The sequence below is a fragment of the Heteronotia binoei genome, chromosome 5, assembly GCF_032191835.1.
Source record: "Heteronotia binoei isolate CCM8104 ecotype False Entrance Well chromosome 5, APGP_CSIRO_Hbin_v1, whole genome shotgun sequence".
Taxonomy (NCBI): Eukaryota; Metazoa; Chordata; class Lepidosauria; order Squamata; family Gekkonidae; genus Heteronotia; species Heteronotia binoei.
This window is the reverse complement of record NC_083227.1, coordinates 42948322-43455922: the sequence shown is the minus strand read 5'-3', so window position 1 is coordinate 43455922 and position 507601 is coordinate 42948322. Positions and strand designations below refer to the sequence as shown.

The 507601-nt window shown below is 46.5% G+C and overlaps 12 protein-coding genes and 1 non-coding gene across 21 annotated transcripts; 5 read left to right on the top strand and 8 right to left on the bottom strand.

Moving 5' to 3' along the window:
- Positions 1-68497: 68497 nt before the first annotated feature.
- Positions 68498-81722, top strand: PRRT3 (proline rich transmembrane protein 3). 3 transcript variants are annotated; one of them, XM_060239353.1, is made up of 4 exons: positions 68498-68715; positions 70842-72120; positions 73612-73743; positions 78102-81722. In XM_060239353.1, exons 2-4 carry the CDS (start codon positions 70866-70868, stop codon positions 80042-80044), a joined length of 3330 nt encoding a protein of 1109 aa, XP_060095336.1. In that variant the 5' UTR covers positions 68498-68715; positions 70842-70865; the 3' UTR covers positions 80045-81722. The 3 variants fall into 3 exon arrangements, with proteins under 3 accessions (XP_060095336.1, XP_060095337.1, XP_060095338.1); XM_060239354.1 differs by having other exon boundaries at positions 70826-72120; XM_060239355.1 differs by lacking the exon at positions 73612-73743 and having other exon boundaries at positions 68499-68715.
- Positions 81723-94820: 13098 nt separating this feature from the next.
- Positions 94821-107727, bottom strand: LOC132572398 (protein disulfide isomerase Creld1-like). Its single transcript, XM_060239352.1, has 10 exons — positions 107581-107727; positions 107225-107307; positions 101978-102088; positions 101481-101572; positions 100672-100848; positions 99640-99735; positions 99325-99408; positions 98471-98566; positions 97117-97263; positions 94821-95922 (listed from the first exon to the last, which is right to left on the bottom strand). The coding sequence occupies exons 1-10, from the start codon at positions 107707-107709 to the stop codon at positions 95702-95704; spliced, it is 1236 nt and encodes a 411-aa protein (XP_060095335.1). The 5' UTR covers positions 107710-107727; the 3' UTR covers positions 94821-95701.
- A 3349-nt stretch (positions 107728-111076) lies between these two features.
- LOC132571464 (protein disulfide isomerase Creld1-like) lies at positions 111077-116838 on the bottom strand. The gene is made up of 3 exons (XM_060238261.1): positions 116695-116838; positions 116339-116421; positions 111077-111202 (listed from the first exon to the last, which is right to left on the bottom strand). Exons 1-3 carry the CDS (start codon positions 116821-116823, stop codon positions 111088-111090), a joined length of 327 nt encoding a protein of 108 aa, XP_060094244.1. The 5' UTR covers positions 116824-116838; the 3' UTR covers positions 111077-111087.
- A 9825-nt stretch (positions 116839-126663) lies between these two features.
- Positions 126664-173428, bottom strand: IL17RC (interleukin 17 receptor C). Its single transcript, XM_060239350.1, has 19 exons — positions 172768-173428; positions 164591-164612; positions 159986-160144; positions 159547-159606; positions 159341-159441; positions 150137-150254; positions 149996-150040; positions 147873-148012; positions 146437-146496; positions 146051-146105; positions 142438-142622; positions 141999-142049; positions 135808-135853; positions 134060-134178; positions 133898-133957; positions 131816-131873; positions 130897-130992; positions 130052-130090; positions 126664-128279 (listed from the first exon to the last, which is right to left on the bottom strand). The coding sequence occupies exons 1-19, from the start codon at positions 172909-172911 to the stop codon at positions 127618-127620; spliced, it is 2220 nt and encodes a 739-aa protein (XP_060095333.1). The 5' UTR covers positions 172912-173428; the 3' UTR covers positions 126664-127617.
- A 33538-nt stretch (positions 173429-206966) lies between these two features.
- Positions 206967-252400, bottom strand: IL17RE (interleukin 17 receptor E). The gene is made up of 16 exons (XM_060239338.1): positions 252115-252400; positions 246897-246912; positions 240966-241115; positions 236093-236196; positions 231696-231819; positions 229998-230137; positions 228877-228945; positions 227259-227325; positions 222296-222483; positions 219937-219984; positions 218324-218369; positions 214089-214246; positions 213806-213874; positions 213265-213316; positions 211876-211983; positions 206967-208772 (listed from the first exon to the last, which is right to left on the bottom strand). The coding sequence occupies exons 1-16, from the start codon at positions 252229-252231 to the stop codon at positions 208078-208080; spliced, it is 2151 nt and encodes a 716-aa protein (XP_060095321.1). The 5' UTR covers positions 252232-252400; the 3' UTR covers positions 206967-208077.
- Positions 222031-457679, bottom strand: OGG1 (8-oxoguanine DNA glycosylase). Of its 2 annotated transcripts, XM_060239346.1 has the most exons (8): positions 457424-457679; positions 453091-453455; positions 451984-452163; positions 450192-450373; positions 445883-446030; positions 444135-444184; positions 443558-443667; positions 222031-222043 (listed from the first exon to the last, which is right to left on the bottom strand). In XM_060239346.1, exons 1-7 carry the CDS (start codon positions 457633-457635, stop codon positions 443566-443568), a joined length of 1239 nt encoding a protein of 412 aa, XP_060095329.1. In that variant the 5' UTR covers positions 457636-457679; the 3' UTR covers positions 222031-222043; positions 443558-443565. The 2 variants fall into 2 exon arrangements, with proteins under 2 accessions (XP_060095329.1, XP_060095328.1); XM_060239345.1 differs by lacking the exon at positions 222031-222043 and having other exon boundaries at positions 443377-443667.
- On the bottom strand, positions 278629-282671 carry JAGN1 (jagunal homolog 1). The gene is made up of 2 exons (XM_060239337.1): positions 282492-282671; positions 278629-279976 (listed from the first exon to the last, which is right to left on the bottom strand). The coding sequence occupies exons 1-2, from the start codon at positions 282578-282580 to the stop codon at positions 279514-279516; spliced, it is 552 nt and encodes a 183-aa protein (XP_060095320.1). The 5' UTR covers positions 282581-282671; the 3' UTR covers positions 278629-279513.
- Positions 282774-299226, top strand: RPUSD3 (RNA pseudouridine synthase D3). Its single transcript, XM_060239347.1, has 9 exons — positions 282774-283015; positions 283457-283599; positions 293144-293188; positions 293419-293518; positions 293961-294068; positions 294251-294335; positions 294597-294723; positions 295967-296106; positions 298251-299226. Exons 1-9 carry the CDS (start codon positions 282909-282911, stop codon positions 298515-298517), a joined length of 1122 nt encoding a protein of 373 aa, XP_060095330.1. The 5' UTR covers positions 282774-282908; the 3' UTR covers positions 298518-299226.
- On the bottom strand, positions 307113-369956 carry LOC132571998 (tubulin tyrosine ligase 3-like). Its single transcript, XM_060238791.1, has 22 exons — positions 369862-369956; positions 368213-368331; positions 360648-360759; positions 360456-360551; positions 357559-357729; positions 355511-355573; positions 352327-352394; positions 350582-350741; positions 346821-346887; positions 341569-341682; positions 341076-341188; positions 340119-340290; positions 334577-334635; positions 334026-334154; positions 333730-333844; positions 331551-331679; positions 328144-328336; positions 326132-326280; positions 323642-323885; positions 320976-321411; positions 317425-317956; positions 307113-307350 (listed from the first exon to the last, which is right to left on the bottom strand). The coding sequence occupies exons 1-22, from the start codon at positions 369862-369864 to the stop codon at positions 307148-307150; spliced, it is 3447 nt and encodes a 1148-aa protein (XP_060094774.1). The 5' UTR covers positions 369865-369956; the 3' UTR covers positions 307113-307147.
- On the top strand, positions 354178-354280 carry LOC132573086 (U6 spliceosomal RNA). The gene has a single exon (XR_009555492.1). It is a non-coding gene; the product is annotated as a U6 spliceosomal RNA (small nuclear RNA).
- TADA3 (transcriptional adaptor 3) lies at positions 370339-383602 on the top strand. Its single transcript, XM_060239344.1, has 9 exons — positions 370339-370485; positions 371137-371356; positions 373376-373626; positions 375044-375149; positions 377719-377860; positions 378566-378669; positions 378764-378873; positions 381042-381227; positions 381377-383602. The coding sequence occupies exons 2-9, from the start codon at positions 371150-371152 to the stop codon at positions 381567-381569; spliced, it is 1299 nt and encodes a 432-aa protein (XP_060095327.1). The 5' UTR covers positions 370339-370485; positions 371137-371149; the 3' UTR covers positions 381570-383602.
- CAMK1 (calcium/calmodulin dependent protein kinase I) lies at positions 396441-440720 on the top strand. 2 transcript variants are annotated; one of them, XM_060239348.1, is made up of 11 exons: positions 396441-396608; positions 407908-408039; positions 413765-413839; positions 414302-414440; positions 428143-428269; positions 430157-430232; positions 431547-431659; positions 431745-431823; positions 434355-434442; positions 437091-437187; positions 439222-440720. In XM_060239348.1, exons 1-11 carry the CDS (start codon positions 396523-396525, stop codon positions 439284-439286), a joined length of 1077 nt encoding a protein of 358 aa, XP_060095331.1. In that variant the 5' UTR covers positions 396441-396522; the 3' UTR covers positions 439287-440720. The 2 variants fall into 2 exon arrangements, with proteins under 2 accessions (XP_060095331.1, XP_060095332.1); XM_060239349.1 differs by having other exon boundaries at positions 439228-439730.
- A 1621-nt stretch (positions 457680-459300) lies between the features above and the next one.
- On the bottom strand, positions 459301-490519 carry BRPF1 (bromodomain and PHD finger containing 1). 5 transcript variants are annotated; one of them, XM_060239333.1, is made up of 14 exons: positions 490360-490519; positions 485689-486298; positions 481007-481966; positions 474626-474824; positions 473870-474022; positions 472430-472576; positions 469245-469551; positions 466246-466572; positions 464148-464405; positions 463308-463449; positions 462421-462557; positions 462199-462317; positions 460440-460594; positions 459301-460167 (listed from the first exon to the last, which is right to left on the bottom strand). In XM_060239333.1, exons 2-14 carry the CDS (start codon positions 486282-486284, stop codon positions 459984-459986), a joined length of 3684 nt encoding a protein of 1227 aa, XP_060095316.1. In that variant the 5' UTR covers positions 486285-486298; positions 490360-490519; the 3' UTR covers positions 459301-459983. The 5 variants fall into 5 exon arrangements, with proteins under 5 accessions (XP_060095316.1, XP_060095314.1, XP_060095315.1 ...); XM_060239331.1 differs by having other exon boundaries at positions 464148-464435; positions 490360-490518; XM_060239332.1 differs by having other exon boundaries at positions 464148-464435; positions 466246-466551; positions 490360-490517.
- Between the last annotated feature and the right edge of the window lie 17082 nt (positions 490520-507601).

Below are 507601 nucleotides of genomic sequence, written 5' to 3'. Positions count from 1 at the left end.
TGAATTGTCACCATGCAGTCAGTCACAACCTTCTTAAATCTCCATTTATAGCCTTAACAACTTCATTGATTCTGCATGGACCCCAGACCCAGGTTAGCATCTGCTGTTCCTGCTGATTCAGGGATTTGCTGTTGCTTGTCTCTCAGAGGGCATTCTCTTACCTGACTCTGAGACAAAAGGAAACATCCTGAATCCCTGATGAAAATGTTTTTTGACTGATATTTTCTCTGGTGTCTTTGAGAAGGTGAATTTTGTTTCCCGGTTCATTTGTGGTTTGAGGATTCCGCCTTTTCAGTTCAGTTCAGTTTCAAATTATCTCTGGTGCAATCAAATGCATGATGGATCCTGCATCTCCTCATCTCACACTTTTGGCTGAAATTGTTTCTCTCAACCATACTTTAGAACAGGGGTGGCCAAACTGCAGCTCGGGAGCCACATGTGGCTCTTTCACACATATTATGGGGCTCTCCAAGTGCCCTCCATCCTGTCAGCTGGCTTGGAGAATGTGTTTAAAGTTGAAGTTGCTATCTTTCTACCTCTCCCTCCTCCCACCCTTTCATCTATTTACTTGCCTGCCTGCCTTCCTGTCTTGCGGCTCTCAAACATCTGATACTTATTCTGTGTGGCTCTTACGTTAATCAAGTTTGGCCACACCTGCTTTAGAATCTTGTCAGATGCCCAACAGCCTCTCTGGACTGTTTCTAGTCCTCCAAGGTAGAGGGCACCACTGAAGAAGTCAATGATATCTTTCAGGCAGGGTGTCTAGCCCCACTCTTCCTGCTTTCTCTACTCCTGGAGCCCTTCTAGTCCTCCATATACCCACTTTATAGGTATAAAGTAAAAGTATCAGACTACATATTAAATGGGATATCAATGGTGGAATCTCCCAACATTTACTCTCATTGAAGTGGAGGCCCCAGTATGGATCAATGATGGGGCAGAGGGGTTAAACTCCCTAACACTGTTCCCTGATAGAAATGGGCCCATTGAGCTACTAAGAGTCCAGTAGAGGAAAAAACCCATATTGTACTTGTCTTTTTCTTTAATGAAGGTTAGCAGTGGCCTGGTGGGAATAAGGAGATTTCTACTGAGGAGATGGCACAGTGCTGTTGGTGGTGAAAAGTGCCGTCAAGTTGAGGCTGATTCGTGGGGACCCCATAGGGTTTTCAAGGTGAGAGGTGTTTAGAGGTAGTTTGCCATTGATTAGTTCTGCATAGTGGCCCAAGATTTCCTTGGTGGTCTCCCATCCAAATACTGACCTTGCTTAGCTCCTGAGATCTGATGAGATTGGGCTAACCTGGACCAGGTCAGGGTCACAGTGCTATTTCCCCAGACCAAAACATTTCAGCCTCCTGCAGCCGCTTTTTAATTAAAATTAAACATTGAGACCTCTAATCATAATGTATATTTTGAATTTTAGATCAGTAGATCAGTAAAGAGCCCCATGGTGCAGAGTGGTAAAGCTGTAGTACTGCAGTCTGAGCTCTCTGCTCACTACCTGAGTTTGATCCTGGTGGAAGCTTGGGTTCAGGTAGCCGGCTCAAGGTTGACTCAGCCTTCCACCCTTCCAAGGTTGGTAAAATGAGTACCCAGACTGGGGAAGGCAATGACAAACCACCCCATAAAAAGTCTGCCATGAAAACGTCGTGATGCGACGTCATCCCAGAGTCGGAAACGACTGGTGCTTGCACAAGGGACTACCATTACCTTTTTAATGTACAAAATGTAGGCACACAGGGCAGTTTTGACTTTTGACAGTCTAGATAGGTATCGGTTCCCATCTCCTACTCATTACTGACCTCAGCTGCCTTCAACATGCAACTCACACTGGGAGAGGGCCATAGGAGTGGCCCAGTGTTTGCATATGTATGCTGTTGTAAGGGGCAGGAGAGACTAAGTGTGGTATGGCAGCAGACCGTCCCCACCTCCAGATCACTTCCTCTAGCTGATAAGCCATGCAGCCTGCATGATGATGGAGTGGGAGGCAGGTTGCTAGGATAAATAGAAGGAAGACAAAAGTTGCAAGGATAAATGGGAGTGCAGCAGGCAGATAGTACAAGGGGGATCTGTGGCCAAAATTGTTGGCTTGTAAGGTGGCCAAGTCCATTCCTAAGTGCAGGAAAATTTCAGTTGTGCTGGGCTTTTTAGCCACAATTTTGGGTATGTTTGTGGCTCCCAACTGCACTATGCTGGTTTTTACTGCAGGGGTCGCCAACATGGTGCCCACCAAGTGCTTTTAGAAACTGGGAGGGTCAAGTTGGGTGTCTGGCCAGCATGGCATCTGATTGGCTGCATACATTAAAAGGCATCCTGTTAAACAGACCTTCTGCCTGAACTGTTGAAGAGTTGCTATTATACCTATGTATAGCCTTGCACCCTTACATGTCATGGTTGTCTCCACATCCTCCAGCAGCCATTTTTTTTAGGCTTCACCTCCTCTGGCAGCCATTTTGTGATTGTGCCCACCACCCAGTGTCAGAATTCCAAAGGTGTCCCCAGGCTCAATAAGATGGGGGATCTCTTTTTTCCTGTCATCCCTGCCCTGGTATAGGCAGGTATCAATGCCAGGGGAAATATGAACATGCTTTGTGACATCTTGCTCCTGTGTGACTGATTGGGTATGTGGATATGTGCACAACATAGCTGGTGATGGCCTTATGTCAGGGGGGCATGGCCTCATTAGTGTGTGCTGGTTGGCTGTTTCCATCTCCTTGTCACAGATGTAGTTGGTTGTGGCACATCGCGCTCCATGATTGGTGAGTTGCAACAGGATTGCTGGAGACACCAGTGCAACTGCTATGTGTGTTTTGTGAGGGTTTTTTCTTTCATGTAAATACCCTCAGCTGAGGGTGATAAGACACCAACTAGCAGTACTAGATCTTAGGATGGGTCTGACAGTCTACTCAAATCTCAAGAGACTGGGCTGTCTACAGCACGATCACATAGGATCCACCAGTGTTAACAGGATTCCAGTGGCCAGCTGGGTAGTAAATTTCCCCTGAAGCTAAAATTTAATTAATATAACGATGAGAGCTAGACAGGACCCCCCTCCCTGAGCTTTCTGTACAAGAGTAAAAGAGTTAGCACTTCAGAGAAATGGATGAGTCATTAAGATGAGAGGGTAATTGCTTAGCAGATTTATATAGGACAAACACCTCTCAAAGCCCTCAAGCTGGTAGTAGATATCCTACGCAAAAGGGAGGTTGGTAATTAACTGAAATTAATTGAAACGTTTCCTCTGGCCAGAGCAGTTTGCTTAGAGAATGTATAAAGCTGCTTATACTAAACAAGACAATCTAGTATTGTTTGGCAGCCATTTATCCAGGGTCTCAGTCTGAGAAAAATGTTCTCCCTCAGAGACAGAGGACATCTTGGTCAGTGGGTGATTCTCACCAACCAAGATGTCCACCTTTCCCCTTCAGGGTGAGAATCCATTTGTCCGTTTTCTCTAAAATGTTTGAAAAGAGAAGATGACCATCTGTCTTCTCTTCCAGAGGTAATAACAGTCTAAGGGTGAGTGGTCAGTTTCAATGAGCTGAATGGCTGGGGGAGTGGGGCGGGAACCCGTTTGTCTCTCTAGGCTAGGAGCCCAGGTTGCTGCAATTCCCATTTGAAAAATAGGCTGGGAGATATCTGGTCACATGTCTTCTAATTGCATGTCTGGTGTGGCCTTGAACTATCTTTGAGCCCTTCAACATGTGCCTCCACAGCTGGTTGCTGGTGGACGCCTGATGGATTTACAGTTGGCCAGAGTATCAATTATACCCAGGAAGGACTTTTCCATCGTAACAGGCTATGCTGGGGTTCTTAATCTTTAATCCTCAACTGCCCACTAATAAGTTTGCAATGTAATCACTGAATGACCCCAAGCCACAAGTAAAAAAAAATTGGAACATGGTTAAACAACTTTCCAGACAAGGCAACTTTATTTACGCAGGAACGCTTATGCTATATATCTAGGCCTCACAGGCATACAATCAAGAAGACTTTTCGGCCTTTATATTATGCTTGATTTGAGAGGGGAGGGAACTCAGTGGGGTGTAACATTATCCAAAGCAGCCATTTTCTCCAGGGGAACTGGTCTTTGCCATTTGGAGATCAACTGAAATTCCGGGAGATTTCCTGACCCTACCTGCTGGTTGACAATATGAAACAACTGACCTTTGCAGGCTGTCAGAAGCCACTGTGAGTGGGGAGAAAGGGCTACCTAAATTATTCAGTGTCTACCATTTGCTCCCCCAAGGTCTGAATGCCTCCCTAAATGTGTAGATCACCCCACCCCAGCCATATGGCTTTGCTTAAGAATCACTGGGTTAAGCTGTTACCCAGCTAGCAAGGTGAGAGCCAGTATGGTGTAGTAGTTAAGAGCAACAGACTCTGGAGAACAGGGTTCGATTCTACACTCTTCCACATGAAGCCAGCTGGGTGAGCTTGGGTCAGTCACAGCTCTTTCAGAGCTCTCAGCCCCCCCCCCAAAAAACAAGTCTAGTTCACCACCTAGTGGTACATAATGGTAAAAAAGCTAGAACTTCAGGCTGCCAGACAATCTTAGGATCTCCTGGCTATACTACATACGATGCCTAATCATCATCATCATCTAGCAAGGCTTGCCATACATGGAACTGTGACTGGCCTGAAAGCATGGTAACAACAAATGCCTGTGGAGTAATTAGGAGACAATATTCTGCCTCATTCTCAGTGACAAAGTGGTAGATGGATACAATTTGGAAACTATATGGGGCTGGGCCAGGAAAACCTCTCAAAACATATTTGGGCCTTCTTTTAAAGAACCAGGGCAAGTACACAAATAATACTTTTCATTTCAAGCTTTTCCACACAGTTACTTTGCCCAGAAAGCAATGCTGTTGGGAAGTGTCTCCCGCCCTCCACTTCACAGCATTCCTGCAGTTTTCCCAAACTTACTTTGTTGTGATGTTTTGAGCCCCATGAAACAGCAGCTTAGAAGCATCTTCTCTCCCTACAGCAGCAAGAGAGCTGAGTGGAAAAGTGCGCATCCCGCCTCTATCATGTGACCTTTTGGGTGGGAAAAGGGACCTCTGTAGGCAGAGGGGAGGGGGAACACTCCAGAGCCTAGAAGCTTCTTCAGAAAAGCTTGGATGCTCTTCTTCATGGCTGGCTTGCAATCGTTCAGTCCTCAAGTGTTAGGGCTGCCAGCCTCCAGGTGGGGCCTGGAGATCTCTCGCTTTTACAACTGATCCCCAGCTGGCAGAGATCACCTCCCCTGGAGAAAATGGCTGCTTTGAAAGGTGGACTCTATGGCATTGCACTTTGCTGAGGCCCCTCCCCTCCCCAAACCCCACCCTCTCCTGGATCCACCCCCAAAGTCTCCAGGCATTTTCAAACACAGACCTGGCAACTCTACCATGTGTGCTGCACAGAAAGCCACTCATTGAACAATGGTTACAGGGAGTGTTCCCTCTAAGTTGAGTTAGTGTGAGCTAGCTCACAGTTTTTTAGCCTTTGACACACATTTTTGTCTTAGCTCAGGAAGGATGGCCCCAGAGCAAACTAATTCATGCAGTAGCTCACAACTTTAATGTAGGTAGCTCACAAAAATAGAACTTTTTGCTCACAAGACCCCACAGCTTAGGGGGAGTATTGGTTACAGGCAGCGCCTTTTTTTTTAGCAGGAATGCAGTTCTGGCTGGTTTAGCATCGGGGTGTGGCCTAATAAGCAAATAAGTCCCTGATGGGCTTCTCCCACAAAAAAGCCCTGTGTGAAATAATGGTGATGTCAGGGGGTGTGGTCTAATATTCAAATGGGTTCCTGCTGGTCTTCTACCCCAAAAGCCCTGGTTACAGGTAAATGCAATCTTCCTCACTGATGCTATCCTGTACAGAGCTCTGCAGATATAACCTTCTATGGTGATGGATGGATACTGCTTCTGCTACTGGTCTCAGCTCATCTTAATCCACTGGAAAGGTGCAGCTAATGGCTATTCCTTGTGCCTTTGATAAGTTAGAGGAACAGGATCTCATCATATCCCTTCCTTCTATAATTCTGCAATGCACACACTTCCTTTGGCAAGCACAACGAGCTGACATTTTCAATGAGTGCGTCAGCGTTCCCTGCAGAATAAGCACTTCTTGGAAAAGTGACAGCAACCCAAATGACTAAGGATCGCAGTGGAGAAGTGTGGTGCAATAGCCTAGCGTGCGCGCATCTCACTTCACAACCCACCAGCCCTCCTGCAGTCACGGTTAGAATGACTTAGACAACAGCTTTCCTTTTATGGACAATATCAGCATCCGGCCTCTCTCCTGGTAGTAGACTCTTCAGGGCAGACATCTGGATGTTGCTTGCCTACAGATCCAGTTTGGTTCCATATTCATATGAATCGACAGAAAGGAAATAGCAGTTTTCCATGCTATTGCCCAAAGCAAACTTGTTCCTCTTCAGTGCAGTGCAAATTTTACTATAGCAACATTATGTGTGTTGCAGCGGAACAAAGACCCATAACGTGCAGCTAAGCAAGTAGGAAAGATGCACTGAGATCTTCTAATGTGTTTTTAAACCAGATTTTTTGGGGGGAGGGGGGGGTGAATCAGAGCAGCCGCATGTAGAGTAATGGGTTTCAGTCCTTTCCTACTGCACTTTTCCCAGGAAGCGACCATCCCTCTCTGCTGAGGGCCAAATTACATTTTTGCTTTTTTAAAGCGTTAGGTCCAGGTACCAAATAGTACACATGAACGCATGAAGCTGCCTTATTCTGAACCAGATCATCTGTCCACCAGGGTCAGTATTGTCTGCTCAGAATGGCAGTGGCTCTCCAGGGTCTCGGGTGGAGGCAGGGCCAGCCCTGCCACTAGGCAAACTAGGTGAATGCCTAGGGCATCAGCCTTCTGGGGGTGCCAAATTGGGCATCCCCATGTGATTCCGTGACATTATCAGTGGTGGGGGGGGGGCACCAGAAGTTAGCCTTGCCTAGGGTGCCAGACAGTCTAGGGCAAGCCCTGGGTGGAGGTCTTTCACATTACCTACCACCTCATCCCTTTTTAGCTGGAGATGCCAGGGACTGAACCTGAGACCTTCTGCATGCCAAGCAGAGACTCTGATGCCAAGCTGTGGCCCACTGAGCTGCAAGGAATGACTGTTAAAATATAAAGCAGAGCACATTTGGGCTTGGAATGTCACTGCAAGGGTAGGAAGGACTCCTGCTTCCCCCTCCCCCCCAGGTGAGCTCTGTACCAAAACAGTGTAGAGAGAGGGGAGGGTTATTTCCCTGTTTTTATTGTTCCACATGTACAAAATACACCATATGGAGAGTTCCACAGAATGCTCCATGCTTCAGAGCACTCCTCTGAGGTGTTATTAGCCCCAGTAGAAAAAAATGACGTATTATAGAGGGACCTGTCTTTTCCCCACTGGGGTTTGAGAGTGGAAGTCTCTGTTGATGGAAATGCTACACTAGATCAAATCCCATTGACCCCACTCCCTGAAACCTCCCTCTCCTGGCTCTGATCTGCTATGTACTGTTCTAGATTGGGCTCTGGCTTCTTCCTCGATCTACAGCAGGCAAGAGAACTGGGGATACCTCCAGTCAAGCCATTTTGCAGGCAACACTCAGACATCCAAAATCTGCATGGAGGCGAATGTGCACCCCACTTCTGATCACTGGTAGTCAAGCTGAGCCTGTGGCTTCAGGCAGCACAGGTGGCACAGCAACCATCACCCCTAAATACAGCTACAGCTCCCCGCACCCACTAGAAACAATTCCCCTTCACTTCCATTTGGTACAGTGGTCACTGTTTGGGAGCAATGCCTAAAAATGCCAAAGGAGCTAGCACTGATGGGTACAGCTTGGTGTAGTGATTAAGTGCATGGGAGAACCGGGTTTGATTCCCCACCCCTCCACCTGCACCTGCTGATGTGACCTTGAGTCAGTCACAAGTTCTCTTAGAGCTGTTCCTCTCAAGAGCAGTTTCTGTCAGAGCTCTCTCAGCTCCACCTAACCCCACAGGGTGTCCGTTGTGGGGAAGGGAAAGGAGATCGTAAGCTGCTCTGACACGCCTTCAGGTAGTGAAGAGCAGTATATAAACCCTATCTCTTCTTCTTCTACATTCCAGCATCAGATGCAACTTCAGCCACCTGTTTTAGGGTTGCCAACCTCCAGGTGGGGCCTGGAGATCTGCTCCATCTGGCAGAGATCAGCTTCCCTGGAGAAAATGGCTGCTTTGAAGGGTGATCTCTATGGCATTGAACCATGCTAAGGCCCCTCCCCAAATCCCAACCTCTCCTATATCCACCCCCCAAATCTCCAGATATTTACCAACCCAGACCTGGCAACCCTATGTGTGATCCTTTCGAAAGGGAGAGGGATGCATGGGACCCATCCCCCATTCATAGCGCCACTGACAGGCAGAAGAAGCCGAGAAATGCGACTTTTTGTTGTTGTTGTTCAGTTGCACAGTCGAGTCCGACTCTTTGCGACCCCATGGACAAAGTCACGCCACGCCCTCCTGTCTTCCACCATCCTCCGAAGTCTGCTCAAATTTGTGTTTGTTACATCCTGTCCAGCTACCTTTTTGGGGGGCGGGGGGAGCAATATCAGCAGGTCCATTTCCCTTAGTGGGGAAAGCAAGTGACAGAGCTGATTCCTGAAACTACTTGTCTTGGCTGGCTCCAGGGAAAAGGCAACCCTTCTCTCCTTCTGTTGAACATATGAGTTAAATTCGAATCCAGCAGAACTTTAGAGCCCAACAAGAGTTTGACTATAATCAGTGCAGATCCGAGTCCTTTTATCCTAGTCAGAAAGCGGGGAAGGGTGTTGTAAAGAATGCTGGAAAGGGATGTGAAAGATCCAGGTGGGCAGCCATGTTGGTCTGAAGCAGTTGAACAAATTAGGAGTCCATTAGCACCTTGAAGACCAACAAAGTTTTATTCAGAATGTAAGCTTTCGTATGCAGGCACACTTCTTCAGCAAATGTCTGATGCTACAGGGATGCTACAAGGTGCTACAGGGATGTGAAAGCACATTGTATATTGTATTACAAACCTAAAAGGTTAAATGAATCCAAATTAACAGGCTCAATATTAAGGAAACGAATATGATATAAATATAGAACAGTTATATGATAATACCAGTATTTATTTACAAGATTTAAAAAAAAACCCATTAAAGGCCCTAATATAGCCTCAACTTAGATAAAAACAGACAGTACACTGATGTGACCCTCATCAGACGTGTTTTGGCCATATGTCCTTCTTAAGAACATAAGAGAAGCCATGTTGGATCAGGCCAATGGCCGATCCAGTCCAACACTCTGTGTCACACAGTGGCAAAAATACACACATGCACACACTGTGTCTAATAGCCACTGATGGACCTCTGCTCCATATTTTTATCCAATCCCCTCTTGAAGCTGGCTATGCTTGTAGCCGCCACCACCTCCTGTGGCAGTGAATTCTATGTGTTAATCACCCTTTAGGTGAAGAAGTACTTCCTTTTATCCATTTTAACCCGACTGCTCAGCAATTTCATCGAATGCCCACGAGTTCTTGTATTGTGAGAAAGGGAGAAAAGGACTTCTTTCTCTACTTTCTCCATCCCATACATTATCTTGTAAACCTCTATCATGTCACCCACAGGCGACGTTTCTCCAAGCTAAAGAGCCCCAAGCGTTTTAACCTTTCTTCACAGGGAAAGTGTTCCAAACCTTTAATCATTCTAGTTGCCCTTTTCTGGACTTTCTCCAATGCTATAATATCCTTTTGAGGTGCGGTGACCAGAACTTCACACAGTACTCCAAATGAGACCGCACCATTGATTTATACAGGGGCATTATGATACTGGCTGATTTGTTATCAATTCCCTTCCTAATAACTCCCAGCATGGCGTTGGCCTTTTTTATTGCAATCGCACATTGTCTTGACATTTTCAGTGAGTTATCTACCACGACCCCAAGATCTCTCTCTTGGTCAGTCTCTGCCAGTTCACACCCCATCAACTTGTATTTGTAGCTGGGATTCTTGGCCCCAATGTGCATTACTTTGCACTAGGCCACATTGAACCTCATCTGCCATGTTGACGCCCACTCACCCAGCCTCACAATCCTCTCTGGTTCTCACCACTCTGAACAATTTAGTGTCATCTGCAAACTTGGCCACTTCACTGCTCACTCCCAACTCCAAATCATTTATGAACAAGTTAAAGAGCATGGGACCCAGTACTGAGCCCTGTGGCACCCTACTGCTTACCGTCCTCCACAGCGAAGACTGCCCATTTATACTCACTCTCTGCTTCCTATTACTCAGCCAGTTTTTGATCCACAAGAGGACCTGTCCTTTTACTCCATGACTCTCGAGCTTTCTAAGGAGCCTTTGATGAGGAACTTTATCAAAAGCTTTCTGGAAGTCAAGGTAAACAGCATCTATTGGGTCTCCTTTGTACACATGTTTGTTCACCTCCTCAAAGAAATGTTACAGGTTAGTGAGGCAAGATCTTCCCTTACAGAACCCCTGCTGAGTCTTCCTCAGTTCTTGAGTGGTCAAGCATAACAACTGCACAATGGTTCCAGACATTGCAAAAATATTACAATATTACATCAATATAAGACCAAGTTGGAATTGTGTATTAATATCTGTGGCTTAAGGCAGAGATATGTTAGGGAGGCCTCAATTTAATTCACTTTCTGCCAAAGGCACACATTTCCCGAATGGTAGTTCAAATGTGTACCTTTCTGATTTTGGTCCAAGGAAATCAATCCAAAGTGCAGCATGGAACCAATGTGGTGCAGTAATGCATAGTGCCTTACCGATACTGTCCATCTCTTACTGGTACTTCATACTGGCTTACTTTCATCCTTGGGCAGTAGCAACTGGATATTAACCCTGGTATTGACCTCCTCCCCTCCTTTGTTAGTATATGATGGGAAACTTGTAAGGAGCAGTTTCTTATGTGAAGATGTATGGCAAAGTTGCTGAAAATACTTGAGTGTTACCCGAAGCATGATGTGGATTAGCAGTCACACTCTGCAATCCTGTGCACTGTTCCTCTGGACTGTGCTCACTGAAATCCATGGGCTTAGATTGGAGGAACTCTGCATAGGACTGCACTGACAGTTATTTTAGAGTGCTGAATCATTTGGAAAATAAGGGATGTGGCACCTGAGTGCCTTAGAGGTGGAGCTGGCTGCCTTTCTGTTAAATTGAAAAAGCATTCATGTTTGTAAGTTGTCAGTCTTCGTGCATGCAAATCTTGCCAGGTTTTCATTGTTACAGCTGAAGCTCCTTTCTGCTTCTTGAGATAACTGGAAAGCAGCCTATTGCCAGCCATGAGAAAAAAATAAAAACATAAGAGAAGCTAATGGCCCATCCTGTCCAACACTGTTACACAGTGGCCAAAACTCAGGTGCCATCAGGAGGTCCACAAGCCCCTCACCTTTTTTGAGGAGGAATGCACAGGAACGTAGTTCTGGCTGGCTTGGCATCAGGGGATGTGGCCTAATATCCAAATGAGTGCCTGCTGGGCTTTTTCTACAAAAGAACCCTGTGAGAAACAATGGTGAGATCAAGGGGTGTGGCCTAATATGCATGCTGGGCTTTTCTTACAAAAAAAGCTCTGCTCCAAGCACCAAGAACATAAGGTATCACTGCCTCATTCACAGTGTTCCATTATACCTTGAGGCTATGGGCCTCTGCTCCGATGTTTATTCAATCCCCCTCTTGAAGCTGTCTGTGCATGTAGCTGTAAACCACTCCCTGCAGCTGTGAATTCCATGTGTTAAGTATTCCTATCCCTTTCATACAGGGACATTTTCACTTATGAAACCACTATTAAAAGGATATAACATTTTCTCCAGGCCAGTTTGCAATAATGGCCCACGGTATGAGGATGGGGAAGGGGAACTGTCGCCTAATTTCTTCATTAGAACCAAACAAAAGTAGCAGTTAAGGAAGCCATGATCCTCTCTGTGCAAGACCTGAGCAAAGCTGATAACAGCTAGGATGTTTTGGAGGTCATTAATAAGTTGGAAGCCACTGGACCGCACTTAACATACACACACCCTTTCAAACCCACTAAAAATCTCCTTCAGGGTTGGGAAAACCAAAAACCCCAAAAGGAAGTTTTGAATATTAAGGGGCCAAAGGTTAAAAACATCTATAGTTAGGGTTGCCAATCCCCAGGTGGGGGCAGGGGATCCCCCGGTTTGAAGGCCCTCCCCCCGCTTCAGGGTCATCAGAAAGCGGGGGGAGGGAAATGTTTGCTGGGAATTCTATTATTCCCTATGGAGATTTATTCCCATAGAAAATCATGGAGGATTGATCCGCGGGTATCTGGGGCTCTGGGGGGGCTGTTTTCTGGGGTAGAGGCATCAAATTTTCAGTATAGCATCTAGTGCCTCTCCCCAAAATACCCCCAAGTTTCAAAAAGATTGAACCAGGGGGTCCAATTCTATGAGCCCCAAAATAAGGTGCCCCTATCCTTCATTATTTCCTATGGAAGGAAGGCATTGAAAAGGTGTGCCGTCCCTTTAAATGTGATGGCCAGAACTCCCTTTGGAGTTCAATGATGCTTGTCACAGCCTTGATCTTGGCTCCACCCCTAATGTCTCCTGGCTCCACCCCCCAAAGTCTCCTGGCTCCACCCCCAAAGTCCCCAGATATTTCTTGAATTGGACTTGGCAACCCTATCTATAGTTATAGACAAAGGTATATGTGTTTATTGCAAAAACATATAAAAACGTTGTAGGGACCCAAATGATCTGGGGGTTTTGGAAAACCAAAGCCAACCAAAGGGTGAAGGGAAAAGAAAAACATGCTGGTGGTCAACATGATGAAAAGCCCATCTCTGCAGACTATAGCAGTCTTAAAATGTGTTTGGACACAACAACAACTCACCAAAATCAGGTTGCACCAAAGGCAACTGGGACAAGGAAGAAATGGCAGCACTTTCCTTTGAAAAGATAAAAGCCAGCAATAATTCTGATTGGAATGTGAAAATTTGCTTACTAGTTTCTGAGGTTTTGGTCAGCAACTAGGCCTAGGTCATTAAAGGAAAGGGAATGACTAAACTCCCCACTTCCTTTAATGATTTCCACTTTATCTTTAAACTCTCCTCTCACACTGTTTTCTCCAGTTATCGCCATCCATTCTTTCTCCTGTCTGCATTACCACAGGATAATGAGGGAAAAGAAGTGGGGAGAAACAGGTGCCTGGTGCTCTGATTCAGCAGAGAATTTAAAACTCTCACTTCACTGATTGCCACCCACACCTTGGCTAGGACTGTTGTACAAACCAGATATCAATGCCAGGAAAAAAACTAATTCTGTGTTGTAGAGATGTCAGTTTGAATATTAACTCATAAGAACACAATAGGGTTGCCAGTCTCCCAGCCTGGGGAGAGATTCTCCCAGTTTCCACTCCCGAACAGCCCCCTCCCATGTCAACATCATCAATGAGATGAGATCACCCAGAAGTGATGCCATCATGCCAGACATGTTGCATGTGGATGCTCTAGCACTTTGGCCAAAACTCTATGGTTACCATGTATTTTTTGGCCAAAATGTTAGAGTGTCCAATCCATCACAATGTGCTCAGCATGATGACACCATTTCTGGATGACATCGTTGTGCTGTGCACACAGGAACATCCCACAATGGACCAGGGAGCTCCCCACCCCCAGCCCTAGAAGAGCCCTGCTGAATCAGACCAATGGTCCATCTAGTCCAGCATCCTGACTTACACAGTAGCCAACCAGTTCTTCTGGAGGGCCAACAACCGGGCATAGGTGAGACCTTCCCCTGAGCTGCCTCCTAGCTCTGAGATTCAGAGGATTCGTGCCTCTGAATGTGGAGGTTCCCCTCAGTTACTAGTAGCCACTGATAGACTTATCGTCCAAGGACCTATCCTATCCCTTTTTAAAGCTGTTTACTCCTGTGGTCATAACTTCATCCTCTGGCATCAAATCCCACATTTTAATCCCTCTCTGTGTAAAGAAGTATTTCCTTTTGTTCATCCGTCAGCTTCATTGGATGCCTTTGAGTTCTAGTATTTTGGGAGAGGGGGGAAATGTCTTGGAGAAAGGAAAAAAATAACAATATAATTTATAGGAGAGGGGTAAAAAAAATTCTTGGGGAGGGGGAAAATACTAATATAAAAAGGTCATTTTGTAATAGTATTATTTTAAAAGCAAACTTTAAAACAGTAATAAGTAATCTTCAGGCCTGTCCGATATTTTGGTCCTCGACTGTCAGGTTTCAAGCCACTGTTATGCATTCAGACTAATCTCTGAGGCTGCCCACTTTTACATGGCAAGACGGTGCATCTAAATGCTATCCCACAAGGGATAGTTTTTTGAACCGTGGTTGAAATGTCCAGCAATCTCTCCTTCTGCCTCACAAACAGATACATATTATGGGACAAGAACAAGATAGGTGAGAGAGACTGGATTCACATGGGGTTTTTACTCTGTATTCTTTAGTTACCCAGGTTTCTTTTGAAGTCTGAGAAGACTTTTTCACTCCCTGCTTTTTAGGTGGTAAATGTGGCAGGGGAATAAAGGGAATATGCTGGGGAATATGGCAGTGGAATAAAGAGAATGTGTGAATCAAAAGAAAGTCATATATCTTCAGATGTATAAAACTGAGACTGTGGGAGTTGGAGGAAATGAAACTACACCCAACAGAGCCTTATATTTGCTCCCCAGCTTCCTTAGGTCTTTATACTTTCTGCAGCAAAATGCCCCATTATCTATCAGACTTAACCATTCCAAGTCATCACAGGGCATTTATGTTGGCTAGACTAAATGTGTTTCCCTCCAAAGTTTTACAAGGGAGATATCATAGAGTCCCTTTAGGCGACAGACTCTGTTCCTGTGCAACGAATATTCCCGACTCAATTCAGCATATATTGCTTTATTGTTCCTTTTATCATAATCTCTGTAAAGATTTATTTTGCAAGCTTACTTTCTCCCCAGATTTGTCTATTCTGCCACCCTGTTTTTATTTATTGAATGATACTGAGGGGGAGGTTAGCAAGGCTGTGACAAAATTTTTGGCTGACATCCTTAAATTTAAATCTGACCATGTATGAATGCATCTGTAAGCTCGGTTTCATTTTGATTTTATCTCCAATGTTTAAATTTTTATATTCTGTGTATTTTTATTTGCGACTGTTATGCCATTAAAGGTTTGGTATGGAAGAAAGCTTTAAACCTTAAGAGCACTACTGAAGGAGAAAGGTAGTGCTTGGCATAAGAAGTGGAGAAAAAAGACCCATGAAACTCTCGAGGAAAGATGAGAGAGCAAAACTCTGTACAAAACAACCAAGAGATCCACAGGGAAGTGATATGTATGGAACACAAACCCTGATTAATCAAGTTGTAAAATAAATCTTATAGATAGATCAGAGGGAAGAGGGGAAATGAAGGACTGAATCAGCAGATAATATAACTGACAGGGATGTTTTCCAACCAGCATTTTCATGCAGGCTTTGCCACTGAAGAGAATGGCACTTATAATTCTGTCTTTCCAAAGCGTACTTCGAAAACACATTGCTGACTCACTGACAAGAGGAGGGCTTTATTCTATGGCCGTTTTCGCACTAGCGTTTACTCCGGCGTAGCACCCCATTTACCTCCGGATCTTTTCCTGGTTTTCGCACCTGTTGCTCCGGCGCTGCGTCTTGCTCCGGTGCTGCAGGGGTTTCACGCCGGAGTATCTAGATCCACCTCCTTCCAGAGTTTTTGAAAACCTCCGGATCCACACCAGATCCACTCTGCGGAGTTTGCTGTGGGAAATCCATCCACGCCGGATCAACTGCTTTGTGGGCGTCACCCTCTCCCTTTCCGTCCTCCCACCCCATCCACCCCCTTGGCCAATCATCAGCCGTTCGCGGCGCTTCCCAAAAGTGCCCGCAGGGCCATTTTTTTTTTAAACTTCATCTTTCTTGCGTAATAGCGATATTTCGAAATTAACAAATAGAAAAAAAAAACCCTCCTGGAATAGCCTCAATTGCCACTTCAATTGGTTTCGTTAGAATTTTTTTTTATTATTATTGACTTTAGTTGCGTTATTTCGCTGTTGCGTTATCTCGCAACTACATTATACATTGTTGGGGGGGGGGAAATCTAGTGCCGGCGCGGGCCAAAGCGTTCATGTGTGTGTGTTTTAAAAAGGCAATGCCTCCCTCAGCTGTGCCACCAGGATTTCTGGACCTGCACAAAATCACCATGTATAAAATGGGAAGTTGGAGTCCTGAATTCTTCTCCCTGGCTACATTCCGCTCGGTTAGAAAATAGACGCGAGCTCGCTCTTCACACGCGCCACAGAAGGGGAAGGAGAGAATGGGGCGGGGGGGGGGAGCTCTGGCAGCAGGAATCAGGTCCCCGTTGCAAGCGCCAGACAGGGAGGGGAAAGAGCGCGGAGGAAATCCCAGCTTCGCCACCCGGGAGGGAGCGAGGCTGGGAAAGGAAGAAGCTGCCACACACACACACAAAAACCCCTCGATTTCTCTCTCTTCGTTATTGCGATATTTTGCAACTTCAGAATTTGGGGGGGGGGAATCTAGTGCTAGGATTCTCCACTGTGAATGCTTCTGTTAATACATAAAGGGCTGTGGAGGATACTACAGCTGCAGCCAATCCATAAGCAGCAGCAGCACACGTGATGCGGTTTGTCCACGAAAAGAAGGGGAGGGAACAGCTGTGACTGCTCGATGTTACGTTATTACGTCCTTACGCAACCAGACTTGCGCTTAAAAAAAAAATGATTGACAGGGCATCGAACTCAAGTCGATGCCAGTGGGAAAACGATTTGAGCCGGGGCTTCATGGAAAGCGACTCCGCAAATGAGTCCATGTGCGAAAACGAGGAAAATGAGCCGGACATAATTGCGCCGTGGAATAAGGGGAGCAAACGCTAAGTGCGAAAACGACCTATATGAACAGAGGTTGCTTTGCCTAGGCATAAGCATAGAGGTGAACATTTGACTTGCCTCACCTGGATTACAGGCAGCAAGGCAGGCTGGTACAAGAGCAGAGGCTAGGGTTGCCAAACTCCCACTGGTGGAGGGAGAAGTTCCCCTCCTTCCAGGCCCCACCTCCCCGCTAATCAGCTGGCTGGTGGGGGGGCATCCTCCAAAAGGAGAACCATCTGATATGCAGTGATGTGTCTACATTGTTGCCCATGTGACTAAGAAGTGACATCATCTCATCTGGGACATCAAGGCAACACTCTGGAATGTGGGCAAAAACTCTATGGTAGAAGCCAAATTTATACCAGAGCATCACACCAACATTCTGGACTTGATGATGTCACTTCTGGTCACATGGGCAGTGATGAAGACATGTCGCTATACATTGGCTGGGCATCCCTGCTGCTTCCGATAAGTCCCTCTGTCCCCTAACAGAGGCAAATAATACACTCTGCCTACCCTATGCCAGGCACTATCTTCTCATTGTGTGTGAAGAGAGATGATGGTGGTCGAAAGTGCCATTTAAGTAGCAGTCAATTTATTGTGGCCCCATGGGGTTTTCAAGGCAAGAGTTGTACAAAGCTGGTTTGCCATGGCCTGTCTCTGTGTAGCATTCCTGGACTTCCTTGGTGGTCTATAATCTACATACAAACCAAGGCCAGTGCAGGAGATAGGCATGCCTTATTTATTCATTTGTTTATTTTGTTGTTGTTTAGTCACACAGTCGAGTCCGACTCTTTGTGACCCCATGGACAAGGTCACGCCAGGCCCTCTGTCTTCCACCATCCTCCTAAGTCTGCTCAAATTCGTGTTTGTTACATCAGTAACGCTGTCCAGCCATCTCATCTTTTGCCGTCCCCTTCTTCTTTTGCCTTCTGTCTTTCCCAGCATCAGGATCTTCTCCAGGAAGTGCTCCGTTCTCATTTGGTGGCCAAAGTATTTGAGCTCCAGCTTCAGCATTTGACCTTCCAAGGAACAGTCTGGGCTGATTTCCCTTAGGACTGACTGATTTGATCTTCTTGCAGTCCAAGGGACTCTCAAGATTCTTCTCCAGCACCACAGCTCCAAAGCATCTATTCTTCTGCGCTCGGCCTTCCTTATGGTTCAGCTCTCACAGCCATACATTATTTAAAACATTTATAAACCTGCCATTCTTCCAGAAAACAGGAACCCAAAGTCAGGTAACAACAAAACTCATATATTATACTATCTAATACATCAGTTTTGTTGTTACTTGACTTTGGGTTCCTGTTTTCTGGAAGAATGGCAGGTTTATAAATGTTTAAATTAATACAGACATTTTAAATGCCATGTTAAAACAGCTGGCAATAACACATTTTTAAATTTATACAGACATTTGAAATGCCCTATTAAAACAGTGGGCAATAACACATTTATAAAAGTCCAAGTGATTGCCCTTCAAAACTAGAGTATTTAAAGCATCCTCCAAGGCAAAAACCCTTCTTAAAAATCCAACCATACAGCCCTAGTGAATCTGCTAAAGAGTTCCTGTAAGAAAGTTTTTTTTTGGGGGGGGGTGTCAAAAAGCTCAGTCTGCATCTGCAAAACAGCATGGAATCGAAGGATTCAAACAGCTCCTCTCCAGCTCTTCTGGTTTCCCCCATAAACCTAAGTCGAAGCAGCTACATTCAGTAAAAAAAAAAAAGAAGCAAAATGTCAGTTAAAAGATCATAGAAGTACACATAACGTGCCATTCTGACCTTAAAACTCACTAACCATTAAGGGAAAGGAGGAAAAACTCACACTCCAAATGTCAGGGAACAGGCAGAAGGGTGGCTGGTGGCTTTGCTATGCTACGTCCTCACTTGACCCCTGCCTGCCAGTCCAGAGACTACAGTCCTTTTATTTCATGGATAAGATGCCCCCTTTGCCATGCTACCTGCTTTCTTGAGTTGCCAACAGCTGCCCTCTGCCTGCTATGCGTATAAAAACGGGGACTATTGTTTCAACCTGTCTGATATTTGGCAGGGATGAGAATTTCATCTACTTTGGACTGGTGGGGGGGGGGGTGTGAGTCCAAGGTGGTCACGTATTTCGTACGGAAGCCAATCAAAATTAAAATAAAAGTAAAATAGAAAAGGAATGTATATGACACAAAACAAATGCAACAAAAAGGAGTGCCTTTTTTATTTAAAGAACAAAAAAGTGGAAATTGAAATGAGTGATTTTACACCTCCTTGATGTATTTAAAATTTGAGCTAAACCCTGAAAACTTAAGTTGGCATCAGTCACTTCTAAGAGGCAAAGGGGTTTGAAAACAGCATCACTTACCATGCATGCACAATTATTTTTGCCCCATTGCCACATCTGGCCAAACATTCTCAGCCACCTTTTGAAAAGAACAAGTGCAAGTGAGACAAAAAGTGCACACACAGCAAACAACCTCCTTTCAGACTACCTATCACTTTTTTTTGGGGGGGGGGTCATCTTTAAAAGATGCTGAGGTTCAGGGTGTGCATGGAGCCCTAAGAGCCGTGCACATAAGATGCCTGTGGTAATGGATCTTTCCTTACTTTTGTCCAGCATCCCTCTAAATTCCTCAAACAGCCAACGCAGAGGGATGGTGGAGCCTCTGTGAGAAAAAGATCCCTAATTTCAGAACATCGTAGTCACCCGTTTGGTTGCCAGGGTGCCTGGAGATTCAACTCACACACATCTGCCAGGAGAACATGGGTTTTGTCTACCAGAATGTAGGGACTTATCTGAGTACTAACAGCCACAATGTTGCAGCAGCACTTCCTGTCTCTGGAGGAGTGCCAACCAGGAGAACAGATGGGTTTCCAGTCACTCCATGCGATCACCATCTCAGCTGTTGCAGCGAAAGAAGTTGCGCCACCAGGAACTGTCCAGGCAAGCGGTTTCCAGCCTTGATCATAGAATCCATATTGGAAGGCTAACATCACCAGCAGCTATCTTCCTGCAGTGCTGGACTCTATTACAGCGAAGCAGGAGGCTCATGTACTCAACAGATGTCACCTATGCATAAGGCCATCAAGCTTATCTTAGGTGTGGATCCTGTCAGACTGCCTAAGCCTTTGTCCAATGGAACCCAAGACAAAGGCTGGTGCCAGTAGAGGAATGAAGAAGAGGAAGAGCATCTTCACCTAGAGCCAAATGTCTTTGTATAGATCGGGTGTTACCTTAGGTAGCAATATGGTCATTTATTGTCACCTTTTTAGATAAGTTTTGATAGCTTTAATCACCCCCACCCCAATCATTTCTCCCATTCTTTCCCTTAATGGTCATCCTGGAGCTTCCCCCTTTGGCCCATTGTTACCTGGAAGTCCAATCAGGTAACCAGGGCCAAGTCAGCTCATTGGCCAGGTATGGGCATCCAATCAGGTACCCCCAATAAACTGGCTATTGGCTACCGCATAAGTCCACCCCTTATGGTCAGTGTGGAGCCTCCCCTTTTTCTGAGGTCATGTACCAGCTGCCCACCTGTCATCCACCCCTGTACCTCCCATTCCCTAAGGGCTCAAGGTAGTCCTTATAACCTGTGACTCGATTCCCCACAGGTGTGCATCTAGCAGTACCCTATTCCTGCTGTTTAGATACATCCCCGATTCCTGATCAGTTGAGGGTCCCTTTCCCCCTAGTCCTCGTTTGTCGCCATTGGAGCCTTCCTTGAAGACTACGATCGGTAATTATTACCCTGTTTGTCCATCCTTATGTTACCTCTATGTATTTCTCTCTATTTTTATTAGGACTGTATGTGTGTTGTATGTATTTATTACCTTGTATGTGTGTTTTATATTTTTGGGTTATAAATTCATGACTGTTTTATTTAATTAGTATCCTTGGTAAATTTAGCAATAATTTCTGAAGGTGGAATCCTGTATACATAGATTCTAGATCCTTCTTAAGTCAAAGGTGCCCACCTGTCAATTCCCCAACCTCTTTTGAGGGCATTTTGGCTTACAGCTCACACACAAAATGCTATGAACAGCCAGCTGCTTATGTGTGCATGCTGCAACAAGGATGGGGGCTGGGGACTCTGTCTGCTGCTGCTGGTAGAGGAAGCATGGCAGAGGAAATTTTTAATTAGTGCAAGGAGTGGGGGTGATTTGGCTCCATTTCCCTTCCTGTTAGGGTTGCCAGCTCCAGGTTGGGAAATACTTGGAGATTTTGGAGCTGGAGCCTGAGGAGGGCGAGGTTTGGGGAGAGGAGGCTTCAGTGAGGTATAATGCCCGCAGAATCCACCTTCCAAAGTGGCTATGTTCTCCATGTGAACTGATCTGTTGCCTGGAGATCAGTTATAACAGCAGGAGATCTCCAGTCACCACATGGAGGTTGTGAAACCAAATAGAGAATCATGGCAGAGAGTGACGAAGAGGAACCCAAGATTTCCGGGATATCCTGCCTGTCAATTAGTCACTTGGTTGTGTGTGAAAGTGGGAATCTTCCCATGCTCTGGATTAGTTTTTGAAGCTAGTTAAAACCAAAAATGGTGTGGTGCTGTGTAAAGAATACCTTATTAGAATATATAACATCATCAGGAGCAACTTGAAAACGAGGATCCTTAAGAATTTGAAGGACCGTGCTAAACAGACATTTATTTGCATTTGGAATGTTAAACTCCGGTCCCCAGTCTGTGGCTCAGATCATGAGCTATTCATTGCAAAATTCAGGCTTACTGAAGAAAACTGGGGAAGCCATTAGGCCATTCAGGTTTGTGCTTAATCACATCCCTTAAGAATATATAGCAGAGGTGAAGAATAGGTTTAAGGAACTAGAGTTGATAGACAGAGTGTCTGAAGAACTATGGACGGAGGCTCATGACATAGTACAGAAGGCAGCAATCAGCACCATCCCAAAGAAAAAGAAATGCAGGAAAGCAAAGTGGCTTGGAAGGTCAGATGCTGAAGCTGAAGCTCAAAGACTTTGGTTACCAAATGAGAAGGGAGCACTCCCTGGAGAAGGTCCTGATGCTAGGAAAGACAGAAGGCAAAAGAAGAAGGGGACGGCAAAAGATGAGATGGCTGGACAGCGTTACTGATGTAACAAACAAGAATTTGAGCAGGCTTTGGGGGATGGTGGAAGACAGGAGGGCCTGGCGTCACTTTGTCCATGGGGTCACAAAGAGTTGGACTCGACTGTGTGACTGAACAACAAAGTTTTCCTTTCTAGAGTTCTCAGGGCAGATGCTGGGGGTGGGGGGGGGGGGGGGAAGAGAGATCCAACTGCTGAAGCACTAGGCATTGATGGTTCCTATGATCATGGGAAAACTGTTCTCATAGCTCTCCAACAGTACCTGGCACTTGCTAGGAAGCTGTGCTTCTCCGCCCCAGTCTGAGAACCACGACGTTAGGCTCTCTGTTTCATTTTGTGTAACTTACTCTTGATTTCTAAAGCCCAGGCTTTCCATTATGCATGGCACATCTTCCTGGCTTGTACCTTTCATGCCGCTAATTTCCTTGTAGGATTTGTAGAATAATGAAAGAGGGCACTCAAGAGGATTAGGGTTAAAAGCGTTTGCCAAATGAGAAAATCTTTACCCAGCATCTCTCTATCGAGTCCAGAAACATTTTCTTTGCAGAGATTCATTTGGTAAGTTTAGCAGCTCCTCACGTGTCAAGGAAGAAAAGAGGCTGTCCAGAAGGAGCCCTTTCTACATCAGTTGAGTTGGACTACCTTGGACCTTAGCATTATTTTGGCATTCACATTTCCTGTTTGAATTGTTATGCCCGCCCAATCCCAGAAACAATACATATATGACTAAAAAAAGAGACTAAATTAACAACTCCAAACATCCACATTTCTTGTTCTACTGACTTTGTCATCTGTGGTATGGTTATTTTTTTTTATTGCTCGTGATAATCCCAACAATGGAAAAGAATGGAAAATGCAGCTTTGCCAATAATTAGACACGGTTCCCCAACCATGTTGAACCAGTGGGGAGTTTTGGAATTTTGAGAACAGTCAGGGAGTAAAAGCCCTGTCCTGCCTAGCCCAGGCTAGCTCGATTTGTCAGATCCCAGAAGCTAAGCAGGGTCACCCCTGTGACACAGAGGCAGGCAACGGCAGACCACCTCTGAACATCTCTTACCTTGAAAACCCTACAAGGTTGCCATAAGTCAGCTGTGATTTGATGCCAAAAAAAGAAGCAAAAAACCATGCAAAATTGGCTTAATTTGTATCACTTACTCGGTTGCAGAAACTCACAATTCTTGACCCAAAATTTGGATATTTGGATTTTTTAAATGGTGCAAATCATGACTCCTACTCTATTGCCAACCCCACCCCACCCCTCATTTTACAGGCTTGTTCCTCATTTTCAAGCAGCCCTTTTGCACAAGGACACGTCTTGCTTACTTTGGGACAAACACAGCAGCTCTTTTCTCATTTAAAGCTTTGATCTACCAACTCTACAGCCCAGCAAAAAAACCAAAAAAACTGGGTTAATCTTTTGTAGGAGGCAGCAGCTGGGATCAGACGAACTGCAGAGGGCCTGGATAGAAACATAGCTTGATGTCAAAGCTGATGTCTTTGGTTACAGATAATTTGTACATCGTGATCTCTGTCTTCAGAAGAAACGCTGCCTGCTGTGCTGTAGGATCAGGGAGAAAGGAGGATACAGACCCACACAATGATCATGAGAAAGAGTAATTCAAATGTGTGTGATTTGCTCCACCGGCCTCTTTCTTTTTGTCTGTGGGAGCTTTATATTCATCTTCGTGAGGCAGAAGCCTGTCTTTGAGACTACCCCGATAGCAGCCATTCTGTATATATTTTTTTCCTATTAAATGTGTGTCGAATCTGCTCTGGAGGCACGAAGAGAATGCAACCTACAATAACAGCTCAGAGGCCTTCCATTGTGGCTCTCTGACTGGTGAAAGAGGAAGGACTTGCCAGTCACCAGAGATAAGGTCACCAAGCTTTTGTTTGTGTTTTAAACTCTTATGCCTTGAAAAGCAGTATCATGTACAGGTCTTAGCTGGTGTTTATGCTTATCTCTGTGCTGTGAAAAGTTCCTCCTTCCAAAGAATCCATTAAAGCAGGGGTCTCCAATCCGATGTTTGTGGGCACCGTGGTACCCATTGATTCCTGTCATGGCACCCCGAAATGTTTTTACAAAGTGGGTGATGCCAGGTGGGGCTTTTGCCCAGCATGGGTTCTGATTGCCGCTGGAGATTTGATCAGATTTTTCAAAATGTTGCTTTGACGGCAGTTGCTACCACAGTATATGGATCTTCACTGTGTGATGAACAGTAAGCTGCAGCAGCCATTTTGTTCTGGTTCTGCCTCCTTCAGCAAGCATTTTGTGTAAGCCATTTTCTGACTGCCCCCACCATGATGTATCAGAATTCCAAAAGGGCCTGCAGTCTCAAAAATTTTGGAGACCCGTGAATTAAAGGCACAAGGATAGGGAAGGCTGATTCCCCCCCCTCCTCCAGCCACTTAGGCTAGTTCTCCCTGTCTGCTTCTATCCACCAATTAAAATAGTCTCAGTTTTACTGTTTTAGTTGTTGAATTGTAGGTATTGCTGCTTTTGTACACAGACCTGAACTAGGAGAAAGTGGGATATAAATGGGTTTAAAATAAGACCCCGTGATTGGTCATGGTCAAGAGTTCAGCTAGGGACTCTCTGGCTCATAGCTCACACAATGACACTTCAGAATAAATAATAAGAGCGCCTCAAAGTGCTTTACACTTCCTGTGAGGAACATATATGAACATATGAAGCTGCCTTCTACTGAATCAGACCTCGGTTCATCAAAGTCAGTATTGTCTACACAGACTGGCAGCGGCTCTCCAGGGTCTCAAGCTGAAGTTTTTTACGCCTATTTGCGTAAGGTTAAAGGAAATTGAAATCAAAGCCTCAACTGGGTCCATTTAGGGCAGCATCCCCTTTCTCAGAGTAGCCAGTCACATGCCTCCAAGAAGCCCACTTGCAGGACAAGAAAGCAGAAACCTTCTGAGGCATTATAGAAACTGCCATACACTACAGCTTAAAATCGATAATTGACATATTGCTTACTGCTAGTACTGTGTGTACTGTACAGAGTACTGTAGAGAACCAGTTCGGTGTAGTGGTTAAGAGCAGCTGACTCTAATCTGGGAGAACCGGGTTTGATTCCCCACTCCTCCTCCACATGCAGCTGTGGGTCACGGTTCTCTTAGAGCTGTTCTCTCAAGAGCAGTTCTCTCAGAGCTCTCTCAGCCCCACCTACCTCACAGGGTGTCTGTTGTGAGGAAAGGAAGGGAAGGAGATTGTAAGCCACTCCGGGACTCCAAGTGAAGGGCAGGGTATAAATCCTCCTCCTGCTGCTGTCAATTACTGGTTCTTTTAAAAGCTTCCCCCCCCCCCAAAAAAAACACCCTCAGATGGCAAGGGGCAGGGTATGGAAAATGTGGGAAATCCATCATATGGATACTCCATTGCTACTGTATTATAAAATGAGTTCAATCAGTTCTTTATCAACAAGAACACGTTTATTAGGAAGAAACAGTCACAAAAAAACCTGGCAGTAACGACTAAATATATACAGTTGGAACAAGGAAAACCACGCCCTGCCAGCAGGCTCTCACCAATCCTGTTTCACTCTCCAGGATCCTTCATTTGCATTTCCTTCTGAAATGCCTCGAATCCTTATTGGCAAACTCTAGGAGAACAGCCAATCAGAATATAGGCATCAGGATCCTGGCCAGCAATGGATATTTGCTTCAAGCTCAGTTATTAAGCTTCAGTACATAACATACTGCAAACATCTTCCTCACAGGGTTGTTGGAGAATTCACAGCCACAAGGAAAGAAACATGGAAAATCATGTGAATCCAGCCCTATAACATCTTTGGACAGCCTACTTAGCCAGAGCTGCTGCTATTGGCTGTCACTTTTGCTCTGTGTTTTTACAGCTAGATGAGTGGCAGCAATTCAACAGCATAACCTCACCAGCACAATCCAGTCATGAAGCAAATTCCTGTATGGGGACTTCTGTAGGATGCAAATTGGCCTTCAGCTTCACCAATAAATCTTCAGTGTTGGACATCGTTGCCAGAGTAAGACTCACATACATTTAACAGTGATGTGACTGGGGTAGAGAAGGAATGGACTGGTGAAGTATACTCTTCTACCTGCACATATTAAAGCAGAGAGTCTTCAACCTTGTTGAGCCATTGGTCATTTGGGGAATGGCTACCATGGTGGACTGGGTGGTGGACTCCACCATAGAGGCAGCTGTTTCCAAACTGCTGCTCTCTGCAGACATGGAGGGAATGCCTCATGGGCTCTTCTATAGAGATAGGTCCAAGTGGGCAGCCGTGTTGGTCTGAAGCAATAGAACAAAGCAGTAGACAAGTCGCACCTTTAAGACCAACTAAGTTTTATTCAGAATGTAAGCTTTCATATGCTCTTAAGCAGACTTCATCAGACAAAATGGAATGGCAAGCCATCTTTAAATATAGAGAAAGTGGGCAGTGAGTTGGTATGTAGAGTCATGAAATGTTTTTAGCAGATTAAAAGAATCACAAATTAGGGTCTGTGTTTGTTTGTTTAGTATTGTTAACTGGGCTCTAACAGCAGTGGAGCTTTTTATCATCCTTCACTGCTGTTACAGCCCAGTTAACAATACTAAACAAACAAACACAGACCCCAATTTGTGATTCTTTTAATCTGCTAAAAACATTCCCATAACTCTACAGACCAACTCACTGCCCACTTTCTCTATATTTAAAGATGGCTTGCCATTCGATTTTATCTGATGAAGTCTGCTTAAGAGCATACGAAAGCTTACGTTCTGAGTACAACTTAGTTGGTCTTAAAGGTGCACTTGTCTACTGCTTTGGGCTCTTCTATAGTACCTCCTACTGCAGTGAAGTGCAGAAAAGTCAGGACTGGCTGTTAGCTGTAGCTTTAGGAAAGAAATGTTAGCTTTAGGAAATAAATGCTTTGGAGAAGAAACAAATGGGCATCAGGAAAACACATACCTGTAAGTGAGCATTATGGCACCCACGAGCACCATGTTGGAGACCACTGTGCAAGAGCCTCGTTGGCATAGGGTAACCACACGTGCATAAGAAAGTGGATTATTGTAAATCAGCTTTTCTGTATGGTCATCAGTTAATTCAGTCCTCTCATTTTAGCACATTTAAAATGGCCTTTTTCAGTGGTACACATGAATTCACAAGAAGGCATTTCAGAGACACTTGCTTTTTCTCAACTGGACATTACTAAAGGCATTACTCACTCAACTGGACATTACTGGAATCTAAGTCTCCAGAGAGTAAAAGTTTCTCTGAAATATTTATTATCAAGGAACAGGATCTCGCCTGGTTTTCCTTCCAATCACTGTTCCCATTCCTTTAAAAAAAAAGGAATGGGAAATATTTTTCACAGTTAGCTCTTCCACTGAAGTCTCATAGGCATTAAAAATACACAGATCTTCAGATAAGGAGAACAAAATGGTATAGAACAAATCTAAAATCAGTGCAGCCTGGGTCTTCCTTAAACAACTGAACACTGTGTAAGCTCACTCCCAGTCCATTAGATAATTAGCAATTTCCTCTGGCCAAGTTTCCGGGAGTTAATCATAAGTGAATCTATCCTTGTTCCAGGCCCTGGGAAAGCTCCTTTAGAAGTGCAAAGAAGCCAGGAAGTTCTGTTTTCCCCATCACAATAAATGTTTCAGAGTGGAGAAGATTTCCCTCCAGTACAGCTGAAGATTCCAGCAGCTCTGAGAGTACCTTAGTCATCACTTTGTAAATAATGGATTGCCCAGTTCAAAAAAACCCTGATTTTTATTCCTTGCACAGATTGTTGCACTGATTATTATATCTTGCACAGACTAATGGGTCAGATTTCTAAAAACCTTCCAGAATACAATCTCCTACTTTCCTGAAAGTTTTATGCTTCTGGGAAATGCAGGAATCACATTACACTCAAATGCCTGGAGTAAAATCCATTCTTTGAAAAAGAAAAGAAAAGCTGTATTTGGAGAGAGACAATCTAAATTGCATCAAATACTAGGGTTGCCAAGTGCCCTGTCCCTTTGATAGAGGATAAACATGTATAAATGGGCTGTTGAAGCTTTTTGTGACATGGAGGTAAATAACACTACCTGACAAATAACATCCCATCAAACCTCTATTAATGGGACGTGATATTCCCCCCCTCTCCAGGCAGATGGCAACAGGACCCTTCACAGCCATGCCCTTCATATTGGAAGGCTGCCCTGGCCCTCAATTTCCATATTTTCCTCTTTGAAAAGGCCTCTTATAGAATGTATGAATATTTTGGCATTTATGCTGTACCACACTGCCACCTTGAGGAGTTCCTGGTATCAATTCCTCTACTTTCTTAAAACCTCTACTTTCTTAAAAGATCCATTCAGTGTGCCCCCCCCCCCCAGCCCAGAGCACAGTAACTGTTTCCCTGAGGTCTACAGTTGTCAGTCTGAGGAGAGTTAGCAGTAATCCTTAACACCTCAGCCTGTTACAGTTCTGTCCTCTTCCCAGTCTTAACTTTTTTAAAAACATCCACAGCCAGTCCCTTAACCATATCATGCATTCTAATAGTGAGGTGTAGCCCCATCTGTAGATACAAATTCATAGATTTGCACCACACTGACAGAAAACAGATGCTTTTGCAAACTTGGTAGACTCCAAAGTTGGAGTCCAGTAAGATCAACAAAGTTTAATTCAAAGTGTGAGCTTTCATGTGCAGACACACTTTGTCAGACAATGGAATGGAATGGAATTTAGGGCTGCCAATTCCCAGGTGAGGGCAGGGGATCCCCCAGTTTGGAGGCCCTCCCCCTGCTTCAGAGTTATCAGAAAGCAGGGTAGAGGGAGGAGGGAAATGTCAGACCTGGCGATCTTAGAATTAACAGCCCTACATATAGAGGACCTCTATATGTACAACTGCTATTTCTAATTCTATTTTCTATTGCTTTAACTTTGTTCTATTGCTTCAGGCTAACACAGCTACCCACCTTGATCTATCTTTGCAGGACTCCATTTTTGCTTCTGTTGCTTCAGAGCAACACAGCTACCCACCTTGATCTATCCTTGGGGGGTTCAATTTTTGCAGAAAAACCTGACAACATTAGTAAAAATACATGGGAGGGGGTGTCAATGCACCTACCTCTTTCTCTGTCAGCAGCAGAGGCCATGGTGGTTATTTGGGGTGGGGAGAGAGCAGGGAGCTGTGCCAGCCTGACAACAGTGGCTGGGAGTCCGGCTGGTGACCTGGCGGAGGGGGGTGGGGAGGCAGGGAGCTACATGGGGGGCAGCAGCTGAGACAAAGGCCAGGAGCTGCGATAAGCCTGGGAGCAGAAATGGGCGGGGCAAGTATTGCAGGTCTTCACTTGTAGAACTGTAATCCTACTTGCTCTACAGCTATGAACAAATTATGATAATGTTTCCTTGACACTGCCCATCATTTCAACAAGTGGGATGGGAAAGATGGCTGGCAAAAGGACTTCTATATACAGAGAAGAAAAACTGCCAACTTCTCTATATGCTCCTCTAGCTGTGCCTTTGATGCGCAGTCATTAGCAGGTGATGTTATTTATCCCAACAATGTGATTTTTGCAGATCACTATTAAAGCTGGGTTCCATTGTACCCCGTTTTCAGTGCTACAAAGAGCAGGTAGACAGAATGTATTGATGCACACAGAGACATTGTTCTCCTTGTGGGGGTCGATGGAGGCCAGCCCTTCCATGCTAAAGAGCTGAGGTAACAGAGCACTAGTACATTTCCTGCCTCAGATATCCAGTATATTTAAGCACCGACACAAGAAATCAGGTAATGAACTGTGTAATTAATGGGCAATGTATGGATTCTGCAACTGCTGAAGTGTGTCATGGAGTAATGATAATGGTGTTTTTGGCTTTGAAGGGATTTCTTCCTGAGTGTCTGCCAAAAGAGGCCCAGCAAACCACTGTGCTGAGGAACAGTTTTTGTAACAATTGGATTGAACTTGGAATATATCTTAAATCAAATTATGCCTTGGATAAGACCATGATTTCAGCAGGAAAGTGAAGTTATGAATTAATGTGCAATAGATTTACATATGCACCTATAAAGTAGTGTGTAAAGAAAACTGATACATGAGTGTTTCGTTTCAGTGTTTCTCATTTATACTCCCACACTGAAAGTTCCTTTTCCTTTTGATTGTTTTTAGAAAATAGGCAAGGCCACGTGTGGATATTGGCCACTGCAGATTTTTTTAATTTTTTTTTTTAAATGACAATAAGCTGTAGCAGTCATTTTATGGCTGGCTCCACCTCCTGCAGTTGCCATTATGTGGCTGTGCACACCACGTTGTGTCAAAATTCAAAAGGAGTCCACGGGTCCAAATGGTTGGGGATTCCCTGTTAGAGCAACACTATGGAAGAAGAAGATGATGATGATATTGGATTTATATCCCACCCTCCACTCCGAGTTGCAGAGTTTCAGAGTGGTTCGCAATCTCCTTTATCTTCCTTCCCCACAACAGACACCCTGTGAGGTGGGTGGGGCTGAGAGAGCTCTCACAGAAGCTGCCCTTTCAAGGAAACTCTGCAAGAGCTATGGCTGACCCAAGGCCATTCCAGCAGCTGCAAGTGGAGGAGTGGGGAATCAAACCTGGTTCTCCTAGATAAGAATCTGCACACTTCATCACTGCATCAAACTGGCTCTCACAATAGGGAGTTATAGAGGATCCCAGGTAGGTTAAGCAGGCATTTATGCAGTCATTTCAGCTTATTATCTGAATTCTGAACAAGATGGGGCATTTGATCTAGGGAGCAACAAAGTACTCATCAATTGTGATACATTTAAAAAAGCCTCTGATTTCAAGGGCGTAAAGCACAAAATTTGGTTTTGGGAAACAGTCTTGATGTGGGTACTTACATCTACATACAAAGTCACACTTATAGTCATAACTGAGTACTGAATTGTGGTCACTGCTCGCTGATTGATTTGAGTACAAAGGACAGTTTTAAGCAGGCCTTGAATAACAAAGGGATGTCTGGGCATTCATTGCTCCATCAACTGAAAGGGCTTTGATGGTTTCTTAGAAATAATGATGCTCTTAGCAGAGGGAACTTCTGAGTCAATAAAACCTATTGGATAGGCGAGTCATAGCTGTAGCCTTTAGGTGCATATTCCCTTCAAAACAGTTTAAAAAGAATGTGAAGGTCTGGAGCTGATCTGGGTGCTGAAGGTGCCCCATACATAAAGCCACTCCTGAACTTTACTTCAAGCTGTTTTGGGGGAAAGGAAAGCTAGGGTAGTGGTATGTGGATGGCAAAGTCTGGACCTTTCCTAATCATGCATACATTGGTACCATTCCCCCTGCCCTTTGGTGTAGTGGTTAATTGTGTGGACTCTTATCTGGGAGAACCGGGTTTGATTCCCCACTCCTCCACTTGCAGCTGCTGGAATGGCCTTGGGTTGTGGGGGGAGAAGATATAAGAGATTGTAAGCTGCTCTGAGTCTCTGATTCAGAGAGAAGGGTGGGGTATAAATCTGCAGTCTTCCTCTTCTTCTGGTCTTGTGTGGCTGCCATTTTCCACCCATGTCACAAAGGAAGGTTTTACAGTTTAAACCCCCCCCCCACACACACACACACTGTAATTGACATATGACTATAGGGTTAGGACACTATCAAGAGTTGTTCTTTGCAAACTTTTAATCTCCTCCAAAAAGCCCCTATATGGTGCAGGGAGAAATTAGGTGGGTAAACTGTGCTGTAACAGTGGAAATGAGAATATTCCAGAGAATTATCACAGTGTGGAAGTTGCGTTAAAGCCAGAGATGAATTTGGGACTGAGTCAGCTGAATACAACCTTGGCTTAGCATCTGCCTCTCCCTTCCTGTAGGCAACTTTACTGTGGGGTCTCCAACAGAATTACATCCTTCAATGGGCTTAAAAGCATATAACTCTACTTAAGATTGCACTTAAAGCCTGACCTTGGCCAGAGATGAAAGGCAGGATAGAAAACTAGAAACATCTGAGACAGCTGAATAGGATCTGGACACAGTATCTGCCTTTCTGCCATTTGCAGGTAATCTAAAACCTAGGCTTTGCCAGAAGGGTAGTGCCTATAAGTAGCAAAACCTGCATCTTTTGTGGATTTCCATCTGTGGTCAGTTTGTCATGGAATCCTATTGGGTTGTTTGGCGAGCCAGTTTGGTGTAGTGGTTTGGTGTAGTGGCTAAATGTGAGGACTCTTATCTGGGAGAACCAGGTTTGATTCCCCACTCCTCCACTTGAAGCTGCTGGAATGGCCTTGGGTCAGCCATAGCTCTCGTAGGAGTTGTCCTTGAAAGGGCAGCTGCTGTAAGAGCTCTCTCAGCCCCACCTACTTCACAGGGTGTCTGTTGCGGGGGGGGGGGGAAGGTAAAGGAGATTGTGACCACTTTGAGACTGAGATTCAAAGTATAGGGTGGGATATAAAGCCAATATCATCTTCTTCTTTGTATATTTTTGAGCTGTTTTTGAGTTGCTTTGACCCACCCCAGTGTCGGAGAAAGCAGCATAAAAATAGTTCAGTGAACAAAATTAATAAATAATACCAACACTGGCCTAACTTATGGGCCTAAGGTTGCCAACCTCCAGGCGGGGGCGGGGGTTCTTTCAGAATTACCATTGGTCTCCAGCAATGTTCCCTCTAAGCTGCAGAGTCTTGTGAGCAAGAAATTCTACTTTGTGAGCTACTGGCATTAAAGTTGTGAGCTACTGCATTAATTAGTGTGCTCTGGGGTCATCCTTCCTAAGTGAAGACAAAAATGTGTGAGCTGGAGGCTAGAAATCTGTGAGCTAGCTCACGCTAACTCAGCTTAGAGGGAACACTGGTCTCCAGTGTTCTGTGGTGCTGTCTTAAGAAGTCCCCTGAAGAAAATGCCTCCTTCCAATGGGGGATTCTATGTCATTATACGTTGTTGAGGTCCCTCCCCTCTCCCAACCCTGTGCTCTGCAGGCTGTACCCCCAAACCTCTAGGAATTTCTTAGGGCAGAGTTGGCCGCCCTAAGGGGTTGATGTAAGCATTGCTTTAAATAATGGATGGAAGTGCTATAGAAATGCTAAGCTGCAACTGGAGAGTGCTGAGGGAACTTATGCATTCATTTATGAAAAGCAAAAAATGTAATACCTGCTCCTTTTATGTTTCTGTGGTGCTGTCTTGAGAATGCCTGTGTACCCTGTGTACCCTGATTTATGTTTAAACACATCCTTATATTTCAACACATTCTTTAGCACTTGATTATACATGTGCCTTTGATATCAGAACAGCACCAAAAGTCTCCATACGTGATGCCTATTTCTTTTTCCTATAAAACAGTACTTTTGTCTTCAAGGAACCATTTCCATATTAACTCCTCTGCTGAGGGTCCCTTGCATATCTCCCACAGAAGACTGACACATCACAAAGTGTTCTGAAGCATATTTCTAGGATATGTGGGCCTTTGGCCAGTTCTGTGGGACTATGGCCTGTATGCAACTTTCTCAGGAAGCTGCGTATTTGCAGAGCAACATTGGTGGCATGATGTTACAGTAGGAAATGCATCCCTTTATTCTTCTAGTAAGGAGTCCCTGATTATTTTCCAAAGAATTCTAGGAGGTTGCCATCAACAGTTTGAAAGTCATGGATTTGTGTAATATTGCCTGGAGTATGTGTGCTTGTACTGTTCAAAAGGTATCCACAGTTTAATAATAGGTGTGGGATCGCCTACTGCTGGCCATTTTCCCATGTGCATGCGCCATGGTCAATCAACGCAAGACAAATTTTTGTCTTGTACAACAAATGTAGAACAAGACAGCCCCGTAATTGCTAAAGACGATTGTGCTTCCTTAGACAGATATATTTTTAGAGTGTGCATGTGGTTCACAGCTATTTCTGTCCAGTTCCACTTCACTGGAGGGCACATGGCTAACGCACAGACAGCCATCTGCGTTGCCTCAGCTGGAAGGCCTTTCTCCAATAAAATACCCAGTCAACATATGTCCCGCCCAGCCCGGGCAGGGACTGCGCGGAGGAGACCCCCCGGCGCCTGCCAGCCGCTCCAAGCCCCCGGCATCGCCCCAAGAGCCCCCCCCACCTCTCCAAGCCCCTGTGGAGGCCCCACCCCTCACCTCGACTGACGGGGCGAAAGCAGCCACCCGAGCGACGCCTCCCAGACGGCGAGCCCGGCTTCGAGTCCGTGAGGTCTGGCCGGGGCAAGACGCCGGAGAGCAAGAGGGAGAGCCATTCAGCTCGTCGCAGCACGAGACGCTCCCTTGCAGCACGCCGCTGAGGGCTGGGACGCCTGAGGCACGCCCAGTCAGCCCGGCCCCGACGCACCTCTCCTGGGCGTCTGGGGCTTTGAAGGGGGGAGGAGCCAGAGAGGGGCAGGTCCTGGGAGGGGGGAGGATGGGTCGGGAAGCATAAAAGGAGGGAGGGAGGAGGTCGCTGAGGAGAGCTGGCTGATGCGCAAAGAGGCTGCCTCGCGAGAGAGAGGGACAGGAGCCATAGCACAGCCAGGAGGGAACGGGGGCCTGCGGTGAAGTAACCCAGTGCCCACCCCCCTGTTTCTGAGACCTCCGGGGAACGCCCCAGAGTGCCCGGGTGGGGCAACGGCGACGCCGGGGGACCGGGAGGGGCACCAAAGACCTGACAACGTGGTGGAGGAGGCGGGCACTCTCCCGAGCCTAGGACGACCACGCCCCCATATTCCGGCCCCGCCCGGGTGGCACTCAAGCCGAGTGGCGACCCCAACCATTGAGCCGGAGTCCAGCGAGTCGTCGACGGACGAGTCAAGTGAGGACTCCGTGATACACGTGGGGCGGACCGCCGCCATGGACACTAACCCCGCCCCCGTGGATTTGGCCCAGTTTGGGCAGTGGCTCGCAGACCACCAGGCGCAGCTCCTACGGGAGGTCACCCAGCAGCAGACGGCGGCCCAAGCCACCCTCGTGCGGGATCTTCACCAGGCGCTCCTCGCCCGCCCGGAGCCGGCGGGGCCAACACCATTCGGCGCCGGGAGGAGCCCCTGGCCCCCTCTAACGAAGCTGGGGGCGGAGGACGATGTCGAGGCATACCTGGAAGCGTTTGAGCGAGTGGCTGAGGCCGCTCATTGGCCCAGAGAGCAGTGGGCCTTTATTTTGGGACCCTACCTGACCGGGGAGGCCCAAGCTGCCATGAAGGCCCTGGAGCGGGCTCAGGCGGCGGACTATACAGCGCTCAAGGCAGCCATCCTGGACCGCCTGGAGATCACGCCTGAGGCCCACCGCCAGAAGCTGCGTTCCTGGCTGCCTACGGGGGAGACGCGACCACGCTCAGCAATAGCGACCCTCAAGGATGCCGCCACCCGGTGGCTCAACCCCACCACCAGCGACGGGCGGCGCATCGTGGAGCTGGTGGTAGTGGAGCAGCTGCTGCAGGTGCTGCCGCCGCGTACCCGCCATTGGGTGGCCTGCTGGAAGCCAACCCGTCTCAGCGAGGTCCAGGAGCTGTGGGAGAACTTTCAGGCCGCCGACCACCGCGGCCTGCCCTTCCGCGCAGAGGGCGGCAAGCCAGGGAAGGGCTTGCCCCCACCCGGCGGACGGGCCGCCCCAGGAGCGACACCCGGGAGGGCGCCCGGGGCCGGAGACCGGGGGGGCCGGGCGCGGACGCCGCCGGCCCGTGCCACGCCGGGGTGGTGGAGGCCCGGAGCACGCCCGGCGCTACCCGGACTTGGTCTACGCCCCGGAGGCCGCGAGGGGGAGAAGGAGGGGCACCCGCCGCCGGAGGCCCGCCGTCCAGCAGGAGACATAGGGCCCTGCTTCACCTGTGGCCAGTGGGGCCATCTCAAACGCGAGTGCCCCCTGATGGAGTGCGACGTGAGCTGGGAAGAGTCCTGGCAGACGGCTGAGGCGGGGGCTCGCCCCCCCCCCCTGGACGATCCCGGTGTCCTTGGGAGGGCGGCAACTGCAGGCCATGGTCGACAACGGCAGCTCGCTGTCTATGATACGAGCCCACTTGGTGCCCGCCCCGCTGCCTGTCATCCGCACCGCCGCCATCCGGTGCGTCCATGGGCACATCGAAAGAAGCCCGGTGGTGTCCATCCCACTGAAATACTTAGGCCGCTACTGGAGCGTGCCGGTCGCCAAAGTAAGCAGCCTGCCCTACCCAATACTGCTCGGGCGGGACGCTCCGCGTTTTGGCGACGTAGTGGAAGCAGCCAACCCCGGCCGACCAGGCCAGCCTGCCGGGGCCGGTTATGATGACGCCGCCCCCGCTGGGGAGACAGAGGACAGCGACCCCGGGGAGGGCCCGTCCAACGCAGAACGTCCCGTGGTGGGTGGCCGAGAGGCGTGGCCGGCGGACCCGCAGTTCGTGGAGGCTCAGGCCGAAGACGAAGAATTGGAGGCGCTGCGGCGGCACGAAGCAGTCCGAGACGGGGTGGTTGTAGACGAGCGCCGGAGCCGGCGCCTCCCTCGAATCATCCGGGAAGAGGGCGTGTGGTTCAGAGAGGTAAAAGGGCGGCTGGGCCCCGGGAAGCAGCTGTTGGTCCCTCACAGGTACCGGCCCGAGGTCCTGAAGGGCGCCCACGACCACCAATGGGCGGGCCACCAGGGGGTGAAGAGTACTCTGACCCGGGTGCTAGCCAACTTCTTCTGGCCTTCCGTAGCCCGGGAGGTCCAGGCCTACTGTCGCTCCTGCGGTATCTGCCAACGCCTCGCGTCTAGGGCCGAGCCGCAAGCCCCCCTAGCCCCCTTGCCCATAGTGGGGGTCCCGTTCGAACGAGTGGCTATGGACTTTGTCGGGCCCCTACCCCGCACCCCGCGTGGGGCCCGCTACATCCTGGTCCTCATGGACTACGCCACCCGGTACCCGGAGGCTATCCCCCTGCCCACCATGAAGAGCGCGGGCGTGGCCAGGGCCTTGATGCACTATTTCGCACATGTGGGGTTGCCCCGGGAGATACTCACAGACCGAGGCACACCCTTCACGGCGAGCCTCATGCGGCAGGTGTGCCAGGCGCTGCACATCAAGCAGCTCTTCACCTCCGTCCACCACCCCCAGACTGACGGGCTGGTGGAGCGGATGAACCAGACCCTGAAGGCCATGCTGAGGAAGACAGCATATGACCACCCCACTGCCTGGGACCTCTATGTGGACCCGCTGGTCTTTGCCATCCGAGAGACGCCCCAGGCATCCCTGGGGTATTCCCCGTTCGAGCTGCTGTACGGGCGGCAACCCCGGGGCATCCTGGGCCTGCTCGGAGAGCAGTGGGTGCAAGGCAGAGCAGTGCCGGGAGAGGCCCCGGAGGAGTACGTCAGGCAGCTGCAGGGACGCCTAGAAGACGTGCGGCGGGAGGCCCGGGAGAACCTCGCACAGGCCCAGGAGGTCCAGAAGAGGCGTTATGACAAGGGCGCTAGGGCCCGCGGGTTCCAGGCGGGAGACGATGTCCTGGTCCACAGGGGAGCGATGGGCCAGAGCCAGGGGGACCCGTGGCGGGGACCCTTCCAAATCACCCGAGTCCTGGGTCCCCTGACGTACGAGGTCCAGTGCGGGCCTCGTGCTCGCCAAAGGAAGACCCTCCATGTGAACAGCCTAAAGGCCTGGGTGCGGCGGGAGGCGCAGCCGGAGCAGGGGCTCGTGGCCGAAGATCCGGGCGAGCTCCCGGACGGAACCCTGCCCTGGACGACCGCGGGGGGCGCCGGGGGAGGCCCGGTGTTGGACGCCGCCCTCACCCCCAGCCAGCGACAGGAGCTGCAGAAGGTCCTGGCCGAGTGCCCGACGGTATTCTCCGACCAGCCGGGCCTGACCACCCTGGTCAAGCACCGGGTAGTAACCCCTGCAGGCCAGGTGGCACGCGCCCGGTGGAGGCCCGTCCCACAGAAGCGCTGGGACGTGATCGCCCGGGAGGTAAGGGAGATGCTGCGCCTCGACGTCATCGAACCATCACAGAGTGAGTGGCGCAGCCCGGTGGTCCTGGTGCCAAAGCCCGACGGCAGCGTGCGCTTCTGTGTGGACTATCGGGAAGTGAACAAACTGGCCAAATTCGATGCCTACCCGATGCCGCGGGCCGATATCCTAATCGACCAGCTGGGGGAGGCCCGGTACCTCTCCGCCCTGGACCTCACCAAGGGCTATTGGCAGGTGCCCATGCACCCGGCCGACAGAGAAAAGACCGCTTTCGCCACCCCACAAGGCTTGTTCCAATTCAAGCGCATGCCCTTTGGCTTGAATGGGGCTGCGGCCACATTCCAGCGGCTGGTGGACAAGGCCCTAGCCCAATGCGAGGGTTTCGCTCGGGCCTATATCGACGACATCGTGGTGTGCAGTCCCACCTGGGAGGCCCACCTGCTCCACCTCCGCCAGGTACTCCACGCCCTGCAGGCCGCCGGGCTCCACGCTAACCCGCGGAAAAGCCGCCTCGGCTTCCAGGAGCTAAAATATCTAGGGTTCCTGGTAGGGAAAGGCCAACTCCGACCCCTGCCCGAGAAGGTCGTCACCCTGGAGCAGCAGCCCCGCCCGCGCACCAAGAAGCAGCTACGGCGCTTCTTGGGGTTCGCGGGCTATTACAGCAAATTTATCCCCAACTTTGCGGCAGTGGCCACCCCGTTGACGGACTGCCTGCGGAAGGCGTGCCCGAACGTCCTCCAGTGGGGGCCAGCCCAAGACGCAGCGTTTGAGGCACTGCGTACGAGCCTCTCCCGAGACCCCGTGCTGAGAAACCCGGACTTCTCCCAGCCCTTTGTGTTGCACACAGATGCTTCGGGGACCGGTATCGGGGCAGCCCTGCTCCAGGGGGGCCCTGGGGACGAACGCCTGGTCCTATTCATCAGCCGCAAGCTCCTGCCCGCCGAGCGGGCGTACTCCACCGTAGAAAAGGAGGCCCTGGCGGTCAAGTGGGCCGTCGGGGCATTGAAATTCTACCTCACCAACAACCCTTTCCGGTTGGTGGTGGACCACGCCCCCCTGCTGTGGATGTCGAGGATGAAGGACTCCAATGACCGAGTCCTTCGCTGGTATATGTCTCTTCTCCCCTTTTCTTTCACAGTGCACCATCAAGCCGGGGCCGACCACCGCGTGGCCGACTACCTCTCCCGGGTCTTCGAGGAGGAAGCGGAGAAGCAAGGGACACGGGGGGGGGTGTGTCCCGCCCAGCCCGGGCAGGGACTGCGCGGAGGAGACCCCCCGGCGCCTGCCAGCCGCTCCAAGCCCCCGGCATCGCCCCAAGAGCCCCCCCCACCTCTCCAAGCCCCTGTGGAGGCCCCACCCCTCACCTCGACTGACGGGGCGAAAGCAGCCACCCGAGCGACGCCTCCCAGACGGCGAGCCCGGCTTCGAGTCCGTGAGGTCTGGCCGGGGCAAGACGCCGGAGAGCAAGAGGGAGAGCCATTCAGCTCGTCGCAGCACGAGACGCTCCCTTGCAGCACGCCGCTGAGGGCTGGGACGCCTGAGGCACGCCCAGTCAGCCCGGCCCCGACGCACCTCTCCTGGGCGTCTGGGGCTTTGAAGGGGGGAGGAGCCAGAGAGGGGCAGGTCCTGGGAGGGGGGAGGATGGGTCGGGAAGCATAAAAGGAGGGAGGGAGGAGGTCGCTGAGGAGAGCTGGCTGATGCGCAAAGAGGCTGCCTCGCGAGAGAGAGGGACAGGAGCCATAGCACAGCCAGGAGGGAACGGGGGCCTGCGGTGAAGTAACCCAGTGCCCACCCCCCTGTTTCTGAGACCTCCGGGGAACGCCCCAGAGTGCCCGGGTGGGGCAACGGCGACGCCGGGGGACCGGGAGGGGCACCAAAGACCTGACAACATATGACTGTGGAATATCATCTGCCACTTGGCTTTTGTTACCTTCCAAAGGCACACATCTCAGCCACGAGTCAGAGGTGAAGTCGGGTGAGCCAAGCCCCATCAGTAGGTGTTATGCAGAGGTTTCAGGATAAACATCACCCTGCAATGAGGCCTGCTTGGGAGGGGAGAGATGTTTGCCTAGAACGAGACTGCCTTATACTTCCCCTTGCTTGCTGATCTTGCCCTACAGCCCCTTGTCTATTTTAGTCTCCCTAGATCAGGGGTGGCCAAACTTGGTTAATGTAAGAGCCACATAGAATAAATGTTAGATGTTTGAGAGACATGAATGTCAGATGTTGGAGGGAGGGAGGAAGGAAGGAGATAGGGGAGAGAGAAGTGGAAAGAAAGCGACTTTAAATGCATTCTTCAAGCTGCTGGCTGGCTAGGCTTGGAGAAGTGATTTAAAGAGAGAAATGCCTTCTCCAAGCCAGCCGACAGGGCAGTGGGAGTTTTGAGAGCCACACAATATGTGTGAAAGAGCCACATGTGGCTCTCGAGCTGCAGTTTGGCCACCCCTGCCCTATATGCTGGAATGAAAACTGAGGCTATTGTATTTGGTCCCATTATGAGAAGACAAGAATTGCTGGAAAAGACAATAATGCCAGAGAAGCTGAAGGCCACAGGAAAAGAGAAAGACCCAACATGGATTGACTCATCCAGGCGGGCAGCCGTGTTGGTCTGAAACAACAGAACAAAGTAGGAGTCCAATAGCACCTTTAAGATCAACAAAGTTTTATTCAGAATATGAGTGACAAGGTCTTAAAGATGCTACTGGACTCCTACTTTGTTCTATGGATTGACTCAGTTAAGGAAGCCACACCCCTCCATTTTCAAGACCGAAAAATGGCTGATAACAATAGAATAAGAAAAGAACAAACAGAAATGGAAAAAGTTCTGCTTGGAGATAATGAAAAATTAATTTCAAAAACATATAAATTACTTTTAAAATGGTCTACGGAGGATGAAGTAGTGAAATCTCAAATGATTAAATGGGCAATTAATGTAAATAAAGAAATACAGATGGAAACTTGGGAATACTTATGGAAGAATTCTATGAAGCTTTCGACGTGTCATAGTATTAAAGAGAACTTTTAAAATTATGTATAGATGGTATATGACTCCTAAAAAATTGGCAAAGATGAACAATAAGATGCCAGATAGATGTTGGAAATGTAAAAAACATGAAGGTTCTTTCTACCATATGTGGTGGACTTGGCAGATGATTCAGCAAGAAATTTCTAAGATCTTGGGATATGAATTCAAGAAAGTTGCAGAGACTTTTCTGTTGGGATTACAAATGAAAATTTTTTCAAAAGAAGACAGAACTGTAATTTGGTTCTTGCTTTCAGTTGCTAGGACATTATATGCACAGTTGTGGAAGCAAGAAAAAATACCAGAGAAATGGGATTGGATTATAAAAGTTATGGCATGGAGTGAAATGGACAAATTAACAAGAATATTAAGAGACTATGATTTAGAAGTTTTTAAGACGGAGTGGAAAAAGTTTGAAGTTATGTAGAAAAAGAGAGGAAAATAAAAGGACATTGGACAATTTTTGATGATTAAGTTTAAAAAAAAAGAATATAAATTTTTGTTTTAATTGTTAAGGGTACCTTTAAATATTTGCATTTTAAGTAAATAACACCGGCGGGGGTCAAGTAACGAGGGGAGGGGTGGGTAGAAAGTAATATATGGGGTAGATAAAAGAAGTTTTTAAAGATGTAAGAAATAGATTTATTACCATATGTTACCAATAAAATTGTTTTAACCAAAGCAATAGAACATTTGGGAGCAGGGGTCGTTTTGTAGGAAAATAGGTGGTGGAGTTCATCCAGGGATTATTATGCAGCTGCACCTACTATTCAATGGACAAGGTGGGAAAGAGGAGATGGAACTCTCAGAAAGGTTCAGGAGCTGTACTGTGAGCTCCCGCTGAATCCAAGGCCTGTTTGGGAGGACATTAATTCATAGGGTCCCCATGTGTCATAAGTGACTTGATCGCTCTTCACACACACACAGATTTTTCTCTCAGCCAGTTGGACGGGAAAAGGTATGTGTCTGGAAGGGTATTGTGGGAAAGAAAACACGGAAGGATTAAGCATTCCTCCTCCAGCCTTTTCATTTTGCCCTGCAAATGTTCCTTCCCTGCACCTGCATTTCTGTGAATCAAAGAAAGCAATCACGCATTAGAAGATCACGATTCTTTATGGCTCAGGGAAAAGGCTGAATCACCCTGCTGTTTCCCCAAAAATGCCATTTGGTGGATTTAAACACAGCTGAATTAAAAAAAAGAAAAGAAAGAAGTAACATTTCAAACACGTTACAGACTAACACAGAAGTTCTGCAGAAAGAAGTACTAAAGCTGCCGGTTATTATTCTTAGAAACAGATGGGTGGGGAGCGATGTGTTTCAAGCAATTGTGTGTAGCAAAATAACTGCCAACACACAACAGACTGTCTCGAATTTTAAAGATCAGAATCTCGGATTCACAGGCATTATATTATACCTACTGGTAGAAGGAGGCCTCTTTGTTGATGTGAGAGCCAGGTTCGTATCATCTCCATCGTATCATGGAAGTGCTCTGGGTGACCTTTGGACAGTCACACTTTTTCAGCCTAATCTACCTCACAGGGTTGTTGTGAGAATAAAATGGAGGAGAGGAGAATGATGGAAGCTGCTTTACCTCCCCATTGGGGATAAAAATGGGATATAGCTGAATTAAATAAATAAAAAATACCGTGCCAGGAATTCTCAGCTAGATTTAGGAATTCCAGTCCATTTCGTGGTTAGTTTTGTACACAAAGTCTCTTCCCAAAATCTTTTCCCAAGAGCACTTAGGAGTGGCTATCAAATATCCTGGGGCGGGGGTGGGGAGGGTAATTGTTAGCATTGTTGTAGAAACAAGTAAAGCTTGTCACACACATACAAATTTCAGCCTGCCTGCAAATATCACTACTATACACAGTGCCGCCAGCAGGCCTGGAGGAAAATGTCCTGTGCCTTTAACAGAGGTTTGATGGAAATGGGCGCCTGAAGTTTACATGGCAGGAAGATGAACAGTGTCCCAATGGGAGGGAAGGAGGCATGGCGTAGCCCAATCTCATCAGATTTCAGAAGCTAAGCAGACTTGGTACTTGTATGAGAGACCCCCGCCTCCCAAGGAAGACTCTGAAAAGGAAGGCAATGGCAAACCTCCTCACTTGCCTTGAAAGCCCCTTGCTGGGGTTGCCGTGAGCTGTGACTCAACGGCACATCACAAACACAAACCTCTGTTCACGGGCTAAGATTATTTTTTCTCTCCAGATATTTGGCAGTCCTAGCTGTGCTGAATGATGGCTGTATATAGGTAGATCCAGCCATGTTGGTCTGAAGCATTAGAACAAAGTAGGAGTCCAGCAGCAACTTTAAGAGCAACAAAGTTTTATTCAGAATGTAAGCTTTCGTATGCAGGCACACTTCTTGAGACGAGGGAATGGGATACAGTGAGCAGAACTTACGTATAGCTGGTGGGTAGTGGTTAAGAATGTAAAGTGATACAAAGGCAAAATAGTGTCATAAACAAATTGAAAGACCATTTGGTCTGGATAACATTTGTGTGGGAAACCAATAAAAGGTAATAAAAGTTGCCTGTTAATTGCTCTTGCTATATATAGGAGGAGAGAAACCATAAAGTTGTCTTTAAAAAAGAGAAGTGGCTAGCAGACAATGGGCAAATATAGGACAGAACACTTGTGTTCTGTGTTGGTTCTGCAAGCCAAAGTAACTAGAAAGAGTTAAGTTCCAGAAGCTCTCTTGATCTGAAAGACAACAATGGATGCCACATGTATAACCGAAGAGATTCAACAAAGGATTCTGCATGTATTATTCTGAATGTTGTCAGGAAACATGGACTTAAAGCCCACTTTTGCATTTAAACTGTGCTGGAGAAACTGGAGGGGGAGGGCTTGCCTCAGAGATTTGTTTATTTAAAAAAGATATAGCTACTTTTATCACACACAGCTTCAAGGCATTTAATCTGTCCTGAGGCAGCTGATTACTGAGAAAGTTAAAGTCAACCTTCTGACTCAAGTGAGCAAACCACACACAAATCCCTGTGTGATCTCAAATTTGATTTCTTGACAGCTTATCTTTTGCACTTTGTAAATTAACTCAGTTGCCCGAGGGTTTGACTGTAATTTTCTACATTTTTTGCTTTCTCCAGCATAGAAAAATCAAACATGTTAGCTCAATGATCATGGTTATGGGCCATGAAATAGCCAGAAGCATAGGTGGATTTAAAGAGGAATCAGATCAATTCACAGAGTGGAGGTCGACTGATGGCTACTAGCCAGCCATGGTAAATGAAGGGAGCCTCAACCTACAGAGGCAGCAAACCCTTGAATACCAGTGCCGGGAGGCTGCAGCAGCGGAGGGCCTTGGCCTCTATGCCCTGTTGGCTGGCCTTACAAGGCACCTGTTTGGCTGCTGTTTGTGGATCAGACCTGATGGATCACAGGTCTGATCCAGCAGAGATCAGAAGGGAAGAGAGGTATTGCTGAAGTGGCAGAAGGTGGATTGCCAAAATAAAGTCTGAATCCCAGGAAAAAAAGTCTAGGCTGAGATTGTGTGACTGACCCAAGGTCACCCAGCAAGCATCCACAGCAAATTTGAACCCAGATCTACCCAGATCCTAGTTTAACCACTATACCACATTGGCTCTCATTGCTGTAACAAACCACAGACTTATCATTTACCTGAGATCATCACCTTGCAAGGCTCGTTCCATTTCACATGCTTTTAAAGTCTATAGTTCTTCTCTTACCCTTAGAAGGATATCACCACCAGTGACCCTGACCAAACTGCGTGTTTAAATGTTGTTTTACAACACAGTCTCAATAGCATTCCCAAGAAAAAGTAGATGTTAACCCAAGAGTAGTCAATAAAACCAATTAAACAAATGTATCCAAATATAAAGCAACCTAGGGACAAAATTATAAATATGAGCAGCAGGTTAAAAAGAAAAAGCAGACAAAGCAAGAGTCAAAATAAAATCAAAAGTCTGTGTAAAAAGACAAGTTTTAGCCTGGCATAAAAGGGCAATCAAATTCATACTAGGTGACCAGTCACATGGAAGGCATTCCATACCTGAGGTATTCAGGTGGTGGCTCACAGACATTTGCAGTTGCCATCCTCCAAAGACCTATATGACCCCTGTATGCCACCCTGCCAACCACACCCATAGTCATATAACTATGAATATTAAATACAGAAGTATAGCCTCCTTAATTACTAGCTTACTTCTGAGTATGTAGGGTTGACTCTCCCCACTACAGGAGAAGCTTTAATCAGCCCTTGCATATCTGGAGTGAGGAAGGGGCTTCTCTCTCTCCTCAGAATAAGGTACAGCTGCTCTGGCATGAAGGTGAGATGGTCCAGGCTCCTGAAGGATAGCCAACTGGTTGTGGGAAGGGGGAGTAAGACTACCACTACTCCACTGTGGATTACTTACTCTCTTCCAAGCAGCTGCCCTAGGGTTGCCAGGTGTTAACTGGGTCCCAGTGGAGGAAATCTTCTTGCACTCACAAAAATTCCATAGTTTTCACTCGGTGTAGTTTTTACTCAAATTGCTAGAGTGCCACACAGTTTTTACTTAAATTGCTAGAGTGCCACACAGTTTTTACTTAAATTGCTAGTGTCCCCATGCGACATGCCGGCGCAATCACGTCACTTTCGGGCAGGACCGGATCTACATGTTTTCTGAGGGGGGGGCAAAATTAAAAATGGTGCCCCCTTATGGGCCATTCTATCTTATGGTCCCATAGAATACAATGGACTCCATACCCAACTTGGTGCCCCCCCTCCATCGGCGCCCGGGGCAAGCACCCCCCTCTGCCCCCCCTAGATCCGGCCCTGCTTCCGGGTAATGGAATTGAGCTGAGCACATTGGGCACAAAAGAGCTCTTTGCTGTCCAGCTCCATGCTGGTGGGTTGGGGGCCTCAAAACTGTGGGAACCCTCGTTCCCAGTGGAAGGCTGGGAAGCCTAAACTGCCCCAGGTTTTGAGATGAGAGCACAAACTGCAGTGAAGGGTGGGGGTTGTTGGATAGGGTGGGCCCTTTCCTTCCATCCCTAGCACAAGACCTGTACTTAAGGCCCTGTGGTGACTGTAGCCCTATTCACAAGTTACAGTAACCATGCATGTAATCTGTGTACGGTATACATTTGATTTTTCTTTATGCAAGCACGGAGTAATGCTCATGTAACTTTCAATGCATGTATAGCTGAATGTTTGAGCTAAACCTAGGAATGCCAGCCTCCAAGTGGACGCTGTTTGCTATGACAAATATTTTTACAACAGCAAACTCAAACCGAAATACAGAGTTGCACAGGCTCTGAGCTAAGAATGCTGTGGGAGCAAAAAAAGGCCTCTGTAGTGGCAATTGATAGGGATTAGAAAATGTTTCTGAATGACGTAAAATTACCTCATGCCCTGGTCCTTAGAGCTGCCCTTTGCAGAAGCAGAACTAATGTGATATAGTTGTAGTGCTTAACCTTTTGTACATAAAATCAATAGGTGACCCCAAAATTATCTGTGTAGAAAATTTTGGCTATATTGAAAGGTATGCTTTGGCCCATAACAGTGATTGTCAAAGGATCTCCATTGTCTAGTGGTTTGGCTGAAATGCACAATGCTGTAGACTTCCTGAGGGCCAATTCCTACTCTACAAAGTTCTCCTGTCGCTCATAGACCCTGTCAATAGATGTGCTATGAGAGCTGCATGTCTGAAACTTAAATCTCAGGTGAGCGAGAGCCCCATCTGAATAAAGATCATGGCAGAGGGGAAAGCTTTCCCCCCTCACCCAGTGAACAAGTTAAGAAGGCGCCTGGCAGTGGTTTTGCCTGTAGATGGCACAACAAGACTAGCTAAAGACAGGCAGAAACACATTGCTACTCTAGACGCCAAACAGGCACAATTGAAAAGGGAGGGGGATTTTTCTTGAATGCAGATCCAATGCTGAAAAGAAAAATCAAGTCTGGGCTTCTGCTATCATTTGTAAAGTAGCCCTGCTTGGAAAATGGCAGCCCTCATAAGAATGCAGGAGGAGCATCTTTGCAAAGTCATGCAGCCCATCAGCCAGGATACTCACAGGAAATGCTTTTGCTGCTTCGCTGTGCACCTTACAGTCCTATTAGGTAGTCAGGTTGCTAACTTTTCAAGTGGACCCCTGTAGCTGTGCTTTTCATGGGGTGAAGCTATCCTCAGGATTGCAACCACACACTCAAACTGGTTGTGCCAGGTAATGGAAATGAGGGGGTAGCCAAGGAAAAGAAAGAAAGACTTAGAATTATAGAGTTGGAAGGGATATCCAGGGCAGTGCAAGAAATTAACTGCCTTCCCACCCCCGCTGACCCCTGCTGCTGCATGCTCAGAAGATGGCAAAAAAGCCCAAACCCTCCAAGATGTCTAGCAAAACTGGCTTGGCTTGGCAAAATTGGCAACCAGCATTTCCCTGAGCACGTAAGAAAGGGCAAGGAGAACTGAGTACTATACAACCCTCCCTACCCTCATTCTCATGAACTGCCTAAGTTCACAGAATCAGCATTTGCTGTCAAATGGCCATAGGGTTGCCAGGTCTATGTTAGAAAATACCTGGAGACTTTGAGGTGGATCTGGGAGGGGGTGGGGTTTGGGGAGAGGAGGGGCCTCAGCATGGTACAATGCCGTAGAGTCCGCCCTTCAAAGCAGCCATTTTCTCCAGGGGAGCCTGATCTCCGCCAGTTGGAGATCAGTTGTAAAAGTGGGAGATCTCCAAGCCCCTCCTAAATGGCCATCTAGCCTCTGTCTGAAAACCTCCAAAGAAAAAGAGCCCACCACCTCCTGAGGAAGCCTGTTCCACTGAGGAACTGCTCTGTCAGGAAGTTCTTCCTTATGTTGAGCCAAAAACTCCTTTAATTTCAACCCATTAATTCTGGTCTAACCTTCTGGGGCAACAGAAGACAACTCCACACCACTCTCTATATGACAGACCCTCAAGTACTTGATGGTGATCAAATCACCCTCCCCAAAGACTTGTCACTGGGACTAGATTTCACCCTAGAAAGTACCTTTAGGAGCCTGGATCTCTTGTGAGGATGGTTCTTTGCTGTTCAGGAGTTGCCAGTCTCCAGGTGGTGGCTGGAGATCTCCTGGAATTACAGGTCTCCGGTTACAGAGATCTGTTTCCTTGCAGCAAATGGCTGCTTGGGGCAGTAAATTCTATGGCATTATACCCCACTGCGGTCCCTCCCCTCCCCAAACCCTGACTTCCCCAGGCTTTACCTCCCCACAGGAATTTTCCAAGCCAGAGATGGCAACCCTAGCTGTTTAGACTTCGTTGGTTGGCAGGGATCTCATTATTATCTTTTCTGAATTATCTCTGTAACACAGCTGAGCATCCATTTCATTTGTCTTGGCAAGACTGACTGTCTATCATTCACTATCAGGATCAGGAAACTAGATTAATGTGGGGCTCACGCGCTTGAGCCCCCAGACCCCACAAAGCCTGAAGACAGAAATGTGGGTGGATCACGCATTTGGCATATCAGCCTGAGCCGCCCACGTTGTGTCTGAAAGGCTAAAAGGGCGCAGACATCTTACACTCGTATTCACGCTTCCTTTTGCTGACACATGTATTCTTGACAACTGCTGAGCTGGTATTAGTTTCTGTAGACTAGGCAGACACGACCTCATGGTAAAGGGGGGTATGTCTTCCGGTTAGTGCTTTTGTCTGTTCGATGCTGTAAGCTGGTTTATTTCTGGTGCAACTGATGCAGAGATAAATAAACCCTTGCTCAGAGAGACAAGGCAAAAGCATTTTCTCCTCAACACGCGTGTTGTGTGGTTCATTCCAACAAGTGGCGCACTGAAGCAGGGACAGCTCACCGAAGCAAGGACAGCTCAGCTCCCGACACAAGGGAGAGCTCCTGCTTTCAGGTATCACCTGGCACAGCCCAGCAGCTCAGCTCCTAGTTTTCAAACGCCTGGCAAAGGCCCCTTGAATGCACTCTTCGTCATTCTCAAATGACCCCTTTCATTTAGTAAGTATGGGTGGAAAGTTCTCTCAGGCTGAGCAGAAACATTTAGGTGAGTTAAAGTTTTTGATCCAAAAGTCCGGCGGGTCCGTGACTTCTGGCCAACTTAAGACTCTGTTACAAGAGATCAGTAAGCAATGCCCCTGGTATCCGGAGGGAGGTTCCTTTAAACTTCGGGACTGGGAGAAGATAGGGAAGACCTTTCACACAGAGCCCCGAGCTTCTATTGAACTTCTGCAAGTCTGGCATAAATATAGGTATGCAGTAGAGAAATTTATGCCCGTTTCTAACCCAAGCCAGCTCTCCAAAGATTGTTCCCTAAAAAGCACTGGTCTTCAACTAGTGCCCCCTGCCCCCCTCTTCTTCCTCCTCCTCTTCCCCCTCCTCCACCAACAGATCCACCTGTGGGCCCACCATCTAACACCCCGGGACACATGGTCTGTGAAGTTTTGGAGAAGGAACTTGATCAGGCTAAATTGGAAGATGTCCCAGAATTGGAAGAAATGTTGTCTATTTGCCCTGTACATTTGACAGGGGAAGAGTTGCCTGACCTTTTATCGGTAAAGACTATCAGAGATATGGGCATAGGGAAACCAGCCCATAGTTTTGCAACTGTCTGTCAAAAGCCACAAGAGCCCTGTTTAGTCTTTATCAATTGTATTCAGGCAGCAATCAGAAGACAGGTTGATAATCCTGATGCAGCAGGAAAATTGATGATAAAATTGGCCAAGGAAAATGCTAATTTGGATTCCAAAAGAGCCCCGTGGTGCAGAGTGTTAAAGCTGCAGTACTTCAGTCTTGAGCTGTGCTTGCGGCGTGAGTTTGATCCTGGTGGAAGCTGGATTCAGGTAGCTGCCTCAAGGTTACTCAGCCTTCCATTTTTCTGAGGTTGGTCAAATGAGTACCCAGTTTGCTGGGGGGAAGTGTAAAGGATGCACTTTACTTTGTTGCAATGCTCAGTGCAGCAGGCTGAAATTGTTACTATTCACACAGGCTTTCAACTTAAAAGTTGATACCTTATATGCACTTAATTTGATTCATCAATTTCATGTTTTATGCATGTATTTCTCCAAATTGACCTTGATTTGGCTATATTTTTAATCTTTCAGGTTTTAATTTCTTGTTGTTACTTTTCTCATTGCTCGCTATTTAAAGTCATTTTAATCCTCCTGGTGTGATTGCTCAGGGCAATGCATTTGCTGACAAGACTTTGAAAGATGTCACTTCCCTATTTATTCTTTCTTTCAGTTACCTAAAATGCCAAAACACTAGACCAGGGGTCCTCAAACTTTTTAAATAGGGGGCCAGTTCACTGTCCCTCAGACTGTTGGAGGGTCGGACTGCCGTTACTGTACAAGGCCGCGGGCCGTCAGTTCTCCATTTTCTGCATCTCTCTCCCTTCCCCACACCACACACCCCGGCCTGGGAACTCACCTCGCCTTGGTATCACCTCACACTCTGTCTCCGCCACCTCAGCCCAGTGTCGGAATTGTGCATTGCTAACGTGAGTTTAGGTCGAACGTCACTTCCAGTCTGATTTTGCCATAACCCGGCGGGCCGCATAAACGTCCTCAGCGGGCCGCATCTGGCCCATGGGCCGTAGTTTGAGGACCCCTGCACTAGACAAACCGTTCTTGTTGCTTTTGACTAGACTTAGCAAAATTGTTCTCTTGTGTTCACATTGGGCTAATAATCCCAGGTTTGATTCCCCACTCCTCCATTTGCAACTGCGGGAACAGGCTTGGGTCAGCCATAGCTCTTGCAGAGGTTGTCCTTGAAAGTGCGACTGCTGTGAGAGTTCTCTCAGCTCCACCCACGTCTGTTGTGGGAGAGGGAGATAGAGGAAATTGTGAGCTGCTCTGAGACTCTTGAGTGGAGGACGGAATATGAATCCAATGTTTTTTTTATGCATACACACATGCACACATATATGCATATCTATACTGTGGCTCATAACAACTGATGGACCTCTGCTCTATATCTTTATCTACCCTCTTGGGACTGGCTATGCTTGTAGCTGCCACCACCTCTTGTAGAAGTGAATTCCACATGTTAATCACCCTTCGGGTGAAGAAGTACTTCCTTTTATCTATTTTAACCTGACTGCTTAACAATTTCATTGAATGCTTAGTAGGAACCAAAAGCAGTTGGCACACTTACCCATTTTTTTTCCTCATTGCTAACAACTCTGCTCTGAACTTGCACACCAGCCCTGCAACGCGGGCCAAGTACAAATAACAGGCTTGTGCAATGAAGACAGAAAAACAGCCAACAAAGTCTTACTGCCAATAGAGGAGTGGCAGACAGACAGATAGAATTACTTTAAAAACCCCAGCCAGATTTTTTTTACAAAAGTTGCTCCTTTCCCCATAGAATAAATTTTTTAAATTAAAACAAAGAAAAAGAAAAAAGAAAAAAAACATCCTGCAAGCCACCTTTTTGTGTGGGGCAAGACTGACTCAATTTGAAAAGGAAAAACTGAATAATTACCAGAACAAAATACCAGAACAGCATAGCGACATGTGCTTCCAGCCATTTTTTTCTCTCTCTCTGCGTTTGGAGAGGAAACAGGAAATGAGCAGAATTTCACTGCGCAATAAATAGCTTAGTGCTTTTCTGCATGGAGTTAAGGCATGTAACCCTTTATTGCTGTGAAAAGCAAAGGGCAACCTCATTTTTAACCCTTGCTTTTCTTTTCATGAACAAAAAACCAAACAAACATTCTTGATCAGCCATGTGATATAGAATTAATTTTGTTTTTCTCTTGATTTAATCTCAAGTGTGTTCTAATATTTTCCAGAATTAAGTTATGGTCTCACATGCACACACACCAGCAGTAAAAATAGCCCTGGTGACTTCACATTGCCCATAGAACACAAGGGGGGGGGGTGATAACAGATTTTACTATGTGCCTATTAGTTTTGTACATGCTAGACAAGGCCTTTATCTATATTTTTGTATTTCTTTTGCTGAATTCCATTTTGCTTTACCTGTTTTTTTCTGAATTGTCAAGCTATTGTGGAACATGCTAATCAGACATTGAAAACCACTCTTTAAAAACAATTAAAAGGAGTGAAAATGAGGGTTCTTATCCAAATGTAGGTTCAAATTTAATTTGGTCTTATTAACTCGGCATGGTCCAGTTTCCCCCTTGCCTGGGGGTACAGGCATGCTGCTGTGTTTTCTCTTGCAGGTCTTTTGTGGGTTCTGGCACGTTGTATTCACCCAGCTAATGATGGTATGGCATCAGGGTCTCCCAAATCTGATTCTCAGTTTCAATCTCAGCCTCAAATGCTGGAAGAGGCTGGGTAAGAGCCTTCTCTAGAGAATTTGGTAGCTGCTATTTTTGCAACTCACAATGAAATCCATGACTAGTCTCTATTGTTTGTATTTATGTATTTTGTCTCCTGTTAAGGCTATTAGTTTTACATTTATCACAATTTTTCATCTTATTTTGAACTGCTTCACAATTTTTATTCATTTAAATTTGAAAATTCTTTTTGTTGTTGGCTCTGAATTTTTATTTTCTGAAAAGAACAGTGTTTAAAATTCTACCTCACAAATTTTGGTTCCTACAAGACCTCCTACAAGTTATAGCATGTGTTATAGAAGAACATCTGTACCCTTCCTTGGATAAAACTACCATCTCACTGTGCATCTTCTGTTTTAAGTCTTGAAAAACTAATACCTTGTCTTATCAGTGACCCAATTACTCTCAGTGTCATGTTTCTCATAGAAATACCTTTTCTAGATCTGTTGGTGATTCACTAGGCACTCTTGGTCTTCATTAGAAATCTAGACTTTAATAATGTTCTGCATTCCTCAAATGTATATCTTCATTTGCTCTCTTAATGTCATTTATAGTTATTTCCATCTATGAACTGTACATATCAATCTTCCTATTTAGCTATTTGGTGAACCTCTTACCTGTGGAAAGAGGCATCTACATGCTTATCTATTTTATTTTATGCCTCTACAGTATCTTGTTAGAGTTTGACCTTTTCTGAGTGTTTTGTTTAGAAAATCCTTTCTATATTTCATGTTCTTACCATGGTAGGACTCCAGTTCTGCTTGATTTTGTGTTTCAATCCAGTCTACAGTCCTGGCCAGGCTTGCTACTGGATAACACATTTCCATTTGCTTGTTTTAAGTTTCAGCCTTTCCATTATTTCAACCATTCTTCATCAAGGTGCATGTTTTAGCACTCTGCTTTATGCATCAGTTCTAAATTCTATCTTTGCACTGCCCCACACATCTTCTTGGCTGTGCAAGCTCCTTACTAGGTTTTCTCCTAAGTTTATATATAAATTGCATGCTTATTATAAATAGATTTAAGAATTGTTTTGTGTTTTTGACCAGGTATTAACCATAATTTGATTTCTAGGATTTTTTCATTGTTTTATTAAGTTTGCTCATCTTTTCTTTCAATATCCTTTGCAGGAAATCTGTACCTGCAAGTCAAGTTTAAATGCATTTTCATTATGATAGTTTTAAGAATTGCTGGTTTATGTTAAGAATTGTTTATTTAAGGATTAATTATTATTTGTTTTTAGGATTTTGTTGTTAAAGTTTGTTGAAACCCACTCTCACACCTATGTGAGACCCACAAAACAGATTGGGATGAGCTGGCACAGAGAAAAATGGGGTTCAGTGGAACTTGATCACCCCACTGATTTCCAATGGTTTAAATTCTCTGATCCAATTCTCTAATCGTTTTGAGTCTAATCCCTCATACACATGTATGTTAAAAGCTGGCATTGTTCTATTTAGGCTTCAGTTTTGTTTTGTTTGTTTTTGAAGTTTTTCTTATTTTTGACAACTTCATATGTTCCAAAGCTATAGCAAAAAAATTGTCTTCCTTTTTTGTGACCATTTTTATAATCCAGGGGTAATTTCAACTCTGGTAATCTTTTTTTGGAGCTCCAATCTTGTGTACAATTTCATGTTTTCTTTTTTAAAAAATTCATATCTGTTGCAACAAAGTAAAAAGCCTCTCAGGAATCTCTAGGTTCATGCTTTTTATATGGATGTACACTAGCCTGAATCATGAGAAGTGATGCATAGGTTTATATTGTGAATTTGTATTCTGCATAATGTATGGTGTATAAAATCTGCCCTTTAACATTGGAAGGGCAGAGACATTGTCAAACTAAAACTTCATGTGAGGAGAAGAAAGTATCCAGTCCAAAACAAGTGTGGTAATTTAGTTATGGCAATTTGTGGAAAGCCAAGAAAAGCTTTAAAGGAAAAGAAAAGAAAAGAAAATCTATTATTGTTATTTTGTTTGTTTCTCCAAGTATGTTTTCCAGGCTCTTCCATATCTACCCAGGGGTCCTGAAATTGCCTGGACATGCCTCATTGATGTTGGAAGGAAGGCCTCCCCCCAAACCCCATCCAAACTGAGTTATGGAGACCACTTATTTCCAGGGAAATTCCTCTGCCTAGCAAAAGGCTAGAGGCTCCAGCGAGATTGCAATAAGCAGCCCCACAGCCACTTCCAAGTCGTACTTCCAAATAAAAAGAATTCCTTTTGGCTACAATAGAAACACATCTCCCTGTGAAAAGATTGTCATGCATAAAGCACGCAAACTCTCCATGAACTCAAGAAAGAAGACCTTTTGTTAGACTAAGGGAGGAGGGGAACAAGAAATGAACAGTTAAATGGTTTTTATATTGTAATAATGTGCCAGTATGCACTGCCCATTTCTGGCATTGCTTTCACCTATGTTAATATGGCCAGTATGGACTGCCCATTTCTGGCCATGCTCTCACCTATGTCTGAATGTGTGTATCTTGATCACCTAGGCTATAATATGTTGCTTGCCATAAAGGCACATGAATTGATTCAGTTTATAACATGTCACTTGCATATGTCCCTCAGTATTGCTTATGTGCCTAGAAGTTAATATATTCATCTTATAGTTTTTCAATATAGCTAGTAATGTTTATTGATAAAAAAATTTCAATATCAAGACACATAGCTTTCCCTCATGCACGAAGAGCTTACTTTTGGGTAATTGACATTCCCATCCCCCTCTTGTATCAACTGTGTTTCAACCTTGGTTGTTTGAAACCTAAATGAGAGCACATTATGCAATTTGGCCTACACTCTCCAGGAATGGTACAGTGCAGGAAGGGGGAGAACTGATACCAGGGTGCTATTATATAAAGAGGGTAGCCTAGTTTCAAAAGAGACCTGGTGGGACCTCTCACACTAGAGGGGGTAGCCTAGCCTCAAAAGACGTGGTGGGCCCTCTCACGCTAGCCTGCATACCCAGCCCCATGATGGAGACTTAAACAGCTCTGTAGTGGAAGGCTGGCCTGCCTAGCCAAAAGTATGCCTCTGAATAACCCTTCTCCCCCTATACATGCATCTTTTCTGGACGGACAAAAATTAAATACTAAGATGTGCCGGTGTGAATGCATAAATCCATCATTGTTTGTTTCCCACCTGTGGCTTATCTATTACCCCATCTTTATTAGTACACCTTTTTTGTTATCCCATTGTAATGTCAATTCATTCCTTCCTGGGAATGTCAAGATCAAATTGTTATTTTGCCGCCCTTTGCAAGCAGTCATATAAAAAAGAAAAGAGTGGAATGTGGGGCTCATGCGCTTGAGTCCCCAGACCCCACAAAGCCTGAAGACAGAAATGTGGGTGGATCACGCATTTGGCATATCAGCCTGAGCCGCCCACGCTGTGTCTGAAAGACTAAAAGGGCGCAGACATCTTACACTCGTATTCACGCTTCCTTTTGCTGACACATGTATTCTTGACAACTGCTGAGCTGGTATTAGTTTCTGTAGACTAGGCAGACACGACCTCATGGTAAAGGGGGGTATGTCTTCCGGTTAGTGCTTTTGTCTGTTCGATGCTGTAAGCTGGTTTATTTCTGTTGCAGAGATAAATACACCCTTTCTCAGAGAGGCAAGGCAGAAGCATTTTCTCCTCAACACGCATGTTGTGTGGTTCATTCCAACAGATTAATTTCTGCTCTGAATTTTTAGGGGTTATTCCAGATGCAATATGCTCCTGACCCCAATGGCAATCTTGGCTTGTGCAAGGGCAAGCCTGGACTCTTTCCTTTCTACCCCACAAGGAATACTGCAAGAGTTGCCAACATTATCAACAGCCTGGTTTTCTTTTTGCAGATTTTAGCCAGTGATCTTAGCCAGTTTATTTCTCTATGCTATGGAAACCTTTCCCTACTGATGTCTGCAGATCAAACTGCCGTTCAAGGTACAAAGACAAACCAGGCTCTCCCCCTCCCCCAGTTGGCACCTTTAAGCTTGAGCAGAGGCTGCCCAAATTCTGTACATACAAGGCTGCTGCAGATGGAGTTTGGCCTGCCCTATGGCTCTCTTTCCCACCTCCCCCAGATTCTAGTTTGTGCTGGCTTCTCTGGCTTTGGGCCTCCCAATCTTTCCTGGCTCAAATCCTGCAGATTAGCTGCCCTGCGCCCTGCAAACTGACAGTGCTTTTATGCCCTGATCACTCTGCCAGCATTCCTCAAATTCCATGGTTTTAAAGGCTCCATTGAACAGAGCCCTTTGACAATGAGATACTGGATCAGTTGAGGCTGTATGGGCATGAACTCTGTTGTAGGAACTGTGGTAATGGGCTGCAATGCCTGGATAGGAACAGCGCACTGAATTGAAACCATTTCAATAGGGGTTGGTTGGGAGCGTTTGTGGAGGAGTGAGGCTGTGACTCAGTGGTAAAGCATCTGCTTTGCATGCAGAGGGTCCTGTTAAGAGGGATCAGGTGGTTGGTGCTGTACAAGACCTTTGCCTGAGACCCTGGAGACCCACCCCTTGCCAGTCAGACTAGACAGTGCTGACCTTGACAGAACAATGGTCTGACCCGCTATAAAGCATCTGCATGCTAATGCTCCCCAAGGAGTGGAGGGGTGCCACAGTATATTAGAAGGGTGTCCATCATTTAGCCTATGTTGTTTGCAACCGCACACTCAAAACGGATAGGCCAGGTAACAGAATTCCATAAAGACTGCTGAGAAGGTATTCTACAAGACTCCTGAGTAAGCTTAGCATTATGGATTACAAATTGGGGTGGGGGGTGCTTTTTATGCATCTCCCATGTCCTAGAAATTGGAGACATTCATTGAAATCACTGGTCAGCTATTCTGGACAGACTAAAGGAAATACTTCTTTACTCAACAAGTAATAACATTCTGGATGTTGTGAGCAGGGTCAGCCCTGCCACTGGGCAAATGAGGTGATTGCCCAGGGCACTGGCCTTCTGGGGGTGCCAAATTGGGTTCCCCCATGTGACTCAGTGACATTATAAGTGCAGGGGGGGGGGCACCAGAAGTTAGCTTTGCCTAGGGTGCCAGACAGTCTAAGGTCAGCCCTGGTTGTGGTAGCCAGGCGATCACTGCAAGCAAAGATGACTTTAAAAGGGACTAGATAGATCCATGGAGGACAGGTCCATTAATTGCTACTAGCCAACTACAAAGGACCTCTGTACCCAAAGTCACAAACTCTGTGATTAACAGTACCAGGAGGCAATATCAGGAGGAGGACTCTATGTCCTGTCTGTTGGCCCTCCAGGCAACTAGTTGGCTGCTTTGGGGGACAGGATGCTGGAAAAGAAGGACCTCTGGTCTGATCCAGCAGAGCTGCTCTTATATCCTTAATGAAAACGAATGGACAAACAAGCAAAAGGAAGGGGGACTTCTCCAAAGAATGTAAAGGGAGAGGTTGTACTGATTAATTCTTCTCCAGCGCACCAATCCACCAACTGAAATTCCTTTTCCGAAAGCTACTAACCATAATGGGGAGGGTGAATTGCTGTATTGCACCTGTTTGCTTTCTCCCCACTGTGGTTAACAGCAGCTTTGGGAGGAGATATTTTGAAAGAGGAGCAAGGGTTGAGAAATATTTCTCCTATATTGGTCTTCTCTTCAAATAGAAGCCTCAACAGATGCATTCTTTATATATATATATAATCTTAGAAGACTCACAGAATTAAATGGAAACTATATTCTACCCTCAGACTCCAATAGAAAGAAGCATCAAGAGGTAATCTCATCCTCTTTTCCAGATTTCTTTTCTTTCTTCCAAAGAGATAAGATGTGGGATAGAAGCTGTGAGGAAGAATGACTGCATCTGTTTCCCTTTTCACTCCAAATATTCTTCTCCCTTCTTTTTCTGTGTGAACTTCAGAGTAAATTTGGGGTCTCTCTCACAAATATGGCATTGGCTTAATCTGCTCTGGCCAAAACCTTGGTAAGTGTTGTCATTTGAGCAGGTATGCATATATTAGAGGAGCCCTATGGCGCAGAGTGGTAAGCTGCAGTACTGAAGTCCAAGTTCTGCCCATGACCTGAGTTCAACCCCAGCAGAAGCAGGGTTCAGGTAGCCAGCTCAAGGTTGACTCAGCCTTACATCCTTCCGAATTTGGTAACATGAGTACCCAGCTTGCTGGCAGTAAAGTGTAGATGACTGGGGAAGGCAATGGAAAACCACCCTGTAAAAAGTCTGCCATAAAAACATTGTGATGCTACATCACCCCAGAGTCGGAAATGACTGGTGCTTGCACAAGGATACCTTTTGTCTTGCATATATTAGATATCTTCACATCTTATTAATAATGGACACTGTAAATGATATTGTAAATATGAATGCTTGTATTAATATAAGCTCAACATGGACATGGATTTTAAATTTTGTACCACATATTTGCTTCACCTCAAGTAAGAAAATATTAAGAACAATGTATCACAAAATAGGCCAAAAATATGGACTAGGGGCTGAATTCATATAACAAACAATTTTATGCTCAAGTAACAAGTGGTTTTATGTTCAGGCAAAATGATCCCCTACCAGAATAAATGCTCCTTTGTTGTGTGCAGCCATATCAAGATAAATAAATTGGTTCCGCCTGCAATACTGAAATTGTTATTATACTATGCAAGTGGCAGCAATCTTTTTTTCACCCTTTCATCCTAGGACTGCAGAAAAATCCCAAAATGCCTTTAAAAAAAATTCAAGGAATTTAAAATCCCTCCTCCCAAAGAATATACTGTCAGAGATCTTGTGAGATTTGCCATTGAGAGGTAACTGAGCTATCCCAGGAGGACAGAAGCCTTTCAGACGGGAAAACACTGAAAATGGTGAGCAAAAGGGAATGAAATGTGGCAGCAGGGAGCTGGAGAAGCAATGAATAAGATGGAGGATGGAAGTGAAAAGTGGTAAGTGAAGACCACTTTCGGAATCTGAGGAGTAGGCATAATCACAAAATGGCAGTCTTGGGGGAATGGATCCAATCAAAATGGCTGCCACAGAGGTATGAGGGCTAAGGTTGTCAATAGTCCTGTCTCTTTAATAGAGGCTTAATGTGTGGAAATGGGCAGCTGAAGCTTCTCATGGTAACCAGGTAAATAATTTCACCTGGTAAATAACATCTTATAAATGGCCAGGGCACTTTCTTTTTGCCAGACAACTGGCAACCCTAACCAGGGGAGGGGGATCACAAAATGTTGAGTGGCTACAAGCCAAGCATCTTTTAATGATAGAGGTTCCTGTTTCTGAATGGATGCTTCCTGCAGGTACAAAGTCCTTCTGGGTTCTTCTGAAATATCTCCTGCTCCAGTGAACAGAGGAAAGCTGAGCTGACTATTTGGCCATATGACCTTGCCCACACATTAAAGTTATCATTGTTTATAGGTCCCATCTTCAGAGGGGAGGTGGACGGCAACAGCAAATAAGGTCTTTTCTGCTTGAGATTTCAAAACACCTTCAGCTGGCCCCTATATTAACTTTTTATAGTGCTGGTTAAAAAAAAATACTCAGACTTTTGTTAGTGCCTGATTGATTTGGGGGTAATAATTATCTGTCATATTATAATGGATTTTAAAACTCCAATCTATTGAAAAAGAAAATTGTTTTTCAATGATGTTATATCTTGAATTTCTGTTTTGATGGAAAGGTGGAACATATTTTTAGATAACACCACCCAATTTTTGTCACTGAATATGAAGCAGTTTTTGTTTCTTTCCCATCAGCTGGAATTTCTCTGTCACTCCACCATTCCTCTCCTGTCTCCCATTTTTAAATTGCTGTTTTGATTCTCTGTAGTCTATTCAGTGATACAAAAAACCCAAGCCTTCTGTGGGCAGCTGGTTTCCACCCCCCCCCCATGCCCATAATCCGCCTGGATTTAGCATTCATAGCCTGGGAGCGAGTTATATTTAACCACAACCATTTTAATCAGTGGCGCATGAATAAAATTGGAGGGGGGCAGCAGCACTCGAGGATGGATTGGGGAAGCATGGAGCTGGAAGAAATTGCTGCATCATGAAAGAATTGAAATGAGGCCTCAGCAAAAAAAAGGCAACCAAACCTCACTATGTAGAAGGATGCTGGCCTGGAAATTCTCAGTAGGTATGGAGTCAAGTGTACAATGAAGGAGAGGCATAAAGGGCACTTGATCCTTTCAAATTGTAGAGAAATACCCCTAATGCATTGATGCCTCAACTAAGCTGGGGTAGGCAACCCCTCACACACATGCTGACAGCATGCCAGACCATTTTGCTTGGCACCCAAGGCCAGATCTCTGTCCATGCAATGGAAGCACTGGCAGCATTGCTAGGCGCATGGTGCAGTGAAGGCAATCAGCATGGCTTATGCCCATGATTGTCTCCCAGGCTTGTATAGTCACCAGCTGAGTCCAAAGCAAATCTCTGAGATTTTGGCAGCATGGCTGGGGCTGGGCTTGTTGTATGTGTACATCTTGCCAAATACAACCCACATCTCTTTCAGACACTGGCAAGGGATAGGAAGGGTAGGTAGGGTTGCCAATCCCCAGGTGGGAGCAGGGGATCCCCCAGTTTAGGGGCCCTCCCCCTGCTTCAGGGTCATCAGAAAGTGGGGTGGGGGGGATGTCTGCTGGGCACTCCATTATTCCTTATGGAGACCAATTCCCATAGGGTATAATGGAGAATTGATCTGTGGGTATCTGGGAAGGCTGTTTTTTGAGGCACCTAATTTTCAGCATACCTTCCAGTGCCTCTCCTCAAAACACCTTCCAAATTCCGAAAAGACTGGGCCAGGGGTGCCCCTATCCATTATTTCCAATGGAGGGAAGGCGTTTAAAAGGTGTGTGGTCCCTTTAAATGTGATGGCCAGAACTCCATTTGGAGTTCAGTTATGCTTGTCAGAACCTTGCTCTTGGCTCCACCCCCAAAGTCTCCAGATATTTCTTATTGGATCTTATTTCTTATTTCCAGGTTGAAAAACCCCTGGAGATTTGGGGATGGAGGATGGGGAGGACAGAGATCTCAGTTGGGTACAATTTGTAGTCCATCCTCCACAGCATCCATTTTCTTCAGCAGAATTGATTTCTGTAGTCGAGATGAGCTGTAATTCTGGGGATCCCCAGGTCCCACCCCATTTGCTTGCTGACACATTAGCATCTTTCCAGGGAGGTGTTACATTTTGTCAGCACTTTGACCAAAATAGGTTGCCAACTCCTCTTATTAAATACCTCTGAGGCATAGCTCATTTGAATAGCACATGAGATGATAAAATGGTTCTGGAGTGTACCATCAGACTGATTCCTCCACTTCATCACTTTAGATCAGAAGAGCTGGGAAGGCATCATGTTTCTGTCTGCAGGGATAACCTATTCAGAGACAGCTTCTTTCATAGAAGGATCCTTCCAGTATTCATCATAGAAGGATCCACTGTTGCTGCCATCTTGTGATTGGCTGTTGGAACCCACATCATGTTTTTGAAAATGCCAACACTAGGTTTTGGAATTCAACTAGGATTAGAGGCCTCTGTACTACTCCATCGTCAGCACTGAAGGCCAGGCTATATCTGCATGTGATCCTATGGTTGCCAGGTCTGTCTTGGAAAATACCTGGAGACTTTGAGGATGGATCCAGGAGGGCAGTGCTTAGGGAGGGGAGGGGCCTCAGCATGGTGCAATGCCATAGAGTCCACCCTTCAAAGCAGCCATTTTCTCCAGGGGTAACCACCGGAAGCAATGAAACTTCATGCAAAGCATGTAAATATGCATATTTAGTGAGATTAAACAAAAACAGAACTACGGAACACTGAACATTCTTGAAATTTTCCCCACAAAGTCTCTCAACAGTCACAAAGAATTAAAGTCTCTTCAAATAAGACTTAGCGAAGACTTGGATGAAGTCTTTAATTTCTTAGTGTTCCACTCATGATGGTGTGGAGAGAATAAGGAACTGCTTTTAAAGACTCCTTACAGTTTCAATAGTTAGTTCTTCCTCAGCCTCTTTCTCCTGACGTTAAATGGAGCCACAGCTCTACTCTTTACAACAAAGATCCACGCATGCTCTAATTTGCTGCTACCAGCTCTCTTTGTGATCCTTATGGCAGTGTGGCATAATGGTTACAGTGTCAGATTAGGATCTGAGAGACCAGGCTTCAAATTCCCACTCTGTTTTCTGGGAAACAGCTTTCTCTTTCAGCCTAAACTACGAAAGAAAGAAAGAAAGAAAGAAAGAAAGAAAGAAAGAAAGAAAGAAAGAAAGAAAGAAAGAAAGAAAGAAAGAAAGAAAGAAAGAAAGAAAGAAAGAAAGAAAGAAAGAAAGATGGTGGCAGCAGCTGAAAGAATCAAAGGGGGAAGGGAAAACTGTGTATGTCGTCCTGCCAAGGGTGGAATAATAAAAACTGTGTAATCCACTTTGAGTCACAATGAGAAATAATGAAAAATTGTGTAATCCACCTTGAGTCACAATTATTATAACAATAATAAGTAGGCAGCTAGCCCTATCTTGTCAGATCTCACGAGCTAAGCAGGGTCAGCCTTGGTTAGTATTTGGATGGGAGACCACCAAGGAAGTCCAGAATTCATACTCAAGAGCAGGCAGTGCCAAACCTCCTGTGTTTGTCTCCTGTCTTGAAAACCCTATGGGGTTTTCTTTATTTGTTCAACTTGTATCCTGTTCTCCTCCATTATCATGGGGGTCAGAGCAGGTCACAACATATAATAAACAAATCAGTAAATGGTAAAAACATACCAGGAGAATTCCAAACATTTTCAGTTTATCAGATGGTACATAATAACACTGTAACACTGTCCCAGGGGAAGAAAAGCGGAAGAGGCAGGAAAATCTGTATAGGTGGGAGTTCTCCTGACTTCATTTGTATGGTTGGTGGTGCATTTCCATTTAACATGCCCTGTGGAATTGTACCACGTCCCGCAGGACCTTATCTCACTTGGAAACACGTTCCACCAAACTGGAGCCACAGCTGAGAAGGCTCTTGCTCTAGCTGGAACCAAGTAAATACTCCTTGGTCCCGAGATCATCAGTATGTTGTTGTTCAAAGAGCCTAGTACTCTTTGGAAAGTATGCTAGGAGAGGTGGTCCCAAAGATATGTTGATCCATGAAGGGCTTTAAAGGTTAAAACCAACATCTTCAACTTAATCTGGAGCCACTGCAGCTGGTGAAGTACCAGTTGGATATGGGTTCTAATAGGGGTTCCTGTGAGGACCTGTGCAGCCACATTCTGGACCAACTGAAGTTTCCAGGTCAGTCTCAAGGGAAGACCTATGCAGACCGAGTTACAGTAATCTAGTCTGGAGGTTGCCATTAGCTGGCTGTGACTTGATGGCACATTCTACCACCACAGGCAGATCTTCTACTCTCTACCTGAACTCACACGGGCACACTTAAGCAGAGAATATTTCTCCTCTTTCTACAACTGAAATGTGCCAATGCCTGCCTTTCCTACGGTCACCCCTGCTCACCCCTGTCAGCTCAGTTCTTGCCTAAGCAACTGGCCCATTTTCCTGGATGGCCTTCCCCTGCTGCCTTCTCCCCACTTCTGCAGTACATTTGCAATGGCTCTGCTATCAGCATCTTTCTCTGTTGTGTCTGCAATTCACCTGACTCCTCTCTGCACAGGCCTGACTTCTTTTTGCCTCTCCCCTTCGTATGCTTTAAGGCACATCACATCTCTCTGTGTTCGCTCCCCTTCTCACTCTCTCTACTCAGGCGGATCAATAATTGTCTTCAGCTCCCACCTTCAGGCCTCCTACCAGGCAACCACATGGCTGCCAGCTGCTGAGGTGTTTGGTTGCTCATTACAAAGTGTTGCTTGCAAGTAAATAGGCTGTGGGGAGAAGCCAGCTTTAGATTCAGGACAGGCAAAAAAGAAGAAAGTAGTTCAAGCAACGCATAATTAACTTATTGCATTCACTTTACGATTAGATGATGGCAGCTGGCTTAGATGCCTTTTAAAGGAGATTAAGTTCATGGAAGAGAGATCTATCGACAGCCAAAGGCCACTGTAGCTAAATGGAATCTCCACACTCAGAGGCAGTATATTTTCAAATACCAATTTAGAAGAAGAGCTAGTTTTTCTACACCTTTTTTCTCTACCCAAAGGAGTCTCAGAGTGGCTTACAATCTCCTTCCCTTCCTCTCCCCAAAACAGACACCTTGTGGGGTGAGTGGGGCTGAGAGAGCTCTGAAAGAACTGCTCTTGAGAGAACACCTCTGACAGAAAGGTCATCCAGCATCTGCATGTGGAGGAAGAATTGAGATCAAATATGATTCTCCAGTTTAAAGTCCAGAGCACACTGGCTCTTGTTGAAACCCATTCTCAGATTTCTTCCACCAAGCCCTTTGTGGACCAGAAAGTTGTCTTTTTTTGGGGGGGGGGACATGGAGTTGCTACAGAAGGCCAATTCAAACACGCAAGAGAATGAGGTGTTAATTGTTTTCCATACTGTGCCATGTTAGGCACAGTTGGTTGGTTGTGAGAAATGAGGGGGAGGGAGCTCACCCTTGAACATAGAAAAGTAGTATGTCAGGAAGACATTTCAGCTCGACCCCTTCAAAAGCCTGAAGTGTAAGTTTTCAACATGCAACAAATCTTTCCCAATAGAGAAGCACTTCAGTATGCAAACCCACCTCCTGCTTGAAGTAACACTATGGGGCAAAGGTCCCCAAAGTGATGCCTATGGGAGCTGTGACACCCTCTGACATCTTTCCAGCAGCCAACGAAGTGCTTTTAGAAAGTGGGAGGGGCTAGGTGGCATCTTTGCTTAGCAAGGCTTCTAATTAGCTCTGCAGGTTAAAGGGCATTCTGTTAAACCGAGTTTCTGCCTGAAATGTCAAATTGTAAGTGTTTTAATTATGTATAACCTCGCTCCCTGACATTTTGTGGTCTTCTTGCAGCAGCCATTTTGTGATTTTCTCCATTTCCTGTGGCAGCCATTTTGTGATTCTGCCCACTGCCCTCTGTCAGAATTCCAAAGATGCATGTAGGCTCAAAGAGGCTGAGGACCCTTTTACAGCTTGATTTTGCTTACTGATCTTAATTTACCATTTTCAGCTGAGTCCTTTGCTACTCTTATGTAAAGCACTAGCCTTATTAAGAGTGGAGAAAACTCAATAATAAGGCGGGAGAAAACTCAGTAATCTATTTACTTATTTTTTCTTTACTTCACCTGTTCTTCAAGAACCGCAGACATTGTACAATGGTCTACTCACCTCCATTTGATCATTACACAGACCTGTCAGGTAAGTTAGTCTTACCGATTCCTCACCAGCAGTTGCTCTGCCCCCGGGGTTCTACTTTCCTTGGAGCAAGCAACCAATTCCCCACTAGTCACTGTGTGGCTGCATTTTGATTCGTAGCTCCCTCCAATTTCCCCCACAGCAACTTGGTCTTGTTTTCTGGAGATCCAAAAGCTGTGAGAGAGAGAGCCGTAAGTCAAAATGTGGCTGCACAGCGACTAGTGGAGAATCGCTTGCTTGCTCCAAGGAAAGTAGAAGCCTAGGGGTAGAGCGACTACTAGTGAGGAATCGGTAGTGACTGATCCAAGGTGAGCTTCATGGCAGAGTGGGGGATTTGAACCCATGTCTCTCCCATTCACAATTCAATACTCTAATTGCATATCACACTGGATCTTCTCAAAGTTATAAATTACTGTTGGCAGCTGTGAGCCTGAAATATATTTTCAGCACTATACAGGGCTATGGAACGAAGGACCATTCTGCTGGTTTCTAAAAAAAAGTTGTGGGTTTTGTTGTTGTTGTAAAAATAGGAAATATTCTTCACCCTCTAATAAAAAAGAGTTTTGTAACTCCTTAAAGATTCACAATTGTATTCCAGCATAAGTTTTTTGGACAAGAGGTCTTCTTCGATTGCACTATACAGGTATTTTATGTGCAAGGTATAAAAAACATCACAACTGGGAGAGGGGTCAAAGGACCATGAAATACAGGAAGGTAAAAATTCAAATCTAATCAAGAAAAACACAGACACCCATGACTAGTTACGCTGAATTGATTAATATGTATAATGGGTGGAGAGTCAAAGGGCCATAATATCCGGTAAGTGCAGAGCAAAATGTAGTCAGTCAAAATTCAGATTTATGTTGTTTTTAGGGTATTGTTTTTACTTGTGAGCTGCCCCAAGCAGGTCTCTGGAGAGGCAAGATACAGATTCCATACATACGCGTATTTGGGCATTTCTGTGCCACTTTTCTCCCCAAAGGAGCCCTGAAATGGCTTACAGAAATCTCTAGAATACCAAATGAATTTCAATTAAACTTCAGTGGACAAAACAAACATGGGTCCTGATTCACGGTGTCGGTGTTGGTTAATGCAGACTCCAAGGTGAGCTAACAGCCTTGTATGAGATAAATACCGGCAAACTGAGGAGAAAACAAATTTGGCCCCAATGTTATTCAGCAGCTGTTAACTAGCTTGCAGGATCTTCCCAACATTCTCAAAATATAATGACAATATACTATTACTGGGCCTAATAACATCAGCTGTACTTTCTCAGGCTCATTTACTTGTTTATCCTTCAGTGTGATGATCTGTGTCATCCTGTGTAAACAATGCTTTTCAGCTGTTTAGACAGGACAAACAGCTTAGTTCCTACATAGAACAATACATGGAGGACACAAATATAACATTAAAAATTGCTGAACTTCAAAAACAGTGGAAGGACATTTCATTCTCCAGGGACTCCCTTTTGCTGACCTGAAAGTCACCACCAAAGTCAACAAAGGGAGACTCCAATGTGAAACTGCTGAACTGTCATTTATTAAGGGAGTGTCTGCCTCCAGGGTTGAACAGGGACTTGGGGCATTATACTTCAAAATAGGTGTCAACTATTTTAGCAAAACATGGGACTGTCCACCAAGGGCATGTGTTTGCATAGGTTTGTGTCTGTATTTCTCTCAATTAGATTTGTCTTTTGCATATTACATTCCTCCATACCTTTTATGTAAGATGTCTACATAGTGAGGATCCCTGTATTGTATCTGAAGAACTAGACAAAGCAACATTCACAAAAGCTTATGCTTAAATGAACTGTTATTAGTCTTTATGATGCCACAGAACTATTTTTGCTGCACCCAAGTGACATGGTCACTCCTCAGGACTTCTTTTCCATCTCTGGTTTTCTTTGTTTTATCCATCCAATGCAGGATGCTTGCAGACAGAAAATTTGGGGGAGGGGGGTGCTAGGCGCACTAATGCAGAATCCCCAGGTACCCACAAGCCAGATGGGACTGTGATGATCCCTACAATTACCTTCGCTACCCCAAAGGGATGAGCCAGGATCAGTGTGTGATCAGCAAATTCCGGATGAAAGACAACAACTGAAGCAAACCCTTGAACTGCTTTAGTGGCTCTTGTGGAGTTCTGGGCAATCCATCTTTTAAAAGCAGTTGGGAAAAGGCAACTAAAAGTACTATCTGCCTTAATGTTTTCCTTGCTGTCTCACAGTAATAATTTGAACATTATGTCCCTCAACATTCTGATCCATCAGCACATCACTTGAATCAGAGCTTCCCTGCACTCTCCCTCGCCCCATGTATTCAGCCACGGATTGTACGGTTGCCAGCTCTCCATTTGGGAAATACCTGGAGACTTTGGGGTGAAGTCTGAGAAGGGTGGGATTGTGGGAGGGGAGGAACTTCGCAGGGTCCAAAACAGCCATTTTCTCCAGAGGAAATGATCTTGATCGCCTAGGGATCAAGTATAATACCGGGAGACCTCCAGCCACCACCTGGAGGTTGGCAACCCGATGGTGGGAAGCGGTGGCCAAAAGCGAGTGCCTCTGAGCATACCCACAGCGCCGCCCTTCTCTTTGCTCCACCACTGCCATACCTGGGATAATGGGATTATATACCTTTCACTCCTCATTTACGAACTTAATCTATGTCCAGGCCTCCCGTTTTGCGACTGCGGCCTCGATGCCTGCGGCGAGGGGGTACAGTGCAGGCGAGCAGGCATGTGGCCACTGCGGTTCCCGCGTTCCCTCTGCCGGCCTTTGGCGAAAGGGGCGGGCGGAGGAGGTGGGCCGAGAGGAGGCGGCCGGTCTGCGCCCCATTCGCCGAGAGGCGCTTGCTGGGGCTGGCGGCGTCCCCGGTTTGGCGCTGCACCTCACTGAGCCGCCGCAGTAGTAGCAGCGGGAGGGAGGCTCTCGGTCGTCGCCGGCTCTCTCTGCAGCAGCTCTGGAGCGTGGAGCGTCAGATCGGAACTGATCGGCGGGCCTTCCTATTGGCCAAGGCGCGGATCCCTGGCACTGAGTGCGAATCTAACGCTGGGAGCGGGAGAAGGCGACGTCTCTTCCTTTCGCCTCCGCAGTCCTTCCTTCTGCTCCCTAACGCGCGCCGGCCTGACTCGTTGCTGTTAATGCGCTGGGTGAACCACGCACTGACCGGCGGGGGAGGTGCCGAGCCCACGTGGTTGGCTGGTTTTTGCAGGTCTGCTGCTGCTCTGCTCTGCTCGCCGTGCCGGGAGGAGCGAAGGTGCTGCGGGGAGTTTGCGGAGGTGAAAGCGTTAAGGAAAGCCGGCTATGGGGGCGACGTGAGCAGAGGAGAAGTCGGGAACTTTGGAACATTTCTGACACACAGTCTCCTCCTCCCACCCACCCCCCAAGGATGGGGCCGCCAAGGGGCCGCCGCGCCAAGGAGGAATCCGAGGTAAGGAACCCGCGAGTGCTCCCCTTGTACGGACACATCCCTTTGCAAGGACGCAGACAGACTGTGGGCACCGTCTCTGGCGCCGGCTACCTGGGAGAGGTAGGTTACTCAGGAATGATCATGACGCTTGGACGCCTGGCACACCCGGCCGTCGCTGACCTTGGATGCTGGCACACCCTGCCAACTCCCAGGCTTGGGTGCTGCGCACGCCCTGCTGTTGCACGCTTGTTAATGCTCAGGTCGCATCCTGCTGTGACCATCCATCCACCTGAGCAGCACCATCTTCCCTGCTTCTGTGATGGCTGGATCTGTGTGCTGGCTCGACCCCGCTGGATCTGCCCCTGGAAGCATGCTGCTGTTTTGCTCCAGAATCCTTACGGTTTGCTTCCAGAACCATTCAAGGTTTAGCCCCCCTCCCTCCCCCCCCCCCGCGCTTTCAGTTAGCAGGTGGGCGTGAAGATTCCAGGCAGGTAAAGCCTTCAGGTATGGGGGATGTGGCCCTTCTTCACATCCCTTGTTTTTTAATGTAAAATTTTGGGCTCCAGGACATGGGAGAGTGGCTCCTTTGCTCTTTGGTAGGTGCCAAGACGTGTGTGTGATAGGGAAGTGTATGGTAAGGAGATGGGTGAATTGTACATGTGGTTGTCAGCTGACTGAAAAAAAAGCTTTAGCTGCCCATTTTTACACATCATGTCTCTATCAAAGGGAAAGGACATGTTTTACCAGATTTGTTAGCAACCCCATCTGTCCATAGTGCTGCCTGGTTTTTTTACGATTACGTCATCTAAAACCTTACCAAAAAACCTCCACTGAGGCTGGTTACTAATTAGTCCCATTTTATAGCTGGAGAAACAGACTGAGGGATGCTCAGGGCCGACATCAGGAGTTGGTGCTTGAGTTTTAATATGCACCCAGGTTTAGTTGTGTTCAGCTTTGTTACATACCAAGAGCAGTAGGCTTGGTTGTGGATCGGCCTCTGTAGAGCAGCAGAAGCCACTATGGGATAATGGCAGCCTCTGTGAGGAGTAAGATTGACCGAAGCATGACAATAGGGTTGTCTGAAATGCAGAGATGCCAAAATCATGCAGCTTTTTGCTGCCAGGTCTGGAAAGGATTTCAAGGTGCTGCAGGATTTCAAGCTTCAATCAGGTGTGCAGGACTCTGCTTCTTTGGTCTGAAGGTCCCCATCTTCCTTGCATTGGAGAGCCAGGTGCCCAAGGTGAACCTGCATGTATCACAGGGCTCGGGGACCAACTTGTGGGGGCCATATATAGCATCTGTGGACCAAGTTGTCTTGGTGAGCCATTTGATGCCTGCATTCTCATCAGGTAGGCTTGCTTCCCCCTCCCGCCCCTGTATGTGAAAAAATGGTCCTACTCTCAGTTTCTGACCTCTCCAGTTAAATTGTCTTAAGCAGAGCTGGGGAAGATCTTTGAGGCCCCGGGGAGGTGCTGCTCCTAAGAGGAGCTATGTGAAACAGAGGGCTCCTTACATAACTTCCTCTGTCATGCTTTGTTACTGTAGCCAAATGGCAGAACAAGGAAAGTGGTGAACCTGGTGGGGGAGATACAGGGCACAGGGGCTGCACCATAACCCTCCTTAGATTTCTCCCCAGTTTCCAAAATATGCCTCTACTATCCCGATGGCTGTGCCTTAGGGCCTAATTGCAGCTACTGTGGCAAAGTCCAGGCTTAGGAATGGCTGGGGGTTAGTAGCTCTTTGGAGCCCCACCAACGCTGGCAGAAGGTGGGAGGGTGAGGAACACAGATCTCCATCTGGGCGGGAGGAGCCTCTTATCAGCTTTGAAGGAGAGAAATTGTGGGTGCGTAGGACTGCCTCTTCATGCTTGCATCCATGTGCCTCAGCACGAGCTGTGTGCACTCATGGGCTTGTGCTTGCCTGCAGCTCTCATTGCTCCGGACTTGGGCCCTTGTGTCATTTAGTGTTTGGTTTGCAGCTGGCTCCTGGCTTAACCATGTCCTGCCTGCCTCCACAGTTTAGCACAGACACATACGCTTGCCAGCCAGCCAGCCAACCTCTTCTCTTGTTGAAGCATTGCCTGTTCCCTGCTTGTTTGATGGCTCTTCAGAGAAGCCTCTACCTCTTACAGAGTTCCTCTTCCACAGGGTAAAGCATGAGAAGCTGTGACGATGCCGGATGCTGAGCTTCACTGTCTCCCAGCAGGGATGGCTGCTATGGGTCTCTCCTTCGCCTGGAGTCTGCTCCTGCCTTCGTTGCTCCAGGCGTTCACTCTCCCCACTCCGGACAGCCCTGCCTGGAACGCTTCTTTGAGTTCTGCCCCAGAGCTGCCTTCCCTGAACGGTTCTTCCCAAGATCCTCTCCCACCATCTGTGCCCCATGCAGATCCCAATGCCCATGAAGTCTCTAGCGGTGATAGGGTGCTGAGAGCTGAGAACTGGGGAGGTGCCAATCCCACTATCTATCCTGGCCCCCCAGATCTCACATTGCCCTTTGACTTCCCTGCCGTGAAGAGTTCTGGCTCAGTGGCACCGACAAATGCTTCGGGAAGAAGGCTGGTGCCCCAAGGAGGTGATTCCCCTTTGCCAACAGTGGGCCCTTCTAGTATTCAAAAAGAGTCGGATGATATTGGCCATGAAACTGTGGAACCAATACTAGAGAAGAATGGGAGCTCTCTCCCTTTGCCTGGCATCGAGATGGCAAGTGTAGCCAGCACTGGTGTTGCCTCATTCCCAGCCTCTTCCAAAGAACTTGCTTTCAGCTTAACAGCCTCCAGAGAGGAAACCACAGATAGCCACCTCCAAGCAGTATTCAAAGATGTCGCCATGGCAACCACATTAAGCCCCAGGCCTACAGTATCTACCATCCCCTTGATGACGTTACCTCCCGATGTGCCCCACATAAAGTGGATGGCAACTGAGAGCACTGATCCTAGGGGCAACGATTCCACAGGGCAGGAATTGCTCGGCAGGAATCAAACCACAGTGAAGTACCTGGCTTCATACAGGAGCACACAGGTCCATGGTGGCCCTCAGGGCAGGGAAAACCTCTCTACCACTCCATTTATACCCACACCAGCAACTTGGTACACCCAGAGTCCATTAGGGCCACAAAGTGGCACCATGGACATAGCTTCCACTTCCCAGACAACACAGTTAATCAGTATGGCTGTCCCACTGGATAGGGAGGGCTCAGAAGGCTCTCAACACTCGGCCCCAGAGGATAATTTCCTCAGCCCTTCAACCTCTCCACCACCAGAAGGCATGACAGGGACCCAGGGGCCAGTTGTCCATGAAAGAATTACCCACTGGGGCCTAATCATTGATACCACTCAGCAGCCACGAACTCAGGATACAGCAGGGACAGAGCAGACTCACTCCCATGGCAACTCCACAAAGCCGGCTTTTTCCAGCTTTACCACCCCAGGTAGGTATAGTGATGTCTCCATGTTCAGCACTCACTTAGGATGGAACTGTATGTTGTTCTGTGATTCTTTGAAGAGATGTTTTTGTAAACTGCAGCTGCAGAGGCTGCAGCTCAAAGGGGTGGAAGGTTAGCTCAAGGGAGGAGAGGCCCCTCAGAACTTTTCCCACGTGCCATATCTTCCCCATTGGAAATGGCCCCCTACAAGTTGTGTGTATCCCCACTGAAGAAAAGGAAATGGGTTACCTGTAAGGTTTCCCCAGCAGGGATAAAAGCTTCTTGGTGGGAACAATTTTGGGCCTGAGGGAAAAGGGTTAAGGAAGCCTTTTTGCTCTCTAAACTGCCATCTTGGTAAGCTGCATTTCATAAACACAAAAACATTCCTTTAAAGACACAGGGGACTTATGGGACACGTCATGCTGCCCTAAAGGCTGCTCCCCTCCCATACACTTTCTAGCAGAACGGGTAGCTTTGTCTTACGGTCTCCCTGAGGCTGAGGCAAGGAACGTGGGAGTAATTGATAGGGTAGAGGGCCAAGTTTTGGATGAGGATCAGGTGCAGGGAGCAGGAGAGGGAAGCTTATAAAGTGGAAGCCATGTGATGAGGGGGGAGGGAAGCAGGAGGCAAAACAATCATTGTCAGAGGCCCAGGGGAGGGATGATGATATGGGATTTTGGGAGAAACAGGAATGGCTATTGGGAGGGAGGCTGTCTGGGTACATTGAACATAGCTGAAGTTGCTTGGCTGGGTTGTACAGTGTATGTGGCAGGGGCTGATGTGAGAGTTAATCATTTTACTAGTGTGCTGAGGGAAGTCAGTTTGGTTGTGATGGAGGCTTAATAGGGTGAAAGGGACAGTGAATTACAAAGAAAAGCTGGGGGGACTTGGTAAGGTGGGTTGTTTTTCTTTACAGAACTGGGGTGTTGGGGATAAGATGCTGTGCCTAGATGTGGGGGTTGGCAAGAGTATGTTTTGTGGAGCAGCAACTTGAGGGTTGCATATCTGATCAGGAAGTCAAGGTAAGCATCACCCATTCACTAATTGGAATGAGTTTTGCTAGGAATGCCAGCCTCTCGGTCGAACCTGGGGATCCCCAGGAATTACCGCTCATCTCCAGACTACAGAGATCAGTTTCCCTAGAGTATGGATGCTTTGCAGGGAAGACTATGGGTCTGTACCCCACTGAGGTCCCTGCATTCTCGAGGTTCCATCCCCAAATCTCCAGGAGTTTCCCAGGCTGGATCTGACAACCCTACCCCCTCATCCCCTGCTGGGGGCCAGGGAGGGCATGGCAACCCTCATTTTGCCTGGGATATAGTTTCTGTTCCCCTGCTCAAAACCCTCTCTGCTGGATCACTGTAGGGAAGTCCGAGCGTAGCTTTATAATAGGGCAGTGAATGGGGTTCATTCTTCTTTTCTCTCCACTGAGTAGAAGTAGATGGGGAAGAGACTATATGTTGTTGGATCCCCCTGAGGTCTTTTCCTCTCTTTCAGGAACTGGGGAATTGGTTTATATTGACCCACAACGAGTCCGGGGGGCTGTGATCCCAAGGATTCCTGCTGGCTCCACAACTCCTGGGCAAGGCACTTTTGTGGCGGGGAAGGGCCCAGACAACAGACACCCAGGTGAGTGAGAACCACACATTTTTTTTGTTCCCTCCTCCCTATCTGTGCTGGACAGCAGGGCTTGGCAATGGAGAGGCTGGATTCAGTGGGTGGATAGTCCTGCTTTTGAACCAGATATCCATCTCTCACCTTGTGCTCATAACTCCTGGGCTGTGATTACCAGCCAGACCAGAATGAAGATTCTTACATGATTACCTCAGTTAAATTGTTGTTTTTGTTAATAGTAATAATAATAATGACAATAATAAGCATTTTCACTGTTCAAAACACTTTGACCTTGTTGCAGTCTTACCACAGCCATTACCATTAGCCCATAGTGCAGTTTAGGACAGGGGTGAGGCTGAGACAGGGTGGCTTGTCTGACGCCACCTGTTCTTACAGAAGTTCAAACTGGAGACCTCCCAGACACTTCCATCTCTTCATTCTGCTTCTACACCAGCTCCTACCTGAGCTTCATATCCGGTTGAGGCAAGCAGGACAGGGCATCCAGTTCCCTGCTTACCGAAAAGATCATTGGAAGCTCTACTAAGGGAGATAAGCTAGAAGTATTTCCCTCTCCACTTTGAATTTTGTCTGAGATGCCCTGTGGGGAACCCAGCACTGCCCTAAAGGGATTGTTTCATAGGCAGCGGAAGGGGGGCTGGTTATATTGAGCTGGGTGCCGTTTCCAATCAAGATAATCTCTTCACACGATTAGCAGCACTAACTATCCAGGCCTGGCTGTTTCTTTCCTTGTGGGCGGTTGCTCAGCCTGACTTCCTTCCTGGTTGACTCTTCTGGGTTTGTCTCCATGAAGACAAACAGTGTACCTGTCTAAAAGTCAGGAGTATTATTTGACTGTGTGGGTTACTGCGTTGCTTTTGATGATCTTCTCCTCACCCCTTCTCCCCACATAAGGTCGTCTTCTATGGAAGAAGACACCTATGTGCAGCAGGTATCACTGGGGGGGGGGGTGTGGGGAGGTATTTGTGAATTTCTTGCATTGTGCAGGGGGTTGGAGGTGCCCTCCAACTCTATGATTCTGTGATTAAAGTCAAGGTTGCTGTGCAAGCTAGGCCTTCATGAGGAGCACTCTGAAGTTGCCATTTTCTTTTTTTCTTTTCAAGCATGGATTCTTAGCTTTTGACAGGCAGAAATTCAGCAGGTACAGCTTCCTTCTTGCCATCACTCCAACCCTATAGTGGGAAAAGTCACACATCTTAAAGATACAAGAGCCCTGTCAGGGGGGAAAATGGCAACCTCAGAGGAGTGGTTTAATGTGGCTAAAAAACAAAGAGAAGTCCAGTGGTACCTTAAAACCCAGACCCACAAATCGCCTGCTGTTCCTGGGTGTCCTTTTATGCACAACCAACCCATGTCCCTCTTTTGTCCCTCTGTCTGTCTGTGCCACCCACTCCTTTAATCTTTCTACAGCCTGTGCTCTCCCAACCTGAAGACGAGGCCCTTCCTCCACCTGACCTGCTTCTTCCTGTTCCAGCTGGGCTCTGAATTCTTTTTTTTAATCTCTTGTCCTGTTTCCTCTCTCTCTTTTAGTGCCTCTAGTGAGTGGTAGTTTCTTTGCCAAGGTAACAAACCTTGACACAGTTGAGGTACAGCATTGTTTGCTTCCTAGTGCTGGCTTGTGGCACCTGGACTGAGAAGATGGCAGAGCAGAGGCAAAGAAAGCCCTGCCACTATCTCTCCCCACCAAAGCAGTGGCAATTAAATCTGAGATTGACTGTTCTTTCAGTTGTGCCTGCTCATTCGCTTAGATGGCTGGATAGACTGTTTGGATTCCCAGCTACCTGGTCTGGGGAATGTGGAAACTCCCATCTCCTCCCTTGCTTATTATTTCCTTCAAGCTATGTTTGTTAGAGCTTCTTCAAGATCCTTAATTTCAGAATTGCCACCCCCAAGTTCCACCTAACCCCAGCAGAACAGTACTTCCTTGTTGCCTGTAATGTTTCTTCTTGTTTCCAAAAGCTTGGCTTGGTCACTCTGTGTTTGGCCTGACCTGAAGGATTTTTTTACTGTCCACCAGCATGACTGGGAAAAGCAGGTTCCCTCCCGTTGCTTCCTCAAAGCCCCAGCCTATATCCCACCAGCTTATCTCTGCAGTGGTCTTACCTTCTTAGCCTTTCACCTGTCACTGTCCTGCTTTGCCTCCCTCAGCCTTTCATTATCACCATTATCTTTCTAAAATATTTTCTAGCTTGTGCTTTGCTTTATGGTTCCTGCCTCATATAGGGTTTTCAGCCACGGCCCAGTGGCAGAGCATCAGCTTGGCATGCAGAAGGTCTCAGGTTCAATTCCTGACATCTCCAGTATAAAGGACCAGGCACTAGGTCAGGGGTGTCAAACTCATTTGTTATGAGGGCCAAATCTGACATAAATGAGATCTTGTTGGGCTGAGCCAAGTGTGTACCTATTTAAGATTAGGTAGCAGAGAGATAAACGTTATAAAGGACACAGAAAAACAGATTTAAAGGGGTATTTTTTTAAGCTTAAAACATTAGCACTCATTGGTCTAAAAAGTGCTTTCTTATTTTTCTCCCATGGGATCCAGGGAACTGGGCAAAGGAAGCTCTTTCCTTCCTTCCCCAGAGGACTGGGGGTGGGGAGCCTCAGCCCGTAGAAGGAGGAAAGGCTCAGTAGCTTTGTTGTGCAATTGGGAGAGCCTGGCAAAGCAAGCTATTCCTCTCCCTTCCTCCCCAAGGGAGGAGCCTCAGCCAATGGAGAAAACAGAGGTTTTGCTCTGTAACCCTGAGCAAGCCTGGCAAAGCAAGCTGTCATACAGAAGGAAGCAAGAGAGAAGGAGAAGGAAGCAGATGACAGCCAGTTGCTTGGGGGCCTGATAGGAGACCTCTGGGGGCCTGATATGGCCCCTAGGCTGCATGTTTGACACCCCTGCACTAGATAATGTGAAAGGCCTCTGCCTGAGACCTTGGAGAGTCTGAGTAGACATACTGCTTTTGATGGACCAGTGGGCTGATACAGTATAAGGCAGCTTCGTGTGTGTGTGTTACCCTGCTGAATATTGCCAGGTAGGGGGGCAGGGAAAGGAGAGGAGGTTAATCAGTCGTTGGTGGGGTCAGGCACCTGCTGTTTGGCAGATGGCAGCGGAAGCCTTTATTTGGCCGCTGTTGCCTGAAGTGGAGAAGGGGGAGAAATAGTCATGTGGTGCCTCCACACCCTGCCCCTTCCTGCACCCTCCCCACAAGATGACTCAGTAGTAGAAAACTGCTCAGCATGCAGAAGATCCCAAGTTCAGTTCCTGGCATTTCTAATTAAAACAAAACCAGAAGAGGGTCTCTTTGCCTGAGAGCTTTCAGAACTGCCACCAATCACTGAGTAGAAACTAATGATTCCCAAACCAGGGCTTTTTTTGTAGCAGGAGCTCCTTTGCATATTAGGCCACACACCCCTGATGTAATCAATCCTCCAAGAGCTTACAGGGCTCTTAGTACAGGGCCTACTGCAAGCTCCAGGAGGATTGGCTACAGCAGGAGGGTGTGGCCTAATATGCAAAGACGTTCCTGCTACAAAAAAAGCCCTGATCACCATGAGCAAACTATCAGCATGCTGCAAAGTAACATTAATAATGAAAGGCACCTGTGAACTCAACATGCTTTCCTGAAGATGAGGTTGCCTGTAGTCTCTCTGCATGATCAGGTGCTCTGATATTGCTTCCTTCTCATCTTCTACTATGTTCCTGCACTGGGTGTGATAGAATTAGCTTCTCCCAAGCAGAGAGATAGCAGAAACACCCAGTGTTTATGGAGGCAGCCTGTTACATTCCTGTATGAGTTGCTGCCCTGGGTTTTTCTCCTTCTAAGATTACCCCTGCTGAGAAGTTGGGAGTGAGTGGGCTGCATTGTGGCTGGGGCACTCCACACCTGCACTCTGTAACAGTAAACATTTTTCCAGTGTAAGAACAAAGTATGTGTTGGATTTTAGTTCAGGAAACGGTGGGTTTCAGTTTTCATAGGTTCTGGAAAGACTGGTGTAAACTATTTGGGGTTTGATGGATCACATTGCTCTGCGTCGATATAAGGTGGCTTTCCATATTGCCCATAGGCTTTTAAGCATAGTGAAAAGGGGGTGATGCTTAATATCTTCACAACGACAAACGCTGTGACTTTGCTGTTTCTTTGTGCATGTAATAAAAAAGTAGATTCTGGATAAAGCCAGAATTGTATGGAATATGTCTAACACTAATAATACTTACAGGAAAGAAAATGTAGATTCTGCACCCAGTGTTGCATTCTGTACGTTTTCTGTGCTTGGGTACAATGTACATGACCCTTGTCTTGCCTTCTCTTGTCTTTCACCTTTTCTTGCTCTCCTTAAGCGTCCCTTTACTTCTTTCTTACCTGCAGATCCAGCTGGGACCCGTCTTCCTGGGCAGAGCTTTGCTGCGCTAGCCACCCCTTCGCCCCGCCTTCCGACGACTCCTCGGCGTGGCCTGATCCGGGTCACCACTCAAAGAGCCCTGCAGTACCCACAGCTGGCCAGGCCAAAGCCCAGCCTGCCAGCCTTGCAGCCTGCCTCCAGCCCACCCTGCCCACGCCCCGGCAGCGCTTGCAGTCAGTTGCTGTCCAACCAGACCTTGCTGCGGTGGAAGGACCTCGAGCGGACCCTGAGCTTTGCCTGGGCCCTGCACGTCTACGGCTCCGGGGTGCTCTTTCTCCTGCTTAGCCTGCTGAGCTTGGCCTGCCTGGTGGGCTCTCTGGCCATGCATGTGCCCCATCTCCTGTATGTTGTGAGTGCCAGTGCCCTGCTGCTGGCATTTGGGGTACTGCGTGCCACATTCTTTCTGGTGGACCCTTATGGCTCCCGAGGCTGGCTCCCGTCCCCAGCCGTGCGAGTGCTGTACACGTCCCCCTTCCCCCTGCTGTTGAGTGCATTTGCGGTGCTCCTGCTCCGTCTTCTCCACCAGGCCCGCCTGCAAGTCCTGCCCCCCAAGCTGCAAAGCCTGCTCTTCTTGGCTGCCCTGGGGTCCGCGCAAAGCATCCTCCTCCTGGGGGCTGACCTGCTCACGCCTCCAATGCACCCACCTGTGGCGGTGGGGCTCCACGTGCTTTCCTGCGCTGCTGGCTTCTGCCTCTTGCCCGTCACCATGTTTGTGTACTGGCGGTTACGGCACAATGCAGAGACCAACGGCACCCCCGAGCCGGGAGTGTGGAGCGGCGCATGGGTGCTTCTGGGAAGTGGTGGGTTGGCGCTTCCCTGCTGCGGGTTGCAGCTATACGGAGTGCTGTGGCTCTCGGGGATGCTGGGCCCACGCAACGTCTTCACCTGGGGCTGGTGGTTTGTGCAGTTCTGGTTCCGGATCGGCGAGCTGGTCCTCTCTTTCACCCTGGTCTGCTTGTCCTGGCAGGCCCTTTGCCAGCGGTGCGGGAGCACCGAGCACTCCTGCTGGACCAAGCTCATGCGCTACTTTTGTACCTACCGCAAGGCCGACGTGCCCGAGTACCCCAACAACTGTTACGACTGGACTGGAGGGGTCCTGGAGAAAGTCCCCAACAACGATATCAGCAAGAGCTTGATCTGGAACCCACCTGCTAGTGGGCGCCTCTGGGCACTGAAGGACAGCAACGAATTGCGGGCAACGGCCGGCCAAGGTTCCAGCCCCTCCCCGGTACACCCCGTCTACAGCCCCAAGTGCCTCAATGCAGCAGCTGCCACCATGGGCCGCTCCTACACCAGCATCTGCTTTGAACGGGATTCTGTGCTCTCCCTGGCTGAGCTGGAGTTCCGGCCTCCCTCGCCCATCAACCTGAGCCGCAGCATCGACGAAGCCCTCTTCCGGGAGCATTTGGTGCGCGATTCCATTTTCCTGCGCTCCAGCCTCCACTTCCCTTCCCGCTTGGCACGCCAAGACTCCTGCTCTTCACTGCGGGGGGAGTGCTCAACCCTCTCCCACACGGCACAGCCTCTCCTGGGCCAGCCACGCCGGAGAAGCGACCCGGACTGCCTGTACAGCTTAGCGCGGGCCAGCTCGATGGGCGAGCTCACCACCCAGAGCCGGGGCCTGGCCAGCGAGCCCCCGACAGACACCTCTTTCGACAGCTTCTCCCGCACCTCCTTCTCCCGTGCCTCCCTCAAGATCAGCTGGAACCCCTGGCGCCATGGCCTGTCCTCACCGGAAAGCCTGCCCCCAGAGGAGCTGCCCTGTCAGGCCCAGCTCCTGCCAGAGGACCTCCCTCTGGCTCCGTCCAGCAGTGCGCCAAACTCCGAGGGCGAGGCCCGGAGGAGCTTCTTGGCTCTCAGCAAGCAGGTGGATTCCCGCAGCCTCTCTAGTGACACCATTGAACTGTGAGACTCGGCAGTGGGGTTCACCTTCCTTTCATGCCCTGGAGGCACCAGCATGACTGTGCAGGAAGGGAGGACAGCGACAAAGCTGGTTTGTTTCAACGGCTGGAGCCTAGAAGAATCCCCTTTCCTTTTGACAAGCCAGGGGGGCTGCCCCAACCAAGCCTCATTCCAGCATTTTACAAAATGGCTCCTGATGTGGCACTGGATTCTTCCTGTAGTATCAGCTACGTCCCCTGTCCAGTCCCCCAACCTTGTGTCAGCCACCTACATAGGACCCGTGAGCTACTGTGACCAATCTGTTTAGTGCCTGCAAGTCCAAGCATCTCTCCCCAAATTTCTATATAGACACCGTTGTGTCCTGAATCTGGTATACTGTAAAGAAAGAGGAACAGAAATCGAGAAACCCTCCAGTGGCCATGTGGATTCTGGGGAGGGAGAAGAAAGGATGGCCTGGCAGAAGTTTGTCTGCAACTCCACCTCCAGTCCCCATAGGCCCACCCTGCAGTCACTCTTTGTGCTCATGGAGCCCATGTAGTATCCTAAATAGATCCCTTCAGAGAGGAGGCTGAGAAAGGGGCAGAGGAAGGCTTGCTGGGAACCGCCAGCATAGTGGCTTGTACACATGGCAGCAGTGGTGGCAGGGGAGGCGGGATGTTTGGTCGCTCAGAGGCAGAGCGCACGCTTTGCATGCCAGAAGCCACAGGTTCAGTTCTCAGTATTCCCGGACTAGAGGATCTCAGGTCAGCAGGGCTGGGGGAGGGGGGAGCTCTGCCTGAGACTTTGGGAAACTCATGCGAGGTGGGCCGAAAGGACCTGATTCTTTATGAGGCAGCTTTCACACGACTCTGTATGACGGTGGTTTGTACTGCAAATCAGCTTTGCACTTCAAAATTCCTAGCCCAGCATGTAGTGATTTATTCAGGTGCTGGGAAAATTTCATGTTTCATTGACTGTTTTTCGGTTTCTAGGTCTCATGGGGGCAGAGGAAAATCTGAATCCATGGCAGCTAGTTTATTGTCTGTTATCCAAAACAGAGAAGGCATATACCTACCCTACCCTACTCCTTTCACCAGTTCCTGCAGTATACTTACAGGTGCCAGGAGGGGGGGCTTCTTAGGTCTTCAGAGCCCCCTTTTCTTTCTTTAGGCTAATCCTATTTGAGGAGGGGTTGGGCTAAATGGCCTGCCTGGCTCCTTCCAATACGAAGGTTCTATGATTCAGTTCTATGATTCTACTTCCCTCTGCTCCTGTTCCATACGTATGCATTCTAGCACCCCATTCAGTGTATCTTAGGTTACCTCCTTCTTTTGTCCCTTGATTTTAAAATCTGCAAATAAATGCCCACTCCATCAGTAAATAACATCCATACAAATGATTTGTGTCATGTTCCAGTAGCTGAAATATGGCCTTGGTTCCAGAAGTTTTGCCAGAAATTACTTGAAGTCAGCCCAGCCAAGTGTCGAGTGTGTATGTATGGAACTAGTGCTGGATGGAGTGTACATCAAAGAGAGTGTGTGGCTTTTGTCAGACTAGGGCTCCCAGTAAAAGCACAAGTTGTACTTGCCTGATATCTGTCTGTCCCCTGCAGTGGTGGGGGAGGGAAAGGGTAGAGCTGCCTAGAACTGTGGAATGTCATGTGGTCCATTGTGCCAAAATGAAATAAAACCTGTCAAAGGATATCATGCTGGCTTCTGGTCTAGTTCTTAGCTGCTGCTCTGAGAAGCTGAGAGGGTAGCCCAGGCAAGCCCAATCTCATCAGATCTTGGAAGTTAAGCAGAGCTGACTTTGGCAAGTATTGGGATGGGAGGTCTCCAAGGAATACCAGGGTCAGGAGGCAGAGGCAGGGAAGCAAGCCACTTCTCTGAATATCCTCCATGCCTCAGTTGCCAGATGTTGCCATAACTACCAGGCATTTACGCGTACACACACACACAAATGCAAACAATACCCGCCCCCCGCAAAAAAAAGAGAAACTGAGAGGCCTCCACAGCACCCAGCCTTGGGTTTGGAGAGTGGAGATGTCTTCCATGGAACGTGGGGAATGAGAAAGGCAGTTTTCCTGCAACAGATTTTTTATGCCTTTCCACACAGTGAGGATTGTCATACCGACAACAGAGTGATGCTGGAGCTATCTGTGCACCCTCCCTTGTCAGCCACCATTTTCTCTGCATTCTTTCTACACCATGCCACCAGGGGGGTGTTTTCTGGTAGCTTTTTTTTTTTTAAGTGATTTGTATAGCCTTATGGGGGATGAAGGTGACATGGTATAGCCCAATCTCATCACATCTTAGAAGCAAGAGTTGGTACTTAGATGGGAGACCACTAAAGAGGAGTCTGCAGAGAAAGGCAATGACAAACCATCTTTGCCTCTCACTTGCCTTGGAAGCCGTTGGCTGGAGTGGCCATACATTTATTGGGACTTGACAGCACTGACTTACAGATATTGTTATAGAGCTATAACACCTGCCCAAATCCTTGGGACTGCATTCTTGCAGAAAACACAGTAATCAGGTTTGAGGATGTGGAAGGCCTAGGAAATGGGACAATTAGAGGCTAATATTTGTGTGGCTGCTCCCCAAAATTGCACTCCAGTTTGGCAACAACATGAGATGGAGTCACTCAACATGAGATGGATTGACTTGATCGAGGAAGCCAGGGACCTCATTTTGCAAGACCCGAGCAAAGCTGTTAGGAGATTTTGGAGGCCATTAATTCATAGGGTCACCATACATCGGAAGTGACTGGACAGCACTTAACACACCGTGGAAGCAAAGGTAGAGCAAAACAGCCTTGCAGAAGCAACCTTAGTATTCAGAGTTGAAAGAAGACATGGAGTTCAGTGTTTCCCAGTCTTTATACCCTGAACTTTTTGAGCCTGTGGGCACCTGTGGAATTCCAAAATGGCTGCTGCAGGAGGAAGCCCAAGTGCGGGGGAGAAGAGGGGGGGCAAATTAAAAAATGATGCCCCTTTAAGGGCCCATTCTATCTAATGGGCCCTTAGAACAGAATGGACTCCATACCCAATTTGGCACACACCTCCTCTGGTGGCATCTGGAGCAAGCGCCCCCTCTGCTTCCCCCCACCCCCCAGATCTGGCCCTGGGATAGAGAAGTTAGAATAAAACATAGTGATAGCAGCTGCTCCTGGAATAATACTTCAATCTGCATAGCCAATCAGATCTCCACTGGTGAACCCAAAGCCTTGTTGATCAGAAGCTCTAACTTCTCCCACCCAATTTTCAGAAACACTTGGCTCCAAGAAAAGTTTTGGCAAGCACATTGAGGACCACTGCTTTGGGCACTCTTTTCTTGGAGCCACACTGAAACATGCATTACATTTTTTCCCCAGTCAGCTCCCAGAAGAATGGACAAGGGACTACAGACTAGCCTGGTGACTGCTCTGGCCTTTGTACAATCAATGAAAGCTCAATAAATGCTCTGTGCAATGAGGAACCTCTTGGGATTCCCCTGGTCCTGCCAGGTATAACCCAGGATGCATGAGGGGGTGTCTCGGTCTATCCAGATGCTCTCCCTGAGAACAATGTTGCTGCCCATACATTAGCAGACCAGGGAGTTAATGCTCTATGGAGACTTCCCTGCCATTCAAGGGCAATGCCTGATGCGATTGGACTGCGTCCAAAATGGTGGCTTAAGACTTCAGGCCCCTCATGTGGCATAGCGAATGCCCAAGCCCAAAGTTAGGAAATCACTGATCTAGTCTAACAACTTAGTGCTATACAAACATCAATGGATGTATGCCCAGTTTCTGACTGAAAACATGCAAAAGAAGGAGATTCCTAGAAGCGTTAGAAGGCCATGGATACAGTTTTCTATTATTACTAAAATTACACATTTCTCAGGAACTCAGGGTAACATACTTAGGAATCCCAGGAGGTCTCGCATCATGTACCAACCAACCATACTTGGCCCCCCATGGCCACCAACCACTTGCACACATTTATATTCCTCACATTTTCTTGGCAATCCTGAGCCCATGTAACAGGAAGGTAAATCCCATTGAATGCAACAGAATTTACTTCTGAGCTCTAAATCTACTCAGTTCTTTCAGGCATTCTGTTCTGTGGCGTCTGTTTGGCATCTCCTTCCCTTCATAACCCTGATCTTAAAATTCTCAACTCTCTGAACAAAATCTGGAAATTAATTCACTGCTGTTGTTCATAATCACAATTAACACAATGCCAGCAAAAAAAAAAAAAAGTATTAGAATAACAGAAGGGAGGAAGAAGCGAACACACTGCAAAGATGTTCTAGGAGGAATTAAATCTATGCCAAGTAATTGTTATGCCAAGGCTCATAGATATGCAATTGTCTTGAGAGACTAGCTGTAGCACATAGCTTGGCATTGTGATGAAATGCAGAGTTTTCCCTCAAGCTTCCTGTTGGAGAGGCCTGTTCAAATTGTTATTGCTGTTGGTGGATGATGACAGCTCTTTGTCCTTGAACGGAAAGCTCATCTAAGATTTATTTGCAGTAAGCTCCCTATTGGATGAGATTCAGTGGACACAAACATGCTACAGACAGATCGTTTGCACTGCCTGGGCGTCGATGGAGAAGAGGGGCTTTCCCCCTTGTTTCCCTCAGCTTCATGGTGCTGCTTTGTACCTCCTAGGTTTCCCCATCTTTCCTGCAGTCTTCCAAATCCGGTTTGCAGTGACATTTTGGGAAAGCCAGTGTGGCACACATGTGGAAGGGAAAGTCCAGCCCTTTCTAATCCAATCCATATCAGTGTCATTTTCCCAGCCCTGGTCCTCTGAAGTAGCCATTTTCTGATGTCACAGAGACTCCCTCCCATTTTAAACCGCAAATGCATATTGTTACAGCATTACCTATAAGGTTCTCTGAATCCCCAGCTTTCTACTTATTATAGTACGTCTCTAGCTTATTTTGTTACAGACCTATGCCTTTCCCCTTATAGCTTCATAATGAAAAGGGTTATACTTTTTTTTAAAAAATGTGAGAACTTGGAGGGGACATGAAAGCTGGGGCAGATTGCTATCATTAAATGCTATAATGATTATGTCAACTGCCAGTTTTAAAAAGAAACTGAAAAGGGCCCTGGGGATTCCTGGTGGCTGAACCTGCTGCTGGGGTACAGGAGCAGGGAAAATGTGTGAAATCCTGTCATGTGGAAGCCAGGTTGTTGTAGCACTGTATCTGCAGCTACAGCAGCAATGAGAAAACTTCACAAGCCTACCCCCTGTGTGGAAAACACCTATAGCTGGGAGTCTATAGAAATGAGGCTTAATAGCCCTGATGGTGCTTGGAGGAGTGAGGTGGAAGAGTTGTGGGTAACACTTGTTTCACTAGTTTCATACTCTCTCCTTGCTGAATGAGGAAAGGAAGGACTTCAAGCCGTAGTCAGGATGCAGCTTTCATCTGGAGTACATAGATTGGCAGTTCATAGGCAGGGGCCTCCATTATTCATATTCAAGCTAGTGTAGGGAATTTTTGCACTGATACTGGAGTGCTCTGATGAATTTTGACGAAAACATATGGAGAAGAGATCCATCAGTGGCTATTAGCCGTAGAGTATAGATGGAACTCTCTGTCTGGGGCAGTGATGTTCTGTATTCTTGGTGCTGGGGAAGCAGCAGTGGGAGGGCTTCTAGTGCCCTGGCCCCACTGATGGACCTCCTGATGACACCTTGGGTTTTTTGCCACTATGTGATACAGAGTATTGGACTGGATGGTCCATTGGCCTGATCAGAAGAGATCCATCAGTGGCTATTAGCCGTAGAGTATAGATGGAACTCTCTGTCTGGGGCAGTGATGTTCTGTATTCTTGGTGCTGGGGAAGCAGCAGTGGGAGGGCTTCTAGTGCCCTGGCCCCACTGATGGACCTCCTGATGACACCTTGGGTTTTTTGCCACTATGTGATATAGAGTATTGGACTGGATGGTCCATTGGCCTGATCCAACATGGCTTCTCTTATGTTCTTATTAATTCAATCTGCCGCCCCATCCCAATGATTTATTACCCTCCTATCGCACCTTCATTGAAGGAAATACATGGTTCCTCCCCCCCCCCCTCTACCTTTTAAACACTGTGGCGGGGTGTTTGGTTGTTGTTAGCTCAACATGAGTAGCTGTATTAGTCTGTTTGTAGCAGCAGAAAAGAGCAGAAGTCCAGTAGCACCTTAAAGTCTAACAAAATTTGTGGCAAGGGACGAGCTTTCATGAGTCTCTGCTGTGAAGAAGCCTTAAGAAGTGAGCAGTGACCTACAAAAGCTTCTGCACTGCCACATCTTTAAGGTAGATCCACGCTAAAGCAACCCAGATAAAAGGTTTTCTGAATTTGTTAATTTTACTATTCTGCTGTTGGTTTTTAACTTCGTACCACTTGACATTCCAAACCCCACCAGTTATATGTAGCTCTGCTTACTGTACCTCATTCCTCATCTGAAGAAGCGTGTATGCACACGAAAGCTTATGTTCTGAATAAAACTAAGTTGGTCTTAAAGGTGAAATCGACTCCTATTTTGTTCTACATCTTTAAGGTGCTACTGAACTCTTGCTGTTTTCTACTGGGTTTTTGTTGCTGTTGTTTCTTATATTCCACCTTTCTTCCCAACAAGATAAAGTGGCAGACAACATTAATCCCAGCACACCTCCATTTTATCCTCCCAACAACAATCCTGTGAATTGGGTCAGGCTGAAAGAGAATGACTGATGCAAGATCAACAAACAGTCTTCCATGGCAGAGTGGTAGGGTTGCCAAGTCAATTCAATAAATATATGGGGACTTTGGGGGTGGAGCCAGGAGACATCAGGGGTGGAGCCAGGAGCAAGATTGTGACAAGCATCATTGAACTCCAAAGGGAGTTCTGGCCATCACATTTAAATGGACTGCACACCTTTTAAATGCCTTCCCTCCATTGGAAATAACAAAGGATAGGGTCACCTTCTTTTGGGCCTCCCATTCGGGGGATCCCCTGCCCCCACCTGGGGATTGGCTACAGAGTGGGGAAGTGATCCTGAGTCTCCCAGCTACACATGCCCTGTGGAAATTCAGTTTAGAAGCACACCACAGGGTTCTGATTTAGGTTTGGACTGGGGCATGAAGGCTTTCAAATGCAGTCCCTGCAGAGGGCAAATAACACCACCACCCCGCCACCATTTGGGGGCAGAAAAATGGTGCCAGGAGGAAAGCAGGAGTCCTTCAGTCATTCCCCCACATGACAGGCCCAAGTCAGGCCCCTGTGGTGCATCTGAACTGAATTCCCACAGCGCATGTGGAGCTGTCAACTTGCTGCAAGCCCTGTAGCAATCACATGGCAAATATAACATGTATTTTGGCCCTGACTTTGACACTACACAGGCATCACAGCCATATATAAGAAGAGCAAGGTGCTCCTTGTCAGAATGCAGCTACTGTGAAGCCAGAATCTAGGGATGAAATAACCAGAGGTGTAAGGAGCTATACGACAACTCTGAAGGGAAGCAACACAAGTGAGTCTATCAGGATGTTGCAGCAGTCGGTCAGTGCTCTGAGTGAATTTTTAGTCAAGAAGTACATGCTGAGAAGATCCCGACAGAGTGAAGGACTGCCATCCTGTTTACCAGAATAGTGTGTAGGCGGAGAACATGTTTAATCTCTCTGTCCATAGTGCAGCCCTGCCAGTTGTTTCAGAATTCCCCCTTATCTCTGTGACAAAGACAACCCCTTGGTATGGATGGACAAGTCTGGAAACAGCATTACCCTTATCAGTCTTGGCTAGGGGCTAAGCTTATGATGTCTCTAACAGCTATTGTACGGCCAGTATGAAGGTCTTGTGTTCTCAATCAGTGACTTTCCCAATTTGAACTCAAGCTGGACCTTGACAAGAGCTTTTTAACAACAGCTTCCACTTCTTTTCTGGCACAGATCCTATCTCGGACAGCTAAATGAAGACAGATATTCAACAATTAAAGGTTCCCTTGCCCACCATGGCCCGTTTCAAGCTATGAAAAGCTGCATGTAAAAACAAGTTCTTACTGGTCATCAGGGGTCATTTTGTAGAAAAATAGGTGGCGGAGCTCATCCAGGGATTGTTATGCAGCTGCACATACTGTTAAATGGACAAGGAGGTGGAACTCTCAGGAGGAGGAAGTGGAACTCTCAGAAAGGTTCAGGAGCTGTGCTCCTGTGAGCTCCCACTGAATTTGAGGCCTGCTGGTCATGCAACAGAGTTGACGGGGTAGGGTGAAATGACCACCTTAGCTTTGGCAGCCGGATTTTCCGTATGGATCTTAACTCTCCACCCCTCCAATCATAGGTCTTACAAGCCAAGTGATCTGTTTGATTTTCAGGTTGGGCTGCATTGCACAGACCCTCCCCCCATGCAGCTGACACCCTTCGGTCACTGTCACTCAGTCTCCCAGCTGTGATTCCAGTCGCAAATTCCAGGTTTGGAAATTCTTGGAGATTTGAGGGTGAGGCCCAGGGAGGGTGAGGTTTGGGAAAGTGAGGGACCTCATCAAGGGATGCCATAGATCCCACATGATGGCATTTTCGAGGCTAGGGCAACCGCTCCTGAGGGCAACAGCTGAGTGGCAGAGACAGTAGTGGTGCCGTGCCCACCATCCACATGAGCCCAAGAGGGAATGACCACGTGACAGAGCATAAAGGCACAAGTGGTAGAGCAGGGCTGTGGGCAGGAAGGCTGCCAGCCTGGGCAACATTCCTGAGAAACATATGTGACAACAAGGTGAGGAACATGAATTCGATGCATGCTTGTAAATCTTGTTCATGATTTTGAACATGCATTCTTTTTTCTGTCTCTCCCCTCCCTCTTCAAGCTTAGCTTACCATCCCCCCCCCCCATTCTGTACAGGGGTGTTGTTTGGGCAAGGGGGCTGCCTCACTTTCACCCAGACTACATACTTTAGAACCATCCATAGCTCCAGCCAATGTACTACTTCAGCATGCAGCATAACTGTTGGCAATTAAATAGTTGTGCATGCAAATAGCACTGGAGAATTGATCCATGGGTATCTGGGGCTCTGGGGTGTGTGTGTATTTTGAGGTAGAGACACCAAATTTTTAGCATAGCATCTGGTGCCTCTCCTCAAAACACCCTCAGAGTTTCAGAAAAAATGGACCAGGGGTCCAATTCTTTGAGCCCCAAAAGAAGGTGCCCCTATCCTTCATTATTTCCAGTGGAGAGATGGCATTTAAAAGATGCATGGTCCTTTAAAATGTGATGGCCAGAACTCCCTTTGGAGTTCAATCATGCTTTTCACAACCTTGTCCCTGGCTCTACCCCAATGTTCCTGGCTCCACCCCCAAAGTCTCCTGGCTCCACCCCCAAAGACCCCAGATATTTCTTGAATTGGACCTGGCAACCCTAATGGCACACATTCTTTCCCCCCCCCTAAAAAAAAAAAAAGAGAGAGAGAGATTGCATGCCTCTGTTTCACCTGTGCTTATATCACAGAAAAAATAACCACCGGTCCTAACCTATGATTTTTGAGGAAAGCAGTTTCATCTGTAATGTTTTGAGCATTACTATCAACTGTGCTTCCACCATGCCCCTCACTTAGACAGTCTTTCTGTGCTCCCCACTCTTTTGCTGAAGTAACCACAGATGCTGTGAGAGACTTTTGAAGCCCTGCAGGTACTGTTATGCTACAGTCGTCTGAATGGATGAGGGCTTTTTTTATAACAGGAATCCCTTTGCATATTAGGCCACACACCTCTGATGCAGCCAATCCTTTGGAGCTTACAAGGCTTTTAGAACAGGGCTTGCTGTGAGCTCTTGGAGGATTGGCTACATCAGGGGTATGTGGCCTAATATGCAAAGAGATTCCTGCTACAAAAAAGCCCTCATTCTCTTAAGAGGCACATTTTTTTTTGTCCCTGGCTGTGAAACACATCACAATCAGACATCAAGAGCCATGGATGTGGATATGAATACCCAGACAGGCATTCAAAGGACTGGAGCAGATACAAATCAGGGGTGGGTGCTTTTGTGACCTCAGTCTGCTTTCCCCTCCCCCATGTGTTCATTCCCCCACCCCCTTCAAGCTCTGAAGAGAACTACAGTCCCCACTTTGACGCAGCTGTAGTGTGGGAAACACAAGGCAATGTTTGCTGGGAAAGAGACAGGAGCTTGAGCCCTAATCAAGCAAAGCAATGCTCTGCTGTCTCCCAGCAACGCAGCCTAATCTGCATTGCTGTGTTACATCAGCACTAGGCAATTATTCCAGCGAACCCTACCACAATTGTGCCCCACAAGCCTGTTCATGCAGCACTGGTGACAGCAGCATAACCTACAGTCTTTCTGAAGTGGAAGAGGACAGTGTGGGTTTCCCACAAGTGCTGTGGCTGAACTAATCCGCCTCCTGTGAATCTGTCTTCCGATAGTCGAATGAGTAACTGTCATGTTTCTAACCCCCAAGGTCAATACTCCCTTTAAACTTGTGAGGAAAAATCCTATTTTGTGCGTTACTGGCATTAAAGTTGTGAGCTATGGCATAAATTAGTTTGCTCTGGGGCCATTTTTCCTGAGCTAAGACAAAAATGTGTGTGGCAGAGGCTAAAAAACTGTGAGCTAACACACTAACTCAGCTTAGAGGGAACACTGCAGAAGGTTAAGGATTTGAAAATGCATAAGCCGGGGGTCTCCAAACTTTTTGAGCCTGTGGCATTTTGGAACTCTGGTACATTATGTTGGGCACAGATACAAAATGGCTGCTGCAGGAGGCAGCATCAGCCACAAGTAGGGCTGCCAATCCGCAGCTGGGGGCAGGGGAGCCCCATAGTTAGGGGCCATGGGGGGAGGGGCTGGGGGGAGAGTAGGACGCTGGAGAGGTGGGGGCTGCCCCTCTCTGTCCTTCCTCCTGCACAATTTAAATGGTGTGGGAAGGGCGTGCAAGAGCAGCAGCCTCCCCTCTGGCATGATTTAAAGGGCTGACCAATCAGCTGATTGATGGGCCCTTTAAATTGTGCAGGAGGGGTAGGGGCTGCTCTTGGGCGCTTCTCATGCATGATTTAAATCATGCAGGAGGAGGGGAATGGTGGGTGTGGGATGGGATCTGAGAGGATGAGGGGGGTGTTGAGGGTCCCCAAAAAACCACCAGGGGGCTGGGCTCCATGAGCCCCTGATTAGCTATAGGCCTGGGGCAGGGGATCCCCTGGTTTAAAGGCCCTCTCCCCACTTCAGGGTTATTAGAAAGGGGGGAATGTCCACTGGCCACTCCATTATACCCTATGGAGACTGGTCCCCAAAGGGTATAATGGAGAATCGATCCATGGGTATCTGGGACTCTGGGGGGGGGCTGCTTTTTGAGGTAGAGGCACCAAATTTTCAGCATAGCATCTGATGCCTCTCCAACCCCCCCCCCCAAGTTGAAACAAATTGAACCAGGGGGTCCATTTCTATGAGCCCCTAAAGAAGGTGCTCCCATCCTCCATTTATTTCCAAAGAAGAGAAGGTATATAAAAGGTGTGTGGTCTCTTCAAATGTGATGGCCAGAACTCCCTTCAGGAAGAGTTCAGTTGTGCTTGTCACAACCTTGCTCCTGGCTCCATCCCCAAACTCCCCAGATAATTCCTGAGTCAGACCTTGCAACCATAGCCACAAAATGGCCGCTGCAGATTACTTCAGTCACATAGTGGCAGCTACTGCCAAAGCAAAATCTGCACAGCCAAATTTCCAATGCTCAGCCAGCCATATTGGTAGACAAAAGTCCCACCTGGCCTCGCCCACTTCCTAAAACTCGTGGTGGGCACCAGGAAAGGTGTCTGTGGACACCATGTTGGGGATCCCTGGCATAAACTAAGCCTAACAAAATCTTGGCTGATCAAGTAGAAATTCACTGCATTACATAGCTCCTTGCTCTTCCCTGTGATTAGCCAAAATAAAAAGTTTGCAAAATAAGGCAACATACTATAAATGTATATGATTTATAGACCTCAGAATCCAGCATATTTTATAGAATTTTCACTGAAAGTCTAAGTACCCACAGCCCTTTCTCATAGGATGCTTACAGGTATTGCATTGGCCAATGTGAGAAACAGGATTTTATTTATTTTATTCCATTTCTATCCCGCCCTCCTCGCCTAGGATGTTGGACTGTGCAGCTGTCATTCTTACACAGCAAGCATTTTCTTAAGTTCATGTAAGGCAAAGCACACATTGCAATAGACGTGTGCATTAATGCAGGAATACATTACGGGATGCATTCAATGAAGAGGAATTCCTGGCTGATCAGAATCAGCTATGAATTGCAGCAGCTCAAGCCAATTTATGCATTCCAACCTCCCATGATGACTGCAAGGAGAATACCCGAGGGTTAGTCATGGAGGCGATTATTAGAACGGCTCCTCTCGGTCTGCCTTCCCTTGAGAGGAAGTGCTGTCATATGGGCAAGGAGCTCCCATCCATGCCAATCTCTTCAAGAAACATATAGCTCTTCCTCTCACATTTCCCCCCTGCCCTTCCTCCAAAGAGCTGACAGTAACATATCCAATTCTGTTCCATTTTATCCACACAAGCATGCAAAGGAGGTGAGGCGGAGAGGGTGTGACTGGCCCATGGCTAGCAAATGAGATTCAAAGCTAAATGGAGATTTGTACCTAGGACTTCCATGTCCTGCACTCTAGTCACTAGACCCCACTTCCTCTGTTTCTATTTTTAGAGCTCTGGCACTGCAACCAAGGTTCTGAACAGCTCTACTGAAGTCATATTCATCAGTATGTTTTCCCCACTACTAACCTATTTATGGATGAACTAGAATTCTAACCCGCATGTGGTTCCTCTGGGAGAACATTTTCAATTCAGTGCTTTATTCAATGCTCCAGCCTCCAAGGTCAGGCCTCTCTCCCCACAATACATTTGGTCTAGATAGGCTTGCCAACTGCAGATTAGGGGAGTATCTGGAGATCTGGGGGTTATCACCTGGGAACAGAGCTCAGTGGGGAGATGATACCTTGGATTTCTGCCTTTTGAATCTGTCATATTCTCCATGGGAACTGATTTCCATAGTCTAGAGCAGGGGTGTCAAACATGCAGCCTGGGGGCCATATTAGGCCCCCAGAGGGCTCCTATCAAGCCCCTGAGCAACTGGCTATCATCTGCTTCCTTCTCCCTCTTTCTTGTTTCCTTCTGCACAACAGCTTGCTTTGCCAGGCTTGCTCAATTGCACAGGAGCTATAGAGCAAAACCTCTATTTTCTCTATTTGCTGGGGCTTCTTCTTTGGGAAGGAAGGGGGGGAGAGCTTGCTTTGCCAGGCTCTCTCAATTGCACAGCAGAGCTACTGAGCCAAGCTTCTGTTCCTTCTATTCGCTGAGGCTTCTCCCCCTCCTGGTCCCCTGGGGAAGGAATGAAAGAGCCAGAGCTTCCTTTGCCCAGTTCCCTGGATCCCATGGGAGAAATACAAAGAAAGCACTCTTAAGACCAATGAGTGATAATGTTTTAAGCTTTTTTAAAAAAAAACCCATTTAAATGTGTTTGTTTGTGTCCTTTATAAAGTTTATCACTCTGCTACCTAATCTTAAATATGTACCCATTTGGCCCAGCCCAACATGGCCTGACCTGACATTTATGTCAGATCCGACGCTCATAATAAATGAGTTTGACACACCTGGGGGACTCCAGGCCCCACTTGAAGGTTCGTAACCCTAGATCCAGACAATGCACATTCAGTAAAGGGGTGTGTGTGTGAGAGAGAGGCTAAAATGCCAGGCTGACAGTACCACTACATCAGCACTTGGCTTTGGAAGCAGTGAGCTCTGGGAATCATTGCAGTAGCCATGGGAAGCAGAGAACAACTGCAACTAGCCTTTCAGACAAGAAAAAGGCAGGAAAATGAGATGAACAGAGCAATTGCAAACTGACACCAAGGCAATGAATGAGTCAGGAAATAAGGGGAAGACTTTCAATAGTTACACAGGGACTAATTGGTTTAGCTTGGCTTCAACAGAAGAAAGCAAGCTGTAAGAAAAAAAAGGAGGGGGAGGGCTAAATTTTCAGGCTGCACTTTGAGAAACTGTGGTGGACATGAAGAAGCAAGAGAAAGGAATGGAAGGCAGTTACTGCCTCAGCTGGTGTGCGCACCTGCTTTGCCAGCCTCACTGGTTTATGGAGACAATGAAGCAGAGAAACACAGAGTTGGAAGGGACCCCCAAAAGTCATCTAGTCCAATCCCCTGAATAATGCAGGAAATTCAGTTACCTCTGCCCCCTCAATTCCCCAGTGACTCCTGCTCTGTGCCCAGAGCATCTCCTCTGCTTATTCGTCCCCTTCCTTCCAGGCTCTGCAACCAGGCCAGGACCCTGCAATCTTTGTGGGAAAGGAACAGAGAAGATTGCTACTCTTTACAGGCAGGTAAGGCTAGACAGCAGTGGGCTTCATTTCTGCCATCCTTCCCCAAGTACCAAGACCTCCAGTGCTCCAGAGACAGACAACTTGCCAGTCTTCCTCTGTACCTGCAACTCTGCTGGACATTCCAGCAACTAGTCCCCTCCAAGAGAAGATCCTCAGGGGTGGAGGACTGGAATGGCAGGGCTTTTTTTGAGCAGGAATGCACAGGGACCCAGTTCTGGCTGGCTTGCTGCAGTGGAGTGTGGTTTAGTATGCAAATAACTTCTTGCTGGGCTTTTTCTACAAAAAAAGGGCCTGTGTGAAACAATGGTGATGTCAGAGGTGTGGCCTAATATACAAATGAGTTCCGGCTGGACTTTTTCTACAAAAAGAGCCCTGCGGAACAGTAAAATATACTCTGAATCAACCCAACAGGTGCAATTAGCACATGAAAGAGACAACCAAAGTCACAGGGTTTGTGTACAGAGACCTTTAATTTTCCTGAGATATGGATGGACAAAACAGTGCTGTGAGCGGACGGATGCAAAGGGGCGAGGGGTGGTCATGCATGCCCCCGAGGCTTTCTCTGTCTCACACGCTGCCAGTGGCAAGATCAGAGCTGTTCTACACAGCAAGGCAGCAGGAGGAGGCAGTTCCCAGTCAGACCACAAGGGGGTGTATGTATTTCTGAACGTTCCCGTCTTGAAAAAACCTTCACTGTATGTAGTACTTCCTGCTAGTTCACCATGTCTTAAGAGGGGGGGGAGAATAATTCAAAAATACAACACCCCCACTGGCAGCTTTGAATAGTACGATCTAAAATTTCCCCGCTGTCCCTGACCCTCATGTTCCACAAGATGCGTAGATCAGCTCTGAGCCCAAGGGACAGCCCCTCAAAGAGCCAGCAGGGAGCAATTTCCATGTCCACCCAGCTCAAGTTCTCCTTTGGTGCGATCCACCCTCAGCCAAAGGAGTTGACCAACATGTGAAGATTCAAAGCTCACAAGTAAGAATGTGTTTGCAATCATCCCTCTCATATGAAGATGGGACACATGAAGAGAGCGTTCTCTCGGCCCACTAAGGGGCAAGGCCTCTCAGCTTTAGGGGAGGCTCATTCCATGCTAATTCCTGTCAGGAATTCTCCTCTCTTCACGTACAACTGGGAGGCCATTCCTCCCAATGCACAAACCATGCAGGCCTGAGGCTTCCCCTCAGCCCAGACTGGGATACAAGATGGGCCTTTCCATCTCTTTCCTCTGGACCTGCCGGGGTATAGGCAGGCCCAGAGTTCCTGCCCACCGGCTGGCTCTCTGAGGAAGGAAGCAAAAGAAGAACATTTGGATTTTTTGCCACACACTATCTGCCTTTGATGAAGCCATCGAGCACACGATCGCTCCGCTCCGACAGCCAGTAGCCGGCCATGGCAGCCACGGCACCAATAAAGATGGCGGTGAAGACCATGTCTCCTTTGGCGGCTAGTGTGGCAAGGGCACAGACTATGGTGCCAAAGAACATCTGCTGCAGCACGACCACCTCGTCATCCGTGATGTCGTCGAAGAAGCCCTTCTCAGGAGCATCTGTGGGACAAGGAACAGGCCATGAACTGGAGCAAAGATGGTCCGTGGGCAGCCACTAGCTCATAACACAATACTATCTTGCCCCAAATGTTAAGAAATACCCACAGTTTTAGTCATAATGTTTTTCACGTATATTTGAGGGGAGAAGGTTCCACCCCTTAATGTTACATCTCATGCATGGAATAGAGAAGGTAAAGAAAGAAGTACTTTTCTCCCTTTCTCACAATACAAGAACTCGTGGACACGCAACGAAATTGCTGAGCAATCAGGTTAGAATGGATAAAAGGAAGTATTTCCACTCCAAGGGTGATTAACACATGGAATTCACTGCCACGGGAGGTGGTAGTGGCTACAAGCACAGACAGCTTCAGAAGGGGATTGGATAAGCATATGGAGCAGAGGTCCATCAGTGGCTATTAGCCACAGTGTATTGTTGAAACTCTGTCTGGCGCAGTGGTGCTTTGTATTCTTGGTCATGGGGGGGGGCACAGTGGGAGGGCTTCTAGTGTCCTGGCCCCACTGATGGACCTCCTGATGGCACCTGGTTTTTTTGGCCACTGTGTGACACAGAGTGTTGGACTGGATGGGCCATTGGCCTGACCCAACAGCTTCTCTTATGTTCTTATGCCTTGTTACCATTTTGAATGCAACATGCCCTGCGTATAATTTGCATCCAGTAGACCAACAATATTTCTGGGGGATAAAGTTTTGAGAGTCAAAACTCTGGAAATCTTGTCAGCTTTTAAGGTGATTCTGGCCTCAAATATTGTTCTTTTGCTGCAGGCAAACACAGCAATCCACATGAAACTATGCACTGAGTATCTAAATGTAAATACTTGTATAAAATGCTATGGCTGAATGCTCCAAAACGAGAAAGTCCTTTCTTGCTAGATGGTGCTGTTGTGGAGGCCTGGGTCTATGTGCCCTGTAGGCCTTGCAGGAGCATCTGGCTGGACACAGTATGACCCAGCTGGCTGTATTTGATGGACATTTGCCTGTATGCAGGGCTTTTTCTGAGCAGGAATGCAGCTCTGGCTGGCTTAGCATCAGGGGGTGTGGCCTAATATGCAAATAAGATCAAGCTGGGCTTTGTGAAACAATGGTGATGTCAGGAGGTGTGGCCTAATATGCCTGTATGTAAATTTCCCCAACCAGAGAATGTGTGCTCTTGCAGACAATGCCAGCATGGTTTACCTGGGGGCTTGTCCTCCACACAGATTCCTTCTTTGCGCACATGTCCCTCTGCACAAACACACCGGTAGCTGCCCTCTGTATTCTCACACACCTCGTTGGCACCAGTGCAGACGGGTTCCTCGGTTTCACCAGTACACTCGTCCACATCTGGGAGAGAGGACACATGCAGGAAAGTCCAAGTCACATTGCATAGTTGGAGGCCATAAAGACAGCAGAAACCCAAGTAACATTTCTAGGCCCAACCCCCATAGAGGGAGATACACTGCCTCTCAAGCCCTGCCACAGAACGGGGGCTAACTAGCTTCCCACAGAAGGCAGAGTCTCATCCACATTTTTCAGAAAGCCTTTCTCCAGGTAACTTCTCTTCAGGGCATTCCCTTTTGTCCTCTGCTCAAAGGTAACAAAGATACTGATACTGTTGTATAAGGATAGGGCTTTTTTTGTAGCGGGAACTCCTTTGCATATTAGGCCACACACCACAATGTAGCCAATCCTCCAAGAGTTTATAGTAGGCCCTGTACTAAGAGCCCTATAAACTCTTGGAGGATTGACTACATCAGTGGGTGTGGCCTAATATGCAAAGGAGTTCCTGCTACAAAAAAGCCCTGTAAAGGGGTGTACATTTTGGTCTACCTGAACAAAAAATGCACTTGTAAAACATCTTTTGGGTATTTTAAAAAATATTTCAGCATCCCAAATATACTCAGGATTTTTCATAAGGAAAAAGAAACACTAGAAAAAAAGCCCAAATATATTTGAAAATTACCAGCAAACTCGGGATCAGCTGCTTTGTAAGCTCTTTGGGCAGCCCAGTATAATTGAACAGTCCCAAAGAGCCCCACATGATTCGCCTCTCAGCTGTTCTTTGTGGCTTTGCCATTGCTTTTCTCCCCCTCTGTATTTTTCAGTTTGGATCTACTGAACCCCATTTGGGATTTCCAAAAAATCTTGGATCTGAAGATTTGGGATTTGGGTTTTTTAAGAAATCCCAATTTTTTTTTCAAGTCCAAAAGACCCAAATAAAAAAATATAGAGGGAAAAAAGACCTGCACATCCACACTGTTGTACTGAAAGCCTCTTTACCCCTTAAGCATGATCTGGTTTGTCTTGTCTTGGTCTGCAGCAGCTTTTTAACAATGTGATTACTCCTTTTCTGAAATCTTTCTTCTCTTCCTTATGCCAAAGGGCAAATCTGGCAGGAAAATGTTACCAGAATTAGCTTTGGCAAGAAAGGCACAGTATGTGCAGAGAACTAGTCCCACCACAAAGAATACAGAACAGAGCCTGCTCTTCTGGTTCCATCCTATTGGAAGGAGGAAGATGTCATTAAAAGGTAACCAGCAGAAAGGCTCACCTAGGCACTTGACTCCATCACGCTGATAGCCCTTGTTGCACTTCTTGCAGCGGGAAGGCCCAGCACCCATGCAACCGATGCATGCCTTGGCACAGTCTGAAAAGAAAGCCAGTGGAAGGGTTATGGAGCCAGCATGCAAACTGACCTCTCATGGATCAGGAAAAGCCACAGTCTGGTGGATGCCTAGGAAGATTAAAGCTCTCCACTAGAACAGGAAGCCTTTGCCATTGTTGCCCTTTCTCCTCCTCTCCTCTAGCTTCAGCAAACTACTCAGGAGCACAGTGTCTGCTTTGCATGCAGAAGACCTCAGGTTCAACTCCTGGCCTCTCCAGCTAAAAGGATCAGATAGTGGGTGAAGTAAGAAACACCTGCTTGAGACCCTGGAGAGCCGCTGTCAATTAGAGCAGATGATACTGCCCCTTAAAGATCAGTATAAACGTACTCGGAGGGTGAAAAAATCAAGGGCACAGAACATCTGTACTAGGTTCAGATTTGCAACACTGGGCCATTTTTGTTTGAGGCCAGCAATGACTTCGAAAGGATGACACTCCAAGCCAGCAAAACACACCAGGCTGACCCTTATCTCTGACCAACATAAATTAGACATGCCTGCTCCTGTGCTGTATTCCCCCACTATTCAGTATCCTGCAACAAAATCCAAGCACGCGCAACATATCACTCATGCTGCCCACTCCTCATCCGATAAGACCACTTTAAAAACAGGAGTCGTCATACAAGGGGGGAGGGGCAAGTTAGACAGCAACAGAAATTCTGTGCTAACGTTAAGCAAGATTTTGGTGATGTGCTGTAGAAATAATAGTACCATATTGCTGTTTCGGATTTGGAGCTCCTACCTCGGCATTCGTAGGAACCTTCTGTGTTGACGCAAAACTGGTTGGCGCGGCAGTGCGCCATGTCTGTGCCGCATTCATCTATGTCTGTTTGAGAAGGAGAGAGAGGTCAGGGCTATGAGTCATATGAGACTACTCCCCCCCTTCCCACATATGAAATCCTCTTCCCTTTGTTCTAAAGTCCAGTGTGGAATTGGAGGAGGTGCATCTGCAATCAAAGCCACCCCCTTCCCCTCTGTAACCTGAAAAGACTCATCTTTCCTCAAAGGCTGCTAAGCAACCAGATGCCTCTCTTCAGGCCTAGTCCCTCTGACTCACCAATGCACCTGCGGTCATGCAGCATCCAACCCCTCTTACAGCGGAGGCAACTTGAGTCTTCAGGGCCAGAGCAGCGTCCACAGGCCCGGTAGCACTCTAAGTGGGGAAGAAAACACAGTGAATCAGAAGAACAAGGGCTACCTCCTCACAGACACTTTCCTCGCCCCCAGACAGATGTGCTGGCTTAAAGGAGCCTGATACAAACTTGTGATGGGGACTGAGGGGTGGGGGAGCAAGAGACACCCGGCTTCCCTTTATAGAAATCTACATACCATTTCAGAGCCCAGCAGCCTAAGATCATAGAGGAAGGAGAATGAGTTCAACAGGAAATGCATAGGCATTACTGATAGTGCCAGAGCCACCCTGACACAGCAGTGAAGGATGTAAAGAAGGCAGTAACATTACTCCTGAACTCGGTTCCCACTTGGCAATATAATTATACATCAATACTGTGGGTAGCTGGGGTGACAGCATGCTGCAGCTGTGACTGAACACCGTATAAGATTGGTTCAGCCAAGAAGACCATTTTTAAAAATAGAGCATAGTCACAAGAGGGAGCCTGAGCTACATGACAGTGCCAGATTCTGTGCCAATGTCAAACGCCAGTTTCAAATATTTTAGTAATAATAATATATTGTTTCAGGGGGTTGTCCCTTTAGTCAGAACTCTCTTCAACTGTCAACTTGAAAAAAAATGGCTACTGGTTACCTCAGAGAACGGAACTCTGGGAATACAGAAGGTATAAGGATGCCTAGTAGATATGAACAAGAGCGCACAAATTCTGAGGTAATCTTATGCATTCAGAACAGTGCTGCTTTTGGGAAAGAGGGCTTAACATTTTATTGGATGGGAGGGTTTCAGAACCCAACCCAAGAAATCAGAATTTTCAGCAGGGCCAAGGGAAGAAAAGGAAGAGCAGCAGTGGCAAGGGCAATCACTAACCAGTACATGCCAACTAGCCAGCAGGGGGCAGCAGAGCTTCCTTCACCGGGCCTTGCCCCCAATCCAGCCCAGCAGGGGGACACTACATACCCGCACATACCAGGTGGCTGTCGTTGCGAGCTGCTTCATAGTAGCCGTCTCCACACTCAGAACAGAAGGGGCCCCCATAGCCTGTCTGACACATGCACAGGCCAGTGCCCCCGCGCGTGCCATCACCATCACATTGCCCATACCCACTGCAGGGCTTCTGGGTACCCCCGGGGCAGGCTGCAGAGAGACACAAGTAAACACCGGGGGTAACAAGCCCTCAGCCTTAATCCTTCTCACACCGATCCACCTCAGACAACCTGCCTCATCCCAAAAGATATGCAATTAATTACCAACAGAAAAGTACCCAGCCACACTGAATGCATCTGGTGGAAGTGCCAAGTCGCAGCTGACTTATGGTGGCCCCTCATGGGGTTTTCAAGGTAACCACTCTGCCATTGCCTGTCTCTGCACTGCGACCCTGGAGGCCTCCCACCCACATTCTAACCTGGGCTGACACTGCTTAGGCTTCTGAGATGTGACAAGACTAGGCTAACCTGGGCCATCCAGGTCAGGCACATAGATCTACCCTTCACTAAAAGAAAGCCACCCCAGATTTCCTCCACTTTCACAGCCCTACAGCTACAGTACCTCTCTAGCTACTGCAGAGCGAAAAGTAGCCACTCCCAGCAAGCCAGCTAGGGAGTGCTTGACAGAATCCACAGGGTCCCACCAAGCAATGGTTGCTCCCCAATACAGACCTTCAGGGCCCTTACTCAACCATCCATTCATCCACACATTTATAGAGCCCGAGAGATATGCACAAACGGCACTGTGGGAAGACAACATGGGAAGGCTGGATAACAACTCACAGTGGCAATCGGGCCCATAGGTGCCAGGGGAGCAGCAGAGATTCAGAGTGTCCATGCAGAGCCACTGGAAAAAGTCAGGATGCTTCTGCTGCCTGGAAAGGAAGTGGGGAAGAGCCCGTTACTGCTGCCCCTTCTTCCATGCTGTCTTGATAGCAACACCCCTTTGCTGTGCCCAAGAATGGAACAACCAAGCCTAGAGAGGGAGACTGTTCTACAGCATAGTCAGCTAAAAAGGTTCAAGATGGGATGCCTCCGCCAAAAGTCCTGGAACGCCTGGGCCTTCCATTCTTTCCATACCCACCCAAGCTGCAGCTTCTCAAGATCCCTCCTTCCACTTCCCACAGCCCAGGCTGCTCCCTGAGCTCTGTGTATCCTAAACTGCTTGTCCAGCAAACCCTGGGCTTGGATCCATGGAATCCTCACCCCAACCCATCTTTGGGAACAGAGTGTGTGTGTGTGTGTGTGTAAATGGTGTCGGCCCCCACGCTGCCACTCACTCATGGAACCACCAGCGCTCGATATGCTCCTCACTCTTCTCCAGCAGCTGGTGACAGGCAAAGTCCGATGTGGTGCACACACCCTCCAGCACCTCCAGCAGGCGGGTCTCACTGTGGGGGATAGGAGGGGACCCAGTGAGTTGCAGAGCAGAGCAAAATAGTCTTAGGAATCTGCCACCCCTCTTGGCTTCAATAGTCCTCTGCCTACTTTCCAGCCCGCCAGCTGGGAAGGGTTGTGGTTCAGCGTCTGCTTTGCTTGCAAAGGTCCCAGGGTTAATCCCTGGGAACACCTCCAGTTGGAACTGTTAGCAGGTGTTAAAAGATTTCTGTCTGAGACCCTGGAGAGCTACTGCGGGTTAGGGTATAGGCAACATGGATCTAGAAAGTTAGACCAGGGGCCTGACTCTGTATAAGCTTCAATTTAGGGGAGCAGAGCACCAGCACAGTGGTAGAACATCTGACTTGCACACAAAAGGTCCCAGGTTCAACCCCTGGCCTCTCCAACTAAAAGGATCAGGTAGCAGGTGATGTGAAAGCCCTCTGCCTGAGACCCTGGAGAGCAGCTGCCAGCCAGAGTAGACAATACTGACCATGACAGACCAGTGCCTGAGTCAATGAAAGGCAGATCCATGTGTTCTGTCAAATTCAGTTTATAAACTTCTGTCCCTTTCACCTAAGAGTGCCTTTTAACAGCCTTCCCTTCTTCCCAGAACCTCACCAAATTATCCCAATAACAGAGCTTTTTGTGCTCAAGCAGCAAGTGTCCTTATGTGCACGCTCTCTCTTTCTCCCCCCCACCCCAGGGTAGAGTCATGAGTCAGCAATAGGGCAGATGTAGGCCCTGGGGAGCCTAAGGGGGACAGCTGCACTGACATAGAACAAACAGGTCTGGCTGATATCTCCTTCTCCAATTAGAATCCACATAACAATGCCACTGTATGATTGCTTGTTACTACTTCCTTTTATGTTAAACCCCACCCCCACCTTCCAAATCCACAAGGAAAAGAAGCACAGCAGGACATATTAGGAGGTCAGGGAAGTGAGCAGCTTTTTGAGTTCATCGCAGTTCTTCATCAGGCTGGATGTTATGCAAAGAGAAACAAAACATGGGAATGAGAAAAAAGTAAACCAGTACAGTGGAGCACAACAGAGAGCCCACTTCCACAGGATACTGGTTTAAGCTTTGGCGTATGGAGGGCACCTGAACCCACAGCATTGTGGACTGTGTTTTCCAAACCATCCCCTGATCTCCTCTCTAAAAGGGCATTTTCTTTTCCCTAAAGGTCTGAGTTCTGCCAGGCTGCTGATTTTGATCCTGGCTCCTCACATCCCATGTGGGGAAATCCAGCCTTTTATGGAAATGGCCACAGAGAACTAGGGTGGGAGGCTAAGAAAAAGGCTCGCTTCCCCTACCCTTTCCAACAGTGGTAGGAGCAAACTTTCTAATCGCATTGCAAAGTCCAGGATCAGAGCTTGGAGGCTTCCAATCCTAAGGCCGGATGCTACCAGCTTTCCTTCTGTCAAGAAGAGCAGCAAGGGCCCCTGTCGGTCACCTGAAAGGTTACTCTAGGAATGAGGGGCCCACACAGATAAAAGCAGGGAAGGACAGAAAGAGCCAGCCTTCACCTCTCTGTAGGGGTTTTTTCCTACCTTCCTCCATTGCCCTGTAGGCTCAACAGCAGCCAGCAGGAACCCATGCACTTCCAACCACCATGTCACAGGCCTTGTTCATTTGCTCTACCAGACACTGACAGGGGTTTCTTGTCATGCTCCATTCTTGTCCTGTCTTCTCTCTCTTTATTTGCTGGAAAAATTTCTCCGGGCACAAAAAAACCACCTCCTCTTCACTGTTGCCCCCACCATGCTGTTCAGTATAGAGCCACCCACTTTCTTATTAGGGAGAACACCGGAATGAAAGAAAGGGTGACACTGAGAGTTAATTAGGTCAGCCACACTCTTTTTGGCACTGCTTAACCTAAATCTGGGCTAACCCCGCCTTTAACTGTTACAAACTGTAGGCTCTGTTTCTCTCGCTCCTGGCCATCTTGACAAAAAGATCTGAGGAACTCAAAAGCGGGCACACTCTTTAAATGGCCTTAGAATGTTGTTATGCTACGCTGCTTTTGCATTTTCTCTAGTGGGTCAGAAAGGTGTGTCATTTTTACACAGAGGAGCTCACACCAAAACTCTTGTTCCCTGCCCTACTGCCAATAATCTTGTGTGTTCACTTCCCAGACTGACCCTCTTATTATCCCAAAGATCCCTGTCAAAAATATTCAAACTGAGCATGTACATTGAATAGGTGTTGTCATGGACCTAAACTGTGTAATGGATTCTGAGTACAAAGCCCTGTGTGAAACAAGATGCTGGACTAGATGGACCCCTGGCGTGATCCTGCTGGGCTCTGCTTATGTTCTTATGACTCCCTGGACCCCACAGCCCACAAATGGGTCAGTTTCTATTGGAAAAAGAAGACAAGTGGGGTAAAGAACTAGGGTTACACTGGAAAAGAAATGGCTTTCAGAAGTGAGTGAAGCATCTGACAGCTCTGCCTTTCCATATGATCAAAAGGAAACACATGCAGAGTTGGACTCTCTCTGCTGTTGCCTAGATCTTACTGTCAACCAGCCATGGCATGAGCTTCACAAAGAAAGTGACAGGTGCCTCTGACTAACTAAGGGGTTTTAATGTGTTTAAATTGTTCTTTTACACTTTGTTTGTAGCCTGAGGACTACTTAGAAGGCTGATGTTTTCTGCTTTTGAATTCTTTGGCTGAGTTTTAATGGCTTGATCATTTAAATCAGGGGTGTCAAACGTGTGGCCCGTGGGCTGGATTAGGCCCCAGAGCACTCCTATCAGACTGTGAGCAACTCACTGTCATCTGCTTCCTTCTCTCTCTCTCTCTTGCTTCTTTCCGAGTCACAGCTTGCTTTGCCAGGATTTCTCAATTGCACATGAGCTATAGAGCAAAGCCTCTTATTTTCTCCATTGGTTGAGGCTCTTCCCTTGGGAAGGAGGTGGGAAGAGATAGCTTGCTTTGATACTGATCACAATTTTGCAAGACTGCTAATATTTTCAGCATGTTTTATTTTAGGTTTTTAAAAAATCTTTAATTGCGTTTGTCTGTGTTCCTTATAAAGTTTATATCTTTGCTACCTGACATTACATTTCATGACACACACGGCCCGGCCCAACAAGGTCTCACTTATGTCAGCTCTGTCCTCATAACAAATGAGTTTGACACCCCTGATTTAAATGATGTTTACACAGTCTTGCAGCTTTTATTTCATAAGCTGTTCTGGATCAAGTTCTTTGGAGAGGCAGCACAAAATAAATAAGTAAGCACCATTTTTCATTTAATTCATTTGTACCCCGCTTTTCTCCCTGGTGGGGACCCAAAGTGGCTTACATCGTTCTCCTCCATTATCCTCACAACAACCCTGTGAGGTAGGTGAGGCTGAGAGAGTGTGGCTGGCCCAAGGTCGCTCGACAAGATTCCATGGCACAAGTGGAGATTCAAACCTGAGTCTCCCAGATGATAGTCTGACATGCTTAACCACTACACCCCACTGGTTCTTACCTTGCACAGCTAGCTCTACTGAAAACGTACAGAACAATTTTATTCCAGCTCAGTCCTGACAACAAATAGGTACTCTTGGATGGAACATGATGAGGGCACTTCTGCTTAGATGTAACCCACACAGAGCAGCCACTTGTCTCTGTAACAATATGATTTCAGATGGCCTGCTTTGAATCTCAGCCCTTACCTCACTAGGCAGCCTATTTGTTGAAATTAGCAAGTTTGCAACACTTCAATAATTATAAACTTTGTTTTGTTAGTCAACGGCAAGTCACACGTGTTTACTGTAACCTATTTATTAGCTAAAGAGAAAGCTCAGGAATGTCTGTAGGAAGTCTTAGTTAAATCACCTGGAATTGAGTGCTGTGACTGGAAATGGATTGGCTATTCTGCATTTTATAGCTCTCTTCCTGTCTTTGTCTCAGGTGGACTACAACTAGGAAATACCTACATGTCCTTTTGTGATTAACCTAGATTTGCAGAAACACCAACTGGCAGGAAACTTTATTACTTTTTATGGCTATCCAGGCCAAATGGCCAAGCCACACTGTTTCACCACGTGATCACAGCCAGTTTGCCCTCTTCATCAACAAACTGCATGTATTTCAGCCCACAATACCTGATCCCCTTGTCTGATAAAGTGTGCTTAGACAGCACATGAAAGCTTACTTTCTGAATAAAACTTAGTTGATCTTAAAGGTGCCACTTGACTGATGCTTTGTCTTTGTCTAAGTCTGGAGAGAGAAGCCATTCCTAGTTTTGTTCTCTAACTGTTAAGATGTAGAAGTTAATTGTTATTTTCTTCCCAGTTTTACCCTTCCCTTGTAGTTTTAAGCAAAGCAATCATATTCTTTTAAACACACACATGATTTCTGCATATTCTTTGCTGCGCTGCTAACTTCAAACTCTGCTCAATAATATTTTTCTCTAAGAATATTCAACACTATTCCTATCACTGCCCATTCTACTATCTCCTACCCAGAACACTTTATTTAACTTATACACCTCCTTTACCCTAATGGGGACCTAAAGTGGCACATTTTATCCTCACTGCAACCCTGCGAGGTAGGTTAGACTGAGAGCATGTGAATGGCCCATGTTCACCCAGCAAGCTTCCATGGCAGAGTAGGGATCTGAACCTGAGTTTCCAATATCCTAGTCTGACCATCTTAACTACTACGCTATGCTGGGTCTCATGCCAGCTTTTCTTATACGGTGGTTGGAAAAATTAGTGACATGATGTATGTCATGCACTATCTGAACAGCTATTGTTATTTAGATTTTGTATCACTTAGATTTTATTTTATTTATTTCGATTTTCCAAATGGTGGTTTGGAAAAATTCATGACATGATGTATGTCATGCACTATCTGAACAGCAATTGTTATTTAGATTTTGTATCATTCACCCTGTGGGCTAGAAACCTGTTTTATAAAAAACGAAACCAAAACCCCACAGAAGCCAAGATTCTTAGAGCTCTGCTCCATACTGCAGCAGTGGCCAGGCTCCATTATTTAATACAGTAAATATGACCATGCAGAGTCTTCTGAGCTAATCAGCGTGCCAAGTGAGGCTCTGCCAACTCCCAAGAAGGATGCCAATCCAAGGACGCCCATTTGTAGCAGCATCTTGCCAATGGCCTGGTGCAGCCCAGCCCCCCAGGTCACCTGTTTGCATATTTTGCAAGCTTCTCTTCTTCCCAGGCTGTGTTCCCGCCCCCGAAGTTCTCTCGCTGTGTCCGCTCCAGACCCTGGGAAGGCAGGAGAAGGCTCACAGCAATCCTACAGTGAGTGCCCCCTTCCCCCACCGCACCAAGCCCACCAACTCTCTGCCCCAACGCCAGCATGCAGCAACCCAATCTGCTGCCTCGCCCACCTTAGCATCGGGCTGTGCCAAACCCCCCTCTTCCCAGCTCTTTCCCCAAGCAGGAGCCAGAAGGGAAATAGTTAATACTGCCCCACACCAAATGCTCATGTGTCCCTAACTCTTCACCCCAATCCAATAACTTTTGCCAGCCTCCCACCTTATTGAAGTTGCTGGTAAGATCCCGGCAGGTCTGACAGGGCTCTTTCTGGGAAATCCCCGGGCCTGGAATCCACAGAAGCAGCAGGAGAAATAAGAGTGCTGCAGACTTTGCCTGGGGCAAAGCCATCTTTATACCTGGGAAAAGGCTGGAGAAAAAGAAGGAAGGAGACATGAAGGGGGTGGTCTTAGTGAGGAAGCTGATAATTTATCTTAGCTATTTTATACCCCACTTTTCTCCCCAAAAAAGACCTCAAAGCAGTTTACAATATCGTTCTCTTCTCCTCTAGTCTACCTCACAACGACTGTTCTGTGAGGTAAGTTACCCACCCAGCAATCTTCTATAGCAGAAGCGAGATATGAACCTGAGTCTTCCAGATCATAGCCTTGACACTCTGGCCACTGCACCACACCACTGGTGGTCCCTGAGCAGTGCTTATGCAGCAGCTCATGCTATGGGCTTGTTCTCTAAATAAACCCCCAACCTCAAACTCTGGAAGAATGGGCTTCACTCCCAACTTCAGACATTCTGGAAGTGAAAATTCCTCCCCACCCCCCGCACAAGCTGGGCTGGAATGAGTATCATTAAGGCAAGAAAACACTACTTTATTAGTGAATGAAGTGGGACAAGGCCTCAAGCCTATCTGGAAATCACATCCTGACTCAGAAGCCCACTGGCTCAAGATGCATCAGGGCTGATCTGGGACCTTCCATAACAGCCCTCTACAACTTGTGATTCACTCACCAAACCCAGTGTAGGCCGCCAACAAAGATGGGCTCACTGTGGCAGCCTGAGTACTCTCCTGACTGCCTTGGCAGGCACCAAGCCAGGGGCAGAGGAAGCACCTCTGCACATCACTTGAGATGGATCTCAGGCATGCAGCAACAGCAGAAGAGAAGGCAGCACCTTCTCTCCTGTCTCCCATGCTGGGTTGCCCACCTTGGGCCATTAATAGCAATGGCATGGGAGGAATGCCACACCTATCACCTCTACTCACATTGGCACCCCAGCCAAGTTTGGTGGCTCATACAGCTGCTTGGGTGGCAAATCAGTCCTGACCTCTGTGTAACGCTAGGAAGATATAGTCCAGTTGGGTGGAGTCTACCTGTGGCATGGCAATCTGTACCCAGCTCTATAGCAAAAGTACCAGTGTCTGAGAAACAGTCAAGAACAGAGTTAAGAAACAGTTAAGGACAGAAAGGTCTTTCTTCAGGAGAAATTGCAAAGCAAGTGCATCAAGTGAAAACAAGTTCCAGAGTTCATTGCATACACACAGCCACAGATTAAACTGTTATGGGGGAGGGAACAAGGAAGACACGTAGAGGAAGTTGGCAATCAGGAAGGCTCCGTCTGCCCAGCCCAGGGAAGGTATTTTTCACTCCTAGTGAGCTGCAGGAATCACAGAATACAGGGGAAGCTAGAATCCCTAAGGCAGGAGAACTCCTCATCCATGACAGAGCTCCGGGCAGGAGCCCACAGAAAACATCTCCACAAACCCCATTTAAATTATGGGCAGATGCTTAAGTAAAGTTCTCCATGAACGGTGCCCATTTCTGATTAATATTTTTGGGGAAAGTGGACAATCCTGAGAGTACAGCAGTGGAAGCAGTAGTGGGGTAGGCCACTGCTCACTCTCTCTCTGCATAACACACATTGCAAATCCTAAACAGAGTTACATCCTTCCAAATCCACTAAACTCAATGTGTTTATAAAGGTATAACTCTGTTCAGGATTGAACTGACACCTTCTAACACGGAGGGCAATGTGGAAATATGGGTGCGTTTTAGTTTCTACAGCAAGTTTAAAAATATGCAGATCCAAGACCAATTTTGAGCACTACAAGCCAACACAAAAACACTTCTGAAAGATATCCAGGTTCAGGGCTGTAGCCAGCTCTTTTCTGTCTAAACAGTAAATGGGAAAACCCCAAAAGGCATTGGGCATAGGTACAAGCCCCAGAACTGCAACCCATGGATACCTTAAGCATTCAAAGTGCAGTCACCTTATGCAGGCACTGGCACATAGATCTTGTGCCTGCACTCTCTACACCCTTTATTCGGGATTAGTAATCCACAATAACTGCAACCCTCTGGCCCTGCATTCAAAACCACTGAGTGGATCAGTGGAATTTTTAACAGTACACACAACAGATTGTTTGAAGTGCAAGAGATTACCAATGTCAATTTAGCGGTTTTGAGGAACAGGCCTAAACCTTCTGTAGTCTCTAAATCGACCCATCTGCAAGAGAGGACAGCTGCAATCCTTTCCACACGTGCTGGGAAACAGGTCCCCCTGTACTCCGTGCAGCTTCATTTCCAAACAAACGTGCAAAGCAGGATTAGACTGCGCCTGTAGCCAAAGAATGGGCAGCATCAAGCTCCCCAGATCTTTATTTTATTTAATAGAGTTATAGTCCGCCGTTTCCCATAGTGGGCTCAGGTCGGATTACAAACACAGTAAAACAGTTTAAAATCCAACAATAAATAGACCTTGCCCCATGCCCAAATCAGGGAAGGCCGGGGGGAGGCTGATTCCTTCCCGGGCATGCCCCATCTCAATGCCGCCTGCAGGAGGGAGGCGAGACCGCAGCCGACGTGGGGGAGCCGGGACGGAGAAAGCCCTGCCCATCTCCTGCCAGATGGCCGTCCCAGCCCCCGGCCAGGTGCGCATTTCCTCCGCTCTCCCCCAGGGGCGCTCGACACCTACCTTTCCTCGCCCCTCGGGGAGTCTGCACCGGGCAGCAGAGGCAAGGCCGGCGGGAGCAGCGCCCTGCTTTGCAACAGGGGTCCACCGCCGCGGCAGAAAGCGCCCCCTCCCCTCCTCCCCCACAGACCGCAGTCGGCCGGCCCGGCCCGCCTCTCAGCCAATAGCATCGGGCCGTGTGCAATGACATCAGCTTCCTCGCCCAAAGCTCCGCCAATGGGCGAGCTCCGCGCCCGGCTCCGCAGAACAGCACCTGCTGAAAAGCTTCAAGATGCCGCTCGGCGAAAGGCTGCGGTTAGACGGAGGGGAGGGGCGAGGCGGCGCTTCTGCAGCAGAAAGCCAGGAATCGGTTGCGAGCAGGCGCAGCGCGGCTGTCCTTTCTCTATGGAGCAACGTAGGCTCATTTTGCACGCTGGGATCTGTATTTTTTTTCTGCTGCCCCTTCTTCCATGCTGTCTTGATAGCAACACCCCTTTGCTGTGCCCAAGAATGGAACAACCAAGCCTAGAGAGGGAGACTGTTCTACAGCATAGTCAGCTAAAAAGGTTCAAGATGGGATGCCTCCGCCAAAAGTCCTGGAACGCCTGGGCCTTCCATTCTTTCCATACCCACCCAAGCTGCAGCTTCTCAAGATCCCTCCTTCCACTTCCCACAGCCCAGGCTGCTCCCTGAGCTCTGTGTATCCTAAACTGCTTGTCCAGCAAACCCTGGGCTTGGATCCATGGAATCCTCACCCCAACCCATCTTTGGGAACAGAGTGTGTGTGTGTGTGTGTGTAAATGGTGTCGGCCCCCACGCTGCCACTCACTCATGGAACCACCAGCGCTCGATATGCTCCTCACTCTTCTCCAGCAGCTGGTGACAGGCAAAGTCCGATGTGGTGCACACACCCTCCAGCACCTCCAGCAGGCGGGTCTCACTGTGGGGGATAGGAGGGGACCCAGTGAGTTGCAGAGCAGAGCAAAATAGTCTTAGGAATCTGCCACCCCTCTTGGCTTCAATAGTCCTCTGCCTACTTTCCAGCCCGCCAGCTGGGAAGGGTTGTGGTTCAGCGTCTGCTTTGCTTGCAAAGGTCCCAGGGTTAATCCCTGGGAACACCTCCAGTTGGAACTGTTAGCAGGTGTTAAAAGATTTCTGTCTGAGACCCTGGAGAGCTACTGCGGGTTAGGGTATAGGCAACATGGATCTAGAAAGTTAGACCAGGGGCCTGACTCTGTATAAGCTTCAATTTAGGGGAGCAGAGCACCAGCACAGTGGTAGAACATCTGACTTGCACACAAAAGGTCCCAGGTTCAACCCCTGGCCTCTCCAACTAAAAGGATCAGGTAGCAGGTGATGTGAAAGCCCTCTGCCTGAGACCCTGGAGAGCAGCTGCCAGCCAGAGTAGACAATACTGACCATGACAGACCAGTGCCTGAGTCAATGAAAGGCAGATCCATGTGTTCTGTCAAATTCAGTTTATAAACTTCTGTCCCTTTCACCTAAGAGTGCCTTTTAACAGCCTTCCCTTCTTCCCAGAACCTCACCAAATTATCCCAATAACAGAGCTTTTTGTGCTCAAGCAGCAAGTGTCCTTATGTGCACGCTCTCTCTTTCTCCCCCCCACCCCAGGGTAGAGTCATGAGTCAGCAATAGGGCAGATGTAGGCCCTGGGGAGCCTAAGGGGGACAGCTGCACTGACATAGAACAAACAGGTCTGGCTGATATCTCCTTCTCCAATTAGAATCCACATAACAATGCCACTGTATGATTGCTTGTTACTACTTCCTTTTATGTTAAACCCCACCCCCACCTTCCAAATCCACAAGGAAAAGAAGCACAGCAGGACATATTAGGAGGTCAGGGAAGTGAGCAGCTTTTTGAGTTCATCGCAGTTCTTCATCAGGCTGGATGTTATGCAAAGAGAAACAAAACATGGGAATGAGAAAAAAGTAAACCAGTACAGTGGAGCACAACAGAGAGCCCACTTCCACAGGATACTGGTTTAAGCTTTGGCGTATGGAGGGCACCTGAACCCACAGCATTGTGGACTGTGTTTTCCAAACCATCCCCTGATCTCCTCTCTAAAAGGGCATTTTCTTTTCCCTAAAGGTCTGAGTTCTGCCAGGCTGCTGATTTTGATCCTGGCTCCTCACATCCCATGTGGGGAAATCCAGCCTTTTATGGAAATGGCCACAGAGAACTAGGGTGGGAGGCTAAGAAAAAGGCTCGCTTCCCCTACCCTTTCCAACAGTGGTAGGAGCAAACTTTCTAATCGCATTGCAAAGTCCAGGATCAGAGCTTGGAGGCTTCCAATCCTAAGGCCGGATGCTACCAGCTTTCCTTCTGTCAAGAAGAGCAGCAAGGGCCCCTGTCGGTCACCTGAAAGGTTACTCTAGGAATGAGGGGCCCACACAGATAAAAGCAGGGAAGGACAGAAAGAGCCAGCCTTCACCTCTCTGTAGGGGTTTTTTCCTACCTTCCTCCATTGCCCTGTAGGCTCAACAGCAGCCAGCAGGAACCCATGCACTTCCAACCACCATGTCACAGGCCTTGTTCATTTGCTCTACCAGACACTGACAGGGGTTTCTTGTCATGCTCCATTCTTGTCCTGTCTTCTCTCTCTTTATTTGCTGGAAAAATTTCTCCGGGCACAAAAAAACCACCTCCTCTTCACTGTTGCCCCCACCATGCTGTTCAGTATAGAGCCACCCACTTTCTTATTAGGGAGAACACCGGAATGAAAGAAAGGGTGACACTGAGAGTTAATTAGGTCAGCCACACTCTTTTTGGCACTGCTTAACCTAAATCTGGGCTAACCCCGCCTTTAACTGTTACAAACTGTAGGCTCTGTTTCTCTCGCTCCTGGCCATCTTGACAAAAAGATCTGAGGAACTCAAAAGCGGGCACACTCTTTAAATGGCCTTAGAATGTTGTTATGCTACGCTGCTTTTGCATTTTCTCTAGTGGGTCAGAAAGGTGTGTCATTTTTACACAGAGGAGCTCACACCAAAACTCTTGTTCCCTGCCCTACTGCCAATAATCTTGTGTGTTCACTTCCCAGACTGACCCTCTTATTATCCCAAAGATCCCTGTCAAAAATATTCAAACTGAGCATGTACATTGAATAGGTGTTGTCATGGACCTAAACTGTGTAATGGATTCTGAGTACAAAGCCCTGTGTGAAACAAGATGCTGGACTAGATGGACCCCTGGCGTGATCCTGCTGGGCTCTGCTTATGTTCTTATGACTCCCTGGACCCCACAGCCCACAAATGGGTCAGTTTCTATTGGAAAAAGAAGACAAGTGGGGTAAAGAACTAGGGTTACACTGGAAAAGAAATGGCTTTCAGAAGTGAGTGAAGCATCTGACAGCTCTGCCTTTCCATATGATCAAAAGGAAACACATGCAGAGTTGGACTCTCTCTGCTGTTGCCTAGATCTTACTGTCAACCAGCCATGGCATGAGCTTCACAAAGAAAGTGACAGGTGCCTCTGACTAACTAAGGGGTTTTAATGTGTTTAAATTGTTCTTTTACACTTTGTTTGTAGCCTGAGGACTACTTAGAAGGCTGATGTTTTCTGCTTTTGAATTCTTTGGCTGAGTTTTAATGGCTTGATCATTTAAATCAGGGGTGTCAAACGTGTGGCCCGTGGGCTGGATTAGGCCCCAGAGCACTCCTATCAGACTGTGAGCAACTCACTGTCATCTGCTTCCTTCTCTCTCTCTCTCTTGCTTCTTTCCGAGTCACAGCTTGCTTTGCCAGGATTTCTCAATTGCACATGAGCTATAGAGCAAAGCCTCTTATTTTCTCCATTGGTTGAGGCTCTTCCCTTGGGAAGGAGGTGGGAAGAGATAGCTTGCTTTGATACTGATCACAATTTTGCAAGACTGCTAATATTTTCAGCATGTTTTATTTTAGGTTTTTAAAAAATCTTTAATTGCGTTTGTCTGTGTTCCTTATAAAGTTTATATCTTTGCTACCTGACATTACATTTCATGACACACACGGCCCGGCCCAACAAGGTCTCACTTATGTCAGCTCTGTCCTCATAACAAATGAGTTTGACACCCCTGATTTAAATGATGTTTACACAGTCTTGCAGCTTTTATTTCATAAGCTGTTCTGGATCAAGTTCTTTGGAGAGGCAGCACAAAATAAATAAGTAAGCACCATTTTTCATTTAATTCATTTGTACCCCGCTTTTCTCCCTGGTGGGGACCCAAAGTGGCTTACATCGTTCTCCTCCATTATCCTCACAACAACCCTGTGAGGTAGGTGAGGCTGAGAGAGTGTGGCTGGCCCAAGGTCGCTCGACAAGATTCCATGGCACAAGTGGAGATTCAAACCTGAGTCTCCCAGATGATAGTCTGACATGCTTAACCACTACACCCCACTGGTTCTTACCTTGCACAGCTAGCTCTACTGAAAACGTACAGAACAATTTTATTCCAGCTCAGTCCTGACAACAAATAGGTACTCTTGGATGGAACATGATGAGGGCACTTCTGCTTAGATGTAACCCACACAGAGCAGCCACTTGTCTCTGTAACAATATGATTTCAGATGGCCTGCTTTGAATCTCAGCCCTTACCTCACTAGGCAGCCTATTTGTTGAAATTAGCAAGTTTGCAACACTTCAATAATTATAAACTTTGTTTTGTTAGTCAACGGCAAGTCACACGTGTTTACTGTAACCTATTTATTAGCTAAAGAGAAAGCTCAGGAATGTCTGTAGGAAGTCTTAGTTAAATCACCTGGAATTGAGTGCTGTGACTGGAAATGGATTGGCTATTCTGCATTTTATAGCTCTCTTCCTGTCTTTGTCTCAGGTGGACTACAACTAGGAAATACCTACATGTCCTTTTGTGATTAACCTAGATTTGCAGAAACACCAACTGGCAGGAAACTTTATTACTTTTTATGGCTATCCAGGCCAAATGGCCAAGCCACACTGTTTCACCACGTGATCACAGCCAGTTTGCCCTCTTCATCAACAAACTGCATGTATTTCAGCCCACAATACCTGATCCCCTTGTCTGATAAAGTGTGCTTAGACAGCACATGAAAGCTTACTTTCTGAATAAAACTTAGTTGATCTTAAAGGTGCCACTTGACTGATGCTTTGTCTTTGTCTAAGTCTGGAGAGAGAAGCCATTCCTAGTTTTGTTCTCTAACTGTTAAGATGTAGAAGTTAATTGTTATTTTCTTCCCAGTTTTACCCTTCCCTTGTAGTTTTAAGCAAAGCAATCATATTCTTTTAAACACACACATGATTTCTGCATATTCTTTGCTGCGCTGCTAACTTCAAACTCTGCTCAATAATATTTTTCTCTAAGAATATTCAACACTATTCCTATCACTGCCCATTCTACTATCTCCTACCCAGAACACTTTATTTAACTTATACACCTCCTTTACCCTAATGGGGACCTAAAGTGGCACATTTTATCCTCACTGCAACCCTGCGAGGTAGGTTAGACTGAGAGCATGTGAATGGCCCATGTTCACCCAGCAAGCTTCCATGGCAGAGTAGGGATCTGAACCTGAGTTTCCAATATCCTAGTCTGACCATCTTAACTACTACGCTATGCTGGGTCTCATGCCAGCTTTTCTTATACGGTGGTTGGAAAAATTAGTGACATGATGTATGTCATGCACTATCTGAACAGCTATTGTTATTTAGATTTTGTATCACTTAGATTTTATTTTATTTATTTCGATTTTCCAAATGGTGGTTTGGAAAAATTCATGACATGATGTATGTCATGCACTATCTGAACAGCAATTGTTATTTAGATTTTGTATCATTCACCCTGTGGGCTAGAAACCTGTTTTATAAAAAACGAAACCAAAACCCCACAGAAGCCAAGATTCTTAGAGCTCTGCTCCATACTGCAGCAGTGGCCAGGCTCCATTATTTAATACAGTAAATATGACCATGCAGAGTCTTCTGAGCTAATCAGCGTGCCAAGTGAGGCTCTGCCAACTCCCAAGAAGGATGCCAATCCAAGGACGCCCATTTGTAGCAGCATCTTGCCAATGGCCTGGTGCAGCCCAGCCCCCCAGGTCACCTGTTTGCATATTTTGCAAGCTTCTCTTCTTCCCAGGCTGTGTTCCCGCCCCCGAAGTTCTCTCGCTGTGTCCGCTCCAGACCCTGGGAAGGCAGGAGAAGGCTCACAGCAATCCTACAGTGAGTGCCCCCTTCCCCCACCGCACCAAGCCCACCAACTCTCTGCCCCAACGCCAGCATGCAGCAACCCAATCTGCTGCCTCGCCCACCTTAGCATCGGGCTGTGCCAAACCCCCCTCTTCCCAGCTCTTTCCCCAAGCAGGAGCCAGAAGGGAAATAGTTAATACTGCCCCACACCAAATGCTCATGTGTCCCTAACTCTTCACCCCAATCCAATAACTTTTGCCAGCCTCCCACCTTATTGAAGTTGCTGGTAAGATCCCGGCAGGTCTGACAGGGCTCTTTCTGGGAAATCCCCGGGCCTGGAATCCACAGAAGCAGCAGGAGAAATAAGAGTGCTGCAGACTTTGCCTGGGGCAAAGCCATCTTTATACCTGGGAAAAGGCTGGAGAAAAAGAAGGAAGGAGACATGAAGGGGGTGGTCTTAGTGAGGAAGCTGATAATTTATCTTAGCTATTTTATACCCCACTTTTCTCCCCAAAAAAGACCTCAAAGCAGTTTACAATATCGTTCTCTTCTCCTCTAGTCTACCTCACAACGACTGTTCTGTGAGGTAAGTTACCCACCCAGCAATCTTCTATAGCAGAAGCGAGATATGAACCTGAGTCTTCCAGATCATAGCCTTGACACTCTGGCCACTGCACCACACCACTGGTGGTCCCTGAGCAGTGCTTATGCAGCAGCTCATGCTATGGGCTTGTTCTCTAAATAAACCCCCAACCTCAAACTCTGGAAGAATGGGCTTCACTCCCAACTTCAGACATTCTGGAAGTGAAAATTCCTCCCCACCCCCCGCACAAGCTGGGCTGGAATGAGTATCATTAAGGCAAGAAAACACTACTTTATTAGTGAATGAAGTGGGACAAGGCCTCAAGCCTATCTGGAAATCACATCCTGACTCAGAAGCCCACTGGCTCAAGATGCATCAGGGCTGATCTGGGACCTTCCATAACAGCCCTCTACAACTTGTGATTCACTCACCAAACCCAGTGTAGGCCGCCAACAAAGATGGGCTCACTGTGGCAGCCTGAGTACTCTCCTGACTGCCTTGGCAGGCACCAAGCCAGGGGCAGAGGAAGCACCTCTGCACATCACTTGAGATGGATCTCAGGCATGCAGCAACAGCAGAAGAGAAGGCAGCACCTTCTCTCCTGTCTCCCATGCTGGGTTGCCCACCTTGGGCCATTAATAGCAATGGCATGGGAGGAATGCCACACCTATCACCTCTACTCACATTGGCACCCCAGCCAAGTTTGGTGGCTCATACAGCTGCTTGGGTGGCAAATCAGTCCTGACCTCTGTGTAACGCTAGGAAGATATAGTCCAGTTGGGTGGAGTCTACCTGTGGCATGGCAATCTGTACCCAGCTCTATAGCAAAAGTACCAGTGTCTGAGAAACAGTCAAGAACAGAGTTAAGAAACAGTTAAGGACAGAAAGGTCTTTCTTCAGGAGAAATTGCAAAGCAAGTGCATCAAGTGAAAACAAGTTCCAGAGTTCATTGCATACACACAGCCACAGATTAAACTGTTATGGGGGAGGGAACAAGGAAGACACGTAGAGGAAGTTGGCAATCAGGAAGGCTCCGTCTGCCCAGCCCAGGGAAGGTATTTTTCACTCCTAGTGAGCTGCAGGAATCACAGAATACAGGGGAAGCTAGAATCCCTAAGGCAGGAGAACTCCTCATCCATGACAGAGCTCCGGGCAGGAGCCCACAGAAAACATCTCCACAAACCCCATTTAAATTATGGGCAGATGCTTAAGTAAAGTTCTCCATGAACGGTGCCCATTTCTGATTAATATTTTTGGGGAAAGTGGACAATCCTGAGAGTACAGCAGTGGAAGCAGTAGTGGGGTAGGCCACTGCTCACTCTCTCTCTGCATAACACACATTGCAAATCCTAAACAGAGTTACATCCTTCCAAATCCACTAAACTCAATGTGTTTATAAAGGTATAACTCTGTTCAGGATTGAACTGACACCTTCTAACACGGAGGGCAATGTGGAAATATGGGTGCGTTTTAGTTTCTACAGCAAGTTTAAAAATATGCAGATCCAAGACCAATTTTGAGCACTACAAGCCAACACAAAAACACTTCTGAAAGATATCCAGGTTCAGGGCTGTAGCCAGCTCTTTTCTGTCTAAACAGTAAATGGGAAAACCCCAAAAGGCATTGGGCATAGGTACAAGCCCCAGAACTGCAACCCATGGATACCTTAAGCATTCAAAGTGCAGTCACCTTATGCAGGCACTGGCACATAGATCTTGTGCCTGCACTCTCTACACCCTTTATTCGGGATTAGTAATCCACAATAACTGCAACCCTCTGGCCCTGCATTCAAAACCACTGAGTGGATCAGTGGAATTTTTAACAGTACACACAACAGATTGTTTGAAGTGCAAGAGATTACCAATGTCAATTTAGCGGTTTTGAGGAACAGGCCTAAACCTTCTGTAGTCTCTAAATCGACCCATCTGCAAGAGAGGACAGCTGCAATCCTTTCCACACGTGCTGGGAAACAGGTCCCCCTGTACTCCGTGCAGCTTCATTTCCAAACAAACGTGCAAAGCAGGATTAGACTGCGCCTGTAGCCAAAGAATGGGCAGCATCAAGCTCCCCAGATCTTTATTTTATTTAATAGAGTTATAGTCCGCCGTTTCCCATAGTGGGCTCAGGTCGGATTACAAACACAGTAAAACAGTTTAAAATCCAACAATAAATAGACCTTGCCCCATGCCCAAATCAGGGAAGGCCGGGGGGAGGCTGATTCCTTCCCGGGCATGCCCCATCTCAATGCCGCCTGCAGGAGGGAGGCGAGACCGCAGCCGACGTGGGGGAGCCGGGACGGAGAAAGCCCTGCCCATCTCCTGCCAGATGGCCGTCCCAGCCCCCGGCCAGGTGCGCATTTCCTCCGCTCTCCCCCAGGGGCGCTCGACACCTACCTTTCCTCGCCCCTCGGGGAGTCTGCACCGGGCAGCAGAGGCAAGGCCGGCGGGAGCAGCGCCCTGCTTTGCAACAGGGGTCCACCGCCGCGGCAGAAAGCGCCCCCTCCCCTCCTCCCCCACAGACCGCAGTCGGCCGGCCCGGCCCGCCTCTCAGCCAATAGCATCGGGCCGTGTGCAATGACATCAGCTTCCTCGCCCAAAGCTCCGCCAATGGGCGAGCTCCGCGCCCGGCTCCGCAGAACAGCACCTGCTGAAAAGCTTCAAGATGCCGCTCGGCGAAAGGCTGCGGTTAGACGGAGGGGAGGGGCGAGGCGGCGCTTCTGCAGCAGAAAGCCAGGAATCGGTTGCGAGCAGGCGCAGCGCGGCTGTCCTTTCTCTATGGAGCAACGTAGGCTCATTTTGCACGCTGGGATCTGTATTTTTTTTCTTGACCTATGGCATTTTACCCAGCTGAGGCCCCTCTACCCCCAAATCTCCCAAGAATTTTCTCGCGTGGAGTTGGCAACCCTAACTGGGCCTTAAGTCCCTGGTGGGTTGTATTGCCGACTTTGGTTGGGAAATACCTGGAGATCTGGGGGATGAAGCCTTTGGAAGGTGGTGAAGGGACTTCACCAGGGTATAATGCCATAGAGTCCACCCTCCGAAGCAGTCGTTTTCTCCAGGGGGAACTGATCTTGGTCATCTGGAGACCCACTGCAATAGTGGGAGGTGCGACCTGGAGGTTGGCAATCCTACTGGTGGACCATTGCCCAAAAGGACACTGATGATCTGGAACAAGCTAAGCCAAGTGACCCATACAGCATAGGAAGGCATATTCTTTGTATTTGCATACTCAAATAGGGCTGTTTATCTCCTTACATATACTAACCCATCTTCCACTTTATTTTAATGTATTATTTTTTCTAATGGCAAACTAGAATTACGTTTATATGTGTGTTACATGTTTAAATCAAACCTCTGAGAAACCTGTGCCCTCATTTTAACCCAGAGACTGAACAGCAAAAACATTACAACAGACTCTCATTTATTGCACTTCACACCCAGGATAACTAATGGGTTTAGTACATGGACATCAATCTGCTTTATATTACCTTTTGTTGTTGTTTCAGCCCACATAATACTGACAAACACCAATTTATAATTCTTTTAATCTGCTAAAAAAAACTTTCCATGAATCTGCATACTAACTCACAACCCACTTTATATGTAGGACTGCTTGCCATTCCATCCTACTGTCTGAGGAAGTGTACTTAGAGCACATAAAAGCTTACATTCTGAATAAAACTGTTGGTTTTAAAGGTGCTACTTGACTCCTGCTTTGTTCTACTGCTTCAGACCAACACAGCTGCCCATCTGGATCTACAAACAGCACAGGGTTAGACTTGTGCCATGGCAACTGGGGTCGGCTTACCTGTCACAAGGCTCCACCTGTTGCCATCATTACAGCAGCCCAGATCTGAGCCTAGGAGGTCCTGCACTGCTACCAGAACCACAGGGACTACTTTGCTGCTGTATTTGGTCTGTTTTAACATCCCAGCCTGCTCATGACTGACATCCCCATATTGAGATCTCATTGCTCTGAATGGGCGGTTGGCCCTGCATACCACACAGTCTGAAAAGCCTACCTTGAAGGTCCTGGATTTCCATTTCCCTGCTAACGGAAACAACAACAGTAGTTCTGAAACTCGTTTGTGCTGCTGGATACTGAGATGTAATGTGGTGTGATGGACAGAGTGGTGGACTCAGGCCTGGTCTACTGTCTTAGCAGACAGAAATGTAACATAGCAGCTGGGTGCTGAGGCAGCAAAATGAATGCACTGTTGCAAACTGCAGATGATCGATTACATTTTTCAGAGCTCCCCTTCCATTAATATATTTCCGGTAAGTGGAAAACTATTACACCATGCAAAAGGCTTTATTCCCAAGGTAGCTATGGTTTTATCTGTGGGGAATTTTTACATGGGGAAGCACTAAAAATGTGACTCTCTTGCCTTTTGCAGTTTCAAGTGGTATATCTGGTTTGATTACCTCTGGATTCTTATGACTTCATTTTGCTGCCTATGTACCCCAAGCTTCTCTGAGAGATTGAAATTTGAATCCTCACTCATCCAGAAAGCTCTCTAACCTTAAAGGAGTTATTATCTCTGAATGTCTCTTCCTCCCACTAGAGTTGCAGGTGGCCCTCTGTCACTGATGTGGGGGTATAGGGTTGCCAGCTCCAGGTTGGGAAACTCCTGGAGATTTGGGGGTGGAGCCTGAGGAGGACAGGGACCTCACTGAGTACCATGCCACAGAAGCCACTCTCCAAAGCATCAACTTTCTCCATGGGAATAGATCTCTAGTTTGGAGACGAGCTGTAATTCTGGGGAATTTCAGGACTCACCTACCTGGAAGCTGGCATCCCCACCCCCACAGTGGTGGCAAGGATAACATGAAATGAGGAAGAACTGCTTATGGGATCCTTGAAGAAAGGGCAGGATAAAAATGTAAGAAATAATAGCACCATCTCTGATTCTTTCCCCATTATCAGCCACTTTGCATAGCATCTAATCCCTCCAAGCCTTGCAATAGAAGAGCAAGTGAACATACACCTCTCAGCACATCCCCGAATCTTTCACTTCCTAGAAGCCCCTGTCCCTTCAGCATATCCTTGACACGCTGCCCCATGCTTCTTCATGCCTAACCCTTATACCTAACCCTTATATTCTTCAGGCATCTCCTTATACCAAGAGCCTTACTTAACCACACAAGTATAAATACATAAAATAGCATGTATTGCATTGTAATTTTTTAAAGCATACCACTAAAATAATATGACTGTTGTATGACGTGGAGGATTCTTGGGGTGGGAAACAAATGAAACAAAGATTCACTGGATATTTGGGCTACTCTGTGAGTACTCCCTTCAAGTCTTGTGAGCAAAAATCCTACTTTGTGAGCTACTGGCATTATAGTTGCGAGCTACAGCATAAATTAGTTTGCTCTGGGGCCATTTTTCCTGAGCTAAGATAAAAATGTTTGAGCCAGAGGCTAAAAACTGAGCTATCTCACAGCTATCTCAGCTTAGAGGGAATACTTTTGGCAGTAAGTCCTGCTGGGTTTGTTCTTAGGATAGCTACTCAAAAAGTCCTACCCATGACATCTAAGAAATATAATTCATTGCAGCATGGAAGTCCATAGCCAAGAATCTTCATGAGGAGTCCCTAATCCTGTAGTTCCTGTGGACACCTGGAATTTTGAGAAGAGGGATGATTGTCACAAGATGGTGAGGACCAGTTGCAAAATATTTGGAGACAGTAAGGCAAGCATCCTGTTTCTGAACAGGTGATCCCTGCAGGCACAGGGTCCTTCTGAAGCACATCCTTTTCCAGTAAAGTGGAGGAAAGACACAACGGCTCTTTGCTTTGGGAAAGAGGCAAATGGACACCAAAAAACCCTTTGGTGAGTGCCATAGAATAGTTTTAGATTTTTAACCCAACCTTAACTGTTCCTAGTCTAAGAGCAGGTAAACTGTGTGTAAAACCAGTGGGGATTCTTGTTAGTTTTGTAGGAGGGAGGGAGGGAGGGAGGGAGGGAGGAAGGAAGGAAGGAAGGAAGGAAGGAAGGAAGGAAGGAAGGAAGGAAGGAAGGAAGGAAGGAGGGAGGGAGGGAGGGAGGGAGGGAGGGAGGAAGGAAGGAAGGAAGGAAGGAAGGAAGGAAGGAAGGAAGGAAGGAAGGAAGGAAGGAAGGAAGGAAGGAAGGAAGGAAGGAAGGAAGGAAGGAAGGAAGGAAGGAAGGAAGGAAGGAAGGAATCTGTTGATATTTATGGGAGGGCTTCTGGAGTCTAGCCCCCCTAATGGACCTCCTGATGGCACCTGTTTTTTGGCCACTGTGTGGCACAGAGTGTTGGACTGGATGGGCCATTGGACTAATCCAACATGACTTGTTCTTACCCAAAACAATAAAGCTGTTTAGACACACATTCCTTAAAAGAGAAAAAAATAACTTTACTTTTATTGGGAAATTAGAATTTTAGGTTCAGTCTCAGAAAATGCTTCATAACTGGATGTGTTGCCATGGCAACATGAAGCTGACATCTCGTCTCTGTGGTTGGGGAATGTGATATAGGCAGTCAGTGTGGAGTAGAGGTTAGAGTGCTGGACTGTGATCAAAACAGGTTCAGATTCCCACTCAGCTGCAAAGCTCACTTTGTAATCTAAAGCCAGTGATCCCCATTCTCGGCCTAACCTACCTCACAGGGTTGTTGTGAGGATAAAATGGGAAAGGCAATACCTTGTATGCTGCCCTGAGCTCTCCGGACAGAAAGTAGGATTTTTAAAAATGTTAAATTATATGGGGTTTTTTTTAAAGTTTGGTCCTAAATATGTCAGCAGCAACGGCTGACAACAGAACCCTGTTGTCATGATTTTAAAATGTCTGCAAGGGCTGATCTTCCAAGAGCTGCAGCTGATTCAACATATCCAAATTCAGAGGATTTTTTTTAATGCTTTGATTCCCATGATGCTTAAAGGCTGTCAAATTATTTTAAAGGGAAATAACCTGCATCAAGAATAGGAGTTGCTTCCTAATGAGACAGACCAGTAAAGTCATCTAAAATAAGGCTCTGTAAGCAGTCTGCCAGCAGCTTTCCAGCATGCATACTTCCCACCCTCTGGGATCTTGAGGTTATGCAAGTGCTGAACTAGGGACTTACTGCAAGACCCCCTAGCACTGAATGGTGACTCTTAAACCAACCATAACATACCTCCCAACCTCTAAGAGAACAGGGAACATGAACCAATGTAGGGCTCAAACATTTAGCGATTTATACCCTACTTTTCTTCCCAATGGGTACCTAAAAGTGGCCAACATCATTCACTCTTCCTCTGTTTTACCTTCACAATAACATCCCTGAAAAGTGGGTAAGCCTGAGGCAGAGTGGCTGGCCCAAGGCCACACCTGAATCTCACAGATTTTAAGTGCACATCCTGTGAGTTTAAGAACTCCTGATGTCATGCTGCTACTGTCAAAGGAAGCCTTCCCTGAGTCAAGTACTCAGCCCCACCCCAATAAAACCAAAAGGAAGACTGAGATCTGTTGTTCATCTTCCCTGAGATCTGCCTTCCAACAGGATGGAGGGTTTGGAGAAGCTGCATGAAATTACACCATCCTTCTAGGATCAGTCTATTCAACTGAGAAGCAGGCTAGCCCATGATTTCACCTGCTGCCCCAAGGACCACAACCTGTTCCATTTAGTTGCCAAAGATGGCAACCAGTGTGGGAAGGGAGGTGAGTAATAACTGCAGGCAGGAGGCAATCTTCATTGGGACACAATGACATAACTTCCTGGGGCGATGCTCTAGCACAAGTTCCAAAACTCTATGGTTTCCACAGTTTCTGGGCATGTGCGGAACATCACCCCAGTGTGATGCTGGTGCTTCTGGGTCATTAGAGATCTTGGGGTCATGGTAGATAACTCACTGAAAATGTCAAGACAGTGTGCAATTGCAATAAAAAAGGCCAGTGCCATGCTGGGAATTATTAGGAAGGGAATTGAAAACAAATCAGCCAGTATCATAATGCCCCTGTATAAATCAATGGTGCAGTCTCATTTGGAATACTATGTACAATTCTGGTCACTGCACCTCAAAAAGGATATTATAGCATTGGAAAAAGTCCAGAAAAGGGCAACTAGAATGATTAAAGGTTTGGAACACTTTCCCTATGAAGAAAGGTTAAAACGCTTGGGGTCGTTAGCTTGGAGAAATGTTGACTGCAGGGTGACATGATAGAGGTTTACAAGATTATGCATGAGATGGAGAAAGTAGAGAAAGAAGTACTTTTCTCCCTTTCTCACAATACAAGAACTTGTGGGCATTCAATGAAATTGCTGAGCAGTCGGGTTAGAACGGATAAAAGGAAGCACTTCTTCACCCAAACGGTGATTAACATGTGGAATTCACTGCCACAGGAGGTGGTGGCGGCTACAAGCTTAACCAGCTTCAAAAGGGGATTGGATAAACATATGGAGCAGAGGTCCATCAGTGGCTATTAGCCACAGCGTATTGTTGGAACTCTCTGTCTGGGGTAGTGATGCTCTGTATTCTTGGTGCTTGGGAGGGGGCAAAGTGGAAGGGCTTCTAGCCCCACTTGTGAACCTCCTGATGGCACTTGGGATTTTTTGTTTTGTTTTTGGTCACTGTGTGGCACAGAGTGTTGGACTGGATGGGCCACTGGCCTGATCCAACATGGCTTCTCTTATGTTGAAAGTGACATTAGCATGCAGCAACGGAGATTGCCACTCTCACCCTTTTTGCCAGCCTGCTTCTGCCCGCTGATCAGATGAGCATTAGTGGGCATCAGAAACAATTACCAGAAGTTAATCCGCCATTAGCAAGCACCTGGTTAGCCTGTCCATGTATTTGCTCCTTATGTTCATATGATTATGACATAATGATTTCTGATTCTGCTCTTACTGTACCAATGGCCACAGATGGAAAGTACAGGACGCAACAATTCTGAGAGGGAACACAGAAAGTATCTGGAGAATATAGTGTGGCCTGCAGTTCACATACTGAAAACAAGGGTACTGATAGGATTTTTAAAAATACATCATTGCCTAAACCTTATGCCAGGGGTGCGGAACCTTTTTTCGGCCAAGGGTCATATGGATATTTATAACATCATTCACAGGCCATAAAAAATTATCAACTTAAAAAACAGTGCTCTGCTGAAGAAGAATGATTCAGGCCAGCAAAATTAATGCAAATAATTGTTTTTCTGCTTCGGCGGGGAGGATGGGATACAAATTAAATATTATTATTATTCTATTTGAAGTCATGTGGGGAGAGCCTAATCTGGCACATACACCGCCAGCCCGCCACCCTAGGCAAATGCCTAGGTCCAGAGCTTTTTTGTAGAAAAAGCTGAGCAGGAACTCAGTAGCATATTAGACCACCTCGCCTAATATTAGATCACACACTCATTAGCATATTAGGCCACACTATCTGGGATAATCAAGTGCAAACTGAACTGTGGCAATAACTGCCACATGGCTTGGTTCGGTCCAGCAATTCCCGAGGTCCACACCTAGTAACCTCGAGGGCTGTATACAGCCCTCAGGACGGAGGTTCCCAACCCCTGCCTTACACCATTGAAAGGCTTTGCCTTAATATGATGGTGCCCAACTTCTTAGTCACAACAAAATCTGAATTGAGCAGGGACCAGTGACAAGCACAGACCTTCTCTCACTATTGCCTTTACCCTAGAAAGCTCTCCCTCTGGGGCTAGAATACTTTATTATTTAGCTTATTCATACCATGCCTTTCTTCCAAAGCACCTGACATCATTCTCCTCTCTTCCATTGTGTCCTCACAACAACCCTGTGAGGTAAGTTAGGCTGAGAGAGTGTGACTGACTCAAGATCAGAGTGTTTATGGCACAAGCAGAGATTCAAACCCAGGTCTCCCAGGTACTGACGTTCTTAGCCACGGCACCACACTGTCTTCTGATTGAGTGCTGATTCACCTGCCACCTCAGAGCAGAGTCCCTAAAGTCAGTGTGCTTTACTGCCTCAGATCAAGGCCCATCTGGCTTCAGAAGCAGTCAGAGAAATGCCTTTGGAAGTGCATCACCAGAACACAGGATCTGGTATCCAGAGGCATACCTACATATGTATTCAGAAGTATACCTATGACCAGGGGTGGATTTCTAGCAGAAGCTTTTTTGCATATTAGGACCCCCCCTCCCCCCCCCGATATAGCCAATTCTCCAAGAGCTTACAAAAAAGAGCCTTGTAAGCTCTTGGAGGATTGGCTACATCAGGGGGTGTGGCCTAATATGCAAAGGAGCTCCTACTAGAATTTTGCTCCTGCCTACGACATGTACTTTCTTGGACATGCCGACAGGCTCTCCTTCATTCATTCTTTGAAGCACAATAAATTTTAAAAACCCACCAGGGGCTCACATGACAGCAGGATCCTTCCAAACATCTCAACAAGCTCAAATGTGCACCTAGGTATCCCACCCTATCTCATGGACACTGATCGCTTGGACAGCCCACGCACACCTGAGGCTGTATCCTCAAGTCTCTCTGCCCACAGGATGGGAACAACAGACATGTCCATTGCCGGGGCCAGGATGCTTGTCCAAGATGCCAGCATGGAGTCTTCATGTCCATGTGCTCAGCCGCAGCTTGTTAGCAACACAGGGTAACCACAGTCCAGTGTCTGAACTTCAGGACTCTGCACAAGGACAGCTGCTGGCCCCTTTCATCTGCGCATCACCCAGCTGCGATGTCTGCTGCCAGCTCGGCTTCTTTAGCCGGCACTCTTCCACAGCACGTTCCAGGCTCTTGCCGATCCACACCACTTGCCTCCTGAGGCTGCTCCTCTGCTCATGGCCCACCCGGGGGCCAGCCAGTGCCAGCAGGAAGTGGAACAGCTGGGAGGGCAGTTGGTAGACAGGCACAGAATGGAAAAGCCCAGGGATCTCAGCAGCAGGAAGGAGCTCCTCAAAGCAAGCAACCATATAACTGTCCCTGGCCTTCCCAGCCAGGAAATCAGGCATTACACAGTTGAGGGAAGCCAAGAAGGTGCTGTCAGGGTGGACAGGGGGCTGCATGCCTGCCTCTTCCCAGCCCAGCCATTCTGCACAGCTGGCCACAGCACCCTGGGAGAAAAGCAACACAATGGCTCCGCCGTCTTTCAGCACCCGATGCTTCTGCGCGTGAAGCCACTGCATGGGCCCTAAGGCCCCCAGCTCCCCCCGTCTCCAAAGTTCCAGGGATACAGAAACCTGGAGCTGGGCCAGTGCTGCAGCCAGGATGCCCACCAGTCGCTCAAAGCTCCCATTGTCTGGTGAGTAAAGGATGAGAACAGGCCGACCCTGAAGTGTCCCTGCAGAAAGAGAGAGAATATCAGCTCACAGTTGGGTCCTTTATAGATCTTGCATAATTAGCATTCAGATTTAGAATATCTAACTGCATCTGGAAGGAGCTCTTCCACCTCCCAAACAATGTTCCCTCTCAGCTGCAGAGTCCTGTGAGCAAAAATTCTAATTTGTGAGCTACTGGCATTCAAATTGTGAGCTGCTGCATAAATTAGTGTGCTCTGGGGCCATCTTTCCTGAGCTAAGGCAAAAATGTGTGAGCTGGAGGCTAAAAATGTGTGAGCTAGCTCGTGCTAACTCAGCTTGGAGGGAACACTGCTCCCAAGTCACCACCTGGATCTGGGATAGTAATTATTTTGTAAAGGCTCCTGCTATTACAGTTGATCTCCAGACAACTAAGATCAGTTCTCCAGGAGAAAATGGCTGCTTTGGAAGGTGCTCTCTATGGCATTATACCCCACTGAAACCTTTCCCCTCCCCAAACCATGCTTTCCCCAGGCTCCAACCCCCCCACCCCCCAAATCTCCAGGTATTTCCCAACCTAGAGCTGGCAACCCTACTGGAAACATTGCTGACTAATCTAAAAAGTGGCTACTCAGTGGGGTTAAAAAAATTCACTAGGCACGCTCTCGAAAGCCCTCTTTTTTATTATGACCAGATTGCCACTGTAAGGTTTGAGCTTACTTCTTTGACTTTGAGGCTAAGGCCTGGTGAGTTCTAGCTCAGACAAAAGCAGCAAAAGTGAATTTATTCTGTAATGCACGTGTAGAGCAGTCTAAAGTTTATGCAATGTGTATGCAATGAACATGCAATGTTGCATAGCCCTGTTGCATGCAGTGTTGCAGTGTTTATGCAGTGAACACTTCTGGTGTGATGCACCTCTTTCTCTTGCTCCTTTCCTATGGGAAAAATATAAGATTCACAGGGGCTGGGGAGGGCTCTGAGAATCCATTGTAGTCAAAAACAGAGTCCTGTGGCACCTGAAAAACTTACACATTTATAATAGCGTAAGGCTAATGCCATCAGCTTTCATGAGCCAAAGGGTGCAGTATCAGTATATTGAGCACACCATATTGTATATACTTATCCCAATCTCATATATCTGACTCAGTGGTACTATGAAGGCTTATGCCACAGTCAATTTGGCAGACTTTAGGGGACCAGAGGAATCAACAAAGCAGGGTGGATAAAATCCACAAAGAAAGGAAAATGTGGGTGGGGCCAAAAGAAAGGTAGAGCAATAATCCCTATGAGACAGGATGTTTTTAGCAAATAATTAACCATTGTGCTTTTTTTTCCTCTGGGAAGCTGAGAACACAATGAAAATAGGTTACACTCCTGGCACATAGGAATGCTCCTCGCTCATTTTACCACATGCCCCAAATTACCTCTTTCCATTTTCAGCGCACTGGCCCCACCCATCCCCAGGACAAAAAAAAAGTTTTGACAAAAAGGAAGCTGCTTATGCTCAAAATGGAACCCAGCCCATACCTGCCTTCTGTGTGAGCTGCAGCATCAACATGAGAACAAGTTGAGCGCCCTGCCTCCAGAGGCTTATAGCCTTTCACCCATTGCAGAGGGAGACAATTTGAGCACTCAGAGTATCCACCCTGCTTGCACGGTTACAGCATATATGAGGCATCACCCACCTTCCAGAATGACCCAGCACCTGACCCCCAGGGTGAGTTCCAAAGGAGAAAATCATCTCATCCCCTGAGCTGTGGAGCGGACCCTCCCCACCCTTCTCAGCCCCCATTGCTCCTTGAGGCTCAGTCCTTACCTCCTGAACTGTAATCCTCTTTCAGGATCCTGAGCCAACCTGCAAAGAGGAGGAATGTTAAGAGACTCAGATCCCATGCCCTAACCATGGAATGTACTTGCATGAAGGCAAAATGAACCAGTGGGACCAGTTTACGAGCGAGAGAGAGAGAGAGAGAGAGAAAGAGAGAGAGAGAGAGAGAAAGAAAGAGAGAGAAAGAAAGAGAAAGAAAGAGAGAGAGAGAGAGAGAAAGAGAAAGGAAGAGAGAGAGAGAGAAAGAAAGAGAGAGAGAGAGAAAGAAAGAGAAAGAAAGAAAGAAAGAAAGAAAGAAAGAAAGAAAGAAAGAAAGAAAGAAAGAAAGAAAGAAAGAAAGAAAGAAAGAAAGAAAGAAAGAAAGAAAGAAAGAAAGAAAGAAACTCAGTGAGGGCAATCAGGGAATGGTACCTTGTCTGGGCACCATAGGCAGGAGACAAGATCTACCTGCCAGGGAGTATCTCCCCTGACTGCTAGGGAACCCCCAAAGTACCCATGACCTTGCCCTGGTCTGGAAATTTGCATCTAATGCTGTCCAAGTAGGGCAATTAGCTTGCCCTATAACTTCTGCATTATAGGAACAGGACATGTCAGAGGAAGGTGCTCTTCCCCCCATCTCTAATTAATTCTCAAATACCAGGGCAATTCTCAGGGAAGCATAATGTGCAGCCCACGCAGAAAGTCTTAGAAGATTTGGAATCAGAACAGAGGTGGGTTTATGATAATTAAGGGGACAAAATAGCAGAGGATGGAGATACAAGGGGGTTAACAACAGACCAAGGCCAATGAGTAGAGGCAAAATATCGAGCTCAGAAAGGACATCTTAGTCATACCTTTCAGTGTTTCCTTCTTGAGCACCAGCACCAACAAGATAGAGATGACTCCGAGGAGGGTCACCATCCAGGCTAGTCCCCAGTATGCTCGGCCATCTGCTCAAGGGTACAGAGAGGAGGGGAGCATGTGTGAAGTTAGTGGGTGATCTTGGCTCCTAGTATGACTATGCCCAAGCCCCTCTAGACCAGCTGGTGATTTTGCCATAGCCTAAGGCAAAACAGACTTTGCTTTGGTCACCCAGCCTTTTGCACAAAAAAACATATACTACATTGGTCTTAAAGATGCCACTGGATTCAAACTTTGTTATGTAAAATGGAATTATTCAGGAGGGTATTTTTTTAATAAAGGTAGTAGGACTACATCATAGCACAATGGTTCAGAAATGCACTTTTATTTTAAAAAAAGAAAAAAAGAATGGGACTGTGAAATATGCCACTGTGTACAATATATATTCTGTTTGTTTACTGCTTTGTTTTCATACATGCCATATGGTCTCCTGCATCATTTAATACATCATGTCTGACATTTATGCTTCGTTTCAGACACCTGAAATCCTAGTCCTGTTACGTTGCTTCTTAGATTTCTGTTCCTGTTGATTGCATTGACTCACACTGTGTCATCTGCCCTGAGTCTCAGTGAGAAAGGTGATCAGTCAATCAAACAATCATGTAGTCTGAAGAACTGCCCTCCATTGGGATTCTGCTAGGATCAAGAATCAATTCAGCAACTTTCTAGCCAGGCATTGTGGACTGTGGCTGATGCCTCTCCCTTCCTAACTGGGACTGAGTTTCTAAATCTACACAGGCACTCCTATCTTGCAGCCTCTATTCCCTCAGGGTATCCTTGATGAAGTTCGAGAGTCCCTTCTGCACAGACTCAGTTTCCCTGGTCTCTGCCTTGGGATGCAAGGGCACTCACATTTCTCCAGGGAGCAGGCCCAAAGCACATCCGTTTCACCGTCCTCTGAACCCCATACCTGTAAAGGACAATAAACAAGTGCAGATTTGTGAGACACTCTCACTTGGATCACAGATTGCACCACTAAAAGGGATTTCAACCTGGCAACAGGCCATCCTGTAGTTAACCCAAAATTACAGTAATGACGCTTAGTGTTTGTATAGGGTGTTTGAAGTGTTTTACATTCATTAGCTCCCTAATCCTTTACCACAACAACCCATGCCCAGGAATGACTCCAGTATTGCAGCTGTGATGAAACCAAAAGATAATGGCTTGCTGAAGGCTGCAGACTGAGTTCGCAGCAGAGAGCTTTTAGCAAGAGTTCGTCAGAGAGAACGGGGCTTTTTTTGTAGAAAAAGCCCAGCAGGGACTCATTTGCATTTTAGGCCACACCCCCTGACATCACCTTTGTTTCACACAGGGCTTTTTTGTAGAAAAAGCCCAGCAGGACCTCATTTGCATATCAGGCCACACCATCTGATGCCAAGCCAGCCACAACTGTGTTCCTGTACATTCCTGCTCAAAAAAAAGGCCTGAGAGAGGATATGAAACTGTGGTGGTTTTTCTCAGTAAAAGTGGAGCTACCATTTGGAGCTATGTCTTCTAGCCGCTTAAGGCAGGCAAGCAGCAAGAGAGGCTGGGTGAAAGAGAACTGAAACCTCAGTTTCAAAGCCTGTTCTTCTGGTCCCTTCAGCCACCATGGTAGCTTTGAGCAAGGAGATAACAAGGCACTTTGGCCCCATCTCCAGCCCACCTGTAGTTAACCCACTCTTAGCTGCCTGAAATACTTCCAAATTGTTTGGAGAAAATAAGGTTTCCGTGATCAGCAACAGTTCCCACATGGGTTGTCAGAAGCTCCTTAGATGCCTGGATTGAAAGACCAAGTAAATCAGTCAGGAGGCGAGGCTGATAGTCAGACCCTGGAGAAATGTGAGGGCACAATCAGATAAAATCCGGTGATGGGCGATATTTTATGGCCTCTGCCCCATCTTCTCTAGCTGTGTCCCTCATAAATGGCCCTCAGCCTTTATGATAGGTTTGTGATGTACTTGCGCCACCCACTGGACATTTGTAAGAAGTTCCAAGAAACCATTCAAATTCCCAGATAATTTTTTCGATGGAATACCTCAGCATGAACAACTTTATTTCATGTATATCCCATTTTCCCCCCGTGAAGACACAGAGTGGCTTAGACTGTTCTCCTCTCTTCCATTTTATCCTCACAACAACCCTATGAGGTAGCAGAACAAAGTTCGAGTCCAGTGGCACCTTTTAAGACCAACAACATTTTATTCAAGGTTTCATGTGCAAGCACACAGAAGAAGTGAGCAGTGACTCTGCCACAGATTTTGTTAGCCTTTAATGTGTGACTGGACTCTGGTTCTTTTCTACTGCTACATCACAGGGTTATTGTGAAAGTAAAACGAAGGGTAGAGATCTATGTTTGCCAACCTAAGCTCCCAAGGAAAGGAAAGGTCCCCTGTGCAAGCACCAGTCGTTTCAGACACTGGGGTGGCGTTCCCCAGTTGTGAACCAAGTTTAAAATGAAACGAAGGGATTTCAGTGGGGTACAATGCCATAGAGTCCATCTTCCAAAACAGCCATTTTCTCCAGAGGAACTGGTTTCAACACCTGGAGATTCGTTGTGATAGCAGATCTTCAGCCAACCACCTGAAGACTGGCAACCCTATTTCAAAACATCTCTCCACCACAGCCCCTGGGCTAGGGTTGCCAGTTCTGGATTTGGAAATTCCTGGAGATTTTTGGAGTGGAGCATGGGAAAGCTTAGGGTTGGAGAGGAGGAGGGTGATAAGTATGGACCACGGCATGTAGTTCACCCTCCAAAGCAGCCATCTTCTCAGGGGAACTGATCTCTATTACCCACCAATCAGTTGTAATTTCCAAGGGATCTCAAGGTGCAACCTGGATGCTGTCAGCCCTCAGCCACAATAAATGAGTGTCTCTCCTCAGTCATGACACACTTTCACAGTTCCTTCCTGAAGCAGAGCCCAACTCCTCAGACCCTCCCTCTTCGGCTCTCACCTGCACACACTCTCCTGACTTCATGTCATTCTGCAGGGCCTCCCTCAAGTTCCAATTTCTCTGTGGAAAGGAGAAGAAAAACAATGAGTCCCGTGCAGCTCACAGGTGCATTCCCCACATGAGCCAGGGCCCAAGGAAAGGAGGGCTGGGAGGAAGTCTTACTGTGCTGAAGGCTTGAGCAGTGGGAACCCAGGAGCCCCGTTCCAAGACATGGAGGGACAAATTGCCTTGGGGGCCAACAGTTTCCCAGAGCAGAAGCTGCTGCTGGCTTCCTGGGAAATCTAGGAAAAAGAAAAATGCAGGAAAGTGGGATTGCCTGTGGAATTCCGCTTCAGCTAGGCCAGCTCTCAGACTTAGGTGAGGAGCAGCTCCCAAACCCAGCAAAACAGAAGCAAAATAGTGCAACTTCAGGTTACCAACTCTAAGTTGTGAAATTCCCGGAGATGGGGGGGGGGGGGGTTGGAGCCTGGAGAAGGCAGGGTTTGAGGAGGGGGAACCTCAGCAGGGTACAGTGCCATGGAGTCCACCCTCCAAAGCAGCCATTTTCTCCAGGGAAACTGATCTCTGTAACCTGGAGACCAGTTGAGCCCAGGCATGGCTCCCTGTCACATAAACAATACAGATTCTAAACATACTAGAAGATTCTTACATGTACTCAAGTTACAGTGCCCCACTTTTTCATATAAAACACACACTGCAGCTGACAAAATATTTTTTTAAAAAAAATGCAAGCCCCCCAAAAGTTTTAACCATCATTCTTCAGGCTGCAGTACACTAGGTATAGCCTTGAATTCAATGATTGAATACCCAGTATTTCCTTCAAATTTATGCCTAGACACTCTCCAGCTTTTACAATTGCTGTATAAATAGTTTCAGTTGGAGCCTCAGAGAAAAACAGTCTTCCATTAGAAGTTACCCTTTGTCAGATTCAAAATGTCTGGGTATTTGAAAACTGGGTATTCAGTCATTGGATTCAAGGCTTTACCTAGTGTACTGCAGCCTGAAATGGATAGTTATCTAGGCAATCCACTACTGCTGCTGTTGTAACATCAACCTTCTATTGTAATTTTGCCAACTGCTGTTAAATTCTGGCATCTAGTGTTTTTTTGTTAATAATATTGATATTGTTTGTTTCAAAATATAGAGTAACAGGCCAAGACTTGTATTAACAGTTGTTACTTATATGCATTTTTCCCCTTTGTTACAGTATTGCCTGAAGGTTGACAACTCTATGTTGGGGAATCAGTCACCGCACCAGTGGTTGTATGCCCTACCAGCAGGGCCCGCCCTCCCACTAGGCAAACTAGGCAGTTGTCTAGGGCACTGAGAGGTGGGGGGTGGCAAATTGGGCTCTCGCTCTCCCTCCAGTGCCCCAGGCAAGTGCTTAGCTTCCTCCCTCCCCCCTCCCCACCACCGTGACCGCCACTAGCCCCCTCTAGGCCGCTGCCGCCCCCCCCCCAGTGCTCCGTCCCGCGCAGGCGTAAGCTGCGAAGCTGGCAAAACTTACTTTTAGCTGGCAATGAGCAGCGGCAAGGGAGAGAGCGAGCGGGGCGCTGCCTCTTTTAGCCACGTCAGGCAGGCCAGCAGAGCACCAGGGGGTGGGCAGGGGGGCTGGACGCTGCGCAGGGGGAGCAGGCAGGGAGCGGGGGAGGCGGGTGGAATGCCGGAATGCAGCGTTAGAGCCAGTTCCGGCATTGATATGTAGGGGAGGGAGGGAAGGGGCATGGAGGGGAGGGGGCACAGAGCTGAAGGGAAGGGAGCTGTGGGGGGGGGCGCTTTGGGAGAGGCGCCAGGCAGCAAGTCTGCCTAGGGTGCCCCAGGGCGTCAGGCCGGCCCTGCCTACCAGCCAACCACATCCAGCAGAGTTTGGCTGGCATACCCCGCCCACTGCCTTGGTTCCTGGCACTTACCCTCCTGCAGACAACTCTGGTGGTAGATGCTTCCATTACTCATTACCTGGAACAAAGAGGAAGTGTGTGTCAGTGGGATGGGGGGGGCAGGTAGGTGAGCTACAGCATAACTGGGTTCCTGTTTACAGCAGAAGGACAAACAGCCTTTGTGGCTGGCTTCCAGAGCCATCTGGCTAATCATTGCTGGGACAGAATGCTGAGCAATCTGGGAGAGATTAAAATGTGCCAGTAACTCCCCCCTCCCCCCCCAAAAAAATCAATGGGACTCATAAGCGCTCATTGGGCTGAACGACTATGCCTTTTCTTTTACTTCTGGGAGAGCCAGTTTGGTGTAGCCATTAAGTGTGCAGACTCTTATCTGGGAGAACCACGTTTGATTTCCCCACTCCTTTTCAACAGGATGCCTTTTCAACAGGATGTTGAACAGCCAATCAAATGTCTTAGGGCAAACACCCACCTAGCCCATCCCATTTTCCAAAAGCACTTGGCAGGCTCCTGAAAAGGTGTCAGTGGGCATCCTGGAACCCTGGCACTGTTGGGACCCTGTCTCTGTCTAATGAATTAATACTTCAAGTACCTGATGCAGTAAACTCTTGTCTCACAAAAACAAAAAATTCTGATAATTTTAAAGGTGCCACTGGACTCCCATTTTATTTGTCCACTACAGGCAAGAAGCATAACCTTGTCAGATCTTGGAAGCTAAGCAGGGTTGGACCTGGCTGGCATTTGGATGGGAGACCTCCAAGGAAGACCAGGGCCATGATGTGGAGGCAACTAAATAAGAACATATGAACATAAGAGAAACCATGTTGGATCAGACCAATGGTCCATCCAGTCCAACACTCTGTGTCACGCAGTGTCCAAAAAACCCAGGCGCCATCAGGAGGTCCATCGGTGGGGCCAGGACACTAGAAGCCCTCCCACCATTGCCCCCCCAAGCACCAAGAGTACAGAGCATCACTGCCCCAGACAGAGAGTTCCATCAATATGCTGTGGCTAATAGCCACTGATGGACCTCTGCTCCATATGTTTATCCAATCTCCTCTTGAAGCTGGCTATGCTTGTAGCCACCACCACCTCCTTCAGTTATTTAATGACAATGGCAAACCACAAACCACCATTATAACGTCTCTTGCCTTGAAACCTCTATGGGGTCACTATAAGTCAGCTGTGACTTGAGGTCATCTTCCACCACCACAAGACCCATTGGATATTATCAAGAAAAATACAGAGACAGTTTACAATAGCAGTTATCGGCAATCTTTCTAATTCTGTTTTACCATATGTTTCCCTTTCTTTTGTCAACAGATAAGAAGCAATAATGCCAGACTCTTCTCACCCATCTCATAGCACCTCCTCAAGTCTGTAATTTGTGCTCATGGCAACAGATTTCTATTACCTTGATATCGCACAAGCAAACAAGCAGCTACATAGGTTGAAAGAAGCGTCTCAAAAGACTCAGGTGAATCAGCCCTTTTAAACCACAAAATCAGGAAATGTGGCAGGAGTGCTGCCTAAATACCCGGTTGGGAAGGCGCAAAGGTAAAATAATCCCCAAGGACACTATTTATACATTATCCGGCGGACAGAAAGATATAACTTTGCTAGAAATTTCAAAATGTGTCCCACGTAAATCACAAAGAAGTAAAAGATGTCAAATCCACATCACTTGGATCTAGCCTGCAACAGATAATGGATCACAGGACAGGAGCCTTCGTTTGTAGCAAGTGTGCAAGGAAGATGTTTTACCTCACAGCACCCATTCAACAGGAATATTAGGCTTGGCTGCTGAAAGCCACTGTTACAAAAGAAGCGATTATCGTAACCAGAGATACTGCTTTCAGGGAAATGGCTGGGAAATGGACTTTTATCTGTGCTTCTTTAACAGCACATAGCTGGCAACCGGCCTTTGTATGTCTGGAACACAAAACTGCTGTGCTGACCAGCTCAACCTGCCCTTCTCTTCTGTCTACTGACAAAAGCCAAGAACATCTGACCTTTCCACCTCCTTCCACTGATAACAGGAATCCCCTGCCTTTCTGTTGATTTAAATGAAGCTTATGGTGGAGGCTGGTGTGATGGACTCAGGCCCTTAGCCTGAGTAGCTGAGAAACAGGCTTGCAGCGATTGGCTGGAACGTTGCCCAAGCAACGGAAAAGTATCCTTTGGAGGTTTGCTCAGCAGAAAATCACCTCAGGATTTTTAGACTTAGTGAGGGGGTCTTCGAGTGAAGTCTTCAGTATACCAGTCTGAAGTGAAGACAGTGGGCTTAGGCCAGGCAGTTGTGAAACCAACTGGACGAGGGGCTGAGAGCGGCCAGAGTGGCTGAGCTCCTTGTGGGAGACAGAGCTGAGTGGACTCTGTCTGGAAGAGGGCGTTTTCAGACGGTTTGAAACTCTCTGAGGGAGATTTTGCCAGTGCATCAGGCAATCTTCAAGTACAAACAAGATCACACAAATACACACTGAGGGGAGAACTGGATTCTGGGGGTCAGCAGAGGTACCCAAGACTCAGACCAGAGGACTAGCTGTGGGGCTAGTATTGAGGGGTGCAAGTCCAGGAAGATAGTTAGTGCGAAAGGGTCTGTGAGGGAGAATACTGACACCAGTCAGGAGTTCTCTATGTGTGTGTGTGGAAGGAGTGACTGAAGTTTATTTATATGATTTGGCACTGCTGAAGCTAGGGTTTAAACAACTGAGGGAACAGCATTCTGAGTGCCAAGAAGAAACAACCTGTGTGAAGTAGAGTCTAGCAGTGGGACTCTGAAACCTGCCTGGTTTATTGTTTATTTTAAAGATCTTCTGCCAAAGTCTTGTTATATTTTTACCTCAGCCTGAAAAAGTCTATACTCTCTGTAATTATTTTATTCTGCCAACCGATTTGCCTTTTAATATTGAACAGTTATAATCAATATTATTTCATCCCCCTCCTTGCCTTTTTTTACCTAATAAATATTTTGTGGTTTTTGCCTTTAAAACCGTCTGGTGCCAATTACTAAGAGTTCTGACAGAATTCTGGGAGTGTTACTGAGGGAAGGTGACCAGGGAGAAATTTAAAGTGGTCGCCTTCCTGAGTAAAGCCTCTGACCGGCTCCCTCACAGCTGGGTTCAGGTAGCCGGCTCGAGGTTGACTCAGCCTTCCATCCTTCTGAGGTCAGTAAAATGAGTACCCAGCTTGCTGGGGGGGAAGTGCAGATGACTGGGGAAGGCAATGGCAAACCACCCCGTAAAAAGTCTGCCATGAAAACATTATGAAAGCAAAGTCACCCCAGAATAGGAAACGACTGGTACCTTTACCTTTTTATGGCACTTATTATAAGGCTGACAAAAGTTCCAAGTGGCCCAAAGAAAAAATAAATAAATAATAGTCCATGCCATACCTTTTGCGAAGACCAGCTAAAATAACACAAAACAGGGTGCAAGTTTTTAAGTTCTCCAGAGCTCTTTGTCAGGCTGCTCTCCATTGGGCTTGGCAACTCTGGGTTGGGAAATTCCTGGGGATTTGGTAGTGGAGCCAAGGGAGAGAGGGTTTTTTTTTTGGGGGGGGGGACCTCTGTGGGGTATAATACCATACAGGCTACCTTTCAAAACAGCCATTTTCTTCCAGAGAACCAGCCTCTGTACTCTGGAGATCAGCTGTAATTCCAGGAGATCTCCAGGTCCCGCTTGGAAGCTGACAACCATTACTAAAACCCCATTGAATTTTCTTCTGAGTAAACATGCTTAGGGTGATGGTGCATAGAGCAGCGCTTCAACTGGCTACTGTTTTGCTGTGCAGCGGCAAACCTGAGCTTGCTGCAGAGAAGGCACTCAGAAGAGATTTGCAGCCCATCTCAGTTTAGGGTTGCCAAGTCCAATTCAAGAAATATCTGGGGACTTTGGGGGTGGAGCCAGGAGACATTAAGGGTGGAGCCAAGATCAAGGCTGTGACAAGCATAATTGAACTCCAAAGGGAGTTCTGGCCATCACATTTAAAGGGACGGTCACTTTCTTTTGGGGCTCATAGAATTGGACCCCCTGGTCCAATCCTTTTAAAACTTGGGGGGTATTTTGGGGAGAGGCACTAGATGCTATATTGAAAATTTGGTGCCTCTACCCCAAAACACACACACACCCCAGAGCCCCAGATACCCGCAGATCAATTCTCCATGATTTTCTATGGGAATAAATCTCCATAGGGAAGAATAGAATTCCCAGCAGACATTTCCCTCCCCTCCCCCCGCTTTCTGACAATCCTGAAGCGGGGAGAGGGCCTCCAAACCAGGAAATCCCCTGCCCCCACCTGGGGATTGGCAACTCTATCTCAGTTCCTCAAGGATTGTACTTGCAGATATATGTTGGCAACCATGTGATTGTGGCATTCACCCTGTATCATTTTTTCAGATGCATATCTAAAAGTGTAATGTGTGAAGGAAGCCTCATGCTGACCTGGAAATTGAAAACTGTCAGCCCTAACTGGGGGCCTGAGGCTGAGGATGTTAGCAGACCCGTTCAGGGGGAGAGACAGCAAACATTGAGAGATGGATATTAGACAAGGCCCTAAGAGAGGCAGGTTAGGTGTTCCATGATCAGGGCAGTCCTGCCGGAAGCAATTAGTTCAAGGAACAAGTGTCCTAGAAGATGCCATATTCTCCAACAGTAAACAGGAGTCTTGTTGCACTTCCAGGATTGACTTAGATTTATTCTGGTATCAGTTTATGTGGAATAGAACCTTCTTGCTCAGATGCCTGTACTGCAGCAACCCCCACATGCATGTATGCTGACAGCACACCAGAGCATTTTGCTTCGCAGCCAGGGCAAGCTCTCTGGTCAAGCAACCAAGATACTGGCAGAACTGCTAGGTCCACAGCATGGAGAAGGCAACAGTCATGGCATATGCCCACAATAACTGCATAGCTACCAGCTGAATCCAAGCAAATCCCTGAGATGTTGCCAGTGCTGCTGGAATATGTCTGTCATGCCCCAAGCAGCATTTGGGCCAAAAAAGGTTGCCCACCACCATATATATTAGGTCCTCACAAGGAAGACATTTATATATGAGGTTATATGAAGGCCCAATAAATTCCTCTAGCCTATGAAAACTTATACTAGAATAAAGCTCCAGTCTTGATCAAAACTGGAAAACTCTTTTACTGGACATAAATAGGACATGCTCACCAACTTTCTCAGGGATAAAATTCTCAGTAGAAGAAGAAGATATTGGATTTATATCCTGCCCTATACTCTGAATCTCAAAGTCTCAGAGCAACTCACAATCTCCTTTTACCTTCCCCCCTACCCCCAACAGGTGAGGTGGATGGGGCTGAGAGAGCTCTCCCAGAAGCTGCCCTTTCAAGGACAACTCCTACAAGTGCTATGGCTGACCCAAGGCCATTCCAGTAGCTGCAAGTGGATGAGTGGGGAATCAAACCCGGTTCTCCCAGATAAGAATCCATGCAATTAACCACTACACCAAATTGGTTCAGTGAAATTTGAACTATCAATATATTTATATGTGTTGACCATCCTCAAACTCAGAAGGACTTACATAATAGCTCGCTGTAATGCACTTCCAACTGCACAGATGGATGGCTGTATTTTAGGCATTCCTGTAAACCAACGTCTTTGTGACTGTACGCAAAAGGCTGTTGATTCTTTTATACATGTAATTTTCCATTGTCCTAAATACGAAACTGAGAGGGGGATATTTTTGGCAAAATGGATGCTGAAATTTTCAACCTTTTCTGACTCCACAAAACTGAGACTTTTGTTAAACAGCTTCCGCCACAACTGTATAACAGATGTGGCAAAGTTTTGTTGAACTGTAATTTCTAATTGTAAATGTTCATCTTAATTTTATTTTATTGTAATTTTTAAAATCCACCTATACTATTGTTGGTATATGGTCTGTGAGCATTTAAACCAAATAAATGACAAATACTTGTGCTAGAATAAAGCACCCTAGAATTCCAGCATATTTTTGCAGTAACAGACCAATAACCCAGCTACTCTTGGGGACATAATCCCTAATCTCTTTCTTGGGGTATCATTTTAAAAACTGAACTCTGGCCCTGATCTGTGAGCAGAAATCATTTTGATGCTTCAGGAGCCAAACCACCTGAATCCATCCATCCCTGTGAATGATCCCTGGCAGCTAGTGGACAGTGACGGTGCAGAAATTGTTTCTGATGCTTCCGGTGATGCAGCTCCTACCTGCACGCAGAGGTTGGGGTGGGGTCTCAGCCCGGGAAACTCCTGAAGCATCTACAAAGTTCAGAAAGATTTTGTTACATCAGATCCTTCAGCAACATCTGCAGTCAAAGGTCTGTATGCACCACTCACTTATTCATAACCCACCCCCAAGACCCAGTGGGCTCCACCTGAAGCTCCTGGTGCAACCTCCTCCAAACTCCTGCCACTCAAAATCCATTCAACATCGCTTAAAGGCTGGCAGATATCCAGGGCTCCATTTAAAAGAGTCACCTCCCATTCCAGCACAACATAGCAAAGGTCTCTAAATTTCCACAGCTCCATAGAATACAAATCTTACTTCACCTACAGGTTAGCATTCCCTTTTAGGGAAACATTGGTCTCCAGCCCTTCCTTTCCAACCTCACCCACATTTCTCCTTCCCACTGTTCTCTCTACTCACATTTGGAGAGAGGGTCAGATGCAGCCTGGAGTGGAGAGGGTAGCAAGCACGGTGGTCCATCCTCCAGCAAGGCACCACCACCCCTGGGAGGTCACAAGGTGCAGAGAGAGAAAGACTCAGTGTTCCACGAAAGATTCTTAGCTCTAGGTGGCTCATTGCCCAGGCTCTGGCAAGAGCTTTTGCATCTGAAACAGGAGCAGGACCGGATTAACAATTAAGCCAAGTAGGCACTGGCCTATGGGCCCCCATGCCTTTAGGGGCCCCAGGCTGGCTTCTCCCCTCAGTTTTCCCCCTGCTTGCAGCCCACCCAGCCTGCACGCACAGCCAGCAACTGAGCCACTCTTTGCCCAACTTGTCTGGTGTGGCTGATGCTGGCGTCATCAACAAGTTTGACTCTCTCTGCCTCTTGTCAAAGGGGCTTTTGAAAAGGTGTCTGCAGGCTGCTGTGGGGGCTGCAGGCTGCTGTGGGGGCTGCAGGCAGCAGAGTGGCCGTTCCAACTCAGATACCGTATTTTTTGGTCCATTAGACGCTCCGGACCATTAGACGCAGGTGCCTGGCTGGGAGACAAGCGGCGAGATCGCTCCCTCGGCCCCACCGCAAACCCAGCACTTCGCAGGGAGCGATCTCACCACTTGTCTCCCAGCCAGGCACACAGGCGCAGGGGAAGCACGCCGCCCCTTCCAAAGCCGGCGCTCATGAAGCGCTGGGTTTGCGGAGGGGGTGGGTGCTTCCTCCGTGCCTGTCTGCCTGGCTTCAGCTGATGCTTAAAGCAAGCGCTGGGATCGGAGGGCGGAGGGAGCAATCCTGGCGCTTGCTGTAAGCGTCAGAGCTGGAGCCAGGCAGGCAGGTGCGGGGGAAGTGCCGGGATCAGAGGTGGAGGCAGCGGATCGCCCCCCCCTGGAGGAAGGTACGCACCTTCGCTCCATAAGACGCACACACTTCCCCCCACTTTTTTTGGGGGGGGAAGTGCGTCTTATGGTGCGAAAAATGCAGTAATTTGCGAGGGGGCCCCTGAGATTTTGACTGCTTATGGGCCTCCACAGGGTTTAATCCAGCCCTGAACAGGAAGTGAGTTTTTTAGGGATGCCAGCTTCCAGGTAGGACCTGGAGGTCCCCAGGTATGACAGGCCATATCTAGACTAAAGAGATCATTTCCCCTGGAGAAAATGGATGCTTTGGGGGGTGGACAGCATGGCATTGTACCCTACTGTCCTCCCCAAGCTCCTCCCCCAAATCTCCAGGAGTTTCCCAACTTGGATCTGGCAATCCTAAACCGCCATCCCCAGTTAGTGGCCAGGGGGGACTGGCCACCCTAGTCTTCATCACAAAATGATACATGGTGGTCACCCAACTCAGGAATGCACTCAGCATATTATGTGCTCAAACATAAATGCTTCAGTCATCCTTTCCACAGGATGCAGGCCACAACAATTTTTCAAGGACAGCACATCACATAGTGTATTCTGACCCTTAAAGTCTGATGTGCACATGAGGGTTCTAGGCCTGAGGTGTCTTACTCATTTGTTACAAGGGCCAAATCTAGGGTTGCCAAGTCCAATTCAAGAAATATCTGGGGATTTTGGGGGTGGAGCCAGGAGACTTTGGGGGTGAACCATGAGCAAGGTTGGAACAAGTACAATTGAACTCCAAAGGGAGTTCTAGCCATCACATTGAAAGGGGCTGCACACCTTTTCAATGCCTTCCCTCCATTAGAAATAATGAAGGATAGGGGCACCTTCTTTGGGGGCTTGTAGAATTGGCCCCCCCGGTCCAATCCTTTTGAAACTTGGAGGGTGTTTTGAGGAAAGGCATCAGATGCTATGCTGCAAATTTGGTGCCTCTACCTCAAAGAACACTCCCCCCCCCCGCAGAGCCCCAGACACCCGTGGATCAATTTCCCATTATTCCCTATGGGAATCGTTCTCCATAGGGAATAACAGAGTGCCCAGTAGACATTTCCTTCCCCCCCACTTTCTAAAGCGGGGGGGAGGGCCTCCAAACCAGGGAATCCCCTGCCCCTACCTGGTGATTGGCAACCCTCCCTCTCTCTCTCTCTCTCTCTCTCTCTCACACACACACACACACACACACACACACACTTACTGGGTCTGGTTACTTGCTCTGAAAACAAAAGCAAAACAAACTGAAGCTGCTGCTGACCCTTCCCCATGATGTGCTTCCTGTTTCCTGCTTCCTGCTCAACTTTAAAGGCACACAAACAACAGAAACACACACACACATTTTAAAACAGGACCTGGTTGCAGGTTTCTTAACCTGCCGGAGCTCTAGAGTTACATGGTGGCTGTGGGGGCGGGACTTCCCCCGCTGGCCAGCTGGCTGGGGGTGGGGGGAAGCCTGTAAAACCGGGGGATCCCCGAATTGGACTTGGGGATTGGGAAGCCTAGCCAAATCTGACATAAATGTCACTTTGTTGGGAAGGCCATGGGTGCCATAAAATGTATGCCAAGTTCTGGTGATATAAAGCTTATAAAAGACACAGGCAAACCCAGTTAATAATAATTATTAATACAAACGTGCTTTAAACATTAACACTCTTACAGTATTTCCTCAAAGTATCTCCCTGAGGTCCACCCTCGCACTTCCACCCCCCGTTACTCATTAGCATTGGGACAGCATACAAACTTGGTTATACTGAAGTATTTCATAAATTTTCTATAAGAGTTGGTGTTATACCCCACTTTTCACTACCAGAAGGACTCTCAGAGCAACTTACAACCCTTCCTTTCCCTGCAACAGGCACCTTGTGAGGCAGCTGGGGCTGAGAGAGCTCTGAGAGAACCCTGACTGACCCAAGGTCATATAGATGATATAAAACACCACAAAATAAAAGTGAAAGTAAATAAATACTAGTGAAAGTAAATAATACACTATACAGCATCTCAGGAACCAGGAATCATGCCAATACTCCCATGGCAATACTGTAAGCTGTGGTGTCTTGTGAGCAAAAATTCTAGTTTGTGAGGCACTGGCATTAAAGTTGTGAGCTATTGCATAAATTACTTTGCACTGGGACGATTTTTCCTGAGATAAGACAAAAATGTGTGAGCTGGTAGCTAAAAAACTGTGAGCTAGCTCACACTAACTCAGCTTAGAGGGAACACTGGTTGCACCATAGAGGCCAAAAAGATTTCCAGGGTATAACCTTTTAAGGGTCAGAGTTCCCTTCATCAGAGACAGCATATCTAATGCATTGGTGACTAAATGTCTGATTTTGTTGATTGTACTGACCCACTATGTATAATTCACCTTGAGTTAAGCCAAGGGGTGGGTGGGTTGTAGCCAATGTTCTCTCTAAGCTGCACAGGCTTGTGAGCAAAAGTTCTACTTTGTGAGCTACTGGTCTTAAAGTTGTGAGCTACTGGCATTAAAGTTGTGAGCTACAGCATAAATTATTGTGCTCTGGGGTCAATTTTCCGGAGCTAAGACAAAAATGTGTGAGCTGGAGGCTAAAAATCTGTGAGCTAGCTCACACTAACTCAGCTTAGAGGGAACACTGTAGCTCTATAATTTGGATATGTATTTGGTATGTGTTTTTAACCTATCTTCAGGATGAGAATTAATGAGGAAGGATTAGAAATACATTCGTCATACCTCTTGCAAAAGGACACAGGTCAATTCGGGGTGGATCTTCAGCCTCTGGCCAAATCTATAAACAAAAATAACAAAATTAAAAACTATATCCATGAGATCACCAATGATACTGAGGGAGGGTGTGGAGGATGAGAATGCCTTTGGGCTTACTGGAATGGGTGTTCTGTCTCCTTCATCTCAGTCAGCCCCATACACACAAGATTAGGGTCAGAGAACTAACCCATGTGCAGATTTGAACCCCTAAACTGAAAAGACCTACAAAACCCCACCCCCATTGAATAGGTACTGTGATTCTGCAGGAGAGAAGCAGATATGGACACAGGTGCTAGAATAATATTAGGATGAGAAGGAAAGGGACTTTGCTATAAGACATCTTAGATCCTTACCTGCAGGCAGAGACAAGGGAACACCACATGGAGAGGTACGCTCACATTTTCCGGTCTAGTCTAAAGACAAGAATAGGAAGGGAAAAAGGAGTGCAAATTGTTAGTGGAGAAAATGGACCAAATTCAGGTTTCTCCTGCCTTATTAACAACGCAATCCTAATCAGAGGTACATTCTTCAGAATCCATTGATTTCAAACTATTTAGGAATGTTAACTCTGCTTAGGATTCCACTGTAACCCCCCACCCCACCCCTGGTCATATTTCTGAGACTGGAAACCTATATGTGACAGCTTATTTATGTATTTAAACTTATGCCACACTCTCCAAACAAATTTGCCCAAAATGGTTTCCCTACAAACATAAACATACCCAGGGGTAATTTTGTAGAAAAATAGGTGGTGGAGCTCATCCAGGGATTGTTATGCAGCTGCACATACTATTCAATGGACAAGGAAGTGGAACTCGCAGAAGGAGGAGGAGGAACTCTCAGAAAGGTTCAGGAGCTGTGCTCCTGGAGCTTCCACTGAATCTGAGGCCTGAACATACCCAATATAAAACCAGTAAGTGATAAGAGCTACATAAAGAACATAAAAACACAAGCATAAAAGGCATAAGTAGCACTGAGGGTATTAAAACAATATAAAGCCCATAAAAGCAGAATAGAGGAGATCAGGGCTTTTTTGGCACCATTGTTTCACATAGGGCTTTTCTGTAGAAAAAGCCCAGCAGGAATTCATTTGCATATTAGGTCACACCTCCTGACACCAAGCCAGCCGGAACTGCATTCCTGTGTGTTCCTGCTTTAAAAAAGCCCTGGAGGAGATCAGATAGATGTAGGAGGAAATGGGATAGAGGTTTATGTAATTATGCAAGGTATGAAGGAAATGGATAGAGAGAACATCTTTCCCCTCTTCCAAAATACTTGGGTCACCCATGGAAAGTGAATGGCCTTAAGGGGGAGAGTCAGTATGTTCTTGTGTATTGTATGCAGAAGGTTCCAAGTTCAATTTCCAGCATCTCCAATTAAAGGGATCGAGCAGCAGATGATTTTTAAAAAGACCAGAGATCCTGATGAGTCGCCACCAGTCAGAGCAGCCAGTATTGACCTCGACAGACAAATGGTCTGATTCCGTACAAGGCAGCTTCATCTATTCCAGCATCAGCAGCCTCCTGACTGTGACACCTCAAACAGTTGCTTAGGTCCCTTGACCCAAGAACCAGCCCTGCAATGCATAGGCATCACTACCACCCTCCAGGTAGTGCCTGGTATTTCTCCAAGAAATACGAGTGGTCTTCAGCTTGCAGAGATCAGTTTCCCTGGAGGAAATGCCAGCTTTAATGTGCAGACTGTATAGCATCACATTCCCACAGAACTGCCTCCCTTCCCCGACTCTGCCTTTCTCAAGCATCACCCACAGACCAGGATCTTCACTCACCAGCAGCTTACAAGAATCCATCCCTTTGCGCCCATCTGTCTGGTTCAGATACAGCCACAGATGGAAGTGCTGCTGTGCAGGGAAGTCCCACACTTGCAGCACAGCCTCCTCTGCCCCAGAAAACACCTCCAGTCGGGGCACTACAATTTAAAACAGTCATATCAGTCAAACAATTTGATGTCACTAATAATTACACTGCAGCATAAAACTTCAGCTCAGATTTAATATTCATTTCAGATCAGATCAATATGATTTAGCTGGGGGGGGGAGGGATAACTGAGTTCTGCGGCTCCCTTAAATTTAACAAACTTTACACATATGCCCCCAAACAGTCAAAAGCACATTTCTATACAGTCAAGGCAGGTTATACATTAAGGGCTGCGGCAACAAAAGTGAGATACACAAAGGAGTAGCGAAGAAAAAAAAGGCAAAGCCACTGTATAAAAACGTCCAAAACAATCTTGAGAAAAATCACACCACTTATTGCACTCACAATATAACACTGATACACATTACAAAAGTTCAAAATAAGTCACAAACAAGCACAGAAATGGGGCAGTGCTGCACGGGCAGTCCAAGCCAAAAGTCCAACTGGCAAAGTTGAAAAAAGTGATGCATACATATGAACATATGAAGCTGCCTTATACTGAATCAGACCTTTGGCCCATCAAAGTCAGTATTGTCTTCTCAGACTGGCAGTGGCTCTCCAGGGTCTCAAGTCACCAGTATCTTTTGTAGGAGGCCATCTTCCATTCCAGCACTGCTCACTAGAATCCACTATGGACTGAAGTCCAATAATTATACAAGAAATTGGTAAATGAGCATCTCCAGATATCTGGACCTTGTTTTTGTAGAAGGCTTTGTCTGTACAGTGTGGCTTTGCCTTTTCCCCCTTTCCCTATACCTTACGAGCTGGCAGCTAAAAATGGAGTGTAAAAGCCTGTACCCATTCAGCAGAGGAGCTGTCCAGAGGATCTCAGGACGGTCATGCAGAATGTTGAACCAGCAAAGGTCAGAGTTCAGCAGAGGCATATCACAGGATTTGACCAGCATCTGGCTTCACTCTTATTTTAGTCACTTGGGATTGCTTCACGGAACTCTTCCTATGCCTGCAGGCACCTCTGTTGCGGTTCACAGGGTTCACTCCTACCAATGGCTTATGATCAATGGGCCTGTCTGTGCTTGCACTGAGGGCTCCCAAATGCTGCCAGCAGAATGTATCATGCAAATCAGGACCTATGCAAATCTTTACATTTTCTGAGCTTTGAAGGGGAGGGGAGGGTCAACGTGTTTCCAGTGTTCTCTCTTGGGGATGCCAAATCCTCCTGCGAGCTCCATATATATGTAAATATGTGACATCTCTCCTTCTAGCTCAGGGATATCTACTAGGACTGGCAGTGGCTTTCCAGGATCATAGGCAGAGAAATCTTAACAACTGAGGAAGCCTTTAATTTGACATGCCAGGAATTGAATTTGGGTTATCAGCTTCTTCAGCGTATGTTCTGCCTCCTTTGGCAGAGCCTTTCCCTGTAACTTTTAACACTCATAAAATAGGGTTGCCAAGGTTCCCTCCCCCCCCCACCATGACACCAGTGAGGGATGGGGGGTAGGGTTGCCAAATCCAGGTGGGGAAACCACTGGAGAGTTGGGGCTGGAGCCTGGGGAGGACAGGGGCCTCAGTGGGGTACAGTGCCACAGAGTCCACCCTCCAAAGCATCCACTTTCTCCAGGGGAACTGGTCTCTGTAGTCCGGAGATGAGGTGTAATTCTCAGGGATCCTGGAGGCTGGCATCCCTAAATCTGAATGTTGTCAAGTTTCATCAGTGTGTAAATGTCAGTACTTAATATGCAGAAAGGCCAGCTATACACATCTGGAGCCCCTTCCAGTCCTGAGACTGATATTTCACTTTGTTCTGCCACAAATATTTCCATTCTGCCATGATGTTTGTAAACTTAGCTGGGGCATCTGACTGGCTGGTGAACCTTAGGTTTGTGCCCAGAAGGGACATTTTTAATATTCTGAAGAAGTTACAGTGGAATTGTCTGAATCAAAGAAGGAGTTTGGCTGATTCCTGCCTTCATCAGGAGAACAGTGTAGACTGGATGTTTGCATGGCTACATACCTTGGCAGAGCCGGATCATATCTTTTGCATTACTCCAGCCACAGTCTGTGGGAAGAAAAGAAACCAGTAACAAGATCAGTAAAGGCAAGCCAGAGGGTGACTATTGCCTGAGGTGACTCTGTTCCCCAGATGGGCACTCACTTGGTCCATGGTGTGTGTGTTTTAACACAGGCACAGATTCGTAAGAGGGGCTGGTGAAGGCTTTGATGTGCAGCTCTCCACTCAGAGCAACTGGGAAGCAGTCAAACTGCAGAGAGCCCTGGAGAAGAAAGGAACAACATGAAGACAGGCATATCATTGTCAATGGCCACAGAGGGTTCTTCACCTGTGGTGTGATCTCAACTTTCACATGACATACAGCATATTATATATCAACCATCAGTCTTGCCAATTCCCTCATGATTCCAGTATGCTTTTCCAAAGGAAGCTAAAATGATGATCCAAAAGCTTTAATCGGGTTACAAATATTAAAAACTGTGCATCAAAAAACAAGAATCCTTAGTTGCATTTACATATATATGAACTTTCCCCTAATATATAAAACCTTTTTTGTAAAAATGTATATTTGCAACATGTATTTTATGCTATATATATAAAATCAAAGACTTTTGCACGGGTTTTAGTATTTGTAATTTGATCATAACTTTTGGATTCCAATCTTGGGTTTTTTAAAAACTGTAACTATATTTTATTAGTTTTAACTTGTAAATATGAATCTCGTTAGCCAACCCTGAGACTGCTTGCAGAGAGGGCGGGATAAAAATTTAAAGTAAATAAATAAATAAATTTGAAGTGGCAGTGTTAACTGTATACATATTCTTTCTAAAAAAAATAACCTTTTTGGTTACCTAGTCTGTTTTGGGTTGGAATTTCTCCCCTCCTTATCCGGTATGTTTTCCACCTTTCAATTTTGAAAGCAGCACATATACAGTCAGTTGTTTATACATTTAGTTGTCACATTATTAAAGAAAATCTTCAACCGTAACAATACAAATGCATTTGCAAAAGGTTGGGCAATTCATCCAAGGTTGGGAGATGGGTTGATGATGAACAGAGACTACCCAAGCAGCACCATCCATTCAAACTTGACAACTGCAAAAAGCTGCAGAAGAGGATGCTTCAGAGATAATCCACAGGAGAAATTAAAGATACATATAGACTGAAGATAGTGAGGGCGCTTCCAAACAGCCCCACTGCTATCCAAATGTTACATCCTTCACCTTTAGTGGAAAAGGAGTTCCATAAGCCAATGTGGAGTCTTGTGTGAAAGAGGACAAGAAGAAGGAGGAAGAACATTGCATCTCTGCATCGCCTAAGGCTGTTACAGCTACACACACCCTTGAGAGTTAATCAGAAGAGTATTATTGATTTAGATAAAAAGTGCAGATAAGGGATTGGTGTGGCAATCTGCATTTTGAAGACATATCCAGTTTTTTGGCAAGCGACAGTAATAAATCTCAGGCTTGCTGATAAAATAATTCCCAACTTGTCCTACCTTTTTAGGTAGGCATTATAATACTCTAAAGCAGGGGTGTCAAACATATGGCCTGCGAGCTGGATCAGGCCTGCAGAGGGCTCCAATCAGGCCCTCCAGCAACTGGCTGTCATCTGCCCTTGCCTGCTTTTGTCGGTCACCATTTTGTGTTTCCTCCCAGATAAGCCAGAACAGCAAAGCAGCCTTTCCCTCTCCCCCTCCCTTTTCCCAAAGGGAGGAGGAAGGAGGAGCAGCCTCAGCCAATAAGGGAGCTTGGCTCTATAGCTCTGCTAGGTAATTAAGTTTGCCAGGCTCAAGTAATCACCCTGCAGATCTACTGAGACAAGCCTCTCTTCCTTCTAATGAATGGCTGAGGCTCCTCCCCCTCCTTGTTGTGCCCCCGGGGAAGGAAAGAAAGAACCAGAGCTCCTTTGCAGAGTCCCCACCATCAGGAGATCTACAAAGAGTGCTTTTAAGACTAGCAATGTTTTAGTGAAGATATTAGCTTTTTGCCTTGCTACAGAGAGAGAGAGAGAGAGAGAGAGAAAGAGAGAGAGAGAGTTTTGTTGGGCTTGCTATGGGTGTCACTGGGTTCCCCTCCTCTTTTTCACTGTACTCTTGCCCTCCAGTCTTGCTCAATAGGAAAGCATGTGAACTATTTAGAAGAGAAATATCAGCATTAAGCTGAGAGTGTGTTCCACCCCAGGTTTATCCAACAACTTTTCCTAAATTTTTCTTTCACATTTTCCTTTGATTGAATTTAGACTTCCCAGATAATAGGCTGACACTGACCACTGTACATGGCTCTCTCTCTCTGTTCTTGTAGTTGTTTTTTTTTTGGGGGGGGGGAGTTGTATTTTTTTTTTGAGTTATAGTCATTTTCCTGGGGAAAATTATACTTTTGTAGACAAGCACATAGCCCTCAGTCTGTGCCATGGTGCCTTCACATGCTCTTAACTAGTGCGTGAAGCAACTTCTGTACAAAAGCGCACAAGGCCCGGCTGCTTCATTTTTCTCTGGGTCCTAGGCTCAAAGCATTGACCATGAGATGTTCTGTAATGAATGTCAATGAATCAAAAGTAAGTTTGCAAATTACAGATGTGCACACCTGAACAGCACATATTCAAGACTGCCACAACACAGACATTGCAGTTTTCGATGCAATAATTCATAGCAAGAGGTGACATTTATCAGAGACTGTAAAACAAAATATTGCAAGTGTGCTAATATATTAAGCATGTTTTATTTTAAGTTAAAAAAATCTTTAATTGTGTGTCTGTGCCCTTTATAAAGTTTATATGTTCGCTGCCTGGTATTACATTTTATGATACTCATGACCCAGCCCAACAAGGTCTCATTTACGTATGTCAAATCTGGCCCGCATAACAAATGAGTTTGACACCCCTGCTCTAAAGCAATACTCCCTCTAAGCTGAGCAGTCTTGTGAGCAAAAATTCTACTTCGTGAGCTACTGGCATTAAAGTTGTGAGCAACTGCATAAATTAGTTTGCTCTGGGGCCATTTTTTCTGACCTATGACAAAAATGTGTGAGCCACAGGCTAAAAAACTGTGAGCTATCTCACTAGGGGTCCCAACCCTCCCGCCCTGGCGGGGGACCCCAGGTTTTCCAGTCTCTTCCCCCGCTCCCCCCCAAAAGGGAAGCGGGGGAGGGGGGGAAACGGCGCCAAGGAGCGTGGCCGCCTTGTCTCGCCGCTTTCGGGATTTGTTTCTTGGGCTGCGGGGAAAGGTGCGCTTTGGAGAGCTGGCGGTCCTAGACACCTTCCTGACCCCCTCGCCCTCCCTGCCTGCCTGGCCTTTCTTCGGCTTGGAGCTCGCCGAGTTCCCCGGCGCGCTGATGAACCGCCGCGGCCCCAACGGCAAAGCGGGAGGCACCTCCGGCCACGCGACTCCCCTGCTGCTGCCGCTGCTGCCTTCCCCGACAGCCGCCCCTTCGCCCTGGAAGGCAGCAAGGGATGCCGGCGGAGCCGTCTTCAGGAGCCCCCGAGGGAAGAAAGCGGCACCTGCCGACGCAGCTAAGAGCGAGCCCGCCTTTGCGCCGCGGGAGCCTGACTTGGAGGCGGCCGCCTCCGGCAGCGGCAACAGGCTGGGGCCCGCTGCGCCGTCCAGGCGCGTCCCGGGGGCTGCCTCCTGCGCTTCCTCCTCCTTGTCCAACAACGCGGACTTCGTCAGTGTGCCTCTCCTGCCCCTCAACTCGGCCTACTTGGCCGCCAGGACTCGGCAGCTGCTGGACATGGAGGAATACGAGCTCGGCGGCCCCCAGCAGCAGCAGCAGCGCCTGGCCTCGCCGCCCGCCTGCAGCCTGCCGCTCTTCGCCCCCTACGCCTACTCGCCCAAGGAGGGCCAGCAGCAGCAGCAGCAGCCCCAGCCGCACTACTTGTTCGCCACCGGCGACTTCAAGCCGGGCCTCAAGATCAAAGAAGAAAGCCTGGGTGTGGCCCCCCCTCCACAGCCCAGCGACTGCGGCACCTATTTCGGCGGGAAAAGCTCACCGCTGGCCCTCGCCGTTCCCTGCGCAGACTACACGCCCACGCCGTCCAAAAGCGCGGGAAGTAGCAGGGGGCACCACAAGGCCTCCTTCTCCTCTTCGCCTTGTACCAACCCCTGGCCTTCCACGGGCCGCCGCAGCTGGCCTTGCCGCCCACCGGCCTCAAACACGGCTTCCCCCAACTCTACCCGCCTTATCTGAGCTATATAAGGTAGGAGGGGTGATCCCCCCCGGAAAGGTTTGCATTCTCCCCCCACCCCCGCAAATGCCACACCACTTTTAAGCACCACAGCGTATTGTTGGAGGGAAGGAAGGCATTTAAAAAGTTGTGAGGTCCCTTTAATTTTGATGGACAGAACTCCCTTTGGAGTTCAATTGTGCTTGTCACACTCTTGCTCCTAGCTCCACCCCAGTGTCTCCTGGCTCCACCCCCAAAGTCTCCTGGCTCCACCCCCAAAGTCCCCAGATATTTCTGGAATTGGACTTGGCAACCCTATATCTCACACTAACTCAGCTTAGAGGGAACACTGCTCTAAAGTGCTAAGCACTTTATAGGCATACAAAGCGGCCTAGTTACCCAGGTTTCCAGAAAGATATACTCTAGCTCTGGGTTGGCCTCCTTGCAGATTCTTTGTATCCTCATGTTGGACTCACACATTGCTATAAAATACACTATATATTTAATATATATGCATTACATCATCATTATTAATGGGCAGGTGATAGTAAATAATTGGTATCCCAAGTAGCCACAGTGTTCCCCCCTTCCTTCCGATTCAGTTGACCAATGCTACATATAGCAATTATTGATAGGTTTGGCAATATTCTTTGAACTGAGGGTTTGTAGAATCCACCCTCCAAAGCAGTCATTTTCTCCAGAGGGTACTAAGCTCTGTTGTCTGGAGATCAGTTATAATAACAGGGGATCTCCAGGTCCCACCTGGAGGGTGACAACCAGGGCTTTTTTGAGCAGGAACATACAGGAACACAGTTCTGGCTGGCTTGGTGTCGGGGTGTGTGGCCTAATATGAAAAGGAGTTCCTGCTGGGCTTTTTCTACCAAAAGAGCCCTGGTGACAACACCAAAAACAGAAGTGCAACAAACTCTATCTAGATATAAAATTTGACCCTGTCCTTCCTCAAAGGAGTACATAATTTCCACACACACACACCATTTTACCCACGCAACAATCCTGTGCAGCATACATTAGATAGGATGCCTGCCCGGGGGATGTCCAAGAGCCTGAGTCACATGACTGGCCCTTCTCATGTAATCAACTCATGTCATGTGAAACATCATTTTCTGCCTGATTTTGTAATCTTGCTGGGCTGCAGAGGCAAGGAGGTGAAGACCCTGTATATCCCTTGTAGCAGCCTCCTTTTCCTTGCAAGGTGAATTGCCTGATCTACTGCCTGATGAGGCAGCACTGGAGGAGGTGTGCCCCCCCTCCAAAACACCTGAGCTCTGCTGCTCAGCTCAAGTATGAGATCACCACTTCTACAGCCTCCTTTACCACCAGTGGAGTTGCACAAGACGAGGTTGCTGGGGGCAGCCAAATGCCCGGAGTTGCGGCCAGCTGTGAACTTATGTTTGCCATTGGGCAGGCAATATCTGAAACTGGAGAAAGATGCCTGAAGGATTTTAAGTAGATTTCCTCTGTTCAGGGCTTCAGGGCCATGTGCCACACTATGACTGTTCTCTGATGGTCAGCAGATGCTGAGCAAATCATGCAGAATAAGCCGATATATGCAAATCCATCTGATTTTCACAATGTGACTTGGGTAGCCTAGGCTAGTCTGATCTCATCAGATCTTGGAAGCTAAGCGAGGTCATCTCTGGTTAGCAGCACTTGGTTGGGAGGCCACCAAGGAATACTGGGATTGCTACATGGAGGCAGGCAATGGCAAACCACCTCCGAACAACTCTTGCCTTGAGAAGCCTATGAGGTTGTCATAAGTCAACTGCGACCTGGTGGCACTTTACAGAGAGAGAGAGAGCTCATGACACAGAATACAAGGTTTTGGGGTGTTGTTGTTGCTTTGGCATAGAAGCGCATAGCATACATAGGTCTAGTCATGGGCTGGGCATAGGGAGGAACCTGTGAGCAAACTGACTCACAAATAGGTCGAGAAATACAGATCTCTGCCTGAAGACTGAACTTGCTCTGCAAGTGGGTGAGAGCCAGCCAGAGCTGCATTCCTTCTGAATCCCTTTTGAAAGAACAGAATCTTTCTCTCTGCATCACCGTCAGACAACTGGATGTTTCTTTCCCATTAATTACTTCCATTTTACATCACCATTTGTGGTTTCTATCAAAACTTCCATGCTTAGGATTTAACCAGCTCTTTGCCTTTTTGAGCTGATGCCCAGTATGAGAGACAATAAACAGACCTGGCAAGTAGCCTAAGCACCCCTTGTGTCCAGTTTCTGTAGCATATATAAATTGTTTTGTTTTCGTGATTTATTCTTATCACAGTGTTTTGCCATGGAGCTTCAAAGGACAGCACAGTAGGACACAGCATGGGAAGACGGTGGGGAGAAATGGCAGGAACAATATATTGCTATCACTCCATATCCACAAGAGAAATGTGAGTGAAGGCACAAACAGCTGCATCCATAAATGCAAATAGCAAGCTCCTTGTGCTTCATTTTGCCACAGAGCTATGCAGAGAAAGAAGGATGGGCTATCCTCTCCACTGCCTTTCAAAACTGAGCTCTCTGCTTTGTCGTTAACATTTTAAAGGAGAAAAACTGTCCATTAGAAACACATATTTTGCCCATTTGCTTTTATGAATTGTACATTTGCTTTTATGGATTGTACAGTTGCCAACTCCAGCTTGGGAAGTTTCTGAAGATTTTTTTTTTGGGGGGGGGCAGTGCTGCTGAGGGAACTCACTGGATATGTGATGTCGGTTTAGGACTTACATTTCCCCTAAATGGTATAGCATAGAGCAGTGTTTCCCATTTGCAGGGTCGTGACCCGGTACCAGGGCACGGAAGCCTAACTACCAGGTCACAAGAAAAGCCAAATCTAGCCCCACCACCAGCAAAGCTAGCCCCGCCCCATCTCTGTGTTGTGCAGAGAGGAGCTGGGCTGCCTCTCCTTCCTTCTCCCCCGCTCCCAGTGTTTGAGAGAAAAGCTGGCATCCATTGGCACTTTAGATCCATTAAGTGTTCTTTAAGGTATGAGCTTTCATGTGGCTTGCAGTATGTTCTTTTGGGGAGATTTCCCTGGGAGGCCTGGGCGGCAAAGAAGGGTGTGTTTTTTTCAGCCGGGAGGGACGGGGAGTGGGCATTCCAGTAGCTGTTTTTTTTACCAAACAACCCCTGGGCAGAATTTTTGCTGGCAGGGGTCATCTGATGGTGAGGAAGGCTTTTTTTTACTTTGCCCCCCCCCCTTCTTTCTATCTTTCCCTGCAAGTGATGTTCTGTCTGTGTTCTTGGTGCTGGGGGTGGGGGTGGGGGGAAGCAACAGTGGGAGAGCTTCTCGTGCCCTTGCCCTACTGGTGGACATTCTGGTGCTTTTTAGGCATTGTATGAGGGAATTTTGGACTGCATAGTCCACTGGCCTGATCCAACATGGCTCCTCTTATGTTTATGTTCTTTCTTTCCATGTCTTTCTTTTCCTTTCCTTTCCTTTCCTTCCAATTCATTCTTTCCCTTTGTTTCTTTCCTTCCATTTTTGCTGAATGAAACTTTTCATCATACTTTTTGCAGACATAGGAGCTCTGCCAATAAAAAGTTGGCCTTCTATGAGATTTCTGTGTGAGTGAAGAGGTGAGTAAGAGGTGTGGGGCAGAAAGAGATTATTGGAGATTACTGCGGTATATCTCAACAACACTGAAAGAGATGGTACTATGAACTTGGCACCATTTTACTGGTCCTGCTTTTAACAGCTGACACCAAAATTAAACTCCTCCTGTAGATATTAAAAAGAATGAAAGTAGTTCACTGGCTAAGTATCTGCACAACAGGTTACTTTTAAAGGCATGGGAAACACAGCCAGTAAAAAACTGCAAGCCCCTCATAAATATCCTTTTTGGGATAACTGCTGAAAAGCCTGTATGAACTTTATATAACTTGAAATTAATTCATTAATTGCAGTACAATTCTCTGCTACCTTTCACAGCAATTTCCCAGTGTTTCAATCAAAGAAAAGTATGAAAAATAGCTGTTGAAAGATTTTCTTGAAACCAAGCAAGCTTGGTTGTAGCTTGAGGCAGGGTTTCAGTAGTAGCAGCTAAAGGAAGGGCCTACTAATTGTGTCAGCATATTTTGAGGTAGAGCAACTGCTAGGGCCCAGTGTGGGTGGTACACAGTGCTGGCATTCCTGATGGCAATAGCAACAGCTGAATACACTGGCCAGTGCTGTTCAGGAAGAGATGTGTAGGTGGTGCAGGCAATTGAACATGGGCATTAGGAGTGCTTGAAAGCTGGAGAAGAATACACAAACAGATAGGTGCATGCAGGTGTGGGGGTGAAAAGAGATGACCACCCACTTTCCACCCCCATTTTGGCTCAACATGAGTTTCAGAGAGATTTTTCTGAAAATGAATTTACTTCCTAAGAAGAGGCAGGTTTAGGGGAGTGTCCTGGAAGTGACATCACTTGGTCCTTGATGCTCCACAGGGCCTGCAAGACCGTCCTCTTCCGGCTGGCGTTTAACTGACATGGCGGCTGTATCTCACGGAATTTGAAGAAATGCCGTTGGCACTGAAATAGCACTAAATTAATATTCTGTTTTAACTGTCAAATTTTTAATTTTTAATATTTATTGATTTTAATTGCAGTGATTTTATACTGTGAGCTGCCCTGAGCCTGCTTCGACGGGGAGGGTGGGATATGAATCAAATAAAGTAAAGCAAGTAAAGTAAAGTTAACACACAGGAAACGACAATTCCTGTCTCCCAGCTCCACCCCCAAAGTCTCCTGGCTCCACCCCCAAATTTTAGTGGGCCACAAAGGAGAAGTGTAAAAATAACCGGGCCACGGGAAAGAAAAGTTTGGGAAACCCAGCCATAGAGACAGGCCTCCAAAGCAGCTATTTTTTCCCAGGAGACCTGATCATTATAGTCAAGCTGGTAATCCTAAAGGGCAGTATATACCTCCAGTCATTTCCACATCCTGCCACATTCATTTACCTGCATAGCCTAAAGGCAAATTGAGGCTGCATGAGCCTGCCATTTGCTGCTTATGGACTCAACAGAGGCTCAAGATCTTCCTCACTTTTGTTTGAGCCCTGAGATTATGAAGGAACTGAAAGATAAAGGGTAATCTGCATGCTCGTGTGAAGGTGCTCCCCCGCCCCCCCCCCCCACCATTTTAGTCTCTCTGTGCCAGCAGAATATTGGCCTATGTCACTTACCAGGCTACTGTTGTGAGCATGAGGGAACCAAACCTCCACAAGCACACAGCGAAAGGAAGGGTATGTCTGGGCTGACAGCCATATGTGTGTTCGTAGGAATTCTGGGAAGAGAGAGAGGATAAGGGAAAGCACAGTCAGAAAGGCAGAGGAGGAATTTTCGTCAGATTGAGGGTAGGGTTGCTGTAGACAAGTATTTTCTGGCTTACCCTTATGATGTCTGCTGGATTGCACACCACCCTTGACAGGTCTTCCATCTTGTTTTGCACCTGGCAACAATCCATAACAAAAAAATAAACAGGAATGGAGGAGCTAGGTCACTTTGATTTTTTTGAACATGTCTGTCACATTCCAAGCAAAGATAATACTCGAAACAGGATTAAAATCACTAAAACCCAGAAACGAACCAACAATCATCAGTTCACTTCAGACGCAGACACAGATGCACTCATGGAGCTCTTTCAGTGGTTGCCTGGCAACTGAGCCATGCAAACCTCACACCCTTTCAATGGCTGGAAATAAAGGAGTGAGGAGAGAAGCGGTTAGCCTTTATGTGGATGTCTTTTCAGGACTCCAGGCTTAACTACCACACGTGTCAAAGATGAGATATCAATTTCTAAGCACAGATGCCTGCACCATCTTCCTCACCCATCAGGCCAAGGTGAAGCATCACCTGGATGCAGGGAATGCAGTCCCGCTCCTGCTGGCACCGAAGCATGGTCTTTGTTTGCATTTTGATCGGCACCAGGACTGGATCTCGCTCCGGCATTGGCACTGCTTCTCCTTGGGTGCACAGCCCATCTTCTACTGTGAAGAGAGACCCAAAAAATACACAATACTTTCTTGCTCTCATTCTCTCTAATCTTTTATGTTTATTCAAAATGACACTTTTTTTTGTAAATACAACCTCCCAAATACGACCTTTGTCTCCTTGGAGGGGAGACAGAAAAAAATTAATCCTTCCCTCTCTTGCCGTTTTGGGGCCGTGAAAACGTCGTGATGCGACGTCACCCCAGAGTCAGAAATGACTGGTGCTTGCACAGGGGATTACCTTTACCTTTTTAGGGGGAAGCTATCCTGAGCTGCTTTTATCCTCACTGAATAAACCTCAATATGTATCCTTCCCCATACCTGCCACCAGGGATAAAGGCAGCCGGAAGGGAGCTTTTTTAAGCTAGAAAATGGCAGGGGAAGGAAGGGTTAAAGTTCTCCCCTTCCTACCATTTCTTCTGTGATAAAGTAACCCTGCAGCTAAATTTGCAAAAGCAAAAAAAAAGCAAGCTTTTTTACAATATAAACATGGAATAAATTGTAGCATAGTAGAGACTCACCAGGGATACAAGCTGGGAGGTAGCTATTTTGGCTTGAAAGGAGGAGGCTATTTTAGCTAGAAAGTGGCAGGAGAAGAAAAGGTTAATGTTTTCCTTTTCCCACCTTTTCCTCCTCAATAAGTAATCTTGGCAGCTAAAGCCACAAAAGAAAAATAAATTGTCTTTTCCAATATAAACACCGGGGGGGGGGGGGGGGATGTAGCACAGTAGAGACCCAGTTTCATGGAGATGGTTAGGGAACTTCTGCAGTTACCAAGAGAACACCTTGCCACTTGAGAGCTTAAAAATAAGCCAAGATAATCACTACGCACCCTCTCATCTGCACACACTTGTGCTCTTAGACAGGGCAGCCTTACAAGAAATTCTTGTCCAAAGATCTGATAACCAGCGTTCTGCTATATAAACACAGTCTCATGACTGTGAAGGTGCGTTACCCTTATGGATTTGCCTTACAGTGCCACCTGATCAGAGAGTCTGGGTCTGTCGAAAGAATACCGAGTTTCGTAATGACTATAGCCCTTCCTTGAAAAGGCAATTCACCTGAAGGGGTGTGGCACAGAGCAGAGGTGTGCAGGAGATTATGCACTTTTGAATGCAAAGTCTGAGGGTGGAACTGCGCAGAACGCTGAAGATCCAAGGCTGTATGTTTAAATTTTTATTAAAAGTAGTTGCATGGTGGTGATGGGGGGAAGCAGTTTGGATCTGGTCGGGTCACAGGGCAGAGGAGGAAGTTAACCCTTTCCCTCCAAGTCATTTCCTCTGTTGAAATCATCCTCTTGGAAATACACTAAGTGGCTATTAAGCTGCAAAGAGGGGGTGAGGAGGGAGGCTTTCATAGCAACTTGGAAGAAGAATGTCCCAGCACCAGAGTCCTTATCCAACTCCCTCCCCCCCTTGGAGAGTTTTTTTTTTAATAAAATTAAAGTTGAAAGACCTGATCACTGATCTCCCCAGTCCTAAGGAAGAGTGGGATTGGGAGAGCTATGAGTTGGCTCAGGTCAGGTCTCAGGTCTGAGGTCTGCCTCTGTGAATCTCATATGAGATTCAGATACAGTTAGACTCAGATACATTCAGTTATACAGTTAGAATCTGTAGAAACACTTTTCCAGTTCAGTAGAGTGGTTAACACTTATTCTATTTCTTAATTAATCTATTGCTCTTATAGTGTGATACCTGCTAAAACATATTCTCTAAGAATTACCAACTTTCTCCTTTCTTTTTAAATTCTATCAGCACACAACTTTTGTTAGAGATCTTGAACTCCAATATTGACTTGAGCAGCACAGAGACAGCCTCTTAGCTCTCTGATGGAGGCAAGTAACTCATGAGAAAATTCAAGGGTTTATAAAGGCTTTCACTGAGAAACTTTCTTACTTATCTCTACTCTTATCTTACTCCCAAGACCATCTACCTCTTTTCCCACAAGTTGCAGTTGCAGATGGTACTCTCACATTTGCCAGTGTCCCAATTTAGATCTGATGGTGGGATCAGCTGGGATCTGGGGAGGACCTACTCTTTATCTGATCTGTTCCCATTGGCTTAATTAAAACATCTCTTCAGCCAGAATCACTTTTTCTAAGTCTGAGATTGTCCTCAGATAACTCTAATACTGACTTACTTTCAGCTAAGTCTAGGTCTTTGGCTTCCAGCAATTTCTAAGGGCTAAAAAGCAATATAAATATAAAAAGCAATATAAATTCCTCATGAGCTGTCTTCATAAGAGAACCAACCAAAATTTTTCTGCAACATCAGTTTGCAGAAGTCCTCTTCGCTTCACTTCATGTTCTGTTTGTATACTTGTAAATAAAGCATTTTTTTAAAAAAAGTCACCAAAAGTGTACAGTACCCTTTCATTTAAAGGGAACTAAACTCAATAGCACTACCCATAGAATTGTTCACTGCTCCAGCGAATGCATATAATGAAGAAATTCCAACGGTGTAGCACTATAATAAAATGTTTTTATCACAGTAAAGTATAATATTTCTGTGTCATTATTCACATCATAATTATTACAGGGAACAATAACATGATCAACATGGAGGGTATCTGTTGAGCTTATACATCCAGAAGGCTAAATTCCAATGCCCTACATATGGAAAAACTTCGTATTGTACCAAAAGCTGCAACAGTCTGCCTCTGGCCTGAGGAAAAGACCCCGACCCTGACCTATAGCAGGGGTTCAATTTACTGAGCTACCATGCTGCCATCCACAACTCTTGGCTGCAGTTGTTGAGGGGGTGGGGAGAGAGAATCCTGTTGCTCCATATCAGAGGGAGAATGACGACTAAGTAGGATTGCCAGGTCCAATTCAAGAAATATCTGGGGACTTTGGAGGTGGAGCCAGGAGACTTTGGGGGTGGAGCCAGGAGCAAGGGTGTGATAAGCACAACTGAACTCCAAAGGGAGTTCTGGTCATCACATTTAAAGTGATGCCTTCCCTCCATTGGAAATAATGAAGAGGGGCACCTCCTTTGGGAGCTCATAAAATTGGGCCCCCGATCCAATCTTTTTGAAACTTGGAGGATGTTTTGAGGAGAGGCACTGGATGTTATGCTGCAAATTTAGTGCCTCTACTTCAAAAAACAGCCCCCCCTAACCCCAGATACCTGCAGATCAATTCACCATTATAACCTATGGGAATCGGTCTCCATAGGGAATAATGGAATGCCCAGCAGACATCCGCCCCCCTGCTTTCTGATGATCCTGAAGTGGGAGGAGGGCCTTCAAACCGGGGGATCCCCTGTCCTCAGCTGGAGATTGGCAACCCTATGACCAAGTGAGCAGCCTGTGCTAGAGGAAACAGAATAGACCCATTCCATTCTGGATGCAAGAGTGGGTTGGGATGAAAATGGACTTGGTCACCCTTGTTCATGTTCTTAGGCAAGAGAATGACAGACGGAGTCAGCTTTCAATACTATCAGTCATGGGTGATACACAGGTGGGATATTGGCAGGGGCACTTTCATAAAGTGTCCTATAGTGTAATTTCTGGGAGGAAGCGGTGTTCCTTTGCTCTAGGAACCACTGGGAACTCTGTGGTTTTACCATGGAGTTACTAGCAATTCCTAGAGTGGTGTGATGTCACTTCCAGTTTCCCCTCAAAAGTTATGGCATTCTATGACATTTAATTTTTTAAAAATGTCATGCCATGTAGGTTTTAAAATCTCTCATGAGCCAGTGTGAGGTTTTTAAATCTCCCGTGAGCCTGTGTGAGTGTAGTGCCTGTTTTTGAAATTTGTTGGAAACACTTTTGTGTCCCTGTGAAGAATTAATTATTTGCAGTCATGGAACGCTGTGGAAATATCAGTGTTAATTTTGGTTTGAACTGGAGTCTATTTGAATTAACATTAATGGAGCACCCCATGCATGAAGACTGAGCAAAGCAGGACGTTTCAAGTCGACCCTCTGCACATCAGGACGCCTATTGATGTTAATCATTGTTGATATTATACCTTGCATTATTATTTCGTTACATGGTCACTATAACCGTGTGGTTGTATTTTTTCTCAGTCTATAAGTGACCTCTCTCCTGTTTTTTTCCCCACATGGAGGTTGGCAGTCCTCAATAGAGGATGCCACACTTTGGTGGCTCTGCTCTTACTTGGCTCACTGAGTCCAGAAGGTGGTACTGGGGGAATGCTGTTCTGTTCTGCTCAAGTAGCATTTATGCTTTGGGATCCCATAAGGGTCCATCATCCCCCATACTGTAATCTACATGAAAATGCGAATTTTTGCCCTAACATCAAGTATTCGTGGTATGCTTTTAAAAAACAGCACCACAACAAACAGTCCAGGAGCAAATCCATTTTGGATGGTATCAAACAAGCTAGGTAGATAACAAGGTGGTATTCAAGCCAGGATGGTCTACACCTGAAGGCCAGTGATATAAAATCCTTACTTAAAAAGCCAAGTGAACACTTACCCAGCAGCCGGCAACCAAGATCCTGTAGAAGGACAGAGAAGGAACACATTAGAGGCCTCTAAGGATATCGGGTTTCCCATCTGTAACACACACATAGCCAGCCAAGCTGAGACTGCTGTCATGGTTAGAGTGTCACATTTTACGTTTTACCATGGAAGCTTACTAAGTGGCCTCAGGCCATTCACACACATATTTAAAAAGCCTAATTTACTTCACAGGGTCATTGTGAGAATAAAATGGAAAAGAGAAGAATGAAGTAAGCACCATTGCTTCCCCACCAGTGAAAAATATAAATGAAGTAAATAAACCACTGCTATCTCCCCAAGCTTACAGGCAGTCACATTCGCAGCATCATTTCACAGAGCCAACAGCAGCTCCATAAAGAAGTTTGAAGAAGGAAACAAACAATGGCATGCCTGAAGAGAAAGGCTGTCTTGCCCTTGTGTGAGGAGAAAAGAGACAGCCTCCTCCCTTTTACTGACTGAATTTATTGGCAATTTATTGACTTAGTTTGATTTATTTATGTTATTCACTTGGGTTATATTATATTTTTTTCATTGGCATACTTGGTTTTTATTATCAGGTTAAAGATGGGTAGCTGTGTTGGTCTGCAGCAGAAGACTGCTGCAGACCAACACAGCAGAAGGTTTTGTTTGTTTTGAGCCTTCTTAGAGTACTAGGGTTGCCCACTGTGGTGTGTGGGAAATTCCTGGAAATTTGCGGGTGGAAAGGAGTTTGGGTGGGTGGAGTTTTGGGAGCAGGAAAGGCACCCTCCAAAACAGCCATTTTCTGCAGGGAAACTGATCTCTATAGTATGGAGATAAGCTATTCGAGAACTCCTGACCCTGCCTGATCGATGGCTTCTCTAGGCAGCATACAGAGTCTAACTTAGTAAACAAAGAAGGACATGTGTGAGTTTGGGAAGCACAAAACTCCCATTGAACATCTGTCGTGTCATTTGCCAACAAACATGAGGACTTTATAACTTGTGAAATAGCCGTGTGTGACTGTGGTATCGTCTGCCTTCACAATACCCTTAAGTTACTGACATTTGACACAGGCTTGCCTATGCTACATCTTTGTTATTGCACCCTGAGGAGCTACTTTATTATTGGTGGAAATAGCAGATGAACCTTTTATGGGCCAGGGGAGAAGAGGCCGCTTACTTCTTTTCTACTTGTTAGGAGACAGACCAGAGCAGAAAGCAGCCACCCTGGTACAAGTTCACTAATTCTTCTGCTTGGCTTGGCACTATAATCTTTTAATCCTATGCTGTCAGTTGCTGTCGCTATGGTCACAAACTTCAGTAAACCTCAGTGATGCCAGGACAAAGGGCTCTAGCAGCCACTGAGTAAACAATACCTCAAGAGGCCCTGCCTGTATCATGCATACCAGGGTGGCCCCTTTCCTGCCTTTTTTAGCTAGAGCTGCCAATCCCCAGATGGGGCCAGGGGATCCCCTGGTTTTAGGCTTCCCAACCCCCCCGCCCTGGCGGGGGACTCCAGAATTTATAGCCTCCTCCCCCGCTCTTCAAAAGTCCAGAAGCGGGGGGGGGGGGGGGGGGGGAGGGAACGGCGCCAATTTCATGCCACTCTCCTGGAGAGAGCCTGCCTGATTCCCTGCACCCACCGAAGGCTCGGCACTGGAGTCCAGTCATCACCCAGGCATGCTAAGAAAGAGCCTAAAAAGAAGGGAAGGGAGGGGGGGGGTGTCTATCCTGTCCTGTTAGTAAGGAAGATTTGTAGAGCCTGCGCGATTTGTAGATCTCATTGCTCAAACGGTGGTTGGTGTGTAAATAAACATTCCTTCCAGGCACCGAGAGAGGGGAGATCTAGCAAACATTTTCTCCTCACACAAACCTGCCCTGTGCCTTCACTACAGAACAGAAAGGCATGGGGTGTTCTTGATGAGATTTTGAATGATGCATGAACTGATAAACTGCCTTGCCCTCAACCTGTCAGCAGCAACTTCTGCAGAACTTTGCAGTAGAATACTTATTGAGAACTTTGGGGGTTGCTTTGCTTTTAAGAAGAAAAGCCTCTCTTCCAGAACAGGAATTGCAGTGGGTGGGTGTGCAGGCAAGGAGTAGTCTTCTGACGCTGTTTTGCTCTGCGACTAATGTGCTTTCTACAATGATTTAAGGTATTGGTTTAGAGTGCTTAAGTTTTCGTTTTATGTGCTTTTCAGCCGGGCTGGGCTAAGCGCAGTCCCAGCCTTGTGTTCTTGTGGAGACTGTTTATTTTTTCATTGTCTTATCTGATTTATTGCCTCCTCTGCTTTTATTGCCTTTGGCTACCCCATGTTCAGCTTAACTTTAGTATATGCTGGCCCGGGTGTCTGGAACATTCTGAAGAAATTTGTCTTAATTTTTAAAACCTTGCTAAAACTTTGAACCCAGTGGCACCTTTAAGACCAACAAAGTTTAATTCAAGGTATATTTTTTCATGTGCAAGCATACTTATTCAACTCATTTCCAGATTACAGAAGTCATTTTCACTTGAGAAAATGGGTGTTAAAACTAACCTATTTTTATTTGCTAGCATTGTTTAGCTGAGTTAATTATCTTGCTCTCCTTCCCCCCCTTAAGATATAGCAGGGTTTTTTTTATCACAACAAACACACCAAACAAACCAATCCTATAACAACTGGGGGGAGGGATTATCCAGGTAAAGATCAGATAGTTTGACAGGAATTGTATTTTTTGTGAAAAAGAAGCAATATAGTTTATTGCATTATGAATATGTTGGTTCTAGATGACATTTAAACATATTTTTGACCAATGTTTCCTCTAAGCTGAGTTAGAGTGAGCTAGTTCAGTTTTTAGTCTCCAGGTCACATATTTTTGTCTTAGCTCAGGAAAAATGGCCCCACATGAAACTAATTTATGCAGAAGCTCATGACTTCAATGCCAGTAGCTCACAAAGTAGATATTTTGCTCACATGACCCCACAGTTTAGAGGAAACATTGCTTCTGAGTCTCAGGTGTTCTAAATGCAGTACTGCAGATATTGTTTTGATATTGTGTTCTTTTCTAATCCCACTAAATGGAAAGACGAATAACTGATACTTGAAAGTATTTCCTGTTATTATGGCATATCTCCAGATTACAAAGTCAATTTCTACTGGAGAAAATGAATGCTTTGGAGGGTGGCCTTTGGGAGCATTGTAATCCCCTGAGTTCTGTGTCCTCCCCAGGCTCCACCTCCAAGTCTCCAGGAATACCCCAACCTGGAGCTGGCAACCCTACTCCTGCCTCTGGTCAGTGACAGGTCCTGGCAACCCTAGAGCTATTCTATTACATGATGGTAACCAGAGCTGCTTATTAGGATTTTTGGTAGGGGTGATATATGCAAACCTCCACTCCCAATTGCTAGACATAGAGGAGGACATAATATGCTCTAGTGTGCATATAAGAATTTTCTCTGGTGTGAATTATCTTAAGCTTCCAAATTGCCAAGTTTCTGAAGCATAAAGAGCTACAAATTCTTTTTTGTGGCAAAGGGAATGCAACTGAGAAATACTTGACCACAGAATTACCAGAGGTATGATAGAGCTACTTAGCCTTGTAATTGTGTTTGACCTGAGAAGACAGCAGTAACTAAGTCTTACTAGGTTGGGAATGGCTTCCACTGTTTAAGGGGGAAGCCCATATCTGTTTTGAATTAAGTGACATTATTTAGCAAGCTTTCATCCAAATTTGTCAATTAGAATCTTATCATTTGAATTGAGTCTAGCACTAAAGTCTCTCTCCCCCCCCCTTTAGAATCAGGTGTGCTGGAGTATCTAATAAAAGTTCTTCAATAAAAAATTCAGATTAATTACAGCACCTTGCTATATCTGATCATTTTTGCTGGGGAGGGATATATACATTTAGTATTAGAAGAGACCCCATTTTGAAGTGTAGGAGGATAGCCATTGCCCATGGGTTTGAATTTTTTAGATGGACACATTCAATTTAAGTGATGTAGAAATTAGGATTCCTAAACCCCCGTGAAGGGTTTTAGAGGTGGGGTTTGATGCAGTGTGCTGGAAGTGATATAGAGGAGTGAAGCTCAGGAAGTGACATCACTTGACCTTTGACTTGGAAGTGATGTCACTTCCTTGCTCCTGGCTCCACCCCCAAAGTCTCCTGGCTCCACCCCCAAAGTCCCCAGATATTTCTTAAATTGGACTTGGCAACCCTACCTGGTTTGGAGGCCCTCTCCCTGCTTCAGGGTCATCAGAAAGTGGGGCGGGGGAGGGAAATGTCTGCTGGGCACTCCATTATTCCCTATGGAGACCAATTCCCATAGGATATAATGGAGAACTCATCCATTGGTATGTGAGGCTCTGGGGGGGGGCTGTTTTTTGAGGTAGAGGCACTAGGTTTTCAGCACAGCATCTGGTACCTCTCCTCAAAACACCCTCCACGTTTTAAAAGGATTGGACTAGGGGTTCCATTTATATGAGTCCCAAAATAAGGTGTCCCTATCCTTCATTATTTCCAATGGAGGGAAGGCATTTAAAAGGTGTGCAGTCCATTTAAATGTGATGACCAGAACTCCCTTTGGAGTTCAATTATGCTAGTCACACCCTTGGTCCTGGCTCCACCCCCAAAGTCCCCTGGCTCCACCCCCAAAGTCCCCAGATAGTTCTTGAATTAGACCTGGCAACCTGATTTTTAGCAAACCCTCCCTGCTTGCCAGAGCAGCCTCTATGTAGCACATATGGTGGGCAAGCTTTATGTGACGTATCTGAATGGGGACAGGGGTAATTTAGAAGGGGGTGAGGAAACAGAGGGAAAGCTCTCAGGCAGGGCCTGAAGTTCTTCTTGAACTAAATGATCTCCAGAAGTCAGAGATCTGTTCTCTTTGGAGGAAATAGACTCTATGGCATTATACCCCACTCAGTTCCCTCCTCTCTCCAAACCCCAGCCTCCCCAGCCCCCAGCTCCAAATCTCCAGGGATTTCCCAATCTAGAGATGGCAACACTAGAGCCATATCTCCAGGGAATACAATTAATTAGCAGTTCTGCACATCAGACCTTATAGAAATGTACGCCACATTAATTTTTTAAAAAACGATTGCATTTTGATCCCTTCTACACAATTCTCCCATCCTTCTTTTTATCCTCATAACGATACTGAGGGGTAGGTTAGGCTAAGAGAGAGAATGACTGATTCAGGATTTCCCAGTGATTTTTGTGGCTGAGGGAGATTTGAACTGAGGCCTCCCCAGTCAGGTACTGTAACCACCTGGGCTTTTTTGGTAGAAAAAGCCCAGCAGGAACTCATTTGCATATTTAGCCACACCTCCGGATGTTAACATTGTTTAACTTAGAACTTTTTGTAGAAAAAGACAAGCAGGAATTCATTTACATATTAGGCTACACTCACTTACACTAAGCCAGCCAGAACTGCGTTCCTGTGCATTCCTGCTCAAAAAAAGCCCTGGTAACCACCATACCCCACCAGCTGTCTGTATGGGAGTGCAAGCAGCCACAGTATCATGTTTAAACAGTTACCATACTACATCTGTGTGAATCCAGCCCATGGATCCCTGAATTGCTAACATTACATATGTCAATGCCGGTGGCAAAGTTTAAATATGATGCCAGCTGTGAGGAGTTAGATACAACTAATTCTTGCATGTCAAACTGTCATGTTTAAACTGAACCTTAGATTCCAGAAAGTAGCAGCAGCCTGTGTGGTTTACTTTCAGCAGCCATAGCTGAGAGGGCAAAATGGCTGAGGGGGTTGGCTAGGGCTCTGATGTGTACATATAGAAGCAGACTACTTGTGAGCACAGTCTTTATTTGTAACCTGATTTGGGGGACCCAAAGCAGCTGGTAACGTCAGTCTCCTTCTCCATTTTAGCCTCACCACAACAAGCCTGTAAGTTAGGTCAAGAGAAAACAATCAGGCCAAGGTCACTTAGGGAGCTTTCAAGGCAAACTGAGAATTCAAAACTGGGCCCCCAAATCCTAATCCAATACTCTAACCACTTGGGTTGCTAAATCCAATTCAAGAAATATCTGGGGACTTTGGGGGTGGAGCAAGGAGCCTTTGGGGGAGGAGCCAGGAGACATTGGGGGTAGAGCCAAGAGCAAGGTTGTGACAAGCATAATTGAACTCCAAAGAGAGTTCTGACTATCACATTTAAAGGAACTGCACACCTTTTAGATGCCTTCCCTGCATTGGAAATAATGGATAGGAGCACCTTCTTTTGGGGCACATAGAATTGGACCTCCTGGTCCAATCATTTTGGAACTTGGAGGGTATTTTGAGGAGAGGCACCAGATGCTATGCTGCAAATTTGGTGCATCTACCTTGAAAAGCAGCACCCCAGGGTCCCAGATACCCACGGATCAATTTTCCACTATACATTATGGGAATCAGTCTTCATAGGGAATAATGGAATGCCCTGCAGACATTTCCCTCTCCCCCCCCTCCCCGGCACTTCCTGATGACCCTGAAGTGGGGGGAGGGTCTTCAAACCAAGGGATCCCCTGCCCCCACCTGGGGTTTGGCAACCCTACTGCCCCCACTATCTCAGTTTTTGGGGCTCTTTTTTCACAGCGTGCTGGGAGCACACAAAACAATAACCGTGTTAACTGATCTAGATCTGTGTGTACTTTTCCTAACCGTATTTGATTTTATGTACAGGTAATTACATCCTTGAACTTCCCATATTTTACGGCCTCTTGACCCGGCTGTTTATTCTTTTTCTTCATCTCTCTCTCTCTCCATCCCTATACATACATGTATGTGTGCCTAGTGAGGATCCAGTACATTCATCCAATGGGGTCTAGTCCATAACAGCCTATGCTAAAATGAAAACCTGCAACTCCAGTGTTCTGAAAACTCCTGTTTCTTTTTGCTGCAGTTCACATATCTCCTCATCTGAGCGCACACACACACACACACACACACACACACACTATATCCAATGCTAATTAGAATTTTTTTTCAGTCTTATACATGCTTTGGGAAGGGAATTCACTCTGACTCATTCACAATGCATGTGGCCAGAAGCAAAGGAAGCCAGAGTTCCTGTAAACTGTAAATACTGGCGTGGGAAATGTAATTTTAGCAGGTGCTATCTTGCAGGAGTTAAAAAAGTTCTGCCTGACTGAAATCCTTTAATTGGTATATAAGAATCTCATCTTCCTTGGCATGAACCGTATCTGTTCTTGAAGCACCTTTGCTCGAGATGAGACAAAATGATCGAAGGTAACTAATTCGAATTAAATATGGGCTTCCAGTGAGGTGAAATGGGAACGTTGTGGACAGCACACATTCATCCTCTACTCCCGGCGGAATATTGGGTTAGGTTCAAGGACTTGGTACTATCTTTAAAACCTTGAGTGGTCTGGGAGTCACATATCTTTGGAAACACCTCCTCTGGTATGCCCCCGAAGAACTTTATACTCTGTTGAGAACAACTTACTAGTGGTCTGTAGCTCTAAAGATGTCTATCCTTTTTCAGCCCTGACTCCCACTTGGAGGAATTGTTTGCCAAATAACATCCACAACCTGCACAGTTCTGCAGGGCATGCAAGATGGAGATGTTCCACCAGGCTTTTAGTTGAGGGCAGCAATGGATGCCACTTTATCTGGCACCACCTCCTCCACCCTGCTTTCTCCCACTTATTGCGAGACAGTAATGCAAACTGTAAGCTTGCTTTGGCACCATCTGATGTTGTTTTAGCTTTTTAACTTCTTTGGATTTTAATTTCTGTAGTCTTCTGTTGTTAACCGCCTTGAGCTCTGTGAATTCAGAGAAGGGAGGTATACAAAATCTAAATTATAAATAAATAAATATTACAGGCTCCATCTTGGCAAAGCCGGTTCCTACACCGCTTGCCTTCTTGCAGACTTGACCTAGAAGTCTCTTGCTGTAAATGCGTAACCTGATAATGGAATAGATTTTGCCCTTTCATATCTATAAATTAAAAGCAGTGAGGTTGGGTGACCGACCGCTAACACACAGGCCTTCAGCAAGCACATGATGCACAAAACTTGAACAAATATATATTAAAACTGACTGAGCCAATATATAGGTACACTGACTGAGCCCACTGGGGTGGTGATGCGGCAGAGACAAAGGACACAGAGACAAAGGAAAGTAAGAAACAGAGTTGTGGGTTTGGGAGGAAAGGACCTGGCTTCTAGCAGCTGGTCATGGCTGGTACCCACCTCTGTGCAGCTGACAGAATCCACAGGAGTTTCAGGCAGAAGGCAGGCAGAAGGTAGGTGCACTAGGATCAGCACTAGCATCCAAACCTGCATCTCTGGGATCCACTGGAACCTGGGTAATATCCCTTTGCCATAAGTCATCATGGGTCATGAAGATGCTGCCTGCCTCATCTCAATCCTTCTCGTTTGTCAGAGCAAATCTATTCCTTCCTGAACAGCAGCAGTGACAGGTAGCTTGGCACATTTCTTCTTGAGGGAATGTGTATGCCTTTTCTAGCCGTGGAAGCTGAGGAAGGGAGTGCCAAGGAGAATGATTCAAGTTGAGAGCAGGACCAAAGATCTTTTCCAAAAGGACAGAGAATGAAGACTTGCCACACTAAGTAAGAGACTGGATCTTCTCTCCCCAATTGTGTTCTGAGACACTTCCTAGTCAGTGTTCCTTCCTTGCTGCTGTTAGTGGAGAAATTGCATCAAACTGGAGTAAAGGTAGAAAGGGCGTAGCAGGAAGTGGAAGAATGGGCTGAGGTGGGAGGAGAATAACCTGGGCCTAATGCCAGGATGCCAGCTTGAGGGAAGCTCAAAAGGCTAAAAGAATGAGCAGAAACAAACATGCACAGCCAAATGTCAATCTGTCAAATTCCCCAAATGCCCACAAAACAAATCTGATTTTTTAAGGATTTCAGATTATTACATTCAAAGTAGGGATGCCAGCCTTCAGGTGTGACCTGAGGTTTCACTGGAATTATAGCTTATCTTCAGACTACAGAGGAGAAGAAGAAGACTGCAGATTTATACCCTGCCCTTCTCTCTGAATCAGAGACTCAGAGCAGCTCACAATCTTTATCTTACCATACCAAACCTTTAATGGCATAACAGTTGCAAATAAAAAATACACAGAATATAAAAATTTAAACAATCTTTATCTTCCTCCACCACAACAAACACCCTGTGAGGTGGGTGGGACTGAGAGGGCTCTCGCAGCAGCTGCCCTTTCAAGGACAACCTCTGCAAGACCCAAGGCCATTCCAGCAGCTGCAAGTGGAGGAGTGGGGAATCATACGCAGTTCTCCCAGATAAGTGTCCACGCACTTAACTACTGCACCAATTGGCTCTCAGTTCCCCTGGAGAAAATGGATACTCTGGACTGGAGGGTGGGCCCTGTTGCACTGGACCTCACTGAGGCTCCTGACCTCCTCAGGCTCCATCCTCAAATCTCCAGGAGTTTCTCAGACTTAGTTCTGGCAGCCCTGTCCCCCATCTCTTGTGGGTGGCCATGGGCAGGGCTTTTTTTGAGCAGGAATGCACAGGAACACAGTTCCGGCTGGCTTGGTGTCAGGTGTTCCGGCTGGCCCCAGTGTCTGCCTCCTTGAGTGTCCTGGGGGCATCTTGTTTTTGAGCAGCTGGCACAAGACCTGCTCTTTGAACCATGAAGCAGCACATGTCCTCTCAAAGGGCAGAGATCCCTGAACGTGGGGGTGTATGGCATATGGTGGTCCATATTGCCTTTTGAGGTGCAGGGGGCAAACAGTTAAAATAGTTTGGGGCGGGGAGGGGTTTCCACTTTCAAACTTGTATTCTGTCATGGAAGCTTGCTGGGCGACCCTGGGCTTGTTACACATTCTAAGCCTAATCTCCCTCACAGGGTTGTTGTTCAAAACTCCTTTGGAATAGAGGCTTCTAAGTGGCCCTCCAAATGGAAGCTTGTGGTGCAGGAACCAGTGTTTGGACTGGCAACTACTGCATGTCTTCTTGAAGGGGACAGTGTCCTGAGCATGGGGATGTGTCACTTGGGGTGGTCCAAATATTGTTTTGGGGTACAGCCTGTCCCCAATGTCTTTCTGTTTGAGTGTCCTGGGGGCACCTTGTTTTGGAGCAGCTGGCACGAGAACCACTCATTGGACCATGAGGCAGCACTTGTCTTCTTGAAGGACAGAGTCCCTTGAACAAGGGGGTGTATGATATATGGGGGTCCAGGGCTTATTTTGTGGTTCAGAGCTTTCAAACTTTCTTCAGTGTTTTTGGTTGAATTTGCAAATAAGGAATGAATAGGGAATGAATAAGGATCTGCGAACAAGGAACCAACTCCAGCCTCCTTCAATGTTTTCACTTGCTCAGGCATCACACAAAATTGTCTGAAAAGCTCTGTCACCTAGCACCTGGAGATTCCCATGAAAAGGTAGAGATGACCTAAGAGAGTGCTGTGGAAAGGACAGTTGGTCAGATTACAGGAGGGGAGAACAATAGAGGACTAGGTGGGAGTGGCAGGCAACAGGGTCAGGCTAAAAATGCACCAGGCATACTTTTAACTCCAAGGCTCCTGAACTGTCCTGTCCTGTGTGGTTTGGGGCTTAAATCATGGCCTTAATTGAATGTGGGTCAAGTAGCTGCAGGTTACACAGCACAGGCCAGGGGCTGGCAGTGGAAGGGCTCCCCAGTATATATATACACACACACACTGTGGCTAATAGCCACTGATGGACCTCTGCTCCATATTTTTATCTAAACCCCTCTTGAAGGTGGCTATGCTTCAAGGCCGCCACCACCTCCTGTGGCAGTGAATTCCACATGTTAATCACCCTTTGGGTGAAGAAGTACTTCCTTTTATCCGTTTTAACCTGTCTGCTCAGCAATTTCATCGAATGCCCACGAGTTCTTGTATTGTGAGAAAGGGAAAAAAGTACTTCTTTCTCTACTTTCTCCATCCCATGCATTATCTTGTAAACCTCTATCATGTCACCCCGCAGTCGACGTTTCTCCAAGCTAAAGAGTCCCAAGCGTTTCAACCTTTCTTCATAGGGAAAGTGTTCCAGCCCTTTAATCATTCTAGTTGCCCTTTTCTGGACTTTCTCCAATGCTATAATATCCTTTTCGAGGTGCATAATATCCTTTTTGAGGTGCGAACATCAGTTAGTTTGTTTGCATTCCACAAGACCTGGTACAGTATTTAGCCAACTGACAATAGAACAGAGATGTCATACAGTTTATGCACTACTCCACATAGTCAGTTGCATCTATTCAGACTAGTGGTGGTTGTCCCAGATTTTCTAACAGAACTAGTTTTCTAGGTGGCTTGCAGAGATTCTTCTTTAACTGAACATGACAAAAAGTGAACCTTCTGTGATATTCTCAACCACTGTATTATACCACTTCTGCAGGACCACCTTAATCCATGCAGTGGATCCAAATAGTAAAGCAATGGGGGATGTCCCTAGTGCACTGTGGATTAATTAATGTGAACAAAACCAGTAAAGACTGGTTTCGAATAGATGGAAAGTTAAATGAAGCACTGTTACCTGATGACAGGAAGGGTTAATAAAAGTGTACTCTTTCTGTGTTTTGCTTTCAAAAATTTTGTTCTTTAGTGCCTGTAATGCATCCCTCCTTTTTCAGTGATGCTATTATTTCTTGAATGCCCATCCTGTTGTGTTCTGGAGGCATTATGGCCCAAAACAGATTAATAAGTGCATGACATTTCTGCATTTGGATTTCCAAAATATTCCTCTAAAGTGCCTATTGTCATGTTCTCAGGGTGCAGACAGGCAGGAATCCAAAGCCAGTCCAAGGTCAAAGTCCAGGAAGTCAAGCAGAAGCCCAGTCACCAATGCAGAATCACAAACTGGAATTAGAAGTCAATGTCCAAAAGCCAAAAGATCAGGGTGCCAAGGAAATCAAGCAGGTCAGGATCAGGACCAGGAAGGAGCATGGATGCAAGCCAGAGAATAGACTTGCTGCTTCAACAAAGTTACCAAGTCCTGGGTGGGAGCTATATAGGAGTGTCAATCAGTCTGTTCCTTGGGTAGCAGTGACTCTGCTAGAACTCAGGGCTGAGAGATCTGAACCATCGGCGTGCCTCATGTCTTCGCTCTGAAAGTTCTTTCCAGAGCCTGCTTTGAACTCTTGAGATGGGAGGAGGAGAGCTTGGAGGAGATTGATCATCAACAGCTGACACTGGTGTCTGGAGAGTGATTGATGGGCCAGCTGCTGATTGCTCAGCTGAGGAACTGGCTGGCAACTCTTCCAGGTCTGTTAACCCTTCCAGCTCCCCCTCATCAGGGCTCATGACACCTATCATGCATCCCACTGGATTTTTTAAAAATTTTGTTATTTGTTGAATTACCCTTCTGCCTGATCTGGGGTGCTCCAGGAGCATTTTGGCCTGGAACACAATATTTTTGTGTCTGCATTTCCAAAGTAGTATTCTACAGTGCAGTTAACACATTTCACTGTTTTTCACAGTACTATTATTTCTCTAATGCCTATTCCACCCTGTTCTGGAGGCATTTTGGCCCTAAATGTGCTAATAAAGACCTGTGAGTTTTACTGTATCCATTCTAGAATATTGTTCTTGAGTGTCTGTGATGCATCCCAGTGTTTTTTTGTGGCAGCCCAGGTTCTTTGATGCCCGTTCCAGACTGTTCTGGGGTGTTCTGGAGGCATTTTGGTGCAGTACGGGTAATAAGAAGTGTGAGTTCCACTTTTTCCATTCTAGAATATAGTTCTCGAGTGTGTGTGATGCATGCCAGTGTTTTTTGTGGCAGCCCAGGTTGTTTGATGCCCTTTCCGGCCTGTTCCGGGGTGTTCTGGAGGCATTTTGGCTCAGAACAGGGTAAAAAGGACGTGTGAGTTCCGCTTTCTGTTCTAGAATACTGTTCTCGAGTGTCTGTGTTGCATTCCAGTGTTTTTTGTGACAATCTACGTTGTTTTATGCCTGTTCCAGGCTGTTCCGGCCTGTTCTGGCTTTTACCCTGTCCCCTCTTGGGATGGTGTGTCTGTGTTACTTTGAAGAAGTTGGCAGCAACTCATGGGTAGAGACTAGAGGCCAATCCCTCACTTCAGAGTTGCCAGAAACAGGGAAGGGGGGAATGTCTGCTGGGCACTTCATTATTCACTGTGTGGAGATCGATTCTCATAGGGTATAATGGGGAATTGATCTGGAGGTATCGGGGGCTCTGGGGGGCTGTTTTTTTAGGTAGAGGCACCAAATTTTCAGTATAACATCTAGTATCTCTCCCCAAAATACCACCCAATTGGAGTTCAATTGTGCTTGTCACACCCTTGCTCCGCCCCCCAAAGTCTCCTGGCTCCACCCCCAAAGTCCCCAGATACATCTTGAATTGGACTTGGCAACCCTACCTGTGAAATTGCCATAACTCTGCTGCAACTTGACTGCATTTCACACACACATTCAAACAAGCAGATTATAGTATATAAACTTTCTTGCTCTTAAAGGTGCCACTGGACTCAAATTTGTTCTATAAACAATGTGTTACTGGATTTTCCAGCAATACATTTTGTGGCATCTTTACACCAGTTACGAGTTGCTGTTTTATTTTAAAGGACACAGGAAGAGCTAAGGCTGAAAAGCAGGACATTTGTATGTGTGTTTTGCATCATTTGGTTTGGATTTGAAACAGCAAGGATGGAATTGCACTAGGTTTCCCAGTTCCCAGGTCCCAGTAGGGATCCCTGGTTTTACGGGCTTCCCCCCAACCCCAGCCAGCTGGAATTGCACTAGGTTTCCCAATTCCCAGGTCCCGGTAGGGATCCCTGGTTTTACGGGCTTCCCCCCAACCCCAGCCAGCTGGCCGGTGGGGGAAACCCCGCCCCCTCAGCCACCATGCAGTTCTAGGTCTTGGGCAGGTTTAGAAACCTGCAAGCAGGTCCCTTTCAAAATGTGTGTCTGTGTGCCTTTAAAGCTGAGCAGGAAGTACTTCATGAGAAGGGTCAGCAACACAGTCCCTCGGCTTGTTTTACTTTCATTTCAGAGCAACTGTGTGTGTGTGTGAGAGAGAGAGAGAGAGAGAGAGGGAGGGAGGGAGGGAGGGAGCAGCGTAGCCCCCCTATCTTTTTAGATGTGGTTGTGGAGGAACCAGACCCAGAAAGTGTGTGAGTGTGTGTGAGAGAGAGGGTTGCCTATCCCCAGGTTTGGAGCCCCCCCCCACTTTAGGGTCATCAGAAAGTGGGGGGGGGAGGGAAAATGTCTACTGGGCAATTATTCCCTATGGAGAACGATTCCCATAAGGAATAATGGGGAATTGATCTGCAGGTATCGGGGGCTCTGGGGGGGCTGTTTTTTGAGTTAGAGGCACCAAATTTTCAGTATAGCATCTAGTGCCTCTCCCCAAAATACCCCCCAAGTTTCAAAATGATTGGACCAGAGCCTCAAAAGAAGGTGCCCCATCCTTCATTATTTCCAAAGGAAGGAAGGCATTTTAAAAGATGTGCTGTCCCTTTAAATGTGATGGCCAGAACTCCCTTGGAGTTCAATTATGCTCCTGACTCCGTCCCCAATGTCTCCTGGCTCCACCCCCAAAGTCCCCAGATATTTCTTGAATTGGACTTGGCAACCCTAAATTGCCCTATAGGAAGGTAAGTTTCCCGCTTCCCTTCTCTCAATGCAACCTTCTGTCCCCCCTCCCCCCCAAGTGTTCCTGCGGGCCACTGGAACCAAAGAAATATTGTGAGAAGCAAATAGGAAGACTGGAAGAGGTAGGAATCAGCAAACATCTCCCTCCCTCCTAGCGCGGATAGAAAACTATTTTGTTGGACTAGTCATTGCTACCATGCTGATGTAATGGCACCTGGCAATCTAAACCAATAAGCTCATCCTGGATCTCCCAGATTTTAAACAAATATCTCCCAGATAAGCACAGAATGACCTTTTTCATTTGTGGTGTTCTCATCACAACTCTGTTCTTTAAATCTGTTCCTTAAATCAACATCCTTAACCTTTTGCAATGCCCCAGGAACCTTCTTTAATTTGAGTTTGCAACATGGCCCTCCACCTTAGGTTGGAGAGCAATTAATACAATAGTGGTGGAAAAACAAAACTTTATTATTTTTTTCAGTGTTGTCCCACATGTTTGCAAATGGCTTTTATAGCTTGTTTGCTTTGTTCCTAGTGCATCTTCATGTCACCATTGGTGCAAGGAATTATTAGGTTTCTATCCATGCATCAACCCGGTGAGTGCTTCAAAACAGCATGCAGTAGTAGGTTGGGCCAGCAGGTTTCAAAGGGAAGTACCGTTTTTCCTGCCCACCATCTCCATCTTTGTGTTCTATTTTAAAAATGTATTTTGCATTCCTACTTTGAGTGCAAAGGTGGATGCTAAAGATTCTAAGGGCTAGTAGGACCCACTCCTGCTTATAGAAATCAGTTTGGAAGTCTAGGTTTCCAAATCTACTTCTATAAAACAAAGCTAGACTCCAATGGCACCTTAAGACCAACTTTTTTCCCCCCAGGGTGTAAGCTTTCATGTGCATGCACACTTTGTCAGACATGCACCCAAAAGCTTACACCCTAAATTAAAAAACAGCTACCCACCTGGTTCTGTCTCCATAAAAGTTTGTTTACTTTTTTGTGTGTGAGAGATTGGAATCACTGTCATGAACTACATCATATTAACAGCTAGATTTGAGTCCAGTAGTGTCTTTGAGATCAACAAGATTTTCAGGGTTATCAGCTTTCAACCCTCAAAGTTCCCTTCCCTATCTGATGAAGGAAGCTTTGACTCTCAAAAGTTTATACTCCCATAATCTTGTTGGTCTCTACGGTGCTACTGGACTTGAATCTAATTGTTCTACTGCAGACTAACATGGCTACCCTCTGAAACTATCTTCATGCAGTGAGATAAGAATCTTATGTTCCTATCCAGCCCTTGGGGAGGCCCATTGTTTTGAACTTGTAAATGAACTCAGGTTCAGCAATTTCCCATTGTAATCTCCCCTTGAATCTTCTCTGAATATTACCACTTTTAGGTCAGCAATGGAATGGCCTGGAAGATTAGAATGTTCTTCTACTGGTTTTTGAGTGATGCAGTTTTTAATTTCAGATTTATGTCCATTTATTATTTTGCATAGGGACTGAACTGTTTGTCCAATGTAGAGCATAAAGGCATTGCTGACATTTGATGGCATAAATAATGTTGGAAGATGAACAAAGGAATGAGATGGTGGTGTAACTGGTGGTGTTAGATCCAGTGATCGTGTTATCAGTGAATATGGAGATAGAAGTGGCATCGTGGTTTGTTACAGGCCCTGGTCTCAGAGTCCATGTTTATGGAGCCAGTTTGGTGTAATGGTTAGAAGCATGGACTCTAATCCGGGAGAACCGGGTTTGATTCCCCACTCCTCCACATGCACTTGCTGATGTGACCTTCAGTCAGTCACAGGTTCTCTCAGGTTCTGCTCAAGGGCAGTTCTCGAAAGAGCTCTCTCAGCTCCACCTACCTCACAGGGTGTTTGTCATGGGGAGGGGAAGGAAAAGGAGGTTGTAAACTGCTCTGAGATTCAGAGTGAAGGGCAGGGTATAAATCAAATCTCCACCTCCTCCTCCTCCTCCTTCATGTTAGGAAGGACATTGTTGTGGATGAGAAGAATGGAGCTTTGACTCTTGAAAGCCCATGTCCTAAAACCTTGTTGGTCCCTAAGGTGCTACTGGACTGAAATCTAGCTGTTCTGTTGTAGACCAGTGCAGCTACCCTCTGAAACTACCTCATATGAAGTGATAAGTAACCTTTTGTTAGCTCTTCAACCACTAAGAATGCTGTACAAATTGTGTTTTCAGCATTGGCATGGGTGGTGGTGGTAAGGCCGTGACTCAACAGGAGAGCATCTGCCTTGTATGCCAAAGGTCCCAAGTGCAATCCCTGATATTTCTCGTAATAGATGATGACAGGAAGAGAACGCTGGGACTGGCCTAAGGTCACCCAGCTAGCTGCATGTAGTGAAGGAGGGGGGAATGAAGCCCAGTTCTTCAGATTAGAGTCTGCTGCTCTTAACCACTGGGAGAGCTCGCTACCTGTGACCCTGGAGAACTGTTGCCAGTCAGAACAGACAATACTAACATTGATTAACTAATGCACTGTCACAGGATAATAATACAATAATAATACACTTTATTTTATTTTTTTAAATAATAAAACAGGATAAAACAGCTTCATGTGATCATGTATCTAGATATTCCTCACCTAAATTAAAGAATAGCAAGAAGCAGGCTTTAAATTTTGTTCTTCCCCCACAAGACTGGCAATGTGCTAAGGAAGGAACACGGTCTGTTTGTAGAATCATGGTCCTGAAAGGGAGCAAAGGGACCTGGTATAGCCTAAACGCAGGATCCTCTGTTCACAGCCCCTGTGTCACCATAGGATAAATTCACTGCAACCTGGAAAAGAACAAGAGTCCAGTAGCACCTTAAAGACTAACAACATTTGGGGCAGAGTAGGAGCGTTCGTGAGTTACAGCTTACTTGTTAGAATCTGAAGAAGTGAGCAGTGACTCATGAAAGCTCATACCTGGCCGCAAATTTTGTTTGTGCCACACCTTCTGATGTCACAAAACCAGTTGCAGACAGTAAACTGCTGAGCTGTAGGCAGGGACACTAATTTGTCACACAGATGAAAGCCATTACCGTGCCATGACTACTGACTGTTTATTTATAGATATAACTTTACTGCATTCCAAAGGGCTTAGACTGGGCAGCAGCAGTTTGCAGAACAAATATATTTTAATTTACAGTAAATTAAAAACAGGCCTACCCCACCCCCTAATTCTGCATGGTAGTTGCATGGCCTGCATGGCCAATTGAAGCAGTAAAGATCAAATATCACAAACAGAACTTAACCTTTGCTTTTCAGCATACTTGCCCATAAATCTTTAACTGCTGAATAATCCAAGGACAAGAAACCTTTGAGGCATGTATCAATCAGCCCTTAGCGTGCACAGAAGAAAGAACAGGAAAAGGTAATTTGCCAAGCACTACCTTAACCTGGGCAAATAACCCCTTGGCAAACTGAGATTTCCCCAAAACTAGCAGAATGCTACCATTCTCCTGCCCTCCTGGATTTCTCACTGGAAGATGGTGTTGTGGTTAGAAAGTCAGACTAGGACCAGTGTTCCCTCTAAGCTGAGTTAGTGTGAGCTAAACAATATAAGGAAACCACCAGAAACAATGTAATCTCCACGTAAACCATGTGCAAATATATTTAGTGCAAAATTGAAAAGAACAAAAATACAGAACACTGAGTATGCAATATATGAACTGTCCCCGCAAAGTCTTTCCACAGCCTGATAAATGGCTTCTTCAAGTAGACGCAGAGGTGGGTGAAAACTTTACAACTCAGCGTTCAACTCCAAATAGTACAGAGAAAGTAAGGAACCGCATATTGCAGGACTCCTCGCGATTTCGATAGTAAACACTTCATCAGCCTCCTTCTCCCGACTTTGTATGGAGCTTTAGCTAGATTTTTAAAATATGGATTAATGCATGCTCTCTCCAGCTGCTGCCGGCTCTCCGTTTGTGTTTATTATTACTGAGTGTGAGCTAGCTCACATTTTTTAAGCCTCCAGACAGCTCACACATTTATGTCACAGCTCAGGGAAGATGGCCCCAGAGCAAGCTAATTTATGCAATAGTTCACAGCTTTAATACCAGAAGCTCACAAAGTTGAATTTTTGCTCACAAGACTTCACAGTTTAGAGGGAGCATTGACTAGGACCTGAGACTCAGGTTTGAGTATTCACTCTGCCCAGGAAGCTTGATGGGTGACCTTGGACCTTTCCCTTCACACACTCTCAGCCTAAACTACCTCACAGGGTGGTTGTGAGAATAAAATGGAGGAAAGGAGCATGAAGTGAGCTGCTTTTGGTCCCAATGTGGAGGAAGACAGGATATAAATGAGGTAAGCAAAATGATAAAACCTCTGAGCAGATTTACTTAACATGGGGTGTGGCCAGACGGACCACTTAAAGCGAGACTGAAGAGCCTTTTTCTGGACTGGGGCAGAAAAATCCGACGTGGCGATGTTCACATGAACGGTCATATAAAGAGTTGGTCCCATTAGTGAAAAGCAGTTGATCGATCACACGGTGATGGTGATTTCTGGGAGGGGGGGGGTCCATTGAACATGTGCCCAACTGCTTGGAGCTGGGAAATCAAACATTGCTTCAGCGGCAGGGGGGAAGGGGAAAAGTTTCCGGAATTAACGTTGCCGATCCAAACCAAGGCACTGGCAGGAATTATTTTCCTAGAAATTGGCAGTGACAGTGATATCTTGAAATCCTCACATTGAAAAGATTTTTTTCCTGTTCTGAAAAGTGGGATAACGTCCCCCCCCCCCCTCCGATCCTGTGTTGATTGGAGAAGCAGAAGCGTCATCTCAGATTCCCGGATGATCTGGCAATGTGCATGTCTGCTGGGACTTTTTTTCAAAAAAAGGTGGGAGGCAGTATCGCGCGTGAGCTGTCCAAACAAGAAAAAGCCGATCTTGTGTCGCTGTTTTGAAAAAGGGCCGGATTTTCTGTGGTGTCAAATTAATGCGGCACTGGTCTGCAGCAAGTCGGAATGACGCTGGATCACGCTCGATTGCCAGATGTGGATGTCTGAACGAACACATTTAATCCATCAGTGAGACGGAGCTGTGTTGCCACTAATGGTACGTCTGGCCGCACCCATGTAGTTGAGGAAATGTAAACATGCAGCACAGTTCTTCTTTGTGTCTCCTAGATCAGTGCAGGTTTTGGACTTGCTATGCCCTCCCTTCACACCTCCTGCCCATACATCCATTTCTGCCCCAGACTCTGCCCTCACAAGCAGGGCCAGCTCACTGTGAAAACAACACAATCCTCCGTTAGGGGCACCACAGTTTCTGGAGGACAGCCATACAGGAAGAAGCAACAGGAGTGGCTTGTGTCCACAGAATTTCCACCATCTCAGATTGGGGCTGCAAACCACCAGGTGGTGGCTGGAGATCTCCCACTATTACAGTTGATCTCCAGGTGACAGAATCAGTTTCCCTGGAGAAAATGGCTGCTTTGGAGGGTGCACTCTGTGGCATTGTACCCTGCTGAGGTCCTTCCCCTCCCCAAACCCTGCCTTCCCCAGGCTCCAACTCCCCAAAGCTTCAGGGATTTCCCCAGCCAGAGCTGATAACCCATCGCCCAGGTCCAAGGCACACCCTGCTAGGGATAAGAGTGCTGCTTGTTCTAGCCATCTTTCTGAATCCCATCCATGAGTGCCACAGGTCAAGGAGATGATGGGTGGCTGCCACCTCTCTGATCTACACCTCTGCTACCCAGGAGGAAGGTGGATTCCAGGGGGCTCATCTTTGAACCAGCCACCAGCAGTAGGGGAGTCAGGATGCCCATTACCTTTCTGACCATACTGCATAGACCTGCTTATGGCACCCAAATATCTGGAGCCAGCTCTGGTCACCATAGAGCCATGTGGCACAGAGTTGTAAGCTGCAGTACTGCAGTCCAAACTCTGCTCACAACTTAAGTTCAATCCCAGCAGAAGCTGGGTTCAGGTAGCTGGCTCAAGATTGACTCAGCCTTCCATCCTTCCGATGATACCCAGGAAGACACCCCTGTACTTATTCCCAAGCCATGCACCCCTGGAATGTGATATTGCAATGTAACCCTAGAATATTAATTGGATACAGCAATGCCCATTTGAATTGGAATGGTCTTTCTTGCACATAAGGGAGACAAATCCAGTTCCTTCTTGACCCAAAGCAGGTCTGTAATGTGATTCTGGTTCACAGGCCAGAACAACATGATGCCAGCTAAAAGGTTGAGAAGCGTCCATCTTTCTGCTCCTGGGAATGAAAAAGTTTCAGGCTCAGAGAGACTGGTGGGCAGTGCCATAAAAATTCCTTCACTTTTGGCAACCTTTAAAAGTCCTGTTATCACAGCATAAGGAAATAATAATGACCCAAGAAACCTCCAACAAAAATAAATGGCTTGTATCTGGTAATCCTCAGGACAAGATGGCAAAAACACGAGGTTAGAGGCCAAGCACTCCTTTTGTTGTGAATGTGTGTTATAACCTGTAAACTGATCTCACAATTCTGACTTTTAACAAAGTTTCTATTTTTCTTTAATTAATTGCTAAGGCCATCAAAGTCAGCCAGTCCCCTGACCACTTGATGGATGCCCATCCGTGTTTGACACTAAGAGAGAAATCTATCACTTTTGGGGAGCTTCAAAGGAACCAGTTTTGGGAAAAACAAGGCCATAAAGTCATTTGGCCAGTGTAATTAAAATGCCTATGTTGGGGTATGGATCTATGATACGAATGGTCTCTGATTGGCTATTACACATATGACACCCCGACTTTCCATTGGTGTGACACTCTGCCCCCTCATTGGGTAGTGGAATTGAGTGATGTGACGTAATTTACCCTAGAAAACAGACAACCCAACCTGTCAGGTTTAGGGTTCGTGGATGCTGGTTGCAGAAGAAGAAAAAGGAAGGGAAAAGGGAATCCCTTCATCCTCTCCTTCCCCCACCCCCTTCCTACCCTCACCCCCCTCCTCTCAAGAGAAATCTCCCTCCAGAAGCCTTGCATTTCCTCTGACTGAGCCTACCCTGCAAAGATCTAGGTATTGTATCACCCTCCCCCATCCTGCTTATTCAGCTAACCTCTTGTATTCCTCTTGTATGCTTGAAATTGTTTGATTGGGATGTAACTATTTGAAACCTATGCTATAATAAAATCCATTATTAACCAAAGGATTTTCAGTGGTCTATCTCCGTAGACAAAGACATAGATCCCATACACCTCACCTCTCGTAGGCCTACCATTTTGAGCTAAGAAATATTAATATTCCCCAATAAAAAGTTGTTTGAGGTGTAACAAAAGTGGTGGAGAATGCAGCGGGCAGGTCCTGTACTTTTGGGAACTGTGAGCTAAGCCTCATAAGTGGTGGAGAATGTGATTGGCATGTCCTCTACTTTTGGGAGCTGTGAGCCAAGCCTCAGAACCTAAGTGTACAGACTTAAAGAAAAGACCCTGAAAAATCCTGGTTAAGTGTGTGTGTGAGATTCTGTGTGCTTGAAAACTATTGGTGGGGATCAGCTTTCTCTTTTTTCTCTCTACGGTGGAGTGTCAGTCAGCCGCACCGATTGGGCCATGAGATTCCGTGCAAACGGCCATGAGCTTTAGTCGAACGCAAGGGGTTGACACTCGCTGAGGTCCTTGGGAATCAGTGCCCATCATGGGCCTCCCTGTTTGTTATTTTGCCCAGGGCTATCTGGTTGGGTTCTCATAGGCTAGGGAAAAGTCTCACCTGTGTGCAAAATCCCCTTTCTCAGGCAGAATGCTGTCCCTTTAAGGAGCAGCTCATACCCTTAATGAGCAACTCTGATTAAGCCAACAGAGACATCATGTTCAACAAAAAGGACCCCTCAGACAAAAAGGAACCCTCTTCCCCATCCCAAACAATGTTTAAACCCAAAGAGAAGTTAGGCAAACTTCAGAAGTGGCTTATCAAACAAGGAGAGAACCCATGGAAGGGAGGTGTGTTTAAAGGGCCAGACCCACGCACCACTCTGAAAAATGCCTTTCAAGATTTCTGTGAAGGGTTTAAGCCCCGTTCATCCTCTAAAGACAAGTATGCTGCTTGGGGTCTATGGTCAGCACTGGGAGACTGTGCTGAATATGCAAATGAGATGCAGGCTAGTTATGAGGAAGCTGCAGGAAAATTGGCAAAACTAGAAAAGGAATTGGCTGAGAGAACAGAGACAATGCAGAGAGATTCTAGAGAGAAATTACAACAGCTAGAACAGGAATTGACAGAAAAATTGAACACTCTAAAACAGGAATCTGAGGAGAAACTAGAGGCTACTGAAAGATCCTACATAGAACAGATAGACACACTACAATATGAGGCACACAACAGATGGGTCTCCCTTGACACAGAGTTACGTGAAAAATTAGAATTAAAGGAGACAGAGATAGAGAACTTGCGTGCTGAGAAATATGACCTATTTGTTGACAAGCAGGCTTATGCCTCCTCTTCTTTAGATGCCCAGCAAAAACTTAAGGATGCTTTGACCCGTGCTAGTGCAGCAGAGCAAAGGGCTGCAGACTTAGAAAAACAACTCACAGAAACTCAGCATGCAGCCAAATTTTTAGTAGAGCACCAGTCTGCACAAAAACTTGAGTCTTCACATGACGCCTGCAGGAAAGAAATACACTTCCTCACACGCAAATTAGGACTACAGAAGGCCTTGATTGCCTCTGTACATCCAGGCACTATTGTAGACATGGATTTCTCTGAGCTAGAGCCTGACAGTCAAGATGCTAAGCCCCCACCCCCTCCTTACAACCCAGATTGGCCACCACTTAGACCAACTAGGCCTGCACCTGCGTCACCCCCAGTCACCAGTAAGCCAGTCAGCACTCAGGCTGACACAGACCCTATTTCTGAGCAAGCCCTTGAACCAGCTCCTGTCCAACCCGTAACTACAAGAACAGTTTCCACCCGAAGCGCAGGAGGGAGACTGAATGTTCAGGAGGTCAGTGAAAAGGTACCCTGGAAGCCACAGGAGGCAAAGGCTATTGCTGACCAAATTGGTCCCCTTACTAGGGAGACTGGGACTGCCTGGTTCACTGCCATCCAGAACACCTACCCAAATGCTATAGGAGAAGACCTTTCCCAGCTAGCAAGGCTCTGTACAAATGGAATAGATGGCCCCACCATTGAATCTGGTATAGCCACACGCCATCTCTCAGCTCTTAGAAACCAGCTTGACTGGATGAGAGAGGTTGCAAAATTGCTCTGGCCTGGACGCCCACTTGAACACCTGTACATCACAGAAACTCAAGGCCCAGGGGAAAACCCAGAAGCATATGTAGATAGGAAAAAGCTTTTAGCCATGCTAGCAAGGAGAGTTCAAAGCCTACATGGAACCTATGAATTTGATGATGCAGACTTTAAAACAACGCTTGTTGCAGGACTAAATACCCAGACAAAAACCATCATTGGCCTACTGGATCCCCTTGCAGTTCCTTGGGACACCTTAGCAGCCAGAATTAGGCAGGCTACTGACTATCTGAGAGAGACAGGAGGCCTGAAACTGCAAAACCGTTCCAATCGTAAAAATCAGGAGCCCAAAAACTCAGAGCCAATTCAGGTAGTCACATATGCTAACAATGGGCCTCATTCACAATACAGGAATGAGACAAACAGCCGACCTAATGCACCTCAGCCCCCTCCACGCAGCTGGAATAGGGACAGGGCAGGCAACAATAGATACCCAAATAGGAATCAAGAACCTGGATACGGACATGACCCTGCTAGAGCTGCCCCACCCCAGAATTTTTACCCAGCTCCCCCTCCTAGACAGAATCCCCCTTCAGCTCCAGCACAAATGACACAAGGACTTGCTCAGGGACCGCCACACAGTCAGGCACCCCAGCATCCCCCACAAGAAACACTTAGAAAGGCTGTTTGGAACCAGCTCAGAGACACAGGAGCTGATATGTCTTACTATGACAAGCAACCCTTGCAAGTGCTCCTTGCAGGCCTTCTGAACTCTATGCCCCCTGCTGCTATGCAAAATCAAGCTACACTCATGCCTGCCACTACACAAAGCCAGCCTTTACACAGTCAGCTTGCTCAGAGCCAACCTGCACACTCGAGGCCCACAACCCCACCCCAAGCACAGAATTCAAACCCTTTCCATGCCCCTCAAGAACATCACCCCCAGAGTGCCCCAAGGATAGCAACAGTTTCAGAGTCACGTGTTCGCCACGACCAACGTCCAGGGCCTAGCCACCAGCAATAGGGCTGCCCGAGGTCCTTGCCTTTACCCCAGGAAGTCATAGCTAGATTAGCCCCTGATGAGTGGGGAAGGCCAACCATTAAGGCAGGTGTTGGGACCTCAGGGAAAGAGTTACCTGCCACACTTTTAGTTGACACTGGAGCTTCACTGAATGTGCTGCACCCAGAATTGGCTGCTTGTGGAACACAAACTAACAAGGCCACAATTTTGGAAGGCTTTGCAGGAGGGTCCCACAGGACCAAGATCTGGGAAGACATACCCCTGACAGTAGGAATGCTCAAGACCATAATTGCAGCTTGTGAGAATCTCAGGGAGGATGCAGGAATTTTAGGAATGCCCTTTCTCAGAGGACAGAGCATTACAGTCGATTTGGCCAATGGTTTCTTATGGCAAGTTCAGAATGGACCTGAAATAATATCTGCTATCCATAGATGTGCTGCTCTAAAGGCTCCCTTACCCCTAGCCCCAATTGTAGGCGACCCTTGGGTGGAAGAGTTTCCTGAAGTCTGGGTCACAGACAAAGTAGAATGTGGGGCCGTTAAAGGTGCCTGTGTTCTCATTGAAGGGAAAGACCCACCCCCTCAGAAGCAGTATAGGTATCCTAAAGAAGCAGAAATAGGGATAGGGAAAACTATTGAAGGTCTTTTGCAATGGGATGTAATTACACCCATGCAGTCCATCTGCAACGCGCCCCTATGGCCAGTCCTCAAGGCAGACGGAGTAACCTGGAGACTAACTGTGGATTTTCGAGCTCTTAATGCAGTCACACCTCCTGTGGCTCCAGTGGTGGCTAAATACAATGAAATCTTGACAGCCATTGCTGCAGGGGCCAAATACTACAGTGTTTTGGACCTGGCCAACGCCTTTCACTCAATTAAACTACATGAATCCTGCTGGTATAAATTTGCCTTCACATTCAGAGGTCAGCAGTATGCTTTCAAAAGAACCCCCCAGGGTTTCCACTCTAGCCCCAGCATTTGCCATGCACACGTGGTTCAAATGTGGGACAAATTGAGCCCTGCATCTCGCCCCCATGTTGTTTCGTACGTTGACGATATTCTCGTGTATTCTGACACGGAAGAGAGAACACGTGAAATCACAAGGGAGGTCTTAAACCTCATTAGAGAGACAGGCTTCAAGGCAAACCGAGAGAAAGCCCAATTGGTCAAAACTGAAGTGAAATACCTTGGCCTCTCCTTAGGAACTGATGGACGCACCCCAGACTCTCAGAGAGTAGAAGTTGTTTCTAAGCTCCCAGCCCCCACTGACCCCCCTACTCTGAGAGCACTTCTGGGAACATTCAACTTCTCTAGGGATTTCATTGAATCATTTGCAGACAAGGCACGTCCCTTATATGCACTCTTAAAGAAAGGAGTTCGCTGGAACTGGGGACCTGAGCAACAGAAAGCCTTTGCAGAGCTCAAATGTAGTTTGATTCAAGCCCCAGCGCTTGCACACCCAGACATGACCAAGCCTTTCTACATACAGCTAGCCACTTCAGACGAAAGCATAGGGGCCACTCTCTTACAACAGCAAACAGGCTCTCTAAGAGTCATCGCCTATGCCTCTAGGAACCTCACCCCTGTAGAAGCCAGATTCAGCCCCTGTGAGAAGAATTGCCTAGCCCTCGTTTGGAGCCTCACACACTGGGAATTCATTATAGGAGGTGCAAAAGTCATAGTTCAAACCACACACACACCTCTCAAATACATCCTTTCAGGGAAAGTGCAAGATGGTCAGGTCTCCAATGCAAGGATTGCTAAATGGACACTAAAACTGGTAGGCAGAGGAGTAGACTACAAGAAAGAGCAAACTGAATCTCCTGCCCCTTATGGCCTCATAGTTTCAGGGGAACAGCATGAATGCCCCCTCCCTCAGATGAATCACTCTCAGTGGCCCGTTATATGGGGAGAGTCTCTAGCAGAAGCACAGCAGCAAGGCTTTGTGTGCTGGTTCTGCGATGGCTCCTCCTTCCATGTAAATGGTTCCCCCAAGACAGGCTATGCCGCAATCAGAGTACATGATTCTTATGTTCTAAAGGGCATAGCACGTCCACATTCTAGCCAGGCAGCAGAGGTAGCAGCCCTCCGTGCCATCCTGGAATTTGAACCCTCAGATTGCCCCCTGGCTATATATACAGATTCAGATTGGACAGCAAAAGCTGCAACTGTATGGCTGCCAGTATGGTTAGCAAATGAGTTCAAATCCTCAGAGGGGAAGCCCATCTCACACAGAGACAAATGGATCCATGTTGCTGCACTAATTCAGAGCAGGCAAGCTGCAACCTGGGTCACACATGTCAAAGGCCATCAGAAAAATAATTCAGACACAAGCATCTGGAACAACCGAGTGGATGCACTAGCTAAAGAAGCTGCCCTGGAGGACCAGGACTCAGCAAACCCAGAGCCTAGTCCCCAACCTCTACACCCAGTTACAACCAGACAAAGAGCAGCACTCCCTGCTCCCCTCTTAGACTTATCTACTCTCCAGGAAGGAGATGAGCAAATCCAAAGCCTAGCCACTGTAGGAAAAGACCCCACAGGCAGATATACCATTGAGAAACTAGAAGGAGTCTACTGGGCTGTGGATCAGAACCACAACAGGCACTGGATAGTCCCTGTAGAACTTAGAGGTGATTTAATTCAACTTGCCCATGAACAAGGACACAGAGGAAGAGAGCTCACCCTAGAAAGAGTTAAAGACACAGGGTGGTGGCCAAACATGAGACAAGACATTGAGCAATGGGTAGACAACTGCCTAGCCTGTGCAATGGTTAATGCAGACAACACAGGAGCCAAAGCACCCATACAACACCAGAGAATAGAGGGTCCTTGGGCACGGATTCAGATTGACTTCATAGGCCCCCTCCCTCTCACATCCCGTGGCAACCGGCATTGTCTGACAATAATTGATCCCTTCAGCAAGTGGGTAGAGGCATTTCCCTGCAGAAATAACACAGCAGCAACTGCAGCCCGCCTTCTTTTTAACAATGTTTGGTCTAGGTGGGGCATAAGTCGTCAAATTGATAGTGATAGAGGCGGAGCCTTCATTGGTGACATCACAAAGGAATTATGCAAAGCATTAGGCATACAGCAAAGATTTCATGTGGCTGGTCATCCCCAAAGTTCTGGAAATATAGAACGTACAAACAGAACGCTCAAGGAGGCTCTGTGCAAAATGGTTAAATCCTCTGGCAGGGACTGGGATGAAAAACTCCCCATCATCCTCATGGCCCTTAGAGGTACTAAAGCTGTTCATGGTTTCTCACCACATCAAGTGATGACTGGCAGAAAAATGCTTTTCCCAGAGGCTTTTTGGTTAGATACAAGCCTCCCATCAGACTTGGAACCAGTTGTAATAAGTGATGCATGGGTAAGGTCCCTGGTCACTGAAATCTCTGCCATTCATAAAAAGGTTGCCCTGCAGTTAGGCATAGCCCGTCAAGCAATGGATAAAAGACTGGGATGGGTAAGAAACCCCAGACAATGGGAAGAGGGTCAACTTGTAATGTACAGAAAGTTTTCTGAAAAAGAGCATGCCCTCACTGCCAAATGGAAGGGACCAGTCCCAATCACAAAGAGGATCAGCCCTGCTGTGTACCAAGTTGCCATCCCCAAGTCAGGAGGTACCTGGCTCAAGTTCTTCCACTGCTCTCAGTTGAAAGACTGGAAAGGGAAGCCCCCTGACGCTGTGGCCAACTCTGCTCCAACTTCTCCCCAGCAGAATTCTGAAAAGCAACCCCCAGATAAACCTGGAAAAGCCTCCTCTATAAAGATCAGACAGATCTCGCTGAATTATGCTCCTACACCTGCTCTGATTGATCTGGCTGAGACTTTTGTGGCTCTCTGAGGCTACAAGCATTGAGCTACTATGTAAATATAGGAAACTTGACCCTGCACCCCAGCAGCAAGGGGGGGGGCAAGCCTCCGCTATTTGTGTGTATGTTTCTTTCTTGATCTTCAGTTAGAAGTACTATGCAACTAGGCATAACCCTTTTCCCTTACAGAATACACTCTCCTCCAAGGATTGCACTCCAGGACGAGGTAAAGTATGAACACCCCTTTATTTTTCCTGTGGAGCCTCATCCTGTTAGAGGGAACGCTCTCACAGATACCTGTTCCATACTGGAGCTGCCAGATTAAGAGAGCTCCAGGAACCAAGATGCTTTGTTCTATGCATGGCCTCCATTTAAACAATAAAAACCCAGATGCCTATAATGATTTGTACCTCTTTTACTCCCAAAATCAGAAACCAGACTGCCCCCAAGAATCTATTGCCAAATGCATTCACAAGCTTTCTGGGGAGGAGGAAAACTTCTGTTATGACCCAGCAAGTAAAGTTTCCTCTGCCCTCCCAGTGGAATGTAAACCACTGGCCCGACTGCCAAGCATGCCAGAAGGAGATCTCCCCACAGGAGAAACCCACCGATTTTGTGAATTAGCCTTAGTCTCAGCCGCTGTTTGGAGTATAGGAGACCCACTTAGAATTGTCATAGTTGTGGGAACTCATGCAAGACGCCAAGAAGGAGACCAGTTGGCAGTCACTCTCATGAATCCATCTGGTGCTAATCAAAGTCTGCATTTGGTACAATGGGAAGCTACTTCTTGGGCCCTAACTGGCAAAGACCTTTCCAGGCATGGACCTCCCGACTGGCTTGTCAGTTTCAACCAGTCCCCATGTAATAGATTAGCTGAGCAAATCAATTTTAAGGCACTTGGTTTGCTAGCTATCAATGTCACCCACCAAGAAGGAAATTATACCTTATCAATTGGCTTGAAGGATCCTGTCACTCTAACATTTAACCCTTTGATCACAAGTGCAGATGCCCTTAAAGGAGCAACATACCCTGTGGCAGGCTCCCACGTTCTCAAAACAGACATTCAAGAAACAGTTTTAATCCGGCCTCAAATGTCTCTTAAGGAAGTGAAGGTTAACCTGGCAGGACTGAACACCTCTTTGAGGCTCCCTGAGTGTGCTCCATATCTGACCCCTGGAGACAACGGCTGGGTAGAATGGATCAAACTCTGGAAAGGCCCCCATCGCAACCCCAGAAGTAAGAGAGAACTTTCTGATTGGATTGCCCCTGTGGGTGCCGGTGTGTCTTTGATAGATGCTGCAAATATAGAAGCACTTGCAAACAAATTGGCATATGTTTCAAGTGATGTCTCTAAACTTGGAGCCCCAGTAACTCAGTCTATCTCTGCTGTTTCAGATGTACAGCATTCTATAAGTTCCCTACTGGTTTCTTGGGAAAGCACAATAGAAAAGGATTTTGCTAGATTTATCAGGGAGACACAGTCCCTTCAGCAAAATGTCTCCCTGGCAATTGCTTGTTCCCAAGCACATACAATGAATGTGGTCACTTCAATGGGAATCATACGTCAGGCTTTGAGCGGGAATGTCCCAATGGAAGTGAAACAGCTAATGAAACCAAAATTAACCCCACAAGAAATTAGATTAGAGCCCTGGTGGAGACTGGCTAACTCTTCATATGATCCAAAAGGTAACCAATTGCGTCTATTTATCATTACTGTTGCAGCACAAGAATCCTTCTCCATTTTTCCTGTAGTCCCATTAGGCCTACAGACCAGCTCTGGAGAGGTGCTGTATTCCAGAGACAACAATCGCTGGGCTAGAGCACTTCCATCTGGATGGCAAACTGTAAATATTCAGGGGTGCAGACATCAGGAAAATCTTGGTTTCATTTGTGATAGTGATGCTCTGGAGCAACATCATCCCTGTTTGGCCCCCCGGAGAAACATCCCCCATCAGTGTACCTATGATGTTACATCAGAGCAACAATCATCTCTTGTTTATATTGGGAAATCTTGTCTATGTCTTCGCACGATGTGCCTAGCTATTATTATTAATAAAAAAATAATTCAGCCTATGTTGCCTATGATCAATAGATGCTTCTGTAATATCTCCACAATATCAGGTTGTGACTTTAACTTCACTGTCCCAATCTGGACACGTCAAGAAATTGACCTATCCCCTTCCCTATACCAATCAGTGTCTCCCATTTTCCTAGGAATTGGGCTGGAACTAATTTACAGCCTCCTCACACACCCCGAATTACAACAGACTCTCCAAAAAATAAAAGATTGTGGAGACACAGCCTCCCTTGCAGTGATGCACAATGGAGATAGAATTGCCAGCCTAGCTGCAGAAATAAAAACGGCTGGAACCCATTCATTCTGGGACTCACTGTTCGGATTTTCTCCCAGTGCAACAGGATTTTTAAATATTATAATGCATCCCATAGTGATAATTCTTGCCATACAAGCTGGCATGGTAGTCTTTTTAATTTATCTGGTATGTTGGTTAAGGCGTCAATTCAATAGACTAGAAGCCTTGGCAAACTCAATCAAATATAGTCACTCAGAAGAACTATGAATGCATTACAATTTTCACAAAAATATCTATATATGCATATATGTAGGCATATGTGCATATATATCTAAGAACAAACAGAAATTTTTTTTAAGAATTTTTTTTAAAAAAATGCCAACCTCCAGGGCAAACCTGGAGATCTCCAGCTGAGACCTGGAGACATGCAAATGAAGTCTGGATTTTGTGTTTAATGTAGCAGCCAATGAAAGTATTCAAAACTCAAAAGAAGGAACCAAAAACAAAAACTCAAAAAGAGAAAAACCAAAAAAACTCTGAGCATTTCCTTTTAGCAAAGGATTGGCTCTAAGTGAAACTTTAGGATGCCAGCTCCAGCCTGGAGGTTCCAAATATTTGGAGACTGCATTTGCCTTATTTTTCTTAAAGCCCTTTTCCCCAAAGAGAAGATATAATTTTGGAAGTAATCTCCAGGTTCCAACTGGAGAATGGCAACCTTATAAGAGCGGCCATCTTTTTTTCCCCTTTTCAGAAATCCCACATGTTCTCCCCCTCCCCACTTTTTTTTCTCTACAGTCTCTCCCTTGCATGCTTAGCAGGAACTACAAGCAACTGCCACACCTACCCATTTCTCTCCCCTCATCACTAACAACTCTGCTCTGCACTTGCACGCCAACCCTGCAAGGCAGACCAGGTACAGATAGCACGTTTGTGCAATGAGAACAGAGAAACAGTCCAAAAAGCCTTCATGCCAAGGCAAACAGACAAACAGCATTATTTTGAAAACCCCAGCCAGACTTTTTTTTACAAAACTTCCCCCACAGAAAAACTTTTTAAAATTAAAACAGACCAGTGACCACGTGGTCAGCACAGAGATATACCTTAGACAAAGGAAAGGCAAAGAACTACAAATAGTTTTTTTCTTCCTCTCTCCCTTAAGTACAGAAAAAAACTAGGGGGGGAAGTCAGTGATTTTTGAATAAGAATCTAATACTGTGGAGTGGAAGTCAGAGATTTTTGAATAGATTTTTGAATGGATCCAGTTTTGAATGGAAGCCAGTGAGATTTTTGAATAGATTTCTGAATGGATCCAATGAGTTTTGAACAGAATCTAGTATTTTTGAAAGGAAATTCTTTTTAACCCAAGTTTGAACAGAGTTTTTTTTAAATGCCTTCCCTTTTAAATTAAGACCATTTTTTTTTCTCTGCAAACAGCCAAAAGCAATTTTTATTCCCCCTTGCTGGAAATTGGGAACTGCAAGCAGAATTTTTAAGCCTCTCATATGCTGCTACAGATTTCACAGCAAGGCAATGGCTGATACCAGCTTCCCTCTTCCCCCCTCCATTGCATGACGTTTATACTTACAAAAGAACCGGGTGTTTTGAAATTCTTATCTCCTTGTGTTCTCCTTTTTTTTTTTGTAACACCGAGGTCAGTAAAATGAGTACCCAGCTTAATAATAAAAGTTTATTATTATTAAGTGTAGATGACTGGAGAAAGCAATAGCAAACCACCCTGTAAAAAAGTCTGCCGTGAAAATGTTGTGATGCGACATCACCCCAGAGTTGGAAACGACTGGTGCTCGCACAGAGACTACCTTTACCTTTTACTGGTTGCCACAACTGTCTGAGGTAGATAATGAACAGTTTTATTATAGAAAAGGGGGAAAAAATGAGGGAACACCATATGCTGTATCCACTGGAATACATAAACACTCATATTTGAGTCTCAGAAGGGTTTCGAATTTTGGAGTACAGTAATCTGCCCACCATGGGGTTAAACTTTGAACCCTCTTATTATGGACTGGATAAAACAGGGAACAGAACAGTGGCAGCAGGAGAGGAAAGAGATGGGGACTGCTCCTCTCAGTGGCATTTTTAAAGGTGTAACTTGTGTCTGGGCAGCTTAAGGGCCTGGCCTGCTCAGTCAAATGCAGCTCACCAGCTACAGTATGTAGGACTGCCAACCTCCAAGTGGTGGCTAGAGATCTCCTGGGATCAAGCAACAGATCAATTCACCTGCAGAAATGATGAAGAAAAAGATCAAGGAGGAGATTGGGTTTATACCCCACCCTTCATTCAGAGTGGGTTACAAACTCTTTCCCTTCCTCCCCCGTACAAGACACCTTCTCTGCGATCACCCACACAAAATAATGCACTTTCAATCCACTTTCAATGCACTTTCCAACTGCAACTTACTGTGTTAACTGGCAGAATCCAGTTGGAAAGTGCACTGAAAGTAGATTGCAGCCCTTGTGCAGTCAGTGGGGCCAAGAGAGCTCTAAGAGAGCTGTGACTGGCCCGAGGTCACCCAGCTGGCTGCATGTGGAGGACTGGGGAATCAAACCCTGTTCTCCCAGATTAGAGTCCACCACTCTTAACCACTACAGCAAACTGGCTGTATGGCATTATTGGTATCTATGCCATTATACCCCACTGAGGTCCCTCCCCTCCCCAAATCCTGCCCTCCTTCAGCTTCATCCCCCAAACCTCCAGGCATTTCTCAACCTGGAGCTGGCAACATTTCAATATGCATAATACTCCTCTTCAGGGCTTTTTTTGAGCAAGAATGCACAGGAACACAGTTCCGGCTGGCTTGGTGTCAGGGGGTTTGGCCTAACATGCAAATGAGTTCTGGATGGGCTGTTTCTGTAAAAATCCGTGTGAAACAATGGTGATGTCAGGGGGTGTGGCCTTATATGCAAATGAGTCCCTGCTAGGATTTTTCTACCAAAAAAGCCCTGCTCCTCTTGGCTCTCTGCCGTCCAAAAATACAAAATAGAACTGTGATATAAGGGCTACCATACTTCTACCTATGAATTTCACAATAATAGACAATAAAAACAATTTTCCACAGAGTTCATTGATTAGTCATACAGCATGTAATTAACTAGTAATAATAACAGATGCATTTTGTGTTGCCACTTCTTCAGTATTATTAATGTCTTCTTGTTGAGCTGTATGTAGTGAAGGAGTAAGCCAGTATCTTTTTTAAAAACTTGTGCAAAGCCTTCCATTTCATTGCTGGCCAGAACACTCTCCATGAAAGAGCCACCTTAAAAATACAGATAACAATGCTCTGATAAAATTTGTTATTACACTAATATGGTGCATTTAGAAGACCCTGGGATGAATTCAAAACTTTATCCCCAAATTATTCACTTCATTCACTCTGCAATCCAATACGGGTACAAAAACACTTGACCTAACTGGACCTCTGATCAGCCACTGTATGTGCTAGGTGAGTTGTGTTTTGTTCATATATTTTAGCATATTATACGCTGCTCTTCCCCTGTAACACAGGACTCATCTTGATGTCTCCCACGGGTGGAACTGGCTAAGTACATTTGCACAATAATTCCACGTAAACGAATGGTGCTTATTTCCAAGAAAATATGTTTAGGAACAGTGCATGCCAAGTAAATGTCCCACCCATGTTGCTCAAGAGTGTAAAAATGTAACACGGGACTGAGTCACAGTCACAGAGACACCAGGTGGGACGTCATACTGTGAGGGTTGCCAATCTCCAGACCGGTTCTACAAAAAGATGCATCCCAGGTCATTGGATCATATTTGCACCTTTGGGGACTTATAAACAACCTTATCTGGAACAGAGACTTGTAAACTTTTAACAACCTGGCTGGGTTTATATAGGAATGGACTGAGTTACTACTGGATTCTGTGTTCTGGTCTTATTCTGTATGCGTCTTTTTGTAAACCTTTGTTTGGAGGAGATTTAACATTGTTTGTGAGACTGCATATTTGACAATGAAATGAAGCGCACAATTTGTTAAGAATTTTTTGAAATTTTATTAAGGTCCTATTTACCCAGAGGCTTTTGCTTTTTCTACCTCATCTTTTCTGTGTTACTCACTTGTATTGCTTAATCACCAGATCAGGCCTGGAGATCTCCTGGGTGCACAACGGATCTCCAGCCTACAGAGATCAGTTCTTCTGGAGAACGTGGCTGCTTTGGAGGGTGGACTCTATGGTATTGTACCCCACTGAGGACTCTCCCCAAACTAGGGTTGCTAGTTTCCAGGTGGACTAGTGGAAATGGACAGGTACAAAGTACCCCACCAATTTCGATCATGGGGCTGCAGGCTGGAACCGGCCATTTCACACTTGAGCTTCGTCGGATATTATCAGAATTGGTGGGGTACTTTGTGCATCTCCATTTCCACTAGTCTGTTAGGAAGAAGGGCTGGGTCCCTGTCATGATCCTGGGCCTAGCGAGGCCTGCAGGCCCCAGGGGAACCTGCTTAGGAGTTACTGGGAAGAGCCTACATTTCCCAGGAGTCCTCTTGTCCCTCTGATTGGGTGGCAAGGTTTTGGAGGGAAACTGGCCCACAGAGGGGTGGGGCCTGGGAGGAGAAGATAAAAGGGCCAAGCCCAGGAAGGGGGTTTCTTTCCCTGGAAGGCTGAGCTGGAGGCAGGCTGCAGCCTGGAAAGCTTGAAGCAGGGGCAAGACCCTTATCCAAGGGGGTAAGTGTTGGTATTACAGTAGGGACTGTATAGATACTCACCCTTTTACTGGTTAATGCACCTTGTTCATTTATATTGCACTGAAATAAACCTTTTTGTTGTTGTTCACTCTGCCTGGTCCTCACACCTATCATTTGGCCTAAGCTACAGGAGGCCTGAAGGGCTTGGGAGGGAACTCTGGGCCTTCTCAAGAGGAACCCTTAACCCAGAGTGGTGGCAGCAATTGGTAAGACCCCCCTGAGTTGGTGACAGTCCCTAACATGAACTTATGAATCTGCAAGTGGAATGTCGATTAAACACAATTTTATTTAGTAATATATGGTAATTATATCCAGTTCTAATAAAATATTAACACTTAATACCTTCCCCATACATTACACTTTCCCCTCCTCCCCTCCCCTCAAATCTTGACTTCTGTCAGTGTCAGTTACCTAAACTTCTAATATTGAAAGGTATCTTTAACTTTAAAAGAATCTTAATAAGAAGAAATAAAGAGAAAATATATATATCATTTTGCAAAGAAGTTAAAAAACACCATTTCTTATTCATTATAAAGTCCCGTCCAGTTGTTATAATTCATCTTCTTTCTTCTGAAAACCTAAGTGCTATTCTCAAAAATCACGCAGTGTCCTTTTATTTTCTATTCTTTTTCTATGTACTTTCTAAATTTATCCCAATTGCTTTTAAATCCCTCTAACTCATAGTCTCTCAAGATTCTTGTCAGTTTGTCCATTTCACTCCATGACATAACTTTTACAATCCAGTCCCATTTTTCTGGTATTTTATCTTGCTTCCATAACTGCACATATAATGTCCTAGCAACTGAAAGCAAGTACCAAATAACAGTTCTATCTTCTTTTGGAAATTTCTCCATTTGTAATCCCAATAGGAAAGTCTCTGGAGTTCTCTTAAATTCATATCCCAAGATTCTAGAAATTTCTTGTTGAATCATTTGCCAAAACTGTTTCGCTGTTTCACAAGTCCACCACATATGGTAGAAAGAACCTTCATGCTTTTTACATTTCCATCATCTATCTGGCATCTTGTTGTTCATTTTTGCTAGCTTTTTAGGAGTCATATACCACCTGTACATCATTTTATAACAGTTTTCTTTGATACTATAACATGTTGAAATTTTCATAGAGTTCTTCCACAAATATTCCCATGTTTCCATCTGTATTTCTTTATTAACATTAATTGCCCATTTTATCATTTGAGATTTTACTACTTCATCCTCAGTAGACCATTTCAGTAATAGTTTATATAGTTTTGAAATCAACTTTTCATTGTCTCCAAGCAGAACTTTTTCCAATTCGATTTGCTCTTTTCTTATTCCTTCACTTTTAATGTCACTTTCCACCAAGTTCTTAATTTGTTGAATTTGAAACCAATTATATTTGTTATTTAATTCTTCCATCCTTAATTTGATTTTACCACCTTGGATTTTCAGTATTTGACCATATGATAGCCACTTTCCTTCACCTTCAGCATATATCTTTATTACTTCCGTTGGCACTATCCACAACGGCTTTCTCTCATCTCCATATTTTTTATATTTTACCCACGTATTTAACAGATTTTTCCTTATATAATGGTGTGAGAAGAAGCCGTCCATTTTACTTTTACCATAATACATATATGCGTGCCACCCAAATTTGTTTCCATGTCCTTCTAATGCTAAAAGTTTTTTATTTAACAACATTATCCAATCTTTTATCCACGCCAAGCACACCGCCTCATGATATAGTTTTAAATCTGGTAGTTGAAATCCACCTCTTTCTTTAGCATGTTAACACTTTCATTTTAATTCTTCGTTTCTTCTCAGCCCACACAAATTCCAAAATCTTCCTTTGCCATTTACGAAATTGTTTATTGTCCTTCACAATCGGAATAGTTTGAAACAATTACATTATTCTCGGTAAAATATTCATTTTTATTGCAGCTATTCTTCACAATAACGACAAATTGAGTCTATTCCATTTTAACATATCTTCTTCCACTTTGTGCCATAACTTTTTATAATTATTTATATATAAGTCAATATTTTTCATGGTAATTTCTACACCCAGATATTTTACTTTAGACATAACTTCACACTCCGTTGAGTTCTGTAATTCTTTCTGTTTTTCAATTCTCATATTTGTACACAAAATTTTTGATTTCTCTTTGTTTATATAAAATCCAGCCAATTCTCCATATTCTTGTATTTTACTCAAGAGCAGTGGCATTACTTTTAATGGGTTTTCCTTTATGAACATAACATCATCAGCAAATGCTCTATATTTATAGGAAAATCCCTTCAATTTCAGTCCCTCTATCTCTTTATCTTCCTGTATTTGCATCAGCAAAATTTCTAACGTCATTATAAACAACAACGGAGATAAAGGGCGACCTTGGTCTTGTTCCTTTGCTGATCATCATATACTCCATTAAATCTGTATTAATACAAAGTCTTGCCCATTGTTCAGTGTATATTGCTCTCACCATTTGAATAAAATTCTCTCCCAGTCTCAATTTTTCCATCACCGCAAACATAAAGTCCCAATTTAAATTATCGAAAGCTTTCTCTGCATCCACAAAGAATAGCGCCACTTCTTTTTCAGGATGTCTTTCATAATATTCTACAATATTTACAACAGTTCTAATATTATCTCTTATTTGTCTCCTTGGAAGAAAGCCTGTTTGCTCTTCTTTAATAAACTTCATCAAAAATTAAGTCTTTCTGCTAATATTCTCGTATATATTTTATAATCCACATTTAACAATGAAATTGGTCTATAATTTTTTACATCAGTGACATCTCTATCTTCCTTTGGAATCAAAGAAATTACCGCTTCTTTCCACATATTCGGTACTTTCCCCTCTGTTCTTATAATATTCATCAATTTATGCAGTTCGGGTGTTAACCCTTCTCTGAGGACTTTATAAAATTTTGCTGTAAATCCATCTGGACCAGGTGCTTTCCCCATTTTCATAATAATAATAATAATAATAATAATAATAATAATAATAATAATAATAATAATAAACATTTATTTATACCCCGCCCTTTTGTTTTTTATCTTTATTATTCAATGTAATTAAAATACCTCTCATCACTGCTTTATATGCTTCCCATACCATTAGAAAGTCCATGTCCTCAGTTTCATTTATTTGAAAAAAGGCTTTAGTTTCTTTTTCTAGAGATGTCACTGTTTCTTTGTTTTGTAGTAGATCTTCATTTAACCTCCACCTTCTGGTTTTTGTTGACCACATTAATGGGTTGTGGTCTGCTCTTACTTTAGGAAGAATCTCTATTTTTTTAGTTATAAGTCCTAAGTCTTTTGTACACCATATCATATCAATTCTTGAAAAGTGTTATGTCTTGCTGAGAAAAAGGTATAGTCCCGTACCTCAGAGCTGAACTTCCTCCATAAATCCTCCAAGTTTTCTTGTTTGACTAATTCAAAGAAAGATTTTGGCAGTTTCCCTTCCTTATTATGTTTTTCTTCCCTGATCTATCCAATGTATTTTTAATTGTACCATTAAAATCTCCCATTATCATAATTTGCTCAAATGACACTTGATCAAACTGTTGCATTATTTCTTTAAAGAAAGAGTCTTTCGCACCATTTGGTGCATATAGTCCCAGCAGCAGTGTTTTTTTTATTTAATATTACTTTCCACTGCTAAATATCTCCCATCATTATCTTTAAAAATTTCTTTTGGCTCCAATTCTTGTTTAATATAAAAAAGTACACTTCTCTTTTTTTGTTTAGCCAATGAATGAAATTCCAAACCCAATTGCTTATTCCATAAAAATTTATAATCCATTTGTTTAATATGAACTCCTTGTAGACAAATTATGTTGCATTTTTATTTTGTAATCCACTGAAATGTTGCTTTTCTTTTTTGAGGTGAATTTAGTCCATTTATATTCCAAGATAATAATTTGTAATCCATTATGTTTTCTTCTTTAAGCTGTGTCACCAAATTCTTTATGTTCTTCCAAAAATCTTCTCAGTTCTTGTACACTTGTAATTGTAATCCTTCTGCCTTGGAGTTCAAAACTCAAACCTTCTGGTAAATCCATCTATACCTTATATCATTGTCCCGTAGTTTTCCTGTTAATTTTTTATAAGTCTTTCTATCAGACAGTACTTTCTTTGGTAGCTCTCTCATAATCCTCGCAACACTGCCTTCCACCACAAAGTTCTTTTCAAAGCTTTTGGCTATAATTCTTCCCACCATGTCCCGTGTCAATTTTACTACTACATCTCTTGTTAATTTATTCTTCTTGGCATAAAGGGAATTGACTCTGTACACATAGTCATATTGGTATTTTGATGTTTCTAAATCATCCTCCAAAAATCTACAATAATTTTTATTATATAGTCCTTCAGATCATGTTCATTTTCAGGTACCCCTCTCAGACGTACCAGGTTTTCCATCAATTTACAGTCCTACAATACAGCTTTCTCTTGCACACTTTTTAAGGTGGAATCATATTCTTTTACTTTTTTCTCCACCTCATCCACTTTTTTTGATGTTACTACAGTTTCATTTTTAAGGTCTTCAAATTTTTTCTCTAGAGCTACTGTACTAGCTTCAATGTCCTTTTTAATTTCTTTCTTGAGCTCCTTCATTCCTTTCATCAGCCTTGCTTCTATAGCCTCTAAGTGCTCCTGCATCTTTTCCATTGAAATGGCCCTTGTACGTATTGGCTTGTGATCTGACATTAAAAAAAATGCTCGAAAATTTGATCTCAACAAATTGAAAACTATGTATCAGATTTAAAAGAGCAGGACTTGCTCTTTCCAATGAACCCAAAATCGTCGCTCTAGGGGCCCCACAAGCCAAGATATTAATATTTCAATTTTTAAAAAAAATCCAAAATGGCGGTCGCGACTTTTCTTACCCCTTTTTTCAAAAAATTTTCTTCCTTTTTAGGCCTCTGTAGTTACTTTCAACAGCACTGTCCAGTAGTATTAACTTTATAATGTCCAAATATGCCAATTCCACTGATTTTCAAAGTCCCAAGCACTTTAAAAATATATATATTTTATTTTGCCCTTCTTTTAATGGCCGCCGATGTTTTTCTATGGTTTTTCAGTCCTAGAGTAGGCTGGCTGACTTGCAATTTGACCTTCTTCCAATGGTTACTTCCTGCTTTTCTTGCCTCCAAGTCCCGTTCTCGCTGGTATTCAAATCATGCGATGGTACAAAATGTCACTTCCTGTGGAATTCTACTGACCAGCAATGCTGTGACGATGGGGGTGTTTTTCAGAAACCACAAGTATTCAAAACATTCTTATTTTTTTTACTTTTAAACTGTTCTTTAATATTAAATAGTTGCAAATTCACCCCTCCTCCTCTTCTTTATATAAGCATGCTATAGTCTTTTTGCCACCTTTTAATTATTTTTGTAAATCGTTATTTTAGTCCCGGAGTGAAAGATAAAAATCAATACCTTCTGCAGTAGCTATCCAAGTAGACACCGTCCTGATAATAATCCAGATGTTATTTGTAGTATAGAGGTGCTGGATCCTGGTGAGTTTAAGTCAATTTAATCACTCTGGAGACCCTCTGCAGACAATGCAATGCACTTGTCACCGGAGATCCTTCAAAGCTTCAAAGGAGCCCCCTCCGGAGCTCCCTTTCTGCCAAAGTAAATCTCCTCCAAGTTTCCCAAGTGTGTCTTGGACTATTCTCTGAATGAGAAAAGTAGGTAGTAGGCATTAGATTGCCTTCTCTACCCCCCACACAGAGGTTCCAGCTGCCTCCCTTATGAGAGGCAGTTCAGCTCTCCATTTTCCAGCCCCCGGAAGTCGAATCTGCAAGTGGAATATGATGCAAAATTGAAGGTGTTCTTTGCCGCTTTGTTGCGGGACCTCGACGAGTCATGTTTTTGAAATGAAGTTCAACTTTGTGGATACATCATATTTTTGTACACTCCGTGAAAGTTTATATGATTTATTGTTTAATATACTCAGTTTGTCAGTAATTATAGCCATGAGTTTTTTATTTGTTTTAGCTGTAACTTTCCATGGCTTGCTCTAGAGCGGTTTTGTTTGTCCTTCTGTGTCACAGCTTGCTTCACCAGGCTTGCTCAATCATTTAGGAGCTACAGACCAAAGCCTCTATTTTCCTTCTATTGGCTGAGGCTCCACCCCTCCTCATCCCTTGGAGAGGGAGGGAAAGAGCCAGAGCTTCCTTTGCCTAGTTCCCTCAATCACACGGGAAAGATACAAAATCTATAATTGTGTTTCCCTGTGTCCTTTATAAAATTTATATCTCTCCTACCTGGCATTACATTTTATTACACACATGGTCGGCCCAACAAGGTCTCATTTATGTCAGATCCAGTCCTCATAACAAATGAGTTTGACACCCCTGCTCCACAGGCTCCACCCCCAGATTTCCAGTAATTTCCTAACCTGGAGTTGATCATCCTTGATACTTCCCATGTCTTTCATGTGCACAGTATACACCCTTCTGCCTTCCAGTTTAAGACACAGAAGTGGCTTAAGTGAATCACAATAAGATTAATAAGAAACCAGCTGGAAGCTGTCTGGTAGGGACCTGCAGGAACCCCTTCCATCCTCAGCCTCTTGAGCAAACAAAGTCTGTGAAGTTCTCTTATCATCAAAGGCAAAAGGCCAAGAGGCTTCTTTATATAAAAGGAATTGGTAGGGCCCTGCAATACCCGCACACACTAGGTTCCATAATAGAGAAGTTCTGCTTACACAGAACAGTGCAAAACAAGTCACCCTTTCAAAGCTGAGTGGCACTGTAAATAAATGAAGCATGACCTTTGCCTTTTTTAAAAAAGTTATTTTTATTACCCTATTCCAAACAAAAAAAAAATCACATAAACAAAAAATAGACGTAGGGCCCCAAGTGAGAGCCAGCCCTGACATCTGGAATGCACACAGTAAAATGAAGACACCCTCCCGTTTGCCACACTTCTAGCTTTGTTTCTAGCCGAACAGGAGCTATCAAAGGGATTTATGACTTGTGGAGTTTGTCAGAGAGAACAACGTATGGTCTCAACCTTCTCCCATTCAGCTATCAAGTTGTAGGCACATTTCCCTGGTTCTTACCACTGGAAGGAGCAGCTGGGCTCAGTGTGACTGGCATTACCTTCTGCCCTCTCTCTTTTATATTCTCAAAGAGAATGGCCATTTTGCTGGCTTCTCTATCACAATAGCCATGGTGCATCCTGAAATGTCTTTTGCATTCCATTCCAGACTCTGTATGCTGCAGACTGCAGCTTTCCCATCATGTATTTTTATCTCCTCTCCCCCAATGCTTTTGTTGCATTGTACGGAACATCCTATCCAAAGAGTTCTGAGGAACTTGAAAGCTTGCCCACCATTTTGTGATGTGGTCTGGTTCATGATAACTTATGCTAAAATCAATTTTGTTAGCCTTCGAAGTGCCACTTGGCTCCTAATAACAAGGTATTGTGTTCCTTTTCTTTCAAGAATTTTTTGGTGATCCAAAAAAACGGTGAGCCAAAACAGCCTACAGTCTTTGTACCTGGCTACCGTGTACATACAATACAACTATTGAAAAAATCCCTCTTTCCGCACAACCAACTTTCCAACCTTTTCTCCAGCTTTTACGCTACTAGCATCATCTTACAGTGCTCTGTCACTGGTATGACAGTAGTTGCCATGGCCACCATGCGAGGGCAGGACCAGCTGGCTTACAGGGCAGCCTCTTCTTATCTTAGGATACTAGGCTGAGTTGGCCTTCATCTTGGGAGCAGCAGGCTACAAGTACCTGGACTTTAGGTTCTATAATGGAGCACACCTTTCTGAGGCCTGCTTTGTTCCCATGTCCTGCCACTCACGCACAATCCGTGAGGCAGGTCCACTGAACCACCTGTGCTTGTTCCCTAGATGTACATTTCTTAGCGATTGCTCAAGTGCAATTTGGCCTGTGTGGTTTGGGATGAGCAAGAGAGAAGAGAGAGCCTGCAAGCCTGTTCGTGGCTGTCCTCCGGGGTTGATGCGGCCGGCTTTGTGGGCCTTTCCTCTTCTCAGCCCGGAGTAGGCGGCGTACTAAGGACTTGGCACTGGCATGGAACCAACCAGGAGTTGAACTGGAAGGGCCCTGCAGTACCCTCACTAGGTCAGGCAGTTCCTGAGGCAGGCGGTAGCGGGGGAGATAGCGCAGGGCCTGGGGAATGTCCCGTCGTCCACACAGCTTGCTGAAATAGGCTATGACCCAGTCACTTTGTCGGGCAACCCCTGATGTGTCACGCAGTTCACCTTGCAAGCAGGCCATGGCTGCCCCAAACAGGTCATGAGGCTCTGGGGCCAGCAGGGGGCCAGCTCTTGCATTCCCTTGCCACAGTCCATAGGCACAAGCACTGCCAGCACTCCACAGGACCAGCACTTGCCCCTGCTGCTGGCTGACCTGTTCTCGCTGGGCGTACATCCAGGGCAAGATGCCCAGCCGCCCCACGTGGCTCAGTTCCCAGAGGTCCAGCAGCACAGGGCAGCACAGCGCTGAGCGCAGCAGCGCAGCAAAGGCACACACCAACTGCTTGTGTTCCTCTGAATCAGGGGAATAGATCAACAGGATGGGATGGGAGTGGCCTCTGCTGGGGGCATCTGGGAAAAGAAAGGAGACAGTGTTTGCATTTGATTGGTATGAGACTGCATCTTCCCTCAGCATCGAGAACGCTCCTCTTTATTGCCTGCCGTACTGACCACCTGATCCTATCAGAAACCAATAATGGCAATAGAACAAGACCAACAAAGTGTTATTCAAGATATAAGCTTTCGTATGCACATACACTTCTTCAGCTACATTGAAATGGATGTTACCAGTCACAGGGCTTTTTTTGTAGAAGGAACTCCTTTGCATATTAGGCCACACACCCCTGATGCCTCCAAGACATCAATCCTCCAAGACAGAGCCAGATTAACAATTAGGCCAAGTAGGCGCTGGCCTATGGGCCCCCACACCTTTAGGGGCTCCAGGTCAGCTCCCCCCCCCGTTTTCCCCCTGCTTGCGGCCCTCCCAGCTTGCACGTGCAGCCAGCAACTGAGCTGCTCTTTGCCCAACTTGCTTGGTACGGCTGCTGCTGGTGTTGTTGCCAAATTTGCTTCTCTGCCTCTCCCCTGCAGCTTAGTAAAAGGGGCTGTTGAGAAGGTACCTGCAGGCTTCAGCGGAGGCTATGTGGCAGGGCTGGTACTCAGACTCTGAGATAATTTGTGAGGGGCGCCCCAAGATTTCGACTGCCCAGGGGCCTCCGCAGGATTTAATCCGACACTACTCCAAGAGCTTACAGGGCTCTTAGTACAGGGCCTACTGTAAGCTCTTGGATGATTGGATACATCATAGGTGTGTGGCCTAATATGCAAAGGAGTTCCTGCTACCAAAAAAAAAGCCCTGCCAGTCCATACCAGTTGAATTTTGTTCTGTTGCTTCATATCAACTCGGCTGCCCACCTGAATCTACAATAATGGCAGTGTTCTCAATCACTTTTTGTGGGGAAAGAGGTCTTGGGACCTCCCGAGATCATGGGATGCAAATACTTTCAGTAAATAAATAACTGAACATACAAAGCTGTTAGGGTAGCAACCTCCAGGCGGCACCTGGAGAGCTCGTGTGCTATTGCAATTGATTTCCACACAACCAAGATCAGTTCCCCTGGAGAAAATGGCTGCTGTGGAAGATGAATTCTATGGCATTATATCCTGCTGAGGTCCCTCCCTTCCCCAAACACTGCCCTCCCCAGGCTCCATCCCCAAAGTCACGATACTTCCCAACCCAGAGCTGACAACCCTATGAGGCAGAACATTGGTCCATCAAGGTCAGTATTGTCTGCTCTGACCAGTAGCAGCTCTCCAGGGTCTCAAGCAGAGGTCTTTCATATCACCTACAACCTGATCCTTCTAACTAGAGAGGCCAGGGACTGGGCTTGTGGACTTCTACATGCAAAGCAGATTCTCAGCCATTGAGCGACAGCCTCAACCCAAATTCTAGTACCATTAATGCATTCCTGGTGTGGTTTAATTTCCATTAGGGAAGATTTCTCACTATTTCATCACATAGAAGAAGAAGAAGATGATGATATTGGATTTATATCCCGCCCTATACTCTGAATCTCAGAGTCTCAGAGTGGTCACAATCTCCTTAACCTTCCCCCCCACACACACACACACCAGACACCCTGTGAGGTAGGTGGGGCTAAGAGAGCTCTTACAAGCAGCTGCCCTTTCAAGGACAACTCTTGCGAGAGCTATGGCTGATCCACATCCCAGCAGCTGCAAGTGGAGGAGTGGGGAGTCAAACTCAGTTCTCCCAGATAAGTATCCGTGCACTTAACTGACTCACATAGGCATACATAAGAATGGGCAACCAGTGAAGAACTATCACTATTATATATTTTAAAGCACCATAAATGCACCCAAGGAGCTGACATATACATGTTGGAACAGAAATATAATAAAGAAAATAAGAGATGCAAATTTAATAACATATGCTGAGGCTTCATAGAAAAGGTCGGCTGAGAATGATAGGAAATTCTTCCTATGTGGTAGCATTTCCCTATTTACAATTAGTGCAACCTCACTCTTACACAAAGAGTTTGTTTGGTGTAGACTTTAGAGCTGGTAGACCCAGGTTCAAATTCCCACTGTGCCATGAAATTTACTGGCCAGTCAATCTGTCTTAGCCTAACCTGCCTTACAAGATGGTTGTCAGGATAATACGGAGGATGGGAGAGCTAGGTATGCTGGCCTCAGCACCTGAGAGGAAGGACAGGAGGAAGAGAAGTATACCAAACTGCAAAAAGTGATAGCTTAAACACCCCACCCCTAGCTGCTCTTCCCAAGGGGGCCCATGCCTTAGCCCCCAGATCTGGCCACTTTATCACTCCCTTGACTTCTTCAGCCTCAGAGCACCTATGGTCTGTTTCCTCTAAACCACCCTGAATTTGCCAGATTGTTCTTCTTGCACTGTTCCCCAGGCCCGTAGCTATGGGGAGGAGGGTGGGGCACAGGCTGCTCTATTTAAAAAAAACCCTTCCCTATGTAGGACCAGTGAGAGAAAGAGAATGGGAGAGCAGCAGAGAGAGAAGGGAGGAGAGGAGGAAAGCGGCAGAGAGAGGGGGCAGCAAGAGAAAGAACAGGAGAGTGGCAGAGAGAGGGGCAGCAAGGGGAGAGCGGCAGGGGGGCAGCGAGGGGGAGAGGGAGCTCAACAGCGAGGGGAAGAGAGAGTGCAAAACGAGAGAGCAAAAGTGTGAGAGCATGAGAGCAAGAGAGCAACAGTGAGGGAGAGAGCAACAGAGAGAGAGAATGGCAGCATGAGAGAGAGGGGGACAGTGAGAGAGTGGCAGCGAGAGAGAGAGAGAGAAAATGGCAGTGCGAGAGAGAAGGGGACAGTGAGATAGTGGCAGTTAGACAGAAAGCAGGAGAGCAACAGTGACGAGGGAGAGCAATAACCGGAGAGAGAGAGTGCAGAGAGAGCTGGGGCCAGGTGGGCTGGCCGTTAGAGGGAAGAAGCGGTCAAGCCCCTTGGCCCGACCACCACCAAATTATTTCACCACAATATATTTGATGAACAGACAGCAAAGATGTTCTGGCTTCCTGCTCATTTTAGTTGCCCTTTTCTGCGTTATCTGGCTTTCCGCACCAGTCTTACAGATCCCTGAATCCCACACCTACCCCAAATGCAACATCCTTCAGTCCCACCAGTACTCCTCACCTCTACGGAACCTGCACAAGCCCCAGTGGATCAGCAGGATGATGCCCACCAGCAATCCCAGTCCTAGGGCCAGTCCAAAGGCCAATAGTCCCCAATACTTGCGAGAAACTGGCAGAGAAGGAGAAGGAGGTTAGAAAGAGGATGTGCAAACCCCACACCCAAAAAAGCCATTTCTGCTGCTTGTCCAGTTAAAAAAAAAATTGTGTGTGCTTTCTTGAATATCACCCATCCTCCAGTTGAAACATCTTTATGGTGGTGTCTCTCCTCTCTAGTGTGTGCATATACATGCGTTTGTATGCCGCCCGTCTGAGCAGGAACGCACAGGAACGCCGTTCTGGCTGATTTGGTGTCAGGGGGTATGGCCTAATACGTAAACGAGTTCCTGCTGGGCTTCTTTGGCAATGGTGACATCAGGGTGTGTGGCCTAATATGCAAATAAGTTCCTGCTGGGCTTTTTCTACAAAAAAAGCCCTGCTTATAATCAATCCTATAATGGAACCTAGGGCTGCCAATCACCCACTGGGGTGTAGATTTTTCCCAGACATCATCTTCAAACTACAGAGATCAGTTCCCCAGGAGGAAATCACATTCGCTATGGCTTTATATCTTCCAGCCCTTCTTCAGCTCTGCTCTCCCCAGGCACTGCCTCCAAATCTCCAGGAATCTTCCAAGCTGGAAATGGCAGCCCTGGTGGAAACCTAGCACCAAATCAACCCACTCTGAAGTTCCATTCTGCTTTCCCTGGGAGGGTCCTGATTCCCCCCGCCCTTCATTGAACAGCTCCTCATCCTGGCATAAAAGAATATGAACTATGATTTGCCTCTGTAAAAGAGGCCTGGGATGTCTCCCACCCTCCTGAGCAAAACTTCACTCTAGCCCAGGGGTGGCCAAACTGTGGCTCAGGAGCCACATGTGGCTCTTTCAAACATATTGTGTGGCTTTCCAAGCCAGCTGGCAGCTTGGGGAATGCATTTGAAGCTAAAGTTGCTTTCTTTCCACCACTCCTTCCCTCCCCCATCCATTTGCTTTCCTTCCTTCCTCCCTCCCTCCTTCCTTCCTTCCTTCCTTCCTTCCATCTTGTGGCTCTCAAACATCTGACATTCATGTCTTGCAGCTCTCAAACATCTGATGTTTATTCTATGTGGCTCTTATGTTAAGCAAGTTTGGCCACCCCTGCTCTAGCCCTTTCCAACAGGATCCAACACTGCTTTCCACCCCTTCCAGAAAATGTCTTGGTCTTTTTCCACATAGAAACACACCAAACAGAACCCACTGGTGCCCCATCTCTACAATGCAGGATGTGATACAAACTGTTACTCTCTCTCTTAAAACCAGGACCTGTTCTTTATAGCCATCATGTTCCCAATTGACCATGGCCCCATGACTTACTATCTGGGCACAGGAGCTGTTTGCCAGTGAAGCGCACATCAGAACGCCAGACCTGCCAAAGAAGAAAAAGAAGGTGTTCATATTGGAGACAGAGGCACTCAGCCTGGATCTGGCAAGAGTTTGCTTTGGTTTGCACACTGAAAGCTAGTTTGGTGTAGTGGTTAAGTGTGCAGACTCTTATCTGGGAGAACCAGGTTTGATTCCCCACTCCTCCACTTGCGCCTGCTGGAATGGCCTTGGGTTAGCCATAGCTCTGGCAGAGGTTGTCCTTGAAAGGGCAGCTGCTGGGAGAGCCCTCTCCAGCCCCACCCACCTCACAGGGTGTCTGTTGTGTGGGGAGAAAATATAGGAAATTGTAAGCCGCTCTGCGTTTCTGATTCAGAGAGAAGGGCAAGGTATAAATCTGCAATTCTTCTTCTATTGTTAAGTAGCTGTCTAATGAAACTGGTCTCTTGAGGATCTGCACAGCTCAACCTGCTCACTTGGGTTCTCTTCTCGGTGGATTACATTTTGGAATACAGAGGCTGGGGCTGAGCCTTACCAGTACACAGCTCCTTGAGATCCGCCAAGGCAGGATAAGGTCCAAATCCCATGTACCCCGTCCCTCCAGCTGCAAAATAATAATAATAAATAAAAAGAAGAGGAGGAGGAGAAAGAAGAGGAAGAAGAAGAAGACATCAAATTTATGGTATTGTCTGTGGCCACACCACTCCCAGCTGAAACTCACATACCCAGCCCCTTTTCACTCATCCGTGCTGGCTGGCAGAGTTTCTGATTCCCCACCCCAGATTCCCTTTCCTGTCTCTTCTCCAGTAGCCACATACATGGGTGATGGTATAGATTGGTGGTTCTGGCACACACTCGCCCAGAGGCGGCTGCTGCTGCTGACATAAGGCTGAACTGAAGGAGGCTGGTACACGGGAGTGGAAATGCAAGTGGACCTGTAGGAAGCTGACACTGAGAGATACGTTCCAGGCAGGGCCTAGAGGGGAAGAGCAGAAAGAGATGACAGGTGGCTGAACGACTCCCATTAATAACACTTCTGCAATCCTTAAAAAGATGGAGCTTTTTTAAAAACACATACACACAGGAATGGTGCAACCTCTGTGGCACATATCCTTGTGCATCCCATATTATTTGTATATACATACACAACCCACTTTCAGCTATGCTTAAAGTTGCTTACACACAATTTTTTTTAGCATTTACAAAATCTGCTTTTCGCAAAAAGACTCAAGGCTGATACCCACTTGTTCTATCTCTATATTACTCCTGTGCCCACTAGCAAACTATGCATAGATGCAGTTGCTTGTGCTACAACCCATATCATTCTTGATAGACCCTCACTCCACAGAGTGGCTTCTTGGTGCAACAGGAAGGGGTAAAGACTCCTTTGATAGCATCTTATAGCAGAGAATTAGGTACAATTCTTTCTTTTAAAATAAAAAAATGGGATTCCTTTCTTTTAAACCATACCTAGGGATTCTTAGGGAAAGTTCATTAGCTGTGCAGCAAAACCCAGGATATGTGTATTCTGCACTCCCGTGATTTCAGGGGTATAATCTGGTTTTGGCACTAAGAATGCAAATGCAAGTCTTAAGAATAACAGCTCTGAAGTACCGGCAGAAACAAAACAAAGGGCTTTAAATTTAAATTCTGCAGAACAAATGCTGATATTAAGAACATAAGAGAAGCCACATTGAATCAAACCAATGGCCCATCCGATCCAATACTCTGTGTCACACAGTGGCCAAAAAAACTCCCAGAAGCCATCAGGAAGTCCATCCGTGGGGCCAGGACACTAAAGCCCTCACACTGTTGCACCTCGCAAGCACCAAGAATACAGAGCATCACTTGCCCCAGAGAGTTCCAACTATATGCTGTGGCTAATAGCCACTGATGGACCTCTGCTCCATATGTTTATTCAATCCCCTCTTGAAGCTGGCTATGCTTGCAGCCCCCATCACCTCCTGTGGCAGTGAATTCCATCTGTTAATCATTCTTTGGGTGAAGAAATACTTCCTCTTATCCATTCTAAGCCGACTGCTCAGCAATTTAATTGAGTGCCCACGAGTTCTTGTATTGTGAGAAAGGGAGAAAAGTACTTCTTTCTCTACCTTCTCTATTCCATGCATAATCTTGTAAACCTCTATCATGTCAACTCTCAGTCAACGTTTCTCCAAGCTAAAAAACCCCAAGCATTTTAACCTTTCTTTATAGGGAAAGTGTTCCTTAAAGAAAAGAAATGTTCATTAAAGAAAACACCCCCCTGTGAGCAATGTTATTTGTCTTGCTTTAAACTGTCCACCAATAGAAAGAAACTCTTTGCCTTCAGCAGTTCATGATTTGTAGTAGTTAAGCTAAGGAAGTGATTGCGTTAACATCTGGGTTGGCTACCAATGTCCTAGCACATCTCTGTGAAACAAAATCAGCATAGATCAAGATGGGTAGCCATGTTAGTCTGTTAGTAGCAGTAGAAAAAAGCAAGAGTCCAGTAATCCCATATAGACTAATAAATTTTGTTGCAGGGTATGAAGAAGTGAACAGTGACTCATGAACACATGAAAACTACCTTATACTGAATCACACCATTGGTCCATCAGTGGTCCACCATTGGTCCAGTCTGTCTTCTCAGACTGGCAGTGGCTCTCCAGGGCCTCAGGCAGAAGTCCTTCACATTACCTACTGCCAGAGCCTTTTAACTGGAGATACCAGGGATTGAACCTGGGGACCTTCTGCATGCCAAGCAGATGCTCTGCCACTGAGTCACAGCACTGTACACCAAAGGGGAGCAGCACAGAAGCTCATACCCTGCCACAAATTTTGTTAGTCTTTAAGATGCTACGGGACTTGACCTTTCCTACAACGTCAGCATAGCAGGGATGGTTCCATTATTTCTTCACTTCCTTATAGTAGACAATGTTGCTATCAATTCCAGTGTTCTTTGTGCTGTTTTTCTTGGCATAATTGCAGCACTAGCCTGACCGCTGTGGACTATCAAAGTGCTACTGTCTATTATGTTTTCATCCCACTCTTCCATCATGGTGCTCACAGATGCGTACATCAGTTACCCTTCACTATTTTATCTTCACAACAACCCTGTGAAGTAGGCTAGGCCAAAAGAGAGAGTGACTGGCCCAAGATCACCCAGCATACTTTGTGGCAGAACTTGGATTTCCCAGCTCCCAAACTGACACTCTAACCCAGGGGTATTGAAGTCATTTGTTATGGGGGCCAAATCTGACATAAATGAGACTTTGTTGGACCAAGCCATATCAGGCCAGACCATGTGTGTACCTATTTAAGATTAGGCAGCAGAGATATAAAGAACACAGACAAACACAAATATATATCTAAAAAACTTAAAACATGCTTAAAATGTTAGCACTCATTGGTTTTTAAGATGTTTTCTTTGTATTTCTCCCATGGGATGTAGGGAACTGGGCAAAGGCAGCTCTAGCTCTCTCCTGCCTTCCCCAAGGGACTGGTGGGGGGAGCCTCAGCCAATAGAAGAGAGGCTTGGCTCAGTAGCTCTGCTATGCAATTGAGAGAGCCTGGCAAAGCAAGCTATTCCTCCCCCCTTCCTTCCCAAGGGAGGAGTCTTGGCCAATGGAGAAAACAGAGGTTTTGCTCTGTAGCTCCTGTGCAAAGCAAGCTGTTATGCAGAAGAAAGCAAGATATAGGGAGAAGGAAACAGATTTATTTATTTATTCGATTTATATCTCGCCCTCCCCACCGAGGCGGGCTCACAACATAAAATACCAGAACAATAAAATTAATAAATATTAAAACACATTCAATAATTTACAATAATTAAAACTATAAAACCAGAAAAAACAAGGTTCTGCAAGGCCCTCACCTCCTTCGGTAGCTGGTTCCACCAGCAAGGGGCTATGACTGAAAAGGCCCTATCTCTGGTTGACTTCAGACGGGCCTCCTTTGGCCCGGGGATTACTAGCAGGTCTTGAGATCCAATGACAGCCAGTTGCTTGGGGGCCTGACTGGAGCCCTCTGGGGGTCTGAGTCGGCCCCTGAACTGCATGTTTGACACCCCTGCTCTAACCACTGCGCAATACTGAGTGTGATGTCAGAGTAAAGATTTGGACCCAGGTATCCTTGGGACTGGGGTGATATTCTAACCACCGAACCACACAGAGGTTCACTGTCCTTTGCTTTGCTCATCCTTTTCTTTCTACTTTAATTCCGACTCTAACATGCTAACAGAAATACACTGAATGACCGGTATCTGATTAGCAAAAGCAAAATTCTGTATGGAAAGGCACTCTCAGTCATTTTTGGCAATTGTAAAGGTAACCAGTAAGTCCATACTAGAATGATGTTTTAATATATGTGTTACATGTTTAAATTAAGCCTCTGAGAACCGTATGCCCTTCTTTTAACCCAAAGCAGACTATCATTTATTGCAGGATACTTAATGGACATCAATCTGCTATTTTGATGTTTATTACTGCTTTTGTTGTTGTAGCCCAGTGGACACAGGCTGGCAGTCGCTAGGCCCGGCTTGTGATTCTTTTAATCTGCTGAGGGACATTTCCATGATTCTGCATGCTGATTCATTGCCCACTTTCTCTATATTTAGGACTGCTTGCCATTCCAACCTACTGTCTGATGAAGTGTGTTTAGAGCACATGAAAGCTTACATTCTGAATAAAACTTTGTTGGTCTTAAAGACACAACTTAACTCTGCTTTGTTCTGGTGCTGCAAAAGGGTCTTTCTCCTTTCAGCAAGTGTTGGCCTTGACACTATAGCACAATGTTTGGGATTAGTGCGGAGGCAAAACTGGAGATTCAGTGAAGAGAACTTTGGGGCTGCCAATATCTAGCCTTCAAAGGAAATACTGTGCCACTGAGAATCAGCAGGTGGGGCCTATTCTGATATACCAGAGATGGGCACTGAAGCCCTCTTTAGGTCCAGCGCTCACAACCTTCATGGGTGCAATCCTCAGCCACTCAATAACCAGTTCAGTATTCAGAACTCAACCTCTCTCCCCGCCATGGTAGAAAGCCAATGTTAGTGCTGGGTCTTAAGCAGACTCACCTGTCCGGCTTGGGCACTCAACGTGGCTGCTGTTAGCATAGGAAAACTAGAGAGGAAAGAGCAAAGTCAGTGGCAGAGTCCCGTGAAAATCTTGCATTTTACACTTCACAGAATCACATCAGCTGAAAGACGCCTTGAGGACCACTGTAGGGTTGCCATACCTGAGCTGGGAAATTCCTGGAAGTTTAGCATAGAGCCTGGGAAGGGCAGGCTTTGTGGAAGAGATGGACCTCAGCAGGGGTGGAATTCTAGCAGGAACTCCTTTGCATATTAGGCCACACCCCCTGATGTAGCCAATCCTCCAAGAGTTTAAAAGGCTTTTTTGTAAGCTCTTGGAGGATTGGCTACATCAGAGGTGTGTGGCCTAATATGCAAAGGAGCTCCTGCTAGAATTCCACCCCTGGACCTCAGCAAACTACAATACCATAGACTCCACCCTCAAGGGGAACTGATCTCTGTAATTCTGGGAGATCCGCAGCCCCCACCTGGAGGATGGCAACCTTATCACCAAGTCCATCTGCCTTCTTGAAGCAGGAAAAACCTGCCCTCTTCTCCTCCAAGGATGGATCAATCACATAAAGAGAAGTACTACTGATCATCCAGCTACTTCTCCTGTCACCTGGATCCCCTTAAACTAACCCAATCTAACATTTGGCCAACCTACTCTCTTAAAGACCACCAGCAATGGAGATTTCATAACGTTCCTGAAAATCCATTCTAGCACTCCCAACACTGGCAGCTGGACAGTACTTCTTTGGGCCCAATCTAAATCTTGTGGGGGGCAGAAACTATTGTTTCTCATGTTGAGCAAATAACAGGGTAACACTATGCAGAGCCTTCATCCTTGTTTGGATAAACCCTTCATGCTTTTGACGAGTGTTGTGAAGTGTCCTCTCTGGACCAAAAGAGAAACAGCATGGACTAAGAAGCCTTCCTCATATTTGGTTCAGTTCAGCCAAGGCCAGATTACATTAGGGGGGGAAAGAAGTTCAGACGTATAAATCAGTCATCCCTTAGAGTCAAAATTATGGAACTCCTTTCCCATGAATCTTTGTCTATCACAGTCTTCTGCCAGCAGGTGAAGACTTTGTTTTGCCTGGTGTTCCCTCAATGATCCCTATTTCGTGCCTTATGTTTTAATTTGCACTCTGTGTGTGTGTGTGTGTGTATGCACAAGTTTTAAGTTTAATTAGCTTCATGGCGTACCTTTTATATGCTGTTTTCAACAGCCAACATGGAGGCCCTGACTGGCCAGAAAGGTGGGATATAACTGTTGTAAATAAACAAATAAACCTCAGTGCTCTCCACCTGTTCCTGCTACAAGAGTGGAATGGAAACCAATTGCTCCCCTCAGCCTTTGACAGAGGGTTTTCAACTCCAGGCTGTGAAATTCATGGAGATGATTTGGGGAGGAAGGCATCTCAGCAGCTATAAGAGTCCAGCCTCCAGATCAGCCATGTTCTCCAGGGGAACTGATCTCTGTTGTCTGGAGACCAGCTATAATTCTGAGGGATCTCCCCAGCAGTTTGGGGCATGATCAGACCATCTCCTAAGAGGCCAAGCAGCTCTCGGGCAATGGTGCAGTGACTGTGATAAGGGGAGGGGTGTCTCACCTTGAAGCATAGCTGGGGGTGTATGTCCACTTCCTCCAAGGTGTAGATCTAGGTCAAGAAACAGAAAGAGCGTGTCTGGCTATGTCTTCCCTTCCAGTTCAAGTCTCTAAGACCCAAGGGTCTGATATTGCCACATTTCTCAGTATAAAGCAGATACAATTGGCAAGTGTTATATTCATGTTCACATGAACATCTGTTCCTAACAAAAGACCACTGTCCTCTCTTGTTCTCTCTGAGAGAGAAGCTAATGGGAGGGGAACAGCTAATGGGCATGGCAAATTTCTTCCTTAGAAAGGAACACATACCCATATACTTCTAATCCTGAGCCATTTGATCCTGCAAATAAGTTATCATGTACTTATTTGCAGATAGGTTATCATGTACTTATAGACCCAGGGCCTATAGCTGAAGTGCTCCAGGGTGCCAAGAGAAGATGCAAAGGAGGTAACCATTCCCCACCCCCACCGTGGTTGCCTACCAAGTTCTCCTCTCTTGCCTACCAAACTCTAATTTTGTCCCCCGGACACTAGAGAAGACAGTACATCCTCTCTGGAGCATTGAAAAAGCATGGGCATAAATTCTGGACAAAGACCTGATCCTCCTAACCAACTGCTTCCAATGTCCAGGACTGTGCAAAGATTCCTTGCCCTCCTAGACTGATGACTTTCTCTTTGTAAAGCAGAAAATCTCAGGCAACACCTCTTTCTGCAAGAGCCGATCCTCACTATCTTCTCCTCAGTAGAGAAGAGGTGCTTTGGAAGAGATGCAAAGGCATCAGCTCTCTTTAGGCAGGGAGCAGTGCCCATCTGGAGACAGTGGCCTCCATTATATCAGCCCCAGGTCCTGTGGCAGCCATTTGGTGGCAGTATATTTCAAAATCCTAGCAGTGCTCACAAGCTTGACAAAATTGAAGACCCCCTACTTTACAGTGTAACCACTTCCCCCTTAATGATCCTGTTTTTCCTTTTGCCTGACCCCAAAGGGCTTCTTTAGTCAGAGGCTAAGGGCAAAATTCCCATGATTATTTTCCCCATGATGATATATATCATTCATTAATTGATAGGTTTCATACTTGCTAAACAATAAATCCTAAACAGTGGAACTAGAATGTAGCCACAGGAACTGCATTTAGGGTTGCCAGTCCACACTTGGGGGCAGGGGATCCCCCAGTTTGGAGGCCCTTAGGGTTATCAGAAGGGGGGGAGGGAAATGTCTGCTGGGCACTCCATAATTCCCTATGGAGACTGGTTCCCATAGGGTATAATGAAGAATCAATCCATGGATATCTGGGGCTCTGTGGGGGTTGTTTTTTGAGGTAGAGGTACCAAATTTTCAGCGTAGCATCTGGTGCCTCTTCTCAAAACACCCCCCAAATTTAAAAAAGATTGGACTATGAGCCCCCAAAGAAGGTGCCCCCATCCTTCATTATTTCCAAATGGAGGGAAGGCATTCAAAATGTGTGAAGTCCCTTTAAATGTGATGGCCAGAACTCCCTTCAGACTCAGAGTTCAGTTGTGCTTGTCACAACCTTGCTCCTGGCTCCATCTCAGTTTCTTGAATTGGATCTGGCAACTCTATTTTCATTTAAACAGGGGAGAACAGCTTAGGAACAGAGGGCTATTGACTTTCGCCCTCACATCTTTCTCCTACATGCAAACTGCAAGCATTCTTTTAATCCTGGGAAGAACATAAGAGAAGCCATGTTGGATCAGGCCAATGGTCCATTTAGTCCAACACTCTGTGTCACACAGTGGCCAACCCCCCCCCCCCCCCAATGCTATCAGAAGGTTCACAAATGGGTCTAGAAGCCCTTCCACTCTGCCCACCCGCAAGCACCAAGAATATAGAGCATCACTGCCCCAGACAGTTCCAATAATATACTGTGGCTAATAGCCACTGAAGGACCTACGCTTCATATTTTTATCCAATCCCCTCTTGAAGCTGTCTATTCTTGTAGCTGCCACCACCTCCTGTGGCAGTGAATTCCACATGTTAATCACCCTTTGGAAGGGAGGTAAAGGGCTGCCAGGAGGAAAAGGGCAGAAGGGAAATGCGTACAAGAACATGCCTTCCTGCTCTGTTAAATTGCAGTTACTGGGGTTACATTCTGTTTTAAAGATTCTCAAAGAAAGTTAATTAATTTAGGCCATTTTTAAAAATACCCCACTCTTCTTCCAACACACTCAGCATCCAAAGTAATCACAGCATTACACTGACTGCCCTTTGGAGCAGCTGGTTCCCCAACCCCCCAGCTCTCTCTCAACCTTTCCTCTTTGCTTTCCACCTCCTGTTTCACTGAACCACAAAGCCCACCCACCACCATTCTGCAGAGCTTATCGCAGGACTTCCATTCCTTTACCTGGTTAACTCTGGTGGCTGTGGAATTGGGGATGTCAGAACAGGTTGCTTCTGGAGTAGCACTCTCTTTCCAGCAGAGGGAGGCATTGGGATAAAGCAGACAACGGCTGCGGAGAGACATTGCCATTTGGGCCTCGTTGCTGGTGCTGTAGTCCTCGATCAGCGTTGAGGACCACAACTCTGGACCATCTACAGTGGCAGAAGGAACAATATGATATGCCTTGCAATGAGCAGGGCCTTAGGTTGCTCTGTGAACAGCACGTGATTTCCCAAGTTTCAGGAAGAGTTTTCTGCTCAACTAGAGACGCCCAGGACTGAACCTGGGAGTGGACTGTTCTTATGCAAAACATTCAGCTGCAACCCTTCTTTCCAGAGGTGACACATACAAAGTACATTATGGCACCTTTTCTCCTCTCACTACTTTTCCTGGCACTTAATTTGCAAAAATAGAGGTCCTAGGACTTATCCTTGCCCTCTAAGCCCAGCTGTCCCAGCACTTCTGTGTGTGTTCCTTTCTCCTTACTTTTCGCTTTATTTCTGTCAGAAGAGAAAGACTGGGTGTTGCCCTTTTGCCTCAGCCTCCAGTGGGGGTTATAGGATGCTGAAGAAGATATTGGATTTATATCCCACCCTATGCTCTGAATCTCAGAATCTCAGAGTGGCTTACAATCTCCTTTATCTTCTTACCCCACAGCAGACCCCCTGTGAGGTAGGTGGGGCTGAGAGAGCTCTTACAGAACCTGCCCTTTCAAGGACAACTCCTGCAAGAGCTATGGCTGACCCAAGGCCATTCCAGCAGCTGCAAGTGGGCAATCAAACCCCATTCTCCCAGATAAGAGTCTGCGCATTTAACCACTACACCAAACTGGGGGGAAAGTCTGCTAGATGGGCAAGCTGTGGGGTATCAGCCCCAGCCAGCATGGCCAATGGCTGGGGCTGTTGGGAGTTGTAGGCAAAAAACATCTGGAGAGCTACCATTGGCCACCCCTGCACTATATTATAGTAACTTTGTAAGTCTTCTAGCACAATCAATACCAAAGCGTTGCTGCGTGGTGAGTATATAGTGCACTCTGCCACACTGATTGAGATTCCTGGCTGTACAAAGAATCCAACAATTCCTGCCTATATGTATAATAAGAAATCTAGCATGTAAGTATTTAAGGTCAGACACAAACTGTGGAAGTGATCTGATGCCAATAAACCCCAGCTGAATGTTGGTTTTCCAATTGAACTTGCAACTAAAGGTCTAATTTTAGCAGGAAGAGACTGGCTTGCATCCTGTGTCTTTGTTCCCTGGCAGCTGTGAAGGCTGTCCTCCGCCGTCCAGCACCCTCCTCTCACATAGGATTGCCAAGTCCAATTCAAGAAATATCTGGGGACTTTGGGGGTGGAACCAGGATACGTTGGGGTGGAGCCAGGAGCAAGGTTGTGACAAACACAACTGAACTCCAAAGGGAGTTCTGGCCATCACATATAAAAGGCACACCTTTTAAATGCCTTCCCACCATTAGAAATAATGAAGGATAGGGGCACCTTCTTTGGGGGCTCATAGAATTTGACCCCCTTGTCCAGTCTTTTTTCAAACTTGGAGGGTGATTTGATGAGAGGCATTGGATGCTATGCTGTAAATTTGGTGCCTTTACCTCAAAAAACGCCCCACCAGAGCCCCAGATACTCGCAGATCAATTCTTAATTATTCCCTATGGGAATCGGACTCCTTAGGGAATAATGGAAGTGCCCAGCAGACATTTCTCTCTCCCCACCCCGCTTTCTGATGACCTGAAGTGGGAGGAGAGCCTCCAAATCAGGGGATCCCCTGCCCCCACTTGGGGATTGGCAACCCTACTCTCACACTAGTTACCTTGGAGCTATTGTGCAAGTGGAAATGCCTGGCATTTACAGTTATCAACCTCAAAGTGGGGCGAGTTCTCTAGAATTACATTTCATTTCTGGACTACAAAGATCAGATTCCTGGGAGGAAACATCAGCATCTGTGGCATCACACCCACATTGAGCTCCCTTCCCTCCCCAAACTCCATCCTCTCTAGGCACCACCCCAGATCTCCATGACATACCAGCTGGAGATGGCAAAACTACTTAGCACTGCAGTACCAAAGAAAGAGCATTCTTTAGCAAAGCAGGGTGGCCAGAGAGAAGCATGTTCATTTATTTATAAATTACTTATTAAAACATTTACATTCTGTTTTTCCTAGTGGCTCAAGGTGAGTTGCTTAAAACAGTTTAAAATGTTTCTAATCGAAGCCAGAATAAAATAACAAATTCCACATAATGCAGAAGAAAGGCATAGGAACCAAGCCAGCTAGATCAAAGATGCAGAATAGACTGAGATGATTATATATTTGTGAGTGTTTTTCTATTATTATTATTATTATTATTATTATTATTATTATTATTATTATTATTATTATTATTATTATTATTATTATTATTATTATTATTAGTGTATTCGTTCCTGTAATCATTGCTGTCCTGTCTTCAGCCCACAATGAAACTCTCTGGACAAATACTCATTAAAATATACTTTCAAGCCGAATTAAAAACATGACAACTCCCAAAAGACAGTTTGAAAATTGTAGTTAAATGTATTTTCAGAATATTTACCAAGAAGTTTCTCCATTATATGTTAAATAAAAAACAATAAAAATCCCATGAACCAGCATTGGTTGAGGAAGGCAGACTGCCACAAGGTCACCCAGTAAGCTCAAGAGCTGTGTGGCAATTTGAACCAGAGTCATAAGAACATAAGAGAAGCCATGTTGGATCAGGCCAGTGGCCCTTTCGGTCCAACACTCTGGGTCACACAGTGGCCAAAAACCCAGGCACCATCAGGAGGTCCATCAGTGCGGCCAAGACACTAGAAGCTCTCCCACTGTGCCCCTCCCAAGCACCAAGAATACAGAGCATCACTGCCCCAGACAAAGTTCCATCAATACGCTGTGGCTAATAGCCACTGATGGACCTCTGCTCCATATGTTTATCCAATCCCCTTTTGAAGCTGTCTATGCTGACAGCTGTCACCACCTCCTGTGGCAGTGCATTCCATGTGTTAATCACCCTTTGGGTGAAGAAGTACTTCCTTTTATGAGTTCTAACCTGACTGCTCAGCAGTCTGGTCCAACCCCACAAACTAGACCCAATGCATCACAGTGATGCTCTTCCTTGTGAATCAAGCAGGCACCTTGAACACAACAAGCCCTTGAATGCTTGGAAAAATGCATCCATATACTGGGTCTGAGTCCTGGCAATGGAAGCAGTCTCAGTTGCTGAACCACAGGTCCACATAGCCCTGGGAGCCAGTTTGATGTAGTGATTAAAACTACAGACTCTTTGATTCCCCACTCCTCCTCTAGATACAGCTACTGGAGTGACCTTGAGTCAGTCACAGGTTCTTGAAAGAGCTGCTCTCTCTCAAGAGCAGTTCTTGAAAGAGCCCTCTCAGCCCTCAGAGTGTCTGTTGTGGGGAGGGGAAGGGAAAGGAGACTGTAAGCTGCTCTGAGACTCCTTTAGGTAGTGAAGGGCAGGGCATAAAACCAACTCTTCTTTTTCTCTTCTAATCTGTTCTCTCTAACTATTGGCCTGTGTCTCTCTTAAGATTGCCAGCTGACCATAAAAAGCCACTCTGGCCTTCTCTTCTATTCACAGCAGCTTGATATGCAGAAAAAGACCAGTGAAGATCTTGATCGGTCTTTGTGTTTTGCCAAGCAGCTGGGGGAGGGGTGACACTTGAGCAACCAATAAACCTTGGCAAAAATTAATTGCAGGGGTTCTGAAGAGAGATAATAGTGTGGCAGGCACCTCGGACTGGGCACAGAAACTTTGCCACAAGACCTGAGGGAGGGCTTGCAAACTATGAGGAAACCTCATGCACCTTGGTGAATAGAATTAACTGGTATTAACTAGACTTACAAAATTCTATTTACAAAATCCCCATCATAACAACGCCCTTTCCCATGCCTCAGCTGTCCCAAATATATATGTACGTAGGTGATGCTTGCAGCAGGTATCATAAAAGAAACTGATTTCAACATCCACCTACCTGTTTATTTTGCAGGGGAAAGAGAGTGAGTGAGTGACGTGGCCTTGATTATGTATTTCTTCCTGATCTTTTATTTTATTCATGAGAAGAAATCAAAGAATGTGGCGAAGCAGCCAGAGAGGAAGTAGGAAGATCTGCAAAAAGTTTCCCTTCCATTTCAGAGTTTTTATAAGTAAGATTAAGGAATAGGGTTGCCAACCTCTGGTTAGGGCTTACTAGAATTACAACTGATCTCCAGGCAATACAGATCAGTTCCCTTGGAGAAAATGGCTTCTTTGGAGGATGTACTCTATAGCATTGTACCTGCTGAGGTCCCTCGCCTCCCCAAACCCCACCCTCCCCAGGTTCCATCCCCAAAATCTCCAGGTATTTCCCAACCCAGAACTGGCAAGCGAGCCTAATGGCTGAACAATACAGAGGAAGCGGAGGGAGGCTGATGGCTGGCTTAGTCAAGAGTGGCCGAACAATCTCTCAGGAGACTTGGGATGCCACCCCTTCTCTGACCATTTATTGCATCTGTCCAATAGTAAGTGGGCCGCGCACACAGTAATGCTTTGGTACTCGGGATAGCATCTGGGGATTCTGCTCAGAGGCAGCAAAGGAGTTTAGGAACAAACTATGTGGTGTGGAAGACTGAAGCAGGGTTTCCTTAACAAACTGTAGTTTAAATGCCCTGCAGTTTAGCTGTGGCCCTGTTCAGATTTTAATTAATGCCTGAACATCAATCGGCTGATAAAAGAAAATTAAAATCAAGGACAATAAAAGAGTGAGCAACCTGACTTTCCACACTACTCCTTCCTCCCCTTTAACTGCTCAGAGCCCCTCGTAAGAGAATTGTGGAGGTGAACCCAGAGACAGAACAAGCCCTTGCCCCAGTTGGCAGATTGGCTCGTAAAGTAACACTCACAAGCTTCCGGCTGATCCCAAAAGGGGCACTTCTTCTTGCGCAGGCTGTCTCGGTGCTCATATGATGCCTGAAAAAAAGGTTAGAAGATACAGGAGGATCAGGCTGGCTGCTTCTAATGCCTCCCTGTGTTCACAGGGGGAATCTCACTGCTTGGGTTAATATTTATAAATGGACTCCATTTTCTTTCTTGCTGAGACCCTGGGGTGTTTCAGAAGAGCCCACCCAAAAAAGATAGATTAGTCCACATTTTTTGAATAATTTGTTTCCCAGTGTATGCTGAAGTTCCCACCCCATAGAATTCCCCTGCTCATTACTAGCATCCAGCTCTTACAGCCATTGTATGTGGAGGGAGTGAGGTGGAAAGTACTCTCAGAGGTAACTACTTTTGCCAATCTCCTGGAATTCTCCCAGAATCACAACTCATCTCTGTCTCCTCTCCCCAGACTTTGCCCTACACAGGTATTGCCCATAAATCTCCAGGAATTTCACAAATCAGAGTTGGCAACCAACACTAGCAGAGCACCAGAACAGCTACAATCAGCCACAGAGAACGATGTTAGTGAAATCTGAAGCACTGCTCATTTGAATGTCCTTGAACCAACCTCCCCCCACCCCGCAAAGTCCTTTATGTTGCCGTCTCCCTTGGAGGAATGTATCTCTGTTTTCTCTTCCCAGAAAGCCTTGGGGAGAGTCTCATGCAGGGATGCCAGCCTTCAGGTGGGACTTGACGATCCCCTGGAATTACAGCTCATCTCCAGACTGCAGAAACCAGTCCCTCCTGGAAAAAATGGATACTCTGGAGGGTGGACTCTATGGCATTGTGGGGTTGCCAACTCCCAGGTGGCACTTGTGGATCTCCTGCTACTACAATTGCTCTCCAGATGATAGGGTTGCCAAGTCCCCCACGGCCTCAAGCAAGGGATTTTGCATGATGACATCACCCAGACATGACATCATCACGCTGGTGTCACCATGTGCCGGCCAGTCTAGGCGTTTCCAGGAAAACATGATGGTTTTCATGGATGCTCTAACAATTTGGGAGGTAAAAACTTTATGGTACCTATTGTACCACAGAGTTTTACCTCCCAAATTGCTAGAGCATCCAGGAAAACAATAGAGTTTTCCCAGAAACACCTAGAACAGCCAACGTGCGGCATCAGTGGCACGATGATGTCACTTCCGGGCAATGTCATCGCACCAGCGACGTCGGGAGAAGTTCCCCCCACCAGCCCAGTGTGGGCCAGCAGGTTGGGAACCTCCGGGGTGGGGAAACCCCTGCCCGGCCTGGGGGTTTGGCAGCCCTACCAGATGACCAAGATAAGTTCGGCTGGAGAAAATGGCTGCCCTGGAGGGTGGACTATTTTATTATATCCTGCTAAGGTCCATCCTCTTCCCAAATCTTGCAGCCTCCCCAGACTCCACCCTCAAAATCTCCAGGTATTTCCCAAGTCAGTGATGGCAACCCTAATTGTACCCCGCTGAGATCCCTGTCCTCCCCAGACTCCACTCCCAAATCTCCAGGAGTTTCCTAACCTGGAGTTGGCAACTCCCCACCCCCTCCTGCCGGTGGCTAGGAAGGACCTGGCAACCCTAACATGAGGTATCCCCATGTACGCACCTCAATGCATAAACAAGGCAGCAGGAACTCATACGGCAGCGCAGCAGGTTGATGTCTGGAAACCAGCGCCTGTCGGGAGGAAGGGATTGCAAAAGACGCTGACCAGGGGTCATTTACTAGAAAAAGAGGTGCCAGAGCTCATTAGTACAGCTCATTTGCACATGCCACACATCCCTGACATCACCAGAAGGTGTACTAAATTATATCAGCTCAGTATCTACCTTAAAATGCTTCTAAAATTATAACTTTCATAATAAAACCTTACTCCCATCATACTTTTCAAATTACTTTTTTCTATGTGGCCACAGTGGCATGATGAAGAGTTCCATCTATCTGCTTTATGTCTTGGTTATTCCCCCCCCCCCTTTTTTTGGTGGGGAAAATATTAGAAAGTTTGTAAAATCTTAGAGTTCAGCAAAATTCTCACAGGGGGTTTGAACAATGGAGCCCAGACACAAGTATTTGGGAGGGGTAAGAAAGAAAGAGCACAATAAAATTTAGAGGTTCTGGAGCTCCACTCCTGTGAGCTCCTGCTCAAAATGAGCCCTGACACTGCTGCTCTCATCCTTCAGCTCCCTTTCCTTCCATCTTTCCTTCTTAACTGTGATCTCTGCTTTCCTTTAATATGCTCTGTACATCAAGGAGTAACCCAGGGACCACATCTCCTTGGAGCATCTCTTGCCTTCCTGTCTGCTGCGCACATAAGCAGCAAAAGAGAGGGATTATGGGAGATGGTGTCATTAAACAGACATAGGAGCCACATAATGGCGCAGATTTCTGTTCCTGTTAGCTGTTCTGGCTGGAAGCAGCTTTCAGACAAATGTTTTTTTTCTCAAACATGTGGTGAGCAGGCCTCTGATTCAGTGGGAGCTCACAGGAGTGCAGTTCCTGAACCTTTCTGAGAGTTCCACTTCCTCCTGAGAGTTCCACCACCTTGTCCATTGAATAGTAGGTGCAGCTGCATAACAATCCCTGGATGAACTCCATCACCTATTTTTCTACCAAATGACCCCTGGCGGTGAGTCACCAGGAGTTCTGTGAATGGAGGTTCAAGTCCCCTCCACCTTTCTTTTAAACAGATTCTGTTTAAATTTGTGTTCCTGATCTCCTGAAGGACCTACCTGCTTGTGGAAAAGGGGGCTCAGTTCTTCACACTCCAGAGCCAGCTGATGGCAGAGACGCACAGTGACATTGGGGCCTTCAGGAACAGACACCTCAATCACCCGAGCTGCTGGCATCCATGTGTAGTGGAACTTGGGTCCTGGGGAAGGAAAGCAAGCTATGGCGGAGGAGAAAAGGTTCCTCTGGGATTGGTCTCCTATCTTGTGGGGGTTGCTAAGGATACTAATGGTTCTCAGATTCCATCTTGCTGCAGCCAAGGCCCTAGTATGGGGGAGGCCCACACACCTTACTTGGGACTGGAGGGCTTGACTTACTAGCCAATTTTACCATGATCTGATCTAATTATGTTATTTCAAAATTAATTAGTAATTGTTCTTCAATTCATGAGGTTTTGAGGGATCATGGTGGTGGACAAGAGAGCTTGTGTTGGCCATGGCAGACAGTGCACAGGAGACAAAAGGAGTTTGGTGTAGTGGTTAAGTATCCAGATTCTAATCTGGGAGAACTGGGTTTGATTTCCCACTCCTTCTCCACATGCAGCTGTTGGGTGACCTTGGGTCAGTTACATTTCTCTCAGAGCTGTTCTCTCAAGAGCAGTTCTCGCAAAAGCTCTTTGTAAGTTGCTCTGAGACTCAGAGTGAACAGTGGGGTATAAATCAAATCTCTTCTTCTTCTTCTCTTCCTTTCATGCTGTTGAGTTTTTGGGGAGTTGGATCCACTAGAAGCATTCAGAGCAGGTGTTAATGGAGTGGACCTTTCTTTACCTTCTTCTGCCTCAAACGGACTGACATTTGTCCCAATATTACTTTCTGAAGATCAGAAGTGCTTCACTAGCACAGGACTAGGGGTGGTGGTAGCCGTAATAACAACAGGTTATCAGGTATCATTGTTTCATTTTCCTTCTGCTGCTCGTGGCTTGTACCAGTGGAAGATCCAATTGCCATACAGCCATGGTGCCAGATGAAAAAAACACACACATTTTTTTTTAGACAAACTGTTTTGAAGAAGTGAGGGGTTTGTCTTGTCCAGCTGTTCTACAGTGCTATAGTACATGAACGTGAGGAAGTGGTGGTCATGCTGGCACAATCATAAGGAGGGAGGAAAGCCAAGGTGACCTCTCCAATAAGCCTTAGCAGTGCTAGATGGATTTCCCATCACTGGAGGATGAAGAGATGTCAAGGGCTGTGGTTAAAGGGTCCCAGAATGCACCCCGCACCACACATAACCCTTCTGAGACATGCTGAGATGATGTCCTCTGAGTAACACTAATCCTCAGAGAGGTCTTTCAAGACAAAGCACAAAGTGCTTGAGGAAAGGGAAGGTGGTAATAGATCTGGCCCACCAACACCTGCTGTGAAGTCTTCTAGTGGATCCAGCTGTTCATCTATTCTTATCCCCCTTTTCTCTTTTCAGCATTGCCTTTTTGCCTTACAAGGCTGACCCAGAATTTCTTTTCCTCTGGAGGTCCTTCTGCTCACCATGATTTTCCTCCCCCTCTTCCCCCCACCATCAGTCCTACCGCTGGTAAGCTTGATGTGGCAAGGAAGGTATTTTCAACCTTACCTACAGTAATCTGATCAATGGGCACTTTTTACTCCCACTTGCGGATACAGAATTTGCTAAGGACAGAATTGTAGAGCTCCCAGCAATAGGAGACAGAAACAGTTGTAGACTCTGCAAGACCAACTGTATCTTACCTGAATTCTCATTAATAACCAGAAGGCTTTGGTTGAGAACCAGAGCCCCGTGGGGAAGGGTTTTCAGCCAGACAACAACCCACTGGCCACTCTCTGCTGTGAAACAGTCAAACTGCAGCTGCCACTAGGGAAAAGGATACTGTGATGAGAACGGAGTCCATCTTAAAAATAAAACAAACCACTGTATTATTCCACTGGAACCTGAGGCAGCACAAATGAAGCTTCCATCCAACCTACTTAGTTTCAGCAGGGTAGCTTCTGAAGAGAGTCAGTTAGGTGTAGTGGTTAAGTGCGTGGACTCTTATCTGGGAGAACCGAGTTTGATTCCCCACTCCTCCACTTTCACCTGCTGGAATGTCCTTGGGTCAGCCATAGCTCTGGCAAAGGTTGTCCTTGAAAGGGCAGCTGCTGTGAGAGCCCTCTCAACCCCAACCACCTCACAGGGTGTGTGTTATGGGGGGAGAAGATATAGGAGATTGTAAGCCGCTGAGTTTCTGATTCAGAGAGAAGGGCGGGGTATAAATCTGTAATTCTTCTTCTTCTTCCCCAGGTATCCTCCAGCTGTACTAGGGTTGCCAGGTCTCCCCCATGCCCACTGACATGATGATGGATAGGGTTGCCAGATCCAGGTTGGGCAACCCCTGGAAGTTTGGGGGTAGAGCCTGGAGAGGACAGGGACCTCACTGGGGTACAAGGCCATAGAGTCCACCCGCCAAAGCATCCATTTTCTCCACAGGAACTGTAGTCTGGGAATGAAGTGTAATTGCTGGGGATCCCTGGAGGCTGGCATCCCTATGCTGTACCCTGGGGCTAATTTCCCTCTCAGTTGCTGCCTATGCCTCGTAGCCATGCCAGACCACAACCTGTCCCAAACTGGAGGAACTTCTTTATCAGTGATCACTCCCCACTGCCACATTGACTCTTTTCTGGCAAACCACCGAGCAACAGGAGTAGATCTGGAAATTTCCACATGCAAAATCATGGTGTGGAGTACAAATATTTTCTCTAATGTTGAATCCAGTAACATATCGATCAGTTGGCCTCCCCCCTACTGCTTTACTGCTCTACTGTACTGTGGCGCTGTATTGTGGTACTACGTTGTGCTATACCACCTTGCTGTCATGTCATCTTGCTGCACTTCGATGAATGTTGTAATTAGTCTTATTATGGTTTTATTGTGATTTTATTTCTATTTGATGTACTCCGCTCTGAGCCCCCAATGGGGAAATGGGCGGGATATAAATAAACAACAACAACAAATAATAATAACATTATTATTATGCAGGATATTTTTTAAATGATATTTGTTTCTAAAAGCACATTTCTGCACCTCATAAACTGAATGTATGATCAAGTAATGATAATACCCCCCCATAAGCAGCAGAAGGAAATACTTCCCTCCCAAGGACTAAACATATACAGATCTACTTTGTTTCAACAAAATTGCTGTATCATGCCCAGGCAGGGTTGCCAATATCCAGGCAGTGGCTGGAGATCTCCTGGAATTACAGCTGGTCACCAGATGACAGTTTTGTTGGAGAAAATGGCTGCTTTGGAACGTGGACTGAATGGCAATATAACCAGCTGAGATCCTTCCTCTCCTCAAACCCCACCCTCTCCAGGTTCTACCCCACAAAAATTTCCAGGTATTTTCTCACTCAGAGCTGCTAACCCTATATCTAGTGTTGGACTTATGGGGACATTCCAAAGGGGGCATTGCCTTAGAGGGCCACTGGTGACGAGGAGGAAACAAAGCCAAGCCCTAGCAGCAATCCTAGGGCTTCAGGGATCACTTGGCTCAGACCCATCAACAATGATAATCAGTGTCCCTCAACTGTTGCCCCGCACGGCTACTACTTTGAAGGAGGGAGCAGGGGCTGAGTTAATGCCCATCATTGGTGCCACTGAAGACAATGTCCCCTGAAGAACTCGTTTGCAGAGCAGCAGGGATAGGGTTGCCAAGTCCGATGCAGGAAATATCTGGGGACTTTGGGGGTGGAGCCAGGAGCAAGGTTGTGATAAGCATGATTGAACTCTGAAAGGAGTTCTGGCCATCACATTTAAAGGGACTGCACTCCTTTTAAATGACTTCCCTTCATTGGAAATAATGGAGGATGGGGGCACCTTCTTTTGGGGCTCATAGGATTGGACCCTCTGGTCCAATCTTTTTAAAACATGGAGTGGATTTTTGGGAGAGACACCAGACACTGTGCTGAAAATGTAGTGCCTCTAACTCAAAAAAACACCCCCCAGAGCTCCAGATACCCACGTAATACTTCTCCATTATACCCTATGGGGACCAGTCTCCAAAGGGTATAATGGAGTGCCCAGCAGACATTCACCTCCCCCTTACTTTCTGATAATCCTGAAGCAGAGGGAGGGCCTTCAAACTGGGGGATTAAGGTAAACGAACAAGAGAAACGCGGATAAATGGAGCAGAAAAAAGGTAGGAACCTCCGCGAGTAACCAGCTGCAAAACAGCAAAAACTTAGAAAAAGAATAAATATTTATAGACAAAAAATGATACAAAGTGAACCTAATCACAGCTTATGAAAACCACATCCACACCACAATTTCAAAAGGCAAAAAAAGTCCATAAATACAGTGTAGAAGTCCGGGTTCAAGCAGAGGAATAATTTTCAATGGAGTCCGAAGCTCCAAATCTTCTTCACAATATCTTAGTGGAAAGATCCTGTGCAGAAAGGCACAAATACATCGCGACAGGGTTGTACTAAATTCCCTGTTTCTCAATAAGAGCTTCAACAAGGTTTTTAATGTTCTTCAACAGATTGTCCTGGATGCCAGCCAGCCAGGCTGTTCAGATCCTGATCTGTCCGGGCGAGTCCCATGCCTCTTTTCCTCCTGATGTGGCTGCCTCCTTTGCGATTCCAAGACCTGCTAACTGGACTCCCAGGAAGGCTCAGGAGCACACACTCTGCTCTCTCCGGTGCCAGCACTTGCGATGATGATGATGATGATCTGCATCTCATGTAGTAGTAAAGACTCATCAGGGACAAAAAGTCTCCATAGAGATTTCTAAACTGGCAGCATGCTCAAAATGGCTCAAGGCCATTATTCTTCTGCTTGAACCCAGACTTCTACACTGTATTTACGTATGAACTTTTTTCGCCTTTTGAAATTGTGGTGTGGATGTGGTTTTCATAAGCTGTGATTAGGTTCACTTTATATCATTTTTTGTCTATAAATATTTATTCTTTTTCTAAGTTTTTGCTATTTTGAGGCTGGTTACTCGTGGAGGTTCCTACCTTTTTCCTGCCCCAAATGGAGATTGGCAACCCTAACGGGCCATTCTGCTTGGCTTGTTTCAAGGGTATTTTGACTTCCGAGTCCATTGCTGATAATGTTTTTTTCTGAAATATCCTGGAGCCATAGATAACAAAGATATTCTTCCAGCTGCAGACTCTGATTTTCCGTAAGCAATATTGGGGTATTTTGAGGGGAGGATGTATAAATGAGGACATACTAACATAGCTGCCCTGAGCCTGCTTTGGCGGGGAGGGCGGGATATAAATAAAAGTTTATTATTATTATTATTATAGCTGCCCACTCAAGTATTGGAGGTGGGTTGTTGCTAAGTCAGGAAAGCAAGTTCCTCTATCTAGACCAGGGGTCCTCAAACTTTTTAAATAGGGGGCCAGTTCACTGTCCCTCAGACTGTTGGAGGGCCGGACTGTTGTGGTGGCTGCCGTTACTGTACAAGGCCGTGGGCCGTCAGTTCTCCGTCTTCTGCATCTCTCTCCCTTCCCCACACCACACACCCCAGCCTAGGAACTCACCTCACCTTGGTATCGCCTCACACTCTGTCTCTGCCGCCTCAGCCCAGTGCCGGAAGCGTGCATTGCTAACGCGAGTTTAGGTCAAACGTCACTTCCGGTCTGATTTTGCCATAACCTGATGGGCCGCATAAACGTCCTCAGCGGGCCGCATCTGGCCCGCGGGCCGTAGTTTGAGGACCCCTGATCTAGACGATGGCTAGAAAATGTTTCTACCTTTGCAAAAAAGTTGGCAATGGCATCCCACTTTGTATTGGCAGATTTTAGGATCCTAAGGACACTGTCCTGGGAACAAGCCCCAGGAACAACATAGGACTTACTTCTGAGTAGACCTGCTTCAGCATGCTCCCCTTAATGTAGCAACCAAAGAGGGATTGTGCAACAATGTCCAGAAAACTACCATCCATTTTCCTTTTTTTTTCTCTTGACATAGAGCTCCTGGACACCAAACAGCAGCATAGGAAGGAGGTATTCTACAGCTACAGCTTTTCCCAGTGAGCATGAAAAGAATAATGTCACCAGCTGAATTTCTGGCTGTCACATAGCCTAAGCCTTAGAAGCAGCACCCTCCAGCCTTCACCCAAGGGCCAGTGAGCAACTCACCAAGGTGGCTGAATCTTCTTGTCGCTTGTGCCGCCTAAAGACTTGGAGTCGGACAGAGCGGTTAGAATTCAGAACCAGGAAATGCAGTTCCAGCCCTTTTATGCCTAAGGTCAGAAAGAGAGAATGTGAGGCCAACCTCTGCAATGTGCCCAAGGCAATAGGTCTTTCTGCGAAGAAAACCTGCCATGAGACACAGCTTTGCTAATTCAAGAAGATCTCATCCCTCCCCATAGCAGGCATGACTCTGTCTTTCCTCCACCATGAAGCCTATGAAACTGTGTATTCTAAGCATTTGTACATTTAAGACAGAAGCACAGAACATTCTTTTCCTGCATGAAGTTCAGGATTGTAAATGCTCATAACTTTATATCTGTTTCAAACGTCACTTTCTATGCAGCCGATTTCAGAGCAAAAGAGCAAAAATGACTCCACAGTTTGCACCTCTGCAGGGGTGGACTGGCCTTTCAAATTAAAGGCAAATTTTTTGGTGGGGTGCTGGATGAGAGGGCAGCTGATGGCCAGGGACATGCAAAACCAAGCCCAAGCAGCCCTGCCTTTGCCTTAGTAGGCTGTCCTGTGCAGGTCTAGCATAGCGGGAATTTCAGAGATGGGACAAGGGGAGGGGGAATGTTGCATGATGCCACCTGGAAGTGATGCTTCTGCATCAAATGATGCTCTACTACAGGGGTGGTCAAACTTGCATAATGTCAAAGCCACATAGAATAAATGCCAGATATTTGAGAGCATTTCACAACTCTATTTAACACAACTCAGGCATAAATGATTTATACCACATAAGAAAACAAAGTCTTTGGCTTTGCACTGCACATTAGCACTGCATTGCCTGGTCGCTGTTAGATGAACGCTGACTCAGAAGTAGACATAATTCAGGCACAGCTTAAATAATGGAAATGGCAGTTCCTGAAGCCAAGAATCTTTTACCACCAGTAGATAAACAGGACAATGCTCATAGCCTTGCAAACTTCACTGGCTGAACAAAGAGGGTTGACTACATGATTTCCTGGTTACAATCATGTTTCGATGAATAAACCATTCTTCTTCTGGCCACCTGACTTACCTTGGAACCTGTACTCACAATTATTCACTACAGAAATCACTCCAGATACTTCCCAAGGCTATGAGCATTGTCCTGTTTATCTACTGGTGGTAAAAGATTCTTGGCTTCAGGAACTGCAACTTCCATCATTCAAGCTGTGTCTGAATTATGTCTACTTTTTGTTTTTGTTTTAAAACAATTTATTAATAACATATGGTAACAATATCTAATTATATCATTACTATCCCTAACCCATATGATATTTTTCTAATCCCCCCTCCCTCCTTTACTAGACTTCCGCCGATGTTATATACTTAAGTTCACTTATAAAGGTACCCTTAACCCATCAAGGTTCAATTTCTCCCTTTTCTTAAATTCATTGTTAAAAAATTGCCCAATGTCCTTTCAAATTCCACTCTTTTTCTATATATCCTCTAAATTTCCTCCATTCCCTTTTAAACACTTCCAAATCATAGTCTCTTAAAGTTCTTGTTAGTTTATCCATCTCACTCCATGGCCGTTTTCCCACTTAGCGTTTGCTCCCCTTATTCCCCGGCGCAATTATCTCCGGATCATTTTTTTCGTTTTCCCACTAGTGACTCTTTGCGGAGTCGCCTTCCCTGAAGCCCCGGCTCAAATCGTTTTCCCACTGGCATCGGCTTGAGTTCGATGCCCTGTCAATCATTTTTTTTTTTAAGCGCAAGTCTGGTTGCGTAATGACGTACTAACGTACTAACGTAACATCGAGCTGTTCCCTCCCCTTCATTTCGTGGACAAACCGCATCACGTGTGCTGCTGCTGCTCATGGATTGGCTGCAGCTGTAGAGTCCTCCACAGTCCTTTATGTATTAACAGAAGCATTCCTAGCACTATATCCCCCCCCCAAATTCTGAATTTGCGAAATATCGCAATAACGAAGAGAGAGAAATCGAGGGGTTTGTGTGTGTGTGTGTGTGGCAGCTTCTTCCCTTCGCTCCCTCCCGGGTGGCGAAGCTGGGATTTCCTCCGCTCTCTTTCTTTCCCCTCCCCGGCTGGCGCTTGCAACGGGGGACCTGACTGATTCCTGCTGCCAGAGCTCCCCCCCCCGCCCCATTCTCTCCTTCCCCTTCTGTGGCGGGTGTGAAGAGCGAGCTCCGTCTATTTTCTAACCGAGCGGAATGTAGCCAGGGAGAAGAATGCAGGACTCCAACTTCCCATTTTATACATGGCGATTTTGTGCAGGTCCAGAAATCCTGGTGGCACAGCTGAGGGAGGCATTCCGTTTTTAACACACACACATGAACGCTTTGGCCCGCACCGGCACTAGATTCCCCCCCCCCAACAATGGAGAAGCGCCGCCGCCGCCAAATGTCTCTGGGCGGCTGGGCTCCCTTTGCCAAGGCGGCGGCGGCAGCGGGAAGCCGGCGGGGTCAAGCGGGGCGCAAATGGAAGTGAAGTGGGGGGGTTTGAGCTGGGGAGAGTCGAAGCTGCCGGGGCCCCTCCGCCGGCCCGCTGAAACCGCCTCCTTCCCGCTCGCCCTCCCCAAACTAGACCCGAAACGAACTGGCTGGAAAAGGCCTGCTGGGGGGGCTGCCGCGGTCCCCCCACCGGGGCCCCTAAAGGGAGAAGAGGCGGGGGATAACGCAACAGCGAAATAACGCAACTATTCCAGGAGGGTTTTTTTTTTTCCCCTTTGTTAATTTCGAAATATCGCTATTACGCAAAACTGTGAAGTTTAAAAAAAAAAAAAATGGCCGCGCCGGCACTTCGGGGAAGCGCCACGAAAGGCTGATGATTGGCCAAGGGGGTGGATGGGGTGGGAGGACGGAAAGGGAGAGGGTGCCGCCCACAAAGCAGTCGATCCGGCGTGGATGGATTTCCCACAGCAAACTCCGCTGAGTGGATCCGGAGTGGATCCGGAGGTTTTCGGAAACTCCGGCAACATGCTGAAAAACATACTCCGGCGTAAAATCCCTGTAGCGCCGGAGCAAACCGCAGCGCCGGAGCAAGATGTGCGAAATCCAAGAGAAGATCCGGAGGTAAATGGGGCGCTACGACGGAGCAAACGCTAGTGCGAAAACGGCCCATGATAAAACTTTCACAATCCAATCCCATTTCTCTGGTATTTTTTCTTGTTTCCATAACTGCGCATATAATGTCCTAGCAGCTGAGAGCAAGTACCAAATTAGAGTTCTATCTTCTTTTGGAAATTTTTCCATTTGTAATTCCAACAGAAAAGTCTCTGCTACTTTCTTAAAATCATATCCCAAAATTTTAGATATTTCTTGTTGTATCATCTGCCAAAACTTTTTCGCTTTTCCACAAGTCCACCACATATGGTAAAAAGAACCTTCTTGTTTCTTACATTTCCAACATCTATCCGACATCTTTTTACTCATCTTTGCCAGTTTTTTTGGAGTCATATACCACCTATACATCATCTTGAAACAGTTCTCTTTAATACTCTGACATGTTGATATTTTCATCGAGTTCTTCCAAAGATATTCCCATGTATCCATTTGTATTTCCTTGTTTACATTAATTGCCCTTTTAATCATTTGAGATTTTACTACTTCTTCTTCTGTAGACCATTTCAACAATAATTTATATTTTCGATATTCATTTTTCATTATCTCCAAGCAGAATCTTTTCCAATTCAAGCTGTGTCTGAATTATGTCTACTTCTGAGTCAGCGTTCATCTAACAGCAACCAGGAAGTGCAGTGCTAATGTGGATGCCAAAGTCTTTGTTTTCTTATGTAGTATAAATCATTTATGTTTGAGTTGTGTTAAATAGAGTTGTGGAATGTAAATTTAAAAAATGATAAATAAATGGAATTCAACTGAGTGTATAATTTGAGTATACGATTTTTGTAACAGTGTTTTTCTCAATCTAGACCATAGCTCCGTTGTTTGTAGATATTTGAGAGCCACAAGATATGAACATCAGATGTTTGAGAGCCACAAGACAGGCAGGCAGGCAGGCAAATAGATGGGGGAGGGAGAGGTAGAAAGAAAGCAGCTTTAACTTTAAATGCATTCTGCAAGCCGCCAGCTGGCTTGGTTTGGATAAATGATTTAAAGAGACAAGTGGCCAACAGGGTGGTGGGGGCTTCAAGAGCCACACAATATGTGTGAAAGAGCCACATTTTGCTCCTGAACCACAGTTTGGTCACCCCTGCTCTAATAATTTCCCAAAATTCTTATGGTACAAACATAGAGATTGGGGGAATTCCTAGAGAATAATTCAATATACTGACGTTGTCCCTTCCCATTTCTTGCCCTGCTGTTCCACTCAGTGAGGGCAGGGGCCAGCAAGGGTTTTGCCCTTTGCAAATGGCAACTCTAGCCTCGGGCGCTGCTTGTCCCAGACCCAAACCCTTTAGTGACAATGATAATCGGAGTCAGCTCACCAGCTGACTCTTGCCACTCTGTTAGTTTTTAGGAGAAAGCACCGCATCAGCTAATGTCCATTTCTGGTGAGTAGCTCTACAGCACTCATCCGCTGCAGGGCAGAGGCCACTCCACTTGGCTGTTTTAACCTCCCTGTCTGCTCCTGCCCCCATGTCACCTTCAATTACTTCAAAATATACTTGGAAATAAAACAAAAAAAAGCATAATTTTTGCAAAATTTAGACTGATCTGCCTGCAAAATTTAGTGGGGGAAGGGCAAATTTCACCCCTGGCTGTGCATCTCCTTCCCTGGTTCATTTCCCCTTCCCACATCCCCGTGAGGCTGAGCACAGACAAGACAATGCAGATGTCAACCAAACCAGGACAGGCAGAAATCTGCCATTCTCCACTGTTCAGGCCGCTCTTGTCCTTTCCCCCAGCATACCTGTAGCGTTCAGAGCCAAGGAAACACGCACACACGGCTGGCATTTATGCAGGCATAGCTGAACTGTGCTGAGAGCAAGGGTAGGCACAGAGAGGGCTGGGCCTTCCTTCAATACTTGCTGGCATCGTGGTGTGGACAGGTCCCCATACGCTGTTGGAAAGAGCAGAAAGATTTTGGTAGGCTATGAGAAAGAGAGGGGAAAACCCAACAACCCTGTTCTTATGTTTTCTGGTCAATGTTACCTGCTGGGCCAACTACACCATTCTCAGCTATTCTCAGGTTTACATCATCATTAGGGTTGCCAGCTCTGGATTGGAAAATACCCAGAGACTTAGGGGGCAGAGTCTGGGGATGGCAGGGTTTGGAGAGGGAAGGGACTTCTGTGGGTATAATGTCATAACGATTTTATGTTGTGAGCCGCCCTGAGCCTGCTTCGGCGGGGAGAGCGGGATAGAAATAAAAAATTATTATTATTATATTATATAACGTCCACCTTCCAGTGTGGCCATTTTCTCCATGTGAATTAATCTCTGTTACCTGGAGGTCAGTTGTCATCGTGGGAGAATGCCAGCCACTGCCTGGAGGTTGGCAACCCTATCACAAACACAACATGTAAGCGCCAGTTTTGCCCCACATGTTAGATCCAGTCAGTTTTTTTCTCCATTCCATCTGATGCCCCTCCTCCTTCCAGTCTCTGTCACCCACACCTTTCATCCCTGCAGGTCCCAGGACCCCCAGCATAGCCTTTTTGGTGGACAAAGGGTATTCTCGCCACCCATTACTAGAAGAAAAGCTGGCTGGATCCAACCCAGTGTGTGGAAGTGGCAACATGTACACACAGAAAGGACCTTTCACTGAGTCAGTACTGTGGTCTATTGAGGTCAGTATTTTCTGCTCTGGAGTCCAGACTGGTAGTGGCCATTGTGTGACCTTGGGCCACTCACTATCTGAATCTGACAACGTCTAATATTCTCTGTTTCACTATCTCCCTAGCATTATCATAAGTAAGAAACTGAGATATTGTTTTGAAAGGCCGTAATAATGACTTCCACGAACGATTATGTCCCTGCTGCAATGGTGGTATCGAATCTTTAGTCCATGTTATATTTGACTGTGAGGCTTACAATGATCATCGCAAAGTACTTCCATTTTCCACGGCCATACCTTTTACCAGTAGTCAAAAATTGCAACTACTTAAGAATCTTCTTGACGATAAGAATCCTGAGGTTACATACAAATTAGCAAATTAGGCTTGCCACGAGAATAAGAAAAACTCTAATAATTCAGTCAGGAAATGGCTAAATACCTTCTGCCAATCTGTTTGCTGTAACTGCCATGTTCTGTTATATTTGTAGTCTTACAACAGTATTTTATACCTTTTTATGTACGATTTTATGGTCATTCAGTTTTAATTTTGTATGATTTTACTGTTTTAAATGCTGGCTTAGGCTGTGAATAAACTAAACTAAACACTATTTAGGGTTGTCAAGTCCCTCGCAACCTCTAGCAGGGGACTGTCCTTACGTGCACTTTGCATCACCCGGAAGTGATGTCATCGCAGTGGCAACATCACGCGGTGACTGCTCCCAGAGGCTCTAGCCATTTGGGAGGGAAAAACTCTATGGTACCTATTTACTGACCTATTGTACCATAGAGCTTTTCCCTCCCAAATGGCTAGAGTGTCCGGGAAAACCACGGCGTTTTCCGGGAAACGCTAGAGCAGTCGCCATGTGATGTCATTGCACCCCCATGTGGACCAGCGGGTTGAGTACCTCCTGGGTGGGGGAACCTTCGTCCAGACCGGGGGCTTGGCAGCCCTAATCTGAATCTATCTCACTTCCCCATGGTCACAAACAGAGGGCTTTCCTATCTCCTATTACTTGGCCCTTGCAAATGGGACCTTCTACATGCAAAGCAGATGCTCTGCCACTGAGCCACAGTCCCACCGCTACCGAGCACGGACTAGAGAGCTCTGTGTTCAAATCCTTCCTCAGCCACAGAATAATTGTGAAGGAAAATCAGATTAGGCAAGGTGTTTAAACTGACAAATTCCCTGGAGGAGAGTGAGAAAAAAAAGGTAATTGATAATACCAAGAGTGGGTGCACAGATCATCAGCATCTCATCCCATCCTACAGTTTGATCCTCAGAGCATGTCAAAGTTGACTTCAAGTCAGAAGCAATTATCATTTTTGAACGGATGCTGAGACAACAATGACACCCCCTTCCTGTGCAGTGCAGGGCAGTGCAGTGGGATGCTCATGCCAGATAAAGGAATGTCATTTTGAATCCTCATTTGCACTGCAGCGTACATTGTTTCAATTGGCTAATAAGTTCAGTGGCCACTGGAAACTGCCCTGCTAACACATTTGCCCCTCCTTGCCTGCAAACAAACTGGAGTTCCACATAGGGCTGCCAGCTGTGGGCTGGGAAATACGCAGGGATTTGGGAGGTTGAGCCTGGGAGGGCGGGGTTTGGAAATGGGACGGGCCTCAGTGGGATATCATGCCATAATGTTCACCTTCTAAAGCGGCCATTTTCTCCTGGGGAACTGATTTCTGTCACCTGGAAATCAGTTGTAATTCCGGGAGATCTCAAGCCACCACCTGGAAATTGGCAACCCCAAAGGAGGAGCCCTGGGCTGCCCTTTTACTGCCAAGAGGACATGAACAACAACTCATAAGAAGAAGGCACTAACAACCAGCATCAATTTACTGACCCGCCATCCAGCTCCTTGACATGTTTTGGAGGTGTAATTGTTTGTCTGTGTGATTGATGGAAGTTATGTAATTGCTGCTTAATGCACCAGTGCGCCCTGACATAATCTGCTGTTGATCAAGGAAATAAAAGACGTGCATAACCTTAAACATGAACAACAAATGTGGCATGTGACTAAGGTAAAGTAGAGGAACAATAGTGGGAGGTGTTGCAAAAGATCTTGTGCTATCCCCTGAGCATGTCCCTTGAGCAAAACGAGCTGCACTAAGTAAATCTGCATTTTCATGGATCCAACCCAGCTCCCAGTTTTGCAACTCCCTGGGCAAGTTTACTTACAATCCCACAGTGGGATTTACTTTCCAGTAAACACGTATGGGATCATGTTGTCATTCACTCTCCAGTACTGGATTTTGTTTTAAAAGCCTGGATACCATTTCTCCTACTGAATGGGAAAGCCATGCAGCTCTTAGAACTGTGATCTTTACAGTTATAGCAGCACAGTGCCCCCTAATGCCTCTCTGGAACACAGTACTTGTCCAGCTTAATCTCAAGGCAGAATTTTTAGTCAAGCTCCTGGATATCTGGGATCACATCAGAAGCAGCCAACCAGGCAGGGAAGTTAGATGGAGGCAACAGGGGCAGGATACAAAGCACTCTCCAAGGAGAAATAGCTCCCTCTTAAACTGCAATTAATTTAGGTACTTGCAGAGTTGCTATTGCTAGACATGCCAGCAGGCCTATAGACAGAATTTTTCATTGGGAGGGGGCACACAACCAGGATTTTCATTTAAGGCACTAACCATTACAGATATAATGAAAACAAGTAAAAAATTTTGGTCTGTATTATGTTCCTCCAGTCAGCTGGCAACTGACAGACCGATTTCCCACTCGCCTTACACCGCTCTCACACTCCTCTTCTCAGTGGGGCTTCCGTCTGATTTCATACTATCTGCCCAGGAGCTGCAACTCGCTCCACCTTTTTTGTGCGGCAAACAGAAACTGGTTTTTAGAGGTTTATGTTTGCCTCGTGCAAAAGGCGAAGCTAGTTGCAGCCCCAGGGCAGATAGTGTGAAATCGGATAGAAAGCCCGCTGAGGAGCGTGAGAGCGGCATAAGGTAAGTGAGAAATCGGTCACACTGTAGGTCCCCTCCCTTTTTCATATTGACTCAAGATTGAGCCTCTGGCCTTCAAAGCTTATAGATAAGGATTATATTTCTTTAGCATGTGTTTATTGCACCATAGACAAGTTTATTGTCTTTGCAAAGCAGCTTCAAACACATGCAAAACATCTCTTGCAAGGTGTGGGGACTGAAAGGCGGAGGGGCTGTAATGGTTTCAAAGAGATTTAATTGGTAGGGCCAGTAACTCTCAGGCCCACCCCCTCACTATGGGTCTGCATACCAGCCTCCAAGTGGGATTCCCCAGAATTACAGCTCATTTCCAGAGTACTGAAATCAGTTCCCCTGGAGAAAATGGATGCTTTGGAGGGTGGACTCTGTGGCACTGTACCCCAATGAGATCCCTGCTCTCCCCAGGCTCCATCCCCAAATCTCCAGGAGTTTCCCAACCTGGATCTGGCAAACCTACCCCCATCCCCTGCTGATGGCCAGGGGCTCCCCGGCAACCCTAAGGGTTGGCAAATCTGCATTGGGAAATTCCTGGAGGATTTGGGGTGGTTCCTAGGAAGGGACTTCAGTTTCTCCTAGACTCAATGGTATACCATACTATGGACCCTCCAACACAGCCATTTTCTCCAGTGGAACTGATCTCTGCTGTCTGAAAATTGGTTGTAATTCCAGGAAATCTCCAGATCCCACACAGAGGTTGGTAACCCTAAGTGGGAAAGAGCCATGGGCTAATGCAGCTTAAAGGAGCTTGGTTTCTCTCAAGGCAACAACTAAAGTAGAAGGGATCATTAGACCCTCTCTCCAGCACCACAGTCCCCAGCATGGCTGCTTTGAAATGAAGAACACAGAAGATGGGATCTCTTTCTGTTGCACGTGTGTATTCAGCCCCCAGGATCAAGTAATAAAGTTTTCCCCTGCCCATACCACATCCTGCTGCAAATGGAGAGTTGCATATTGTAATGCTCCCCCTGTTCAAAGTACTTCCTGCATACTAGGCTTGCCAGCTCTGGGTTGGGAAATACTAGGAGATTTTGGGGATGGAGCCTGAGAAGGGTGGGGTTTGGGGAGGAGAGCAGTGTTCCCTCTAAGCTGAGTTAGCATGAGCTAGCTCACAGATTTTTACCCTCAAGCTTACACATTTTTGTCTTAGCTCAGGAAGGATGATCCCAGAGTGCACTAATTTATGTAGTAGCTCACAACTTTAATGCTAGTAGCTCACAAAGTAGAATTTTTGCTCACAGGATTCTGCAGCTTAGAGGGAACATTGGAGGGGAGGGTCTTCAACAGTGTTCCCTCTAAGCTGAGTTAACATGAGCTAACTGCTATGTATTGGGCAGGCAAGGCCCAATACATAACACTAGCTCACAGATTTTTAGCCTCCAGCTCACACATTTTTGTCTTAGCTCAGGAAGGATGACCCCAGACCAATGTTCCCTCTAAACTGCAGAGTCTTGTGAGCAAAAATTCTACTTTGTGAGCTACTAGCATTAAAGTTGTGAACTACAGGGATTAAGGTTGGAAGCTACAGCATAAATTATTGTGCTCTGGGGCCATTTTTCCTGAGCTAAGACAAAATTGTGTAAACTGGAGGCTAAAAATCTGTGAGCTAGCTCACTCTAACTCAGCTTAGAGGGAATACTGCCCCAGAGCACACTATTTTATGCAGTAGCTCACAACTTTAATGCTGGTAGCTCACAAAGTAGAATTTGTGCTCACAAGACTGCAGTTTAGAGGGAACACAGGTCTTCAGTGGGGTATATAATGCCATAAAGTCCATCTTCCAAAGCGGCCTGGAGATCTGTTGTGTGACAGAAGGAGATCTCCAGCAACCCCCCACCCCACCCCCAAGCTAGACATGTTCAAATATGTACCTCTTGTGCTTTGGTCTGAAGTAGCAAAGGTCAGTAAAAGCTTGCCCAGTTGTACAAATGGGCTTTTGCTCAATTTATGTGATGATGCAGCGTCCTTCCAGCATTCGCCAGGCAACATTCCTGAGTTCAGCACTTTCAAAATCTTTCCCCTGAATTGCTCTCTTCTTCCCACAATCAGCTCCAGCTACTGGCAAATGGGTGCATATTGTTTACTCACCTTTAGCTCTGCAGGCCTGTAAGAAAAAGAGAGGGAGACTGTTAGTAAGAGAAGTGGAATCCAGGTCCCTCCCTAACTCTTAACTGCTGCCGTAGGACAGGAGTATCTAAAACGCCTGAAGGGAACATGCACTCAAATGTCTGCAAGTCCCTGATTTACCACTCTTTCCTGGTTTGTGACCATGAGAACCATAGGCATCTGCTATACTCAGTGTGGATGAAAAAGAAGAGTTGGTTTTTAGACCCACCCAAGATAGCAGCTCACTTGCCCACACATCCTGATATTAGTCATTTGCGGTTTGAAAAAAAGGAGAGGGAAAAAAGCACCAAGTTTTGTAAGACTCTCCACCTAGCTCCCTACAAGCAATTCTGACTGCCTGAAAGTAGTAATCGAGAAGCATGCTATAGCCCCCTTTGTAACTGTGGGTGGATTCAGATGCATACCCATTGCGACTTCAGATGTGGTATCCTCTGTGCTTATGAGGGCAATAACTGCACCCCACGCTGCCATGTTTAGAAGTGCATCTCTGATTGTGAAAGGCTTCAGCAATAACGCCTCTGAAAAACTAGCAGCGGGTGGTGAGTTATCGCTGCCAGGTTATGCAATCAGACATGTGCGTCTGCAGCAGAAGGGTGGAGAAACTGAACAGAGAGGTGAACAAGAGGGAAATTTAGAGGGAATCTGCGTTCTCCCCTCCTGAATCACTCATGAGGTTGTCAGAACAGTTCCTAAATCTTCCTTACCTAGACGCTCTGCTCACTGTGAAAGGGGAAAAACTTATTGCAAACTAGCCTTAACATTTGCATTATAGGCAAGCACTCTTTTTTTCTATCTTGCACACATCTATTAGTCTAAAGCAATTTCTTGCATGAGAAAGAGAATGCGCTGTCAAGTTGCAACCAATTCATGGGTCACTGCATCCCTGGGATGCTGAAAGCAAGAGGTTCACAGTCACACATGCTAAATAATGCACTTTCAATCCATTTTCAAGGCACTTCCCAACTGGATTTTGCTGCATGCAATGGCAAAATCCTCTCTCAAAGTTTCTGAAGTGGATTGAAATGTCATTATTTAGCATGTGTGACCGCAGTTGCGGGTGTGCTCTTGCCTGCTTCCAGGGAGCAACCCCCATCCTCTTTGGTGGGTCTCTCATCCAAGTACTGACCATTTTTGATCCTGCTTAGCTCCTACGCTCACATGAGCTTGGGCCAGACTCAGGCTATTCAGAACAGTGAGAAGAGAGGGGGGAGGGGAGTCAAAAGGTTGTGTGTTTTTGAATCTACAATAGCTAATTACTGCTAATAATAATATTGATCAGGTTAGGATAGTTGCTATTCCCACCCCCAAGCCTTTAACAGCTGCAAGACAAGCAGAAGTTCAGCAGACTTGAGAGTGACTGAAAATTTTTGTTTGTGCAGTTGGTAATTTGTGCAGTTGGTAATTTGTGCAGTTGATAATAGCAGGAAAGTGCTGCCACTAATAGAGCAGAACCTACATTGAGGTAGCATGAGCTGGTTAAGCAGTCTTTAGGGCATGAGAGTTCATGTGACAGTGGCTGTTTTGGGCCCAAAGGGAATGAGCAGATTACTGTGTAGCTCATATCAGCCATTTTGCCCATGGGGTAGCAAAGAGTCGGACTTGACTGTGTGATTGAACAACAACAACAACACTGGAAAGTTTTTGCTAGCATCTTAAAACTGCTATAGCATCACAACACTGTAGCGATACACTAACTACTGATCCCTCCCCCTGCCCCAAAGCTGTGGAAAATGACTCTGATGGTGAGGGGGGGGGGGAAATGGCATGTATTGAAAAGATATCAAGGAGGGAAGCACCAATCAGAGCACAAGAGGGACCCATCTCCATTGGAAGCAATCTGCGTTTCAGAAATCTTTCCCTGTTTCAGAGAACACACTTTACATCATTCAGAAGTTCTTGCTTCTCTCATTTTAATGTCACCTTGCTCAGTAGGTCAACAACAATCTTCGTTGGCCTACCCGACCCAGGCGCTGGCCTAGATTTCCAGAAGAAGATTAGAGTGACACAGGCCTGCCAAGATTTGTCTGAGGACTATCTGACAGGGTGTTACCTCAGCTTCTGCATTACCCGCTTGCCCCTCCCCTACCATTTTCTTCTCAGTACTCCCTTTCTGAACTCTAGTAATATTAAATTGATAATGGGTGTGGGGGGAACCTGTTGAAGGGATTACAGGAAAATCTCCAACTCATTCTCTCAATTTTGTTAGCTTCACTGAAGTCCAGATAGAGGGGGCATGGAGCAGATACCCATTGCCATGGAAAACAATGAGATCAGGGAGCTGTGCCCTACCTGTGACAGTACTGTACAGAAAGGGAAAATTACAGTCTGAAAGCCTCATCCCCTAGGGTTGCCAACCTCCAAGTGGGGCCTGGAAATCATCATCATCATTTTATCTCCTGGGATTATAATTTGTAATGTACGTGGTCGCGCTGTGTTGTAAATTCAGGAACCAAAATGCAAGACACAACACAACTGATCTCCAGACCAGAGAGATCAGTTCTTCTGGAGAAAATGGCTGCTTTTGAGGGTCCCTCTCATAAGAACATAAGGGAAGCCATGTTGGATCAGGCCAATGGCCCATCCAGTCCAACACTCTGTCACACAGTGGCCACCAGACTCAAATTTTCAAAAAAGAGAAGAGGGATGACCCAGGAAGCTACAGGCCAGTCGGTCTGATCTCTATCCCAGGGAAGATACTGGAGCAGATTTTAAATTTCTTGTGTCATGTTTCATTGCCACATCATGTCACTTCCCATGGGTCAAAATTTCCCACATGAAATAGATGGTTCTGACATCGTCCAAATGTGTCCCTTTGGCAGCTAAACTCCTGTACAAGCTGCAAGTTTCATACACACCAGCAATCAGTACAAAAGGTTGCTTCCAACAGAGGTTTTGCTCCATGTGCTCCCCTCTCAAACGGCAGTGTTTGTTTGTTTTTTTGCTTCCACACAATATTCTCATGCCATTGTCTATCTTCTACATTTCCCCTCGCCTCGCTGCTCATTTTCCAGAACCAGCTTTGATGTCATCTGTCCTGATGGTCAGAGAGGATCATCTGGCCACCCTGTGGATGGGTATGTGCAGATGTTCTGACCTCCCTGCCCACACTTGGTGACGTTTCCTCCCACCCCTTTGCACCTGCCATTTGCCTCCCCCTGCCAAAGCAATGTATTGGGCCAGCTTTCTATTTTAACCAGTTAGCAGGTATAATGCTATAGCAGTGTATTGATTAGTGAGTTTTCAAAAAGATGCCATGAAAAAGCCTGCTGCTTGTGGGGAGGTGAATGGCAACCCAAGGACATAATGAGAAAAATCACCCCATATGGACCACTGGTGGCTGCTGTGAACTATTTCGTTTATTTTATTATTGGCATTATTTCTAGTCCACCTTTCTCACTTGGACCCCGGCAGATTACACAGAGTGAGTCAGCACAACTGACAGATGAATCCTTAATAATTTTTCCAAGTCACTTTGTGAATCATTTAGAACCGTGCATAGAAAAGCCCTCTTGAATGATTCAGTTCTGCGTCATTTGCAGGAAGCTGGAGATGGCTTCCCATGCCTCTGCATTCGCATTGCCAATGAAAACACCACAGGGACTTGCCACATATAACAATTACCTCTGTGAGAAAATAGAAACAGACAAGAGCCTTGACCCTAAATTTCTTGTTGGTCTCTAAGGCGCTATGGGACTGGAGTCTGTTTTACTGCAGACTAGCGTGGCTACCCTTGGAAATGAATTCCATGGGTGGTATTGGAGAGCATTCATTCTCACACGTGATAGGCATTTGCAGGAATGAGGATGGCATCTCAAGCGTTGTGAGACAGAGGCAGGGGGAACAGGGTGTAAGTGCCAAAGAAGGAAGGAAGAGAGTTGCCGTTTGAAGTCAGCCTCTGCTTTGGTTCTTTTCAGAAGAGTCTGCCCAGAAATCAAATCCTTTTCATTGAAGCAGGGCCATATTAACAATTAGGCCAATTAGGCACTGGCCTATGGGACCCCACACCTTTAGGGGCTTCAGGCCAGCTCCCTGCCCCCAGTTTTCTCCCTGCTTGCAGCCCTCCCAGCCTGCACACACAGCCAGCAACTGAGCCGCTCTTTGCCCAACTTGCCTCGTGCGGCCTCTGCTGGCGATGTTGCCAGGTTTGCCTCTCTCCCACAGCTTTGTCAAAGGGGCTTTTGAGAAGGTACCTGCAGGATGCAGTGGGGGCCACGGGCAGCAGGGCAGGCGCTCCAACTCTAATTTGCAAGGGGGCCCCCGAGATTTTGACTACCTAGGGGCCTCCACAGGGTTTACTCTGGCACTGCATTGAAGCCCTGGCATGGTATCCTGGATCTGAAGGCTGTGGTAACTCAGCATAGAAGGGAAGAGGCTTCCAAAGAGCTTCTCTTCACTATTATTGCTTCTCATGCTCCTGGCTGAACCCCGGTGCTCAAAATACACCTGGGGCTGAGCATCAAGCAAAGCCCTGTCGTTCAAGGGAGGTGAGAATTATTAACGGAGCAGCAAGAGAGCCAAGGCAAAGGCCCAGCTGCCAACGATTGCGTGCCGCCTTGTTTACATTATTGCATTTTTATAACCCACTTTTCTAAGATATGGAGGCATCGACAGGCGGCCTCCCTTTCCAGCACTGCTGGCTACCGGACTCAGCTTCGGTAAACAGACACCTGCATCATATGCCCCACAACCCTCCTCGGGGACTGGCATGCCCTGCACTGTCCCCATATCTGCTGCGCTGCTCTGCCAACATTGGTAATGGACTCACGGGAATACTAAGCACACTACATTCTTTCTCCACCCATGCACAACCCTCAGTTCTCTGAGTGCCATGGCTGTGCACAACGGAGCCAGAGTCGAAGCACGCAGGCCTCCCCCAAGCCATTTCCAAAGCTGCCCAAACAGTAACCCGCTTGGGAGACAGCTGAGCCCAGCAGGCTGACCTTTCCTCATCCCACTCATCCCCAACAGCAATCAGCCTGCCTGAGCCTCTGCAGTTTAAGAATTGCCTCCTGAAGGTTGCTTAATGCACAGCTTGCCCCCCCCCCCATGTCCATCCTTCTCATGACTCAGTGCTCAAGCTTTCCACCCACTCCCCTCCTCCACAACAAGGTCCGATATCCGTCTCTCCTTCCCAGCCCTTCCCCCAGCTTCCACCGTCCCCCAAAGCCAGGTTCCTTACAAAGTTGGTGGTGAGGTCGAGAGGCAGGTGGGTCCTGGGTGCAGCAGGCAAACAGGTCAGCATGAAAGCGGTGGGGAGCAGCAGCAACAGGGCCCTGGGCCAAGTGGGGCTCCCCATGGACTGCCAGGCTGGAGCTCAGCTGGGCTGGAACATGGCTTTTTGCTAAACAGGCAGATCTCAGCGCACCTAGGCCAGGCAGCTGCAGGCGAGTCTCCTCCCCTCCTTCTCTCAGGCAGGACGTGGTGCTCTGCCCTGCCCCAGCCTAACTAGACTCGCTGGGCTGCATTCCTCCGCTGCTGCAGTTGCCTGGCACGCAACCGGGGCTGCCAAAGAAGCCTCCTTGCTCCTCTGCGGAGGGGATTCTTCCCCCCTGCCGTCCTAGCACTGTTTGGAGAGATTCTGGGCCCTATCTCTGGAAGGATGTCACCCTGCTTGGATTAATAATTTCCAGCCCTTGGGAAGAGGCTAAAGGTTCCTGTGAAATGATGAGCAATGCTCTCCATCCCCTAGAGAAAAATGCATTGCCTTGTAGGTTTGCAGCCCCTCCTAGACAGCAGGAGCAAGCCTGCCGTGTCCTTTCTAACAGCCTTTTAGAGAGAAGGCATCTTTATCCCCGTTTTACAGAAGAGATGGGGGAGAGACTGAAGCTGAAGAAATACCGGTGGGATATTGCCAAACTTGTGAAGCTTCTTGTGGCAATTGGATGGGATCTCTTCATAGATGATGCAGTGCAATCCACAACAGAGTTCTGCCCTTCTAAGTTCATTGATTTCTGTGGACTTTTAGAAAGGTAGAATCCTCTTGAGGACTGCACTGACAGCTGCCAGGACCTGTCCTGCTATGTACCTTACCTTATTGAAGCTATTTCTAAGATGGAATATCCAGTCATATCTCTCCTAGGCGGCCCTGTGGTCATTGGCAGAGCAGTGGGAATGGAGATCCAAAGACATTCTGTAAACATGAGAACCTGGAGACCAAGCCCTGGGAGGAAAGACTGAGGGACTTGGGAAAGTTCAGTCTGAAGAAGAGGAGGTTGAGGGGGAACATGATTGCTCTCTGTAGGCTGTGGTCAGACTCACCATTAAATCCATCCCTAACCCGTCGCTATTATATCCTGCAGTTTTTTTACAACAAATTTCCTGATCAGACATCCCTCCATCCTTCAGTTCTAAGCAGCATTGGTCCAGTTGTTGGTTAATCAGAGGTCTCAACCAGACCTCATTTTTTGAGATGGCATTGCTCACTCGCGCAAGCGCAGTACCTGGGATATCGTACTTGGCTCTTTTTTTAAAAAGGTGCCAGAAAAGGTGGGCGATCTGCCCCCCCCCCCATTTAAACACCCAGAAAGAAAGGGGAAGCCCAGGAGTTCTCTTTGCTGTCTCTCCGCCTGGCAGGGAGACAGCAAAGGTGGGTCATCTTCCTCTCCCCCCATTTAAACACCCCAACGTGGTGTTTAAATGGGGAGGGGAGCACGGCAACTCTCTTTGCTGTCTCTCCGCCTGGCGGGGAGACAGCAGAGGTGGGTCATCTTCCCCCCCCCCATTTAAACACCCCGACGTGGTGTTTAAATGGGGGGGGGGAGCACGGCAACTCTCTTTGCTGTCTCTCCGCCTGGCGGGGAGACAGCAAAGGTGGGTCATCTTCCTCCCCTGGCAGGGAGACAGCAAAGGTGGGCGATCTGCCTCCCGCCCCATTTAGGAAAGGTCCCCTGTGCAAGCACCAGTCGTTTTCGACTCTGGGGTGATGCTGCTTTCACAAAGTTTTCACGGCAGACCTTTTACGGGGTGGTTTGCCATTGCCTTCCCTGGTCATTACACTTTCCTCCCCAGCAAGCTGGGTACATATTTTACCGATCTCGGAAGGTTGGAAGGCTGAGTCAACAATTGCTGGCTCAATGATATCATTTGGAGTGGGCTCTCACAGGGAAGCGGATGTGCACTTGTGACAAGTCGGCTACAATGGAGCATTCAAACATAGAAAGTACGCGCAGGAGTCGTCGGAAGCATTCTTATTCTGGATTTAATGTACTATCAAAAAAGTCCGTGTCTCAGTCGTGGCAGTTCAGGACACGAACGAGCCAACGACCATTGCCAGATGCTGATGTTTGGACAATGCATAAAATCCGACATGCATCTGGCTTTCATCCATGCCCATCTTGTCAGTTTATGTGCGTCTGACCTCCGCCTATATGTGTTTGAAGGGTTGTCACTTAGAGGAGAGCAGGGAGCTGTTCCTGTTGGCAGCGGAGAAGAGGACTCGCAATCATGGGTTTAAATTAAGGGTGGAAAGGTAGCGGCTGGATATTAGGAAAACCATTTTTGACAGAAAGACTTGTTCAACAGTGGAATCAGCTACCTAGGGGGTGGTGAGCTTGGCCTCACTGGCAGTCTTTAAGTAACAGCTGGACAAACATGTGTCAGGGATGCTCTAGCCTAGGGGTATCAAACTCATTTGTTATGAGGGCCAGATCTGACATAAAAGTAACCTTGTTGGGCCGGGCCATGTCGGGTTGGGCCGAGCCATGTCAGGCCGGGCCATGTGTGTACCTATTTAAGATTAGGTAGCAAAGGTATACATTATATTAAAAAAAACAGACAAACACAAATATATATTTATAAAAACTTAAAACATGCTTAAAACATTAATGCTCATTGGTCTTAAAGATGTATCAAAAGAAGTATAGTGTCCAGATCACGTGATGTGATGGTATCACTTTACTCTGCTCTGGTAAGACCTCACCTGGAGTATTGTGTTCAGTTTTGGGCACCACATTTTAAGAAGGATATAGACAAGCTGGAACGGGTCCAGAGGAGGGCGACAAAGATGGTGAGGGGTCTGGAGACCAAGTCCTATGAGGAAAGGTTGAAGGAACTGGGGATGTTTAGCCTGGAGAGGAGGCGGCTGAGAGGTGATATGATCACCATCTTCAAGTACTTGAAGGGTTGTCATATAGAGGATGGTATGGAATTGTTTTCTGTGGCCCTGGAAGGTAGGACCAGAACCAGTGGGTTGAATTAAATCAAAAGAGTTTCCAGCTCAACATTAGGAAGAACTTCCTGACCGTTAGAGCGATTCCTCAGTGGAACAGGCCTCCTCGGGAGATGGTGGGCTCTCCTTCCTTGGAGGTTTTTAAACAGAGGCTAGATGGCTATCTGACAGCGATGAAGATCCTGTGAATTTAGGGGGAGGTGTTTGTGAGTTTCCTGCATTGTGCAGGGGGTTGGACTAGATGACCCTAGAGGTCCCTTCCAACTCTATGATTCTATGCTTTCTTTGTAGCTCTCCCATGGGATCCAGGGAGCTGGGGAAAGGAAGCTCTGGCTCTTTCCTTCCTTCCCCAGGGAACCAGGAGGGGGAGGAGCCTCAGCCAATAAAAGGAAGAGAGGCTTGTCTCAGTAGCTCTGCTGTGCAATTGACAGAGCCTGGCAAAGCAAGCTATTCCTCCCCGCCTTCCTCCCCAAAGGAGGAGCCTCAGCCAATGGAGAAAACAGAGGTTTGGCTCTTTAGTTCCTGTGCAGTTGAGCAAGCCTTGCAAAGCTAGCTGTTATGCAGAAGGAAGCAAGATATAGGGAGAAGGAAGCAGATGACAGCCAGTTGCTCGGGGGCCTGATAGGAGCCCTCTGGGGGCCTGATTCGGCCTCTGAACTGCATGTTTGACACCCCTGCTCTAGGCTGATCCTGCACTGAGCAGGGGGATGGGCTAGATGGCCTGTATGGCCCCTTCGAAACTTTGTGATTCTATTATTCTATCCACTAGTGCACAGGAAAACAAGTGCTTTTAAAATGTAGAGCACCTCCATCCCCCACCACCAAGACAGCTCAAAGAAGACAGAGAATGCTCATTGTCCCCAAGGAACTAATTAAAGGAGAAGGTGTAGCATTGTCAACTTCCAGGTGGGACCTGGAGATTTCCTGGAATCACAAGTGATGTCCAGATGGCAGAACTTAGTTCCTCTGGAGCAAACGGCTACTTTGGTGGACTCTAAGACATTACACCTCACTGAGGTCCCTCTCCTCTCCTCTCCTCCCCAACCCCTACCCTCCCCAGGCTCAACCCCCAAATCTCCAGGAATTTCCTAATCTGGAGTTGGCAACCGTAATAAGTAAAATGGGAGGAGGTAATTGGCCTGCTCGGCCTTCTGACAGCATATAGGAACCTGAGGGGGTGTGGGATGCATTTCCTCTGGCCCCAATTTCCAACCACATACCCAACTCTTTCATGTAGCAGTGGGAGGAAGAGGTACAAAATACATTTTTCCCCACACTCAGCTTCTCAGATTTGAGTTGAGAAGAGCAGCTTCCTGCTTCAAACCTCTCTGTGTTTCACATCTCAGCGCTGCTGGGGATTGTGCTACCACGTGTGAGACCACGGAGGTTCAGAGATGGGTTAGCAGGAAAGAACTGATCCAGCCCTGAGAGATCGTCTGTCTCACAGAAATCTTCTGTCTCACACATCTGCCTTGCACCAGAGGAGAAGAGGGCATCTCCTAGTGGCTTCTCCCCCTGCAGTCCTTTGCAGACCCCCCGTTTTATCATAATGTCTCTTTATAATAAGAGCCCCGTGACGCAGAGTGTTAAAGCTGCAGTACTGCAGTCCTAAGCTCTGCTCACGATCTGAGTTCGATCCCCTGTGGAAGCTGGGTTTTCAGATAGCCGGCTCAAGGTTGACTCAGCCTTCCATCCTTCTGAGGTTGGTAAAATGAGTGCCCAGCTTGCTGGGGGGAAAGTGCAGATGACTGGGGAAGGCAATGGCAAACCACCCCGTAAAAAGTCTGCCGTGAAAACGTTGTGAAAGCAATGTCACCCCAGAGTCAGAAACGACTGGTGCTTGCACAGGGGACCTTTCCTTTCCCTCTTTATAGTAAGAATTATGCCGTGGGGATGCCAGCCTCCAGGTGGGATCCTGTGATCCCCTGGAATTACAGCTCATCTCCAGACTACAGAGATCAGCTCCCCTGGAGGAAATGGCTGCTTGGGAGGGTAGACTTTATGGCATTGTAGCCCACTGAAGTCCCTGTCTTCCCCAGGCTCCCCTCCCAAATCTCTAGGAGTTTCCCTGATCTGGCAATCCTACCCTCCCCACACTATTGGTTGGGGTGGAGGGGAGGTGGACCTGGCAACCTTAGCTGATGGTCTCACATCTGTCCAAAGGAAAGCAAAACAGGGGCCACTCACTGTTAGGGGTGGGGTCAGAATACTCATGGGATTTCCAGATTTGCAGAAAAATATTTGTTTGTAATCCTTCCCAACGCACACGGACAAGGACTCAAGCTTTGTCCTACAAAGCAGAAACCTACACAAAATGGTTTGGTGAATGCTGAACATGCTCACTGACCTCCAACAGCGGTGAAATGTTGAGGGCAGCAGAGTACCAGTTAACAAAGGGAGATTGGCCTGTTTAAGCCCTAACAATGTATAATATCTTGGAGGGGAAGATTAGGGTCAGGGGCAATGTACCCGCTAAACTGTGGAGTCTTGTGAGCAAAAATTCTACTTTGTGAGTTACTGGAATTAAAGTTGTGAGCTACTGCATAAATGTATTTGTTCTAGGGCCATTTTTCCTGAGCTGAGACAGAAACGTGTGAGCTGGAAGCTAAATATTGTAAGCTAGCTCACACTAACTCAGTTTAGAGGGAAAACTGGTCAGGGGGTGAGCAGTATGAGCTGTATATTCTCTTAGCCTACCCTTTACTGGTCTGCCATGCTGTAAGCTTCTAACTGTGCAATCCTATGCAAAGCTGCACACGTCAAAGTTCACTAATCTCAATGGAAACCCTGTTTAGGATTGCATAGCAAGAGCTAAAATCATTCTGAAGAAAAAAGAGTCCTAGCCTTGGAGGGGGGGGCATTTTGTTGTAGCAATTTGTGTGCAGTTTGGTGTAGTGATTAAGTGCACAGACTCTAATCTGAGAGAACAGGGTTTGATTCCCCACTCCTCCACCTGCACCTGCTGGTGTGATCTTGTGTCAGTCATAACTCTCACAGAGCTGTTCCTCTCAAGAGCAGTTCTGGAGAGCTCTGTCAGCCCCACCTACCTTACAGGGAGTCTGTTGTGGGGAGGGGAAGAGGAAGGAGATTGTAAACTGCTCTGAGACTCCAAGCGAAGGACAGGCTATAAATCCAATCTCTTCTTCTTCTTCTCTTCATTAATTAGAACAGAGGGAAAGTATTTTCTGTGATCCTAATTAATCGCACTACTCTTGAAGGACTCGCATGGCTCCCAAAAGTCTAGTGCCACTGACAGCTAAAAATGTCCTGGAATATGAGGTGAAATGAAGATCAGAAGATGTCTGCTCAGCATGGAGAGGGAAAGGTCAAAATACTCTTGCTAGTATACTGTCCTGCTCAGATTCAGAGGTAGATGAACTTCTTCCTGCTCGTTAAATGCTGAAGGAAGCAAATCCTGTCCTTGTGCTAAATCTGACTGGGAGTTGTCCCTCACAGTACTCTTTCAAATCATCTCTTGCCAAACAGATTGTTGGACTTTTGTGATCCAAAAGCAGCTCGGGTGGTGGTGGATTGAGGCTGCAGTTTTGGGAAAAGAGAAGCTAAATTTATTTATTTTGATACTGATATCCTGCTTTTCTCCCCAAAGAGAACCCAAAGCAGCATATAACATCATTCTTACTTCCTCAGTTTTATAATCACACAATCCTGTGAGGCAGGTTAGGCTGTGGAAGAGTGACTGGCCCAAAGTCACCCAGTGCAGATTTGACCCTGGATCTTCCAGACCCTAGTCTAACATTCTAACAACTACATCACACTCTCCCTTACCTTCAATGGTTACCACCTCATCCCCTTTTCCATCTTTTGTGTTCCTCCCTCACACTAGGGCTGCCAAATCCATTTTAGGAAATTCCTGGAGATTTGAGGACTATGCCTGGGGAGGGTGGAGTTCTGGGAAGAAAGAGATTTCAGCAGAATGTGATACCACAGAGTCCACCGTTCAAATCTAAGGGAACTGTTCTCTGTTGTGTGGAGATCACTTGTAAATCTGAAGGAACACTAGGCCTCATGTTGCTTGTAACAGCACCTCAGGAGTCTTTATTACCTTTGTTCACAAACACAGCAGGAACAGAGATGCTGGTATGCCATAATGAAAACTATTTTTTCTAAAATGTGTGCTTTTAACTTAACCAGAGAGACTCTTGTGGTACTCGGCAACTCATCTGCACTTGGCTACTTAATAGGCTTCCCAACCCTCCCACCCTGGAGGGGGGCCCCAGGATTTCCACCCTCTTCCCCCGCTCCCCCCAAAAACGGAAGCGGGGGAGGGGGTGGACACGGTGCTGGGGAGCATGGCCAGCCGCCACATCCCGGAGCTGGCGAGGCTGCCGCGGCGCACCGCTGCTGCCCCCTCCCCTCCCACCGCAGCTGCTCCTCCGAGATGAGCCCAGGCTGAGCCCATCTCAGAGGAGCAGCCAAGAGGCGGCAGCAGCGCAGGGGAGGGCGAGGCAGGCCAGGAGCATGGCGAACCGCGAATCCGGGTCCTTCTAGGACCCGGACTCGCGGCTCGCCACGCCCCCGGCTCGCCTCCACCCCCCCCCTCCGCTTCCACCCCAGAGGCCGAGTGGGCGAGGCGGCAGCGGCGCGGCGGCCTCTTCTCTGCTCGCCGTGGCTGCTCCTCTGAGATGGGCTCAGGCTCGGAGGAGCAGCCACGGCGAGCAGAGAAGAGGCGTCAGCTGCGCAGCGGCGTCGCACGCTCCGAGACGGGGCGGCTCGCCGTTTCCCCCCCTCCCCCTAGCCCCACCCCAGTGTCTCCTGGCTCCACCCCCAAAGTCTCCTGGCTCCACCCCCAAAGTCCCCAAATATTTTTGGGGTTGGACTTGGGAACCCTACTACTTAATACCACAGGACAGCTTCAAGCCATCTTACAGCCACACTAAGGGTTCCCAGCTCTAGACTGAAAAATATCTGGAGATTTTGAAGGCCTGGGAGGGTGGGGTTTGGGAAGGGAAGGGAGCTTAGCAGGGTACAATGCCATAAAGTCCACCCTCCAAAGCAACCATTTTCTCCAGGGAAACTGAACTCTGGAGTTGTAATAGCTGATCTCCAGGCCCCGCCTGGATGTTGGTAAGCCCAGCTATGCTGTTTCAGTGACAGCACTGGCTTTCTAATGCTCTCTCCCTACTGTCAGTGCAAGATTCAGGACTCAGATATCAAGACTCAGAAGCTGGGGATCACATACCCTGGGAATGCAGTCCGTGTAGGAAAATGCAGCTGTAACTCTCCCGCAGCACTTCAAACCTGACCAACTGTATAAATTATTAGCAACACAGATAGTTGCAACATAGAGATTAGAAACAGGATAGCTGAAAGAAGCTATTTTTTGTGAGCAAGCACTCCTGCAAGAGATAGGAGCAGAGTTCTACCCTTGTAGCAGAAAGAAGGTGGGTGTGGGTGTGTGTAGAGCTAAACTTCTAATCAGAGCTTCTTCTTCTTCTCTCTCTCTCTCTCTCTTTTGGCTGGCTCTTTGTTTAGTTGGCTTTTCCTAGAGACCAGGTAACCTATATAGCCTCCAGCTAGCTTAAACCTATCTACATCTCCTGGCTGCGAATCATGTGAATTCTCCTCCTCACCTCAGTCTCTATCTGCACACAGTCATTTCCCCACCTCCACCCACAAAAAAAGTTTGTACAGACCTGAGGAAACTGGGACGGGCCCTGGGTGACCTGATTTAGCTGAGGTTTCCTGTCAGACAGAGAGATCCTGAAGGTAATGAGGACACTCAGAGACAACCTGTGTGTTATGGTCACTATTTGCATACATGCCAGGTCCAGGTGTAGGGTTCCAACTGTAGTGGGGGGAGGGAGGTGGATTCCTGGAGATTTGTGAGAGATACCTGAAATGGACAGCATTTGGGTAGGGAAGGGGGGCTCAGCAGGGATATTTCATCTATGTGGGAAATAGAAGTCCTAAAGCATCATTCTCTGCAGGCTAGGACTTCTGTTTCTGTAGACTCTATGGTATACCATAGAGGCCACATGTCATGGCTCAGCCTGAGCCAGCCAGTCCTAACAAGACTTATAGTGCTGTCAGTGACACAGAAACAGCAGAGGCAGGCCCCAATGCACAGTTGGATGCTGACAGTGCACCCTCAGAAGCCATGAGCATGTGAGCAAGGGGTCACCCCCAGAAGGCAGCAGTGCCTTGACAACCTGGGATTCAGATGAGATGGCATGGGTGAGATCACCTCCCCTATTCCCAGAGCTGCTTGAGTGCCAGCGCCAGAGGGTGCAGTTGGAACTCCTCAAAAGGAGGCAGAGTCTATGCCTAGCCACCGATGGCTCCTGAGTCTGACAACCCAGGAGAATCACCTGAGACTAAGGAGCCAGGCTGACAGCGCACTCATAAGGTCAATGAGGCTCAGCTGTGAGCCTAGCATAAAAGGGGAAGTGGTGGAAGAGTCAGATGTGAAAGCACTGTGTCATGTTACTGCTAACACCACAACCACTGCACTGGACTGAGTCCCCCCCTGAGATTCCTGGACTGCCTGACATTGGAACATGACCCTTGAACCCATTCAACAACCAGGACTTTCAGCTATGTTGCTCAGATTGATGTTTCTACTCAACTGCATTGGCACTCCCAGTGGTTCCGGACACCACCTACTGAAGCTGCCATTTGCTCCTGGGGCTAGTCTGGAGCTCAATGACCAGTCTGGGAGAACTCAAGTTTCCACCTTAAGGTTGGCCACCCAAGCCAACTCTCAGAGGCACAGAAAAAGAGGGAGGGGAGCTGCTACTAAGACTTTCTTGTCTCGTGTGCTGTCTCACACCCACACTCGTCTGTGATACCACCTCGTACACAAATGTTACATGCAGAGCTCATAGAAACACATAGGTCATGTGAAGAAGAACACAGCCTGATGGAGAAATCCTACAAAACAAAAAAAAACCCTCCATTTTTGCCCAGCTTGAGCCAGTTCCGTGTAAAAATTCAAGGCGCCCAAACATGACTTATAGAATCAGAGTTGGAAGGGACCCCAGGATCATCTAGTCCAACCCCCTGCACAATACAGGAACTTCACAAATACCTCACCCTAAGTTCACAGGATCAACATGCTGTCAGATGACCATCTAGTCTGGAATTCACTGCCACAAGAGGTGGCATAGACAGCTTCAAGAGGGGATCAGATAAACATATGGAGCAGAGGTCCATCAGTGGCTATTAGCCACAGTGTATTGATGGAACTCTCTTTCTGAGGCAGTGATGCTCTGAATTCTTGGTGCTTGAGGGGGAGCACATACTACTGCTAAGACAAGTCTCCCCCATCCTATAATGATGCATTGGATTTTTCCTACCTAAATGCAGAACTTTACATTTATCCCTGTTAAAATTAATTTTTTTTGTTTCATCCCAGTTTTCCAGCCTGTCAATATCCTCCAGTATCCTGTTTCTGTCTTCTACTGTACTTGAGCACTTATTTTCTGAAAAAATGTTTGGATTCTAAACCACCTTGAAGAACATCTTGTGGCCTGGAATCCTCTTTCCTCTGATCCCAGACAATAAAGAGTTCAAAACTCATCAGATACATTACTTCCCAAATCCTTAGAAAACCCCTGCCAAGTAGGCCAATATTGCTATCTTCCCACCCCCATCTTGGCAAGGGTTGAAACTGAGAAAATGGGCAAGGAGTGCAGGGCAATGTTTAAACTAGAGACTTCCTGATCTATAGCTTAGGCACTGTGCCATAGCTAAGTAGCTTTCTGTGGATGGGTCAGTCACTCTCTCAGCCCAGTCTTCCTCACAGAGTAGCTGTGAGGATAAAATGGAGGAGGATAGGTTCTTGTAAGCTGCTTTGGGTTTTCATTGGGAAGAAAAATGGGGTAATAAACATATACATAACAAATAAATTATTCCCTCTTGAATAGCCGAACATCTGTTTTCTTGGAGAATTTCCAGTTTGGATTGCCAACTCAAACAAACCTGCCTTGGCTTGCTCCTGGACCTTCAACAGCTGGCACATTGTCAACAATAACATTCCAGATGTTGCTGTGGTGCAATCATTATTTACTACCTATAAAACCAGAGTTTTTATAGCCCACTCCACTGGAACTGGGGTGTCAAATTCTCTATGGTCCAGGTATCACTCGAGAGCCCTGAAATATACAGAACCTGGATCTTTAATTCATAGAGAAAAAAGGGCAGACCTGGCTGGCACCAATTCCCTGTTTCCCCTTCTCAGCTGCATGGTCAAGTTGTGTGTATGCTATTCCTGCAAATAGGTATGTGTGTGAATAGCATCCAGATATCCTCAAATTGCTGTCACCAGCATCATAAGAATAGCAGACAATTCTGGGCAGAAAAGGAAATGGGAAGGATTGGTGGGAAAAGTGAAAGTGCTGAGCAATTTAGGAGAAAGAAATAGTTATGAATGAAGCTGGGCCACCGTCTCAGGCACCATGTTTGGGCATCTGCTGAGATCTGTAACTTGAAAGAGGGTACCTTGAAAGAAAGAAAGAAACTTTAAAGAAAGCGAGTACCCTAGCTAATTCTATAAGGAGTGTGATGTCTCAGGAGACTTGAGCGATCTCTCATTCCTGTTAGCCAAGGCACTGGAAAAAAATGGCCTATTACTCTCTCATACTTCATTTGGCTCCGTGTCAGAGTTAATGGGGCTTAAAAGTGAATGAGACAATTAACACACACTCCCACTGCTCACTCTTGTGAACAGTAGGGGAAAATGGCGGAGCTGGAATGGCATCATGTAGCATCATTTCTGGCTATGTAAACAGAAGTGATGTCACCACTTTGCAGGATGTTCTAGGATTCCCAAATGCTATGGTTTTTACCATAAACTGTTTGGGAAATCTTACAGCATCCCAAATAGTTGCCAGGTCTCCTAGCACTGACTTGAAAAGAAAAAAAAAAACTTGTGACAGAATTACTAAGTGAAAAGTATCAAAATCCATTTGGTTCAAACCAGTGGTATCAAAAACCATTCAGTGTAAAGCAATAAGCATGAATTATTTCATGATATTATCTACTGTCTTCAATACACAATTCATTTGATACAAAATTCCAGGTGGCATCAAACAATGTCCAATTTTCAAACAAACCAATTCTTGACTCAGTTTTGTAGATAGTATTGATCACTTGGAAAGGAGCAAGTCTCCATAGAAATTGCAGATTGCTTCAGAGTATCCACTTTTTGCCCTCCACTCGCATCTTGAAAGTTTTAGACTTCTATATTACTCTCCAAGCGACTTTGGGTATTGTTCTTTGAGACAATAATTGGTTTGTTTTAAAACTGGATGTTGTTTGATGCCATTGGGAATTTTGTAGGAATTGTGTATCGTATGAATTGTGTATTGAAGCCAGCAGACAATATCATGAACTAATTCATGTTTATTGATTTACACTGCATGGTTTTTGACACCACTGGTTTGCACTGAATGAATTTTGACACTTTTCACTTAGTAATTCTGTCACGTCCCTCCCCCACAAGTCACTGACTATATTTCATGATTTTCTCTGGAGAGCCAGTTTGATGTAGTGGTTAAGTGTGCAGACTCTTATCTGGGAGAACCGGGTTTGATTCCCCACTCCTCCACTTGCACCTGCTGAAATGGCCTTGGGTCAGCCATAGCTCTGGCAGAGGTTGTCCTTGAAAGGGCAGCTGCTGTGAGAGCCCTTTCCAGCCCCACCCACCTCACAGGGTGTTTGTTGTGGGGGAGGAAGGTAAAGGAGATTGTGAGCCGCTCTGAGACTCTTCGGAGTGGAGGGCGGGATATAAATCCAATATCTTCTTCTTCTTCTTCTTGAGGTCTCCTAGCAGAGACCCCACTGCTGTTGTCATCTGCTGCTCAGCTGGGCACAGGTAGAAAATTAGTGTGGAATTGGTGTCCTTGGTGTTACTGAGCTATTTCTAGCTGGACTTGAGACTGACATCTTCATATCGGGTTACATTCCAGCAGAGCTTTTTTGCAGAAAAAGCCCAGCAGGAACTCATTTGCATATTAGGCCACACCCCTTGACACCAAGCCAGCTGGAACTATGTCCCAGTACGTTCCTGCTCAAGAAAGGCCCTGCATTCTAGCATTCACTCAAATCTCTACAATTAAACCATAGTGTGTTGGGTGAATGCTAATGTGTCACTCTGGCACAATGATGTCACTTCTCGGTCTCAGTGACATCATTGTGCGGGAGATGTGAAAGAGATCTTCAGCTGTAGATCCCTGTCTCCCTATACAATGCAGTGACAACACTGCCCTGCTTTCCCTATCTTCTGCCAGTTGCCTGTTTCAGTGAGTGTTCTCCTCTGCAGGTGGCAACCTTACCTTGCTCATGCAAGTCTAATACTCAAATGTTTGAAATTGTGCAACCTAATCCTATGCATCATCCTACAGTGCTCTAAGCCTGCTACCTCCAGCAGCACTTCCCTGCTGCCACTCAGCTGGCTGGTGAGGGGGGGGGGTGGAAATGGGGAAGGGTTCCCCCAGGGGACATCAGCAGTGTCCCAGTGCTAGGCTTCCCACCCCCACCCCCGCCCTGGTGGGGGACCCCCAAAATTGCATCATCCTCCCCCGCTCTCAAAAAATCTGGGGGCGGGGGGGGGGAGAACATACCTTTAAGCATCATGTTGTACAGCTTCTGATCCGTTTTAAAATGTGTCCCTTTAAGGCTGCACAGGAAACAGGAATCAGGAAGGGCTTCATGGGAAAGTAACAGTTTCCATGGAGAATGGCCCCTCCCTTTAGTTTCCTGTGCAGCCTTGCTTTCGTTTTCCCAGCAAGCACATTCTGCTGGAAGAAGACCAAGTACCGTAAGTGTTTGTTTGTGTGAGAGAGAGAGAGAGGGAGGGGGGATTCCCTGTTATGGAGGCCCTCCCCCCCTTTAGAAAGCGGGGGGGCGGGGAGGGAAATGTCTACTAGGCACTCTATTATTCCCTATGGAGAACGATTCCCATAGGGAATAATAGGGAATTGATCCGTGGGTATTGGGGGCTCTGGGGGGGGCTATTTTTTGAGGTAGAGGCACCAGATGTTTAGTATAGCAGCTAGTGCCTCTCCCCAAAATACCCCCCAAGTTTCAAAACGATTGGACCAGAGGGTCCAATTCTATGAGCCCCCAAAGATGGTGCCCCTATCCTTAATTATTCCCTATGGAAGAAAGGCATTTAAAAAGGCGTGCTGTCCCTTTATATGTGATGGCCAGAACTCCCTTGGAGTTCAATTATGCTTGTCACATCCTTGTTCCTGGCTCCACCCCCAATGTCTCCTGGCTCCGCTCCCAAAGTCCCCAGATTTTTCTTTAATTGGACTTGGCAACCCTACCCAGTGCACTGACACCACTTCTTGTGCACTCAGAAGTTATGTCAATGTGTTGCTGACATCACTTCTGGGCAGGGTTTTTGAGGTTGAAAAAGCCCAGCAGGAATTCATTTGCATATTAAGCCACACCCCCTGGCACTACCATGTTTCATACAGGGCTTTTGGGGTAGAAAAAGCTCATCAGGCACTCATTTGCATATTAGGCCATACTCCTGCTTCTGGGCAGTGTTCCTTCTAAGCTGAGTCAGTGAGAGCTAGCTCATAGTTGTTTAGTCTGTGGCTCACACATTTTTGCCTTAGCTCAGGAAAAATGGCCCCAGAGCAAACAAATTTATGCAGTAGCTCACAAATTGAATACCAGTAGCTCACAAAGTAGAATTTTTGCTCACAAGATTCCACAGCTTAGAAGGAACATTGCTTCTCGGTGTGGTAGCCAATCTCCAGGTACGGGCTGGTGATACCCCAGAATTACAGCTGACATCCAGATGACAAAGATCTGAAGAAAATGGCTGCTGTGGACTCTCTGGTGTTATACCCTGCTGAGGTCCCTCCGTTCCCCAAACCCCACTCTCTACAGGGTCCACCCACCAAATCTCTAGGTCAGGGGTGTCAAACTCATTTGTTATGAGGGCCAGATTTGATGTAAACAAGACCTTGTCGGGCCGGGCCATATGTGTCATAAAATGTAATGTCAGGTAATGGAGATATAAGCTTTATAAAGGACACAGACAAATACAATGAAATATTTTTATTTTTAAAACCCTAAAATAAAACATGCTTAAAAGTATTAGCGCTCCTGCAATATTGTTGTCAGTATCAAAGCAAGCTCTCCCTTCCCACCCCTTCCTCCCCAAGAGAGGAGCCGGGTCAATGGAGAAAATAGAGGCTTTGCTACTTTGTAGCTCCTGTTCAATTGAGAAATCCTGCAAAAGCAAGCTGTGACACAGAAAAAAAGCAAGAGAGAGGGAGAAGGAAGCAGACTTGATCATGGGCCTGAACGGAGCCCTCTGGGGCCTGATCTGGCCCACAGGCCACACGTTTAACACCCCTATTCTAGGTATTTTCCAAGCAAGAGCTGGCAACCCTGCTTCTGGGTGGATGGGGAATGACATCAGTGCATTGCCAGTGATTCAGTTCCATCATGGGCGACAGCCTCTACCACTGGTCAGTCCCCTTGCCAGCTGTCAGGTCTACCTTGCCTGGCAACCTCATGAGGCTAAAATGAAGGAAATCTACGTATGTTGCCCTGAGCTGTTTTCAGAAAGGGAGTGATGGAAACGTTCTAAATCAGTTTTTGCTGAGAACCAAGGACCACTGTTTACTCCCAGGTATGCCCAGGATTTTGGCCCAACAAGTTGCATTAGTTGCTGAGAGAAGAAACAAACTGGAAAAGTCAGAGTTAACTTATATACAGTCCATTGGAGCTCCAACCAAAAATCACATCTGTATTTCAAGAACTAATAGTCAGGACCCATTGAGTGCTAATAACAATACAAATTGTTGTTGTAGGCAGGGGTCATTTAGTAGGAAAAAAGGTGCTGGAGCTCATTAGCACAACTCATTTGCATATGCCACACACCCCTGACATCACCGGAAGGGGTACTAAATTATATCAGCTCAGCATCTACCTTAAAATGTTTCTTGAATTCTAATTGTCATAATAAAACCTTACTTCCATCATACTTTTTAAATGACTTTCTCCTGTGTGGCCATAATGTCATGATGATTTCCATCTGTCTGCTTTATATGTTTTGATTATTTTCCCATTTTTTGTGGAGAAAAATATTAGAAAGTTTGTCAGATCTTAAAGTTCATTAAAATTCTCACAGGGGGTTTGAATAATGGAGCCCAGTAGCAAGTAGGGGGTTTTGAGGGGGGGGGGGAGAGAAAGAAAGAGCACAATAAAATGTAGAGGTTTCGGAGCTTTGCTCCTGTGAGCTCCTGCCCAAAATGAGGCCTGGTTGTAGGCATAATCTCATGAATTAAAGTTATTAGTCAATTTGTTATTATTGGGTTCTTTTGTTCTCCTACAGAGCAGTGCTTAATTTCTAAAAAGAAGTAAGCCAAGGTTCAAGCTTGCCTGGAAATCTAGTTACAAAGCACTTGCTTCTTCCAGAGATGTGGACATGACCTGTGACTTTTGCCCGTGCCTACACCCACAGCCATCTTGATCTCTAGCAGCTCAGAAGGAGTGCCGGTGCGTGCCAACTTCCAGTGGTGCCAGTTCATCATGAAAACAGAACTGGAATTGGTCCATCGTGCACACTGAGATGTCATGGAATGTGTGCGCACAGTGCACATATGCTCTGTAAAGGCTGTGAAGGCAGACACATGGAGGTTCCAGTCATAGATCGCTATGCCTTAATCACAGGATCGTGTTGGGTAGTGGTAGTAGCACAGGTGCATTGGGTAAGGCCATGTTCACCTCTTGGTGTGGGCCATCAGACTTTGTGCAGGCAAGTCAGCCAGTCCAAAGCAGTCTTTGACCCTCTTTGCATCTGAGACACTGTGCAAGCAGCACAGAACCTCTGGGCAGTTTTTTTTGCACATGACCCTTTTTTTGGCAGGAGAAAAGGAAGTATGAAAAAGAACCCTTTTCTAGAAACCTTTCCCTTTAATGGAAAAGAACACTGAATGTGCTCAGAGGCCCTTGAGTTGCAGTACCAGAAACTAAGGCAACAGCCCTACCCAAAGAGTCGGAACAGGCCATGTGTTCATGAAAAACAGTTCATAGGCACCCCAACATCTGCTTTACAGGGAACAGAAACAGGGATGATCTCCCAGAGTGTGAAATACATTAGCTAAAATTCAGCATTTCATAGGGCTTTTTTTGTAGCAGGAACGCCTTTGCATATTAGGTCACACACACCCTGATGTAGCCAATCCTCCTGGAGCTTACAGTAGGCCCTGTACTAAGAGCCCTGTAAGCTCTTGGAGGATTGGTTACAGTAATATGCGTTCCTGCTATTAAAAAAGGCCTATTGAAATGCTGAATTTTAGCTAATGTATTTCACACTCTGCTACAAAAAGAAAAGGCCCTGTGTCTACTTATTCAAAAGGCAAACTTTTGAATGTTACAGGATTTTTCTTTAAGCATATATATTCACATACCTATGGTCCCTAGCCCTCAGCAGAGGATTGGCAGGGCACAGAGGAGCTGCTGCGGAAAGCCAAAGGTGGGAATGTTCCACTTACACAAGTTCATTCCACTCAGTTAAGCCCATTCTGAATTACTCTTATGAACAAATAACTATGCCTGGAAACAGACAGTTGCCCACAGCTAGGAAAATATTTTATACAACTGTAACTCTTGAAGCAGAACTTTTCTTCTTCATAAAGAATAACATGCAAAAATTTCAAGAATATTGAAATAATAGGAGCAGCCAGACTGTTTACAATAGTGTTGGGTATCATATGTTTACCCAACAAAATGTGAACAGTTACTTAAGGAGTGAGAATCAATTACCTCACCTCACTAAAGAGATCTGCTCAGAAACTGAATAACACTTGGTTCTCTGGTGGTGTCTATAACTGATGAATTGTTCACATTAAACAGGAAGTAATATTATTAGAATATTACTTCTTGTTTAATCCTTGTGTAGAATTTAGGAATTATGAGTGTGATTTCAATTAAGATTTCTTATGCATTGTATATTAATTGAAGATGTGCATACGCTATTAACATTTATGACATTGATAACGTTCATGTTTACGTTTGATATGCTTTAAAATATATTTTTTAAAATCCGAGGGTCTCTATGAAGTGTATGTATACCAAAGGCATACATCCCTTCACCCACTAAACAGTGTGACTGTTTGCCTTACGGTAGAACCTTTTTGGTAGAAAAAGCTCAGCAGGAACTCATTTGCATATTAAGCCACACCCCCTGCATCACCATTGTTTCACAAAAGGGATTTTTGGTAGAAAAAGCCGAGCAGGAACTCATTTGCATATTAGGCTTTTGGTGCAGCAGCAAGCCAGCCCCTGACACCAAGCCAGCCAGAACTGCGTTCCTGCTCAAAAAAAAAGCCCTGGCCCTACCTTAGTAATATAGTCATAGTAATTATGCAGCATCCAGACCTGGAAGACTCAGGCTAGCTCAGGGGAGGCCCAACTGCAGCTCGGGAGCCACATGTGATTCTTTCACACATATTGTGTGGCTCTCATAGCCCCCACAACCCCAATGTCTGGCTTGGAGATGGCATTTGTCTCTTTAAATCACTTCTCCAAGCCAAACCAGCTGGCAGTTTTGAAAATGCATTTAAAGTTAAAGTTGTTTTCTTTCCACCTCTCTCCCCATCTATTTTTCTTTCTCTCCCCATCTTTCTTCCCTCCCTCAAGCAACTGATGTTCATCTCTTCCGGTTCTCAGACAACTGATGTTTATTCTATGTGGTTCTTATGTTAAGCAAGTTTGGCTACCTCTGGGCAAGCTCAATGGAAACTAAGCAGGGTTGATGGCAAATACTTGGATGGGAGACCATCAAGGAACTCCAGGGTTGTTTAGGTGAGCAAGAATTGCAAACCACCTCTGGATGCCTCTTGCCTTTAAATGGCTACAGGGTCTCCGTAAGTCTGCGATGACTTGACAGCACTCTGCACTACTAGTAAACAGTGTTTCATGTGTAAGCCTCTGTTAAAGGGACGGGATTTTTTTCCAGGCAGTTGGTAACCCTATCCATTGGGAGGCCTCCAATGCATTCTTATCCCTACAAAACAGAAGAATAAATGTAATACAATGTAATACATTGATTGATTCTCACACAACAGTCTTATGAGGTAGGCTAAGCTGGGGGACTAACTTGTGCAGTACTTCATGGCAGTCTCTCCCTCTCCCACACATGGAAATCCATTTCAGTGGATGTGAGTAGAACATATGAATGGTTATCATTTCAATTTCTATGCTACTGGCTGTGTTAAGAGATTTGGAGACATGTGTGCATTAAGATTCCCTTGATTACTTTGTCATTAATCCAAACTATAACCATCTGAACTGTATGTTTCTGTATTGCCTAAACTCGGTGTACATCAGGCACGAGACAAGCCCAGACAGTGAAATATATGCAATCTATTTGATAATAATCATTGTAGCATTTCTCTGTATCGAGTGGCTTCATTCTGACTGAGAAATACACTGAGATGTTTCTGAAAACTATGACGACTTCTTGCCTTGAATCAGATTTCCTTATCTTCTCGATCCAAGCTGTGCTTTAATTAAAAAAACCCAACAAAATTGTGGTGAGCTGAGTTGCAGATGAATACTCTTGATTTGGTGTTCCCCTTGAAGGGTGTGTCAGCTTGGGGATGAAAGAATGCTTTCATAATGATGGCCTTCCTTACCAGGACTGTGGCTGGTGGTGTTTAATTGTCTGTTTCTCTAAATTCAGACCAGCAAATTTGTTTAAATATATCGTACTCTTCTCCCCTTTGGGAGCCCAAAGCAGATTATAACCTCATTCTCCCCTCGTCCATTTTATGTTCACAAAACAATCCTGTAAAATAGGTTAAGTGGAGGAGAGTGAGTGGCCCAATGTCACCGCTTGAGCTTCCATGGCAGAGTGGGGATTCTTATCTGATCTAGTCTAATCACAACAGCATTCTGACTCTGCTTATTAAAACGATTTAGTCTTGACAAAACTAGAAGGTGACTTTGCTATCAGAAAGCTTGAGTTAATATATATTTTTATCCTTTTTTAAAATTCCAAGTACGTTCCCTGAGGTTGGCATTTTCCCTTTCTAAAGATAAATTTTATATCAGGGTGCTTAGAATGCATTTTATATATTTGTTCCTAATTTCAGTTTCCCCTGTGTTACATATTATCTGGCAGGGGATGGGGAGTTAGGATTGCTACATCCAGGCTGGGAAACTCTGGGAGATCTGGGGCTGTGGCTCATGTGCAGAGCATCTGCTTGGCATGCAGAAGGTCCTACGTTCAATCCCCAGCATCTCCAGTTAAAAGGATCAGGCAGTAAGTGATGTGAACAACCTCAGCTTGAGACCCTGGGGAGCTGCTGCCGGTCTAAGTAGACGATACTGAGTCCGATGGACCAAGGGTCTGATTCAGTATAAGGCAGCTTCATGTGTTCAAGTGATGGAGTTTGGGGAGGACAGGGAACTCAGAGGAGTACGTCATACAGTCCACCCTCCAAAGCATCCATATTCTCCATATATCTCCGTAGTCTGGAGATGAACTGCAATTCTGCGGACAGTCCCACTTGGAGGCTGCCACTCCTGTATTACATGTTTTCCACTGGGTTCAAAAACTTTGGTCCAAATCCAATCCATGTAAAATTACAACCCACTCAAATACAGTGGGTTGTCCCAGTGTGCTCTTTCTCTTTCTTTTGCCAACAGCAGGGGACTTCCACTAGTGGAGCAATTTTTGCTGATTCCTTTCCCTCTGCAGACCCTCATATCATACCTAGAGAAGATGATGATATTTCATTTATATCCCGCCCTATACTCTGAATCGCAGAGTCTCAGAGCGGTCACAATCTCCTTTACCTCACCACCACACACACACAACTAGGGTTGCCAAGTCCAATTCAAGAAATATCTGGGGACTCTGGGGGTGGAGCCAGGAGACATTGGGGGCAGAGCCAGGAACGAGGGTGTTACAAGCATAATTGAACTCCAAGGGAGTTCTGGCCATCACATTTAAAGAGACAGCACACCTTTTTAAATGTCTTCCTTCCATAGGAAATAATGAAGGATAGGGGCACATAAGAACATAAGAGAAGCCATGTTGGATCAGGCCAATGGCCCACCCAGTCCAACACTCTGTGTCACACAGTGGCCAAAAAAATTATATATAGCCACTGATGGACCTCTGCTCCATATTTTTATCTAACCCCCTCTTGAAGCTGTCTATGCTTGTAGCCGCCACCACCTCCTGTGGCAGTGAATTCCACATGTTAATTACCCTTTGGGTGAAGAAGTACTTCCTTTTATCTGTTTTAACCCAACTGCTCAGCAATTTTATATCAGGGTGCTTAGAATGCACCTTCTTTTGGGGCTCATAGAATTGGACCCCCTGGTCTAATCGTTTTGAAACTTGGGGGGTACTTTGGGAAGAGGCACTAGATACTATACTGAAAATCTGGTGCCTCTAACTCAAAAAACAGCTCCCCCAGAGCCCCCAAAACCTCCAGATCAATTCCCCATTATACCCATGGTTATTTCAATACCACTGCATTATTGACACACTTCTTGTCCACAAATTGGAGAAGGCGTAAGTGCATTATGCATGGGTGCTATCTGATGTCATGCATGGGTGGAATTAGGTAACCATCATTAATTTAAAAAAATTAATTAAACAGGTACCTCTGAATCTGTGCGGTATATGAACACCAATAAAAGCCCTTTCAATTGCTGTTATTTTGATGCTCCTAACATATGCTATGCGCAATCCATGCATGCACATGGCCACCAATTTTGCATGGTAAATGGTCAATTTTTTTGCTTCAGTACATGAGGGTAGGGAAGGCAGCATGGTATAGCCTGGTCTCATCAGTTTTTGGAAGCTAAGCAGGGTCAGTACTTGGAAGGAAGACCACCAAGGAAGACTCTGCAGACCACTGCTTCTCCCTTGACTTGAAAGCCCCTTGCTGAGGTTGCCACCATAAGTCAGCTGCAACTTGAAGGCACTTTCCACACAGAGACATATGAGGAATGAATAGATATCATGGCAGTTCCTTATACTCCTATACCTACACTGGACTATCTATATATATATAAATTGGATACAGGTGTTAAAACTGTGATAATCTCAGGAGTTACCTCAGGGCTAGGGATTAGAGAAGTGGCTGAACCGGTTCAGTTCCTAGTTCTATGATAATGGCGATGTCAATCAAAAGAGAAAACTAGACTGCTGTCCTAACATTATATCTCAGCCTGAGATCTGGGGTGGGTTAGGTCTAAATAAAAAAAAAGAAAATATGGAAAAATCATGCCCAGGTTCTTGCCTCTGGGTTCCAAATAACAAAGTCAAATGCCTTGGCATGATGTCTCTGCTGGAAACAAAGGACAAGGGAGAAAAAGCAACAGAAATGATGGGGAAGCGATAAGCAACAAAGAAAGCAGGCACTGTTGTGGCATCCTGCAGCCACCAAGAGTCAAAACCACTACAAGTTGAGAGAGGAGAAAGCACACAGAAGCAAACAACCAAAAACCATGGGTGGGGAGAATCTTAACTTTAAAGAAGTGTGGGTGGGGAAAGTTTCATGTTTAAAAGCATAAAATGTTAGTACTGGAAGAAAAAAAACCCCAGCCAAACAAGTTTATATATGCATGAGATAGATATTTTCCCTTAAAGTATTCATTCAAGTGTATCAGATAACTTCGCTAGTCTTATATGCATCTAGTCCCCCCCATAACTACACAAACCTAACAGAAAATATGTTTTCCTTGCTCAGCAATGGCACTTAACCATTCCTTGTGTCAGTTTGTGAACCCAGATACCTGCTGTGTTTTCTCTCACATCTTTTTTTTCATTCCTTCTGTGCCAGCCTATTAAAACATTACACCAGTTCTACTATGCCATTGTGCAAGCAGGGAAAACAAATTTTGTCATTTGATATTGCTACAATTGGTCAGCTAAAATCAAAGGCTAGTTTCCCAAGTGTCTTAGCCTCTTATAGCTGAATGACTGGATAGCCCAAATCTTCCCCAAGCAAGCAGAAAATAACCAGGAAACTAAATCTCCTAGAAGCAGAGTACTTATACCTGAAGAAAAGGGGCCACACCAAGGCAAATGTAGAAGAAAAAGATTAAATGGTGCAAAGGAAAAGGAATCTTTAAGAATTATACAACCCTTATGTGTTTCATGTGTAGCTTAAGAACATAAGAGAAGCCATGTTGGATCAGGCCAATGGCCCATCCACTCCAACACTCTGTCACACAGTGGCAAAAACAAAAACCCAGGTGCTATCAGGAGGTCCATCAGTGGGGCCAGGATACTAGAAGCCTTCCCATTGTCCGCCCCCGCCCCCCCCCCACAAGCACCAAGAATACAGAGCATCACTGCCCCAGACAGAGAGTTCCATCAATACGCTGTGGCTAATAGCCACTGATGGACCTCTGCTCCGTATGTTTATCCAATCCCCTCTTGAAGCTGCCTATGCTTGTAGCCGCCGCCACCTCCTGTGGCAGTGAATTCCATGTGTTAATCACCCTTTGGGTGAAGAAGTACTTCCTTTTATCTGTTCTAACCCAACTGCTCAGCAATTTCATTGTGTGCCCACGAGTTCTCATATTGTGAGAAAGGGAAAAAAATACTTTTTTCTCTACCTTCTCTATCCCATGTATAATCTTGTAAACCTCTATCATGTCAACTCTCAGTCGACGTTTCTCCAAGCTAAAGAGCCCCAAGCATTTTAGATTCTTTTAAGTATCGTTCCCATGCATACAATTGAACAGAAGGAGCCTTCTTTTCAAGTATATGAATGGGAATGATACTAAAAAGAGAGACAGTTTGGTGTAGTGCAGGGGGTGTCAAACTGCAGCTCAGGAGCCGCATGTGGCTCTTTCACACATTCTGTGGCTCTCAAAGCCCTCACAACTCATCTGCCGGCCTGGAGAAGGCATTTGTCTCTTTAAATCATTTCTCCAAGCCAAACCAACTCTATTTTCCTTCCTTCCTTCCTTCCTTCCTTCCTTCCTTCCTTCCTTCCTTCCTTCCTTCCTCATCTGATGTTCATGTCTTGCAACTCTCAAACATCTGACATTTAGTCTATGTGGCTCTTACATTAAGCAAGTTTGGCCACCCCTGGTGTAGTGATTAAGAGCACGGACTCCAGTCTGGGAAAGCTAAATTTGATTCCCTACTCCTTCACATGCAGCTGCTGATGTGGTCGTGGATCAGTCACAAGTTCTCTCAGAGCTGTTCTCTCATGAGCAGTTCACATAGAGCTCTCTCAGTCCCACCTACCTCACATGGTGTCCGTAATGGAGAGACTCCAAGTGAAGGGTGGGGTATAAATCCAATCTATCATCATCATTGCTGCCATTGTTGTTATTATCAATTCCTTTTACGTATAGAGTGGCCAACTGGCTAGAATAGGGGTGGCCAAGCTTGCTTAATGTAAGAGCCACCTAGAATAAACGTCAGATGTTTGAGAGTCACAAGACATGAATGTCAGATGTTTGAAAGCCACAAGACAGTGGCAATTTTCTTTTCCAGCTGGCTGCAGAGGCAGTACACATTGGCAGTTGTTCTGGGTTCAGCTGCAGCATTGCAGCCTGGTGGCAGACACGGGGAACTGCTCCAGGCTCTGCCATGGCATTGGCGGGGGTAAATTCTCCCCCAAGTAAAGCAGTTAAATCCCCCCCACTGAAAACAGCTTTCTCTGCACAAGTGAAAAAACACACTAAACTCTGGCAGTCAACAGTGTGGTGCTGGGGAGCCATGCTGGGTTCAGTGGCAGCAGCTATGCAGCCCAGGTCTCAGTGCTGGGTCTGGCAGTGGTGGGTGCACAGCCCCATGCTCTGTGCTGAGCCTGGGGGCCACATTGGGCCCCGTGGTGTCAGCTGCCCAGCCAGGGACCTGTGCTGCCGATGCAACACAACAAAGATGCAGGCCCCAGACTGGTACTGGGCACCGCCAGGCCTGGCAAGAAGGGGGGGGGGGACATAGCACCCCTTATTGGAGACTGACAATATTGATATTATTTTGACTGCTGGAGACCTGCTAATCATTCTTCATAGATGTTTAGCTTTATCCCCTCTTAATAAACCCCTCCCTCCAAGTTCATTATATTTAGATCTCAGACCGATTTCCCACTAGCCTTACCTCGCTCTCACTCTCCTCTTCTTCCGTCGGATTCCGCACAAGCTGCCCCAGGGCTGCAGCTCGCTTTGCCTCTTTTATGGGGCAAACAGAAACCGGTTTTTAGAGGATCTTGTCTGCTGCTCAAAAGAGGTGGAGCAAATTGCAGCCTTGGGGCAGTTTGTGCGAAATCCAACTGAAGCCCCGCGAAGAGAAGTCTTGAGAGTGGGGTAAGACTAGTGGGGAATTGGTCTCAGTTTTCCTGAGTGATGCAATGCAAAGCAGCCAAGAAGGTCAGAGCGCCTGCTCCGGCTGCAACGCCACTGAGGATGTTCTCCGCAGCTGAGAACGAAACGTCTGGAAGGAAAACTTTCTCCAGTAGAACATGGCACTTGAGCCCGAAAGTTTCTACAAACCCTAATGATGTTACCAGCCGTGAAAACCTGAAACCTTTGATAGGGAGTGGTAGCTTGAGACACTCTTTCATGTGAGAAAAGCCTAATAAAGCAGAGTCTGTGTCAGAACCAGCATGGAGTGGTTTGGAATATATGAGACTCTGATGGAAGACTGTCCCCAAAAGTACAGTCTCTGTGTGTAAAACAAAGAATCCACGTTGAGAGTGAATTTTTCTCCAGTATTAACCTTACTGTTCAGTGGGGAAAAGACTGTCAGTCTGGAAGATCAGGATTTGGCAAAGGGTGTGCAGTGGCATTGAAAGGCCCTCAAATGCCCAAGTCCCAGGTTATTTATCTTAAAGAGGAGATAACAATGGTCTTGCCAGAGAAAAGGGGTCTAGAGGAGTCTTAACCAAAGGGACAACACTGAGTACAATCTCAAGGCTGTATGATTATCTAGTATAAAGTTTAAAAAGCAAATCTGTGCCACGCCACCTTTAAGACTAAGCATTATATTATCGGCTAAAGCATCAGCGAAAGCCAAACAACTTTAAGTGTAAAACCATCTCATGTGAAGTCAGCAACTTCAGAGGCAGTTGTGTTTAGTTTTCAACTGTCTGCCTACATATTCCTAATCCCAAACCCTATGTACATATTGATTCCCTTCCTTGCCGGTCTGTTCAAATAAACCAAAAGTTGTTGAAATCTTTAACTGTGCCTCTTCTGCCAATTTCTGAAAGGAAATATGTGACAACTGAAGGAATGGCAGGGTGATGGTTTTACTGGGGGTTAATACTAAGGCAGTCACCATGTCACACAGGTGTCCCTCCTTAGGCTCGGGGCATTTCATTGTAGATTTGGGCTGTAGCTGGAAAGGAAATTGTGATTAAAATGACAAGTCTAAGTGATTTTTGCCTGTGTGCAGATAGGGTGACATTCCCCCTCCCCCCAAAACCCTCCCACTCTACCTTTTGCCTCCCCGAAGCATGGCAGATTCAAGAAGGAATCCAGTTCCACCCAGAGTTGCTAGATGCCGCCGCCAATCCCACTCCTCAGAAAAGACCCACAAGAAAGACATTCCAGTTCAGCTCTTTATTTGGTACAGAAGCACATAGGAGGGGATGCTGAAAATTCAGTGCCTGGGAAAAAGGAGAAGGTAGCCATTGTCTCAGGGTGGAGGGAACTATGCTGTCTGAGGAAAAGGGAACATCTGAAAAAGGATGGAATCCTAAAGCTGTGAGGGTCTGCATGAAGATGCAAAGCAGGCCAGGTTCAGAGACGTGGCACTGGTCCCACAAACTGGTCCTCTGTGGGTGAGCAAAGAGGAAAAAGCACAGCATAATGACATCTGGCTGGAAGCCACTTTCTTCCTGGCTAAAAACAGCAGCTCAAGAGGTCTTCTTCCCCCACAGCAAAGTGGCTCATCCCTGGGGTGGGGTGGGGATCACTGCACAGGGGCACGTCCCTCTCTACAGGGCTGGGGCCTAGAGCATTCCCTATTGAGAGCTCCAGGATGAGCATACGCAAGGTATCCCAGCCTCAGCATGATTTATTATCCCATCCCACTAGTATCTCACAGGCTACAGCACAGCTAAAGACCATCAGTCTCTTAAGCTTGGAGATGCCTTTGACCGGTTCAGCATCCAAATCCACTCATTGTGAGCTCCCAGCACTTTCAGCCGCATGAGGATGGCCTGTTGCTGGACAGCATCGGCTGCCTCTCAAGACCGAAGAACCCTTAAGTCCCTCCCAAGGAAAGTTGTCCATACTGTGCGTCTCCCAGCCCTAGCTGAAAGATGCCAAGGTACAGGCTAACTCTCACTCAGCATACATAGGATCTTTGGCATCACCTATCCACTGGATGGGGAGGACAAAAAACCCATTCTGCCTTTGCCTGAGCAACACCTCCAGCTCCCAGCCCTGAGACGATGCCCCACATGCATGCAACTCTGAGCCATTTCTTCATTTCTTCTTCTTCTCCTGTGTGCTGGTGAACCAGGAGTCCAGGAGCTTCTTGCTGTAATAAAGCTGCCAGCTGTGGACCTGCACAGCAATCACGACCAGCAAGTACATGACCGAGACGGCGGAGAAGCCAAAGATGAAGCGGTAGGCCTTGCCGTGACGGTAGAGCTGCTGAGCCATGGGGAACATCTCCATGCTGCCGTAGATGAGAGGTGCCACCGAGAAAAGGCCTGTGCTGATCATGGAGATCACCAGGTAGCTGATGTTGTTTCGGGGGAAGGAGAGGAGGCCAAAGAGCGAAGGGATGATACTGAGCAAGTATGGGTATTCCCACTGATAGGGCATGGCCACCTGATCGTGGGACAGCAACTTGAGGTGAGCGACACACATCTGCGCTGCCACCAGCAGCCACAGCGCCACTTGCATGTAGATCAACTTCTTAATCTCAGATTTGAGGGACACACTGTAGGGAGGAGAAAGAGAGGTGATGCTGGACAGCCAAGGGCCAATGCTAAAGGTGATCACAAGCATTTAATTGTTGTTCTTACATCTTTGTATTTTGGCTCTGGTTTTAATGATCTGTGTTTTTTGTGGGGGAGGTATTTTTATTATGTGATTTTTATTATGTATGTTTTGATTTGTTAGTTGCCTTTGTGGCCCTTGTGAGGGCAGAAAAGGGGGATATAAATGTTATACAGCAGACTCTAATTTGGAGAACCAGATTTGATTCTCCTGCTTTTCCGCATGCTGCCAGTCACAGTTCTCTCAGCCCCACCTACCTCACAAGGTCACTGCTGTGGGGAGAGGAAGGGAAGGCGTTTAAAAGCTACTCGGAGACTCTTTTGAGAAAAACACAGTAACCCCCCCCCCCCAGCTTTTCTAATTATATAAAACACGGTACCTGGATTGTGGACACCAACAGTGCCATTCTTAGCAAAGGTATACTCCTTCTAAGGTCATTGAAATTAATGGGTTTAGAGGTGGAATTCTGCTTAGGATTGCACTACAGATCAAAGAAAGATCAGGTGAAGAGGCACAAGGCCAGGAGTTCACAAGTCTGAAGCAAGAAGTTAACTTTCCAGCTTTTAGACATCATGCTGTGGTCTGCAGACTTTCACATTCCAGGGGAAGAAGAGGGACCAGGCATAAAGGTTTGTAAGACAGTAGCTTGTTAACCATACCCCCTTTGGCAAACAGATGGTACAGTGCAAGACAGGCCCTTATTTTGGGTCGCTCACAGTGAAATCTACAGCTTCATTGTGCTGCACGCATATGTACACCTAGCCTTGTCTTATGGCCCAACAGACAATGAAACTGTGCACTTTCCATAATAAAATCCCCAACCTGACAAGCCTGTCTCGCAGTAATATTTATGACCAAGCAGTTCTGATGGTGAAATGTGCCAAGTTGCAGCCGACTCATGGCAACCCAGCATGGGATTTTCAAGGCAAGAGATGAATAAAGGTGGTTTGCCATTGTCTACCTCTGCAAAGCAATCCGGGATTTCCTTGGTGGATGGTACAAACCAGGTCCGACCCTGCTTAGCTTTCGAGATCTGATGAGTTGGGTTAGTCTGGGACACTCAGGTTAGGGCAGTCATTTCTACAACACTGAAAAAGCTTTACTATTCTTATTCATTATCCTTATGACAACTCAGCAGGTGCATCCCATTGTACAAATGATGGGGCAAATGTGGAGAGAGTCCAAGAGTACCACCAGAATGATGCCAAGGCTGGCACAAACAAGAGAAACCGATGGAAGCAAGAATATTTTTGCATCAGTCATAAAAGTTGTACAGAGCTCTGGTAATCAATGGTGGTGCACTTTAAAAGGTGGCAAAGAACTACATAGTCTGCTCTGTTGTAAGGCATACCAGCCTTCACAGGAAAGGTCAAGTGGCAATCCTGTTTTTAGCAGGTTGAGCTGCCAGATTTTTTCTGGCAAAGCTCCTGTGCAGAATTTCAGTAGCTGTTTTCACTTGAGCCTGCAGATAAAAATTCCAGTGGGAAAACCATATTAGTTTGTTAGAGCAAAACCAAAAAAGATGATCTGAGGCACCTTAAAAACTGATATATTATAGCATAATGTTTTGTAGGCTAAAGATAGGATTGCTTACTGCCAGCAGAAAAAAAAGTCCTGTCCCTTTAATGGGGGGGGGGGGGGCTAATAGGGATGTCATATACCTTCATGCAAGGAAAAGCTTCAGCTCCCCATTTTGACATATTCAAGGGATGGGGCATTTTTCTACAGGCCACCTGGCAACTTTAGCTAGAGCCCTGATCTTTATGAAGTGAAACTTCAGCCAGTATGGATACACACATAGTTAGAAGAGAAACTGTAGGGTTAAAAGGCCATAAAATACAAGAGGTCGCTTCCCAGGCAAGTCTGCATAACTGACATGACAAGATAAGCCAGTGATCAGGAAGCACGACGGACGTCTTCCTATTCTAGTAATATAATTTAATACCTGGAGTGGGCAAGAAACCTTTCTGTTTAAGCCTAAATCCCGTTTACTGGATGTCGTTATTACAAGGACCAAAAACCCCCAAGAAGACAACTGACAACCGTATTAGGAACTGAAACGGATTATTTTCCCTCTCCCTTCACTCTCTCTTGTATCATAGATTAACTAAATCATTCACACGGGTTTACATAACTGAAACATGTACAAACGAGCAGCTTGTTCCTTCCTCTCCCAGAAAGAAATTGCAAATAAGACTACCAACGGTGGGTTGCGGGAAATCCTTGGAGGTTTGAAAAGATGGCGTTTGGTGAGGGGAGCGGGCTCAGTAGGCATGCGATTTACCCTCACTAGTTTACCCTCTAAGGCTGCCATTTTCTCCAGGGGAACTGATCTCTGTCATCCGGAGGTCAGCTGCAATTCCGGGAGAACGACATCCCCCACCTGTAGGTTGGCAGGCAACCCTGGGGGAAGGCGGAAGCAGCCAAATACACCCTGCCCGTTCTCCCGCCCCCACCTCATCTGGTAATGCTCGGCCACACGCTCCCGGTGTCGGAAATCGCTGCCATCCGTCCCCGTGGCGCGGGGTCCCGCGCGGGAAGCCATCTTCCACGAAGGGCGGAAAGCAAGCGTCAAGGAACGGAGAAAGTCAAGCGCGCATGCGTAAAAGCCCACTCTGTTGCCCGTCAAGCTTTCTATTGGCACTCTCTCTATACCTTTGGAGAGGACAACTCTATGGTCAACGAAAGGGTTGATTGGGCAGGCGCCGCTATGATCAGCGACTCAACGCTTTTCCCTCGAGGGGGCGCTAAAGGCAATTTCTGCTTAGGGAAATATGGGACATCTCCCAGTAGGCACAGGAATACAGAAGTAGGTCTTCCCCCATCTTTCTCTCGGCTGTCATTGGCTCTAGTGTGCTCGCACGTGTCGGGAAATGGAACTCTCTGCTTATTTTAGGCCGGTCTCGATGCTTCGTAACGTTCCATGGCGCTTTAACTGCCGGCGGAGGAGCTCTCGAGTGGCCCTCAGTACACTCACCTGGTAAGAGGTGGCGAGGAAACAGGGTGAATTTGCTGCCACACGCACGCCCCCCACCGCCCCCCAGCAGGGCCTCTATCACTGAACTGGCACGCCAGGCAAAACTCCCAATAGAATTTTGTCATCGTGGAAACTGCTGCCAGCCCAGGTTAAGAACTTGATACTGGGACAGTAGAATATTTACGGGCGGCAGTTGCAACTTGCAGAGTGTTGCTGGCTTTATTGTTATTATCCTTCCATTCTAAGGAGAGAAAATAGCATGGTATAGCCCGATCTCGTCAGTTTTGGGAGGCAAGCAAGGCGACCACCGAGGAAAGCTCTTCAGAGGAAGGCACTATCAAACCACCTCTGCTCTCACTTGCCTTGAGAGCCTCTTGTTGGGGTTGCCATCAGTCAGCTGTGACTTGACCGCACTTTACATACAGACACTTTCCATTATTGCAGGTACCAGATGTTGCTGAAGGAAGGAGACTTGGGGAAGCCATTAGCAGATGGTTCTGGTGGAGTTAGTATCTTGGGGCCAGCACGGCCATTGAGTCGGCAGGCTCTGATTAAGCTGCTGGCAGCATCTGTGGTGCACAAAGATGGTATGTTGACATATGAACAGCAGGGCTGAGAGGCCCTAAGGTAGCTGGGCTTGCTGATAGGATTGGGTGGAGGAATGCCGTGTCTGTGATGTCTCTTGTCGGAGCTGGTCTCAGCCTACTCTGAGGTGCAGCAGATTACTAGGCCCAGGGCTTCTGGTCCCCAACCCCCACCAGCACTAACTCTGCCCACTTGTGAGTGTTCTGCATACCTATGCAGGCAGAAAGGAATAGGTGGGAAGCAGGGGCAGGTGGTGGAAGGAAGGGGCTGCTGGATACTCTCTGCTTAGCTCTCACCCCCAACCTGGAACTAGCCCTGCCTCCTGTGCTAGAGGAACAGAAGATTTATGCTGATAATAGATTCAAGTGGGTAGCTATGTTAGCCTGAAGCAGCAGAACAAAGTTTGAGTACATTACCACCTTTAAGACCAACCAAGTTTTATTCAGATATCTGAATTTGAAAAAGTGTACTTACACGGGAGGGACGGTGGCTCAATGGTAGAGCATCTGCTTGGGAAGCAGAAGTTCCCAGGTTCAATCCCTGGCATCTCCAAAAAACGGTCCAGGCAAAAAGGCGTGAAAAACCTCAGCTTGAGACCCTGGAGAGCCACTGCCAGTCTGAGAAGACAATACTGACTTTGATGGACCAAGGGTCTGATTCAGTATAAGGCAGCTCCATATGTCCATATGTCATATGTACCTTGAATAAAACTTGGTTGGTCTTAAAGGTGCCACTGGACTCAAACTTTGTTATGCTGATAAAGGTATTGCTTGGCAATGCATATTGGCCAGAAAGTTTATGTAACTGGTAACATTCACTTCTTTTGGTGTGGCATCATTTCCTGATGAAAAATAGTTCCAAATGCCATTCTGTTCCTAAAGAAGGATAATTTCAGAGGGATAGCCATGTTTTATCTGTTGCAGAAAAATTAAACAGGTATCCATTGGTAACTTTGATGACTATCATCAATGTACTACAGCAAAAATTTCTGTGAATCAGAACCCACATCATCAGACACGTGAAGCGTAAATTTGTTAGAAAAAGCTATAGTCCAACAGCACCTTCGAGATCAACAAGGTTTTGGGGGTATAGTTTTTCAAGAGTCAAAGCTCCCTTTAAGGGATACACTTACACCTGTAACTTAAAGTATAAATGTGTCTGCTGCTTAATGTGTCAGCTGTACACTTAGGATGTGTTGTTGTGTTCAAGATGCATCTGATTGTGAGTTCTGACTCATGAAAGCTTATGCTGACATAAATTTTGTTTATTTCAGGTGCCTCTAGAGCAAGGGTGTCAAATTTATTTGTTATGAGGGCTGGATCTGACATAAATGAGACCTTGTCGGGCCAGGCCATGTGTATCATAAAATGTAATGCCAGGTAGCGGACATATAAACTTTATAAAGGGCACAGACACAATTAAAGATTTTTTAAAACTTAAAACATGCTTAAAATGTTAGCACACTTGCAATATTTTGTCTCTGATAAATGTCACCTCTTGCTATGAATTATTGCATCAAAAACTGCAGACAGTGTCTGTGCTGTACCAGTCTTGAATATGTGCTGTTCAGGTGTGCACATCTGTAAGTTGCAAACCTACTTTTGCTTCATTGACATTCATTACAGATATCTCATGGTCAATGCTTTGAGCCTAAGACCCAGAGGAACATGAAGCATCTGGACACTGAGCTTTTATACAGAAGTTGCTTCATGCACTAGTCAAGAACATGTGAAGGCACCATGGTACAGATTGAGGGCTATGTGCTTGTTTATAAAACTATAATTTCCCCCCCAAAAATGACTACAACTAAAAAAAAAATACAGCTTCCCCCCAAAAAACAACTACAAGAACAGAGAGACAGCCATGTACAGTGGTCAGTGTCAGTCTACTAGTCTAAATTCAAGACCTCCAAAAAGAGGAGGGGAACCCATAACAACCCATAACCCATTACACCCATAACAAGCCCAACAAAACTCTCTCTCTCTCTCTAGCAAGGCAAAAAGCTCATACCTTCACTAAAATGTTGCTAGTCTTAAAAGCACTCTTTGTAGCTCTGCTGATGGTGGGGACTGGCAAAGGAAGCTCTGGCGCTTTCTTTCCTTCCCTGGGGCATGAGGAGGGGGAGGAGCCTCAGCCATTCATTAGAAGGAAGAGAGGCTTGTCCCAGTAGCTCTGCAGGGTGATTAACTGAGCCTGGCAAACTTAATCACCCAGCAGAGCTATAGAGCCAAGCTCCTTCATTGGCTGAGGCTGCTACTCCCTCCTCCTCCCTTTGGAAAAAGGGAGGGGGGAGAAGGAAAGGCTGCTCTGCTGCTCTGGCCCATCCGGGGAGAAACACAAAATGGCGACCGAAAAAAGCAGGCAAGGGAAAATGAAGCCGATGGCAGGCAGTTGCTGGAGGGCCTGATTGGAGCCCTCTGCGGGCCTGATCCGGCCTGCAGGCCATATGTTTGACACCCCTGCTCTAGAGTTTTGATTAGGGAAGGATGTTTGTATCATGGGATCCTTACAAACATTATTGTCATGCAAACCTGTGGGAGCCGAGAGGCTGTGGGAGCCAAAAAGGCTGTGGGAGTCAAGAAGCCAGACGAGACGACCGTGGGGTAAAGAGCTGCTCTGTCGGGCCAGGAGCGGTGCTTTATTTTATATCCTTGTAAGCCAGGCGTTGGCTCAGGTAATGATTGATACCCTTTTACAACAGTGGTGCCAGGGCAAAGTACAATGCACACGAAGCAGTTTCGGTTGGGGCCCTGCAGGGTACAGGCAGCACAGGCAAGTCACGTGGTTTGCCAGCGTGATGTCTGATACTTGTTCCTGTACCCCTACATCTCCCCCTTTTTGTTTTTAAGCTGATGATAAGCATAATACAATGCACGCCGTTGCCATGTTTCCTTAGAACGTGTACACATTTGCAGCAAATTAGGAAGGCACTGAATACAACAACAGGCAATGATTAAAAGAACAACAATTACAATTATGGCACAAATCAATTGTCGGAGCCAAGTAGGGTCTGGAAGCAGGGAGGTTAGCCAAGCAAAAGGGTCCCAATCAGGACGGAGTGCATTATCCGCAATGAGGTTGTGCAAGTGCTTCAACTCTTCCTCGATGGTCCGGTTGAAGTCTTGAAACCGTACCTCACAGGCTGCTGGCCCAACAATCTTGCAAAACCCTCCTTGGCGTGCCAACAGATAGTCCAGGGCAAGCCGGTGCTGCAACTGTATTTGGTGCAGACTGAAGATTTCCTTCTGTAGGTCACGAATGATGGAGGTAGTTGCATTAATGGATTGTTCTAGACGGCAGGTGAGTCCAATGATGGAAGCACGGTTCTCCTGTGCTACTATATTAGAATAGCCGCCTAAGGTTAAAATGCCTGTGAGACTTGCAAAATGTCCCAAGTAGAATTCATAAGGGAAATATTAACATTATAAGACGAATTAAAGTTCATGTTATTACCGCCTCCCACCCAGAATCGGTCACTACAATGAGTCTGATTCTTGTGACTAAGCCAATGTTTGTTCCCATCAGCAAGTCCTTTCCACTTGGAAAAGGCGTTATTTGTAGCGCCGCAACAAAAGCACATTCCTGGCAAGGCATATTGGTAATGAAACATGCGAAAGCGAGTAGCATTAACATCGTCCTCCAATGGGTTGGTAAACATATAGGAGCGGTTTAAATCCTGTAATTGGGCTAATACTATTTCTGGAGCTTGAAAGGGGGTGGGCAGGAAAGACATAGAGGAAACAGACATGGGGGGTTCATATACAAGTGTAACATTAGTACCATGATGCCGAAACATATACGCAGCGTGTCGAACCCACAAATTCTGAGGAGGAGACTGAGTAACTAGTTCTGCATTGACTGGAACCAACAACAAACAATAAAAAGGTTTTGTGCTCAGAGCATGTCACAGGAAACAGCGGAGGGGGATTCTCCCCCTTTCTGTTTTTCAAGAACAGCCAGGGCAGCGTTCAAGGTACGGTTGGCACGCTCCACAACAGCTTGACCTGTGGAATTAAAGGGAATACCGTAGAGATGCCGAACGTGCCAGCGGCCACAAAATTCAGCAAAGGCGGAGCAACAGGAAGCAGGGCCATTGTCTGTTTGGAGGGTGGCAGGACGACCCATAACAGCCATGGCGCGGACAAAATGAGAAATAACCCGTTTCACGTTCTCCCCTCGTTGATAAGCTTCTTATACTGGGGTTGGAAGAGGATCTTCTGCCATGGACCTATTGGGTATGTGAAAGGCCTAGGGGAGGGTGAACTAAAGAGCCTGCCCACCCCCCCTAGCACCCAATGAAATGTGTCTTTATGGTTGCCAAAAGGGAATTCTTCCTGTAACCCAGCATAGAATTGGCAACGGTGCTGTCCTGCCGGTATCACCGATGGTCCATACAGCAACAGGGGGCTTGAGGAAAAAACCCAAAAAGGAACCAAAAACATTCACACATGACAACATGGAGATGACTCCGTACCAGTGTAGGGAGCAGTGAAAGCAGATCAAAAATGCATACATTCAACCATGAAGAAAGGAGTCTGAAAAAGTTAGTAGGGAAGCGTCTTCCTGTCCAGAGTATGGTGACCAGTGAGCTTTGACGTCACAAGCGTACATATGTCACGTTAGGGGCCTGCATTGGGCAGGTTTGCCTAGTACACTAAGCATTCAGGACTTCAGGAGGCTTCTTCCTTGTCAAGGGAGGAAAGTAACATACACAATACAGAAAACACAACCCAAAATATTCTTTGTTGCAACATAAAACTTAAAATAAAACATTGTGCACAATCCAGGAAAATGACCATAGTTTGGGGCGTCCCCCATATGATGAAAATAGTTCCATAAAAAAGAGACAAAAGAAAACCTTTGCTATAGCCTTGGAATATAATAAATTGTCAAAACAATATAAAAACTTCAAAAACAAAAACTGAGGCCTCAATAGAACAATGCTAGCTAGCTTTATATGATAGGTGAGCTAGATCAGAGAAATTAAAAACCTGGACATAAGTGAGGTGATCAGGTCCCACTAAATCCAGTGTTTCTCTGGGCTAGGTCAGCTAAAACGATCTTGGCATGGGGGTCTCACATGTGAGCATAGATTTCAACAAAACTTAACAAAACAAGGATTTTGAAAAGGAACATGAGGGTTACACATACATAAAACAATTCTTAACAGGACTATCAACAACCTTTAGAACTACTGAGCATGCATTAGACTTGATTTGCAGGTCCAGATTCCCTGCACATCTATATTGAAAGAAAAGATGAGCAAACTTAACAAAACGGTTACAAAATCCTAGAAATCAAATCATGGTTAATACCTTGATAGACACACTAAAACAATGCATAAAAAGAGAAAAGATGTGTCAAGGCATCTGTAGGACCAAGATTAAAATGCTGAGTTGTTGCAAGGACAAGTCAAAAGAAAGACTAGAAGCACGAAAGCATATCCCTTTAAGAAGAGACCTTTTATGGAGTAAAAGGTAGAACTAGGATGATGGCACAATGCTCCAGGTTTAAGGCTTGTGCCAGAGAATGATGTTCCTCTGTGCATACACAGAGTGCAAAGAATGTGTTGCTGGAAGGCAACACACTGTCAGAAATACCAAGTAGACCAAAAGTTGAGCATAATACAACAAGACTTAAATTGAAGGGCCTTTATTGAGGCAAAAATAACACAAAAGGACATTTAGTAGCAAGAAGAAAATCATGATCAGAAATGAACCCTGAGGGATCTACATTAAGAATCTAACAGGTTATGGCTCATTTCCTTGAGAACATGGAAAATAGAAAAGGGTGTTCACTCAGAAAAGTCTGGCTCTAACAAGATATACTGAGCCCACAAGGTGGGGCCTTTTAAGAACATGTGGATACCTCTTTCCACAGGCAGACTGGATTAAACAACAATTAAAACTCAAGCTGCACCAAATAGCTAGAAAGGGGAAGATTGATCATAGATGGAACATAACTACAAATGACATGCAGAGGGCAAATGAAGATATCAATAGTTGAAATACATTTGAGGAATCCAGATTTCTAATGGAGACCAAGAACTTTCAGGAATTCTGCCAAAAAACAAGAGTATGAGGTCTGGAAGCTTAAGAGAGAAAAAGCACAGGGAGAAGGTACGTTTACCCCAAGGAAATGTACAGATGTCCTATACTGCTTGTAGGAACCAAAATTTGTGAGGTAAAGTTTAAGACATTGCCCTGTATAAGAAAACTACTAGAAATAACAAAAAAGGAGTCTCTATTAGGTGCACCATTTCCTTAGAACAATGGAAATCATAGGCTGACTATTTTAAAAGGGTTTACCAGTCACTAGAAAATTATTAACCTAGGAGAACTCCTGGTATTAGGGCAGTTTACAGGCAGAGGAGTCTCTCCAGCGGAGAAGGATTGGCTGTAAGTAGAACTTTGGGATGCCAGCTCCAGGCTGGAGATTCCTGAAATAGTGAATCAAATGTGAAAATCACAAGGCATGCAGTTCATTTCCTTGGACACCTATTCCCTCCAGAGGCTTTAGCCTCAATGTATTGGGGAAAAGGCTATGATTTCGGGAGAGACCTCCAGGTCCCACCTGGAGACTGGCGACCTTACAAAAACAAAGTAGTATGCACATCTTCCAGCCAGGTATTTCTCTGGCTGGGGAGAGGCTGTCTGTGAGAGACTGCAATATTAGAAAAAGGTTTGGTAATGAAAGACTTTTGAAATTATATCTTTTAGACCCAAAATCAGGAGATGAGAATTCAAAATAGCACAAAAATATTTCCACACTATTTCCACCCTCCCCCCCTAGATGGGAAAGAAGGGGAAGGTTTTAACAGACACAATGGATTTGGCCAGTACTCTCTTATCTAATCCTGATAAGTTTTTACAAAGAAAGGTGGAAAAGAGGGAAATAATGAGCTTTCTGCCTGGGTGGGGCTCAAAATTGTAACTCTTTCCAGTTTCTTTAACTCAAGCTGAATTTGGCTGAGTTTATTTCAAGAGGGTTTTCCAATCATAGGGCAACATGGCATATCCTTGGGCGATGCCCTCCAAGGTCCCTTGCACAAAGGTGGATTTTAACCCATATTCCTTAATAGATTTATTCAATTCTCTCAGGACAGAATAAGGTAGCCCTGTCCAGGTCACCTATTTCTACCTACCTTATATTTTTATATCTTTTAATCTCCTATTCTCTTATTGTTATATTTTTAAACTTTATTAATTCATGTAATTGTATTATTTAAACCATTGTTGTCTATTTTAACCAAATCATGCTTGTCATGTCTGTGAGCCGCCCTGAGCCCGCCTTCTGGCGGGGGAGGGCGGGATATAAAAATAAAATTCGCTTTGCTTTGCTTTGCTTTGCTAAACTCGGTCAGGGTGACTAGGATCTGGTCCCCGTGTTCTGGGGAACAGCCCTGGAGATTCCCCCCCCCCAATCCTCTGACAAGTCCAGTTCCCCTGCCTCTTGGGCTCGAGCCAAAGAGAGTTCTAAGGGACTGAGAAGCATGGCGGGAGAGGACTGGGGCACTGGGAGGACTGAGCCCAGAGGCTCACTGGGAGACACAACCGTCTGGGGAGCTCCCACGGGAGCTGAGGCCTCTGACCAAGGGGCCAGGGCCGGGTAGAGATAAGGAGGGGGTTCACCCGACGTCTCAGGGGGCTTACAGAGGATGTTCTCAGCCGGAGTGAACTGGCAAATAGCATGATGAATCCGCTGCCAGGTTATGAGCAGAGACATAGGAGCGCGGGGTTCCTGTTTTAATTCCGCTCCGATTTTCCCCCAGTCACTGGGCTTCATGGAACCACATTGTGGATACCATGGACACTGGCAGTCTATCTCCCGCAGGAGCTCAAGGATCTCTTTCCCTGACGGACATCTGTCTGGCTGCTGTGACTGACATAATTTCCTTAGTTCATCTGCATGCACTACCTGTTCCTTAGACAACGTTTCCCCCATACTCACCTGAAATTGGTGCACCGTGAAGACCGAAGGGTCGGGTGAGCAGGAGCCGGGAGCTGATCACGTCGGGGTCACCAGCTGTGGGAGCCGAGAGGCTGTGGGAGTCAAGAAGCCAGATGAGACGACCGTGGGGTAAAGAGCTGCTCTGTCGGGCCAGGAGCGGTGCTTTATTTTATATCCTTGTAAGCCAGGCGTTGGCTCAGGTAATGATTGATACCCTTTTACAACAGTGGTGCCAGGGCAAAGTACAATGCACACGAAGCAGTTTCGGTTGGGGCCCTGCAGGGTACAGGCAGCACAGGCAAGTCACGTGGTTTGCCAGCGTGATGTCTGATACTTGTTCCTGTACCCCTACACAAACCCAGTTTAAAAAAATCTTTTGGAAATTAATTATGGTTCGTTTGTTGCCCCCAGCAATATTTTTGGAGAACTCCACTAGATCATCCTACTTTGAGTCAGTACAAACCACCCAATTGTATGATAATAGCACAAAGGTTCCACTCTGTTTTTCTGTGACTTGTTGGAGCCAGTTGTGCAGCTTGGGGTTGAAACCCTGAACACTTAACAACTTAAAATGTTTTTAATAGACCTGATTTAACATAGTGCGTGTTGTAATAGGAATAGGAGAGTAGCAATAGCCAGTCAGAGCTGGGCATGAGGAAGATCCAATGAGTTTAAGGGGGTTAGGCAAACAGTCTGAAAAATGGTCATTCCCAGCCTTTTTGGTATGGTGACCCATCCAGATTTACTTAGTACGGCGATCCACTTAGAAAATCCAAGCAGGGACAAATAAATAAAACTCAAAAGCCTATTTTCACAGCTTGGCAACCAACTTTAGGGTTGGGACCCAGTGGCTGGTTGGAAGAAGCTGGTCTAAACCAGGCAAACTTATGGTCCATCAAGCCAAACAATCTGCTGATCATGAATAGAGGCCTGCCGAAAGTTAGATATCCTTTCTGTTTTTGCAAATCCAGGCAGGCTGACAAGCCATCCTGAGCTGTGTTCAGCTTGGAGGGGTTACCAACTATGTAGACTTGGGATAAAGGTTGGTGTCAGAGCCAACAGGCCACGTGTATGCCTTGATTTCTCCATCAGAGGATACCAAATTCTGTAACAGAATGCCTTCTGCAACTGTGGATGTTTTAACTTTGCACATTTGATAGAATTAATACAATGGCACAACTTTGTGTGTGTGTGTAATTCCCACTCCTCTGTCTCCAATTCTTGTGAATCTGGAATCTTCATTTCAGAAGTTTAACTATCCAAAAGATATTAAGAAGAGAGGAATCTATCTGAGAAAATTTGCTGCCAGAGGATGTAGCCGTGGCCACAGGAATACACAGCTTTAAAGGGGGATTAGAAAGATTCATGAAAGGCCTGTCAGTGACTGTTAGCCATGGTGACTGAGGGGAACCTCCACATTCAGAGGCACAATCTCTGAATCTCAGAGCCAGGAGGCAACAGCAGGGGAAAGTCTTTATTCTTTGTTGTTGGCCCTCCAGAGGAACTGGTTGGCCGCTGTGTGAGATAGGATGCAGAACTAGATGGACCAATGGTCTGATCAAGCAGGGCCCTTCTTATGTTCTGTTTTTGTTTCAGGTGCGCTTGTGGCTATCAGCAAACCCCCTGGCTTGCCTGTGACAGGTAGGTATATGTGTGCAGCTGCAGTGGTTTGCTGTATGACCAAGGGAAGCACTGGAAGAGCAGAAGCGTGCTCCTGAAGTAGAACTAGACCGAGGACAATAGTTATGGTGCCAGAGAGAAAGCAAACCTCTGTCAGGGTAGAGAATGGTCTCTCCTTTGGATATGAATCTTGAATGGGAGGTTGCTGGGTTCATGTGACATTGACCAAGTTTCTTCTTCTGTGCTCACAGGAAAGCCAGATGATGACATGACTTTAGTTTCTCTTTTGCCTGATCTAAGCCAGAAACTGGGCCTCTCACAGGATGTGCGGTTGATCAAAGCTCCAGGAAAGTAAGTGAGATGCAGTGCTGGGAAGACTGATATCAAGCTGCCTGCAGAAAGGATTAGGCTTCTCACAGCAGAATAAACTGTGGAGCTGTGGCGATAGAACGGATGGGGAAATAAACCATGGCTGCCAGTTCTGCATCTGATAGTGGATAAAGCAATGCACCAGATCCCATCTCAGTTAAGAACTGCCTCAGGCAAATTACTGATTTTCTGCCTCATACACAGAATGGAAGCATGAATATAAATTGATAATCACTGCTGTGGTTTTAAAAAAAAATTGGTGTGATTAGCATTCTTCATGCTAATTGGAATTGTTTTAAAATGACCTTCCTTCAGCTGCCCCCAAAATGTTTTACCTCAGAATGCAGCTTAGACAGGAGTCTTTTAAATTAATTTAATTTTTGTTGTACAGTCAATGGTTGCTAAGTCTGTCGTATCTTCCTAGGGAAAGCTCTGGACTTGTGCTGCTCTCAGATTGCCAGAGCACGATCCAGCATTGCCAGGAATTCTATGCCCGGTGTCGCAAAGCAAGACAACCAGAGGCTACCTACTGGTGAGTTAGACGTTCTCCTTCCTTCTTGTTGCTATGGAATGTGGGGAGGAGGGAGTGATGATTCCAAAGGAGTGGGAGGGGAGGGGCTTCAGGATCACCTTCTGCAGTCCCCATTTCTCACAAGGCTTTGCCCAGGCCTTAGAGCGTCTGAAGAGGCTGACACCAAACCCTTCTCTTCTTAGTGCTGTCACTACCAGAGTGCCTGCAGACTCAGAGGGTGAAATTAGCACAGGCCTCCAGCTGATTCACAAGGAAGATTCTGACCTGGTGAGGAAAGCATTCATGGGGAAGGCAGTGGTTCTGAGGAACTTGCCGCTGCTTATTGTTGGGGGGAGGAGGGCAGGTTGCTCCAGCATACATTCAGGACACTCCTCTGCCAACACCTGGCATTGCCTCCAGCTAGTATTTGGCATCCGGCAGCCTGGATCGGAAGGTCCTAGTGATTACCTGGGCGCTGGCTAGCTGCTGCTGTTGCTGAGTGTTGGCAGGAAATGCTCGATCTCATGGGGGCCTGCATGTGGTTTGCAGGTGGTGCCGGTGGCCTCTCCATCTCGTGGCAGCCTCCAGAAGAAGGAGGTGAAAAACACAAAGACGTGCTACAAGGTGTTGGACTCTGAAGATCAGTGTGCCTTGGTGCAGCTCCAGCCGCTGACAGGTGTGGTACAAAGATATGCAACCACTGAGCAGGCCCTGCAGAGTTGAGACAGCAGAGGAGAGGAATCACTGGGGAGGCTATTGCTTTCCACTGCACAGGGGGAAAAAGGGTGGGGATGGGGAATGACTTCAGCAGAATGCGTCTAAAGTCCCAAATATATTAGTCTTTCTCCATCAGGCTACAGGTTTGGTTGTATTCCTAATTCAAGATTAAAGATTTGGGGGTATAATCTGTGTATATATAACCTGGAGTCCAACGCAGCAAACCTGTAACCTGTTTTGTGGGTGCAGTGTCAGGTATCTAGCCCTCATGGTAGTAGAGAAGCTTGTAGGCTCAGAAACCAAATTTCATTACTTACTTTGTTTATAATCCACCTTTCTTGCTGACACTCAAGTTGGAGTATAGTGGGGTTTTTTTTAAAGTACTTCATTGTTTTGGGCTCATTTTTGACTTCTTTCCTCTTAATAATCCTTCCCTGCTTACTTTTCTATTCTTGTTTCCTATAACTGCCCATTCTAATCCATGCTTTCCCTTTTAGCTGGCTTTTGTCACTATTGTAGGCAACTCTGAAAGGAGGTTAGACAAATTCTAGGAGGATAATTCCATCTGTGGCTGTTACAGGGGAGGGGAAACTGAATGGGACGTCCATGGTCTGAAGCAGTGTACTTTTGAATGCCAAATGCTGGGAGATGGAAATAGGTTAAGACTTTTCCTTGTGCACCTGATTGGCCACTGTGAGGAACAAGAGGCTGGAGAGGTGGGACTTCTGGTCTTCTCTAGCAGGGCTGTTGTTAATGAATTAAAGCTATGTAAAATCGATGTGCTGTTGCCTGGAGCTGGATGGTCTAGGCTAGCCCAGTCTCATCAAATCTCAGAAGCTAAGAGGGGTCAGCCTGGTTAATAATTGGATGGGAGTCCCCCAAGGAAGTCCAGACTTGCTAAACAGAGGCAGGCAATGACAGACCACCTCTGTTTGTCTCTTGCCATGGAAACCCCTATGGGGTTGCTCTAAGTGTGCCACAGCTTGACAGCACTTTCCATTACCCAAATGCTGCAGTATAGTAATGCAACACGTAATTTATTCTCAGCGCAAAGTTCAGGTTTCTTGGGGACAGAATCATAGTCAAGCAGTTCGTGGGTTTTGTGTGTGCAACATTTACCCTACTCAAAGCGGAGGTCACGCTGTGGTCATTGGTGTAAAGCAGTCTGACCCCTTCGCTCTTCTCCTTTCTCTTTTTGGCAGTCTTCCCGTGTCAGCTCCTGGTGCACCTGACACTGATACTGAGTCCAGCCCTAGGGGACCACATGTATTCTTCCCGCGTAGGGGCAGTCCTGGAGGAGCCCTTCCTCTTGCCTGCTGAGACCACTCCACCTCGGACACAGGTACCGCTCTAGAATTGGTTCTACCTAGCGTACTCCTAAGACTGCAATGGAGAAACTTGGTGGGGGTGTAGAAGAAGACTCTCCTTTGTGTTCTCAGGCCATTATTTGAGCCACTTGTGGGAAGGGCGGGATATAAGTTACCAAATAAATAAAATATTTAAAACACATTAGCTTTTTATGGAGAATTTTATGAGCTCTGTTGCTAGTTTACATTGGGAAGTCCTGTGCATGCTTTTGTACATCTCTGTCTTGCACATGCAAGGCTGTGTAAGAACATTCCTACATAGTGTTCTTTCATACATATATTTTCTTTGCAAGTACCACTTAGTTGTGATCTGTGCTGAAGGTGCCCAGTGACCTTAGAAAATGCTACAGCTGGCTGATAAAACTCATAGAGATGGGACCAGGAATGGGCAGAAGCAGGGTATGAGCTAATGAATAGGAGCTAGGAAGGGAGTTGTAAGGTTCTTGCACAGGAGTTGCATAGCTTGAGACTCAACCATTCTTCGTTCACAGAGCCAAGAGCTGGTTTAGCACAGAGGTTGTCAAACTTGCTTAATGTAAGAACCACATAGAATAAACATCAGATTTTTGAGAGCCACAAGACACAAACATCAGATGTTTGAGAACCATAAGATGAGAAGGAAGGAAAAAAGGGAGGGAGGGAGAGGTGGAAAGAAAGTAACTTTAAATGCATCATCCAAGCCTGCTAACTGGCTTGGAGAAGTGATTTAAAGGAACAAATGCCTTCTCCAAGCTGGCCAATAAGGTGGTGGGGGTTTCAAAAGCCACATAAAATGTGTGAAAGAGCTACATGTGGCTCCTGAGCCACAGTTTGCCAACCCCTGGTTTAGCATGACGACTGGATCAGAGCTAAGAGTCTCATACTTGGTGGAGAGAGGGTTACTTGCTGCAGAACAGACTTCTACTGATATTTCTTGAGATCTTATCTGCCCTACCTTCCATTTGTTTGATAGCACCGAATATGAGCCAGAAATGTATTAAATATTGAGTGAAAATGGGAATGCTAGTGCGATGGGATGTTTAATGAACCAGTGTGGTGGATGGAATATTGTGCTCAGTCACTGGATCTGGGTTCAGATTCCTGCCCCACCAAGGAGCTTGTTGTCTGGCCTTGAAACAAATTGCTGTTCCTTCCCAAGATTATTGTAAGGATGCCACTGCAGATGTTAGAAGCACCAGATAGAATCACTTATCAAAATTATAAGGATCGTTTTGGATTGATCTCCCTAGTCCGTGTTGCAAATGAAAATCCATGCCTGTCCTTGCTGGTAAAATCATATCAGGAAAAACGGCTTTTTTTGAGCAGGAACACAGTTCCGGCTGGCTTGGCACCAGGGGTGTGTGGCCTAATATGCAAATGAGTTCTTGCAAATGGTGGCATCAGGGTGTGTGACCTAATATGCAGATGAGTTCCTACTGGCCTTTTTCTACAAAAAAAGTTGAGGAAAAACAAAGGGCTGCAAATAACAAAGGGTTGCTCTTGTCAAAATAGTTAATCTTTAGCAGAATGTCGGTTTCCAAAATCATTGTGGGGAAGCCTTTTAAAGAAACTGCCCGTGATTAGAGAGGATTTGGCCAATGATAGATCTCCGTCTAGTCTTCCCTTACTAGGTGAGTCATCTGTATACTTCCACAGAAATGTGTAATCCCTCAAGGCCTGAGGGGCTCACCACTGTGTTCAGATATTTCTAGCAAGGTGCTAAAGATGATTCAAAACTCTGGAGTTGATGACAACACCTAGCTATATAGATGCTCTTTACTAAGCCTCCTAAAGCAGCTGCATCTTGGTTTGGAACTAATATCCTGAAGTTTGTGGTTGACTGCATGTAGCTGAATTCAGATAAGACAGATGAGAAAGTGGATGTTTCATAGGAGATTCATTGGTGTGAAGTTATCATTGGCAGGTCAGTCCTGAAGTGCTCTTGGACCCATCTTTATTAATGGAAGAACTGGCTAGAACTAGTGATAGGAGGAGAGGTTTCTTTTGTCGATGCCTGATTTGGAAACTGTGTCCTCCATAGTAGACTCTGTTGACCTAGTCACTTTGCTCCACACTCTCCTAGCCGCTAGATTGGACTAAGCACTTGGCTAAGGGAGTATTCCTTCCTCTCTCTTGCTAGGTCTTGGATGAGGCTCTGTTGTGCAAGCTGAATTTGAAGCAGCCGCAAGTGCATCGCCTGCCCCTTCACCTCCACCTGCACCAGCTCCTCCTGCCTGCTGCCACCTCCTCTGCCTCCAGCACGGTGCTTACAGCTCCTCCTCCTCCTTTTTTCCTGCAGACACTTAGTCTTCTGGGGCTTTGTTTTCCAACAAAAGAAACAAGAGAAAGGCATTCAGAGCATCTGCCCCGACCTGGCAGGAATCGGACCTGCTCTCAGAAACAGTAGCCTAAAGCCAGGGGAAGAAGGCCTCTTTGGAAAGACTGAGCCTGGTTGCTGCGGACAGAGAGAACAATCTTGCCCCCTGTTGGCCAGATGCACACATTGAATAGCAAAGAGTGTCCTTTACTGGCAACAGCTGGCTTTCTAACCTCTGTTGCTCTAGCAGAGGTGAACTGTTTTTTTCAAGACTTCTTGTGTAGCACGACTGGCATCTAAGACCAAACTCAGCTCTAGGGGTTGTATTTGTGCGGAGGCGTAGAATGGCAGTGGGTTCAGCTGCTGCCTCGGAGTTGCTACGTGCCATGGCAGAATGAGTTCAGGCGCCGTTCAAGCATAACCATGTCCTATTCAAATCAGTGGGATTGGCAGTACCCTTAGTGCAGTGGTGTAATGCATTTAGAAAAGGCATTCCTCAGCCATTAGGTTGGTCACCTTGGAAGGCCTGAAGAGATTGTAGGCAGCATTCTCATCCCCTTAGAGGCTGATGCTTTTGGACTGTGCTGGTGATGAGGGCTCAGCCGCTTTCCCGAGACCTTGTTTTGCTGTGCGAGGATTGCAAGCCTGGAAATAGTGCAAAAGAGCAGCTTTAGCCTTCCTGTCCTATTTTCTCCTCCACCTCCAGTCCTTCTTTGGCATGAGGAATCTTGCTGAATTTGCTGTGTATGCATTTTTAAAAAAAAAAATCAATAAAGTTTTACTGTTGTTAAGCTCTTAATTGGACAGTGTACCAAAACCCCCTGAATATCTGGTTTAAAATGTTGTGTTTTCTATGTAAGCATGGCACCTAGCTACAATTCCATTGCTGAATGGCTCTGTGCAATGTCAAAGCTTGCTTGCTTCTGCATTACCATATATTGATCTTAACAACGAGCTGCCTTTCGTGTTTCCCATGTGATTTGAAAACAAGTTGGGCTGAAAGGGGCATGCCACCTACAGTAAACAGGGAGATGGACTTTGAACATGTGTTTTTAGTACTGTCAGATGGTTATCTGCCTTTTACAACCCAACAGGGTAAGCTTATTTAGCAACTAGAGTTTCTGAAGGCTTTTAAAATAGTACAAGATCACAGGCACCAGGCTCTATTAAGCCTTGTACCACATTGCTATGTTGAAACCCAGAGAATGTTTGTAGAAAAATCCCATGGTTCTATTTATGCACTAGTATGGAGGGCCTTGGAAGGATTTGGGACAAAAAAAAAAAACTTTCCCACTCTCTTCCTTCCCCCTTTCTTTGCTTCACATTATAATCCCCAAAAAAGATGGTAGCAGGAGGGTTTAGGAGCAGCCTTCTAGAAAGGGGAAATCCTAAACTTTCTGACAGATTTTGCTTATTACAACATTAGTTGTGGGGGGGAGTCAGAATGGGTAGGATTGGAGGGCATCTTATTGTCAAACATTCCCGAATACCCTTGTAAACTGAAAATGTGCCTTGATGGAAATGTTCAGCCACAATATATTGTGTTCCGTGGAAGCAAAATTACAATATTACAGGGTATGTTGAATATTTAAGCCTGGAGTACCAGCTTATTTTGACCCCAGGACTTTTAATTAGAAAACAAAAAACTCTGCTTGTTTTTACCCACTGCCCCAGTTCTGAGTAACCACGTATGTCAGGAAAGTCTTGCTCAAGATTGGCTCAGGTAAGCATCCCTGATGTCTACATGATGTCTCCAATTGGGCCAGTCTGAGCTTCAGAAAGAATGGAGAGGCAGGGAGGGAGAAACTGCAGTTAGTGCAGACAGCCTTGATTTTTGACTCTTGCCACCAAACATAATTAAGGTTGAGATCACGCATGTATATACTGGGATGTTTTATCATGTACTTGTAGGCTTAGATCTCTGCATTATCCAGAGTAATGCAACTGAATCCCACAATTAGAATATATTTGCCTAGTGCCCAGCTTACATAGATACCCGTTTGTCCTTGAAAACGTTCTGAAAAGCTTGAAGCTACAGTTTGTAGGGGGATTATTGTTTCACGGAAAGACAGAACAGCCTTATAGATGTAAGTGGGTACCACCAGTTCAAAAAAAAAAAATGGTCCAGAGCAGCCTTTTCCAAAAGCAGGGTCGTGACCTGGCACTGGACCGCCGAGCCCTCAATGCTGGGCCTCCAGTCCCCTGGCCGCCCCTCCCCCCGCCTTGCGCCTCCCTCCCCCGGGTCGTGCACCTCTGCACCTCCTTCTCCCTCCCTTCCCCACCTCAGGCAGGTCAATTTCATGCTGCACAAAGCCGTTCCCCTCCCCACCCACCCCCATCACCCAATCGCTCGGAAATCGGCACGGAGCTTATTCTACACCGGCCAAGCCGGCAGCAGCTCAAACAGACCGCGGCTGAAAAGGGTGCATGGCTCCTCTCTCCTCCCTCCCTGGCACTTCCTTCCCATCCAGGAAGTGCCGGGGAGGGAGGAGCCTCGCACCCTTTTGGGCTGCGGTCTGTTTGAGCTGCCGCTGGCTTGGCCCAGTGTGGAATGAGCTCCATGCCGATTTCCGAGCGATCAGGCCATTGAGCGAGGGGAGGAAGGACTTTGTGCAGCATGAAACTGAGCTGCCTGAGGTGGGGAAGGGAGGGAGAAGGAGGCGGGGAGGGGCACAATGCGGGGGAAGGTGGATGAGCAGCCAGAGGACTGGAGGCCCTGCGGACCGGCGTTGAGGGCTCTGTGGCCAGATTTCCCAGCGAGAGTCCTTTCACTCTTTCCCTCCCTTCTTATTTCCTTTCTCTTTTTTCTATATTTGTTTCCAGCTCTCCCTCCCTTCTTTCCTTCAGTCTTTTCCTGTCTTTCTTCCTTCCTCTCTCTCTCTGTCAGTCAGTCTTTTCCGTCTTCCTTCCTTGCCTTTGCTAATCTGAGTAGCCTGGGGGTGGGAGGGTGGGAAGCTTTAAACGCCCTGCCATTTCATGTTTTCCCAGGCTGAGAGCATTTTATATTTTTAGTTTTCTGCTGTGTGGTCCTTGTGCTTTTTCTTAATGTTTTATTTTACAATTGCATTGCAAAATCGCACTATTCTCCTACCATTCCTAAACAAAATACTGCAAAAATTTTAGGCTTGTACATCATTTCCTGTCTCCCTGCTCCACCCCCAAAGTCTCCTGGCTCCACCCCCTAATTTTAGTGGGCCATGAAGGAGAAGTGTAAAAATAACTGGGCCACAGTGGGGGAAAGTTTGGGAAACCCTGGTCTAGAGCTGTGCCATAGAAACCTCATATATGTAATACAAACATCTATTATTTTTAAAAAGCTATATTGTTTCTTGATGTTCTGTTTGCAACATGGCTAAGTCTTGACTTTTCACCATGAAGTACAAAAACTGACCTTTTAGCATTAAAGATACCAGTTTGGAGGAAACTATCACAATCATCCTATTAAACAGAATTCTGTGAAGTTTAATCAGCCACAAAACTTTGTTTATTCTCCTAAAGAAGAACAACCAGGATTCACAGACTACTCAAGTGATAGTGCTGCTTCTTGTTAGGATATACATATAAAACCACCAAGAAAGACTATAAAAAATCACTGAACGTGTAACTGGGTACATCCGTTGGTCTGCGAGATTATCTTCAGGGGTAGGGAATCGTAGAACTGTAGAAGAGGTGGGTCATAATGTTCTTCTTTAATCATTTGGTTGGGGGGGGGGAGGGCAGCATTGCCTCAACTTCTTCTTACTGTCTCTTGTGCCTTTAATAATAGCCTGATGCACATGAATTTCTAGCAGAGGAAGCTTTGCCCACCTTTCCTCACTCTGCCATAAAAAAAGCTTCACTTCCTCAGTTTGCGTGTCCTGCTGTCATTCAAGGCACAGAAGCAGGACTAGAAAGACACAGTGGCAATACTAAATACAACAAAGGTGAAATATACTATGAACTATGACAAAATGCCTCTAAAAGCTACAACGTACAAAATAATTACACATTTTTTTTAAAAAAAATCATTCCTCCCTGAAGGGGCCTAGATTCAGATGGACCTTTCATGCATGGAGACGCCCATCCAGAACTTTCTCTCTCCGTGCACAGAAAGCTCTAGAAAGGGGCTTTTCTGAGCAGACTGTAGAAACCACAGTGGGGCTCAGAGGAACGCTGTGGTTTTAGAGCTTTATGCAGATTACCCAGAAACTGCAGTTTGAGCCAGGAAGGGAGGAAGCCAGTCTACATCCTGGAGCCTGGATGTGATCACTTCTAGGGTTGAAACCATGGGAAGCAACTATCTGTGACATGGGAAGAAGTTACAACAGCATTTCCTTTTGCAACATAATAGGGATAGTTGTGCAACACATGAGTCATCTCACCTATGCCTTCTGCAGAGGTAAGCATCTGGGTATATTTTTCCCACGGTGTTTTGATGATAATCTTGGATTTATATCCCACCCTCCACTCCAAATCTCATAGTGGCTCACCATCTCCTTTATCTTCCTCCCTCACAACAGACACCCTGTGAGGTGGGTGGCTGAGAGGACTCTCACAGCAGCTGCCCTTTCAAGGACAACTCCTGTGATAGCTATGGCTGACCCAAGGCCATTTCAGCAGGTTCAAGTGGAGGAGTGGGGAATCAAACCCGGTTCTCCCAGATAAGAGTCCGCGCACTTAACCACTACACCAAACTGGCTTTTGCAATTTTTTTTAAAGGCATGATCTGATCACAAGACACCTCCTGCCTTGTCACTCCTATCTATCTCTAGGTCACTTTGCAGCAGCTCTGTCCTGCTCTGACATTGAAATGGAATCCAGGGGCCGGGTTTTGCACTTACAGGCTCTCTTGATGGTGGAATAGCACCTCTTATGTTCTATGTGACAAAGGAAGTGAGTTGCACAGTAGGACACAAGTTGCTTCCATGCAGAAGCTTTCTTCTCCCCCTCTGTAGTTCTTTTAGGGTTTCTGCACAATGCCTGGTTGTCCTTCTAGATTTTTTCCTATCTTGACTGTAGGCTTCCTCATACCTGCTTTGGAAGTGCCTTCTGGAAAGCATGAATTAAAAGGCGTCTATTTACACAGTCTCCCCACTTGCAGCCAGTTATTATTAGATCTAACACTACAGCATATTAACACTACAATGAATTTTCTACTATGGATTTTTTTTTTTAAAAAAGGTCACCGGATGTGTAAGAGGGAGAAATAGCAAGCAAACAAGGAAAGCACAGGGAACACACACACACACCCTTTAGAAGTTCTGCGGCTGCTGTATGTGCTTTTCCTTTCACAGTGACAATAAGAACAAAACAGGGATCTTTTCCTGTGTGGAAGCAGCTGCAGTTAAGAGTGGGCAAAACCAGACTCAGATCAGCAGCAAAGAGCAGGTTCAGCCTGCCCAGTACTATCCATTCTCCCTGTCATCACCTTTGGCAACCTAGACGCCAATCTGATCACAGCAGGGAAACCAAACTCTGAGCTCTACCTGTCTGGTACTGTTTTGAAGGCTCTTTTAGCCTGGTGGTGGAATAGAAATGGCGTTGTGTTGGCAGCAGGGCAAGGAGGTGCAGCAAGGCAGGAGTAAAGGTGACCGGAAGAAAACCAACATTCTAGACTGAAATTCCACCAGCAGCATAGGGTCAGTTGGTGTGCATGTGCCCTGATGCTCTGGCCCCCCCAACCATGGTGGCAGAAGTAATGCATCAGATGTTGTTGCCTCTTTTTTAGCCCACACATCATTATTTCTGGTGCTGGTGAGTCTCTCTGGCCTCCCTGAAAATTAGTTCAGTGTTCTCTTCCTAGAATATGACGTATTTCACAGTGAGAGAAATGTTTAATTCCAGAACAGTTCTGCCTCGTTTTACCACTTTGTCATATTCAAGCATATACAAGATAATGCATGGGATGGAGAAAGTAGAGAAAGAAGTACTTTTCTCCCTTTCTCACAATACAAGAACTCGTGGGCATTCGATGAAATTCCTGAGCAGACAGGTTAGAACGGATAAAAGGAAGTACTTCTTCACCCAAAGGGTGATTAACATGTGGAATTCACTGCCACAGGAGGTGGTGGCGGCCACAAGTATAGCCACCTTCAAGAAGGGTTTAGATAAAAATATGGAGCACAGGTCCATCAGTGGCTATTAGCCACAGTGTATCTGTGTATATAAAATTTTTTGCCACTGTGTAACACAGAGTGTTGGACTTGATGGGCCGTTGGCCTGATCCAACATGGCTTCTCTTATGTTCTTAAGCATGACCCAGAAATATAACCTGGGGCAGCTGACTCCCCAGGATGTGCTAAAGACTCACCATCAAAGAGACAGTAAGAGTTGATGTACCATCGCTTTACCTGCATCCTAAAACCAACTCCTTGGTTGAGAGGGGGAAATATCAAAACAGCCCCTCCCAAAGTCACTTTCTATGCCCACTTCTTTGTAACCAGTGTTACAGGCTTTGAGGTGAGAAGATACTGAGAATGTCCTCTAACTCCTTTGTAGAGAAGCTACCTTGAACATAGTAATCTCCTAGAAGAACCAAAAGATAAAAGGCACCTAGCCTGCTTTGAAATCATCCCTCCTTAGCAGCAGTTCTCTGTACCAGCTCAAAAAGGAGGCAGAGATTCAGGGTGTTGGGGTGGGATTTTTTTAAAAAGACCTAAACAATCTGCCCTGATTGTGAAATTCTATTATTGATGCCAAAGCTTGGTTTGCCTCTTTTGTGTTGTCTGCCTGACACTCCCCCCCAGACACAAACCCCACCCCCAACTGATGATTTCCTTGAGTTTAAAAATGGTATCTTTTCAAAACTGGTCACTGTTGAGGGTGACTGTTAGACAGATGCTAAAGTCACACAGGATACCCATCCCTGGGCAATCAGCAGCAGACTGGCCCATTGACTTGACTGGGAGACATCCTGGTAGGTCACTGCCCTGAGTGTGAGAGGACCATGGGAACAAAAACACCTGGATTTGTCTTGTGGTAGACCCAGCTGTGGCTAGCGAATGGCACAGTGCTGACCTACTCCTCACCATTACCCCAAACAGGTCAGAAGAAGAAGAAGAAGATATTGGATTTATATCCCGCCCTCCACTCCGAAGAGTCTCAGAGCGGCTCACAATCTCCTTTACCTTCCTCCCCCACAACAAACACCCTGTGAGGTGGGTGGGGCTGGAGAGGGCTCTCACAGCAGCTGCCCTTTCAAGGACAACCTCTGCCAGGGCTATGGCTGACCCAAGGCCATGCTAGCAGGTGCAAGTGGAGGAGTGGGGAATCAAACCCGGTTCTCCCAGATAAGAGTCCGCACACTTAACCACTGCACCAAACTGGCTCTCCGGCACAGTGGTGCCTCTCTCCTGACATACTTTGGCTGCTGAGGAAAAGCATGATAGTGCCTGCTTTACCTTCAGCCAACCCTTTGGCCCTGCTGCAGGGCCATTCTGGCTTCCCAGTCTGCCCATGTTGACAATCCCCTGAGCCAAACATGCCACAAGTGTAATTTTTTTCCCATATAAGGCCTACAGGATCTGGTCCTCTAGACTACCAGTTCCTCCATGAGTTAAACAAGCGCCAAAATAGGATGATCCTTGCTTATTTTTCTGTTTTTGTTTTTCTTAACCTAATCATTTCTAAGGACATTCCCATTTAGGTTCAAAAAAATCAAGGTTTTCACTATAAAAATGGAAGAGATATGCAGCCACAGTCAACACGCTTGTGAATGCCAGATTCTCCATTTCAGAGAAACTGACAGGCCTGCTAACTACGTGTCTACCTTATGTATGAGATTACAATTCATGTTTAACACCCTGGGCAGCAACCAGCTTCATTGGAGGGTGATTTTGAAATGGTGTTAGAAGGCAGAAAACCAAGGCCTGTTCCCACTCTCCCAAATACTGTCAACAAGACGCAGCGCATACAGCCACAACCATCTACACATACACCCTTGCCTGAGAGTTAACAACTGAAAGGGGGTCAAATTAGGCCCTCAAATCAGTTGCTGGTTCCAAGTTTAAAGAAGAGCAAGGGCAGAGGAACAGAAACATGGCTCACAGTTTACCATGTGAGGTGGTGCAAAATGAAAGCCAGTTTTATCTCCAGGAAAGTGTTTTTCCTCTTCCTTTGCACAGACAGATATTGCTTGATTCCAGTGGGTGAAGTGCTGCTGCCTTCTTCTACTCTGGCTAGTCCCAGCTTTCTTACTCTGGTCAGCCCTTCAGGCTTTGAGTCTCTCACTGTGTTGAGTGTCTCCAAAGTGCTCCCTTCCTCAGGCCAGGGGACAAAGACTTTGGGGAAGTCATCTGGGCACATGAAGGAAAGGGATAAACCCAGAGGCACCACAGAAGCCCCTCACTGATGGCTGTCCTAGGGAAGATGAAGACGTTCCAATCATCCTTGTACACCGCATGATCCACTAGAGGTCTTCTTGGCATTCGCAAAACTCTATGCATTTTTCTAAATGCAACACCCCTCCTAAATGGTTAGTGAATTGAAGTTACAGGGGCAGCTGCCTCTGGAAGAATTTAATGCACTGGAAATCTGCTGTGTGGTTTCATGATCTTGGTTTTGCAGGGACTCTCCAAAGGCTGGTGCCAGAGGCAGGAAGACAGCAGCTGTTAACTTAGGAAGACTCACTGGCGACTGTGCTGGGAAGCTCATCTGAATGGTGACATCACTGCCATGAAGTTCTAGCAGGAGTTCTCTTTGGATTTCCCCTCTTGTGTGAAGGGCTCGTCAAGCAAGGCTTCTCAGGGCAGGAGTGGGGGGAAGAGGAATGTCCCTTGAGGACTCACAGACTCACTGTACGCCTTGCAAGAGCTGACCCCCATATGGAAGCAGAGTTTGGGATGCACAGCCTCAGCTCTGGAACATCTACACATCACTTGTGCTCTGGACAAAGCCTTTCCATCTTTGCAGAAGAGGCAGGGGAGCCTGCAGGGTGGAGCACGGCCTGGGGAAGAACCAATAATAAAGTGTGTGGGCTTCATGGGATGGACCCAGCAAAAGCTGTCAATATCAAAAATGATACAAGCAGCCAAGCTGCTTAGACAATGTGCAGGAAGCAAGAATAAATGCATGGCAGTCTCCATGATGACATAAAAGCCCCAAATCTACTCATGTTTGCAACACCAAGGGAAGCATGAAGCCTAGAGGCGGCTAGCCCTATTCCAAGCTCACTTGACTGTCAACCCACAGCTACTGGGAGACGACAAAGCTAAGTCTGTAGCGACAACAGTCCGCACAGGGATGGGAAGGAAAGGGGAATTAACATACCATGCACACCACTTGAAGAGACCTGTCACATACGACTGTAGCCCCATGGACTGAAAGACACACTTCTCAAGCCACAAGGTTGACAGCGAGGAAAAAAAGTGACAAACGAGCCAAGTTAAAACCTCATAATAGGAAGCTGCAACGAAGAACAGTCACCCTTATTGCAGCTTTGCATCCAAAAGTCTTATTCCAAGAGCAGAAGGCAAATTTGCTCATAAATGGTCCCTGATTTCTTAGGCTCAAAGCAGTTCCGGGGGGGGTGTCACCTGACCCTTCAGAGTAGCTTTTTGGGGAGGTGCAGTGGAATGGGGTGGGAAGGCCCTGTTGTGCAAATAAGGTTGCCATCCTCCAGGTGAGAATGGAAGAAAAAAGCCCAACCGGTTCCGTGTATGTTCGGCTCACAACCACTGAAATATTCTTCAATAAAATCAATTTCACCACTCTTATGTTGCACTTCTCGTTTATTATATAGGCACAAAACAATAAGCCATGAAAAAAGTGTGGAATACTTCAAGTTTCTACATATTTCACACCCAATATATTCTCTTTCTCAGGCTGCTTACAAAAGATGCTTCTGCAGTCGCTTAAAGCTGTAGTGCAGCGCGACAGGTTCCATCAATATTATTTTCCGTTTCGCTTTTTAGCATAAGCTTATTCAATTATCACAAAATGTTTCTCACCAATGGTGATTTGAAAAGAATGAGGGTAGAGCATTGGATATAAGAGAAACACTTTGTGATCAGCATGTTGCACTGTGATGGGGGAGATTCACATTTGAATCCCACTGGGTGACCTTGGGCCAGTCACACATTCGCAGACTCACATATCTCATAGTGCTGTTGTGATAAAAACAGGAGGTGGGAAGAACAATGTTATCAGCTGCTTTACGTCCCCCCAGAGGGAAAGTATAAATCAGGGGTGGCCAAACTTTCTTAAGAGCCACATCGAATAAATGTCAGCTGCTTGAGAGCTGCAAGACATGCATGTCAGATGCTTGAGAGCCACAAGACAAGAGAGGAAGGAAGGAAAGTTGATGGGGGAGGGGGCAGAGATTGAAAGAAAGCAACTTTGACTTCAAATGCATTCTCTAAGCTTCTGGCTGGCTTGGAGAAGTGATTTAAAGAGACAAATGCCTTCTCCAAGCTAGCCAACGAGGCTCTGGGGGCTTCAAGAGCCACACAATATTTGTGAAAGAGCCAGATGTGGCTCCCAAGCCATGGTTTGGCTACCCCTGGTATAAATAGAAAAGAGAGTTCCCTTGTGTTGCTTTGGATAAAACTCATCATGAAACAGTGAAATGAAACAATGTTTTGTAAAGACCTGTGAATCTTTAGGGGGGGGGGGTATTCTTGAACACACATGAAGGTGCCTTATACTGAATCAGACCGTCAAAGTCAGAACTGCCTACTCAGACTGGCAGTGACTCTCCAGCTAGAGGTCTTTCACATCACCGACTGGTAGATCCTTACTGGTGATGCCAGGGATTGAACCTGGGACCTTCCCTTCTGCATGCCAAGCAGATAATCTACCACTGAGCCACGGCCCTTTAGGTGAAAATAAAAGTGAAGAGGATTTCAAGAATGTTCTGCTGGATTTTACACGCTGAGGGAGTCCTCTGCAGCTCTTACATCAAAAGTGTGTGAAAATTCTGCATGTTAGAAGCTGCTAAAGGAAAAGGAGTATTCCGTCTTATGCAGACTGAGTGATGGGAGAAAGCTTCACCTGTTGGATTTCTATCACACAACTGTTTAAAGGCAGTGGAGTTTCTTAAAAGTGGCAACGTTGCCCTGACCTGGATAGCCCAGCAAGCCTGATCTCATCAGATCTCGGAAGCTAAGCAAGATCGACTGTGTACTTGGATGGGAGACTGTCCTTGAAATACCAAGTTGAGAGGTGGAGGTTGGCTCTATTCAGCCACCTCTCTGAATATCCTCCAGGCCCCCAGTAGGGGTTAGTCACTAAAAGTCAACATGATTTCCAGGTGCAGACACAAGCACACACAAACAAAATACAAAGAATACCGCCCACTCCCCCCAAAAGTGGCAATGTTGTATAGAGGTTGTAGTGTAAAATCATGACCTGGGAGATACCCAGGTTTGAATCTCTACTCAGCCACTGGTTCACTGGTTAACCGTGAGCCAGACATGTTTTCTAAGCTGAACTCTACCTCAAAGGGTTGTTGTGACAGTAAAATAGAGAAGTGCTGTATGCTCTAACGTGGTTCTTCCCACCTTCGTAGAAGAAAGTGGTGATAAAAGTATATTTTTAAAAATGTATTTGTAAAAATCTGGAAGAATGAAAATCCATTAGGCAATGAGCAACTTTGTTTAAGTGATAAAGGGCAATTTTTTAAAAAACATTTGTATCAAGCCATATGAATTCTGTGTAACATATCCCCAACCATGGATGACATCTAGAATGACATCCTCACAGACACCCCACCCCCCTATCTTGCACTCACATGTAGTCCCCCCAAGACTGCTCTTTCATACATTTACATTTCAGTCCTTGATGAAATGTTCAGTAAGTAACCAGCGTAGTGGATGAAGTGTCAGATTAAGATCTGGGAGCGCCAGTTTCAGATCCCCACTCTGTCATGGAAGCTAGCTGGATGACCTTGACCCACTCACTTTCTCTCCAACTCATCTGTCTTCAGGAAAGACATTCCCAGGCAAACAAAGATTGATGAACATTTTGGCCCTGCAGCAGAAATGTAGAGCATTCTTTCCTCTCCCAAGAAGTCTCACAGCCCTGTCTCCTCTCCCTCTCCTCTAGTTCATAAGCCCTCACAGCTCTACTCCAGCAGACGGGATTGGATAAACATACGGAGCAGAGGTCCGTCAGTGGCTATTAGCCACTGGGGGATTCCAGTGCTCCTGGGGAGGGGAAGGTATGACGGTGGGAATAGACAGAAGTGTAATGGAAGGAGGCAGAGACAAAACAGTGCTTGGTCCCCTTCCAGTCTACTTCCCATCCCAACGGTGACAGGTAGTGGGGCCAAGAGGAAGTGCCCGTCTCTGTCATTGGTGTTATGCAATGCCAGGTCCGTGAATAATAAGACCTCAACCCTTAGGGCAGGGGTCCTCAAACTACGGCCCGCTGGCCAGATGCGGCCCACTGAGGATGTTTATGTGGCCCGCCGGGTTATGGCAAAATCAGACCGGAAGTGACGTTCGACCTAAACTCGCGTTAGCAACGCACACCTCCGGCACTGGGCTGAGGCGGCGGAGACAGAGTGTGAGGTGATACCGAGGTGAGGTGAGTTCCCAGGCCGGGGTGTGTGGTGTGGGGAAGGGAGAGAGATGCAGAAGACGGAGAACTGACGGCCCGCAGCCTTGTACAGTAACGGCAGTCCGGCCCGCCAACAGTCTGAGGGACAGTGAACTGGCCCCCTATTTAAAAAGTTTGAGGACCCCTGCCTTAGGGAGTTCCTGCTTCGGCAGGACGTGGACCTGGCTTGCGTGACCGAGACCTGGGTGCGAGATGGGGAGACGGTGGCTCTCTCCCAGATGACCCCCCCGGGCTACTCGATCTTTCATCAATCGCGGACTAGCGGGCGGGGGGGAGGGGTGGCATTATTCATACGGGAGGGTTGCTCCTTCCGGGCTCTCCTGGCCCCAATGATCGAGGGTATTGAATGTGCTGGTCTAGCGTGGGATGTCGGAGAGGGGTTGGCGATCTGGCTGGTGTACCGTCCGCCTAACACACCAGCCAGCGCCTTACCATCCCTGATGGAGGAGGTGGCGGGCTGAGTGTTGGAGTACCCAGGGCTTATGGTCCTGGGTGATTTCAACGTCCATGCTGATGACATGGCCTCCAATCAGGCCATGAGTCTGGTGTCGTCCATGGCGACTCTAGGACTCTCTCAATTTGTTACGACACCCACGCATTAGGCTGGACACACATTAGACCTGATCTTTGTGTCTGGGATTTTGGTGAACGATATCGCGGTAGAAGCGGTACCATGGTCGGATCACCTAGCCCTCAAGGCCCACATGGAGACACCGCCTCAACCCTGTATGGGTGGAGAGCCTATTTTGGCTTGCCCGCGGAGCCTAATGGACCCGGAACGGTTCCAAATGGCCCAGCGGGATCCCTGGCCCCCTGGCGATTCCCTTGATGACCTGGTAGAGGCCTGGCAAAACTGGCTATCCAGGGCAATCAATGAGATCGCACCTCGTCGTCCTCTGCGCCCCCGTGTGAGGCTGGCTCCATGGTACACCTTGGAGTTACACCAGCTGAAACAAGGGCTCAGTGGCAGCATACTCATGACAAAGCGGTGAGAACATCCTACAGAACGTTTATGAGGTCTTATGAGATGACAGTCAAGGCCACGAAGAAAGCTTACTTTGCGGCCAGGATTGTGTCTGCAAATTCGCGCCCAGCACAATTGTTTAGAATAATTGGAAATCTTACTGCACTGCCTCAAGGCAGACCAAATGTGAGAGAATTAGAGATAGGCTATGAGGCTTTTGCGAAATACTTTGCAGATAAAATCATGTTGCTCCGCCAGGACCTGCCTATCACATTGGATACAGTACAGGAACTTGAGGCTCCGTGCTTGTTTTCTGATTTCGTTCTGGATCGCTTCGACCCACTCAGCCTGGAGGAAGTTGACGGAATTCTCTCTTCCGCACGCCCAACAACTTGTGATTTGGACCCTTGCCCCTCTTGGCTGATTAAACCTTGCCAAAGGGAGCTTAGATGTCCTTTACGGGACATCATAAATAGATCCCTCTCTAAGGGGCGCTTTCCAACACCCTTGAAAGAGGCTATGGTCCGCCCCCTCGTGAAAAAAAGTACAGCAAACCCGGCCGAATTGGCAAATTACCGACCGGTCTCCAATTTACCATTTCTTGGTAAAATTACTGAGAGGGCAGTGGTGTTGCAGTTGCAGGGTTTTCTGGATGACGCTTCCATCCTAGACCCTTGCCAGTCCGGCTTTCGCACAGGTCATGGGACGGAGACAGTGCTGGTCGCTTTGGTAGATGACCTCCAGCAGCATCTGGATCGAGGCGGCGTGGTGGTGCTGATGCTATTAGATCTGTCGGCTGCATTCAATTCGGTCGACCATCAGCTACTGACCCACCGCCTCGCTGACATAGGGGTTAGGGGGCTGGCCCTACAATGGCTTTCCTTCTTCCTCAAGGGACAGGGACAAAGGGTGGCAATCGGGGGTGAGCTGTCCCAGAGGCACACACCAGATTGTGGGGTGCCGCAGGGAGCAGTTCTCGCCCCAATGCTATTTAACATCTATATGCGCCCCCTTGCCCAGATTGCCCGGAGGTCTGGGCTTGGGTGTCATCAATATGCAGATGACACCCAGCTCTATCTGCTAATGGACGGCCGGCCTGACTGCGTTCCAGGGAACCTGGACCTGGCATTGCAGGCCGTGGCAACCTGGCTTAGGCTGAGTGGGCTGAAGCTGAACCCGACAAAGACAGAGGTCCTTTGCGTGGGCCGCGGCACCCTAGGAAGAGAAATACCTCTCCTGGTTTTTGACGTTGTGCTGCTGAAAGTGGCGCACCGGGTCCAGAGCTTGGGAGTTCTACTGCAGCCTTCATTATCAATGGAGGCCCAGATAGCAGCCACTGCCAAGCCGGCGTTTTTTCATCTGAAGCGGGCAAGGCAGTTGGCTCCCTTCCTGGAGCGCCGGGACCTAGCAACAGTGATCCATGCAACGGTCACATCAAGATTGGATTACTGTAATGCCCTTGTGACAGTAATGAATGGGTTAACAAGAAAACTAAGGACGCAGAGAGCCTGCGTCAGATGATCTGAGGGTGGGGGCGAGAGTGCTCGGAACTCTCAGAGGTGATTGACAGCTAACGGCTGAGGGCAGTTAGTGACAGACAGAGTCTGAGGGAGACTGCTGAAGAGAGCAGTCGGTCTGAGAAGGAGCTGAGACAGGAGCTGAGGAGAGTCTTCGAGAGAAGCAAAGCTCACTGTTCACTCTATAAAGACAGCCAAGGGGCTGCGTGTGACGAGAGAAGAGTCACAGTAAAAGATCTGAGAGGTCACACACACACTTCTCTTAAGAGCTAAAGAGGTGGTTGAGGGAAAGATGTGGGTCTAGAAGTCTGAAGGGCTGGGAGAAGAGATACCAGTCGACTTAAGGGACTTGGCACATTACACCCGAGAGGCCAACCTAGAATAGTGTTGGAGAGTGAAATCTATATGATCTGTGAAACCTGAAAGACCTAAGTGCAATTGATATTATAAAGCCTGAACTACGAAGAAACTCTTAACTGCTTGAGATACAATATAGCCCATGTATATATTTCCCATTCCCCAGTTGAAGACGGTGTGGGTATGTTAATAAAATTTCTGTGGTTTACTTTAAAGTTCTCTGGTGCCAGTATATTGGGAAAGCTATCAAAGCTGCTGTGGTCCCCTACCTATAAACTGATTTTATATCCATCTGAAAGCAAAACAAAACCCCCGAAGAGACTAGTATTGAGAAATCCATATTACACCCACCCCTCGAGTTCCATAGCTGTGAGGTAAAATTCAAAAGGAAGAACTGAGGCTGAAGAGGGGCTGGGGTAGCCATAAGCCGCATATAGAAGCGATCCAATGAGACCGCGAGGTGCACTGTTATAGCTCTCTACATGGGGCTGCCTCTGTGCCAAACCCGGGGGTTGCAGCTGGTGCAGAACGCGGTGGCTAGGCTGTTATTGGGGCTCCCGAAGTGGGAGCACATACACTCGGGGCTACACGGACTGCACTGGTTGCCGGTTACTTACCGGGTTCGTTACAAAGTGCTGGTTATTACCTTTAAAGCCCTATATGGCCGAGGACCTGCCTACCTGAGGGACCGTCTTTTCCCATTCGAACCCCAGAGAGCACTGAGGTCAGCAGGGAAGAACTAGCTGGCTATCCCCGGACCAAAGGAGGCAAAACTACAAAATACTCGCACACGGGCCTTCTCTATCGCAGCGCCACACCTATGGAACCAGCTCCCGGAAGAAGTGCGAGCCCTGCGGAGCCTTGACCAGTTCCGCAGGGCCTGCAAGACCACTCTTTTCAGGATGGCCTTTGCCGGCTGAGCAACTGATGCTAGGTGACTTCTACCACCATTATTTTTATGAACAGAATTAGCACCTGAAATGTTTTTGTTTTAAATTGGAATGTTTTAAGATTAATGTGATTTTAAACCCTTGTATAATTATATGGACATGTTGTTAGCCGCCCTGAGCCTGTTTCGGTGGGGAGGGCGGGATATAAATAAAATTTATTATTATTATTATTGTTGGAACTCTGTCTGGGCCAGTGATACTCTGTATTCTTGCTGCTTGGGGTGGGAGGGCTTCTAGTGTCCTGACCCCACTGATGGACCTCCTGAAGGCACCTGGTTTTTTGGACCACCGTGTGACACAGAGTGTTGGACTGGATGGGCCATCGGCCTGATCCACCATGGCTTCTCTTATGATGTTCTTTCACAGCTTCAATTAGTTTTTGCCATACAGTGATGGGAAAGCTGTGCTGGGATTGCAAATTCACAGTCATGCAAATGAAGGCTTTCATCCTAGGTACACAGTTGGTATCCTGAAAATCTTAGCTTTTTTGTTTCTAGACCTTGAGGCTGCAAAGAAGATGAAAAAATCTATGAGCCACAACACCTGGTGTCATCTCAGAAGCTGACAAAGAAGGGCAGGGGGCATGAAATGGGGCTTATGCTCTCCAAGATTCTTTCCCTTCCCCCCTGAAGGGAAGCAGAAAAAGCAAAGGGAAAACAAGCAAACTTATGCAAATCTAGCTCTTCCTAGGGCCATCGTTTGGGCTACCTTGGTGCAGAACTGCAATGTGTGTGTGTTTTACACACACATGTACAAACCACACAAGGGCCTGGAAACTGTTCAAGCCTGATCTGGGCCATGCCTGTGATGAAGCATTCAAGACAGCAGAGTAACTAAAAAGGTAGGATGCTGAGGCAGGGATGATGGACCACCAGGCAATGACAAGGAAGGAAGGTGTATAGTGTTGTATACAGTTTGGCTGAGCTCTAGTTAACAGCAGAGGCCAGGGGTGGCAAACGGTAGTTCTCCAGATGTTTTTTGCCTACAACTCCCATCAGCCCCAGCCGTTGGCCATGCTGGCTAGGGCTGATGGGAGCTGTAGGCAAAAAACATCTGGAGCGCTACCGCTGGCCACCCCTGGCATAGGCCATATAGAAAGGGGTCTTAAATGGCTGAGCATAAGGTCTCAGTGCTTTTTTGCCACACAGAAATAAGAAAGGTGCCTAAGAACGGTCCATCTGGTCCCATGGTGGCCAACCAGATGCCCCTGGAAGGCCTGCAAGCATGCCACACAAGCCAAAAGCCTTCTCTTGCTGCTACTATCCCTCCAGCAACCGGCATTCATAGGGTACACTGCCTCTCAATCTGGTCATCCCATCCAGCCACTGATGGACCATGAAGTTGTCTAAAATGTGCCCACAGCCACATTTCATGGCAGCAAATTCCGCTCTGAGAACATGATAGCATGATGCATTTTCAGCCTGCCACTAAATAAGCAAGGAGTACAAGCCCCCAAGACCAACACACAGTGGATCGGCATGGCGGCACCATGGCACTTAGTCCTCCCCATGGCACAAAAGCCCTTCTCTGGCTGTTAGCTGTTGCAGGAGAGAAGCCTTCACACTTTTTCAGATATAGGTCCCACCATTAAGTCCAATCTGCAATAGGGGCCCTCCTACTTTTAAATTTTTATTTATTTCATTTTTGCCTCGTGTCTCTCTTTCTCCTTTTCTATTGCTTAGCCTCATTATCTTTCACACAGAGAAACACTCTCAGCTCTCAATTCCTTAAACAAAAAAACTTTTAAAAATAAGTAAATGCTGGTGGTGCCATGGGAATGACCCATCATACTTTGGGGGAGTGACAGACAAGAGTCACAAGGCCACAGGCTGAAGGGCAGTGTTCTGACTGACCAGCAATGGGAGACCAATACATTAAACTTCTTCCTGCCTGCAATAAAATCTACCATTGCTTACTTCAAACTTATGCCCTGAGAGAATTCCCTGTAAGACAGCCCAGAATTCCCTGTAAGACAGCCCAGGTCCAACCAAGCTTTGGTTACAGAGGCTGTTCTGTGCCTCACTGTCCTATTTGTTCCCCTGAATAAAGCCAGAGCCCTTTCCATGGCAACCTTTTCTAGGTTCCTGTGGTCAAAACTCCTGTCTTCATTCTATTTTTTTTTCTGCACATCTTCACCACTATTGGTTCTCATCACTCCGCATGCCCTCTGAGTTCTTCCCACCATGCTTATGTCAGAAACAGAGCCATCCTACCCCTGGCTCATCCTCCTTGCTCACTCTCCCATCATAGACTCTGGCCGGCTTTCCTTCAAAGTTCTTTATTGGGATGGAGATCCCAGCACCTAGCAACATGATTTTTTCCCCAGACAAAGACTATATAGCATGATTCTTGGCCCCAAACAGCAGCAGCCCCAAGAGCCGCATCACTTCTGGGTCATCAGGAGGCCCCATCTCAACTCGTCCGCCGCCTTCTGATCATGCTTGCTCTAATGGCATTGAGTGGAGCAGCTGAAGAGAGATCTATGTCCAGAAGGGACGCAGGAGATGGGGGCAAGGGAACATTGTGCATGGGGGACCGCGTAAGGCTCCGCAAGCGATCTCGCATCTTGGGCCTCAAGCAATACGAGGAGGAGAAGAAAGGGGGCACGAGTTCAGTGGGGAAAACGATGGCGTGCAAGTTGTAGACATGCAGCTTCGCACACAAATTCCTACCTGGCATTCGGACTGCCTTGCCGGACACTTGCAAAACCATACCAGCAATCCTGGCAGGACGGTTAGTGGACTCCTGCAGGCTACTGGACAGCTTCTGAGAGCTAGATTTGGCACAGAGCTGCACTGGGCGCAGCATCATGTCCCCTGGGATAGCAACGGTGGTGGCCACGCTGTGTGCCATCAGTACCCTCCTGTTATTGTTACGCGGCTCTGGTTTCAGTTTGCTGGGTAGCTTGAACGTAGCAGAAGTCGAAGAGGCCACCTGGCCAGCCAGAGAGGTCTCCTTGGCTTTGTTCTCTTTCCCAGGGCTTGCCAGCACCAATGCCTTGCCGTTTACTGCTGCCCAGCATGGGGTAGGCCCCCGGGGGCTCCCATGGCTTCCACGCTGGTAATGAAACTTAGGGGTCTTGGACTTGGCATTCCTTGTGTCATCAGACGTGGGAGTTCTTTGGAACGCAGTATGAGGCTTCTTTACGGTGGATCCTTCAACCAAAAGGCTGATGCCAACGTACTGGGGAACCTCCACAGCTGCCTGAGTCAGGGAAGGGAAAAGAGAAACAGAATAAGGCAGCTGAGTGCAACAGGGTAAGCAGGGATTCCTATGACTTGGATAGGAGCTTACTGGCTCTGTCCAGGGCTCTGCGATGGGGTTTTCAGCAGGGCTTTTTATGTAGCAGGAACTCATTTGCATAATAGGCTACTCCCCCCTGATGTAGCCAACTCTCCAAGAGTTTATAGGGCTCTTCTTACAGGGCCTACTGTAAGCTCTTGGAGGATTGGCTACATCAGGGAGGAGTAGTCTAATATGCAAAGGAGTTCCTACTACCCCAAAAGCCCTGGTTTTAGGGTACCATTCTTGGAAGCACCAAGGGAAGAATGACCTCTGAGATGCACCTGCATCTGATAGAGTCCGCAACCCTTTGGGCAAGCTCTCAGCTCCTGTTAGAATATTCTGTTCTGCTGATTAGTCCAGGATTTTCAGCCAGCGTTACTTGCTGGGGGTAGAGTGACACTGTTATTTGACCAATCAGCAACTCTTAACGTTTTAATTCCAGTTTTATTGTATATTTATGTTATGTTGGTATTGTTCCTTATACCCAGAATTAAACTTGGTTTGTCTTAACAGTGCCACTGGACTCAAAATTTGTTCTGTTGCTTCAGACTAACACAGTTACCCACCTGAGACTAGGCACATAGTTAGCTTAGTGCCAGGGCCAGCATATCTTGAGGTGGGGCAGCTGCCAAGGCTTCTGGAGAGGCCCAGTGATACCACACACCCATGCCCCAGACACTTGCCTCCCCTGTAGCCCATCTCCTGGTTGTGCTTCCTCCCCACACTCCAAGCTGCACACACTCCCCTGCAGTCAGGGAAGGGTGTCTGAGCAAAGGGAAGACTGGAAAATGAGCAAGTGAGGTGTGGGTGGGGGAAGAGAACACAGGCTAGTGAGCAGGGAGGTGTGAGAGGGAAGGGGGGAACAGAGGCAAGCAAAGGAAGGAAGGGGGCACTCTCTGCCTAGGGCTCACCACCACTTGGAACCAGCCCTGCTTAGAGCCCTGATTCAAAAACTGATAGTTCCATATGGGCAGCCATGTTAGTTTGTTGCAGCAAGATTAAACAGCGGTGCAGTGGCATCTTAAAGATTAACCAGAATTCATTCCAGCAGGAAAAGTTTGACTCACAAAAAGATTATGCTGGAATAAAATCTGTGCCTCTTTTAAGATGCTACAGGTCTCTTATTTAATATTTTCCCTCAGAGGTGAGCCACGACACACCACATTACTTCAGAGACTTGAGGTTGCATCCACATGAAGGTTTCCTCCTGCAAAGGTTGCAGCATGCCCCTGTATTTTGGGGGAGCTCTCACATGATTGTGCTCCATCCAAGCATCATTCATGGTGGTCTGGGGGCTTTCACCTTTGATCTGGAGGAAGGGACAAGGCCCTTCCTGATGTTGCCTCCCAGCACTCGTATTGTGGTTGATTGCCTCTGCAAGAGGTTCCCTCTGGTCACCTCAGGAAGTAGCCACTGATGGAGCTATCCTCCTTGAATCTGTCTAATTTGCATAAGTCAACCATGCTCCTGGCCATCGCTACATCCACTGGTAGTGATTTCTACAACTGAATCACTCATTGTGTAAAGAAGCATTGCCTTTTGTTAATCCTGAATCTACTACCTATCAACTTCGTTGGATGCCCCCAGTGAAGGGGCTGAAAAAGTTCTCTCTGCCCACTCTATCCCATGCTTAATTTTATAGACCTCTATCATGTCCCATCAAGAGTCCCGTGGCACAGAGTGGTAAAGCTGCAGTACTGCAGTCAGAGCCCTCTGCTCACGACCTGAGTTCGATCCCAGCGGAAGCTGGTTCAGGTAGCCGGCTTCAGGTTGACTCAGCCTTCCATCCTCCCGAGGTCAGTAAAATGAGTACCCAGCTTGCTGGGGGGAAAGTGTAGATGACTGGGGAAGGCAATGGAAAACCACCCCATAAAAAGTCTGCCATGAAAACGTTGTGAAAGCAATATCACCCCAGAGTCATGGTGGTCTGGGGGCTTTTACCTTCGATCTGGAGGAAGCCAGCTTCAGGTTGACTCAGCCTTCCATCACAGTGTAAGTTAATGTAATCGATATGATGAGGAATCTACCTTTACGTTTATCATGTCCCATCCCCATCTTAGCCATCTCTTTTCTAAACTCTACATCCCTTCCTCATAGGAAAGTTGCTCCAGTCCTTAATCATGGGGGGGGCAGATTTTGTGTGTGTGTGTGTGCCTGGAAGTCATCGCTTACTGCTGTTGACTCCTATTGGGGCTTGGATGTTTCAGAGAGGTGGCTCTTTTGCCTGCTTCTGCATTTCAATCCTGGTATTCCTTGGAGATCTCCCATTCAAGTACTTGCCAGGGTTGGCCCTGCTGAGCATCCGAGGTATGCTAGCCTGGGCTATCCAGGTCAAAGCCCAACCCTTAATCTTCTTGGTTGCCTTCTTCTGTTGTTTGGGAGAGCAGACAACTCTTGGTACTTACGAACAGCCAAGTGATACATGATGCTATGATGCTCCTAAGCATTTCCTTTCTTTAAAAAGGCAGGTGTGTGGAGCCCCAAATCAAATCAGGACTAAGCCTTTCTGCCCCACTCCATGCGGGTCTCTTAAGCTGAAATGGCCCGGAGTAGCTGCTACTCGCCCTGTTGTCCATCTTTCTCCAATTTAAGTCCGATATAAATTTGTAAGCTCCTTGGGAAGGGGATCTGTCTCCTTAAACCCTGTAGACCGCCTGCACCTGCTCCTTAAGAGACATCAGTGGAAACATCAGATATTTAACCTGGGATGTTTTGTGTTCAGAGCTTGTGCTCTACCTCTGAACCACGGCCTCACCACAATTGAAGGAGGCACCTTCACTTAAAGCTACCTGAGAGCTGTGCTGGGAGAACACAGGGAAAGAGAAGCAAAGCCAGTAGAGGGCAAATAAAAGCAGTCTGGGAGGATGCACCCCCAAAGGCAGCACCCCAAAGGGCAACTAATCCTGGTCTATAAAGCTTGACAGTCCAGGCATCTAACCTGTTTGTAGATGAGCTCAAAGGCTCCTGTGCTGCAGGCACGGTCGTACTTGCGGTCGATGACCACCCGTAGAGTGTCCTCCTGCACACTGGCACACAGCCGGGTAGTGACAGCAGTTGAGGCGGCCATGGTTGGGCTGGCGTTGATCTCAATCAGCCATGGCTGGTAATTTTCTCCAAAAAGGAAGTCTGCTCCATAGAGCTCAAAGCTGTTTTTGCGGAACTCGACCAGGTCTTGTGAAGTTTGCATGGCATGAATGATGGCGGCCTTCATGCCAGGCACAATCACATTCGACCAGGCATCTGGTGCTCCCGCCTGCCGCAAGTGGATTTGGAACTGCTCTGATGACCACATGTTGTCGGGGGGCAGCTCAGCGTGACGGTTCTGTGAGTTCTCATAGTGCTTCTGGATGGAGTTATTGCAGAGGTGGATGGAGCTAGGTGGGGAAAGGAAGATGGGATCAGAACCAAGAGGTGGCTAATCAGGTGCAGTGGTTAACCAGCCTGGATTTGAGCAGGGGAGTTGTAAATTCAATCCTAGCTCAGCTATGATGCTCTCCATCTCTGGTACACAGGAGTCTTTTATCTCTGCATGAGTTCTTGAAGTTCTTTTGCCTGACTCATTTCTCAGAGATCTCATGCCACTGTTCTCATCAGCATCTTCACTGTCATTTTAACAAATCCTGACTCCCTTTTCTGAATCTTGCTGCAATGACTAAGATAGTTAGCATATTTCTTTACCTTTCCTAAAAGGTTGTTTTCAAACATATTAATAGAATAAAATAACAGAATAATGAAACTGTCACCCTAAATCTATTAGAACTAACATTTATTTATTTACTGTATTTATAGTCTGCCTTTCTCACAGAGACTGAAAGCAGATTACAGTGTAAGTTAATGTAATCGAAATGATGAGGCATCTAACAAGCAATGTACTAAGATTACAAAAATATGAAGAAGCCCAAAATATTACACATTCATTATACAGAATGCAGATACAATGCAGAAATATGGTAATTAATTAATCATTGTATGGCAATGTGTGGAATAGCTGGAGATCCTGGAAGGGATTGTTTGGCTGTCAAAGCTGTAGCTCTTTTTTGGCACCACTAGGTGGTGAGCTACGCTTATTCATTGCCACAGGAGGTGGCGGCAGCTGCAAGCATAGCCAGCTTCCAGAGGAGATTGGATAAACATATGGAGCAGAGGTCCATCAGTGGCTATTAGCCACAGCATATTGTTGGAACTCTCTGTCTGGGGCAGAGATACTCTGTATTCTTGGTGCTTGGGAGGAGCAACAGTGGGAGGGCTTCTAGTGTCCTGGCCCCACTGATGGACCTCCTGATGGCACCTGGTTTTTTTGGCTACTGTGTGACACAGAGTGTTGGACTGGATGGGCCATTGACCTGATCCAACATGGCTTCTTATGTTCTTATATTTATTTTTAGGCTGGCTGAGAGTGCTGTAACTTGCCTAAAGTCACCCAGTTAGCTTCAAGTGGGGAAACAGGGAACTGAACCCAGTTCTCCAGAGTAGAATCTACCATTCTTAACCATTACACCAAACCGGCTCTATAATGATGGCATTATATCTATAGAAAATAACATAAGGACAGCAGGGTAATTCCTTTTGCCTGTGGTGGGAATGCTATCTAGTCAAAGCTGACTTGTGGTGGCCCCCATGTGTTAGGGTTTTCAAGGTAAGAGACATGCACAGGTGGTTTGAATAGCTCTTACTTTGAAAAGCCTAACCTATGGGGAGGGATGGTGGCTCAGTGGTAGAGCATCTGCTTGGGAAGCATAAGGTCCCAGGTTCAATCCCTGGCATTTCCAAAAAAGAGTCCAGGCAAATAGGTGTGGAAAACCTCAGCTTGAGACCTTGGAGAGCCGCTGCCAGTCTAAGAAGACAATACTGACTTTGTTGGACCAAGGGCCTGATTCAGTATAAGGCAGCTTCATATGTTCATATGGGGTCACCATAAGTGATCTGTGACTTGACAGTAACCCCATTCCCACACAAAAGGAATTACCCTGCTGTCCCTATGTTAGTGTTGGAGGGCAGGGTGTTTCAAGGTAAGAAGCATTCAGAAGTGCCTGCCTCTGCACAGCAACGCTGGTATTTCTTGGAGGTCTCCCATCCAAATACTAGCCAAGGCTAATTCTGCTTAGCTTCCAAGATCTGGCTAGCCTGGGCAGAGAGGGCAATGCAAGCACAAACATATAGTACATCTTTTACACAGTAGTATAGCCCATAGCCACTGTCCCTTCATTAAGCACCTTCCTGAACTATTCTGTTACAGTATAGTCTCATTATCTTTATAGAAATAGGGCCTTTATAGAAATAGGGCCTTCAACCAAAGGCCCTTCTAAAAAGGTCTGCCCTGCATTTATTTATGAACTACAGAAGGGAGCAAACAGCCCACTGAGAGCTACACAGAAATTTGTCTCCGTGTTGAAGCACCCTGAACCAGATACTAGCCAATCTTTTTGCACAATAATATCTGTTAGCATCTGTCTAACATTTCAGGCAGATGCCCTTTCCAGACTATTGATTTTAAGATCTACACTTCTCCATATATTCTGGAATTATATGGTGGATAATGCTGCAAGAATACACAGAGGGAAATATAAAACTGGCTTCTGGAAATATAAAACTGTCAAAACTCACGTGTCCAGGTTTCGCAGGGAAAAAGGCTGTGTAGAGAAACGGATGTAACTGTGCTGGTAGAACCAGATGGTGAGTGGGTTCCAGTCAGTTACCAGAAACCACTGGCGCAGGTCAAATTTTGTCCCTAATATGAGCAGGGGTGTCTCGATGTATTTCTGCACCACCCACTTGCCATCCTTGACAATCATGGGGTCGCAGTCCACTAGCTTCACAATATCCTCCAAGCGGTCCATACACATGATGCCTGTTAGAAAACACTTAGTCATAACCAGTGTTCCCTCTAAGCTGAGTTAGCGTGAGCTAGCTCACAGATTTTAAACCTCCAGCTCACACATTTTTGTCTTAGCTCAGGAAAAATTGCCCCAGAACACAATAATTTATGCAGCAGCTCACAAGTTTAATGCCAGTAGCTCACAAAGTAGAATTTTTGCTCACAAGACTCTGCAGCTTAGAGGGAACATTGGTCATAACCCTGTGTGCCTGTCCCACCCTGTCTCTGTTCCCAGCTCACCTTAGAGCAGAGCTTTGAAAGTGTTTGCAGAGCTCTTTCTGCAAGGCCCAAGCTGGATGTGCATCTTTCCAGAACTGATGCCTCAGAGATGCTCAGGCATTGCTAGGTCACAAAGCAGCATCCCATGGCATTTACTACCAATGAATATCCACTCAATAGGAAGGAAAGCTCAGCATTTCACCGGCCTCCAAGCAGTGTGCTTTGGGAACCTCATGGTTGGCCACACACTCTATGCTGGGAAGGCCTTGAAGAAGATATTGGATGTATATCCCGCCCTATACTCTGAATCTCAGAGTGGTCACAATCTCCTTTAGCTCTCTCATTACAGACACCCTGTGAGGTGGGTGGGGCTGAGAGAGCTCTTACAGCAGCTGCTCTTTCAAAGACAACTCCTGTGATAGCTATGGCTGACCCAAGGCCATTCCAGCAGCTGTAAGTGGAGGAGTGGGGAATCATACCCAGTTCTCCCAGATAAGAGTCCGCACATTTAACCACTAAACCAAACTGGCAAACCCAGAACCAGCAACTGGTTTGGCAGGCTGTTGTCAGGGGCTGGTCAACAGCAACATGTCTTGCCCATCTTAAAACAGCTACATTGGCTGCCTGTTTGTTTCCAAGTTCAATCAAGGGTCTGTTTATGACCTTTAAACAATCCAAGACCTGTAGGACTGGCTCTCCTCATATGTTCCCATGACCGAACTATTGTTCTCAGGTTGCCACCCCAGCCCCACTGGCAATGGCCGGTATCTATACTCTTTCTACAGCTCCAGTCATTTGGAATAAGCTCACCGAGGTGAGAGAAAATCAATCATTACATATTTTTAGAAACACCGCAAGGCCATTTCCTTTGCTAAGGTTAAGGGGTAAGAATAGAGAAGCAGAACAAGGGATTAGTTGGGCTTTTATGGATTTGTAAGCCACAGGAGCCACAAAGAAAAGGCAAGGTATAAATACTTTAATACTTTATTTTCTTGCTTTTCACTTCATTTATAACCCTCCTTTCTCCTTGGTGAGGAGGGGACCCAAAACAGCTTACATGATTCTCCTGTCCTCCATTTTCTCCTGCTGTGAAGGAATGAGGAGAAAATCTTCTGGGCATGGAGCAGGTGTCAATGGGGGTGTGTGGGGAGGGGTCCTGCATTATACAGGGGGGTTGGACTAGATGACCATGGAGGTCACTTCCAACTCTATGATTCAAAATGTGCCTGCACACAACAGCTTATACCAGGGATGGCCAAGCATGCTTAACATAAGAGCCACATAGAATACACGTCAGATGTTTGAGAGCTGCAAGACATGAATGTCAGATGCTTGAGAGAAGGAAGGAAGGAAGGAAGGAAGGAAGGAAGGAAGGAAGGAAGGAAGGAAGGAAGGAAGGAAGGAAGGAAGGAAGGAAGGAAGGAAGGAAGGAAGGAAGGAAGGAGGGAGGGAGGGAGGGAGGCAAATAGATGTGGAAAGGGAGGGAGAAGTGTAAAGAAAGCAACTTTCACTTGAAATATCTTTTCCAAGCTGCTGCTGGCTGGCTTGGCTTGGAGAAGTGATTTTAAAAGATAAATGCCTTCTCCAAGCTGGCTGATGGGGCAGTGGGGGCTTGGAGAGCCACATAATATGTGTGAAAAAGCCACATGTGGCTCTCGAGCTGCAGTTTGGCCACCCCTGGCTTATACCCAGAATTAAACTTTGTTGGGTCTTAAAGGTGTCACTGGACTAAAACTTTGTACCAGTGCAGGTGGATTAGGCTCAGAGTGTGTAACTGTCCCAAGGTCACTCAGTAATCTAACCACTATGAAACACTGGCTAAATAGAAACAAACAAATCAATAAAATTCTGCTCATGAGGATGGCAACTAGGCAACATCAGGGACAAGCCCAATATGAACACGGCCTTATCAGAGTGTGTTGTTCAGTCTCCATCTCTGGTGCATTTTTTGGACATCAAGAGGACCAACCCCATTGTAGGGGCTCTGTCATTTCTCTTACCTCTACCCCGGGACTTGGCTCCTGGCTTTACAATCCAGATATCTTTGTCACCTTCCATGTCCAGCTGTGGGACCACTTTTGCCAACCGATGCAGAATATCTTCACACTGTGCCACAAAGGTGTCCATCTGCATCATCTCGGCTCCCTCACTGCAACCATAAACAATTTCTCCATCTTCCTGTAGCCATGTAGTTTAAGCAGGCAACTATCCTAATCCAAGTTTATTTCAGGTTCAGTGACCACTTGGGAGGAAAAGGCAGGGGGAGAGATGCTGCTTGGAATCAGTATAACTTGTGGTTGCAAAACCCAGAATATGAGCTGTAGTGAATTATCAAAATCTGAGGATTGCGCTAGCAAAAATACACGGAAAATTAAAATCTTAGGTGCCAGGGAGCATCTGAGTGACGCTTTTATGAAGATGACACTTTCATATCCAGCTCTATGCCTGGGATCTAATTCCTATAATCCCCTTGTTCACTACTTATCTCCCTCAACATTTCACAGTTCCCAGCCTCTCTTCCATTGTTCAAAAAAAGACTTTGATTTTGAAAGGAGAAAAAAAGGCAAACAGAACAAAACGTAACATTAAGCAAAAAACACATTTTATATATAACCCACCTACTATATTTTCCATGACATATTAATATTTTACATACACAATTGGGATATACCTCTCAGTCTCTGATTCCTAAAGACCTAATATTTGAAATGAAATACTGATCTGAAATACTGATGAATGCTCTCATCATTCTTGGTGGGGAAGGGGAGGAGGTTAACACTAAAACATGCAATTCCTGCTAAGTGTTTAAAAACAAAGCCTTGTTTGGTCACAACTTTTGCTAGTTTTGGGACAGAAGCTGTTTGCACAGCACAAGCTTTGGTGCTTTCCTATGTTCCACATTCCCCTCCCCCATCTCGGCATCCCCTTCTTGTGTTCTATAGGCAGGCCTTGAATTCAGCAGGAGCTCACAGGAGCACAGCTCCTGAACCTTTCTGATGCCCCCCTCCTCCCCACCTACCTTTCCATTGAATAGTAGCTGCAGCTGGATTAGGAGAGCAGTCAGCCAGCCAGCCACCAGGAGCTTTGCCACACACCCAGCAGTCCTCATTAACCCCTGGAGAAACCCACACCACCTTTTCTCCACTTCATATGTGATTTTGAGTGGCAGTGGCTTGCTGGCCTTTTGACTGGGGGGAGGGGTGGCCAAGGAGAGGCCCTGGTGAGCAAGGCCTGCTTGGGCTGACTGGATCTCTAGCCAGCTCAAGCAGGCCTCACTTGCCCAGGGCTCTCCTTTCTTGCATTGGGTTGCTATTGGCTGGTGGGGTAGCAGCATATGCTATTGAGCTCTACCACCTATTTTTCTACAAAGCTACCCCTGCCTATAGGTGCAATTTGTTTTCTTGTTTGTGATAGAAATCCCTCCCCATAGAGTTAGGAGGGCTGTGAATGCCCATAGGGCAAAAAAGGAAGAAAGACAGAGGAAGAAGAAAGCCAGAAGCTGCAGAGAAGGTAATGATATACGAAGACAGTGTGTCCTGCTCAACCAACCCAGGCATGTATAGAAATATCTAGTTCAAAGTTTCCATTGTGCTAATGACAAAGGCTTGGATCTACTGGCAGATTTCCATGGATGGAAGAGGGAGAGATTTATGCCGATTTACCCCTCCCAGTGCAGACCCCAATTCCCCACACACACTGGTTTGAGGGTCCCCCAGTCCTCTATAGCAGTATTTTGAGGCAGCATTTTGGGCTGCAGTGGAAGGGGGCAGCAAGAAAACTGAGGTGCGTTGACAAAAATATCTCGTCAGCAGAAATGTCTGGAAGAGCCAAATCACAGCCCTCCTCTGATCATAGTTGAGAAGCTGCTCCACTATGACTAAAATGGAAACTTTGGATCCAATAATTTATATGAACACATACTAATATGCCATTTGCAAAACCTGGGCCTTCTGGTCTCAGAAATTGGGGGTCTTGAGGTGTGGAATTTATTTCACATTCCCCATATACTTACTGGACTACCTGATAGTAGCCTTGTAGAAACTGTTCCCAGTGTGCCTTTGTCATTTGCAAGGGAGACCCAACTTCTTTGTCAATGTCTTGGTGCCTCAAGCTGCTCAAATGCTCCTCACAGGCATGGATGGCAGTCTCCAGCAGTTGGGATGACAAGGTGGGCTTTCTCTTGTGGCTGGTGCATGGCTTGACTTCTGCAAACAAAGAGGGTCACTAGGCAGCTGCAAGACTGCCTGTGGGTGGAGGGAAGATGGAGCAAGGATAGATGTCATAGGCAGGGCTTTTTTTTGTAGCAGGAACTCCTTTGCATTTTAGGCCACACACCCGATCCTCCAGGAGTTTACAGGGCTCTTAGTACAGGGCCTACTGTAAGCTCTTGGAGGATTGTGGCCTAAAATGCAAAGGAGTTCCTGCTACAAAAAAAGCCCTGATTGTAGGTGGTGCTCACTCTGAATCAAAGCAGTCAGTATAGCACTCATGGTGGAAAAGAGGAGACACCGGTTGCTTTCATAAATATGGTTTAAATGTGGAATGGGATTGAACAGGCTATTCTAATGTAGATCTGTAGACATCAACAAGATTTCTTGTTCTGTAGATCTTAGACATCAACAAGATTTAAGAGAACATAAGAGAAGTCAAGTTGGCCGATCCAGTCCAATATTCTGTGTCACACAAGTCGCCAAAAACCAGGTGCCATCAGGAGGTCCCACCAGTGAGGTCTAAGTTTTTGAGAGTCAAAGCTCCCTTCATCGGACAGCAAGAGAGCTCTGGCTACTGAAAGCTCATCCCCTGAAAATCTTCTTGTTCTCCAAGGTGCTCCTGGACTTGAATCTAGCTGTTCTACAGCAAACTAGTAGCCAAGTTAAGTCTACTGTAATGAAAATGGCAAGTCCTGTGATGACTTAATTTTATAGGCATATATTTCAGCAGGCCTGAGCCTATTTCAAGTAAGCTCATATACACGTTTTAGGGCATGTTCATGCTTCAAAACTTCTCTTGCTTCAATCACGTTTGCAATATCAGTGTAAAATGTAAATCAGACAGAATGCTCACTTGCCTTGCAAATGGCTCTCCTCAATTTTCCTTTCTGCATGAGCAAGACTGGTCACAACCACCGTGGCAAACCACAGGCAGTGCCAAAACTCCAGAGGCTCCCGCCTCAGCAGGGTAAATGTTCTGATAAGAGAACCACACCACTTCTGGAGACACTGCATAGAAGCCAGTTAGCAGCTCATAAGCTAAATTCCAGTGGACACAAATGACTTTTGATCCTCACAAGGCAGCAGGGCCATAGAGAGGAAACAGAGTGTGTGTAAAGGGAAGTTGATACAGGGCAGAAATTTTAAAAGTGAAAATACATAACTAGAACTTTGCTCGTGTGATCATTGAATATGTTGCTCAAAATGTGGTGAGATGTGATATATGGAGTTTTTAATTCATGTTTTACTGACTTTCAACTCCTGGGTACATTTGCACAAGAGAAGGGCAGTCATTGTGAGCTCATTTCCCAATTTAAGCTCCCAACAAGGACTATGTCTCCAAAACTGCCACTACCAGGCTGTAGTGACCCCTACACTTTACAGAATGTCTGCAATCCTGCACCTTTAGGGATTACATTCGAATAGCCTATATTTGATCCCATTCCACACTACCTTGCCAAATTTACAGTGTAATCCTCAGGAGAGTTACTCCAGTCTAAGCCTATTCATCTCAATGGGCTTAGAAGGGAGTAACTCTCTTTAGGATTGCACTGTTAATCATTTTTAGACAAAAGGGTAACCAGTTTGGATGGAACCAACTGTTCGTCATGATAGTTCTGAGACATTAACAGTGACTTGGTGCTAACTTTACAGAAGGGGCCATCATTTTTCTAGTTGGCAATATTAGCCTCTGACATCAGAGATGGGGATTGAAGTTGGACAGGCTAGCTAGTCACTTTTAGAGAGGAGGCTGATTTAGGTCAGATTTCATTGCCCATAGGTATCTAGAGGTTTCGAATCTTTTCTTATCTCCACTGGAAACATGGGAAGTCTGAAGATTACAGGGCGGTGGAGGTTAATTACCCCTCCACCTTCTTGTTACTGCAAGGAACTCTGCATATGCTCTTAGGAATCTACTACAGTCTAGGTAAAGTATAAACAGATGTTAGATTTCCAAATAAAAGCAATAAATTCAGTCTGTGTTGTGTTATTGTATGCCTTTCCCCTGTAATTTGTTTTGCTCTTTAGAATCCAGCCACCCTTTTCTTTTTTCTCTCTCTCCCTTTGCTACAATACAGTTTTTAGAAGGAGTTTTTTGGGGGGCTTCATTTAGTACAAGATAGTTCTCTGGGATATTTCTCTTTATCTCCTTCCTACATGCCAGACAGAATGGACACTACATAGCTTTCTATAAAGTATTCTTCAGGGTTTATACCCAGTTATTTCTTTTTTGGCCAGTACTGTGCTAGAAGGACACCTTCTCGGTGGATCCATCTAGACAATCTCAAGAGGTCCCAGAGCAGCAGCAGCTGTTACTAGGTATTTTCCAGAGAACCCTCTTTCTAAGGGAGTTTCCCAGCAAGGAAGGCATCTGCCCCCAGTTCTTTCAGTCACAAGTGAACATCACCCGACTAATGCCTGTTATTAAAATGGCTGTAGTTATGTCAAGCAGGCCAGAAGCCAATGCTACATATTGGTCAGAATATTGGACTAGCCCCACAAAAACCCTGATTCATATCCCCACTCAGCTACAAAGCACACTGCATGACCTTCAGCCATCTGTATGCTCTCTCTCTCTCTCTTTCACCCGAATATATATCACAGGTTTATTGTGAAGATTACATGAAAGAGCCATGGTATGCTAACTTGAGCTTCAGAAGCAAGGGTGAGATAAAAATGTCAGAGAGATGATCAACATGGAAGGAGGGTCGGGGACGTTTTAAATCTCCTATAGTAGCAAAAACTCCTTTAGCCAGCCTTGCATGTGAAACAAGCATCAAACTTCCATATAGACAAAACAAAACTGAGAAAGAGACTAAAAAATGCTTGCAGCATCACACAGGAAATCATCGTTCTAATGCATATTCCAAACATATATCACCGCCTGGCACATTTATTCTCTCCCAGCTGGTGTTACTTGGCATTAACAAGCCTTCCAGGTATTCTGCAGGAGGTGCTGGCTGGAGACTGGAAATGTGAACTCCGGATGGATTATTTATTTATTCATTCATTCATTCGATTTACATCCTGCCCTCCTCACCGAGGCAGGCTCAGGGCGGCTCACAACATAAAATACCAGAACAATAAAATTAGTAAATATTAAAACACATTCAATAATTTACAATAATTAAAACTATAAAACCAGAAAAAACAGTCTAATGGTTTGGTGCTACTTTTAAGCACAGAGATTTCTGCCAGCCACGCTTACCTGGAGACTCCTTGTCATTGGGAGCCTTGCCCTCATGAGTATCCAGCAAGGTAATGGCGGGAGATTTGCGCCAATATCGTTTCAGCACCACTTTGAGAAGGCTCCTAGCTGCAGTCATCTGGAAATCCTCTACCACAAGACAGAAAGGAGAGACTGACAGAGAGAACAAGCATTGCACTTGTTCTGTCCCACCCCCATTCCCAGGACCTGGGGAGGGTAACAATAATTAAGAATGAGTCACATAGCTTTGTAAAAATTTTATTCAGCTACCGCTTCATATGGCCCTGATAAGGATAGCCCAGGCTAGCCTGATCTTTTCTCAAAAGCTAAGCAGAGTTGGCCCTGGTTAGTATTTAGACAGGAGATAACCAAGGAAGTCCAGGGTTGCTATGCACAGGCAGGCAATGGAAAAACCACCTCTGAATGTCTCTTGCCCTAAAAAACCTTTGGGATTGCCCTAAGTAGTCTACAACCTGATGGCACTTTAAACACACATACAAACACCATACAAGTGGATGACAACCAAGCCTCAGATTCAGCAGGAGCTCACAACAGCGCAGCTCCTGAACCTTTCTGATGGCTCCCCCTCTTCCTCCTCACCTACCTTATTCATTGAATAGTAGGTGAAGCTGCATAACAATCCCTGGATTAGGAGAGTGGGCTGCCAGCCAGCCACCAGCGGCTTTGCCACGCCCCCAGTATCCGTCATTAACCCCTGGAGAAGCCCAAGCCACTCTTTCTCCACTTCTTATGTGATTTTGGGTGGCAGGTGGCTTGCTGGCCTTTTGACTGGGGGTGGGGGTGGCCCAGGAGAGCCCCAGGTGAGTGAAGCCTGCTTGGGCTGGCTGAATCTCTAGCCAGTCCAAGCAGGCCTTGCTCACCTGGGGTTCTCCTTTGTTGTATCTGGTTGCTTTTGGCTGGGGGGGGGGTGGCATATGCTAATAAACTAATGAGCTCTGCCACCTATTTTTCTACAAAACAACCCCTGATGACAACCATTCCATCTACATAGGATGAATAATATTGATTAAAAAACAATCCACTTTAAGGACTAGGAGAGCCTTTAGGAAATGTCTATTCAACCTCCATTCATACTTAATACAAATGATACAAGAGCTCCTTCCCTGTGGCAAAATGCCAGGCCACTGCAGCAAGTGCTTCTCTCCACCCCGTGCATAATTTTATAAAGCTCTTTCATGTTCATTCACAGTCATCTTTTTATTGAAATGGAAAATTTCCCAGACTTTTTCACCTTTCCTTTTAGGAAAAGTGTGATTAACGCCATAATCATCTTGGTTGCTTTCCTACTTCTTTTGTCATGTTGTTGCCCACTCACCCAATTTAGAGAGATCCTGTAGTTTTTCACAGTCCACCCTAGGTTTCACCATCCTGAATATTTGGGTATCATTTGCTTCATGGCCACAATGCAGCTCTGCCCCCAATTTCAAATCATTTATGAACAAATTAAATCACACTGGCCCCAATACTGATCTCTGAAAGACCTCATTGTTTGACTTCATTCTATCATGAGAACTGTCCATTTATCCCAACTCTCTGTTTCCCATCATTTAACCAATTTTTAATTTAGATGTTTAATTCATCCAGCGAAACAGCCCCAAAATTTGGGGGGACAGGTGATCAGAATAGGAATGGCAATGCTGGAAAAGTTAAAAAGCATAGCTGATATGGGTCTCAGTGTATTTTTTTGAGGATGCAAGAGGAAGACAGCCACTATGGAACAAACTGGCTTGCCACATGCACTTTAGAAAGGTGCCATGCCAAGCATGTGGCACATGTTGGCAAAGGAACTCCACACACAAAAAATTAAATCGAACTTGGGATTCTTTTTTGGGTGGGTGGGGGGACTACAAATCTGAAATTTCAATCACAAAGCTCTTTGTTTGGGTTGCTGAATTGCTCTCCCTGCCCCACATGCACACAGAAGGCAAGCTCTGTGAGAAGTCTGCAGTAATGCCAAAACTTTACGCATCAGCTGATCTGATCATCTCCATGGATGGGATCTCTAGCCAGTCCAAGCAGGCCTTGCTCACCCGGGGCTCTCCTTTCTTGTATCTGGTTGCTTTTGGCTGGGGGGGCGGCGGACCCCATGCAGATCATAAATACCAAATACACATATAGTTTAAGTAGCACATTTTAGACAGCACTTTGGACTTCTTACCAATGAAGGCATGTTTTTCATCTGCAGCTCCCAGTCGGTAACAACGTGGAAAAAAGGAATCGGCATCAGCCTGGTCAAACCATGGCAGGTTTCTTAGATTGAGGCATAGTCCTACCTGAGAAAAGGTAGTGCCAAGATTACCATGAGGCTTTGCAGCAGTTAAATTTTTTGATTCCACACTCCTTCCCCTCCCCCCACAACACTCTTCCATCATTTTATCCAGACATTGTGCAACTAATAATGGTGCACGCACAGTTATTAAAGCCCAGATTTTAAAGAAACAGAACTCTGCCCACTTTGGTGGTGAAGGTGCCGGCCTTGGCATAGTGGTTCATCATCTGTTCCTTGCGCAGAAGGCGGCAGTCGATGACATCACGGCGATTGGTCCAGATGAAGTAGGGGATCTGGTTGCGAACCAGCCTTGACTGCCAACGAAAGAGGAAAAGTTAACTAGTGGATGAGCCCTGAGCAATGGGACTCTAGATCACACAGGATGGGAGTGACATAATTGGGTGGAAAGACCAGGTACAGGCAATAATGCAAAGGAAGTGAAATAAAGGTTGAATATGGGGTGGGGGACATGAAGATCATGCGTTGAAAGTAGGGATGCCAAGTGTGGGCAGGGAAATTCATGAAGATTTGAGGGTGCAGCCTGGGGAGGTCAGGCTTTGGGGAGGGGAGGGACCGCTGAAGGGTTCAATGCCATAGGCCCCACCCTCCAAAGCAGCCATTTTCTTCAGGGGAACTGATCCCTGTAGTCTGGAAATGAGGTGTAATTCCAGGAGATCTCCAGGCCCCACGTGCAGGCTGTCAACCATAACTGAAGGGGGTGTTGTGCCAAGATTACCATGAGGCTATAGGTGCCATCATCATCATCCTGTTCATCTTCCTCTTCCTCTTCTTCATCTGTGGGAAGAAAGATCAAAAAGCCAACAGGAAAAGTAAGAATGACCCCCTTGCAGCAAGTGGCTTCTTGTATACATTTGAACATGCTTCCCTCCCACTCTGCAAATTAAACGATGGTACATTCATGTAAGTATGGGCACTTATCCACATACTGCTGTGTATTTATTATTGGTCAAAGTTTTCCGCTGCCACTTCCTGTAGGAAGAATCCCATCAAAAAAAGAGAGCTAGAAAGCTACAATAATTTCCGGAAATATTAAAAAAATAATTCAAACAATTCAGCAAGCAAACAAACATACATACAAACTGAATTCAAACAAGCTAAGAAGACATCTGGACAAGTAGCATATATGTTTCCTAAAACAGTCAAGAAAATCATGGTGCCAAAAAAACAAATTCAAACAATTCAAAAACATACAAAATGAATTCCAACAAGTCATGAAGTATATACATTTCCTAAAACAGTCAGGAAGAACAAAACATAGTGCCAGACATGAAGATTAACCCAGTTCAAATGTCTGACAAAATACAAATGTCTTTACACCACTTCTTAATGAAAACCAGGCAGTCCTATAAGAGTAATTAGATTTTTTTAATTTGAATCTTTTAAAAAAATTATTTAGCAATACTGAAAATTTCAACATATGTAACATATAAAATATATTTTAAACATCAGTGTAGGTCTAGCATGCAATACAGCATGATACAATAAATAATTCAACATATCTCAAACACAGAGGAGAGTCTAAAAAAAAGACCAACATTACAGATAAATCTATTTACCAATTAACAATTCCAACTTTTGAATCGTTCTATTCCATAAACGAACTAAACTATAATATCTTTATTTTTTTGTAAGCAGTCAACTTCACCAAAATATGTATTTCCTTTACTTTAAGTAATTAATCCTGAAGATCAGGAGCATTAGATTGTTTCCAATATCTGGCAGCAGTAGCTATGTATAGAGCAATTAGTTGTTGATCACTAGAAAAATCAGGGAGATATTACAACAATAATGACTCTGTCTTACAAGGACTTTGTTTTCCCAACTCACATAATGTAATTTCTGTTGTTTCCAAAAATTGGAGGCACGTGTACATAGCCACCACCAGGGCTTTTTTTTTTTTTTAGCAGGAATGCAGTTCTGGCTGGATTGGTGTCAGGGGGTGTGGCCTAATATGCAAATGAGTTCCTGCTGGACTTTTTCTACAAAAAAGCCCTGGCCACCACATATGAAAAAAGTCTGCCCTATCTTCTTTGCAGAACTAATATTTATCAATATTGGATTTATAAATCTTTGCCAGCTTCATCGGGGATAGATGGCATCTATGAATCATTCTTAACAAATTTTCTCTAAAGGAAAGACTAACTATACAATTCATACCATGAGTAAAAACAAATTTCCAGGCCTCATTATCCATAATATTACCTACATTTTTCTGCCATCTTTTCTGCTACAGAAAAAAAATTAAATCACATTTAAGGAACATTTTCAATAAGCAGGAGTATAATCTTGATACAAGTCTTTTGTCATCAGAAACAAATAAATCCTCAAATTCTGTTGTTGGTCTAAGAACATTTTTCTGTATCACTTTACAGAGGTAGGGTCTAATTTGGAGATACTCAAATTCTGAAATGCTAGGTTCTGTGGTCATTTTTAATTCATTGTATGGGATCACTTGGTTATTAATTATCTAATCTCTATAAGAAATGTGACCTGAAATTTCCCAGCTTCTTAAAGGGGCCTGGACTTATCGCCTCAATCATATCACTAATATCTGAGGTTAAAGGTGAAAATCTTGGTGACAATTTATTTTCACTTGGTACCATATGCTAAGTATAGCATTAATATGGTATTATCATTATTATAATATTTCTTCCTGTTTTCTTTTTTTACCCAAGGCCAGCTCTTCAGAGGTATCATCACAAAAGATTGCAGTGAGAGAAAATCCTGAGATTCATGGTATAAAAAGAGGAGCATTCCACTAAAAACAGGACTTTGTCAATTTTGTAATCTTTCTAACAGATATTAAACAATCTTGTAGGGCATTAGAAAACCTGATTTCACCAAATGGGAATGCCTCTGGATATGCTGAATGCAGATAAATCAGAACTCATGTGTTCTAATATAAATTTTGATGACTCTAAAAAGGATGGTTGGATAAAAGAATTGAAGCTGTCAGATCAAATCAGATATCTTAGCATCCAGCTAAGCAAACGTAACAAAGATCTTTTAATTATACACCAATGATTGATGAAATTAAAAAAATAAAATCATGAGAAAATTATCCTTTCTTGGTCATATAAATTCCATAAAAACGATTCTTCCCAAATTTAATTCTTATTTGGCAGCCTACCAGTTGAACTTCCAGAAAAATTGATAAGAGAATGGCAATTACTTTTGAACACTTTTATTTGAGATAAAAAGAAGCCTAGGATACAATGCAATAATATGTATGACAGGAAAATAAACGGTGGTTTGGAGCTTCCCAACCTTAAGCTTTATTGCCAAGCTTCTAGAATTAATTGGCTGAAGAATTGGCTAACAAATGTTGTTAAAAGAGAAATCAGCTTTCTAATTCTCAAATTAGCCATTCCCCTAACCATGCAGATAAAAAAAAATTAGGTTGGGGGAAGGGACAGCTAACATTAGAAAAGGAAAAGGTCTGCAGAAAATGTATGTATATAAAACCAGAACATCACTGGGTCTGTGTGCGTGTGTGAGCCTAGTGCTCCAACTTTGGCTGGCTGCCACTGGGGGGAAAAACAAAATTATAAATACATCTCCATGTGCCAGCTACAGACTTCAACTTGCCACCTTCTGAGTGCTTATCCACTGAAGGTCACTGCAAGCCTCATACTGAGTAGGGCACAAGCTCTCGCTGCAGCTGCTTTCGCTCTACAGAAATCTGGCCCCCAGCTATGATATTTTTGCAAGTTTTTTTCTGGACAAAATCTCCCTTAAAAGCTTATACCTTGAAACTCTTGTTGGGTCTTTAAGAAACTACTGGACTTGAATCTTGCTCTTCTGTTTATTTAGCTATCATTAACAAAATATCATTAGACTTAAAGGTGATCCACAACTAATACAGCACAGATGGGCAAAACTCCAGTTTTAAAGATGAGTATACTGTCCTGTTTCCATTTGAGAATGTTTGGATTTCAAACCTAAAAGGAAGTATTTCTTCAACCAAAAGGTGATTAACACATGGAATTCACTACCACAGGAGGTGACGGCAGTGTTCTGGTCCCATTGATGGACCTCCTGATGGCACCTGAGTTTTTTTGGCCATTGTGTGACAAAGAGTGTTGGACTGCATGGGCCACTGGCCTGATCCAACATGGCTTCTCTTATGTTAACCTACTACCAAACCTAGGCAAAGCATGCATGTAACACCAATTCTGCAGTCACTCCATTTGCTGCCCATCAGTTTTTAGCATGTTCAGTTCAAAGCTATGCAAAGCCTTGGACCCTCATATCTTCTGTAGGGCCTCTCCTCCCATATTCTGCAATGACAGCTCCACTCATCTATTCAGGACCTTCTGCAGATGCCACCCTGCAAGTGGGCAACATGCTTTCTCTGTTTGGCTTCCAGCAGGACTTTTTTAGTAGCAGGAACTCCTTTGCACATTAGACCACACACTCCTGATACAGCCAATCATAGAGTTGAAAGGGACCTCCAGGGTCATCTAGTCCAACCCCCTGCACAATGTAGGAAACTCACATATATCTCCCCATAAATTCACAGGATCTTCATTGCTGTCAAATGGCCATCTAGCCTCTGTTTAAAAACCTCCAAGGAAGGAGAGCCCACCTCCTTCTGAGGAAGCCTGTTCCATTGAGGAACTGCTCTCACGGTCAGGAAGTTCTTCCTAATGTTGAGCCTGAAACTCTCTTGATTTAATTTCAACCCATTGGTTCTGGTCCTACCTTCTAGGGCCACAGAAAAAAATTCCACACCATCCTCTATATGACAGCCTTTCAAGTACTTGAAGATGATGATCATATCCTCTCAGCCACCTCCTCTCCAGGCTAAAAATCCTCCCAGAGCTTACAATAGGCCCTGTACTAAAAGCCCTGTAAACTCGTGGAGGATTGGCTACATCAGGGGTGTGCGGCCTAATATGCAAAGGAGTTCCTGCTACAAAAAAAGCCCTGGCTCCCAGCTTGTGAAATGGTCTCCCTGAGTGGGTTAGGAGTGCTCCCACATACCTGCCATTCCACAAATTCTGTAAAACAGAGTTGTGCTGAAGGACTTTGTATAGAGCTATGTTTGCTATTACAGAAAGATTCAGTAAAGCACTTTATACAAGAAAAGGAACTGCAGACCACACCACTGTGCATATGATGTATTATCCATTATTGCACATATTACCCACTTGTCACTGTATTGTTTTCTGCATTGCACCTGCACTCTGCTATCATGTTTAGTATTCTGTTTGTTCAGATACCTGCAATCCCAGTCCTATTACATGGTTTATTAGATGTCTTACCCTATTGATTGTATTGACTTACACAGTGTACTCTGCTTTGAATCACATTAGGAAATAGATGATCAATATACTAAATAAATATATAAAATAAATAAAGGGCAGAACTGACCAGTGCAAATGCATAGAGAGAGAGACAAACATGCAAAAAAAATGTAAGACTTCATAAGAGAGAGAGAGAGAGAGAGATTAAGTTGTCCTGGTATCATTGATATTATGAAGTGCTTGTAAACACATTTTCTCACTATCATCATAACTAAGCCATGAGATGTGATGGACATGATATGTAAAAGAACAAGATTGCTATTAGATATCTCTCCAGTCTCTATCTTGGTACCACCTAGCACTGAAAGAAAAGCTAATTCTACCATCTTTACGGTGTTAAATTTCATGTCTGGATTTTTAAAAAATCCTCAAGTACTCCACTTTCCATTTTTAACAAATTTGTGTCTGTGTATAAACTGTCCTGAAGTTGCAGCTGACTTATGGTGACCCCAGCAAGGAGCTTTCGAGGCAAGTGAGAAGCAGAGGTGGTCTCCCATTGCCTTCCTCTGTAGAGTCAAGGAAGGTCACTCTTCCAAGTACTGACCCTGCTTAGTTTCTAAGATCTGACAAGAACAAGCTACCCCTTCTCTCTCAGCACATTTGTATATAACTGTAATTTTTGCTTAAGTATCTAAATGGATTAAACGTGATCAGAAATGCTGATGTTGCACATTCTCCATTACAACAAAAGAATTCTCCATCACAGTACCAGCCACTTTATTTATACCACCAGAGAAGAATTAGTATGCATAGTTCTCCATGCAATATCAGCACTTTCGTTTGTGGAAACATTCAAACATTAAAGAAATTCTTAGTGACAGAAAATAAGTACTGTGGTACATCAGTCTTCTCTGTGCTCGTGTAAATAAGCAGTTAGTCTCAGGGAAGGTAGGAGGTTACATACAGGCACAATAAAACTGGACACTGGCTCATTCTTGCAGTACATACCATCCTCTGGTGCATCGCTATTGTCTGCATCTTCCTGCTCCCCATCAGGCACACACACCCGCTTATTAGCAGGTTTAGGCAACTTGGGAAATTTTCTCTCCACCCAGCCCCTGCCACGCAGTCGTTTCCGGATCACAGGGTAAGGGCCATGTATCATGAAGATCTTCCTTTGCTGGAGAGAAATGGGGAGGATTAACCACATTGCACTGCAGGAAGGCTAACAGACCAGGTGAAACTGCACCCCACCTATTGTGGTCAATCACAAATGGAACATGAGCCAGCAGTGTGATGCCACTGCAAACAAGGCTAATGTGATTTTAGGCAGTATTAATCAAAGCACAATATCTAAATAATGATAAGTAATGCTAGTCAGATTTCATGTGGAATTCTGGATGCTGCTCTTCAAGAAAGTTACAGACAAACTGGAGCAGGTCCAAAGGAAGGAAGGGAAGGCGGCTGGGGCTGGGGCCGGGAAATATGTCCCTCAAAGAAAGGCTGAAGGAGTTGTGTGTTTTTTAGCCTGGAGAAGGCTGAGTGGAAAACACAGACTGTTGAAATACCTGGATAGCTGTCACACAGAAGGCAGCAAAGTCTTGTTCTTTGTTGTCCCAGAAAACCCTGCTAGATGTCATGGACTTAAGTTACATGGGGGTAGATTTTGGTAAATATTAGGAGAAACCTCAAAATGTTAACAGTAGCTTGACAACAGAATCGGGGTGGGTGGGGACATGTGTGTCTCTCTTACTGATCATCTTCAAGCAGAGACTGGGCAGCTTTCTTTCAGGTAAGCCCTAGTCTGAATTTCCTGCTTTGATCAGGGGGCTTGGACTAGATGGCCTGCAATACTCTTTCCACCTCTTAGGATTCTGCTCCTGAAATAAACTGAACTGGTATTTTGAGAAGGGGGGTCAGCCAGGATCAGGCATAAAGGCTGGCTGAGCCAATGGGGTCCCTCACCTTGATGGCCCTCTCCACAAATTGTCGGGCTTGTTTAAGGCGTTCTGGGTTGAAGGATAGTCTGAAGTTGATGCTCTGCTGTGAACGTCCGTATATCAGAGAGTCTCCATATGCTGGAAAAAAGGACACAACTGGCTACACTTCCATGCTTTGTGACCTCTCTGAGGTATTTACATCATGAAATATTTACCCCATGAGGCATTTACCTCATGAAATGTCCTTTGCCTGAGGTATTGTGGAACCCAGGTTCAATCACACACACCTCCTTTTCCAGTTAGGAAGCCAGAACAGCAACAGTCAGAGGTAACAATCTCAGGCAGAACTGTGGTGGAGAGTCATTAGTCCCAGGATTGAGACTACAATCCTGTATTCTGGTGCCATGCGGTAGGGAGTACTTTCCCAACATAAGCACTTACCATCTAGTAAGGGAACCAACTTGCATGGTGCCACCCCACTGTGGAATAGCACTGGCAACAACACCCCAGCAACTCACCTTCCTGCCTCCGTCTGCTAGTGCTGGGCACACTGGATGGCTGGCAGCGAATGGGGCGCAGACATTTGCGTTCAGTCCTGGGGAGTGCGTCTCCGTCAGACTTCAACCTGCCAACTGTAATTAGAAAGATCAGCAAAGGATGCCAAAATCCATATCAAAGGATGGTAGAGCTACTGGAAGTCATACAAGAAAGACACAATCTGAGATCCAATAGATAGATAGATAGATAAATTTATTGTCATTGTTCTCAAAAAAGAAAATGAGAGCAACGAAATGAGGTGCTCTTCCACAAACATACCAACACATCAACACCCCCAAAAAAGAACAAATAAATAGACCGTTTAAATGCATCTAAAAACAAATAACCATTCATAACCCTGCATAACCATTCATAACCCTGCATTTAGCCTAACCACGGCACTTGGATAGAAGCTACCCTTGAATCTATTTGTCTTAGCCTTCAACACTCTATATCGCCTACCTGACGGTAAGATCTCAAATAGCAAGTGGGTCCCTTAAGATCATTTTACATCCCATATCCCATACATATTATACAGATCCACCAATGAGGGGAGAGAATATCCACAAATCTTCTGTGCTCTTACTATCACTCTTTGGAGCACCCTTCTCTCTGCTTCCGTGCAGCTCCCAAACCACATGCAGAGGCGATAAGATAAAATGCTCTCAATGGAACTACGATAAAAGGCAACCAGCAGACTCCCTGACAGTTGTTGTGATCTTAAGAGTCTTAAATAGTATAGTCGTTGCTGGGCCTTTTTCTCTAGAGCTAAAGTATTTGCCCCCCATGTTAGATCCTGTTTCATGGTAATTCCCAAAAACTTCCATTCTGTCACCTGTTCTACCATAACACCATCAATGAACAACGGCTGAATGTCCAGACTACTCTTCCTATAATCCACTATAATTTCCTTCGTCTTATTTACATTAAAAATAAGATTATTTTCTTTACTCCAGAGGGACAGCTGATGAACTTCCCTCCTATACGCAGACTCATCATTCTCAGAGATGAGCCCCACTAACGTTGTATCATCTGCATACTTAATGATTTTGTTACTCAGACTACTAGAAACACAATCAGACGTGTAAATAGTGAAAAGAAGTGGACTCAAGACACATCCCTGAGGAGTGCCAGTATTTAAGATCTTCACGGAAGAAGTATATCCGTCCATTTTAACCCCTTGTGAACGACCTGATAAAAAGTTCAAAATCCACTCACATAAAGAGTCCGACAGCTTCAAATCCTTCAGCTTAAACAACAATCTATGGGGTGATATTGTATTAAAAGCAGAGCTAAAATCCACAAACATTCTAACATACGTCCCCCTTTTATCCAAATGCGATAAGGCGGTATAAAGGACAGTATTAACAGCATCCTCAGTAGATCTATTTTTCCTGTAAGCAAACTGATGTTCATCAAAAGTAACAGGAAGGCAGGAAATAATATATTTTCGAACTAATTGCTCAAAACACTTCATTATCACAGAAGTCAAGGCCACTGGCCTATAGTCATTTAAAACGTTTGCTGGCGTCCTCTTTGGTATTGGGACAATAAGAGAAGCCTTCAAACAAGTGGGAACAATAGATTGTGACAAAGAACGATTGAAAATCTCAGTCCACACCCCCGCTAACTGCCCTGCACATTCCTTTACTACACAACCAGGGATGTTATCGGGACCTGCAGCCTTTCTAGAATTTACTGCTTTCATTATACACCTAACATCGTGCTCCCTCACAACGAAAGGAGCACCTTGCTCGGTCCCCAGCGGAGACCGAGGTGTTGTGGGTGTTGTGGTTCAGATGCTGTGCTAAAGACTGGACAGGCTCCATTTCAAATCCCCATAGAATGGTGTAAGCTGCCCTGAGCTCCTTGGAGGAAAGGTGGAACAAAAATGTATCAAATAAATAAAATTATAAACTGAGAAACAGAATGGACTCTGTGAGGGGACTCAGGCAGTCCACCCTTGCCAAAGGCCCTATATGCAGGAACCGGTTCTAAAATGGGAGAATAGGAAGGAGGAAGGCTGAGTAGGGACTACAGTCATGAAGAACAAAGCCAGTGAGTAACTGGATTTCCCTTTGCCTATTTCCTTGACTCTCTGAGAAGCTTTTAAAAAAGGCCTGTTCATGAACAAGGACCTTCTCATAAGCAAGACAAGGGAGCCATGAAATGGGGAGAAGGGACAATATGGGACCCTAAGAGTATTGCACACCCTTTCTCAGAGTATCTCCAAGGATTTTTTTTTAAAAAAACAGTGTCTTGTCTTCTTCTGCTATCTGCTTGAGGCAGAGACAGCTCTGCCCATTTCTAATGCCTGAAGCAGCAAATGTCACCTTCTGCATTGTTTTGTCCTCATCACAATTTGCATATAGTGCAAGATGGCTGGATCATTCCATAGGAGCTTTCCGAAGAGATGTTCCACCAAGTATTTGGCTGAGGACAACTATAGTTTACATCTGGCACTCCCACTTCCGCTCCCCCCACAAGACAGCAGCTTCACCAGCACTCAGCACCATCTCATTTAGGGAACTGAAATGTTTTACTGCTTATAAAGTTAGTTTTATCTTGTTTTGAATTGTGATTGCTGTGAACCATCCTAAGCCCAGGTATCGGGAAGGGTGGTCAAAAATTTAAATAAACAAATCAATACAGTGCCAGATAATAGAATCATAGAATCATAGAGTTGGAAGAGCTCATCCAGGGTCATCTAGTCCAATCCCCTGCACAATGCAGGAAACTCACAAATACCTCCCCCCAGATTAACAGGATCTTCAATAGGCCAGCACACTGCACTATGTTAAAGGCCAAAGTCTGCAACTCATGTCTGGGTGGCCACAATGGCTTCCAATTAGACATGTAACATGAGTTCCTTACTGGGAACACAGTTCTCAGCCCAGGCACAACAGTATAGGGGTGAGGGATTTGGATCAGGACCAGAGTACATAGGGACAGGATGCCTTCCCCTATACCATCTTCCCAAGTTGAAATGGCCATGGAGAGCTGTTATTTGGCCTTCTGGGGACTCTACATGTACTCATGGAGTACATGCAAGTTTCCACAATGGGACACCCCCTTGGGGCTACTTCCAATCCAAATCATCCCAGGGGACTGAATTTCCAGTGGAGAATTTGCAAGTTGCTTCTGATTGAATCTCCCCATGGTGACCCATACAGCAACTGAGGACTATGTATTGTGCTGTTAGGCCCTTAGGAATCTGTACATCTGGCCAGTTAGGGTGGGGGTGAACTCTGTGGAGATCTCTACCTGTGCACTGGATGATGCCCTTAGCAAACTAAGTGACAGCTTTCTTTTAATGGTACCCCAGGAGCTGCTGTTTGCCTCACACTACTAAACAGCAAGGCCACAGCAGGGTATGTTTAACAGGACTGCAGCTCCACTCTGATTATGAAAGGAAGCAAAAAAGAATATTTATTACCACCATGCCAGTACAATCAGTACTGCGATACTGGACCATCTCCTGCTGACTCCATTCTCAACCCCAGGCAGATGTTGGCTCCAAATCACAACCATCTGCTGAGGTTATGCTGTGTATCAATGCAAGTTAACGTGCAACCAAACCAAGGATTTTGCTTAGTGTGGAACTGGGGGTATCTCAGACAGTAAGAGATGCCGAAGTATGGGATGCCCTGGCATCCAATGAGAAGACTGTGCCTGATGCCATGCAGATCTGTTTTGGAACTAGAATTCTATCTACATTTCTCATCCTATAAGACCCTGACTAGAAGACGTGCATCATCTGGCTTGAACCATAATTTATGACCCTCATCAAACCCACTCCCTAAATTAGGCCAAATCAATCTCCATACAGGTATGTGGGGGATGGGGGGAGTTATACTGATATAAATCCTGGAGACTTCACATTCCTGAACAGTTAGGTTGAGGTTCCTGGACTAAGTTCATTATTACAGCCAATCCTCAAGCTGAGGAAACCCTTAATGTGTGACTTTCCCCATAAAAATCACTTCAGTGCACCAGACTTAAAGATAAAGGGGAGGGACGGTGGCTCAGTGGGTAGAGCATCTGCTTGGGAAGCAGAAGGTCCCAGGTTCAATCCCCGGCATCTCCAACTAAAAAAAAAAGGGTCCAGGCAAGTAGGTGTGAAAAACCTCAGCTTGAGAACCTGGAGAGCCGCTGCCAGTCTGAGTAGACAATACTGACTTTGGTGGACCGAGGGTCTGATTCAGTATAAGGCAGCTTCATATGTTCATATTACATGTTTACTTATAGTTTGTATTGGATGGAAATATAGAAGTAGTATATAAAAACATCAGCTAATTCTAGACTGCAGCTGGAATTCTAAAGCCCACACATACAGTGAAATCCTAAACAGAGCTACACTCTTCTTATTGCATTTGAGAGGCTTAAAAGAGCATAACTTTGCTTAGGATTGGACTTGCACACAAGGGCTTTTCAGCTTCGCATTCCAGCAAATCCCAACCCATGTTTCCCCTAAAGCTTCCCCTCCATTGCCCACAATCAGGAAGCAACATTCCGGGGGGGGGGGGGGGGCTGCACTGTAAGGAAATACAGTCCTGCTTCCCTGACATGTGTGGTTGGGAGGGGCTGGATTGCATGACCCCACTCCATTCACTGTTGAGAGAGCCATAAAGCAACAGGAACCAAGAATCACATGCAAGTTATTTTGGGGAACAAGGGGTTAAATGCTAGCACAGGATAAAGGAAGCATACAGAAACAAGCCAACAATGTGCAGATTTCTTGCCATTAACCGATTTCTCCATCCCAGGAAACATACATCTTGGAGAGGCACCCTCACCTCAGGGTTGTAGCCAGGATTTCATGTTTGGTGGAGCCCACAGCTGGATTTGTTATTTTGAGGGGGGGGGTTGGGGGCCACCCAGTTTGGCAGCCCAGGGCTCTCAGCATTGTAAGCTGCCTTGAGTTCCACAAGCTAACCCCCCTTTGCCTGGGCAGTCACAGTAGCTCTGCTCCCTCACCCCCTTCTTATGTGCCCCTCTCTCAGAGAGACAGAGACCTCTTGACTCCCTCCCACCCTTTGCTCTGCACACTGTGTTAGGGAAGGGGAGAGGAAAAAGTGAAAAAACCTACAGCAATGTTATGACTTGTTCAGAGTGGCAGTGAGCGGGACAGATTGGGGGCCCTCCAATGGAGGGGCCATATAGTTAGAAGGGGAGGTTGAAAGGATGGGCCTGGCTCCTCACAGGTCCCACTGTCGCTACGGGCCTCCCTCACCTCCTTTTCCAAGCCGCTTGAGCCCTTCAGTATGACTGTCCTCTCCTGCTTTACACTTTGGGCACACCTGCGAAAGACCAACAGAGAGACAATGGTTTTCTGTGACCTTTGACACTCAAATGAATGCAGCCCCACAAACCCCCTGGTGTTATTTGGTAATCAAACAAAGAATATATAGCTAAACATTTGCCAATGATAAAATAACAACACTAAGAAATCTTGAGTTGGACCCTAAAGAAATCTTCCGCCAACAGAAGGGGACGGTGATTTTCAAGAATTCCCTCCTCCCACTGCAGACTTCCTTCTTCGAGCTGTTCCTGGGAGTCCTCTGTGAGGAACTATTGGGACTGTTAACAGGAGGAAGGAGGTGAGGAAAACGTGCTGATAGAAATTCCTTCTGTCTGTGGAAATGACTTACAGGATCCAAGGTCCTAAGTCCTATAATCCTTCTAGGCCTTGATGTTTTTAAGATCAAATCCTTTTAAGCAAGGGAATTGTGACACACCCTGAGCTGGCAAGTAAAGGGGGCATCAGATGCTTTAAAGTGTAAGGACACAAGGGCAACTTAGATGGGTCAGCCCAAGGGTCTATCTCATACTGCACCATTTTTTCCACAGAGATCAGATGCCCTGAAAAGCCTACAAGCAGGGAAAGAAAGCCAAAGATCCTCCTTAGTAACTGGAGTTCAGAAGTGCACTGCCTCTGAACATGGAGGTTCCACTGATGATTTGTCTTCCATGAATAAAGCTTGAGTCCACTGGCATGAAAACTTATACCCAGAATTAAATTTTGTTGTTCTTAAAGGTGCCACTAGACTCAAACTTTGTTCTATTGCTTAGAGCCACCTAAGTTTATCTTCCATGAATTTGCCTCATCCCCTCTTAAAGAAATCTAAACCGAGTGGCCATCATTTTCTCTGTGGTCAAGAGTTCCAAAAGGTAGATCCAGATGGGCAGCTGTGTTGGTCTGAAGGAGTAGAATAAAGCAAGAGTCGAGTTGCACCTTTAAGACCAACAAAGTTTATTCAGAATGTAAGTTTTATTCAGAATTTAAGACCAATGAAGTTTATTCAGAATGTAAGCTTAAGACCAACAAAGTTTTATTCAGAATGTAAGCTTATGTTCTGAATAAAACTTTATTGACCTTAAAGGTGAAACTTGACTCCTGCTTTGTTCTACTGCTTCAGACCAACACAGATGGCCCACCTGGATCTACCTTTTGGAACTCTTGACCACAGAGAAAATGATGGCCACACAGTTTAGATATCTTTAAGAGGGGATGAGGCAAATTCATGGAAGATAAACTTAGGTGGGTCTAAGCAATAGAACAAAGTTTCAAAAGTTATTGATGTATTGTGGGAAGCACTATATCTTGTGAATCCTGAATCTTCTGCTCATCAACTTCATTGACTCCCCCTGCACACCGAATTCTAGTACAATGGACAGGAAGAAAAGGTTATTCTTGTCTTCATTCATATGTTCTGCACTTGGATATTGTGCTACAGCAATTAACTGCAACTGGATTGTCTTGCCGACACACACAAAAAAAGCCAGTTGCAAGTGACTGCTGTAATATTCAACACTTTATGGATGCAGCCTCTATACACTTTCGCCATCCCATGAATAATTTTATAAATCTCTAACAGGTCTTTAGACATTTCTCCCCATAAACTGAAAAGCCTCAAAACCCCTTTTGCATAAGGAAGGCACTCTAATCTTGTAATCATTTCTGGTTGCCCTTTCTATGCCTCTTCTGGGATAGTCTTTCTAAGATGGGGTGAACAGGCAGTAACAGATAATGCTGCAAAACACACACATTCATACTACTTCTGCCCCACGCAAACACTCTTTCATTTTGAGATGCTATAAACTATTCTCCCATGGTGGTTAATTCCTATATTTCCTTTCTGTAAACATTATCCCTTTCCACATGGACCACTGGGTAAAAGATGGTGTCATCAGATCTGCACACCATCTAGCAACTTGTTGGCACAATATAAGTGAGCAGTAGTAGTTCTTAAACACACACGGCCGTTTCAGGCCATTCACCTGCATATTCTTGGTGCCAGCTCCAATGCCAGTACAGCAGCTCCCCAGGAACAGGTACGTCAGTCATGGCGCACTGCACAGCCACCTGGGGGGGGGGGGAACAAGGTGATAGGTCACTGTGGCTAACAACCGGCAGATTTCCATTCTTCTTATTGGCATCCCATGGAGGAGCCGAGGGCAGACCAGAGTCGGGGACAGATACTCACAACTTGTGATCTATAGTGTCTGCCCACTCCCTGCCATAAGGAAATTAGCAAGTGCTTCCAAACTGAAAATCAAAAACACTGTTAAGCAGTGCAGGAGGAAGTCAGTTGTTTTTTTTTAAACTAAGGTATCATCATTAATACAATAGTCATACCCAATATTTACTGACATTAGGAAAAGCTTTTTGGCACTATCCACAGAGTGGCAATAATGTTTGAATAGGCTCAAATGCTGATGCTCTTTTGAGGTCCTACTACAGACCAATGTTATTTAACAAGATTTCAGCAGCATCTTAACGACCTAAACCAAAATTTATTCCAGTATAAATTTTTGAATTGGCCAGATGAATGAACAGCACATCCAATTGGCAGAACTGTATCACTTTTATCAATTCATCAGTAATTCAACTCTTAGTGGATTACTGATGGGATCTGGTTTTCATCTGTGGCTCACTATGCAAATGCTGCACACTTGTATCATGAGAAACTGAACTTTCCATCCTCTTTGTAACAACTCCCTCCTTCCTTCACTTCTGTTGTTTGCAGCTACGGGTATGTACCTCACAACTCTGCTCTGCTCACAACACCATGCTCTGACAAAGTGAGCTATGTCTCACAAAGACCGGAATAAATGGTGTTAGACATTAAAGATGCCACTGGATTCTTGATTAATTTTGCTGTAACAGACACACAGCTACCCTCCTGGACAAACTATCAGGACTTCTCTTCAGAAATGCTCTTTCTTGACCACTGAGTGTGATCACAGCTGGCCTACAGACGTGTGGAAGTAGTTTTCGTTCCAGAGAAGTAGCCACGTTAGCATCTTTTTGCAGCAAAAACAGTTAATGATATTGTTGAATGTGTAATTAATCCGATGGTGGGCTCCAGGCTGCAAAATCTTGTGCTACAATAAATATCCCTAGATTGCTAGAGGGCTTTGCTGCTTCCAAATAAGTTTGACCCCAAATGCAGTGCTTTGGTCTTTTGAAAGAAAGCACGGCATTCATATATAGTAGTTGCAAATAACTGCATCCCTTTCTTCTGTTATATGCCTCTCATCCCAGTCCCCAAACCAGTGTAATCTGTTTCCACTGTTCTCTCCCTTTCTCCACACCCCGACTCAAAAGTCAAAACCACACCCATCCCATTACAAAATACAGTTCCACACATTATCCCACTCACATGCTATCCAAACGGGGCTTACTTTGAGCCAGGGCTCAACCCTGGAATGTAGGAAACCATCAAAGAGAACACTCCTGTGCATAAAAGTGCATTTCTTGCACCAAGGGAGAAGCAACCACCACTTCCCCCCCACACACACCAGTCTAGAAGTCGGAGCCGCAGCCTGCACGTCGGCATCCGCAATGAAAGCAACGTTTTGCCCTTCCAGATGGGCTAAACCCACAAGGCTGCCACTCAAGCTCCGCTCCACAGCTGGCTGGCATTACAACCTCGTCGTCTCTTCGCTCGCCCCGCAGCCCAGCCCCTTCCCGAGGAGACCGAAACCCACCTCCCCTGGATATCCGAGGGTGGAAGGTGGCCGAAGCGCTTGTTCCCGCCTGCGCGGCCCCAGCTCCTCCCCACAGCTCCCAGACGACTGTTTGACGTCTCTATGGAAACTAAGCAAAGGCGGTATGTACTGTTTGGAGAGCTGAGTGTTGCACCCCCGCCTGTAGAAGGGGAACGGGAGCTTCAACAACACCTCTGTGCAAAACGCATGCGCTCTAACTAGGAGCAACAAAAGTGTTTTGCTGTAAACTCTGTGTGTGAGTTTGGGGGTGGGAAGGTGGGTTAGACATTATATCACAGGACAAGATTGTCTTCTTGGCGAGGATACGGGAAACCCCAGACCTTCCAAAGAGATGTTATAGCTTTTGTCCCTAACATTTACCTCAGAGGTGTAATTCGGTGGCTCGTTTTCCCATCCACCTCCCTTCCCCACTAGGGTTGTCAACTCTTGGTGGGGAAATACCTGGAGATTCTGAGGGTGGAGCCCGGGGAGGGTGGCGTTTGGGGAGGTGAGGGACCTCAGCAGGGTACAATGCCATAGAGTCCACCCTCCAAATTAGCCATTTTCTCCAGGGAAACTGACCTCTGTTGCCTGGAGTGATAGGGGAAGATCTCCAGGGTTCACCTGGTGGTTGGCAACCCTATTTCTCTGTTTCACCCACTCATAGTGTAACCCAGACCCCCAAACAGTACAAAATAAAACAATTTCACATATCATCCCACCCACACACTATGCAAACATAAGTTTGTTTTGACTTAAGGCTAGAGCTTGGGCTTCTGAAAATAGCCAGTTCTGGTATTCCCTATAGTCAGAAATGATGCCTCTTGAAGGCTTTTGAAGCCTACTGTTCCAAAGAGATGGAGAAAATCCAGAATTCACTCTTTGCTTTGGGGGGAAATATGGGCACCATAAAAGACACTGGTAGACACCATCTTGTGGATCACTAGTTTAGGGTTAGAGGCCCCTACATTTTAAAAAATATATTACTAAATTTCAATATTAGAACAGTGCATGTGAGAGAAATACTATGGGGCCTCTTAAACTCATAGCATAGGGCATTGATATATTTTAATCCAGCCCCTCAGCCTCAGGCTCAACCCTGAAACATATGGATATTTGAAGAGGCTTATCTAGAAGGGACTTCATGTCCCCCCACACTATCTCATGCTTGGTTCTCTCTAGGAGCTTCATGTTGCCAGCTTTTGTTCCTCTCCCTACTATCACTGGAAAAGAATGCATGTGATTTTTACAAGAACTTTCCCATCAGTTACCCCTGAGGTGACCAGGTAGATAGCTGGCTGAGATGCAACTGCCTGAGATGATGTTCCAGGCAATGTTATCAAGAGAGGCTGTCTAGAATTAGACTTGAGAGGTTTATAAAGTCAAACACCAGGTATGGGGGAAATGCCTGTTTCTTGGCAAAGTTGCCCTCTCATTTTCAGTTTTCAGGAGGCAATTGACGACAGTTTTATGTAGGGCTGCATTTGGTTAAGTTTATTAGCAGTTCTGCCTTGCTATTTAGAAATTTAGTTTAATATTTTAGTGCATATTATTTTATGTTTTATCTAAGATAGAAGCCACCATGAGTTCTGCAAGGAAGAAAGGCAGCTACTAAATGTTTTCAATACAAGAGGTCAGAAAAGGGAAGGTGGTTTGTGGGGTGGGTGGAAGTGAAACACAGAGGACAATAAACCACATATCCGTTGAAGAACATGAAACTTACAGAGAACATACTAGTCATTTACCTTAGATATGGCTCATGCAGTCTCTTGGGAACCTCTGATGAGGCATTCACACCTGTTTCCCCCAGTGACTGAAGGGTAACCACAGGGATATGAGTACAACTGGAAACCTTTCCCTTCACAATTCAAGTATGGACAAGCCTACTTTTGGATGCAAGCATGGAAAACCTTAATAGGATAGTGGGAGCTTTGAAGCGAGCAAAGTCCTAAAAGTGGGGCCTATTTTGAAAGAGGATGAATGACATTACAGAATAAACTGCATGGAACCTACAGAGAAGATCCAGGCTGCTTCACTTGTGACATCAGAGGGTGCCAGAACCACTATACATTCCAGGCTTCTGTTCCATGAGCTCAGTGGCTGTATTTCCATGTGATCACACATATCTGAGATTGGCAATGAAACATCAGTCATCCCTAGGCCAGTAACACCTGTTTTATCATCCCCCACATTCCTGCCCCTTTCTGGATACTGCTGTAATTTTCCATTGTGCAAAAGGAAAGGATAGAACTAAGTGCAGCATGAATGATCACTGTCATGGACCACAACGGGAAAATTTGGAAACTCAGCATCTGGAGATCAGTGTCAGATATGGACTGTATGAACCACATTGAGCCAGAAGTTTAGAAGGAAGCTCATATTTCAGAAGCAACATCTTCCCCCATTGACAGAACAAACGTAATAAACATCTAGGCCAGTGGTCTCAATCCATGCTCAGGACCCTCAGATGGGTCACAAGCCCCTTCAGAGCTGCTTTTTTCTTCTTCAGGGAAAGTCTGGGCTACTAGTGCACACACAGAGGCAGCAAGGGTGCAACACTAGCTGCCTTGGCATACATGCTCAAAGAACAGGACAGTGAAGCTTCTTAATGATGAAAGGGCTTCTTCCTTAGCATGGTACACCATGTGGTGAGTGGCCTCTTTCCTGTCCTCATCTCCTTTGGTCTCACAGTTCTGGTTTTGAACAGTGGGAGGTCGTAACAGTCTCCCTTCTTCCTTTCATTTCACCATCTGCTTGCAGCTCAGTGAATCTCACATTTACAGGGGCCTCAGCTCTGGAAAAGGCTGAAGACTACTAGACAGTGTAAAAAGCTTCCGTTTTGGAGAATGGAAACTGGTAACATGTGCCCCACACCCTGAGCTTGGCTTGGATATGGTGGTAATTTCTGCTAATGGAAGTAATTAGCATCAGCAAAATATGCAACTTTTCCCCCTTCCCCTGCACTGCTACAGTCCAAAACACTTCTATCCTAGAGGAGCCTCCAGCAACAGCATGAGGGGGAAAATGTCTGTTATGTGCCATCAAGTTGCTTCTGATTTCTGGTGACCTCACGAATTAATGAGGTCCAAAATGGTCTATCAGAAACATTCTCTCTCTGTTCTTGCAAACTGAAGGCTGCGGCTTCCGTTGAGGCCTGTCTTATGTTCCGACTTCCTCTTTTCCTATTGCCTTCAACATATACTAAAAATCCACAAATGTGTCATCTGCTGGATTACGCCTACTCAACCCAACTCATATATTTTCCAGAACCTTCTCTCCTCATCACATCCATAGATTTCTGCAAGATAACAGCCAAGTCCATGCCTGCAATATATTGCTAAGGCACAGCAGGGGAAGACTGATCCCTTTAGCCCTGTTCGCAGGTCTTCTCAGTGTATGTGGTCAGTCATCACAGCAAACAGGATTTAGACACAGCAGAGGCCTTATGATTTCTAGCAAAACTCCTTTGGCCTCATATCTTTAAGTACCCCCTTTTTTTTGCATTGTCATCTTGCATTTGTCTTGCATTGTCATGGCAAGAGATGTTCAGAGGTGGTTTGCCATTGTCTGTCTCTGCATCAAGACCCTGAACTTCTGTGCTCATTTTAGTAGCACATATATTAAAATTGGAGCAATACAGAAATTAGCATTGCCCCTGCACGAGAAGCAAAAAAAGAGAAAAAGACCCTGGACTTTCTTGGTAGTTTCCCATCCAAATACTTATCAGAGCCAACCCTGCTTAGCTTCAGGACAGGAGTGCCTGATTACCCAGTTATTATTTATTCTTCTAAACACTTGGACTGATTCTGCATTAGCCTTTGTCACGGTTTTGTTCTGCATTCTTGAGTCTGCGAAGGGCAGGGAGCAAGCAAGGAACACGCAGAATCCAGGAGGAAGAGCTGCTGTGGGCTGCACAGAAGGGAGGTAAGTGCTAAATGTAGAATCGGTCTTGGCCTCTGAGCCTTTTCAGCTTTTTGTTTAACTTAATACAGGAAAAAGTACAGGAAAAAAATCACATAAGGGTAGGAATTCATTTTGCCATCAGTACACTGAGAGTAGACAGTAGAAAGCAGCTCTTGAGACAGTTTATAGGCTAGAGCTTCGCAGTCTCTTACCCACAACAGAAATTCAGCGTGAGACACTAGCAAGAGTCCATCTTTTGCTTGACAAAGGGCATTGCTTTACACCACTGATTAACATGTGCTATAGGCTCTCAGTGGAACAGAGTTATATACCACTTTCTTCACCACAGAAGGTGAGAAAGAACAGACCAAATCTTTGCCCCCTAGAAGAGACATATCTTGCTTTGAGGCACAAGACATTTTGTCTATAACCCATTTGAGAAACAGGCAGTTGATGCAGTTTTGGCATTTAAGATAATTTAGCAGCACATTTATTTAAACCACTACTGTGGTTTACCAAACCTTTGATACACTATCTACTGTTGCTATGCATGAAAGAGGAGGGAGCAGGGTGCAGATTCTCTATGGCTAAACAATCTGTACATGGGAACATTAGGAAAAGGAGCCCTACCTTGCCAGGTGGAATGACTGTAAGTACAAGGAAGTCTGTTCTATGTAAAGCAATGACAAACTCTGAACATGTTCTTCTATGAGCATGCACTCTTCTGCACCAATATGAATGAGCTGCACTCAAAATCAGAACATTAGCAACTGCACATTAAGTACCTAGGGCTATTTGCTTTTGTTCAGGATAATGCTGCCTAGCTTCTGTTAAGATGTAAAAGGAGCAAGCCGCCAGGGGTCAATACTCCATCTGAAATAACTACTCCTAGGGAACATAGCTCCAAGAGCAGGGAGGACACAACATGCAAGCACCTTTAACTTCAGGAGGCAAGGGAGAAAAGGCTTTAATAGGGAGTAAGAAAGTTACAGCAAGTGCCATAGCAAAAAAAGAACCAAGAGTTACAGATTCCAGCTCCGTCTCGTGCTGCTGATGCGTGGCTCGGACCTCTCCTCCCATCACAGCTTTCTGTGGCACAGGTATGGAAGGGAATGAAATAGTAGGAACAGGAGGCAACACTGTGCTCAGAATGCTCTGATCCCTATGGGAGCAGAGGCAAGCAGGAAGTTGAGCGTGCTCTCTCCCTAGAAACTGGAGTGACTTGGCACAGGGAAGGTTGCTGTCACTAGCAGCCAGCCAGCCAAATACTTCCATGCACCGCTGGAGAGGTGGAGCAAAGTGGTCACCCCTGCTGCAGCGGAATGCGCCAAGGCTGACTGGCACTGCAACCGTTCCAAGATCAAGATGCTTTCAGGCCTCAATTTGCTAGTTCTTTGTGTTCGAGAAAGGCAGCTTTTTGGAGGCAATTTCTGCATGTGCAGCAATGAGCTGGAATTCCTGCGGCAACTCATGCCGAGGGGCCGCCAGAGCAACCGACGCCCCCCCCCCCTTTCCCTTACAAGAACTTGGCCACTAGGAGACTGTCTCAAGTAGACAAATTACAGCAAGTGATCGTTTTTTTAAAAAAAGATATCAAGTTAACACAGTTTTGTTTAAACAAGCACAGTTTTTGTTCCAAAAACATTTAAAAAGCACCCTCCCTCCCCTGGGCACGCTGGCGAGCATGGTGGACATTTAGCTGGGACAGCCCCCGCAGGCCTGGCTGCTTCTCATCTCACTCCCGAGCTGCGGCCCTCTCTGTAGCCCCAGCAAAGTGGCTGTGCAGAGAGAATGAGAAAGCAAAGCTGTGGATTCCAGCCCCTTGGTCTAGAACTGTGAAAAAAAGAGAAAGAGAAATAATGGATTAAGCTAAGAAGTGTGCTAATACAAAATTTATTTTCTCCTGAAAGAGGCCCATATGAGCACTCTACTCTCCAATGGCAAAATAATTATAACTTATACAATCCTAATGCCATCTCCCCCTCAACATACACAACAGTGCTCATGTTTTCCTTGCTATAGGCAGAACCATTAAGACATCAGCAATGCCTTCATAAGCAGAGTTAGATCCTTTTAAGCACAATAGAGTATGCCTCTGCTTAGGATACCACCATTAGACCATGCTACATGGAATTCTTCAAGACTCCAATCCTTACAACAGTATCTTTGATTACCACCAGAAGCTTGGTTAGAACAAGTACAAAGGCGTGTATTCAGAAAAGCATATAGCCTGTCATTACAATTCCTTTCCCCCCAATTCTTGTTATCATTGCAAGCCCTTCTCTTAGTGTTGATACGAACAGAAGTAAGGTGAATGGTGACTAAGTAAGGTGAATGGTGACTAAGTAAGGTGAATGGTGACTAAGGACAGAGCTTTCTAAGTGGTGGTTCCCCCAGTTCTTGGAACATCTTTCCCAATGTGAGCTGCTGGGTGACTATATTACTGGCTTTTAAACACAAAGAGAAACATTCCTCTTCACCCATCCTTTCACCTTTCTGGGATTTTTGTATCACTCTCTATGAACTACCTCATTTGCAAATAACTTTTATACTGCTGATTTTAATGAATGTTTTCACTGCTGTGAGTTTTAGTGTCTGGATTTTTAAAAATTCTTTTACATTAGCTATATTACTTACTGTTTTATCATGGCTACTGGCCACTTCCAGCAAATTTTTTAGAAATGCAGGATGGAAATATTCTAAGTAAAATAATACTGACCTTAAATGACAAGGAAGATGTGCAACACTGACTTCTGGCTATAACCAATATATTTCACTATTAAGCTAGGGTTTGGAATTAGAGCTCCTACACCCAAAGATAATATTGTACCACGAAGATCCTTAATAGTTCAAAAATACTTAGATAGCTGGCTGACCCTCCTAATTTCAGTGGACAAAGGTCTCTTTTTTCATTTACAAATAATTTTGGCCACATAAGCCCCAGGTACTAAATTGTCTTCCTTCTACGTAAGATGCTGGCATAAGATGACCTGTCTACTGAGTTCCTGCAACCCACCAGTGAATTCCAGCACATCATTTGGGTAACACTTCTGTAACATCTCAACTGGGCTTACATTCTTGAGGAACTCCTCAGCCACAATGCGAGCCCTGGCATTGACAGACAGCTTCATCTCGCTGATTTCTTTGTCAATTTCCTCCATGAAGTGAATGACAAAGTCCACCAGCTTGTGCTTGTACATCTGTTCTGTATGGAAGTTTGTGATCAGGAAGCTGATGTCATAGCCCTGAAACATAAGAGGAGCAGCAACATATTAGCATACAGTCAGTTGAGACAGACCCATCATTCCTTCTGTTTGCTCTTATCTACACACCACTGGAAGAAAAAAAATAAGAAGCCCTTAAAATTGTTTATTCATAATCCAGAATAATGGATCTCTATCTCCAGAAGGAATAGAACAAAGCAGTAGACAAGTGCACCTTTAAGACCAACTAAGTTTTATTCAGAATGTAAGCTTTCGTATGAAGAGAAAAACATATTAGTTTCTCTTTTAGAACAGTGTAGCAGAATATTGGGGGGGGGGGTTTATATTGACATACTCAAATAAGGGATATTGGCTGTTTATCTTATTACATATACTAACCCATTCTCCACTGTATTTTAATGTAGTCCTTTTTTTCTAATGGCAAACTATAATGATGTTATAACCTCTTGAGTAACTATGCCCTCTATTTAAACCCAAAACTTAACAAAGCCAGAATGTTATCCAGATTTATGGCACTTCACACCTACAACATCAATCTGCTTTTTATCACCCTCCAATGTTGTTTCAGCCCAGTTAACAACACTAAGAAACACAGACCCCAATTTGTGATTCTTTTAATCTGCTAAAAACATTCCCATGATTCTACATACCAACTCACTGCCCACTTATATTAAGAACTGCTGCTTGCCATTCCATTTTTGTCTGATGAAGTCTGCTTAGCCTTAGAGCATACGAAAGCTTACATTCTGAATAAAACTTAGTTGGTCTTAATGGTGCAGCTTATCTATTGCTTTGTTCTATTGCTTCAGACCAACACGGCTGCCCACTTGGATCTATCCAGAAGGAGTACCTTAACATAGATGCAGCTAGGTTTGGGGTTCCTAGCACACTGACATCTGGATGCCAAACTGTGTTAACCACAGCATCAATATATATCCAAACATGCATTCACTAAATGATATACATGCTGCTTTTGTCTGCACTGTAAGCCACTGAAAATAATCAAGATAGAGACATGTCACACTGAGTTAGATATCAAGCCCTGCTGGTTGAGTGACTCCTGCATCACCAATTTGAGTGTGGCTACTTCCCACTATTCCAAGAGTATGTGAGCTTCCCTGTAAACAAACTCAGAACCCAAGAGGAGACTTGCGATTATAGTCATCAGGCCCCAGCTGGGTTGCAATGCTTCAATCAGAGACATGGCAAAGTGTTCCTAGCTACTGCCATGGCTGGAAACAGAATATAAGAGAAGCCCTGCAAACTCATGCCAAGGGACCTTTCCAGCTCAGGATCCTGATCAGAAGCCCATGAGCAGGACATAGGTAGTGACCTCCCCTGCTGCTGCTCCCTATGACTGGTATCCAGTTGCATATTTTATCTAAACATGGAGATTCCACAAAGCCATCATGGTTAAAAGCTGTTTGTAGTCCTAGACCTGGGGTCCCCAACCGGGCCTTGAGTTGTATAATTATTTCATTATATAATACAACATAAGAAGAAGAAGAAGAACACGACGACATTATATTTATATCTTGCCCTCCACTCTGAATCTCCGCACCTCAAAAAGGATATTATAGCATTGGAAAAAGTGCAGAAAAGGGTAACTAGAATGATTACAGGCTTGGAACACTTTCCCTATGAAGAAAGGTTAAAACGCTTGGGACTCTTTAGCATGGAGAAACGTCGACTGCGGGGTGACATGATAGAGGTTTACAAGATTATGCATGGGATGGAGAAGGTAGAAAAAGAAGTACTTTTCTCCCTTTCTCCCAATACAAGAACTCGTGGGCATTCGATGAAATTGCTGAGCAGTCAGGTTAAAACGGATAAAAGGAAGTACGGTACTTCTTCACCCAAAGGGTGATTAACATGTGGAATTCACTGCCACAGGAGGTGGTGGTGGCTATAGGCATAGTCAGCTTCAAGAGGGGGTTAGATAAAAATATAGAGCAGAGGTCCATCAGTGGCTATTAGCCACAGTGTGCGCGCGTGTGTGTGTGTGTGTGTGTGTGTGTGTATATATATATATATATATATATATATATATATATATAATAAATAAATTATTGGCCACTGTGTGATACACAGTGTTGGACTGGATGGGCCGTTGGCCTGATCCAACATGGCTTCTCTTATGTTCTTATCTCAAAGCGGCTCACAATCTCCTTTACCTCCCCCCACCACAACAGACACCCTGTGAGGTAGGTGGGGCTAAGAGAGCTCTCCCGGAAGCTGCCCTTTCAAGGACAACTCTATGAGAGCTATGACTGACCCAAGGCCATTCCAGCAGCTGCAAGTGGAGGAGTGGGAATCAAACCTGATTCTCTCAGATAAGAGACCGCACACTTAACCATCACACCAAAATAAAGTGCACAATTGTATCATCCCGAAACCATCCACCCTCCCCCACCCCGGTCTGTGGAAAAATTGTCTTCTACAAAACCGGTCCCTAGTGCCAAAAAGGTTGGGGACCACTGACCTAGACCATGAACTTCTCAATCCGCTTTAAAAGCCATCTAAGCTAGGCTCCATCACCATGTTCTGTAGAAAGTCAAAACTGCTAAACAAACATTATGTGAGAAAGTGATCTGTAAGATTAACTTCAGTATTCCTCCAATCAGCCAGCATGCAAAAATAAAAAGTGCATTCAAATATTCTTCATCCGGTCAGAAATAAATGTCACTTGTGACCTTAAGCAAATAAGCACTTTGCACAGAGTCAAGACCCTGGTCAGGTCGCCTCACCTCAACAGGTTTCCGACGTAAAATGAAGAAGTTCTCCGCTCTCATCATCATGAAGCGCATGAATTTGTGACACAGGATCTTCTCAATTTCATCTGCCTGAAGAACGGAAAAGGAAGCCCATCAGCATTTCCACCAGGAAAAGCTGGAGTGGTCATCCCACCGCAGCCCCCTTTCCTCTTGGGCTCTGCTTACCTGCTTCACTGCAATGCTGACTCGCACAGAGTTGATGGACCCTTCAATCAGGACTTTCTCTTTCTCATTTCTGCTGATGATCACAGGCTGCAACAACAGCTCCTTGCTGCTTCTGCAAAGCCATGAAGAGACATAGATACATCTATATCAGAGAGGCACAGTGCACACTCCGGTCCAAAAACATCCAGATTTCTCCCCCATACGCATGCATCTCACAAATACAGTATAAGCCTACACATAGCTTTCAGCCCTCCCTGCCCCCACAAAAGCATTTTTACAAGTCTTGGAGTATTTCTACACCTTTTAGATTTGTCTGTTAGGAGTAGAAAACATAAGACCTGAAGGTAGCATGAGTGGTATCTCTTCACCTGCACCAGTCACCGTATGGCAACTTATTTATGAATGATTTGTTCTGTGGGAAATAGGGAGAGGAGAGAATCTGTTGTGCAGGATGCAGTCTGGGGCCAGATGTCATCTATCCCTGCCCCAAGGACACACAAAACTATCTAGCTATCCTTGACCAGAGACACAGCCTTTTCAGCCCTGGCCCCAACCTGATGGAACTCTCTGTCTAGCAAGACCTGGGCCCTGATGGACCTGAAACAATTCCACAGGGCCTGCAAGACAGAGATGATCCACCAGACATGTGGTCAGGGATAGCGAGGGTCTGAAGACCACCAACCTCTGTCCTTGTAGTTTCCGTTTTCCTTTCACCTGTTCCATCCTGACTGTTGCCATCTGAAATGCTTTGGTTTTTATTATATGCCAATACAGATTGTTTATTTCACCACTATAAAGTTAATGTTTAACTATTTATTGTGATGTAACTCACCCTGAGCCATGCTGTGCAGGGAAGAGTGGATTGGAAATAGAAATATTAAATTCAACATAAGAGTTAAACATAGGAGTGATTAATTCAATTACTTGATCAAGAATATTCAAGTGACATAGCTAAACGGGCACAGCCTGAGTAACCTCTTAAGATTTTGCTTAAAGTGCATTAAAAATGCCTTTTAGTTCCATTGGCTGGGTGCTATCTCCTAATGTTTGACTCACAACCTTCATAATGTTAATTGCCTTGGAAAATACTTAACAACAAATACTTCCTTCCAGATGCCACACAGCCTCATGCCTTCCCCGAACAACCCAACCTGGGTATCTTAGAAACAACATTTGCCCACAGAAACCTACCTAAACACTTTGGTAAGAGTCCTTTCTGTGTTCCCATCTCTCTCAGAGGTGTGGTAACCTAAGAATTTTTTTTTTTTTTAAGCAGAGGCACATAACCTCTGAAGCTCTTTGCTCAAGAAGCCTTCTTATGTCAGGTCAAGGTGGTATTATTTCAGCACACCTTTAACCAGAGTAACATTTAATGATTAAAGGCTTCCAGTTTGACAGTGCACTGGCTGAACTAGGATTCGAGAGATCCAAGTTCAAAGCCCCACTCTGACATGCAAGCTTGCTGTGTGACCCTGGGCCACCCGTACTCTTGTTAGCCCAGTTAACAGGGCTGTTGTGAAGATGAAATGGGGAGAATGAGCTGTTTTGAGCCCCCACTGGGAAGAAAGAGGGCTATAAACATCTGAATACTGACATGTGGGTCTGCTGCTCTTTTTGATCTGACTGGTTACTATATTTACTGCTGATTTGCATAAAACACGTTTGCACAATTGAATGTTTCTTTAAGATGTTTGTCCTGTTCTTTTAGTTAAAAATCCCCAAGAAGGCTCAGAATAACCAAGCAAAATGCAACTAGAACAACTTCTGATTAAAGTGACAGCATTCTAAAAATATCAGAGAAATAAGATCGTAGGATTTTTTAAAATGACTAATGAAAGTACAAAGTGTCAAAGGCGCAACACATGACGTTTTTTGCCAAACTGAAACATAAAACCATCACTGGTTAAAACACAGACAATATTTTTAAAAAAATAAGGAATAAAGCGAAAGGAAGACGCCTAGCTGTCCGCAAATGCCTGGGGAAATGAGTAGCAGGAGAGCCCTGTCAGGAGGGAGTTCCAAAGGTAAAATGCAGTACAAAAAACAGTGCCAGTGCGATGTGGAGACTAAAATGTCAGACTAGGAACTGAGAAGCCCAGATTCAAATCTGCACTCTGCCAAGGAAGCCTAACCAACCTCACAGGATTGTTGTGATAATAAACAGAAGGTTAGAATAAACTGCTTTGGCTTCACACTGCGGGGAAAGGCAGTGTATAATTGTAGTATAAAAAATTAAATAGGGGCCCACCCTCTTTACTCTTGGGTGGGAGGTACAGAGCAGATATTTAATTGGCAAATAAGGTTCAAATGGGAACATTCAGCCCTTCAGCTATTATGGCATCTTAGCTGCAATCAATGTCCTGCTAGGATTGTGCCTGCAAGCTAGTTAGGTTTCTCAATCTAGCAGGAGAAGCCATGTTTTTTCAGCAGCAGGCTAATCAGCGTGTGCTTCCTTTGTACACATACAGCTGCACCCTTAGCTCACACAGATTGTGTAGGCAGCGGAAGGGGGGGGGGAGGCAACGATCATGCAACTGATCTCAGTCCCTGTGTTTGCAAATAGGAGGGGCCATTCACTGTACAACTCCATGCATACCTGTGCCACCCAGCAGATAACTTGTAGGGGTTTCAAGGCAAGAGACATTCAGGATGGCTTGCCATTGCTTGCCTTTGCAATAGCAACCCTGGACTTCCTCAGTGGTCTCTTATCCAAATACTAACTAGGACTGACCCTGCTTAACTTTTGAGATCTGATGAGAATGGGCTAGCCAAGGTTATCAGGTCGGTGTGTAAGTAACAAAGCTATATATTTCTTCTAAAAATAGCACAGCAAAATCCCAGTGCTCACCCTCGCCAATTTGAGGTGAAGTAAAACACATTTGTGGATCACAGTATATTAGTTGTGCTTGAATTTTGTGATTACTAGTTTGATTCACAGTACAGACCCTCTTTATATCTCTGCGCTTGCTATGCCCAGGCTACAACAATACTTCCACTAAGGCAACTTCTGCACTTTTAACACATGAGCTACATTCCAGATGCCACATCAAGCAGACATTGATCCTGAATGTGTGTGGATTTGCCTTCTTCTTGAGCTTGTACATGTGGTCTCCTTCCCACATAGAGTGCAATAAATGAATCCTACTTTAAAACTAGCTAAGGTTACACACAATGCATCAATGAAGGCATGTGACTAGAGTTGTTTTTTTCCATATAAGACATGATTACAACACCTAACTTAAAGCTAGCTTCTAATCTTGGGTTCGCAAGAGGGCAGAAATTAACCATTTAAGGTGAACACCTGCATTTCTTTGGCCCAGGTAATCTGGGATAGTTTTAAACCAGAATTCTTTCATTGTTCTCCATGCAAGAAAGGAAGAGTAAGGATTCCTACAATCATCCTCCAGCAAGTGTAAATATACAACAGTGTAATTAACTGCCCTTTTATTTGCTTCTGAAATACTGGCACAGAAAAACTGCCTTATACTGAATCAGACCCTTTGACTACCAAGGTAAGTGTTGCCTCTGACTGGCAGGAGCTCTTCATTTTCTCAGGTTGAGGTCTCACATCTCCCACCTGATCTTTGTAACTGGAGATGCCAAGGACCTGAATTTAAGCACATATGCTACTACTGAGCCATATTTCCACCCCAAGGCCACAATGTGAACATGGCCCAAAATATAAAAACCTGAGAAGCTTCAGTTTAAAAAGAAAACATGCAACGGTTCTATTTCTCATGTTTATAAACAAAAAACAGAAAACTCTAATGTTGCATAAAGGGATGACAACTGTTTTTACTAACGGTTTAGAAACAGAAACAAGAATCTAGGGAGTTTTATATGGGTCAAAGAGTAATATAGCCAATCTGCCTTCACTACAATCCTCCATCTTGCTTCCCTATCCTTGCATGCACCTGAACCTTCTGTCAATCATCCCGACAAAGTAATTATAATACCAAATTCTGCAAATTCAGACTGTCCCCCAAATATGCAGCAATGCAAAGCATACAAATTATCTGAATTAATCTCAAGCTCCTGTATTTTGAGATTTGTTGCACATCTGCAGAATCCTGAAAAACAAACCACTGAAGAACAAGAATACATTGACTATAAAAAGCTACTACAATAGAGCAATTTGAAGATTAGCTGGCAACCAAACAGCTTTAGGGGGTCAAATGCACCAAGAATGGAATGTCAGAGGAACCCTTCAGAAGGAAACAGCTGGTGGTAACTAAGAGACCATAAGTGTACCTTGGAAAAACAATGCAGCATACATGGTGTAGAAGACCTGGAAAGTACCATGGGTGGGGGATAAGGGGCTAAAAATTGGGCCACCAGGCCTCAAGGAGCTGCAGTACAGGTACAACAGTAAAAACCAAACACACAATGCTCCAGACCCAAGTAACAGTCACCAAGGGTCAGTTTCTTTTCAGCCACTCCAGTCATGCATCAGTGCTAGAATCAAGGAGAACCATTGGTGCCTTGTGAGTAATTAACCTGACTTCTGCAATTTTGAGCATTGGTTCCAGAATAATGAAGTTATTAGTTGGACGAAGGACGTTACCTACCGAAACATGCCCATTTTTTACTGGAAGCATGTCACTTTTTTTCTTCATTCTGGGAGAATTGCCAGCACCTTGTCTACTGAGTGCATCAAGAAGAGGATTATTTCCCCAGTGCTAGTGGACTCTAGGTGTACATTCACTCTATGAAACTGTTATGCCTGGGCCCTCCTCCCTCAAAGGACTAGTCTGGTACCTTGGACAAGGTGACGCAGGCACCCTTCATTCTTAATATCTCACAGGGTCACGCCTCTAGACTGTTACCTGGTCTGCAAATGGGATCAAAATATGTCCTACAATCACATGGAATGTGTGTCATCAAATACTGGCCAGAGGCTTGTCTGGGAAAAGTGATCCAAAAGATGCAAAGGTCTGGCTTCTGGCAGTTCTCTTCCCTCTTTTAAGTTCATCAGTGCCAAAGATTAATTTCCAGAAAAGGCAGTACAACTAACTCATTCCTGCACCTTGCCTGATTTTCCTTACCTGCTTCATCCTTTGTGAGTCTATAGTCAAAACCATTTTAATCCCATAACACCCCTTTGGAATAGTTCTCTTGTCCTGTCTATTAGAGGTCACCAAGCACAACAGACATTTTCACATGAACATTACATTGCATTCACAACCCATGGGAAAGCTATGCAGCTTCTCTGGTTCAAATACATTGTTTCACTCACACTATGACAGCATTGTTCTAGGAGCGATCACGTTATTGCTCAAAGTTATATCAACCACCCTCTGTCCAAGAGTGTGTGTGTGTGTTTGGATGTCCAAAGACTTACACCCCCAGCCACAAGGTTGGGTAAACTTGAGTGGAACGCTGGTTCGTTTTGCTTATCCTTCTACTTGGATCTGTATTCTCTGGACAGGTAATATAGTCCCATAAAATAAGTTCCTTTTTGTCTCTATAAGCTACTACCTTTATTTTCTGAACCTGTATGTGTGTTTAGAGTGCTCTTCAAGTGATAACTTTTTAAAATTTTATTTCTTTACTTTTATTAATAAAAAATCATTTCATTAAGGCCTGATTCATTTGAGAGTTCTACTGAGGGAAAAATCCCCATAAACATAGGTGGAGATCCTGCTTGTTACCCCCTCTCACATTGTCTCGGCCTCCTAGCTAATTCCCTCAACAAACTCAGGAGACCCTCACAACCCCTTAGGGTAACAGAACCTATGTGCTGTTCTTCTTAATGTATAAATGTATTTATCAAGCTGTTATGCATCTCTTATGAGTGGTTGTTAAGCTGTATTACAACCCTTTTTAATTACATAAAGTGATTCTTGTAAGCAAACTAGTGTTCAGTGCTAAAGTAGTGATAGTAAATAGCAAATATATATTAGTAACATAGTAAATGGTTATCTCCAGAGAATCAAGAGATCAGCAGCTGGCTTTCACAGTTGGCAATAATTTGTTATGAAGAGAACCATTTTGAATCGTTCGTTCATGTAGAGGCAATAAGCACAATGCCACCTTTTGAAAGACGTCAGACTGCAGGAGCAGAAATAACGCAACCACAGTTCAATGTATCATAATCAATAGTGAAAGAGAATCATGTATGCAGACACAGAAAGATATACAGCAATAGTACAGGGGGAGCACTTTTGATAACATGAAGATTGTCAAGGAGACCAGGAGAGTCAGGCTGGTTACATGCTAGGATGTAGAGTTTAACATGCACCATGCATCCAAGATATAGAGATGGAAGGAGAAAGAGACTGAGTAAAGAAGCAAAAAGAGATAAGAGAACAGAAATACAAGGTGAGCTGCAGCAGGAATGTGAAGCAGGAAAATGGGGAGGTATGCATCCTGCCATGGGAGGATCAGAGGGCAAATATGGCACCTCACTCATTGATTACCATGCAAGCTCTTCCTTATTTCTTCACATTAAGTCAGTGGACTCAACTGATTTTATGGCTGTGTATTTCTTGAACAATAGCGTAGATCCCCCTCTGACTTAGGTGGTGTGTGAGACCCTCAAAGGAGACAGGAGAGATTGCCAGTTTGTCTACCTAAGATTGAACAGCTCAGGTACATAGCCAAAGGCATATCAGCCCTTTCACTTGGACAGCAACAGGGGAAAGCCCATGTACCCCAGACCTTTTCCTGCTACTGTCTCCTATACCTTTACGTTTCCCACAGAGTTCATTACTACAGAGCTTAACAGCAAGCAATCACTCAGTGGCAGCAGCTTTGCCAACTTTCTGCAGAATCTGAGGAGCTGCAGAATAAAAGAAGGCCTTCTGTGTACATGTAACATTCTTCATACTCCTCTTTGAATCATTTTCTATATAAGGCGCTATGAATTGGAGAAATAAGCAGAAACAGAAGCTATCAAAGGATATTTGTTATGGGGCAATTGGGGATGAACTGAGCAAAAAGGGGGGAGTGAAAAAATCTATGGAGTGCCTGGCAAGGCGCCATGTTCACACAGGATTGCAAAGGGAAACCTTATTTGCTAACAGTTTATAATATTTTGAGAATGTGATCTCAAAGCAGGGAACATTAAGTACACAAAAAATATACAGCTTAAAATCCAGCAGATGAAACCTAAACTCAAGACAATGTGAGATGATGACAACAAGGAGAATACCACCACCATCTCTCCACTGCCAAATGACCCTGGCAATGCCATTTCACTTTGAAACCGGCTACAGTTAGGAGATCTGACGCATTTGGCTCCCATGGCAACAGCCATGCCTTTTCATTCATTCTCCCATGATTTCCCCTTTTCTGTTTTGCCACTTCCTTGTGCTTTCTACTTCCCACTGTGCTGCTTCAGCTGATTTCAGAAATGACACACACATACATTTTTATAAAGGCCAATTACATCTACCAACCTTTAGTTATAAATTCTTTATGTTAATCCTCTGTGTGTACCAAGCATTATTTCCAAAGACAGTTCACCTACTTGAGAAGAAGTAGAAGGCTGCCAATGAAACATTCCCCACTCCTTGTAAAAAAACTAATGCAGTCTTATACTCCAACTCTTCACCCCTTCGTACCTGACTTCCACCTCAGGTTTGTTGTGCCGCTCCACCACCTGGGATGAGAAGTTCTCCAGGCACAAGGCAGCCTGCAAGGTAGCACGCACTGCATTGAGATATGGGCGCAAGGTGGCAGTCTGTAAGGAAGGAGGCAAAACCATCAGGCACCAAGGAAACTAAAAGAGGCATTCTCACACTTGAGACAAGACATCAATAACATCACCCTTTGCATAGTATGAGTCTGTAAGGCCAATGGATAAGAACATAAGAGAAGCCATAACGGATCAGGCCAATGGCCCATCCAGGCCAACACTCTGTGTCACACAGTGGCCAAAAAACCCCCAAGTGTCATCAGGAGGTCCACCAGTGGGGTCAGGATCATTTTCCCCAACACTACTCACCCCCTACATTCCCCTCCCCAACACAGCAAGACTTAAGATCATGACCTGAGCTGAGACATCTTCTCTGCTATTGTTTTCAAACATTCAGCAAGATAAACGAGCTGCTAAAAATTCAAAAACTTGCACACTTCTTTGTGTCACTGAGGTTGATCCTAACAAACTATAACACAACTTTTGTTTCTGAATTTTGTTTTGGATCAATGCATTTACCAGAAACCACCATAACAACATAACAGAAGCTGTGTCAGATCAGGCCAAAGGCCCTTCCAGTCCAACACTGTGTCACCATTCAGGAAGTTCAGCATAATACTTAAAGGGTCAGATTAGGGGTTCAAAACCCCACCCGGCCACAATGCTCACTGGCTAACCTTTAACTACACACCCTACAGCATCCAGGCCTTCCTGACAAGACTATTCTCCAGACTGAATGTTCAGTCTGGAGAGGAGGAGATTGAGGGGGGACATGATTACTCTCTTTAATTGTTTGAAGGGCTGTCCCTTCGAGGAGGGCAGGGAGCTGTTCCCATTAGCAGCAGAGGACAGGACTTGAAACAACAGGTTTAAAGTAAGTGCAGGAAAATACTGGCTGGATATCACAGGGCGGGGGGGGGGGGGAGAATTACAGTAAGAGTTGTTCAACAGTGGAATCAGCTACTGAGGGAGATGGTGAGCTCCCCCTCACTGGCAGTCTCTGGACAAACAATTGTCGAGGATGCTCCAGGCTGACCCTGCATTGAGTAGGGGGCTGGACTAGATGGCTTGTGTAGCCCCTTCCAACTCTACGATTCTATTGTGAAGAAAGATGTTAACACAGAAAACAATGCATGCCACTCTGAGCTGCTGGGAGGAAAGACGAGATGAGCGTGGGAGAGACCACACCACAAGTCCTCCCACACCCACCATCAGTGTTCCCTCTAAGCTGAGTTTGCGTGAGCTAGCTCACAGATTTTTAGCTTCCAGCTCACACATTTTTGTCTCAGCTCGGGAAGGATGACCCCAGAGCATACTAATTTATGCAGTAGCTCACAACTTTAATGCCAGTAGCTCACAAAGCAGATTTTTTGCTCCCAAGACTCTGCAGCTTAGAGGGAACATTTGCCCACCACCCGCCCTTTCTCCCTTCCTCCTCTCTGGACAAACCACTCCCTACCTCGACACCTACTCTCTCTCCCTCTGTCAGCCCTCATCTCCTTCCCTGCCGCTAAGGGCAGCTGGGACCTCTCCCCAGCCCTCCTGTCGTCCGGCCAACCACCCCCTCACACTCACCATCGTCGCAAGGGAGGCGGCAGCACCCTGGGTCCAAGTCCCAGTAACGGAAGCGGAAATAACCCCTCCACCCAAATCTGTCCACCGCTTCCGAAATAGCTGGACCGTCCTATAAGGCGACGCCAGGGGAATCCCTCTAGATCTCCCTCATTTCCGAACCTTGTTTTGACATCGAGTTAATACAAGGAGGAGGGAAGACAGCCGCGGCCCCAACGCCCTATTTCCCGCGCGCCGCCCCTCCCCCATTTTACTCTCTTCCTCTCCGTATCTCCCCCTCCTCTTACCTGCCGTTGGTACAGCCCGGCCTCCCTCACTCCATATTTGGACACAAGAATGAGGTGGGCGTGCTCGAAAAGGATCCAGCCAATGAGGAGGAGAAGAACGCCACCCGCAAATGAGTTGGCCGTCAGCCAATAGTGCTGGCCCAGAAGGAAGGCGTCCGGCTAATGGCAAGGCAGGGTGCTTGGAATAGGGCGGGGCCGGAAGTGGAGCCGGGGGAACGGGGGAGGAAGCAACTCCGCGGCGGTGCGGAGAACTGCGGTCTCTGCCCCTCCCTCTTGGTGGGCAGCCTGCGCTGTCTCCCGGGGATACCCGACTCGGCCACCCCCTCAAGCAACGTGGGAGGTGGGTGTGACCTGGAAGGGAAAGAGGAACAAACGCCTTAGAACCGGAAGCGACCCCTGTACGCTCTCCCCTTCTTGCGCCAGTGACCCTTCCTGGCCGTTCCATTCATCCGCGTTTGTGCATCGTGCGCAGTCCTTGCCTAATAGTGCCTGCGCTTCTAGTCCTTTTCCCCCATGCAAGCCCGCCCCTTGGCCCATCCTGCTTTCATTACCTCCTTCTCAGGACTGTTTCCATACCAGCCTAGCCCATTGCAGACACTCCTCTTTCCTATATGCTCGTTTTGCATTGCTCCCTTCTGATCTGCCATCTTTCTTAACCTCTCTCCTGCAGCCTGGTTTGCCTCAGCAATCTTTTCCGCCCTTCCCCTAAAATTCAGTAAATCAGATGACCCTTGTTCTTTTAATCCAGTCCCTTCACTCTTTTAATTGTTTTTGCACTTCTCCCAATAACACCCAACATTCTTCATACGCCTCTACCTTTTCAAGTTTTTGTCTGAACAACCACCTGCCTCCAAATTTCTGTAGAGTTAGAGATGGCCAGGCCAGTTTGCATACAAGCCCCTTTCCACTGCTGAAGAGATCTGTTCCAGTCCTGCCCTGGGCAGGTATTGTCTGTTTTGCCCGCCTTAATATCTGCCTTTCTTTTCCACAGGCCCAGCAGTGCCATGTCTGAGCTGAAGGATTGCCCCCTTCAGTTCCATGATTTTAAGTCTGTGGACCATCTGAAGGTATGCCCACGATACACAGCAGTGCTGGCCCGCTCAGAGGACGATGGCATCGGCATTGAAGAACTTGATACCCTGCAGCTGGAGCTGGAAACACTGCTGTCATCTGCTAGTCGCCGACTCCGGGTGTTGGAGGCTGAGACGCAGGTCAGAGGGTAATCCCATGGCATGGAGATGCTTTTAGTTATGGCCCAAAATACAGGTGTTGCCTCTGCAAAAGTCAAGCACCTTTTTTTTCTCCAGAGCACATCTGCATATGATTGGTATGAAGCCTTTTATCCAGATTCCACAGCCAGTGTGGTCCCCTGGTCAGTTTTGTGGTCAGCTGGAGACTATTGGGTTGAAGAGTTACTTCATAGTTTAGATGCAATGTATGGGAGAATCTCATTTGTGAAGTTATGCTCTTGTACTTCCTCTGTAGCATGTTGCATCTTAGGCAGCCAAAATACAGCAACACTGCAAGAGAACCTTCTACTCTGTTCTTGCTTATTTGCTTTTGGTTCATTATATTACCTTAGACAGAGTCACACTTTGCATGCAAACCAAACCTGCTGAGAAGGCCTTCATGACTTTGAATACCATGTGTGTAGTGCAGCCGGGAGAGCCTACAATTGTCTAGCAACCAGAAGTTTTAGCTCTTTAGTGTTATCACAGGATGCGCCATGAGGAGCATGCCATTCTTTCAAGTCCACGTTGGAGGGGTTTCCTCTCACTTATCTTTAGTACACTGATGTCAGCCAGTCACTCAGTGAGAGGGTCAGCACTCCTAGCTTCCCTCTTGTGTTGCTGTTTTAAGGCTCTGCCCTAGTGCCCATATTTCCTGCACTCAACAACTGGTTATTTTGGGGACAGCTTTACCACTTTTGTATACTCCCTGGGGAAATAACAATCTAACAACCCACCATCTCCCTTCTCTGACACCTGTTTTAGAGAGTGTGTTTGACTGGTGGAGGTCTATGTGGTATAGAAATTGACTATCAGGATTTAAAGTAGACAAGGATTTGTTGAAAAAAGGAAGGGCGCAGTAACGGAGCAAGTAAGGAAAGCTTTGTCTCTCAGTCTACATATGCCCTAGCTCAGGGGTGGCCAAACTTGCTTAACATAAGAGCCACATAGAATAAGTGCCAAATGTTTAAGAGCCACAAGAAAGGAAGGAGAGGTAGAGAGAAGTGCATTTTCTAGGCCGCTGGCTGACATGGCATGTAGAAGTGATTTAAAGAGACAAATGCTTTTTCCGAGCTGGCCAATGGGGCAGTGGGGACTTCAAGAGCCACACGTGGCTCCTGAGCCGCAGTTTGGCCATCCTTTCCCTAGCAAGTCTTGTTCTAAGGCAGGCTGTTTAAACTTGAAAGTTATGGCATTCTGAAAGCTTCTTGTTACCTTGGAGTCTTTGTCTGGGCTGCCTGCCCTTTGCCTTTTCCACATGGCAATGGTGGTCGTCAAGTTAAAGCCCAGCTCCTTCCTCCAAATGAAATCAGCCAAATAGGACTCCATTCATTCTGTGCCAAGGAAATTTATCTCCTCTGTCTTTGCTCACACAGACACCCCTGCCATCAGTCAAATCTTCCCTTCCTGAAGTCTCCAGGAAGATACAATCTAGACTTCTACATCCCAGATATTTGTCCTTTTCCAAGTGTCACATTCTAGCTAAGGTGTGAGCTGGCTCTTTCTTTCTCTTTCTCTCTTTTGGCTGGGAGAGCCATTTGTGTTTATAAAGTGTTGATGGCTGTTGACTGGACAGCAGTTGACAGGGTGGGCAATACTTGGGAGCAATCAACTTCCACTGCTTGCCTGTCTTTGCCAAAAACAAACACCTTTTAAAACCACATGTGGGATTTTTGCAAGCCCCAAATAAGAAAAGAGTGTTTCTCCATGAAAGACTTAACTTCTCAGCCCATACTCTTACCCACTGCCCTTAACCACTACAGCCAAACTGGTTCTTGCCAGCAGTTCTTTGGGGTTCCTTTTGGGGAGGAAGTTGAAGCAAAAATTAAGTAAATACTATCAGAGATTATTTCACCTGCTTGGGGAAACCTATATGAACACACCTCAGCATTATCTCTTTTCTCCTGCTCTGAGAGGGGTGATATTATGAAAGAGTGCAGCACCAAAATCACCAGTGGTGCTCTGGTGGGCTTTTCAAACCCTCATTATGCTCCCACCCAGATCCTGACGGATTGGCAAGACAAGAAAGGGGACAGGCGATTTCTGAAGCTGGGCAAGGAACACGAGTTGGGTACTCCTATCAAGCATGGCAAACCCAAGAAGCAGAAGCTAGAAGGGAAAGGAGGCCACAGCACAGGGCAGGGCCCCGGTCGGCCCAAATCAAAAAACCTGCAGCCAAAACTCCAAGAGTACGAATTCCCAGATGACCCAATTGATGTGCCACGCATTCCCAAAAATGATGCACCAAATAGGTACGGGGGAGTGAGATTTGCATGACCTTGTAATGCTAGCAATGATTCTTGGCTACATAAATGATGTTTTGAGTATATTATCTTGGGAGCCTTTCATAGAAGAAGTTTTCCTTGCTGTGTCCCTTTTCCAGTTGGGACATCTTTCCAGGAGGTTTGCCTTCTGTATGATTTCTTCTCTAGGAGAAGCTTCCTGGTTGTCCTGGATCTGCTTGGCCTTGTGGGTCTGTCTTCCATTTCCTTTGTTCCTGTGGGTGGGGATGAGAGAGGAGACTGATGGAGTGGTGTCTTTCCTCAGCCTTTTCCTCGCCAGCAACCTGCAAGCCCAATCCTATTTCCTTTAAAAGGGCCTGGTCTGGGCTGTGGAGCCATCACCTGCTGTCCTCCAACAGCATTCTCATGCCTCAGCTGCACCTGCTGGGGTGATTTGATTTATTAGATTTATATCCCGCCCTCCCTGCCGAAGCAGGCTCAGGGCAGCTCACAACCAGTAAAAGCAATACATCACAGTAGAAACACATTAACCAATTCATCAATAAAACAATTCAACAGTTAAAACAGTTTGGTGCTAATATCATTTGATTTCTGATGGAATTTATTGCTGTTAAGTATCCTTTATGTTACTATATCGGCAATTCAGTTAAAGGCTAGCCGAAATAATGTTGTCTTGCAGGCCTTGCGAAACTGGGCGAGGTCCTGCAAGGCTCTGACCTCTTCCGGCAGTTGGTTCCACCAATGGAGAGCAGTGATTGAGATCATACTGACACACTGCTTGGTTTCAGTGAACATAACGTATGAAGCTGCCTTATACTGAATCAGATCCTCGGTCCATCAAAGTCAGTATTGTTTACTCAGACTGGCAGCGGCTCTCCAGGGTCTCAAGCTGAGGTTTTTCACGCCTATTTGCCTGGCCCCCTTTTTAGTTGGAGATGCTGGGGTAGAACCTGGAACCTTCTGCTTACCAAGCAGATGCTCTACCACTGAGCCACCGTCCCTCCCCTATGGCAGTACCTAGTGGCAATAGTACACCATATATAACCAATTCACTCCGTTGTGCTCCAACTTCATTTGGTGTGGATAGAGTTTAGAAATGGAGGGTTCACAAACCATTATGTAAAAAAAGAATGCAGAACTCTGGGATGCTTCTGCATGATCATCCTTGTGGGGCTAAAAGCAAGAGGCAGACTCCTATTAGCAAGGATTGCTTGGACAGTGAAAAGTAATGTTTTCTCATGAATAACCCCTACAAGGGAATTGCTGCCACCAGTCCTGCAAGCGCAGCTACACCATACTCTTCCATTACCTGGAGCATGGTGGAATGCCTGGCAGACCCCCAACCCTTTAAAGAATGCAGGCTATCCCCCATCTGAACCCATGCTTCAGATTTGTGATTCTTTCACATTTGGAACTGTGTTTGTAGATTCTGGGCCTCGGTGGAGCCGTATTGCTCTGACCTCACCAGTGAGGAGGTGCGTACTTTGGAAGAGCTCCTCAAACCTCCGGAGGATGAGGCCGAGCACTACAAGGTAAATATCCCCAGGACTGTTTGTCTATTTGCATTCCTTTGATCGTATTCTCTTTCCAAGGAGCTCAGGGTGACATGTAGTTCTCCCCTCCTCCATTTGATTCTCTGCAAGGTAGTTTGGGCAGAGAGTGAAAGACTGGCCCAAGGGCAATGTTTCCTCTAAGCTGCAGAGTTTTGTGAGCAAAATTCTCCTTTGTGAGCTAGTGGCATTAAAGTTGTGAGCTACTGACATTAAAGATGTGAGCTACTACATAAATTAGTGTGCTCTGTGGTCATCCTTCCTGAGCTAAGACAAAAATCTGCAAGCTGGAGGCTAAAAATCTGTTAGCTAGCTCACACTAACTCCGCTTAGAGGGAACACTGCCAAAGGGCACCCAGTAAATTTTATGGCAAGTGAAGATTTGAACTGGGTCTCCCTTGCCCAAGCTGTCCAGCACTCTAAACTACCCTATACTGGCTCTCCTGTTTACATCCCGGTCTTGCGCAAGTCTCTGGCTTCCCACTCTATAGCATTGGTTCACTAGCATCATTTACTTGGGCCTGAGACGCCCTCTCTCCTAGATAACCAGTGACTGTGCTGCAAAGGTATTGGGCTGTGTTATCCACTGGGCTGCCAGTGCTGTAGAGCATGGATTACAGGCTAAGCTAAGGGCCCTGCTACGCACCTTCCCTGCTAGTTTCCTTTAAAATTTTCTGCAATGCATAGTGTAGCAGGCCACAACCCAAAGAGCCATCTTGCATCTTGAAAAGCCACTCAGTAGGCTGGAAGTGGGGCCACAGGAATGGGAGAAGCTGTGGTTCCCTCCCCTGCCATGTTTACAACTGTAGGGCTGTTGAAAGAAAAACAGAGCGTCTTCTGCCTTTTAGCCTGGCAGTGCTTTTGCCCCAGCCTCTTAAAGCCTTTTCTTGGATGAGACAACTCTAGCTCATTTTAGTTGCCACCTCCTGCATCTTAACTGGTTCAAACAAGCCCTCATGTTCAAAGCTAAATCTCACTAATTTCTATGAGAGTGGCCCTCTTCAGAATTGCAGCCTGCAGTAACTTGCCTTGAGGTGTTTGCTTGCTGGGGCAAACCAGAGTGGGTTCACATCATCAGTATGGGACATGGGCATATTGTATGTATACTGCTGGCATCAGTGGCCCTATTAAAAGCATAAATAGAAAGAGCCCTGCTGGATCAGACCAGTGGTCCATGAAGTCTAGCATCCTGTTTCAAACAGGCCAAGACATAGCTCTGACAGTCAGAGGTTTGCTGCTTTTGAATGTGTAGGTTCTCTTTCGGTCCCATGACTGTTATCCATTGTGCACATACAGACATGAGTTATGAGCTGCTGCTCCCTCCACACCCATTTTGTATTTCTTTAGCATTTCTGGGCCTACTGATTAGAATGCAGAATGTCTGAGAACAGGTTTAGTGTGAAGAACAACTAAAACGCCTAGTATGGCAGTTTCTAACATTGCAAGGAGAGTTGCATCCTTCTAAGTCCATTGATTTCAAAGAACTAATGGTGCAGTTCTAAGAAGGCTCTCCTGAGAGTGAGCCCCACTCAGAAGGATTCTGATTAGATCTGCTAAAAATGGTAGATTGGCTCTGGCATCACAGGACTTTAGTTCTAGAGACCAAACTTCCAGTTTTCTAATCCTATTAAAATTCTCCACTCCCCCCCTTAACTGTTAAGTAAAATATTACATAGCATAAAAAGAAATCCTACATATTGACAGTAAGTGTGTTCCTGGGCGTAGCAGTGTGGCTTATGAAAGCCAGCTGGCAGGCTGACCCTTCCATTGGACCTGTGAAATAATGGTCCTGCATTCCAGGGAGTCGTTTCCTCTTCCTCACCCCACCCTCCCACCCAGGGGTGAACATACATATGAACATATGAAGCTGCCTTATACTGAATCAGACCCTTGGTCCATCAAAGTCAGTATTGTCTTCTCAGACTGGCAGCGGCTCTCCAGGGTCTCAAGCTGAGGTTTTTCACACCTATTTGCCTGGACCCTTTTTTGGAGATGCCAGGGATTGAACCTGGGACCTTCTGGGTGGAATTCTAGCAGGAGCTCCTTTACATATTAGGCCACACACCCCTGATGTAGCCAATCCTCCATGAGCTTACAAGGCTCTTTTTTGTAAGCACTTGGGAGGATTGGCTACATCAGGGGTATGTGGCCTAATATGCAAAGGAGCTCCTGTGAGAACTCCACCCCTGCTCTCACCTCTTCTTGATGCTTTGAGTTACCTGGAAGACAATGGCTTAGTCAAAGGTGTTGTGGACATTGCTAGAGCAGGGGGTCTGCTGTCTGGAAGTGGGGATGGGTTCCTTAGTTCGACATGATGTGGGTCAGATCAGTTGGGAAAATCAGGAGCTGAAAGGGAGTTGATGTGGGGGAGAGAGAGAAGAGGAAACAGTTCGGTGATGGTGCAGCTAGATCTGGGCTTGCAGGAGAACAGTGATATGGGCCTGGCAACAGGGGGAAGGTGGACCTGGACTTGTGTTGTTCCTGACTCTTGGCTGCTTCAGGCCAGCCCTGGAGTCCTCATGTTGCTCATCTCCTTGTCTTACTCCTGTAGATCCCACCCTTGGGGAAGCACTACTCTCAGCGCTGGGCCCAGGAGGACTTGTTAGAAGAGCAGAAAGACGGAGCTCGGGCTGCAGCTGCCGCCGATAAGAAAAAAGGCATCTTGGGGCCACTAACAGAGCTGGACACGAAAGGTTTCTTGAGTGACTTGGTGGAATTGCATGCGTATAGGACGGAGTGGCCAAACTGTGGCTCGGGATCCACATGTGGCTCTTTCACATATGTGCGGCTCTTGAAGCCTCCACTACCCTGTCAGCCAGCTTGAAGAATGTATTTAAAGTTAGAGTTGCTTTCTTTCCCCTTCCCCCATCTGTTTGCTTGCTTGCCTGCCTGCCTGTCTGCTCTCAAACATCTGATGTTCATACCTTGCGGCTCTCAGAACATCTGATGTTTATTCTATGTGGCTCTTATATTAAGCAAGTTTGGCCACCCCTGGTGTAGGAAGAGGCTATAAAGGAGAAGAATTTTCTTGTGGACCTCAGGAACATAGTAGAAAGCTATGGTTGCCAAATTTGGATTGAGAAATTCCTGGATATTTGAGGGGAGGAGGGGGGAATTTGGGGAGGGGAAGGACTCAGCAGGGTTAGAGCCCACCTTCCAAAGCAGCCATTTTCTCCAGGGGGACTGATCTCTGTAGTCTGGTGACCAGTTGTAATTTCTGGGAAATCTCCAGGACAAACCTGGAGATTGGCAGAGTCCAAACTCTTTCCCCCTGCAGTGTGTGTATGTGTGTGTGTTTGGGTGGACTTCTGCAAAGGTGCTCCCTGCAGTTGTCCTTTGTGTGTGGCTCAAGCCATCTCAGCCAGTGCACTCACTGCTCCTTCGTTCATCCGCCCCAGATGTCGATGCTCTGCTGAAGAAGTCAGAGTCCCAGCATGAACAGCCTGAGGATGGTTGCCCGTTTGGCCCTCTGACCCAGCGTCTCCTGCAGGCCCTTGTTGAGGTAAGTAGAAACAATCCCAGTGACACCTTTCATTAGCTGCAGCTGGTCATGGATCTCTGGCAGGCAAGAAACTAAACCTTCTCTCCATCTGCAGGAAAACATAATCTCCCCCATCGAAGATTCCCCTATTCCAGAGATGGCCAGCAAGGATTCTGCGGGTGATGGGGCCAGCACCTCCCCTCGCAGCCAGAACAAGCCCTTCAGGTGAGCATCAGCCAGAGAGGGAATGGAGTTGCCAGTAAAGTGCAGAGCTCTGAGTACAGTATATGGAGCTGTAGCTCGTGCTGTCTCTTCTGAAAGGCTGGGGAAATGGAAAATGGCTTGTTGGAAGTTTTACATGCAAGTGCTCCTCTTATCAAATGCTTTCAAAATCTGAATTGTCTAACTGGTTAGTTTACATTAAAAAGAAAAACTGGTCTTGTTAGTTTATCCTTGGATTTACTATTTATGCTCTTCCAATTGAAAGCCTTCCAAAGGATTAAATGCAGGATTTTGGACATTGTGGCCTGGGCTTTTTTTGAGCAGAAACGCGCAGGTACGCAGTTATGGTTGGCTTGGCATGAGGGGATGTGGCCTAATGTGCAAGTGCGTTCCTGAGTGTGGCCAATAGGACTTGATCTCCCTTGAGCTTGGAGATTCCATTAAAGACAGGTCAAATGGTTTCATATTTCCATTCCCTGCAAATTTCACAAAGCAGAGCTTTTTCTGGCCAGACTAAATATTAAGTCATTTGCAATCCTATATGGAAGATTTCAAAAGGTTCTATAATCAGTTAGATATTGCCCCTGTAAACCAAGTTACATTGAAACAATTTTACATATCCTTTTTTACTGTGCTTTTTATTCCAATTTTTTTAAGTTTTAAACTCTATTTTGGTAAATAAGATGAGATTCTCTGACCCCATTCATTATCCTAAATGACTTCATTCTGGACTTAACCGAGAAGGTGGCTGTATTTTGCAATGTGCCATAAAGCTGCACTGTGATAAGATATAGTCAATTTGATGGTATATTTACCCAATTGTAATCCAAAAAGCATTCTGTATTTTATGTTCTATCTTATCTATTTTATATGCCAATAAAGGATGGATGCCAATGATGGATAGATAGATAGATAGATAGATGTAAGTGCAGAAACTGGCTGTGGTTACAGAATCGAGCATCTTGACTATCAAAACCAAAACAGGGCAAATTCCCAACTCTGAAGATCATGAAGATAAGCCTAGTGGTTTGAGGGCAATGCTTGGTAAAATGCCAGAAGCCAGAGGGGTGAGCAGGATTTCCAGTGGCCGGGATATGAGGTTTCTGTGGTTTGCAGAAGCAAAAATAAATTAGGTAGCATAAGCCAATGCAAGTGGGAACTTGCAAGTAAAGGGGGGGTGGATTTTGTCCCTTTACTTTCTTTCTCCCTGCCCCCCTTATCATAATGTTACCAATGGATATGAGGAAGAAGACATTTTTTTGAGCATCATCTTTTCCCTCTGACCCATGGTGGCTCCAGAGAGAAGGTAGCCATTCATTCCTAGAGGGAGGGAACTGTGCTTGGAGGGAAGAGGGCATGAACATCAAAGACATTGGTGTCTCTAAGCCCAGTCTCTTCTCTCCCACCCATCACTCCCTGCTCAAACTCTTCCCACCTCTGACATAGCCATAGCAGCAGGGAATGCAAGAAGACAGCCAGCACGGTAGACACCATATTCCAAGAGGTCTTGGGATGCAGCAGCAGGTGACTCATTTGTGCAGCTTGGGAGCTCCTCACACCGGCTGATGAGGAAAAGTGATGCACCTCTCCTCCAGACTAGTTAATTCCCAGTTCTCTTGTTTAATTAGAACAAATGCCTGTCTGGGCCCTCCACTGCAAGGGATACATGCATTTGCAGCCTTCACATAGGGAGGATTCAAGGAAGGGAAGTGGCCGGGACTGTTGTGCTCCCCTCCCCTTTGTGTGCAAGGCTCAAGTTCTCTTTTGGCAGAGATCCACTGTTTTCCCTTCTGTCCCCCATTTAGATACCCATGATACCTATGTATAAACAGCTCGATTTACAAGTAGACACAGACAGCTTTGTTTAACGTATACAGATTGTGCCTGCCAAAATCTGAAAATGACAAAGCTTGGTTACCATTCAAGTTTTGATGTTGAGTTTGTGTGTGTTTTGTTCCTCCTGTTAAAGTACAGAGAATACAGTTCTCCGGAAGTTGATGCTGAAATCTAACGATTTGTCTAAAGCTCATTAAATGAGTTCAGGGGTTTGAACACTGCTCTCTGAAGTTAAGAGTCCATTTTGTTCTTCATGGGAGAACCCTGGCTTTGGGCTGGGTGGACTTTCAGTTCTCATTTAATACTTCCCCATGGGTGCGGTTCTTCCTCTCTAGTGTGCCCCACACAAAGTCCCTGGAGGGCCGCATCAAGGAAGAGCTGATTGCTCAAGGCCTGCTGGAGTCGGAGGACCGGCCTGCCGAAGACTCTGAAGACGAGGTGTTGGCCGAGCTGCGGAAGAGGCAAGCTGAGCTCAAGGCCTTGAATGCGCACAACCGAGCCAAGAAACTTGAGCTGCTCAGGTAAGGCCCCATTACTTTTGCCACCTGTACACCAATAGCTTCTGCCACCTGCCACTCATCTTCTTCAGACCTTGGTGGGACTGGCCAAGATAGGGAGGGTGTAACACCGGCGTTGTTGAAAGCCAGTTGGTTTTTTTCACCCATTGCAGGCTGGCCAAGGAAGAGCTACATAGGCAGGAGCTGCGGCAGCGGGTACGGATGGCAGACAATGAGGTCATGGACGCCTTCCGCAAGATCATGGCGGCACGCCAGAAGAAGCGCACACCGACCAAGAAGGAGAAAGACCAGGCCTGGAAGAGTCTCAAGGAACGCGAGAGCATCCTTAAGCTGCTAGATGGCTGACTTTGGGGTCTGGATACAAGCCACGTTGTTCAGGCTCGTCTGTTTGAGCCGCAACCTAGGCCCTACCATAAGGGCCAGGTGCACACTGCCAATACAGACTGCAGCAGCTCCCTCCATCGGCTTTCCAGTGTGCTCTTTGTGCCCTCTTTGGTTGTGCTGCAGCCAGAGTCCCAGACAAACCTGGGCTTTTGGGAGCCATCGTGTTTCTTCCTGCAGACTGCTGCAACCATTGGTGCTGTCAAGATGGGGCCTGCCTTTTGCTGAAAGCCACAGTTCCCACCCTAGATTATCTATAGGTTTTTGTGGCTTGGCATCAGGGCAGGACATTATAACCTGCATTTTATCAGCTTTCAGAGCTGGCAGGCAGCACAAACTGAAGGGATGTTCTCAAGAGCTGCCTTGGATCTTTATTAACATTATACCCAACTGCTGTTCTCTCCTTGCCCTGCTTTTGTGTGAGCCACTAGCCGCTACAGGCAGAATGCATTCTGGGAACAGAATTCTGCAATGCCATACCTTTAAAGTCTGTGTGTCCCTCTCCCGCCTCCTATGTTGCAGCAGATGCACATTCTTAACCTGACAATTGGGGGTAGGCCTGAGTTAAATGGGCCTGTGTAGCTTGGAATTTGGAACCAGCTTCTTCCCTGAGTGGTGCCTGCAGTATCGAGTGCTGAGCAGTAGAGGGAGCTATGTACTTCCTGATGTCACTTGTTGAGCTCTAGCACTGGTCCAAGCACCAGCTGAGAGCGTGGAGTGCAGCACCCTACATAGAAGAAGAGAGTCCGAGACAGTTCTTGATGGCTCTGCTTTATTTCCTGTTCTGGTTAGCTGTTTCCTGTGGTGATGGTAGGTCACACATTAGTTTCCATCCCCTCCCTTCTACTCATCTTGATAACTTTGAAAAAGGGGGTTGGCCCCTTAGAACTTGCCATAAGGGATGACTGTAGGTCCTTGATTAAAGAGGACCAGAGCTCTGGGTCAAGTGGAGGCCATACAACACGACAGGTATGAGCAGATGCGGGGGCGAGGGGTTAGGCATTTTGGGAAGAGTGGAGTTGGATCCAGTCACCCAACTCACCTGTGTCCATCACACCTCCGTGCAAATCAGTAATGAATATCCAAGGAGGAATTTTGGGGAGCAGGGCATTCTCCCACAATGCTTTGCTTTGCTCCAGGCATGCTTTATTTTTTTAGAACAGGCTGCTGCAGAGCCAGTGGGTAAGCTGTGCAACAGGGAAACTGGAACTCCCCCCAGACCTGCTCTGCAGGGAAGTTGAAAGGACACTGGCTGTGCAGGGGCCACCCAAGTGGGCTAAGACTGCTTCCTGCAAACTTGTGGGAGAACACTCAATTATGGGAGCAGCCCATCTGGCCAAGCTGTACCAGATAGGGGTGGGGGTGGGGCAGCAGGGCAAGCCACCGATGCTTTTGGGTGACAGCAGAACACAGCCTGCCATTGGCTTCTTGAAGGCAGGAGGACGGGTGAGATGTCTGGTTTTGCCCTCCCTGTTGATTCTTGTCCCGTTGCCCCTTCTTTGTCTTGGCTGCTCCAGAAGGGCCATGTTCACCATTACAATGTTCAGTCCTAAGACAATGCAGCACCTGGGTGGCACCTGTTGCAATTGGATGACGGAGCTACTGCAGCACAGTCAGAACACCTCGGTGGGAGAATCTAGAGCAGGCATTTAGCTTTACATCAGACACTGTCTTGCTTTGGTGTCCAGTTACCTGTTGCTGCCTTCTCAGTGTTTGATGGGGCTTTTGCTACCTGTTCACAGAAGCATACTTTGTTTTCTTTTTTAAAAAATGTGGAACCTTTTGCCCTCTGGTACCAGCAGGTTTCAGAGCTGTCCTGTTGTGTTTGTTTTCAGGAAGGTTTTGTGAGTATGTCAGAGTGGTTTTGGGAATAGCCAGGAATTGGGATTGGTGGAAAGAGTCTGAAGGCATTCTCCACATATACTGCAGTGTGTGGCTGTTGTGTCAACATGGTGCCTCACAAGAATTCTCCCAGAATAAACCGTTTGACTACAGGAGCAGCAGTGATTGGTGTGTGTGTGTGTTAGGATTTTTATTTTTACCCTATGGAGCCTTCAGAGGAGGGAAGGTGGTATGGTATAGTTCAATCTCGGAAGCTAAGTAGGGTCAGTACTTGGGTGGGAAACCATCAAGGAAGACGAGCTATGTAGAGGAAAGCAACGGTAAACTGGCTCTGCCCCACTCTTGCCTTTAAAGTTCGTTGCTATTGGTTGTGATGGGATGGGACATACATCTTCGGGGCCTTCTGTCAAGTTAGCAGACTTACTGTCTTATCTTGTCATTTGGCTGCAAGAGGGAAATGAGGACTTAATTCAGGCACATTTTCATGCTGGGGGGGAGTTAGTGCTCAATGGAGGGGTATGGATCTAATGTGTGAGTTTGGGAATATGGATGGAGGGATATAGATCTAATGTGTGAGTTTGGGCTGTTCACTGGAGGAAGAACACAGCAAAACCTGTGTGGTTAACTGTATTACACTGTCATGCTTCTCTGTCCTGAAACTCAAGGTGTGCCCTTTTAGGGCACTAAGCTGGCCTCCTTTTCCCTATGTGTTCACAACCAGGGTTATAACTAAGCCTACAGTACTTGTGCGAAGAAGTGGTGGGCGAGTAGGTTGAGCAGTGGCCCAGGATCCTGTGTGTGTGTGTGAGAGACAGATAGGATTGCCAATCTCTAGGTGGGTAAACACATGAAAAACTGAAAATAACTAAACCAAGTACATATAAATATAACATATGAACATATGAAGCTGCCTTATACTGAATCAGACCCTCGCTCCATCAAAGTCAGTATTGTCAGACTGGCAGCGGCTCTCCAAGGTCTCAAGCTGAGGTTTTTCACACCTACTTGCCTGGACCCTTTTTCGGTGGAGATGCCGGGGATTGAACCTGAGATCTTCTGCTTCCCAAGCAGATGCTCTGCCACTGAGCCACTGTCCCTCTCCAAATTTATTATAATATTAATATCTTATGGAAAACTTCTCAAGTGTTTCCACAAAAGTACCTAAGTGCTTATTAAAGAACTGTATATATCCAGAAAACACTCGCTGAGTCACTAAACATATCATTTGAAAATCTAACATTTAGTCATTATATAATGGAACATAAAGGTCCCAGTACATGAAGTACCAAACTTACACTGTTTTTATAAGATTTAAGTCTGATTAAGGTTCCTCTAAAATTTATGGTGAGTACTTAGCTTCACAGTTCACATACTTCAGTGCTCTATAGAGTGTTTGTTCAGCTTGCAGCTTTCAGTCTGCTTTGAATTTCAGCTTCCATTTTCTTCCTTGCTTCCTCAGACCTAGGATACCATTGCCACAAACATTCAGTGTCAATCACAACATTGATGCAACGTGTATTCAACATTGTTAGTTTGAGCAGTAGCCCAGGATCTTGTGTGTGTGACTGAGATAGGATCTCCAGGAATTAAAGCTCATCTCCAGGCAACAGAAATCGCTTCCTAGAAGAAAATGGCTGCTTTGGAAGGTGGATCTATGAAGTCATACTTCTTCAGGTCCCCTTCCATCTTCCCAAATATCCAGGTATTCGACAACCTACAGTTGGCAACCCTGGAGAGGTGGGGGGCCTTGTGGAACAATACCAACCAAAGTACATCTGAACCATTTCGCCGATGCCACACTTCCGGGATATGGACAGGATTGTTGTTGGGGGTCTGGTTGTTTCTGAGCAGGCTAGGGTGGGGTAGGGACGGATCCAGGCCCCATTTGCTTTTTTTTTTTTTTTAAGTAAGCGAGCTTCCTCGGGGCTGATGAAACGACGGAAGGCTTTACTAACGAAGGGCAGGATGTTTGGAAAGAGTGCGCCCGCAGGCCCAGGCGCGGGATGAGAGGGGTCCACCCTCCGCCGCGGGGGCCCGCGCGTGCGCGTATTTATGAATGGAAGGGGCTCTGCCCGCGTGCCCTCCCTCCTCCCGCGGTTTAGTGTGAGTTGAATCCCGTCGCCAGGCAGCTCCCGCCTCCTGAGCTCCTTATTGGTCGCCCGTGAGTCTCTGCTCCGCCCCCTCGTGGTGACATCTCTAGGGAGGGGGTGAGGTGGAGAAGCTGGAGGGGAGCGCCGCCGAAGCCGCTCGGAGCCCGCCGCGCAGCAGAGTGGGGAGGGGGACAAAGGGGCCACTCCCAGCCAGCCCGGTCCCGGCAGCCACCCCCCCCCCCCCGGAGGAGCCAGCGCGACCCCCCCATGTGAGTAAGGCGAGGGGCTTAGGAGGGGAGCGAGCGGGATGAACATATGAAGCTGCCTTGTACTGAATCAGACTCTGGGTCCATCAAAGTCAGCATTGCCTACTCAGACTGGCAGCGGCTCTCCAGGGTCTCAAGCTGAGGTTTTTCACGCCTATTTGCCTGCACCCTTTTTAGTTGGAGATGCCGGGGACTGAACCTGGAACCTTCTGCTTACCAAGTAGATGCTCTACCACTGAGCCATCGTCCCTCCCTGATGGCTTGTTGTCCATTTCCTTGGTTGCGGACGGTGCCTCTGGCTACCTGTCCAGGGGCAGGGACTTGTGCGGCCGGGGTGCGTGGCACCTTCCGGAGCGTTTTTTCCCAGTGTAGGGTTTCTCTGCCTGTCTCTTTCTCCAGATGTGGTGTGTCCCTCCACCTGCCAGGGGCCATGCGGGCTTGTCAGTTGTGCTTGTGTCTCGGTGTGGTTGTCTCTGTGCGGGTGTTCCTTCTATCTCTCGGTTGTCTGTATTGGACCTCTCTTCATGCTGTGTGTGGGTGAGAGAGGTTCAAGGAGGGGGTCTCCATGTCTGCAGTGGCATGCCAGCGCATCATATCTGTGCAGCTCTTCTTTCCTCGACACCATTCCGCATGGCAGAGAACTTGCCTTTGTTTACCTGTTCCAATACTCTGATGCTTTGAGTCGATGCATCTTTTTTTTGGGGGGGGGGGAGGTATGTCTGTGAAACGCTCCTGAGCAGGGAAGGGAGGCATGTGCTGCAGTGGGCATGAATGTGCTCTGTTCCCCGGTACCTTGTTAGGGAAGGGCTGTGGCTCAGCAGTAGAGTACCTGTCTTGCATGTAAAGGATCCCGGATTTTATCCTTGTCTTGGGAGCAGGTGTAAGGCCTGAATCTGCCTAAGACCCTGGAGAGTTGCTTCCCATTGCAAGAGCTGATATTGAGCGACATGAACCAGGGCTTGGTTGGGCATAGGGCAGCTTCGTGCGTCCAGCTGTGGCCTGGTCTACACATGCAGCAGAATGAGGAGGTGGCAGAGTGCTGAGGTGGTGGTAAAAAAGGGGACTGTACCATTTCACACTGCAGGAGAGGGGATTCTGTTTTTCAGAGTTCCCCTTTGTTGGTTATTCACTGTAAGTAAAAGACTAGCGCACTATGCAAAAGGCTAGGCTGGAACCATTCTTTTTGAAGTGTTGCATTTAAAAAAAAAAATTGCAGGGAGTTTTTAGATTAAGGGGCTCATCGAAAGCGTGATGCTTCCCCACCCCTACAGTCTGGAGTGGTGCACCCCATTCTGCCACCTCAGGAATCTTATCACCTCAGCCTGTTGTTTGTAGAGACTCTTTGGTACAACCACTGCTGTGTGATCATACTTTTCCATGTGAACATTCACCCTTGCCAGAGTCCATGCGTGCATGCTGTATGAGTGTCTCTGAAACAGAATATTCATTGGGGGGGTTGTGAACACATGAAGCTGCCTTATACTTTATTTATTAGATTTTTTTTAGTTGCTACTCTCCCAAAGGCAGGCCCGGAACTAGACTTTCTGGCACCCTAGACAAGGCTAATGTCTGGCACCCCCCTCCCCTGCACTGATAACATCACTGAGTCACATGGGGGGGGGTGCCCAATTTAGTACCCCCAGAAGGCCAGCGCCCTAGGCAATCACCTAGTTTGCTTAGCGGCAGGGCTGACCCTGCCTGAAGGGTCTTGGGGCAACTTACAATATTAAAACCAATAAGGTAAAAACAACATAAAAACAAAATAACAAATATTAAATATTAACATTAAAATATGTGGCAGTCGCCATACCACTGTTAAAAAAGCGCAAACATGTGATCACCCTCCAAAAGCCAACCTAAATCATTCAGCTTTGCTTGCCTTGCAGATCCTTGTTCTGTCTAGGTTGGTATTTTCTATTGTGTATGTGGCAGCTGCTCTTCAGGATCTCAAGATGAGGGCTTTCCCTAGAACCTGGTCCTTGGACCTTCAGCATGCAGAGCAGGTGCTTTGCCACTGAGCCACAGCCCCTTCCCTGATAGCACGTTGCGGGGATAGCCCTCTTATCTAAAATGGCATGCACCTCTCTCTGCCACTGCATTAGGGTGGAGTGGGAATGCACTGCAGAATTTCTTGCCTGTCGTGGTGTGTCTGCAGTTTTACAGGTGTCTCAGTTAATTGTGTATACATATCTGAGACCGGAGGTGAATGGACGTTGCTTTCTTCCCTTTTCCATATGTGAATGCGCAACTGTATGCATGGAGTCTTTTCTTGCCATTGCACTTGTCGGCATCAGGATGTGTTATATAATTCATTTGTACGCATTACATTTGTACATCTATTTTTGTGTTTGTGGAGCAATATTCATGTCCAGAAGTACCTTAAAGGCCAACAGGATTTCCAGAGTGTGAACTTCAAAGATTCAAAGCCCTCTCTGTCAGCTACCAACATTTAAGTGTACTTGGTGTGTGTGTGTTTACTTCCTTCTGGGAGCATTGTTCAGTTTGTACCATCCAGTTCTCATCTTTGAATAAAAATCTTAGTGATTGTCATTATATGGGGAGACTTTTCCAAAGTGTCTTTTCATGAATTGCTTCTCAAAAGCTGGGTTTTTCTGCTTTTTTAAAAAAATGACTTAATGATAGCATTATCTTAATTCTTTTATTACAGTTATTATGGGTCTTATGGAGTAACATGTTGTGTGGGGCAGTGATATGACATAAAAGGAAGAGCAGGAAAAAGGGGAGTTCTGTAAAAAAGTATTCAAAGCCTACAAAAAACAGTAAGTAGAAAGTATCCACCACTTAACAGTGCAGTCCTAAACAAAATTGCACTCTTTTAAGTCCACCGAAGTCAGCAGACTTAAGAGATGTATAAGTCTGCTTAGGATTGCACTGTTAGTGTCTAATTTTTACACCAAAGATCTAGGCATCTTCCTACGTTCTGCTTCTGTGAGATCTCTCTGCACTTGCACTAGATCATGCTGTTAGGAGGTCTGGAGGGGGAAAGGAATCCTTTATGTACAGGCCCCCGTTGCTGCTGATTTGACCACTCAGTGGTTTCTTGTTCTCACTCATGCTGTGGGCACCTATTGGACATCGTCTGTGTTAACATGAGTAAAGCATCTCTCCTCATGTCATGGAATTGTTTACTCCCTTATTTTTTTCAGGAAACCCTTAAGCTAAGTGTTACCCTCTGTTGGTTGTACAAACTCGGAAGCACTTATCTAGCAAAGAGGTTGGAGGGTTTTTTTCCTTAACTGTCAGGCAGATCCTACTGGCAGGCCATCCTAGAAGCCCCCTTGCTCCATTTCAAACAGGTGCTCTGTGCTCCTCCTCTGCTACCCCTGAGAACACAGCGCCTTTTAAAAATTGTGTGTGTTGGTGAGAAAGAGCAAGATGGCTTTCCCTCCCCCACCCCATTATTTTTCTGCTATGTTCCCATATGGATAACAAGCCGTCCTTCGTGTTGTGTGACTAACATCCAGAGTGAATGAGGAAAAATACAGATGGGACGTTTGTTGCTTCATTGTCTGGAAAGCTGTGCTCACGCTGACTAACTCTGGATGTGTGCCTGAGCTGCTGGCCCTATGCCTGATTCTGTTGCGGTTGTGTGTGTGTTTCTCCTGCTGGTTCAAGCATCCTTGAAGATATTTGCCGTGGTGCTACTATCTCTGTGTCTACCTTGGCTTCTGTTTGGAATCCTCTCTTTCTCTGCCTGGGCTGATCCCCTTCTGTGTACGCCGAGCTATCTTTATTGGTTGTCTTTCTATGAAATCCATCACTGTGCCAGCAGCTGAGAGTCAGATGCGCAGTCCTTTGACTTTTGCAGAGTTGCTGTGTGTGTATGACATGAACTGCAAATGCAAGGAGATCTGATAAACAGTTGTGTGACGTATGGCCAATAAAGGGGGCAGAGGTAGGAATTCCACTACCCAGTGTCTGCAGTTCAATCCCTGGTATCTCTCATTCAACAAAACCCTCTAACATGGGGCTTCTGCTGATGTCCTAGAAAACTGTTGGCCTTTAGAATCTCCAGGACTGGTTTACATATTGTTGGATTTTTTTGAGTGAATTGGTTTCTCTTTAACTTGCTCCTCCCTGTTGTGGAGAACCATAGGCGTTCTGTCACCATTCATCCCTAATGGAGTTGCTTGCTAGTTTGCAGGAACTAATGTGCATGTAAAACAGGGGAAGGCTGCTGAAGTGCATAAGGGGAGAACACTGCTGGAGCATCTGTTGCTGTTCACACTGGGGAGGAAGGGGTTCAAAAACGCCTTTCCTGTCTGACTTTAGTGTCAGATCTGGTTTGTGCATGTAAGAAAACAAAGCAGTAGAATGGACTTCACTCTGGAGATCTGGAACTCTCTTTTGTTAAATAAAAAAGCTCCCTGCAAATGAACAACAGTAGCTCAGCAAACAGAGAGGGGGGCTTGACACCTTTTTCCTAGTTTTGCTGGCTTTCTGTTTGCAGAGAGTTCAGAGTTCAGAGTTGGAATTCATCACGCAGTCAGAGATGTTGCTGTCCATTGTACCTCATCATTCTCCAGCATGTGTGAACAAAGTTGGAGAGAAAGGGCAACCTTTTATATTTGCCACAGGATTTCTGTGTAGCTCTGCCTCCTAACATTTTTTGAACACTTGTCCTCAGCAGCATCAAGAGTGAATGGCTGTGCCCTTGCACCACCAAGTTTACAGCTTGCTCTACCAAACATGGTTGGCCCTCCCACCTAGGAGACTGGGTGGGAGGCAGAGACTCACCAATGCCATTTCCGGCTGCAGAACCTGGGTGACATCATCATGTTGCTGGGCACTAAAGAATGAACACAGTGACGTCACTTTAGGTTGTGCAGCTAGAAATGGCATTGTGGGACATCTTTCTAGCCCCTCCATTTTACCCATGATGATTTTTGGAGCAATGGTGGGCAGTATAGGGAATTCCTACCCTCAGCAGTCACTTGGCAACCCTACAATATAGTTTCCCTCCTCATTTTTCCTGATCCTGGGAGTAGGGCCTGCCCCACCCAGCAGGCAAGGACCAATGGATTTTCCAAATCTAACTGCAAACGTAAGTGTAGGAGGTATTACTTTAGCATAGTGATACTTAATCCATGGCTTGGGAGCCTCTGGTGGCTCTTTGACATGAAATCTGTGTCTTTTCCCCAATGTGACATCCTTAGGGTTGCCAGTCTCCAGGTGAGGTCTGGAGATTTCTACTGTTACAACTGATCACTGAGGTTCATTAGTGGCTATTAGCCACAGTGTATTGTTGGAGCTCTCTGTTTGGGGCAGTGATGCTCTGTGTTTTTGGGGTGGGGGGCACAGTGGGAGGGCTTCTGGTGTCCTGGCCTCACTGATGGACCTCCTGATGGCACCTGGTTTTTTTGGCCACTGTATGACACAGAGTGTTGGATGGATCATTGGCCTGATCCAACATGGCTACTCTTACGTTCTTATGTTCTTATCTCCAGAGAATAGAGATCACTTCCTCTGGAGAAAATAGCTGCTTTGGAGGGTGGACTCTGTGGCAGTGTACCCTCCCCACCCCAAACCCTGCACTTCCCCAGGCTCCACCCCCCCAAATCTTTAGGTATTTCTCAGTCCAGAGTTGGCAACCCTACCCATGTTCCAGGAAAGGTCATTGCCTGGTAGGCAGATAGTCCCTGCTTTGAAATAGCTGCTGCTGGAGGGAATGGAGGATAGCTAAGCTGTGAGCCTCCTTGAGGTGGAAGCTCTCATTCCAGAGATGGAAGTGAAGGCCTGCTGCCCTCACCAATAACTGCCCCTCCCCAGCCTCAGTGTTCTTATCCCAGCACCGGGCCAGGAGGAGACCAAGCTGACTGCAGAGAAAAAGAGAGTACAACCACCACCATGGCAGCCATCCAAGAAAAAGAGCCACCTGGCCACAGTAGGCTGGCTTCCTCCACAGCCAGCTGGCCCTCCTCCAGGGGCCTTGGCACTCTCACTCTCACCCGACCTGCTGTGCCTCAGGCTGAGGAGAAAGAGAGCGGGAAGGCAGAGGGAAGCCCTTCCCTGCACTCTAGAGGCAGAAGGGCTGGTGAAGGTTGAGGAGAGGCAACCCTGAATGTGCAAGTGGCATTCGGGTAATGTTTAAAAAATTATCATTACATGTTGAATATTCGTAGTTACATTACTGTATGTGTGTGTTTGGTGGCGTGGCACACAGAGCATACTGTCTTCATGTGGCTCTTTTGGTTGCTGGTAATTGCAAAAATAGCTGCCTGTTAGGGATGCCAACCTCCAGGTGGGATATCCCGGAAATACAGCTAATCTCCAGACTACAGGGATCAGTTGCCGTGGAGAAAACGGATGATGGAGGATGGACTCTATGGCCTTGTACCCCACTGAACCCTGTCCTCCCTAGGCTTCACCTCCAAGTTTGGGTTGCCAGGTCTCCCAAGGCCTCCGGCAGGGGTTGGGGGGGTAGGGTTGCCAGATCCAGGTTGGGAAACTCCTGGAGATTTGGAGACTGAGTTTGTGAAGGAGAAGGACCTCTGTGAAATACAATTATCACACAGTCCATTCTCTAAACCTTTTTGGCCCCAAGACCGGCCCACCGACTGCAGCCCAAGAGCCAGCAGGGTGGGGGCACCCAATTCGGCCTTCCCCCGTGGTGCCTCCTCCCTGCTTTCCTCCCATTTCCTCCTCCCTCCTTCGCCCCCCTGCGTGGCCTCACTGCCTCCTCTTCCTTCTCCTTGCCCCCTTTTCACCATTTTAAGGGCAGGGAAGGTCCTCCCAGGCTGACCCCCCCCCCGGGAAGGAGGCAAGGGCAGTGTCCCTTGCCGTTGCTGTAGCAGTTTTCCTGGCCCATCAGTTGATCGGCAGTGGGTGGGGGTGTCAGCCTGGGAGGTGCTTCACTGCCCCTTCTCTGGCCTTAAAATGGTGAAAAGGGGGGGGGGAGGTGCTGGGGATGGTGGTGGTGGGGTGACAAGGCTGCACAGCCTGTTACAAACAGGCCGCAGCCCAGTACCGGTCCCCGGCCCAGGGGTTGGGGATCCCTGCTCTAAAGCATCCATTTTCCTCAGGGGAACTGATCTCTGAAGTCTGGAGATGAGCAGTAAAACTAGGAGATCCCCAAGACCTACCTGGAGGCTGCCATCTCCAAATCACCAGGAGTTTCCCAAACTGAAGCTGGCAATGATACCTCCCACTCCCACCCCACCAGTGGCCAGGGGGGCAGTACCACTGCTCTAGCATTTCTAGCTCTGTATGCTTCCCCACACTCAGCATTCATGCCCTGCCTTAAATTTCAAATTTAGCTTCCAGTCAGCGATAGCTAAGTCTGTAAGTCCCCTAAGCCCCCCCCCCCGCCCAATTTTTAGCCCTAGAAAGCTTTATGGTGCACTATCAACTTAAACAATCACCCATGGAAGGCTTTCCCAAATTCGGGCTGGGGTGGATCACTAAGTAGAAGGTAACAGTGTCTGTCTTTTGGTTCTCTGTTTACCTGTCTCATTCAGACTCTAATTTTCCTGACTCTCCCAATGCTGGAGGGATCACAGGTGTCAAGGAGGGTGTGGCAATGGATAGAGAAAGGAAGGTGGTCCAGTCCTCACACCTGCCCCCCCCCCCCGGCATCTGGGGAGAGGATGATTTTGGACAGGAAAATGGTTGTGAGAGAAACAGCTAAACAATCCCTGCTCCCCCCCACCCCATTCTTCTGTTTAAATTAACAGTCTCCCACAGCGGCTTTTCATTTATTTTTTTTTAAATCCCATCAAAAGATTTTTATATGCATCTACTGTGCAGTGTCTAGTTTGGGTGGAACCACACCGCCGACCCTTCATCCTTTGCTTAGTTCGATATATGATATTTGTTAAAAATTAGCTGCTGCCTGGGGACAAAAAGGGAGGGGGGGATCTGAAATTATACAACCAGACACCATTGACTCATGAACGTCATCTGATTCAGATCATTTCTATCCTACCCTTTCATATGAAAAACAGAGGCTCAAGGTGTCTTGCTGATTTAAAAACACAGATCATTAACAATAAATAAGAATGCAGCCAGCCCAACACAAAGAGCCAACAAGTCATCCTCTGATTCCCATCGGACCTGGCCTTGACATGGCTTTCTCAGCTAAGCTCTACGAGGAGTCTATGCCATTTACTTCTTACATTTGGAGTGTAAATGGGCATTTTTAGCTGCTAGGTGCCTCTGCTAGATAACTCTACCTGGGGAATGTTACTCTGGGCAGTAAAGATGCCATTTTGCCACTGTGCAGGTGGTTAATTCATCTGAATGCATGCTGGTTTAAAAAGCTCTGTTGCTGTTTTGAATTTTAAAGAAATGGTTGTGCTGCAAACATTTCTGCCTCGGTGGCAACCTGTCTGCATGGCATGGAAAAATGACTGATTTTCCTCTGTGTATCTGTGTATTTTCCTCTGTGTACCTGTAAAATAGATTAACATCTGGGCAGATGATGAATATATGCATGGAAGTGTAGAGAAGGGGGTGGTGGATAGGACTGCCAGCCTCCAGGTGGGATCGGGGCTCCCCAGAATTACAGCTCATCTCCAGACTACAGAGATTAGTTCTTCTGAGAAAATGGATGCTTTGGAGGGCAGAGGCTATGTCATTGAACCCCACAGAGGTTCCTGTTCTCCCCAGGCTCCACCCTCAAATCTCCAGGAGTTTCCCCACCTGGATCTGGCATCCATACCCCTGTCCCCTGCCGGTGACCAGACGGGACCTCCCCACTCTAGCTGTGGAACTTGGGGAGAGAGGTGGAGACTTTGCTCTTGTTAGGGAGCTGTGGCCCTACCTAAGTGGAAGCTGAAACAACCACTCCTGTTCCTTATATTCACACAGACAGTTATATTCATTTTAACACGTGGACTTTAATACTTTCTTCATACACAGCCAGCTACGTGTTCAGAAGGACAGTCTTCCTGGGATGATGCCACTTCAGAATGCTGGTGGCAGATTTTTGAACATTTCCTTAATTTTTTAAAAAAGAAAAGCTCCTACAATGGAAAACCATCCTATTAGGAGCCTTGTGGAACCTTACAGATTCACATGTGTTTATTCTAGAATAAGCTTTTGTGGACTACATACTTTGTCAGATGCTGCGGTCCTTGAAAGCTGATGCTAGAATAAAAGATGAGCTTTTATTTTTTTACCATGCCACACAGGCAGAGGCTAACCCTAGAACCTTTCTTCCAGACATGCTAGCTCTCCACGGGCAAGAAATTTTTGATGCATGGAAGCATTCCAAAGAGTTGTGTGCGTAGATTGGCCCTGAGAGAATAAAGCCCTCTCTTTAAAGAGGAACAGCCTTCAAACTGATTCACTCGAATGCGACCTTCCTGCGCTGGAGGGGGAAACAGTGTTACATAATTCTGTTTTTAGAGCATGTGTGAACAGTATGTATTTTTAACTGAAATCTGCCTTTCATTCTGTGGCAGAAGTCCAGGTAACAAGAAGTAAAGCACTTCAGGCACAAACGCACCTTTCCATACGGCTCCTGCAGAAGCAACCATTGCAGCTTGCCTATGTTTATGTGAATGCTGGCTGGATCTCCCACCCCCAGACCATGAGGTCTGGCCCTTAAGGGGTGTTGGTGTTGGAGAGAATGGCCAAGTCTGGCCCTAGGAAACACAGGGCAGGGCAAAAACAGGAACTGTGTTTTCAGTGTTGTAGGGACTATGACTGCTGTCATGGAGATGGCAGTAATGTAACTAAACAGGCTAAAGTCTATGCTTAAGGGCATAACAGTGAAGAATAATGGAGAGGAGAAGGCTGAAGCAAAAGTAGACCTTCGCTGTGTCTGTGGTCACTGCTGCACTCGCTTGGAAAGGCCCACGTGGTCCTTGCTCAATCACCTCTAAGGTCACAGAGGGTAGTGGTAAAAAGCGAAGTGTGAGGGGAACTTTGGTAGATTCTGGAATAGGAATGCTGATGTCTGCAAGTAGCTTATTTAAAACTGAGCTACTTCTCTTAAGAATGCCCGTTTGTTGATGTAGATCGACAGCCTTGGAGCCTTTTGCTGGGAAGGAAAAGGTAGCTGCTGTTCTGTATGAATGTGATTAACTGAGAGCTAAAACACAAAATATGCTTTCCTCAGTTAGGTCCCTGGGCCTGATTGACAGGCTTGGAATTGGAGTTCTGTGTTGCCAGGCATGCATGGACCCGATTTGGATTGGGCCCATAACTTGTGGACAGAGGGGACATAAGTCTGACCCCAAATAGTCCTGGAAAACTTTTTTTTTGCCCCGCTGAAGAAACTTAACAGGTAGTGATGGGATTTGTGGAACTTTCCCCAGTGGGACAAGTAGAAGAACCCTGGTGTCTTTTCAGTTCCCTGGAGGGAAATAGTGCAGGGGAAAGCTTATATCCCCTCACTCCATGTGGTCTTATTCTGAATTGGACCTGCATGCACCAAGAAACATAGAACTCACAGACCACTTCTGTCAGCCCAGCCCTGAGACTATTGGCTAAAAGCACAGTGTAGAATTAAGCCCACAGTAAGACAGAATTGAATGTCTGAGGCACCCTCTGCCCCCATGGTGCCATTCCCTTCGCCTTCTCATAAGTGTTGTGGAGATCAGGGGGTGCAGTCTGGGCCTCGGTCTTCAGCTTCCAATATTCTAATACCACTTCTGTCCTTGCCTTCTTAGGCCCTGAGTTTGCTTCATCTTCCTGTCCCTCTGCTCCTGGACAGCTGGAGATTGGGCCACCCAATTCAGCCTTGGAAGAACCATGCCTTTGGAAGAAGAAGGGCCCAGTTGGAAGAAACGAGCTGAAGATATCCGGGAGATCTATGAATTCCGGGAGGTGCTAGGAACGTGAGTCAATAAAGTTACTGGGGCGGGGAGGGGAGAAGGCAGGAGGCTGGTCCTTGAAGGATTTGGTTCTACAGCCTAAATCCAGAGATCAATAACCTGAGGTACCTTGCGTTTGAAGAAAGCATTCCCAAGATATTTCAGCTTGAGTTGGCTTGAGTCATTGATACACTACACCCATCAGAGATTTTAACCTTGCTGTTCTTTAAATAATCACTTTTTTGAAAAGTGAGTTGGGAGTCCCTAGTTACATTGTTGATTCAGTTCAGGCCTAGTGGAGATAAGAAAATGAGGGCAAGATAATGGAGAGTGTCAAAAGAATCTCAGGGAGGCAAGAGCCAGCATCCTGAAAGCCAGTTTGATGTTGTGGTTAAGTGCACAGATTCTTATCTGGGAGAACTGGGTTTGATTCCCCACTCCTCCACATGCACCTGTTGATGTCACCTTGAGCCAGTCACAAGTTCTTGCAGAGCTGTTCCTCTCAAGAGCAGTTTCTGTCAGAGCTCCCTCAGCTCCACCTACCTCACAGGATGCCTGTTATGGGGAGGGGAAGGGAAAACAGAGTGTGAGACTCTAAGTGAAGGGCAGGGTATAAATCCAATCTCCTCCTCCTCCTCGTCTGGAGTAGGCTTGCCAGTGCTCAGGTTTTGCAGGCTCCTCCCCACCGTAACCAGTTGGCCAACAGGGGAAGCCCCACCCCAACAGCCACAATGTGCCTGAAAGGGGTGTGTATGCCTTTAAATCTCAGCAAGACTTAAACTGTGGAAGGGGGGAGCAGGAAAATCTGTGTATGTGTGTGAAAGAGAGAGAGAAAGCAAGAGAGCCCAATCCTTCCATTCCTTTTGCATTCCTTTCAGAAGCTGTTTGCATAGTAAAAGGGATAGTAAAGAGTTAACCAGAACCTCCAGTGAGCAATGTTCCCTCTAAGCTGCAAGAGTCTTGTGAGCAACAATTCTACGCTGTGAGCTACTGGCATTAAAGCTGTGAGCTGCTGCATCAATTAGTGTGCTCTGGGGTATTCCTTCCTGAGCTAAGACAAAAACATGTGAGCTGGAGGCTCAAAATCCGTGAGCCAGTTCATGCTAACTCAGCTTAGAGGGAACGCTACTAGTGAGTAAAGCTATCTATACCATTGCCCCAAGGAGATCACAGAAGTGTGGGCATTCAAACTGTTTGTTTTGGCTGGTGAGTGTGTGTGTGTGTGAGTGAGAGAGAGAGAGAGAGAGAGAGTTCACTTTCATTTTAGTGGAAGTGCAGCTGCTGTGGAACCATTTGAATGCAAAAAAGAGGAGTAGGACATGCAGGGGGACTGCAGTGCTGTATTTTTATTTATTTATTTTTAAGGAATGGGAAAGTCTCCCAGCTCCACCCCCAGAGTCCCCAAATATTTCCTGAATTGGACCTGGCAACCCTAAGTTGGAGTGAGAGGTGAAAGAAACCCTATTGACCCAATTGCTGGGCCCCGACTCCATCTGCAGCATTGATGTTGTCACCAGGCTTATTCAGAAGAGCAGGGTGTCTGTGTGGAGGGGCCTGGTCTTCCTTTAGCAGCTGGTTAGAGAACCAGACACCCCTGACCCTGGGAGTTCCTGTGTAGGAGCTCCCAAACAGGTTTCCTTTTTTTTTCTTTTAAAGCAGACATGGCTCTGACCCAGATAGCTCAGGCAAGCCCAATCTCATCAGATCTTGGAAGCTAAGCAGGGCTCAGGTGGGTGCCACCTTCTCCATGCCACAAGATGGCTTGGCAGAGTGATGCCCTTTTTGCCACTGGGCAGGCAAGTACTTGGATGGGAGGCCTCCAAGGAATACCAGGGCTGGGATGCAGAGACAGGCAACCAAGCCATTTCTCTGAATATCCTCCGTGCCCCAGTAGGAGTCGTCAGAGGTTGACATGATTTCCAGGCATGGGCACGCATGCACACACACACACACAAATGCGAAAATACAAAAAATAAAAATAAAAGCAGGTATGCAACTCTTGGTTCTGATGGGGACTGCAGCATGGAAGGAGGAGCTTCAGCCTTTCCTTCATAGGCTCTTTTTTTGACCAGAAATGGCCCTACAGAGCTTCTGTTTGCCCCACTAGATGACTGTCACCTATTTACTCAAAAGAAAGAACACCCTGAATGTAAGATAGATCCCCTCTCCTAAAAATACATACATTTTATTACTATATATTACTGTAACTTGTATGGGAATTCAAGAAGGCCATCTCTTTTTCTTGACAGCATATGTGGGGGAAAACCCTAGTATTTCCTTCTGGTAAAACGTGGCATACGGTTACCCCAGCGGGCCAAACTGTAACTCCCCAGGGCTGTTTCAGAGTGGGAAAGTAGAAGAAGAAGAAGGAAGGTTTAAATCCCTCTCCTTCCCACACCAGGATCTTGATCCAAATTGAGCCTTGTGTGTCTTCTTTAAAAAAGCAGAAGAACAGCTAGGGGCTGGAGCTCATACACAGAACTCCTAGTAGAATGTCTGATTACTGAGTGAAGGCTACCAAAGGGATAATGAGAGAGAATGCTGAAGCTGGTCAATAGAGGAAGTCTCGACTGCCTCCATATTTTCCTAGCTTGATGGGCTACAAGGAGCACCACCTCGTGTGCTCAGTTCTACCTGTGGATATAATAGATGTGGGCTATCCTTGCTAGGTTCTGGAGTATAGGGTTTCCAACTCCAGATTCGGAAATTCCTGGCTATTTGGTGGCAGGAGTCTGTGAAGGGCAGGGTTTGGGAGAGAGGAGGGAGTTCAGCCGAGATGTCATGCCCTAGAACCTACCCTCTGAAGCTGTCTTGTTCTCCAGGAGAACTGATCACTGTAGTCTGGTGATCAGTAGTAAGTCTGGGAGGGCTCCAGGCCCCACCTGGAGGCTGGCGACCCTGCTAGAGTGTTCTGTGTCTTTATTTTTGGGAGCCTAATCATATACAACGAGCTGCACTGCTATTCTATGTGCAGTTGTGTGTGTGTGTTGGGGGAGTAATCTAGAAATGGTGGGCCGTAGAGCCAGCATTAGACATTTTGGCACCTAAGTAAAATATTAACATTCCTTCTCTTCCACCTTGGTTTTTTCTCCTGTTACCCCCTGAACCACTGGAAGCATGGAGCAGCCAGGCATGGATTGGCCATTATGGCTACTGGGACTTCTGTCAGGCTGGTCTCCCTCCCTGGGCATTGCCTGCCCAGTGGCAAAAAGGGCATCACTCTGCCAAGCCATCTTGTGGCATGGAGAAGGTGGCACCCACCTGAGCCCTGCAAACGATAGGGATGGGTGAGCAGGCAGGCTGGCTCTTTCCCCCTTCCTTCTTCTTTTGGGATCTAGGCCAGGCAGTCCAAGGGGCAGGGCATTTTTCCAGAGCCATTCTTTTCCTCTTAATCCACCCTGGGGTAAGTATCCTTTTAGAGGAGTAAAATATGAGAGGATTATTGTGTCTTTCTAATAGTTTTTTGCTTAAACTATAGACTTATATCTATTTTTTGTTTAAATAGTTATTTCCCATTCTCCTTCCCAGTAGGAACCCAGAGTGTCTTTTGACACCATTCTCTCTTCTTTCATGTTGTCCTTGCAACAACCAGCTTGCAAGGTAGGCTGAGAGAGAGAGAGAGAGAGAGAGTGACCGGCCCAATATCACACAGGTAGCATGGCAGAGTAGGGATTCGAACCAGGCTCTCCCAGGTTCTCATCCAACACTCCAACAGCTACCTACATTGGCCCCCAAATTTGCCCAGATACAGATGCAGGAACAAACACAAAGGTAGTGCTCAGTTCACTGTAGCGTCCTAGTAACTCCTCCCCCTTAGTCCCAAACCCAACTGCAATCCTTGCCAGGTGAAATGGGTTCTATAATATAGTGGGTTAAACGCAAGGAAGAAGCGAGGTGGTAGTGATCATAACTCTTTATTTAGGTACAGCATGGCAAAGGGCTGCACACTACGACTCCCGAACTGGGCCAACGGGGCCAACTATATACACATCAAGGTTCCCATGCAAGGACGCCATTGGATCATTCAAACCAGCAGGGGACCCGTGATTGGAGCAGGGCAGTAGGGATTGGGATCCTACTGCCCATTGTTCCTGAGTCCCCAAGTTCAGTCCTAAAGGCTCCAATGAGTCAGGCAGGAACGCCATTACTAATGCACAGCTTTAGTTCATATACACAACAGGTTTGAACCCCGTTCTGGCCACAGAGATGTAGCTTACCACCCAGATGGTTGGAACAGCCAGACACCCGTTTGTGCCCGCCTCCCCTCCCCCAGCAGACATGCCCAGTCTTAAAGGAGGAACATGACAACAACAGGCACTACTCATCTTTTCCATCTGGCTGTCTGAGTAGTAGAACCCCGTATGAACCCCAGAGAGCACTGAGGTCAGTAGGAAAGAACAGACTGACTACCCCTGGGCCAAGACAAATCAAACTACAGAATACTCGCTCTCGGGCCTTTTCGGCCGCAGCCCCATATCTCTGGAACCAACTTCCAGAGGAGGTGCGGGCCCTGCGGAACCTTGATCAGTTCCGCAGGGCCTGCAAGACCACCCTTTTTAAATTAGCTTATGAATAACTGAATTATACTGATAACGAAGAAAATCCGCCATCAGCATCAACTAGAAGAGCGTCAAGGATAGCGTTATAATATGTTTTAGTTAATTGTTTTAATCAGGTTTTTAAGGTCAATTAATGTTTAATGTTTCTAATGTAATTGTTTTATTGTTGGTGCACCATTGGTCACCGTATTGTTAGCCGCCCTGAGCCTGCTTCAGCAGGGGAGGGCGGGGTACAAATAAAATTTATTATTATTATTATTATTTATTATTAGAGCCTTAATGATCCTTCTGTTAAACAGCGATGGGTACATTAAACTCTTTACGATTGGCCGATGTTGCTGCTCTTGCTTCCTTCTTGTTATCTGCTGTTTGCCTTTGCTTTTTCTTTCTTTTGTATTCCTATATTTACCCCCGACCTGGATGGCCCAGGGTAGCCCAGTCTCATCAGACCTTAGAAGCTAAGCAGGGTCGGCCCTGATTAGTAGATAGATGAGGAACTACCAAGGAGGTCCAGGGTTGCTACACAGAAGGAGGCAGTGGCAAAACCACCTCTGTTCATCTCTTGCATTGAAAACCCTACAGGATTGCCATAAACTAGCTGAAACTGGACAGCACTTCCCACTGTCACCACTGCACTGACCTGGATGACCCAGGCTTGTCTAATCTCATCAGATCTCAGAAGCTAAACAGGGTCAGTCCTGGATTGTATTTAAATGGGAGACCACCAAGGAAATCCAGAGTTGCAACACAGAGGCAGGAAATGGCAAGCTACCTCTGTTCGTCTCTTGCCTTGGGAATCCCACAGGGTCACCATAAGTCAGCCACAACTTGACAGCACTCCCCACCACAGGTTCCATTTTCAGGTTTGCGCAACTTCAAATCCAGTATCCGGCGTGAGAAAGACCAAGGCTTTAAAGCAGAAAGGAATGGGCCCACAAAACATGAAATCTCTTTTCAGTCTCTTTTTGGTGGTTGCTTTTCCTCAACCCTCTCACCTTACAGCTCGCTCTGCATCCTTCCTTCCTTTTCTTTTTCCCTCCTGGTTCTTGCAAAACAAATAAATTTAACTTTCAACTTGAAAGTATGACAAATTGTACAAAATGAAAGAGAGAAAACGTACAGGATGCAGTCTTAAGGGTTTTCTTCCTTCATCTCAAATTTCTAGCTCATGGCTCAGAATTTGATGTCTGTGGAACTCTTCCATTATCCTTTTGCTGTTCCTAGACAACTAGTAGAGAGCCAGTTTGGTGTAGTGGTTAAGTGCGTGGACTCTTATCTGGGAAAACCGGGTTTGATTCCCCGCTCGCAGCTGCTGGAATGGCCTTGGGTTAGCCATAGCTCTCGGAGGAGTTGTCCTTGAAAGGGCAGCTTCTGGGAGAGCTCTCTCAGCCCCACCCATCTCACAGGGTGTCTGTTGAGGGAGAAGGAGATAAAGGAGACTGTAAGCTGCTCTGAGACTCTGATTCAGAGAGAAGAGTGGGGTATAAATTGGCAGTCTTCTTCTAGTACACCAAAGTTGTACTGAAAAGGGTTGTGTGTGCATTTGATCTGCTACTAAAATGAAAGCATCACCCCTTTGAAAGTGCAGCCCTAAATGACAAGCTGGGACTCTCTCTTGCGAGGCTGACCCCAGTGGATGGCAGTGGGAAGTTTTAATGTCCCACAGGACCAGTAAGAGGCTGTATAGAATAAGGGTTCCATATAACCCATTGCCAGTCTCCTTTGATTACCCCTTCCCCTTCCATCGCTAGGCATGCTCCGCCTTAAACTTATAACAGGGCTGGGTTTGCAGGCCATGAGCATGTGGCCACAAATATTAACACAAGGCTGGGTCAATATTGACAAGAGATCAGGCTGCTTGTTGAAGCTTGTGGCCAATCTTCCTGCAGCGTGAGGAGGGGACTTATTCCAGGTCGCTTTATAACCCAGAGCACTCTAAGACTGAAGGTGGTTGTCTCTTGACTAAGTAGCCAGTTTAGCCTCTTCTTTCTCTGGTCCAGTTGAATCAAAGGAAGCTAGTCTGAGGAGTCTAGGTTGAATGCCACAGGAAAGCAGCGTCAGGGGAAGGAGCAAAAATGGGCTCCTTTTTCCTCTTCCTTTTCCCTTTTATATGCTCCATCTTTCTTCCAGATTGCTTGTGACATAGGAGTCAGTGCTCTGTCTTTCAGCTCAGAGGTCAAAGGCCATTTGACACCCAGGGTGGGACTGGCTGGTAGCTCAGATCAGCTTGTGTGGAGCTGAAGTGCCAGCACAGCAAGACATAGATTCAGGTGGGTAGCTGACGCCATGTTGGTCTGAAGCAGCAGATCAGAGTTAAGAGTCCCGTGGCACCTTAAGACCACAACAAAGTTTTATTTTCGTGTGCACACACTTCTTCAGGTACCTGAGAAAAACATATCTGAGGAAATGTGCATGCACCCAAAAGCTCATACCTTGAATAAAACTGTTGATCTTCAAGGTGTCAGTGGGCTCAAAACTTTGTGGCCAGAGGGCAGTTAAGGCACTTAGGTGAGTTACAGGTAGGATGCAACTGTGAGAACACATGGAGGTTGCAGGCATCCAGTTTTGAAGAGAAGACCCCTGGAGGGCCATTGCCCGCTATCAGGAACTGCTTGAGTGCGCTAGACTCATTGAGGGTGAGGCATTTCCACCTCTCTCCTGCCTGTGGGATCTGTGAGCAAGAGACCCCTAATTTCAGTTATATACGGACATTGTAATTACCCGTTTGGTTGCCACAGTGCCTGGAGATACAACTCACACACATCTGCTGTGAAACGTGGGTTTTATCTACCATTTTATAAGAGACTTATGTGAATACTAACAGCCTCAGAGTTACAACACCCCTCTATATCTCTGGAAGAGTGCTAGCCAGAAGTACAGATGGGTTTCCAGCCGCTCCTTGCGTGCACCATCTCGGCCATTGCAGTGGAAGAAGTCGCGTCGCCAGGAACTGTCCGGGCAAGCGGTTTCCAGCCTTGACCATGAAAGCCATGTTGGTAGGCTAACATCATCAGCGACCATCTTCCTGCAGTGCCGTACTTCATGACAGAGAAGCGAGAGGCTCACGTACTCAACAGCTGTTATATCTACATAAGGCAATCAAGCTTAGCTTAGGTGTGGATCCTGCCAGGCCGCCCAAGTCTTTGTCAAATAGAACTTCAGACAAAGGACTATGCTAGCCAGAAGAGCAAGAAGAGGAAGACCAGTCTCCCCCAGAGCCAGAAGTTCTTTGTATAGATCGGGTGTCACCTTAGGTACCAATTTGGCCCTCTATTGTCACCTTTAGATAAGTTTGAATAGCTTGTTTAATCACCTCCACCCATGCCATGCTCTAACTGTCCTTCTGGAGCCTCCCTTTTTCCTGAGGTAAATCACCATGTGACACCACATCATGCCCCATCTGACCCAGCGTCATAATCTTTTTGCCCTCCTACCCCCTAAGGGCTTAAGGAAGACCTTATAAGCTCTGACCCTACATCCCACACATGTGTATCTGACAGTACCACATACCCCACTGTTAGATATGCCCCCGATACCTGATCAGTTGAGGGTCCGTCCCCCATATCCTTTTTCGTCGCCATTGGAGCATTCCTCGAAGACTACGATAGGTAATTATTACCCTGTTTACCCCTGTCTATTTCAACCCTATCTTTATTAGGACTGTATGTGTGTTGTGTGACTTTATACCTTTGAATGTTTGCCTTTATTCTATAATAAAACCCCTTGATTATTATATTATATTGCTTCGTTATTGGGTAACTTCCAAAGCAGACACCTTCTGTATAAATAGGTTTTAGATCTCGCTGAAAGGCTGATTGCCCTTCACTCTAAATTCCCCCAAACCCTATTTTTAGGGCAATTGGCTTAACAGATCTGTTAACTTGGAACAGTTGTGAGGTTTGGCTGCAGGATCACAGCCGTTTGCCTCTTTATTTATTTATGAGTGCTAGCCTGCTTTTCTCCATACTGGGAACCCAAAGTGGCTTACCAAAAAAATTGTAGTTCAGAAAAATAGGAAAAAAGCTATGCAACATAAGCCCAATGTGGATTTCAGTATCACTTAAAGCAGGTTACATTTTTTAGCATTTGATCAGAGACATTAATGGAGTAATGCTATGGAGTAATGACTATTCTAAACAGTGACTGAGAGTACAAAAAGAGACTAGGGCAGCTCCTTTGGATTGTCCATTTTAGAATAGGGTTACTGGTCTCAGTACCAGGAATGCACAAAGACTTTGATTCTGGGGTTTTTTTTGGGGGGGGGGGACATATCAGTAGAAAAAATAGCCACTCCTTTCATTATCAATGCAAATTTTTTTTGTTTAATTGCTTGCTTCTAACTTACATTAAATCCTGACTTGGATGGCCCAGGCTAGCCTGATCTTGTCAGTTCACTGAAACTGAGCAGGATCAGCCCTGGCTAGTACTTGGACGGGAGACTACTAAGGAATTCTGGGGTTGCTTGCTATGCAGAGGCATGCAATGACCAATCACCTCTGTGGCCTTGAAAATCCTAGGGGGATGGTCACCATAAATTGTCTGCAGCTTGACAGCACTTTGCATTTCAACACGCTGACCTCGAGGTTGGGGCTAAAGTTCTGCCAGAATTATAGCTGATCGGCAGCAGTTTTTATGGAGGAATGGCAGCTTTGGAGGGTGGACTCTGTGGAGAACAAGTCTATCAGTGTCTACCAGCCATGGTAACTATGGGGAACCTCCACATTCAGAGGCACTAAGTCTCTGAATCCCAGAGCCAGGAGGCAACAGCAGGGGAAGGCCTTAACCTCTGTGCCCTGTTGCTGGTCCACCAGAGGACCTGGTTGGCCGCTGTGTGAGACAGGATTCTGGACTAGATGGACCACTGGTCTGATCCAGCAGGGTTCTTCAGATGTTCTTATGCATCACATCCTTGCTGAGCTTTCTTGCCTCCACAAACTCTGCCTTTCCTCAGGTACTGCTTCCAGATCTCCAATTTGGTAATCCTATTCCAGAACAGGTGACTTTGTCTTGAGTGAACAGGTACATCATTGCCCCCTTATGGGCAGTGGCTCATTGGTAGAGCTCCTGCTTTGCATGCAGAAATTCTGAGGTTCAATCCCCAGCATCTCCAGTTAAAAGGACTAGATAGGAGGTAATGCAAAACACCTTGACCTGAGACCTGCTGTCAGTCTGAGTAGACAATACTGATCTCAGTGGACCCGTGGTCTGATTCTGAGGAAGATTTGTGTCTCCATACAGTGTATCCTCTCTGACATATCATGCTGCACATCTGGTTTGAGTTGCTGGTGTAGAGCAGATAGGGTGAAGCAGGCTAAGCCAGACAGTAGTTTCATGTTCCCTTGTGCATCTCTTCCCCCACCATAAGGATCCTGCTGGCAAGCAGGAAGTTTTCTGATAAAGGGCCTGATATCTTTCCGGTGGCAGAATATAGCTGAAACTCTTCAGAGTAACAGTCTGCTCCAGTGCCCTTGGAACAGCTGGTTCCCAGCACTCTGCTGTGCTCTGTGGCGGCACCATAACTTCAGCACTTGCATCTGCACAGCTCATAAACCCTTCTTCCTGCACCCAGGGCGGAATTGGCTAGGCCCTGCTGACTCCCAACCCCCCCCCCCTTTTTATTGCTGTCTTTGCCAGAACTGAAGCCTGGAGATAAGCAAGACTGGAGATAAGCAAGGAGGAGATGTGGGTGGCTTCCTCTTTTCTTTGTCACTTTGCATCCTTGTACCAAGGAGGGCACTTCAAGGCCTGCAGAGCAAACTCCATATGTGTGTGCGCGTGCCACACTTGTGCATGCAAGGGCACACCTCACACTTGTACATGCAGGGACACACAACTGCATGGATGTGTGTTAGGGCTGCCAACTTCCAGATGAGACCTGGGGATCCCCTGCAATTACAGCTCACTTCCAGACTACAGAGTTCAGTTCCCTGGGAGAAAATGGATGTTTTCGAGGGTGGATTCTATGGCATTGAGGTCCCTGTCCTCCTCATCCTCCATCTCCAAACCTCTAGGACTTTCCCAATCTGAATCTAGCCATCCTGCCTCCCATATCCACCACTGGCAGCCAGGGGGGACCTGGCAACCCTAATGTGTGTATGAAGGACAGAGCATGCTGAGACAGGAAGGGCTGCCTCCTCTTCCAACCCAATTCTTGTTGGACATCTGTGGCTGTTCCCCCTGCTATGTATTATTTGTTGCCCTTTCCTGTCTCTCTGCAGATGCTGGAAAGCTCTGCTAAATTTGCTGTCGTTCAGAGCCCATCTGCACAGCTCTTTCTCTCCCCCCCTCCCCAGCCACTGTGTGCCCCCTCCCAGACTGCAACATGCCCAGCTTCTGTGCTCCTCCTACCTGGCTCCTCTCCCCGTGCCTTGCCCAGTGCCGCCTCCCACCCCCAACCTCTTCCTCCTGGCACACACTCTCCTGCCTGCCTGCCCGGTGCCATCTCTCACATGTTCTCCTATAAATAGATGAGATTCTGCAGGTTGCTGTGGTGACAGTGGCTGGGTGAGAGATCCAGCTGGGTGTAATGGGGAGGGGAGGGGGCTGGTGCTGGCAGGATGGCAGGGCCGAGGATGGTGGAAGGGGGGCGAGCTCGCACCTCTGGGTTGGCGGGCAGGCCTCGTCTCCTCCACCCAAGCTGAGCCCTATGGAGCTCCAAGGAGTTCCTCTGCTTTGGACACATCTCTGCGGCAGAATAGGACTCTTCTTTTCTCTCTGCTGACCGGGGAGATCATTTTTGTTTCCGTCTCTTGTCTTTTCCCCAGCGGCGCCTTCTCCGAAGTGGTGCTGGCCGAAGAGAAGTCCACCCAGAAGCTGGTAGCCATCAAGTGCATTGCCAAGAAGGTGCTGGAGGGGAAGGAGACCAGCATCGAGAACGAGATTGCAGTGCTGCACAAGTGGGTGGCTCGGCTGCTGTATATCCTTCTTGTCACACCACCGCATACCAACTCATACAGACTGTGTTTGCTGGGTCTGAGTTTGACATCCATCAAATCCTGCACTCCCGCCTGCTGGACAGGGGCACCCTGATGCCAGGGAGACGTTCTCAAGCCAATTCTTGTGGACAGAGCCATCCCCTAGCTGCTGGTCCTTTCTTGTTCCTGCTCTCAATCTGCATACCTGCAGGAGGAGGAGCTGTGGCTCAGTGGCTGAACACCTGCTTTGCACGCAGAAGGTCTCAGGTTTAATCCCCATCATCTCTGGTTTGATAAAAGAGGTTCAGGTGATATGAAAGACCTCTGCTTGAGACTTTGCAGAGCCTCAGCCAGTTTGAGTAGACAGTACTGACTCTGATGGTCCAGTGGTCTGATTCATCCTAAGGCAGCTTCATGTGCTCATTGGAGCTTCCCACCTTCCTGATTCACTGTTTTTTTTAGTGTATAATCAAAAAATGGAAAGTGAATCAAGGGATATTTTGCATATATTAATCCTTGCTTGGCGTAGTGGTTAAGAGCGGAAGACTCTAATCTGGAGAACGGGGTTTGATTCCCCACTCCTCCACATGCAGCCAGCTGGGTGACCTTGGGTCAGTTGCAATTCTCTCTGAGCTCTCACCTACCTCACAGGTTATCTGTTGCAGGGAGAGGAAGGCAATTGTAAGCTGCTTTGAGAGTCCTTTGGGTAGGGAAGAGCAGAGTATAAAATAACTCCTGAGAGAGAGAGAGTTGAAGCCACCTTTTTGGAAGCTGTGCTGTCTTGGGTCTCAATGCAAATAGATGCCCAGCACCATGTCCAGTTCCTGCAGCAAGGCCATAGTGGCAGAGCACATGGGTAGGGCCCTGGGTTTGCTCTCTAGCATCCTTGCCATTCTCAGGTAGTGGAGTTGGGAGTTATCTTCACCAAAGTCCCAGAAAGGTGTTCCCGCTCAGAATGGGAAGTTCTAGGTTAAGTAGATTTTATGCCAGACTTAGCAGAAAGCAGCTTCTATAGATGCTCATTAGTGTGCTGTTTCTTGTGCTTTCAAGTATACGTTTGCAGCATTCATGTACAGCCCTGGGGTGGTGCGTGTTTTCTGCAAGCAATTTGGTATTGGGCACCATATTCAAAAATCCCAGGTATTTCAGCTTTTGTTTTGAAAAAGTCTGCACATTTCCAGCTATTGCAATTGCACAGGCAGGTGTACAGACAATGCCTGATGAAATCAGAGGGACCAAAAGTAAGCACGAGCATTGGTAAAGCTATCGGGTTTCAGTGCCTTCTTGCCCCCTTTCCATAAGTCATCGCAGCAGAATGAATTAATGCAAAACAGTTTAAAAAAGCCAAATGAACAGCTGGGCTTTTCTGGATGCAGAATTTGGTTACCTTGGCATAGAACTCCAATTTCCCTTGTAAAAGCACAGAGCGCACGTACCTAGAGTACACTGTTCCCACTGTCCAAACAGGTGGGTGGCTGGAATCAGGACAGGATGTTCATGGGCACAAGGTGGCCAGCAAAGCCTCCATCAGAAGCACTCTGAGGCTGACCTGGGCACTAGCCAGCTTCCCTGTGCACCAAACCTGGCTGTATTCGTCATGCGGAGGCAGGTGGAAAACACCTCTGTTTGGCAGTGACTCCATTCAGGGGCTTTATAGCATTAGTCTGCAGCTTGCCTTGGGCACATGTTAATGCACATTTCCTGTGGCTATTGCTACTGGCATAGAGGCTCTCCTTGTGATCAGGCCAATCCATGTGGCAAGCAGCCTTGATGGTGCTGTGGTGGTGGGGTGTGCTGGAGATGGTGCTGTGTGCAGTTTTCACTGGGCCTTGGTGTGGAGGGCAGAGGATGTGAATTTGAGGGGAGGGGACCTACAATAAGCTAGGAAAAGAGCTCCTCTGGAAAGAGAAATGAACATCCCGACTTTCAAAACACGGGTATTTTAATCTTTTTCCCCCAGGGTGTCTCTATCCTCCATAAGCAAGGCATCCGCTTCTCAAGGGAGCTGAGCAGAGAAGAACTTTGCAATGCTCTCCCAAGGCATCCTGTCCATCCTTTACAGAGAAATAGAAGGCAGGAATGGACCTCATCTGTGACATGTGTTGGCCATATGGAAATAAGCTATGCCCTCCCATATAGTTCCCCCCAAAAGGAATATATCATGCAAAGTCCACTGGTTTGTAAGAATACAGCCTTAGAGAGGTGCACACACATGAAGTGTGCCCCTGTGCAGGAGGTCCCTTTGCTTGAATGTACAGGCCACCACCAGTGTGGACCCGTTTAGACCTTGTCATTATCTGTGTCTTTTCCACCTTCCACATGGGCTCCTAATTCCTTAGTTCCCCATATTTGGGCTTGGGATGCCTGCTGTTCCGAAAATAGCCCAGGAGCTGCGCAATGTCTCTTTGTGCCCAGAGCAGCCGCATGACCGTTCCCGTGCCTGCCTTATGCTCAGGGAGGGCACCACATCTGCCCCCTTTCATGAGGACAGGGCAGGGGAATTCAGGCAAGAGAGGTGCCCCATCAGATGTCCTTGTTGTATACCTCATCTGACCTCTTTGAGCTCCGAGCCTTCAGATGATGCAAAACAAAGGCAGATGCACTCACCCCATCTAACTCAAGCTGCCTTAGACTGAGTCAGACCTTTGATTGGTCAAGGTCAGTACTGTGATAGGTAGCAGCTCTCCAGGGTGGAGGTCTTTGACATCAACTACTGTCTCATCCTTTTAACTGGAGATGCGGGGGACTGAACTTGGGATCTTCAGCATGCAAAGCTGTTGCTCTGCCACAGTGCACAAACCACTGTGAGGTCTGGATGCATACGGTTCCTGGCAGCAGTGGACAGGTGCTAGATCTGCTGAAGCAGGGAGTGATTAGCAGGGTTGGGGGATTGGGCTCAGAGGAAGTATGACCTCCAGCCCTGTGGTTTGTCTTTCCCTTAGTCTTATCCCCACTCCGTCTTCTTCCACCAACTCACTTCTCTCTCTCTCACACACACACATCCTTCCTGATTCCCCCCATGTCAGCACCTCCTCTGATTCTTAGCCTTGCTGCCACATGGTCTCTCCTTTCAACCCCTCTCTTCTCCCTGCTTCTGCTTCCCTCTCTATTCACTGCCTCCCATTGGTTGCTGCCATATTAAGCAAGACAAAATGCCTCCCAGAGTTCTAGATTTTTCCATGATGTGTGCACATGCACAGCTGTCATCGTTACAGTTTTTGGGAGTTCTTCCTTCCTGTTTACAGAAATACATATCTTAGCTCTTTGCATGTCTTCATGTATATCTCTTTGATGCATGGATGGAGTCATGCTGGGCGATTCAGATAAACGACTGACTGCTTCCGGTGACATCGCAAATGATCTCTCTCCCCTCCCCCTTCCATGCCCGTAACCTTTACAAAATTATTATTATTTAACTGTTTTAAAAGCTGGATCATGTATGATTTTTCAAACAAAGCAAATTGCCTACTGTCAGCAAACGCCATGTCTAACGTCATGTCCTGCCTCCCTGTGAAACACCCTTGTTTCCTTTTTCCTCTTTATTAATTCACTTATTTGGTGGCTGCAGCCTACCAGCTCTCCAGCATAATAAGAATTACTATTTCTGTGGCTTTTTAGAATGTTCAGAGCATTTCACATACATGCTCAATAATATGTAAAGCAGCCAAATCACTGCAGACATACTGAGATTGAGGGAGGGGGGGAAGGTCCGTAGTAAGAATTAGCACTGAGCAGGGCTTTTTTTTTTGTAGCTGGAACTCCTTTGCATATCAGGCCACACACCCCTGATGTAGTCAATCCTTCTGGAGCTTACGGTAGGCCCTGTACTAAGAGCCCTGTAAGCTCTTGGAGGATTGGCTACATCAGGGGTGTGTGGCCTAATATGCAAAGGAGTTCCTGCTACAAAAATGTCCTGGACTCTGCAGTAAGTTCCTAAGAGAAGCAAGAGCAAGCCAGGGAGACTTCCTGGTTTGCTTCTAGTCTCCCAGTCACAATATTCCTGGTTTAGTGGGAATGACTGCGACAAGAACATGGTCCCTGTAGGCACGTACCAGGCCTCAACTGGCCCGCATCTCAAGGTACTGCCTTCTAATGAGCAGCTCACCTCTCTGGCTGTATTCCACCATCCTCAACAAAAACCAGGGTGGAGAGGAAACTGTCTAATTAGGTTCTAATAACTTGAGACTTGGGCAGTTGCTCCACTTAACCTTGCCATTCTCCCTCTGGGACCTGGAGATAGAATTAAACTATTCTCCTGACTGCCGAGATCAGCTCCCCTGGGGGAAAGGAGAGCTTTGGAGGGGAAACTTTATGGAATCACAAAGAGCCTGAGCTCCCTCTCTTCCCCAAGCTCCGCCCTTCAGAGGAACTGCCCCCCCCCCCCAATCTTTCCCAAACTAGCGGTAGCAAGCAATCCTGCTCCACTCTCACTTTTAGAATAAATGTGCTTGTTAAGTCTGCTTTTCAACAGCACCATGCTAAGGGTGACATAGATCTTATTTTGGTTGGGAGTAGTGAACTATGGCTGAAGAGACAGACTCCTCATTAAGGTCTAGTGACTTGGGACCAACTGGGTAAATTCCCCATTTCTCTGGTAGAATGGAGCTGACCCAGGGACCTGTTTTACTTCTATGGCCAAACAATGCTTTGGTTGTCAGACTTGCTCACTCCTCCCTCTCTTTTGAATCCTGATGCTCTCCTTGACTGCCTGTTCTGCAGCCAACTCTAATGTGCCGTTACATCTGATTGGGCAAACTGTGGTTTACGCTTGCTGTCCAAACTAGAATCAGAGGCCCTGGATTATGGTATCCCGTTCTGGTCTGGAGGACAAGCACAAGCCCTGGTTTGCCAGTTTAGCTTGATAGCAAACTGTGGTTTGCCACCAAATGGAGGGAATGTGAGCACATGGCAAAGGTGCATGTGAGCCAAGTTTAACTCTCATAGCAGTACACGGGAATCATATTTCTCTTTAAAAAAACAAAAGAACTATCTGTGAGCAATGCTCTCTCTAAGCTGAGGAGTCTTGTGAGGAAAAATTCTCCTTTGTGAACTACTGACATTAAAAGTTGTGAGCTACTGCATAAATTAGTTTGCTCTGGGGCCATTTTTCCTGAGCTAAGGCAAAAACGTGTGAGCTGGAGGCTAAAAAACTGTGAGCTATCTCACACTAACTCAGCTTAGAGGTGCCTGTGAGTCTGTTCCCCTGAAGCAAGACTTCTTTGAGGACTGGATATTGAACAATCAGTGCTGGTCCCACAAGTACTTGGGAAGTGACCATGGAGGGAGAATGTCTCAGGTTCAATCCTGAGCATCTCCAATTTTATTGATTTTTTTATATTTATATATTAGATTTATAGCCCTCCCTCCCTTAGGTGATAGCTGATGTGAAAGTCCTCTTCCTGAGATCTTGATTGAGCCACTGTGAATTCCAGTAAATAGTACTGACCCTAATAGACCAAATGGTTTGTTTGACTTGCATGAAGCTGCTTTCTACAGTGTTCAGTGCTAGAAATTGGGAAGGTGAGGGGGGGGGGGGCAGAGAATTTTGCCAGCTGAGATTTCTAACTGAAGATTTCTAAGTGAAGAGGCAGCAAGATCTCGTGTGGGACAAAAGTACGGGGTCTTTTGGTCTTATCAAGGCAAAGCAGTGGCTTATGGACAGTAGAATGCTTTCAACATCAAAGTGCTCTCTTTCTCTTTCTGGTAGGATCAAGCACCCCAATATTGTGGCTTTGGATGATATTTACGAGAGCGATGGGCATCTCTACCTCATCATGCAGTTGTGAGTTGCAGAGTGGGAGCTAGAAGCCTCAATTTTGGGGGGATAGAAGAGGGGGGAGTACAGTGACATACTCTGGGTGAATCTAATCCTGGCCAATCTCCTACTTGGAGGGGGGAGGCAAGTCTCAGGCAGAGCCTATGGGCCGCTATGCCTTTAGGGGTCCCAGGCCAGCTTTCCCCCCTGCTTGCAGCCCTCCCAGCCAGCAACTGAGCCACTCTTTGCCCAACTTGCCTTGTGCAGCTGGTGTTGCCAAGTTTGCCTCTCCCCCACAGCTTAGTAAAAGGGGCTTTTAAGAAGGTGCCTGCAGGCTTCAGCAGGGGCTATGGGTGGCAGGGCTGGTGCTCAGACTCTGAGATAATTTGCAAGGGGGCTCTCAAGATTTCAACTGTCTAGGGGCCTCCACAGGGTTTAATCTGGCACTGGTCAGGGCAGAACCAATCTGTGCCTTCTTCCTTGTTATAGGGTCTCAGGTGGGGAACTCTTTGACAGGATTGTGGAGAAGGGATTTTATACCGAGCGAGACGCCAGCAAACTCATCCGACAGATACTTGATGCTGTCAGATACCTACATGACATGGGCATTGTGCACCGTGACCTCAAGGTGGGTATGTGGAGCTGCTCAAGAACACCTGCTTGTTACAGCTACCGTGGAAGCTAGGTGCACACATACGCAGTTTTGTGCTTCCCGGTTAACTCCTTAGTATTGTGTGCTAGAGGTATGTTTTGGAAGGGTTGCCGTTAGCGTTTTATTGCCTCCATTGGCTTGTGGTTTGAAGAAGCCTTGCTATGTGATAACTTATTGCTTAGAGGAAAGATCTGCATGTCATCCAGTGATCCCTAGCATAGTGCATGTGGGCAATACAGTGCCTGCTAAAGTACTCATTTGCTTCTTTGTCGAAATAAATCATTGGAATGGGAGGAGGGTATTTTGGAAAAACCCAGGAGATATCGCTTGAGTCTACAGGGAGTGCTGATTTGGGAATAGCTGCCTCCATTATAGGAGAATGCTTAGGTTGGAACCCCTTAACGTTTTGTGGAATGTCTTGTGATTGGACCGAATCCTCGCAGCAGCTGTTTTGTGATTGGTCTTCCTATGGCAGCTATTCTATTGTGGGTCCCCCATCCATTCTCAAAATTCTAAAAGTACTCATGTATTCAACAAGGTTTGGGAGCACTGTTTAATCTATGCCCTCAAATGGAGGACAAGATAGAAGCCAGCATGGAGCATCCAAAAGCAGTGGAGAACCAATATCGTAGAGGTATCATAGGGAAAGATCAATAAAGAAGTATTAGAGAGCCAGTTTGGTGTAGTGGTTAACTGTGTGCAGACTCTTATCTGGGAGAACCGGGTTTGATTCCCCACTCCACTTGCAGCTGCTGGAATGGCCTTGGTTCAGCCATAGTTCTTGTAGGAGTTGTCCTTGAAAGGGCAGGTGCTGCAAGAGCTCTCTCAGTCCCACCTACCTCACAGGGTGTCTGTTGTGGTGGGGGGGGGGAAGCTAAAGGAGATTGTGACCGCTCTGAGATTCAGAGTATAGGGCGGGATATAAATCCAATATTTTTTTCTTCTTCTTGTATTAGATCATGGATATACCCATGAGAGAAGCTTCAGAGTTACCAAAGGAGAGGCTGGAATTTGCTTATATGAAGCTCCCATTCTTTTTCTTTTAGTATGGACGGATGAAGACCATCTCTCCCTGTCTTTGTCCAAATTGTGGTGGGGTCATGCGACTTGTTCTGGCTATTTTAAAGGGGGGGAAGTGGGGAGTTCCATACCTACAGCTCCCAGCCTTTCCTCTGCCTTGGCTTTTAGTATGTGAGACTTTCAAAGACAAAATAAATAGTATAGCAGGAATGATCAGAAACCTAATGGAACAGCGATAATCAGCATGGACGCAATTATCCCCTGGATATTAAATGTTAGGAAGTGGCAGGGAAGGAAATAATCATGGGTGGTGTTGCTTTGTTTGTTGGAGAGGACATTAGTCCAGTAAATTCAAATAACTTAAGAAGAATTAATTCCTCCAAGTCATGTACTACTGGGGACAGACTATGCCACCACCAAAACTCTGTTATGCAGGTAACAATACACTGCCCTTCATCTTATTGGAACAAAATTTGAGCCCAGTGGCACCTTTAAGGCCAACGAAGTTTTATTCCTGGTGTAAGCTGTCATGAGCATGCACACTCAGGCAGGTAGCCTTGTTGGTCTGAAGTTGCAGAACAAAGTTTGAGTCCAGTGGCACCTTTAAGACCAACAAAAGTTTTATTCCTGGTATAATGTGTGTGCATGCGAAAGCCTACACCAGGAAAAAAAACTTTGTTGGTCTTAAAGCTGCCACTGGACTAAACTTTGTTCTGCTCTTTCAGACCAACACAGGTATCCACCTGAGTTCATCCCACTTTTAACAATGTGGAGCAATCACAGAAGGGCGTTGGCTGCATTTAGCCTCCATTTCAAGAGTGGAACCCCCACCTCCATAAATATTCATGCAATGTCAGGTCTTGGGGAGGAGGACTCATCCTTGCCGCTCCGCTTCAGAAATGGGTGTGGGCTTGAAGAGAGCTCCGGCAGCTGTGTGCTCCTTGCCTCTGCAACACCAATGCTGAAGGAAGAAAATTTAGCGGCCTGGAAAAAGGTGTCAGCATCAAAGTGGGTAAAATCTCATCAGCTGTTGCTCAGAGGTGATATCCAGTAATTGCCCCAAAATCCCATGCAGCCATGTTCCATGCAGCGGCACCAACAGCAACTGAACAAGGGGAAAGAATCTTGTTTTGCCTAGAACTGAATACTCTGCATCATTAGCTTGGCAAAACGTCGACTGAGGGGTGACACATGATTGAGGTTTCCAAGATTATGCATGAGATAGAGAAGGGAGAGAACTCGTGGACATTCAGTGAAATTGCTGCAGTTGAGTTAGAACTGATAAAAGCAAATATTTCTTCACCCAAAGGGTGATTAACACATGGAATTCTGCCACAGAAGGTGGTGGCAGCTGCAAGCATAGACGGCTTCAATAGGGGATTGGATAAGTATATGGAGCAGAGGTCCTTCAGTGGTTATTAGCCACAGCTTATTGTTGGAACTCTCTTGTCTGGGGCAATAATGCTCTGTATTCTTGTGCTGGGGGGCGCAGAGTGGGAGGGCTTCTAGTGTCTTGGCTCCACTGGTGGACCTCCTGATGGCACTTGGGTTTTTTGGCCACTGTGTGACACAGAGTGTTGGACTGGATGGGCTGTTAGCCTGATCCAACATGGCTTCTCTAATGTTCTTATCCAATTGTGTTATGCTATCTAGGGAACAGAAACCATCCCAAGGAAGGCTGGTGGGCTGTGTGCAAGAAACAAGAAGCTGTCCCAGTCATAAGAAAGGCCCAAAGTTTCATTTGAAGAGCCTGGCTGCTCTTGCAAGGGCTGCAAAAGCACAGGTGGTTTTCCTCACTCAGGCCCACAACCAGGGGGTGCTTGGGAAGGGGGCAACTTCCCCTCCTGAATTTGCTCTGCCCTCTTCTGGCCACCACCCCTCCCAGTCCCCCACCCCTGCCCCTGGGAGCCTGGGGCAACCACAGAAAATTTTCTGGCTATGGTTCTGGGTGTTTCTGCAGCAGAATGAGAAAAACAACAACAAAGGGGAAATGATTGGGATCTTTGTTGCATGTAGCATGAAGGAGCTTGCCTTGGGTGTTACCTATGAAGGTGCCACTGGAAAGCACAATCTGTAACATTCCTTTAGTTTTGGATTCTGTTTTACCACTCTAAGGGGCACCAGCTGGATTTTCTGCCTCAGGCACTAAGTATGTTGGAACCTCTTCTGCTGTCTCCTTGGTGGTGGTTCTCCAACACTTTCCATTCAAAATCCAGATGGGTAGCTGAGTTAGTCTATCCAAGTGAAAAAGTAAGCAGAACTTTGTGGTGCCTTTAGTTGCAAGATTCCTGTTCAGTTGTGATCCAGGGGCTTTGTACTGTGCAGTCTCCCCTGCTTTCTCCCTTTACTAAAGATCAGCTCTCCTCACCTTTCAGGAAAGCCTCCATGTAAAACCATTCAGTGCCATTTTGAAGAAGTTCCTTGTTTGGCCTTCCTTGTATTGGAGACTTGAATGCAGAAACTGAGAGAGCCAGTTTGGTGTAGTGGTAAAGTGCACGGACTCTTATCTGGAAGAACCGGGTTTGATTCCCCACTCCTCCACTTACACTTGCTGGAATGGCCTTGGGTTAGTCATAGCTCTCTCAGAGGTTGTCCTTGAAAGGGCAGCTGCTGTGAGAGCCCTCTCAGCCCCACCCACCTCACAGGGTGTCTGTTGTGGGGGAAGAAGATATGGGAGATTGTAAGCCGCTCTGAGTCTCTGATTCAGAGAGAAGGGTGGGGTATAAATCTGCAGTCGTCTTCTTCTTAACTGCTATGACATGGATGCTTGGGTCATACCCAATGGTTAGTTCCATTAGGGCTGCTTCCTCACCAAGGATTTCCTGTGTTTCAGCCACCCAAATGGTGTGGTTTTCAGGTTTCTACATTGTGTTCTATTTGTACACAGATGGTCAGGCCTTGAATTCAGCAGGAGCTCACAGGAGCATAGCTCCTGAACCTTTCTGACATCCCCCCTCCCCCCCACCTAACTATCTTGTCCATTGAGTTGTAGGTGCAGCTGCATAACAATCCCTGGATTAGGAGAGCAGGCAGCCAGCCAGCCACCAGGGGCTTTACCACACCCCCAGTAGCCCTCATTAACCCCTGGAGAAGCCCACACCACCCTTTCTCCACTTCTTATGTGATTTTGGGTGGTGGGTGGCTGATGGACTTTTGACTGTGGAGGGGGGTGGCCAAGGAGAGCCCCAGGTGAGAGAGGCCTGCTTGGACTGGCTGGATCTCTAGCCAACCCAAGCAGGCCTCATTCATCCGGGGCTCTCCTTTCTTGCGTCGGGTTGCTTTTGGCTGGTGGGGGGGGCAGCATATGCTAATGAGTTATGCTAATGAGCTCCACCACCTATTTTTCTACAAAAATACTCCTGCAGATGGTTAACAGCCCATTCCTTCAACAGACACACACACAAAATCTGCTTTACTTTACACTTGTAAACACCTGGTTTTCCCTGGGCAGGATGCTCTCAGCACAAGCAGTTTCTTATGTCTGAAAGGGAAACAGCATTCATGGTGATCAAACAAGATGGGTAGCCATTAGGGCTGCCATTCCCCAGGTGGGGGCAGGGGATCCCCCAGTTTGGAAGCCCCCCCACCCCCGCTTCAGTGTCATCAGAAAGCAGGAGGGGGAAATGTCTGCTGGGCACTCCATTATTCCCTATGGAGACCAATTCCCATAGGGTATAATGGAGAATTGATCTGTGGGAACCTGGGGCTCGGGGGGGGCTGTTTTTTGAGGCAGAGGCACCAAATTTTTAGCATAGCATCCAGTTTCTCGCCTCAAAACACCCTCCAAAGTTCCAAAAAGATTGGACTAGGGGGTCCAATTCTAGGAGCCCCCAAAGAAGCTGCCCCTATCCTTCATTATTTCCAATGGAGGGAAGGCATTTAAAAGGTGTGCAGTCTCTTTAAATGTGATGGCCAGAACTCCCTTTGGAGTTCAATTGTGCTTGTCACAACCTTGCTCCTGGCTCCACCCTCAAAGTCTCAGATATTTCTTGAATTGGACTTGGCAACTCTAATAGCTGTGTTAGTCTGTCTGTAGCAATAGAAAAGTGCAAGAGTCCAGTAGCACCTTAAAGATTAACAAAATTGGTGGCAGGGTATGAGCTTTTGTGAGTCGCTGCTCACTTCTTCAGATATCTAAAAGCTCCCACCATGTCACAAATTATCTATAGTGCTAACCCTGTGTTTTCCTCAACCAGTCCCCTGCAGAAATTAACATAACAGAAGGGAACTGCGCCTTTAGAAAGAGAAGAGGGGTTTGCTGGAGGAGGTTTTTTTTTTAAGTTGTTAAAGCTATTGCGTTATTTCTAGTGTTACTCATGATCATGTTGAAAAAAGAAGAGAATCACTCGCAGCTCGGCCTTTTTTTAGGTGGGAGGAGGGGATGGTTGGAGACGTCTGCAAATACATGGAGAGTTTTAAGGGGGGTTTTTTTAGGTATTGTGTTATGCAGTGGTTATTCAACATAAAATTCAAACACAGTGGGCAGAGAACCCAGAGGGTGGCATGAGAACAAAGGGAAACCACGGCTAACAGTGGAGAGAAAACAAAGTCCTTCAGGGTATCTGGAATCTTCACTACATTCCCACAGAACCACATCAGCCACCAAACCTGGTGTGGTAATCACCCTGGTGTGGAAGCAGCCCTGGACCATATAGATTAGGATGCTATAATGAAGTGGGGGGGAGAATAGTGCCTTCCCACGTGATTAGCCAGGTCTAAGACAGCAAGAGAGTAAGCTTCTTACCACAGTAGATTTATTTGGATCCATCCGCAAATAAAGGAGCGCCATCAGTTGGAAGGGTATGGCTAATGAAACTGGCACTGCCATCTTAAACAGACTATTAGAAACTCACAAAGCGCTGCGTATACTATATTTCCAATAATTGTATTATAATCACTCAATACATCATTTACTCATAATTATTCTTGCTCATAATTCATATAACTTTTCAGTCCAACTCATAGTCCAAAATTCATAAATCAACTCAAAAAGGAGATCCAATCCTGGATGCTTGAAATAGGAAGGTATCATCTCCTGCTGTATCTTCAACTTTCAGACACAGGTAGTACCGTTAAAACTTGTATTGTTTCTTTAAGGCAACAGTCCACTATCCAACCGGTGTGGTTGGACAAATAGTCTAAATAGTCTATCCTATTTGTTTAGGATAAATAGCCTGCCGTTGTTGCCAAGTTTGCCTCTCTCTGCCTCCCCTACAGCTTTGTCAAAAGGGCTGTTGAGAAGATGCCTGCAGGCTGCAGTGGGGGCCATGGGTGGTAGGGTGGATGCTCAGGGCCTCCCTAGAATTTAAAAGGGCCTCCCTAGATTTTGATTGCCTGTGGGTCTCCATAGGGTTCAATCCGGCACTGATCACACACCTGCATGTGCGTGTCTGTGTGTGTACACACTTCCGTTGTTTCTTGTTTTCCTTTCACAATGCAGCAAACCAGAATTAGGGAGGGGAGGGGTTTTGGCAGCGAGAATGATAATGGCAGAGAAAGGGTTAAGCCTTCTGCTGTTGCCCACTAGGTCTCTGCTTCCAATTGCCTCTCACCCCCACCATCTCATAGCTCTTCGGTGGATACCTTGGACTCTGGTCTTACTGTGGGTAAAATCATCAGACATCTCAACCTCTGCTACGAGCAAGTTACCTTGTAAAGCTACACGGCTGACATTTTCCCGGAGAAGCTGCAAATGGATCTTCAGACAATAACATACTTCAGCTCTTTTTACCGCAGTTTGACTGATGCTAACCTGACAGGATTTCCCAGATATCAGGAGTCTGTCCTTGCTCTAAAACTGTCTTGTTGCCCTTCTTTCAGTGTGCTGTTTTGTATCCAGCACTGACCTATTTAGCTTATGGAGCCTCAAAGTGTTCATTGCACAAAGCAGGCCTGAAATAAGCTAAATCAAACAAAAGTCCAGTGGCACCTTAAAGACTACCAACTTCTATTTTCATATAAGCTTCTGTGCGTCACACAGCTCACTTCTTGCTGCCCATTCCTGACCAAGGTTACCTTTTAGTCAGATTTCAAAGCACAAATGCTCAAGATTTTTGAGCTGTGTTAAATACACTCAGCCAGTGGTTTTTCGCATTCTCAGTTTTCAGAGAACCCTTTTCACATTAATTTGTCTACCGCAGAGCCCCTGGCATGCTGCAAAGGGAATGTTCTGTAGTACAGATAGGCTACCTACTGGTTTGTGTGCCAAATGGTGGCTGGCCCAACAATTTTGCTCTCCACTCCGGGCTGGTTCTGCACCCCAAAAGCTGAAGCAAGACCCTGAGATGCCGCCAGCACTACTAGAACGGGTGGCTTCAGAGGAGGTGACAGGCATAAGCTTATATTCGCCATTCCTTCCTGGGCCCTGTGCAGCTGCCCTCTGGGTCCTGGTGGTGGTGCTGGCACTGCTGCTGAGGCCTGGCTTGCTCCTAATGTGCCTGGCCAAGTCCAGCCCCTCAGCTCTTTCCTCCCACTCCTGGCACATCAGCATCTCACAGGTAGACATAGTGTTTTAAGTGTTCTGGCTAAAGAGGTTGCCTGACCCTCTTCTGGGGTATATAGTTAATGTGGGATGCTGGCTAGGCTTCATGGGCATGCCCTAGAGTGGGAATCCCCAGCATGGTGCCCACAGACACCACGGTGCCTGCCAACATGTATCCTGGCACCTACCAAGTGTTTTTAGAAAAGGGGTAGGCCAGGGGGAGCTCTTGCCCATCAGGGCTTCTCATTGGCCACTGGAGATCCGACTGGCTGGGCAACTTAAAATAACATTTTGTTTCAACAGCAGCTGCCACCACAGTTTTGGTTTTATTCTGTCTCACTCCTGTTTCCCAGTGTACCTTTTGCTGTAGTGATCAAGAGTGGTGGACTCTAATCTAGAGAACTGGGTTTGATTTCCCCTTCCTCCTCCACGTGCAGCCAGCTGGGTGGCCTTGGGTCAGTCACAAGTTACTCAGGGTTACTCAGAGCTGTTCTCTCAAGAGCAGTGCTCTTAGAGCTCTCTCAGCCTCGCCTACCTCACAGGGTATCTGTTGTGGGGAAAGGAAGGGAAGGAGATTGTCAGCCGCTCTGAGACTCCTTGAGGTAGTGAAAAGGGGGGTATAAAAACCCAACTCTTCTTTTTTTTTAAATTGTGGTTCTTCTCTCCTACACTTTGGCTTCCTTTATGTGCATGGCTACGCTCCCTGTGGCAGCCATTTTCAGTTTCTGTGTCAGAATCCTGAAGGTGCCTTCAGGCTCAGCAAAGTTGGGGACACCTGCCCTGAAGGACCCATACAGTATTCTCCTTTAGAGACATGTTGCCACAGGTGAAGATTCGTAGTCTTTCAGGGAAGCCTCTCTTCTGTGACTGATCTTCTTTTCTCTGTGTTGGCCTTTTGCCTGGCTCTTTATCAAATACCACCCAGCACTACCTGCATTGTTCATACTCTAGACATCCAGTTCTAGACAGGTAGCCCGGTAGCAATTATATAAAACAGGAGCCCAGTGCTACCTCAGAGACTAGCAAAATGTATTCCAGCATAAGCTTTTGTGAATTAGAGCCCTCTTCATCAAATGCAGCCAGCCTTCCAGGAGTCAGCGTGTATGGAGAAAGAGGGACCTGCCTTGTTCTGCAAATACCAGATAGAGAGTCTGAGGTGCTGCTTCACAGACTCAGCCTCAGCCTTTGAGTGTGCAGTGCTGCCAAGCCTCTCTCAGGGAAAATAACCTATTGGCATGTCCACCCTTCCGATAAATTCTGCCCTTATCTTTTTTCCTTTGGGCACTTCGACCTGTTTAACAAGTTAGAAATCCTAGCTCGGTTTGGTAGTCTGGGCTGCCCCTTATCTAGACCATTGTGGTTAGATCATTGTCGCTGTGCCAGTCTTTAGAGGTATTTTAGATGGTACGAAAATAGTCTTCGAAAGAAGAAAATGGTGCCCCTTCAAATCTGCTACTTGTCCTGTAGAAAGCAGTCATGTGAGCTGTGGGGTGTCACTGGTTTTCAGATGAATGCACAGCTTGTACTCAGCTAGAGCCAGTGATCAAGCTAATGTGCTGGTTCTTCCTCAAATCCATGCCTGACAGGTCTTTGGGATCTTGCTCAGCCTCCTGAAAACTATGTGGGCAAAGATGTTGAAATGATCAACAGTTACTCAGATCTGCTGGAATTAAATACACTGCGAACGCATTCACACACTGAATAATGCACATTCCATTTACTTTCAATGCACTTTAGCTATTGGATATAAATCCAATAAACCATTGTTGGCAAGTGGATTTTGCCATTTCACACATTAAAATCCAGTTGCAAAGTGCACTGAAAGTGGCTTTAAAAGTGTATTGTTCAGCATGTGCGAAAGCAGTCTGTGTCTCCAGTTTAATCTGGGTTATGCATACGTTAAGAGTTATTACAAAGACCCATAGCTGTCCAGATGCAAACCATCATGTCAAAAGGATGAAAATAAGGAACAATGCCATTTGCATTTCATCATAAATAGTTTCACTATTACCAGTTTAGCTTCCATGTTGAACACACAGATTACTTTAGACTTCCTTCATTTCCCATAATTCCTCACAGCTACATTAATTGGCATTCCTATCTTACATATTCGAGAGGCAGCAACCTACTCAGGGTCATGTAGTGAATCCGCTCCCAATTAGTATTGTTGGCATAGTTTGGGGGCTTGTGAGGGATTTTGTGTGGGAAGATGTGTGCACCCCATGGTCTAACTCTCTAGCAGGATTGCCTTGGACACTAAAGTTCAGGATGGAGTGATTAGGAAGATGCTCTTCTATCCAGTTTGGTGTAGCAGTTAAGAGTGCAGACTCTAATCTGGGAGAACGGGGTTTGATCCCCCACCCCTCCACATGCAGATGCTAGTGTGACTTTGGATCAGTCACAAGTTCTCTCAGAGCTGTTCTCTTAAGAGCAGTTCTCTCAGAGCTCTCTAAGCCCCACCTAATTTACCGGGTGTCTGTTGTGGGGAGGGGTAAAGAAGGAGATTGTAATCTGCTCTAAGATTTCAAGTGAAGGGTGGGGTATAAATCCAGTCTCCTCCTCTTCTATCCCTGAGCGTGCAGGCCTGATCATATACTACACTGTTTTCTGGTCTGCCCTGGCTCCTATCAAACCTGACATGTAAGGGAAATCCCAGTCAGTTTTGGAATTTAATTCTCAGGCATGTGAGAGCCCGATTTACTCAGGTCCCTGGTAAGGGGGTTGTGGGGCTGAAGCCACCTTCCCCATGCTATTTTCCCAAAACTGAAACAGCCTCAAAAAGCTGCCATGTGCCCTGTTGGGGAAACTTGCATGTACTGATGAACTACACTTGCATGTACTTGCATGTACTGATGAACTCCCCCCATCCCAAACAGTCCACTCACTCACGTTTCCCCATTAGCAGCTAGCTGGAGTGGTTTCAGTTCAGGTAAATGGCAGAGGAGAGCAAGCAAGCCCCCCTTCCACACACTGGAGTCTCAATATGAATCCAGCCTCCACACACCTGGGTATTAAGTTTCAGTCACTGGAAGTTTCAATCTTCTGTCCATTTATCAAATTTATTAGCCGTCTTTCTCCCTTGTGAAAACTCACTATATAACTTATACATCAGAAAAACCACAATTAGAAAACCCATAAAAAGTCACAGTTTATAAATTCCAATTAAGATTGCCAATAATAAAAGCTGAATCCACCAACATGCAGTCCTGAATAACTTCAGCTGCCTCCTGAAAAGCAACGATGCCAATGCAGGTGCCCTGCGCATCTCTCTGGGGATGTTCCATAATTGTGGAACATGGAACTCCCAGCGCACATCTGATTGGACAGGGCCCACAGTGGATTCAGTGTCACGTGTGGCAAGGCCAAGTTTTTACCATCTTCTCTAGGTACTACATAGGAGAGTTGCAGGAAATGGACATGTATTCCCCTAACCTTAATTTACACCCCACATGAAGCACATGAAAAGATGAAAAGATGAAGCTGCCTTATCCTGAATCAGACCCTTGGTCCATCACAGTCAGTATTCTCTGCTAGGACTGGCAGCAGCTCCCCAGGGTCTCGGGCAGAGGGAGGTATTTCACATCACCTGCTGCCTGGTCCTTTTAACTAGAAATGCCAGGGATTGAACCTGGGGTCTTCTGCATGCCAAGCAGAGGCTCGTCCCCTGAGCCATGGCCCCTCCCTTTAGTTCAGGATACTGTAAATGTCAGGAACTCTGCCCATTTCATAGTTTAGTAGTGGTATTCACTCCACAGTTCATGGAGAACCACATTTGCATTTACTGTCAACCAAAACATCCACCTCTACTTCCATCCCTGGCATGAGGTCTGCACCTCAGGAGGGCTTCTCTGGCTGGAGCTCTGGTGGGAACAAACTTCCAAGCATAAGAAGACCATAGATTTATACCCCGCCCTTCTCTCTGAATCAAAGACTCAGAGCATCTTACAATCTCCTTTATCTTCTTCACCCACAACAGACATCCTGTGAGGTAGGTGGGGCTGAGAGAGCTCTCACAGAAGCTGTCCTTTCAAGGACAACTCCTGCAAGAGCTATGGCTGACCCAAGGCCATTCCAGCAGCTGCAAGTGGAGGAGTGGGGAGTCAAACCCGATTTTCCCAGATAAAGAGTTCATACACATATCTGAGAGCCAGTTTGGTGTATTGGTTAAGTGTTCAGACTCTTTTCTGGGAGAACCGGGTTTGATTCCCCACTCCTCCACTTAACCTGCTGGAATGTCCTTGGGTCAGCCATAGCTCTGGCAGAGATTGTCTTTGAAAGGGCAGCTGCTGTGAGAGCCCTCTCAGCCCCACCCACCTCACAGGGTGTCTGTTGTGGGGGGGGGGAGATAAAGGAGATGGTGAGCCACCCTGAGACTCTGAAAATTGAAGTGGAGGGTGGGATATAAATCCAATTTCTTCTTCTTAACCACTAGACCAAACTGGTTCCACTATGCCCCACTGTGCAGGGGCCTTATCCACTTTCCTGAGACATGGGGCAGTTGTCATGTTGGGGAACAGCGCTCAGACAAGCCACCAGTGGCCTGTCAAAGAGCTGCATGTGAATCCCCAACAACTGAATGAGTGTCACTGGATTAAAGAATCCTCAGTGATCCATGAAACGAATCTGGCCCTGCCAAAACTGGATTACAACCTAATAATGTTCCAGCCTCATAGAAATCCAGCCCTCTTCTTTCTGCTCCATAGTTTTGAAATCCAGTTCAGGGCTTTATAGACGTTTCCTGCAACACTGTGGCTGCCAGGTGGCATCATATCAGCATATTTAGTCAGGAATAATTTAACATGACTCAATGGCCTGGCCTATTCCAGGGCTCTCTTGCGGAAATGACATTTCTTGTTTCCTTAGTTGGTCCTTAGAGTGCAGGAGCTTTCTGGCCAGAAGGGTGGAAAGGAATTTTTGTTTTGATTTTCATTTCTTTGTTGCTTGACCAAGTTTCCAAAACAGTCTGAGGACTTTCTCTCTTTTGTTTGTTCACATAGTCTTCCTGTGTAGTTAGATTTCAGGCATCCTGAGTTATGTAGCAAGCCCTCATCTGCAGGCATTTACACCACACTCTTTGTAAAAAGGGGTTAACTGTTGCAGCCTCTGCCCCTTTCCTAGAATTGTAGGTCTGCAAGCAAGCTAGTGATTTCCAGCACACCGATCTCTGTACCCGCAAACAGATTTCTAAGGTTTACTGTTTACCTTATACTGGCAGTGCTGGCCCTCTCATCTTTTCAAGGCCAGCTTTCAGAAATATTTTTATCAGATTGCAGCAGCATATATCATGCATATTATATTCAGGGGTGGAATTCTAGCAGGAGCTTCTTTGCATGTTAGGCCACACACCCCTGATGTAGCCAATCCTCCAAGAGCTTACAAAAAAGAGCCTTGTAAGCTCTTGGAGGATTGGCTACATCAGGGTTATGTGGCCTAATGTGCAAAGGAGCGCCTGCTAGAATTCCACCCCTGGTTATATTTATTTTCCATGTTGGGGAGGGGCTAGGGCTAAATGGAAGAGCCTCTGCTTAGCATGCAGAAGGGCCCAGGTTCCATGCCCAGCATATCCCATTAAAAGGACCTGGGAAAGACCTCTTCCTGAAACCCTGGAGACCCACCCTGAATAGACAATACTGGCCTTGTCCTCTTTACACAGAGAGTGATTAAAATATGGAACTTGCTTCCAGAGGCTGTAGTGATGGCCACAGCTTTAAAATATGGATGGCCACAGCTTTAAAGAGGGATTAGATAGATTAATGGAGGAGACTCCATTAGCCAGGGTGACTGAGGGGAACCTCCATGTTCAGAGGCACTAACCCACTGGATCTCAGACGCAGGTGGTAACAGCAGGGGAGTGAGACAGGATGCTGGACTAGATGGACTATTGGTCTAATCCAGCAGGGCTCTTCTTATGTTCTTACGGTGGACCGGCGGTCTGATTCAATATAAGGTGGCTTCATGTATGTTCTGTGTGGGGCCAGGTTGAACTCTGCTTGCTATTTTCTTTATGTGGATAATGGAATGTGGGGTTTTGTTTTGTTTGGGGGAGAAGCTTCAAAACCTCTCCTTTCAAGGCTTTCCTTCTGCATCTTTCCTTCAATCTTTTTCTAGATGCATATTGGACAAACAGCTGTTTATATTTTGTTAATCCTTTCTTCTTGCTTCCTCTGCACCTGTCAGCCCGAGAACCTGCTCTATTACAGTTTGGAAGAAGACTCCAAAATCATGATCAGTGACTTTGGGCTGTCCAAGATCGAAGGCTCTGGCAGCGTCATGGCCACAGCGTGTGGGACTCCTGGCTATGTGGGTGAGCTGCAGAGCCTCTTATCCCACCTCTCCCATATGGAAAGGGCAGATCTGACCTACAGAGAAAATGACTCAGTCGTGTGTGGGATTTTAATTAGGACACTGAGCCTGGTTTCCTTGCAGCCTGCTTCCTCTTTAAAATGGGGTCTCTTTAAAACAGGGGCAATGCATCTCCATAGGAAACAGCTTATAAACCATGGGCACACTGTTACACGCAAGCATCATCAATGTGTCTAGTTCATCTTTTGTGGGCTGCGAAATTGATTGACTGCAGCCAGGGCTCTTTTTGTAGCAGGAACTCTTTTGCATATTAGGCCACACACCCCTGATGTAGCCAATCTCCTGGCGCTTACAGTCGACCCTGCACTAAGAGCCCTGTAAGCTCCAGGAGGATTGGCTACATCAGGGGTGTGTGGCCTAATATGCAAGGGAGTTCCTGCTACAAAAAAAGCCCTGGCCGCAGCCATGCAGCATGTGTTCCCACAAGAATTATCATTGCACAGAAAGTTCTATACATAGCTTGTGCATATATTTTCTTCTTCTGCACAACTGCTGCCAGTGTGGAAAACTTTTTCGTGTTTGAACCAGCTCTTGCTTGGGGCTGGAAAGGGCTCCTCATTAGGAGAGTGGCAGTTGAGGGATTTCTGTTTTCTTCTGCTGGAGATGGAAGGACACAAAGCATCAGGAATTGGCAGGGAAGGCTGGGTGGGCACACGCAGCAAAAGTGTCTCTCCCGAAGGATGAGGTCACCTCATCGCTGCACTTTATCCTGGGCTGACAACGGTGCAATAGAAAGAGGATCAAAGTCTCAGTGACTGGCATGCGCTATTCCTAGTGGCATCTCTTCTTCTCGCCTGTAATCCAACAAATCAGCTGACCAAGACAGGTGCTCGATAAGGGTGGGAGATAATGAGGCGGTAAGCCTGCCCATGAGCTGAGGCACTTCTAAGTAGAGATGGGGAGGGGCTCACATAACCAAATACTCATCCACATGAAGAGGACTTCTCGGCTCATAGAACACTAACATGTTAGTGAGAAAGGTAGGCTAGAAGATTTCTCCTTGTGTTATTTTTTATGCTGAGATTATAATAATAATTTTTGTATGGAGAAATATTTATTTCTGTGAGCTCCTTGAGTCAGTTTGATGTGGTGGTTAAGAGCGAAGGACTCTAATCTGGAGAATTAGGATTGATTTCCCACTCCTTCCCCACATACAGCCAGCTGGGTGACCTTGGGTCAGCCACAGTTCTCTCAGAGCTCTCTCAGCCCCACCTACCCCACAGGGTGGGGTATCTGTTGTGGGGAGAGGAAGGGAAGGCGATTGTAAGCCGCTCTGAGACTCCTTTGGGTAGTTAAGGGCAGGGTATAAAAACTCTCCTCCTCCTCCTTTTGGTATTCTGAAATAGTACAGCCTAAATTCAGGTTTGCCGTGTTACTGAGAACTAGGGCTGCATCTGGCCCCCGCAATACAGTTCCCTGGAATAGAGATGGGAGAAAAGGAACCTTCAGTGCAGTTCTAAGAAAAGATGTACTATTCTAAGTCCCTTAAGATCAGTGGGCTTAGAAGGGAGTCCCTTGGCCGAGCATAGCATTGCTAGAAACCAGGGCTAAAAAGATTAATCAGGGGAGGGAGCTGAACTAGGCTGCCAGACTAGGCTGGGCAGGTGACCTGGTTGGGTCAAGATTGGGGATTTATGTAGGGGAATGCAGAAGCCAGGCAGCCAACCTCTCTGAAGAGATTTACTAGGACAGGAAACCCTAGGGGGAGATTCCTAGTACAGTACAAGGGCTACCTTTGCTAATAAAAACTCAGATTAAGGTCAATGCAATTGTTCCATTTCTAACGGGTCACCTTCTTTCCTTCTCCTCTTCAATGCACCTCATCCAGCGCCTGAAGTGCTGGCCCAGAAGCCTTACAGCAAGGCCGTCGATTGCTGGTCCATTGGAGTCATCGCCTACATCTTGTATGTATTGACTTTGCTGGGAGGCAGGTAGGGAGATGGAGAGGGCTGGGTGGTTGGGTTCTGTCATCCCTCCCGAGTGCACGTTTGTCAAAGGAGCAGATTGTCAGGTGATGTTGTGCCCCGTACATCTCGGAAGGGACACGGCCCAGTGATAGAGCCCCTGCTTTGCATCTCCAGTTAAAAGGGTCAAGCAGTTGGCAATGTGACAGCCTGAGATCCTGGAGAGCTGCTGCCAGTCAGAGTAGACAATACTGATTTGAATGGATGGGTCTGACTCAGTAAAAGGCACTTTCATGAGTATTCCCATAAATAGTCTGCCCTTTAATTTGTGTGTCCCTCACTGCACCTCCGCATACAGCTTGAGAAGTTTTTAATAGGGTCACCTCTGGGGAATTTGCCTGGGAAGTTTCCTTTCCCCCATACATTTGTCCAGTGGCATGTGCCCAAGCTTAGGCTGGTTCTGCTTTTCTGATGTCAGTACCAGAGACTCAAGAGATTCACCACTGGAAATCCCACTCATTCCTGCTGCCCTCTGAGGAGTGACCAGACAATTCCGAATTTGCATTCATAAAAGTCCTAGAGACTTGCTTGAAAGCTGCACTCAGAGGATGCTCAACTGTATATCCAATATCCAGTACCATGGCTGCATGACACCATCATAGATAGGGTTGCTATGCCCTCAACCCAGATATAGTGTGTACTTTAAATGCTCAGAGGCACTGAGCAACTCTGCTGCTCTCTGTCGCACATTCCTTCTGCCATTTGTTAGGCCTTGCAAGAGGGAGCGAGGTCCATGGTTTAGTGGCAGGGGCCATGCTTTGTATGTGGAACTTCCCAGGTTCAGTCTCTGTTTTAAAAATGGATCTGAGGTAGCAGGTGCAGCCTGGGAAAGACCTTTCTTTTCCTGAGATGCCAGCGAGCCAATGCTAGCCACAGTAGACAGTGCTTAGCTAGATGAACTGATAGATTGACTGAGCAGTAGGCAGCAATGACACACAGCAGATGGGGGGGGGGATGACCAATGAGAAAATGCCAAAGCTACAGACTTGCTTGGGGTCTCAGTGTATACACCCTCTCCGGGTGAGGATCTAGTCGCCCTAATAAAGCCATGCCTCTCTTTCTATAAGCACTACCCCTGACCGCTCAACCAGAAAATAACCTGATCTGTTTTTCTTTCTCTCCTTCCCTCATGCATTTACCTCAGTTCTCCATTCTGTTTGGCCTGTTCCCAGGCTTACACATTTACCCCACCCCTCCTCCCCTCCCTCAGTGCCTTCTAGTCACATGTGCCCTGTCCCCAATCTCTCCCCTCAGACTATGTGGCTACCCCCCTTTCTATGATGAGAATGACACCAAGCTCTTTGAGCAAATCCTGAAGGCCGAGTATGAATTTGACTCTCCCTACTGGGATGACATATCAGAATCAGGTGAGGGGAAATCTGAGTGGGGCTGGGCCTGGGAGACACTGATGCTATCACTTGCTCACTTTCTCACTCTTTTTTTTACTTCCAGCCAAAGATTTCATCCGGCATTTAATGGAAAGGGACCCCATGAAGCGCTATACCTGTGAGCAAGCACTACAACATCCATGGTAAGGGGGAATCCATTAGTCATGAACTAATAGCAGGGGCAGTGTAGCATGTTAAAGTTCAAATTCCCACTCAGTCATGAAGCTCACTGGATGAACTTGGACTCAGTCACTCTTTCTCAGCCTAACTTTCTTCACGCGGTTGCTAGAAGATAAAATGGAAGAGAAAAAGGAGAATTATGACTGCAACCCTAAGATCCTTAGAAGATGGGTACAAATCTGGTATCCAGACAATAAAGGTAAAGGTAGTCCCCTGTGCAAACACTAGTCATTTCCGACTCTGGGGTGAAGTCACACCACAACGTTTTTGCGGAAGACTTTTTACGGGGTGGTTTGCCATTGCCTTCCCCAATCATCTACACTTTCCCCCCAGCAAGCTGGTACTCATTTTACCGACCTTGGAAGGATGGAAGGCTGAGTCAACCTTGAGCCGGCTCCCTGAACCCAGCTTCTCCCGGGATCAAACTCAGGTCATGAGCAGAGAGCTCAGACTGCAGTACTGCAGCTTTACCACTCTGTGCCATGGGGCTGCTTTTTATCTAGACAATAGATGGACTCATTTGAGTGGCGTGGAGCAGGACTGTCTTTTGGTTTCCATCTGATCCATCGAATTGGGAGCATTCATGTCCTGTTAAATGGTAGTGTCCTACCCGATCAGGTAATCATGAGGCTAAATATGTGAAACTGTTACGAGGGAGGGCATAACTTGGTTGAAGATCACAGGGTTCGCAGGCAGAAGTTTATGTTCATCCGTAACATCTCTTGCTAGCAAGGGGTCTCATACAGAAAGACTGGGAAGGTCTCTACCACAGGTCTTGGGGATCTGGTGTCTGTCAGGGTAAACTTTACTGGGACAGCTGGATCAGGGGTCTCTTTCAGCATAAGGGCCCATTGCTTGGTAACAGGGGACATGTTTTGCATGCCACAGGTTGAACCCCCAGCAGCTCCAGTTACTTCAGCATCAGGCATCAGGAAAGTCTTTTTTTTTCTGCCTGAGGGCTGTTTCTAGTTAAGAGTTGAAAATACTTAGCTAGATGGACCAATGGTCTGACCGTGTAAAACAGCTTCTTATGTTTATACATCCAGGCCTTTGAGCTCTTTGTATATGAACAGCCAGATCCGAAATATATTTTCACAGAAGCATTTCCCACTGAGTACTGGGCAAATTCTGAACAGCTGCATATATTAGTAAGCATGCTGAAGACCTACATAATGAGTCACAAAGATACAATCTGGGCTGCAGAATCTAGATTTCTGGTGCAGGATCTGGATTTCTCATTCTTTTAACCCCTGTTTTCTTGACTTCAAGCAGCTGTTTGTGAAGTTCTGCACCCAACATCTCTACTTTGTGACCTTCAGTTATATTATTCATAGGGATGCATTGGACACTTACTGCTAAACTGCTATCATGTTTCCTCTGAGAGTCTGACAAAAGTCACTTGTTTCGGGGGGGGGGGGGGGGGGGGCGGAGTCTTGCTGCATACTTTTGTGATCCATGCTGTTGTGTTGATCAAAATGGGAGAGAGAGAGCAAAGTTTTTTTCCACACAGCTTATTTGTCCCCTTGGATCGATTTTGCATGTGCCTCCTAGATTTTTCTTGGCTTCTCTCCCATCTTTCCCAAACCTGCTTTGCTGCAAAGGTTTGGAAAAGATAGCAGCTAATCCAGGATGGCTGCTGTATGGGCACGAAAGTCCTGTTTTTTCCTGTCGTACTCACACGAGTTACTGCAACAGGAGATCTGGAAAACAATTCTATACTGATAGCTGAATTCTGAGAGAGAGAAATCACGTTGCTATTAATCCAGTACTGTCCTTGCGCTTCCTTCTTCATCCCATCCCAACCCAAGAGCATTATGGACAGGGCATTTTTTGTAGCAGGAACTCATTTGCATATTAGGCCACACCTCTCTTATGTAGCCAATCCTTCAAGAGCTTACAGGGCTCTTCTTACAGAACCTACTGTAAACTCTTGGAGGACTGGCTAAATCAGGGGTGTGTGGCCTAATATGCAAAGGAGTTCCTGCTATTAAAAAAATCCTGATTATGGAGATTAAGAAAGATCTGTTCATCGGTAAATAAAGCCAAAGTTGTCCTGAGCTTCCCGTCTCTTTGGGAAGTGGAAAGTCAAGGGGGGAATTGGGATTTGCAAAAACCCCAGGAATATGTGTGGATCTGAGTAGCCCAGGTAATGTGCTGAAAGGGCCACTGGTACCCAGCTTCCTCCAGGCCACCAGCAGCCTTCAAGTAGAGCAGCTCAGTGGGGGCTTCTGCCCCGGTTGAAGTGCAAATTGACATATTACCTCTGTGCACAGAGTTCAGGTTTCCTTGCTGCGGAATTTGGGAAGGATTTGGGGGGAGGGGGCAGATTACAAATGGCAGCAGCTTGGGGTTTCCCCCCCCCCTTCTCCTCCTCTACCTTTCCTTGCCAAGCTGCTTTATTGCTAATCAGTACTGAGGGCAGGCACTACGTAGAGCTCCCATAATGAGCAGCCCTCTTAATGAGAACCAACCTGCTCTCCCCTCTCATTTGCAGGATTGCTGGAGACACAGCCTTGGACAAGAACATCCATCAGTCAGTTAGTGAGCAGATCAAAAAGAATTTTGCCAAGAGCAAGTGGAAGGTGAGGATTCCACACACCCTGTTGCCAAACATTAGGCCGTTTTCACCCGGAAGGGCCTAAATCAAGTTGTGCTTTAGTTAAGACTATACTGTGAAAGACAAAGCTGCCCTGTGTATACATCTGAGCTCTCTCTTTTATTCCGGTCTCTGCTAATAACATTTCCACATGTGCCATAATATCCAAGAGAGGCTTGCATGCATTTCTTAAAAGAACAGCATGTTTCCAATGGCCTAAAGCATTTCCTTCTCTGACCTGGATGGCCCAGGCTAGCCAGATCTCATCAGATCTTGGAAGCTAAGCAGGGTCAGCCCCTAATTATAATTACCAGATAGAAAATTTTGGAATAACCTGTAATAGTTTGCATAGAGAATATTTAGGCAGTTAAGAATCCATAGCAATGCATAATTAATAATAATTAATAGTTTAATGATAATATGGGTTCAATTAGATTAACTGTGTTTTGATACAGGAATTATTGTCTTAATCTTAATTTTGTTTTCATCTTGACCTCTCTCCTTGGATAGAAAATGGTCTACATATCTAAATACATCTTTATAACTTAAAATCCTTACTTGATATTTTATTGTATGCATGTAAGTATTTATGCTTGTTTACAACCTGATTCCATAAGTTTAATTAATTGAATATTAATATTGATATTAACTTGTATTTTTTTAAAAATTCAATAAAATATAAAGAGAGAGTATTGGGATGAGAAACCACCAAGGAATTACTAGGAAAGCAAAGGCAAACTACCTCTGAAAGTCTCTTGCCTTGAAAACCTGCAGGGGTCATCATAAATCGGCTTCAACTTGAGGGCAATTGAAAAAGGCACCCTCCGTTGGAGGAGCAGCTACTTAAGTTGGAGGGAGGTCAGAATGGAAGGAGGCTTTGAATTTTGCTTAGTACAGTGATAGGGAACAGAAACTCCCCAAAGGAACTGTAGAAGAAGACTGCAGGTTTATACCCCGCCGTTCTCTCTGAATCAGAGACTCAGAGCGACTTACAATCGTCTATACCAGGGGTCCTCAATCTTTTTAAATAGGGGGCCAGTTCACTGTCCCTCAGACTGTTGGAGGGCCGGACTGCCGTTACTGTACAAGGCCGCGGGCCGTCAGTTCTCCGTCTTCTGCATCTCTCTCCCTTCCCCACACCACACACCCTGGCCTTGGAACTCACCTCACCTCGGTATCACCTCACACTCTGTCTCCGCCGCCTCAGCCCAGTGCTGGAAGTGTGCGTTGCTAACGCAAGTTTAGGTCGAACGTCACTTCCGGTCTGATTTTGCCATAACCCGGCGGGCCGCATAAACGTCCTCAGCGGGCCGCATCTGGCCCGCGGGCCGTAGGTTGAGGACCCCTGGTCTATACCTTCTCCCCCCACAACAGACACCCTGTGAGGTGTGTGGGACTGAGAGGGCTCTCACAGCAGCTGCCCTTTCAAGGACAACTTCTGCGATAGCTATGGCTAACCTAAGGCCATTCCAGCAGCAGTAAGTAGAGGAGTGGAGAATCAAATCAGTCTGGTAAAGATGCTAAGGATTCTCTTTTTTGAGAGGCCCAACCTACCACTCCTTTGCAAGCTACAATTCCCAGGGTCCTTGGGGAGAGGGAGCAATTTATTACAAACAGTTTTAAGTCCATGGTGTAGAAGATGTGCTCTCAATCTGTGAACAGAACTACCTGGAATTTGTACCTGCTGAACTTGTCTGTTTTTGGAAAGACAACTGGGCCAAAAAAGCAGCCAGTTCTTCTTGTTTTTAGCATGCTGTTTGGCTACTGCTCATGACAGTGGCCCTCTTCTTTCCTGTCCATACCACAGTGTCCCAAGTCAAAACAAAAACAGATTGGCCTTTTTACATTAGGTGCCAAACAAATAATGAACTGGGGTAAACATGCCAGGTATGTAGAAGCCAAATGCCTGTCCAATGCATGGTGGGAGAGGGGATGAAAAACTGTGTTGCTAGCAAAGCCAGCAAGAAGAGGAGAGAGATGGTGGGGAAACCATCCTAGAGTAGAAAAACCTGCCTTTCTTCCCACTGGGAAGAAATGTGTGTTTGAACTGTGTACAACACAGCTGAGAGATGAGTGCAGCAAAGGAGCTGGCATGGTAAAGTGGTTAGAGGGTCAGATGGGGACCAAGGAGATCTGCCTGAAAATCCCTAGTCAGCCTTGGAAGCTTGCTGGGTGACCTTGGGCCAGTCACACATCCTCAGCCTAATCTCTTTTTGTTGTTGGGAGGATAATATGGAGGACCCTGTGAAGTAGATTAGGCTGATTGTATGTGACTGGCCCAAGGTTATCCAGCAAGCAGAGCAGGGATTCAAACATGGGGCTCCCTGATCCTAACACTCAAACCACTATAGCACACTGGCTGAAAATGCAGTGGAGATAACTAGATACAGAAAGCATATTTATAATTCTATCTCGCCAGCCTGTTGTGCTGAGAAAGTAGGGGGTGTGGAGAAGACGAAGGTTTGAAGTATTTGCCTTAATTCCTTCCATCTTTCCTTAGATACGTTGGTAAAAACTGGAGCATCCAGTTCCATGACATGGGTTGAGTGTCTTTTCACTATTTCTCTGCCATTTGCAATTGGGTCTCCCTTGCTATTTAAACAGTTGTCTGTCTTTTAACAAAATTCTTTGCAGCAAGCCTTCAATGCAACAGCGGTGGTGAGGCATATGAGGAGGCTACAGCTTGGAACCAGCCAAGACGGACCTGGGCAAGCCATGCAGGAGAGCAACGGTGAGAGGCTGGGGCAGTCCCATTGGGGTGGCCTTGGGTATTCCCTTAGCTGTCCTGAAGTGGCCCAATGGTAGGACTGAAACAGCGTGGAGCTCAGGGTCGCTCCTCAGAATTCTTCCTTGGGAATCTTAATGTTCTGTGATAATTTGATTACAATGTTGGATGCAGGGGTGGAATTCTAGGAGGAGCTCCATTGCATATTAGGCTACACACCCCTGACGTAGCCAATCCTCGAAAGGCTTACAAAAAAGAGCTTTGTAAGCTCTTGGAGGATTGGCTACATCAGGGGTGTGTGGCTTAATATGCAAAGGAGCTCCTGCTAGAATTTCACCCCTGGTTGGATGACATTTCACTTCCATATTTTGACATCTGACTCTCGATGTGCCAAAAAGGTTTGAATGCAGTGATAAAAATTGACATCCAGCATTGAAAGCTCCAGTGCAAAAACAGCCAAGTATTAACCAGTTTTTGCACGTGTGCCAAGTATGTGTTTCAAATGTATCTCAGCCCCACCCCTGCCTTCCTAAGCTCATACATGTTTGGTTCCCCTCTGCTTTTTCAGGGGGCATTTACAGGCAGAATAATTTTAAAGTGCCATGAAGTGTGGATGATAAGACCAGAGGGAAGGGTGCACATGCAGTGAATAGTTAGATTACTACAATGTATAAACAGGGATTCACTTACAACAATTGACCCAAAACCAGCCAATTCAGATAACACAGGGACAGAGACTGCTGTCTTGAACTCATAGAACTAACCACCTCTGCTTCTGGACAGAATTCAAAGCTTTCATTTTGACCCATTATCCCATAGCTTTATAGGTAACTGAATGTTCTTCTGCACCCATGAACCTTCCCCATTGAGACCCTGAATATGAGAACATAAGAGCAGTCAATGGTCCATGCAGTCCTTCATTCCATTTCTGGCAGTGAACAGTCAGGCACCATTGCAGAGGCAAGTGCCCTTCCCTCCTGTTCCCCAGCATCTGACAGTCAGAAGTCCCAAATCAGCCAAGGAAATCCAGGGTCTCTATGCAGAGGTAGGCAACAGCAAACCCGTTCTATTCATCTCTTGCTTTGAAAACCCTATACGGTCACCATAAGTCAGCCATAACATGACAGCAAAATAAATAAATGGGGTTTTTTTAATGTAGAAGGTCCCTGGATACCAAGTGATAGAAGGAGCTGTGGTTTGAGGGTAGAGCTCCTACTTTGCATATGGAAAGCTTGTAGTAGAATCCTCCAGTTAAAAGGATCGTGTAATATAGAGGTGTCAAACACATTTGCTATGAGGGCCAGATCTGGCCTAAATGAGACCTTGCTGGGCCGAGCCATGTTGAGCCAGGTCACGCATGTATCTATTTAAGATTAGGCAGCAGAGATATACACTTTATAAAGGACACAAACACAATTAAAGATTTTTTTAAAAATTAAAATAATACATGTTTAAAATATTAGCACTCTGGTCTTAAAAGTGCTTTCTTTGTATCTCTCTCATGGGATCCAGTGAGCTGGCAAAGGAAGCTCTGGCTCTTTCCTTCCTTCTTCAGGAGGCCAGGAGGGGGAGGAGCCTCAGCCAATATAAGGAAGAGAGGCTTGGCTCAGTAGTTCTGCTGTGCAATTGAGAGAGCTTGGCAAAACAAGCTTTTTCTCTCCCCTTTCCTTCCCAAGAGAGGAGCCTCAGCCAATGGACAAAATAGAGACTTTGCTTTGTAGCTCCTGTGCAATTGAGCAAGCTTTGTGAAGCAAGTTGTTATGTAAAAGGAAGCAAGAGAGAGGGAGAAGGAAGCAGACAACAGCCAGTTGCTTGGGGGTTTGATAGGAGCCCTCCGAGGGCCTGATCCGGCCCCCAGGCTGCATGTTTGACACCCCTGGTGTAATAGGTCTATGTAAGTCCTGAGACCCTGAAGAGCTGCTGCCAGGCAGAATAGACAACACTGGCCTTGGTAGACCAGTGGTCTGTTTCAGGATAAGGCAGCTTCATGTGACGTGCTTACTTTTGACTGGTCCTGACAAACCCTTGTGTCTTCTTCAGGTTCAGGTTCCAGTAGCAGCCAGGAGTCCTTGGGGAACAGCTCACACCGTCAACCTGAAGCCTGAGCCTTCAACAGGGGACAGAGGAACTATCAGCAGTGCCAGCACCTACCCCCAGCGAGGTGGGCCCAACTCCAAGCCCAACTTCACCATGCTGCCACAAGCAGAGCCAGGGAAGGGTCTGGGACTGCCACGACACCCCCCTTCCAGCAGAGAGTGGCTGCACCCCGTGGCAGGGGAATGGAAAGTTTCCCCTGTTAACATCTCACCCTCCCAAACCTGGAGTTGGGGGCTGATCCATCGTAAGCCACACACTTTCGTGGAGATGCTGCTCCCGTCCATTCCTCCCACTACAAATTGGCCAACAGCTGACCCCAGCCAACAGGACCTGCCTGAGCCCTGCGCTCACCCCTCAACCCAAGCCAAAAATGAAACCCTTCCCCTTGTGCTCCATCATATGGTTGCCAAAGAAAGAAAAAACCCCCACCCCAAGTCCATTCAGGCCCCTTCACAACAACTCCAGACCTGGAGATGCAGATTCATGGGTCTGGAAGACACCCCAAAATCAAATCAAATCCACCCCACCTCCCAATCGACTCATGCACTCCAGACCAAAAGCAGAGAGCAGCAGCACAGCAGGAAAAGTTCTGTGGGGCCAGTACTTCCAGGTGGTATGTCACATGCATGGGCGGGGGAGGGGAGAGGAGAGGAAGCCACTTTGCTTATTGGGGGAGCAGCTGTTCTGTCTTGCAGCAAGGTGTGTGTGTTTCTGCCACCTAAAAGAAATGCAAGTAGACAGAAGGGGCATTGCTTTGGTAGAGCCTGGCTCTACCATCTCTGCATGATAGTATTTGGCTGCTTGTGAGTAAGAAAAGTGATTTTGAAGACTGGCAGTGCAGTAGCACTATTTAGTCCCTCAAAACAAGTGAACTGTGGAACCAGTTCTGCAGATTTTCAGTGTGGTTTGCGTTGAATCTAACTATGGTAGGCACCTATTGGCTAGTGCCCTTAACATTACCCCAACACCTCCCACACCAACACAGTTTTGCAGCTGTTTTTAAAAATGTTTTGTGGATTTTTTAGGTGGGGGGAAAAGTTAGTGCGCATCTTCCAACATCTTTTTTTTTAATTGGACACCTCAACTCAAGTACTAGAGGAGAGAAAAGCGAGGGCTGTGACAGTTCCTTGGCTTGGGAAGCAATTCACCGATCCAGTGATGAGTATGTTTGTGATACCAGTCTGCAAAGCTGGATTCACACTGCAGGCAAAGATCCCAACTGTGACTGCTCTGACAATGCTGTGTCTGTCTTCACCCACTCTGGTCCTGGCACCACCCATCTGGCAGAACTCGGATCCTTCCTATCGTCCAGCCCCTCCCTCTTTTGCTCCCCATTGTGCTCTCTCGTCCTCTTACCCTCTTGGTGCAAGCGGAACTTTCTAACTTGAAGTTTCTTATTTTGTTGCTTGTTCTTGTATTAAAAGGAAGTGTGCTTAGTTTTATCCACTTCATCTGTGTGTGTGTGTGTGTGTGTATGCAGGGGCGGGAGAGGAGGGGAAAGGAGGAAGTTGCTGCAGATTCCACAACACCCAATTTACAGAGCTCTCCAGACCTCATTCTAAAGGACAAAGGAGGCTTCACAAGAGAGGCTTAGAGAAGCAAACACTTTATTATAAGCAGGTTTAACATCTAGAAGAAGACAAAGCACTTTATAAATAACACAAAGCAGTCTAGGAATGAGGTGGGGAATTAGGCCTGGTCTATACCTGCTGCAGAACAGGGCAGGACTGCAGGGACAGAATGGACTGTCAAACTACAGGGGAGTGAACTATATTGTTTTCCAAAGATGTACTACTTAATAATCCTCTGCAAGTAGAAAACTGGCACAGAATGTGATGGGCTAATTTTTCCCACAGGTAGGTTTTACATTGGAGAGCATTTAGAATGTGGCTCCCTTCCCTTCAGTCTGAAGTGGTACAGCCCCATTCCACCATCTCAGAATTTTACCACTGTTGTGATTCATGCACTGTCCAAGCTTGGCCTACATAGGCAACCGAGGACAAAGTGCTGAGAGTCAGCGAATGAGGTGGTAGAATGAAGCTGTACCACTTCAGGCTGTGGGGAAGGAGGGTCACATACTCAGTGCTCCTTTGTGTAAAACCATCCTCCGTATTAACAAATAGCCCGCTGGGAAGAATAAGCTGTGCTAATTTTAATTTAATTTTTCACTTTCATGAAATTAGTAATCTAGAAGATCTCTGAAAAATGTAGTCTCTCCCCTGCACTCTGAAGTGGTACAGTCCATTCCACCTCATTCTGTGATAAGTGTAGACCAGTCTTCTGCCTATGTGGATAGTGGTGGACTTTCATGAAATTAGTAATCTAGAAGATCTCTGAAAAATGTAGTCTCTCCCCTGCACTCTGAAGTGGTACAGTCCATTCCACCTCATTAAGTGTAGACCAGTCTTCTGCCTATGTGGATAGTGGTGGACTGATGGTAACAATAAAATCTCTGACATGGGCCTGTCAAAGTTGCATGTTTTTGACAATTAAAGCATCTCCTTAAATTTTTCCTTACACCAGTGCTTTAACTTGACCAGACAATGGCCACCATCTGGCTTACACAATTCATAATTTAAAGCTCCATCATTAAAAACAGAATGCATCATTGAGAAGGATAAGGGAAAAAGGAAGAAGTAGCAGAATGAGGGATGCACGCACAACTACAATGCTGGCCAAGTATGAATCACATTTCACCATAGTAAGGAGGAGAGGAAAAGGCATGATGGTGTTTGATAGAACAAGAAGTCTAAGGTACAAGATAGAGGGGAGGATAAAATGAATTAAGAGCCCTGACTTCATTGTAATAAGTTTTCTAAAAGAAGTTAGAGAAAATCTAAAGTTCAAAAACAGACTGATAAACCTATGAGGCAGCCATATACTCTGTCAGGAGATAGCTGGCCTATTTTGCCTCATATGTTTTGCTCGTGTTTGGCAGCTGCTCTTCAATGTCTTAGATAATCCTCCTGCCAGAGGTCCTTTTATCTAGAGATGCCAAGGATTGAATCTGGGACAGTACATAGAAAGCACAAGGTCTACCGTTGAGACTCCAGGACATGAAAGGGAGGCATATTCTACAAGATGAAAAGGAGAGCTTCTGAGCATGGCTTCCCCAGCAATGAGTGGCTGACAGCAACGGATCAGAAAAGGGGCAAGAGCACTCTTTGGAACAGGCATGAGGCTTTAGCACAATAATACAGCCATGTTGTCACCTGGGTTGCCAGCAAGTAACCTAAAGAGTTACACTGTCCACCACCCCGTGTGGACTGCAGGGGAACCATCCTCAGAGCGCTGGCTGCCTGCAGAGCACAATAGCCCCATCTAGCTAAAGTTGGTTGTGAAAACAAATCCCACAGAAAACAATGGGACAGTCACAACTAATGGGTTCCACTGTTTCCCAAGAACTTTAGTCATGATTGGCTTAAACTGGATTAGGGCTAGAATCAGCAGTACTCAGAGGCCAGAAAGACAGAACATCGCCAAGACTGGGGGTGGCCAACTTTTATATGATGCTTCGCCCTCTGAATTCCCTAGACAGCACCCCACTGGCATGAAGGCTTTCCATACTGACCTCTCTCAACTTGTCTGGCACCATGATAAACGTTGGTGCCGTCTAGGACTTTACAGCACACTCAACAAACAAGTGTAAACATGTATATATTTACATATAGAAAGAGAGAGGTACCATTAAAATGTAGAACCCCCCCCCCCCCAAAACAAACATTGCTTTAATTATAAGGAAAACGGGGCACACTTCTTTAACCATAGCTTGATTGAAACTTCGAGGAGTTAAATGAAAGCCTTTGAGGGCATACAAACTGCAAACTAGTCACCCTTGACCCAGCAACTGGATTCAATATTCCACAAGGCCAAAATATGCCCAGCCTTTGCAGTTGGGCACTCAGTCTACATGAAACCACTTTGTATAGGAAGATTGCTTTTTGGTAGCGATGTAACTTCTCACAGTCCCCGTGGTTTTGATAAGGATCGAACAAACCTCCAAGTAACCTACGCCACACCAACACTGCACCCCCCAAGGCCAAAGCAAAAAAACGACAACAGTAAACGAAACCTATTTTTTTCTGCTACACATCATGCCACATACGCCCCCTGGTGGAGGGAAACAACACCTGGAGTTTGAAGGAGTAGTTAGCTCCATGGCAACCCTCTTCTGCAGCTGAGACAGGGCCCTGTTTTCAGCCTGGAGGTTTCCAGCAGGCTCTGGTTCTGCAGAGTCTGTCAGTTTTCTTACTTGCCTGATTGGGCGCATACACAACACTGGGGTTCTTATGTCAGGATAGAAGGGCTGCCCTTGGAGAGTTTGGCACACCGGGATTTGGCATCTGGATCTGGAGACTCGTACTTTTTGAGATCGGCACAAAAAAGGACCTGGTGAAGGAAAGAAATCAGACTTAGCGAAATGTTAGACTAGACACAAGATAGCTAGGAGGGGAAAAGGGAGGGGAGCATTGCCAAAGAGTGTAAAGGGAAGGCTCCTCCATGGAGAAATATCAGCTGCTCAAAGGCTCCCAGCTAGGATTTCCAAATATCCCGATGAAGGAAACCTCATTTCTGAGGTAAATACCAGATGAAAAGCCAAACACAAACAGACAACTCTCCTATTCAAAACATTTTTAAAGACTTGGCAGGAAATCGCCACTTGTTGGAGCCAACATCTACAAGATAAACCAGACATGCATATACTCTGCTATAACGTGGCCTAAAAGAAACAGAACTTCTTGAATCTGGGACCTGCTGTGTGCAAAGCAGATACTGTCTACCACTGAGTGACAGTCACACTGCAGCAACCCTAGCCAAAGCTACGCACATGAGCATGATTTACATTTTTTACTTACTGCCTGGGCCCAGCCAGCATACGGTCCCCACAGACTCCGGAAGAAATTCCCTGAAGGCAGAACAGAGAGCCATTAAGAGAACAGGCTTTGTGAGGTATATGGAGATAAGCTTGGCCAGAGGGTGGAGTATGATTCAACCTCTTGGGATAAGTCTAGGCCATATCTCCTAGCAGGGCTATTTACTTTCAGGCTGTCTACTCCAACTAGGGCAGGAACGGCACAAAGAGAGTGTGGCCACACCTCTCAGTTGGTTCACACTGACCAGAAAAGTTAGCTGCAAGTCAGTCTCAGCTTCCATCTAAAGGATCCTGGCTCCCATTCACAGGGTGTACTTGTAATAGCCAGACCTACTGGGCAGGCTCATCCCAGGGTACAGTTGGAAGAAGCACAATACAACCACCCTCCTGAAGCCAAGCAAGACTGGATTTGGGCAGTGCCTGGATGGGATTGCTTCTGGACACCCTCTGTAACCTGCCTAAGGTTGTCAGCTCCAAGGAACCTCAGCAGGGTGTCAAGCCATAGGAGCCACCTTCAAAGCAGCCATTTTCTCCAGAGGAACTGATCTCTGTCATCTGGAGGTCGATTGTAATTCTGGGAAAGTACCACCTGGAGGATGGAAGCCTTATCCTGCCGTGTGTGAGATGAATAAATAAGCATGCAATAGGTTAAAATGGTTTATTTTTTAAAAAAAAATGGGAAATGTGCAGTTCCCAATAGGTAGAATTTTACCAAACTATTGATAACGTAATTTATTGTACATATAACTGCCCTTTCTTCCATCCTGGAATGCCTTTTTTTTTTTGCATTTGTGTTTGTGCCCCTGTGGGTGGAAGTCATGGCGACCTCTGTTAACTCCTGCTGGGGCATGGAGGATATTCAGAGAAGTGGCTTGTATTGCCTGCCTCTGCCTCTCAGTTCTGGTATTCTCCCATCCAAATACTTGCCAGGGTCAGCCCTGCTTTGCTTCCAAGATCTGACCAGACCATGCTAGCCTAGGCCATCCAGGCCAGGGCTCATTCCACAATGCAAAAATTCCCATTCAGGTCATGAAAAAACTTAGACCTGCTTAACTTCATCAGGGCTGTTGTTTCATGTGCCCTACAACCATCCCATGTTTATTCTTTTGTGTAGGGACTGACATTTTTGTCTGATGTAGAAAGTGGAAGTCCACAGCTGACATGTGATGGCACATATGATGTTAGGAAATGAACAAAGTGAATGAACCTGAGATGGCATGGCTGGTGTTGTTAGGCCTGGTGGCTGTGAACATAAGAGAAGCCATGTTGGATCAGGCCAACGGCCCATCAAGTCCAACACTCTGTGTCACACAGTGGCAAAAAATTTTATATACACACATACACTGTGGCTAATAGCCACTGATGGACCTGTGCTCCATATTTTTATCTAAACCCTTCTTGAAGGTGGCTATACTTGTGGCCGCCACCACCTCCTGTGGCAGTGAATTCCACATGTTAATCACCCTTTGGGTGAAGAAGTACTTCCTTTTATCCGTTTTAACCTTTCTGCTCAGCAATTTCATCGAATGCCCACGAGTTCTTGTATTGTGAGAAAGGGAGAAAAGTGGATATGGAAACAGAGTTGGCATCTTGGTTTGATATCCAGAGACCATTTATTTGCCAAGCAGATGCCACACCACTATGCCACATTTGGGGAGGGCTCTGCTCAGCTCTTCCTGTCTGAGCAACTCTGGTTCACAGCACCCTTGGCACCTCAGGTCCAGCCCTCACCGATCTCTCGGTGCACACGTTCTGTCACACTGCGGGCTCCCATGCCCAGCTCTTGGCCGTAGTACCGCTTGGCAACCTGCCAGATGTGGGTATCCACAGGGACTGCCTCCGCCTTGTCCAGTGCCATCAGACAGACACAGTCAGCCACCTGCAAAGAAAGCAAAGAACATCAGAACAGAATAACCTTTTGCCATTGTCTATGTTTTTATGGCCTATATTCTGATGCTGTGGCTGGTTTGTTTTGTTTTGAAACTGGGTTTTAATTAATGGATTCTAATGTTTTCTTTCTAATATGTTCTAAGATGCCTCGGGCAGGTTTTCCATAGAGGCGGGGTAACTTATTTCTAAACAAATCCATTCTCCATGGGCACACAGCTCCAATCAGCCCCCTGTCTACAACCCCAGCTCTCAAATCATGGCCACTGTTGTTATTCCTGCACCATCACTACAAACATCCACCACCATTCTCTAGCCTCCCTCCTTCGTCCTTGTATGAAACAGACTTAAAGGAGGGCAAACCACTGGTCAGCCTTGCCTGGCCTTTTTTACACCGGCTGGAAACAGTTCTCCAAGGCTTCAAGCTGAAAGGCCTTCCTCAACAACTGTTATGCAAGATCCTTTACATAAGAACACAAGAGAAGCCATGTTGGATCAGGTGAATAGCCATCCAGTCCAACACTCTGTGTAACAGTGACCAAAAAAACCAAAAAACAAAAAACCAAGTGCCATCAGGAGGTTCACAAGTGGGGCTAGAAGCCATTCCACTTTGTCCCCCCTCCAAGCACCAAGAATACAGAACATCACTACCCCAGACAGAGAGTTCCAACAATACACTGTGGCTAATAGCCACTGATGGACCTCTGCTCCATATGTTTATCCAATCCTCTCTTGAAGCTGGCTATGCTTGTAGCCACCACCACCTCCTGTGGCAGTGAATTCCACATGTTAATTACCCTTTGGGGGAAGAAGTACTTCCTTTTATCCGTTCTAACCCGACTGCTCAGCAATTTCATTGAATGCCCACAAGTTCTTGTATTGTGAAAAAGGGAGAAAAGGGCTTCTTTCTCTACTTTCTCCATCCCATGCATAATCTTGTAAACCTCTATAATGTCACCCCGCAGTCAACGTTTCTCCAAGCTAAAGAGCCCCAAGCGTTTTGACCTTTCTTCATAGGGAAAGTGTTCCAAATCTTTAATCATTCTAGTTGCCCTTTTCTGCGCTTTCCCCCATGCTATAATATCTCTTTTGAGATGCAGTGACCGGAATTGTACACAGTATTCCAAATGAGACTGCACCATCGATTTATACAGGGGCATTATGATACTGGCTGATTTGTTTTCAGTTCCCTTCCTAATAATTCCCAGCATAGCGTTGGCCTTTTTTTATTGCAATCGCACACTGTCTTGACATTTTCAGTGAGTTATCTACCACGACCCCAAGATCTCTCTCTTAGTCAGTCTCTGCTGGTTCACACCCCATCAACTTGTATTTATAGCTGGGATTTTTGGCCCCAATGTGCATTACCTTGCACTTGGCTACATTGAACCTCATCTGCCACGTTGACACCCACTCACCCAGCCTCAACAGATCCCTTTGGAGTGCCTCACAATCCTCTCTGGTTCTCACCACCCTGAACCATTTAGTGTCATCTGCAAACTTAGCCACTTCACTGCTTACTCTCAACTCCAAATCACTAATGAACAAGTTAAAGAGCATGGGACCCAGTACTGAGCCCTATGGCACCCCATTGCTTAACACTCTCCTCTGAGAAAATTGCCCATTTATACTCACTCTCTGTTTCCTATTAATTAGCCAGTTTTTGATCCACAAGAGGACCTGTCCTTTTACTCCATGACCCTTTGTATTTATCTCCATTATTTATAGTCCACCTTTTTCACAGGGACTCAAGACATATACTGCATAGGTAGTACAATCAACAAAATGGGACATTCAATAACTAGTGCATTGTGCTATCAAAAATCTGGAGCCTCCAGGAAGAACTGAAGCACAGCATGTATTCACATGACACATTAAGTCAAGGGTGTCGAACTCATTTGTTATGAGAGCCAGATCTGACATAAATGAGACCTTGTCAGGCCAGGCCATGTTGGGCCAGGTCATGTGTGTGCCTATTTAAGATTAGGTAGCAGAGATATAAACTTTATAAAGGGCACAAACACAATTCAAGATTTTTTTCTAAAAATTAAAATAAAACATGCTTAAAACATTATCACTCAATGGTCTTAAAGGTGCTTTCTTTCTATCTCTCCCATGGGATCCAGGGAACAGGGCAAAGGAAGCCCTGGCTCTTTCCTTCCTTCCCTAGGGGACCAGGAGGGGAAGGAGCCTCAGCCAACAGAAGGAAGAAAGGCTTGGCTCAGTAGCTCTACTGTGCGATTGAGAGAGCCTGGCAAAGAAAGCTCTCCCTCTCAGCCAATGGAGAAAATAGAGGTTTTGCTCCATACCTCCTGTGCGATTGAGCAAACCTTGCAAAGCAAGCTGTTATGCAGAAAGAAGCAAAAGGGAGAAGGAAGCAGATGACAGTCAGTTGCTTGGGTGCCTGATAGGAGCCTGCCGGGGGCCTAAATCAGCCCCCGGGCCACATGTTTGACACCTCTGCATTAAGCAGTACAGCAATCACATGAATAGGATCCTACTTACAGTAAGCTATCCAGAGCGGTATTGACCACAGACTTGAAACATTTATACAAGCAAGTTTGTGAAACTATTTTGTGCAGTGCAGCCCTGTCACCTGCACAGAAAAGCCCTCTTGAAATAGTTCCCTTTTGCACAGTTTGCAGAAGGCCAGGAGAAAGCAACAGCTATCCTGACCTTCTCAGACAGGCCACAACGGAGAAAGCACATGTACGGGCAGTTGCTGATTTTGCCCATTTGCAGTTTGGCACTTGCAGAAGTCTCTGCTGACTTGAGCAAAGTTGTCATGATGAAGCCTAGGGAGAGAGGCAGTCCCGCAAATAATTGGAGCCAAGGCCATGAAGAGTTTTGTATGTGATAGCCAATATCTTAGATTGAGCATGGCAACAGATAGGCAGCCAGTGGAGCATTTGCAGAATGCAGGGTCAGTGCTAGGGTTTCTAGTGCCCTAGCACCGCCCCCCCCCAATCCCCATGCCTGCGGCAGCAAGGGCAAGTGCGGCGGTGGCAGGGCAGTGCGACAAGGGAGGACAGGCTCAGAGCACCTCCAAGTGCACACCTCCCCACTCTCGCCTTCCACCAGAAGCACAGACATGGGAAGTCTGAGCGGGGGGGGGGGGGCGATGCGTGCACTCTGAGGTGTGCAGAGCCTGCCCTCCCTTGCCTCAGAAGCCTTGCATGGCAAGGGAGGCCAGGCTCTGAGCACAACCACCACCCTCTGTGCCCCTTCCCTGTCGCTGATGCCTCCGCCTGCCCACCCACAGCACTACTGGTAGGTAGCGAGTTGGAGGAGGGTGGCAGAGTGATGGGCAGTGGCAGCAGCGGGGAAGGAGCACCAGGGGTGGCAGGGTGTGCATGGGAGGGGGCACCTGCCACCCACCCCAGTAACACCAGCGCACTCTAGGCAGCCACCTACTTGGCCAACTGGGACAAACCAGCCCTGGCAGAATGGGAGCAATATGCATGCTCTGTCTAGCTCTCATTAATAGTTGAGCTGCAGCATTTTGGACCAGTTCCAGTTTCCACGTCAATTTTGAGGGCAGACCAATGTACAGTTCACTACAGTACTCTAGCCTTGAGGTTAATGTGGCATGGATCCAGGTGGCCAGATCAGCTGTATCAAGATAAGGGGCCATTTGACAGGCTAGGCTGAGTTAGTAGGAAGCTTTTTTGCAATGGCATTAACCTGTTTCTCCAGTAATAAAGCTGGATCCAATATGACCCCAAGGCTTTAAACTGAGTCAGCAAGAGTCAGTTGAACTGCATCAAATGTGGAGAGAATAATGCCTTTCAAGACCTCCGCTTTTTCAACCAGCAGTACCTCTGTCATTTCAAGGTTTAGTTTCAATTTGTTCACTTTTAGCCAGTTCACCACCAGGGCCACACAGTAATTCAGGACTTCTGCCACATCATTAGGAGATCTGGATACGGATATTTGGACAAGGATAAGGGTATTATGTATACAGTTGTAACTGGAGTTACCAGCAACTGGATTACTGTTCTGTGGCGGAAGCAGTCTCTCCAAAATAAATGTAGGTTGTCAGAGGTGAACTGGCCTGGGGTGGGAATGTTGTTTCTTGTTCCATTTCCCACTGAGCTGCACAGAACCTCTTGTTGCAAGCCCTCCCAACTTCGGTGACAGCAAGAACATTCACCTTGGCTCCCACGCCAGGCAGGGTGCACAAGGCGTGACGAGCTTGCTCGTAAGAGACAGTGCGCAGGTGCTGCAGGCCCGCAGCACCCCCAAGTGTCTTCAGGACAGCGCGGGCACTCTCGCTCACAAACCGAGCCCGGTACCCAAAACCGAGCTCACGCAGTCGGGCTTCTGCACCTGCCTCTGCAATGAGATAGCCAAAGAAAAGTCATGTCTTTCGTGTTCAATAATATAATCAGAGAGAAAAAAAAACTATATGCAGAAAAGTACACAAATGCTTTTTTTTCCAATACAAAAAGATGTGTAAGACCACCAGTCAATTAATCAGTTACCTAAAAGAAATTAATGCATAGTGTATTAATCGGCTATGGACAGAAGAGGCTGAATCCAAATACCCACAGGCTTTGCAGAATATTCATACTTCCTCCATCTATTTCGGTCCAGTAAGACCCTGTAATTCTGCTTCTGTGGGCCAGCAGATCCTCAGACACAACGCAGGGTGCAAAGTGGGAGACTGCCGTGGGAGTGGGGAATTGGCAGAAATTGCCACCCCCTCTTCTGCAAATGGAAATGTGGCTCTGCTGGAGAAATTTCAGTGCTGGACGCAACCCACAACAAAACCATCTCACTCTCATTCTCTGTTCCAAAAATAGAGCAATCATAAAAGGAACTTGCTATGTGCCATCCTTCCTACCAGTCTGTCAGTCCTCTGTTGAAGGCATGTGTGGAGATTTCCATCATGCAGCAACCTCTGTTCGTGCTGCTGTCAGAAAATGTTAAGCATCTATCTCCACATTGGTTTAAAGGAAAAGGTAGTCCCCTGTGCAAGCACCAGTCATTACCGACCCATGGGGTGACATCGCATCACGACGTTTTCATAGCAGACTTTTTATGGGCTGGTTTGCCATTGCCTTCCCCAGTCATCTACACTTTCCCCCCAGCAAGCTGAGTACTCATTTTACTGACCTCAGAAGGATGGAAGGCTGAGTCAACCTTGAGCTGGCTACCTGAAGAACCCAGCTTCTGCTGGGATCGAACTCAGGTTGTGAGCAGAGCTTGGATTGCAGTACTGCAGCTTTACTACTCTGTGCCATGTGGTTTAAGTATCCAAAAAGTGGCATCCCAAAGTGTTATAGGGAAGAAGAAACCAGTTGTCTCTTGGATGACATGAACAGCTTGTTTCTGAAAGTGAACTACAGGTTCACTTGGCTTCTAGCTTTGCTACTACTCACCCCCCCACACACACACACATTTTCTGCCATATTTTTAGCATTCCCAAATAATGACAACAGCAGGCGTGATTGGATAAGGTGGAAGAAGAAGATTTCCTATCTCACTACCAATGATGATTTTTCCATGCTTACTACCCCTCTCCATATCGCATCTAATCCAATCATGCCTGCTGTTGTCATTCACCTGCTATTGTCATTCGCCTGCTAATATCATCTGGCATCTGAAATCACTCCACTGTCCAAATATAGGACAGATGGATTCACATTCTAGCTGCATCTGAAGAAGGGAGCAGCGACTCATGAGATCTTCTAACCTGCCACAAATGTTGTTAGTGCTTTAAGGTGCTACTAGACTCTTGCTCTTTTCTTCTGGCCCAAGGTTGTCCGGTGAATTTTCATAGCAGATTAGGGGATTCAAACCTGGGTCTCCCAGGCCCTAGTCTGACACTCCAACTGCTACACCCCCAAAACACCACTCTCTGGCTGCATAAGAACAGCAGCTGTGATTCCCACCCAGCCACCCTTCATGTCTCTGTTCCCCAGTTGCAAAGACATCCTTACCTGCCATTGCCTGCAGAGAGGGGAAAGCATGGTATGTCTTGGTGTCCAGCTGACAAAGGCGGCGCCCAAAGGCCTGGCACAGGTGCTGAATCATGTTGGTGATGCGCGAGAGATGGTTGTTGGAGGTGCAAATGAAAGAGAAGAGGCACTCCACGGGGTCCTGTCGCAACACCCGCACCCCTGAGAGGACAGACAGGCATGCAGTGCATGAGGTCGTATAAAAGAGACAAATAGGGTTGTCCTGTTTGCAATCCCCTGGATGATGTGTGTATTCTGCAACCGTGTAGAATTAATTGGGTACAAGTCACAAAGTTCAAATTTTGAAGAAACTTTTTTAAAGGCAAGTTTCTGGCCCTCAAGGATGCTGTACAGAATGTGTGCGGGCAGTGTCAGGAGACTCCTTGCAACTCCATGTAAGTGGCAGGATAAAGTAGGTAAACGAAACAAACTGTGCAGATGCACTTAAGTTTGCATCCTTTATTCTTGGCATCAAATTTGGGCCACTGCTAGAAATGTTGGTCTTTTTACATGCGTGGAGGTAGCTGTAAGGGCCCAGGAATTCTTTAAACAACAGATCATCTCTTTACAGGAACCAGCATTTTTGGTGGCAGAACCTGCCATCAAGTCACAATTGACTCACGGTGATCCCATAGGGTTTTTAAGGCAAGAAGGTTTCAGAGGTAGTTTGCCATTGCCTGCCTCTGCGTTACAGCCCTGGTATTCCTTGGAAGGCTCTCATCCAGATGCTAGTCAGGGCTAACCCTCCTTAGCTTCTGAGATCTGATGAGATCAGGCTAGCCGGGGCTATCTAGGTCAGGCCACTGACACTTCTACACAATTCTAAACCTGTTTCTGCAGCCATAGAGACTCACAACGGTCTGCTTTCTTAAAATAAACATCTCCTACTCCTCACCAGCTTCTGTGTGAAATCTTGCCATTTGGCATCTAGCCATAGGCCTTCTATAGCCAGATAAAGAAAGCAGCTGCCCACCTCTGGAGGTATCCAGCTGCTCTCCCCTTTCATGCAGCCCCCTTGCAGCTCATAAATTATATTTTACACTAAGTCTTCAAAGTCCCTTGCAGGCCACTGTTCCTGAGCTTTCCTACCTGGGAACTTGACTGCAATGTTCCGGAAATGGCCATCCGTGTAGGACCAACCCTGGTACAATGCAGACAGACTGACATGCAGTTGGAAATAATCCTGGAGGATCTGTGATGGGTCTAAGCCATCCACCCCTCGGATCTGCTCCCCACCAGAGCGTCCACTGGTGCCCGCAGCCCGGCTGGTCTCTGGCTGCAGCTGCCTCTTGCTTTTCTTCAGTGGTGGCTCAGAGAGACTCTCTTCTTCCTTCCTGTCCTCCTCCTTCTCTTCTTCGTGCAGCGTGTACCAGAGCTGCTCCTCAGACTGCGTGAGGGTCCAAACCCGTCCTGCAATCACGCCGGTCCAATAGCCAGGATTGGTTTCAGACCACCTGAGAGAGACACGGGCCAAATTAGCAGTCAGGCACAGACCAATGGCCTTTCAGAACTCCAGGCCATCAGCCTCCTTTGTAAGGGAAGCCCTTCCAGCCTGGCTAGACACAGTGACAAGATCAGGCATAAACAGATGAATGTAATATACTTCTTATTTTGCTTCCTGTTTTTATCTGGCAATTTTTGAATGCCTCTGCACATCACCCAGAGCCCTGCAGTAGCAGGGATTGGACGAGAAGAAGAAGAAGGTGCTGATGTTGAGTGGGGACATGATTGCTCTCTAAGTGTCTGAAGGGCTGTCACTTAGAAGAGAGTAGGGAGCAGTTTCTGTTGGCAGCAGAGGATAAGGCTCATAATAATGGGTTTAAATTAAGGGCAGGAAGGTTCCAGCTAGATATTAGGAAGTATTTTTTTTACAGTAAGAGTTGTTCAACAGTGGAATCAACTACTGAGGGAGGTGATGCGCTCCCCCTCACTGGCAGTCTTTAAGCAACAGCTGGACAAACACTTGTCAGGGATGCTCTAGGCTGATCCTGCATTGAGCAGGGGGTTGGACTAGATGGCCTGTATGGCCCCTTCTAACTTTGTGATTCTATGAGATCTTCTGCTTTTACAACCGACCTCTGGACTATAGAGATCAGTTCCCCTGCAGAAAACAGCTGCTTTGGAAGATGGACTCTATGGCACTGTGCAATGCTGAGGTCTCTCCCATCCCCAAACCCCACCTTCTCCAGTTATTTCACAACCAGAGCTGGCAACCCTATGATAAGCTGGGCCTCAAGGACCGATCCTTCCAGTAGGCTCTCCACCTCCACCTGCTGAGGAAGCAGCACCATCACTCTCTGCATTATTTCAATTCTACCTCTGCAACACTCAGGACTAGAATCTTCCTTTATCCGTAATAAAAGGAGTGGAGGAGCTAAGAATTTTCAGGAATCAGCAGCCCAACAAGAACCTTGGCTCTATGGCGGGCAGCTCCAGGTTGGAAAAGACCCAGAAACTTTGGGGGCGGAGCCTTAGGAAGGTGGGATTTGAGGAGGGGAGGCATAATGCCATAGACCCCAACTTCCAAAGTGGTGATTTTCTCCAAGCGAACTGATCTGGGTCACTTGAAGATCAGTTGTAATCTCTGATCTCCAGACACCACCTGGAGGTTGACAACCCTACTTGGTTCTCACTTTGAGGCAACCTTTGCTGGCTCTCCTTGATTCTTGCAGTTCCAGGCTGCCCACCAAAGCCTGTGCAAGAACCCCTAATGAGGAAGTGGTAGATCTCTGAATAGCAGTACTAGGCAGCAACATGGAGGGAAGGCCTTTATGCCCAGTTTGCAGGCCCTCAAAAGCAACCAACATGAAACAGGCTGCTGGACCAGATGGACCACTGGAGTGATCCAGCAGGGCGCCTTCTATGCTAAGTCAAAACAATAAGGTCAGTAAGGACTTACCAGGCTGAAGCTATTGGCATCCATGTGAAGAAACATTCCATTTATCTACTCATTCTCAACCTTTCTCCAAGAAGCCCAGGGCAGCTTAACCTAATTTATCCTCAGAACTGTTCAACAAGATAGGTTAGGCTGACAGACAAGCAATCAGTCCAAAGTCACTTTTACAGTGTTTCTTTACAATATCTCCCTGATGCCCACCCTCCCTCTGCCACCACCCATTAGCATTGGTGCAGAATCCAGGGACATAATGTCATCTGGCAATAAAGGTTGCTCAGAGACTGAGTTCCAACCCACGGGCCGAATGTTTCACATCTCTACTCTAAAGATACATAATTTAGCAACTTTGCTAAAGGAGGCAGATCTGGACCTGCTCGGAGCCTGGATGGGAACCCAGCTGGGAATCTGCTCTAAGTCAGTTTGAGCTGCCTAGAATATAAAGAAAGTCAGTAAGAAATCAATATAGGGTCATTGGCTGCACCCTCCAAAATGGCACAGGCCACTTTCCGCCCGTTTCTGAAGAATCAACAGTTCTCCACATAGTCACACGACCTGCAAGACTTCACAGCAGAAACCTGACTGCTACCCTGGAGAGGAAGATCTGCTCTGCATTCCGAAGGCTTCCCCCCCCTCCTTCTTCCATTTATTTGTTTGTTTTGACTATATTTTTTGGACCACCAGCTGCTCCGAGTCCTCAGTGAGGAGGAAAACGAGATACAAATCAATAATTAAATATGCTACACTTCAACCATTTCATTTACATGACATCTGAGAGCATGCATCTGCCTTTCTGGCTTTACATTTTCCACTTAGTGCAATAGGCCAGGAGGGTAACCTTGCATACATGGAAGTGTTTTGAGTCATGTGACCCTTTCCCAAAGGTGACTGCAAAGCATTCAGAAAGCTGTTACCATTCGTTTTCATCAAGCAACCTAGAATGTTATACAGGCAAAAAAGAATCATTTTTAAAAGGCATCAACAGCATAAGTGCAGATTTCGATGCATACAATATGACTTTTTAAAAAAAAAATGCAACTCACTTGTAAATATAATATGAGCATAATGGTCTGAAGTCAAAAATGGCTCTTTCTCAGGGAGAGCTGACCTACTTCATTATTTATCACTCACAGTTTTATGCTGCTCTTCCTTCGAGGTGCTCAAGGCACCAGATGTGGCTCTCCATTTCATCCTTACAAGAACCTGGGGAGGCAGGTGACACCAAGAGAGATTGGCCCCAAGTCAGCTAGGAAGGAAGCTTCACTTGGGTTGCCAGGTCCCCACTGGGGTAGGGTTGCCAATCCAAGATAGGAAATTTCTGGAGATTTGGGGATGGAGCCTGGGGAGGGCAGGGAGCTCAGTGTGGTGCAAGGCCATGGGGTCCACCTTCCAATGCATCCATTTTCTCCAGGGGAGCTGATCTTGGTCATCTGGAGATGAGTTGTAATTCTGGTGGATCCCCAGGCCCCACCTGGAAGCTGGCATCCCTAGCTTCACATCCAAAGACAATCTGAACACAAATCTACCCAGTCATAGGCCAAACTCTAATCACAATCGCTCTTGTTAAGATGCTAACAATGGAGAATAAATAAGAACCAGCAGGCCAGGTCCTTAGAAGGCACAATACTGTGCAAAACATAATGCAGAGTGCCAGCTAAAATGGGTGGCAACCTGACATGGCAGCAGTGATTTATGCAAATCTTCATTGTGTATTCTTGACTGACATTAGCTCTCCAGGATCTTATGGTGAAGCCCTTTCCATCACTTGCTACAAGAGCTTTTAAACTTCAAGTTAAGATATTGAGGTCTGAATCTGAGACCTGCATGAAGAGCAGATGCTGTACCATTGAGTCACACATCCCTCCCCTTTTAGCAAGGGTTGTAACTAGAGTTGTCAGCTCTGGGTTGGCAAATACTTGGAGATGTTGGGAGTGGAGCCTGAGGTGGGCGGGGTTTGGAAAAGAAAAGAACCTCCGCAGAGTAGGAAGCCATAGGATCCACCCTCCAAAGCAGCCTTTTTCTCCAGAGGATCTGATCTCTGTCATCAGATCAATTGTAATAGTGGAAAATCTCCAGGCCCCACCTGGAATTTGGCAATCCTAACTACAACCAAGGTTGCCAACTGGACAGGAAAAAAGGTCCACTGACTAAAGGTTTAATGAGTGGAAATAGGCAGCTGAAACATAATTACTTTCAGATCAAACTCATATTAAAAAGGGACCCGTTTAAAAGCTTTTCTTTTAACTCGTCTGGGATCTAGTGTCTTACACAGTGCAAGAATTTTTAAAAGGTTCGCTTTCCCTATCATTCCACCTGCACGTTCAGAAAAACTGCTCCTGTTGAACTGCTGACTGCTCAGTGCACTGCCGGTCTGTTAGAGACAGAAAGAAGGTAGGGATCCTAGACGTCGGCTAGGGGCAAACAACGGGAGAGGGGTGACTCATCCAGAGTTCCCGGCCCTAAAAACATTAAAACGCCTTCAGAAGAGTTTGCAATGCCACCCTGGGAGCCGCTAGGGGGCGCACTAACCGGAAGGTTTGCCCGCCGCTGAGCACCAGATCGAGGCGGAGTTCGGCGCGCGGGCAAGGCAGGGAGCGCCAGGGGGTGGCGCGAGGCAGCGGCGCCGGGTGGGAGTTCATGTCGCTCCTTCTGCTGTCCTCGCGGCCGGCGTGGGGGTGCTCCGTGTGCCGCTGCAGCCCCTTGGCGCGAGCACCGCAGCTCCGAACCCGCAAAATTACCATAGACTTTTCCTTCCAATCTTGGAGGAGGGATCACGCAAAGGAAGACGAATGCCTGCGGTGGCTGTTCTAGGCTGTTCTCTTGGGTTCTCTATGTCCTAAGCGGGCGGAAGTGGCGCCCTTGGGGCGTTAAGAGAAGTTCTTCCCCTGTCTAAAATGGAGGTAGGTTACACGGACTTTAGGAATGGCGACAAAATGGAGAAGGGGAGGAAATAATCCCTAGTAGCTTCACACAAGCAGCAGAACGAGATGGCAGAATGAGTCTGTGCCCTTTTCGACTGCGGGTGGTGGTGGTTTGAATATTCCTTCTCATAAGAAGTCCCTACAGATAGAAAGGTACCACAGCGGTGTGGCCGCCCCACTCAATTTATTGATTGTGCGGAGTTTCTGCTATGATGACTGACGGCAGCTTTCTAGGACGGTAGGCATTTCACATCATCTGCTACTCTATCCCTTTAACTGGAGAGTGAACCAGCATGTTCTGTACAATCATTAAGCTATGGCTCTGCTTTTCTAGACATATTACCACTAAATAAATGCAACGCACTTATGTTCAACTGTTAAAATTATCAATTAGTACTAACTGCTTTTTTATAATCTATTTCTCTTGCTAAGGGTGAGCATATGAACGAGTTATCTTTAAAAACTACTGCTATACAAGTTAAGTCTTCTGGGTACAGTGCTTCTAATGGGACAGTGCTTGAATATTTTCCTGACCCTAGAAAATATCCTTCAAGTTACTGCTGTCTTCTCAAAAAAGTGAACAGTGCCTTTGGTGAAAAGCAATACAAGGCTTCACCCAAGTGCTACAACATTCCAGGCCTACACCACATACTTGCCATACCCCACTGTGGAGAGCCAGTTTGGTGTAGCGGTTAAGTGCATGGACTCTTAGCTGGGAGGACCAGGTTTGATTCCCCACTCCTCCACTTGCACCTGCAGGAATGGCCGTGGGTCAGCCATAGCTTTCACAGGAGTTGCCCTTAGGGCAGCTGCTGTAAAAGCTCTCGGCCCCACCTACCTCACAGGGTATCTGTTGTGTGTGTGGGGTGGGGAGGTAGAGGAGATTGTGATAGCTCTGAGATTAAGAGCATAGGGTGGGATATAAATCCAATTTCTTCTCATGGTGGTTAGTGCTAAGACTAGGATCCAGGAGACGTGGGTGCAAGTCCTAACTTGGGTGTGAAATTTGCTGGGTGACCTTGGCCCAGTCACAATTTCACCCTAACCTATGTCATAAGGTAGTTGCTATAATAAAATAAGGGCAGGAGAAAACTGTGCTGCTCCAAACTCCTTAGAAGAGTACAAAAAACCAATTAAACAATTCATTTGCGCTTGTGTGGCTTTGGGGTAACTACTTGCCCTTGAGGACATTTTAATTACTCCTGTCCCATATTTCTAGGAAACATATGTCTACATATACATGTGGGGAGAAATGCTTGAACTGTCAGTGTCATTTTTTTCTAGAGCACTTTCAGCACACATCAGGGGTGCTAAGCAAAGAGTTAAAAGCGGTCACAGTGTTCATCCTAACAGAACAGGTGTTAAAACTGGGGCTGTGCTGCTTACAGCTACCTACATTCACATAAAAAAAGGACACCAGAATAGGACAGGGAGAGGAGGTTTGCAACTTGCACCCTTTCTGGTAACAAAAAAGGAACACAGATGTTTGGTTCTAAAAGAGCCATTTTATTTTCTAAGAATTGATAGAGATCTTCTTCCTCCAAAATAAATACAAGTACAAATGCCCACCCGGCTGCTGCAGAAAGAGAAGCCAGGGTCCTACAGGGTTGGGTCAGGCAGAGCCAAGTTCCAAAAAGCTATAGTATCAAAATGTGCGAGTGAGACGACAGCGGGGCCCTGCTCTGCAGAGTGTTGGTTGGGCTGGGCCAAGGGAAAGCTGGTGCACCTGGGCAGGTGCTACAATCCAAGGAGGAAAGAGGGCCGGCAGGGGGGTAGGGATCTGTGTAAAGAGCAACCCAAATAATTTACATTCTCCCGTTATGGTACAGTATTTTACAAAGACCTAGAGCCTGAGGAGGCCCCAGACAGTGGGGTATTGTCCTTGGGAGCTATACAGGCAGCTGGGTGTTGCTTATGCAGCCGGTCAGGGCAATTCCAGGCATAGAACAAGGAAGGGCAGGCTGGTACAAGAGGTAGGCTTGCCTGGGGGGAGGGCACAGTGCTCTGTGGTTGCGCCCAGCACATCGGAGGAGCTGCCGGGTGCTCTGCACTCGTTCCCGCAGCCTGGCCAAGGACCTGGGCTTCTCAAGGCTGGAGCTCCCCGCTCCCCTCTCCCGTACAGGCCAGCTGCACTGAGTGAGCGCCCAGGGCGGGAGCCCCGCAAAGGGTCAGTCGCTCTCGCTGGAGTCGCTGCTCTGCTCTCCTTGCACTTTGTTGCGATGCTGCATGGCGCGGTGGTAGGCGATCTGGACAGACTTGCGGATGTTGGACTTGCGCCCTTCTAGCATCTTCTCTTTGTCCAGGTCCTGGTTCACACCAAGGGGCACAAGTTTGGTGCGGGGCAACCACTGCCTGCAAGAAAGGAACAAACCTCACTGGAGAGCTCTCTCCTCCTATTTCCAGTGCCTATGCTTTGTCATGCCAAAGTGCAGTAGTATCATCCCTCTCCTGGTGTGGCAGCTCCACCCCTGCCTCTTCCAGAAACAGAAGAAGTGCGACATAAGAAAAGCCATGTTGGATCAGGCCAGTGCCTCATCCAGTCCAACACTGTTGCACATTGGCCAAAAAACAGGTGCCATCAGGAGGTCTACCAGTGGGGCCATCTGTGACCCTCTAGCCCTTACCAGGTACGTTTGTTATCAAAGAAGAGGACCAGATAGAGATGTTCCCTTGCTTCCTGAGTCATCTGCTCTCCCAGCTTCAACACTTCTAAGGGGGGTACAGGGATGGGGACACCGTGGTGGAACATCCCTTCCCGTGGCATCTTGGGGTCAATGATCTGCCAAGAGCAAGAGACAGGAGATCAGACACAGAGGAAAGGCAATCATGTAACACAGCAAGAAGACCGGCGGATGAAAACTTTGAAAGGCACATCCAAGACACTGCAGAGAGACCAACACTAGACTTGAAGGAATGAGCAGAGGGACATGAGGCCAGAGCTAGAATGCTGGACTTGGACTGAGGAATCCTGGCTTGGAATCTCCATTTGCCCACAAAGTTTGACCACTCTCTCTCTTTAACATGTCACCCTGAATTTCTTGGAAATAAGGCTGGAATATAAACACAGCATTAAAACAAAGAGGTTAGGACCTTGCGGGACCTCGCTCAGTTCCGCAAGGCCTGTAAGACTGCTCTCTTCCAGCAAGCCTTCAGTAGACTAGGAGAATTCTGGAACAGCTGTCGTCCTGAGAATATGAGTAACGTCTGATTTGTTAGCACCAACTGTAGATTGTTTTAACTTGTACTGTTTAATGGTTTTATTGATTTTACGACTGCAATCATAGTTTACTATGATTTGATGTAGGCCACCCCGAGCCTGCCTTGGTGGGGAGGATGGGATATAAATTGAATTAAACATAAACAAAGTGGGCTTAGTAATGTAGAGCCTGGGCAACCTGGCATTGCGGTTTCAGAGTCATGGCATGTACCTTTGAGCAGCTTGAGTTGTCCAACACGTGCTCCAACTGCCCAGGTATGTTACTGTTGGGTGGTCCTGAATACTTAAAAACTTTTTTTAATGCTTCTATCCATCACGATTGCACAGATGACAGTTTCTATGAGTCTTAGATTCCCTCTCCCATGCACAGTTAATGTGGCCATTCTGCCAAACCCCCCATTCTGTAAACACAGCCCCCGCCAACACCCAGTGACACCATGCTCAAAATAGAATGCCACCACTATTTAGCTTTTTTTCTTAGCATCCAACAGATGCATAGCAAGAAATGGCACAGCTTTACAAAGCTGTGGGATTTAGGAACAGGGAAAGTGGAAAAATCTGAAATTCATTTTTTCTGACCAGAGACTGCAAAAAGCACAGATGGAAGGAAGGAGGCCTATGAACAGGCCAGGAGAAAGACACAGGCAGGAAGGTCTACCATCCTTCCATCTGTTTTTTTCTTAGAAGAAAAATGCATGTGTAGATTTGCACATTTTTCTCTAGGAAAGGAAAGGTCCCCTGTGCAAGCACCAGTCGTTTCCGACTCTGGGGTGAGGTTGCTTTCACAACGTTTTCACAGCAGACTTTACGGGGTGGCTTGCCATTGCCTTCCCCAGTCATCTATACTTTCTGTGCTGCATACAGTAATTCAATTCAATTTATTGCATTAGCTCATATTGCCATAGCATCAAACAACCAGATTCAGCAATAAAACAAATTGGCCTGAGAAGACTGTTGTGCTGCATACAGTATGGCTATGGCCATGCATACTTCCATATCTTCTAGTTACTTATCACTGACCACTTCCAGGCTGGTTCCCCAGCCACATACTCCACCACGATGGCCCCTTATTCATGACTTCAATTTCTGCTAGGGAGCCTTCCGGCTGTCTGTTGTCCTGGCCACATCAGCCTTTCAGCTGCAGGCGCATGTGCATAAAAACTCACCAGTGCTGGGTAAGACGGGTAACCTCGGCACTTGGCCCACACCAGGTCCAGAGCATCCAGAGGAGAGTCTTCGTCTTCGGACAGCCAGCCGGCTGATCGGCTGATGCTCTTCCGCACCACTGCGCAGAGACACAACAAGAGAGGAAAGGGGTTACTGCTGTCCCTCCTGCAAAGGTATGTTCGGGTGGGGAAGTGAGGGAAAAGGCAACCCAGGGTACTCACTGCCATGGCCCACGCCTCGGCCAGTTCCCACTGAGTAGGACTCATTTTCTGTTCCTGATGTGTCCTCGCTGCTGTCCTCTGGGAAATTCACCCGAGAGAAAGAAGGCTTCCCCCTGCCTTGTTTGGAGGGAGTTGTGCTGAGTAGGAGGAAATGGAATTAATATTAATTTTCCAGCCCATCACCTTTTGCAGGAGCCCCCGCACAAGTGCTGTGGATATCACAGTTGGCATTTGATGGTGAAATGGGGTTGGCGAATACTGAAATCTCAGAGTGGGAAGTGTTAGGAATGGTATGGACTGGGAGTTTGCTACACTGATTAACCCTCAATCTCCCCGACGGAATACTGGGCAAGGAAGATAATTAGGCTTTGTCTGTTAAAGATGTGAAGGCCTGGGGAAAAAATGGGGAGGGGGGGGAGGAGATTATATAAAGAAACCCCATCCCCAATTTTTCTAATGGGAAAATTGGGAGAATGCAAGAAGTAAAGAAATTGGGAGTGACACCTTTAGAGACACCTTAGGGGAGGGATGGTGGCTCTGGTAGAGCATCTGCTTGGGAAGCAGAAGGTCCCAGGTTCAATCCCTGGCATCTCCAAAAAAGGGTCCAGGCAAATAGATGTGAAAAACCTCAGCTTGAGACCCTGGAGAGCCGCTGCCAGTCTGAGTAGACAATACTGACTTTGATGGACCCAGGGTCTGATTCAGTATAAGGCAGCTTCATATGTTCATAGGTTCACCTTTAGTGCCAGAAGAATGAGTGCAGATTTCAAGCTTGCTAGCTGGGAAACACCCCAATCAGGTAACTCCTACCCAGAGTGCTCTCTCACCTTTGCAGCAAGGGGGGAGGAAGGGATACATCATGAAATGGGGATGGGCCCTGGAAGTACCTGGTGCGGTCAGAGGCGGCACTGCTACTGCTGGTGCTGCTGGACTCTGAATCGGAGCTGCTGCGTGGGAGGCTGTAGTCGTTGCGGTAGACTAGGAAGCTCTCACGCTGATTGCTACTGCTGAAGCCATTGGCTGCCAAGTCTGGGCGGAGACACATGGGTGGAAGGGCAAATCAGACAGGACCCAGACTACATTCCCATAGGACTGAACTGCCAAATCGGCATAGAGTGGCTCTCTGGCAAGCTAACAATCATGTTAGCAACAGCAAAATCTGATTCGCCACAGAGAACGCCCACAGAGGCGTTCTGGCTTCACTTTTAAAAACAAGGATCTTTCTAGCCCTCAGTGCACAGAAAAGCTTTAAAAGATGCAGGCTTTGGTCTGCTCATAATTTGGATCAGAAGGGACTGGCAGAACTTCTAGTGGCCCAGAGAAGATACCTCTTCACTGTTTACAAACCTTTTGCTCCAGACCTATCCCAGGACCTGTCTCTATGCCTTACTTTTTCTGCAGAAACCCCCTCTTTTCTCAGTGCTATTCTAGTATGGGCACTACTTAACCCAGCATGGGTGGTACTTGCCTTCATTAATTTTTACCACTACTTGTGATAACAAGTACGCACCCCTTGATAAATTTGACTCCACTTTTTGCATGCATGCAGATTTTGGTACAACATCCTGCCATCCATTTTACAGGAAACAAATGCCATTGTGTGTACAGTATCCTCCCCTCCATAAAAAAAATCTCAGAACTTGTTAACATACATATTATGAAAGGAAGGCCTGTGAGCATCCACACAGTAACAGCCCTGCCACACTGGTGTATAATCATCCACTCACCAATCGGGGCATCCTCTGCCGATTTGTCGCTGTCACTATCCGAGCTGGAGCTGGGGCGTGGGCTCCTCACCCTCTTGCGCTGACGCTGGGAGCCCCCCATGATCGGTAGCTGAGGGGGTCCCACGGGGCTGTTCCCATGGCCTGCAACCAGCTGGCTGTCACGGTTCTTGGGTGGCCGCCCAGGACGCTTCGGGGGCCCGGCCGTCTTGGGGTTCTTCTTGGAGAAGAGCACCGACGTCCTCCTGCCAACTTCGTGTGCTGGGGTAGAAGAGGAGTTGGGGCCGAGGCCTGGAATCAAGTGGCGGCATTTTGCTCAAAAGGGGAACTTTTATTGACTTGAAAAGGATTTCCAACCCTCAAGCTCCAAATCAGCCTGCCTGAAGCTGAATGGGCCCATTTGAAAGGCTGGCTCCCTCCTTATCAGGGCGACTTTCCTCAGACTTAATGGGAGCCATCATAAGGGCAGCTAAACAGAAACTTGAAAGACAACCTCCCCCCTTTTCTAGGGTGTATAGCTCCAATCTGTGGGAGATCTCAGCTGAGAAGCAGTGAGGATGCCCATCAGATTTCAGCACCTGCTTGGCAATGCCTTAACAAGCCCAGTTCAAGGTGTTGCGTTTGACCTCGTGAACTCTGAATAGATGGGACATTACAGACCCTTTAACAGTGGACTCCCTCCCACCACAATCCCTTTGACAAGCAAAAAGGTAAAGGTAAAAGTAGTCCCCTGTGCAAGCACAAGTTGTTTCCGACTCTGGGGTGACCTTGCTTTCACAATGTTTTCACGGCAGACTTTTTATGGGGTGGTTTGCCATTGCTTTCCCCCCAGCAAGCTGGGTACTCATTTTACCAACCTCAGAAGGATGGAAGGCTGCGTCAACCTTGAGCCGGCTACTTGAACCGAGCTTCTGCTGGGATCAAACTAAGGTTGTGAGCAGAGAGTTTGGACTGCGATACTGCAGCTTACCATTCTGCACCAAGGGGCTCTGTTTGACCAGCAAAGTGCCCTCCTAAGCCCAGTGTGGTGTGTGGAAGAATATGGATGGGGGAAGAGTCACAGGCATAAATTCCCTCTTGGCCACAAAGCTCCCTAGGTGAAATAAGCCTAGTCAATGTCCTGCATCCTAGCCCAGCACATGGGTGAAGATAGGAAGGAGGCACTCCCTGACAGAGGAAGGGCAGGATACAATGAGGTAGAACAGGTTTATGGGGAAAGGGAGGAGGATTCTCGGTGGTCCTTCCTGAGTCCATCTTCTGGAAGGAGCATGGGAACCTGCATTATTAGCTTTGCATCACATGGAAGTTCTTGGAGTGGATACTCTTTTTGGTGCCTTCGGGGAGTCCTCCTTTGCCAGAGTATATGACTTTTCTGTGAGAAATTATTAAATTTGTAAATCGCCTCATCCCAGCCGATGCCGGGCTCTAGGCAATGTACAACATAAAAACACTAAAACCAGTGATTTAAAACCTTACAAGGAATGGGGATGGGGAGGTACATAAGTGTCATCAGGTAACAATCAATTCATGGTGATCCCAGCAAGGGGCTTTCAAGGCAGACGAGAAGCAGAGGTGGTTTGCCATTGCCTTCCTCTGCAGAGTCTTCCTTGGTCATCTCCCATCCAAGAAAGAACCCTGTTTAACTTCCAAGATCTGTCGACATCTAGCTATACCATGCTGCTGCCTTTTCAGGTGTGGCAAGAGAGTGAGAAAAAGAGTGACCTGTGCACATGGTCAGGGGTATGCAACAGTGCTTTGGGGTGCTGGCGGATGTCAGTTAGAGGGGCTGTGGGTGGAGAGTGGAAAACTATTTAGCCTACATGTAAGCACGTAAAGCCAAGAAAGGGGGAGTTACACCATCAGCTTGGACCTGCTTTTCATGTTCTTTTTCACAGAATCACTGTAGGGATCCTGAGCCACTCCAAACCGATGGTCCAGGCACACTGAAAATTCCCCAACAGATACCTATCTTTGTGGGAGATCCTTCCGTAGGCTCCTGCTAGAAGAACTTGCTTGTATCCTGACACAATCTCCAGCCAAAGACAAATCAAGGCAACTCATGCAGTCAACGCCCCCCTACTAGCCTTCCAAGCCCCCTTACCTTTGCCAGTTTCCTGGCTGCTACTCTCCTCTGCAGCGCTGTCAGTCTGAGTGTCCTTCTCACACGGATTGTGGCTCGGCAGAATGATGCGGGTCAATCTCTCCCCATGGCCATCTCTCCCTGTCTCCCGATGCGCCAGCTTGCGCCGCAACGCCGTGATCTCCTTCTTGATCATCTTGGCTCGGCGACAGCGGCCCATACTCTGCTTCCCAGTGCTCACCTCCGACAGATGCTCCAGGAGGAGGCTTAGCTGGTCTTCCAGGGGCAAGTGCTTCTGGTTCTCGGACAACAGCAGCCGCTCCTCGTCTAGGTCAAGGAACACACAGCCTGTTAAGGGTGGGGGGGGGGGGTGTTATCCAATAGAGCCATGTCCTGACAATTAAGGTGACCGAAAAGCAAGGAGAGCAGGCCCAGTTCACAAGCACACTGCCTTGGTTTGGCTCAAATAGTATTTCAGTCCCTAAAAAGAGCAATGAGCATTGCTCAGAAATCATCCAAAGCAAGAACTAGCAAGGTCAGGCTGATTCTTTTCTGCCATTCCGGGGATGTCTGTGTGGAGTTGAGTGTGTAACGCAGGCTGCTGATGTTCTCAGTAAACTTCTATGATGCCTGCTGCATGTATTCCAGATGTCAATATTGCAAAGATAATTTTGCAAAGCTGGCCTCCAGCAGCCCTGTGGAGACCAGCAGGCTTTGAGGCCCACGTGGTGCTTACCTTTCCTTCTTTCGAGTGCCAGGCCAAAACATTCCTGCTTACCTGGGCTTTTAACTAAGGGGTTAGTTTTTAAAATGCTATTTTCGCCTAGAAAATGTTCTTTCAAGCTGTCTGTGGTCCATTTTTCATGACCGCATTAAAAAAAACGTTGTAAATAGATAAATAACAGGTAGCCCTCTGCTTCTGTGATGCACAAGCCAAGGAAGAGACACTTGTCATGGGCTAGTCTGGGGGTGGCTAACTGGTGGTCCCTGGAGTGGACAGCCTCCCCTTCACCAAGTAAGGAAATTCAAGCTGGTTTTCGCTGGCCCCTACTTTAGAGCAAGGCATAGTAAAAAAGCTCCCCCACAATTTCTTTCATAAGACAAAAGTAAAATGTTTTCAGTCTGTAAGGAAAAAGAGACATGCTATGCTTCCCCCAGTGGAGAGTCTGTTTTAGATTTTGTCTGCAACATACATGTTACATGTGAACATACAGAGCTTTGCCTACCTAAAGGACCGCCTCTCCCCATATGTACCCCGGAGAGCACTGAGGTCTGGTTCCCAGAACTTACTAACAATCCCTGGGCCAAGAGAAGCTAGGTTGAGGGCTACTAGGGAGCAGGCCTTCTCGGTGATAGCCCCTCGTTGGTGGAACGACCTTCCAGAGATGGTGCGAGCCCTGCGGGACCTGAACCAATTCCGCAGGGCTTGCAAAACATTTCTTTTTCAGTTGGCATTCGAGACAGAACCTGATTAACTAACGAGCAGACACTTAGCCATCTTATGTACATCAGGATTACAACATTTTAGCACCTATTTTATATGTTTTATCTATTTTAAATAACTTATTTGTAACTGATATTTAAACTGTTATGTTGTTTTATGTGAATCATGGGACTCCCATGTTTGTTATGCTGTTTTATGTGAATCATGGGACTCCCATGTCTGTTAGCCGCCCTGAGCCCGCCTGGCGGGGAGGGCGGGATATAAAAATAAATTATTATTATTATTATTATTATTATTATTATTATTATTATTATTATTATTATTGTGCAGTGTTGTACCTGAATTTCCCAGTGGCATTCACCTGGTCATAACAGAGAACAGGATCCTGGAAAAGATGGACCTTGGGACTTAACCGACAGGGTTTACCTAATTGCTAGGTGGCTCTAGCATCACTAGAAGGAAAGGCAGGGGTCGTGGCTCAGTGATAAGAGCATCTGTTCAGCATGCAGAAGGGCCCAGGTTCAATCCTTGGCAGTTTGAGAGCCAGTTTGGTGTAGTGGTTAAGTGTGCGGACTCTTATCTGGGAGAACCGGGTTTGATTCCCCACTCCTCCACTTGCACCTGCTGGAATGGCCTTGGGTTAGCCATAGCTCTGGCAGAGGTTGTCCTTGAAAGGGCAGCTGCCGTGAGAGCCCTCTCAGCCCCACCCACCTCACAGGGTGTCTGTTGTGGGGGGAGAAGACATGGGAGATTGTAAGCCACTCTGAGTCTCTGATTCAGAGAGAAGGGCGGGGTATAAATCTGCAATTCTTCTTCCTCCTCTAGTTAAAAGATCTCGCAGTAAGAGATGTGAAAGAGACCTCTGCCTGAGACCCTGAAGAGCTGCTGCCAGTCTGAGTAGACAGTACTGACTTCGATGGGCTAATGGTTTGATCCAGTGTAAGGCAGCTTCACCATGTCTTCACTGAGTTACCAGTTTCCAGAATAAAGCAGGGCGGTGCTTGGGCAGTAAAACATACTTCCTGTACCCAGATAGCTTTGGTCTTTGGAAATACAGAAAACTGGCCATCAATGGCCTAATCATTTTGTTGGAGGGAAGGGACTGGCCCCACTTCCTCCTTCACTTTTCCCTGTATCATCTCCTTCAATGCATCATTTCCTTTAGTGTTACTAAAACAACAGTAACAAATCTGTTCTGAAGGCAGACTGAGGACATGCTGCCTCTCTTTTAAAACTAGGGCCAGAAGAAACAATTGTGCTCTAAGATCACATCCTGGTGGGACAGCCAGAGGTCCACCATTGCCAGAAGTTGCAGCAGCACCACCGAATCCCTTTGTGCTTTAACAATATTACAGAGCAAGACTCGCAATTTCACAGGGGCTGGTTTCAGGAAGAAAAGTGAGGTGCTTTTGTATTCCCGGAGGATCCACTCCAGCTCAACTGTGCCTCTGAGCGATCTCCTGCCCTAGCAACCCTGAGCAGCTGCCACTTCTGGCACTCCTCCTCTCCCTCCCTGGGAACACCGGCACTCTCAGGAGGCTATGAAAGCAAGCATGCTGTTGCTGCTGCTGCTCACCGTTCTCAGTGCTCCGCGGAGGTGCCTCCTCCCCAGCCATGGGGAAGTGCATGCCCGTCTCAAAATCGATGCCCATCTTCTCTGCTTGCCGGCGGGCCTGCCGCAACACGGCCCCACCTTGCTCCCGCAACCGGACGGCGGCCCGGTAGAAGATGGTGTCTTTGGCGTTGTACTTCAGGCAGTTGCTGACGATCAGGTTGAAGTCCTCCTCAAATTCGTCCAGATTCAGGTAGCGATAGCCCTCCAGCTTCTGCTTCATGGTGTAGAAGTCCATTGGCTTCTTTATGTGGTCCAGGTAGTCAGGGACCTGCAGAGGACAGAGAGCGGCACGGCTAAGGGACTGGGAGCCCGCCACCTGGGGAGACACCTGCTCCGAGAAAAGAATGGTTAGAAAGCAGTCCAGAAACAAGGCCCTTTAAACTCTTGCCCAAGCTGCCGCAATCGCCCCACTTGCAAGGGGTACTGCCAGTCTGCACGGGCACACAGCACAGTGATAATCATGTTTCCAAGCACTGCTAGAGCCCTGCAGTTTGTGAACAGTGTCCAAAAACTTAATGCACTTTATGGAAGCGGATTTATTTGGTTTCAGTGGAAGCTGCAGTGAAGGCAGCTCAAGCTAGGTGTCTAAAGAATCCTTAGCCCCGCTTGCAAATTCAATTCATCCGTCCCTTTGCCCTGCTGCAGATGCTGCTCATCTTCTATACCCCACCCCCACAATGGCTTGCCATTACCTGCCCACACCATCTCAGGCTCTTTGCTCCATCTGATGACCCACAAGATCATCCCAGCACCAGTTTCCTTCCTCAGTAGGCTTCACTCTTAGCCCACAGCCCTTTCTTGGCATTATTGGAGGCCCTCCAAATACCAAAACATCCCAGGGTGGGGACAGGCTTCATCTTCCTCCTAAGAGGTTTGAACTTAGCATTTAGCCCATGTGACCAAGGCCACGGCATTCTAAAATTTGGAGGGCAAAAACAGTCTCTCCTTCCTCCTCCTCCCACATCTCGGGTATTTATTTATTTTAAAAACTTATATGCTCCCCCTCCTGAGGCAGGCTTGAGGCAGCTTTCCTCCATTCAAACATTATGTTTTCATCCGCAGTCTGTGACCCCTTTGTGCCTATGATGGCTCTTGGGAGGAGAAGCAGCACGATTAACTGGGTTAGCTTTCTGCATTGCTCTTTTCTCAGAAGAGCCCTACAGTTGAAAGGGCAGTCAGAATTTCCCTTTTCGATACAAACAGCTAATTGACTTTGGATACAACTGTCTCAGAGGCAGCATGGAAAGAGTGATTATAGCAAAACTACACACTTTAACTTGGAATACTGAATATTATGGCTGGAGGGTACATTGTAGTAGGAGTTGTCCTTGAAAGGGCAGCTTCAGCCCCACCCACCTCACAGGGTGTCTGTTGTGGGAAGAAGATAAAGGAGATTGTAAGTCACTCTGAGTCTCTGATTCAGAGAGAAGGGCAGGGTATAAATCTACAATTCTTCCTCTTCTACATTGTTATTGCCTACAATTCAATTAGGTTTATGCTATCAGTATGCTCAAACAAATACTGGGGAAAACATTCCTTTAAAAGGACATTAAGGTGCAATCTACCAGCATTACTGGGGAGGGACTCAGTGGCAGAGCCTCTGCTTGGCATGCGGAAGGTCCCAGGTTCCATCCCCAGCATCTCCCATTAAAAGGGCCAGGAAGCAGGTGACGTGAAAGAGACCTCTGCCTGAGACCCTGGGGAGCTGTTGCCAGACTGAGTAGACAATACTGACTTTGATGGACCAAGAGTCTGAATCAGTATAAGGCAGCTTCATGTGCGTTTATTTTCCCAGAAACCTCATCCTTTATCCTTAGTTGTATGGATCCAAGGTTAAAGGATGATGTTTCAAGGGACAACTCCTTAATCCCCTTTACAGGCATGCTTACGAGACTGGCACAGGAGGTGGTGGCGTCTACAAGCACAGACAGCTTCAAGAGGGGATTGGATAAGCATATGGAGCATAGATCTATCATTCACTACTAAACACAGCGTATTGCTGGAACTCTCTGTTCAGGGCAGTGATGCTCTGTGTTCTTGGTGCTGGGGGGGGGGGCAAAGTGGGAGGGCTTCTAGCCCCACTGGTGGACCTCCTGATGGCACTTGGGGTTTTTTGGCCACTGTGTGACACAGAGTAATGGCCTGATCCTACATGGCTTCTCTTATGTTCTTTTCGCAGAATGCTTCATCAACAGAAACCACTGGATCTAACACTACGTGTGTCAGGTGCCATCATTAATGAATTGTGGTGAAGGCACCTTGCCCATGCACTTTCTTCCAGCACTTTCTGCGAATGCACATATGCAAGCAAACAGAAAAATGTTCCCAGGAACAAGACAAGGAATGCAAAATCAAGCATACGAAGCTACCTTCTGCTGAGTCCCTTTAGCTCAGCATCATCTACTCTGACTGGCAGCAGTCGTCCCTGCTCTTAGCCAGAGAAAGATTTTTGCTGACACCTGTTATGAAAGATCTCTTTTTAACTGGAGATGTCAGGGACCGAACCTGTAACGTCATGTATCCTAAGCACGTGCACCACCCACTGAGGCAGGACCCCGTCAATGATGGCTCTGACAGTGTAATTCTAAGTAGGGACCCTTTGAAGCCAACAAGCTGAGAAGAGCATAACTTGAATTGCACTGCTGGCCAAGCAACACTACCCTGGAGGGCACTGTTATGCTCCTCGATAGGCTACATGGATTGATCTGCTATTTAAAAAGTAATCTGCTCAAGAGGAGTATGTGGCAGGAAGTGGAGGCGACATCTGGCCCTGCAAATAACAATGCATCCCACCTCACGCCTTCTGGGGTTAAGCCTGACTATGACACAAATATTACAAAACAAACAATCAAGGAATATTTCCCCCCACCGCAGCACAAATGAAGAAATGGCAACGTGACCTAACCTTTCCGCAACCTTGTCCAAAATGTACCCCAGCCCCAGAACTATGGGCAGCTGGCGGATCAACTGCCAGCCCTCTTGACTGAGCCAGTATACAGGGCATCAAGCAGCGGGGGTTTTGTCGTGAGGCCCAAAAAAGCCAGGCAGTGGGCATGTGTAATACATGATTTTGAGAGGACAGAAACCAGCGCCAGGGCTGGGCGGGAAGAGAGCAAAGTAGAAATTGGGGGTGGAGGGGTTCTTACTTCGTAGAGTTCTGTTACCTCAGACAGCGGGACCGGCTGGCTGAAGATGTTGCCCGTGTCCTTCTCCTGGAGCTGCTCGAGGGTCCGGCGCAGGAGGATGAGGAAGGGGGTCAACTGCATCTCGAGCGCCACCTGCTGGATTTTGATCTGAAACAGAGAGGGGAGGCTCCACTCAGACCTGCTGTCTCCAGGACCCCAGCTCCACCTCAGCCTGGGCCTCTGAAGTAGCACAGTGTTAAGGGAGCAGGAGAAACCTTGGGAAAGGGGAGGGGGGGAATGGAGGGAACTGACAGCCATAGTAGCGTATCTCTGAAGGAGCATGGCGGCTCAAAGAGGGATAGCCTAAACTAGCAGTCCTTTAGCAGGGTCATTGGCCACTTCTATCCCTCTGGTAGTAATGAGCTATTTGACCTGAGAGGCCCGTCCCTTCAGACTGGTGCCCACGAGATCGAGGAGCTCTGAAGACCTCCCATGAGACTGGTGTTCAAACTCTCTATCCTCAGGGAACACTCTCTACAGCAATCTGTCAGCTGGCCGCTGAAGGTCCTGATGGCACCTCTTGACACATTCAGCGTTCTGATCACACAAATGCATTCAGCTGCCTTCTACTGGATCAGACCCTTGGCCCATCAAAGTCAGTGTTATCTACTCAGACTTGGCAGCGGCTCTCCAAGGTCTCAAGCAGAGGTTTCACATCACCTACTGCTTGATCCTTTTAACTGGAGATGCCAGGGATGGAACCTGGGACCTTCCATATGCCAAACAGATGCTCTTCCACTGAGCCGGGACCTCTCCCTCCCACTTTCTGTTTGTATAAATTCTGGCAGATTTCCTGGCCTCGCTATCTCCATGCAAGACAGAAACGTGTGCCAACCCCCCGCCCCCCGAAGGTGCATTGGGACAGGATCCCAGACATGGCCCACAAGCTGTCGTTTGGGCAGCTTGCTGGCCATTCCCAATTTATTGTGGAACCTTCCCAGTGTGCTCCCACTAAACCCCGGGGACACTGTCTGGAAAACGCTGCTCTAGGAAATGCAGCCCCAGTTCCTGTTTTGTTCAGGCCACACAAAAACATGTCCTAAGAACAGGCTCTTGCGCGGAGGACAATGGAGAGGAACTAGCTACCACCAAGCGACAAGCAGAGAAGGCACCATATCCAAAGATCCTCCCCCAGGAAGATCTTTGTTTCTTCCGAAAGACCTCGTAGCCTCCCCTCTTGCTTGCCAGCTCCCTCAGGGAGACTGCAGTCTCCTCCCCTTTAGTAAAGCCTCACGCTCTGCTCTCACCGCATCGCCCAGCTACCCTGTCAAGGTCCGATACCTTTCCCTGCCGCGCCATTCTGAGATCCTCCTGGTAGATCCTCTGGGAAGACCCCGCCCATCTCCCCACCCGAGGGAAGCCCGGGCCTCCTTCCCCGGCTCCCTTCCCCGGCGCAGTTACCGTCTCTCTCTTGAGCTTCTCCCGCTTGCGAATTAACTCCACCAGCAAGCGCGCTCGTTCCAGATCGTGGCGGAGGCGCTGCCAGGATTTCAGCTGCTCTTTCAGGGCCCAGTTCTTATCCTCTGTGTTGTCTCGCTGCGGGAACATCAGAGTCTATGAGAGGAAGGGGCGCCCCCTTGACTCCCTTGCCAGCCTGCCACGGCTTGAAACAAAGCAACTGGCTGGCTTCTGCCAACATGGCAGCCATGAGACCTCAGGTGGGATGGCAGCAAGCAGCAGGGCAGAGGGAGAGAGGCTGGTTCGGAGGGCTTGCAAGGGGAGAATAGGCGGGCCTGCCTATGCCTTTTGGCAGCAACTCTCCAAGACCTCAGAGAGGCTTTTTTAAAAAAACGGATTATTTAACGCAAAGTGCCAAGATTGACCCGGGGACTTTTGACATGAGGATTTAAACCAGGACTAGAAAGAAGGCAGGGACTGCTCCACCCAGCCTTGCTGCGACAGCCAGGACATTCCTATCCCCCACCCACCCATTATATAAACTGGGAAGCAGAGTGCCACACCCTAGCCTAGGAGAAGCCTCGCACCTAGCTCTCCCTAAACAACCCCTTCCTCCTTCATACCGCAAGCAGATTGACAGGCAAGAGGCCATGCTGTTAGTCACAGGCACCGGGGGGGGCAGGTCCACTCTCCCCTCCCCAGCTTTCAGTAACTGGACCCACGTCCATCCCATGCCCCAAATCTCAAGAGAAGCCGCACCTGCTCCGTTTTGGACACGGGAGGGGGAGGGGCTGGTCTCCCTTGCTCGCAGTTCCGGTGCGACTGGAGGTGCGTTTGGAGCCGGCGCAGCAGGGGGACCCCGTTGCGGGACTGCCTCTTGAGGGTCCAGTAGCTGTGCAGCCGCTGCATGAACTGGCTCTTCCTCTGGATGGTCAGGCGGTTGGTGATCTTGCTGAGCCTGCAGGGGGAGAGGGGAAAGGGGCTCAGAAGGGCCACGGTCATGGGGAAATAGGGAGTGGCATACTCAGAATCAAAGAATCACAGAGCTGGAAGGGAACGCCAGGGTCATCTAGTCCAACCCACTGCACAATGCAGGAAACTCACACACACTTGTTCCATGTTTGGGAGATGGTTAAAAAAGTTCCAGTGGCCTGGAGAAAAATTGCTGCCTGACCCCAAAGTGATGAACAGCATTTCCCTTACATTTTCTTAGATGGACTTTGTATTAAAGTTTACCTTGAGGTTTTTTCCCAGTTTACATTTAAAATACTTTTAGTTATAAACGGTCTAGAGCACGGGTGGCCAAACTGGCTTAATGTAAGAGCCACATAAAATAAATGTCAGATGTTTGAGAGCTGCGAGACATGAATGTCAGAGAGCCACAAGATGGACGGACAGAAGGAAGGAAAATAGGGAGAGAGAGGTGGAAAGAAAGCAACTTTAAATGCATTCTCCAAACTGATGGCTGGCTTGGCTAAGTGATTTAAAGAGACAAATGCCTTTTTACAGGGTGGTAGGGGCTTTGAGAGCCACACAATGTGTGTGAAAGAGCTGCAGTTTGGCCACCCCTGATCTAGAGTTTTTGTATCACTTTACAGACTATGTTGCCCTGACTTGGATAGTCCAGCTGAGGCTGATCTTGTCAAATCTTGGAAGCTAAGCGGGGTCAGCCCTGGCTAGCATCTGGATGGGAGACCTCCAAGGAAGACCAAGGTCTTGATACAGAGGCAGGCAATGGCAGACCACCTTCGAATGTCTCTTGCCTTGAAAACCCCACCAGGAGTCGCCATAAGGCAGCTGTGACTTGATAGCCAAAAAAAAGGAACTTGTTGGGTTCCCTATGCCATACTCAGAATGTGTTTTAAATTAATTTTACCATAAACTTTGTCAGGAGATCTAATTATTAGTTTGTATGTTTAGTCTAAATGATATATTTATTGATGTGATTATATTTTTCAAACTTTGTTTTATTTGATCTCCTGAAGAAGCTTATTGTGAAATACGTAGTGATCCAAAAGGTCAAACTGTTCTCCCTTACACCTTGCTTTTTCCCCCTCACATCCCGCCTGAATCACGGGCCTAAGAGAAAGCGGGACAGCTGAGCAGTGGCAGTGTGCTGCAGCAGACAAGAGAGGGGAGCTGAGGTGTGGGATGGGGTGGGGAGAAAAAAACCCAGTTCAAATCCTACACTCAACCAGGTTGGTCATGGGCTGCCGTGGATAAGTTGGTAGCTCACAGCCTTATGGAAACAAGGAAAAAAACTACATAATGCCTTTAGACCATAAAACTGTGTTACAGTTGCTACTTCAGTCCTGGCAAGTGAGAGCCATACAATAGGCTTCCTGCTGAACTTTTCCTACTTTGGAACCAGTTCTTTGGGCCTCACCTAGAGATGTGAAGGCCCGGGAAAAAAACGGGAAAATTCAAAACAAAAATGGTTTTTTTCTCTTTTTTTCCTGAAGCCTTTTTTGTTTTCCCCCCGAAAAACTGGAAAAATTGAAGAAAAGAAAAATTGATTATGGAACATTTTGTTTTAACATGATGAATAAAATATTTTAAGAAAAGGTGTTCAAATATTTTCCAAATCATTTCTGAAAAATATGTATGGTATCAGATTATTCTAATTTCTGTGCACTGAGGACAACAAATCCTAGGTCATGCCCATTCATTGAAACTTAGTCCTATGCTCCCTTCTATACATTTCCCCCCTCTTCAATTCTTTTTATGAGAATGAGTTTTTTTGTTTTTATTTAATACTGTGGAGAGGAAATATAAATAATTGTTACTTCTGGATTTTTAAAAATTGTTTTGTGGAGGGTTTTTTTGTCTGTTCCACATAAACTAGTAAACAGTTCAGGAGATTGTTTCTCCATTTGTTACAATTACAAATAAATAGTATTTTAAAAGTAAATTGTTTGTAATAATTGTTTGGATACACTACATTTTTAATATGCTAGTTGTGATAATTTCATGCCAAGTAAAATTGTCCATAGTCATATTTTATGTTCCTAAAGTAACAGAATGACTTTCAATCTGGAAAAGAAAAAATAAGTGCTAACTAGGCTTCCCAACCCTCCCGCCCTGGCGGGGGACCCCAGGATTTCCACCCTCTTCCCCCGCTCCCCCAAAAAAACGGATGCGGGGGGAGGGGGGAAACGGTGCCGGGGAGCGCAGCGAGCCGCCCCATCCCGGAGCGGGCGACACCGCCGCACCACTGCCGCCCCCTCCCCGCCCACCGCAGCTGCTCCTCCGAGATGGGCCCAGGGGAGGGGGCAGCAGCGTCGCGGCAGCGTCGCTCGCTCCGGGATGGGAGAGTCCCGGATGTGTCAGGTCAGGGCGCTATGAGAAGACCACAAGGGGATGGCAAAATGGTGAAGTCCGGGGCACGCATGCGATGCAAAAAAGTTTTCTTGTACACTCACGGCTTCTGCCTGCGCCGAGGCAGAAATAACAGCCACATCCTGCAGCTTCCTGGCTTCTTTCTCAATCTCCCACCCCTTTCCGGCGAGCGGAGAAGAGGCAGCAGCGGCGTCGCCCGCTCCAAGACGGGGCGGCTCGCCATGCTCCCCGGCGCTGTTTCCCCCCCTCCCCCCTAGCTCCACCCCAGTGTCTCCTGGCTCCACCCCCAAAGTCCTCAGATATTTCTGGAGTTGGACTTGGCAACCCTAGTGCTAACGTAGCATTTTTTTTCAATTTTTCCAAAAATTCCCATTATGTTCTGGGGGGAAAATGGAAAAAAACTGGGTTTCTATCAGAGTTTCAACATTTCTGTAAATTTTACATCTCTAGCCTCACCATGCCATGAGAGGGTGGGCAGAGAAGGGTACAGACCCACTGAAGTGAGAGGGGACAGCTGTGGCCGGTCAGTCTCCCCAAGCCTCAATTCTTAATCTTTAACACCCAGAATGAAAAGCAAAACCCACCCCCCAAGCTAGTCCCAGAGAGAATTTTCTTAGCTCTTTAAATACCTCACCCAGCATCCCACCATCAGTCCGTGGTGACACATCGGAACTCATGGTGGTGTGACAAGGACAAAACCCAAGAGCCCTGGGGAGGGGGAATGCTTCCTCCACTCCACCTTGTCCCCAATTAAAGCACTGTAAGACAATGATGCCGGGAAGACTGTAGGTGAACAGGCGACATTTTGGGTCTGACCTGGGTTCAAATCCCTCCTCAGCCACAAATCCTCCTGAGCTTGACAGGATCCTCCCTGTCTTGCAGCTAAGAGGCTAAACCCTGCTTTGTCTTATCTTGCCTTCCACAATGGAGGACATCCTTCCCTTACTTGTCTGGTCAAAGCAAGGGGCAGTGGAACTCAACGGACTATGGCATATGATTTCAGATGTCACAAACTCAGCACAGCAACTCCAAACTCTGGACTGAAATCCCAGTTTGGCATTAGAAGAAGATGAAGATAATGGATTTATATCCTGCCCTCTACTCTGAATCTCAGAGTCTCAGAGCGGTCCTTTACCTCCCCCCCCCCCCAACAACAGACACCCTGTGAAGTAGGTGGGGCTGATAGAGCTCTCCCAGAAGCTGTTCTTTCAAGGACAACTCCTGTGAGAGCTATGGCTGACCCAAGGCCATTCCAGCAGGTGCAAGTGGAGAAGTGGGGAATCAAACCCGGTTCTCCCAGATAAGAGTCCTTACACTTAACCACTACTGGCTCTCCAACTGTAACACCGTTTTATGGTTTAAAGGTATTGTGTAGGTTTTTTTAACCACTACACCAAACTGGCTCTGATAGCCAACAAACCTGGGTTTCAGACATCACAGCAAACCGGGGGCTGATCAGATCACATCTTATCCAAAAGTCTGAATGCAGCCCGGGTGGCAAGGCATGCTGGGATCCCATCTTCCACCTAGCAAATTTTTCTACCTTGCAATTACTTAGACAAAAGAGGAGATGAATGGAACAGGGAACCAAAGAGAAAACAGAAAGGAATCTTGTTGGCTTTGCAGTGTGCTCACACTTGCAATGGCCTCTCGACATTCATGGGGGATCCATTCACGGGATCACTGTAAACCTGAGAACACTGGAAGGCAGGGGGTTTTCAGGAAATTGGTAGTGTGCTGCTGTCCCCAATGGCAAAACACCCACATTTCTCACAAGCTACTCAAATGTCCTGCAAAATTTAATGACATACAGATTAAAACAATGGTAGGTTGGGGGTAAAAAGAGGCTGAAGGCACATCATGCGGGGTGACATGATAGAGGTTTACAAAATAATACATGGGATGGAGAAAGTAGAGAAAGAAGTCCTTTTCTCCCTTTCTCACAATACAAGAACTCGTGGGCATTCAATGAAATTGCTGAGCCGTCAGGTTAAAACAGATAAAAGGAAGCACTTCTTCACCCAAAGGTGATTAGCATGTGGAATTCACTGCCACACACACTTATATTGGCCACTGTGTGACACAGAGTGTTGGACTGGATGGGCCAATGGCTTGATCCAACATGGCTTCTCTTATGTTCTTATCTCATGTTCAAATTTCAGGCTGCAAATATGTGAAATCACAGATCATTGACCTGCAAATGATGTCAGTTTCCTGTGCATCACTTTCTCAAGGCTGAACTAGGTGTGAGGCATTGCTGTGGCTGTCGTGAGGAAGCTGCCTCCATTTTAAAAACACCGCAATGCCTCAGTCCTCATTGGGCTCGCAATGTGTTGCTCTTGTTCCTCCCCCTGCCCCTTTTCAAGTGCCGAAACAGCTAACGGAGGGTGCATGTGCCTGTTCTGGCACTTGATAAGGCATTGGGGAGCAGGGAAGACAAGAACACTTCTGTGGTTCCTGTCATGGTCAGTGCCCTCATGGCATTTTAAAATGGTGGTGGCTTCCTAGTGTTAGCCACGAGGACACCAACACATCTAGTTTGACCCTCAGATTCTTAAGGCATTTTAATTCCTCTCCTAACAGAGAGAGAGGAAGGAGCCCCGTGGCACAGAGTGGTAAAGCTGCAGTACTGCAGTCCGAGCTCTCTGCTCACGACCTGAGTTTGATCCTGGCGGAAGCGGGGTTCAGGTAGCCAGCTCAAAGTTGACTCAGCCTTCTGTCCATCCAAGGTCAGTAAACTGAGTACCCAGCTTGCTGGGGGGAAAGTGCAGATGACTGGGGAAGGCACTGACAAACCACCCCGTAAAAAGTCTGCCATGAAAACGTCATGATGCGACGTCACCCCAGAGTTAGAAACGACTGGTGCTTGCACAGGGGACTACCTTTACCTTTTTTCTTTCTTTTTTTTTAACATAGAGAGGAGTTCAAGTCAGGAGGGAACAGGCATCCCAGCTCCACTCTGAAGAGGAATGCAGACTCCTAACTTCTGAACTGTTTGTCCAGGACTACATTATCAGAGTATGGCTCATTGCATCTGAAGCTGTATTTAATACTAGCTGGTCACGCTGGGCTCTTGCCATCATGACCTTTGTAGGTCAGTGAAAAGCCAGCTGCTTGACAAAAATCTCGCATTTGGGGGTTTGGAGACAAGAGGGTCTGCATGTCCTGACAAAAGAACCCCAGGCGATCAGGTGTTATTTACACCTTGTGTGACTTCCGGATTGAAAGACAATTGCTTGCTACACATCTTATGACTCGTGAAGTAACATGCTGTGTAGCCTGAAATACTGATATCTGATTTTGCAATACTGTGGGATATGCAAGTCTCAATCTTTTCTCTCTGGATGAAGTCCCCTGAGAGAGACCAAGAGGCAGGCAGTCTGAGGATCGCTTGTGTGCAGGGATCAGAATTCCCAGGTTGAGGTGAGCCCATCCTGAGACCTGGGTGTGAACTATTGTTAGCTGCAATCACATGAGACAAAGCCTCTGGGATTTACCTGCGACGAATAAAAGACATGGTCCCTGAATAACCTCTTCAAAAGGAGGGGGAAGCTGCCTGTCTCATGTGGACTGCAGCCAAAAAATGTTCCAATGCACACCTCTTGGGATCAGGTGACCTAAACCTGGGAATACTGGTTTGGGCCTCAAACACACAGGCCTACAGGCCCAGCCCAATCTCCCAGGGCGTTCCTCGCTGTTGCGGGCATGACAGGCTGCTTCTACAACAGCAGGCCTGCTATTCACTCAGTCTTGCACCTGTAGGATGCACAACAGAACAGCAAGGGTGGAGGGGCCCCTTACCGGTGGGGAGGGATGCAGGGTACGGACACTACAGGAGCGGCTGCTCTCTTCTCCGCCAGAATCTTCCTTGCCTTCTTCATTTTAATCCGGGACTTGGCCTTGGCCTTTTTCACCTTCTCAGAGCTCCAGCCCTTCCCATCTTCCTCCTCCTCCTCCTCTTCCTCCTCCCCTTCACTGTGCGAGAGGGCAGGCAGGCGCCGCACAGAGCCTGGCGGCGTGTGGATGTCACAGTAAGCAGTCTTACGGACACTGAAGGAGGTGCCGTTGGCTCCTGTCTCCCGAACCGGCTCCATTTTCATGTACAGCCCGGCCTGCTGGGCGCAGGTGACGTGGAACGCCGTGTAGCAGTTTGCCTTGTGGCACTGGATACAAGCCCCAGAGCCGCGCTGCTTGCAGATGTAGCAGGTCAGCTTCCAGCGGGCCGGGGGGATGTGTTCTATGCTGTCGATGGGCTCCAGGAACACCGTATTCGCAAAGCACACCTCTGGAATCCAGAGGGCGCACACTACGTGGGCCCAACGCCCATCGTCCGTCTGTTTAAAAGCACCCCCTTTGTTAGGGCACAGAGCACAGTCCACGGCCCTGGAAGGCGACTGTAGGCAGCGGCGGCATAACCACTGGCCCTCGGGGATGTAAGGGACGCCATAGCACTCCTGGTGCACGGCCAAGTTGCACATGTCGCAGAAGAGGATAACATTGCTGTTCTGGCATTCGCCATCGTTGCAGATGCAGCAGACAGCGTCCTCGTCCACCAACGCATTGGGGTCGCCCTTGTTGTGGCTCTCAAAGTAGGACTCCTTCTCTAACCGGTCCATCAAGTACTCAAAGACTTCCTGGGGGATGGGGGTCACCCCTTCCGTCTTCCGGCGCTCGTTCATGATGTCCAGCCAAATGTAATCTTCCTCATCCATATCGTACTCCACCTCCTCATCCAGCTCCTCGGCTGACTTCTCAATGTATCTGAGAAGGGGGAGAAGGACAACAGAGACTCAGTGGCAGGTCTTGTTCAGAGGACAACCTCAGGGGTCTTCAGGAAATGGCAAAGGGGGGGGGGAACAGATGTTGGAGAGCTCACAGGGGTGTTATGCAGCACTGCATCTCGCCATCCCACCCCAAGTCACTATGTATTTGTGTGCCTCAGAAGCACTGTGCAGTGGACGCTTCGAAATGTACCTTTTGGCAGCTGCAGCTGTACACAGAGCATCTGCCCACATGGTGAGAGTTATCGCACACCCCTAATTTATAAGTGACTGTCAATGGCCAAACACAACTCACAAAGCTCCTTTCTACCGCCCCAGACTCTCAGTCCGTCAAGGTCAGCATTGGCTACTCTGACTGGCAGGAGCTCTCCAGGGTTTTCCCATTTCCTACTGCAGGGGATTAAACCTGGGGCTTCTCTGCAGGCAAAGCAGATGCTGTAATATTTGAGTGCCGCCCCCCCACTTTCCACTAGACTGAAAAAGAATACGATGCCTACAAGTCAAGTCATGGCTGCCCTCTTGCCAAGCCCATTCATTATTCTCCACATGATGAACGCTCATGATTCTTTTTGCCATCTAGCCACACCTGACTTTTGGCGACCCCTTATGGGGTTTTCAAGGCAAGAGATGGTTTTCCATTGCCTGCCTCTGCATAGCAGCCTTGGATTTCCTTGGTGACCTCCTATCGAAATACTAACCAGGGCTGACTCTGCTTAGCTTCCAAGATCTTACAAGACTAGGCTAGCCTGGGCCATCCACGTCAGGGCTTGCCACGAGCAAAGTTTTCAAAATTAATAAAATATACCTTTCCAATCTAGATGACAACAATGCTTTCCCCCCTCCGTATTTGTCTACAGGCAACAATGCTGGTTTTCTGTTATGGTTAATTGGAGCCAGCACAGCACAATGGTTAGAGCGCTGGAATCCACCCAGGCAGCCCCAACTTCAAATCCCTTGGCTGACATGAAGTTTACCACGTGACCTCAGGCCACTCATTCTTTCAGCCCCAGCACACCTCACAGGAAAGATATATGGACAAAATGAAGGAGGGGATCCTGTCACCAGATCGCACACTTTTGGCTTGAGGCGTTAGCTCAAATCCAATTGACAATGGGCTACGCTATCCCTAACAACCCAGCTCTAACTCTCTTGAACTTATGGCACTGCTCTCCAGTCCCCTGTGACACCAGAGAGTTCATTTTAACACTTTTAACTTCAGAAAAAAATATCCATAGTATCACGTTGGAATGATCAGCACATTCCTATGATGCATCAGTGGTACCTAAAAGTGTGGAATTATTTTCTGCTAGAAAAATTTCAGATTGGGCTGCACACTACGAAGAGACACTCTCTTCTCACAGTTTAATAAACAAATGATCTGTGCAGTGAGATGCCTTTTCTGAGCCAGCTGCTAATTCCATACAATTATCCTGCATTAGACACCAAGATTTATATCTATTCCACTAATCAGTTGTGGTATTAATTTTGAATTTAATTGGGACTGTTTGGTATTAATTTGGGAAGACTTATTTATCACTCAAGGTTGTACTTTGGGCTTGTTTTGTTTTCTTGACATCTGGAAACTCTGTACTATCCTATGAGGCCATTTTGTGCTATGTAATTGTTGAATTCTTTCATAAATAAACTGCTTTATTCGAGAAAAAAAGAATGAAGGAGGAGGCAATATGTACCGTATTTGCCGGCGTACAAGACGACTTTTTTGGCCAGAAAAACATGCCTCCAAGTGGGGGGGTCGTCTTATACACCGGGTGCAGCGGCAGCCAGGTCTAGGATCCGTGGTGAGACGCCATCAGATGAACAGCCGGAGCGAGGCAGGGACAGGTGTTGCCGGGCTTCTTCAGCACGGCCTCTTTCCCAGCAAACGGGGGAATGGGGGCGGGCAGGCAGGGCGGAGACTGAGGGAGGGAGGCGGCGAAGAAGCGAAATCCGAAGGTCCGAAGAATGGCTCTAACTCGGAGACGTGGAAACCCGCCCACGCGTTAGAGCAGAGCCCGGGCTGCGAGGCGGGAAGCCGCCGACCTGTGCCTCTCCGTGGCGGTCAAGACGGGGGTGCTCGGGCTGGCTGAACGCCTGGTGCATGGAGGGAAGAGGTCGGGAAAGCAACCCGGTGCCTCTGTGGAACAGACCCTTGCGCCTTGGTTACAGCGAGAGAAGAGCAAAAGAAAGCAGCCATTGACTTTGCGTGAGGCGCTGTCGCTAGGAAGGCAGCTCGGCGAGGCGGCTTCCGCTGGAGCTCTTCTCCAGCGGAAGCCACCTCGCCGAGCTGCCTCCCTAGCGACAGCGCCTCACACAAAGCCAATGGCTGCTTTCTTTTGCCCGCGCGGCCAGGCGGGGGAGCTGCTGCTCTTGTCGCCCTGTTTGGATCCTGCCGGCAAGGAATTCAAAAAGATACTCTATATTTTGAATGGAAATGTTGGGGGGTCGTCTTATACGCCCAGTTGACTTATACGCCGGCAAATACGGTATGTCCGTTCTGAGCTCCTTGCAGCAGAGTTATATGAGATTTGGACAGGGACATTCCCTGCACATTCCCTTCATACAGTGCTCCTTTAGGAAAGAAAAAACTTCATTCCATCCAGTTGATTCAGATTGTGTTGGTTTCCACACCGGAATTTAGTACAGTTAGGGCCAAAGCATACAAGAAAACGGGACAGCCATCACTGGAGGTGCATGTTTTGAAATGTTAACAGAAACCATGTGGAGGCCCAGTTCAGATCAGAACCACAGAGGGAGGAAAGGGAGAGTGAGCTGTTCCTCATAATGACAAGCAATCTCATCCCATTCCCCCACAATTATTACACCCCAAAAGAAAAAAAAGTCACACAACACAAATGCGCATCTTTTCCACACTCTAGGGATGGATGGTCCAGGCTAGCCCAGTCTCATCAGATCTCAGAAGCTAAGTAGGGTCAGCCCTGGTTAGTACTTGGATGGGAGCCCACCAAGGAAGTTCAGGGTCTCTGCAGAGGCAGGCAATGGCAAACCACCTTTCTTTGCCTTTTATTTTGAAAACCTTAAGTCGGCTGTAGCTTGACAGCACTTTGCACCAGGGTCAATAAGCTATCCAGCCTCGCAGAGTTGTTATAAGAATAAAATAAAGAAGCGTGAAGCACATAAGCTACCCAGAGCTTCTTGGGAAATAGAAAGATAGATAACAACAGTGAGTGTCCTGTGTACCAAATTACACAGATGGGGGGAAGTCTTAACCAGTGTTCCCTCTAAGCTAAGTTAGTGCGAGCTAGCTCAGTTTTTTAGCCTCCAGCTCACACATCTTTTGTCTTAGCTCAGAAACGATGGTCCCAGAGCAAGCTAATTGATGCAGTAGCCAAATTGCTCACTCACAACTTTAATGTCAGTAGTTCACAAAGTAGAATTTTTGCTCACAAGACTCCATGGATTAGAGGGAGTATTGGTGTTAACCCTCCCTTTCCTCCCTACATGAATAGCCCTGATCTGAATCAGGCCTGTATGCAGCTGAAACATACATGCTAAAAGATAACTGAGAGACTATCCAGTTTGATCCTGAGCAGGCACCCCACAGGAAGGAAGAAGAGAGGCTTACAGTACGCTTCACCAGAATCTCCTTGAAGAGTCCCTCCCCAATACAAATCAGGTTATGGTGACTCAAGAAGGCCCTTCCCAGCTGGGGTTCTCCAAGACACCCCAACCCAGAGGTTGTACCTGTAGTAAGAGGTGGGCCGAGGGGGCGCATCAGGTGTGTCCTGGTCCAGCTCGCGGTACACAGCCTCTGGCAGCTTGGGCGTATTGCCAGCCGAGGCACTGTGGTGGTGGTGATTAGAGTCCTTGCGTTTCTCTTTGTTCTTGTGCTTGCCGGCTTTGGGAGCTACTGATGGGGTTTCCGTGTTCTCTTTATTGCTATTGTTCTCAGGGGCCTCCTCGGGGGCCTCATCATCTTCTGACACCACATCCAGGTTGTCAAAGATGCTGATGCGGTGCACGCGGCCATGCAGGTCCACCTCTACCATGCGCTGCGCTTGTGCGTAGGTCATGATCTCACGTCCCGGGGACTGGGAGGTCTCTGAGGGGCTGGGCGATTGCTTATTGGCGGTGCGGCTCTGTCTGCCTTTCTTCTTGTGCTTGCGCAGAGGGGTGCTCTGTGGGGGTGGCGGGTTGTCATGGTCATAGTGGTACAGGTGGTACTCAATTCCACTGTAGCTCTTGTAGATCTTCCGGCAGGTCCCCACAGGACACTCATACGGCGGCTTGGTCGCCCGCAAGTTGTGGCAGAACGTCTTCACATCAAAGTCCACCCCCATGGTGATGGTTGGCTCTGTAAAGTAGGGGAATTAATTAAGAGGGGATTATCAATGCCCAAGAGTTACCTCCCCTGCCCTGACTCAAATTGCATGTTACAGAACTTAAGAGGACTCTTGGCTTATTATAACTGAACCTACTCATCTCAGAAAGTTATACTGAGAGAGAGAGAGAGATCCTCTGATCTCTGCTAGTTCAAATGGCAAATGACACTTTATGCAACATGATGGGAACACCACTAGTTACTGTGTGGAAAACATGGAAACAGCAAGAGTGATGTACAGCACCGGGCTAGGATCTGGGAGACTTGGGTACAAATCCCCGCTCTTATGGAACCACACTGGGCCAATCACTTTTTCTCCACCTAACCCACCACAAAGGGTTGCAGTTCTGAGGATAAAATGGAGGAAGGGGAAACAATGTTGTAAGCCATTTTGGATCCCCGTTGGGGAAAAAAGCAGGATATAATTATCACAATCATCATAATCAATTCTGCAGGGGAAAAGCAGGACTCCAAACATTCAATTAACATAAGATTTTGTTACCATATACCACATGATTTTGTTACTACCTACTCCCAAGCTGTTAGGGCCACATCTCTCTGGTGCAGTGGTGTTAGATTAGGACTGGAGAGACATGGGTGCAAATTCTCACTCTGCCACCAGATAACAATGTAACAAGATAGACAGATGTAGGGAACAGGAATTAAAGGTGAGAACAAGGGAAGCCCACATACTTTAACTTCTTCGTCATGCAGATCCTTGATACAGCCTCACAGAGGCCTGGATGTCATCTGACAACCTACATCTGCCTCGCCTGATTGTGGATGGAAATCACAAGAGAGAGCCAAGAGAGAAAATCAGGCAGAGAAAGAGGACTCCTCACTCAAGCTAATCCTGCACACCACCTCTTTCATCCCATGGTGTTCTACTAACTGCAGAGGAAACAACAACTGTGATATCTGGTTACCCATATCATCTGGCTCTTCCTCTCTGTGGTATACCAGGGTCCACAAGGGATGGAAATAGAAGCAACAGAAGAAAGGGAAGTGGGAGGGTGCCACCCTATCACCACTGTTAGTTCATGTTAACCCTATACACTGCCTCACTCATTACACGGTGACCCACTTGGTATAGAAGAAATAATAATAATATTTATTTATATCCCACCCTCCCCGCTGCAGCAGGCTCAGGGCGGCTCACAGCATATAATAAATACATAATTACAATATAAAGCATTATATCAGTACAATATAATTCATTAATTACCTTAAAACCAATGTAATTAAAACCATCAAAGTTAAAAACTAACATTTACAGGTGCTATGTTCTAGATGTTCTCCTCTTGTAATTTATGATGGCCGTATGTAGTAGACTAAAATCCACCTTAAGAGAAGGCCAGTTGGAAAAGCGTAGTCTTGCAGGCCCTACAGAATTGAGCAAGATTCCACAGGGCCTGCACTTCATCTGGTAGTTGGTTCCACCAGGGTGGAGCTGCGATTGAAAAGGCCCTTTCTCTCGTACTCTTCAATTTGGCCTCCTTCGGCCTGGGGATTGTCAAAAGATTTTGTGCACCTGATCTCAGCACTCTCTGGAGCACATATGGAAAGAGAGGTCCCTAAGGTAGGCAGGTCCTCAGCCATATAGGGCTTTAAAGGTAATGACCAGCACTTTGTAACGAAACTGGTATACAACTGGCAGCCAATGCAGTTCACGCAGCCCCGGCTGTATGTGCTCCCACTTCGGGAGCCCTAATAACAGCCTGGCTGCCGCATTCTGCACTAGCTGCAACTTCCGGGTTTGGCACAAGGGCAGCCCCATGTAGAGGGCATTACAGTAATCCAATCTCAAGGTGACTACTGCATGTATCACTGTTGCCAAGTCGTCATGCTCTAGGAAGGGAGCCAACTGCCTCGCCAAACTAAGATGGAAAAAAGTGGATTTAGCTGTGGCTGCTATCTGGGCCTCCATTGACGAAGAAAGCTCCAGTAGAACCCCAAGCTCTTGACCTTGCGCATCACTTCCAATGGAGCACCATCAAAAACTGGAAGAGGGATTTCCCTTCCCAGACTGCGACGACCTAGGCAAAGGACCTCTGTCTTCATTGGATTCAGCTTCAATCTACTCAGCCTGAGCCAACCTGCCACGGCTTGCAGCGCCAGGTCCAGATTTTTTGGGATGCAGTCAGGCCAACCGTCCATTAGTAGATAGAGCTGGGTGTCATCCACATATTGATGACACCCAAGCCCATACCTCCAGGCAATCTGGGCAAGGGGCGCATGTAGATGTTGAATAACATCGGAGAGAGCACTGCCCCTTGTGGCACCCCTCAATCTAGTGAGTGCCTCTGGGACAACTCTCCCCCAATTGCCACCCTTTGTCCCCGACCATCAAGGAAGGAGGAAAGCCATTGTAAAGCCAACCCCCAAATCCCTGTGTCGGCGAGGCAGCGGGTCAGTAACTAATGGTTGACCATATCAATGCAGCCGATAGATCCAACAACATCAGCACTGCCACACCGCCTCAATCCAGATGCCTCTGGAGGTCATCCACCAAGGCGACCAGCACTTTCTCCATCCCATGACCCGGGTGAAAGCCGGACTGGTGAGGATCTAAGACAGAAGCGTCATCCAGAAAACTCTGCAACTGTGACACTACTGCCCTCTCAATGATTTTACCCAAAAATGGTAAATTTGAGATCGGCCAATAATGTGCCAATTCGGCTGGATCTGATGTATCTTTTTTCAAGAGGGGGCGGACCACAGCCTCTTTAAGAGGTGTTGGAAAATGTCCCTCTGAGAGGGATCTATTTGCGATGTCCCATATAGGACATCTGTTCCCTCTGGCAAGATTTAATTAGCCAGGAGGGACATGGCTCCAAATCGCAAGTTGTTGGGTGCACAGTAGAGAGGATTCCGTCAACTTTCCCCAAGCTAAGTAAGTCGAAGTGAAATGACAACAAAGGCAGGATGTCACACCAACCTTTCTTATCACTGTGGGATGGAAACCACAGAGAAGGCCAGCCTTCTTATTACTCCCCCCCCACACACACATACACACATTGACACACTGACACAGGGACAAACTTCAGTCGTATCTTAGACCATGTAAGGAATTGGAAATTAAGTGAAAGGAGGCAGGAGAGAAGACAAGGAGATGCCAATGGACTTGCAGCACTTTTCGGTCACTCTAAGAACCTTTCTCCCCTCTGTGGCACCCCTTGGCTGGAAAGGCCCAGCAGAAAGACAGAAGAGAGATGTCAACTGACACCCTGCATCCCTTGCTTATGCCAACAGCCTGCCGCACCAGTGTGGCACCCTTGCCCATGCAGGGCAGCAAGGACCAGAGAGGCTGGGTTACAAACCGCAGCCCCTTTGTGGATGCCAGCGAAACAAACAGACAAAAAAAAACCAATGACCCTCCAAAGCCTCTCTCTGCTTTCACACGATTCTCAGGCAGGACAGCGCAATCCTGAACACGCTTTGACAAGGGAGCGTCCTTGTGGGGAGGGACGGTGGCTCAGTGGCAGAGCATCTGCTTGGGAAGCAGAAGGTCCCAGGTTCAATCCCCGGCATCTCCAACTAAAAAGGGTGAAGGCAAATAGATGTGAAAAACCTCAGCTCGAGACCCTGGAGAGCCACTGCCAATCTGAGTAGACAATACTGACTTTGAAGGACCCAGGGTCTGATTCAGTAGAAGACAGCTTCCTATGTTCATATGCTCTTACTTCTGAGCAGACACGACTCAAACAAGGGCGCGCGGGGGGATGCCAGGACCCCCAATCCTCACGCTGCTTCCCTTCCCTCCATGGCACCTTCTGATTGTGCAAGGGGTGGGAATGGCGAGGCAGGAGAAGAAGGCTTGGGAAGGGAGCAGCCATGCCTGCCCGCCTCTGCCTGCTCAGGATCTGCCTCCCCTGCCCTGGCAGCCCCCCACCGCTTCCTGCTCCAATGGAGCTGCTGCTCTCCCTTCCCTTCCTTCCTTCCTTCCTTTCCCGCGGGGAACCAGAGCCTGGCCGGCGGCTCCAGGCCGTGCCGCTTGTCCTTCTCCGCACCCCGGCGGCGCAAAGCTCTCTCACCGAGCGCGGCTCAAGCCCCGGGCCGGCTGTGGCTTGGCGGCAACGCGGCGGCTCTCGTAGCGGCGGGGCCCATGGGCCCAGCCCGGCCCGGACAATGGAGGAGACTCCGGCGGCGGCGGCGGCAGCAGCTCCTGCGCGGGGAGGCCCCGCTGGGTAAAGCGGCTCCTTGGCAACCGCACTTTCGCCACCGAGCCCGCCGGGCCACGCAGGCAAGCCCGACGGTGGCCGACCCCCTCCTTTCTTTTCCGATCCCCCCTCTCTCTCGACCAGGCGCCGATCCTGCCGCCTGCTTGGCCCAATCCGAAATCGGGCCGCGGACGAATCTGCCGCTGCGAATCGCAAGCCTGGCCTGCTGCTGTCCACAGGCGGGGGCGGGGGGTGCACTGGGGCGCGCTTGCTCAGGACGGCTCCTCGGCGCTTCTTCCCTGAAGGTGGGTCTCAGCTCAGCTCGCCAGGAGAGGAGTTGGGCTTTCCCGGGAGGGCTTGGGGTAGAGGGAAGCGGTGATCCTGGACGCAGAGAGAGAGTAGAGCTTGCTCAATGCAGGCATTGAACTTTTGCAGGGGAATGGAGTCGAAGGCAATGTTCCCTCTAAGCTGCAGAGTCTTGTGAGCAAAAATTCCACTTTGTGAGCTACTCCCGTTAAAGTTGTGAGCTGTGCATAAATTACTGTGCTCTGGGGTCATTCTTCCTGAGCTAAGACAAAAATGTGTGAGCTAGCTCACACTAACTCAGCTTAGAGGGAACACCGGTCGCAGGCTGTTCCTTCGGGGCGGATGGTAGAAAGGCGAGGTGCCCAGTCTCAAAAGGGGGATTGCAAAATGAAAGGCGACAACTTTCGACTCGGGAAACCTTCCCCTACATTCTAGGCATGAAAGTATCAGTTGTAGCCCTTCGTTCGTTCAGTGAGGTGTAGAGCTGCTAGTTATATAGCAGCCCTTTTTAGGGTTGCTAACCTCCTGGTGGTGGCTGGAGATCTCCTGGAATTATAGATGATCTTTAGGCAGCAGAGAGCAGTTTCCCTAGAGGGAATGGCAGCTGGAGGGGGACTTTTAGGATCATCATAACCTTGTGCAGCCCTTCTCTTCTCAGGCTCTGCCTCCAAATCTCCAGGAATTTCCCAAACCTGAGCTGTTCCCTCTGGCAATGTTCACTTGTATTACTGCAAGGTCAGTTTGATAGCACCACAGACTCCCTATCGATGATAATTTAAATTCAGAGAGTGAATTCAGAACCACAAATTCTCTCTAGGTTGCTGTTCATGGTGGAGGCAAGATAAGAAGTTGGAACTTTCTAGTTCACAGCCTGGTCTCTTAACCACCACGTTGTATTAATATCACATATAATATGAAATATTTTCTTTGGTCACAGATTCCAGAGGCAGTAGCTGTATTCCAGTTGCTACAAAAACAAAGGGTGCTTTCATACACTGACACCTTAATGACTAACAAATCTGTTAGTCTCTAAGGTGCCACAAGTGTAGTGTATCGAGATAATGATACAACGCAATAATATAAAACCAGCCAGCGCGACCCTGCGCGGAGCGACCGGGCTGTCCCCGGGCTGCTCAGTGCAGGGCACGAACTCCCAGCCAATCACCAGCTGTGGCGGGAAGTTCAACAGGCCAGGATTGGACTGGCCTGTCTGGAGGGAGGTTCCCGGAGTTGTACATAAGCGGGACCCGGCCCGCGTGTTCTCTCTCTCGTAACGTGCCTTCATTAAAGCATGTTGCCCTACCAACGTCTCCTGTCTCAGTACGTTACAAGACTTCTCTTTTCATAGAGGCGGGGCTATTAATTGGGTCTATAACAGCATCAACACATATAGTGCAGTCTAGGCTACAAGGATACAGTTCCCTGCTGCAAGAAGCTTATAACATTTGAGACCATAAAGAGAAGAGAAGGGGGACTGAGATAAAAAGGAGGAAAAAAATGGTTTAAGAATTTGGGCTTTGTTTCAGTAGTGAGGGATGTGTACCCAAAGGCATTATTGTTTTGAGTTGAAGTAAAGTGAGACAGGTAGCATCAAGCATGTACTCTGGCAGTGTCAGGGATAAGGAGCAGCAAGGGCAAAAGAACAGAGTGGTTAAGGGAAGAGGGCACCTTTAGACAAGAGGATGACACACTCTGCACACACTCAGAGGCACTGCTGTCACAGCTTAATCTCTTAGCCACCACCTTGCATTAATATCATATTTGCATATATATTGGTATGACCAGCTGGCAAACTAAGGAGCACTTTCATCAGGTTCTTTGCCAGCCAGCCAAATTTTAATCAAGATGAGTTTTTTGGGTTGTTTTTTTTTTTAAAAAAAGACCCACAGTGGAATAGAAAATGAGTTTTGAAAGTTGCAAGAAACACAAAGGTGCCATTGTGAAAGAGTTGTCCCAGGCTATCATGTTATATTTATGGATTTTGCACAGCCTCAGGTAGTTTATTATAGAACTTGATCGGTAGCAAGGCAAAATAGGATTGTACAACTAAGTACACGTGTGGTCTCTGAACCACAGCTTGAAGATCTGACAAGTATGAAATTGGTCAGTAGTGATTCAGCACTGAAGGTAAGGTATTTTGCACATGCTTAATTGTTAGCAGTAAAACCCCTCCTCCTGTAGAAGGCTGGTTAGCATCAGAGAGAAAAGAGAACACCATACAAATATCACCTCCAAAAAAACATAACTGTGAGATACTGCCTGGCCTAAGAGTGAAACCAAGATGGAGCTGGTACAAACAAAATTGATGCTGGCCAGGGACAAGTCTGGGAAAATATTTTGGAAGATGAATTAGAACAGCTAAGAACCCTCCTCCCCACCCTAAAGAGAGGCATAATGTAGCCAGTGGGTCTACCAAGAAAACAATCCACACCCAGTCATGCTTCCTCTGGCTCCTTGACCCTAATTAAGGTTTAAAGCCTATTCACACAACTATAATAGAAGTATAGATGGAACTCTATCTCTTTCTGGGGCAGTGATGCTCTGTATTCTTGGTGCTTGGGGGGACAACAGTGGGAGAGCTTCTAGTGTCCTGGCCCCACTGGTGGACCTCCTGATGATACCTGGGTTTTGACCACTGTGTGATGGACTGGATGGGCCATTGGCCTGATCCAACATGGCTTCTCTTATGTTCTTCACTCTCACAACACAGTTCCACATGACACAGTAGTTTCGTCCATCCATTACTTGAAGGTCATCAAGGAACATTAGCACCTTTAGTTCATCTCATCAAGGTTTTGCCCAAATTTTTGTTCATTCCCAGAAAAGCTATCAAGGTATTGTTTTGGGGACAAGCACCTCAGCCTGCCCTCAGGCAACATAGATCAAATTTGTTCGCCATCTGAATTGTTTTAAACTAGAATTTTACTTTTTAAAAATGTTATCTAATGTAACTGATTTCAATTTCCTGTTGTTTTTAGACTTTTATCTTGATGGCAGCTGCCCTGAGCCCTGTGTGCAGGGAAGGGCAGCCTAGAAATCTAAATATAAATAAATAATGAAATCTGAGTACACAGTCAGCAGTCTGTGTGCATGTGTGTTCTCAGCTAACCACAACTAACCATCATAACCCCCATTTGCATGTGGGCCCTGTCCTCTTCTATGTGCGGCACTGGCCGTTTTGCTCACTGCTTCCCACAGAATTCATTCTCCAAGACTGGTAAATATTGCCTTCCCCGAAAATCACTATCTCCCCCTCCTCCCTTGTTTTACTCTTAGTTAGCTTGTGTGCTTTCTGTGTGTTTTGTGCTTTCATTTTGTTCTTTTATTCTATTATAATAAAAACACTTTTCCAGTTGAACTTCAGCCTGATTTATTTTGCGAATTCTCTAAGGGAAAATTGTAGTATACATCGGTGGAGATCCCAGGTCATTCCCCTCTTGCTCTGTCTCCTGATGCTAATTCCCCCAATTAAATAGAAAACTGCTTCTTTGAGTAACATAGAGGCATTCTCATGTCTACAGCCTGGGAACACACTTTTATTGTATATGTCCTCAGAGCGGGGCCTTCTCCAGCATGGATCCTCTGTTATGGACCTCCTGACCGATAGAAGAAGAAGATATTGGATTTATATCCTGCCCTCCACTCCGAAGAGTCTCAGAGCAGCTCACAGTCTCCTTTACCTTCCTCCCCCACAACAGACATCCTGTGAGGTGGGTGGGGCTGGAGAGGGCTCTCACAGCAGCTGCCTTTTCAAGGACGACCTCTGCCAGAGCTATGGCTAACCCAAGGCCATGCTAGCAGGTGCAAGTGGAGGAGTGGGGAATCAAACCCGGTTCTCCGAGATAAGAGTCCGCACACTTAACCATGACACCAAACTGGCTCTTAGGAAGAGGGCAAAAGCATTTTTCCCCCTAACTGACATGGAAGTTGTTGAGCATTCAGAATGCAGTTTTGAAGTGTAAGTTGTTATGTCTTTGTCTGAAATATGCTTGCTTTATGAAAAATGTTGGCAAGTTTGGGCAGTAAAAGTGTTAACTCTTTGCTATTTAAAACTACAATCCTAGAAGCTTAGATAAAATATATACCACAAGTTAGGAAAGGCACAAACAGGTATAAGAAAAGGCCTGCATGGTTAACAAACAAAGTAATGGAAGCTGTAAAAGATAAGAAGGACTCCTTTAAGCAGTGGAAAGCTAGTCCAAGTGAGAATAATAAAAGGAAACACGGGCTGTGGCAAATCAAATGCAAGACTGTGATCAGGCAGGCAAAAAGGGACTAAGAGGAGCATATTGCAAAAAATATAAAGACTTAACAATGAAAATTTCTTCAAATATATTAAAAGCAGGAAACCAGCCAGGGAGGCAGTGGGGCCCTTGGATGACCAAGGGGTAAAAGGATTACTGAAGGAGTATAGGGAAATGGCTGAGAAGGTGAATGCATTTTTTGCCTTCTTCACTGTGGAAGATGAGAAATGTTTGTCCACTCCAGAACCACTAATTTTGAAAGGGGTGTTGAAAGACCTGAGTCAAATTGAGGTGACAAGAGAGGAGGTCCTATAACTGATTGATGAATTAAAAACTAATAAGTCACCAGGTCCGGATGGCATACATCTAAGAGTTCTGAAAGAACTCAAAATTGAAACTTGTGGATCTCCTGACAAAAATATGTAATCTGTCATTGAAATCTGCCTCCATTCCTGAGGACTGAAAGGTAGCAAACGTCACCCCCATCTTTAAAAAGGGTTCCAGAGGAGATCCAGGAAATTACAGGCCAGTCAGTCTGACTTCAATATCGGGAAAGTTGATAGAAACCATTATCAAGGACAGAATGAGTAGGCACATTGATGAACACAAGTTATTGAGGAAGACTCAGCATGGGTTCTGTAAGGGAAGATCTTGCCTCACTAACCTGTTACATTTCTTTGAGGGGGTGAACAAACATGTGGACAAAGGAGACTCAATAGATGTTGTTTACCTTGACTTCCAGAAAGCTTGATAAAGTTCCTCATCAAAGGCTCCTTAGTAAACTCGAGAGTCATGGAGTAAAAGGACAGGTCCTCTTGTGGATCAAAAACTGACTGACTAATAGGAAGCAGAGAGTGAGTATAAATGGGCAGTCTTCGCAATGTAGGATGGTAAGCAGTGGGGTGCCACAGGGCTCAGTACTGGGTTCCATGCTCTTTAACTTGTTCATAAATGATCTGGAGTTGGGAGTAAGCAGTGAAGTGGCTAAGTTTGCAGATGACACTAAATTGTTCAGGGTGGTGAGAACCAAAGAAGATTGTGAGGCACTCCAAAGGGATCTGTTGAGGCTGGGTGAGTGGGTGTCAATGTGGCAGATGAAGTTCAATGTGACCAAGTGCAAAGTAATGCACATTGGAGCCAAGAATCCCAGCTACAAATACAAGTTGATGGGGTGTGAACTGACAGAGACTGACCAAGAGAGAGATCTTGGGGTCATGGTAGATAACTCACTGAAAATGTCAAGACAGTGTGCGATTGCAGTAAAAAAAGCCAATGCCATGCTGGGAATTATTAGGAACAGAATTGAAAACAAATCTGCCAGTATCATAATGTACCTTTGTCACCTCTACCAGCCGCCCTGAGCCACCTGGTGGGAAGGGCGGGATATAAATTACAAATAAATAAATAAATACATACATAATGCCCCTGTATAAATCGATGGTGCGGTCTCATTTGGAATACTGTGTACAATTCTGGTCACCGCACCTCAAAAAGGATATTATAGCATTGGAAAAAGTCCAGAAAAGGGCAACTAGAATTATTAAAGGTTTGGAACACTTTCCCTATGAAGAAAGGTTGAAACGCTTGGGGCTCTTTAGCTTGGAGAAACGTCAACTGCGGGGTGACATGATAGAGGTTTACAAGATTATGCATAGGACGAAGAGGGTAGAGATAGAAGTACTTTTCTCCCTTTCTCACAATACAAGAACTCGTGGGCATTCAATGAAATTGCTGAGCAGTCAGGTTAAAACAGATAAAAGGAAGTACTTCTTCACCCAAGAGTGATTAACATGTGGAATTCACTGCCACGGGAGGTGGCGGCGGCTACAAGCATAGCCAGCTTCAAGAGGCGATTGAATAAAAATATGGAGCAGAGATCCATCAGTGGCTATTAGCCACAGTGTGTGTGTGTGTGTGTGTGTGTATGTATATATATATTGGCCACTGTGTGACACAGAGTGTTGGACTTGATGGGCCATTGGCCTGATCCAACATGGCTTCTCTTATGTTCTTAAACTGGTCTTAGTGACAAGGTACATACTATATTATTGCTTTGCTTAGTAGTGTGGCTGATCCCTGAATTGTACATGATATCTATGTACCATTTTGGGGGGAAGAGATAACCAATGTCAGGAGGGATTTGTATAAAGGAATTCGGACTGTAGTTTCAGAGTGTAGTCGTGTTGGTCTGCAGTAGAACAGCTAGATTCCAGTCTCATAGCACCTTAGAGACCAACAAGATTTTGGGGGTTAAAGTGCCCTTGAGATCGAACTGATAGTCTTCTTTTCTCACCAAGCCTCAAGGTTGATTATGCAGTGTGTCAAATATGTCAGGCAACAGAATGGAACATCCAATAAGCAATGCAATTGGGTTTGGGTTGCAGAAATCTGAAACAGAGCTGAAACAAAGCATAAACATTAAATATGACACATTTAGAACAGAATCTGTATTGTAGGAACATGCTTACAGCTCAATAAAAATTGTAAAAATCCTGTTTGGACAGCAAAATTCAGTATGCTTGACAATAGATCTTCTTATATTGTCGCACAGAGGATGAGAAATACATATGCTATAATGTACCATAACGCTCTTAGAGGCTGAAGTTGAGTCCAGTGGCACCTTTAAGACCAACAAAGTTTAATAATGAGTATCAGCTTTTGTATGCCTACACATGAAAGCTTATATGAATATTAAAACTTGGTTGCTCTTAAAGGTGCCACTGAACCCAAAACTTGATCTGTTGTTTCAGACCAGCACATGGCTACCTGCCTGAACCACTCTTGCAGACTGTGTTTCTTACTCTGGAATAAGTTTTGCAAGCATTTCCAGTTAATCAGTAATGATGTGTAGAAAGGGTCAAGGGGAATCATCCTTGTTCTACAATCATTGAGGAGCAACATTTACTGCCATTCTCACCATCATTCCCCAATTCTGACAAGTTTATAATAATAATACTTTATTGTTTATTGACTTTTGCTGTTTCCCCTGGCAACTTATACTATCCAGACCAAACTGTTATTCTTTCAGTTTGTTAATTTCACTATCTTGCCATTGGATTCTAACTTTATACTGTTTTGCATACTTAACCACTACCCACAAGCTATATGTAGCACTGCTAACTGTACCCCATTTCATTGATGAAGTGCGCTTTTAGCACACGAAAGCTAACATTCCCAATAAAACGTTTTTGGCCTTAAGGTGCTACTGGACTCCAGTTTTGTTCTATTGCTTCAGACCAACACGGCTGCCCACCTGGATCTATCTGCAATCATTTTAATTACTGTGACCATGAATGTGATTAGAAGAAGAGATTGGATTTATACCCCACTCTTGAATACTTGAAGAAGTCTCAGAGTGGCTTACAATCTCCTTTCCCTTCTCTCCCCCTCCCCACAACAGACACCCTGTGAGGAAAGTGGGGCTGAGAGAGCTCTGACAGAAATTGCTCTCAAATACCAATAGAATATATGTATTGTAACTTTTAGAAAAAAAAATGCTGAGGATGGAGTCTCCAAGAGGTGGCGCTGTGACATCAAAGAATAGTCCCCACATGCCCTTGTCCTGCGAAGAGCTGGGAGCTGGAGAGGGTCTCCCCAAGCAGGAAGATGTAGCTGCCTCTCTTGACTGTTGTTGCTTTTTCATTAAAATCCTGTCTTTCTCTAGAGATTACTCTAACCAAAGATGTTGCACAGCCGAGGCTTAATAAGGCAACTTCAAAGGAAGCGTCCCTCCAGTACAAGCACCTAAAGGAAGCAGCAAGGAAGATTATTCCTTCGAGATGTGGAACAAGACAATAACGTATTACCCAAGAACAGGGGATGCGTTCCTGGCTCCAGGCTGTTGAGTGGATGTCCACTGAGGGATAAAGAAGAAAGGATCGTGAAATCTGGAAGGATCTTAAGAGCACAAGGGTGTTCGTGATGGCTCAGAACAAGATCCATGTCACTTAGCCACCTTCTCAGCCAGACACATCAGAGAAGCTCACCAGCAGCATGCCCAGGGTTGGCCCTGCTACTAAGCAAACTAGGCGATTACCTAGGGCACCGGTCTTCTGGGAGCATTGAATTGGGCACCCCCCATGTGCCTCGGTGACATCAGTGCAGGAGGAGTGTGCTAGAAGTTAGCCTTGCCTAGGGTGCCAGACAGTGATTAACACACAGAATGCACTGCCACAGGAGGTGGTGGCAGCTATAAGCATAGACATCTTCTTGAGGGGATTGATAAACATGGAGCAGAAGTCCATCCATGGCTGTTAGCCACAGCATATTGTTGGAACTCTGTCTGGGGAGTGATGCTCTGTATTCTTGGTGCTTGGGAGGGGCAACAGTGGGAGGGCTTCTAGTGTCCTGGCCCCACTGATGGACCTCCTGAGGGCACCTGGGTTTTTTGGCCACTGTGTGAAACAGTGTTGGACTGGATGGTCCATTGGTCTGATCCAACATGGCTTCTCTTGTGCCAGCCCTGAGCTTGCCAGCAGCAAGATCTTGTGCAGACTGTCCTCAGAATCTGGAAGTCAGGAGTATATTGCAAACCAGAGATTCCACTCCCAGCCAGTCACAGGTTAAAGTAATTGGCAGGCCTATTTTCGATAGACCTACCTAATCTCTTGTAATGTTTCTAGGATTTGGGAGATTCACATTTGAATCCTGACTCTGCCAGGGAAGGTGACCTTGGAGCAGTTAACCTAACTTACCTCACAGGGTTGTTGCGCAAAGGTTTTAAAAATGGAGGAAGGCAGAATGATGTTGCAAGCCACTCTGGGTCCCCGTTGGGAGGAAAGCGGCCGGAGCAATGTTCTGTGCTCATTTGTTCCAACCTCCTAGCATCAAGAACCAAATATTGTTAAGCAGTTCGCCCACATGGTGGAACATACCCTGTGATTCTCCAGAATATTTAAAGGTCAGACAATCAGCACTACCAGAGAGAAATGAACCAAGGGAACGTAGCTAGGGAAAACCCAGAGCATTGTTTTTATCTCTTTCGTACCATTTTAGGTGGAGTCAACAACCATAATCTTCTCATTAATCATCTCTGCTTGTTGAGGATGATTTAGATATTACTTTCTTGAATCTAATGCAGGTGATCTCTGCCTTAGGGGGGAAATAAGGATAACTTGTAATATCTGAATGGCTGTTCAGGTGTCTGCGATTTTTGCTGGAAATGTGCATGAATCAGGAAGCTGCTAATGGCCAAAAACTGCTTGATCCATAGGCATGCAGCATGAAAGAAAGTTTCACGATGCCATGCTGCGTGTTACGAAGTGTAGGATTCGTTCCCCAGCACCCTTCCTTCAGCATAAGCAACTCTGTGTGATCTTTATTTTAGCTGCCCTGGCTTCAAGCCTGTGATTGCATCAGAGACTTCTAGTGAGCCAAGAATTTATATTCATCACAGAACCTTTATGACATGATCTATAATTACATGCTGTTTTTATCGAGCCTCGGAGGGGCATCTGAGCTAAGCTGGACTATCTATCTACCAGCCTGTCTATTTGTCTAACCCCTCTAGACCCAAAGACTCAGGACTGACAATGAAGATGTTTACCGTGCGTCAGTTTGCAACTGAGTAGACATTACTGATTTCTGCCCCCACTCTATCCCACCCCAGAAGGAAAATGCTGCCCTGAATTTCACAGGGAAGAGAGAACAGTTCCACATGTCTCCTGAGGAAGTGACTGAAAACAATGTGTTTGAGGTAAATCATGTTGAACCCAGGGGGCTGGACTCAGGGTAAATCATAATGTCCTGACTGGTAACTTCGGAATTCCTGGTGAGTTCCTGAAATTAAGCAGATTGGTTGTTTTCTCTTCTGTACCCTCTGAATCTTTATCATTCTAGAGGTGCTGGACCAGAGCAGTGAAACCAAAAGTGCCCAGCCCCAATGCAGTTGGATTGCCCATTCTGTTTCCAGATGGAAGTCGCCACTTGGGATACGAGAGCCAGTTTGGTGTAGTGGTTAAGTGTGTGGACTCTTTATCTGGGAGAACTGGGTTTGATTCCCCACTCCTCCACATGCACCTGCTGATGTGACCTTGAGCTGGTCACAAGTTCTTGCAGAGCTGTTCCTCTCAAGAACAATTTCTATCAGAGCTCTCTCAGCTCCTTCTACCTCACAGGGTGTCTGTTGTGGAGAGGAGAAGGGAAAGGAGATTGTTAGCCGCTCTGAGACTCCTTCGGGTAGTGAAGGTAAGGTATAAATTCAGTCTCTTCTTCTTCTTCTTCCCTCTTCATCTTCAAAGGATAACGTATACTCTGTAGAAGATGCAAGAATATATCCCGTCTGAATCATGGCCCTGCCAGCCAAATGGGAAGAGGAAGTGAAGGCTGTTAGTCACTGCAGTCTTTTATTAGCTCTATGCTTGGAACTGATTCATAAATTAATGTTCCTGACCTGATGGCAGTGAAGCATCAGCAGCCAAAGAAAGAGGGCCAAAAATTCAGGGAGAAAAATTCTAAATTCTATAAGCAGAACATTAAAATTCTCAGTCATAGGTCCTCCCAGCTTTCAGAGTTAACTTAATGGGATTCAGTTGTATAGGATGCAGCAGTTACTCTGATGGTTTTACAAAAGGACAAGCAGGGAACCCACAAGGACATACAGGGAGGGTGCCATCTCATTTCATATCCCATCCTCAACTATTTCCTCTTTGCCTTCCCTGGAAGCCGCCATAGCCTCTCCCCTTTTCCTGCTCCTTCACTTTTTCCCACCCACCAGCCAACATACCTTATCTGCTCCTGGTCTTCAGCTTTCCTTCCCTCTCTCCCTCTGGCAAATTCTCCCCAAAAACTCCCCAGTTACATAGTAGCTGGTGCTGAACTAAGCCCAGTTGTGTGATGGCTGGTAGTGCCAGGCTGAACACAGTTGTGCAGTGGCCAGCACTGCTGGGCTGGGTCCAGTTGCACTGTGGCCTAGCCATATCAGGCCAGACCAATCTGAAGCTATGGGAAGGGGGAGGGGAATGTTGGTGCTACAGTACAACATCACTTCACAGTGTCACAGTGTTAGCCACTGTCTAGGGTTTTTCCAAATCTCTATGGTATTTACCACAGAGAATGAGGGAACCCTAGAATGTCACTGATGCCGCTTCTGCCCTCTCAATTGGAAGTGATGCCTTCATGTTGCAGCCCCTCCCAGGCATTGCCCCCAAACTGTTTCTGGGTATTGAGAGCAGAGGGCTAGCAACTGTACAGTGGCTGCTGGGACTAGGCCAGATGGTGTGAGTATTGTCTTGCCAGCTCGCTAGTAAGGGCGAGGCCTTCCCCCAATGTTTGTTTCTGAGTGGCAGCAGGAGAATTTAAAAAGAAATGGCCATTGAGCTGATGGAAAACCCAGAAGGGTTGGCATGTTCTGGTTCTTTGTGCAATTGGTATATTGTTTGCAAAAGAGAATTTATGGAACCTTGGGATCAAGGATTGATGGAAGCAACTATTTCCTGCTTATTCATTTTATCTCTTCCATTTTACAATCACATGATCTCTGTGATAATTTGCAATAGATTGAAACAACGCAAGAAAAATTACTTCAGTGAGAGTATGTCTCATAGCTTTTTATGGCAGTGGTTAGTGCCAGGAGACCCAGGTTCAGTCCCCACTTGCTGGGTGACCTTAGCCCAGGCACCCTCTCTGAGCTTGACCTGTTTCACAGGGACATTGTGAGGGTACAGCTGAGGAGGTGGGAGTAAAGTGCACTATGCTGAGCAGAGCCACTGGAAGGGAAGGTAAACACTTACTAAAAGAATCTCTTGGTGGTGCAGTGGCTGAGAGAAAAGTGTGTGATGTTTTACACAGTGATTAAAATGTGGCGTTTGCTGCCAAAGGATGTAGTTCATTTCATTTAATTGATTATACCATCTAATCGGCCTCACTACGCTGACTTACCATCCTGACTGCTAGAGATTGGGCCGACATTTCTGACATCTAGGACACCTATGACATCTATGTCCTAATCTATAAAATGTGCTTACACCATCGACGCTGTCTTATCTGTTTGTTTTAACTGTTTTAATTGTTTATTGTTGGATTTTTAATTGTTCTATTATGTTGTAATCCGCCCTGAGCTCTTTAAAGGGAGATTAGCTAGTTTCACGGAGGAGACGTCTATCAGTGGCAACTGGCCATGGTGACTGAGGGGAACCTCCACATCCAGATGCACTAAACCTCTGAATCCCAGAGCCAGAAAGCAACATCAGGGGAAGGTCTCAACATCTATGCCCTGTTGTTGGTTCTCCAGAGGAACTGGTTGGCCATGGTGTGAGACAGAATGATGGACTAGATGGCCCACTGATTGATCCAGCAGGGTGCTTCTTATGTTCTTAAGCCTCTTCTCTGGCTATGCTGTTGGTGCTGTCCTTTGGTGCGTGCAAGGTAAGTTGCCCCTCAAAGAAATATATTGTATGGGTGGAATACATTACTAGTCACTTATAATGCAGCTAGTGGGAAGAGGCCATAGTTCACTGGCTGAGCACACTGCATGCAAAGGGTCCAGATTCAATCAGTTCCCACCAGATTAATTGCTGTCCAGTGTGAGGAAACAGACCCACAGAGAACAGCTGCATGTCGGACAGTACTGGATTAGGCAGACACCAGCATTAGGCAGTGCCATACATTCTGCATCAAGGGGAGTGGCTCAGTAGTAGAGCATCTGCTTGGCTTGTGGAAGGTCCCAGGTTCTATTCTCTGCATCGCCAGTTAAAAGGATTTGGCAGTAGGTGATGTGGAAGACCCTTGGCTTAGGCCCTGGAGAACCTCAGCCATTCTGAGCAGACAGTATTGATCTCAGTTGGCCAAAGGTCTCATTCAGGAGGTGGTGGCAGCTACAAGCACAGACAGCTTCAAGAGGGGATTAAATAAACATATGGAGCAGAGATCCATAAGTGACTATTAGCCACAGAGTATTGATGGAACTCTCTGTCTGGGGCAGTGATGCTCTGTATTCTTGGTGCTTGGGGGGGCACAGTGGGAGGGCTTCTAGTGTCCTGACCCCACTGATGGACCTTCTGATGGCACTTGGTTTATTTGACCACTGTGTGACACAGAGTGTTGGACTGCATGGGCCATTGGCCTGATCCACCATGGCTTCTCTTATGTTCTTATTCAGTATAAGGCAGCTTCATGTGGATGTGTGCTGTTAGCATTAGGCCCAAGTTTTCTTCTGTTGCCGCGAAAGATAGAAATCTTTTCACAGATCCTGCCCAATTCCATAGCACGTGGCACACCCAGTTTGCTGCTCAAAAGTCCACTTCCTCAAGCTTAGTTAGGATTTCAAGCAAGAGGAGTGGATGTGGTGTGTGCTAGGAAAAAGTGGAGGGAAAGACTAAAAAGAGGGAAATGGTTGCCAGGATCCCTCACTAGACCCCCTACCTATGCCCAAAAGGCTGGCACTGCTAAGGCCATCTGCTCCTAAAATGTAACAGCCTGTCCGCCTTGAGAGACTGCCCAGGAATCCAGCCCCTCCCAAAGTGAACAGGAGTTTCTTGTGTAAAAAAGCTGAAGTGATGGGGGCGGAGAAGGGAGTGATGAGCGCCTTTGAAGCTGTCTTGGTTGCCTGGGCTGGCCCTCCTGCCGTATCAAATGAGGCGGAGGCATCCTGCCAGCTGCTGCTGTGGCATGTTTTATTCACACAGGATCAGCCCCTGGGCTGTGCTTTTCCCTTTCATGAGCAGAGACTGAAGTAGGCCACAGGCCCCTGCAGCGGGGAAGACTGCCTTCCCATCTGCTTGCTGGCTTCTAGCAACTGGGACCCCCTCGCAGGCTAGGTGGGCTGCCGCTGCTTCCGCTGCCTGAGAAAGAGCCCTCCTGGAGAGACCGTTCAAAGAAGATTAGAGCCGGAGATATGGCCAGGAAGGGAAGGGGGGAGAAGACAGCTAGCTGGGAGGGATGCTTGCCATCTCCAGGTTGAGAAATGCCTGGGTAGGGTTGCCAGCCTCCAGGTGGAGCTTGGAGATCTCCTACTTTTACAGATGATCTCCAGCTGGCAGAGATCAGCTCCCCTGGACAAAATGGCTGCCTTGAAGGGTGGACTCTATGGCATTGCACTGTGCTGAGGCCCCTCCCCTCTCCTCCCCAAACCTTCCTTCTCCTGGACCCACACCCAAAGTCTCCAGGTATTTTCAACAAAGACCTGACAACCTAGATTTGGGTGTAGAGCCTTAGGAAGATGAGATGTGGGGAGGGGTGGGACCTCAGCAGGCTACAGTACCATAGTCTACACTCTCAAAGCAGCCATTTTCTCCAGGAGAACTGACTTCCATAGCGTAGAGATCAGTTGTAATTCTGGGAGATCTCCAGGACACACCTGAAGACTGCCAAACCCTACTGGTGTCAGCCCAATGTCAGAGTTGTTGCGCCATCCAATAGGTTGATGGAGCGAGACCAATCACAAATGTTTCCACCTCCCCAGCCCTGAAGTGCACATGCCATGTGACAAGTGCCAAACAAAATGAGATTGCAAGAAGAAGAAAGAAAGAAAGAAAGAAAGAAAGAAAGAAAGAAAGAAAGAAAGAAAGAAAGAAAGAAAGAAAGAAGAGGAGGAGGAGAAGAAAGGGTTATTCCATCCTTCACTACACGAAGGCACCTCAGAGCAGCTTACAATTGCCACAACAGACACCTTGTGAGGTAGGTGGGTCTGAGAGAGCTCTGAGATAATTGTGACTGACCCAAGGTCATTCAGCTGGCTGCATATGGAGGAATCAAACCCAGTTCTCCAGATTAGATTTTGCTGCTCTCAACCACTAAACCATCCTGAAGGATGTGAGACCTTCCTCCATGAGTGATGAACATGCCAAGGTCTCTCAGTGTGTTATTTTTTAAAAGGAAGTATTGACAGGCAGCTTGGATTACAACCATGTTATGACTAGGCCCACGCTAGGCAATTGTGTATTTTTGAACAGGTCTGCTGGTTCATGTGTATAGAAATTGCAGGGTGTATATTTTGAAACAGAAAAGAGCATCTGCAAAAGAGGTTGGTAAGTTAAACTCTGCCCTCTACTGTACCTTGCTTCACTGTGCTCAGCGGATCCATTTGATTTTTCTCTCTGCCTGGTGCTGATACTGGAAGTCAGCTGAATTTAGGAATGTCAGCCTCCAGGTGGGACCTGGGGATCCACCAAAATCTCCAGACTACAGAGCTCAGTTCCCCCAGAAAAAAAATGGATGCTTGGGAGGGTGAACTCTGTGGCATTGTACCCCACTAAGGCCCCTGTCCTCCCCAACCCAGATCTGGCAATTCATCCCCCACCAGTGACAGAGGGAACCTGGCAACCCTAGATGAAATGAGTGGAGAAAAAACCCATTGAAATGTAGCACAATAAAGCACGGGAGAGGTACAGGTTTGGTCTCCTTGCCTGTGTGTGCGTGCTGTGTTCAGAAACAGAGTCCCCCTCCCCCACTGGAGGATCTTGAGAAAAAGGGAAGAAAAACACACCCGGCAGTGGTTCACACCTACCTCTGCCCTCTCTGCAAATGAAAATGTTAGCTGCCTGTCAGACTGGGGTGCTTTCCCCTAATTGGGCAATGCTTGATAGAGTTGTGGCGCCCTAAACCCGTTGACTTCAATGGACTTGGAAGAAGACGACTCACCCTTCTCTTTGAATCAGATTATCAGAGCAGCTTGCAATCTCCTTTATCTTCTTTCCCCACAACAGACACTCTGTGAGGCAGATGCGGCTGAGCAAGCTCTCCCAGAAGCTGCCCTTTCAAGGACAACCTCTATGAGAGCTGTGGCTGACCCAAGGCCATTCCAGCAGCTGCAAGAGGAGGAGTGGGGAATCAACCCCAGTTCTCCCAGATAAGAGTCTGCACCACCACATCAAACTGCCTCCCTTAGGAGGGTGTGTCTCTGATTACAGCTGCACACTCAGAACTGGCACGGCAAACCGGATCCCTTGCTTGAAAAGTACAGCTCCTGAGACACTCAGCCCATTTGGATCAGGGTGTGTGCGCGTAGTGCTGCTAAGTCACACCCAACCTACAGCAACCCCACCAAGGGGCTTTCAAGGCAAGTGAGAAGGAGAGATGGTTTGCCATTGCCTTCCTCTGCAGAGCGTTCCTTGGTGGTATTCTTTCTGAGGACCAACCTTGCTTATTAGCTTCCAAGATATGACAAGATCAAGGTACATATGACACCTCCCCCCATCTCACGATAAGGATAGTAAAGATTTTTTTTTGTAGAAAGAAAGCACAAAATCTGCCTGTGGGCATTGCAATAACATGGTGTGGTGAACCCTGAAGTTTTCATCCAAAGCTCTGATCTTTGTCACATGATGATCAAATAACCCTGTTCTGCTCCACCTCTCCTGCCAGTGCCAGAAGCTCCTGCCAGGAATTCCCAAGACCTTCCTCCAATCTGCAGCTTGACAAAATGGGGCATTTCCCAAAGAAGGATTTTCTGCCATTTTTTAAAAAGACCCCTAAAGAAAATTGTTTCAGCAGATAGCCATGTTGGTCTGCAGTAGAACAGATTGGAGTCTGGTAGTGCCTTAGAGACCCAGCTTTCGAGAGTCAACGCTTTCATGTCTGATGAAGGAAGCTTTGGCTCTGGGAAGCGTCTACCCTGAAACTCTTGTTGG

What these genes read in the sequence shown, in the direction of transcription:
- PRRT3 (XM_060239353.1), top strand. Translation starts at nt 70,866, where the DNA reads ATGCCGGATGCTGAGCTTCACTGTCTCCCAGCAGGGATGGCTGCTATG. An exon ending in TTCCAGCTTTACCACCCCAG is followed by an intron (nt 72,121 to 73,611) that starts GTAGGTATAGTG and finishes CCTCTCTTTCAG; the next exon opens with GAACTGGGGAATTGGTTTAT. An exon ending in CCCAGACAACAGACACCCAG is followed by an intron (nt 73,744 to 78,101) that starts GTGAGTGAGAAC and finishes TCTTACCTGCAG; the next exon opens with ATCCAGCTGGGACCCGTCTT.
- LOC132572398 (XM_060239352.1), bottom strand. Translation starts at nt 107,709, where the DNA reads ATGGCTTTGCCCCAGGCAAAGTCTGCAGCACTCTTATTTCTCCTGCTG. An exon ending in TGATGGAGTCAAGTGCCTAG is followed by an intron (nt 97,264 to 98,470) that starts GTGAGCCTTTCT and finishes CCTCTCTCCCAG; the next exon opens with ATGTGGACGAGTGTACTGGT. An exon ending in TGTGGAGGACAAGCCCCCAG is followed by an intron (nt 95,923 to 97,116) that starts GTAAACCATGCT and finishes CTTGTCCCACAG; the next exon opens with ATGCTCCTGAGAAGGGCTTC.
- LOC132571464 (XM_060238261.1), bottom strand. Translation starts at nt 116,823, where the DNA reads ATGGCTTTGCCCCAGGCAAAGTCTGCAGCACTCTTATTTCTCCTGCTG. An exon ending in TTACCAGCAACTTCAATAAG is followed by an intron (nt 116,422 to 116,694) that starts GTGGGAGGCTGG and finishes CTGCCTTCCCAG; the next exon opens with GGTCTGGAGCGGACACAGCG. An exon ending in CTTGCAAAATATGCAAACAG is followed by an intron (nt 111,203 to 116,338) that starts GTGACCTGGGGG and finishes TATCCCCCACAG; the next exon opens with TGAGACCCGCCTGCTGGAGG.
- IL17RC (XM_060239350.1), bottom strand. Translation starts at nt 172,911, where the DNA reads ATGATGACTTATGGCAAAGGGATATTACCCAGGTTCCAGTGGATCCCA. An exon ending in GCTTCACCTTGGCCTGATGG is followed by an intron (nt 159,607 to 159,985) that starts GTGAGGAAGATG and finishes GATTGTTGCCAG; the next exon opens with GTGCAAAACAAGATGGAAGA. An exon ending in ACCCCAACCTCTGCGTGCAG is followed by an intron (nt 135,854 to 141,998) that starts GTAGGAGCTGCA and finishes TCTTTGTTCCAG; the next exon opens with GTAATGAGTAATGGAAGCAT.
- IL17RE (XM_060239338.1), bottom strand. Translation starts at nt 252,231, where the DNA reads ATGGGGAGCCCCACTTGGCCCAGGGCCCTGTTGCTGCTGCTCCCCACC. An exon ending in GCCCCCTTTTCCACAAGCAG is followed by an intron (nt 228,946 to 229,997) that starts GTAGGTCCTTCA and finishes TCCTCCCGACAG; the next exon opens with GCGCTGGTTTCCAGACATCA. An exon ending in CTTGTGCAGGTTCCGTAGAG is followed by an intron (nt 208,773 to 211,875) that starts GTGAGGAGTACT and finishes TTCTTTTCCCAG; the next exon opens with ATGCCCCCAGCAGAGGCCAC.
- JAGN1 (XM_060239337.1), bottom strand. Translation starts at nt 282,580, where the DNA reads ATGGCTTCCCGCGCGGGACCCCGCGCCACGGGGACGGATGGCAGCGAT. An exon ending in GCCGAGCATTACCAGATGAG is followed by an intron (nt 279,977 to 282,491) that starts GTGGGGGCGGGA and finishes TCCTCCCTACAG; the next exon opens with TGTGTCCCTCAAATCTGAGA.
- RPUSD3 (XM_060239347.1), top strand. Translation starts at nt 282,909, where the DNA reads ATGGAACTCTCTGCTTATTTTAGGCCGGTCTCGATGCTTCGTAACGTT. An exon ending in GCCCTCAGTACACTCACCTG is followed by an intron (nt 283,016 to 283,456) that starts GTAAGAGGTGGC and finishes CCATTATTGCAG; the next exon opens with GTACCAGATGTTGCTGAAGG. An exon ending in ATCTGTGGTGCACAAAGATG is followed by an intron (nt 283,600 to 293,143) that starts GTATGTTGACAT and finishes TTTTTGTTTCAG; the next exon opens with GTGCGCTTGTGGCTATCAGC.
- LOC132571998 (XM_060238791.1), bottom strand. An exon ending in TCAGCATTGCAGTGAAGCAG is followed by an intron (nt 360,552 to 360,647) that starts GTAAGCAGAGCC and finishes TCCGTTCTTCAG; the next exon opens with GCAGATGAAATTGAGAAGAT. An exon ending in ATGGCACCTATAGCCTCATG is followed by an intron (nt 334,155 to 334,576) that starts GTAATCTTGGCA and finishes TTTCGTTGGCAG; the next exon opens with TCAAGGCTGGTTCGCAACCA.
- TADA3 (XM_060239344.1), top strand. Translation starts at nt 371,150, where the DNA reads ATGTCTGAGCTGAAGGATTGCCCCCTTCAGTTCCATGATTTTAAGTCT. An exon ending in AAAAATGATGCACCAAATAG is followed by an intron (nt 373,627 to 375,043) that starts GTACGGGGGAGT and finishes CTGTGTTTGTAG; the next exon opens with ATTCTGGGCCTCGGTGGAGC. An exon ending in AGCCAGAACAAGCCCTTCAG is followed by an intron (nt 378,874 to 381,041) that starts GTGAGCATCAGC and finishes CTTCCTCTCTAG; the next exon opens with TGTGCCCCACACAAAGTCCC.
- CAMK1 (XM_060239348.1), top strand. Translation starts at nt 396,523, where the DNA reads ATGCCTTTGGAAGAAGAAGGGCCCAGTTGGAAGAAACGAGCTGAAGAT. An exon ending in CTCTACCTCATCATGCAGTT is followed by an intron (nt 413,840 to 414,301) that starts GTGAGTTGCAGA and finishes TCCTTGTTATAG; the next exon opens with GGTCTCAGGTGGGGAACTCT. An exon ending in TTGCCAAGAGCAAGTGGAAG is followed by an intron (nt 434,443 to 437,090) that starts GTGAGGATTCCA and finishes AATTCTTTGCAG; the next exon opens with CAAGCCTTCAATGCAACAGC.
- OGG1 (XM_060239346.1), bottom strand. Translation starts at nt 457,635, where the DNA reads ATGGTAATTTTGCGGGTTCGGAGCTGCGGTGCTCGCGCCAAGGGGCTG. An exon ending in CTCTCTGCAGGCAATGGCAG is followed by an intron (nt 450,374 to 451,983) that starts GTAAGGATGTCT and finishes ATCTCATTGCAG; the next exon opens with AGGCAGGTGCAGAAGCCCGA. An exon ending in ATGCTGGCTGGGCCCAGGCA is followed by an intron (nt 443,668 to 444,134) that starts GTAAGTAAAAAA and finishes TTCCTTCACCAG; the next exon opens with GTCCTTTTTTGTGCCGATCT.
- BRPF1 (XM_060239331.1), bottom strand. Translation starts at nt 486,284, where the DNA reads ATGGGGGTGGACTTTGATGTGAAGACGTTCTGCCACAACTTGCGGGCG. An exon ending in CGGCCCACCTCTTACTACAG is followed by an intron (nt 481,967 to 485,688) that starts GTACAACCTCTG and finishes CCCCCTTCTCAG; the next exon opens with ATACATTGAGAAGTCAGCCG. An exon ending in GGCAGAGGATGCCCCGATTG is followed by an intron (nt 463,450 to 464,147) that starts GTGAGTGGATGA and finishes GTCTCCGCCCAG; the next exon opens with ACTTGGCAGCCAATGGCTTC.